We start from the raw sequence: 522,332 nt of genomic DNA, 5'->3' as shown, positions 1-522,332 counted from the left end.
TTTAAAAAAATAAAGAAAGAAAGAAAATATATTACAGTCACCTAAAATCTTGCAACCACCACCCGCCTTATTTTCTCTCTCCGTTCCACGCGGGTAACGCACTTTCACTCTCCTGCCCCGCCACTTGCAAAAAACATAATTTTTAAAAACTGCATTAAAAAAATGCAATTGCTTTAGCGCAACCTTTGCAACACAGCTTTCCTTCCCTCCCACACAAGCCTGCAACTTTTCCACAGGTCTGTCTCCCCGCTATTAATTATAATTTTTTAAAAAACCACCCACACGCATCCACACGTGCACCTGCAAAAGGGGATATTTCTCAAACGACGCCCCCCTCCCAGCGAAGCCTATTGAGATGGTTAGGAAATCAATTTATAGGCTAGAAATTAAAAGCAACCTAGAATTTAATAAATAAATAAAATTAAAACACTTTCACCGTCGACAATTTCCCCTCCCCAATAAACAGCGCCCTTGCCTTTACTAGAAGTAAGGGGGCTCTATTTGGCTGGGCTTCCTCCTACAGGCACCCCTGATAGAAACATATATATTGATATATTTTCGGAAGTCAGAGTGGAGTTCTGAGAGACTCCGACCAAACAAGCTTTTCCCTCCGCTGCCGATTCTCCAACTTGCCCCATTTAAACAACACAAGGCGCTTGCAAAAGAGAGAGAGAGAGAGGGAGACGGAAAAAGTGGAAGGTGGGGGGACTGACTCTACGAGAGGGGGGTAAGCGACGGACAACCACCTCCTTCAGAGAAACAGATAATCGTCTCCCCCCCCCCGTGTTTTGTTTTTTCTTAAGCCCAAATTAACCTGGGTGGGTGGGTTAATAAAGGTTGCTCTTCTTACCCGTGGACTCTGGATGCCTTTGGAGTCAGTGGGTGCCACTGGGGCTTTGCCCCCGAACCTGTTTTCAGCTGGAAGGCTCACTGCTGCCTTGGGCAGCAAGAGTGAAAGTCTCTCTACTCTGTCTCATTGCAACTCTGGTGTTTGGAAAGAATGTGCTTCTGGATTAAGGTAAGTGTGGTGCAGGCAGCTGTGAGCCCCTGCACATATTTTTTTTGGGGGGAGAGATTTTTAACTGATCTTCTCCCCAGCAATCTTACTTAGAGGGACATATTCTACATCAGGGATAGGGAACCTGAAACCCACCAGAAGATGTTGGGTTCACAACTCCCACCATCTCCAGCTAGCAAGGACAACTGTCAGCACCAGGGTCCACACTCCACTAATGCATTGCCCATGTTGTCTTCAGGACAAGCGTCTCAAACATCATGGCAGTCCTCTGTCATGGTTCTCAGTCTGACTGCAAATTTTCACTGCAGAAGCAGACCTCTAAGGAGAACAAGGTGTTCCAGGCCAGAGTGGGGCTGACCCCCTTTTTGGATACTACCCTTGTGTTTTGGACAGTCACACTACGCAAGGGTCATTGTGTTCTCCAGACAGTACTCTTGGAGCTCAGAACCACCACCTCCATCATAAAACTGGCCCCATAAAACTCTTGCACAAGTGGTACCTCTGGTTAAGAACTTAATTCGTTCTGGAAGTCCATTCTTAACCTGAAACTGTTCTTAACCTGAGGTACCACTTTAGCTAATGGGGCCTCCCGCTGCTGCTGCGCTGCCGCCGCGCCATTTCTGTTCTCATCCTGAAGCAAAGTTCTTAACCCGAGGTACTATTTCTGCATTAGCAGAGTCTGTAACCTGAAGCATCTGTAACCTGAAGTGTCTGTAACCTGAGGTACCACTGTATTCCTGTCCTGTTTACGGCCTTCCCACTGAAGCATCTGATTGGCCAATGTGACAACAGGATGTTTTTAAACACCTGGTTTTTTAAATCAAGAATTTTATCAAGCTTTTTTTTTTGTAAACCGCTTATTAGATTTCTTAAAACTGAGCACCATATAAATTTTGCAAAAATGTAAAATAAAATAAATAAGCAAAGGATGCTGGATCGGATGGGCCTTTGGCCTGATCCAGGGGCAAGGATCCTCTTAAATTAATCTAGGTCAGGAAAGGAAGTTATGGAGAACATTGTCCTTAGGGAGAGCTCTACATCTAAGTATATATAGGGGCATGTGTTACATATAAAGCATGTAACCAAAAATGTAATAATAAAAGAGTTGAATCCAATGCTAGTCTTATTCAAAGGAGAACCATTGAAATTAATGAACAATTTCAGTGCGTCTACCCTGAATAAAAGTTAGTCGAATGCAACCCAAAGTGTGGAATTGGATCTATATTTCATAGTACATTTGTTCTAAAAATAAAAATTGGCAGACCTAGTAGGGGCCAGGAAAAAAATGACTCTGGGGGTGGATCTGGGACCACCAGTTGCCTGTCCTAAAACAACTGTATTTGGCTGCTGTCACAGACAGACTTGTGGGCCACTGTGTCCCTGTTCTGAGGATGATCCAGTCCAGATGTTCTTATATAATATAAAGCAGCTGGAGAAATAATTTTAAAAAACACAAGCAGAACACCACCACCACCAAAACCCCATACCTTTTCTCAACACTCCCTCTTGCTGAATGCCTTGTCCATGGAGGAAGGAGAAAAAAAGTGGTGATCTTGGTTTGTGGTTCACAACTTGGGTGTGTCAGGGAGATATCCTACCTAATTGCCACATTTACTGCTTTCCATTAAAAGTTTAATGGCAAGGTTTAAAATATTACATTACATTGTACTGCATGTTTACTTGCCAATATTTCGCTGTATTTTTTTGACAAATGGTTCTTTCCTCTCGCTCCCCCCCCCCCACCAAAAAATAATGATGATGATGAGGCAAAGCTTGGCAGGCAGCCTACCAGAAAATGAACTATTTCCCACCCTTCATTTGGAATATTTGAAACTGTTTGTAGAAAAGCAGCCCCCCTAAAGCTCTGAGAAAAGAGTGATGCTCAGAGTTTTCTGTCTTCCTGCTGGTCGCCAAGGACAAACCGGCGCCAAAAGCGGTTTGTCAGAGAAGCCTTGTGCCAATCTTGTCAGAGCTGAAGGAGACTCTGAACACAGGAGGGCACAGCGAGGAACTCCCTAGTTACAGCTGCCCTCTGTAAAAACAACTCGGTAACTTTCTAATGCTGCATCCATGTCCAGTTCTAGAGCACTCAAGGTCACACTGCAGCAGGGGCGTCGTAGGGTGGGGGCGGTGGGGGCGGGCCGCCCCTGGTGCCGCCCCTAGGCGGGTGTGTGCAGTGCTGCTGCTCCCGGGGTGACGGAGGGAGCGGCGGCGCGTCCCACCACTCCCATGCGCCGCCGCTCCCTCCGTCACCCCGGGAGCAGCAGCGCTGCACGGACGAGGCTCCCGAAGTGGCGGCCCGGCATACCCCAGGGGCGGGGGCGTCGCTGCGCGCGCGTGCGTCATGACGCACACGCAGCGATGCCCCGCCCCCAGGGATGCCGGGCCGCCGCTTTCCGGAGCCTCGGTGGGCTGCAAAGAGCCCCGAAGCCGCAGCCTCGCAGCCCTTTGCGCTATGGCTGCGGCTTCAGGGCTCTTTGTAGCCCGCCGATGCCCCCAAGCCCCCGCCCGGCATACCCCAGGGGGCGGGGCGTCGCCGCGCGTGCGTGCGTCATGACGCACACGCAGCGATGCCCCGCCCCCGGGGATGCCGGGCCGCCGCTTTCCGGAGCCTCGGTGGGCTGCAAAGAGCCCCGAAGCCGCAGCCTGGCAGCCCTTTGCACTATGGCTGCGGCTTCGGGGCTCTTTGTAGCCCGCCGATGCTCCCAAGCCCCCGCCCGGCATACCCCAGGGGCGGGGGCGTCGCTGCGCGCGCGTGCGTCATGACGCACACGCAGCGATGCCCCGCCCCCGGGGATGCCGGGCCGTCGCCGCGCGTGCGTGCGTCATGACGTCATGACGCACGCACACGCCACGATGCCCCGCCCCCAGGGGTGCCCCTTGGCTTCCCGCCCCGGGCAGCCGAGGGGCTAGGAACGCCCCTGCACTGCAGCCCACCCACCCTCATTTGCAGGGTAACTGAGTGCGATACAGTGGTTAGAGCACTGGACTATGACTGGGGAGACCGGGGTTCAGATCCTCACTGGGTGACCTTGGGCCAGTCACTGCCTCTCAGCCTAACCTACCTCTCAGGATTGTTGTGAGGATGAAAAAGGGAGCGAGAGAGCTGCGTACTCCTTGAAGGAATGGTGGGATTATCCAAAATTACAGAATAAATCCATCAGCTCCAAAATTTGCCTATTCTGGCTACATAATAAGAGTCTGTTGGATCATCTGGTCCAGCATCCTGTTCTCACGGTGGCCAAACAAATGTCTGTGGGAAACCCACTAGAGTACTCTCTCTTCCTGAAGTTTCCAGCAACTGGAATTCAGAAGCATTACTGCCTATGACTGTTGAGGCAGAGCATAGCCATTGTGGCTGGTAGTCATTGATAGCCTTATCTTCCATAAATAGCCCTTGACAAAGGATTATTCTCCTACAAAGATTTGTCCAACCCTCTCTTAAAGTGGGTTGGCATCGCTGCCTCCAATAGGAGCAAGTTTCTCAGATAGTAATTGCTTTCAAGTAACTCAGTGTCAGGGACTGGGCAGGGGAGGAATGACGGAGACCGCCTCCACAGCCTGACCCTTCCAGGGAGGAGGAAGGAGAAGGAGGAAGAGGAAGACAGTTTAGATTTACAACAGGGGTTTGCAGGAGGTCACAGCTCAGAGGAAGATGAGGGGAAAAGTCGGGAAATAATGGGAGAGGATGAAGAGGCAGCAGCAGAGGGGGAACAGCTGACGGACACGGTGTCTTTAGAAAGCATTCCAGATCCCCCTCTCCCAGAACCCAGCGAGCCTTGAAAGTAGGAGAGCATAGAGCTCAAAGACAGAGGGAACATAGCAGCACCCATAGAAGTGACGAATGAGGAAGTGGGAGTGACGGGGGTGGAGATTCACTCAGGACAACGCCATTATCCAAGAGGCTGGGTTCTATAGCCTCTCCCTCTAATTACTGAATAAAAAAGATGGTAAGAAACCAACCCTTGTCTTTATACTTTCCTGGGCAACCAGCTGGGAGTCGCTGACAGCATCCTGACACTCGGAGTAAGATCTGTCCTAGCTTTACTCCTTGCAACTCTAACTGGGTAGGCCAAGGTCTGAAGTAGGAACACAGGAAGCTGCTTTAGACCCTTGGTCCATCTAGCTCAGCATTGTTGCCACATTGGCAGCAGCTTTCCAGGGCTTCAGGGGGCGGGGAGATATATTTCACAGCTCTACCTGAAGATGCTGGGATTGCAACTGTTGTGCCACAACTCTCCTACTCACTTTCTGTAAAAGGTGATGTCAGTGCCAACTTGAATAAAATATTGGGGGGGGGGCTCCAGGTAAGCCCCGCCTTGCATAATCAATCACAGTATGTGACCCACACACACTATTTTAATGACAATGTCTATCAACTTGGGGGGCCTCAAATATTTTATTGGGGGGCAATGACCCCTTGGTCCCTAGGAGTTGGCTCCTATGCTCCCCATTTCTGGAGTGTTCTCCCCAGGGAGGCTCGCCTGGTGCCTTCATTACATATCTTAAGACATCTGACGGAAACATTTTTTCCCCAAACATTTTTTCCCCAAACAGGTCCTTGGCTATTAAATGATCCATGAGTGTGTGTGTGTGTGGGGGGGTAATTGTAATTATTATTATATTATACATTTTTGTGTTTTTATGTTGTAAACTGCCCTGTGATCTTTGGATGAAGGACAGTATATAAATATAATGAATAAAGAAAGAATAATAAAAAATACCAACAGCATATAAACCCACCAATTAAGCCATAACAAGAAGAGCAATTGAATGTGGCAGTAAGCAAGCCTGGCTAGTCTCTTTGGAAAGTGACTTATAAAGCCTTGTTGTTGTTGTTGTTCAGTCATTCAGTCGTGTCCGACTCTTCGTGACCCCATGGACCATAAAGTATTAGGTGGTTTAAGACCCCTGTACTTCAAGGACTGCCTTTCCCCACATGAACCTGGACCCTGCAATCATCACTGGAGGCCCTTCTTCATGTGCCACCTCCATGAGAGGTCCTGAGAGCAGCAACACAAGGACGGGCCTTTTCATTGGTGTCCCTGTCGTGGGATGCTCTCCCTAGGGAGTCATGCCTGGCACCATCTTTATCCAGTTCTAGATACCGGGATAGGACTCCCTCTCCCTGGCTTTTGGCCCTTAATTTGAATGGTACTGTGGCCTCTTTTACTGGAGTGGGACCTGGAGCCCTGCTGCCTTGTTTAACTGTGTTTTTAGTATTTTATTTGAATTGTTGTGTTTTAGGTTTTTATTGAGGTTTTAAATGGTATTCTTGTAAGTTGCTTCAAGTCACCTTGTAGGAAAAGCAACTAACAGTAACAAATGATGATGATGATAATTCCACAAAGAGGGAGCCTCCATTAATAAAGGCCTATATCCCTTGTAACCACTTGGCCAACCAAGGAAAGCAGACACACTCTTAAGAGGCCCTCCAACCAACAACAATTTCAGATGTATACACAGGAAGTGTTCTTTGAGTCATTCATCTTCAAGAGGTGGGTCAACACCCCAAACTAAGTTTTGTTGCTGCTGTGGCACCAACACCACTTTTTTCTTTCCTTCCTGGTGGAGAGAGATAAGGCCCAAAACTTCACACGTATGCTAAAAAAGTGTTTTAGAGCAAGTCCCATTTGCAGACTGGGGTTAAAGGTGGATCCTTGGTCTATAAAAGCTGGAGAATATTGCTTTAAGGCACCTTGGTCCCACACCATTTACGGTCTTAAAGGGCAAAATTAGCACTTTAAATTGTTCCTTTAAACTGTGGCTGGAAACCTGCATATAGTTCTTTAAACCCAAGTGATTAGTTCCTGTTAGCAATGTGGTTACCACAGTGTGGACCAGGTGCAGTTTTGCAAGACCAGGGCTTTTTTTCCAGCCGGAACTCACTGGAACTAGACAAAAGCCCTGTAGAAGACTATTCAAAACATCCAAGTCCTTACAGAGTCCTATATCCCTGGCCTAGACTTTTAAGCTTGATATGCCAGATACTGAACTCAACACTTTATGCATGCTAAGTACGGAGCAACAGTGACTTTTGCAACCTATCAGCTTCTCTTGAATGCAGTGGAAATAATGTCTTGCAAGGAAATCTGCTTCCCACCCTACCCAGCAACCAAGCTCCTGCAAAGATTATCTTCATTACTTTGGAGACGAGCTATGGTCCCTGTATACTGTATAGCCCAAACAGGATATGTAGCAGATTTATTCTGCTTAAAGCTAATGCAGGGACTGTTGAATTATGTATTCTTGTAAGCAATCACATTCTCCAGAAACTATTCCAGAGGCTAAATATGACTCTCTAATTGGAGGTCGGTATGGAGTCAGTAACAACAGGCATCTTGTTGGCCATTGTGATGACAGGATTCTGGACTAGATGGGCCACTGGCCCATTAGGCTAGTCCTAATCATCTGGAGGGCTGCAAGACCCTTCAACGTTGCCTGATTTTAATAAAGCACCAAAACATCTCTCTGGTCAGCTGAGCTCAACCACATGAAAGCCCAGTGTTTCTCAGCTCTGGACTAGGTGGTGGTAAAGGAATGATGAGGAATCTGACAGGCAGTGCCACATCCAAGGCTGGATATAAATAAGAAGCAAAGTAGGTGGGTGTTGGCTTGGAATACTAGGTTAGTGGGGCTGTTTCCCATCTGACCTAGTGAGCCAGCCTCCATGTCTGTAAAGGGATTTAATTTGGGGGTGCAGGCTGGAGGAAAGAGATACAAACAATAAGTAAATTTGTATGCAAGTGTGCAAAATGGCATCCACCTTCTAATAATGCCCCTGACAGCCGCTGATAAATTATTTCCTGGTCTTGACTTTAGCTTCTGTCCTAATGGAGACCCTAGAACAGCATTTTTCAAACTTGGGTCTCCAGCTGTTGTTGGACTACAACTCCCACCATCCCTAGCTAGCAGACGTGCCGGCTGAGGCTGATGCGAGTTGTAGTCCAACAACATATTGAGTGTACCAGGTTGTAGAAGGCTGTCCTAGATCTTTCGCACCAGGCACATGAGGCCTCAATGTGCTGTGCAGGGCAGCTGGGCAAGCGCCACCTAAGTCCTGCTTGGTGGGATCCGCATCGGAGGTCAGACTAGCCTAAGGCCAGACTGCTTCATTAGGGGGAGATGTTTTGACAGCTCAGAGAGGAACAGCCACCAAATGGGAGGGGGTGTAAGGGGGGATTTGGGTGGGGTGATGGGGCTCGAAGCACTGAGGACATAAGGTCCTATTTAAAAAAATAAAATAAACACCATTACTGGAAAGATCCCAGGTTGCGCCTGCTTTAATCCAACAGAGACCAAAAAAGGCCAAAGTTCCACAGTGATTTCTCGGAACATAAGAAGAAATCTCCACAAATGCAATAAACATTCCCCCTTTCCTGAGCAAGGTCACATTCACACCATACATTTAAAGCAGTATTACACCCATTTGAACAGTCACAGCTTCCACCAAAGAATTCTGGGAGCTGTAGTTTGTTCCAGGTGGTGAGATTTGTTAGAAGTTCCAATTCTCCTTTACAGAGCCGCAATTCCCAGGGTGGTTTATCATTCAATCTCTTTTCCCAGGGAACTCTGGGAACTGTAGCTATGTGAGGGGAACATGAGGTTCTCACAACCCTCAGAACCCTTAGCAAACTACATTTCCCAAGATCCTTTGGGGGAAACCATGATTGTTTAAAGTGGTATGATAGTGCTTTAGATGTCTAGTTCAGGTAGGACCTACAGGTAAGTTCTGTTCAGCAGAGACCCAATGAAATTAATGGACCTAAGTTACACAGTCTCACTGACTTCAATGGTTCTCTTTTGATTCTCTGCTATCAGGTGTCCGGTGGTTTTCTGTTTGTTTTTGTTTGTTTTTCTTTATTTCCTCCCTCTCTCTGCTGCCCCCCCCCACCATCCTTTTAGTCTTATTCCCCAGGCAAGGGATTAATTGAAGTAAACCCATTGTCATGACAACCACACAACGTGGAGCTTTAATCAAACAAAACTCCGATAAGATGGGAAAAGAGAAATAAAGACAGAGAAAGAAAGAAGAAGAAAAAACCACACAAAATAACCCGGGGGGAAATATTAAAGACCCACAGCGAAACTCTACCGAAACAGAGACAGGTGGCCTCTCTCTGCCTCCACTGCTGACTTGGTGAATGTTTTATACAGAGTTCAGTCAGAGGCCAGGCACCCTGACCATGAGAGGGGCAAAGTGAGGCTTGACACCAATGAAAGGCAAGAGACAGCCCGGCCAGGGTCTGGGTGGGGAAGCTTATTTCCAAACTGGGGGCCACATGCCACTGGTGGGTGGGGCCAGGGGAAAAAGTGGGCGGAGCAACACATGTACATTTTACCTCTGTTCAGCAGGCTAGTTTCCAGATGTACACACACACACACACACACACACACACACACACGTCTCTATCAAGGCAAGCAAGAGGCATTATCAGGGTCCAAGGACACATTTCAAGGCAAGCAAAAACACTCAAGGAGGGTGCATAAGGGTGTGGCCTGGAGAAAGCAGGTGTAGCTGAGGAGGGGTGTGGCCTGAGGATAGCCCTAGGGGCCAGGCAGAGAGCCCTAGAGCAGTGTTTTTCAACCTTTTTTGGGCAAAGGCACACTTGTTTCATGAAAAAAATCACGAGGCACACCACCATTAGAAAATGTTAAAAATTTTAACTCTGTGCCTATATTGACTATATATAAAGTAATTCTCTTGAATTTTTCAATTTTTCCCACGGCACACCAGGCAACATCTCGCGGCACACTAGTGTGCCGCGGAACAGTGGTTGAAAAACACTGCCCTAGAGGGCTGCTTTTGGTCTCCAGGCCTGAGGTTCCCCGTCATTTGAAGATAAAACCGCCTAACTCCCTTCCCATTCTGTGGGCTTCTCTGTAGCACAGCTGCAGCAATACCAGTGGCTAACATGTCCATGCCTTTCCTAGCTCTTACACCCAACAGTCTATCTGCCAGGCTATGCGCCATGAAGGTTTTTCCTAGCCGATCCTGCTTTTCTTTCCAAGCCAGGAGCTTGCTTCAGGCTAGCATGCACAATGACCAGCCGTGAGTCAGGCAGCTGTGGGCCCCACTCTGAAAATAAGCCAACTAGCCAATTGTGAGTGCTGGTGAGGGGCAATGTGTATCGATCAATAGAAAAAGATAGGCGTGCATACCTATATGTCTGTAAAAGAGATAAAGGTGCACATTTAATGCACATTATTTCTCTCTCCCTGCCCACAAGGTACCATGTGAACTGCAATCTAAAAGATAAGGCGCTTCTTCATGCAGCACCAAGTTAAACTATGGAACCCGCTCCCACAGGAGGGGCAGCGATGGCCACCAACTTGGAAGGCTTTAAAAGAGGATTGGACACGGAGGAGAAGGCTGCCCATGGTTGCAGGAAGCAATGCTTCTGAAAACCAGTGGGTGGAAACCACAGGAAGGGAGAACGCTCTAGTGCTCAAATCCTGCTTGCGGGTTTCTCACTGAGGCATCTGGTTGGCCATGGTGACAACAGGATGCCGGAGAAGACTGGCCATTGGCCTGATCCTGCAGACTCTTCTTAAGTTCTTAGTTTACCAAGAGTACTGGGAACTGTAGCTCTGTGAGGGGTAAACTGCAGTTCCCAGGATTCATAAGGAGAAGATCATGTGCTTTTTAAATCTATGGTGTGTATGCAGCCATAGAGAGACAGTGGAAGCCTACCCTTAACAATGATTATTTTTCAGCAGGAGTTGGGGGGGGTGGAGGGTGGAGGAGAGAAGCCCCAATTTCCCTTTGGTCCGCTTCATCTGTCCCTTCTCTCTCCTGCTGACTACTCATCACTGACTCCCGCAAGGGCAGTTCCGAGACAGACACGCCTGCAATTCATCAAAGGGGAGGCATAAGTCTTCGATGACAGGCCTACTGTAGCGTATCACACCGATGCAATGGGATGTTAGCACAGCAGAGGAGGGGAGAGGAAAGCCCTGGAGGTTGCCAGCCCTCTCTCCACAGCAAGCCAGCCTGGACCTTGCTTTAATGAATCTGTGTGTAATTGCAGTAAAGAACCAATCTCCAGAAAGGGGTGGACAAAATCTGTTGACTGCGATTTCTCACCTAAGTTTCTCACTTTCCCAATCTTTTAAGTTCAGTTCACCGCCGTTCTGCCTCACTTTTGCAATTTTGCTCACAGATCATCAGGGTTTCATTTATCTTTTTGTCAAAGTATTTCTATACTGCCCTTTCATAAAATATTGGCATGTGTGTGTGTGTGTGCGCGCACACACACACACACACAGCAATATATAGAGAGACATTAAAAACAGGGCAGAACAATCATTAAAAATGACTGGCTACTCAAGAAAATCTTTAAACAACTGCATAGGTCTGTCGGCATAAAAAGGACTTCAAGAGATGCATCTCTGCTGGAAGAACTGTTGGTTGCAAGGAAGAATCGGTAAAAAATGAGAATTCTTTGGATGCCAAGATCCAGGGTTGGGGCAAGTACTCTTTGGTGAGAGAACACAAGTAGAGATTTAAAATTACAAGATATTCAGCAAAGTAAAATGTGGGAATATAGGCTGTTAGACCGTTAAAATACTGTTCCAAAACTCTCTTCTTCCCTTTGCATAGAAAAAGACCACACATTTGGTAAATTAAAAAACGGCTTACTTACAAACTCTCCAAACTCAGATTCATGTGCTTTTCCATACAGCATTCAAAAAAAGTTGCACGGGCAGTAAAAACTGGCTTAGTTACAGTGATGAAAGTTCATAAATTTTTAGTATAGGAACACAAGAATGGCTTGTAACATACAAAAATAAGATCCAGAAATGAGAATTAAGAGCATAAGTAGAGCCCTGCTGGATCAGGCCAATGGCCGATCTAGTCCAACCTCCTGTTCTCACAGTGGCCGGCCAGATGCCCGTTGGAAACCTGCCAGCAGGACCTGGGCACAAGAGCCCTCTCCCCTCCTGCGGTTTCCAGCATCTGGGATTCAGAAGCATCACTGCCTCTGACTATGGAGTCACAGCACAGCCATCAGTATCCCTCTCTTCCGTGCATTGGTCCAATCCTCTTTTAACACCATCTAGATTAGCGGCCATCCCTGCCTCCTGTGGGAGTGTGTTCCATAGTTTAACTAAGTGCTGCATGAAGGAATTCTTACTTTTATCTCTCCTTCAATTCACATTATGCATTATATTAGGGGAAATTGCTTTTAAAATGTGTGTGTGTGAACAGAAACTGCATATAAATGTGTGTTTATTAGGATAAACCCACACTAAAATGCTGATAATTCTTTTTATGAGGATAAAACAAACAAAAACAAAACATCGCTGTGGAAATGTGAAGAAAGTAATTTTTTAAAAAATGAAAAGAAAAGAGAGAAAAACTGAGAAGACAGAAGTGGACAAATTTGCCCATCCCTAATACACATGGTATACCAAGGTGGGCTCCAGGCTTCTGAGATCAGATGAGATTGGGTATGCTCAGGGTGATATGGCAGTAGGCTTGTCCATTCCTAGTAAACATACATACACAGATTTATCTCAGCCTCCAGCCGTCAAAGAAAGGTCTTCTAGCCATTAATGCCCATTGATGGAACATCTTTGCTAATAGCTCAACAAAAGGCTAAGGTAAAGGTCACCTCATCCCTCAGCTGCTATTGCAGTGTGCTACCAAGAGCAGTTCACTGCCTCTCGCAGTTGGCCAAACTGCGAGAGGCAGTGAAGGATAGGCGTGCCTGGCGTGCTCTGGTCCATGGGGTCACGAAGAGTCGGACACGACTGAACGACTGAACAACAACAACCAAGAGCAGTGGTGCCATGGTGGGGCGATTCTGCCAACCTCCTCCTCCTGCCCATGGTTTCTGGTGAAACAGCTGCTGTGGACCAGCAACACATGTAAAAGGAAGGCTTGTTTAAGGCAGCTTCTTTGTTTACAGGACTACACACAGGTCTGGCAGTTTGGATATCTGAACCTGTGGTGGGTGGGTGTGTATAAGCGAGGTTTGGGTACTAATTTCTTGTGTTTGGATAAGTGATTTTTTTTATAGCGAGTGTTTGGATAGCGGGACCTGCGTGTATGTGTAAAGGAAGCCATATACCTGTATCCTAAAGACACCATGATCTCCAGTGACCTCCATTTCGTGGAAACCAAACCCTGGGAAAGTGCAGGTACCCCTGGAGTCTCTCACTGCTCAGAGACCGGGGTGGGCTTGACATAACTCAGGGCGTCATAAAATTATACAATTATACAATTGTAAAGTTGGAAGGGACTCTGAGGATCATTTAGTTCAACCCCCTGCAATGCAGTACTCAGATGCTGAACACAAAAATATTCTTACTCCAAGGCAATTCTGTCTCTAAACACACACACACTCATCACAGTTCTTCCTCTACTTTAAACTGGGCATGTCTGGAGTGGATGGTTCCAGGAACCCAAAAGCTCTCTCTCTCTCTCTCTCTCTCTCACGCTCTCTCTCTCTCTCTCTCTCTCTCTCCCTCCCTCCCTCCCTCTCCTTCCCTCCCTCCCTCTCTCTGGCCAAGCCAAAGACAATGTAAGCTTATCCTAATGAGATTTTGAGCATTGCTTATCCCTTCAGTTCACCGAGGTTAAGTGCTATTGTAACTCAGCGACGGAAGCGGACTTTACAACCATTCTTTCAATTTTTGTGGCGGAATGAAACAAACCTGTATGAGGATCATTATGAGAATATTTACTCCTATTAATAATAATAATAATAATAATAATAATAATAATAATAATAACAAGCTCAATGTGTGTACACCACTATCAGGCCTCCTAAAAGGCCACCCATGCCTAGAACAGGAGTGAAATTGAATTCAGTTCACATTTAAAGCTGAATTTATCAGATCTACACTTTCTGAAACAATCTGAGGACTGGAACACAGCCATCTGAATCTTGCAATGCAGTTTTCCAACTACACTACATTTTCAAACATGCATATTTTAGGGAAACAATTGCATAAATGCCAATATATCAGTGAAAACAATGTACAAAAGCTGCCTTACAGTAAGAGATATTGCTTGCAAAAAGATGTGCATATTAAGGAAAATTATTAGGATAAATTCACACTAAAATACTGGAAATTTTTCATGAGGATTTGTTTTAAAGGGAATTGGAAAATTGCTGAAGAAATGTAGAGAACCAAATTTAATTTCAGGAAAAATGAGAAATCAAGAAAACCAAAACTGAAAGATCCTTCAATCCCTACCCAGGGAAGAATATTGGAAGCTGTGTTGGTGAAAGGGTATTGGTTCATCTAGCCCAGTACTGTCTGCACTGACTGGCAGCATCAATTCTGGCAGCATCAGGGCACTCCCTCATCATTTGCCACCTGATCCTTTTAATCAGATTTGCTGGGAATTGAACCCGAGACCTTTGGCATGCAAAGCAAGTGCTTCATCACCAACCTATTGCCTCTTTCCCCACCCCATCCCATGAGCTGCTTTCAACCAATGCAAACAGTTGGTCCATTTAGCTCATTATTTTGGATTGTCCACAGCTCTGCAGGGTTCTCGAGTCTCAGGCAGGCAGAAGTCTAGCTACCTGAGGATATTCAGTAGAACCTTTGCATGCAAAGGTGTGTGCGCTCCACAATTTAGCTAAAGACTCACACCCAATGGAAAGAAACAGAAATATCTGCCTTATGCTTTGTCATACTATTTGTCAATCTAGCCCAGCACTGTCTGCTCTGACTGGCAGCAGCAGTTCTTCGCGGTGTCTGGCAGAAGACTTCTGCCATCCAGTGGAGGTTGGTCCATCAGGGCAAATGGGGAGCTGTTCCACTAACCTCAGCCAACCCTCACTTCCCTGCCTCTTTTCTTACCAGTCCAATGGGATGGCCATGCCTGTAAGCTTCCTCCTCCTTAGTCTCAGTGTTGCCTCTTATAGAACTCATTTGGGAGGAGGATGGGGACAAACCTAAAATTAATTGGCTGTGCCTGTCATTGACTCAGACTGCACCTACTGTTGGTCTCCTGCCTTCTGCCCTACCAATCCCCATAGGCGCCAGCTGCCACTGCAGACTGGGCTACTTCAAATCTCATTCCTTCCATGGACTCATTAGCTGGACTTGCAGCAATTCTCTCTCTCTCCCCACCCTCTCCCCCCCAACCCTCCCTCCCTCTTTCAACCTTCTATCTGCAGTAACAGTACTACCAGCCTACCTTGCAGGGCTGTTGTGTGAGGACTGTTGCCAAAGGCATGCATGATGTTCTTCGTAAAGTATATTGCATTAGCAATAAAGTATATTGTCTCAAGAGAGAATGGAGGGTGCATCCCAAGGTGAAGTCAAACTGCTGCATTGCAGCACCAAAGAGACTTCCCCAGGGTGCAAGCCTAGGCAGTGTGTATGGAGGTCCAGGGCTGCCCAGAAGACAAGACCTGCCTCTCAGCCTTGCTGATGTGGTCCAAAAGAAAGCAATATATTTGGCACCAACCTGGCTGCAGGAGTTTTCAGAAGGAGGTGTACAAGGCACCATCCAACCATCTTAGGGACTCCACTCTGGATTTGTGTACGGTTTACTTCTCCCAAAGATATCCTGCAAAGCACCTGGGGTTTAGGATCAGAGTTTTCCTTCCCCTAGATGGGTTAACTTACCAGGTTGACAAGCCCCATCTGCCCCTCACTTCCCTCTGCAGCACATGCCGAAACCACCTTCTTGACTTTTGGACCCACTTTTGGTCTCATCTGCTCAATCCACCAGAGCCTGTCTTCACATGCATGTAAAATATATGGTGCTATGGCAAACATTGTTATTATATGGATATAAATCCAGGACCCTTGAAAACCAGCAAGGATGGGTTATGTCCCAAAGGTAGAAAGGATTATTTAGAGCTTGGGTTTAAACAAGAGTGAGAGAAACTTCTGTGTGGCTCCTTCACATTCTCTGGTATGCCTGGGTCTCAAGCCTGTTGATTTCTCCGTGCCCCCCCCCGTGCCCCACCTGCCATCGCCCACCTGCCAGCCACGGTCCTGATGCACACATGGCAGCTGCGATGGCTTCTCCCGGTGTAATTAACAAGGAGCAAAGGCCTTTGGGGATGCATTAGCCCCGCTTCAGGCAGCCGAGAGCGGATGGGAAAATAAATGGGCTTGGGAGCTCTGGGGACATTAGCGGGCCTGCAGACAGCGAGGAGGCAGCAAGTGGAAAAGAAATACTGCTAGCCAAAAGGAGGGAAGGATATTTACGTCCATTCCTCTTTCGTGCATTGCGACGGGGAGAAAGGGAGACGAACCGAACCGGAGAGCCGGGAAGGAGATTGAAGGCGCAGGGTAAGATGCTTGACATTTAGCACTAGCACAAAGCCATGTTGAGATGCATGGAGAAGGGGGCGATGCTAAGCCATAAGGTGGGGATCTGAGTGCGAAAAAAGAACATTGAAAGAGCTCAGCTAGCTGCTGGATCTGGCCAAAGTACCATCTAGTCCAGTTCTGTTCTCATAGCAGACAATTAGATGCCTCCGTGTGAAATCTGCAAACAGAACCCGAGCGCAATAGCACTCTGTCCCCACTTGCAATTCTCAGAAACTGGTATTCAGAGGCTTTAGCGGGAGCCGGGGTGGTGGTGTAGGGGGCAAGCAGCACCTCTCCGCTACAGCGGAGAAGCTGCTGCTAACCCCAGGGCCGTCTCAGGCACATCTGCCGCCGTGACGCGGCGATCCTTCCGGTGCCCCCATGCGCCCGGGGCATCCGGGGGAGAGCATGAGCGGCGCAAGCACCCGGCCGCCCGTGGGGGTGGAGGGAGGCCGCCGGCGGGGCTGCGCGGCTCCCCACGCTCGCTGTGCTCGAAGACGGGCTGGGCGGCCAGCTTGCATCCCACCCGGGATCTGTATGGGCGGCAGCGGCTGTGCCGCCGGCGCGCAAGCACCCACCCAGCCACCCTCCTGTGGGGGCGGGTTGGGGAGGGGGCGCCCGGTATGGCGGTGGGCTCGGGGGGCGCCCCTGGGGGGGCCGGTGCCGTGGCGCGCCACGCCACCAACCCCAATGGACGAGACGGGGCTGGCTAGCCCGTCCCGCCCAAGCCTGGCCAGCGCCCCCTCCATTTTGGCGCCCTAGGCAATTGCCTAGTTCGCCTAAATGGACGCGCCGGCCCTGGACACCACATGACTTTGCACCAAACCTCTGAGGCAAATGCATACAGTGATACCTCGGGTTACAGACGCTTCAGGTTACAGACGCTTCAGTTTACAGACCCCGCTAACCCAGAAATAGTACCTCGGGTTAAGAACTTTGCTTCAGGATGAGAACAGATATCGTGCTCTGGCGGCGCGGCAGCAGCGGGAGGCCCATTACTTAAAGTGGTGCTTCAGGTTAAGAACGATTTCAGGTTAAGAATAGACCTCCGGAATGAATTAAGTTCTTAACCCGAGGTACCACTGTAGTTGGAAAATCAAGCTGGGAACCTCAGGCCCAGGTGTGTGGCAGCTTGTGGCCCTCCAGGCCTCTCTACAGGGCCCTCAGGATTCTCTCCAGGCCACACCCCTCACTGACCCTACTTTGCACCCTCCTTGAGGGCTCACACATGTCTTTGAATTCTGATAATGATTCTTGGTTGCCTGGATGCAGGACAGTAGAAACCAGCCTGCTGTGCATAGGTAAAATTTACATTTGTTGAGCCCCTTTTGCCTCTGGCCCTGTCCACAACTGGCATGTGCCTTCCCCCCCCCCCCCGCATTTGTCCAGAAGGGAATGTGGCCCTCAGCTTGAAAAAGGTTCCCCACACCCACCCTTAAGAAAAAGGAAAAGCCTGAAAAGGAAGTCTGAACAGCCTCTAGCATCACCCCCAGAGAAGGGCCTCCTTTTTAACTGCCCCCCCCCCACAACACACACATACACACCACCTTCAACAAGCTGCATAATTAACAGCCTGACAATTGGGGCAAGCTACATGAAGGGAAACCAGCCAGCCCTGGGAGTGGGGGGAGAAGAAGGGTGAAATGTTAATTAAGGCCTGTAAACCATTTTAAAATCACTGGAATAAGGTGCCACAGCAGAACATCAAGCCCTTGACCAAATAAAACATTTTTATTTTTTTAAAATAGTGCAGCAAGGAAGATGTCAGCAGGAAAACTTGACTTCCTTTGCAGGAGGTACGGTACTTTCAGAATGTGTCATAGTGAGACTTCCTGAGTCAAGAAAATTACTTTTCTTCTTTTTCCATTTTTTGGGGACATCATCAGGACTGACACCCAGATATTTAGCTGCCTGAGGCAAAGGGACTTGTACTGTACTGTTTCATGTACAGCTTGCATTGGGTACACTCTGCAGAATCTTCAAGCAGGGCTGTCTGAAACCCTGGAGAGCTGCTGCCAGTCAGTGCAGACAATACTGAGCCAGATCGACCAGTATTCTGACCATGCATGAAGACTCCTATGTCCCCATGTCTTAAGGGAAGGGCCATAATTCAGTGGGAGAATATTTGCTTTTTATGAAGAAGATGACAGGCTCAATCCCCGGAATCTCCAGCTGGGACTGGAAATGTTGCCTGCCTGAAACTCTGAAGAACTACTGCCAGTCAGTGTAGACAGTACTGAGTAGGATGGAACATTGGATAAGTCAGATTCCTAGGTTCCTACATAAACTGGTATAAAATCTTCCCCCCCCCCCTTTGCTTTACAGGGAAGATAAGAGCTCTGGCTCATTAACTTGCCCACCTCCAAAGGCACAAGATGCTGGCAAACAAATTCTGTCAGCTGTTCAAGCCTTTAGCGCAGAGATGGGCAACAGGGTGGCCCTCCAGATGTTGCCAATACTGCAACTCCCCAGTCACTGTGCACATCGGGAGAGATCATGTTTCACAACCCTGCTTTTTATTTTTTCGCTCATAGGATGACAAGCAGAAATCCAACAGGTGCAACAGCTCTCCGCCTCTATGCCTAGGGAAAGAGGCTTTACCCTTGAATTCCTGTCCACCAGCTGGTCGTCCCTGAAAGAAGGGAGGAACCAACACGTTTCTTTCGTTTCCCATAATAAGCAATATCCAACGGGTGAATCTTAGCTCCCGATGATGGGGAAAACGGCGGGTGAGTGGGCGTCAGAAATAATAGAGAGTCCCACCTCAGAGAAAGCCATGCTAAGAAAGTTTGGCTAGCTGGAACTGTTGGGGAGGCGTCGTTGCTCCGGATCCCCCTTGCACGGGGTCCCTTTCTCCTCCGCCGCCGCCTCCCCCGGCAGCTTGGCAGCCGCCCCGGAGCCGCCGCGCCGCCGCCGCCACCGCGGGAGAGAGGTAATAAATAACCCGGCGAGAGGAGCGGCGGAGCCCAGAGGGCGGCGCAGACCCTGCTGCTGCCGCCGCGGTTGGAAACTCCTCCAGGCCTCCCGCCCCCGGTCGCCTGGAGCCGGCCGGGCCAGACGGAGGAAGGAAAGCAGGCGGGCGGGCAGGAAGGAGGCGCGCTCCCAAGCAGCCGCATCGCCCCCGAGGCGCGCAGCAGGACGAGGCGGAGGCAGCCAGCCAGCTGAGCAGCCTCCTCGCTCGGCAAGCTTAGGCAGCGGCCAGAGCAACTCCTGGCTTTGCCAGCCTGCGCGCCCTGCTCCGCGCGTCGCTTCCCCTTTTGGGAGGGGGGGGAGGGGGTTCCACGTGGCACCGGATCAGGGCCCAAGTAAGCGGGAGAACGAAGTCACCCACTGACCTCACCCCCCCCCCCCCCCACTGGCTGCGATCATTGCTTGCTGCAAATTTCTGTTTGGATCCCAAGGGGCCAACCAGATGCTAGGTGCGATTGAAACAGCCCCTGGGGGGGAGGGAGAGACAACAACCCCAAAACTGACAGCTGCTTTCGGGCGCCCCCAGACACCCTCACGGTCTCCTTCCACTCTTTGCCACTCCTAATTTAACCCGATGAGTCTTAGTGGGCGAGTTCACTCACCCTCTCCTTTCCCTCCCCAGGGAAAAGAAAAATGTATAAAAGCTACTGAAATGGGAACGCTACTGAACACTCACCCCCTGCCCAATATACACATGCAGACTTGATAGTAGGGTTGGGTGCGGCCCTATATATGATCCTCCAAGCTGATGCCTAACCAGTTTTTTAAAGAGAGCAAAATAAACTGCCTTATGCCGAGTTGGGCCACTGGTCCATCTAGCTCAGTATTGTCTGCACAGACTGGCAGCAGCTGTACAGTGTTCCAGGCAGCAGACATTCCCTGGGAATTGTAGTTTGCTCACAGTGCTGTGAAATGGAGCACTGTGTGTGTGTGTGTGGGGGGGAGAACTACAGCTCCCAGGATTTTTTGGTGGGGAGTCATGTGCTTTAAATGTGCATTGGCTATGCTCTGGTCTGGTGGCTATGCTGTACCTGGACAGCTGGAGGCAGTAATGACACAGAAGGGGATAGGGTCTTGCTTGTGGGTTTTCTCACAGGCATCTGGTTGACAACAGTGAGAACGGGATGCTTGGGACAGATGAGCCCAACACACTATTATGTTCTGAAATGTATGGTGTAACACCTGGCCAGACATCCATACAGATACTGACCACTCGGCAGGGTTATGGATGAGAGTTGCTCACTTTGAACACTGACCAGCACAGAGATGGGGAAACTACCCCCCCCCCCCGCCAATGTAGTTGGGCTCCATCTCCCATCAGCCCCAACCACCCTTGGCAAACATCAGTTGTGAAAGGAGCTGTAGTCCCAGTGGCGTAGATTCCGTAACCCTGTTTCAGCACAAAAACATTGTTATTCTGCCCCTCATTCCAGATAAGGTGGTGGTCTTGATCAGTAGCAATTTTGACCAGCACCTCTATCAAAAAATGCCTCCCACCCAATTTTCCTTCCCATGGACCAGAGGAACAGATAATAGTCCTTGTAAAGTGCTGTGTGTGCATGTGCAACAAAAATTTTTTAGGCCTGCAGGCACATTTTATTTTTGAATGAGTGCCACAGGCTCTAGCTGCTCTGGTCACTTCTCCCCCAACTCCCTCCCCACAACAAGACAGAAAGAGAGAAAGTTATGAGTGCACACATTTTTCTTTCCCCAGGGTTCTGAGTTAAAGTCAGATCCAGTCAAATTAATATGAGCATTGAAAAGCACATAGAATTGAAAGAAAGTGGGAAAGAGCATCACTCTTCCAACCTCCTCCTTCAGCTCTATGTGCTTTTAAATTGAGAAAAAGGGTACCCATAAGACCCTTGTCTGCCCCACACCCCATTCTCACTGCCCACTCCGCATGAGGTGGTTAAGGCACGATCTTTTCCTCCCTTGAAAAATGATTACCCAAACCAGAACAAGTCATGCAAAAATAGTAAAAAAAGTAAAAATTTAAATAATGCAAAATAACAGAAGCTATGTGCATTTGCATGATTTTGTTGCATTACAGAATCCAGCTCTTTTTGGGAATTGTGCAGAATTTGAAAGCATTTAAAAAAAAATATTTCCAGTTACGTAGAATGCCCACCCCATCCCACTACCCTTCACCTCCCCACCACAGCTGATGCGATGAATAAAATTGTGGCTGACAAGGGAATGAGCAACCAGACAGAAAGCCAGAGGCATTGGATGGCGTTAACCAGTTTTAACAAGCAGGAGGGGGTTGAGATTGCTTGAGTAGCCCCCCCAAAAAAGAACCCCAGGATTTATGAAACATTGCTCTGCCTGCTACCACACCTCTAAAGCAGTAAACCTCAAAGTGTTAAAGGAACAGGGTTCCTCTTTTTTATCTTCTTTGTTTTGTGGCCTTTTTTTTTTTTTTTTAATCCGGAGCTGTCAAGTGCAAGGATGAAGGTTCCCCCAGCGGAGAGAGGGAGACAGCTTATGCGCTTGGCTTGGCTCCCTTCCTTTTATCGTGCCAGCCGCCCTCAGCATAGAGAGAGGGGAACAAGAGCTGCCTTCTCGGAAGAGGGGAATCCTGCACCCACGCTCAAGACTCCGGCACGCCCAGAAACCGACTCTCGCCTCCTCTCTTGTGGTTTGCCCTCACCCCCCCCCCGCCCGCCCTCCGCTGTTTCTTTCGAAAGCAGAGGTGGGGAGTGAAACTGGTTTGGCAAACATCTATAATTATAATCGCTTGGAGGTGTGTGTGTGTGTGTGTGTGTGTATGCGGCAGAGGGTGGGGGGAGAACCTAGTTAAATCTGGAGGTTGAGGGAGGAAGGAAGGAAAGCAGACATGAAAGGAGATATAGGCCGCCGGCCTTCCTACACTGCCCTGTGACTGGGGTGACATGCCTTGGCCTGTTGGTACCTAGGAGCACAGGAAGCTGCCTTATCCTGAACCAGACCATTTGTCCATTTAGCTCAGTATTGTCCAAACTGACTGGCAGTGACTCTCATAGGTTTTCATACAGGGAGCATTCCTAGCCCTCCCTGGAGGTGTGACTAAACCCCAGACCTTCTGCATGCAAAGCGGATGCTCTGCCACTGAACTAAGGCCCTTCCCTTAAGATATGCAAACCTAGGAAACTGCCTTATTCCAAACAAGACCTTTAGTCTGCTTAGCTGAATATAGTCTACACTGACTGGCAGCCACTTTCTGGGGTTTCAGACAAAGGATCTTTCCCAGCCTTACCTGGGGATGCTGCTGAGGATTGAACCTGGGACCTGCTGCATGCAAAGCAGATGCTCTGCCACCGAGCCAGGGCACTTCCCCATCTAACATACATACCCTGTTAGTTGGTCTGGGTATGACTGGGTTATGACTGGCATCTGTTTTTTGCATTTGAAGAGTGTAATTTGGGCACCTGTTTGCTTGGACTGATTTCCTAATTACCCTCTTTGATGCAAACTGAAAAGTGAATGTACCAGATGGATAAGGCCTCAGGTAGAATAAGAGGGCGGATGGCATGATTATTGGGATGGCCTCTTCCCTGAGGCTCAGGAGATGCTGGCTCATCTACTCCTCCCACTCTTTGCTCCTGTAACTCTAGGCAAGCCTCTCCTTCTGGCGGCTGCTGGAGAGTCACAACTTTGGCTTTCTGCAAGAAAACAAACAAAAACCCTGGTGCACTTATGGACTTCCTTGATGGTGGCTAACCTGGGTCAGTGCCATGACATCACATGCTCCAGTTCAACTGAGAAACAGCAAAAGAACATGGGCAAAACCTACAATAAGTCCTCCCTTCTCAGAGTTGCAATACAATCGTCACAGTCAGTCTATGGAATTTGCTCCCACAAGATGGCCACCAACTTGGATGGCTTTAAAAGAGGATTAGGCAAATTCATGGGTGAGGTCATCAATGGCTAGTAGCCACAATGGCTCTGTCCTACCTCCATTGTTGGAGGCAGTATGCCATTGAATCCCAGTTGGTGGGAATCACAAGTGGTGAGAGAGTTGTGATGCTCAGGTCCTGCATTTGGGGTTCCCATATCTGGTTGGCCACTGTGAGAACAAGATGCTGGATCAAATGGGTCTTTGGCCTGATCCAGCAGGACTCTTCTTACGTTCTTCCTTGGATAAGTGGCTTCTCTCTGCTAATACTAGCTAGGTGCCTGTAGCAGCTCTCAGCAGCAACAGCTGGTACAGGAAACAGAAGGCTTCTTGCCACATGGAGGCTCATTTGCAGGCCCTTGTGAGAACTGGCCCAATGAATTACCCAAAACAAGGCTCAAGTTAGCTTTGATTAAGGGTAAGTAAGCAGCCACTTGCTTCACCTGAATATCAACCGGGCTGCTTGAGTGTTCAAGTACAATGCTAAAAAAACCAAACTCAAAACCTTTGTTGAGGGTTGTACTAAACTTGAATTTGAGCAGGGGAGGGGCATAACAAAGGTTCCACCCTATGCAGCTTTCACTTGTGACGCCCCAATAAGATTATACTTGACATGTCCATATGGCTACAGGGACCCTCAATACATGGCCCACAGCTCTTTGGGAGAAGGAAGGTGTATTAATGTGAAAGATAGTATATTAATATAGGTTCTGGAATGCATACATGTTCTGTCTAGGCAGCGGCTGCAGGCTTAGTTTTGTTCTTCGCCAGCATAAAGCCAGGTCTTCCTGCTGTAACCCTATAAAACCCCTAGAACAGGTGAAGCAGAGGCTCTCAGCATGCTCAGCCCAGGCCAAATACTAGCCAGGTTAGTATTCTTTGCCACTGTGCCATTCTGTGCCACTGACTGCCAGACATTTGCCAATTGGTTACTACTTTGAGTGGTGTATTAGGCTACTGGTGCAGATGGCCCACAGCAGCTGTTGCTGGGTGGAGAGGGAAGAAAGCCACGGCCGCCAGGCACAAATCGCTGATCTTAGAAAGATTAAAGAAAGCTCTGTAACAGCTTGATCCCAAAGGGCCACTTCCTAGGCTGAATTCCCCCACATGCATTTTTTAAAGGGGGAAAACATATGCTGCTCAGGCACAACCAACGACAATGGGAAATGTACACTTGTGCCAGAGTAGTGAGCCTAACGTTTAACTCAGACTAGCTCCTAAGCATGGATGCCTTAATACAGACTTGCAAGTAAGTCCACCAAGGCGACTAGCCCATAATAGCTTGTGCAAGACCATCTGCCTAAGAACATAAGAAGAGCTGTTGGATCAGGTCAAAGGCCCATTTTGTTCTCACAGTGGCTAAATAGGTGTCTCTGGGAAGCCCCAGACAGGGCATGAAGGCAAGAGCCCTTTCTTTCTGTTATTTATAATAACATAAGGATAGCCCAAAGACTCATCTAGTCCAGCATCCTGTTTTCCCAGTGGCCGACCAGATGTCCCAGTGGGAAGCCCAAAAGGACGAAACAGTGCTTTCCCCACTTGGAATTCCCAGCAGTGGGTAATCAGATGCATATGACCTCTGGCAGCAGAGCTAGAACATAGACCTCATGGCTAGTAGCCATCGGCTACTATGAATAGTCATGGACGTAGCCATATATCCTCCTACAAAGACCCAAGTCTCTGGAGTGGGGAAGTCATGGCTCTCCACATGTTGCTGGACTACAGCTCCCATCATCCCTTACCAATGGCCATGCTGGCTGCTCGGAGCCCAACAACATATGGAAGGCCATATGCTCCTCCACCACTGGGTCAACCCTCTGCGGTCTACATAAGTTGTTTGAAGTAGCAAGCTCCGTAAATCGTCAAGTGGAAACATGTGTTTGTAAACACAGTGGAAAGGCACACTCACATACCAGTTATGATGCAAAACAGCCACTCAGACAGACAGACAGACGCAGCCAAGCAGAAGATCAGCCAGTGTCTTCCCCTTAAGAAGATAAGAATGCAAGAAGAGCTCTGCTGGAACACATTGGGGAGGAAGGAACTAGGAAGCATCAATAGAACAGCACCCAGCATAAGAACATTTGTTCTCACAGTGGCCAACCAGATGTCTGTGGGAAGCACACAAGCAGGACCTAAGTGCAAGAGGACTCTCCCCTCCTATGGTTTCCAGCTGCTGGTATTCAGAAGCATACTACTTCCAACTATGGAGACAGAGCATAGCCATCATAGATAGCAACTACGGTGAACCCTCTCCTCCATGAATGTGCCTAATCCTCTTTTAAAGCTATCACGGTCTCCTGTGGGAGAGTTCCATAGTTGGACTATGTGCTTCTAGAACTACTTATTTTTCTTTGTCCTGGGATTTCCAATATTTGGCTTCCTTGAATGTCCATGAATTCTAGCGGTATGGAATTCTAGCCATGCATATTTATTTAAACTTCTATCATATCACCACTTACTTGCCTTTTCTCTGTGTTAAAAAGCCCTCTTACAAAGTTGCAGTTCAAATAGACCTTTTGCCCATGTTGTGGGTTCTTTTGGGAGTGGGGGCAAGCCAATGTCCAGAGAAAATGTCCAGTTTTAGTTGCTGACCACTGTCATGTAGGAAGTTTTCTTTCTGAAAGACTCTCAGTGTGCTTTCAGGCTGTTGTGATTTCCGAGTGGAATTCAATCACTTATCGGCAAATTCAGGTTGTGAAATTAAAGCGCATTGAGAGCTCTCGTGCATCAAATCTCCTTCCATAAAATATAGATTTTTGGGGGATAATCGTCGTAACATGTCAGCAGCAGCAGCAACAACAAAAACAGTAACTCTAACAGGCTTCCTACCCCATCTCCTAGAGTGACTACTTGGTGTACATAGTTTGAGAAAATAGCACATGTAGCTTACGACTACGCAGAAGAATTGTAAAAATTGTTGTGGTAGCTTTTTCAGTAGAAAACCAGAGCTGGAGAAAAGCTTGTGACCTTGTTAGTTTTTATTTGCTCTGGCATAATCCATGCACATGTACCAGGACTGCAAAGAAGTCCATTGGTTTAGCTCTTCCTTCAGCAAGTTTTATGGAGAAGGTCAGTTTTTCTACCATAATGATATTCCAGAGTCAATGGTGCCATGCACTGAACTATCGTCCCACTTTAAACAGTCATAGCTTTCCCCAAAGAATCCTGGGTGCTGAGAGTTGTGACAAGGCCCCTCATTGCCCTTACAGAGCTACACTACCCAGAGTCCCCTGGGAAGAGTGATTGTATTGTAGCTCTCTGAGGGGGAATAGCAGTCGAACTCTCAGCACCCTTAACAAACTACAGTTCCCAGGATTCTTTGAGGGAGCAGTTATGTATGTTGCAGGTGTGGCTGTCCTCTAAGCTCCCAGCAAACAAATAAGGATGAATGCTCAATAAAGAGGTCCTTAGGAAGTGCCCATGGTCTGGAGTGACTAAACAGCAGCACAAAATTTGCTTGAAATCTGATGCAACCAGAGATTTGAATCGGTGCTTGTGGCTTGAGCTCCTTTCTCAGACAGTTGTTGATCCTATCCACTCTTGCTCGCCTCCGACCAAACCGGTTCCACTTCATAGAACTCTGTGACCTGCCCTCTGTATAAATAGCAACACTTCCATCACCCTCCGGGGCCTGAGTTATCTCTCTACGCTGGATCGCTATGACCTGTTTGCCAAAAAACATTGCCGCACCCAATGAGCCCAAGCAGGAGTGGCTGTGGCCTTCCTTACAAATTATGGACTGAATTGCACACTACAGAGTGGCTGGTTTGGTTCTAGAAGCAGCTGTTTGGAGTGGGGGATGTCTGGCATGATGGAAGATTAAGGCCAAGAATAGGATTCAGTAAGTCGGTGGGTGATGGGAGGCGAGTGGTGTTGGGGACATCTTCAGCATGAAGCCAAACGGGATCTCTTTCCCTTGCTGGCCACCAAGCTGAAGACAAAAATGTACATTTTTCAGAAGATGCAGGAATCTGTCTTATACTGATAAGGCTCTTTCCTTTAAACATAAAAATAAGTAAATCTGGTCCAGGTGGACCCAGTCATTCTTGGAACAGACTCAGATCGGGATCTGGATGTGCTGAGAGAGGCAAGGAGTGCTGAATTAGTTCTTCTGATTCAAGAGGAAGGGGTTTTTTTTGGGGGGGGGAAGGGAGAGGGTCCCGTGAAGATACTAGCAGTGCAGAATAGAGGTTAGCTCAAGGAGGAGTGGAAGCAGCTTATCCTACATAAGAAGCTGCCTTAGTCAGACCATTAGTCCATCTAGCTCAGCATTGTCTACACTGGGTGGCAGCAGCTCTCCAAGGTTTCAAACTGGGTACATTTCCTGGAGATGCCAGGGACTGGAAATTAGATGAAAACTGCTTTGAAGACTCCGGTAGCTCAAAAATCAGCAAGATGGAAATAAAAGACTGTTTGTATCAGCAGAATAGCAGCAGAACTATTAAGTATCTGCAGATTGCTTTGCAGGGGGTTGGACTAGATGACTCTTGTGGTCCCTTCCAACTCTACAATTCTATGATTCTATAATGCAGAGACCATGCACATTTTAGGCTGTGTCTGAGCAGGGCAGGAGAAAAGCATGTGATAACCAATGCGCTGAAGAGGATAGAGCGTCAGACAGAGATTGCACTGGACAGAGAGACCCCACTCAGCCGTGAAGCTCAACTAGGTGTGACCTTTGGATGGTCCCCATCTCTTAGCCTAGCCCACCTCATGGTGTTGTTGTAAGGATAAAAGAGGAACGGGGGGGGGGGGGGAGAAGCATGTGCACCACCCCTTGAGATCCTTGGAGGGAAGGCGGGATATAAATGCAATTGATAAGTAAATAAATAAATTAAAAGCTGCTTGATTATCACACATATGTCACCGCTTGCAAGTTGGGAAAGCCCTCCTCCTCAAAGCCCCCTCTCAAATGCTCAGGGAGGCGAGAGCTGCGCTGTATGCATATTAATATGCAAAGTGTGCCTTCCCTCCTAATTAAATGGAAAACGCTATGATTAAAACTAGTCAGATAGCGCTGAGCGACGGGGCTTTATGCGCTCCACGTGGAAGGCCCACAGGAGCTCACAAGGGGAGGGGAGAACGGTGCCAGCCAGGGAGATTACTGGCAGAACGACTGGAACAGAAATTAAAATCTGCCTGAGGAGTCAGGGAAAAAAGAAGGAAAGGGGCATACTTGTTTACAGGTAGATTTTAGCTCACGGGGAGTTTAGAAGGTGCAAGGCATGGAGAGACATGAGATCCCTCCCACACCAGCAACTAGTCCTCCTGTCTCAAGCATTGCACCTCTTTATTCTGACCCTAAGTCCAAGCAACTATTGAATATTGCAAGCAGACCTCACTTCTCTGACTGCATTTCCCTTTTCACCCTCTCTTCTTAATGCACTGCCACCCTGCTTTGAAGGGCGCAAGGCCAGTGCCGCATTGTAAGACTCACAAAAACGGTGTGGGGCTTGCAGGGTGCCCTGAGCTGTTGCATCCTTCCCACAGCACCCTCCAACTGGAGGGCAGGTAAGAAGGACACAACAGGGTACGGCGTCCTGATGCCCCTCCCAAAGAACTACCTGTACCTCCAAGACAACAGCCTCCCCAGCTACACCTCTGATCTCAATAGAGACTTTTCCCAATCTTGTGACCTCAAGATGTTCCAACTCTGATCAGCCCATGCCAACTCACCATCTTAATTTACCCAGAGGCATTCAAAATTATAAATCAGCTTGTGTAAATGTATGCTGCATGTGTCAGAGAATTCTGATGAAAATGAGAGCGGAAACTCATGATCTTCACCTGTTCTTCCCATGTCCAGAACAGATATCAGTTCAACAAATATGATTGATATACACTATTGTTGTTGCTTTCTTGTCCTCAAATGATACCTGATTTATTACATTGCCCCCTGTCCCGATATTTGCATGCTGTATCCTTTATACTAAAACGTGTGGGGTGGAATAATGTTACAACAATGTAATTACATAACTTAAGCTATCGATTGCATAAATTATATAATTTTGCGACGCTGGACAGCAAGACGAATAACATCATTTTCGGCGTAAGATGAACCGCAGTGTAATGGAAACACCTTTGCCCTCTTTCATCTCTACCTGTGCCCCAAATACTTTAAGGACCCAGGAAAGAGAAGGAGGCATGCAGGGCTGTCGGGAACCTGATTAACAACCCCTTGGTACTAACCACTGAGTCTTGGAGGACTTTGCTCGTATTGTTTTTAAAATGATTTCAAAATGATTTTTTAAAAAACGAACAACCCAGGTTTCTTTAAACACATATACGTGGATAAGCCCTTCTTTGCAACAAGGAGGAGAAGCTCAGCAGAGCACTCAGCCACCGTGGGCAACTCCCAGTTACGTTGAGGAGGAAGCTGGAAAGAAGGGGGGGGCGGAACTAATTAATAGTAGGCTGGAGGCCTCCCTTCTGCTTCCCAAATGTGTTTGGAGGGGGGAGGGGGGGTCACCCTAAGCCCAACTTGAAGCTTCCCTCACACCCACCCTCGGTCCTATCACACTTGCAGCAATGCTGCCCTAGGTCATTAATCTGGACCCAAACATACACCCTCCCACAGTGTCGCTGCAAGAGCTTGCACTCTGTCTTGGGGCCACGCTGCCTGCCTTGCATTTAATTAGCTCAGAAGGCAGACCCAGGGATGTATAGGGATTTCAAATCCTTGCATTTCTGTTGTTGCTATGGGTTTCCTTCCAGAGGAGTATGCTCTTTTTTTCCTCCCCCTCCCCCGCTTTCCTCCCTCCCTCGCCATGTCTGCAGAAGTCCCATCAGCATTAAACACTTAAGTTTCTTACTCGAGAGCCGGCAACCCGTTCCAATCCAAAGAATCCCAGCTATGTATGCGGACGCCACAGCACCTGGCCTGCGTAAAAAGTTATGCACTAGCTTCAGCAAGGGGGATATGTCGGGGGTAAAAACACATGGGAACTGCACATGGACGGCAGGGGATTCAGCAGCAAGTCATCATCTCCTTTTGCACACCTGGTACAGCTCATGTGCTGGCAATTTTTGACAGGATTTTAGGAAGCTGCCCTTATACTGAGCCAGACCACTGGTTCATCTAGCCCAGTATCGTTGACACTGACTGGCAGCAGCTCTCCAGGGTTTCAAACAGACATTCCCAGCCCGACCTAGAGATGCTGGGAATTGGAACCCAGGACACTCTGTGTGTAGAACAGATGCTCTACCACTAAGCTACAGAACTTCCATTCTCTCTCATCCAGCAAAATATGATGGGTAGAGTTTTTACATGGACTAACTCTCGGAAATCGGCTTGCTACCCAAATGTGCTAAACTTCCCAGACGCAGGCCTCTCTCCCCACACAACTGGTGTTCATTCACAGGCATACTGCCTCCAACAGTGGAGGGAGAACATAGCTATCATGGCAAGAAGCCACTGATAGCTATTTCTGCCATGAATTTGTCCAATTCTCTTTTAAAGCCATCCAAGTTGGTGGCCATCACTTCCTCTTGTGGGAGCAAATTCTACTTGAATCCATTTGAAAGTAATATATTCACTTTGCAGAATTCCTCCCAGTTTATGGAGGCTTTTGTGAGGTGCGGAATTATACACAGAAATTGGAAGCTGATCCATTAGCACTCCTCCCTTCACTTTTGCGGTGGCTGCAGGAAAAGGATAATAATAATAACCCCCTCCTCTGGCCTAATCCTGCCTCATACGGTAATTTCTTCAGCGTTGCAAGTGTGGCCACCTCTGTTGCCTCCACAGCACCAGCCCTAATTCAGAATTTCCCACGTTCTATAAGTTTATGTTTGACATTAATGTTATTTAAACATCTCCTTATTTCTTCCCCCTCTTTCTCCCCCTTACAAATTTCATGCCTAGGTTTCTCTCTCTCTCTCTCTCTCTCCCTCAGTCTCTTTCTTTCTTTCTTTTTTTTAAAAAACGATAGTTTATGAAGAAAAGCTGACTCTACCTCCGCTTCGTCTCCTGGAACAGCTCCGACGAATAAAAAACCCACCTCGTCGGAGACAGTTTTATTCTGTTGATCGGAAGACTGCCAGCCCAATTTACGATGGAACATAAGATCTCCAAATCTGAATTTATGCCTCGCAGCATAACGACAGGTCAACGAGATTAAAAGTATGTTCATGAGAGAGCTGTAAGGCAATTTGGGTTTCACGGTTGTGTGGTGATTGGGCATTCAGTCTGAAAAGAAGAATAAAAAGGGATGGGGGGGGAGAGAAAAATCCCAACCAGCCTTAATAAAAAACTTACAGTTCTTGGGAACATAATTCATTACTGTAGCCTTGTAGTCTCCTTTACAAACACCCCTATACCACCACCATTAAGAGGACCAGACACCCTCCCCCCCCCCTGTAATTTTGGAAGGAGCCACCGAGGAGATAACGGCAGCAGTAATAAATAGCATGAATTAACGGCATAAATGCAGTCTTGTCAAATGGTCCTGACAGCTCAACTGAAAGGGGGTGGGGGTGGAAACTGGGGAGCTCCATCCCTCAAAATTAGGAAAATCTGCTTCCGCTCAAGTCCCATCAGCTTCTCCAAGGGGAAAAAAAGGTAAGGTGAAATCATGGATGGAGCCAGAACACCTAAGCCAGTAAAAGGAAATGTTCCTGGCATGATTGAGAAAGACTGCCCCCCCCCACCAGTGGATCCAAGTAACCTAAGAGTATGTGCTTGAACACAACAATGCCATACCACAAGGCACCTGATTTTTCTCGAGTGGCAAGGAAGGGTAGTGGGTCACAGCATCTGCCTTGCATGCAGAAGGTCTCAGCTTCATTCTCTGGCATTTCAGGATCCCCTGCCTGAAATTATGGAGAGTTGCTGCCAGTCAGTACAGACAATATTGACCTAGATGCCATTTTAACATTGTGTTTTGATTGCTGTAACCCACCCTGGGAAGTTAGGTGAAGGGTGGGAGGAGGAGAAGGAGGCTAAGAAAGATCTGTAGCTGGATCAGGCCAAAGGCTCATCTAGTTCATCATCCTGTTCTCACACTGACCAAGCACTGCTGAGAGTACTATGTGCCCATTAAACATGTGAACAAGTGTTGCAGGTGGGTGGGTGTCTGCACATTCACTGGCAGAGGAAGGGGGTGCTGTGGGGGCGGAATGTCCCGTGTGCCATCAATGAGGGGGGTGACAAAATGCAACTCGGTGCTGCCTGTGGAACCGAGCAGGGTTGAGTTGTTGCCTTCCCAGCAGTCAGCCCGGCTCTCCCTGCCCGTCCTGCCCATGTCCCGCCCTTGGGGTGACCCTGCCTTTCCTCGTGAGCAGCAGCACAGCTTCAAGTGCAGCTGTGCACGCATGCGCGCACACACGGAGGGGGTGACATTTGGCGCACCGCCCACCCGTGACTCCCAAGCCTACCCCAAGCCATCGGGGGAAGGTGTGAAGCTGTGCCGCTTTGCTGGCAGTCTTTCCCCCCTTCCTTTTGACAGCTTGAGGGAGGCTTGGGAGTCGTGGGCGGGCGGTGCTCCGTTGTCCCCCGCACTCCCGGGTTGCTGGAGAAGAGCAGGGCGCGGCTTTCTTTGACAGGGTGGAGGGAAGAAGGGGGGATTTCAATGTGGGGTGGACACAATTTTTTTTCCACACCTGGTACCACCTGACCTTGCTATGCCACTGTGCACATTGTCCTTTCGCTTAAGAAATTTCAAGCACTACCAGGCTGTCGCTGTTTTCTAGTGGGATTCACTCACATACCAAAAAAAGTCAGGTTGAGCAATAAAAGTTCACGTGGAGCTCTTGCACTACAAGCCTGCTGCCCGACTGTTCCCCCCAACTGACTTTTTTTAAAAAGAAGAAGAAGAAGAAGAAGAAGAAGAAGAAGAAGAAGAAGAAGAAGAAGAAGAAGAAGAAGCGACAGGGAAATGCGCTGAAAAGTGTTGGATAACAAACTTGCTTGACACAACCTTGTCTAACCTCCCCACAGACAAATCAGAATGAATGTTCCACGAACAGCTGACGTCATCTAGCCTCCTCACAAGCGTTTTGCAAACAAATTAGGATGAATTCTCAATGAACAGTTTGTCTGGAAGCCACCGCAGTTACCAGAAGGACCACAGCTCAGCTAATTTAAAATAATGAAGTATGGTGAAAGCTCTAATTGGCCGCTAGCACGCTAGCCTTTGGCAAGTAAGAATCACCTCCAGGCAATCTGGCTTTAAGGATCAAGAGAGCTGCGTTTTCCCCCCAACCCCTTCAAACTGTTGATACACCTCAAAAGACTATTGTGCACAGTGTGCAGCTGGCCAAGCATATGCAAATCATCATTATATATTTTTATTATAATTATTACATATACATATCTGAGAATGGCAGGACTTTGGGGTCAGAGAGTCTGACATCAAGGCAGGACTAAGTCCTAATATAAGACTTCTTTCCTGATCCAGTCCAAGAGGGTTTGAACTTGATGGGAACTTCATAATAACTGAACTCCTACAACTGCATCTCTACAGTGCTTTTCAGCATGTTTTCTTTCACAAACTTCAGTCTGGTTGGTTTTTTTTAATCACACTTTTTGAAACAATGTGCAAACTGAAATGCAGCTATTCTTTGAAATATGCATGATTCTGGATTTCTCAGTGTAGTTCTCCTATCAAAGAATCTGTACAAAAATGTGTATATCAGAGAAATGGGTGCATAGCAAAGCATTATTAGTGAAAATAAGCAACTGAAATGCATTATATTGTGTATTATATTTGAAGAAATTAGTACTAAAATGCTGATGAATTTTCATGAGAACTTAAAAAAAACACCAACCAATGCAAACTGATGGTGGGAACTGAACTGAATATTTGAAAAATGAGAAACTAAGAGAAACTGAAAGTGAGATTCGGCTATCTATATCCTCACACACATCCCAAAATAGTCCCTGCACTCAGCACACTTCAGAGCTCTCCCTCTTACACTGATGGGAAACCAAGGTTAAGGGAGGAGTGAGAAGTCACCTAGGGCAGCATCTAAGTCCTACTTAGTAGAGACCCATTGAAAGAAACAAATCTCAGTTAGTTATGTCCTTTAATTTCAATGGGTTTACTCTGAGTAGGACTAGCACTGGCTACAACCCCACTGAGTAAATGGCTGAGCCAAGACTTCAAGCCTGGTGCCCCAAGACAACTCTGTAACCACTAAACAATTTTTCTGATTCTTTGTCCCCAAACTTGAAGAGAACCAGGGCGGTGCAGTGCGTCAGACTAGGGCCTGCACATGTAGTTCACTGGGTATGACCTTGGGCCAGTCACTGCCTCTCAGCCTAACCTACTTCACAGGGTTGTTGTAAGGATGGGGAGGAAGAAAACAACTAGTACAACCTTAAGCTCCTTGGAGGAAAGGTGGGCTATAAATACTATCTATCTATCTATCTATCTATCTATCTATCTATCTACCTACCTACCTACCTACCTACCTACCTATCTATCTATCTATATCTAAAATTAAACCTGTGTACATTCACAGAGAATACTCTTCACCCGATTCTTGTTTGCATTCAAGGGTGGTTCTACATGGGTGTTTATTGCACAATCATGCTGATGATGATGTATGCAGGTTCCTTGCGACATCCAGACAGCATCGTTGTCATCAAAACACTAACCGGTATTACCCCCCTCCCCCCAAAAGAAGATTTAATCCAGATTTACCTTTTCCGGGGGAAATCCAATAAATAAATAAAAAGCCTGTTGCTATCTCCATGACCCGTTTGGGAGTTAATCTGCCATCTGGAAGCCATCTAATTCCTAATTCAGAGGTCTGAACAGCACTGGATATGGAGGAAGCCTGTGACAGATAGGGGTAAACCCTGCAGAAAACTCATTGGTTTCCCCATCTTTGGAGCGTGTTACGCTGCTCTTTAATCTCTTCTCTCTTTCCTTGGTGGGTGGGTGGGGGGATGCTTTGCATGCAGAAACATAATGTATTGCCAGCAAGGATGAAACAGTGGCTCCACCATAAATCTGAACAAAGATGTCAGCTCTCAGATCTATTATCAGATTGTCCAGCCTGGAAGTGACAATCTCCAAGGGAACTTGGCCCAGCTTCCCAACCCAGTTTCCTGCTGGTGCTAAAACCCCATCTTGACTTTAAGAAGGTGGCTTGCAGAAATTTCAAAGGCAATGTCTGGATACTATACCCTTGAATGCTGTGGCATCCTAATATATATACCGTATATACCCGAGTATAAGCCGACCCGAATATAAACCGAGGCACCTAATTTTCCTACAAAAACCTGGGAAAGCTTATTGACTCGAGTATAAGCCGGTTCACCTTTGCCGCTGTGGAGGAGGAGGAGGAATGAGCAGCCCAAAAGCAACCCTTTGGGCTGCTCCTTCCTCTTCTTCCTTTGCCAAGTTTGCATTTATGCGAGAAATTCAGGAATGGAACAAGCTGCCTGGGGAGAGTAAAGAACCGCCGTTCTTGTACACTTCTTAAGGAATGGTTGACTGGGGAGAGCGGGTGGCGGCACGAGCGGAGAGAAAGGGCTTCTTTCTCGCCACCCCCACCGCCTGTCTCACTTGAGTATAAACCGAGGGCAGCTTTTTCAGCACAAAAAATGTGCTGAAAAACTAGGCTTATACTCAAGTATATATGGTATATCCACATGTGCATACGCAATCAGTGCAAGGACCTCATTTGTCTTTACAACTCAGTTGTATCCCATTAGTTCTACTCAAAGCAGACCCACTGAAATTAGTAGCCATGGCTGACTTAGGCACACAATTGCAGTGCCTCTACTCTTGAGAGGACTTAACTGGGTGCAACCTCCTGGGTTACAGCTATGTACTCAGGCTAGAGCTCTGGTGGATCTGCATGGAGAAAAGAGTTCCATAAATCCATCCAGAGCATATTTTGCTAGTCCAGGCATCCCTAATATGGTGCCCAGGGGCAACATGGTGCCCTCAGAAACCACAACCCAAGTATCCACTAAGACCCCCTGTTCAAACCAATGTTTGTTTGTTTGCTTGCTTTTTAATTTGGTTTGGAGAGGGTTAGCTTTTGGGGTATTTTTTTCCTGCCTCTGTTTTATTTTGTGTAATGTTTTGCCTGTTCTGATCATCACCAAGCTTTCATCTGTGAAACAGGTATTTTGGGGTGACCACAACAGTTCCTTTGACTTCCAAGTGCACCCCCCAGGGGTGACCCCTGTTGTTGCAACCTTCTTTGAAGATTTAAATCACCAGTGCATTCTAGCTGCAGAAAATGAATATTTGGTACATCCCAATACATTATGATGCTTCTCTCTTGGTTGAATATATTAATGAAACACTAGAAGCAGGTAAGAATACCACTTATTCTCCATTTTTGTTTCTTCCAGTTTCTCATTTTCCCAACCTTCAGTGGTTGACATTTCCACATTAAAAAAAGCCTTATGAAAATTCACCAGCACTTTTGTGTAAATTTGTCCTAATATATGTCTTTTTTGCAAAGCAATTTTGTTTAACAGAATGCATCTTTGCATGTAATTTTCAAACATATATGGATTTTAAATATACATGTTACCCATGCAGAGGGATAACTGCACTGAAAAATTCAGAGAAGTGCAAATTGTAAAAGACCCCTGTGTTTTCAATTAACGTATTGTTTCAGAAAGTGCAAATTTGGTGGGTTCACCTTTAAATGTGAACTGAATCAAGTTTGTCAACCCATTCTTAGATGCAGCTGGACAGTCTTAGCAGAAGAGCAGATTCACATTGGCAGAAAGCTGTTCCTGTTTGTGTAAAAGGAGAAGTCTAATATTATGTCAAAAGGCAGCCAGCTCCCAAATCCAGGTTCCCTGCCGCAGCCCTGCCGTAGGGCAGAAACTGGGGCAGCGCTTGTTTATTGAGCAAACAGGCCTCTGACAGGCAGTGAGATAACCAGGATATGCCTGCTCCATCTTTGTTTAATCTGCACTGTTGTCAGGCAGGGCGGCGGGCCAGTAAAAGTTTCCCCCTTTTTTTGCTGCGGGCTCCAGGGGCGGACCAGCTTCAGAATTTATACAAATAAAGGGAAGAAACTCAAGAAGTGCCGGCAGCACCGATCTGATTACAGAGTCATTTATTTTCTGGTCGTTAATAATTTGTGCAATAAAGGATTGCGTGCCTTTCTGAGTTAGTAGGAGTTATTGGCACAAATTTCCCCTCCGCGCCGGTGTGAGGCTGTGCTTGGAACATAAATTATTAGTTTCTTATCGCTCTCCTCTTCATTTTTCATGCTGCCACGGCTGAATCGCCAGAAGCCAGCCCCCGAGTCTTGCTCTTATATTATGCTGCAGGGGCGAAGGCAGCAGACACGGTTATTTTGCCTTTTAATTATACAACTGTCTTGCAAGCCAACCCTTCCCCAGCCTTGGCGACTAAGGTGCTCGCAGTCTGTTGTTTGTGTGTACGTGGCGGCCTGCGAAAGAGGGGGGGGGGAGAGAGAATGCCAGGTATTCCACCATGCCACCATGCTAACAAACACGTTCTTCGCTGACAGAAGTCGAGATGACAAAATGACAGCCTTCCACCACCCCTGCCAAGTTCTGACAAGATATCCATCTGGAAGACAAGCAAGATGGTTGCATATGTTTCTCAGCAAGCCACCCTCATTGATAGCTTTGCGGGGCGGGTGCCTGGGACAGATTACAAATGCTGGCACGCAAGCCTTGTGTATTGTTATTATCTGTGGCACTCGTAAAACAATATGGCACCAACGAAGGGAGGGCTGGTGATGGCCAATTAGGTCACTGTATGGTTCAGGGCCAGAAGACTGGAAAAACAGGGAGCTGCCTTGCATCATTGGTCTATTGAGCTCTCTGGGGTTTCAGGAAGGGGTCTCTCCCAACTCTGCAGTTCTTCCCCTAATATTCAAGAACATCAGGATTCAGACTTGATTAAAAAAAAAAACACGACTTATTCACATGGCACATAGTTAAACTATGGAATTCCCTCCTACAGGAGGCAGTGATGGTCCCCAACCCAGATGGTTTCAAAAGAGGATTAGAGAAATTCAATTAGAAGTCTATCAACGGCAACTAGCCACAATGGCTCTGTTCTACATCCCATGTCACACCTCTGAATACATACACAGGTGGGCAAAGTGCTTGTTGTGCTCAAGTGCAGCTTGCAGGTGTCCCACAAGTAACCTGTAAGAACAAGATGCTGGACTAGATGGGCCATCGGCTTGATCCAGCAGAGATATTTTTTATGTACTTATGGGAAGTTGTGTTAGACCATTTGTCCATATGGTTCATTGTTTACACTCACTGGCAGCAGATCTCCAGGGTTTCAGACAGAGCATCTTTCTCAGCCCTACCTGGAGATGAAAGGGATTGAGCCTGGGGCCTCCTGTGGAAATGGAATAGACTTATGAAAACACTTGTATGAAACAGACACAAATTGGGAATAGACTGGTCCATCCAGCTCAGCCAGGAAATGCCAGTGCTAGAACCAGGGACACTCGGCTCTGGGTATGGCTACCCCACCTGACAGATCACTGGAACTGTGTTCTGCAGCATCTTCCTGGGCTCTGAAGTGTTTTCAGGCTCTGGACTGGCCCTGCCCAGCTGAGCTGTCATTGGGCCCTTCCAGGAAGGAAAAGCTGCAGAAGGCTTCCTGTTCAAGCTGATTCTTTTTCTGGTTCTGCTGCTTTCTAAGCATGTTTTAGGGATGTTTTTAATCTGTGATATTTTAATGTATTTTAATATTTGTTGGAAGCCACCCAGGGTGGCTGGGGGGACCCGGCCAGATGGGCGGGGTACAAATAAAATTATTATTATTATTATTATTATTATTATTATTATTATTATTATTATTATTATTATTATCTCAGCTCCAACTCTCAGCTTTGTTGTTCAGATCAGTAACCTTCCTAGCTTGATTCCCTATGCAAATCCCCTAGCTTAGAGGTTGCCAGTGTGGTGCCCATGGGCACCAAGGTGCCTGCCAATACCTTCTCTGGCACCTTTAAATGGCTTCAGTAAATATTTATTTTGTGTTATGTCACGCCTTTCACAGCAACCATTTTGTGATGTGCCACACACCCATAGCAACCACTTTGTACTCGCACCCACGGCAATTTCTCCAAATTCCAAACACGTGCCCTAGCTCAAAAAAGTTGATTCCCAGTATAGTTTCTGGCTCTCAGTTCCCTCCTGACATCTGCCCATGGCTCAGCCCTGGCAGCCACCCCTGAGCAGGGCGGGCATGAATCTTTTCCATCATGAGGGCCACATTACCTTCCTGGCAACCTTCTGGGGGCCTCATGACAGTGGTGGGCAGGGTCAGACACAAAGGTGGGTGGAGCAAGAAATGCTCATTTCACCTTAGGCTAGTTTCTACACACACTGACACAATCTTCTCTATCCTCTATCCAGGCGAGCAAAGAGTAATTCCTAGAATTCAAGAGCACATTTCCATGCAAGGAAAAATACTCAAGGAGGGTGTGGCCTTCAAAAAGGGGTGTGGCTGTTGAGTGGCCATGGCCTGGGAAGAGTCCCAAGTTGCCAAGCATAGTGGCCTAGAAAGCTGCAAGAGGAAGAAAGACAGTTATCTAGGCAGACCATGGAGAATGAAGCATAAAAAAATACACATGAAGGCTCCCACAGGCATTTTTACTCTGTTTTATAAAATACACTTTTGCACCAATATGGGACAGCATGAAGCAACCCCAGTGAGGCCTGCTTCTCATCAGTAATGTGCTCAGAGCCCTCCCTGCCGTGCCGTGAATGTTTACATGCGAGGCAAGCAACATATTCTCTCCTGTTATGGGCGGGGGGAGGCAGAGCAGGAGAGAGAAAGTGGGACTGGAACACTCGGTGGAGCAATATGTCAATTCAAGATTGATGACTCAGCGCTTGGTCTGTTCCCCCGGCAATTATGCAACACAGTAGGTGAGTCACTGATCTTTCCAAACTGGTGCTGGCATGCCCGGTCCCCCACTGCTTTTGTAAAGGAAGGGTGCTGTAGACATGCCTCAGGGGATCCACTGGACTTAGGTTTACTAGGGGGCCAAAATGAGCGGGCTGCCCTTAGATCCCCTGGTCACCTCACCCCCCAAAAAGGATTATCGTAGAGCTGGGAGAGGTTCAGAAAAGAGCAACTCCCCTATGAGGACAGACAAACATGTTTTGGGGTTTTAAGTTTAGAGAAAAGATGGGCAAGCGGTGGGTGATAGAGGTGTATAAAATTATGGATGGTTATGGTGAAAGGAGATAAAGGTAAAATTTTCTACCTCTATCAGAATACAAGAATACATGTGCCTGCAAAAGCTGGATGCTGGAAAGGCGAAAAAAAGGAAGCACTTCTTCACACAGCAGTACAGCTATGGAATTCGCTCCAAGAGCTGGTGATTTGTCTAAAAGAATATTAGGCAAATCCTTGGAGGATAAGAGTAGTCATAATGGCTATGTTCTACCTCCACCATCAGATGCAGCAGGCCTCTGAATCCTAGTTGCTGGAAATCACAAGCGAGTGGAGTACTGTTGCGCTCAGTTCCTGCTTTCAGGTTTCCCATAGGTATCTGGTCGGCCACAGTGGGAACAGGATGCTTGACTAGATTGACCTTTGGTCTGAACCAGGAGGGCTCTCTTGTTCAGTAATTTCTTTTTAAAAATTGAGTCTTCTTCCTGGAAGCTCATAGCACTGTACATGATTACTGAGCTGGGACAGCTCTTCCATTAGGAAGATTGAGTTAGTGACGGCAGAGAAGGATAGAGCTATGTGCTCCACATGGCCTGACCTGCGCTCCCTATGCTAGCTAGATTTGGTCACTGTCACGATCTAGCAAGTGGGATTCAATTTCATTGCCATTTTTAATTCCATCCAAGTTAGTGGTGAAACCCACACCTCAAGAGAATGAAATCTGCAAAATACATGTGGTTATACTGTATTTTTCGCTCCATAAGACACACTTTTTTCTTCCTAAAAGTAAGGGGAAATATCTGTGTGTCTTTTGGAGTGAATGGTGGACCCTGGAGCTGAATTGCCCAGGGGCCAAAAGAGGATCATACTTTTTATTTTACAAAGAGAAAAGGGGGTGTTGAAAGGACCCGCTCAGCAGCTGATCAGCAAGAGATTGGGAGAGAGATAAGAGTCCCCAGCTCCCTTTCAGCCCCGCCCCCTTGCCCAGGCCTCCATTGTTGAATGTGCTGCAGAGGGAGGTTGTTTGTTTCCCCAGCGACATGTGACTGGCTGATTAGATTATCTGTCTGGAAACTGTAGAAACAGCTCCCTTTCCTTAAGATTTTTCAGAAATGTGAGTTGAACCCCATAAAAATGGGGGTTTTCCTCTTTGCTTTTCCCCCTTTGCAAAAGGAGCTTTGCTTTTCCCCTTTTGCAAAAAAAGCTGCAAAACTTTTAGCTGATCCTCAAAAAAACAGGGCTTGTCCCTTTGCAAAAAAGCTGCAAAACTTTTAGCTATCCTCAAAAAAACAGGGCTTTTCCCTTTGCGAAAAAAGCTGCAAAACTTTTAGCTGATCCTCAAAAAACAGGGCTTTTAGAGGAGGAAAACCAGAAAAATATTTTTTTCTTGTTTCCTCTTCTAAAAACGAGGTGTGCCCTATGGTCCAGTGTGCCCTATGGAGCGAAAAATACGTATTTTGCTTGCCAGGCTGCTCTTTAAATGCAGAAGAGCAGGTGTGGTTAAAACAAATGAACAAAAAAGTAGGATATTCCATTCTTTTCTTGGCATAAATGCCAGTTGCGGGGAACCACAGGAGGGCAGACTGTTCTTATGCTCGGGTCCTGCTTGTGGGTTTCCCACAGGCAGCTGGCTGGCCACTGTGAAAACAGGATGCTGGACTAAATAGGCCACTGGCATGATGCAGCAGGGGTCTTCTTATGACTGTCTTTTGAGTAGCCAAACTGCCATTATATAAAAATGGTGTTAACTATAACTCATAACTGATGAGTCAGCCATTATTACCATTTGGATAGGCTGAATCTCCGGAGACCCATTTTTCAGACAGTGAACTCAGGAGTGCTTCCAGATGGACGTGCAATTTCCAATCCCTGTGGTTCAGATCTGCAGGAGCCTTCTTCCCCTGCTTCGTCCAGATGACAAAATTGGGAATAGGCCTGATGTATACATGCCTTAACATTTGGTTTTCTAGTCTGAGTGCAGAAGCATTCAGGTAGAAACACTCAACTTCCATCCATAGCTTCAGTAGGAATAAATGAATCTGTCAATTTCAGTTTCTGTTAATTTCTCCACTTTCCCACCCTTAAGCTCAGTTGCTGGATCATAACCTTGTTGTGGTGAATGGGCTTGCACGTTCCTATGACACTTGTGAGCAAAGTCGTCAGGAGTCTCGTCACCAAGGCAGTAAGGTCAAAGAGAAGGAGCTAGAAAAAGAATGACCCAAGAAGTCCTCAATGGCAGAAAAAGGCGGAAGATAACAAGCAGCAAGTTACAATGGCTGTGAAGGCAGATGAAGGCTACAGCAGGTAAGAATCTACTGGTGTCTCCGAAAAATTTTACACATCTCTTGGGAAGACAGGCAAACTAATGTCAGTGTACTGGAAGAAGCAAAGATCACCAGTGTTGAAGTAATGATTCTTCAACATGAACTTTGTCGGACTGGTCACGTTCGGATGCCTGATTATTGTCTTCCAAACCAATTACTCTATTCCGAACTTAAAAATGCAAAGTGTAATGCTGGTGGTCAACAAAAGAGGTTTAAATACTCTCTCAAGGCAAATCTTTAAAAATGTAGTATAAACACCGAGAATTGGGAAACGTTGGCCTACGAGTGCTCCAACTGGAGAACAGACTTTACCAAAGGTGTCATGGATTTTGAAGATGTTCAAACTCAGGACAAAAGGGAGAAAAGTGCTAAGAGGAAGGCATGGTTGGCAAACCCTCACCGTGATCAACTCCCACCCAGAAACATATGTGCCTACTGTGGAAGGATGTGTGGATCCAGAATTGGCTTCCACAGTCACTTACAGACTCACTATTAAGACCGTGTTCATGGAAGACAATCTTATTCAGCTACAAGTGATCGCCAAAGAAGAAGACTCCACATTTCCACATCAGTTTATATTTTTAAATCCTTTTGAAAATCTTTCAGCATTTTAATGCAAATTTCTCATAATATACACATTTTTATGCAATTTTGCCTGGTATACCTGTTTCCTGAAAGGAACCTCCCCTAATACAACACAGTGTTTGCATGTTATTTTCATCAATATATGCAAACTTTATCTTAGTATGCCCAGTTTTGTGCACACTGATTTGCTGGAGAACTACACTGCAAAATTCAGAGAAGTGTGAATTTTGAAGGATGGTTGTGTTTCAGTTTGCACAACATTTTGGAAAGTGTTAATTAGGCAGGTTCACCTTTAGAAGCAAACTGAATCCAATTGCTTTCTCACCCCTATATTCCAGGCAGCTGTTGTCTGAACACAAAGAAAAATATATCAAAGGATCCTGAATGGATCCAGGCTCCAAATTCCAGCTCAAACTGCAGCATAAACTCTTCGCCAATCATTGTAAATCCCTGCACAACCTGTGGAGATCCTCGTCAGAGTTTGATAAGAAGCAGCAGAAAAACAGAGAGCTAGGTGGCTTGCATTATTTTGCACACACGTACAAACACTACTCCCTAGTGAGAGATTATATTTTAGGGGTACCCTGCTGAGCGATAATCAAAGGGGGTGGAAGGAATACAGAGCGTATGCTGCAAATGCCAGCACTAGAGTCAAGAGTAGGAGCTGAGGAACAAATGCAAATATAAAAATGGGGAATAGTTGACAGCACAAGCAGAAGAGGGCACTTCTGATTACTTTCCAACCATTTCTGTAATGGCTGGGTCTGGAAGCAGCAATGTAACAGTATGTGTAGAGGAGGCAATATGAGCATCCCCTGCTAGAGAAATTACTCACAATACCTTTTCTGAATGGTGAAGAAATATAGACAGCAAGGGTCGAAGAGGAATTTGGCAATTACCCTAGTGGTGGAAACTCTTGCAATTAGTCACACACACACACACACACAGACACACACACACGTGCCCTTATTCATCTCTGGGCCTTGCCCCACCAGACTTAGCACTCAGAAGGAGGAGGAATACCATCCATCTTATCTGGGCAACAGTTGGCTTGTCTGTGCTTCATTTGAACATGTGCAATTTTCAAATTGCTCTTTGCTGAATGTCACAGCTCAACACATACAGACACCTAACAACTGCCACTGCACCTAGGCAGGAAGAACCAGCTGCACAAATATAAGACGGAGGACACCTGGCTTGCCAGTAGTGCATGTGAAAAGAATCTAGGGGCCTTAGTAGACCACAAGCTTAACATGAGTCACCAGTGTGATGCAGCAGCAAAAAAAGCTAATGCTTTTCTAAGATGCATCAACAGAAATATAGTGTCCAGGTCAAGGGAAGTAACAGTACCACTCTATTCTGCTTTGGTCAGACCACATCTGGAATACTTGGTCTAGTTCTGGGCACCACAATTTAAGAAGGATATTGATAAGCTGGAATGGGTGCAGTGGAGGGTGACCAATGTGATCAAGGTTCTGGAAACCAAGTCTTACGAGCAAGTTGTGAAGGAGCTGGGTATGTTTAGCCTGGAAAAGAGGACACTGAGAGGAGATATGATAGCCATCTTCAAATCTCTTAAGGGCTGTCACATGGAACAGGGTAGGGCTCGGGAGGGTAGGACTCGAGCCAGTGGCTTCAAGTTACAAGAAAGGAGATTCCGACTAAACAGATGGAAAAACTTTCAGACAGGAAGAGCTGTTGGGCAATGGGATTGACTCCCTTGGGTGGTGGTAGATGCTTCTTCCTTGGAAGTTTTTAAGCAGAGGTTGGATGGCCATCTGTCATGGATGCTTTACTTGAGATTCCTGCATCACAGGGGGGTTGCCCTAGATGACTCTTGGGGTCCCTTCCAACTCTACAATTCTATGGTTCTAAATTCTACTCAGAGTAGGCCCATTTAAAATGAATGCCCCCAAGTTAGCCATGTTCCTTAATTTCAATAGGTCTAGTTGGTGTAGGACAGGCATAGGCAAACTCGGCCCTCCAGATGTTTTGGGACTACAACTCCCATCATCCCTGACCACCGGTCCCGCTAGCTAGGGATGATGGGAGTTGTAGTCCCAAAACATCTGGAGGGCCGAGTTTGCCTCTGCCTGGTGCAGGACAACCAACTGAGCACATTTTTGCATGTTATATTTTGCCTAACAACACATCTTTTTCCAAGCTCTTTTCCAGAATATAAAGCATACTTGCAGTCACTAATACACACATTTTTGTGCATCTAATACACACATTTTTGGGTTAGAGAATGGCATCCAAAATTCAGAGGAGAGTGAAATTCGAAGGATAGCTTCATTTCATGAATTGCTTGGGGAAGTGTGAATTACAATGGATCACAGGAAACTGCATTACACCTTCAGAACCCATCTAGCTAAACAACAACGACAACAGAAAGGAAGACCGACCTGGCCTCATCCACTAGCCAAAGAAGGACCAACTGCCAGTAGGTTACATCTGTCCTCCCTGCCAGAAAGAACATTTTCTTTGCAACTGTTCCATATATGATGTTTTACATTGAGATCAACTCAGGATGCTTAATGGGAAGCAATTCATAAATGAAATAAATAATAACAACACCACTTAATAAGAACATTGTAACTGATGCCTGAGTTTGCTTTTCTTCCCTCCCAATTCCATTTTCCTTTTGTGCTGTGTTTTTTAGATTACAAGCCTGATGGCAGAGACTGTCTCTACATTCGTTTTTTGCAAACTGCTCTGGGAGCCTTTCCCCACCCCACCCCCACAAAAGCTGAATAGCAGGATTAAAATGTTTCCTATAAATAAAATTATACAATAAATAAAAAGGTCAATATAAATCTTTCCAGGAGAAAAGCAGATCTCCCTTGGCAATGAGTCCTGCAACCTCAGCGTGGCCAGCCTTCGCTAGAGCCCCAGCAAAACACCTTTCAGATGCTAGAATGGCTTTAAGACACACACCTAACATACAGGGAAGAGTTCAGATATCCTGACCCTAAGCCATTCCCCATAACTTAACAGTTACAAGCAGCCTGGAAACCAATTGGGAAGTTAGTGAAGCTGCTGCAATTAGGGCAGGCTTCCTCAACCTCAGCCCTCCAGATGTTTTGAGACTACAATTCCCATCCTCCCTGACCACTGGTCCTGCTAGCTAGGGATCACGCTAGCTGTAGGCCAAAAACACCTGGAGGGCCAAGGTTGAAGAAGCCTGAATTATGGAGTCACATGGTCCTGACAACCATCCACTATACAGGGTGGTCCTGAGGCCTTTGGTACACTAAAGGGGACATCCTAAAGGACTCCAAGAAGCACAGTCTCCATCGGATAGATGGATATCACTTCTTTCTCTAATTCCTAGAGCTCCCTCTCTCTGCTTCCCCATGCTGTCTCCCTTTCTTGTCAAAGACCTGCGCAGGATTTGTTTTCCTTCCACAAGCACCTGTCAAGGCTGTGCTTTCTATAAAATAAAATGGCAGAGAGCCAGCCAGCCAGCCTTGTTAAAATAACACTGTTTTGCAGATCCACACCTCATTTCCCCAATGCACTTCAATCCCCAACCAGGACTGCACCACCCACCAGCCTTTATAGTCACATTCTGCAAAGCTGCCTCTCCACCTTATGGAATGCGGACAGCAGTGAAAGCAGAGGGGAGGGGGGAGGAAAGGGATCTTGTCATCACCATGAGAAAACTGAGAGGTGGGGAGGACTTTAAAACGGAAGGTCAGTGGCATGTTGGGAGTGACTTGACCAAGCAAGATTAATAGCTGATGTGTGGACAGAATTGGACCCCAATCTGCCAAGGGGGGACAGGTCAAACCTTTGCCAGGCAGTCTCTGGGTGGTCTTTGTCTTCATGCAGTTCCCCTTCCCCTTATTCAAGCCTCACTCCATACAGCAACAGGGGCCTGCCTTTCAGAGGCTTAATTCTATCAGCAGAGTCCTGGACGGGAAGATAAGTTGAGCCAGGTGTGTATGGCTGAGCTTCAGGTGTGGTGGTAGAATAGTTTAACTATGCACTGTGTGGAAAAAGTACTTTCTTTTATCTGTCCTAAATCTTCCAACATTCAGCTTCATTGAATGTCCATTAATTCTAGTTTTATGAGAGGAATTCCCAGCTCCCCGATCTATTTTCTCCTTTGTAGAATCCCTTTGTAAGAGCCTCAGGCCTGGGGCTGAATGTAGCCTCCAGATCTTACTCTCTGGCCCTTAAGCCTCATTCTAGGTAGGACCCACTCCCTTTTCAGTCACACCCCTCACCAGCCTAGCTTTGCACCCTCCTTGAGTATTTTGCCTGGCTGGAATGTGTCCTTGAACTCTGATCATACCTCTTGCTCGCTCAAACAGATGACAGAGAGGGCAGTCTCAGCCAATGCCTCTGCTACCATATTCTTTCCCCCTGAGTCTGTGCAAGATGCTTTAATTCACATTGGCTTTGGGTGGGCCAGGGACAGACCAGAATAGAGGAGAATGATTATACAAGTTAAAAACAAATTGGAATGTAAATGATGAACCTTTTTAAAAAAACTTCCTTTAAATCCTTGAACTGAGGGCAAGCCACAATAATCTGAGGAACTGCCACTGTTACAGATGCCTGCCACATGATATTCATTACAAAGTTGTGAGAAATGGATCTTTTGGTATGGCAGTACTGTACCTAAAGTTTGGAACTCCCTGCCTATTGAAATCAGACAGGTGCTTTTGCTGTATTCTTCACACTGTCTGCTTATAACACTTCCCAGGCACGTAGAAGTTGTGTGCATTTCAACCTTTTTGGCTTATTGTGGATTCTAATCATGTTTTTAAATGTTTTTAAATACCTTTTTAAAAAACAACAACACCCAGACTTTTATTGATAATTTTAATGTTGTGCTTCATTTTTTACAAAACACACCGACGCTTTATTGCAATCAAGCAGTATTTGAATTTTGTTAAATAAACAAATAAACAGCAAAATAAATTCTTGGGGCACCTTCTTCTTACATTGAAATAAGGCCATCTCCATGTAAATGGTAATGGTTTGAGCTCTCCATAGCAACTGTTATCCAAGGGTCTCTGGATCCCTTGACAGGCATTAATTGATTAGGCTTCCCATCAATACTCTGGGGAGTTAAGTGACTAATGGACAACTAAACAGGGCACCAGGGGCAGAGAGGGATGGACAAGGTAACCATCTCTCTCTCAGAATAGTTATATGGATTGCAAAATGAAAATATCTGCGGTCAGCTTTGGTCAAAGACATTTCCGTGACTATAGTAGAAAATATAAATTCCAGCATGTGTATACATGCATGCATGCACGCACGCACGCACACACACACACACACACACGTAATAGTTGGTGGGGAAACAGAACACTGAAAAATGGAATGGAATCCAGACAAGAGCCCCAAGTAGCTGAACTGTTTTCCTATTCAGCTGAGCTTGTGTAGGAGAACCTCCCTGTGGACCACACCCCATGGGACAGACCTAAGTTCACACCCCACCTGTGGCACCCCAAGCACCTGCCTCAGGAGTATTCAGCTGACATTGAAAGGTGTACCTAGTCTACTTTATCTGCACTGTCCGAAACAACTCACAAACTGAAAAGATAATCCTTCAAAATTTATACTGTGCTGTTGCACTGCAGTGCTCAAGCCAAGTCATGGGTACAAAAATGAATATACTATAGTGAAGTGTGCAAACAATGTGAATACTATTGACAATAACATACAGAAGGAAGAATATTGATAACTCAGATAACATCACATAGAGAAAAAATATTGTTAATTGGTGTGTATGCACCTAATGAGAGAGAAAAAAATGGATTCTTATAAGAGACTGGAATAAATATTATTTGAACATATGAATGCAAAGATGATATTGATGGGTGATATGAATGGTGTAGCCTCCCTAGATTGGGAAAGGACTATAATAAATAAATGATAAAAAAAGAAGGGAAGCTACGGAATGCCTTTTTTAGGATGACAGACAATTTAAGTTTAATTGACATTTGGAGAGAGAAGCACGGGACAGACAATTTACATTTTATCTGAGCGCAAATAATTCTTTGAGCCAAATAGATTATGTATGGTCTTCTAAATATTTGTATACTAAGGTAAAGAAAGTGGAAATTCTACCAAGAACATTATTAGGCCACAACTCTGTAATAGTGGAATTAAGAACAGGCACAAGTTTCCCGATGAGATGGAGACTAAATGAAAATTTATTAAATGATCAAGTAATATTAGAAAAAGGATTATTTTGAAATTAATTTAAACCAAGAGACTAAAGGTAGGATGGGATGCGAGTAAAGTTGCAGTGTGGGGTTTTTTTTAAATATAAGGCAAAGTGCATACCAAAGAAAGGTAAGAGAGCAGAAAAAACAAGAAATTTTACAAGAAATGAAGTGAAAAGAAAAAGAATTAATAAATTCCCCTCAAAAAGTGATAATGAAACAGGATATCAAGATGTTGCAAATGCAATATTCAATGATAATAAACCAGGAAATAGAGTGGAAAATTAAATATTTAAAACAGAAACAATTTGAATAGGCTAACAAGCCAGGGAAACTATTAGCTTGGCAAATAAAGAAGAAACAAGAAAAAACCTGCATTAATAGAATAAATGTAGGAGGCAGAGTTGTGGAAAATCCGAAAGAAGTAAGAGATCAATTTGTGAGTTTTTATACAGAACTTTATCGAGCCAGGAAAGGAATTATTTAGAAGACAGCGGACTACCTAAGATACCAAAAGATAAAATGTCATTTCTGAATGGACCTATCACAATGATGGAATTACAGCAAGCAATTTTACAGGCAAAATTAGGGAAGGCACCTGGACCTGATGGACTTTAAGCAATATATTATTTTAAAAAATACAAGATTACCTAATACAACCTTTAAAAGATAATATGAATATAACTTTGAATACAAGAGAGTTACCAGAATCCTGGAAGAGTGCATACATAACTTTGATTCATAAGCAAATTAGAGATCCAGAACTGGTTAGGAAATATCAACCTATTTCGTTGTTGAATAACGATTATAAATTGTTTGCAGACATATTAGCTAATAGGTTGAAAACTATATTAAAAGAGGTAATCCATCAAGATCAGGCCAGATTTTTGCTGAGAAGACAAATGAAAGATAATATTAGAAACATAGTTGATGTAATAGAATATTTAGAAGTGAGAAATGAAAAACAAGACATCAAGAAAGCATTTGACAATGTCTCCTGGGACTTTATGTTTAAGGTTTTGGAATATATGGGTTGTGGAGACACGTAAAAAGAGATAAGGCAATATATACTGATAGTAAATAATCTATTGACTGAGAATTGTACTAAAGGAACTAGACAAGGTAGCCCTCTGTCACCTTTATTGTTTATAACAGTTTTATAAGTTTTGGCACGAAGAATAAGATATAATCAAGAAATTAAAGGAATATGGGTGTTTCAGAGACAATATAAATTAAAAGCTTTTGCAGATGATGTAGTGATATCTGTAGAGGAACCAATATAGTCAATCCCGAAAGCACTGAAAGAGATTTTAAAAAATGGAGAAATAGCAGGTCTTAAAATTAATAAGAATAAAACCAAACTCCTGGTAAAAAAAATATGAATCATTAGAATAAAAATAAATTACAAAGTTTTATCAGACTTAAAGATTTAAAAGAAGATTAAACATCCAGGTGTATGGTTAACAGCAAATAATATAAATTTGTATAAAGATACTTATTTTAAAACTTGGGAGAATTTTAGAATAAATTTGCAAATATGGAGTAGAATGAAGCTTTCATTATTGGGTAGGGTGTCAACCATCAAAATGAATGTATTTCCAAGAATGTTATTTTTGTTTCAATCAATACTGGTGAAGAACAAAACAGATTGTTTCAACAAATGGCAAAAAGATATTTCTAAATATATCTGGCAAAGGAAAAAAACTGAGAATAAAATATAAAATACTGATAGATGCAAAAGAGAGAGGAGGTTACTCTCTGCCAGATATGAGATTATATTATGAAGCATCTTGTCTGTGCTGGCTGAAGGAATGGTTGTTATTGAAGAATTCACATATTTTTAGATCTGAAAAGTCATGGTAATATTTTTGGTTGGCACGCTTACTTGTGGTATGAAAAAGTAAAAGGACATAAAGGTTTTACAAACCATATAATCAGGAAAAAATTGTATAGAGTATAGGTTAAGTATAAAAACTTGTTGGAGACCAAAGAACCACTATCGCTTTCACCTTTGGTGAAAAAGAAAAAGAAATGATGGAAAACTGGGCAACTTTTAGAAATTTATTAAGAGAAGAAGGTGAATTTAAATTAAAGTAATTTAAATTTACCGGCAGATTAAGAAATCAATATAACAATTTTTAAAGAAAGGAATGGAAATGGTTTATTAAGTATTTACAAACAAACTGTAAACAGATTAAGGAATTGGCAGGATTAATGTAAAAACCTGCAGTTTCAAAATATATATGGGATATATAAGGGAGCAGCTATATAAAATAATATGTTGAGATGAATTGTAGTAGGCAGGAAGATGAATAGAAATGTAAAGAAGCACAGAAAGAGGGGGAAGGGAGTCAGAGTTTGAAATGTTAAAATATGATTGAATAATTGTTGTAATATATTATAATATATTGTTGTAATATATATAAATGAACATTTAAAATTAAAAAAAACACATACAGAAAATGCTTATATTAGGGGAAATTGCACACAAACTGATGTGGAAATGTGAATAACTCAGCTTAAGAGTGAAAAATGAGAATCTGAGAAAAACCCAAACTGACAGATTCACCCATCCCTACTCTTGCTTGCCTTGATAGAAGATGAAGGGGTCTCTCTGTCTCTCTCTCTCTCTCTGTGTGTGTGTGTGTGTGTGTAGTAGAAACTTCAAGACTCTTGCATGGTTGACATGTAGCCTACTATACAAGAGTCACGTCAGTTGTTCTACCCACTCTTGCCCTGGTCCCACCCACTGCTCCCATGGTAGCTCACAAGGTAGCCAGAAAGAGGTTCCCCACCACTGCATTCTCAGACCCTCCAAATCATTTTTTGCATGCATTTTTGCTCTGTTCATCCTTTGGAATGGTTTGTTCTGCCTTGAAGAATAGCTCTGTCTAACTCCCAGAGCTTCTTTTTCACCTTCTTTTTCACCAACGGAAGCAAATATGAGAGCTTCCACCACTGATTCAGGATGCAGGCTGTTTGTAAAATGCATGTAGGGCAACCCCAGGCTTTTTAGAGACTGAACACTGAGCATAAAATTGACCTCACTTTCATTGGCAGGGAATGATACACTACCTTACCCTAAAGTACAATTTTATTGGACTGATGGGCAAGGGCAGACTTGCGTTGCTCTCCCATGCACTCAAGCTCGCTTCGGCAGAAGCCAGGCACGGCTCTCTTGGAAAAGTAACAGGTTGTAATGTATGACCAAGCTGTGCTGCTCTTAATGAGCCACTCCAAGCTCCACGAGGCCCTTTGTCTTTCCCCACTCTAGCTCTGTGGCTTTTCCAACTAACTGGCATGTTGCACAGATCTCTGCCAGAGCCTGGCATTTTCATGTCACACACACACACTGCCATTCCCTTTCACAACCTCCTTGTCCAGGCCACTGGTAGCCTTACAGACAAGCAGCTGGTATGCACATACTCTGCCCTCGATGCTCACACACTTGTCCGCTGCCTTTCCATTATGCTTTCAGCAGATAATAACCATGAGGAAGCCTTGTAGCATTGCAAGCAAGCCCAACAGTTATTCAGTTATTCATTCATTCATTCAACATATGTATGTGTGTGTGTGTGTGTGTCTCATCCTTCTGACTACAATGTTCACGGGTTGAGTGCCATTGCATTAGAAGCCAAAATGACAAGAGGGAGCTATCAGCAGACTCAGGAGAATCTCAAGGGGAACAAGGATCCCCTGAAACAGCCCAATGAGGACCATGCTTGCTGAAACCCAGGATTATCCAGTGAAGCAGAAGGATAGATTTAGTAGGACAGCCAAAAAGAAAGACTTATTCACACAGCAGCACACAGTTTGTTTATATTGGGTTGTTAGTCCTATTCAAGAGTAGACTCATTGCAATTAATGAGCATGGCTAACTCCAGCCCATTAACTGTTGGGGTGCAACTCAGTTTTTATTGATGGCAAGTGGATTTGCATAGAAAGAAAGTAGAAAACTTATCTATACAACTGTTACTGAAATGGTTGTATTTTTCAATTTCTGTCTTTGACAACCACTTCTGAAATTTATAACGTTAAGAGCATAAAAACAGATTTCAATTAATAAATAAAAACCCAGCAAATTTATAAAATTATGCATAGCATGGAGAAAATGGGTAGAGAAATGTTTTTCTCCCTCTCCTGTAACACAAGTACTCATGAACATCCAATGAAGGTAGATCCTGGAAGATTCAGGATACATAAAATAAAGTACTTCTTTGTGCACCAAATAACTAAGCTACGGAACTCGCTGCTACAGGAGGCATTGATGGGTACCACCAACATGGATGGCTTTAAAGAAGATTAGGCAAATCCTTGAGGACAAAGCTATCAAGGGCTGCTAGCCACAATGACCATGTTCCATTTCCACTGTCAGAAGTGCTATTCCAGCAATACTAGTTGCTGGGAACTGCAGGAGAGGAGAGCTGCTCTTGTCTTTGAGTCTGGCTTGTGGGTTTCCCATAGGCATCTGGAATAACCGACTCTTGACGGCCATTGATGAGATCGCACCTAAGTGCCCTCTGCGACCCCGCCGAAACCGGACGCCTTGGTTTACTGAGGAGCTCTGGAAAATGAAGTGGGACCTCAGACGGGTAGAGCGAGTATGGCGGCATGCTCGCGACGGAGCCTCAAGAACATCTTATAGGACGCTTATTAAAACCTATGAAATGGCAATGAAAGCGGCAAAGAAGTCTTACTTCTTAGTTTCCATTGCATCCGCTAGCTCTCGCCCAGCGCAACTCTTTAGAATAACTAGGTCTCTAACAACCCTAGAGGAACAACCAAATTTAAATACAAATTCGACTCATAGCTGTGAGGCATTTGCGAGCTTTTTTGCGGAGAAAGTCTTGCTGCTCCACCGTGACCTCCCTGCCAATTTGGATACAATAACGGAACTGGAGGCCCCTCGGCTGTCCTCGGGTCCAGTACTGGACCACTTTGATCAGATACTCCCTGCCAATGTAGACAGATTCCTCCGAGCTGGAAGGCCCACCACTTGCCCCCTTGACCCGTGCCCGTCCTGGCTAATTAGAGAGTGTCCAGACGAGGTACGGGCCCCCCTGGGTGAGATCATCAACTTGTCCCTTGGCACGGGGACTTTCCCACGGGAGCTGAAGGAGGCAGTGGTGTGTCCGCTCTTAAAGAAAACATCCTTAGATCCTTTGTTGTTGTTCAGTCGTTCAGTCGTGTCCGACTCTTCGTGACCCCATGGACCAGAGCACGCCAGGCACGCCTATCCTCCACTGCCTCCCGCAGTTTGGCCAAACTCATGCCAGTCGCTTCGAGAACACTGTCCAACCATCTCATCCTCTGTCGTCCCCTTCTCCTTGTGCCCTCCATCTTTCCCAGCATCAGGGTCTTTTCTAGGGAGTCTTCTCTTCTCATGAGGTGGCCAAAGTACTGGAGCCTCAGCTTCAGGATCTGTCCTTCTAGTGAGCACTCAGGGCTGATTTCTTTGAGAATGGATAGGTTTGATCTTCTTGCAGTCCATGGGACTCTCAAGAGTCTCCTCCAGCACCATAATTCAAAAGCATCAATTCTTCGGCGATCAGCCTTCTTGATGGTCCAGCTCTCACTTCCGTACATTACTACTGGGAAAACCATAGCTTTAACTATACGGACCTTTATCGGCAAGGTGATGTCTTTGCTTTTTAAGATGCTGTCTAGGTTTGTCATTGCTTTTCTCCCAAGAAGCAGGCGTCTTCTAATTTCGTGACTGCTGTCACCATCTGCAGTGATCATGGAACCCAAGAAAGTGAAATCTCTCACTGCCTCCATTTCTTCCCCTTCTATTTGCCAGGAGGTGATGGGACCAGTGGCCATGATCTTAGTTTTTTTGATGTTGAGCTTCAAACCATATTTTGCGCTCTCCTCTTTCACCCTCATTAAAAGGTTCTTTAATTCCTCCTCACTTTCTGCCATCAAGGTAGTATCATCAGCGTATCTGAGGTTGTTGATATTTTTTCCGGCAATCTTAATTCCTGTTTGGGATTCATCCAGTCCAGCCTTTCGCATTATGAATTCTGCATATAAGTTAAATAAGCAGGGAGACAATTAGATCCTTTAGATCTATCCAATTACCGCCCGGTTTCAAATCTTCCATACCTGGGTAAGATAATTGAGAGAGCGGTTGCTGAACAGCTTAGTGGATTTCTGGATGAAACATTGGCTCTGGATCCATTTCAGTCCGGCTTCCGCCCTGGTTATGGGACCAAGACAGCTTTGGTTGCGCTAATAGATGATCTCTGTAGACAGCTGGATCGAGGTGGTTCGGGCCTGCTGATTCTTTTAGATTTGTCAGCAGCCTTCGATATGGTCGACCACGAACTTTTGGACCACCGCCTTGCCGACATGGGGATTCAGGGCACAGTCCAACAATGGCTGTGCTCCTTTATCTCAGGTTGGTGACCGAGAGTGGCGCTAGGGAGGGAGTTGTCGCTGTGACACTCCTTGGTGTGTGAAGTTCCGCAGGGCACAATCCTTTCCCTGATGCTTTTTAATATCTTTATGCGCCCTCTTGCCCAGATTGTCCGGAGTTTCGGGCTGGGCTGTCATCAATATGCTGATGACACCCAGCTTTATCTGTTGATGGACGGCCACCCTGACTCGGTCCCGGACACACTGACCAGGTGCTTGGAGGCTGTGGCTGCATGGATGCGTGGGAGCCGGTTGAAGTTAAATCCTTCAAAGACAGAGGTCCTCTGGCTGGGTCGGGACAACATGGGGTTGGGAGGCCAACTCCCATCTCTTGCGGGGGCCCAATTAGTGCCAGCGCCTTCTGTCAGGAATTTGGGTGTAACCTTCGATGCCTCTCTTTCCATGGAGGCGCAGGTTGCAGCCACAGCAAAGGTGGCATTTTTCCATCTCCGCCGTATTAGGCAGTTGGCCCCCTACCCCTCTCGCCCTGATCTGGCCACAGTGATCCATGCGACGGTCACCTGCAGACTTGATTATTGTAACTCGCTCTATGCGGGGCTGCCCCTGAAGCTGACCCAGAAACTCCAGCGGGTGCAGAATGCTGCGGCGAGGCTCCTTACCGGGTCTTTGCCGCGGGACCACGTTCATCCAGTGCTCTACCAGCTGCACTGGCTCCCGGTGGAGTACAGGGTCAGGTTTAGGGTGTTGGTTTTGACCTTTAAAGCCGCATAGGGGGTTAGGACCCTCGTACCTAAGGTACCGCCTCTCCTGGTATGTCCCGTGTAGGACCTTAAGGTCCTCAAATAATAATCTTTTGGAGGTCCCGAGCAACAAAGATGCTAGGTTGGCCTCAACTAGGGCCAGGGCTTTCTCAGTATTGGCCCCGACTTGGTGGAACAGTCTATCACAAGAGACCAGGGCCCTGCGGGATTTGGCAAATTTCCGCAGGGTCTGCAAGACGGAGCTGTTCCACCTTGCCTTTGGGTTGGTTTCTGTTTGATACTTATGCTTCATTCTTTTATTGGTGGGCTATTTTAATTTCAATTTTAAATTTGTATTTTAATCTGTATTTTAAATTGATTGTTTTTATGTTTTTGCTGTGATTTTAATTAGTGTTAGCCACCCTGAGCCCGGTTTTTTGGCTGGGAAGGGCGGGGTATAAATTATTATTATTATTATTATTATTATTATTATTATTATTATTATTATTACAGGATGCTGGAGTAGATGGGCCATTAGCCTGATGCAGCAGGCTTGTCTTATGTCCTTGTTAAGCAGCCATCTACCTCTGAATATTAGGAGGGGGGGGGGACTAGGGAAAGGCTGTCCTTCTCAGGCCCTGCTAGCAAGGTTGGCCACTGCTGGGAAGAAAATGCTGAGTGAGATGGACCTTTGCTCTGACCCAGCAAGACAGTTCTTTATGTGCCCTTATAGGCACACATACACACAGAGAGAAAAATACTAGAAGGTAAGGATAGAGCTTGTTGTTCTCTCCCCCCCCCACTGCACACACTCCATCCTTTCCCTTGGCTACAGACCTGCATCTAACCCACCGCCATGACCCCATCAGCTATCTCAGCCGTAGCAACCGCAGCTGGAGTCACTGGGGATGCAGAGCAGAGTCTGTGATGAAGCCGACGGCGGCACATTTCAATTAGCAAGGCCGCCCCAAAGCCGACTCCAACATGAGTCATTTGCCATCCCGGCAGCTCAGAGCAAAAGAGAGAGGAAGAAAGAGTCTCTGCAGCAACGACCTGGATTAAAACCAGACTCCTCTGTTGTCATCACACACAGATCTGTAGAGTTAAACCCTGCCTTTTTACAGCCCCCTAATAACAGATGCCCTGTGAATGTCAAGGAGACAGATATCTGCAATTCCACAGAAGATGCACACAGCACACATCCCCACCCACCTACTCAGGGCTTAATTATGCAAGCCCCAGCCCTGCACAAAAGCTGATGTACATACTCAGGAGAGTCTATTTTCCAATGGGTTTGGAAGGGCAGGGGGAATAATTTTACTCTTCATTCATCTTTGTTTAATTGCATGAATTATTTGCAACCCAAATGGCCAACAACAACAACAACACAGTTTGTTAAGGGTGCTGAGAGTTGTTAGGAGACCTGTATTCCCCTCAGAGAGCTTTAATTCCCAGGGGTGGCTTCTGTGAGGACAGGACACTGGACTATATGGATAGAGGTGGAACAGCCACAGCTCAGTGGTAGAGCACCTGCTTTGCATATAGGAAGTACCAGGTTCAATTCCCGGCGTCTCCTGATAGGACCACTGTCTGAAACCCTGGAGAGATGTTGCCAGTCGGTGCAGACAATACTGAGCTAAATAGACCAGAGTTCTGGCTCAGGCAGCTTCTTATGTTTCTATGTCTTAAGAGAGGGCTGCAGCTCAGTGGCAGGGCAGCTGCTTTGAATGCAGAACATCCCAGGTTCAATCTCCAGTACAGTGGTACCCCGCTAGACGAATGCTTCGCTAGACGAAAAACTCGCTAGACGAAAGCATTCGTCTAGCGGGAGGCTGCCCCGCTAGACGAAAAAGTCTATGGGGCTGCCTCGCAAGACGAAAAAATTTCGTCTTTTTTTTTTCCGTTTTGCGGAGCGCGGCTCCCATTGCCGCTCCGCAAGACGAAAACCCCGCTAGACGAAAATTTTCGCGGGACGAATTATTTTCGTCTAGCGGGGCACCACTGTATATATTGTACATCAGCTTGGGATGCCCCATGGAAAGCTATTGACTAATGTAATAAATAATAATAGCAATGATAGGGCTGGGGTGAGACTCTCCTGTCTGAAAGCCCTGGATAGCCACCACCAGGCAGTGTAGGTAACACTTGAGCTAGATGGACCAACATTCTGACTCCATATAAGGCAACTTCCTATGTCCCTATATTGAATGGTTAGGGTCATAAGGAGAAAGGGTGTTCTTCATACAAATGATAACCATCATCATCTAGCTACCCTTTGTAGACAATAACATTTATACAGTTTCCCAGCATCATAGGATAAAATTAATTCTCCTTTTGGGAGAAGGGACATAGCTCAGTGGAAGAGTACTTGCTTTCCATGCAGTAGCTCCCAGGTTCAATTCTTGGTGTCTCCTGGTAAGGTTGGGAATGCCCCCTGCCTGAAACCCTGGAGAACTGCTGCAAGTCAGTGTGGGCAATAACTGAAATAGTGTAAGACAGCTTCCTATGTAGATAATATGAAGGCCCCTGACTCACAGATCAGTCGTTGTCTCCTCCAGACTTTTGCTGGAAGCTTTCTTTTTCCAGAGTGGGGAATAGTGCCTAGATTCCTGTCTGGCTCTGCAAAAGCCCTATGTAACATAAGCCAGGTGACCTTACAGGAAAAGCAAGAGCATGTCACCTGAACTTCTTTGCATCAGTGCACAAGGGCAGCCGCTTCGTACAGCTTCTGATTCACCTCTGACTCATTCAGCCCTTCGCGGAAAGGTGGGCCTTTCCAGATCAAGTTAAGGTTATTGGCTTTTTTTGTTTTGTTTTGTTTTTGTTTCAACTGTGCCAGGTACAAATGGAGGTGCTGGAGGCACAATTCAGGTGCCTGAGTGGCTCATGCCCAGTGGCTGGAATGAACGAGTTTGGTTTAATGACATTCACTGAATTAGTTCAAATATCTCTGAACTGCACCTGAAAGCAGTTCCCACAAATTGCCAGGGTGTTCATTCCAAGATGGATGCATAAATGCACTTAATTTTTTTTTATTTTTGCCATGTTCACATATCATCAAAATGTCAGTCTGTATAACATACCCTCATTTAACCCAAATTTCCTCTTTGTGGGGGAAATCCACTAAGTTAAAAAACCTAACAAACTTGTTGACAATCAACCACCTGCAATATCTCAATGAGCCATTTTACAATATTCAACCTCCCCGCGCCCCTGGCCCAATCTGGAAGCACCTCGTGTGGAAGCACATCAGGTTGAGCAGTAGAGATGGGGCAAGAAATCTGATTCAGTTCACATTTATTATTATAATCATTATTATTTATTAAATTTATTAAGTCACTTTTTTCACTCAAAGCAACTTACAATATTTTTAGAAAAAAATAAACATATACATCCATTAAAACCAGTACTTTTAAAACTCACTACATTAAAACATCCCGCTCATGCATACAGGCCATAGATAGTTAAAAGCTTGATTCAAAAGGAATGTTTTTGCCTGGTGCCTAAAGATATATAACAATGGAGCCAGGGTGCTATTGCACAAGCAGGGAGCCACTACTGAAAAGGCTGGTTCTCATGTCGCCACCATCTAGATTTAAAGGTGACTGACAAATACACTGTTTCTGAAACAATGCGAACCAAAGCACAGCCACCCTTTGAAATTCACACCTTGCTCCCCAACCAATGTTGACAAAAATAAACCTAAGTGAAAATAACACATCAAAATCCATTGCACTAGGGAAAATCAATTGCAAAAATGTGTACATGAGCCCAGAGGCGTAGGAAGGTCAGGTGGTACCTGGTGTGGAAAATTTCTTGTCAACCCCCCCCCCATTGATTCCCCCCCACACAAAAAAAAGGTTTTACGTTATTTCATATTTTCTTACAAAGGCATAATAACAAGTAATAATACCGGTAATTAAAAACTTTTATTTATATCCCGCCCTCCCTGGCCAAAGTCGGGCTCAGGGTGGCTAACATCAGATACATAACATTGGTATAAAATCAAACAATAATTAAATTACCTCCTAAAAACATCTCAAAATCAAATTAAATTCTAATTAGATGGCTTTCCACAGGGTTAGGGTTGGGAACAACAGTAAGTGCTCCACTGAACTGAAATTTCAGCCTTCACGACATAGGAAAACAGCCAAGTAAACAGCTATTTTGGTGGAGGGTCAAGATATTAACCGATATGCATGAAATTTCATATATAGCTATATAATCCCTAGTATAGTAAGATAAGACCTTTGGAGAAGGCATTTTTTTTTTTTAAAAAAAGTTTTTTTTTAAATGAACCGCCCTAGTAGGGCAGTACCGGTAATTGTTCCTTGATAATTTGTCACCCCCTCCATTATGGAACATGGGGTGATCCGCCCCCTACACCCCCCCCCCTTGCTACACCCCTACATGAGCCTAAAACTGCATACAAAAAATGTGTTTATTAGGAGATATTCACACAAAAATGCTGTTGAATTTTCCATGAGGATTTTAAAAAAGAGGAATGTATTACCCATGTCTCTAGCCATCCCTTTTGTTTCTACTTTGATATTTCATACCTGTTCTCTGTGATTTTGTTTTATGCTTGATTTTTGTATTTTAATGGGGGGGGTTTTAAATAAAAAAATCTGCAAATTGTTGCAGAGATATGGAGAACTGAATTTAAGCTGGGAAAATGAGAAACTGAGAGAAACCAACAGATTCATCCCCACTGAGCATCAGAGTGGGTTTCTCGGAAGGAAGTTAGGTTTCTCTGTGCATTTTTGAAGATCCAGATTTGAAGGGAATGTTGATGGCTGAAAGCTGGACAGGAATATTAAAACTCATGCCTGTAGAAGCTGGCACAGCTGTGCTGATATTTCTCTCTCTCTCTCTCTCTCTCTCTCTCTCTCTCTCTCTCAAACACACTCACCCACCCACCCTAAAAAAATACCCCTATTTACTAGACTAGAGCTTGCTTCCAGGGAAGGATTCCAGATGCTCAGCATGGGACCAGCAGGAAAGTTTCATTCCCCCCTGCTGGGATATTCTGCAAATGCTGCCATTATAAAGTCATGATGCGCCCACATTTTCCCATTACTCACCTCCAGAGCAAGCAAGGAGGATCTTTATAGGGGAGGGGAAGGCCAGGGAGAGCGTTCCTTGGAGTGCTCTCAGCATTAAGGGAGTGATGGAGCGTTGAGTGATTGTAAGCAGCCAAGCCAGATTCAGCAGCTACTCTCTTGGCCTTTAAAAAGCCCCAGAGACTTTGCCCAAGAACTTTGCCCTTTATTTGCCTGGGGTTAATACCTTCCTCTAGAGCCACTGTGAAGCTTTGCTTATAACTCTTCTATCCTGATTAATCCCTCTCCCTACCATGCAGACTTTGAAAAAGTCTCACGTCTTCATTCCCCTCCTCACCACCACCCATCACCACTAACCCTGTACACTGAAATGCAGCATATAAAATCTGGTGCCTTTTCTCCCATCTTCTACTGTTCTAGTGAAGATATACAAGCCCTTTAGCTCAGCTGGCAGGTGCACATGACAAGGTGAGCTACTCCCATTTCAGAAAATAGCTCTCCCCTCCAAGCCCTGTGGCCACTCCTGATCGCACCAGAACACCATTGGTAGCTAAACAGGGTTCAAACAGCTCTCCTTGTCCCTCTGTAACATATCCTGCTTGCAGGCTTCTCACAGGCATCTGCTGTGGCCACCGTGAGGCCATAATGCTGGACTAGATGAGCCCCTGATTTTCTCCAGAAGGATCTTCTTGTGTCCTTATTCATTGTGCTCTCTTTGGGTGGCTTTAAAGGGGGATTAAAGGTAAAGGTACCCCTGACTGTTAGGTCCAGTCGCGGACGACTCTGGGGTTGTGGCGCTCATCTTGCTCTATAGGCCAAGGGAGCTGGCGTTTGTCTGCAGACAGCTTCCGGGTCATGTGGCCAGCATGACTAAGCCACTTCTGGAGAACCAGAGCAGCGCACGGAAATGTCATTTACCTTCCCACTGGAGCGGTACCTATTTATCTACTTGTACTTTGCCGTGCTTTTGAAGTGCTAGGTGGGCAGGAGCTGGGATCGAACAATGGGAGCTCACCCCGTTGCGGGGATTCGAACTGCCGACCTTCTGATCGGCAAGCCCTGGGCTCAGTGGTTTAGACCAGTGTTTTTCAACCTTTTTTGGGCAAAGGCACACTTGTTTCATGGAAAAAATCACGAGGCACACCACCATTAGAAAATGTTAAAAATTTTAACTCTGTGCCTATATTGACTATATATAAAGTAATTCTCTTGAATTTTTCAATTTTTCCCGCGGCACACCAGGCAACATCTCGCGGCACACTAGTGTGCCGCGGAACAGTGGTTGAAAAACACTGGTTTAGACCACAGTGCCACCCACGTCCCTAAAGGGGGATTAGGCAGATTAAAAGAGGATAAGACTAATAACAATGGCTACCAATCATGAAAGTGATGTTTCACTTCCCCGCTTGCAGGCAACATGCCTCTCGAATACTAGTTGCCTGGAATCACAAGTGGGGAGAGTTGCTGTTGCACTCAGGTCCTGCTTGCTGGTTTCCCACAGGCATCTGGTTGGCCACTGTGAGATGGGTGGGCCTTCAACCTGATCCAGCAGCCAGGTTCTTCTTATGTTCTTATCTTCTTCCCTTTTCTCTGACAGTAGTGCAGAGGCCTTCAAGGCTGGTCAGTGGCTAAGGGTCTCATGCATGCCCAGCCCAGCCTCAATGAGAGCTATGACCCTTCCCGCCTGCCATTTTTAGTTATTCAAATTGTAATGTGGCTGTCCATTTATATATATTTCATTGTATGGGTAAGATCTAGATCTAGACAGGTAATAGAGATGTGGGCAATAGCATTGTATTGGCAGGTGGCAGGGGTAACTGGCAGGTGGCCACCACAGGTGCCTTGTGGAAAGTGGCACTGTGGCCAAAGCAGCAGCAGCAGCAACAGCAGCAAAGGCATGTGATGTCACCACAAGCAAGGCAGCACCCTGCCCTCGTTCTGGTGTGTGTTGTGGGACAGGAGCCACTGTCAGCACCGTGCCAGTGGCCCCTTCAAGTGTGGTGCTTGTCCTAGAAGCCCTGCTGGAGGACTCTGCACCTTGGCAGAACTCCCGGCAGTACAGAACCTGGGAAACCAGGACATCAAATCACTCAGAAATCACCCCAAATTAATTTATTGTTAACTTTTTGATTTTTTTTAAATCCCACTCTTCAGACTATTATTTTTCCCAAAGCAGCACATATCAAAAAGGAGTGGGAGAGTGGAGGGAGGTGCCCTGTCAATAGACTACAGGCATTTCTGTCCAGACAGGCTGATAGTCCCTTTGCTGGTGTTTTTGTCTGAATAGCAATTGGTGGCTCTTGTTCCTTTGGCTGGTGGAGAGCAGATGGTTTTCTCACTGGGAATGAGAAATAAAGGGAGTAAGACATGGCCGGCTCTGTGCGTCACTCCCAGCAGGGAAAGGATACAAGCTCAAGTGGCTTTGTACACAGAAGGTCCCTGGTTCAATCTGTGGTGTCTCCAGGTAGAGTTGGGAGAGAACCCATGTCTGAAACCCTAGATGAGTATAAGGCACTTTCCTATATTCCTATTCAGGTAAGAGCTGCAGCTTAGGGGAAGATCACCTGTTTTATATGCTGAAGGCCCCAGGTTCAATCCCTAGCATCTCCAGTTACAGCTGGGAATGTCCTCTACCAGTCGGTATAGATAACTCTGAGCTAAATGAGCAAGCAAAGAAGAGGCTCTACCACTGAGCTTCAGCCTTTCCAAAGAAGCTGCCTTATACTGAGTCAGATGACTGGTCCAACTAGCTCAATACTGTCTCCACTGACTGGCAGTGGCTCTCTAGGGTTTTAGACAGGGGTCTCCCCCAGTCCTCCGGGGAGATGCTGGGGGTTAAACCTGGGACATTTTGCATGCAAAGTAGGTGCTCCATCACTGGGCTAAGCCCCCACTTGGATGACTCACCAGTGAAGGTGTGAACCACCCCTGCAGCAGATATATTGTCTGATATGCAGGTTGCCTGGTGTATGACCTTTAATGGCAGTTTCAGATACACAGGTCTTGACTCAGATAATGTCGGGCACTTCTAGACTGTTGCTATTTTGGGGTGGGATACAGTCATATACCAGCAAATTCAGGTTGCACAATTACAGTCGATTTGGAGCTCTTGCCCAACAAACCTGCAAGTCCCCACCCTGCCCCTGCAGTGTAGTGGTCCTGATGCAGATCAGGATTCTATGTGCTAGCAGTTTACAATTTTAAAAGCCATTAATGTCATTGCTAATTGCGTGAAATAGCACTACATCTAGTCTGGCCCTCAAGTCTTCATTTTTGTAAGTTATTGTCACTAATATGTGCATTCATATGCATACTTTACCCTAGAATATACAGTTTTGTACACATATTACTTGGCTAGAGAATTGTGTTGCACAATTTGGAAAACAAAGGATGGCTGTTGTTTCTCATATTGTTTCAGAAAGTGTGAATAGAGGGGCATTCTTTAACTGCAGGGAGACCAACTATTTTGTGCATTTTGTAATTTTATAAGTTATGTGACTTCCCAGCTCAGTTTATCTTCTTTTTTTTTACAAAGTCTGTGGTGTTTTATGTATTGTGACTTTGTTCTTATTTCAATTGATTATAGCCTAGTAATGATTTGTTGTACATTGTGAATGATTTACTGTTTATTTATTATTTGCTGATTTTGAGAGTTGATTTCATTGTGTGATATTTATTTTTCAAATGGATTACAGAATATGACTTAGACTGGTTTCTTTATTTTAGCAGTCATGTTTTCCACGATGCCTCATTTGCATCTTTCTCATTTTGATGGTATGTACAGCAATGTAGAATGGTGGGATACAAATTTAAAATGTAATGTGAACTGAATCGAACTTATCCCACATCTCTACCGTTCAGCCACCATAGGACTAAATGATGGTTTAGCATCACATCCAAATATGGCCAGTGTATGCAGCGTCCCCCCTGGGACAGGTGCACAGGTACATCACCTTTGCCTTTCTAGCTTTCCTCCATTGTTATTGGCAAGTGACTATTTATGTCCAGGGCAATAGCATGACTTGAGCCTGGTTGCCTAGATTAGCCATTTCCAGATAGGTGGCCTCCAGGTGTTTTGGACTCCCATCCAAAGGGTGACCTAAATTTCTTGATTCCCCTGCTTGTTGCTGTTCAAGGATCATGCAGGTTGAATGGGAGATAAGGCCGCTGTTTCTTCAACCACTGTTCATTGCCATTTACTAAGAACTTGAACCTGAGTGTGCTTATTTCCTCCTCCCTCTCAATCCATGTTCCTTTTGAGTTGTGTCTTTTTAGACTGTAAGCCTGGGAGGAGGAACTGCCCCTCTTTTTTTATTTAAACGATGTGTAAGCCACTCTGAGAGCCTTATTTAGCTCAATAGCAGGATGAAAAAATCTCTAAATAAATAAGCAGTCATTAATGATGAAGGAGTTGTTCAGAAGAAGCCTACAGTCAAGTTTCAAGGGCAGGAGAAAGGTCATTGCTCAGTGGTCAGGTTTTAGCTTTGCATGTAGAAGGTCCCTGGTTCAATTCCTGGCATATCCAGGTAGGGCTGATGAGATATTGGTCTAAAATCCTGCCGGTCAGTGTAAGCAGTACTGAGCTAGATAGACCAATGGTCTGACTCTGTATAAGGCAGCTTCCTATACCTTATAGGAAGGGCCACAGCTCAGGGGCAGAGCATCTGCTTTGCATTCAGAAGGCATCACATTCAATCCCAGGCACTTCTGAGAATACCACCTGCCTGAAAACCCTGGACAGCCCCTGCCGGTTAGAGTAGAAAACACAGAAATAGATGGACCATTGATTCTGACTCAAGAGAAAGCAACTCCCTGTGTCCCTAACAGGCCAGGCTACTTGCTGAACACAGCCCACCAACCTGTGAATTGTAGCTGTGTTGTGTCTGACAACCCTCCTGCTGGTTCTGTTGCCTGTGTGGTTAAGACTGCAAAATCAGGGAGGTTTACTGAGCTTTAGCGGTGGTGGGCTGCATTCTGTTTGGTTGGTCAGAGGTCCTGCTGGCCCCTTTCAGAGGCATCTGTTGCCTGCTATTCAGGCCAAAACACAGGACCATCAACCAGACCTTGGCTGAGATCCAGCCAGGAAAGTCCTTGCTTGAAAAATATTCCTCCCCACTTTCCTGAAAGGCCAGGGAAAACAATTGGGGGTTTGGGGGGGGGGGAAGGAAGACCTGCTTGTCAGCCAAGAGGGTCCTGAAAAGAAAGCTAGGGGAAAGGGCCCCCCTCTCCTCCATAATCCCCATTACATCCAGAGCTGCTAGAAAACAAAAAACAAAAAAAAACCTGGAGCCTCCTGTCTAAATGAATACATTAGCTGCCCCCACCCAGCGAACCCAGTGATGCTTCACAGCGGAAAATGACTGGCAGCTGAAAGCCCGGGGGGGGGGAGGGAGAAAAAGAGGCCACCATGCACAAAAGCCCTTAATTAGGAAACTGAAAGTGGTGGCGGCGGCAGCAGCAACAGCGGGAAAAGTGGGGTGGGGGTGGCAGGGGAGGGAAGAGAGAGGCCAGCCCTGATTGTGGGGGTCAACACTCCTTGAGTGGCTCTCTGAAGCACCAGCAATGAAGTGACCTCCCTAATCATGCGCTCCAGGATACATTTGTGATGGAGGGAAGGATGGCCCCCTCCACCATATGTGTAAGCACATCTCAACCTCCCTCCCCCCCCCCATGTCTCTGCTCTGTTTATCAAGCTTGACTATTTTTATTTTTCCTCCAAGCAGCAGTCGATGATTAATCAAGATGACCACTAAGACATTAATGATGCAAGGAAAAGAAGAGGAGCAACTGAAGGCCCGCCCCCTCCCTCTAGTGACAAGGATTTGGGAAGCAGGGAGGGAATCATCTCCAGGAAGGGGGTTATATTTGGTTGCCATAACGTGGATTTGTTTGGGGAAGCAGAAAGGGAGACACTTTAAGGTTCTAGTGCTGGGTGGGGGGCTTTATGAGCCCAAGGGCCACATTTGCTTCTGGGAAACCTTCCAGGGGCCACATGTTGGTGGTGGGCGAGGCCAGATACAAAACTGGGCAGAGCAATTAATGTGTATTTTACCTTGGCTAGCTTACACACACACACACACACACACACACACACACACACAAGCACACCTCTGTCTGTTTAGAAACTAGTCTCCTGAACAAAGGTAATATTTACATGAATCTCATTGGCCACTTTGGCCTTTGGCCCTGCCCACCACTGACCTAGTAAATATGAAAAATCTATTGCAAACAACAACCAAGAATGAAGGAAAAGCTATGGGTGGAAAGGCAGATAGATATAGACATCTGCTCCCTGGCAAAATACCCTCTCAGCACGTCTATGCTCAACTCTTACAGCAAAATCACTCAGATCCATTGCCAAACATTGTGCCACAAATTAGTTCAGATTCATTGGATGTCTCTGGAGCACTGACTAGTTACAGCCCATGGGATAGTAGAATCGCAGAATTGTAGAGTTGGAAGGGATACTGAGGGTCATCTAGTCCAACCCACTGCAATGCAATAATCTTTAAAAGATAGTACATGACAAATGGCGATCCAACCTCTGCTTAAAAACTTCCAGGGCAGGAGAGTCTACCACCTCTCATGGGAGACCATTTCACTGTCGAACAGGCTCCTACTGTCAGAAAGCATTTCTTGATGTTTAGTCAGAATCTCCTTTCTTGTAACTTGATGCCATTGGTTCAGATCCTAGCCTCCAGAGCAGGAGAAAACAAGTTTGCTCCATCTTTTCATGTGATAGCCCTTTAGATATTTGACCAAGGCAGCCGGGCTATGACTTCCCTTGATCGAGACACTATACTTATGTCAATGCAGCCTTAATAGCATTAGCTTTACTGCTGCTTATTAATAGTAATACCCCCTTGGCGCTGAACCATGACAGGGCCTTCTTACTGTTGGCTCCTTGCCTCCCGAACAAGGTATATCTGTCTCCCTTATAATAATCAGAGGAATTTAATGTATTTTTCCGTTTATAAGACTAGGTTTTCCCCCCTAAAAAATAATGTCAAAATTTGGGGGGCGTCTTATACACTGATACATCTCCCCCCATTTTCTTAAATCAGAATCCCCCAAAATAGGGGCGTCTTATATGTGGGGGAATCTTATAGACGGAAAAATATGGTAATAACACCCCTTTTCACCTAGGCATGCAATGGCTAAAATGTGCTATTCCAAGCAACTCTGAAATTATAAGCTGTCAGGGTAATGTTATGTGACTGTTTCAAAATGTTTTGAGGTTTTTTATGGGTTTTCGACATTATGCTGAATTTTGCCAGTTGCTAGAGGTTTGTATCCAACCAAGTTCTTCTTATAGAGTAGACCCACTAAAATTAATGAACCTAGTGAGCCGTGCTTATGAGTTTCAATGGATAGGGCTGGCATTGGATACAACCCTAGGTTTTTAAACGTTCTAAACTGTTTTAAAGAGTTTTAAATATGGCTTTATTTTATTTTTTACTGTATTGTTCCGCTATGAAGTAAGTTTACAGCATTTAGAACTTTTGAGTCTATAGAGAAAAGTCATGGAGAAAGTGGATAAAGAAAATATTTTCTCCCTCTCTCATAACACTAGACTCGTATGCATCCAATGAAACTTAATGTTGGAAGATTCAAGGCAGATAAAAGGAAGTACTTCTTCACACAGCGCACTGTTAAACTATGGAACTCACTGCCACAGGAAGCAACGATGGCCACCAACATGGATGGCTTTAAAAAAGGACTGGACAAATTCATAGGGGATAATGCTACTGATAGCTACTAGCCATGATGGTTATGCGCTGCCTTCACTGGCGGAGGAAGAGGGGGGCAGGGAGAGCGCACCCCCCTGGCACCACGATCCCAGTGGGGTGCCATTGTGGCTGCCCCCGTGTGCTGGGCACCACGCCCCCGCAGGCAGCGCACCTCGCCCCCAGGACGCGCGCCAGCCATGCCCCCGCCTGCTCTCCGCCCCCGGTGCCGGAGCATGAAGCTCTGCCACTGTCTGCCTCCACACTTAGGCAGTAATGCTTCTGAATACCAATTGCTGGAAACCACAGGAGGGGAGAGTGCTCTTGTGCTCAGATCCTGCTTGATGGTTTCCCAGAGGCATCTGCTGGTCCTCTGTCAGAACAGGATGCTGGACAAGATGGGCTATGCCCTGATTCAGCAGGCTCGTCTTCGTGTTCTTATGTTATTGTTTTGCCACTTTGTTGTTTTGCTGACCTGGGGTCCTTTGAGTGGAAAGATGGGACAGAAATCTGAAATAATACTAATAGTAATCAGAAAGGGGAGTGGAAAGCAGCAGAGGATTTCTCTGGAGAACTGAAAAGCAAGATTCCCCTGGGATGCTGCACGTCCATGCAGGCTGAGTTCTGCCACCCGCCCCTCCACTCGTAAAAGCCTCAATTAACTCTGCATTAATTATTCAATCAGAACAATGTGTCTCCGGGTCCCACGCAGCCCAGATTCAGTTACCAATGCTCCTTGGGAGAAAACTTGGCTAAGCTCACAGCTCAGGACATAAATATTGTACTTCCGTGAGCTCTGGAGTTGCTGGTATGGAATTCCTTATTTCCTCAAATCTTTCCCTCCTCCTTCTGTAATCATTGCCTTTAGCAGTTTTAATTAATGTATCTCCAGCCTTTGTTCAGAACAAAACACAGCAGTGTTGGGACGAGGCAGTGGGGTCTATCTGGGCTGTATCCAATGCTACTTCTACCCAGTGTAGACCCATTGAAATGAATTAACACGACTATTTTAGTCCATTAGTTTCAGTGGGTTTCTCTGAATAGGACTTGCATCTGCACTATACACTTAAAGCAGTATCAGACCACTTGAAATAGTCAAGCTTCACCCAAAGAATCATGGGAACTGTAGTTCCACTGCACAAATGAGAACCATTTGCTGGACCTCCTATGGAAGAAGCATGCAGTAGTCCAGAACTAAAGTGCATCTATTTCCCAACCTTGACCTATTAGCAAAGCCTTCAAGGTCACCTTTCAGTTTGTTTTGGGGGGTTGGGATGTATTCTGCAACATGTCATTGGTGCAATAATGGTGCATTAGTGATGGATTACTACTAGACAATCCACAGATCATTCAACTTTCTTAGTCATTCTGCAATGCTTTCCAAATGTTATCACGTTATTGTCATCTGGAGGGTCACTCTTGCACTATCAAATCAAAAGTGGGACAGCCCTCTCTCCCTCAGGATGTTTGCGGTATGAAAAGTTACCCAAATTTCAGCAGGAAGTTACAGGACATGCACTGGTTAGAAACAAAGCAGTATGGATGCCCCAAAACTTTTGCAGGCACGAAACAGTACTGAAAGCAGGACTGCACGTAAACCATTCTGTGGTCTCTTGATGAAGGGTGGTATATAAATTTAATAAATAATAATACCATCTTTAGCATAAATCATAATGAGTGCACCAAAAAATGGATGTCTGGAAGGGCCCCACAATGCAAGGAAGTCACTGAGCCACAAGAAGCAATAGAAACCAGCAAGTCACTCTCTACCAGGTTTGGTGAAAAACCCTGCTTTTAAAAAAATAAAATGAAATGAAATCTCCAAATATTAGCTTCCATTACCAGAGATGTTGCAGAATTCTGACAAAGAGAGAAACAGGAGTGGAAATTGCCAATATCCGCTCATTTGTCCCACATCCAAAATGGAAACAATTCCGGTGAATGCGATCGGCATTTGCTGCCGTTGTTGCTTTCATTCCTCAAAGGATATGTAATTGATTACGTATTCCTCCCTTTGGCATTACGTTTTCTTTGTATGGCTATGAATGGGGTGAAGCAACTAAACAACACAATTTATGTAATAATGTAAAATTTTGCCATGGCGGACAGAGAGACAAATAATGTGGGGGGTTTTTGGTGGAAGACAAACTGCAGTAGAACAGAAACAGTGCTGGGTGTCATGACTAGAGGGTAGGATGAAAAATGATGCTTCTTTATATCCCTAACCATCACGGCGGGGGGCGGGGGGCAGGTGCAGCCAGACAAGATGCATAAACAGGTAATGGAGAAAACAGCTGGATGGCCCTGTCCACAGAAAACATTGTCCCGTATGTCTCTCATTCCTACACACATGTATCGTTGTATCTGCCTTTAACTGCACAACTGCCACTGGCACGCAATTGGATCTGCTTCCCTCACAAAGGTGATCACACCCCCTCCATCAACCTGCATATAGCCTCCCATGAGGAAATCAATCGTAGCCATCTCTTGGCAAACTGACTTGCAAAAAACCCAAACAAACCAAGGTTGAGTAGCGGCTGCAGCGGCAGCAGCCGTGGCTGGCAGAATAAACAAACCAGCATATTTATACCATAGGAGCCATTTCCATGTTGCTCTTTCTTCCCCCTTCCAAAATGCTTCAGGGCAACAAGCAAGGGAGAGAAGAGTTGTAAATATTTCATTCCTTTCCCTTCTCCCGCGTTTTGGCAGCAAAACACCCAAAGTCTGCACTTCATCGAGTTGGGGAAGAGGGAAGAGAAGGGAGGAAGAAGGTGTAAAAATGCAGCCTGCATGCATCAGCCATCAAGGAGCATCACACTCAAGCAGACGGATGGCTGATTTTGTGATCTTCAGGTGCAAGGTTATCTGCTAGAGTCTGCTCTCTGGGGGCCAGTGAGGTGCTCAGACTTTGCACTGGGGAGCGAGGGAGAGAGGCCTCTAGAGCCAGTCTGGGGGCATCTGTGATATGGGCAGAGTGCATTCAGGCCATGCCAAAAGGTGAGGAGGAAAGACAACGGAGGCCAGTCTCTCACTCCGCCTCGCTGGCGCTTGGGCCTGCTGTGCAAACAAAACAGGGGAAGCAAACAGAATTTGTTTTTGTTTTTCACATTGGGAAGGAGGAGCAGGCCAGAGTCAAACACCCTCCAATACAATTCATTTATTATTTCCAGTGTGGCACAGTGGTTAAAATGTCAGACTAGGATGTGGGAGACAAGGGTTCAAAACGCCACTAGGCCATGAAACCCACTGGGTGTAACCTTGGGCGAGGTACTGTCTCTCTGCCAAACTTCCCTCACAGGCTTGATGTGAGGACAAAATGGAAAGAGGGAGAAATCATGTGCATCTCCTTGAGCTCCTTGGAGGAAAGAAGGGGTGTAAATGCAATAAATTATAGCCTGTTTTCTATCAAAAGATCTCAAAGTGGTATGCAAGTATCCATCTGTCTATCTATGTTACAATGAAAACCATGTAAGATTATTTACATAACAGAATGCACAAACAATATCCATATCCATAAATCAATTCCACCACAATACCCATATAAATAAAATCAGAGAGTGGTAGTACACATTATTCACAGTCTTGCCTGCCACTCATTTCACACCACTGCATACATTTGCTACCTCGAGCAATTTTTTTTCTATTTACCAACCACTCAAAAACAAACCCACTCACACTCAACAATATTACAACTCACATACAAAGGATTGCCACCAAGGAGACTCAAGTAAGATGCTCTCCCCATTTCGGAAGCACTAATGGGCTCATGCCCCACACCCACCGGCCTAATAATCCTCTCCCACCTCTCATCTGAAGAACAGAGGCAGTTATATACCTTATTTGTTTCTGCCAGCATCTAAAAGCCGTTCTTTAAAACTGTTTCTTCAAACTTCTGGCCACTGGCATGTCCTTAAACAAAAAAAGTTTAGGTTGGATGTGAAAGTTGGAGGTGAAAGAGTAAGAACAACCCACTCTCAGAAGAGCCTATCAGCCTGATGCTCCTGAGTGAGGCCCCATCCCGAGTCTACAATTTGATTTGGAAAGGTGAGATCTGAGAGTCATCCAAAGTATCAACGGGCAGCCTCCTCTGAGGACAGGTAACTCTGTTGCATCCCAACAATAGATGTGATTGCCCGATCCAAATCCAAAAGTGATGCAGCACATGGTTTTGAAATTCATGGTGCTGTTGTTTTTTTAACAGAACTACACTAAAATAAGCTCAGCTGATTGGAAGAATCAGGGCAAGGTGCTATGTGACAGCACCTAACAGCAGGAACATACCGGTAATCCCCATAAAGGAGCTGCTCAGACAGGAAAGTGCAAAAGACATCACTGCTGCAGTTAGTACAGGAATGAACCAGGGTGTGCATGTGCTGCCTTTTTTTTTTTTTTTTTTAGGTCGTTCCCAAGACTTGCAAACGAAAACAACAGAGGAAAATATCTCAGCTAGGGGCTCCTTTGAAGTTTCCACCACATGCTGAAGGGACAACCCACTTTTCAGTTTAAATTTTTAAAGTTAAAACTTAAAAAAAAAGCTAGCGGCTGCAGGGGAGACTTCAAAGGAAGGCCGGGCTCTGTGCATACGGCGTTCTTGGATCCCAGCCACAGAGGACAAATGCAGATTTAATTCAGGAGCCTTCCCAAGTATCCTCCCGCAAGCTGGCTGCAGGGTAAGAAATTATGGTGGCCCGGAAAAAGGACAAGAAAAGTCAGGCAGGCCTTCCGATAAAATGAAGCATATTATAGGAAGCGAGAGAGTTGAGAAGGAGGACTCCTGCATGAAAAGGAACCGGTACAAATGCTGGTTTCAGCTCCCTCCCTCCGGCCTCCCTGCTCAGAGCAATTTCCATCCTGAAATTAGTAAGTGCTTTGTTATGCTGTTTAGCTCGCCTACGTTTTCACCTCTCACTTGGTTAACTCGGAGGAGCGTCTTTAACTTTGGCTAGAGAAGCCAAACAGTGACTGATGGAAGCTGCAATCCAAAACACCTGGAGGCCACCAAGCTGGCAAAGGCTGGGATGGAGAATCAGCCACCGAAGTTGCTTCAGTCAGAAATAAAATGAGACTTCAATTTCTTTTAAAATGTTCTCATCCAATGACAATCATAACACATAACACAATCAAATACCTAGGCTGCGTACACACAATAGATTCTGGAATCAATGAAGACTGCTTTTTTTTCCTGAATAGGCTACACACCACCTAGATCCATTGCATCTGAAAAGCGCTTCTTGAGACACTGGTTTCATTCCTGAAATAAAAGCTCATTGCAGACTGATCCCACATTAATCTGCAGTGTATCCATTTGGAAACAGATGTAGGTGGTTCTAGCAATTATTATGAATGGGGTAACTGTGCCCCTGAAGGACCAGGTGCGCAGCCTGGGAGTCATTTTGGACTCACAGCTATCCATGGAGGCGCAGGTCAATTCTGTGTCCAGGGCGGCTGTCTACCAGCTCCATCTGGTACGTAGGCTGAGACCCTACCTGCCCGCAGACTGTCTTGCCAGAGTGGTGCATGCTCTGGTTATCTCCCGCTTGGACTACTGCAATGCGCTCTACGCGGGCTACCTTTGAAGGTGACCCGGAAACTGCAATTAATCCAGAATGCGGCAGCTAGAGTGGTGACTGGGAGCGGCCGCCGGGACCACATAACACCGGTCCTGAGAGATCTACATTGGCTCCCAGTACGTTTCCGAGCATAATTCAAAGTGTTGGTGCTGACCTTTAAAGCCCTAAACAGCCTTGGTCCTGTATACCAGAAGGAGCGTCTCCACCCCCATAATTCAGCCCAGACACTGAGATCCAGCGCTGAGGGCCTTCTGGTGGTTCCCTCACTGCGAGAAGCAAAGCTACAGGGAACCAGGCAGAGGGCCTTCTCGGTAGTGGTGCCCGCCCTGTGGAACGCCCTCCCATCAGAGGTCAAAGAGATAAACAACTACCTGACATTTAGAAAACACCTGAAGGCAGTCCTGTTTAGGGAAGTTTTAAATCTACGATATTCTAATGTATTTTAATATTTGTTGGAAGCCGCCCAGAGTGGTTGAGGAGACCCAGTCAGATGGGCGGGGTACAAATAAATTATTATTATTATTATTAGGCAGGGAGTGTAACAACACCTGCCCAATGACGTTGAGGGTGGGTCAAAGCCATATTGCTATCACCACTTCTTTCTTCTTGGCTAACCTACCAAGTAACCAGACCCACCCCTGTGGGCAAGAGGATCTAGAACTGATCTAAACTAGAAGCAGCATGTTTTATTTATTTATTTATTTATTCATTCCATAAAATTTATGCACGGCTTGATTGAAAAAAGGACACACACAACTCAAAGCGGTTTACTAAAAAACAACAAGGAAATCAAGGAAGAAATGACATCCATACTTTAAAACATGCAAAAGTTAAATCAGATTTAAATTACCTCAGCTTTTGAAGTATCTGGGCAGGCATGTTTAAACAAGAATGTTTTTCACAGGCGCCAAAAATAATAGAGTGTGCGTGCCTGCTTGATAGCAATAGGCAGGGAGTTCCAAAGGGTAGATACTGCTACACTAAATGACTGCGTTCTCACAAATGCACAAATGGGTATTATGTGGCACTTGTAGTAGTTGAGGATGAATGATTCTGGATTGAGGAAAAGCATATGTTTGTGCTACAAATGGGTTAGTGTGTATGCAGCCTTACTAAGGAGTCAGCCCAACTGGTCTCATTGTGGCTTGCTTCTGAGTAAGTGGGTTCAGGACCTCAGCTGGCAGACTGCCGTGGTTGTTCTTTGTTGCTTAAACATGTGCAGCAAATTTTCAAAACCGATAAATAAATGTGTTTATGTCAAAGAGCTGCAAAAAAATGCACAAAAAAATTGGAGGATCAAAGATCTCACTTTAATTAATTAACTTTCTTCCTGTAATGACACCGATCACTGAATGATGGAATGTCATCACTGCAAAAAGAAAAAGAACAATTCCAAAAATATCAAGCCCAGGATATACAGAGTATGCATACAAAATGGGTATACATGAATATTGGCATTAATATTATTTATTCAACATTGCTCACTTTGAACAGAAAAGGGCATCCCTTGCTATAGCTTTTCAGAAGTGGCTCCATATTTCTGGAGCACTCACCTGAAGGAAGAATACCTTTTGCTGCTAGTTTTATTCTATTTTATTTTCATGGGTGCTGTTGTTGTTGTTGTTCTGTATTTTATTATTTTAGTCTGTAAACTTGTAAATTACCCAGGGAACTTTGGGAAGGTCCTTAGCTCAATCGCAGAGAACCTGCTTTGCCTACGAAATGCCCCTGGTTCGATCTCTGGCATCTCCAGATAAGACTGGGGAAGATTCCTGGCCTGAAACCCTGGAGAGCAGCTGCCAGTCAGTGCAGACAATATTGAACTAGATGGACCAATTGTGTGACTCAATATAAAACTATTTCATATGTTTCTGTGTCTTAAAGGGAGGGCTGTAGCTCAGGTACAGAGCATCTGCCTTGCATCCAGAACGTCCCAGGTTTAATTTCGGACATATCCAGGCAGGGCTAGGAAAGTTTCTCTGCCTGAAACACTGCTGCCAGTCAGTGTAGACATTGAGCTAGATGGCCTGCTGATCTGACTCAGTATCAAGGACAGCCAGCCCATGAGGCAGGCTAAGTCAGCTGCCTCATGTACCTCATGTATTGGAAGCCCAAGAGGTAGAGTGTGGCATCATGAGAACAGGCCTTTTTAGTGGTGGCACTCTGCTTATGAAATGCTCTTCCCATCGCCTGATGCCATTTTTATCTAGTTTTAGGCACCACACAAAAATTCCTTTAACAACCCACAAGTCTTAATAAAAGAAAGAGCAGTCAATCACACAGAGAGACATCAGGGAACCTCTTTTCTGGATGATGCCTCTAGCTCTGAAGAGCCTTTGGTCTAGAGATGGGGAAGCTCTCACCAGACCACAACTCCCACCATCTCTGACCATTGGGCCTGTAGGCTGGGACTGGTGGGAATTAGGAGTCCAACAATGGGGGGGCTTCAGGCTTCCCAGCCCTGGTGAGCATAGAAGACTGTTGTTAGCTTGCACAGTGGTGGTAAAAGACCCATTTCCTTCTTTGCTGACTAGATGAGACAGTCAAAACTCCATGGGCCTGCAGCGATGGTCATTGATTTAATTAGAAGCTGTGATCTCCAGCACATCCGAAAAATCAGCTACGAATGATCAAAGGATATTAGCTTTTGGGAGTCCCTAGCAAGCAGCATTATCACCTTCAGAGCCATCAAAGGAAATCTAACATCATCAAAGGTGGTTGGGGTGAAATCACCAATAAACCCATAAAAATATTTTATACAATTGTTCTTCTTATTTTTATTTTATTTTAAAAGGTTATTATTCCATGCAGGGCTTACTGTAAGCTACAACCCTGAAATCTGTGATCAGCACATCCCCTGATGTTTGAAAAAGGAACCTGTTTTATACCAGGATTGGTATTTCATAGAACTGTAAAGCTGGAAAGGAACACAAGGGTCATCTATTCCAACCCTCTGCAATGCAATAATCTTTTGTCCAACATGGAGCTCATTCTTTACCGATTGAGCTATGCAACATGCCAACTGACCCAGTACCATCTGCTCTTCCTGGCAATAGCTTCCTAGGAGATCAGGTAGGGATAAAGCTGCCTTACAGAGTCATTCCATTGGTCCATCTAACTCAGTGTTGTTTACACTGACTGGCAGTGGCCCTCTAGGGTTTCAGGCAGGAAGTCTCTCACAGTCCTACTTGGAGATGCACTACCACTGAGATACTGCCCACAGAAACATAGAAGTCAGACCACTGGTTCTTCTAGCTCTCCAAGATTCCAGAGAGGGGACATTCCTAACCCTGCCTGGAGATGCCAGAGGTTGAACCTGGGAATGTTTGCACGCTGTTCAGTCAGGCACAGTTCCAGGGATGTGGCAGAAGCTTTTGTGGACCTGCGACACAGAGGTACAAATTGGGCCAGGCACAATCTTTTAGCCCACCGTTTCTCAAACTTGGGTCTCCAGCTGCTCTTGGACTACAACTGCCATAACCACTAGCTAGCAGGATCAGCAGTCAGGGATGGTGGGAATTGTAGTCCAAAAACAGAATTGTAGTCCAAGTTTGGGAAACCCTGTTTTAGCTTAACCTACCTCACAGGGTTATTGCTGAGATAAAACAGGTGGGCAGGACCATGTAACCTTCTTTCAGAAGTGTCTTGTGTAGGAAGGGGAAGATAAAAAAAGTTATTACCAATGCTTCCCCCCCCCGGGGGGTATTCAAGGGTACTCTGTATCAGCAACACATTTTGTTGTTGTTAAAAAGTGTAACAACTTCATGGTGAGTACAGTATTCTAGAAAAGAAAGCACTGGTTATTACTATTATTATGAAGGATAAGAAATCCATACTTTTATCACCATAAATCTGGCTTTCTTTCAGGACAAAGAACAAGAAGAAACAGAGTAAAGTAGTCAATAAAGGCTTCTGCTACAGTAAGTCTGGTCACCTTTCAGGTACCACAAGTCTCTTTGCTCCTTATGCACTCTGCTCCTGTGTGTAGACCCCCAGGCGTCCCAAGCCAGTCCCCCCACCCCACCCCAAACTTAATTTCGTTTTTACAAAACAAAGACTGCCCCCACCCCATAGCACCACCAACACATAGCTGAGCTTGGGAGCGGGAGCGCAACGAGGAAGGGAAGCTGCCCGGGGGAGGGGCGGCGGCGCGGCGCATGGATGGAAAGATGGATGGTTGCTGCGTTCCCCTCCCCCTTCCCAAGGGGCCTTGATGGCAAAGGAGGCGACGACGCTGCGCCTTTACGCGCCGGGGTCAGGTCTCCTCTTGGCCGCCTGGCTCCGCTCCGGCCAGCCCCTCGCAGCCGGCAGTCGCGGGCCTCCCACGTGGAGCCGCCGCCGCCGGCTCTCCTCCGTCTCCTCCTCCTCCGACAGCTGCAGACGGCGCAGCGCAGCGAGACTCCCCCGCTGGCAGATCGATGCCGCTCGCCTTTCATCTGACCGGCGGCGCTCTGGGGAGGGGACGGGGAGGAATCCAGGCTTCCCGGAATCAGCAGCAGCAGCCGCCGCCGAGAGCGAGGGAGGCGAAGCGAGGAGGCAGGAGCCGGCGTTGTTTACTGGCCCAGCGCACTCACAGCCGGGAAGGGAGGGGAAGGAAATGCGGGGAGGAGAGTTGCTCTGGCTCCTTCCCTTCCTACGAAAATGATCAGAGGAGGAGAAAGAGAGGCGCTGCTCAAAAAAGAAAAAAGCATGCCCAAGCTGCTTCAAGCACGGGGACATAGCAAGGTGTGGGTCTATCCAGCTGGCCGAGGCTCTCCAGGGTTTCAGATAGGGAAACCAATAGCCTGGAGCTAGATTAGAACATGGGAGAAAATAGGATACTGACTTAAACGATATCAGACCAATGGTACCTCTCACACTGGCTGGCAGAACATGGGACCTTCTGAATGTGAAGCAGGTGCTCTGCCCCTGAGGTTATGACCTTTCCCCAATGATGGGAGTCCAATAATATTTGGAACAGCAAAGGTTTCTAATTCTTGCCAGCAGGGAGGGACCATGGCTCCCCATATGCTTCAGAATACACACATACAAAATTTCCAGGTTCAGACCAGCACTTCCAGTTTAAGATAGTGGTAAAAAGAACAGTTGTCCATTACAGAACCTAGGAGAGACTAGACAATACTAAGCTTGGTGAACACATAATCAAACCTACTATGATCCAATTTGTTGTAGTTTGAACTGTAAATTGTAGAAGTTGCTGAAAGCTGTTGTTCAGTTGTTCAGTCATGTTCGACTCTTCGTGACCCCATGGACCAGAGCACACCAGGCACGCCTATCCTTCACTGCCTCCCGCAGTTTGGCCAAACTCATGCTAGTCGCTTGGAGAACACTGTCCAACCATCTCATCCTCTGTCGTCCCCTTCTCCTTGTGCCCTCCATCTTTCCCAACACCAGGGGCTTTTCTAGGGAGTCTTCTCTTCTCATGAGGTGGCCAAAGTACTGGAGCCTCAACTTCAGGATCTGTCCTTCCAGTGAGCACTCAGGGCTGATTTCTTTAAGGATGGATAAGTTTGATCTTTTTGCAGTCCATGGGACTCTCAAGAGCCTCCTCCAGCACCATTATTTCACCCACAGAACCACAATTGCCACAGTCGTCTAACAATAAACCCCTCTTCCCCAGAAACTCTGGGAATTGTAGCTCTGTGAGGAGAACAGAGACCTCCAAACAACTATCAGCACCTTTCATGAACTACAGTTCCCAGGATTCTCTGGGGGAAGCCACGACTGTTTAAAGTGGTATGATACTGTTTAAATGTATACAGGTGGTGAACATTTCTGTTCTGTTCCTAGCCCCTGTGCATGTTGGCAGAGTGTATATAAGTGCTCCCTGGCCCTGTTCTGCTTCTGGGTCCTAAAGGATCTGCACTTCAGCAATAGCACAGCAATTGGACATGTCTAAAATGGTCGCCACTGTAGTACAGAAGGGTTCCTATGTTACTACACTGTTTATGTGACCTAATCTGACCAAGAAATAGGTAAAGGTAAAGTTAAAGGGACCCCTGACCGTTAGGTCCAGTCGCGGACGACTCTGGGGTTGCAGCACTCATCTTGCTTTATTGGCCAAGGGAGCTGGCGTACAGCTTACGGGTCATGTGGCCAGCATGACTAAGCCACTTCTGGCGAACCAGAGCAGCACATGGAAACACCATTTACCTTCCCGCCAGAGTGGTATCTATTTGTCTACTTCATGCTTTCGAACTGCTAGGTTGGCAGGAGCAGGGACTGAGCAACAGGAGCTCACCCCGTCGTGGGGATTTGAACTGCCGACCTTCTGATCAGCAAGCCCTAGGCTCTGTGGTTCAACCCACGGCGTCACCCACGTCCCAAGAAATACATGTCATTAAATTCTTCATAGCAGGCTTAGCAGCTCTTCTTATAGCAGCAGTTTGTTTTCCCTTTACAGGCTTAGTGACTCAGAAGAACCACATGGCAGGCACATCCATAAATACATCTCTCTCTTTCACCCCTTCACCACCTTTTTTTTTTAAATTCACACATGTACACACTAACCACCACACCCTGTCTTCCATCAAGCTTGTGAAGCATTTAAAAAGTTCAAAGATATGATAACGGAACAGAAAGTGGTTCATCTCTTATCTCTTGGGTGTCAAGAGTCTGAAGGCTCCTTGCTGTGGGATACCACAGTCTTTTTTAGTGTGCATGTGTGGGTGGAACGAGTAGAAAGGAAAACGATTACAATAAATGTGAAGCAGAAGACCAGAGGCAAACCCCTGGCTGAGACTTCCTTCTTGCTGAGCTGAAAACCAGAAATGCAAAACAGAGGAAGTTAAAAGTGGTTTTTTATCTCCCTAGCCCAAAAGCGGGGGGGGGGGGGGGTACGACAACAGAAGGGGTAGAACCTGGGGGTGATGATTAGATGGTTTTTATTTTTAGACTTGGCCTTAATCTTGCTTCATAAACAATGCTAGCGCTTATGCGCTCAATGTAGCCCTCTGATTCTTTTTCTTTCCCATGTGCTTTTGAGATGGGTTTGGTGGAGCTGCCTGCACCACACAGATTCACATGTGTAGCATGAGAGAGAAGGGGGTAGGGATGATAGGAAATGACATTTACTATGTGTAGAACCATGTTACATAACCATACTCTCATGGCTGCATCCCTCACTAGTGCCACGAGAACATTTAAACGGTACACAGCTCAGCTAAAAGAGGGATTGATTTTCCCTGAACATTTTGTCCTGTACTGAAAGGCCTCCCCCTGCCTCTTTCAGTGGTAAAGGAACAATAAAGGGTTCACCTGTTCAGCAAACATTACAATGAACAGGCTTCATTCACCTTTAGTGACACCGTCACATTCATTATCTGATCCCTGATTGCCTAGAACAGTGGTTCTCAAACTTTGTCTCTGGGCCACACTTTCATAATAAAAAATTGCTCGTGCCACACCAAATTTTTTATTGGTGTGGTTTTATTTTATTGGTGTGTTTTTATTATTTACATTGGGGGGGGGGGAGAAATGACTCCTAAAAGTGCTTGGTTTATAACACAGAGCACAACTGCCTTATAATATGATCATGGGACATCCGGAAAGTATAAAACAATAGAGCTACACAAGAATATGAATCATTCCCAAATTATAATGATAAACAAGCCTCTTACATATGTACCTTAAGTATGCATACAAACTCCATGAAAGGTGTCATTTATATTAGGTCTAATTTGGGACAAACAAACTCATCTCCTTATCAAGGCAAAGAAACCTTTCTCTTTTCTGATCTTTCATATTTATCAGAGCTGAAAATCCCTATTCACAACATGTCGTGGAAAACTGTAGAGCAGCCAATGCTCTTGACGTAAGGCAGGCATCCCCAAACCCAGCCCTCCAGATGCTTTGGGACTACAATTCCCATCACCCCTGACCACTGGCCCTGTTAGCTAGGGATGATGGGTGTTGTAGTCCCAAAACATCTGGAGGGCCGAGTTTGGGGGTGCCTGACGTAAGGCATGGATACTGTTTCTGCGTGTGTGTGCATGTAATCTGGATACTATACTATACTGTACTATACTATACTAAACTATTTAAATGCTTCTTTACTCCTCTCTGAATCTTCCTGCTACACTTGCTGTCCTCTCTTGCCACACCCTTTGAAAACCACTAGCTTAGGGCTGTCCTTGTTTACAGTCCAGAAGCATTGCCTTCATTCTAAATTGGCTCTGGACAACACCAATTCCAGTGTGGTACATAGCTGTAAAACACTGCCACATTTACCAAGGATGGAGAAATAAATTCTAGTAAGGAAAAATAATAATGGTGTAGCATCAGCAGCAGGAAAAGGAACGAGTGGCAGCACACAGCTCACAAACACACACCACACAAAGAGATGTGAGCATTCACACATTTAACGGTTTATTGTTGCAAATGCTCTTCTTTGAACCCCAGAATCAAAACAGGTGCACTAGCAACCCTAGCTAAAAGTGTCTCTTTCTTTATGAAGAAAGTTGAACAGATTCTCTCTCTCTCTCTCTCTCTCTCTCTCTCTCTCTCTCTCTCTCTCTCGCCTACAAAGACTCAACTGAAAAGGAAGACTTTCTGTTAAACCCCAGGAGTGAAGCAACTTGGCAAGAGGAGGATCAGGGGCTAGGGGGCATGCACCTTGTGCTAATACCAGGGATCTTGTGGCTTACGGCTGATGCCTATTAAGCCAAGCTCTTTGGGGAATCTGTATGCATTCATCCTTTAAAGCCACCTTATGTTCTGTGCCTTAATATTGCCAGGTGAGGACATTAAGATGGAGCAAATGTAACCCAGTTGGTTTTGTGCACCAGGGTTGTGGAGTGTTCTCCCTTCTGAAATGCAAGAGGCCCCCACTGACATTGGCCTTCCACCAGCTCTTGAAGACACACCAGTTTGCCCAAGCCATTCCCCTGATCTCCTGACTTGAGCTTCCAACTTTAAATGGTTCTAATTGGTGTTCTAACTGTTTTAGTTTTGTTGCACTGATTCAATGAGCTTGTTTTTTTTAACATGTAGATTCTACTTGTGTATGTTTAATGTTTTGATGAAATTGGTTTATTGTGTGTGATTTTTAATTATGTGAGAAGGGCGGTGAAGTGAGTTTTATACTTGCAAACTATTTAGAAAACACCTTGGCCATAAAGTGGTGAGTGTGTTTGTGTGTGCATATCCTATTTTGATATGCAAATAGTTAAGATGCCTGTGAATTGGCCAAGCCAGGTATAACTATTGGCCAAACCAGGTATAACTATAAATACTGGGATGGGAGGCAGGGGCTTCTTTTATCGCTTTGTCAGCAGAGCTGACCCTTGCCCACAGTTCCAGCCTCAGCCTCTCTTTGCCCTTCAGATAAACATCAGTGATTCTAAGACAAGCACAATTTACCTGCAGGAGGGTTATACCTTTATTAGGCCCAAATCTATGTCTGTGTTATACTAGCTCATCCCAAGGCTCACAGGGCTATGCAGGAATGTTCCCTGCACAGTCCACATAGAAATCTACCACGCCAGGGAGAATTAACTGTACGGTATATAGCTGCTCTTTCTTTCTCACCTACTAACTTTCTATGTGCAGAGAGCCTTGCAAATAAGTCCAGAAATGTTACTTGCTTTGATAAGCTCAATTAGCAATCCATCATACATGATATGTGATTTATGGCATGATGGTAGCCTAAAAAGTGGGAGGGGCTGGCCAGAGAAGAACATGCTTCCAGTCACTGTACATGTGGGAGATTAACAGTCAATCCTAACAAATGCATTTCCTTGGGAAGGGGCCAAGTCCACAGAGCTATATTCCTGATAGGCAGACACTCAGGCCATAGAAATACAATTGCTAGAGAGAGCTGTGTGTGATGTCATTTCCTCTATTGGAGAGGAAGGAATATATAGTACTTCCTGTCCCTCTTTCTCTCCTTGATCAGCCATAAAGATAGATATACTCTGTGCTTGCTCCAGTCCCAGGCACAAGCCTGAGACCGTTTTTATTGTAAATACAAGTATTTTACCTGCAAAGCTTTTACTGCTGCTGTAGCTGAAAACCAATGCAAGACTAATAAGTAATTAAGTTATATTTTAAGCTTGCTTTTCAATATGTTGTCTGATTTCTTTGTTAAATGGAGGAAGAAAGGGGGAAGCCAGCTTACTTCATAATTGGGCTTCATTAAGAGGCTTCACAGCCTATTCCTACATGCTTCAATTTTGCTGCTAAGGATGGGACTTTAAAACTTCAACCAACACATGTGGCGGCCTGGAAAGATAAATTGCAATAAATACATCCTCTCCTACCTATTAAAACCCATCCCACAGTACAAACATTCCAGAGTTGCCTGGAGGAACTAATTTACAAACTGGAGCTTATTTTAAGGGGGGGGGCATGGCAGGAGGTTCCCATTAGGAGAAAGCAGGGCTCAACTCTCTGATAAAGGAAACTGGGGCATCCTGGACATACAAGTGGTGGGAAATCCAAGGTAAAAAGCAGAGAGGAGGATGTCTGCAGAGAGCAATGCTGGAGAGACTTGAAGCATGGACATGAAATATGGTAATGTAGCAGCTGTTTAGCACATTAGCCTGTTGGTGTGTGGGCATCTGGCCAAGGACTGTGAAGCTTGAATTGCAGCCTGGGTTGAGCAGAGAGCCACGATCCCTGTGCTCTTCCTCTACAATTGGAGGCAGCCATGCTTCTGAATGCCAGTTGCTAGAAGTCATAGGAGGCAAAAGAGGGCTGTTGTGCTCAGGTCCTGCTTGTGGGCTTCCCATAGGCATCTGGTTGGCCACTGTGAGAGCAGGATGCTGGACTAGGTAAGCTATTGGTCTGATGCAGCAGACTGTTCTTACGCAAACAAAATCTTAAGGGCTGCTTGGAGAAAGTGTTGAGTGTTCCCCTTTCCTGTGTTTACAGCAATTGTGCTTTTGTTTCCAATGCAGCAAGGGGTGCCCCAGTCTCACTGCATCATGAAACCTAGCTGCCACCTACTCAGGCTATGTTTCCTGGAACCACTTGAAACCCAACAGATGTTTCCCTTTGTGATGCATGCAAAGCAGAGGTGGGAGGGTTGCTGCTTAGGGTGAGGCAGCCCACGCGTGTGGCTAAGGGATAGCCCCTATTCTTGGGCTTCCCCTTTTGGAACTTCCCTTGTACCAGAGGGCAGAAGGGAAGGAAGTTGATTTAGGGGAAGAGCTGCAACTCGATGGCTAGAACAGCTGCTCTGCATGCAGAAGATCCCTGGTCCAATCCCTGCCTTCCCCATGGCTTAAATAATGGAGAACTGCTGCCAGTAAGTGTGTGCCTTACTGAGCAAGTTGGACCAGTGATGTGATTCCATGCAAGGTAGCTTCTTATATTCCTATGCCTTAAGGGAAAGGCAATAACTCAGTAGGAAAACATCTGTCTAGCATATGGAAGCTCCCAGGTTCAATCCCCAGCATCTCCAGGTAGGGCTTGGAGTTACACCTACCTGAAACCTTGGAGAGCTACTGCCAGTTAGCCCCTCCAAGTGAGTTCCAAAATGTCCCCTTAAAAAGTTTCTTTCCCAAGTTTCTCTCTTCCCCCAGAACAGGAAAAGACCACACATTTGGTCAATTAAAAATGGTTTAGTTACAAACACTTCAAAAGTCAGATTCATGCACTTCAGAAAGCTGCACAGGCAGTAAAACTTGGCTTAGTTACAAACTGGTGAAAGTTCCTAAATACAGTGGTACCTCTGGTTAAGTACTGAATTTGTTCCGGAGGTCCGTTCTTAACCTGTTCTTAACCTGAAGCACCACTTTAGCTAATGGGACCTCCCGCTGCTGCTGTGCCGCCAGAACACAATTTCTGTTCTTATCCTGAAGCAAAGTTGAAGCGTTATTTCTGTGTTAGCAGAGTCTGTAACCTGAAGCGTATGTAACCTGAAGCGTATGTAACCTGAGGTACCACTGTACTGGAATAGGAACTCAAGTGGCTTGGAGATTTATGGGGTTTTGCTGGAGCAACCAGCTGAAACCTCTTCATAAGATCAGCTTTTTGGATAGACCGGGGAAGAGCAAAGGCTTGATTACCTAGTACCTCCCAAGGTGAGAGGAAGTGGACATAGCTACAGTTTACTCTATGGTATTAACCCCTTTGTGTATTAATTAGACTTAAGCATGTTGGTTATATGAGGCTGGTTATCCCAAAATCTTAAAGAAGAGGGCTATAGTTCAGTGGTAGAACATCTGCTTTGTATGCAGAAGGTCCCAGCCTCAATATCTGGGTTTAACTGTTGCTGAACCAACATTCCAAACTTGTTCCAGCTTCACATGGAGCAATCCATCCTGAACTCTAACCCTGCCATAAATCTAGTAATTGGCCAGAGCCCTGTTTCAACTGGGATAATTCTTTAGAGAAGAACACTATAGAGGAGAAAGACTTAACACACAGATTTGCTGGTCCATACAGTCAGCATAGCAGCACTTTATCAGCCCTGCTGGATTAAACAAGGGTCCATCTAGCACCTCTGCTCTACCAGTGGCCAAGCAGTGGAAAAGGACTCTACCTCAGTGGTAGGGCATGTGCTTTGCACAAAGAACGTCCCAGTTCAGTCCCTGGTATCTCCAGGTAAGGCTGGGAAAGAACCTTGCCTGAAATTCCGGAGAGCTGTTGGTAGTCAGTATAGACTGCTGAGTTCGATAGACCAAGGATCTACCAGATGCCCTGACAATATGGCATGTGTTCAGAATTTGTCTGTCTTCATAGGAAATTACAGACCCTTGTGTATTTGCAACACGTATCTTACTCCAAGCATCAGGATTCATGAGACTCTGCATGCTGTACAAACCATTCATTCCCTTAGCAATGAACAGCCTTTCATGTGCTGGCTTCTGAGGTGAATTGTGTTAGTAAACTGACCATAAGTTTCCTACTTAAAAAAAGAATTAAGGATGTTTAATGGTACTCTACATTTAAACTTACAGTAGAACTGGTTCTGCGCTCAGAAGAGCTCTTCCAATATTCTGTAGAATTCATGATCTGGATGAACAGGTTAGGGGTGAAGGGAAGCAATGTGCTGCCCATGTGTGTGCATGGGCACATATATGCACAAACATCAGCATGGGTCCATACACAGAAATATTTAATGCAATCACCACCATGCATGCTGTCCAATCATTTTCTGCTGACAGCTGATTTTGATTTCCAACCAAGTAATAACTCACAGAAAACACACCTCAGGCCACAGGAAAGGGCAATCTAGTAAGGGCAATTGACCTTGATTACGTCTAGCTCAGGAACTTCCTCAGATTCCAATATCAGGTCACACCAAGGTACTCAGATGCACAAAGAAGACTTAGGCACTTGTGTGCAGGTTTTGGCTGTTCATAGAAAACTGTTTAAGAAGAGCATTTCCCACCACAAAACCAGAGTGAAATTTGCACAATGGCAAAACAATTTATCTAAATATATAAAGCACATTTCCTAGATTCAGGGAATTGGAATTCGGTAACCCTACTCTGGAGAAAACTTTAAGAATTCTAGTGGTGTTGTTGTTGTTGTTGTTGTTTTTAAAAAGGCCCCTCCAACTTAAAAGAGCCCCCTTTCGTGAGTCAGGCCAATGGCCCTTCTAGGTCAGACATCCTGCTCTCACAAGAACAGTCTCCCCTCCTGCAGTTTCCAGTAACTGGTATTTGGAAGCATAAGCGCCTTCTATTCCCCTCCCATAGATAAAATTCCCAGAATGGTTTAATAATACATCCCTCCTCCCAGGGAACTCTGGGAATTGTAGTTCTGTGAAGGGAACAGAGACCTCCTAACAACTCTCAGCACCTTTCATAAGCTACAGTTCCCAGGATTCTTTGGGGGAAGCCATGACTGTTTTAAAATGGTATTATAGTGTTTTAAACATCTGGTGCAGATGTGACTTCTGTGTGTTACTGCTGGCCACAATCGTGCCAGGTTTATCAAGAAGCTCCACTCGACCCACCTGAGTCCTGGCTGCCAGAGGTAGGTGGGGTGGGATCTGAGGCCGAGGGGAAGAGCTGGCCTGTTTGTTTGTCTATTTCCCACACTTCCATTTTATTGCTCACAGCCACGCTTGGGCACGTTTTAATTAGCTTATTACTTTTTATCTGAGAAGACATGAGCCGGGAATAGAAAACGGCTCCCAAAAAACGTCAGCAGCTTCCCTACATCTCTGGTGATTAAACTCTGCACTGCTCCAGCGCGGCAAAATTTTATCGCAGCATTATTTCCTTTAGAGTCATAGTTGCCATAGTTGACTTGATAAATTCTCCATGCGCTGGCCAGCCTCCCTCCCTCCCTCCTGTTCCTGAATATTCAGAGGAGATGCTCATTAAGTAATCCACCATCACTTGCTACAGGAGTGGTGGGAACCCCTTTCAGCCCAATAGTCACATCCCATCATGGACAGACTTCTGGGGACCACATGCCAGTGGTGGGCAAGGCCAGATGCAAAAGTAGGCAGAGCAATGGATGCAACTCTCTCTCTCTGCCAAGAACAGACAAATGTGGTAGTGAAGTAGACCTCCATGTACCACAGATTTCTCTCCCCCCCCCTCTCTCTCACACACACCATCTTCCATCCAGGCAAAAGTTATAATCACAGTTGCAGGACACATTCCAGTCAGGCAAAAACACTCAAGGAAGGCCATGAAGCAGAGTTAATGAGGACTGTGACCTGAATAAAGAGAGGCTTGAAGGGCCATATTCTGTCATCCCCTGATTTGAGATCCCAGTATCATTTCACTAGGCAGAGGAATCAGGATGCCTGTCCACACAGGTCAGCTCTTGCCTGACTTTCCAGGGTTTTGTGGGCCTTTTATGAACCTCCTCACCATCACCTTAGGACTGGGAAGTGAACATAGAACACTGCTTTCTACCAAGTTGATCTGTTAGTCCATCATTTAGCCCAGCATAGTTTACTCCCAGGATAGTTGTCGTGGTGCTGTCTGGAGGTTTTGGACCACAACTCCCCAACAGAGTCCTTCTTTTTAATATTTTTGTATTTCAGGTACAATCAAAGGTAGTCGAGAGAAGCAACACAGCTCTGTTTGAACTCTGTGAGTGATACATGAGCTCAATTTTTCAAGGCCCTCCATGTCAGACTTTGATGCAGGGGTGAGCCCATCTGCAACTCCCTTTACTTGGGATCACTGCCATGTGCACAGGCCGCTCAAATGGAAGAAGAGAGATGGATTTAATTAGGCCATTGTCTTCTGCAAAAAAACAAAAAAAAACCCTTCACTCCTACCACCCCCATTCTTAAGGATTAACCCATATCTGCTCAAGTGTGCATGTTTGTTTGCTTTCAAAGAGCAAGAGGGAAAAAACGTGAACAGTTAACAGGCAGGATGGTGGAGGTGGTTAAAGATGCATCCCAGCTGCTGAGTTCAAATTTTAACCTGCCTACTCAGTGTAGGTGGGGAAAACAGTGAGGCTTATAGGTCAATTTCTGCCCCTCTGTCAGGGATCAGATCTAGAGGCTAATCCAGGGGAGGTAATGATCATCTGTGCCAAGGGATGATGTTGCTAGACTAACAAGGAGTGGAAGAGGCCAGGGGGTGAAGTGGTTAGAATGTCAGACTAAGACCCGGGAAACCAGGGTTCAAATCCCTGCTCAGCCACAAATAGGAGTGAACAAATCTGTCCATTTCAGTTTCACATTTTTCCAGTCTTGAGTGCAGTTCTTCAAGTCCTTGTGAAAATTCAGCAGCACTTTAGTGCAAATTTCTTTTGCAAAGCCATGTTCCCTAACGTAATGCATTTTTGTAAGTTATTTCCACTACATATGTGCATTTTTATGCACACTTCGCCCCAGTATATACAATTTTGTACTCATTACATGGCTGGATAACTACACTGCAGAATTCGGACAAGTGTGACCCTCAAAGGATGGCTGCCTTTTGGTTCTCATATTGTTTTGAAAAGTGTGAATTAGGTAAGTTCACTTTCAACTGTGAACTGAATCGAATCTCTACCCTACCCTTAGTGGTGTTCAACACACAAGAAAAAGGGTAGGCACGGTGATTTAGTGCTTAGAGTCAGACTAGAACCTAGGAGGCCAGGGTTCAAATCCCAACTCAGCCATAAAGCTTAACTGGGTGACCTTGGGCCAGTCACCATCTCTCAGCCTAACCTACCTCACAGGCAAAACAAAATAAAAAATAAAAAAATCATTCCAGTAGCACCTTAGAGACCAACTAAGTTTGTTCTTGGTATGAGCTTTCGTGTGCATGCACACTTCTTCAGATACACTGAAACATAAGTCACCAGACCCTTATATATAGTGAGAGAGTGAGGAGGGGTATTACTCAGAAGGGTGGTGGGAATGGGTGGTGGGCTGATGGGTGTGGAAAACCTGTTGACGACTGTTAACGACTGCAATTAGTCTTAAAGGAAAAAGCAAGGGGTGAGATGGCTAAAGATAGCTTTGTCATGTATAATGAGATAAGAATCCAATGTCTTTGTTCAGACCAGGTCTCTCCATGGTTTTAAGTTTGGTAATGAGTTGCAATTCAGCTCACAGGGTTGTTGCAAAAATAAAATGGAGGGAGAACTATGTATGCCACCTTCAGCTTCTTGCAGGGAAAGTAGGATAGAAATGTAATTTATAATTAAATTAAAAACAACAACGACCAGTATTCCCACTGGCATCTCCCTCAGGTTAGCTCCTGGCAGTTGCTAAGCATGCACAGTCACCAATCACTGGGTGATTTTATGGGCTGTTTGCCCCCTTTGAGTCTGCTTGTTTTTCAAATGTTTTGAACTACGAGATCAGGGATTCCCAAACTGTGGCCTGTGGGCCACCAGATGTCCACAAACCTAATTTAGGTGGTCCACATCATGTCTATGAAGAATGGCTGCAGCAGTGGCTGTGAATAGCAGCTTCAGTGGCTGCTCTGCCATTCATAGAACCTGGAAATCTGGTCCAGTCCAGACGGACCAGACATGGAGGGGAGGGGAGGGGAGGAAGCGCGTGAAAGGAATGGAGAGGATTAGCAGTGTGAAAGAAGGAGTGATGAGGAGACTCAAAAGGAGTGGAAAGAGTCCTATGGAAATCAAATTGCAATGCGGTAAAGTACAACATATGAGAAAAAGAAGGAATAAAAGCATAATTAAAAATCTCACAGCATCTAACACAGTGCATTTACAACCACCCCAACAGGCAGAAAAAGCACAAAGCAGTCTGCCTAGAACCTCAGCAATTTTCATGTGGTCTGTTGGGGAGGGGGGAAGTTAGGTAATGACTATTCTAGATAATTCTGGCTATACACTAGCATGCTAATGCCTCCCTGTTGTTTTTCAGAGGCCCAAGTTTGTCTCCAAATCCTGTCACCACTCAACCACCTGAGTTTGCTATTAGAAGGAATGATAACTCAAGGGCACAGCAAAAACAGATTGCTGAGCCAAACTCTAGAGAACCCTGGCAAATAGAAAGTCCTGTTCACACTGCCTTTACCATGTGAAAACAATTCTATGTGTGTATGTATATATATAGAGAGAGTGAAAGATTGTTAGATTTACTTTAATTCCATGTTTATAGATGGTGATGGCTAGGGGACTGAGCACCTTCTTGAAGCCCTTAGAGTGCAAGCAGTCTCTTTGGGGTGTGGAAATAAGATCAGCAAAGCTCTTCCTATGTCCTGTTTTTCCAACAAGCATGCAACAGCTCCCAGAGCATCACTCTTGGAAGAGGAAAGGGGGCAGCTGCTTTGGCTACAAGGCAGACATCGTCTTCACGGGGATTAAGAGCTTTTTGCTCTACACGGTGTGCCATAATCCAGGCTGGCAGGACGCAGTCCCGATTAGTTATGCAAGAGCAGTTGTTCAAGGAGAGACTGGGGGCCAGTGAAATAACAAATATCTAAGAAATTTGGAGCTTGTGAGGACCGTCCATTGCATTAGGAGGATACAGGCATTCTGAGAACCACACTTAGCTTACAGGGGAGAGAGCATACCTGAGCATGTATAGAATTATGCATGACACGGAGAAAGTGGATAGAGAAAAGATTTTCTCCCTGTCTCATAATACTAGAACTTGAGGACATCCAGTGAAGCCGAATGTGGGAGGGTTCAGGACGGACAGAAGAAAGTATTTTGCCACACAACTTATGAAATTCACACCCGTAGTGACAGCCACCAGCTTGGATGGCTTTAAAAGAGAATTAGACCAATTCATGGAGGAAAAGGATATTGATAGCTACTAGCAATGATGCTCTGCCTCCACAGTCACAGGCAGGGCTGGATTAAACATTAAGCAAAATATGCACATGCTTAAAGGGCAATAAGGGAAAGGGGGACACGAGAGAAATTTTTCCGTTGCTGGATTTTTAACATTAATGGTCACGAATTGCTCAGCTGAGCATTCATTTTCTCAGTTGAAGTATATTAGAAATCCCAGCAGAGCAACTATGCAACAAGGCAGGCTGGATGCCTTATCTCTACTATGTACAGAAGCAGATGTGTTACATAAGATTAGTTTTGAGGATCTTATCAAAGACTTTGCAATTAGAAAAAGTAGGATACAATTTTTTCTAATATAAATGAAGTGGAAGTATACAAAAATAAACATTATTTTCAATCTCACTGTAGATTTCGCTTCATTTCGAAAAATAAAATTTAATTTTATGGTTTATTATTGTTTATCTTCTGACACAAACACACACAATCTTTTATGTGTTTAGGGCCTCTAAAGGTCTTAATCAGCCCTAGTCACAGACCGTAATACTTTTGAATACCAGTTGCTGGAAGCCAAAGAAAGGAAAATGTTCTTGTGTTCCTGGTTTCGGGCTTCCCAGATAGGCATCTGTTCGGCCACTGTGAGACATGGATACTGAACTAGGTGGGCCATTGGCCTGACTCAAAAGGCTCTTCTCATATTCTGATGAGTGGTATAGTCCCTGCATGACATGGTTGAGCCATGTTCAATCCCTGGCATCTCCTGTGAAAAGGATCAGGCAGAAAGTGACAGGGAAGACCTGTCTTTGCCCAAGAACCTGGAGAGCCTCTGGCACTCAGAGAAGAGGATGTAATCAATTCCTTTTCCCGTCATTTCCTCATTTTTTAAAATCTTAAATTCAGTTCTCCACCATTGCCATTTCACTACTGATATCCTGATAAAAATTCATTAGGTTTTAGCACAGATTTATCCTGATATACGCATTTTTTTGTATGTAATTCCTCTAACATATAAGTCTTTACAAGCAATCTCCCCTGAAGAGAATGTGTCCCTTGCCCAAAAATGATTTTTGAGTTTAGGTTTACAGCAAGAAAAACGATTTAAATAAAAACAAGACTAGCAGATACATATCAGATATGATGTGTCCTGCAATAAACATGTTATGAGTGAACTAGTTGTCCATGTGAATCATTTCCCTCAACTGCCAAGTTAGGGAGATGATAATTGTGTCATCGTCCCGTGGCCCACCCCCCATATGATGCATTTCTATGCACATCTCTTAATATTCACGTTTCTGTAAACATTGTTGGCGGGAGAAGCATGAATTTGGAAGTAAGGCTGAGTTTCAGTTACTGCCTTTTTTGGGAGGTGGGGAGTGAGACTTAGGAACTTTCATGTCACAATGCAAACTGGACTGCAGTTCCTCCCACATCCCTATTCCACATCAGTTCCTTGATTGGAGGTCCCCTCCAGTGTGGTATAGTGGTTAAAAGCGGTAGACTCGTAATCTGGTGAACCTGGTTCGAGTTTCCGCTCCTCCACATGCAGCTGCTGGGTGACCTTGGGCTAGTCACACTTCTTTGAAGTCTCTCAGCCCCACTCACCCCACAGAGTGGGGGAGGAAGGGAAAGGAGAATGTTAGCCGCTTTGAGACTCCTTTGGGTAGTGATAAAGCGGGATATCAAATCCAAAACTACTCCTCCTCCCCTGGAAACCTTATGTATGCCGCCTTGAGCCCTACCACTGTGGATTGGCAGAGGATATGGACATCATAAATCAAATCAATGCTTAATAATAATAATTTTGCCTCTTCAGCTCTCCTGGACCACTCTCTTTGATTAGAGAAGAAATACGATTCAAGCTGCTTCCATTATTTATGTCCAATTTGGTTAATTCCCCCAAGCAGACTCTCTTGATGCAAAACAACGCAAGGCAGATTTTAAAAAAGCAAAAGTAGGAAGCAGATGTCAAGGAATGCTTGCTTCCCACCCCTCCTCCACCTCCAATAAGTGTGCTTCTTTTTCCACACCTTTCTCCCCCCATTTTTCCACTGCAGCCAAAATCCAACAGATTGGGGAAAATCTAAATGTGACTTCAGAGGGCTATTTGTTGCTACATCAGCCATTGACAACCTGGTACCTTCCAGATGATGGGGACTACAATTGTCATCAGCTTCCGCCCACATGATTGGAGTTCAAAACGGCGGCCATGTTGGCTGAAGCTGATGAGAGCTGTGGTCCAAAACATGAACACTCTGTCTGGAGATGAAAGCAGCTGTGGTCTAAAACAGGGGTCAGAAAACTTTTTCAGCAGGGGGCCGGAACACTATCCCTCAGACCTTGTGGGGGGATGGACTATATATATTTTTTGCGGGGGGGATGAACGAATTCCTATGCCCCACAAATAACCCAGAGATGCATTTTAAATAAAAGGACACATTCTACTCATGTAAAAACACGCTGATTCCCGGACTGTCCGCGGGCCGGATTGAGAAGGCGATTGGGCCGCATCCAGCCCCCGGTCCTTAGTTTGGGGAACCCTGGTCTAAAATATCTGGAGGGCACCAGGTTGGCAAAGGATGTGTTAAGCTTTAATCCAGAAGCAAGCCAAGCAGAAATGCTAAATGCCTGGACTGGAGAGGTTGAGGGAAGCAAGGCAGGAGGCTGCAATGCCGGAACAAATGCAGCCAGAGGCAAAAGACACAACTGCCAGTCTCATGTAATGAACCATCTCTCCCACTTGGCTGCATCAGGCCTGGCAGTGTTGTCAACTCCCCGAAGCGCCAACAAACCCAGCAGCCAGGTCCCCCTCCCCCACCCTCCAGCCTCTCTGTCTGCTTTCCTGGAGGTGTGGGAGTTGGAAAGGTTGGCAGTGATAAATTGATTTCCCATGACAAAAAAACAAAACAAAACAAAACAACAACACAAAAAAAAAAACTGAGGCTGGCTAGCAATGGGAAGAGAGAGGTGGATTTTACCTCCCCTACCCCTGCTGCCGTTTCCGCCTCCAAATGAAAACTAAAATCAGACCTGTTCCCTGACTAGATGTGCTTGGTACATGCCTCACAGGGGCAATCCAAAGTATTTTGCTACCTGAGGCCACTGTTGGAGGCCGAATGTACAAGTTGCTTGTGGGCTTCCCATCTGGTTGGCCACTTTGGGACCAGGATCTTGGCTAGATGGGCCATTCGCCAGAACCAGCGTGGCTTAGGAATGCTGGGAGAAAGAATGCCCCTCTTACCTTTAGGCCCTGCCTGTGGGCTTTCCAGAGAAATCTGACTGGCCACTGTGAGAACAGGATGCTGGTGGTTTTCAGCAACGCCATATAAATCTGCATGGAAACCAATAAGAATTACCGTTTAATAAAGAGCAATGTCCCTATTATCCCTGACCAATCACTGAGGTTTTCAAGGAAGTCACTGTTAGTGGTCCTCTATGGCTCAGATGCACAGCTCACATCCACTAGCAACCTTACGTTCAGCATTGTGAACTCCCTTCCAGTTGAGGTCAGACAGGCCCTCTCCCTGCTGAACTTCTAGTGCTTACTGAATACTATTTTGTTCCAGCAGGCATTTTAACTGAATTCTGATTTTGCAGTATGTATGTATGTATGAATAAATAAATAAATAAATAAATAAATAAATAAATAAATAAATGTAATAATTGTCTAAGCAAACAACATCTATGCAAATCTTGAGGAAACGAATCGGCATGGATGCTCAATAAACAGATTGGCTGGAAGAGCCCATTGTAAGCCTGGCTGATGGCAAAACTTCTCTCTCTCTGTCCCCACCCCACCTCACCCCCTGTTAAACTGATATGAGCCACCATGGGAGACAATGATTTGTCTGAAAAGCAGGGTTTCATAATGCATTTTCCAAAACAATACATGAATTGAAACACAGCTAACCTTCAAAATGTGCACTTCTGCAAATGTGTATGTCAGGGGAAAGTGTGCACAATAGTGTGTATAGTAGCAGTTATATACTTTTTAAAGCACATTCCCCCTTGCATGGTTGTCCACAAGCAAATCAGCTGCTGCCTAGCCACTATTCCTGTGCATTAGGGATGGGAAGAAATTTGGTGCAGTTTGTATTTTAACAGCAACCTACCTAATTCACACCTCCTGATCCAGTATGTAAACCAAAGTGAAATTTCATTTATTCACTTTATATTTGGGGAAATTACTTTGCACAAACCTCTATATTGGGAGAAATGCACTGATACATTTTCAAGAGCTTCCCCCCCCTGCAAATTGATGCAGAAATGTAGAGAATGATCTTAAGGCTGATGAAAACATGAGAAACTGACAGAAATCAATGTTGACAGACCTATCAATTCCCTAGACAAGAGTGCCTCTCATCAAGGGCAGAGTCCACTTCTAAGACCACTTTCTTTAAGTTGGGAAGGGCCATATCTCAGTGATACAGCATCTGCCTTGCATTCAAAAGGTCCCACATTCTATCTTGGGCACTACTAGGTAAGGCTTGGAGAGTTCCCTGTCTGACAGCCACTGCTAGTCAGTTCAGACAATATAGAGCTAGATGGACCAATGGTCTGACTCTGTGTAAGTCAGCTTCCTGTCTTCCTACACTCTCATCCAGCATGTAGTCTCTAACTCAACTGCCAGAGCCGTGGCTGTGTTCAATCTTCTGCAGCAAAAAGAAGGAAGCGTCTTGTGCAGGGCCTGCCAGAGACCTTTGGGCACCTGAAGCAAGATGGGCTACCAATGCTCCCCTGCCACAGATCCAGACCCAGGCCCTGGTGTGGTGGGAGGAGCATGTCGCCTGGGGCATGTCGCTTCAGGTCTCCTCATTGGTGCACTGTCTATGCTAGAGCAGGAAGCTAGCTTAGGGGCTGTAGGGCAGACCACATGGCACACCATTCTAGCCTCTTTCCACCCTTCAGAATTTGCTACCTAAGGCAGCTGCCTCACTCTGCCTCGTGGTAGGGCTGGCCCTGGTCTTGTGCAGTGCTGTCAAGTATCCCGTTTTCCCCGGGATTCTCCCTTATTTCAAGCAGTTTCCCGCTGCTCTCCCTTATTTTTTATTTCCCTTAAATTTCCCGTTTTTAATGGAAGCAGCTCCTCCCCTGCTGGCCAGGGACTGGGTGGGAAGACCTCGCCTACTTGGAGAGAAAAGCCTCAGCCCTCAAAGCAAGTGGGAGCCATTTCCCGTGCTTACAGGGGGGTGTATTCCTCCCCCTGCATCAGCCCCTATCCATTGCCACTGAGTCCCTCAGCCGGCCAATAGGGTTAGCTGGTGGGCGGAGCCTGGCTGCCTTTGAGCAGCTGCTGCTTCCTGTCCTGTTTTGATGGGATCAGACAAGACGATGGGGCTCCATCGCACAGAGCACATGGCTGCCCTCCTCTTTGCTCCGCTCAGAGCCCGAGCCCACTTGGAGTTTACATTGCTGCTCTGTCCACTTTTGCTTCTGGCTCCGCCCACCACTGACATGTGACTGTCTCCGGGATAGGTGAGACTGCTGATCCCTGATCCCTTATTTTCAAATCCGAAACTTGACAGCTATGGTCTTGTGGCACCAGATTTATGGCACAACTGTGTGCATGCTCATTCAAAATTCAACCCCAGTCTGTGTAAACAATACTGAGCTAAATGGACCAATAATATGACTCCATATAAAACAGCTTTCTATGTTCCTAATTACAACTCCCAATCCTACAAAACTAGGATTATGGAGTGGGGGTAATTTCCAAATCAGAAGCTGTGGCTTCTATAAGCTCATAAAGAACCACCCTTCAGTTTTGTTCCGCTGCCAACACCAGTTTCCAGCCAGCTGCTCTGAGTTCAACCTCCTCCGCAGGAGTCCTGGGGAACCCACTAAACCAAACAAGAGGTTTCTTTGACTGCCACCTCTGCTTTTTGACAAACATGTTCCATTTGGAGAATTCCCCCTTCTCCACCCTTTTCCTCCCACACTCGTACCATCTGGTTGTAGTTTGCACCATGACATGTTTCCTTGTGGTCCATTTGCTTCTTTCTTTCTTTCTTTCTTTCTTTCTTTCTTTCTTTCTTTCTTTCTTTCTTTCTTCCTTGGAACGCAAACACCAGAAGCAAGAAGAAAAATTCCCTCTGGCTGCAACAGTATGTTTGTATAAATTCATTTATCTACTTCCTTTCTTCACCCTCAGACATCAAATTTATTTATCAGGCTGGCTTAAAGGGGGATGGGTGAGGAGGAGAAGTTTGGGTTTTACCTTTCTGGCCCCCTAGACGCTGGGGGGTTAATTATCAGATTCTCTCGGCATCTGTTCCAATTTAGGAGAGCTGTTGGAGCTGGGGGGGGGGGAGTCATCAGGTTTAGCAGCAAGAAAGGGGATTCCTGCCCCTGAGCATGTGGTTATGGGATACCAAATTCCTGCAAAAATGTTCAGATATGTGAAACCTCATTTCCTATCCTACAATCTGTGGGGAAGGGCCACAGCTCAATGATAGAGCACCTGCTTGTCATGCAGATGTCCCCAGCAATTTTGGGCCCAGGAGTACATTTGTAAATTCAAGGTAAAGGTAAAGGGACCCCTGACCATTAGGTGCAGTCACGGACGACTCTGGGGTTGTGCCGCTCATCTCGCTTTATTGGCCGAGGGAGCTGGCATACAGCTTCCAGGTCATGTAAACAGCATGACTAAGTCACTTCTGGCAAACCAGAGCAGTGCACGGAAATGCCGTTTACCTTCCCACCGAAGTGGTACCTATTTATCTACTTGTACTTTGACGTGCTTTCGAACTGCTAGGTTGGCAGGAGAAGGGACTGAGCAACGGGAGCTCACCCCATCACGGGGATTCGAAACGCCAACCTTCTGATCGACAAGCCCTAGGCTCTGTGGTTTAACCCACAGCACCACCCACGTCCCTTTCTGTAAATACAAGGACTCCTCCAAACAACCTGTTTGTTAAGCATTCATACTGATTTGCTTGTACAAAGCTTAAGCGGAGGTTAGACCAGATCTTTCCAAACTTTTCATGTTGGTGACACACTTTTTAGACATGCATCATTTCATGACACAGTAATTCAGTTTTACTAGCAAACCGGAGGTTAAACGAACCCCTTTCTATCCCTAGGAGGAGAGCGGGGTGCATTTGCGCGACACACCTACACAATGCAGCTGACACACTAATGTGTTGTGACACACAGTTTGGAAAGCTCTGGGTTAGACCATGGGCACTTTATTGAGCATTTGTTTCTGGGGTAGTTATACATCAATTAGCATCCATTCTGCATTTGCTTACCATGTGTTTCCACGTCTTCCCATTAGGTCACATGTGGGGGAACCTTTGGCCCTCCAGATGTGGCTGAGTTATAACTTCCATCAGCCCCAGCAGGCATGGCCAGTGGCCAGGGATGATGGGATTTGAAGTTCAGCAACATCTGGAGGGCCAAATATTCTCCACACCTGTGTTAGTCATTTATTCATTCCAAACGTTTCCCTGTCACTTTCCAAACTGCACCAAGCCCTGATTCTTTTAAAAGGTGAATTGTACAGAGCCTTTTTATCCGCTTTAACTCCGCAAATCTAAAGCACAAGCATACCCTTGAATCCCTCCTGTGAAACAATGGCAATTTGGAGGCACCCGAAAAAACTGTTGTGGGCACCTCAAAACATCTTTTCTTCAGAAGAAAACCGCTCGTGCTTACAAATGCCACCACCAAAAAACAGGGAAAATACCTACCAGCCCCCAATAAACTAAAATAGGCAAAAAATAGCAGGCAACTCTACTACACATACATCAAACCATGTCAAAAAAAGAGGATGCTGCTGGCTGGGGATGATGGGAGTTATAGTCAAAAACATCTGGAAGGCACCAGCTTAGGAAAGACAGATCTACAAACATTAGAAAACAGAGCCATGGCACAATTAAACATCAGCATGATGGAAGACTGGAAGGAGACAAGCCCAGAGAAGTAGATCATACAGAGACACAACAGGCAGCAGGTGATTTTGTAGTGATTCCTGCAGAGGCACCAGGCAGCCTCCTTTGCAGGTTACACTAAGCTCAGAGGAAACTCTTAAGCATTTCAAATTATTTATTTCTCAGAGTGCACTTCCATTCCTGGACATTGTTAAGGCTCCCTTTCCACCCTTTGCAAAAAGTGCAGGGTAAATAGTAAGCCCCACTCTTTCGTGGAAGAAACAAGACACCGCCACCGCCACCCCCCTTTCTCCACCCCTCAAGGGAGGCCCTGCCTGCCTGCTTTGGGAAATGGGGAGAATCTTCACCTGGCAATTGGCTTTATTGTTTTTAACGAGCATTTTAAAACTTGCTCGTGGGGCTGGGCGGCTGTGGTCGCCTCGCTGGGTACACGTAGGCACGGCCATTAATCCTCTTTACCCCAGCCTTGATTTAATTTATCATTAGGCTCGGATGAGAAATTTTATCCTGCAACACAATTCAAGGTGATAGATGAGAGTGTGGAAGCAGGGGATCTCCCGGCCTTGGCAACCCTCCTACTTTTCTTCATGCCCCAGGCTGGGGAATGGTTGAGTAAGTGGAATGTATGAAGGAGAGAGGGGGAAGCACAGGCTGTTGTTGAGCTGGATGAAAATTTTTTACTGACCTTGCAAAGGAAGGCCTTAAAGTTCAGAAGGTGCTGGGGTCAAATCTCCAGATAGGGCTGGGAATGTCCCCTGCCTGAAACCTGAGAGAGCTGTTGCCATTCAGAGATAGAGGGACACATGATCGGACCTAGGGCAAAGCAGTTTCCCGTGTTCCTAATGCACGGGTCAGTTTCATCACCGGTAACTTTTAATATTAGATCTGCAACATAGGAAAAAAGGAAACCTCCACCAGAGCTGGTTGCACAAGCCCTGGCCCAACCTTATGTTTGATCTAATTTACTTCCCTTCTTCCCTTGGCCCCAAACCTTGACCCGAAAGCAATCCAAAGCATTTGAAAAGTGAAAAGCAGGGCAGGGGGCTAGGAGAAAGTGCCACACAGCAAGTGGCTCTTTCTGTATCCCACACCTACACGCCCCCTTCCCCCATGTGCATTGCAATCGCAGATTGGAGAGGTTGCTCCATTAACCCAGCATTGATCTCTCATCACACTTGGGAGGTAGCGATTAAAAACCTCCAGCCTTCCTTCCAAATTTGTATTTGAGGGAGGGGAATGGTGATGGAGAAGATATTTTGGCAAAGCACAGAAGCCAGCAAGGAGTGAGAAATATGGAGGGATCTGCCAATTTCAATTTTTCATTTTACCAACCTTAAGTTCAATTATCCACATTTCTATTTCAACTTACAATTCAATTATTTTTTTCTTGTGAAAATTCAACAGCATCTTACATACCGTAATAACATAAAAAACATAAGAAAAGCCTTCTGGAATAGGCCCATATTTATTCCAACTACAAAATCCAGGTAAACTGGGGTTGCATAATTTTAGGGTTCCAGCCAATAACACTTTCCCAGACAACCTTTTTAAAGAAGCCCTCACATTCATTGCATTTCAAGTGCTGCCAAAATACCCAGAAGTTTGTAAATTAAGCATGGATTAGACAGGCTGGTTCTTTATTCACACCCCTAATCTGATTGCTTTTAACAATTCATTACAGATAGGGACGCTTAAAGCCTTGTTTAGCAACGCATGTGCCCTGTGTAAGTGTCTCAAGGGAGGACCATTTGCTTTCCTTCCCAAGGTCAAACAGGAAGGCAGGCAGAGAGCATGGACTAGTGAATCCTTAGAAACAAGAGAAACCTAGGCCTAGTTCTCCCATATGTGACACGTCTAGTTAGGGGTGGTCACATGGTAGAACGTTCCTCAGTACCAAAAAACATGTGTGTCAGGGAGGCTAGGGAAGTGCCATTCATTCATTCTTCCACACTTTCCCCATCACCGGATTTAGGGTGGTGCAGGCTGTCCCCACCCCCCACCCCCAGGCACTGAGCCAAGGTGGCGCATAATAAGAATAATAATATTGAGAAGATCAATAAAAAAGCAACTGTACCCAAGGGAATTAGTGTGAAAATAAGATTTTTTGGGGGGTGGGGGGCAGACAGGCAATACATTTCATCCTCAGTCAGGGCACCATATTACCAAAGTCCGCCTCTGCTTTCCCTTGGAGGTCTTCAGTCCAAAGCATAGATAATTTATTTTGTGCAGATGAACATTTCATCATGTTGCCTTCTCTTTATGGGGTTACAGTCCCTCTGAAGGAGTAGGCAGGTAGCTCAGGGGTAATTCTGAATCACTCACTGTTGCTTGAGGCTCAAGTGGCCTTGGTGGCACAAAGTACCTTGCATCAGCTTTGTGCTCCAGCTATGACATCTGTTAACCTCTAGGTTAGATCACTGCAATGTGTTGTACAAAGGGCTGGCTTTGAAGGTGGTTTTGGGAACTGCAGCAGGTGCAGAATTTGGCAGCCCGGTTGCTTACTGGAACAAGACAGTCTGAGAACACAACACCAATCCTGTCCCAACGGCAATGGCTACCAAATAGTTCCCAGGCTCAGTTCAAAGTGGTGGTACAGGTGTACCTCAGAGATGTTGTTGTTGTTGTTCAGTCGTTCAGTCGTGTCCGACTCTTCGTGACCCCATGGACCAGAGCACGCCAGGCACGCCTATCCTTCACTGCCTCTCGCAGTTTGGCCAGACTCATGTTAGTAGCTTTGAGAACACTGTCCAACCATCTCATCCTCTGTCGTCCCCTTCTCCTTGTGCCCTCCATCTTTCCCAACATCAGGGTCTTTTCCAGGGAGTCTTCTCTTCTCATGAGGTGGCCAAAGTACTGGAGCCTCAACTTCAGGATCTGTCCTTCTAGTGAGCACTCAGGGCTGATTTCTTTGAGAATGGATAGGTTTGATCTTCTTGCAGTCCATGGGACTCTCAAGAGTCTCCTCCAGCACCATAATTCAAAAGCATCAATTCTTCGGCGATCAGCCTTCTTTATGGTCCAGCTCTCACTTCCGTACATTACTACTGGGAAAACCATAGCTTTAACTATACGGACCTTTGTCGGCAAGGTGATGTCTTTGCTTTTTAAGATGCTGTCTAGGTTTGTCATTGCTTTTCTCCCAAGAAGCAGGCGTCTTCTAATTTCGTGACTGCTGTCACCATCTGCAGTGATCATGGAACCCAAAAAAGTGAAATCTCTCACTGCTTCCATTTCTTCCCCTTCTATTTGCCAGGAGGTGATGGAACCAGTGGCCATGATCTTAGTTTTTTTGATGTTGAGCTTCAGACCATATTTTGCGCTCTTCTCTTTCACCCTCATTAAAAGGTTCTTTAATTCCTCCTCACTTTCTGCCATCAAGGTAGTGTCATCAGCATATCTGAGGTTGTTGATATTTTTTCCGGCAATCTTAATTCCGGTTGGGGATTCATCCAGTCCAGCCTTTCGCATGATGAATTCTGCATATAAGTTAAATAAGCAGGGAGACAAAATACAGCCTTGTCGTACTCCTTTCCCAATTTTGAACCAATCAGTTGTTCCATATCCAGTTCTAACTGTAGCTTCTTGTCCCACATAGAGATTTCTCAGGAGACAAATGAGGTGATCCGGCACTCCCATTTCTTTAAGAACTTGCCATAGTTTGTTGTGGTCGACACAGTCAAATGCTTTTGCGTAGTCAATGAAGCAGAAGTAGATGTTTTTCTGGAACTCTCTAGCTTTCTCCATAATCCAGCGCATGTTTGCAATTTGGTCTCTGGTTCCTCTGCCCCTTCGAAATCCAGCTTGCACTTCTGGGAGTTCTCGGTCCACATACTGCTTAAGCCTGCCTTGTAGAATTTTAAGCATAACCTTGCTAGCGTGTGAAATGAGTGCAATTGTGCGGTAGTTAGAGCATTCTTTGGCACTGCCCTTCTTTGGGATTGGGATGTAGACTGATCTTCTCCAATCCTCTGGCCACTGCTGAGTTTTCCAAACTTGTTGGCATATTGAGTGTAGCACCTTAACAGCATCATCTTTTAAAATTTTAAATAGTTCAGCTGGAATATCATCACTTCCACTGGCCTTGTTGTTAGCGAGGCTTTCTAAGGCCCATTTGACTTCACTCTCCAGGATGTCTGGCTCAAGGTCAGCAACCACATTACCTGGGGTGTATGAGACCTCCATATCTTTCTGGTATAATTCCTCTGTGTATTCTTGCCACCTCTTCTTGATGTCTTCTGCTTCTGTTAGGTCCTTTCCACTTTTGTCCTTAATTGTGGTAATCTTTGTACGAAATCTTCCTTTCATATCTCCAATTTTCTTGAACAAATCTCTGGTTTTCCCCATTCTGTTATTTTCCTCTATTTCTTTGCATTGCTCGTTTAGAAAGGCCCTCTTGTCTCTCCTTGCTATTCTTTGGAAATCTGCATTCAATTTCCTGTATCTTTCACGATCTCCCTCGCATTTTGCTTGCCTTCTCTCCCCCGCTATTTGTAAGGCCTCATTGGACAGCCACTTTGCTTTCTTGCATTTCTTTTTCATTGGGATGGTTTTCGTTGCTGTCTCCTGTATAATGTTACGAGCCTCCATCCACAGTTCTTCAGGCACTCTATCCACCAAATCTAAATCCTTAAACCTGTTCTTCACTTCAACTGTGTATTCATAAGGAATTTGATTTAGATTGTATCTTACTGGCCCAGTGGTTTTTCCTACTTTCTTCAGTTTAAGCTGGAATTTTGCTATAAGAAGCTGATGATCTGAGCCACAGTCAGCTCCAGGTCTTGTTTTTGCTGACTGTATAGAGCTTCTCCATCTTTGGCTGCAGAGAATATAATCAATCTGATTTCGATGTTGCTCATCTGGTGATGTCCATGTGTAGAGTCGTCTCTTGTGTTGTTGGAAAAGAGTGTTTGTGATGACCAGCTTGTTCTCTTGACAGAACTCTATTAGCCTTTGCCCTGCTTCATTTTGAACTCCAAGGCCAAACTTGCCAGTTGTTCCTTTTATCTCTTGACTCCCTACTTTAGCATTCCAATCCCCTATAATGAGAAGAACATCCTTCTTTGGTGTCATTTCTATAAGGTGTTGTAAGTCTTCATAGAATTGATCAATTTCAGTTTCTTCAGCACTGGTAGTTGGTGCATAAACTTGGATTACTGTGATGTTAAAAGGTCTGCCTTGGATCCGTATCGAGATCATTCTATCATTTTTGAAATTGCATCCCAGTACAGCTTTCACCACTCTTTTGTTGACTATGAGGGCCACTCCATTTCTTTTACGGGATTCCTGCCCACAGTAGTAGATATGATAGTCATCCGAACTGAATTCGCCCATTCCTGTCCATTTTAGTTCACTGATGCCTAGGATGTCAATGTTTATTCTTGCCATCTCATTTTTTACCACATCCAGCTTTCCGAGGTTCATGGTTCTTACATTCCAGGTTCCTATGCAATACTTTTCTTTACAGCATTGGACTTTCCTTTCGCTTCCAGGCATATCAGCAACTGAGCGTCCTTTCGGCTTTGGCCCAGCCGCTTCATCAGCTATGGATCTACTTGTACTTGTCCTCCGCTCTTCCCCAGTAGCATGTTGGACGCCTTCCGACCTGAGGGGCTCATCTTCCAGCGTCATATCTTTTATATGCCTGTTGTCTTTGTCCATGGAGTTTTCTTGGCAGGGATACTGGAGTGGCTTGCCAGTTCCTTCTCCAGGTGGATCACGTTTGGTCCAAACTCTCCACTATGACCTGTCCATCTTGACCTGTCCATAGCTTCCGTGAGTAATTCAAGCCCCTTCGCCACGACAAGGCAGTGATCCATGAAGGGGACCTCAGAGATATTGTGGGTCAAACTTTTTTTTGTTTGCTTCCCAGTGCATATAAAAGTTATGTTTGCACTATACTGTAGTCTATTAAGCCAAGACCCCCTGGCTGCAGGGGCAGAAGATAAAAAACTTTGGCTCTAGTCCTAGTCTGTTCCATACCCATGACCAGATGAGGGGCAGTGGAAACATGGGGCCTGCTTCTCCTGGAAGCAGGTGGGCTGCTGCAGCTGCAGCTGACTCCTCATAAGGGGCAATATCTGCAAAGTGCAATACAGTGGTACCTCGGGTTACAAATGCTTTGGGTTACAAACTCCGCTAACCCGGAAGTAATTGCTCCGGGTTGTGAATTTTGCCCCAGGATGACAACGGAAATCACACACCAGCCATGGCAACAGGAGGCCCCATTAGCAAAAGCGTGCCTCAGGTTAAGAACGGTTTTGGGTTAAGAATGGACCTCCGGAATGAATTAAGTTCATAACTCGAGGTACCTCTGTAAAGCAAAGTTTAATAAACTCAGGTATGCCTGTATTGACCTATTCAACCTTATTCAGTCCAGGACCCCAAAACCTCAAGAACCGCCTCTCCCCATATGAACCAACCCAGACCCTGCAACTATTACTTCAAAAGCACTTTTTTGATTATTTGATTTCATTCTTACATTTCTATCCTACCTTTCCTTCAAAGAGTTTTATGTGGCTTATATGGTTCTCCACTCCTCTCCTCAGTTCACGCTTGCAACAACCCTGTGAGGTAGGCTAGCCTGTGAAACAGTTACTAGCCCAAGGTTACCCAAAAAGCGTTCCACTGTGAAAGTATCCTCTTTCCACCTGTTTCTCCAATGCAGCAGAAAACATAACAATGTGCCTTGGGCAGAGGCTAATAAATCAATACTTCCAGGCTATGACACAAGTCAAATAGTCTCACAGTCTATTAGCACAACACACATAGAGGAGGACATCTCCAGGATCTTTATAACTAAGCAACTTTTGAAATAAAGGCTACCTCTGTTGTTAGCTGCAGGTTGCTATAAGACTTTCAAGGAGCATCACGCAAGGGACAGCAAACAACCACCTAAGGATACATCGTTTTCTGTTCTGCCCTGTATTCGTCACATGCAGCAGTGTTTCCATTCAGCTGCAGTTCATCTTCTGCCAAAACCTATGCTCTTTCTCTTGTCACAAAATTATGTCCCTTATGCAATTTATGTAATTATTCATGCAAATTACACTGTTATTCCATAATTTCAGTGCAAAGGAAACACAGTGCAAATGTGTGCGAGAGAGAAATATAATCAAGTACATATCATTTGTAGATTGAAAGGAACAACAGGGAATATTGATTTGCTAGATCACTTTGTTCCAACATAGGATGATTTCAAGAACAGAATTTCTGCTCCCATTTCCACTGGAATTCTTCCAGGTGTTGTTGCTACTCCAACTCCCATCATCCTTGACGACTGGTCATGCTGGTTGGGAGTGATGGGAATTGGAGTCCAGCAACAGCTAGACGGCCACAAATTTCTTATTCCTGCAGTAAAAGGAGGCAGAGTTGTGATGGAGGTAGCTGGGGTCAGTAAAGGCAAGGGGTGGTCTAATTCAGGGGCGGGGAACCTGTGCGATCCAGGAAGGTGGTTCTTTTGGTTTTTTGCCCATAACATAACACTAATCCTACATGCCCTATTAAACAAGGAGGTGGTGCAGTGAGAATCAGATAAAACAACTAGATTTGGCCTGAGTGCTCCACAACACCATATTAGAGGCACAGATGGTTTAGACAGCAAATAAAAATGAGAATAATTTGGAAATTGGCAGAGACAGCATCCCTGCCCAATGTGGTTTATGTATATTTATTTAGTGGGCAAAGAGGTAAGGATGGAGAAAAAGGATTAAAATCCCCCCCCCCGGAAGATCTACATTTTTATACAGTTGTATTGAATGAAATCGTATGCAGAGCAAACCCAGTGAACTTAATGGATCTAAGTCATCTTCATTACCTTAAACTGACTCAAAAACTTCAATTGGTCCAAAATGCAGTAGCCAGATTACTAGCTGGGGTTCCATTTAGATCTCACATAATCCCTGTTTTAAAACAGCTGCACTGTTTGCCAGTTCGTTTATAGGCCCAATTGAACAGGCTAATGTTAGTGTTTAAAGCCCTAAACAACTCAGCCCCCAAATACTTGAAAAACTGCCTCCTTCCCTACAGACTCCCTTGGGTGCTAAGGTCAGCAAAGGGACCCTCTTGACTGTTCCACCACCCTGAAGAGCTGGCGGCGGCGGCGGCCTGGGAGAGCGCTTCTCTGTGGCAGCCCCTAAGTTGTGGAACTCCCTCCCCAAAGAGTTGTGCCTGGCACCCCGTTATACAGTTTCCAGTGGAGAATTAAGATGTACTTCTTTTGACACCAGAGATGTATATTCTTAGGACTCACCTTATCTCTGTGATTGTAAGATGTTTTAAACCATTTTTCATATTGTGCTTGAATTGCTGTAACCTGCCCTGGGACCTTAGGATGAAGAGCGCGTAAATCATCACGACCACCATCTGAGCACAACTAACATTGGATACAATCCATAGCCTTTTTCTCTTCAGTCATCAATCCCATAGGCTCTGTGTTTGATGCTGGGCACAACTTTTATGGGCTGGTGGTGATTCAAGGTTGCTTCCAAATTACCGGTAGCCCCCTTTTAGCACTTCAGGGACAACGCTTTCTGTTCAGTGAGCTGGCAGCAGAACTAAAACCATGGTTCCAAATGGCACTTGATATATTATTATGGTTTTATTAATTGCCTTCTGCACAGGAAGGAGATAGGGATAACCTTCTCTGCTTGAGACCCTGGAGAGTGACTGTCAGTCAAAGTTGATAATGGTGGACAACATGGGCAAAGAGGCTGATTTTGTAAAAAGCAGCTTTCTTGGGGAACCCAAGCTCAGTGGTTTGCATGCAGAAGGTCCCAGATTCAATCCCCAGCATCTCTATCTAGGACTAGGAGAGACCTTTGTCTGAAACCCTGGAGAGTCGCTGCCAGTCAGTCTGGGCAATACCAGGCTAGATGGACCAATGGTTGAATTGGTATAAAGCAGCTTTCTATGTTCCTATGTATTAAGAAAAGTGTTGTGTGCTTTGTACACCGAAGATTCCAGGTTCAACCCCCAGTATCTCCAGGTAGTGATGGGAGTGACTCCCTGTCTTAACCCCTGAAGAGCCAGTGTCACCAATACTTTATTTTACTTTCTTCACTAACTCCTCGGCTAGCTCAAGGCAAAGACACCCAATGTTAGCTAAGTCACTCAATAATTCAGATCAGATTCCGGAGAAAAAATAACTCGTGACAACACTGTACTGAACAAACACCAAGGGGAAAAAAGCAGTGTATAACTTGAGGAGAAAGAAACAGAGGTGTTTTGACAGGCCTTGTACATAGCAGGAAAAACATTCAACCAAACATACAGAGGAAAACTCCTGCAGTACTGCACAGCCAGTCAGAGACTTCCACACATAGTTTTACTTGTTAGTGTGTGACTAAAAAGGAAAACTTGGAAATATAGGCTGTAAAACCATAAAATGTGCCCTTTAAAGTGAGTTCCAAAGTTTCCTTAGTATAGAAAAAGAACACACATTTGGTAAGTTAAAAATGGTTTACGTACAAACTCTCCAGAAGTCAAATTCATGTGTTTTTCCGTACAGTGTTCAGAAAAAGTTGCACAGGCATTAAAACTTGTCTTAGTTCCTAAATTATTGATATAGGAACCCAGTGGCTTGTAAGAGCTATGCAGTCTGAACTTGGAGCAAACAGCTCAGGACTCCTCACACACTGAGCTTCTCAAGTAGACTGAGCAGAAACAAGTCTTGATTACCTAGTCCCTCCCAAGGTGAGCTAAGACTGGCGGGACAGCTTATTTATGGTCTTAACCCCTTCATGCATTAATCAGACTTAAACATGTTGGTTATATGTGACTATCTATCTCACACTTTCAACACCCAGCATCTGGGAAGAAAAAAGTACAATTCCAGACTTGGAAATCTAGAAGCGCTGCTGAACCTTGGGGTTTTGGTAAAGGGGAGGAGACACATACAAAAAGATTTCAATGTATTTGAAGGAAGCCTGCACAATTATACACTGAGGGGTGAAGTGAAGAGAGTTTATTCAATTTGTCCCCTTCTCTTGGGAGACTGTTATTTTGAAGGACTTTCTGGGGTAGGGAGGCATAGTGGAGCCTTTAGAGACACTGAAATCTTAAAGGGAGGTTGTTATGAAAGACCAACTCAGGGATAACACTGCCTCCATAAATCACTGGGGCAAAATGAGATTCATCTGCAGGTTGCAGAGTAAAATAAAAACCTCCCAGGCATGGAAGTTCAGCCAAGATGACGGACCCGCACAGCAACTATTTCTTGAGAAGTGGATTGTCAATTACATGACCAGCACCCCAGTTTCTGCGATATAATATGAGAAAATGAGTGGGGAGTTGAGCTGCGAGGAGTGCTCTGGCAGGAGAGAGGCTGGCTTTGATTCCAAGAAAACAGACATAAATTTCTGGTAAAAAACAGAATGGTCAGCACAATTTCTTCAGCTACTGACTGCTGTCCAATGTGGAAGACTTTGAAAGGATCCTTCCATGGGTAGGATTTTTTATTTTAGTAATATTCACTCCCCTGGTCATACCAGGGAACATGAAACCTGGAAAGATGTTGGCACATTCAGGGCTGAGCATCATGGCATTAAGCAAATCTGGGAGGAGCCTGCCCAGAAATTTATTGTGGCTGTGCTGCAACCCCTTATATCTATTATTATTATTATTATTATTATTATTATTATTATTATTATTATTATTATTATTATTTGCATACTGCCTGTAAACTGAACATCCTAAGGTCGTTCACAAACAAAAACATATAAAATGAGAACACAAAATATATAACAACAATGCCCCCATGAGCCCCTTCCCACAAACACAATTAAAAGTCCATAGATGGTTTAATCAGCCCAAGGCTCATTAACATAACAACAAACAAAACAATACCCACCACAATTTAAGAGGTTTCATCAGCCAAATCCCTGGGTGAAGAGGCATGTTTTTGCCTGGCACTTAAAGGTATGTAGTGAAGGTGCCAGGTGAGCCTCCCTGGGGAAAACATTCCACAAATGGGGGGGCCACTACAAAAAAGGCCCATTCTCAAGTTGCCACCCTCCAGACCTCTTGTGGAGGGGGCACACAAAGAAGGGCTTCAGATTATGATTGCAGGGCCCAGTTCGCTTCATATGGGGAAAGGCAGTCCTTCGGATACTGCAGTCCTGAGCCGCTTAAGGTTTTGTAGGTCAAAACTGGCACTCTGAATTGGGCCTGGAAGCTGATTGGCAGCCAGTGCAGTCAGGCCAGGATTGATGTTATATGCTCAAACCGTCTTGCACTGGTGAGCAACCTGGCTGCCAAATTCTGCACCAGCTGAAATTTCTGAACCATCTTCAGAGGCAGACCCATGTGTTGCAGTAATCTAACCTAGAAGTTACCAGAGCATAGGTAATGGAAGTTAAGCTATCCCTGTCCAGATAGGGGCACAGCAGAAGCTAATGGAAGGCACTCTGCTCCACTGAGGCCACCTGAGCCTCAAGTGACAACAAGGGATCCCAACAGTGCCCCCAAACTACATACCTGCTCCTTCAGACGGAATGTAACCCCATCAAGAGGATGCAACCTCCCATCCAACTGATCTAGGGAACCACCCACTAACAGTGCCTCCGTCTTGTCTGGATTGAGCTTCAGTTTGTTGGCTGTCATCCAGTCCATTACCAAGGCAAGCAGACCCACAGCCTTCCACAAGCGGATGTCCTCCTGATGTTGTGAACCACCCTAAGATCAGGTATAGGGTGGAATACAAATTAATGATGATGGTTATGATGATGATTAATGGTGATGTTTTGGACAACAACTACTGGCCATGTTGCTGGGTTACAATTCCCACCATCCCTTGATGGTGGCAGGCATACTGCCGTCAACAGTGGAGGTAGTGCACAGCCATCATGACCAGCAACCACTGACAGCCTTATTCTTCCTTAATGCGCCTAGACCTTAGACCCCTTTTTAAGATGCCCAGTTTCATTGCTATGTTCTTCACCCTGATCTCAGGATTCTGGGAATTGTACAGACTACAGTTCACAGGATTCTTTGGGGGAAAGTCATGGCTGTCAAAGCAGCACATAGCTACTTTAAATGTTCGGTGTGACGTTAGTTAGGGAGTAAGATCACAAGTTAGGAAGTAGGATCACAGATTAATGGGTGTTACAAAAAGGACACCGCCTTACGAAGGTGTTAATGTGTTTAACATCCAATCTGTACCATATTGTTTTTTGTTTTGTGTTGTTTTTGTAATTGATAAGTGTTTCAATAAAGTATTTAGATAGGTAAAAAAATAGCTTCACATGATACCAGTAACTCTAATATTATGAGGGATAAAAAATTCTCTGTATACACTTTCTCCACACCATGCATAATTTTATACACCTCAACCATCCCCTCCCGTCACCATTTCTCTAAACTAAAAGGCCCCAAATGTTGTAACCTTTCTTCATAGGAAAGTTGCTCCAACCTCTTTATCATTTTAGTTGCCATTTTCCAGCTCTACAATATCCTTTTTGAGGTGCTCTGACCAGAACTGAGCAGAGTATTCAAAGTGCTATTGCACTATAGATTTGTATAACATCATTATATTGGCTGTTTTATTTTCTATTTGTTTCCTAATGATCCCTAGCATGGAATTCACCTTTTTCACAGCTGCCACATAGCGGGTTGGCATTTTCCTTGAGATGTTCATAGGGATGAATGAATCTGTGAGCTCTGAATTCTCTAAGTTTCTCATTTCTCCAATCTAAAAATTCAGTTCTCCACATCCCCCACCCCATTTGTGTGTTTGTTTGTGTGTGTGTGTGTGTGTTTAAAGTCCTCGTGAAAATTCACCAGGATTTTGGTGAATTTTTTCTAATGTACATGTTTTGGAATGCAATTTTGTTTGAAACACACATTTCTGCAAAGCAATTTTCACTAGCATAATGCATTTTTGTAAGTTATTTTCAGTTAGTTGTGAATTTTTGCCAATATACTTTTTTGTACACTTAAATGTACAAAATATGTAACTTTGCATACATTATTTGGGTGGAAAATGGCTCTGCAAAATTCAGAGAAGTGCAAATTTCAAAGGGAAGGCTGTGTATTTCAGTTTGTGTATTGTTTTTGGAAGGTTCCAATTTAAACCCAAATTGAATCAAATTTATCCCCTTCCCCAGTCATCCATTTTGATCCCAGTATCTCTTTACTGGTCAGACATCACCAGTTCAGACCCCAATTGGAGTCCAACAACTTCTGGAGGGTTACAGAGATTCTCAATACCTGGTTTTAGCAGCAAATGAAGGGGGAGGCAGGAGAACACATGTGCTGCCATGATGGTTTGCCAGTGTCGCTAGAAAGGCTTTTGAAAACTTTTTAAAATAATAATAATAATAATAATAATAATAATGGCCCCAAGGAGGGTGTAAAGCAAGGCCAGCAAGGGGAGTGGCCCGAGAAAGGGGTTGGCAGGGCGTGTGGCCCATGTAGATTTCCAAGGGCCGGACAGAGTGACCCGGAGGGCCACATTTAGTCCCTGAGGATTCTGCACTGAGAAAATACGAATTCTGTGACCTACAGAAATTATGGGATACACAGCCAATGACCCATGTCAGAAGCACAGGAAGCTGCAGCGTATACTCATGCCTTCAACTGCCTGCTCACCATTACTCAGATTGTTTGTATCCCCAACGAAACACATGCGGGACTGATTTCTCTGTCATGCCAAGCACTGGGAGAGAAGACCACCTGGGAAGAATTTTGCCAGCGGTTCCCTCTCTCAACCGCCCACCCCTCCGTCCCTTCCGCCTTCCCCTCCCACTCCTGTCCATCCAGGGCTGATGGATGGCTATTGGTTTTGGCTTCATGCGACGCAGAAATCTGTCACTTCGTGCCAGGGAGAGGTGACAGCAAATACATCAGTGTGGAGACAGCCGTCGCTTGCGGATCACTTTCAAGGCCGCTGAGGGCTGAGGTCCTTTGATTTCCTCCCTCCTCTCCCACCCAATACTAGCTCCCACCCCACCCCTGCCTTCCATGCAAGCAAGGCACAGTAAATCACAGTTCGAATACACCCAATTGGCCCTGCATTGCATATATTCCGACTCCCTGGCAAACCAAACAGCAGCAACAGCAAATGCAGAGTCCAAAACATGAAGAGTCTGCATCTGTATCATAATGGATACTGCATCTGTATTCAAACTACATTTCTATCTCTATCTCTCTCTCTTTCACACACACACATACACACACACACACACACACACAGAGGAATGTGTTGGTTTTAGCATACAATTGTTTAATGCATGCAACTGTTTTTTATATACTTTTCTCATTTTATGGTTGTAACTGTTTTACTTGTTTTATAATTGTATATTCTGTTTTGTGGCTCCCTCCTGAATGATTCTTTCTTTATTTTCAAAAACCAGTGCAGAACATTATAAACAAACAAAACAAAATGAAAAGCAGAAAGAAAAAGGAACCTAGGAAGCTGCCTGATACTGATTCAGACAACTGGGTCTATCTGGAGCAGTATTGTCCACTTTGACAAGGAGCAGCTCTGTGGGGTTTCAGGCAGGGAATTTCCCCCAGCCCAACCTGGAGATGCTACTGAGGATGGAACCGGGGACTTTCTGCCTGCAAAGCAAATGCTCTACCACTGATTCCAGACCATAGCTGTCAACTTTTCCCTTTTCTTGCGAGGAATCCTATTCGGAATAAGGGAATTTCCCTTAAAAAAGGGAAAAAGTTGACAGCTATGATCTAGACAGGCAATATATTTACATACAATTCACTGAATGCTTTTGCCATAGGTCTCTGAATATCAGTTTTGTTCGTAAGTGCAACCAAATCCCACCTGTCGTCCATGAATCTCACTGTCTGTCTCCCTCTCTGAATGGTCAAAGTGGGTTTTAGGACTGAGTGGGGATTTGAAACTGGATCTCTCAGGTTTTAACTAGTGGTGGACCTTCGTCTTTCAAATTTCAGCGGCACCCTGTGCATGGCCAAAATCTGGCACCTCCTGCCTCTCACCTCTGTGTGTGCACTACGTCATAGTTGCAATGCCCTGCAGCGCTTGCCTTGGCGTGGCGCCCAGTGCAGAAGAACCAGTTATGCTGCCCTAAATCCACTTCTGTTCTAACTTAGGAAATAGTTGATGCAGCCTTATGTCTGTTAGCCTCAATGGGTCTATTCTGAGTAGGACCAGCACTGCATACAACTCAAGTATTCCCCACACTCTGGTCTGCTGTATTTGCAAATATATAAAAAGGTATTCTGGAACAAGGTTTTATGCCAGTGGCAGAAAGTCAGGGAGGCTCTGGGAAATTGTTCCTTGAACTGACCACAGAGCACAGCAGCATGAGCGTGGCTCAGCCTTTCAAGCTGACGGGGAGTTTCCTGGCCGCAGTTCCCTTCGCCTTCACCTCCTCTCCTGCGATGCTGCTGGTTCAGCTGGGAACTACATCTGGAGACTGGCCCAGGGGAGTGCTGCTTGGCCAGCCCTTGCTTCATTTATGGAGAAATGCCCCGCAGGTTCCAGGGGAAAGGGGGCCAGGAGGAGAGAGACCTCGCTGGACTGCAGACAGCCAAGCGCAAGATGATTTATGGGGCTTCCTGCAGATGGCATGTTCCAGGCAGAGAGGGATCCAGACCAGGAAAGGGGGGGGGACATGAGACGGATCTGGCTGGAGCTGTCTTAAAGGGCTAGTGCCAATTTACACAGCAGTACACTCGTTCCTGCTAACTGGTTTGGCATTTCAACATCTCTATTGATTGCATTCAGCTTTTCAAATCTTTTAATTCATATATTTATTTGGGCTTAACTCGCCTGAAACTACAGCTCATTAAAATGCTCATTAGCAACCTTCCTGAGCTGCTTCTCTGGGCCTTATGCACCATCGGAGGCTGGTTTTGGCTTCTGAGCTGTGGTTGGCAGCACCCAACCTTATCACTCTGGCATGATCAGGAGCTCCATGTTTTTTAGAACAAGGCTATCACTCCTCAACATGGAGGCTCACTGTACTATCTTGGGCCAGTTACCATATCTCAGCCTAACTTACCTCATAGGACTGCTGTGAGGATAAAATGGAGAGAGAGATCCACGTATGGGGGATATAAAAACAAAAAATAAGTAAACAAATAAATAAATAATAGTCGACATGTATTTCAAGTAGGGAGGGGAACCTGTGGCCCTCCAGATGTTGCTGGACTCCACTCCCCATGGGGCCCCAGCATCAGCATCAGCATCATGATCATTATTATTATCATACCCCACCATATTTTTAAGATCTTTCCTAACTTTTACCTGGAGATGCCAAGAGTTGAAAATCTGGAACCTTCTGCATGCAAAAGATGGGATCTGCCACTGGGCCAATGAAGGGCACCACTATAGAATTTTATATTCTATCCTTGTCCTTCACCAGACATAAGATAACGCAGCGAAAAAACATCTGCCTTACACTCAGAAAGTCTCAGGTTCAATCCACAGCATCATCAGGTACAACTGGAGGAATCCCCTTTCTAAAAACCCTGAAAAATCACTGCCGGTGTAGATAATACTGTAGGTGGAGCAATAGTTTAAATTGGTATAAAGGAGTTTCCTATGTTCCTAATATTAATAGGAGGGTCATAGCTCAGGGGTAAGAGCATTTGTTCTATATGCAAAAGGTTCCAGGTTCAATCCTCAGCATACCCAGATAGGGGTGGGAATATCCCCTATATGAAAAGCCTGGAGAGTCGCTGCCAGTCAGTGTAGACAATATTGAAGTAGATGGACCAATGGTCCGATCTGGTACAAGGCAGCTTCCTAAGTTTCACAGACCATTACTTGGGGTGCCACCATGCTGTTTTCACTGATGTGTTCCTCCCTCCCTACTCCAACACTTGCAGCATCCAGTCATGGTATTGGAGAGGGTCAAGAGACTCTGAGTGCCACCTTGCCCCATTCACTGTAACATCAAATGCTGTGTACACACACACACACACACACACACACACACACCACTTCAGTTCAACTATCAGCACTGGGCTTATTTCACAGCAGATCAAACCACATCTTTGAAATTCCATATGGGTTCCCCAGGGACCCTCTCCGTATGTTTAAAATAACAACATAAAAGCAGCCGCTGCTGCTCTCACTGCCAGCAGGACCCTCCCGTTCCCTGCTAGCACAGAAGGCGTGCAGAGACACAGCATCAGCAGAGAAGCCCACGTGGAAAGCGGAGTGTGCGGCAGCCCCTCCAGCGCCTTCTCTCCCCTCCTTCCTCTGCAGCCATCTGGCCTCCGCTTCGCCTTCCAACAAACCCTGTGGCTCTGTCCCTGCCTGGGAAGCCTCCTGTTTTTAGCTCAAGATGCGGGTCAGAGATGCCTCAATCGTTACATTGCTCTGCTACACCATAAAGTTAAAAGGGGAGCCATGATTACAGAGCAGCAGCTCTCAAGTGTTTCTGAGGTTGTTTGCATGCACATCCCACCCACCCACCCCACAACCAGTTGGCGACCGCAAGCAAGAATGGAAGCCCATCTGGGGAAAGAAAGCCAGGCCGCCGACCCACTTCCTCCTGCCTTCGCCTTTGGCCGGCAGACATGGCAGGAAGGCCAAACCAGAGCTAGGCAGGAGCCAGGGATGGTGGTGATGGGGAGAAATTTGATGCAGTTTACATTTAAAGGTGAACCTCCCTCATTTGCTCTTCCCAGAGCAATTTGTGAACCAAAACACAGCCATCCTTCAAAATGTGCATTTATCTGGGTTTTTTTAAATGTTTTTTGTGGCAACATTCTCCATGTGTACAAAAATAATGCACATAGTGGGGTAAAGTGCATGTATTTGTGTAAACAACATACAAACATGTATTATATTGGGGAAAACTGCTTTGCAAAAAATGTGAACTTACTAGGCAATGCTGCATACAAAAACGTGTGTTTTAGAAGAAGCTGGAACTAAACTGGAGATGAATCTTCAGGAGGACAATAAATAAAATAAAATCACAAACTTCATCTTGGCTCCTGCAGATATAAAGTGCCTCCAGACTATTAGTGTTTCTCAGGAAGGATTCAAGCCCAGACCAGAGCTCTGAGTCACTGCATCTCAAGGACTATGTTGCCCTAGCCCAAACAATCCACCTTAATAAATAATCTGGTGGGTTGTTTTTTTTTTGCAGAGGTGTTGGTGGGAAATGATGTGGAAATGCACTGAAAAGTGTGAGATGCAGTTAACTAGGAGGAAGACATATAAACTCTTGTAAGGAAATCAGGATTAATGCTCAGTAAATAGGTCATCTGGAGGAGCTCATAATATCCCTCTTGCTTCTCAGCCATGGAGGAATTCCGATTGGCACATATTAGGGAAGGGGGAGGAGAGAACCTGCGTCCCTCCAGATGCTCCAATTCCCATCAACCTGAGCACTGGCATGGGACTGATGGAAAGTGGAGTACAACAACATCTAGAGTGCCACTTGTTTCCTATCTCTGTACTAAGGGTACAACCTATAGCACTCACAACACAATAGCCCTCCTGGATCAGGACATACGTCCATCTAGCCCGGCATCCTGTTGCCTACACAAGTCTAAAAGATTCAAATGAATTTCCTCTAATATAATTTTATTTATTTATTTCATAAAATTTATACTCTGCTTGATTGTAAGGGGTGGCCTCAAAGCGGTTTACAAACAGAATAAAACCATAAACTCATCAGTAAAAAGCATTTAAAACAACCATTTAACATTTTTATTTTAAAATCTCTGTTATTTTCATTTGCATATATGTACACATTACGCTAGCATGTGCATTTTTGTACACATTACACAGCTGAAGACTGGCATTGCAAAAGTCACTGAGATGCATAAAATATTGAACACTGGCTGTGTTTTGATTTGCGTATTGTTTCAGCAACTGCTAATTTGGTAAATTCACTTTTACATGTGAACGGAATCAGATTTTTACCCCAGCTGTAGTGATTGGCAATCAGAGGCATGCTGTTCCTGATCTTGGGGGTAAAATATAGCCACGATTACTTGTAGCCACTAATAGTCTAATCTTTCTACATTGTGTGTGCACAGTTTCGGGTGGGAAGTGCGTTGGAAGAGCTTGTATGGAAAGGAAAATTAAATATAAATCAAAACCCAGCAAGTGAGCATTTGAAGTGGTCCTTCTTGCTAGCCAGAGGGCGATGCAATCCCCAGAGTCTTGTGGTGAGGCTGGAAGCTGGACCTATCTACCACTGGAAATTTTGCAAGCCCCCCCCCCCCGCCGCCGAAAAAACCCCAATCCCACAGCAGTGGGGAAGGCAGAGGAGTGCTGAGCGAAAGTATTGGGAGAACAATAAATGCTTCGGCTTTGCAACATCTCTGCTCTAGAAATGGAAAACCAACTGCTTGCCCGCCCACATAGCCAGACCACTGCCCAGTCCCCAAACCTTCTGCCTCTCTGGAGCTGGCTATTTTTGGACAAGCAGAACACAAAAGCCCAAGCGTTATTCTCCCCACCCAACCTAGAAAGGGAATAAACCCAACAGGCTGACAGACTGTGTGGGGAGCACAGAGTGAGTATCATGCTTTGAAAACATATTAATAGGACACATTTGCATTTATATTTCGGTCTTGAACTTCCTGCCGCTACCACCACCACCACCAGCAATCCAATTCTCAGTCCTAAAACTTGTACTCACATTGGTTTGGAGTCTTGAGTGTTGCACCCATTTTACAAATGAAGAACTGAAGAACTGAAGCCATGCACACAGGACTAATGGTACTTACAATAACCATTTATTGAACACTACCATAGAGTGTTTTCAAAACATTCTACCTTCACATCAACTTACCCTACAAGGAAACGGGAGCAGGTGGCGCTGTGGTCTAAACCACAGAGCCTAGGGCTTGCTGATCGGAAGGTTGGCAGTTCGAATCCCCGCAACAGGGTGGGCGCCTGTTGTTCAGTCCCAGCTCCTGCCCACCTAGCAGTTCGAAAGCACACCAAGTGCAAGTAGATAAATATGTACCGCTCCGGTGGGAAGGTAAACGGCGTTTCCGTGCACTGCTCTGGTTCGCCAGAAGCGGCTTAGTGATGCTGGCCACATGACCTGGAAGCTGTCTGTGGACAAACGCCGGCTCCCTCGGCCTATAGAGCGAGACGAACACGCAACCCCAGAGTCGTCCGTGACTGGACCCAACAGTCAGGGGTACCTTTACCTTTTTAACCGTCCAGGGATCCTTTAACTTTATGGGTGTTTTTTTTTTAAAAAAAGGGAACCCTTGCAGTCAGCTGTGGGTTCTCCATGCATTGCAAAGGATTCTAGGACATGCTTTTGTAGGCAAGAAACACTAACATTCTTTACCCCCCCCCCCGCCGCCTTTGGTTTTTGTGTGTGTGCCAAATCCCAGACTCTCTGGAATGTGTCATTGAATTCTGATAATGCCTCTTGACAGTCTGAATGGGTTTGCGAGTGTAGAAACTAGCCTACTGTACAGTACTATGGTAGAAATTCGCATCAATTGCTCCACCCACTGTTGACTCTGGCTCCACCCACCCCTGGCATGGGCTTTCCAGAAGATAGTCTCAAAGGTAATGCAGCCCCTATGCTGCGTCCTATTATGGGGCACTCTTATTTATTGCTGCGTCCCTTTGCTGCTGGGGCTTAACCCCCAATCAGAATTATACCCGTCCTTTCCTCCTTCCTGTTTTGTTTTGTTTCTTTTTTCTACCCCGGTTTCCCTTTGCTGAGCTGAAAAATTCCTCCTGCAGCCTCTCTGTCATCCTGCTTCTCGCTCAGGAGTGGCGCGGCTGTTTTCCCAAGCTAACCAGAAGCACATGAGCCACGGTGGTGGAGCCGGGCATGGTGACAGCTGCAAGGAATTACTTGTTTGGGATCGAAACAGAAAGCGGGGAGAGCCAGCTACTTCCTGAGAAAGCAGCCCTGTGTGTCCAGTGCTCCTCACGGGTCCGGAGCAGGGGGTGGCTGAATAATGCTGGAGCAACCATCCCCATCTTTCTCAGGCCTGACTCATTTCCCAGGGCTTGGCAGGAGATCTGTATGGGAGGGAAGACAGAGGTCAACTTCCGTGGGGGCTACAAGAGCCCCGGAGGCCATCCGCCACGCTCTCTCCACTCTGACCCCTGAGGCAGCAGCCTATTCATAGATGACTTGTGGTGGGGGAGGCGGGAAGAGTCCAGGAGAGGGGAGGGGCCTCACAGAAAGGTCCACAGGGTGGGTGTGGGAGAACTTCGGAGGGAGGTAAATAAAGGATCACATTGTAAAGCATTCAACAAGTGACAAGTCAAAATTGTTTCCCCTCCTGGAAGGAGGGTGTGTGCATAACAGAGAAACAGAGGGAGAGAAACTGAGTTGGATCCATGCTTGCAAGTGCTCAATAGCAAGGAGAGATGGCACCAGCAATCATTCAATTTTAGGGACTGGGAAATCTGTCAATTTCAGTTTCTCATTTTTCCAGTCTTAATTTCAGTTTCTCCACATTTCCTTGTTTTTTAAAGCACTCATGAAAACCCATTAGCATTTTTGTGCTGATTTTGCCTAAAACAACACACACACTTTAGAATGCTATATACCAGTACACATTTTTGCAAAGCACATATTCCTCATATTTCTATTTCCCCTCATATAATGCATTTTGCATGTTGTTACTAACATATGCAGTTTTGTGAATCCTTTACTCTGTATGCACTGCAAAATTCAAAGGTGCAAACTTCAAAGAATGATTGTGTTCTCATATTGTTTCAGAAAGTGCAAATGACGTAGGGTTTTGCCTTTAAATGCAAACTGAATTGAATTTCTGACCCCCCCAAATCTTGATACCAGGTCACAGGCCTAGGAGGAACTTCAAGATCAACTAGTCCAGCTTCATTGCATGGCAGTGTCCTATAGCAATAGTTCATGCTTCCCAGGGCATGAGATGTAAAGCCTGAAAGAAGATTTGGCTCACTGCAGTGAGAGCATCAGAATGGATGCTCAATAGACAGGTCATCTAGAGGAGCCCTTAAAAGCCTGGGAGAAATGTATGTTTTTAAAGGTCTTCCGCTAGTACCAAAAAGTTCACAACTCAGACATCAGTCTGGTCTTTCCACAGACAACACTGCAGCACCAAGGTGCCACCCCTGGAAAGACCTTCTGCCTGCCTCCCCTTATGGTGGGAGCACCTGGAGGAGAGCTTTAAAAAATAGCCATAGTTTCATGGTAGTTATACATATGAGAGAAGATGCTGCTTCAGGGAGCCTGGTTAGGGCTTTAAAGCACGAATGTGGAACCTGGTGCCCTCTGGGCATAGCTGTCAAGTCTCCCTTTTTTGCGGGAAACTCCCTTATTCCAAGCCGTTTCTCGCAGCTATCCCTTATTGTTGATATCCCTTAAATTTCCCTTATTTCCGGGAAGGAGAGTTGGAGTCCGGGGACTCTCACAGTCCTGCCTTTCTCAGCCCTGCCTGCCTGCCTGCCTACCTCACAGGACTGTTGTGGGGATTAAATGAGGACTAGGACCAGGGAGCTCCTTGGGGGAAAAGGTGGAATATAAATACCTAATAACAAACAGACAGACAGACAGACAGACAGACATACATATAAAGAAGAAGATAAAGTAGACGAATGTTTCTCGGCAAAAGGTGCTCAGATTAAGCATTGCTGCCCCTCACTGGAGGCAAAGCAGAGCCAACCTGGCCAGAAGCCACCAGTGGTCCTCTCCTCCTGCATGAATTTGCCTAATCCTTTTCTAAAGCCATCTAAGTTGGTGGCCGTTGCTGCTCCCTGTGGCAGGGAGTTCCAGAGGTTAACCGTGTGCTGTGTGAATAAGTGCTTTCTTTTCTCTGCCCTGGTTTCTCTTTCCTGGTGTAAATGAATTTGTAGCCTGGGGGGATTACTGTGGCGTGGACTGTCCCTGAGAACTGTAGACTGTCCCCAGGACAGGTGAGGGTGCTGATCCCTTATTTTCAAATCCGAAACTTGACAGCTATGCCTCTGGGTGTTGTTGGAATACAACTCAGACCATTGGCCATGCCAGCTGGAGCTAAGAGAATAGGAAGTCCAACAATGCCTGAAGGTCCACAGGTTCCGCATCCCTGCCTTAAAACATTTACACCAGCACTTTGAATTGGGTTGGGAATGGACTGGTGGCTATGGTCTTAGTCAACCTTCCTCCTGATGTTTTGGATTATACCTCCCATCCATGGTGGCTGGGCCTGGTTGGGAGCTGCAGCCCAAAAAAATCTGAAGGACACCAGATTGGAGGAAGCTGTACCGCACAAAAGGTATCCTCACCAATCTCTGAAGAGGAGTTTGAAATCAGAGACCTATTCCAGAGCAGCACTTGGCTGAGTCTTCAATAATGCTCCCCCCCCCCCGCAAAAAACGAGCAGTCCCTCAAGTTCTTTCCCATCTTGTTCAAAACAATCTGCCGCACTCTGCACCCACACTGCCCTAGGAGGCGCACTCGGCAAGTGGGGCGCTGTGGCTGGAGTTCACGCAACATGGCACCATTTCAGGGTTTTTTTTAGAAAGGAGCTGGGGAGGGAAACAGAGGGAGCAGGCAACAGAGGGAGCAGAGGGTCTGCATTCCTGTCTCTGCCTCTGGGGCTGCCTGGATACCTCAAGTCAGCTGTCAGGGGATATAGGCGACGAGTCCTAATTAGAAACCACCCCACTCGATCTTGGGAGGGTGGGCACGGTGGCTCCATCTGGCTCGATGGCTTTTCTTTCTGCGGCAAGGGAAAGGCAAGGAGAGTAAAGAGAAGAAGAGACGGGAAAGCTCAGTGGCGCTCCGAGGCACTCTGGCTGGGAGACGGAGACAAAATAACCAGCCAGCACCAGGAGGCAAAAGGCTAAGGTTGAGAGTGGGTGAGGAGAGGAGAGGATGGAGGAGACTGAATGCCCTGCATGCTGAACAATTAGGCTCATCTCTCTCTCTCTCTCTCTCTCTCTCTCTCTCTCTCTCTCTCTCTCTCTCTCCCCGCTTCAGAAAAGATGCAAGGTGGAAGCAAAAAGAAAAGAAGGGCAACTGCACGGGCTGCAGGGGTGTGGGGCAAGCATTGTAAGAACATAAGAAGAGCCAAAAGCCCATTTATTTATTTCATTTCTATCCCACCTTTTTCTTCAAGGAGCTCAACGTGGTGTAAGTACATGGTCCTCCCCCTCATTTATTCCCACAACAACCCTGTGAGGTAGGTTAGGGTGACAGGCAGCGACTGGTTCAAGGTGAGCTTCATGGCTGAGTGGGGACCTGAACCCTGGTCTCCCAGGTCCTAGTCTGACAATCTAACCCCCTACGTCACACTGGCTCCTCCAGCCTAACATCCTGTTCTCATAGTGGCCAACCAGATGCAAAGTCATCTCTTTTTTGGTTGTTTTGGAATAAAGATAATAAAACACAGCGAGCTGGATCAATGATCATCTAGCTCATTATTGACCACACTGACTGGCAGTGGCTCTCTAGCATTTCAGATGAGGAATCTTTCCCAATCCTTCCTGGATCTGCCATTCGGGACCTTCTACATGCAAAGTAGAGGCTCTACTCCTGAGTTATGGTTCTTCACCTTAGGAAAGTAGACGTGGGGCATCTCCGTGGGTTGGAAAACATGAACACCTGAACGTGCTTAAAGCCTGGAAAGGTCTGGTCGACGTAAAACAAACACGCACAATTGCCGTGAATGCAGAGGCTGAACGGGAACCAGTACTGTAATTCCCTGCTTATCCCTGATGCTAACCTGTTCTAGCTGTCAGCTCCCCTCTCCTTTCCCCAAAGCTTTTTGGCGCCCAACAGTTATTTGAGGCCGAGGCTGGGGCGGGGGGGGGGGAATGCGGGCTGCCCCCCCCCACTCCTCTCCCAGCTTCTCTTCCGCTGAGTTTAACCCAAGGTCAAGTAACAGCCTCGTGAGCTCTTGAGAGATTTAATTTTCAAAGCGCTCCCGACATCCCCTGCCTGACCACCACCGCCACCCCTCGCTGCTCTCTCCACCTCCGGGGACAGGCCTTGGCTGGCGGCCAAGGACTGGGAAGGCTGCAAGGATTTTGCTCTGGGCCAGGCTGACAATCAATAGAGGGGGTTTTTTTTGGGGGGAGGGGGTGCTTTCTCCTCTTCTTCTCCTGGAGGGGAAGAGAAAGCAGCAATCCAGCAGGGGGGAAGGAGAGACCCTGGGGCACCTCTTGGCCTTTTCGCAGGCTTAGCCTTGCCTGCAGGAAAGCGTAGGCCTGCAGTTCACATAAGAAAAATAATGCTCACTGGGATGAGATGCATCACAACAGGACTTTGCTCACCACCACCCCCACGAAACAAGACAGCTGTGGAAATCGGCTGCCCGGTAGCAGTGGGGGGTGGGATGGTAGAGGAAGAAAGCAGAGCAAGGAAGTAAAATAATTATGGAAGAATGACTTTTTTCCATTTTCAAAGAATGAATGCACAAACCCTCAATCCCTTAGTTGTTTTAGCTGGGTTAGATCTGGGGTTGCATTCGATGCTAGACCTACTTAGAGCAGACCCACTGGAATGAATGTGTATGATTAACTTATGTCCATTAATTTCAATAGGTTTGCTCTAAATAGGACTTAGTTCAACAGAAGCCCCCTGGTCTTAACAGGTAACAGAGAAAATAAGCAGAAATCTTATTGACCACTGCCTGAATAATTATTTGTAATAACTGGGGGGGGAAATAAGCCATTCAATGTAAGAAGACTAGATATCAAAATTATGGGATATACGCATATATGTAGTAAAACTAACTAATATGGATAGAGACAGGGAGAAAACAGAGCTCTTGAATCTTGGGGTTGAAAAACTGAATTATTTTTGTCAGCAAAATCTCTTAAATAAGGCAGATGGGAGTCCAGAGAGAAAAGAAATCCCGATAACACTTCACTGAGGAAACTGAACAAAATAGAGTACAATTTAGGAAAGAAGGAACAGAGTGGTTCACACAGCTCAGGTCTTGTACATAACTGGGAGATGTTTTATCTGTGAACTGCCCTGAGATATTTTGATGACGGGTGGTATATAATTTTAACAATTAATAATTATTTTTTTAAAACACCAAATATAGAAGAAACCTGCCTCACAACTACACAGCCAATGAGGGCATGTTGTGTGCTACATCAGCAAATGCCATGCCACACTGTCTGGTTGCTAAACAACATCTCCACCTGCCCCACTCTTGGCTGACATTAACACTTGCAGCATTAACCCTTAAGTTGCACATGGCATGATCTCTGCTACTGCACTTCGAACAGTTTTCAATATGTACTGATGCAAAGAAAGGGCAAGAAAACGTAATCCACTGTTAGGTACTGTATATGCCTTTCATTTATCATTTTATCTATTTGCTAAATGCACTTCCCCCATATTGTTTATTATGGCAATATATTATTTTCAAGTAATTTCCAGTTACGACAGCCCAATGAAAGCAGGGTAGCCACGAATCCTTCTTTACAAAGGACAGTCTTCCATTGAAGGGATGTCTGTTCAAATGGGAGAACTGTAAAAAGGGGGGAAAGGAGGGAGCCTGGTGTTTAAGAGTTACCACTTATGAATCTTTAAAAAAGATGAGTTGCATCACACAAAAAGGTGGGTGAAAACACAGCACAGATCTGCATAAAATTGAATAAGCTGATTTAGATGTCTAGATACAAATGCAGAAATAATCAGTTGCATCCAGTGCTAGCCTACTCAGAGGTAGAGCCACTGAACCAACCCACCAGCCATAATGTGAAAGGCTGTAGGGCAGCTCAGTCTGGTATGCTTGCAAGTTGTTGATGGTAAACTTCAAGGTTACTCTGTTCTCCCTTCTTTAGGGGGTAGTTATTTAGGTACTTTATCTTTAAACAGACTGGCCTTCCGATAGAGGATTGCCTTCCGTAAAGTAGGCACACAGACACTCTATTGACATTGCCCATAAACAATTAGGAACTGAGTAGCAGACTGAGCAGGCACACAGGTCACTTGGGCACAGGCTGTTGTATGGATTTCTATGTAAATCATAGCAATTATTTCTACATTTGCATCTATGCATATAAATACCACATGCAAATGTGATGCAAATCTGTCTCCTCTTCTGTCCTGTTCCTTGCTTTTACATTTGTTTCAGTGACACCTAAAATCTGGAAACAAGCTCTTCACCAGAACGGCTGTAGCTCAGTAGTAGAGCAGCTGCTTTGCATGCAGAAAGCTCCTAGGTTCAGTCCTTAGCATCTCCAGGGAGGGACAGATAGATGGACCAATGGTCTGACTTGGTTTAAGGGCCGCTTCTTATCAGTGTTTGAAATTCCCCAGACGCCAGGTTCATTTGGCGAATGACATCTCCATCTGGTTGAGTGGCACTGCCATGAGCCAGGTGACTCGCATGCAACTAAAGATGCACATCTGCTTCTGCGCTGCCCTTTGAGTCAGCTGGCTTGCATGCAGCAAACTTTGCTTCTGCACTTCCACTGCAATACTAAGCACACTTTCTTGAGGGTAAGAAAGCCCCTCCGGGGTAGCCAGGGCTTACTTCCAAGCCAAACATGCCTAGGGAGAAAGAGGGGGAAGAGCCCTCGTGCCTACACCCCCAAGCTCTCCCAGCCCCACACACCTGTCTCTTGTGAGGCAGTTGAACGGTGCTTTAGAGCAGCCATGCTGGACTGGCCAGACCACTCTGAGAGTTGCTTCTCCCATTTTAGTATTAGTTCACATGGGGGGGGGGAGAGATTGCTGTAATAGGCAAAATGTTAAAAGTATGTTAAATATTTTAACATTGATGATATACACAATTCATTTTTTTGCTTTGTAATCTTGCAAAAAACAAAAAAAATGTAGCTAGACATTCCACTGTGGTAACTTGTATAATGTATATAATTTGTTGTTGTTCTGTTTTGTTTTCTACATGGATGCTATTTCTTTTTCTGCATCTTATATTACTCTGTGCACTTGTAATTATGTACTTTTATCTTACAATAAAGAATATAAAATAAAAAGGTGCCATTTGGTGAATAGCTTACATATCTGAGTTTCTAATACTGCTTCCTATGTTATGTCATTAGAGAAGGATCGTGGCTCAGTAGCAGAGCATCAGCTTTGCTTGCAAAAGGTTCAAGCCCCAGCTCCTTTAGGTAGGGCTCCAAGAGAGTCTCTGTCTGAAACCCTGGAGAGCTATTGCCAGTCAGTGTACAATACTGAGCTACATGGACTAGTGGTCTGGCTCAGTGTACTGTGTCTTCCTAGATTCCTTCACAATAAATTTAGACCCACACCCTGAAAGATAAGTGGGGTAAAGAAAAATAACCCAACAAAGTCTCAGCATCCTTAGGTGGCCCCAAAATGTTGAAAAACAGGATATGGGAGATGCAAAATAGGGTGGGAGGAACACCCCCACTTTCATCTCTCTTGCACTACAGGATTTATCCTTCCTCTCAGTTTCCTAACCCCCTCTTCTAGACTGCACCCCCCCCCCAAAATTGGGCTTGTGCAGCATCCAGAGGCCACAGGGATGCACAAGAGGCAGTGCCTCCGGGCCTCGCTCATCTCCGCCACCCCTGACGCTCTTTCTGCCTCTTGCTTCACTGCTTCCCCTTTCCCTGTTCAAATTGCCTGCGGGGAGGGAGGAGGAGAGGAGGAGGGAGGGGAGCGGGTCAGGATGCCAGCCGCCGCCGTGGAGGAAACCTCCAGCAGAGTCACGGCAGCCCTGGGCTAATGGATGTGCGCCGCTCAGGCGGGGTTGGAGCCAGGAATCGAACTGCCGTCCTTGGGGAGCTGCGGCGCGGCGCAGCACAGAAACAAATGGCTCTTAGCAGAAGCATAAGAGTTGAGGCTTACATTTTACATTCTTCACCTCCTTACACACACACACACACACACACACACACGTGTACATCTCTGACTGCAAGATTGTGCAGAAGCCCAGCTGCCTCAGCAGGTATGGCCCTCGTTAATGAGCAACTTAGCTCCCAGCCTAATTGGGCAGCAGAATGCTAATGAGCCCAACCTCTGCTGTCTGTGCCCTCATTATCCAGAGGCTCAGTCAGCGGGAATATTGAACTTCTGTCCCGCTTCCGTAAGGCAAAGACTGGAGAGCACAGCTCTGGATGAATAACCAGAGCCACTGACAGCAGGGAGCCTGTTTCCCACCACCCTCCTGCTCCCATTCAAAATTATAAATAATAATAATAATATAATATAATCTGTAATAATAATTGTGGATTCTTTTCTCTCTTCCTTCCTTGTCTAAAAATCTTCTGGCATCCTTCTTGAAAGCAAAACAAAAACAAAAAAAAAACCGAAAGATTCATTCACTTGACATGGGGAAAAGTCTGCTTCTAGGGCAAATTGGGCAACTCTGTGGGAGATAATTTGTCAGTGTGTCATGGCAGTGATGGTAGAGTAAGAGCCAATGAAGAGGTGGGTGGGAGTGGGTGGGCAGATTGGGCCAGGTTCCTGATGGTTCAAGCCAGAGCCAAAAATATTCTAGATAACCATGGCTGATCAATTTGTTGTTGTTGTTTAGTCAATTAGTCATGTCCGACTCTTCGTGACCCCATGGACCAGAGCACGCCAGGCACTCCTGTCTTCCACTGCCTGCGGCAGTTTGGTCAGACTCATGTTGGTAGCTTCGAGAACTCTGTCAAACCATCTCGTCCTCTGTTGTCCCCTTCTCGTGTGCCCTCCATCTTTCCCACATCAGGGTCTTTTCCAGGAGTCCTTCTCTTCTCATGAGTGGCCAATTTATTGGAGCCTCAGCTTCAGGATCTGTCCTTCCAGTGAGCACTTAGGGCTGATTTCCTTCAGAATGGATAGGTTTGATATTCTTGCAATCCATGGGACTCTCAGAGTTTCCTCCAGCACCATACAAGTTCCCAATCCAGTACAGTGGTACCCTCGGGTTACATACGCTTCAGGTTACATACTCCGCTAACCCAGAAATAACACTTCAGGTTAAGAACTTTGCTTCAGGATAAGAAACAGAAATTGTGCTCTGGCGGCACAGTGGCAGCAGGAGGTCCCATTAGCTAAGTGGTGCTTCAGGTTAAGAACAGTTTCAGGTTAAGAATGGACCTCCAGAACGAATTAAGTACGTAACCAGAAGTACCACTGAACAGGTTCTTCTTGGAACTATAACTCATTGGGTTTGAGGTGAGGTATGCACAGGATTTTTAATTTTAGTAGAAGACAGCAACACAGATACTGAAAGTAATTCCTTTCTGACTTTAGTGTATCCCTCCGCCCCGCCCCCCAGCACACAAAGGAAGGTTAAAATATATCCCTCCACACCATACAAGCAGAACAAATACTTGTCAATATGAATCACATAAAATACTGTCAGCTTCCACTTCCAGCCATATGTATATGAAGCTATATCGGGGCTGTCAACCTGGTCCCTACCGCCCACTAGTGGCGTTTCAGGATTCTAGGTGGGCGGTAGGGGGTTCTACGGCACAAGCTGAATCCTCCTTCCATTGAGCATTGTGGGGGGTAAGGAAATTTTACCATCACGAAAGATGCATTAGTGGGCGGTAGGTATAAAAAGGTTGACTACCCCTGAGCTATATGAAAAGAAGGGGAGGGCACTTAACAAGTGTAGGGGGGCCTGGAGGGAGAGAGAAAACTAACAGAAGGAAGGAACTCAGATGGGTGGAGAAATGGGTGGCAGGCAGTGCTAAGCTAGATGGACCAATGGTCTGACTCAATATAGAACAGCTTCCTATGTTCCTAAAGGAAGTGTGAAGAAAGTCATAACATTGCCCTGTGGGTTCAGAGTGAGGCAATTATAACCAAGACAGGCAAAAACTGATTTGTGCACAATTCATCACGGGGGAGAGGGGTGCGGTGAGCAGAAGGCATACAAATAAATTGATAGTGGTGGTGGGTGGTGGTGAAGATGCCTGCAGGCATCTGGTTGGCCACTGTGAGAACAGGATGCTGCACTGGCCTCATCCAGCAGGGCTCTCCTTACATTGTTATGATTATAAAATTATCTGTCCATGTAGCTCATCCTTCCTTTGGATGCAGTTACATGGCTTTTGGGTCCCAGCAAGCAAGGACTGTACCTTCCTACATTCATAAGTGTGAACATCACCATTCACTCTTTCTCTCAGTAACCCTGTCAAGGCTCCCTTCCCAAATGGTACGACCAAGGATCTTCTGTGTGAATAAGAACGAAAGCTTATCAAGGTTTCCGACACTACAGGTCAAGCTATGGTCTCAGATTGCTACAGGCACGGCTAGTGAGTTCGGGAACAGCACCAGGGATCTGAGACCAGATCAAGCTGCAAAGATGTCTCCACAAATTATTACCAGTAATCCCCTCCTGTGAGCTTTTAAAGGCAAGATGTGGTGCACGCATTCACAAGACTCTTTCTCCCCCCAAATGAGGGCGTGGGTCTGTTACCATGGCGGAGGTGGTGCCAAGCTCTTAGTGATGGGGTGGTTAGTCCCCCCTGCTTCCTCCTCCAGTTGTCCAGCCTCCCCTCCTGGCTGGTCAATGCCCCCCCCCCCATAGCTAGGGAATCTCTCTGCTCTGTGGGTGGGGCAGGACAAGAGGTTAGCAGGTCTGCCTCCCCACCCTAACCTCTAATAGCAAAGGAGCATAGGGCAGTTCCTTTCCCGATGTTCCCCACTAACAGCATCCTCCATGCCTCCTCTTCTCCAATGGCTACTGCCACCTCAGTTGGGTAGGACTTAAAACGTACCCTTTCAGGTACTACCAAGCTATAAGCTTTAGCTGAGGAAGGGAAAGGGGAGGAATTTGGTTCAATTGACATTTTGATTTGCAAATCCCTGGAACAACATGCAACATGAAATGCAGCGGCTCTTCAAAATGTGCACTGCACAGAGAGCATCAAGGAAGCCTCTTAACAATAGGCCAGCTGGTCAAGCAATTCAAGAGATAGGAGAAAAATTAAATTCTGTTGGCAATTAAAGCCTACCAGATTTGCACTTTCCAAAACGACTGAAACACAACCAGTTGTGAAACACAACCATCCTTCAGAACAACTACAAAAAGTGCACATTGGGAGAAAGTGTGCAAAGAAATGCTTACATTAGCTAAAGTAACATATGGTGGTGCATTATAGATTAAGGGAAATTGCTTGCAAAAAAAGCATGTTTGGAGAAAGGTATGTTAAAATGCTGAAGGATTTTTCATGAGAGCTCTTTTTTAAATATATATATAGACAGATGTGGAGCTGTGGATAAATGAATTTAATAGTGGGAAAATGAGAGAAACTAATAGTAAGATTTCTCCATGATCAGATTCAGCCTGGCTTGCTTTACAAGCCAAAGTCTCACTGCTTCTGGATTTCTATGGAGCAGACAAGAGTTGAGAAAAGCTGTTTCTCTTCGCAAGTCTCTTCCTCTCAGTTGTGTCTTCTCCTAGTGCTCCTTTTCCATTTATTTCTCTCGCTCTTTTTGGATGCTTTCAGAGAGACCTGCTCCTGCCTTTCCCCCTTGCCCCCCCTGCCTCCTCTCAGTCATATTTTATTTATTACTTCCTGATTCTTAACGAGCCAGCTCCTTCCCCAATCATCGCTAATTAGATCGCGTGTCCCTTCATGAGCAGAGACATGCAAACGCGGCAGCACACACTTCCACCAAGGCCCTTCAGGAAATCGATGGCTGCGTCGCCTAAAGGTCACGTCGCTCATGCAGACATGGCTTAAGCTCGTAAACCCAAACCATCGCCAAGTGGGATTAATATTGCATTCCGCAGAGGCGGCAGACAACGTCACTGTGGCCTCAATGCTGCGTTGATAATAGAAGCACCTTAAAGATAGCAGCTCTCCTCGGTTTTATAGATATCCCTCTCTTTCCCCACCTCCTTGACAGGCTCAAAGCGCCGGCTACGGGCTTCAGGTTGCACCTTGTTGATTTCAAAGTCACGTCTCAGCCTTTGATATTGTCAAGATGTTTTCCAAGCCAGAAAGATGGCCTTTGAATTTTTTCCCTCTCCCCCCCAGGGTGAATCCACCAACGGCCTCCAACACAGAGAAGAAGCGGGCCGAAGGCGTGCGCATCATAATGGAGTGGGGGAGAATTGAGAACTGGGAGAGGATGGAGAGGCAGGTGCTTTGAAGGGATACATCAAGGAGCAATGGGATGCAAGAGCATGAAATATCCCAACAGGCAAGTGAGCATTGTACGTAGGTACCTGCTGTAAACCTGGTTCCTTGCCTAGTATGACAGAAGCATATACCAGTAAGGCCATTTCTGTTGTGCGCCCACTAACAACACACAGAGGAGGCTGCCTACTCTCTCTCTGTGCATTACATACTGGTTTGGCTTTGCCTCTTTCCAACAAGGTTGCCCACGCTGGTACAACATTAGGTGTGATGTGAATGATGACCTGATCGCACCCCACACTCAATGCAGAAATGCTACCAGATTTTACAGGCTTTTCCATAGGAGGCTGCCTGTTGTGGCTCTGTGTGAGGCACAACCATTTAGCTTCCACCAATCAACCTGCATAATGCGCCATATAACATTTATAGTACTGTATACGCACACATTGCAGAATTCATTCACACTCTTTCCTGAGCGTGAAAAGGAACCTATTGAACCATGCAGATTCACTCAGACTCCATTCTAAATGTTTTCTACTGAGCTTGCTGAGACAGAGTAAGGTAACATCTTTGTTTGTTTATATGGAAATTTGCATTCCACTCCAACCTGAAGAGACCCCGAAGCGACTTACAATAAAAACAAATGTGCACAATCAAGAAAACAGAGTAAGAGTAATAAAAAAAACCCAGTGACCTACAAAAGCAGTAATATAAAAACTAAAACAGATTTATGTAGTAACTCAGTCTTTGCTAACCTGGTGCCTTCTACTGTAGATGTTTTAGGCTACACTCCTCATCCGTCCCAGCCAGAAAAACCAATGGCTAGGGATGATGGGAGTTGTAGTCCAAAACATCTGGAGGACAACATATTGCCAGACGCTGCTAAATAGCTAAATTAAAGTCCTGCTGGAAAGAAACCACTTTCAGTAGGCAGTGACAAGGAGTTCTACAGACTGGGTACCAAGACAGAAGGGATGCAGAAACATGGGCTGCCTCCCATTGTGACAACAGCAATTTTGTAAACCAGCAAGGATTAAAGTTACCAGGTTGCATTTTTTGGTCCTTGATGGCTTTAACTGTAGGGGGGGCACAGCTGTGAAGTGGGGCAGCAAAACCTCCCCCCCCCCATGACTGCTGCTGTTGGGGGTTACTACAGTAAGGAGGGTCCTTAGTCTTTCCACTCTTCCCATCCCTCAGTCACAATGATGTTTATTTTGCCTGGCATGTGTCGACTTTTTTGAAGAACACTCAAGCTTACAGTCAGTATCACAATCCAACAGAACAAACCTGGCATGGACAGCAAGGCAGTTTTCGTTCTGGAAAAGTAACATCTACACAGCAAAGTTAGAAACATGGGAAGTTGCCTTATACTGAGTCAGACTTTTATCCCATCTTGCTCAGTGTTTTCTACACTGAGTGGCAGCAGCTCTCTGGGATTTCAGACATGGGTCTCTCCTAGCCTTACCTGGACATGCTGGGGAATGGAACCAGGAGCCTTCTGCATGCAAACCGACTGCTCTATCGCTTACCGTAGCTATGGCCTTTCCCTTAAGACATTGGAATACAGGAAGCTGTCTTACATATCAAGTCAGACCAGCTCTCCACAGTTCCAGGCGTAGTCCATCTCCAGCCCTACCTGGAAATGCTGGGAATTGAAGGTGGGACCTTCCGCGTGCAGAACATTGATCTATGACCCTTTCCCTTAAACTTAAGAACAGGCAAGTCTGAACCAGCAGTAAATGAAAATGATTAGAAAATGAAAAAAAATGAAGAAATGTGACAAACCTTTAAAACAGTCTCACCCAAACTCCTGACAGCTGGGCTCACCTCCCCAGCTCCCAATTAAAATCAGAGGCGCACTTTTGTACTGCCCTGGTGAATGAGTCAGTGGCCCGCATGTGCCTCTTGGGTTAGAGGAAGCCAAGCTTAGAGCAACAAGTTATGCAAAAATGCAACAGGTACGCACTGCCTGGAGAGTCTGCCTGATCCAAGCACACCTAATACACAGAAATGATGAAATTACTTGCTGCTCAACTCCCCCAGTGGAGGCTTGTTGGAGAGACCAAATCGGTGACTCACACAGAGACACATTGTTTGGGCTCACAAGAGTTTTATGCATGCAACTCATTCATTTCAACATGGACATTTTCACTATTGGCACTGGTGTTGTGGAATGCAGTCCCTACGAAAAAACGAGAGGTTCCATCTGTATTGGCATTCTGCTGGCTTTTTAAAATACAACCATTCACATGGACATTCCCTTGATATCTTGACTCAAGTCTCCTGTTTTACACTGTTGTGTTGTTTTAAAGGGATTGTTTTATTGTGTTATTTTAATTATGCCATATTTTTAATTATTCTGTATTTTAACAATGTGGTGCAATGCTGGGTTTTATGCTTTGTAAACTGCTTAAATGCCACCTGGGCATTAAGTGATATAATAATTAATTAATAATAGTATTAATGGTAGCTTCTCTGAGCTAGGGATGGGGAGAAATAAAATGCAAACTGCACTTAAAAGTGAGTCTACCTAGTTTGAAACAACACGAGAACCTAAGCACAGCCATCCCTCAAAACCCACACTTCTTCAATTTTTGAAATGCAGTTCTCTAGCCAAGAAATGTGTTACAAAAAATCATATAATTATACAAAACTCTCTTCTCCCATCAAATCGCGAAATTTGGCTTTCAATATGTGTTTTGCTTTTATTTTTCTACATTATCTGCTCTTGATTTGGAAAATACAACCCCTGTACCGCTTGAATGTTTTGTAACCTTGATTGTGTTTTTTGTTTGTATTCTTGATTTTATGTTAATTAAAAAACAAAACAAATCAGAGAGAAGACAGGATAGATCCCCGCCTTGGCCGTCTGGCTGTGTTGGCCTGAGGGCATCCTTCTCCTCCTAACTCCCCTGACCCATCCTCCTCAATAAACTTCCTTTTCCAAACAGAACCAGTGCATGTTCCTAAGAGGTAGGCACTGAACTCTCGTTCAACAGTCACACTCCATGGAAGGAAAGGCAGGCTGGGACAATCTCTGTGGCCTGTTATTGCACAGGTCAGACTGGGTTGTTAGAAATGGCGCCTTCCAGGTTTGGAAACCTATGTTGCTGCAAGTGTGGCTGTAGCTGGGGAGGGGGGGGAGGGCACCAGAAAAACTTTGTGGCATTAAATAAATATATCAAGAGAAGACAGGCAATGTCTGTGTAGGGCAAGGAAAAATAGCCTAATTGCTGACCGTATGTTACAAATGATTTTATGGGAGAATTTAACTGCAAAGTGGCTTTTGCTGTGTTACCCTCCTTGGCCTCGTGGCTGTTTCCATGGAAATAAATGGGAGTACATTCTCTGTCTCTCTTGTGTGCTTGTGGTTTGTTGTTTTTTTTCCTGAAATTCTGATTAAAATCACTTTGGGAGGAAAAATCGGCAGCTTTCAGGGAAACCCTGCTAAGCTTTTCCTTACCCAGGTGCCATCTTTTCAGAGAGCAGCATAACAGATCAGACTTGGCATGTAAGATGTTATTGCTCTTCAAGAAAGCAGAAATAAGCCAATAAAATTAGAGGTCGAGTGCAGAATTCAACTTCTTAAGTATTTTGAATTCATATTTATTTTAAAAAGAAAAAGTTTCTGGTTCTTATGGGCTGCAAAGAGATGCCCGAAGGTTTGTAGGGTTTTCTATAATGCTTCTTGACTGAGGTGGCTAAAGTGTATTAAGATGTCATAAAGAGGACTCAGGTGCCAGCTGTTCAGAGAGCCGTTTAACAGACTGGACCTGGCATGTATCACGCTGTGGTTCTTTATAAAAGCAGAAAGAAGCAAATAAAATTAGCAGGTAACATGCAGCAATAACACCCACCATCATGTGATGCCGAATTTAACCTGTGAGACTGATCCTGATGAGAAACTGGCCCGTGGAGCCAAAAAGGTTCCCCACAACATTGAACTTGACAGATCAATGGTCTCATTCTCACTATAAAACAGCTTCCTATATATAAAGGAAAGCTCAGTGGTTAGAACTCAGCAGTTAGAGCATCTGTCTGGCATGCAGAAGGTCCCAGGTTCAATCCCGGACATCTCCAGATAGGGCTGAGAATGTCCCCTACCCAAATGCCCAGAGAGCAGAGAATGACCGATGGTCCAACTTGATGTAAGGCAGCTTCACCACAAACCAAAATAAGATACAACTGAAATGGGCAAAGTTTAAGTCAGGGGCTGTTCAGCTGACTAACCATGATAGAGACTGTTCCAAGTGTATTAAATAAGTTCACCAGTTGCATTCGGTTTTGTCATAAGATGCATCGCTTTGTCTGTCAAATGAAGAGAACTGCTGACTGACACTTAGCCGAGAGAGCCAAAGCAAGGCCACCAGAGGTTCTGTATAATGCCCCCACTTGCAACTGAAATGAGACCAGCACAGGCTTCTTCTGCAAGGCTCCGGGAACTTGTAGAGAGCGGGAGTTAAACTCGTGACCTTGCATCCCTGCTAGAGACAGAACCCCTAAATCAAAATTAAACCACTTGCACCCTGAGATGGCACCCTCAGGGTCACTTCTCCCATGCCAGCACTGGATGGGTCAAGCTGTGTTAATGGCTCTACGGGACTTTCCTGCAAAACAGCTCTCATTTGCTGGAATAGACCAATAGAAGCTCATGCAGAGAACGGAAGAGAGCTTTTTATTGAGGGGAAAAAGCGTAGATAGCCAAATTTGGGGGGGTGCGGGGATAGTATCAAGATTTGCTGCAACCATCATGGATTCTGAGCCCATGGCGCCCCCAATTAGCTCTGGCTAAATGAGGGAACTGTAGGGAGAGACTCAAGGAAGCTTCTTAATAATAAGGCAGAGCAGGTCATGTGATACTAGAGACTGGGGAACTAATTCAATTCACTTCACATTTAAAAGTGAACCTATCTAATTCACAGTTTCCAAAACAATAGGCGAACCAAAGCAAAGCCATCTTCTGATATGCAGGCTTCTCCAAATTTTACGGTGCAGGTCTCCGATCGAACAAGACTTACAAAAAATCATATTTTCAGAGAGAGCTTGCACAAAATTAGTGAAATTAGCATACAAAAATGCATTACATTATAGAACTTTTCATTGCAAAAGTGTGAACATTGTTGTCAAAACTGCATACAAAAAATTGCTTATCTGGAGAATTTTGCACTAAAATGCTGACAATTTTTAATGAGGATAAAAAACCCACAAATTGCTGCAGAAATGTGAAGAACTGAATTCAGACTGGAAAAATTAGAAATGAAGCCAACCAAAATGGACAGATCTGCCCATTCCTGCTTGACTTGCCCTTTAAAGGCTTCCAGGTCACTGCTGCTCACTGGTTTGAGCCAGCAGGGGGTGCTGTTCCTCCTCCTCCTCCTCCTCCTCCTCCTCCTCCTCCTCCTCCTCCTCCTCCTCCTCACAGATCAGGGATGGGGAAGCTGGTGGCTGCCCACATGATGCTAGACTTCAGCTGCCATAACCATAGTCCACTGACCATGGACTATGCTAGCTGGAGGCTGTGGGAAGCCACAGGCCCTCCCACTTCCCTGTTGCAGATGAAGGTTGCCTCAGTGTCCTCATGCCTCTTCAACTTTGCAAGTGGGAGGCACTCTGCCTGCTGCTCCCCGCACCCACCCCCTTGCAGAGAGGTACTTTCCTACTCCTAATCCCCACGCGGGATGCAATTATAAATAGACGACCGGGAATCGTCGGCCAGCAGAGGCACACATTCTGGGACGGGGACCAGCTACCCCATCCCTTCTCATCTTACCAACACAGTCACGACTGGCGGGGAAGTGGCAGCTCCAGCTCTGCCAGAGCATCTCAGATACTGCTGAGCTGGGTTGGCGGAAACTAGCTTTGCACTCCTGGCTCCTGTTCAAGCCCAGAATGTGATGAGGGCACCACCCAAGGCCCGTCAGGCAGGGAGCCTTTGCTGACATGTGCAGATTTGCACCTGTGCAAGCCGAGTTGGGAGACTCAGAGCACCGTGGGCTCCTAGGCCGTGGGGGCAAGTGGACAACCATCACGCCAAAGTGCCAAAACCACCTGGAACTTGATGCACTTTTCGCCCCCTTCTGCTTCTGGGAGAAGTCCTTCAGACAGCTGTAACTAACGCTATGTTTTCAATGGCAACTAAGTGAAGACTTACTTCTTAATTCTTTTTTAAGACCATGCTTGATGTGTTTTTTTTTAAAAAAAACCATAATTGCTGTAGAGATTTCTAATGTTGTTGTTGTTTTAAATGAGAGAATGCGCATTAATATTCTGTTTGTATATCCTGTGTTCTCTTAAATGATTTCCATTCTACACTGCTTCAATTTTTGGAAAACTGGACTATAAAAAAGATAAATAAATCCAAAGAGCTGTGATCAACACGTTTAAAGGAGAAAACTGGAAATGATTCTTATAAATGTTTAGTTGGGGTTGGCGGTTATTTTAATTTGTGTATAACTGTAAACTATTATTGTTGCTGTTGTTATTGGTTTCTATTGATTTGTTGCTCATATAGGATATTTTGTTTTATAATGTTTGATGCTTTGTTGTGTTTTTATATATGTTGTAAGCCGCCCAGAGTGGCTGGGGAAACCCAGCAAGATGGGTGTGATATAAATTTAATAAAAATTATTATTATTAAATGTGACAAAGATAAATTATTGGGGGCAGTGGACAGTGAAACATGGCAACTTTGTGAACTTTTAGGGAAGTGCTGTAGTTGTAGAGAGGCTGCTTGGCGCCCAAGTTATGTTTGAGAACATCTCATCTAAAAGCCCTGGAAAGCCACTGTCAGTCAGTGTAAATAATAGTGTGCTGGACAGACCACGGTTCTGTCTCAGTATAAGGCAGCACTCTATGCGGAGAAGGCCATAGCTCAGCAGTAGAACATCTGTTCTACATGCAGAATGCCCTGGGCTCAATCCCTGGCATCTTAAAGTTGGTTGGGGAAGATTCCCCTGTCTGAAAAACTGGAGAGGTGCTGCCAGTCAGTGTAGACCATGGGTGGCCAACTCCCAAGAGACTGCGATCTCTCCACAGAGTTAAAAACTGGCAGTGATCTACCCCCTTTTGGGGGGTTCAGGTCAAAGTTGTTGAGCTTCTTTAGGGAAGAGGAAAGCGACATTGAGCTTTTTTTTTTAGGAAGGGAAGCCCTATTTGGGTGGTTCAGGTCATTTTAGGGGTGCAGGCCAAGGATGTTGAGCTTTTTTCAGGGGAGCCAAAGTTTTTTAGCTTCTTTGGGGGGAGCCACTGATCTACCGGTGATCTACCACAGACGTCCAGTGATCTACCGGTAGATCACGATCTACCTGTTGGACATGCCTGGTGTAGACCATGGGTAGGCAAACTAAGGCCCAGGGGCCAGATCCGGCCCAATTGCCTTCTAAATCCGGCCAGCGGACGGTCCGGGAATCAGGTGTTTTTACATGAGTAGAATGTGTCCTTTATTTAAAATGCATCTCTGGGTTATTTGTGGGGATAGCAATTCATTTCATCCCCCCCAAAAATATAATCCGGCCCCCCACAAGGTCTGAGGGACAGTGGACCAGCCCCCTGCTGAAAAAGTTTGCTCACCCCTGGTGTAGACAATACTGCCCTGATAGGCCAATGGCCTGACACTGCAAGGAAGGCAGCTACCTATCTTCCTACGCTTGCTTACAATTTTTGAGTGCTTTACTAAGAAAGCAGGCCTGTGAATACAGAGAAATGTATTTATTGAAATATTTCTATTACAAAAAAATCATGCTACAATAAAGCACTATATTAGAAAAAATCCATACTCATCAATAAAAATCAGCGAAATTCAATCACAGTGTCCAAGAGCAACAGGAACTATTGTTGATAATAGCAAAAAGCATGGAAAGCCTGTGGACCACAGTATGTGGTCCACCAGCAGCGAGGAATATGCCATAAGTTGGTGCTTGTTTGAGCTCAACAGAAAAGGTGGTGCATCCGTGATTTAGAGCAAGAATACCTTGGGAGGGGTATTCTGTCCTCTGGGTGTGTTTGAGAAAAGGAGGGCATCTGGCAGCCTTACTCTGGCTGCATTTACATGGAATAATAAACCAAGAACTCTGGCGAATAATGGCTCCTTCGAGAAGGTCAGCATTTTGAGGAGTTCAAGTGCATACCAGGAAATCCAGGTTTCCGCAATTAAAGTGGATTAAAATACACTGTTACCCTAGTGCCACAAACCTACTTTAGAAAAAGAAACAAACTTTTGCAGTTAGGAAAGAGTTGGGGGGAAATGCCTTGAAAATTGCAAGATGAGCGAGGGATGAATGGGAAGATGTATAAACACATGCAAGCAAACAAGGATGAACGCTCATTGTCATATAACTGCCGTGTAGGGAAGTCACAGAATTCCGGCGGGAATGGTGACAGAAGCAGAAACGGTTGATGCTCCGCTGATCATCCTGTGTCAGAATGGAAATCAATAGCGTGTCTCCTCCCCCCTGCCCATTTAAATTGTGTTTGGCATTGAAATGACTTGCGTTGGGAAATAATTATGTCACTATCTTCTAAAGCAGAGAGATTTATGGTGTAATATTTAGTGAAAACTGAACTGCAGAACAGAGCTGACTGTGACAAAGACAGGTCAGAATGGACAATTTCAAGAAGGCTGATCGCCGAAGCATTGATGCTTTTGAATTATGGTGCTGGAGGAGGACTCTTGAGAGTCCCATGGACTGCAAGAAGATCCAAACCTATCCATTCTTAAGGAAAGCGGCCCTGAGTGCTCCATGAAGTTGAGGCTCCAGTACTTTGGCCACCTCATGAGAAGAGTAGACTCCCCTAGAAAAGACCCTGATGTTGGGAAAGATGGAGGGCACAAGGAGAAGGGGACGACAGAGGATGAGATGGTTGGACAGTGTTCTCGAAGCTACTAACATGAGTTTGGCCAAACTGTGGAGGCAGTGAAGGATAGGCGTGCCTGGCGTGCTCTGGTCCATGGGTCACGAAGAGTCGGGCATGACTGAACAACAACAACATGCCTTTCTGATAGCCCTGCCACCCTGCAAGCAAATCAGAGTGAATATTCCACGAAAACTGAACATAGCATGACCTCTGTTTAACCTTCATGCAAGCCAATCAGGACAAATGTTCGGTCAACAGGTTGTCTGGAAGAACCCAAACTTTCACTTGGCTCCCCCTTTCACACACAAGCAGGTTGAACGAAGGAGAAAGGGCACAGCTCAGAGTTACTTCCAAGATCGCTGGTTGCTTCTCCCTAACAAGCCAGGATTCAAGAACAAACTTTGGGTTGAAGCAGGGCTGGCCTTCCATGAGGTCAAGCAAGGCAATTTCCCCCAAGCAGCCAGGGCTGAGAAGCAGAAAATTGGTGCCCTCTCTGGCCTGTGGTTGTTTGTCTCGCTGCCAGACCAGTCAATGCTGCTCTTTCTGCCCACTGTGCAATATGCCTGCTCACTGTGGGGCCCTTTAGGCAGCCTTTCTCAACCTTGGGTCCCCAGATGTTTTTGGCCTACAATTCCCATGATCCCTAGGTAGCAGATCAGTGGTCAGGGATGATGGGGGTTGTAGGCCAAAAACATATGGGGACCCAGGTGAGAAAGACTGCTTTAGAGGGTCTGTTCTGTGGCCTTGCTCAGAGAAAAGGGGTCGTCCCTCAGAGCAAGGTGGCCTACGAGAGTGCCTGTACCACTGCCATTTGCCAATGCAGCTAGAAAATCCTTTTTTTAAAATCAGCTTAAAGTTACTGTTCTGTCTGTTCCACCTGACGAAGCCACAGCAGTGCAGTTGACTCTCCTGGGCCACCACACCCAGAATGCCTCCCTCTGAAGGAAATCCTTTCTCGGAGCAAGAGCACCATGTTAGTAGTGGCAAAATAAGGTGGGCATGAGTGTGGAGGGGGTGAGTGGTGGCAGATGGCAGTGAAACCACCTGCCTCAGGTTGGTCCAATGCCATGTACTGAGGCTGGGTTCAAAACTGGCTAGCAATTCCAGTTTGTTAGGGAGAGACAAGCCATGAATCTGGGTTCAGACATAATGCCAAGCTGTTGCCTTCTGGGGATTGCTAACCCGCTCACATGCAAAGGGGGAAGTGTGTGTGTGCGGTGTGTGTGTGTGTGTGTGTGTGTGTGTGTGTGCATTTATTAATCCAAGGTGCCTAGCTTCTAGGAATGTGGACACTGAAACCATTGTTCCATACAAGTCAAGTTTTACCTATCTTGACCAGCAGGAGGGGCTCTTAAAAGGTCTATTCGCACCTACAGTCAAACCTCGGTTGTCGAACGTAATCCGTTCCGGAAGCCGTTTGACAACCGAGGTGCGGCTTCCGATTGGCTGCAGGAATTTCCTGCACTCAAGCGGAAGCTGCATCAGACATTCGGCTTCTGAAAAATGTCCAAAAACCGGAACATTTACTTCCAGGTTTCAGCGTTCGGGAGCCGAAATGTTCCAAAACAGAGGTGTTTGGGAACCGAGGTTTGACTGTATTTGACCACACAAACTGGAGACACTGGGGATTGAACCTGCAACCATCTGAGTGCAGAGGAAATGCTTTTTCAGTGAGCAGTCGCCCCTGCCCTGCTTCCCGAATACTTGTATTATGAAATCATAATGCTAATAATAATTTAAAACCTTCTGCCTCTTAATAGGAGCATTGCTTTAGCTGATTCTACTTGAAGGGAAGTCAAAATTAGCTGCAGCTTTCTGCTAGTTACATTCTGTGGCACAGCGGGGTTTGCATCTATGAAATTTTATTTTTGTACTTATTTTATTTATAGCTCCCTGCTTCTGCCCCAGCAGGGCACACAACATGGCTAATCTGTGTAATAGCACCCTGTGGAAAGGAAGGAGGGGCTGCTGCTCAGCTGCAGAGCATCTGCTTTGTATGTAGAAGGCCTCAGGCTCATTCCCCAGCATCTCCAGATAGGGCTGGGAACGCCCCTGCCTGAAGCCCTGGAGACCTGCTGCCAGTCAGTGTAGACAATGCTGACCTATATAGACTAAGGGTCTGACTCAATGGAAGGCAGCTTCCTATGTTCCTATAGTGGAATGGGCTGTGATTCAGAGGTAGAGCACATGCTTTGTATGGCAAAAGTCCCAGGTTTGATACCCGGCATCTCCAGGTATGGATGGGGGACCCACCTGAACACCCGGAGAGCCACTGCTAGCTGGTGTAGGTGATGCTGAGCTAAAAGGACCAAGGATCTGACTTCATCTATCTATCTATCTATCTATCTATCTATCTATCTATCTATGTATCTATCAAACAAATATTTGTATTTGAAGGTTGTGGCCAAGAAACAAGAAGACTCCCACCTACTATACTCCATCTCAGGGCTGAGTCTATAAATATAAAAACCCTAAAATCAGCCAGTTGAGCAGGGTATAAATAAATAAATAAATTACTACTATTACTACTACTACTACCACTACACAGTGCGTAAGATGCAGCTGATAATCCAACAAGCATCATTGACTGAGCACACAGTTTTGTTTTTAGCAAGTCCTGAAATATCACCAGTGGCATCGCTTGTCAGGTGGTGCCATAAAAGAGGAGCCACCACAGAGAAGGCCCTGCTCACCACTGAGAGGCTTTCACAACCAGGGATGGGGAAGGCCTCTGAAGCTTCCACAGCGGCAGTAAGGAGAGAGGGACTCCTGCCAGCATCTTTGCTCCAAGTGATACAAGGCAGAAGTTGGTATAAGGCAGCTTCCTTTGTTCCTATAAATTGTAAGGGGTGAAAACCACAGTTTTCCTTAGGATTGCAATGATGTGCTTCAGAGCACACGTGGCAGCCTTCCCCCACAACCTGCTGCCTTCCAGATATTTTTGGACTATAACTCCAATCAACCGCAGCTGATCCCAGGAAAGCAGGAGGGACCCAGGGACTACGAGCTAAATGCAGCTCCCCAGGCCTCTCTCTATGGCCCTCAAGGCTCTTCCCAGGTCACCACAAGCCATGATCCCTATTCACTTTCACCTGGCTGGGATGTGCCCTTGAGCTGCCTCTTGCTAAAACTAGATGACGAGGCAGGCTGCGTGTGTTAGCCCGTGTGTTGAGATCTATCTGATTATTGCACAGCAGGAACTTGGCCTGATATTTAAAGCAGTTGTGGGGAACTTTTGGTTTTTCCAGATGTTGCTGAACAAGTCCTATTATCCCTAGTCCTTGCCCATGCTTGCTGGGGCTGACGGCGGTTGTAGTTCAGCAACATCTGGAGGGCCAAAGGTAAGAGGTAAAAAGGTAAGTCACATCCGTTCCTCTACCCACATTTGCCACTGGCCACACCCACAACCAGCCACATGGCCCCCAGAAAGTTGCTTATGTGGCCCTTGGGCTGAAAAAGATTCCCCAGCTCAGTCAAAAAGGTTGCTTCCCAAATAAAGGTATTGCTCAGCTCTGTGTGTCTTTAAAGCTTTAAATTCTGTGTTTATGGGGTAGTTTTTTGTTTTTACAGCGTTGAAAATGATTTTTTTCCTTTAGATCCCCTTGATAACGAGACGACTCTCAAAATGTGACAAGAACGTATCATTTGGGCAACTGTTCCGCATACAGATTGCTGGTACCTCACATATAGCTTCTTAACCTTCCTCACAACTCCCCAAAACCAGGATAAATTACGCAAAATACAGTTAAGTTGTGTAAAAGAAGACAGTCTTCGTTTGCACAGTATGTTCCTCAGCATTTACTGTTGCTGCTCTTTGCAAAAATGTAGCTGTGTGTAACAGATTCCCAGTCACGGAATTCCAATTTTTTCGGGTGCAGAATTTGGAACTGTTGGTACCGGGTTTTGATGGGAGCACAGAGACTGCTGCATCCCCTACAGGTGGTAACAGGGTAAGTGAGACTTTGCCAACGGGAGACGTGTTGCTTCCACGGTCTTGGCGTCACAAATGGATCATCAGTCTGTCCGCCTGTTGGCACCAACCTCCTTGGCAGGGGGGCAAGGGAAGCAGCGCACAGACGTCAGAGACACAGCCGCACGCAGACACACTTGGAAGCGTGAAATCCAGCTCCCCCGCTGCTGACAGCCAGAACTGATTGGACAACTTTAGCTCATTGCTACAGGGGGCAGGGGAGAAGAACGCACATTACAGGCGAGCGAGAATCCTGTTCTGATCAACACCCAGCTTGGAATTTCCCCATCTCCTGTGACTTGGCTCTTTCCTTGGCTGCCGTTCCCCAGCCGTGCCTGGAAACTGTGAAGCAAACACAGCTGGCCTTGAACTTCCATCTCCTAGACTGTTGAAAGCCAATGTCAGAACCAAACAAAATACAGCTTTTGGTTTTTCAGCCACTTTCCAAATAGAAGAAACTAAAGGTGATGGCTGGGAGGCAGGGGATTAGCTAGACAGCTCCAGCTGCCAGCAGGGTGCCTTTAGCAGAGGGCAAGGCATTGATGAGTTCATGGTGAGGTAAAGGTATTTCTGAAGAACAGGCTCACTACAGTATAAGGAACAATGCAGAGGTTGCAAGGTGATTGATCGTATGCAGTTGCAGTGACAAAGCAAGGCTGTAATGCAGTTCTGCAGAAGAGGGAGAAAGACCTCAGGATGTGGTACTGGGTGCAGAAAGTTTCTAGTCCTCATGGATGCCCGAAAGAGTGTCCGGTGGAATCTCAGAACTAAGCCAGAAAGGTGGCTGATTAAGTGATTCTTTGTGGCAGATAAAGCCCTGGGTTCAATCCCCAATGGCATATGCAGGGAGGGCTCAGAAAGACTCACTGCTTGAAATCCTAGAGAGATGCTGCCAGTCAGTGTAGACAATACTGAGATACAAGGACCAGTGGTCTTGCTCAGTACAGGGCAGCTTCCATAGGAAGGAGGTTGCTAACATAGGAAGGAGGTCAATAATTCCTAGTAGTTGGTGAGCAACTTTTATGTTTTATACAAAAATAAAATAAAAAATTATTGAAACGTCGCACAGAATTATCTTTCTCCATTCCCGTATTATGAAAGCTCATGATTCCCCAATTATTTTGGTAATGGCAATAAAATTTGGGACAGAAGAAAGGGCATTTTCACACAATGCATAGTTAGCTTATAGAATTCACTGTTACCAGATGTGACAATAACGGCAGGCTTAGATTGATTTAGAAAGTGGGATTAGACAAATCCATGAGTGAGGACAGGTCTACCAAGAGCTATTAGTTATGATCGCTGAAGAGAACCTCAATTTCCAGAGGCAGTGCACCTCTAAATACTGGCTGCTTGGAGCAGAAACAGCAGAAGGGGACTGACCAGGGTGTGAGTTGCAGTCCGATTCAGAGCTGGTCTGATTCAGTATAAAGTAGCAGCATCACTCCCACCCCCCAGAAACCCATCTTTTAGAAAGGTAGAAAAGGAAGCTCCACAGCAGGCAAGGCATTAAGAGGAGCTCCAATGTTTCATCTTCTGGTGGCTTTTGCTTTTCAAGCTGCAGCCTTATAAAAGTTCAGTTTGGTTCTTGCTTAGTCCCTTTGAGACCTGTGGTGTACCACGAGTGCCCCCTAGTGTCTGTTTGAAAGAACTGAGCTTTATTTAATGCACTACTACAAACTAGCTAAGGGCCCATCAATTTGATGAGTGGTATTTGGAGAGACTGGGCTGCACAAGAACAATTCCCTTTAATAGCTGCAAAAGTTTCCAGCAGGGAGAGTGAGAGAACCAGGGTGGAAAGACCAAAGAGGATGTTAATGCAGGATAAGTGGAAATGACATCCGGGAGGAAGGGAAATTATTATTATTTGCAGGACATAAGAAGCTCCCTTATTCAGAGTCAGATCATTGGTTCATCTACCTCGTTATGTATACACTGGCTGGCAGTGGCTCTCCAGGGTTTCAGAAAGGAGTATCTCTCAGCTCTACCTGGAGATGCCAGGGATTGAAACTGGGGCCTTCTGCATGCAAAGCAGATGCTCTACCACTGAGCCATAGCCCTCTCCATTCTTAAGGGTTACAGGTGGGTAGCCGTGTTGGTCTGCCATAGTCAAAACAAAATCGAAAATTCTTTCTAGTAGCACCTTAGAGACCAACTGAGTTTGTTCCTGGTATGAGCTTTCGTGTGCATGCACACTTCTTCAGATACACTGAAACAGAAGTCACCAGATCCTTAAATATAGTGGGGGAGTGGGGAGGGGTATTACTCAGAAGGGTGGTGGGAATGGGTGATAGGCTGATAAGTGTGGAAAACCTGTTGACGACTCTAAACGGCTGCAATTAGTCTTGCAGGGAAAGGCAAGGGGTGAGATGGCTAAAGATGGCTTTGTTATGTATAATGAGATTCTTAAGGGTGTTTGTTAAACAGGACTTGAATTGGTCAAGATCCTCTGTGAAGTAGCAATTGTGGCCATTCTAGGCAACTCAGATCTCAGCCAAAGGACACTTGGTCTCTCTTCCCCAAGTAGGGGAGAGATGCTTGTCTGAAGCCCTGGAGAGCTGCTGCCAGCCAGTTTAAACAATACTGATTTAGATGAACCAGTGGCATGACTCAGTATAAGGCAGCTTCCTGTGTCCCCAATCAGCTCGTTTTTTAAGGGCTGTCACGTTCAGTCAAATAGTTAAATTAAGTCGATAAAAACATTTTTGATAAAATGAAATTGTCCCCCCCCCCCCATTAAACCAGGCGGCAGATTCTTAATTATGTTTTTAATAGAAGTTCTTGCAAAAAGTACAGATGGCAAGCACCATATTAAAAGACACATTCCTTCCATGCTTCCTCTCTCTCTCTCTCTCTCTCACACACACACACACACACCCCACACAATGTGGACTGAGGAGGGAAAGACCAAAGTAGGGCCTAATTGGCCCACCCTGCCTCCATATTTGGCCTGTAAGGCCACTTTGGCAAAGGCATGCCCAACTGCCCTGCACCAGATGACATATATGATGGCAGTTGTAGGGCAAATAAAGACATGGCTTAACTGAAAGGGGATGTTGCAGGCACTGCAGTTCATCAGCATCTGCACACAGCCTTGTGGACATCACTTTACAAGTGTCAACTGATCAGCTATCATGCTTGGCACTATGCAAAAAAAGGTCACCTGACATCACTGTGACATCAGGTGACCCTGGCAAGACAAATCCGGCCCATGGGGCAAATCATGTTCTGGACCACCAACCAGATCCAGTTCCCCTTCTCTGTTCCAAGAGAACTGTTACTGCAACACGTCTGAGTTCGCACGCTTTTGTTTCTCTGCACCCCTTTTGAATGATTGGATTTCATCATGTGCAATTTTTTAGAGTTATTCATTAACTGGTTAATCAGTTGACATTAACCAAATCAGTTGAGATTAACTAAAGTGGGTGGCAGCCCAGTTTATTTCTCATTGTCTCACAGCAACAGAAGGCGTAGTAAAACAATGTAGTGAAAATGCTCCAGATATGTCTCAAGGGAAACGAGGATGTGTTGTAGTTCAGCATACTGGCAGCTTCCTTTGAGTATTAGAGCTATCCATAGCTCAGTGGCAGAGAATTTGTTTTGTTATGCAAAAGATCCCAGGTTCAATCCCTGGCATCTTTAGGTGGGGCTGGGAATGCTCCCCCCCCCCACCAGCATGAAACCCTGGAGAGCCACTGCCAGTCAGTGTAGACACAATACTGAGCTGGACAGACCACTGGTCAGACTTGACACAAAGCATTTTTTTTATGTTCCTAACTCTTAGGAGAAGGGGTATAGCTCAGTGGTAGGACATATGCCTTGCTTGCAGAAGGCAATGGGTTCAATTCCCAGCATCTCAAGGTAGGGCTGAAAACGCACAGCCACAAAATGGCTGCCACGGGGAGCATGGCATAACACAAAATTAAGAGACAACCATTCCCCAAAATATTATGCTTATCATGGGAAGTCACGCTATGCCGTGATGGTACTGATTATGGAGACCACTCTCCCACACACAAAAACACACAGTTGCTGTCTAATAATAACAGGAAGCTTTCCTCAGTACTAGGAAAAAAAATATACAAGGTGGCGACTCCACTCTCATTTTACAGAAATTGCTTAGAAGGTACCTGTACATTTTGCCCCATAATATTCTTTCTAGGAGGGTTAGGGACTTCTTTTTATTGTTAAATGAAAGCTCACCATCTGGGGCACCTGCCCAGGGCACCACTGGGAGCCTTCACCGGTGCCCGGGTGCCCGCCAGGTTGGTGACCCCTGAAATAAGCTGCCATCAAACCAAAATATAGACAGCAGTGCCATCTAGTGGTGAAAGGCACAAAATTACTTTTCCCAGGATGGTTTCATACTTGTTATTGGATTGTAAATGGCGTTCAGTTATTCTTGCTGTGGATTTTAATATTTGCAGGCTGGATGCTTGTCATATTATGCTCACCGGGTTTTATGCTATGCTCACTGACTTTCATTAATTTGATAAAATTAAATTAATATGTGGGGCCAGGGGCGTCGCTGGGGAGGGGCGGTGGGGGCGGTACGCCCCCAGTGACAGGGTGAGCAGCGGCGGGTGGGGGTGTCAAGCGGCGGCCCCTCCCGCCGCTCCCTCCGTCACCCCGGGAGCAGCAGCACAGGGATGGGGTGCTTCTGCCGCTTTTTTTCGGCGGGGGGGGGGCGACCAGCGAGGGGGGTTGTCACCCCTTCCTCGCTGGTCACCACCCCCCCGCCGAAAAAAACCGCGGGGGGGGGGCGGGGAAAGCCTGGAAAGGAAGCAGAGCAGGCGCGTTTAAGCGCCGCTCTGTTTCTTTTTCCGCTTTCCGCCGCTTTTTTTCGGCGGGGGGGGCGACCAGCGAGGTGGGGGTCACCCTTGTCACCCCTTCCTCGCTGGTCACCACCCCCCCGCCGAAAAAAACGCGGGGGGGGCGGGGAAAGCCTGGAAAGGAAGCAGAGCAGGCGCGTTTAAGCGCCGCTCTGTTTCTTTTTCCGCTTTCCGCCGCTTTTTTTCGGCGGGGGGGGCCGACCAGCGAGGTGGGGGTCACCCTTGTCACCCCTTCCTCGCTGGTCACCACCCCCCCGCCGATAAAAAGCCTCGGAAAGGGGGAAATCCCCCCTTTCTGTATACACGTGCGTCGTGACGTCATGATGACGTCACGGCGCGCGCGCGTCGTGCCCCTCCCCCAGGGGGTGCCTCTGCGCTGCCGCCGCCCCCAGCAGCGCAGAGGCTAGCGACGCCACTGTGTGGGGCAAAATTCCACGATTCCAATTGCGGCAAACTCTGAGCATGTGGAGATTTTACCCAGCAACAGATGGCAATATCTTTCTTTAGAAGTATGCAGCAATCGTTTGCACAATTTCACACATATAACTCTTATTAAAATCAGCTAATATGGCAATCCTATCCCCACTGAGCTTGGAGTAATAGGCCTAATTGAACTTGGTAGGATTACTTCTGAGTAGGCATGCAAAGGAGTGCGCTGTAATGTAAATTTATCTCTGTGTTGCAGGAGGGATAACAAAAGGTGAACAGAGAATGAGAGGTTAGACCTTTAGGGGCTGTGCTATGGAGAAAAAAATGAATATTTTCACTCTCTGTCTCCAAAGCACATATGGACTTGTTTTGGTAAACACCATCAAAGTCAAGATTCCAAAGTGTCAGTGACACACTCAGATTGTAGACAAAAAATGTATTATGGCAAAAGTTTTTATGTACAGTCCACCCCATTAGCTGCATGAATTGTTGTTCCAAGCTGAATGAAATATCTCACACACACACACACCCAAACACTTTGGTCTTCAACCAGCCAACAGCAATCCCTTCTCTACCAGGTGAGACCAGCACAAAAGGCTTAAAAACCAATCTGAAGTCTAGAATTGGTAACAGGTGTTTCAAACCAGCCTTCTCTTTCTCTGATTAGCTAGACTGGCTCCCCTGAACATCATTCGCTCCTACGACTTCATTCATTGGCTAAAACACTGGAAAATGGGAGGCTAGTTTCATACATTTAAAGCACACAAGCTTCCGCCCCAAAATCCTGGGAACTGTAGTCTACCTTCACTGAGCTACAATTCCCAGCACCCTTAACAAACAACAATTCCCAGGATTATTTTCATTTGGGAGGGGGGAAGGATGTATGGTGTGTGCGCAGGCTCACAAAAAGTGTGTGGGAAATTGCACTTTTTCTACATTTTGTGTCAGATCCTACAAATGCTAGAAACTTGTTTGTTTGTTTTTTTTAAAGGGAAAAAAAACCCAGAAAGCTGGGACTCTGGAGATTATAATTCGTTCAGGGGAAAGAGAAGGACAACTCCCCCCTCATGACTCCCAAATAAACATGGACAGAACACAGATCTGAAAGCCTTATTTTGAGAAATGAAGCCTTTTCTTTTAGAAAATAAAATAAAATCACCACAGGAGAAGAATTACAACTGAAGGACTTGGCAAATTTTATATATATATGTATGTGTGTGTGTGTGTGTATATATATATATATTTATGAAAATTGTAGGTGCTTCTCTGTGAGGAGAGGTAACCCAGACCCTAAACCTGGAGGAAGTTGGCAAAAGGGTTGTTGTTTGGCTGTTGTTATTACAACACAGCATTTTTTTTAAAATAGAGACACACTTCAGATGTTTTCCCACTGCCCTGATACTTGACTCCAGTCCACTCCAACCCCATTACTCTCTCGCATGTACAGTACAAACAAACAGCAAGGTCAGTAAGGAAAGAGAAACTTACTAAGTGTATGAAACGACTTTTCATGCCTCGCAGCCATTCTCTTTCCTCGCTCTCCATCTCTCGACAGTGACCGAGAGCGAGGGAAATGCAGCCGCTTGATTGGCAGAGGGGCTGGGTAGGCAGGCCCTGCTGCAAAATGCCGCCACGGGATTGGCCGGAGGAAGGCAAGGCTGAGGCCTGCCGGGTCCTTATGCTGGAGACCTTCTTGAGTGGTTTTGACCAAAAAAGAACTCGAGGGGAATTTTTTAAAGTTAATGTTTCAAACGAGTGAGGGGAAAGATGTTTAAAATGCGTGCTTAAGAGGGAAAATGTGTCTAAAATGAGCGTCTGAGAGGGTGGGTGTGGTAAAAGTGCTAAAAATGCTTATTTGCTGCTCCTGTCAGGCTCGGCCCTGAGGTAGGGTTGCCATATTTCGAAAAGTAAAAATCCGGACGCAAAAGTTGTTGGGCTTTTCTGAAGGGGGAAAATAAATTCAAGTTTTTAGCCAAAGTTGTCGAGCTTTTTTCTTAGTTTTGCCCAATGTTGTTCCCAGACATTATAGCGATTTCCGCCCGGAAACTGTTTCTGAAGGCCGAATTACGGATATATGACAACCATATGAACTCTCCCCTCATAAGTCCCCAAACAGAGGCAGCTCAAACACGGGCACGAAAGAACATGTGAGCATCACATTCCACTGACCCACACACCAGCGCAGTTATTCATGTTGTTCAAGGAGGGTACGTACGGTCCACGTGCAACAGCCAGGCGTGTGCCCTCTTTCGCACATGCACTCTTTTGCACCTATGCTAGAGGCAGTTTGCCCCCATCCTTTATATAGCGTGTGAACAAGCCTACAGTGGTTGACTAGAAGGAAGCCTGTAGGGATGCGAGATTCCAGCTGATTTTATTGCAAGTTGTGCGGTGCAACAGAGGCAGTGTGAATATAAAGAGGAATCTCGGAAGGAACTCGGGAGGCTCACCTGCGCTATAAATTTAATGCAGTATTATACCTCTTTAAACAGGGCTTCCCCCCCAAAATAATCCTGGAAACTGGTTTGTTAAGAGTGCTGGGAACTGGAGCTCTGTGAGGGATCTCCAAATACCACACACCACCCTTAACAAACTACAGTTCCTAAGGTTATTTAGCAGAAGCCACCATCGTTTAAAGTGGTATAAGATTGCTTTAAGTGAATGGGCATGCATTATTAATTGCATTTTTAATATTTTGTTGGAAGCCGCCCAGAGTGGCTAAGGAAACCCAGTCAGAAGGGTGGGGTTTAAATAAATAAATACAAATTAATTATTATTATCTCATTTATTAAACTTATTAATCACTTTATGTTACAAAAGCAACTCAAAGCAATGTACAACAATAAATTGCTCCAGAACAGCTTGAGGGGGAGGACGAGGACGTGGAGGCAGCAATCCTTCTGAATACCAGTTGCTTCTAAACTTAAAGCTTAAGTGCACACCCTCCAACACTGCGGAATGCCTCAGTAGCCCATGTGTAGTAAAAGGCTCTAAGGTGCTTTTTTAAACACAGCTTTGTTTAAAGCAAAACTTTATAAATATCCCTCTGACGATACCAGTCTGTGTACAGCATAACTTCTGTTTCAGTGTATCTGAAGAAGTGTGCATGCACACGAAAGCTCATACCAAGAACAAACTTAGTTGGTCTCTAAGGTGCTACTGGAAGGAATATTTTTATTTTTTATTTTGTTATGTATCTCAGTAGGAAGTTTTTTTTTTAGTGAATGCTGCCACCTGCTGGCCAAATTCAAGAACGTTACAGGTGTCTGGCTGGGCAGGGATATGCAACAGTTATTTGGAACATTTTCTTTAAAAAAAATGCTAATCATGACCATTCATTCAAGCACCCATCGCTTAAGAACATAATGAGAGGCTGGTCAAGTCAAAGGTCCATCTAGTCCAGCATCCTGTTCTCACTGTGGCCGACCAGATGCCTGTGGGACACCCACAAGCATGACCCAAACAAAACAGCTACTCTTCTCTCTTGTGATTCCCATAAACTGATATTCAGAGGCACATTTCCTCTGAAAGCGGAGGTAGAACATAGCCATCCTGGCTCTATGAATTTGTCTAATCCTCTTTTAAAGCCACCCTAACTGGCCCTATTACTCATGGCAGTAATTCCCTAGTTTTAGCTTTGTGCTATGTTAAGACATCTCTCCTTTTGTCTCTCCTGAATCTGGTCATGGTGGGAAACCACAAGCCACCATAGAAAATTTCCCACAATCTTCATGGCATAGGCATTCGTCCAGGACACTGTGGGAAATTTAAAATGGCCGCATGGTGGTGTAATCCAAGGAAGACTCCACAACAAATGGTCCTGCTGTGGCAATGGCATCTCACCAGCCGGCTGAGGGTACCAGGTCCTCTTCTCTAGGTCTGCCTCCAGCACATAACTATTTGAAAAATGCTCCAGTCGCCACCTTGCTGTATTTAAAACAAACACAGGAAACCTGTGGCCCTCCAGATATGGTTGGACTAAAACTCCCTCATCAATATTTATTGGTAATTAGGAAATTTATTGAGAGTTTTGCAACAAAAGGCTACTGGAGCAATAAAGTAAAATGCAAAATGCAAAGGATTGCCAACTCAATAAACTAACAGTAAAACCATTCTAGAGTACTATTATATGGTTATTATTCCATAAAATGGCTGGGTTGCTTTTAAGCACTAGCTATCCTGCCTGGCCTGACCAGAGCTGAAGGCTAGCTAGATAATCCGATACATAGTGATGCTTACCGTAATTCACATTTAAGGTGCAGAGACTGGCTCTATGAGCAAATGTGGCACAGCCTACCTTCTTACTTACAACCAATGGAGGGTGGCTCTGGCTGCCACTGGCTCTGCCGGTCTCCCTGTTTCTGACCAAGCAGTCCCAATGGGTACCAGCTACTGCATCTTAGTGAGAAAAGGGAAATTTGGGTGGGTTTGAAGAGTTTTATGACTCCTTCCCCAAGCCACTTCCTTCATGCACACGGCTCCAATCCTTTGGGGTTTCTCCTTGAATGAGAATATTTCTCAGTGTGCCCTTCTTCTCTCAGCCCCAAATGAAGGCATCTTCTGTCATGCCAGAACAATACATTTCAAAAACGTATTAGGACAAAAGCTTTTGCCTGACATGGACAAAAATTGATTGGGGTGGTGACAGTGGCATTATCTTGTATCCGTTTCCCAGAAGTGGAGAGAAAAGAATGAAGCAGCAGCCCAAGGCAGGGAAATGGCATTTACATTTAGATGAAGGTGTTTTCTGCAATGGATGAATTCTAGTCACTTGGCATCATGTTCAGCAGAGCAAAGGGAGGACAAGGATTGGGGTGTGTGGCAGAGCAAATTACCCAGAAGAGGGAAGAGAACAGGAGACAGGATCGGACACAAGTCCACACAGGGTCATGGCAAGTCCATTCAACATTTGGGTACCCGGGGCTGAAAACCTGAATCACCTCCAGGTTAATTAAGGTGGCAACGTGATCTTTTTATTATAACATTACAGTATAATACCCTGCCCTCCTGCCATGATGGATCCTGAAGTGGCATTCATGGGATTCTTAAGGGCCACCTTTCAGAGCTGCTTTGATAGGGGTTTGCTAGTTTCTTCCTCTATCCCAATCCATTTTCCTTTTGTGCCTTGTCTTTTTAGACTGTAAACCTGAGTGCAGGTAGTGTCTTTTTCATAATGATTTGTAAGCTCCTCTGAGATCTCTCTCTCTGCCAAAGAGCAGGATTATAAATAAATAAATATTTGCATTTCCTGGATAAGCAGCAAAAATCTAATTTAAAAGAAACCAATGCAGAGCAAAAACAATGGCATGAAGGGTTTTAGGGCTCTGGTGCTTAACTAGGGTTGCCATATTTCAAAAAGTAAAATTCCTGAGCTTTTTCAAGGAAACCACCAAAATTGTTCAGCTTTTTTGGGGAACCCCCCCCCCAAATCCTGACGCAGGGCAAGCCTAGCTTAACTGATCAATTTGTTAAATATTTAATTTACTAAAAAGTGTACTAGATGCTTATAAAATGGCAGACGGCAAGCACTATCTAAACATTAGTTTTTCCCCTTTCTCTCTCCCTTTCTCTGTCTCACACAATCACATGCACAGCAGAGGGAAATGACTATTCTATCATGACACCTGCTACAAGATTCACAGGCATAATCAAAACCCCCAAAAGAGCCTGGGACAGCCATTAACTCTCAGACTAACCTACCTTGCAGGGTGGCTGTGAAGGAAAACACAGGATTAACTCCATGCACACCCAACCATCTTGACACCTTAAAGGCGGGACAGGATGCAAATGTGTTACTTAAGAAGAAACGTAACTGAAAAGCCTGTCCCAACCACGGCATATGGCAATAGTACACCTTACATGGGCAAATGTCCAAAGGGGCTGTGCTGCCTGAAATAGGACCCACCTCGTTTTGTTACCTTGTTGTAGGATGGTCTTTGTGCAGCTAAAAGGAAACAGATGAGAAGATCCTTAGGATGAAGCCAAGCTGCTCTGGGTGTTGCTTCCGACGAGGTTCATGGTTAGTGACCCCACCCCAACCTCATGCCCCATTAAAACATGCATGCCACACTTTCCAAACAAAATCAAAACTGCCGTAGTGTAGCTTGGTTTTTATTTATGTCCACAAATATTTCAAAAAAATTACAAAATACTCAAATGGAGAGAACACAGAAGTCACGATTTCTGGGTTTTCTACTCTGTTTTACACTGTGTTATCCCATGGTAAACCTACTCATATATACACTAAGCCTCAAGATATATATATATAAATGTAGCTGTCAGAATGTATATTCTGCTTTTAAACGGTGCAGTGAAACTAGCTCAAACCAGGACGACACAGAACAAGAGACGGTTTGATTTTGAAAAAATAAAGTAAAATCACACACGCACGCACACACAAAAAGCAAAATAAAATAAAATGGATTTTTGAAGTTCAAAGCAAAAAATAAAATCTTGCTTTAAAAAAGTTTTTTTTTCTGAAAAGGTAACTGTAAAAAGTTGGGAGATTCTAACAGAGCATGGTGGTCTTGGGAGTGTCGGAGCAAATAACACTGTAGCTAATCATTTAGATCTGAGGACAAAGAACCTCTGGGCTCCCCCACCACTGTGGAATGATTCAAAGTTAACGCAAGCATAAAAAAGAAACCCAAAAGGTCAAGAGCTTATGGGGAAGCACAATGAACTGCATGTAAACTGCGGAGGGAAAGGCGTATTTAACTGGTACTTTTTGTCTGTCTTTCCTAGATTGGTGAGTTGCAGATGTTTTGGACTATAACTCCCATCAGCCCACTGGGTGTGGCTGATGAGAGTTGTAGTCCAAAATACCAGGAGAGCACCAAGTCGGAGGAGGATGGTCTACAACATCCATGCGAAGTGTCTCCTGAAGGTACTGAAATTTCAGTTCCGCCAGGGGACCATGGAGAGAGGATTATTGCCACCCTCACCAATACGGCTGGTTCTGTTTTCAGTGAGAGTTGATGACAGTTAAAAACTAGATTATGCTTGCTGCAAGGAGGTGTCTTCAAAAAGACAAGGCAAGACAGAGGAGGACTGATAATAAGCAGCTGGGGATGTCCTGCCTGTTAAGACAGATCTTTATGTGAAGTTTATTCCATTCCAGATGACAGTGTTAAAGCATTGAGATGCCAGCTAGGCTTTTAAGCAATGACTCTGTCTTGTTAGCCTGCATCTTGCTGGACATTTAGCACCATGAATTTAGAGTTTCCTGATGCTCAGTTCAGTGCTTCAGCTCTTGGCGGTTCAGAAACTGACCTGAGAAGAGGTGACCGGGACAATTCTGAGGACACCCCATGTGGCTTGTGTGACCAAAATATGGTCCGCAGTTAGGAAAGGGCTAACCTCAGAACCACCTGGAGGGGCTGTAAGGCAGGTGGATGGCTTAATAACCACCAGCTATTTGCCACTGCACAGAGACAAGAGGAGTGGACTGCCAGTAAGGAAACGAATGGGAAAGAAGGATGGTTTAGGATGAAGGAGCAGGAGTCAGGGAGCAGGGGGAAAGCTCCGCTCTCTGGACCAAGGTAGGAGGAACCCAAATTTCTGTTAGGCTGGATTAAAATTCCACCTGCCATATGTGCTGTTTAAGAGACTGCTGAACAATTAGCTACAGGGTTATCTGATCAGGCCCAATGGACTCCTATAGGGGACCACCACAAATAACAGTCCTCACAGCAAATGAAGCAGCCTTCCAAAAGGAACAAGAACCAGGAAATGTTATTATGAATGCAACTAACAGCCCTGCAGATTCCTGCACCAATCCAACTCTCTCTCTTTTTTTAAAAAAAAGTGTAACTAAACTAGCAATTGGAAGGGAATAAAAAATAGGATTCATACAGTTGTCATGTGCTTGCGACACTGACAGCTTCTGACAGCTTCTGGTCAACCCCACTTTAAGCCTTCTGAGTTTCCCTGCCTCGTGCATTGGAGAGTGTGAATATTTTTTTTTTCACAAAAGAAGGATAACTCCTAAGGTACTGCAAACAGCAGGCAAGAAAAAGGCTGCCCGAGGCACATTTATTGAGTCTTATTCTCACTCCACCGTATCCCAAAAGAGCATTCAAGATGAGGATTTTTTGGGGGAAGAAGTTTACTCTGCTGCCATGGACTGGGGGTGGGGGGGGGGAGAGTGAGACTGCCCTGGTCAATTGTGCCCTTGAGGTAAGACCAGGTGCAAATCCCCTTCTGTGCCTAGCGTAAGCAAAGCACACACACAAAAACAACACAAACCTGCTAATACTGGACCGATTAAAAACAAAGCCCAGGAGCGCAAAGGCGGCTTCCAGCTTTTAAGAGTGAAATTTAACCTTTGTGTTCATGGGGTCAATTTTGAAAACGCACAGCTCTGAAGCAGCCCCTTTGCCTATCGCTTTTCTTTCAAAATGTGTAACTGTCAGGGATGGGAAGTTTCGATTCAGCACTATTCAAATAAGTTTTATAACATATATATAGATATAACTTTCGGGGAAATGGTTTGCATGTAAACTTCCATGCTATCTAAAGGACAGTGTGCCCCATATCAGCAGCTCTCATGACTGGTGTGGGGCTCCGATGCTGGCAGGGGAGGTTGACAGTGCGCAAGTGAACTCCCAGGCACACAGTGGGCATGCATGGCACACATCCTGAGACGGACAAGAAAGGAGAAGTTCCTCCTTGAATTGAACTCCTTGTGGGGCTTGTAGCCAAAAAAACGTCACCGCATTATTGTTGTCTTAATTGGTAGACTGTGTGTGTTGTGTGTGTGTGCCTGCATTTATAGGACACAGTTTCAGTTTAATGCTATGTTTGTGGACAAAAGGGGAGACCTGGGGTAGCCTGACATTTCAAGAGCCCATTTCTTGAAAACTGCTACCTTTCCAATTTCTGCTTCAAAAAAACTCTTGCGCTGGTGGAAAACATGACGGCTTTTCGACAGAACCAGTGCAGGAATATGCGGTCTTGTTTACCGGCTAAGGAACCGAGTTATGTCAAAAACAGACCTACGAGAATGAAAAGCGATTTAGGATGTTCATGGAACAAATGAATTAAATTAAAAAGAACAGCACACACGCACACACACAAAAAGAAAAGAGTTGTGTGTTCTTGGTTTTGTTTTTTTTATAGAAAAAAAACATATTATCCCTGCAACTCCCTTTAATGCTCATGTTGCTACCAAACCGTCAAGTCAAGCTCTCGACCATTTTGAAATTACTGACCCCTCCCCTCTATGTCATCTTCCCTTTAATTAAAGGGATAATTATATATATTCCTCTTATATTAAAAAATCAACTCTGTATTCTTGTTAACATCAGATAAGAAGTAACGGTTTTGTGATGTTACTGAAGAGAGAGAACAAGAGGAAGAGAGAGGAGGAGATAGATGGAAGGAAGGAAGGAAGGAAGGAAGGAAGGAAGGAAGGAAGGAAAGAGAAAGAAAGATATCAGGAGTTTGTGGAGTTTATTATAATTTTTTTAAAACCCTAACCCAAAAAAATTATTTACAGACTTAAAAAGCCATGCTGCAAAGCTCTCTTTAAAATTATGAAGTTTTCCTACAATGTATTAAAATAAAAGTAGATTTTTTTTCTTTTAAAATTCTTGTTATAGCACTTGGATTTTCAGAGGGTGTTATGCCACCTACTTGCCATTCTTGTTTTTGCTTTTTGTTTTTTTAAAGTGTGTGTATATATATATATATATTTATATATTTATATATAAATTGAGTGTATTTCTTTGTATGCACAGTGGCTTGCATTAAGTTGTGAACCTGATTCTAGCACCTACTCAAAATGAAAAAAAATGAAAAAACGAACCCAACCCACCCCCTCAAACAACCCCCCCAAGAATGCCCAAGGAATTTCCTCTGAATACTTCCATCCAGTTCGGGGGGGGGGGGGGTTGTTTCTCTCTCAACAGGCTTCTTAACAGGTTTTATCATGCAAGGAGACTCCTGAAACTGGTCTTGGAAAAATCTTCTCTACAAATGAATTCTATAATATATGTGCTGATTTTAAAAGTCTCTATAGGTTGGGCTTCCTTATTTGTTTTTTTCCTCCTTTTTCATTTTAAATAGAGAAAGGTAGCTTTAAAAGATAAAATTCTCTTGTTTTTCGCAGTGTGTGTGTGTGTGTGTGTGTGTGTGTGGATAAACACATTCCATTTCTTCCCAAGGACTGGGATCTTCTGCAGCCAGAATTACAAATAAATAATTTATTACAACTGCTTGTCACTTTCTTTCTTCAGTCGGCTATAAGAGAAGAAGAAAAGGAAAAGGAAAATAATTCAGTTGCTTTTTTGGGTTGGGAACTTTTCCCTCCAGCTTCTGCAGTCTCTCCCCTCACACAATGCAGAAGAGCTCTCTGCCAAGAACAGACAAATGTGGTAGTGAAGTAGACCTCCGTGTACCACCGATTTCTCTCCCTCTCTCTCACACACACATCCTGTCCCATAAGAAGAAAAGGGGTATGTGACAGGCTTTGGGGAAATCCCTCTTCCTACTGAACACTGAGCAGGGAGGAGTTATGCGTCCATCCACATGTTTTCCCAGGGACTCAGGGATTTTCAGCTAGGACTTCATGTTTGAAGTGAACATCCAGCCCTTTGAGTTATGTGTCTTTGCGTTCATGCGCTCAAAAATAGCAGCATGTGACATGAAGCTCTGTGGCCAGCAGGCAAGAAGGGAGCCTCTGGATTGGCTGGGCCTGGAATAAGAAATACCAGGAGCCTGGCCTCCTGCAATTACCAGTTCCCCAAGCAATACCTTCATGCTCCACTTCAAGGACCCAAGCCTTCAAAACCTTAGGGAGAAGGTTGCTGCGTTGGCCTTCCAAATCTGACCAGTAATGGCCCTGACAATCTCTTTCTGTGGTTTCTCATCCTGGAGCTGACACCACTGAGCACCTGTTGAGGCCCCCACCCTTAGTAGAGCCCACCCAGGCAACCCTTGGAGCCTCCTGGTCCTGTGGCTGCTGTCTGTTCAAATGCCTTCTGTGAGCATCCAAGCAGTGACCAGAGTGAGGAGATGAAGCACCTCCCTCTGCTTGCCGTGTACTTTCCCTCTCTAGGCAGCTGTACAGACAGAGTACAGAGCAGCAGACAGTGGGCATCTTGCCTGAGGACCCTCCAGCCAACATCACCATTAGTCAGGGATGATGGGAATTGTAGTCCAGCAACGTTTGGGAGGGCTACACATCCCCTGTGCCTAATTTATGGTATGCTGTTTTTCAGGCGCACCTCACAAAACGGTTCACCAAAGACAGTTGCAAAATTAAGCTCAATTAAGAAGAAAATGTGATACAAGGGGACTACCACTCCTTTCTTCTCCCCTCCTCCCTCAGGGCAAGGTGGTTGCCCACTTGGGCGGTATACAAATTCAATAAATAATATCAGTAACAAAAAAAATAGAGGAGGAATTGGCCAAGAGGCAGTATGCATGCTAAGGGGAGTTTGCCCCAGAGAACTTCTTCCTCCGCTGACAGCATGGGCCCACCCTTACCTGTAATAGTCTTCTTGGCTGGGGAGGTGGCCCCCGTGCATGTGGGGGTGACCATGCAGCCACTGCTGCTCCATGGCTAGTCTCTGAAGCTCTGCTGACTGAGCATGCATGGCCTGTAACTGGTGGGCTGCTGACATGGGAGGAGGGATGCCGCCAGGGAGGTCACGTGGGTAGGGGGTACCTGGGGAGAGAGAAAAAGAGAAAAGGTTGTTGCACACAAGTTTGGATTGGCAAAGGTAACCGCAAACTGGGATAACAGTGACTGAGCAGATGGGTTGCACCCAATGCTAGTCCTACACTATACTATGCTGAAATCACTGGAGATGACTTGTGTGGGTCCACCCTGAGTAGGATTTACTTGGATGCGACCCAACTGTGGGATGCCGTCCACATAGGAAAGGGCCTGATCCCTGGTACGAAGAGTCTTTGAATGAGTCTCCCCCAGTTAACAGCCTTAATTTCATAAGTAAGTCCAGAGACAGCTGGGATACCAGGATAAATGCATTAAATCACTGGTGGTGGCCAGTACCCTATAAAAACCTAAACTAAGTGCATTTGTCTATTAAAGACAATTAGCAATAATATCCACATTGTGTACAGAAGCAGGGTACCTCTGGACAACAGGTGCTGAACAGCATCCCTGCAAAGCGGGGTGGTGGTGGGGCAAGTGCTCTGGCTGGGAGCACCCGGAGGAATCTGACTGGCTGCCATTCAAAACAGGATAGCTCTTAGGTCTTGTATTTTTCATCGGCATCCATCTTCCCCAACTTGCCGCCCTCCAGATCTTGCTGTCAGACTCCAAGCCCCACCGGTCCCAAGCGGCATGGCCAATGGCCAGGGATGATGGGGGTCGCAGTCCAACAACCTCTGGAGGGCATAGGTTGGGCAACAATGGCTTCCCAAGGGCTGATATTGCATACTTACCAAAGACTGGGTGCCGGAGCATTTCGTGTTCGTGGGGCGGTTGCCCTAGCAACGGGTTTGGGATAGTGCCGGGAGGATAAGGGAAGCGCGCCAAATGGGGCCCGGCTGCCAAGGGGTCCACGAGGGGATGGACAGGTCCTGCCGAGCCTGCAAAAGGGAAAGGTTGGGGGCGGTAGGAGAGAAGGGGGGGAAAGCAACGACAACTTACCACCAGGCTCAGAAACCCTCATTTTTTTTCAGGGGTCAAAAGCAACATTAATACTTGCGCAAATAGCTGAGCATAACCGGTAATTATCAGAAGCCTAGTCCCCCCTCCAACTGTGGAACCTACTTCTCTGTCTGGAGTGTTCGCAGTGACATCGGGTGGCCAAACAGTCTTTGAGAGTTAAAACAAAAGGGGAGAAAAGGGGAGGGGGGGAACAGGAATGAGCTTTCTTATTAAGAAGGAAAAAGGGAACTGCGTACAAGAACAACAGAAAATCAATTCACCATTCATTTACTATTTCTTTTTTAGACACGTCCCATAAATGCCCTGGAGGTAGCATCTGAGGCACCGCACCCAAGACACAAAGCGTATCATAAAATTAATCATCAAAACATTTTAAAAATAAGCCCCAATAATGCCACAGAATGGCAGAGATCCTTTTTCCTCCTATGAGAGACAAAGCTCTCCTAAGAAGGGGAGTTTTACCTAAAAAGAGGGCACTGAAGCAGCCGGATGGGCTCCTCAAGGTAGATGCCTCTGCTGAGAAGGCTCTAGACCTCATTGCTGCCAGAAGACATTCAGATAATAATGACACTGTCAACAATGTAATGGAAACACGTGCAATATAAGCCTCTTAGAAGTGTTGCCTTTCCTGCTGAGGGTGGTTGATCTGCACATCTGTCTGCTAACCTCCCCCCTCACCCTAGGAGCTTCATCTCACCACAGAAAAAAACAAGTTCAAGGTCCCAGAACAGAAAGGGACACCATCATAGGGTTGCTATTTGAGGAAGGAGAAAACAAACAACCACAGGGGGCTATTTGCACATTTGCTGACAGAGGCAGCACAAGCTGTTCATGTACTACCTAGCACAGAGCTTCACATCTGGAGAATCCTGGGTCTCTTTATTTTTAAACAACCAGCTCCTAGCTCTTGTGGCTGCTGGGAAAAGCTTGAAAGTGCAAGGGCACAGCCTGGTGAAATCTGATGCATGATTTCAGAGCTGCAGAGACCCAAGCCTGCTTTCTGTCTCAGAGAGAGACAGAGACAGACAGACAGAATCACGGTGGGGAGTGAGATGTTTGTCTAATGATTGCTCAATGGTGAGAAAAATGCCCTCTTTGCTAGCTCAGGGAAATTATCTTCCTAGTCATTACTACTTCACATGCTCAGAGGCTGGGCAGAACATCTGAAAACAGGTTCTGGGGCTAGGCCCCGGGCGAGGCGGAGATCAAACTCAGCTCCTGTGAAATCTCTGAATCCCCTTCAGAACTTTACTTATAAGAAGGAGAAACCTTAAAATAAAACCGTGGACAACAGCAAATCTTCTGCCCTGCTTGCAAGGTGGAAGATCTTCATGTGGTGGAGGGGAGAGAGAAGGGGGCAAATTGGACAGCTGCTTCGTCAAGGTTCCCAGAAAACTGAGAAGAGAATCTGGTCAGGTCATTTTGACCCTGATTCTCATCCAAGGGAGCATATAAGCCCCTGGCTGCTTTAATTAGGACGTCTGCAACCTGAGTCACTGCATGTCAGAGCAGCCTGTCTCAGCAGATTTCCTCTCGTCCTGCAGTTGCATATATACACATTCTCATACAAGACCTTCCTGGTGAGCCTTGGGTTTTGTTAAGATTCCTGATCCCAGTCACCTAATTCTAAGGGATTCCTGTCCTAGGTCACTGCCTCCAGGGCCCCTCTATCATATGTCGAGAGAGGTCGTGTTCCAACCCAGCATGAATCAATCCAATTAATGACGCCCAGAAGATCCGCTGCAAATGGCATGTATAATCTGCTACACACAAGGCTTACAATACTAACCCACCAGGCAAGAGAAACACAGGAACACTCGGATCCTGAATTACAGCCTGAGGTTTGTACTGCACCTTGGCCTGTGAGTTAGCAGAGAGTCCACAGAGCTAGTGGGACCCCTCAGGGAGCGGCTATCAGTGAAGACAGCTTCAGGGACACAACCTGAACCTATGTCTAAAGAACAAACAGTTTTAATCCCTGCAGAATTTGAGATTGGGGGAGAGAAAGATAAGAGAAAAGTGTCATATTGAGTCAGACTCATTGGGTCTACACTGACTTGCAGCAGCTCTTCAACTGTATGGAGAAACTTTGCTCAAGACACCCGGAGGCGTTTGGTTAAAACAGCTCTCCAATGAGCACTACAAAACACCCCAAAATCTGGACTGAACATGCAGGTCACTAGAAGGTGGTGGTTGATGAACCTGTCTTGGGAAGGACTCTGGACTCTGGCTCTGTTCTGAACACAATCACCCTCCGTCTCAACAACAGTATGGAGATGCTTGGTGCAATTAGCACAAGCACAACTCAGGAAATGCAAGAATGTCTTATACAGAGTCAGACCATTAAATTCAGTACTGTCTACAGTGACCGGCAGTGGCTCTCCGGGGCTTCTGGCAGGGAGTTTTTCTCAAACGTTTCTGGAGAGCCTCATCATCTGCTTATTTGATTGGGGAAGCAGCAGAGCGATCAGTGACAGAGCATCTGCCCTGCATGCAGAAGGTTCCAAGTTCAACCCTTGGCATGTCCAGGTAGGGAAAAACATGGAGAACCTGGGCTGCTGGTTGGAGCAGACAATACGGAGCTAGATGGACACATGGCCTGACTTGGTATAAGGCAGCTTCCTATGTTCCTACATCACTTTTCCCAGATGATGCTGGGGACTGAACTTTGCAACTTCTGCTTGCAAAGCATGTACTCTAGGGGTTCTGGGCCCTCCATTAAGACAGGGATAGCCAACGTGGTGCCCTCCAGATGTTTGCTGGACTCCCAACTCTCATCATCCCAGCTAGCATGGTAAATAATCAGAGGTGATGGGAGTTGCAATCCAGCAACATCTGGAGGGCACCACGTTGGCTATCCCTGCTTTCAGACATAGGAACAGAAGACACTGCTTCGGATCACATCAGACTATTTGTCCAACCAGCTTATTACAACCTACACTGATTGGCAGTTCTCCAGGGTTTCAGATAGGGAGCCTTTCCCAGCCTTACCTAGAGAAGTGGGGGATTGAACCAGGGATATGAACTGCAGTTGCTCTACCGCTCAGCTATGGCTATTCCCCTTCCAGCATAGAGGGGCATATGCAGCTTGCAAAACACTGAGCAAGGCACAAGGCCTGCCTTTTTGTATACTAAGCTATCCCCGCATGCCCTTGGATCTGTCATGTATGATCTAGCTGAGATTCCTGCATTGCAGGGGGTTGGACTAACGGACCCCCAGGGTCCCTTCCAACTCTATGATTCTACAATTTCTTTTGAAACCAGCTTGATCATTGAGTTTCCCTGAAACACAGAGAGAGCTTTCTTCCCGAGAAAGCTCTCTTGTAATAATGCCTTGCCTTAACCCAGAAAGCAGAGGCAGATTCTCTCCATCTATTTTTAAATGCAAGATTCACTTTGTTCTGTCTGCTTGCACAAAAAGTACATCTGCAGTCTGATACATTTATGGAGATCAGTACGTTCTGTACTGCGGGCGGGGAGGCTTTTGTTACTGACCTTGGCTGCGAGGATGCGCACACGCTCCCTCCCCTCCCAGTGTCTCATTTAACTCCACTGTTATCATCCCGAGGGGAGAAAACAATTCCAAATCACCCACCTCAGCATGCAAAAAAAAAGGGGGTAGGGGACCAATCAGACCAGCAAGCTCAATGTTGTCTACACCAATGGCTCTCCAGGGTTTTAGGCTGGGGTCTTTCCTGCCTGCAGTTGCCACTGGGGAGTGAACCTGGGACCTTCTGCAAGCAAAGCAGCTACTCTATCCTGAGCCTGGCCACTGGTCCATCTGACTCAGCATTGTCCGCACCAGGGATCTTCCACCATTTCAAATCCCAGGACCCACTTTTAACCCAAACATGCATTTGAGGACCCATTTCTTAACCCTATACCATACATTTGCATGGTAATAGAGCTCATGTTGGATCAGGCCGTGACCCGCGAGTGGGTGCTGACCCACCAGCTGAAGATCAGTGGTCTACACTGACTGGCAGCAGATCTCCAGGCTTTTAGGCAGGGATCTTGGCTGCCTGGAGATGCCAGCAAGGGACTGAGCCCGGGAACTTCTCAACGCAAAGCAAATGCTCTGCCACCGAGCTGCAGCCTTCCCCTTAAGGCGTAGGAAGCTGCTGTACCCTGAGTCAGGACACTGGTCTCTCCAGCTCAGCACTGTCCAGGATTGGCAGCGGCTAGCCAGGGTTTCATACGAGGGTTTTTCTTCCCTGGAGATCCCGGGGGAAGACATTGAGGATTCAAAGCAAGTGCTCCACCACAGAGCTACAGCCCCTTTGGGGGGTGGTGGTGGAAGGTGTTGGTGCTGGGAGTAGCATTGGGCGATATATCAATACCCAGGACTGGTATTGGGCGGGGGGGGGGGAGACATACTGCTGGTGAAACCGCCATCACTCTCTGCCCCGGCACAGGGAGAAATAAACTGCATCAGCGAGTTGTCGATACAGCTTCTTCCTCCCTCCGCTTCTTTAAACTGCTTGACTGAGGAGCACGCTGCTGCCCTCTCCTCAGCAAAGTAGTTATACGGAGCCAGCGGTAGGATGGGAGCTCCGTTAGGTGCTCCCCCACCCCCAGCTGAGAGAGCCCTAACCCCGCTCCTGATTGCACTTGGGTAGGAGTGGGATTGGGGCTGCAGCCTTGCTTGGCTACTGCTTGGCTGCCTTCCTCTGGGAGGGGGTGCTGCGCCTTTCCTCCCAGAAAGACAAAGCCAACCCTCCAGGTGGAAGGCAGCCAGGCAGTGTAGGGGGTCTTTGATGCTGCTAGCGGGCAGCACACCCACACAGGTGAAGGCTAAGGCAGTCAAACGCACGGAGCCTGACAAGCTCAGTGTGCTTGGCTTCTGCTGCCTGGTCTGTCTTTGGGGAGTGGGGACAAGGTAGCTTGCCTGCCCCCATGCCAGCCAAGGTGGAGGCAGCCTGGCCAAGGAGCCCCAAGATCCTTGCTACTCTAGCATGAGTGGCAGGGACACCGGGGCTGGCTCTGCTGGGGGCAGACGGCCTCCTGCCCCCAGCTGAGCCTGGTCAAGGAACCCTGAGTCCCCTGCCAGTTTTGCACAGGGAACTCGGGGCTGCCTCTGCTGAGGGCAGGAGACTTTCGGTCCCCCAGCTGAGCAACAGGCTGGGGCCAGCTGTATTTGCCACAGCCCGTGAGGTGCTGACGTGAAAGTGCCTTGGCTCCCATGGTGAGAGCTGCAGCAGTTTCAGCTGGCACCTCGCTGGCTGGGGCCAATGCAGCTTTTTTACAACATTGCGGTTTATTGCTAAACCACGTTTGGCTGGCAATACACCACAATGTTGAAAATCCAACATCGTGCAACCCTAGTTGGGAGGAAGCAGGTTAAAAATGCCCTTTGAGGAAGCATAGGGATCTAGCAATGGAAAGGCAAGCAGTGAAGCCAGCTCCTTGCCTGTGCTTGGGGGGGGGGGCGCACACACACACGAACACAAGTCCGTGTGCATGCTCTGGAGCCTCCCCTTCTCCCTCTGAACAGTTTATATTGGCTACAATTTTCTCTTGGGGAGGCAAACCGTGGGAAATATATTTAACATGCGTCCAAAGCAGGGAGGATCACCTTCTAAAAAGAGCAAATATTGCTCATTGTCAGCACTCTATGAAAATACATGCAACTCGTCCCCACCCAACGTGTCCAGGAAACAACCCCCGATACTGTAAACATATAGACAGCCTCAGTTCTTTAATGGGAGAGGAGGGAGTGGAGTGGTGGTTTCAGTTCTACCCCAATGGGGAAAGCAAACTGCTACACTTGGAGGTTATGTTACGGGGGGCGAGGAGGTCACCCTCCTCCTGTGATGCTGGGTTTCCTGGGCAATGTGGATCCTGCTGGAGGGATGCATCATGGGCTCTATGTTCAGGATCCTTGAAATATTAAAGTCTTGTCTCCCTTCCTGTCATCTGTAGCGGGACTGTGGGTTTTCTCCAACTAAGTCCTCCTCAAAGTAGAGCCACTGAAACTGATGGACATGACCAAGTTAGGCCTACTTATGTTAGCCATGTCCATCAATTTCAGTGGCTGAGGAGAACTTAGTTGGGATACGACCCACTCATTTGTTTCAAGCTGTTCTGAATATTTTTTTAAATTGCTGCAACCAACTCTGGGAACTTATGGCTAAGGGTGGGGGGCAAGAAACTGAAATGATTGGTGCTGGACGTTCTGCTAGAACAACACACTTTTCAAGAATGATCAAACCATCACAGAGCTTCCTACCCAGTCTACAGCCGGTTCCTACAATGCACACGTGCCAGTTTTAACCACTACCCACTGCTGCACTAAAGACTGGAGTGTATCACCAGCTGTCACACAGAAGAGGCACCTTCCTTGAAATGGGTCAGGGTGGCAACAGAGGTGCAAAAGGTAATCTAAACTGGAGGGCAACCCCCCCTTCCAACTTTGCATGATTCTTTGTCCTCCCTGAATGCCAGCCCTCTTCCAAAACATTCTACTAGAATGGAGAGCCTACTGAGCTCAAGGACGGATTATAGCAGTAAAAAGAGTAGAGAGTGAACTCGGGAGACCTCACTGCAGTCAGAGGGGGGTAGGGATTACACAGACCCCAGCTTAAGACGCATGTTAAGGACAAGTGGGCTCGTATTTGAGATCCTGAGTGCCTCTCAGGTCTGCTCCAAGGCTCCCTTGCATAACTTATCCTAAGCTGGAAGCTCAGTAACCCAGCTCCTGATAAGTGACCCCTGACAGGAGGAGGAGCTGCAGTGAGTCCATGGCAGGAGAGGAGACCTATTTTTTAGTGCAGGGGACCCTGCTGGACTCGCTAATGCCCCGAGTGGTTGTATTAAAGGCATTTCACATCAGAAATGTGCTTCGCAGTTTCTCTTAGGTTTGCCCTTAAAACGTTCCACGGTGTACATTTTTTCTCATTTGGGTGATGAGGATCAAGGCCAAGTAAACAAAGGGACTTCCCTCCACAGGCTGGAGGTGGTTCAAATTCAATATGGTCCTATCTGCATCACAGATGCTGAGTGCATCAATTCAGAATGCTACTGTAAAAATGCTAGCGTTTTTTTACTCTGTGTAAAAAACAACAAAAGACTTCCTGCAACTTGAAAACTAACACATGAGGGACAGAGATTCCAGCTTAGCTCTCCCAGATACACTACTTATTTTCATTTGCTGGGAAAAACACTCCCCCAACGAAATAGGCGGCCCCTCCCCACCCAGCTCAAAAAGAAATGGACAGCATCAGGGGCTGCACACACAGCATGGAGCAAACTGCCGCTATAGACTCACCTTGATGCAGCGGGTCCTGTTGATGGAGGTGTAGATGCGAATGTATGTGCGAATGTTGATGATGATGCGGGGTGACGTTGAACATCTGCAGCCGGGCCAAGGGGTCGTTGGTGAGCGATGCCATCCGCTCCGCATGTATCCTCTCGGCGGCCAGTCTGTCCGGGTAGCTCATTTCAGGCCGCAGCTGGGGGCCTGCCAGAGCGAGTCTCTCCCGCTCCAGGGGGTTCAAGCCCGGGTGGAAGGATGCAAACGGGTGCGGGCCTGCCGTGGGGGGGATAGTGAGGGCGCCATGGCGGGCAAAGTGCTCCATGGGGTTGGTGGCGGGATGAAGCGCATCGAGCTCCGGTGGCTTCACCTCAAAGCCCGGCTTCATCCTCTCCCGCAGCTCCCTCTCCCGCAGCTCCCTTTCCCGGAGCTCTCTCTCCCGAAGTTCCCTCTCCCGCATGGTGGGGTCCACGTTGTAGAGGCCGGGCATGTGGTAGGCCAGCAGAGGGTCGGTGGGGTTGAGGGGCACGAAGAAGGGGTGGTTGCGGTTGGTGGGGGACATGACGTGAGGGCGCGCGTACTCGCTGAGGGTCCGTAGCGCCGGTGTGTCGGGTCCAATGTATGGGGGGACGGCAGCGATGGTGGTGGGAGGAGGTTCGAACGACGGCCTCATGTGAGTTGGGCCACTCAGCTGGGATTCTCCAAGACGTCCTTCGTGTGACGAGCTGGATGATTTCTGCTGTACCGAAGAGGGGAGAAGAGTTTAGGAGAGGAACTGAAAACTGGCTCAAGACCTTTCCATAGCTCTCACACAATCCTTCCTTCACAGGGTCGCTCTCTCCCCTGCAGCAAGGAAAAAGGTCTCCGTGCCACAGCTCTGGCAGCCTAGGTCTACTCACCTGGAGCATTTATGGGAGGAAGGTGAGAATTTTCAGAGGCACTCAGAAAATAAGTGTAATTGGGCGACAAATCCTGACATTCTTGACTGTGAGTTGTCATTCTGCACTGTCTGAATAGTCCACAGCTTGCCCCCCACCCCGACCCCTGGAACAAAATTTCTCCAGCTGCTGCAGTTCCAGGAATTTTATAGTCAAAGCTCCTCTTTGACTGTGTAATTAAGAGCACAAGAAGAGTGGCTGCTGGATCAGGCCAAAGGACAATCTAGCCCAGCATCCTCTTCTGACAACTGCCCACCCTGATGACCTAATGGGAAGCCCCCAAAGCAGAACTTGAGTATAGCAGCAGCAGCAGCAGCATTCTTCCCAACTGGGATTCCCAGTTTATGGAATTCAGAGGTGTATACATCCTCTGACAATGAAGGGAGGGGTGAGCACCCAAGCTTCCATCGCAGGATCAAAGGTGGTCCCCAACCAAGTCCACACAATGCTATCTGCCAGCCTCTTTTTGCATGCCAAATAACCGTCTGAATCATGCGATCTGAAGTGGAGGTGAAGGGGCAAAGAGGAAATCCTTAATTCAGAGCAAGGGAGGAGGAAGGACCTGCAGGCTGAAGAGCGGCCAGCCTCAGATCACTTCACACAGGAGCATCACCGTGCCCCCTCTCAAGGCCACAGGGGAGCAGCGGAAACCCTCACATGCCAGGCCCGTGGGAATGAAACCAGACATCATGCAACCGCAGCCTCCGTTGGGCTCGAGACCCGCCTGGATCACCCCCTCACGGCTTGACAGACAGACAAACCTACCGCCGCTCTTTCAGCTTCTCTCTCACGCTCACGCTCTCTCTCCCTCTCCTTTTCCTTCTCTTTCTCCCGCTCCCTCTCTTCTCTTGCCTTCTGCTCCGCCTCCCTCTTGGCCTTCTCAATGGCCTCCTCGCGCTTCTTGGCCAGCTTGGAACCTGCCAGCGGCGTGAAGTACAGGTCTGTCCTCGCGCAGGAGTTGTAGCCGCGGTCCAGGTGCTTGTAAAACCTGGCAGCAAAGAAACCGGGTGGGGTGGGGTGCAGGGAACAGGGGACACAAAGCAACCATAAGCATTTTGAGAAGCAGGAGGCGGAATGAGATTCTTCTGCCACCCCAACAGCCAGGAAGAAGTTACCTTGTGCAACATATGGGGGGGGGGGGGGACTCTGGTAAAACTGGTAAATCAACAGATGTTGGGAAAATAAATGATTAGAAAACCATGCAGGAGAGGAATACTACCCAACCCAGAGAATCAAAGTAAGCTTTTTATATACATATATACTGTACACACACACACACACAATTAATCCAAGAGGACGAGTCAATATCCCAATATGCTTTGGGCTGTGCAATCTTTCAAGAGAATGTTCTTTTTAACGCTCTTGAGTGCCTTCCCTATGCAGAAGTAAAAAAGGATCTAAAGAGGTACATCTCTGGCCCATATCTCACCAATTTTCCATGCACCTTTTTATAGTTTTCAGGATGTAGCAACCTGGGAAGCTTTTAGAAGACCCTTATTGCTAGGATGGGGAGGAGAGAAGAGACTATGTGTGATGACGCTGGCATTTTAGCAATTCTTCTGTGAACCTGGCCCTCACTGAGCCCCTTTAAGGCAGGCGTAGCCAGCATGGTGCCCTGCAGCTCCAATTCCTATCAGCCCAAGCAAGAATGGACAACCATTAGGAATGCTGGAAGCTGCAAGGCCAATGGCACCTGCAGGGCAACATTATTGGGTGCAGCAGTTTTAAGGGGATCCCATGCTCTCCTAAGAAGGCAGCCTGATCCACAGATGCGGATGTTCAAATCACTAAACCATCATCCAAAGTGGTGGTAGTAAGGGAGTTATGGATGGGCAGAGGTGGAAAAAAGTCCGGCTAACTTTTATACAGGTGGCAGTTTCCCCAAAGCTGCCCACGCCCTCCCTTACCTAGCTGACTCGCTGGCATGGCTTGGCGTGTCCACCACTGTCGGTGCTGGCGATGGGCTCCGGGGTGGGGGAGGTGGGCTTTCTGGCTCCTCTGCCTCATCCGGAGCCTCTTCCTTGATCTGGATGGGTGGCATTGTGCAGGGCGTCACCACGGGGACGTTCCCGCCGCAGGCTGCTGACGTGGAGCCCGTTGCTTGAGGAGGGGCACCGGGCACGGAAGGCGGTGTGGAGGTCGACGGGCAGGAGGGAGGCGTGATGGGTGGTGGCCCCCCGGGGACAAACGGGTGCTGGGGGAAAGGGGGCTGGGGAGGTACCTGGTGGAGGCTGGAGGAGGAGTGGCTGGCGGAGGGAGGGAGGCCCTGGCTTTGCGTCAGGACAGGGGGCTGCGCCGGGGAAGGCTGCAGCGGCTGGCTCTGGGGCATCAGCTGCAAGGGAGGAGGGTGGGCGGAGGGCGGGTGGTGCGTGGAGAGGGAGCTGAGCGGCTTCAAGGCTGGCGGTGGTGGGAGGTTGGAGTTCATGGAGAATGGCGAGGGCCCCGAGAGATGCTTGTGGGATGGTGGCATGGGGAGCTGAGGGATGGGGGTGGTGGGAGGCGGCTTGATGTGGGGCATCGTCAGAGGAGCCGGGAGGAGGGGCTGCTCTCGTGGCGGCGGGGGCTGCTGCTGCAGCGGAGATGGCGCCTGCAAGGGGGGCTGCACTGATGGGACTTGGAGTGCTGCGTGGGGGTGGGGCACAGCCTGTGGCTGCAGGGAGACCTGAGACTGAGACGAGGACGAAGGCAGCGAGGGAGGCTGCGGCGCGAGGGGGAATGGCTGGGCGGGGACCGGGTGAGGCAGGAGCGGCTGCGTCTGGAGGTTGTGAGGGAGGGGCTGGATCTGGCTGTGGAGCGGAGGCTGTGGGTGGGGCTGGGGGACAGCGGGAGCCTGGGATTGGCTGGAGGGCACAGTCAGGGGCTGCAGAGGCGGGTGAGGAGACGGCAGCCTCTGTGGGTGCAGCGAAGGGGCCTGCTGGATGTGAGAGTGGGGGGGTACTGGAGCCTGAGGCTGGCTGCTACCTGACTGGGAGACGGATGGGGAGATGTGGGGAGACACCGAAGAGGGGAGGCCAGAGGTGGCCGGCAGTGGCAGCTGTGCTGAGACAGGGATGGAGGCGGGTGTGGGCTGGGCCAGGCCATTGGACGCCTGCAAGACTTGCTGCTGGGCGGACGAATCTGAGTCGCTCTCATTGTCCTGGGGGCTGGGGATGCTGGGCGAGGTGCTCCGGTTGTCCTGGTCAATGTCCTTCGGGTCACTGCTGCCCTCGTCATTCACGCTGCGGCTGTCAGAGCTCTCCCCCTCACCTTCGGACGGGGAGTTGGGCCGGCTGATCTCCTGTGGACAAAAAGCATGAAGGAAACCCCCGTGTTAAAAAGGGTGTGGTTTATGGACACAGAGTGACTTCCCACATAGCCGTTTGTGTGGGAAGGGCTAAGCAGAGTCACAGAACCACAGTGTAGACAACACTCAGCTATATGGGCCAGTAGTCTGACTTAGTATAATGCAGTTTCCTACATCACCAGCCAGTAGACAACGGGGGGCAATCAGGCAAAGCCCAAGGCACTTGTTCCTACTGTAGATATTCTAAATCTTACTTGGTATATGGTGTGATCTCACTGGGTAGTTTTCCTGTGCAGCAAGCCCCACTGAAAAGGAAGGAGCTGCACAGCAGCATGTGCTCCCCAGGGTGGCTCCCACACAAGAACTTGTGAATGGCCTGTGGATCATATCTGCCTGCTTCTCACTCTGCCACCCTTAATTACAGCAATCACTGAATTAGAAGGGACCATGAGGGGCATCTAATCCAACCCCTGGCCATGCAGGAAACCTTTGCCCAAAATGGGGCTCAAACGAATGACCCAATGTTGGGACCCTTGGGCCCCATTTTTTTATTATTATTCTTTCAAGTAAATAAGGGTCCTGCTGCAGCAAAAGGCCAATCTAGCCCACCAGCTGTCAACAAGGATGCCTCTGGGAAGCCCACAAGCGGGACACTAAGACAACAGTCCTTTTCCTGACACTGCTCCCTAGCAGAGAGGGATTGCTGGCTGGACACAATGATGGTTTAAAATCTACCTGATCAAAGGCCCAAAGGTCTATGTCAGGCTTCCTTAACCTCGGCCCTCCAGATGTTTTTGGCCTACAACTCCCATGATCCCTAGCTAGCAGGACCAGTGGTGAGGGATGACAGGAATTGTAGTCTCAAAATATCTGGAGGGCCGAGGTTGAGGAAGCCTGGTCTATGTCATCCAGAGCCAGCTGGGCCCACATGCATGTCAGGGTCTCTCAAACACATCTTTTGCCATGTGATGGCTGAGGGCTGGGGGGGGGGGGGTTGCAGCCCAAAACATCTGGAGGGAGGCAGATTGGCACAGGCTGCTCTAACTGAGACCTACCTGTGTTTTGGTTTTCTTGGCGTTGATTCGGTCGGGCTCCTCGGTGTCAGATGCTGCCTTTTCTCGCTGTCTCTTGGAACTCTTGAGAGGAGACGATGCCTCCTCTTTTATCTTCTGCTGCTGACGAGAAAGGAGTGGCTTAATTAGGGGAAAGCGACAGGAAAACAAATGGGAGTTCTTGTAGCCTGCCTGCAAAGAGCTTCATACAGATGACAACGGAGCAGGTTATGTTTCTTGCACAGCAGGATGGGGGGAAATTAACGGTGTGGGAGTCAACCGCCCATGCTGTCGCTTTTCAAAGCAGATCCATGTGAATACTGGAGCTCTTTGGAAGCTTGTTTGGGGATTCCACAAGGAGACTGAATGCAGCCTCAGTGGAGTGCCCCAGGGTGTGCCCATGAGGACCATGTGATTTGAGGAAGCGTATTAAACGCACACAGGAATGACCAGCCGCATTTAGGAATTCTGTATCAGAACAGCAGGGGTTCATCAGCAGAATGGGGGAAAGCTTTCCTTAAAAAGTTTTTTTAAAAAAACCAAACAAACCACTGCAGTGTGTGGGGACCTTTAGCCTTCCAGTTACTGCTGAGCTGCAGTTCCCATTGTCCCTCTGGCCATTGACCAGGCTTGCTTGGGCTGACAGGAGTTGAAGTTCATCAACATCTGGAGAAGCCCCCGGTTCTCCACACCTGGGATAGAGCGTTAGACTCTGCAGGGAAAGTTCTAGCTTGGATGTTGATGCCACCCACCTGAACTCTTCTCCAGCCTGAACTCTTCTCCAGTGAGTTACCAGGAAATGGGCCGGAGAACATCCACGGGAAGAGCCAAAACTTACCTTGGTGGACTTCTTCACCGAATCCGCCTTGCTGTCATTGCTTGAAGTACTGGCAGCACTGGGGGAGTTGCGGCCGCTGGACCGGATGTCTTCGTTGATGGGGGAGGCTCTACCATCAGGGCTGGTTGGCTGTTTTTTGCGACCGCTGCGTAGTGTCGACATCTGCTAGTTTAAAGAGAAGGACAGGAAGCATGACAAAGGCTGCCTTTGGGTATCCCTACATAACTTAAGCCTCCCCGCCCCATGGAATTTCCTCATGGATCAATCTTTGGTCAATCATGGCCATCTTTGGTCAATCACCCTTCCTTTTAGTGGTACTGGCTGGTTTTTACACCAAGGAACTCTCAGAGATGGGACCAAGCTGAGTTAGCGGGCAAGTTAGGCACCAACAGCTTAAGTGCCATGGATTTTTCTGGGGCCAAAGCATGGCTAGCTGGTTCTGGATCCAATTCTTAGAACACAAAGTCAACTCCTTTGTGCTCCCCCAGACCCCATCCCAGCTGTGGCCCCTGAAGATGTTTTGGATTACAACTCTCATCATCCCAGCTCACTGGGGATGGGACTCATCTAGAGGGCCTCTGTTGGCAAAGGCTCCCTTATTATCCTAAGCATCATTGGCAGGAAAACAGGGCACTGCTCTACAGCCACCCTCAATTCTTCTCTTTCAATTTCAGCTTTGGGGGGCTGAAAGCACAAGGCCACTGGTGTCCCGTCCCCCCTCAGAGCGGGGCAAAATGCAAGAGGGACACCACATTGTTTTTGATGGTCTGGGCTGCAAGGGAAGAGAGGAGGCACAATGATCAAGCTAATCATGTACACCTAGTATGTTTACTCACGAGGTAACCACTGGCATGTTATGTATTTACGAGCTAATTAAAGCTGATCTGTTCTGACTCTCCTTTTCTTCCCTGCTCAGGGGCAAGACATCAGCCTGGACACAGAGCAAAACCTGTTGCACTGACTTATTGTAGCCTGATGGAAACTAGGCAGCTCAACAAAAACCTGGACCAGTAACACAAGGCCGCCTTGCTCTGCATTTCTTGTGACATTTGGATGCAGCCAGAGGAAGGGCACCCACCTTGCTTCTCAGATTTTAATAGCTTGCCCATGTTTCTTCAGCCTTTCTCTGAGCTGTGACCCATTCATTCCATTGTGCACGTTAAAGATTTATTTTCCTGCCTATGGATGATATGCTTTGGCTGCTGTTTTATTGGGTGTGCATTACAAGTTTACTGTATGGATTTTAATGTAATGTGGTATCTCTCACCCCCCATGATTTTATGTTGAACTTCGTGCTCTTAAAAAAATGTCTCAGTCACTTGAAGTTTCCTAATGCGGCAAGTGACTAATGAATTGGAATCATCATCTTCTTCTTATGAAAAAAGAATTCATGTAATCTAAGTGCACTGAATAATAATAATAGTAATAATAATAATAATATCATAGCGTTTAAAAGTATTGTAAAAATAAAAATTATTATTATTTTTATTATTATTCCATCTTATATAAATCATTGGTATAATAAAGGTTTTTTAAAATATAGAGACACAATACAAGAGAGCTGGGTGTGGAAGAGCAGGTCTCGGAGGGTGGGGAGAAGGGCTTGGGGGCAGCCCATGATTTTCCTGAAAAAACTGTGAACGGCTTCTGCAGATTTCTGCTGTGCTGGGAAGATTATGCAGCAACAATTAGCAGTGTTTCATCTGCTCCCTTCCTAATTTAGCATCTGTCTAGATAACTAGAGATCATTAAAAGGAAGAAAAAAGCAAGCAAGAAAGAAGATGAAGTCAAATCAAGGAGCCGACAGTGGAACCTGACAAGGTGTTTGGCAGGTATCTTGATGTGACAAAAAAGGGGGTTGCTTAGACATAAGCAAAGAGGAAGCTCAGTGGCCAACAACCCCAGCCAGTCAGTCAGTGCTAATGAGAAGCTGCACCTAAAACATTATTCCACCTTCCTCTGCCTCTGATGGCATTGGGAAGGGGAGCCTGCCTGTTTTGTTTGGAGGGGAAAGTTGGTCGATGAACAGATCCTCAAAGTGGTTCCAAACGCACAAACACACCAAGCAAGTAAAATTTGGCAGCTTCTCTGAAACTGCTCATGGATGCTACACAAATAGGAATCCTGGCAGCTCAGTGGTTAGAGCCTCTGCTCTACATTCTGGACATCCCAGGTCGAATCTTTAGCATCTCCTAGAGAGGGGTGAGAGAGACTCCGAACTGAAACCCTGAAGAACCAGTGGCAGGCATTTCTGAGCTAGATGCACCAATGGGCCTGACTCAGTATAACAAAGCTTCCTGTGCTCCTAGGCCTTAAGGAAAGGGCCACAGTTTAGTGGTAGATCATCAGCTTTGTGTGCAAAAGGCCCAGCTTCAGCATCTCTTCTGGAGAGTTGCTGCCCATAAGAACAACATTGTGCTAGATAGATCAATGGCCTGACTTGGTAAAGGCAGGTTTTATGTGTATGATTCATATCTCTAAATCCCTTTCCCCTTGGGTGGGCAGGCTGCCTCAACAAATCACTGACAGTCAGCACTGGGAAGACAGCATCTTGGCAAGACACAGCCTCTTTACTGTGCTCCATTAAGACCTACCTCTAAGACTGGCTGTCAGAGAGAGAAGGTGTATCACAGGGTATGTGTAGAGAATATCTGGTACTTTTATTCAGGACTTAACACTGCTCAGGCCCACAAGCTGTTACTTTGCCTACAGGTTGGTAGTGAGGTTGCAGGGCAGGTCTCAGGCAGCTTACCGAGCCTCGACTCCGCCTTGTCCTCATGCTATGCTTCCCGCTGAGCCCATCATCTTCCTCTTTGACAGGCTTAAACATAAAGGGTGGCGGGTCCACCGGCTTCTCAATGGGGGGAAGCTCCCCGTACTTCTTGAAGTGGATGCGGCAGTCAGTGCACAGCAAGATGTTCTCCCGCCCGCCGTGGTGCCAGTCCTTGGAGGCTGTTGTTGGGGAGGGGACAGAGAGTGTTAGCATTATGAGACATACGCTGTGCAAAGCAGGTGACTAACGTATACTTATATGCTCCTTCAAACTGCGCTACAGGGATTTTACTTCTGGCCTGACTTGTACGGGTGCTGAAAGAATGATCAAGAACCTTCACAAAGCAGGTGACAGTTTCCCCTTTCTAGTTCACTTTCTAGTTCACTTGCAGACAGTTTCCTAGTCTTTCACAAAGGCAAAACCTCCCCAGGTTGCAGGGTGGTGGTGGTGGTAGACAATCCAAAAGAGGAGGTTGTAGCCCTCCTTTCTAGTCCTGGCGGCTCAAGGTAGAGTTTCTTAGACAAGCTCACCTAAGAATGACAAGAGCTTCTGCTACACTTGCAAAAATGGTAAAAGGGGCCTAAGAAAACATCCCTGGCTCCGATAACCCCTTGAGTTAAGGTGGGCACTCTGGCAGAGAGAAGAGAACAATATATCAATGGTCGGAAACCTTGGGCCCAGGGCCCAAATGCGGCCCTCCAGGCCTCTCTATTTGGCCCTCAGGACTTTCTCCCCAGGCCACAGCCCTGCTCCCAGGCTTCATTTCTCAACAGCCCTATGCCACACCCTCTTTGAGCAATTCTGCCTGGGTCCTCAGAATTCTCATGCCTCTCACTTGCCTGCACAGAGAGATGTGCATGTAGGAATCTCTGGCTTATACTGTGCAATGATAAAGAGCCACCCCTGTCGCTCTTCCCCGCTTTGCCTCTGGCTCCAACCACCACCGGAATGTGGCCCCTGGAAGGCTGCCCAGAAGGGAACATGGCCCTCAGGCTGGAAAAAAGAGCCCCCGCCCCCAGCCCTGTGCCCATGCAAAGGTGCGTACTGGTGGTGAAGCAGTGGCGGCAGGCGTAGCCTTTCAACTCTTGCTCGCTGTCCTCGCTGTCAAAGTCATCTTCACTGGCTGAACTCAGATCCACTAAGTGCACAGAAAGGAGGGAGGGAAGAGAGAAGAGAAAGGTAGAGCAAATAACTTAAGAGTCGGGAAGTTCCCCCTCCTTTGGCATTGTTCCTCCTGTGGCATTTTGTTGCAGCAGCAGCAGCAGCAGCAGCAAGTGGAAGGAAAGAGACGTGCGGGGCAGCTTCACAACTAACAGATTTGTTGTGGTAGCACTTTTAATAGGCTAGAGCCTGCTTCATGTGTACAGTGTTAGCCCAAGTTGGCAGACAGATACTTGAGGGAGGGCAGAGACAGTGAACATTTCTGGCCCAACCTAATGCAGGGATGGTTGAACCGGCCGCCCTCCCAGATGTTTTTGGATTCCAACTCCCATCGGCCTCAGCCAGCACGGCTCATGGCCAAGGAGGATGACCATTTTAGGCTGCAAAACAGACTGTGTCTATTCAAGACTGTAAGATCCCTTTGAGGCAGGGAACGGCCTTACCCACACCCTGCACAGATGGAACCAGATAAATAAGCTGATGCAAAGTTGAATCAAGCAATGATGCTTGACTCCCAACTCCCATCCTCCCCAGCCAGCAGGATCAGTGGTCAGAGAATAGGGAGGCTGTAATCTAGGTACAACTGGAGGGCTACAGGTTCCTCATCCCTGCTCAGACATTTTATCCCTGAACCACAGTTGCAGAACCTGCGTTTCCCCCACAATAGGCTGTTGGAGTACTGTTCCGCAATTATAAGGAATAAGTATTTTTACATGGCAGCACCTACACTTTGGAACTCCCTGCCTATCGACAGCAGACAGGGGCGTTTACTGCACTCTCCTCGGCGCCTCCTAAATGCATTTTTGTTAGACGAGGCTACCCAGCTATGTAGAATATTGATGTTTTAATCTGCCACTGATTTTAATCTTTTGAATGTTTCAAATAGTTGTTTTTGCCTATAATTTTGTTGTTTTACTCCACTTTGAGGGGTTTTTTTTAGTCAAGCGGTGTATAATTTTTATTAAAAGAAAGAAAGAGCTACGGGATTTATTATGCCACAAAAGAAGCTTTTGTGGGTTGGGGCCCACTTGATCAGATGCACCAAGTGTTTCCCCATTTTCAACAAACACAGAGGAGTAAGAAACCCGTGGCTCTCCAAATGTCACTGAACCGCAACTCCCATCATCCCTGACCATTGACTATACCGGCTGGGGGGGGGGGTGAGGGGAAACGGGAGTTACATGGCACCTGTAGCAGTGGCTGTTCTGCAGGAGCAATGCATTAGACAGCCGTAGACTGTGGCTGATTCTCTGGGGTTCTGCACATGGGGCCTTTATTCTATGTCGCAAATGACAGAACTGGAGTTAAGTGCGACGTTCCCATGCAAATCAGGACAAACGTAATCGCCTCGATAGCCAAGGCGAAGCTTCGCCTATTATTTCCCCAGCAGCTTATTGCCTGGGCTTCCTCCCGCGCAGCACAAAACCAATCGCTTGCTGATCCCAGGCACCTGCCATCCGCAGGGATAATGAACTGAGAGGGCGAGCGCAGCCGAGGACTTGAACTCCATTTTCCCGGCTGCGTTCGGTCATAGGCAAAGAGCCATTACCTTCTGTTTTAGCCCCATGCATCTAATCAAGCCTGCTACTTACAGAATTCACTGGAGGGGGGCCTGGAGGGAGCATTCACCGGAGTGGAAGCCGTTCGGGTTTTAATTCTCCGGAACACTGCTTGCCTCCGATGCCTGCGGTGAGCCCGGGAACTGGCCGCTTCGGGGGTTTTCTTCCAGTAGTAATAGAAGGTGATCAATTCTCCCTGGAAAAGGAGAAAGAATCACAAGGTTTGTCAGTGCAGCATGCGGGCTTCCCAGAGACATCTGGACCACCAATTCTGGGAACAGAGTGATGGGCAAGCAGATTTAATCTTACCTAGAAAAGCAGTTCTTACATTTAAATGACCCAGGAGAAGAGAAAAGGTGCAGGGGTTTAAGGTTCAGTTATTGGTGGGTTGCATCTGATGCTAGCCCTACTCTAGAGCACATCCACTGAAATGAAAGGCCACGACTAACTTAGGTTCATTAACTTCGATGGATGTGGAGTAGAACTTAGCCGGACGCAACCCTGAAATGGGAAACAGATGACCCAAGAAGCTGACTTCTACCAGGCCAGACTATTTCCCCACTTAGCCTTGCACTGCCATTGCCAGCCTGGTTTTGGGCTGGGGCCGAGGGGAGCTGACACCAGCTCCTTCAGGGAGAGGCCATTCCCACAACCACATATCTGATCCTCACGGCTAGAGATGTTGGGGAATGAACCTGGTACCTGCCTGCCTGCAAGCAGAAGCAGGTGCTTCACCTCCGAGCTATGCTGCTTCCCCCAAAGGGGTGGCTTGAGTGTGTTGGAGAATTGAAGCACAGCTGCTTTCAAGGGGCAGGCGGCCACAGAGCACTCCTGTCCCCAGTTGGCACTAATGATATCACTGCTTTCTTGCTAAGGTAACAGATAAATGAGGCAAATAGTGTCACCATCTCTGTAAGGGGAATCTGCACACTCCGATTGCTCTCTCCACATCAAGATGCTTCTACACAAGACCGAGCGTGGCAGCTACCCAGCACAGTGGAGAGGGCAGTTTGCATGGGGAAGAACAATGCTGCTAAAGGATATTGCAAAGGGAACACAAGGTTGTTACAGCCTGCCGAAAACCACAAATCAACCTAAAAGGGGCCTGCAAAGTTAAAACCAGCTGTGAGCTAGATGTCACTGGTGTGTCAGAGGCGGAAGAAGCAGCCCTAATGCAATTATATTTCATTGTTTTATGTAAGCCACTTTGGAGATCCATTTGAAGCGAAAGAAAGACAATAAAGAGACGTCCAAAGAAGTCTCTGCAGAACAGTGCCTAGTTTCTGGGGCTGGGATGGCAAATAAGAAGACTTGGCATAGGCCCCTGCCCCAAATGATATTATACAAGGTAGCCAAGCTTCTTTCCCTTTTTCAAGCTGATACTTAGATTTTACTGTTTGGTATTGGAGGGCATTACCATCACAAAAGGGAGGAACACACAGCTTTATGCTATATATGGATATTAAAAAATAAGCCACCCTAAGACTCGTGGCTGGGGCGGGCGGGGGGAGACACACACCTGAGATTAAAACATATTAAAGGCAAGGCTACAGCCACAGCACCCGAAACTGTATTAAAGCAATCTATTCTTTTCTAATCTGAATATATACAGCCACGTTAAGATAATTAGGCAGTAAAAGCGCATGCCAAGAGAAGTCTGTGATAATTCCACAGCGTAATGAAGCTGGCTTACGTTCAAAAACTGGAGTAGATGATATTCAAACTAGCAGATGTAATGTCAAGTTAAAGCGCAGTGTGTGGTTTTAATCTCCTTTCGCTTTGCTTTGAAACCCCATCATTTCCGAGCGGCTTGTCTGCCTCAAGGGTAAAAGGCGCTGTCTCTTTCAAGTTGCAAAGGGAACGGGAGGTGTTCTAACGAAGCCTCTTGAAAGCCAGCCTCAGAACAAATGCACCTCAATTGCCCACAAGAGAAGGCGGCGGGTGGGGGAAGGTCCCTCTTTGAACCTATATACAATCTATGAATTCCTATAAACCTCAACCCGTTATGCTCCCTGGGTCACGTCTTGCAGGTCTTTGCACGAGTGAAACTCCCAGCCACAGACGGAAGGCAAGCAGCAGTACCGCTAAGTGGAAATGTGAACCTGGAAATCTCCTGCGAAAGGCTGGCAACATGGCTTCAGGCTTTTGGAAGACGAGAAATGTTGACACCAGGAGCCATGGATAAACAACAAGGAAGCATTTGATTTTGGAAAGAATTCAGCCTTGTTCTGTGTCTTACATAAACTATTGGCACTTACTGACCCAAAGGAATTTTGTGTGTGTGTGTGAGAGAGAGAGAGAGAGAGAGAGAGAGAGAAGGGTCACAGCTCAGTGGCAGAGCAACTGCTTTGCATGCAGAAGGTCCCAGGTTCCGCCCCCAACGACATCCCCAGGTAGGGCTGGGAGAGACCCCTGCCTGAAACCCTGAAGAGCCGCTTTGTCAGTGCAGGCAATGCTGAGCTAGATAGATCAGAGCCCTGACTCAGTTTCCTATGAGTGTGTGTTTGTGTGCAAGCTTGACTATGCAAGCAAGATAAATGGAAAACAGGCATGAACATTTACACGTAGGTATGGAGACTCTGTACAGCAGAGCATTACAAACAAAGGATTCTACAGATTGGAATTATGCATTTTTTGCAAGGCAAATACCAACAGTGAGTAGTAGCTGATGTCAGTCCTAGTCAGAGTAAACTCACTGAAATTAATCTCCATTACTAATTTAAGAGACATTAATTTCAATGGGTCTACTCTGAGCAAAACTTAGATGCAACCCTATACTGCAGTTATACATTTGTGAAGCATTTTGAAATTTTCAAAGCTCTTCATTATCTACTTGGGATCCTTACAACAACCCTGTAAGGTAAGCTGGTAGGGATGCTGATGCTGAGAGTTAAAGAGTGAGTTCATTGCAGAGATGAGATCTAAACCAGAGACCTCCTGAGTAGTCTCTAGGGTACTGTGCTGTGCATCACTGTGCACATATTTTCCCCAGGGCAATGTGCGAAATTGAGGCAGACACTATGGATGTTAATAACTAGAAAATGTAAGAAGGGCATCCAGATCATTCAGTTTCCTTGACACCCACTGGTGACCATCCACTGTAACCAACCAATGTGCAAACGCAAACGCACACACACACACACACAAACATTTAAAGCTGTCAGTTTTGGCATACCATTCATATCTAAATGCACAATGCTTAATGTTTATATACAGGTGAAACTCGAAAAATTAGAATATCGTGGAAAGGTTCATTTCTTTCAGTAATTCAACTTAAAAGGTGAAACTAATATATGAGATATACTCATGACATGCAAAGCGAGATATGTCAAGCCTTTATTTGTTGTAACTGTGGTGATTATGGCTGATGAGAACCCCAAATTAACAATTTCAACTTTGGGGTTTTTATCAGCTGTACGCCATAATCATCACAATTATAACAAACAAAGGCTTGACATATCTCGCTTTGCATGTCATGAGTCTATCTCATATATTAAACTCCAGTAGCTAATGAAAACAATTGTTTACATAAATGGACTTTTCCACAATATTCTAATTTTTCAAGTTTCACCTGTACACAAAGTATGGATTTTACTGATAAGCAGCCCTTAAACACAAAGTAAAACAAATTCGTATACAACTGAGCTCCTGAAGGAGCTGAATCATGGAATTTTCAGGGCATCGTTTGCAGAAAAGCAGCAAAAGCAGGGTGGCTGGATGGGCAGGGAGGAGATCAGCCTGATTAAGCCCCCAACAACTTAACTGTATCTGGGATGGTCTGGAGATGAGTGCAATGAGACAATGGTCCTATATATGGTCCCGATGAGTATGAATCTAGATCACAGTTTGGCCCCGATCATGTTACTGTGCTATTTTGGGGAGGAGGAGAGAGATTGGGGTGAATTTTGCTATTGTTTATCCCCCACCTCCACGATTCCTTGCAAGCCTGCAACTTTTGTCATCCTGTATTCTCACAATATTTTAAAAACAGCAGCCAGGCTCTTAAATGCTTATGTTATGTTCCTGCTCAACGTGGGAAAGTAGAGAGGATGGAGATACTGGTGGCCGGAACAGTGTGCATAACTCTGTGCCCACAGCACATTTTATGCCCTAGCATGTTCTTTGAGCACCTGAACAGGGCTTTTCTCACAATGGCTAACTAGATGCCTCTGGGAAGCCCACAAGCAGGTCCTGAGTGCGACAGCAGCACTCTCTGCACCGGTGATATCCATGAACTGGTATTCAGAGGCATAATGTCTCAAACAGGGGAGATAGGACACAGCTATCATGATTACTGGCCCCATTTAAAGCTGTCTATGTTGCATGTACTATTACTACATTCTGTGGTAGCAAATTCCATAGTTTAACTACGCATTGTGTGAAAAACTTTTTGTTGCCTGTCCTGAATCTCCCTGCAGTCTGCCTTCATTGGACAGTCCCAATGAGCTTTGATATTAGGAGGGTGGGAGGAAAAGTTCTATTTTTTCCATACCCTGCATAATTGTATCATTTTATTCCAAGTCCAGTTGCACCACAGATTCCAAGGCATCAGTAGGTTTTACTTTTAATGACTTTCCTAACGATCCCCAGCAGACTCTTTGACACCTGCTGCATGCTCGGTTGACATTTCCATCTGCTACCAAGGACAATCCCAATATCTTTTTCCTAGTCCGCCACTGACAGTTGGTGCCCCATGACTGTATATGTGACATCGGGGAAAGTTGAGGTGGAACAAGTGGGGCTGAGGATGCCAACCTTCACACATTCTTTGCGTGCCTGCCAGCAGGTGTTATGTCATTGAGTGATGTGTTACATGCATGTGTGGATAAGCACCCCCCCACCCCCGTCATCATGCAAAAGCTGGCAAGATAAAAGCCCTTAATGAAGATTAGGCTGACCTACAATCACAGAACTGTACTGTTGGAAAGGACTCCACGGGTCATCGAGTCCAAGCACCCCCAACCTTCGGTCCTCCAGATGTTTTGGACTACAATTCCTATCATCCCTGACCACTGATCCTGTTAGCGAGGGATCATGGGAGTTGTAGGCCAAAACATCTGGTGGGCCGAAGGTTGGGGATGCCTGATCTAGTCCAACCCCCTGCAATGCAGCAATCACAGTTAAAGAATTATTGGCAGATGGCCATCCAACCTCTGTTAAAAATCTCCAGTGAAAGAAAGTCTACCAGCTTCCAAGGCAATAATGTAAATTTGGGGAACTGTGAGAGTGATACTCTTTGAAACCCATAGGGTTCTTGTGAGCACGCTAAATATGGTGACTAACACATACTCGAAGTCCTATTTTAAATGTATTTTTTTTGGCGGTTTTAACAGTGCCTAATTATCTGATATGTAAATTGCATTGAGACAGTTATAAGGTAATAAATGCATGTATTACACACATTTCTGAACAAGTCACCCTTCAAGGTCACCGTGAAAAATCTAGAATAAAAACACTTAATGAACGATTATTAGGATTACCTCGCTGAAAACGTTAGTTTGTGAATTGTGAGAACAACCCTCGATCCTCCTCTGAAACGCTAAATACACACAAACACATTACGCACACATTAGAAACCTCTGCCAGCAGGCTCAGTGGCACACAAATCCCACCCTAGGCTTTCCTAGTGGCCTCTCCTATCAAAGGCTATCATGTCTAGCAAAGGAATTAAATGCAGGAGTGAAGTGAATCGGAGAAGATTAGCAGCAGCATATTGGTGACTGCCTGGGTGGCAGGAGCTTGAGCACAAACAAAAGGACAAGCTGAGAAAGCTTTGGCTCTCCAAACAGGGGAGGCAAAACAGCTCCCAGCTTCACTGCAAGGGAAAGTCTAAGTCAATTGAACTTTAATCAAACATGCATAGTGTGTGCACGCCACTGAAAGCCCATCCATCGTGCATAAATTCAGGGAACAAAAAGCAGCTGCAGAAATCAATAGCCTACTGAAACATTAACACCGGCAATCATTGATCAAAAGGGCCCTTTATAAAAAGGGCTGCTTTGCAAATTAGCCAGTGGTGTTGGTGTATGGGTTGTTGTTGTTTTTTCCTGCCCACAAGCCAACACAGGAACAGGCATGGACAAGCCTTGCAAAGGCCATTTTTGTTCCTTGCTGATCTCACATGGAAGGAGCCTTCATTGCCTATTTCTTCCTATCTCTGTGCTGCAACTGTGGCTAGCAAAATAGGACAGGATGATTTGGCACCCGGTTCCAGGACCGAAGAGAGACCAAAATTGCCACAATGAACCTTTGTGTTTAGCAGTGTTTTTCTTGTTCCAAAATATGCTCCCAGCTAAGTTAGCTAGCTTACCTTTAGTCTTTTTATATATATTTTCATGGCAGTGACTGAGTGTTCCCAGGCAAGAAATACATACAAGTCACTTGTGAATAAGCCTCATCATCAAGTGTGATTTTGTTCCAAATTCATCCTAGCCAACTCACCATGGACTAAAAGTGCTACTCAGATTGGAATATGCTCCCCAGCCCTCTTCCATTGTGATGGGCAAGGCCTTCATCTACCAACCACAAAAAGTTTCTCCCAATCATGACTCTGTTCTACCTTCTGTTCAGATTCTGTCCCAATGCCCTCGCCTTTATACTGTGATTAATGGGCCAACTTGGGAGCTCTCTGCAGCTTTGGGGGAAATGGGTAGGGATGGTGGACCAAGGAGTCAGCAATGGAGCATGCAGGCCCAGCGCTTCACAGATGCCACTAAATCAGGGCTGGAGAACTTGTGATCCTCCAAATGCTGCTGGAGCAGATGGGAGTTGGAAGTCCAACAAAATCTATTGGAGTTAGGAATTCCCTTCCCCTGCACTAAATGATCCCCCACATGCCCTGGGGATTTCTGCCATGAGACCTTGGCCATTGCCCAATCTTAGAACCCTGCTACAGGCGAGCGGGGCTTGCTGTTCAATGCCACCCACCACATCCCATGTGACATGAAAAGCGGGCATAGGCCGTCCTTGTCACACACTATGCAGTGATGGCCGTGTGACAGGGTGGCAATGTCGACAAAAATGAACCTCATTCTCTGAGCTCTAAAATAAGAGACAGGTAAGAAAGGGGGAAGTTCCAACACTTCCGCTCCTCCCCCCACAAAACCACCGAGCTAATCATCACTGCTGGTCAATATACCATTTCATAAGCAGAAAGAGCAAGTATTTCATGTGGTGAGAGATTATGCTTTTGTGTGGTAAAGGCAGTATCCAGGATGATGATGCGGGATCGATTATAGAGGATGTGGCCTGCTAGAGGATGAAATTCTGCCAGTGAGGCCATTTCCTTTTTTTAAAGAAACAATGTCTACCTATCAATCAACTGGTGCCACTTCAACAGGTAGAAGACATCAGGTGATGGGCAAGGTTTGATTGTGTTTTGGCTGTGCAGGTGAATTCCCCAGATGGGAAGACACGCACAGCAAAAGCCCAATGCAGGGCTGTTAGAAAGCCCTTTTGCAAACAACCCCTTGGTGTTCTTTAAACCTCTGGTATTTGAAGGTTTATAGCATAAAAGCGTTAGTCTTTAATTAACAGTGCTGCTGGTTTTGGTGCAACAAGCAAACGTGGCTACTGTTTTAGAATCCAAAGTTCACTTGGGTGTAACTTTCCTCAACCTCAGTGCCATGAATGAACAGATAAGTGCACCATGTTTTCAAGCTGAAGAGTGTCTCAATGGCATCACACCAAGGAAGAAAATAAAACACCTAGGACTGAGACCTACGACGACAAGGGAAGGCTCATCAATAAAGATGCCAAAGCATGCACGAACACAACACTGTATCGTAACTCATCCCCACATCCCAGGCACTGCTCCAGGCAGATGCATTTTCCAGCCTATCTGGAGGTGCCAGGGATCAAATCTATTCACCTAGCTTTAGACCTTCCCCAAGGGGGTGCTGTTCTACAGCAGATGCAACATTTGCTTGATTCAGTCCCTATTTTTCATGATAAGGGTGTAGGATCCACTTCTTCGTTTCTCTGTGACTAAATTAAATGTGAAACATTTTAATGCCGCCCCTCTGCTTGAGGCGGCCTACAAAAGCGTAAACAGAACATTATAATCCCCCAAACAGGTGCAATGTTTGTTGGTCTTTAAGGTGCTAAAAGGCTTCTGGTTTTTGTCCACCTCCATTTTCTGCTTTTAAGTGCATCTTGTAATTTGCCTGGAACAATGAAATGCTGGGCCAAGCGGGTGTGTTTTTTTTAACTACTCCACCTTGAGCAATTCTCGGCTTTAAGTGTTGCCTGCCTTGCTTTCTTGCACCTCCTTATCCTTATCGGTGGTTTCTCAAATGGAAAATACACAGTACAAGCTGTGCTGGTGGTTTATGTTTCAAGTCTTGCCTTAGGTAAACACAGGATTAACAGTGTGTGCTGCGGAATCTAAGGGGCTGGAACGGAAGAATCACTCACACTCACACACACACACACACACACAGCCCGCCATATGAATGCATCAGCTTACCTTTCAAGTACCTCTTATGGCATCACAGAGCAAACAAGTCCCTAATAATTGCTCTTTAATTTCCCAAGGGCATAACTCTACTAAGAGGAGGAGGGGAAGAAAAGCAGAGAGGGGTTGAGATGCAATGCACAGCCGTAATAGGACTCAGCAACCAGTCAATGGATATAGTGATCGCTGCTGGATGATACCAGAAGCATCATGGTTCAAGTTAAAAGAGGGAAGAGGAGACCACTGAATTTCTGGAATGAACTGGAATAAAAGCACCTGCATTTATTTGCTGCTGTCAGTAAAAATCATACGTCTGGTGGGAAGAATCTGGGTCTGGCTTGGGATGAGGAGGGCTCTCCAAGGCAGGAAAAATTGACCAAGGAAGCAGCTCTTTCCCCACCGTTTAAATTGTTCTGCAGATATCCTCTGCATTTATTGAGCATTCTCTTCCTTTGTCTCCAAACCGGGGAGAGAAACCCATCAACATTCATAGTAAATAAAGACTACCTTGGTTAATAAACTCTGAAGATTGAAGTTTGAGAGCTGTGTGACTGAGGCAGAACTGGAGCGAGCAAGGTTGGCAATTTCCTGGGGAAAAACTGAATCTATTAAGGAAGCCTATTCTATCTTTCGGTTACAGTTCTGCAAATATGAGGTCTTCTTAAAGAGCTTAAGATCAAACCACATTGGTGTGGGGGCTGCTGCTGCTGCCTCACCCAAAGCAAAACCCTGAAAGTTAACTTTCAGGTTAATGGGGCCTTCACCCTTGTCCTAACAGTGGCCAAAAAGATACCTGTGGGAAAACCACAAGAAAAACCTACCGTATTTTACGCTCCATAAGATGCACTTTTTCCCTCCTAAAAAGGAAGGGAAAATCCCTGTACGCCTTATGGAGCGAAGGCTTCACTCCTGCTGCCTCCCCCCATCCCCCGCTGCGTTTGGCGGGAGGTGGGGGGAAGCAGCGGGAAGCGAAGGGGATGTTGCTGGATCGTGCCAGCACCTCCATTCGCCAAAAGAAGCTTCTTTCGGCGAACGGAGGTGCTGGCACGATCCAGCAACATCCTCTGCGCTTCCCGCTGCCTCCCTCCATCCCCCACCGCGTTCGGCGGGAGGTGGGGGGAGGCAGCTGCGATGCCTGCTTTTGGATTTCCTCTACCACCCCACGCGCTGCCCGCCAATCCCAAAAGCAGGCTTTTGGGATCGGTGCAAGGCGCGGGGTAGTGGAGAAAACAGCGGGGATGCTGCTGCTTCCTCCACCGCCCTGCGCACCGATGCCAAAAGCAGGTTTCTCCCCTCGTCACCATGTCCCTTTAAAGCAAGAGGGGATGAGCCACTGTGAAGGGAGAGAAGGGGCTCCCCCTCCAGCGCAGTATTTTTTCCTGGTTTTTCCCCTTTAAAAAACAGGTGTGTCTTGTGGTCCGGAGCGCATTATGGACCAAAAAATACGGTAAGCACAATGGCACTCTTCCCCACCCCTTGATATTCAGAGGCGATGGAAACAGAACACAGCTATCAGGTCTCATGGCCAGAACAGGAGATTCATCAAGTTCCTGGTGGGTGGTGATACATAGGTGATGGCCATGCTTGGCTTGGCAGGTCAACAAGTTGGCCAGGCCTCCTCTGGATTTAGCAAACTGCCTTGCAGGTCCAAGGAAGAAGAATGGAGGAAGTCAAAGGGCAACCAACTTTACAAACCAATTTGTGCTCTTTCAGTGGCAGCTTCAGCCTCGTTTCATTAAGGGGTGATGGTCCTGAGCATTATCCCCACTTTTTCCTTCACCCACGAGCGTCTGTCAGTGGTGACAAATAGTTTTGTGCCTGTTCTAATTAAGCAGCAAGTCTCAGCAGATTGCACAGCAGGGCTGATTAATGTCCACCCTGGGTCTGTGGGGACTCCGCACATCCCCAGAAATATCTTACTAGGAGTATAAAAAGAGGCATTTAAAGAAACAATTAAGATTTCCTGCAGCATTACAAGAACACATCATTAAAAAATCCCCTCCCCCACCCGAGGCAAAATGACTTCCTAGGGCATTCCTCCTAAATGTCACAATCTTAGAACACGCTATAAAACGTATATGTGGGAAATGTTAAAATTACAGCTTTCTCAGAGGGTTCTCTTTCCAATATTCTTAGAAGAAGATGGACAGCTCAAGATTGTTATACTTCATTTCTCATTCAAACCCAATTGCCTGATAAGGCTCAACTTACTACTCCTTGTTTAAAAATAAGTAAGTGGGATAATTAACGAGATGGAAGCTTCTCCTTCAATATTCAGGATCTGACTGATACATCTGGAGTCATCAACTTCTCATGGTCAGACTGGCTAGTAACCCTAATTTAACGCTTTCTTCTGCCCCCTACAATATGTGGCTTGACTCACTTGCTGGGATTTGTCACACATTTGTCACAGCTGCTCACTGTAGGATGCTGCAAAGCGTTCCCCATGCGTGTTTTGTGCCCTTGATGTCATGTTTAACTCAGTTCTATGGCACCTATTTGGGCAAACACTCTTACGTGTGGTTGTCAGCGACCCGGATGCCAAGTGAGTGGCAACCCACATATGCCACACACACAAACACTAGCCTTGCATGAACACCGCTATGATCTCAAGTTGCTTGGTTCTGTGTGTGCTAAATTCCACCTAGAATAGGGAAGGAACTCCAGCCCTTTAATCCTATCATATTTGCCAATTCAGCGGGAGACACATAAAGGGTGGTGTTAGTAGTGACCAAAGGGGTACGTGGTCTAAGAATCAACCACCTATCTCACTTGGAATTCCATCCATCATTAAAGGATTCCACAGAGTGAAGCAACATGGTTTTCTTCCTTTGCCTGTGCAGAACCAAGTCCTCCCACCCAAAGCCATTTCACACAGTTTGTGGAATAGGAGATGGGCTTGTGTGCATGCCCAAAGGATTTAGAGTCTGGCTTTCAGCAGGGGACATAGTGAAGATTTGTAAAAACAGGCCAACAAACTACAGTGGTAGCTCTGGTTGCACACAGGATCCGTTATGGAGCTCCAGTCGAATCCTGAGGAATTCAGAACCGGAAGTGCCGCTTCTGCGCATACACGTGGTAGAGCGTTTCTGCACATGTGCGGGCGGCGTAACCCGGAAAAATACTTCCAGGTTTGCTGCTTTCACATCTTCAAGGATATGCAACCAGATGTGTCTGTATCCAGAGGTACCACTGTATCTGCAGTTTTGAAGCACCTCTCTCCTCTTCCATTCCCCTCCTAGGTTCTAGCAGAACCTGCAATCAATGTTTCAGTGTCCAATCTTGCCATGTCCTTTATGAACTGGTATGGTTCACACACGAAAGCACCTCAAAGTGCAAGTAGATAAATGGGTACCGCTCCGGTGGGAAGGTAAACGGCATTTCTGTGCACTCCTCTGGTTCGCCAGAAGCGGCTTAGTCATGCTGGCCACATGACCTGGAAGCTGTACGCCGGCCCCCTCGGCCAGTAAAGCGAGATGAGCGCCGCAACCCCAGAGTCGTCCACGACTGGACCTAATGGTCAGGGGTCCCTTTACATATACCTTTGTGGTTCACATGTGTTGATCTATGAACATGTGAAGCTGTCTAAATGAGGTTATCACTTAGCTCTGTACCATATAGATATAGCATCGACTGGCCATGGCTTTCCAGCGTTTCATGAAGGTGTCTTTCCCAGCACTATTTGGAGATGAAGGTGTCATGTTCTTAAACCAGCATTCATCATCACTTGCCTGCCTGAACCCAAGAAGGTGGTATCCAAATAAACAAAAAAAACCCAGCCCGTTTCACTCGAACTTCCAACTTCCTCTTTCATTTCTATGTACTTTTCGTGGGGGGGGGGAATAACTACCCTCTCACTGCCTCACAACATTAAAGCGGCAGTGAAGGAGGTCTCAAGGGCTTTGCAGGCACCAGTGGAATACCCAAAAAGCACCACTGCACCCATGGATACTGCACTGGTGACTGTAGCTTTGGATTTGAACCATCCACCATCATCTTCTGAATGGGAAACAGAGAGGTTGTTCTTTTGTAACCTATAAATTTGGATTCTCCTCAAGGAACAGGATGACAAGTCGGACTATTGGGAAATCACAGGTAGGGTCATGAGGAGAGTTTGGGGCCTTATTTTATTCGGGGGTGGGTCAGAGCTCAACTCTAGACTTTCTGGGGCAAAGATGTGAATAGTGGTACCTACTGGAAAAACACAGATTTCACAGCACTAATTTGCTTATAATGAGGGTAAGGGAGAGGGAGAAGGAAAAGAGCAAATGAAAGTTCATAAAACCATCACATTCATGCTTGCCAAAATTATCTGGAGGGGAGGCAGGCAACACTCCCCTCCAGTTCCATGGGTGCTGAATATATATTTACACACAAACAAGCACAGAGAAGCAAGCCAAAAATAAAAGAAGAAAAAGAGCAACCATATGACAATATATTTAAAACACACACATACTCAGAGAGAAAAGAAAGACAGACAGACAGACAGACAGACAGAGAAAGAAGCCTGATCCAAGCTATAAGCAGGGATTTCTGTTTTCTAAAACCTGCTTTACAATGCCCATTTCAAAGAGAGACACAAAATACAGATTAGGGAAGCAAGCCCAGCTGAGTCTTCTGATTATGCAAACTTACTCTTGGAGGCCCAACACTAAAGAAGGTTACTCAGAAGGAAGTCCCAGTCTAAAAGTGATTCGTCTGCTTGGTATGCAACCTAAGGATCACAGCCTTTAGCTGATTTTGAATCAGGTTAAAGGTAAAGGGTAAAGGGACCCCTGACCATTAGGTCCAGTCCTGTCCGACTCTGGGGTTGTGGCACTCATCTTGCTTTAATGGCCGAGGGAGCCGGCGTACAGCTTCCGGGTCATGTGGTCAGCATGACAAAGCCGCTTCTGGCGATCCAGAGCAGCACACGGAAATGCCGTTTACTTTCCCACCGGAGCGGTACCTATTTATCTACTTGCACTTTCATGTGCTTTCGAACTGCTAGGTTCGCAGAAGCAGGGACCAAACAACGGGAGTTCACCCCGTCACGGGGATTCGAACCGCTGACCTTCCAATTGGCAAGCCCTAGGCTCTGTGGTTTAATAATTGTCCATATTAGTTGGTACTGGTATGCCACACTATTTTCCTCTTCCAAAAAACCAATACTACAGTGCTAAGCTCTTGACAATGTGTTTGCTATGACCCCACTGTTGGCTTCTCAACTTCCTTTAGAGGAAGCTGGGTGCTTTATGTCAGGATTTAGGATTTTTTTTGGGGGGGGGGCAGGAATTAGCATAGCACTGTCATTTGGCCTCCCAGGCCTGCTATCTTCTTCTTCGTTCATTCATTCTCTCTCTCTCTCTCTCTCTCTCTCTCTCTCCCTGCCCCACCCACCCCAACCACAATTCTGGGCTTGCAAATGGAGAGAGTGAGAGCGAAGGGGGAACAAGGAAACCATAAAGCTGTTCAAACCCCACCATGCTCCATCCCGTAAACATTTTCCTATTTATCTGCCCTTCATTACATGTGCAATCTTATTATCTCTGCACAGCATCAAAGTGACAGCCGTCAGGGTCACCCTATATAATGTACGGCGGCAGTGTTACATTTAATGATGGGAGCGAGACAAGACGAGAAGGATTGGGAGGGGTGTGTGGAACACTGCAGGCTGTTTTAAAGGGATCATCAGTTATATCTGTGCATTTCCCGAGGTGATAATTGAATGACAGAGGCTGGAGGGAAATCCATTTCTGAGCTCAGGGAAAGGGCTGTTAAAGAGAAAAATGCTTTTGTGAGGGTTATTTTGTTTTTGTTTTGTTTTTTTGCATGGGAGGCATGTAATGGCTGCCAAATAGGGGAGAAAAAGCCTCCACCACCCTTATATTTCATAGGTTTTATTTCGACAATGGGAATTATCAAGCACAATCGAGCTTTTGAAATTGAGATGTTTATTTTTAAAAAAGGAGCTGGGACTTCAGGCACTGCCTCCTCCACAGCATGAAGTATTTTCTGTTGTGTCAAATCCAATTAATTTAAATGAGGGATCCCTTTCCCCTCCCTTAGCTCTGCAAAGGAGATGTAAAACACAGGGGCTGGCTTCTTCCATCTCCGCCATCTGGTTTTAAAATACAAAGTTAAACACTATCCTAATTGCGTCTTAAGCAGGGCTCAAGTTTGCTTTAGCATTAAGGCAAGAGAGTCTCATTAATCTCCATTCTTTATAAATTCAGCAGTGCTTGAACAAAGCTGTGAGTTACTAAAAACTTCATTAGTTTGGGGGGTGGGGAATGACTACAGAACACTGAGGAGCACACCATGAAGCATCTTGCTAATTAAAACTAGATTACACTTGTCATAACAAACACTTATTCCAAGTAGCAAATCAGTGCTGTTTCCATTCCATTTGTTCATTCAAAATGCTTCTCCAAGTCATTCATGCAAACCACAGGGAGCCTGGGTGCCACCATCCTTGCTCAATTCTGCTGCAGTTTGCGTCCATCTAAGGATGGGCGGATACTTTGTGTGACTGGGGGCATGAGTCCCCCCTTACTTTAGGTTTGTGGGGGGCGATGTATTTCACTTTTCTACCTTCAACCCAGTGTTCGAAACTCACATTGCTCTAGGTGCATTTTGCGACAGGGAATTTCATTAGTGCGAGCAGTTTCTGAGCTCTGAGCGCAGTATTGTGGCTAAGATTTCAGATTAAAACTGTGGAGTGGGAGGAAAGGAGGACCGTTTTCTGCCTCCCCACTTCCAGCTACTCTCTGAAGACTGGAGAAGAGACCCTCTTAAGAATATTAGGGGGTGGGCAGGGGAAAGACTAGACCATGTGAAAAATGAACATAATATTTTAGCTGCAGTTCATTCATTTTCAGCTTTGTATTGTTATTTACAAAGCGTGCCTAGACATTCCGTTGTTGCACCCATAACCTAGGTTTAAGGTGCCATTTAGCTCCTAGCTTTCATATTTCAGTTTCTAACACTGCTTCAACCTTTTTTCTCTGTAGTCGGTGACGCTGATGTTGGTGGAGTCAGCTTTAAAAAGTAAGCATGCTTAGGATTGAAGCCTTATTCCTTAAAACTCACAAAACTGAACAAACTTGGGAAGTCACACCTGAATCCTGATGCAGAACGTATTTCATTTCACAGGAATGTTGGTGCCCAGATTGGCTGGAGAAGAAACTGGACATGTGACAAATCCTGCTATGCAAAAGACACATCCACAGCCCTGAGGTGCTGGCACAATGGTGTCCAGACTGCATTAGCATCCACACTCACACCTCTCTCACCTTGCTCCTTCAGGGCAATGTTAGCAAAAATTGCCTGGATTCAAGAAATCAGCCAGTAGCTGTCTCTCACCCAGACCCACGCATCTTATTTATTTCACAAGATTTGTATACCGCTTGACTGTAAAACACCTCAAAGCAGTTTACTAAAAGAACAATACAATAATGTTATCAGCAAAAACAGTTAAAAGCAACTATTTAGAACACTAAAAAACAATCCACAATAAGCTAACAACAGATTAAAGCACATAGAATCACTGAGTTGAAAAGGACCCTGAAGATCATCTAGTGATTGAACCTGCAACCTTGTCATTATTGGCAACACACTCCAACTGAGCTTGCCTAAACAAAAGTACTTTCTGCACATATATAAATAGTGTGTCCTCAGTTAAAGAGTGGACAATGGTTGAGAGAGTTTGGCGAGCCCAAAATTCTTTAGCAATTCAGTTGGATGAGACAGGATGTTGATGAATTTAAGGGGAACCTGCTCCCCCACCCGACCTCACCTGGTAACCGTTTACATATACCACTTCAGAGACTCTTGACAACTCCTCAAGGTCTGGTATTGCCTTATTCCTGTACTGTGTTTAGACACAAGGTATTATGTCAAAGAATTTGCAGAAACTTTTCCTTTCTACGTCCTGCGGTGAGGAAATCCAGCCAGAATTTAAAGGAACATGACTTGCAGTAGGGAGGAGAAACTGTCGAGAGCTAAGCCCCACCGTGAGTTCTTGTAGGATATGTTTAGCAAAAATAAGGAGCAGCTCTTTCCTAGGCTGCTTATGTTTGTTCACTGACCTGCACAACACATTTCAGTCAGAACAGATGTTTATTGTTTTCCATACAGATCCATGATGCAGCTGCACAAGGGTTGGCTTGAGAACAAGCCAGGGGCTTGGCCTAAGCGTGTAAGGGCAGCACCTCAGAGGAGGATCATGTGAAGCCAGAAAACTCAAGAGAGGAGGCTTCACGGCAGCTCCAGCCAGACTCTGCCTGTGTTCTGAACAAGTGTACCCAGAGAGCTCGGGAGGCTTGCGCTATCTACAAACTTGCACAGAAATGCCATTTTTTAGCTTGCTTGGAAAACAGAGTGTCGGTTGGCGCATTTCACAGATAACTTCTCCCAAGGGTCACTGGGATTAGCTGGCCTTGTGCAACAGCACAGAAGTGCAAAACCTCGATCTGTGAAGGACTGCAAGGCCCAACTACCAAGAGGTCCTCCCCTCACTTTCTTCACTCAAGCCTTTTCCTTATTTTCCCCAACCCCCGCTTTTCCAACACAAAGGCAATCCAAGGCTAACAACAACTAACACATATAAAACATATAAACATTTGAAAACAGAACCATCAGTTTCCTTCCAGACATCAAAATGAGTGATGACACCCAGGGCTTCTTGTGTGCCAAGATTCTGTGAGAGGGAAGAACAGGGGTGGAATGGGGTACTGGGCTCTGAATGATGCTTCAATGGTTCTTAAAAAGCAAAAGCAAGTTGCTAGTCCTTATGGAGGTGATTATATGCTTTAAATTATAATAATAATAATAATAATAATAATAATAATAATAATAATAATAATAATAATAATTTTATTTATACCCCGCCCTTCCCAGCCAGAAAACCGGGCTCAGGGCGGCTAACATCAATTAAAATCATAGCAAGAAAACATAAAAACGATCAATTTAAAATAACAGATTAAAATACAAATTTAAAAATTCAATTAAAACTGCAGGTCTCAGTTTCAAAATATCCCACCAATAAAAGATGAAGCATAAATATTAAACAGAAACCAACCCAAAGGCCAGGTGGAACAGCTCCGTCTTGCAGGCCCTGCGGAAAGATGCCAAATCCCGCAGGGCCCTGTTCCACCAAGTCGGGGCCAATATTGAGAAGGCCCTGGCCCTAGTTGAGGCCAACCTAACGTCTTTGTTGCTCGGGACCTCCAAAAGATTATTATTTGAGGACCTTAAGGTCCTACATGGGACATACCAGGAGAGGCGGTCCCTTAAAAATTGTGGAGGTAGCATCTGGTGAAACCTTAGAAGCTAGAGGATCTGTTGTTGGCATCTGTCTGTCTTGAGAGACAATGGAGTGTGCCTGCGGGGGTGAAGTCAAACCACTTCATTAGCAGCACCAAAGTGACCTCCCCGGGGTGCAAGCCTGGGGAGTGTGCCTGCAGGTCCTGGCCTGCCCAGATGACAATATCCCCTCTTGACCTCACTGATGTGGTCCAAAGGAAAGTGGAGCAACACATTGGGCACCAGCACCACTGGTCAGCAGGCAGGGCTTCAATTCCCCAAACTAGCTCCTTGCTTCTAACCCACACCTAACCCATAACTACAAAAAACAACAACAACCCAGAATTATGTAAAAATTGAAGAACAATTCAAATTTTTAGGATTCAACCAGTTGCAAAATACAGCTTTTCTTGCCCCAGGATTTCGTTTGTCCACTTTTAAAGCACAGAATGCATTCAGCCCCGGTGAAGCCACAGCTATCAAAACTCTTCTCCACAGTTCTGTTCACGTTTATGCACTGTTGACTGCAATGACTATTACAGGCTCCCACGGCCTATAAAGTGAGATGAGTGCAACAACCCCAGAGTCGTTTGCGATTGGACTTAACTGTCATGGGTCCCTTTACCTTTACCTTTACTTTACTTTACATCTGGTATGCAGGCTGAGACCCTACCTTCCCGCCGACTGTCTCGCCAGAGTGGGGCATGCTCTAGTTATCTCTCACTTGGACTACTGCAATGCGCTTGTGCATGCACACGAAAGCTCATACCAAGATCAAACATAGTTGGTCACTAAGGTGCTACTAGAAGGATTTTTTGATTTTATATTTTGTTTTGACTATGGCAGACCAACACGGCTACCTACCTGTAACTTGGATGGGGTAGTGTTTGTGGCGCATTGTTTTTGCTGTCCCCCTCCCCATTTTGCTGTTATACCTTATTATGAACCATGAGGATTGTTTAATTTTATTTAATAGATCTTAATATTTCCATTAATTTATTGCTTAAGTTTTGTTACATTTTGTAACTTAGTGAATTATGTCAGTCCCCTCCCCCCAATGTTCTGAGATGCCTCGAGCAAAATTTCCTATGGAAAGGTGGCATAAAAATAAATGAGGATGGCTGGCTGTGGCTCTCCAGGGCCTCAGACAGGGGTCTTTGCCCAGCTCTACCTGGGGATGCCAGGGACTGGACCTGGAGACCTTTTGCATGCAAGGCAGATGCTCTACCACTGAGCCATGGCCCTTCTCCTAATGATCTAGGAAACAGCCAGGAAACTCTTGATCAAATAAAGGTTCCTGTTGCAGGCCTTCAGGAAACAGTCCAGCCCTAGAATTACAGTACAACCCACAGCTACATTGCACTGGCAGGCGAACAAGTTCCAGAGGCAGCTTCTGTCTGCCTCTTTCTCCAAATTACCCGCTGTTTCTCCTTTTTGGAAGGAGCCAGCTCTTCTTGTCGCTTTCAAAGCGCCCTCTCAACAAGGCAACTCTCAACCTGCGTGTCTTCCAATTGCAGCGGTGTTGCACTAGAAGCCATATTAAAACGTCGCCCTAACGTTTCTGCTGTTAAACCGGAAACAAGCTGCTACGGACCCCCTTCAAAAGGTCTCATAACAAGAACTTTCCCTCATAAATGCAACTCAGGAGAAAAAAAGGAGGGGGGACAGACACCAAAGCTGCACAACTCAGTAAAGAAAAGAAAGCAGCTATTTCTACGACTTAATTGCTTGGTCTGGAAGAATGAAGTCAGTGCAGCTATGAAATTAGGATCTTAGTGCTTCCCTCCTCAGCCAAAGCTATCTGTGGAGTAAAAGAGTCCATCACTCTGCGAATGACAATCTTGCAAATTCAACCTATGAAAAGTTAGTAAAGGTAAAGGGACCCCTGACCATTAGGTCCAGTTGCGGACGACTCTGGGGTTGCGGTGCTCATCTTGCTTTACTGGCGAGGGAGCCGGCGTACAGCTTCTGGGTCATGTGGCCAGCATGACTAAGCTGCTTCTGGCGAAACCAGAGCAGTGCACGGAAATGCCATTTACCTTCCCGCTGGAGTGGTACCTATTTATCTACTTGCACGTCGTGCCTTTGAACTGCTAGGTTGGCAGGAGCAGGGACTGAACAAAGGGAACTCACCCCGTCGTGGGGATTCGAACCGACCTTCTGATTGGCAAGCCCTAGGCTCTGTGGTTTAACCCACAGCGGCACCCGCGTCCCTTCATGAAAAGTTACTTGCCCACAAAAAATGTTTGCAATGGTCAGACATAACTTAGGCTGAAGACACATAGTGGTGTTGCATTTAAATAAGTCAAAGACAGAATAGAGATACTGAAATAATGAATCTAAGTTAATGATGTCCATTAATTTCAACAGCATATATCCAGAGTGAGTCCCACTCACAAGCAGATACACTCAAATTAATGGGCATTTCCATCTTAGGTTTAATCATTTCAGTGGCTCTACTTGGAGTATAATTAGGCTGCATACAACTCATGGGGTTGACTTTGAGCAGGACTAACGCGGAATACAACTCGTGGCCAATTTTTTTAAAGAGGTGGGAGCAGTATGAGAGAGGATGTGCTTCCTGTGGTTCTGTAGGTACCTTTCTTTCACCTCACTTGTCACCACAAGTTGAATGGCTTTGAAAATCAGAAAAACCTGCAAAGACAGTTTACCAGGGCTGATGTGGGACAAATGTAAACAACACAAACAGTGAGCCCCTTCTAAACCGGTTAATATCCACCCTGCACCAGACATTTGTGGCCCAATGGCAACTGGAACAGGCCTTCTAGGCAAATGTATGAAATCAGTCATGCGACAAACTGGCCGCAGTCTGAACTAGCACGCTGCAGAGAAGGGTGTTGCCATGTGATGAGCTACTTGGTTTGGACTGGGCTTTAGCCCTGGTCTTACACAATGAGTCAGCAGAATTGACAGCAACCATGTCATCTTTTGAATTCTGTGTGTGTGTGTGTGTGTGTGTGTGCGCGCGCGCGCATGCATGCATGCATCTGTGTGTTTATGTGTGCCACATTACACCAGGGAGAAAAGATGTAACCCAAACCTTGTGGCAGTTTGGGCTACCTGTAGAGAGGTTTTGTGCCATGAAGGGGAGAGTTGGAGCTGCCTCCCTTTCTCCCATGAGATTATAAACCGCACCCCCACTGCCTAGTTAGGTCATGCAGCACCTTCCACCCCATGATTTAGGGGACTGAAGCAGAGAGAAGTATAGAGGTGGAATTTGAACCAAGTGCAGGCATCCAGAAAGAGCACTCAAGTCAAGAGTGCATCCAAGGAGAGGCACGTTTTCAAAGCCACGTGCCAGAGAGCGAGAGAACTTCCTCCTGGCTGACACAAGCACAACCACTGCCCTCCGAATTCTGTAGGAAAACGTTCCAAGGCACTAGAGCAAACGCTCAGCTTGGTGGCCAGGCCCTCCTCCATTAATTAGGAGCGGGCCTCAGCTCTTCACTGTGCCTGCTACTTAAACCATTCATCGCGTCCCCTTTCTCAATAGCAGCTTTTCTTTCCTATTTTATTCTTTGCCTCCCAACTAACTTCCGGCTTCTGTTTAACCTTTCCATTTGTATGTTTGTCCAGGTGCAGAGCTGATAGCTGGCGGGTCTGCCAACAGCCCATCGCTAGGCATGTAAAAAAGGGGGGGTGGGGAAGCAAAAAAGCAACTTTCCCCTGTATGAAACATGCTGAATAGCCCAGCCAGCTGACACATCTGTGTTTTAATAAGAGGCCATTTTGCAATATCCGGCATTTCATGACAGCTGAATAATAATAAAAACCTGGAGGGGTTGGTGGTGGAAGCAGCCACTGTTACACGGCTCAGTGTGCCAAAGTTACGCAACTTAAGTTCATTGATTGTTTTTATAAAGGATGGTGACTAGGAGGATGACATTTTATTACATTTTTTATCTTACCCTTCTGGCAAGGAGCTAAGGGCTGTTCTAGGCAGAGGGCTGGTATATGTTATCCCCAACAACTCTGTGAAATGGGGACAACAAACTTGCCCAAAGCCCCATCAAGTGAAATTAATAGCTGAGTGGGGATTTGAACCTGGATATCTGCCTGTCCAGGTAGGCGCCCCAAAGGTTGAGGCCCCACCCTATAAGGTCATAAATTTCTAGCTATATTACAGCCACTTCCAGAAACACCTGGTCTCCAGGTTACATCCAAGGCCTATTTTCAAACTTGAGCACCCGGCTCCCATCCAAGCATGTTATTCTAACCATCTTATCACCTTAAGAATTTGATAGCAGAGTTTGTTTCTTCTTCTTCTTTCCCCACCCTCCTTTTATTTTGTGTTGTGTGTTTGTAGATTTTAGGCGTCAGAGAACACGGACAGTGTAGCTCTCATTAATCTGTAAACCTCCCTGGGAGCCTTTCTGGCTGAAAAGCAGGGTACAAATACTTTAAATCATCATCAGTGTACCATAATGACTTATGATGACAAAGATTACTTCCACACTGTTCATTGATATCAATTATATACTAGTTTGCTTTAATTTAATTGCCTTTCTCCCAATGCAGGACCCAAGGCAGCTCACAATGTGAATTCGAAACATATACATCTAAGAAAAACACTGATCAGTTACAAATGTTGGTTTTTTTAAAAAATAAATAAGTTCCCATATTAAAAACCACAATGAATCTAAACAGCTTTAAATGATTTAAAAGACAACAAGAGAAGAAAATACACAACACCCACTATTAAAAGATCCTGCAGCAACAGTCATGTCATGGGCCTGACCAAACAACAAAGCATTTATTTGCCTGCCAATGAACAGAAAGCAGAGAGAGGGTCAGGCTAGCCTCCTGTGGAAGGGAGTTCCACAGTCTGGGAGCAGACACTGAGAAGGACCTCTCATGTCCTCTTCAAATGTGCCTGTGAAGGTCGTGGGACCAAAAGAAAGGCATCCCTGAAGATGTCATATGGGGAGATATGATCCTTTAGATAGCACCTACAAAGGCTTTCATTGGTACCCTGGGAAGGTTCCTCTGAGCTTTCATTTAAGAAAATTAGCAAGTCTTTAGCCCTCATAGAAAGAAGGCTATGGGGCAAATTATGCAGGTACCTTCTAAGTCAGGCTTCCTCAACCTCGGCCCTCCAGATGTTTTTGGCCTACAACTCCCATGATCCCTAGCTAGCAGGACCAGTGGTCAAGGTTGCTGGGAATTGTAGTCTCAAAACATCTGGAGGGCTAAGTTTGAGGAAGCCTGTTCTAAATGATTTATGTGAAATGAGAGGCAAGTGTTATATATTCATCCTGTGTATTTTTCCTGGTACTAAAGATTGCTCACTGTTGTTACTGGAGTGTGTGTGTGTGTGATCTCATATGATCAGGACATAGCTGACTTCCTATGGCAAGCATAAAGTAATCGGGGTAGTTTTCTCTGTTATGTTACACCACGCTCCACAGCAGCCATTTTGGACTATGCCATGCCCCTCGTGGCAGCCATTTTCTGGCGCTCCCAGGACACTCTCAAAAATTGCAATGTGCCCACTGGTTCCAAAAGACTGGCAACCCTTGGCTTAACAGGAGCTGGGAAAGACCTCCTGACATGGTGTAAGGCAGCTTCTTACGGGGAGAAAGAAACAAAAAGACAGGATAAAAACAGAAGGCTGAAAAGGGAGAAGGACACTGGCATTAAACAAGCTCATGCGAATGACTGGAGAGAAGGCCCAACAGGTTGTCCCATTACTGCGGCTGGTGGTTTCCAATGGGGAGGCAGCAACAGCAACAGCAACAGCAGCATAGCACAAACACAGATGTTGTTTTCATGCAAATTATCTTGGTAATAAAAATTAAAATCAAGTGAAGACAGCAGAAGGAACAGAGTAGATCACTGAATGGGGGGGGGGGATGAATTGCAGCATTTCTCCATGTAAATGCAAATGGCTTGATCTAGAGCTTTCTGTTACTATACAGATACAGTAATAAATTAAAGTTGTAGCAATGCTAGGCCTATGCAGAGTAGATCCACTGAAGTTACCGGTAATAGGCATAATCCTAATGAAGGTTCCTTAATTTTAATTCTATTCTGAGTCAGACAAGCACTGGATACAACCCATAGTCTTTAAACTCATTTGCTTTATTGTTCTAGATTTTCTTTATTTCTTTATTCTCTCTCTCTCTCTCTCTCTCTCTGTGTGTGTGTGTGTGAGAGAGAGAGAGAGAGAGAGAAAGGGAGGGAGAGATAAGGAATAGTATTACAGTACTGTACTGAAAACATCCCCTGGAAAGTTTTTCCAAGTATCAATGGGTTGTGTTCTTCATAGAGATTGTTTAGTTTTCTATTGGAAATGTAAAGTTCCCAACAGAGCTGGCTTAAGGGCCTTGGTTAAATGAAAACACTCAATGTGTATTACGTGTTTTAGTTGGCTTACCAATGCCAGGCTATTTGTGTTATCAACAACTGTTGCTTTTGTGAATCAGCATGATTAGCAATGTAATTATCACAATCTGTACTTTTCTGCATTTCCTAACCTCCTGACCAAACTATTTACAACTACTCTCCCCATGTATATATATGCTTGCAACTTGGAGTAATGCTTCATGCATCTGATAAAGTGGACTGTAGTCCATGAAAGCTTACACCTTAATAAAGTAGCTAGTATTTAAGGTGCCATCAGACACTTATGAAAAGTCATGTTACAAAGCATTAAGTCTTTTAAGCTGCCAAAGGACTGCTAGTTCTTGAAAAACTTCGACACTCCCACTTCACTTTTGTAATAACATTTTTTAAATAAGGAATTCAAACAGGCATTTTACTGGCCAAAACCCATTTCTCTCCCCCCGAACCCCACCTTACACACACTTCAGGGTTTGTATCAGAGCATGTAAATGTTAAGTACGATGATGCATGCATTTGCTGTGAAAAGACATCATTCCAGAGATTTGAAAAGGACAAAACTGTCAGAAGTCACAAAAATGAATCACAGATTAAAAGTGAAACATAATTTACCATCCAGAGAATACGCTGCAAAATAACCAAATGTCTTTTGGCACCTTCAAGAGTAATTCATTATGGCATAAGCTAGTACAGACTATAGCTCACTTCATCAGATGCTTAACATGGGGATGGGGAACCTGTGGCCCTCAAATTGTTGTTAGACTACAATTCCCATCATCCCTGATGAGCATTGGGCTGGCAGGGCTGGGGCTGATGGAAGCCGCAGTTCAACAACCAGAAGGCCAAAGGCTCCCCGGCCCCAAGAAAAAAACCAAGGAAAAACCCACATTATTAAGATACAACTTAATGAAGTCTGATAAGACTGATACCAGTTTAAATGCAGTGGTAGCTGGTGCCCATTGGGACGGGTGGAGCATAAGGGAAAGGAGCAGAGCAGCAGGGGGGAGCCAGAGGCAATGGCAGACAGAGGCAACTAAATTTAGCTTTCTCTCTATGTTCCTCCCTGCTGAGTTCTACAAGGATAACACTGAAACTAAGAGGAGGAGAAAGTTGGCAGTCATTGCCACCCCCTGGATTGGGGGGGGTGGTCAATAAGAAGGGCAGGGAGACGGGCACTGGCTGAGGTTGGTGGGGCTGTGCACAATTTGGCATAGTGGACCAGCCTCCGCTGTTATAATGCCTGCAGTTATACTGCAGCACTGTTGTGCAACTAGGCATCACCAATAGCTATTAGAAAATAAAACAGTAGCCTACTAAGCTCTTCAATGTATAACACTCCCCCTTTTGGGCAACTGCAAAAAAAAAAAGCCAGCAATGGCTGCTGCTGATCCCCTCTGTCCAAAGCAGCAACTGCTGAGCCCAGATACAATGTCCATCAATGCCTCCAACGCCTTCCCAGCATCTCTCCTTTGGGTAGTGCTAATTACAGCCCCAAACAAAATATTTATGAACCTGGGAAGTCCTCTGAATAAAGGACAAGGAGGCAATAATGAATTATGCTCAACATTTGTTAAGCCAGCAAACATCTGCTTCAAGGTTGGGGTGCAAACATTTCTATCAGCTCTGCCATCTTGTCTGGAAAATTACAAAGCCTGGAGGGGAGTATGCTATTAAAGTTTCAGCCTTTTGTAGAGAAGCCTCCCTTCCCCGCCCCCACCACCACACACACACTCTGATGCAAGTGTCATATTGCTGCTGCTGTTGCTATAATGCCATTTTTTAAAGTGCCACTCTCAAGGATTTCTAATTCTGCACCCACGCAGCAGTAACAACCCATGATCAGGTAGAAACGGCCAAGAGCCAGAAGGAAATCAACATGAACAGAGAGCAAAGCCAGAGAACATGCGAACATCTATGTGAAAACAGCTGCATTTAATAAAAGTTTCTCATTTCAGAAATCTAACACTTCATTTCACCCATTTGAGTTCTATTGCCGTACCCATGTGGACTAGAAACCTGGCATGGCCTCTTAAAACTTAAAACTCAGCAAAATGGACTGGGCAGTCCCTATAGCTCATGAGCCACATGCAGCCCATGTAGGTTACAATTCAAAGCACACAGTTTTCTTGACAGGCTGATCAATCTTCTCTTTTCAACTTCCTAGAAGACGGAACACATCTTAACTGCTGATCACGCCTACCTAAGGTCTCTCTGAGCATTTCCTCAGCATGCATCTCCAGATACAAGGGCCAATTTAGAAATGGAGATTCAACTGTCCTTTTTATCCCCGCAAGCAGCTTGGAGAAAGCGGGGGTGGGGAGAGAGAGAAGCAGAATATAAAAGATGCAAATGGCAGGAGACTTTAAGACACGATCTCCCCTTACCATTAGTTCTGTCTCCCTCCCGCTCCGGAGCCAACAGCATGGAGAGAGGGGGGGGGGCGGGAAAGGAGAAGTAAATAAAACTCGAGATTAGATCCCATTCTGGGGTTATTTTCTTTTTAATACCGGTAACTAAATTGTGGTGCAGTTGCCATGGCTACCATCCGTGCCAGCCTCCTCTGCGAAAAGCCACATATGAGCTCACGTGATGCGCTCAGCCAGAAGGCGGAAGGCCACGCACATTCCAATTTTGTAACAATTTGCCATAATAGGGGAGAGATGAGAAGACAGTCAACTGGAAACAAAAAAATGAATTTTTGTATTGCAACAAGGAAGGGAGACCAACGGACCGGGGTTGGACAGCATATTTGCTCTCTGTCACCTTGTGTGTGCAAGAGAGAGAAACAAAAAAGCAAGCCTCTATCAAACCTGAGGGAAGCATTGTGACTTTCTAATAATAATACAAAAGAGAACCCCTCTGCAGCACTGATGTGGAGAAAGGAGAATTGGCTAACAAGCGCTCATCTATGGAATGACAGGCCAGATTCCTACATGGTGATATGTGCAGACAAGCAACAGTTTTAGAATCTTGTGCTGGAAAAAGCTCTTTAAAAGGCACAGGGCATTAGTGGCTATTTAACATGCTAAAAAAGAGAAAACCCACTTAAATTATGTAAAAGAAGAGACTGTTTCCTTCCTGGCCTCCAAGAAGAAAGCAGAGGGTCTTGCTGGTTTTCACCAAGAGTCAAAAAAGCATGCCCAGCCCCAAATCAAGAATTCTCAGGACTTAAAAACAAATGGAGTAAAAACCACCTTGTGACGACAGCTGTATCCAACAAAGTCCTGCTCAGAGTAAACTCATTGAAATCAATGAACCTCAGCTTAAAAAAAGGTAAAGGACCCCTGACCATTAGGTCCAGTTGTGTCCGACTTTGGGGTTGTGGCGCTCATCTTGCTTTAATGGCCGAGGGAGCCGGCATACAGCTTCCGGGTCATGTGGCCAGCATGACAAAGCCGCTTCTGGTGAACCAGAGCACCGCACAGAAACGCCGTTTACCTTCCCGCCGGAGCAGTACCTATTTATCTACTTGCACTTTGACGTGCTTTTGAACTGCTAGGTTGGCAGGAGCAGGGACCAAGCAACAGGAGCTCACCCCGTTGCGGGAATTCGAACCGCTGACCTTCTGATCAGCAAGCCCTAGACTCTGTAGTTTTACCCACAGCGCCACCCGTGTCCCTGAACCTCAGCTACTGATGTCCATTAACTTGAATGGATCTACTCTTGAGTGGGACTAGCATTGGCTAGAACCCACATTTTCCTGAAAGGCAGACCAGAAAATTCTTTTTAAGCACACCACAAGTAGTACACAGTTGCATAAATTACAGAAGGATTATCACAACACACATACAGTTGTGCCAGACAGACCCTGGGGTAAGAAGTGGTGGGGGTGGAGCTTGGCTGAGCCGCCAAGTCCATCGCCAACTCATGGCTTTGAAGCAATTTAGGTCTCTGAAATCAACAATTCTGCCTCTAATCATATCTTTAAAAGAGGGACGTCAAAGTCCTAGGGCTGAGGAGCCTGGTAAGGCCTCCTAACCCATTCCCCCCGCCCCTGGCCCACAAGACCCTAACTGATTTGGGGTTGGGGGAAGGATTGCAAAGAAAACATGGTGCTGACGTGGGCACCCTGATGAGGATACAACCTGCCCCCTCCTCAGACTTGATTTAACTTTTGACATTGAGGATGGATGATAACCACTCCTTATCGTGAGAGTCTAGGGTAAAAACACTGGGGTGGCTCCTGGAGGCAAAAGAAGATTAACCACCCCTGCTTTAAGTGGCATAAATTGCTTCTCTTATCTCATTCCAATCATCCAAAGTTGTTCAGCAGTGCTTTGATGATGCAAGGATGTGTTGGGTGGGTGGAAAGTTCTAGATCATTAACATTTTGGGGATTAAAATTAAAAAGAGGGAGAGAGGGAAAGGCAGAGAGAGAGAGAGATGCCACACAACAACAGCCACAAAGCAGCAATCAGCTCATCAACTCATTTATTGAATTTCAACCTCTGGGCTGAACCAACATGGCCGCAACATTCCAATTAAGGAGGCTCTTTAGCATGTCTTATTGGTTTTCCCTGTAAACAATTGACATCACTCTTAAACCATTCAGCAATCTGTAAATTAGAGCCCCTACAATGCCTGCTTCCTCATCCTATGAACCACAGAGGCCTCACTTCAAAGGCTTGCATTACTAAACATTTCTGCATTTTACGAGTCAGGCTACAGAATGCCGACTCTGAACCTCAGAAGGTGATGTCATTATCAAACCCTGCCATGCGGTTCAATAGCTGCTTTTTGTGGTTTCACTCACTTCCTAAATTTGGAACACAGAGTGTCTTTCGACAAGTCTTCTTCGGAGGCAGAGGCGAAAGGCGTCCCAGGGTGAAGCGAGCTGAACCTGGCAGCCCAAGGAAATGCAGTCAGCCATTTGATAAAAAATTGAGACTACACTGTCAGGAAGGGGACTCGGCTGGGTCAAAGAAGCCCTGAGGGAAGGCATCAAAGGACAGGAGGAGGAGACATATGCACTTCTCTTGAAGGGCTGTTACCTAATTAAAGGGTTTTAATTGATGGGTACACAATACCCCTCTGAAGAAGATTGCAGGTGTCTACAACCAATTATTTGCGGGAGTCTTCCCTGGGCCACGGTGTGCTGTGGGCGAAGCAGAACAAAGCTGCCAAGAGCAAGACTTCCACAGGGCAATGCTGGAAATAATTATTAACGGGATGGAGCTTGGCAATTCCGCCTGCACAAGGCGATGGCAGGGCAGAACAGCTGTTCCCCCACTGCCCTTGAAGGAGCAGAGGCTGAAGGAACAAAATGGAAGCCTTCGCCGTGGGCATCATGTGCATGGGGGTTTCCCTTGGCTTCATGTTCTGTGCCAAGGCTGGAGGGGAGAAATGCCAAAAGAAAGGAAAGCTTCCATGGCAAGTGAAACTTTTGGGCTTTTCCTTTTCCCTTTGTAGCAGAACTCTTTTAAGAGGAGTTGTATGGAGAGGAAGCAATCCAGAGATCCCAGGTCAGAGGGTTTCCAAGGCAATGTTTGGTTTGATCGCCAGTGCAAAAATGCATGACAAGTAGGCGCTATGTAGAGGGGCACAACAGGCACCTCCACGTGGAGGATGTGGAAGAGAAAACTGGTTAGGGGTGTGCTAACTCAGCATGATGTCTCCCAGGGGGTAAAGAGCCACGTGGACTGCCAAATCCATGGTTGTGACTTGGTAAAAGTGAGACAGCTTCAGGCTCAAAGACCTGAGGTTATTTCTGGCAAAAATAACCAGGTTTTTTGCCAGCCTGTTGCTGTCTTCCTTCCTGACATTTTGGACTACAACACTCATCAGCCCTAGCCATTGCGGCCAGAATGCTGGAGCCCAATACCAGCAAACTCTACCCTGGTATTGTGCTGCCCGAACAGTCACTCGATTCTGTTGATGTTGAATGTTTGTTCCCAGTAAGTCAAACTGATTGATTCCTTGGATCAAATTATCCAGCAACACAGCATCGTCTATTTTCCTTACACTGCACAGCCAGAATCTGGCTTTTTCAGGGCAGTGGATTATTGGCTTGTGATGCAGATGACTAAAGTTCCCTGGGTGCTAGTTTTCACCTGGACCAGCTTTCAACAAATACAAATCTACAGACTTTATATTTTTCCAATGAAAGGCATCTCTTGATATATAACCAGTGCATTTTGCTGTTTGAGTCCAACAGAGCAACAACCATCTATACTAGGACAACCCAGTCAGATGGGTGGGGTATAAATAAAATAAAATAAAAGAATAATAATAATAATAATAATAATAATAATAATAATAATAACAACAACTACTACTGATACTACTACTACTACTACTAAACTATGCAGCAGCAGAACCATCCAAATGCTAGTCCTACTCAAGAGTAGGTCTGTTCTACTGATGGACATTGCTAACTTAGGTCTATTAATTTCAATGAGATTATTCTGAGTAGGTCTTATTTGGACAGAATTCATGTTCTTCTGTCAAAGAAAGACCAGCCATCTAGAAGCAGAACCCATTCACAATGTGGAATTGCTGACCTGGATACTCTTGTGCATGTACATTTTAAACTGTACCAGAAAGATGACATTCCACTTTCAGAATTATGCAACCAAAACATGACAATTAGTTCTCTCTCTAACAGCAAATTCAAAATGCATGCAAAATTGAACTCAGATTTTTCAGGATTCCAACAAAGCCACCTAATTTGGCAAACACAATCACCAACAATAGCTGCAACCACATTTCTAAACTCTCCAGCTGCTCTTGTCTCAAGCCACTTTTCCTGCACTAAAAATTTAAGCCTGTCAATTTTTTCTGTACCTAAAAAAACCTTCGCAGATGAAAGACTAGCCTACCAGATTTCTCCTTTGAGGCTGAAACAGTGCTCCAATATAAACAGTGTGGAAATCCAGAGATGCGGGTGAGAGGGTTAATATTTTCTACCCCTTTTTGATCAGCGTGTTGTTTCTTTTTCATAAACTTGAAAGCTTTGCGACAGAAGGATTTGCTTCTGAAACTGGGCAGCAAATACCCAGATCATCAAATGGCACGGCATAATAGCAGGCGCCTGGAGCGCTGGGACACAACGCGGAAGGCCTTGCGTGTCCCGATTCTGCCATCGCAGGAAGGTGAAAGGTCGAGATGAACAACCTACAGAGTTATTATGGGCTTTGCAGAGGACAAAGCAATGCGGGGAAAGTAGGAACACGTGCTGTTTGAGCAGCCCTGTGTGTGCGAAGCAGCCCCTTGTGCATTTTATCAGAGGGCCTGGAAAATGGCAAAAGCCCACCAGGACGGCATTTCAGATCCCAAAGCAGAAACAACAACGACAACAAAGTATGCATTTTCTGTGAAGCTATTGGCTTTCCAAATAAAAGCCATCAAGACACCCAAGCTCTGCTAGTTTACTGTGACAAATGAAAAAGCCAGGCAGGACGTGTGGCCTTTGTGTCAACTGAATTGGAGGGAAATCAAGCATGAATCCAGAGAAATGCAGCTGTCAAAGCTCCAAAAACACCCTTTTCTGGTCAACTAGGGGGAGAGGGAAAGGAGAGGAAAAAAGAGCCATGTACCATATTCAAAGGAGTTTAAAAGCGATGAGGATGTAACGCCCAACTACAGGGAAGGGCTGTAGCTGAGTGGCAATTCCCAATGTCATCTCCAGGTAGGGCTGGGAATGTTTTCTGCCTGAAACCCTGAGGGCTGCCACCAGTCAGAGTAGACAATGCTGAGCAAGATGGGCCAATGGTATAAACTGGGACACAGCAGCTTCTTATATATATAGGTAGTCAATGATGGCCAAACTTGGCCCACCAGCTGTTTTGGGACTACAACTCCCATCATCCCTAGCTAACAGTACCAGTGGTCAGGGATGATGGGAATTGTAGTCCCAAAACAGCTGGAGGGCCAAGTTTGGCTATCACTGATATAGGCCTTCTACAAAATGCAAGCAGGCCTAACCGTCAAACATCGCCTACCCACTTTAGGGAGAAACAACACCTGTGTTGCTTGCATCATGGGAGATTCTGGATGGATCTGCTGCAAAAAAGACCACACTGGCTGTTTTTTGTTGGGATGCCTGCAACATCACCAAACACCTGTTTCTATTAACAGTACAGCGCCCAATGCACCTTGCTGCGTAGAAGCTGCACGATGCTTTTCCCAGAGTGGCCTCTGGATCTCACAATCGTACGCAGTTGTACTTCAGAAGTCAAACGGAATCCATTCCGGAAATCCATTTTACTTGCAAAACATTCAGAAACCAAGGCGCGACTTCCGATTGGCTGCAGCCAATCAGAAGCTGCGTCGGACGTTTGAGTTGCAAAGAACGTTCACAAACCGAAACACTCACTTCCGGGTTTGCGGCGATTGGGAGCCAAAATGTTCAACTCGCAAGGCGTTTGGGATCCAAGGTATGACTGTACTATGACGGTGTGCAGTCAGCATGTTCCTCAATCCAATCCTGCGGCTGGACCTTGATGCCAAGATGATTTAAATAACTTGGGCATGCATCCACCACTGCAGTCAACAGTCAACTCTGTACCACTCACCATCGTTCCTGTCCTTGAGCAAAATGCCATCTCTTTTGATAAGCAAGTAGCAGTGTTTGAAAATGATACCACTGGACTCTTTAAGAGGGAACCAGGAATACAAAGAGGACAAGTTGAAACGTGGGGGGCAGGTTCACAGAGTTTGGGAGACGGAGAAAAGAAAGTTTTCAAAACCTTCGGTTGCCAGCTAACAATCGTGGGTGTTTTATGTTTCTGTGGTCTACTTTTTCATTTGCTGATGCTTCCTCCAAGGCTTTTTCTCTCCCAGTGCCCCCCACATTCTCAGGGGGTTTCATTCATTTCAGTAATTTAGTGCAATTATTCTGCTCAGTGCTGTCCATCTGTGCTGCATGGCCTAAGATTGCTGAAACAGACAGGTATTTGAGACCACTGTAATTGGGTGGGGTGGGTGGGGAGGTCATGTTTGGAGAATACAGGGAACATGGAATATTCTCTCACCTTCCCACACAATGGAAAACAAAACTCTACACTGAAAATACAACATTTACCTTTGTTGAGCCAAGATACTATTAACAATAACAGCATAAGAACCACCTGCTGGATTAGGGAGGCTAGCAAGCACGACCTGAGCGCAACCCACACTGTGGTTTCCAACAGCTGGCATTCAGAAGCATTAGCTCTTAGGCTAGGAGAACATAGATAGCTTTCTCTTCTATGAATCTGTCTCAACCTCTTTTCAAGACAACCAAGTTGGTGGCCATCACTGCCTCTTGTGGGAGCGAACGCCATATTAACTATGCACCAGGTCAGGGGTCAGCAACCTTTTTCAGCCGTGGGCCGGTCCACCATACTTCAGACCATATGGTGGGCCAGACTATATTTTTTTGGGGGGGGTGAACAAATCCCTATGCCCCACAAAAAACCCAGAGAAGCATTTTAAATAAAACGACACATTCTACTCATGGAAAAACACGCTGATTCCCGGACCGTCCACAGGCCAGATTGAGAAGGTGATTGGAGCGCATCCAGCCCCCGGGCCTTAGGTTGCCTACCCCTGCACTAGGTGGAGGAGGACTTTCTTTTGTCTGTCCTGAATCTTAAAGCAGCCAAAATGTGGGCACTTTCCTATCCCACTGATTTCAAGGGGCAAAGTTAAGTACTTGCTTACGTGCCTTCCATCAAATTTGATGGATTTAAAAGCACCTTAAATTTGGATGGCTTCTGTCCCATAGTAAGGTGGTAAATTCTTGAAGTCAGTAACGTGCATGAGAAACTTTAGGGGATAGTGTTGTGCTGTTAACAGGCACCAAACTGCACCTGCAAGCCACAGGCGATGGAAGAACAAAACTGAAGTCAAGCCAGAACAGGAAGCAACTAGAGAAAGCATAGACTACTGTTTCCAGCTCGTGAGGAAGTCCCCTACATTTGTTGGTCCATCTGTCTGCCTCCCTGCCTTCTAGAATAAAATAGAATGGTTGTGGGTGTCCATAGGGCTTGTACTTCTTAACATGGATGTGTAAGCTTTGAATTTGTTTACTTAACAAAATTTACACGCCACTAGATTACAATAAAACCTCTAATCAATTTACAAACAAAAAACCCCACACCTTTTCGCTAAATTGGTGCAATTATTCTACACAGCACTGTCCATCTGTGCTGCATGGCCCAAGATTTCTGAAACACGAGAGGTATTTGATAGCACTGTAAAAAGACAGTTTAAAAATGTATCTAAAAATCAACAGTAAGCAAAAGGGGATTAAAGTACATGCCAACACTGTACATGTCTGTATAGGCTTATCTAAACAAAAGTATGTTTAGCAGGTGCCAAAAAGAGTACAGCGAAGGCAACTGCCTTACATAGGCGGGGAGTTCCAAAGTGTATGTTCTGCCACAATAAAAGACCAATTTGTTGCAAGTATTATGTGCCAGTTCTGCAGATCAAAGTGCCAGTTCTGCAGATCAAAGTGATCAAGTGGACATGTACGGCTATTGCCATGCCCCTGGCCACTACACATTTAACAAGCTGTATTGCTGTTTTTATATTTTGCTGGAAGCTGCTTAGAGGGGCTGGGGCTACCCAGTCAGATGGGTGGCTAATCATCATCATCATCATCATCATTACCACCACCTTGGAATCATTTTGCTACTTTCAGAAGAAGAAGAAAACAAGCAGGTTTTTGATTAATTTATCTTCTAGTTTAAGTAATGAAAGTTTGGGAGCCCTGGCAAGAGTCGTCTCTTTTGCTTTTGCTTTCTTTCTTTCTTTTTTTAAGGCGAGGGAACATAATTAAGCTTACTGGCAACAAAGCTAATCAAAACTCCAACAGGCACAAAGGGAAAAAGAAAACATTTCCCGTGTATCACATCCTCCCCTCTGGCCCCGTGCCCAGGGCTTTCAGTGCAACTTTTGAACAAAGACGAAAGCCACCTAATATGTTTCGCAACAGCATTAGCAAAGGCCCCACCCCCCAAGCAACCCTGGCTGCAAGGAAGGGCTTGAAGAAAGGCCTACCTTTTACGTCAGAAAAGCCCTGTGTGCAGAAAGGGAGAAAATGCTACTGCAGGAGGAAGAAGGCTCTCGGGCTGCCCAACTTCACAGAGCATGAAGGAAATCCCTGAGCCACAGCAGGAGAGGGCAGGGCTGCCCCATAAAAGCTAGTATGGGAAGTGGAAGAGGAGGAGGAATCAAACTGGCCTTCCTCTTTGCTCCAATTAACCTAGGGCACTATCTGCCAGGAAGTTCTCCCATAAAAGCCACTTCGAAAGAGGCAAGAATGGAAGCATTTCTTGAAGTAGATCTATTCCAAAACAACTGAAAGGATGTTCTGTGCAACAAAGTGGATGGGGTGTCCCAGGCTGGCGCAAGGAGCAGTGGAGGCTGGTGTCTTAGAGCAAATGGGGCATTGCCCCACCAACCTCCGTGTGCCCACTAATTCAGCTCCCACCTGCCTGACTTCTTACTTTCAACCATGCCCAGCACCGACTGTCACTTCCCTCTTCCTTCCTTGCAGGGTTTTCTCAAGAAGGAGGTGGTTGGAGGCAAAAAGCCAGAGTTAGCTGGCTCTGCCTGCGTTCACTCTGGCTCTACCTACTGTTAGCCTCCTTGCCTTCAGTCCTAACAGTCCCAATGGCCAACAGCCACTATTGGCAATGAGAGTCGTCCTGAAAAGAGCAGAGTCCGGGGCAAGTCTCCTGGGCAAGCTGTGGGCTGGCTCATCAGCCATGTTGGAGATTGGTATTTGCCAAACTTTCTACACACCCTTTCCTTCCTTCTTCTCCTAATTCCCCTAAGAAAATGAGAGGGTAGGAAGGGGGAAAATGTTTTCCAAAAAAAGCCAACAGAGGACTTTATTTTACCCTCCATGTCACCAGTTGTTCAAAATATGCTGGGACCAATCAAAATGGTGCCAGCCTATTCTGAAAGGTGCCTTACCCCTTATGTTGAGGCTGGCCACACCCAAAAGACACAGCTTCTTCTCCAATGTTGTGCTATTCCAAGTGGTCATGTAATACATCAGTGATGGCCAAACTTGGCCCTCCAGCTGTTTTGGGACTACAACTCCCATCATCCCTAGCTAACAGACTTTGTAGTCCCAAAACAGCTGGAGGGCCAAGTTTGGCCATCACTGTAATACATGAACATATAAGGCCACCTATCCTAACCTAGCCCCCTCCAGATGCTCTGAGCTACAGCTCCCAACAGTGGTGGCTGGGGCTGAAGAGAGATGTAGGTCCAAAATCTGAAGGGCATCAGGTTGTCAAAAGCTGATCTAAGGAAGCTTTTTATAAAGGCACAGTTTTCGCCCAAGCACAGCCCCTATAATGAACCTTAACAAGGCGACTCACTAACTGCAGAGGCCTCCGCTGATGTGTAGCCAAACAGCTGAAGGATCCTCCCTACCAGCCAGGAATGCAAACTATGCTTCAAGGGTCATGCTGAGATGTTTCAAACAGGAAGGAAGGAGACTTGCCTAAAAAACTGAAAATGCATTATCCTTCTGAGACCATGCATCTTATTTCCTCAAACTGTGCAGGAGATGGGTACACATTTTCAGGCAGGTGAAAGAGAAAAGGGCCACTTAGGACTTCCTTATCTTAGCTGAAAGTGGAGAGGTCTCTCTTTTTGTCTAAGCGGGCAAAATATACTGGATCAGCTTGGAATATAAAAGGAGACATTTGCAGAGGGCCAACTGTAGCTCCCCAGGAACAGAGGGGGTGCCTCTTCGGCAAGTGATGAGGGAGCACACTTTGAAGATGGTTCAGAGGGCAATTGCTTGTCAAACTTCCTACTCTCAGGACGCTGTTTTCATATTGACCTGTCTACCGAAGAGTCCATTTATGTGCCTACTGGGATATCCCTGGAGATGGTAGAAGATTCCAAGTTTACACTGCCTGCTGGCCATGCCATAGGAAGCTCCTTAGAATGAGTCAGCTCAGTACTGTCTACAAAGACTGGCAGCAGCAGCTCTACCAGTGGTTGCTAGGGACTGAACAAAGGACCTTCTGCATGACAAGCGTGTGCAATATCACTGACCTAAGGCCCTTCCCTAATGGCCATGAGAGTCACAGGAACAAAGCATATGCCTTAAGACTGCTGCTTCAGTCCTTAGGACTCTCCAGATATATGGGACCCAAACACAGTTGTACCGTTGACAAAATTCACATTGTACAACATTAAAAGACAATACAAGAAATAAAAGCAGCAATAAAAATACAACTAAAGATCAGCATATTTAATGTGATATATAAGCCGTCTCCCCTCTTTAAACACAAATTCACAGACAAGCCGCAGACCACTGGGGATCACAGTCTGGGAACCCCCAGCATAGAAGGCAGATGCACAAGTTTCCAAAATATATAGTAGAAGATGTAACAATATTAGGAACCACGAAGGAATTACTGAAAGAGCATTTCAAAATGCTAAAAGTGAAAGTGTGTGTGTGTGTGTGTGTGTGTGTGCAAAAACCAGGCAGCGGGGCATCGATTTCCCCTACAGAATTTGGCTCTGCTCTCCCAAGTAAGTACCTGCCTCTCCCAGAAACCAGCAGCAGAGTCATTGGCTCACAGCACAGGCAAGATGCAATCTGCTAATGGCTCCCCTCTTGCTTGCAATAATATTTTACTTCTAGCACACAGTAAACCTGATGAACAAAAGCAAACATCATGGTTTCAATCTCCTAAGTAAACTAGAAAACAGAGCTGCTGCATAAATAGCTGGCTTGATTTACTGCCCGTGGTAAACAGAGCTAGCAGAATCCAATGTTGGCACCAGAAGGCCGGCTCCTGTTTTATGATTTCGGGGACAACTGCATCTGGAAATATATTTCGGGGCACGGGAGGGGCTACTCAAGCAGGGCAGCAGCCAAGAGGTTAAAGAACTTGGCTCTGCTCCCGGAGGCTGCAGGGGACAGGCGCTTGCTTTCTCTCACATCAAATGGCTGCCTCCAACTCAACTGAGCCCCAGTAGCTCACCATCATAGTCTTTGAAAGTCCATAAACAAGTGTAACCAGCATGCAACATACCAGAAATATCTTTACCAACCTGCTCCAAATAAGCAGCTTGGCTAAGGGTAAACTTTTGTCACTGTAAAAATTGCAAACAATTTAAGATGACATGGTTCCATACTAGACAACCTGGGTATTTTTAATTCTCTGCAGATTCTTTTTTTCATATGTGCATGGATAACCAATGGTTCCCCTTCTAAATGTTGTGGACTCCAACTCCCATCATTCCCCGCTAGCATGGCAAATAGCCAGGGATGGTGGGAAATGCAGTCTGAAAAAACCTGGAGGGAACCACGTTGGCCACCCATGCAGTAAACTATATGCATGTTTAATTCTTTTCTGTCTCTTTTTAATACTTCTATGTTATTAAGGCGTACTTCCTTGTCTTGTTTGCTTAATCCCTCACTGAAATCTCTCCAGAGGGATTGGTTCAATCTCTCTGTGGTGGAACGTCGCTTTTCCGCCTCCACTGGCACAAATTTGCTTTTTTCCATCTGTATCCAGCAGTGCATTGAGGTAGAAGTGGTGGAAACAAGGCTGTAAGCCTTTTGGATATGCGTAGTCTCAAGGTGGGAAGATGCATACCTGCCAGGCCCATTCAGAACACCTGTGCAAGGCAAAACTTGAAAGCCAAAGACTTGCTGGCCAAAAATAGCACTGGAATTGCATACTCGGCTGAAGTTTTAAGCTATGAAGTCATACTCAGCACAAGCAAGCAGAGTCTATGCGCATGGCAGTTTTACACAAGTTGTCAGAATGCGGGTTTTCAAGCAAACCCATTCTTGCTATCAGCTAACATGGTAGGTAGATTATCAGCTTTAACAATCAGATCCTCACCCCATTTTGAACCCAGAAAAATCTGGAGAAAATACCTTCAGCTTAACTGCTTTCAAGGCATCTCCACTAACTTCAGAGATCATGCCTACTGGTTCAGCTTTCATCATCTCTCTTTGGTACTAGAAGTCCAAACAAATTTTTTAAAAGTCATTACTACTAAATTTGAGCCTGGTCAAATTTTTAGGACAAGTACATGGTACTGTGTGTCAAGATTCCTGAGGGGAGTTGGACTAGATGACCCTTGGGAGCCCTTCCAACTCTATTGATTCTAGGATCCATACCAGTTGATAATGGAGCAAGAGCAGCGCCATGTGTTTCAACTGCTCCTTTCCATCAGAAACTGAGTTTACGCAGAGAGCTAAAGGCATTGCTTTGGGCAGGTGAGGCCAGCTCAAGAAAGAACCATTCTCACTGACGTAGTACCTTTCCATGGGCAGAAAGTCTTTGATGGTGAGAAGGACTCAAACATGAGAATTTCTCTCTCCCCACCCACATCTGGGTGTTTCTTTTACATGTACTGTAAGCCCCCCCTCTCTCTCAAAGACACAAGGCCTCATCACACCGAGACCTTATAATTTTGGGATGTTCTGGAAATTTCTGTTTCTCAGATCCCTTCATTTGTTCCTAGAACAAAACAGTCTGCGTGTGGTGTGTGGGTCCTTGCTTAGGTGGCACAAGAACACAAGAAGATACCTGCTGGATCATGGCAGAGGCTGGTCTTTGCGAAGCGTGTTTGAGATTAATTGTTTAAATGAGTGGGGTAGACTAGACATTCAGTGGGGAAACATCCCTTGCTGGGGGAGGTGGGGGAGGGGGAGAGATGGCTTTGCAGCATATGCGAACGGCTTGCCAATTCTGAGCAAACCAGCAGGCCCACTGTTGCAGTCTGTTGTGTGGGTGAGAGTGGGCAAAGATTTCAGGAGACAAGATTGATTACGTGACTTGGAGGCCTGCATTTGTACATATTTACACTGAAGGAAACCAAATGAAGAAAAATGGATGTAAAACACACACACACACACACAAAATAGTGTGCATTGGAAGTTTTGTGGCAGCTATTTTGTAGCACTGCACAAGAACCAAGCATTCTGGAGGAATAGCTCCATGAGGCCTGAAACATAGGATGGGGTGGGGAGGATGGGCCTCCCTCCTCCATAAATGATGCCCCTGCCAAGCCAAGAACTACTCCTACAGCTGTTGATCACCAGGCTGGACTTTAATGCAGCATTTCTGCTGTGGCTAAATACAAAAAGAGGGGTGGGTAGGGGCAGAATCAGGCCATTATCTGACTTAATAAACGGAAGACCAGCCTGCAATTTCACAGAAACGAAAAACCCCACCCCCTTCAATATCCAGAACAAGGCAGGCCAGAACGAAGAGGAGCAGAAGTAGGGGCTGTTTATGTTGGCAGCTGATTCCAGCCCTAATGGGAAATTTCAGCTTTGGTTGCATCAGGAAGAGAGGGGAGAGAGGGAGGGAGATGGAAAGGGAGGGAGAGAGCAAGTTATTAAGGTGGGGTGGGGGAGAGAAGGTATGGTATTTGAAGAGCAGTAGCAACAACAAAAATGCTTACATGGCAAGTGAGAAAATTAAGTGCCAAGGCCCTGACGCTATATTAATATGCCTCATCATTAGGGAAACAAACCTTCTAAACAAAAATAAAGACTTCCTGTGGGAAAGCAGGGCAAGAGGGTTGTGTCCATACTGTCTATGCACAATTAAGGCTTTGCTCCCTGCATTAAAAAAAGAAAAAAAGAAGTGTTATGAGATCCACAGTTAAAAGGGGTGGGTGGGAATGTCTGAGGTTCAGAGAAAGTCAGGGCTTTGCACTGAGGGGGTGAAAAGCCCTTGCCTAAGCAATTATCCCATTCCCTTCATTAAAGGAAATTTGCAGTTTAAGTGGGGGCAGGTGGTTGGGGGAAGAGGGAGAATCATTAACTCCAGCCTGCTTGCAAATGCACTGCTGCATCTGTTCAGAGTCAGCCTGTGTAGATTGCACAGGTGGAGCTGAGGACCCCAACAAAACCTCCTACCAAACCTCTGTGGGCGTAAGAAAAAAGTACCATGACCTTTTTTAAACCACATGTGCAGCATTGCAACACATCAGAGGGGTGTGTGTGTGTGTGTGTCTTTTGAGCAGAAACTGTTTAAGAAAGCCAAATTGTGGGATTATGTAACACTAGATTAAGTGTTAATGAGCCAAGAATGCCACTGTTTGTCTAGGACCCCCAATATAAAATTAAATAACTCTGGAGGTTGGAAAGGGCAACACTGTGGTGATTCTTACCTCCTAAGGTACTAAAAGCGTCATTTGTTTAGCCCGGGCAACCTGTCCCAACAATGCTGCCCTTGGCCTGAGAGGAAAACAGGAGAGAGAAATAATGCCTTAAAAATAATAATAATACACCTTTGGGTGCAGTCCAGCAACTTCAGGGTTCCACACATCATGCCTCATCCCAACCTGTAAGCTGAAAGCTCATTTGGACAATCCCTCAAAACAAATTCAGACGCAAGGGTGGGATGAGGAAGCATGTGGTACAGTCCTCTTGGAATTGTACCAGTCGAAGATTCAACTCTGAAACTGCGCATTTGGATGCTGCCCTAGCATCCCCATCAATTTCTCTCTCTCTGCACGTGGGAAGGTCACATACCACCACATTAAGATGTCCCAGCCTCCCTGACACGCTAACTTTCTACTTTTTGGTCACTTACAAAACATATAATCTTCCCCTGGCATTTTTGTGCAGTACAATCCCAAGGAAGACTGTACCACTGCCTTTTTGGGAACATTACTTTCGACACACCCTTATAACAGCAATGGAATAAACAGGTACATTCTTAGTCACTGACGCTCAGTTATGGCCTTTCAGGGCCCAGGTGTGAGATCTGACAGATGTTTCAGTCCAATGTTTATTAGAACACAAATTATTTTAACTGTAACATGTCCAGAAACTAGTAACGCAGCAGGCTAGAAAATAAAAATCAATAGCTGCAAGATAAATTTAAAACCTTGGTTTATTGAGAAGAAAGGATGAAGGGAGTGTATCTGTAGGAATATGATCTCCTTAAACCCTAGATTAAAAGTAAGATGACAGCAAGAAATTTAACTACCATTTAGTTTTTTTAAATGGAGGGTGGAAGTGTACAAATTATGAAAATGAAACATGAAAATCAACCTACAGCAGGTGAAAAGTCAGTTACCTGCAACAGCACAGCAAGTAACTATCACCTCCAGGCGAACAGAAACCAACCCCTTTGTAAAAAGAGACAGTTCTTTCCATTCGGGCTATTGAATAGCACCAAATAACTTAAAACAGGTTGGTATGTGAAGGCAGGCAGGCAGGCAACTTGTTATAGTCTGATTTGCAAAGGAAATGTGTAGCATTAATTTATATGTCAATAACTGAATATAAAAATGCAAATGCAAACCCTTCTTCCTCTCCAAGGTTCACATACCCTGAACTATCCCAATCCCTCTAAAATTGTCAGGTTTTCCTACGTCAGACTCAGCACCCTGGTTTCTGTAAGGAGCAGACCAAACTCAGAATAAGAGGTGGTGATGGCCATCAACCTGGGTGACTTTAAAAGGGTATCAGACAAATTAATGGAGGATTAGGCTATCAGTGACTATGAGTCATAATGGTGATACCTTAGCTCCACTTGCCCCCAGGATCAGGGGCAGCACATCTCTGAATGCCAAACTCTGGGAAAGCGAGGCAACTTCAATCTTGTGTCCTCCTTTTGGGCTTCCCAGAGACATTTGGTTGGTCATTGTGGGACTGTGGATGCTTGACTAGATGTTCTGATCCAGCAGGACTAATATTCTTAGGAGCCTTGGTTCCTGCACAACCAGCTCACAAATTGTGGAGTAGAATGCAGAATCTGTTTTTAAAAACATGTCCACCAGGGGCCCACACTAACTGGTGAGAGGTCCCCTTGCCACACTTGAAAAGCAAATATAGCAGATACATAGGATGTGGGAGTCCTCCCTCCCTCTATTGAATTATAGAAGTGTAAGAGTTGGGAGGGACCCCGAGGAACATCTAGTCTGATGCCCTACAATGCAGGAATCTCAACTAAAGCAACCATGACAGAAGGCCATCCAACCTCTGCTTAAAAACCTCCAAGGAAGTCCACCACCTCTGGAGGGAGACTTTTCCACTATCAAACAGCTCTTAGTGTCAGAAAGCTCTTCCTGGTGTTTAGTTGGAATCTCCTTTCTTGTAACTTGAAGCCCTAGGTTCAGGTCCTAACCTCCAGAGCAGAAGAAAATGATCTGGCTCTACCCATTTAGATATTTGAAGGTGGCTATCACAGCACCTCTCAGTTGTCTCTTTTCCAGCTTAAGCATACCCAGTTCCCTCAACCATTCCTCATAAGGCTTGGCTTCCAGACTTTTGATCATCTTGGTTACCTTCCTCTGCACACCTTCCAGCTTGCCAATATCCTTTGTAAATTGTGGTGCCCAGAAGTGGACAAAGTACTCCAGGTGTGGTCTGACCAAGGCAGAATAGAGCAGGACTGTGACTTCCTTGGTCTGGACACTATACTTCTGTTGATGCAGCCTAGAAAGGCATTTTTTGCTGTGCACTCACACTGGTGACTCATGTTAAGCTTGTGGTCTACTAAGACCCCAAAATTCTTTTCACATGCACATGCACACATGCAAGCCAGGTGTCCCCCATCTTATATTTGTGCAGCCTCTTCCTGCTTAAGTGTGGAACATTACATTTGTCACTATTGAAATTCATTTTGTTAGGAAGCTGCCTTATGATGATTCAGACCATTGGTCCACCTAGTTCACAACTGTCTACGCTGACTGGCAATGGCTCTCCTGGGTTTCAGACTCATCTCCACCTGGAGAGGCCATTGGAAATTGAAGCTGGGATCGTCTGCATGCAAAGCAGGTTTTCTGCCCCTTAATTAGGGCCCTTTCCCACAGCATTGTGCTTGGTTGCTGATGGCAAGGAAATCTCCACTAGGAGACTTCAGGAAGGAAAGAATTAGGAAAGCTGGCACTTCTGCTCCTTTATGCCATGGGTGACTAACATAATTATTTAATTAATTAATTAATTAATTAATTAAATGCACTTATATCCCATCCATATGTGAAAGCAGGCTAAAAAAAACCATAGTAGGCTAGCAATTTTTTGTGGACTTGTTTGCAAGATGAGGAAATTTCAAACCAGAAGGAATTTAAGTTCACACAGCCATTTAATACACATGCACAAGTTCAATTCAGAGTATACTAGCCTAAGGCTTTGGTTGTAATATATTGTGCAGAAGGCACATCCACTCAAGTAGACCCAGTTAATTTAATGGGCCTAAGTTAGCCATATCCATTAATTTCAACTGGTCTACTCTGGAGTAGGACTAGCTTTGGCTACAACTCACCAAAACTAACTCCTCTTCACTGATCTTGGACTGGGTTCTGGGTAAAAGGATGAAAATGGTAGGCAAAAAATTCTGGGGTCCAGGTGCTTAGCATTTGAAGAAGAAGAAGAAGAAGAAGAAGAAGAAGAAGAAGAAGAAGAAGAAGACGAAGAAGAAGAAGAAGAAGAAGAAGAAGAAGAAGAAGAAGAAGAAGAAGAAGTGCAGGCAAATTCCAAACAATATCATCCAAAACAAAATAGAGATCTTCAGTTGTAATGCATTCTAACTGGCATTCCCAAGGTCAAATTCAAGGCAGTCACCACCAGCTAAATTAACCAAGGCCAGGTAAATATGCCTTGGAACTTGCACCCAAGGGTAGAAAAAGCTGGTCCTAGCTGTGTCATGATCCCAACAAACAAGAGCCACTCTTCCACTTCAAGGCTTGTGTTGCTCTAGATTCACTTTCACTATGGGTTGCCCTTCCTTCCTATCCCGGTTCTTAACAATATCAAGCAAAAAAAAGGGGGGGGTCATTTTAGGAGATGAAAACAAATCAAAAAAGCCTGTATTGTAGAGGTAATCCAGTTACTAAAACAAAATCAAAGGCATTATTTTTGTCTTTTTTACAGCACACACAAGAGCAAGCCTGTGTCTGGCCTTACACTCTGTCCCCCCTGCCCCCACCCCAATTCTTGAGCTCTGCCTGATTGAGGAGGCAAGATCAAGCAAGAGGAAACCTGTGGGCAAGAACAGGAAGCAGAGATTAAACAATCCATTGTAGGTCAAAGGTTACTAGCAGATCAGTTACCACTAGAGGCATGAGAGGCCAAAGCTCAGCTGAGACCCCAACACAGGACATCAAACAGCTCGAGCTTCAATGCCCCATCTCCTCCAACACAAAATGTTTAGGCCTCCCACAATAAAAATGGGATGCTTGAGTGGCGTTAGCACCCTGAGTTCTTTTTGTCACAGAGCCCGTAACTCTTCCCTGCTCCACTTTTTTCCTTCTTCTAAAGGGGAGGGCACAAATTATATGACTTAGTCAAAGTCCAATGAGGGTGACTGGGCAAACCTCCTTTTCCCCACCTGACATTGCAAAAAAAGGAAAAATAAAAAAAATACCCATATCATTGTAGAGAGTGAATAATTTAATAGGACTTCGTTAGATACATAAAACAAAAAATATCTGCTTACAACCTATTTCTTTATACATTTTTAGAAAAGCCAATGTTTGTTAGGGTGTGTGTCCATTTCTGTTTTTGAAATAAAAGGATGTAACTTTCTTCCCAGAGCCATTGTCCAATGAGAAAGTTATTAAAATGCAGAAGTTTACTTTTCCTTTATAATCATTTGTCCATAGCGGGGACAAAAAGCAAGAAAAACTCTGCAGGAAGCCTGCCTGCCTGGTGTATGTGATGTTACAATTAATCCTTCACGATGACAGGTCCTCGTGTCACAAAACAGTAGCTCAACAGTCGTATTTCGCACCATGGAGGAAAAGCTCAAGAGTCCAAGTTACTCAATTAAATTAAAACCATGACTCACAATCACAGTGACTCTCTCCCTGCCTGCCTCTGTTCAGAGAAATGAAGACGACATTTTCGTGGCAAAGAGGTTCCACCATGAGAAACCATTCTTCAAGCATTTGCTGAACAATCAGCTTGATGTTGCTTTAAAAATATGCAAGTGTCCCATGGAACAAGAACCCAGGGACAAATACTACGTCTGCCTGCCGTTTTCATAGCTCTTTTCCTACCCAAGAGGCAAAAAGGGAGCCTGTCCCCTCCACAAGCAACAAACAGAAACTACCAGCAGCTCTAAAAACAGAAGCTTCTAGAGACAGGAACTACTAGACCTCAACTGATCCTAATCTCCCCTGCTTTCTAAAAGGAAAGGCATTTATTTCTTATTTTCTCTAATGCAGGCACCTGCAAGATTTTCAGCAAAAAAAAAAAAATCTGTCAGCTGGATGGTTTTGTAGTGGCAGGAACGATCTTATATCGGCTGCGAAACAAAAACTGTCATCTGCTAACGGCTGAAGCGTTAAGTGACACACACAACAACCTTCTGACACAGCCAGGGCAGACACCCTGACCCACCCTACACAGACTTCTGTTCCTCGAAATGCAATTAGAATCGGCTTCAATGCGGCCTTCAAGTTTAGTAACGCAACAACTATCATCACATCATCCATTTAAAATTAGGTCTGAGCTGCGTCCCTAAACTGCCAGCACCATCAACTGCCAGCTGATCAAACACGCGTTTGTAAAGTAAACTGGTTTACTTTCTCAAGTCTATTGCTGGGGGGGGGGGGAGCACGAACACAACAGCTCTGAAAACTCTCCCAGAAGCAGCTGAGTTAAAAGCCCAGCACAGGGTTAAAAGGCAACAGCTTTGTAAGATCAAATGGAGGAATGCAGAGTGCCATAAAACACGAGCACACACACAAACAAGTTACATAAAGTCCATGGATACTTACTGTTTCCTTATTGGGAAGCAGCTCTTTTCGGATCCTGAAGAAGTTCTTCCCATACTGTCTGAGCCCTTTAATGAAACGTTTCTGTGTTTAAAACAAAAATAGAATGTCAGCAGAGGCAAACAGAAAATCTCTTTAACCAGCACAGTAGTTTAAAAAGTTGCCGGATTAGGGGTTGCACAAAAACATGCACAAATATGCAGGTTAAGTCCCACAGAAATTGCAAATTTACATACGTATTTCAGTGTTGTTGTAAGAATTAAGGACACCGAATATAACAGTATCAAGTCTCATCCAGGATTCAATGATTTTTTAAAAAAAGAAACACACGAGAAAAAACAACCTTTTAGAACAAAATGACATAGGCTGTGTGCTTTGTTTGGAGGACTTTGAGAAGGCAAGCTGCTGGTTTCCGTGAAAATAAACGTTGAAAACCTGAAGCGAGATCTAATTCCATCTTAAGCTGGGGGTGGAGGAGCGAGAGAATAGTGCTTTTCCTTCTCTACAATTCTGGACAGAGAATGGGGTTGCTGTCTGAGCTGTGAAAAGATGAAAAACTCATTTCGAGCTCAAAGCATCCAGGTTTCTTTTGAAAGTTTATATATATTTATACACACACACACGTGTGTGTGTGTGTGTATGAGAAGATTTCCAAATAAATCTCTTCCACGAAAAGAAATAGACTGCTTTACTATTCCCCACCTTTTTGGGGGGAGAATCAGTCCATATTTAGTTCCAAAATCCAGGGCTGCCAAAGACTTCCGTTTGGGCTTCTCAAATAATCCAGTTTGGCAATGATTAAAAACAAAACAAAAACAAACCGCAACACACAAAATACAGCCCACCCCACCTCCCCCAAAAACTCAACACTTCTGTGTTTGCAGATTTCTCGGTTCCAACACTCCTCCCCTAAATACACAGAGAATGGGAGAGGGGTGGAGGGGAGAAAAGGAGAGTTTCAAAGTGATGTTTAAATCCGGATTGAAAAGAGAGCCGGAGAAGGAGCAAAGGGTGTCCCCTTAAAAAGGTTTTTCAAAGCGCTCTCTCTCCCCCACAAAACACACGCACGCGCACACACCGATTGCACAAAAATGACTGACGTACAAACACACACACACAAACACACCCTGTGGAGGGGTGATTTCCCTTCTGGGAGGGGGAAGAGGAGGAAGAAGAACTCCGAAGCAACAAACCAGCCGCCGCCAAAGCAGAGAGCAGCTTTTCTCCTTTGCCTGTTTCCGCCGCTGCTGAGAGTGGAGGGGAAGAGTCAAAACCTGGGTCTCCAAGTAGGGGCGTCCTGCGCGGAGGTGGCAGCGGAGGAGGCAGCCGGAGGAGCCGGGGATCGCTTGTTACCCGGGGGAGGCTCTGACACTACAAAAGGGGAGGGAAGAGGCAGCGGCGGCGGCAGCTTAACATGTGATCTGAGCTGGGCTGAGCGGCAGAAGGGAGAAAGAGAGAAACAAGAGGCACCGGGCGAGCTGCAAAAGGCGGCCTGGATCACCTAGGCAGACTCCCCGCAGCAAAGGCTCTAGTAGGACCGTTAGCAAGAGGAGCAGCCGACGCAAGGGCCCCGCAGAGGTTCCTGGGGTACAACAACTCTCATTATTCCCTGCTAATACCACCAGGCAATTGAGTGCCAAACCCATGTGATTTATAAATGCTGCTGCACATGCATTAATGCTGTAGTGCAGGGGCGGCTGCCTGAAGTCCTCAAGATGCTGTTGGACTCCAACTCCCTAGCAGCCAGCATGGCCAATAATCAGGATGGTGGGAGTTGTTGTCCAGCAACAACATGTTGGCCATCCATGCTGTGCTGATTACAACACCCCTGCAAGGCAGGCACCAGCATTACAGAAGGGTGGGCTTAGACCAAATGTGGGGAACCTTTGGCCTGCCAGATGTTGTTGGACTGAAACTCCCATCAGCCCCAGCAAGCATAAGCAATGGCCGGGGGATGGTGGGAACTGTAGTTTAGCAAGATCTGCATGACCAAAGGTTCTCTACAGAGGAAAGGAAGGAGACTTGGCCCAAATCCCATACTTAATTAAAATATGTACCAGTATATCTTGCCTTTCTATCTGCAAGGCGGTTTAACAACACAAACACGAAGCACAAAAAAATACCACCACAAACCCAATCACAAGTCAGTCTTAGTGAGTCTATGGCCGGGGTGGGGTGGGGGGATCAAACCTAGGATGCTGTAAACAAAGATTTATACAAATCCTATAGCAACATACACAGAGAGGAAGAAATATTTTATTCTGAGTTGACCACAAGATAACAATCTCCCTGACACCTCAAAAAACCAACAGCCAAGTGCTTAATTAAAATAGTAAAATATATTTAATAAACTTGTCCAAGTATGTTCAGAAATCAAATAGGTTACTTGTGCTTTCTGCCCAGGGGAAGGGTTCTAGGTCATTTGAAATATCAGCACTGCAATGATTTACATTTGATCCAATCTCTATATTTTAGGAAGGTTTTGGCTGGATTCTGGCCCCTGCAACTTTCTACCCCTTTGTCGTGGTCCCATTGCCCAGTCTTCTGGTCTAGCAGTAAATTCTACAACCTATATTGTGGGAAGCTGTCGCCTGAGCATGCCTTCATGCCCCGAGTTAGTATGACATCTAACCATCAAAGCTTACACTCTAATTAACACATTGAGCATACCCATGGCACACATACCGTATCTGAGCAGGTCTTCCAAGGGGGAACTCAGGGGTTTTGTTCTGCAAGAGGGGCTTGGGATCTTTAAAGGAGAATTGCCAACATTTTCATTATACAAATTCCCAGTACTCTTTTGGGGGAAGCCAGCAGGGGCTGCCAACCTTTTTGGGCCTACAGGTACCATTTACAAACTGGAAAAATGCTCATGGGCCCTGCACACACCACAACCAAACACACATGTCTACTTTCTAAAAATATGTTTCTTTAAAGCCTACTTTCACTGGGAGACAGGGACCCTCCAGGCACCAGGGAATCCTGTGGGTGCCCATGCTAGCAACTCATGTAGTATTGACACACCCAGGTGTTTTCTTCTGCTTATTGTTTCTTTGTTCTAAAAGAGCAACAGACTGTTAGGTAGCCAACCACCTAACAGCCATTTTCATTTTTTGAATGAAAATTCTTAGCACCCAAGAGTGTGAATGAAAAGGCTCATCAGCTGTCTTTATTACGGACTTGTCTGCATATAATCCAGTAAAAGCTATCAACACATTTGTGCTCTAATTTTTATGGGTCCTGAGCAGATACTGAAACTCGGATCGAAACATATTGAGATGCTTGCTCAATATAACCTAATCCCCAGATACAAAAAGTCTCCCCAAATAAAGTCTATTTTTAATCCATCTAGAGATCTCACTCAGAAAGTCCTTCTAAATTTTATGCAGGGGGTGGAGGGGGCCACGTAGCCATAAACACAAACAAGGATCGGTTCGGATTTTGCTACAGAATACGAGTAGATTGTGTTGGTTGAGAAAGATTCTCGTTTTAATGGGAGTGGGTGGTAAAAAAGAAAGACCCTAAGTTCTAAGTAAGCGGGGCTGCCAGAACAAACCACTGGGTTGCATCCAACTTATGTCCTACTAGAGCAGACCTGCTTAAATTAATGGGCCTAAATTAGTCGTGTCCATTTATTTTGATAGGTAGGATTAACACTGGGTACAAGCCATGGATCTCTAAGCACCATGGAATTTGCAGCATTGGGGGGGTGGTGGTAGGTGGTAGCTTATGTTCTTTTGTGGGCTTGTGGGATTCAGTTGGCTGGTCTACCTGGCTCCAGCTAGAAATGTTCTGAAATCAGATATGTCTAGCAACTCTACCTGCTGCTGTGATAGAAGGCCAGAGGTTTATTTTTAAACAGAGGAGCAAAAGCAACCCAAAGAAGCGTCCCTCTCGCAGAGACATAAAACACCAGGCCTCTTTCTTAAATAACTATCAGCTTCCACCTTCCTGCCCTACTGGTGAAGCTCTATTACCCTTGGCTACTGCTCCCTGTAGCTTGGGGACCATTTTGCGGCTTGCTCTACTCTAACCCCAGTTTAATCCAGCAATTTCTGAGGTTCCCAACCCCCAGTAATCTCCGCGCCAAGGAACGAGATCCTTCCTCTCCTGTGCATTACTCCTGTGGTTTGCATCCTCATTTGTGAAATGCATTATGACAGGTTATTTACTTTGGCCCACAGAGTGGGGAATTGCGGTTGCGTCCCCTCCCCGCAAAAGAATTTAACAATTGTACCAGTATTGGGGGGCGGGGAGTTCCACAGTTCAAATAAATGTTCTTTTTTTTTTAAGGAAATGGGCCTCCATTTATTAGACCCTATATGCAAGGGGGATCCAATGCAGTGCCCCCCCCCCAAGTTTTGCACTACAATCTCCATCAACAGCCCTATTAGCCATGCTAGCTGGGGCTGATGAGAATTGTAGGCCACATTGGCCATCCCTACTATAAGCTGCATCACACCTTCAGAAAAAACTCGTCCCCAACTTGCTGGATGTTTCAGTGGATTCTGGGGCACATTATGAAGGGGGAAAACCTTAACAGTCTTGCATCATCTAAATTGTATAGATGCTAGAATCCCCCAATTGTTTTACATTTGCAACACAACTCTGGGCCCCTTCCCAGCAAAAAGCATAAACTTGTCCAGCCTTCTCCAGTCTCCAGAAGTCTTGGACTACACAACCAATCAGGCCTGTCTCTGATCCAGAGCCTGCAACACTTGCTTGAAAATGTAATTCTCCAGACCAAAGTCCACCTATTCCAGCATTTTTTAATTTTTTTATCTCACCTTCCCTCCAAGGAGCTCTAGGTGGCATATTTGGCTCTCTTCCTCCCCATGGGAATCCTGCAAGGTGACTGGCCCAAGGTCATTCGATGAGTTCCAAGGCTGAGCAGGGATTCGAACCCTGGTCTCTCAAGTCTTAGTCTGACACTCTACACCACACTGGCTCCCCCTATTCTCAAAAGTCACAGCAACTTGCAGGAACTAGTTCAGGAATCTGTGGCCCTCCAAGTGTTAGTGGACCACACAACTCCTCTGACCCTGACAACTGGCCGTGCTGGCTGAGGCTGAGATGAGTTGGGAGTCCCAATAAAATCTGGGGGGTGCACAGGTTCTTTACCACTGTGCTAGATCTTCCTCTAGATTTTGGTCACACTTTCCTTTTGCCTGTCCTACTTTGACCATTTCAATGGGTGCATACTCAGTTCGCTTGGGAATTGGTTGGACCTGTTAGTTCTCACCTTTATGCTCAGGGCTGTCTTAAGTAAATCCGGCGCCCTGGTGCGAAGATCCCTCCGGCACACCTCACACTCCGCTGGGCAGGGCCAGGCACGGCGGGCAGCCAGAGTGCGCGGAGGGGCGGGTGGGGATGCTGCCAGCTGTACTCCACCTCCACCTCCGCCTGCTTGGCCGAAGCGGTGGCGTGGCACGGCGCTGCCATCCAGGGAGCCCTGGCTGCAGCACCAACGGGAGGCTCGCCAACAGCCTCCCCGTGTCCACAGCCCGAGAAGATGTAGACGAGAGCGGCGCTGCCAGCGTGGCTGGAGGGTGCAGGCACCCTCCTCAGGCCATGGTGTCATGGCACCTTGTGCCAGAGCCTCAATGGCTAAGACACCCCTGATTATGCTCTTCGCTAGAAAACATGAAATATTCCCTTGCAAATCCGTGGTCATGGGCAAACTGTCTACTAGGGGAGTTTGTCGGCCAACACTAATCTTATTAATGAACCCCTGGTATCATTCTGCAAGGAACTTCAGGGTTCAGCAAGGCTACTGGAGAATACTGTTCCTGGCAACCCTAAGATAACTGGATAGAAAAATGTTCTAACTGTTTTCAAAAAAAATTGTAACTGTTTTTAAATGTTTCAAATTGTAATTGTTTTGGGAATGTTTGCAAGTGCTTTGTATTTGTTTTAAAAATGTATATCTCAGATATAAATTCAATAAATCATCATAATCTCACACCACTCTTTGCTTTTGAAAGCCCTTGTCGATTTCGGGAGCTAGTTTGCCATGTATCATAATGTGCACAGATTATCCAGAGACCCAAGCCCAGAGCCCTTTCAGGTGCACACAGACAGTTGTGTACTTATTAGGAACCTGGCTATAGTTTTTGTGGATTAGCCACCACCATCATAATTATTATCAATACATATTTCAACTCTGCTCTTCTATTCAAATCAATACTCAGAGCATCTTATAAAAGATAATAGGGTTCCCCCCCTGCTTTCCATCACATGTATGTTGAACTTTTGGAAATTTATTGTGTCCCTGGAAAAGCAGGGGGCTGAGAACGAAAAGGACACACTAGCTGTTGATCTCTGTTTTTGATACTGATTAACATGCCCAACTGTGGATTTACCTCAGGAGCATCCCTGGTTCAATAATTTAAAGCTCTGCATTGTTTCTGTTGCACACCACAGGGCTGGATAAATCTGAGCCATTCAAAGACGAATCCTTCTTTTTAAAAAACAAACAAACACTAGTTTAACAAAGTGGCAACAGTCAACTGAATAACAGGAACGACAGATCTGGAATGCAGATTTAACAGGTTATCCAAAAACCTTGATGGAATGTTAATTGTTGCATTTAATCACAGCTTGCAACAATTATGGTTTGCATCCAACCATGTCCTATTCAGAGCAGACCCACTGAAATTAATGGATCTAAGTGAGTCAAGTCCATTAATTTCAATGGGTCTACACTGAGTAGGACTAACAGTGGACACAACAGTGTGTTCGTATTTTATTATACACAAGTGGAAACTGCAATGAAGCGCTTCGCGGCCCCTGAGCAAGTGTAATCCTCAGTGGGCTGTTTGGGGAGCCTTTTTCCCCACCCCACAAAGGCTCTATCCCTAAAAGCTTTTCTGTACTTCTGCAAACCTGGGGTCTCTCCCATGTCTTCTGATACCTCTTTTGTTGTGTCTCTTGGCATACAGAAGTAATGCCACTGAACACATGCAACAGCTTCCCCCAAAGAATCCTGGGAACTGTAGTTTTTAAGGCTGCTGGGAACTGTAGCTCTGTGAAGTGTTTGTAGGGGGGCTGTGCTATATATACACATCAAATGTATGTTGTGTACTCAAGGACAGTCACACAAAGCAGGTTGCCAGCCTAGAACTAGAAGTTTCATAAATGTTCTCCACTCATATGGCACTTAATTTTGATATTCAAAATAATAATTCACTGGAAGGTGGCTTTTAAATGACATGGCTGCTTTCTAGGAATGAGTTAGACAAGTTATAAGCCAATATATAAAATATCTACTTTATAATATCCCAGCTCTGCTCCCAAAAGCTTTTTCCTCTTTACATTTTCTGCCTCCTCTGTTTAAATGTTTGCAGCAAAAGCAATCTTTGAATTATTTTCATATTCTACTCCAGGGAAAACTGAAATCGCTCCAGAGGAACAAAATAAATAAATAAATGCAGGAATCTATTTCCACAGTAATGATATGCTAAATCAGGAGTGGGCAAAATAGAGCACACATACTCCCCCCCCCCACACACACTCCAAAGAATTGTATCTGGTACACATGCTGGAGTTTAATTCAAGTCTTAAGGTGAGTAAAACCACAAAGGCAGGAGGAAAACTATTCATTTGTTCCAGAAGGCAATGAAGCACAAAGTCAGTTTCTAGACTAGGGTCGCTGCACATTTTCGCTGAAATCAACAGGTGCTTTTCCTTCCATCAATAATTTTCCTTCATCTTAAATTTAGTATGCTGGCCTGTTTAGCCATAATAATAAATAAATATTCATTCATTTCTTCAGCTCATCTTACAAGAAACAGATGTGTATACACATGTAGGGTTGTTCATGTGTTACACTGAACAGGCACACAATACATTTACGCAATATCTACACTGATTTCGAGCTGCACACTCATACGGTGATTCTTGTTCATATTTAACTGTGTACCGTCCGTGTACACAACAGCTGAGCCGTACAAACAAGTGTAAGCCCTTTTTCCACAAAGAGACAGCTGGTCCCAGAGTCCAGTGTAACATGGGAACAAGCCTCCAGTCTAGAAACAAATGTGGGATAACCACCTCTGAATCTTCACTGACAACTCAAGATTGGTACTAGAAGCTAAAACCAGTTCCCCTAGTAACCAGTTCCCATGGACCTCCTCGGGATAAGGGTATTTGCAATAGGCAAGTGGTCCAGGGCCGAGCCCTGAAGACAGCTCAGGGATGTATTTATAGGCGCCTGCACTCTGGTAGCAGCAGTTCCTAAGGTGTGCCCTCCCCAGAGGGAGGAAAGGCCTTCTGTTGCATCTCAGGTCAAGGCAATCACCTCTCTAAAATGTGCAGGGGTGGTCAGACAAATAATAAGCCCCTCACCCTGTCACACACACCCCACAAGCACCCGTTACTGAAGACAAAAGTATAAGGCGGGGGACAAATCTTTTTTTTTTGTGAAGAAAGGCCACTGCTCTTCACAAACTCTTCTGCTGCTACTCTTCAAAAAAGTTGGCTGCCCTATTTCAGGAGTAGGGAACCTCAGGACTAGGGGGCCAAATGAAGCTCTTCCAAGGGCCCTCTCTCCTCTTCCTAGTGCTGGATCAGGCCAGTGGCCCATCTAGTCCAGCACTCTTAACTCACAGTGGCCAACCAGGTGCCCTAAAGGAAAGACCTCAAGCAGAATGGGAGAACAACAGCACTCTCCCCGTTGGTGATTCCCAGTTACCGGTATCCAGAAGCACACTGCCCCTGACAGTAGCAATACTAAGCTGTTTTTAGTACTTTAAAATGACCGCTGAAGAATGAGCAATTTACTGTGGAAAACAGGTGTGGGGGGGGGTTAGGCGAGCCGGATCTGCCCCAAGCTGACAATCCTCAAAATGCAAGTGGGGTTGAGAGGACTAATCCATCCCACCTGTGTTTTAAAATATTTGTTAATTTACAACCATTTTCCTTTATAAATGCTCCGCCTGCTTTTCTTTTCAGGAGAGGACGGTGGCAGGTAGTGGTAAATATTATCACAGAAATTAATGTTTGCTGAAGGCCCCATAAAAAGAACTGGTCATCAGGAGTTAAAAACGCAAACACAGCGTGTATCTGGGTAGCACTTTTTTATTTTAAAAAAGCAGCATTAAGAAATTCTGTGGCTTGATGGATCAGCGGCCATTGTCGAGAGACAATGCAGATATGTGCTTTGCAAAAATGGTTGCCATGGCTATTGAAGGGCTAGAACACAAGGCCTCCTAAAGCCATTCTGCAAGCTGATGCTCCCCCGCGTTCCCTCCGCGACATAATTTATTAGGTTCTCTGGTATCCCTGCCACGATGTGTAAACAGGGGGGCTATAAATAACCAAGAAGCGACTAGAAACAAGCATGCTAATGTTTGCATATGTGTTACTTGTAGGCCCCATATTTTATCTGCCAAAACAAATGGCATGACAAGATACACAAAGCCATTATGTTCTGACTAACGGAGCTCAGATGGCATGTTTATCAATGTGGCGATAATGCCATTCCGGAGGCTGCAGCTAAGGTTATGCACCAGGATTTCCATTATCGAGGGATTAGAATTTGCCAAGGAAGGCTGCAACCAAGTATTAAAATCCAGCACCCGGGAATCTGTTTGGCGTTCATGTTTTTTTGTGGTTGTTGCTGTTTTTTTCCGGGGGGGGGGGGGGGTTGTTAATGGAATTATTTTGTTGCTAGTGCAAGCCATCCCAGACCTGCAAGTATTTTCAGCGTGCTTAAAAATTCTGATTTGCTACTGAGCTCCATCCAAGGAACTCCAGCTATACAAATGTGATGAAGGAAAACTAACGTTGCAAGGAAAAGTTTGCAGGACTCTGGATGGTGGCACCCAAGAAGACAAAACAGAGAGGTCTCTACCTTCGGCATTGGAAAGGTGTCAGGTAATTCTAGCAAGAAATATGAGGGACAAAGCCAATGGTGGCTACTGGCCATGATGATGGTCACAGTCTACCTTGACTGTTGGAGGAAGTATGCCCCTGAACGCCATTTGCTAGGGAAACAAAAGCAGGGAGAGTTGTTATTGCACTCAGGTTCTGCTTGTGAGCTTCCCTGAGGCATCTGATTGACCACTTTGACAGCAGGATGCTGGAGTAGATGAGCCTTTGTTATTGGGTTTTGGTTTTGAATAAGGTCTCATAAATGTCAACTGAATCACTTCTTCTTTTCCTTACTAAATATGCCCCTCCAGGGAGTTTGCAAAAATGCTGTATTAAAAAAGAGAGCAAACATCAATGTACTTGTTAGCAGCACATAAACACACTCACAAACACACCTTCAGCTTTGAAACAAATGTGTTATAAGCCTTTTGAAGAAGAAGAAGAAGAAGAAGAAGAAGAAGAAGAAGAAGAAGAAGAAAAAGAAGAAATGTACCAGCTACAATGGATTATGGATTAGCTTGGAATAAAAATGATAGCATTTGTATTGGTACAAAATAAAGAGTGTACACAATAGGTTTTTCTGGTGAGCCGAAACTCATATTTTTCACTTTGCATGCCAAAGAAGTATATGTGCCCTGGCAGCTTCCCCACAGACTACACCATTGGCATCACTTGCCTAGGCTTGGAGAATCGTAGCAAATTACTCATGTTTTGGTAAATGTGTCACTGTATTTTCTTGCCATACAGAAAAATCTAGTGAAATGTAGTAAACCTTAAAAAAGAGAGAGCTATGCACAAAAAGTCAGGGATTTTTCTACGATGCACACAGGTTAGTCCCCCCCCCCCCCGATGAACATGGCTACTTGGCAAAGTGGGCCAAAGAGCCTGCAGATTTGTGTTGGTGCAGTTTCTTCCATAGGCCACTCTGAGAACAGGATGTAGGACTACATGGGCCTTTATCCTGATCCTGCAGGATTGTCTTATGTTATTATGGGTAGGCAATGAATTTGGCATCAAGTGCCCTTTCAAATGTGTTGTATTGGGAGAATTATTGGTTTTTGTTCTCATTTTTATTGTGTATATTGTGTTTGTGTTGTTGTGAACCACCCTCAGATTATTATTGGAAACTGAGTTTTTGTGATCTGGGTTACAGGGTGGGGTGTCAATTTGGGAAATTAATTTAGTTTAAGATGACTTTATCTAGCGATTGTGCTTTTACTGCATGGGGAAACTGATGTGATTTGGAGGATACGGTGGGGAAATTTGTTGGTTTGTCTTCTATGACATTAAAAGTCAAAATTTGCATTTCTCTACGAACCTTAATATAGGCAACTTTGTGTTGATAAGCTCGCGGTCTGATTCATTTAAGTATGTAGTACCCGGGATGCGGGGGCGCTGTAGTCTAAACCACAGAGCCTAGGGCTTGCCGATCAGAAAGTCGACGGTTCGAATCCCCGCGATGGAGTAGGCTCCCGTTGCTCAGTCCCAGCTCCTGCCCACATAGCAGTTCGAAAGCACGTCAAACTGCAAGTAGATAAATAGGTACAGCTCTGGCGGGAAGGTAAACTGCATTTCCGTGCACTGCTCTGGTTCGCCAGAAGTGGCTTAGTCATGCTAGCCATATGACCTGGAAGCTGTATGCTGACAAACACCGGTTTCCTCGGCCTATAGAGCAAGATGAGCGCACAACCCCAGAGTCATCCGCGACTGGACCTAACGGTCAGGGATACCTTTACCTTTTTACCTTGCAGTAACCCCAAGTGCCAGGGGCTGGAAGAGACTCTCATATACACCTCATGTACCAAGGTATATTGTGTACATTCATATCGATATACACATGTTGTACTTCTTGTTGAAGCGATCTTGATGCTGTAATTATTTTTAACTTTATTTTATTGTTGTTTTGGGGTATATTGTCTGGGTGAAGTCCAGCTAATGGTGTCTAAGGGATGCCTTCCTCAAGCAATGGGAACAAACAGCAATGCTGCCACCTCTCTTTGGAGTTGGTACGTTCCGTCTACTCACATGCATAGCCAGGCTGTCATTAAAATGGCCTCTCTCAGGGGAATACCAAAGGAGCCCAGGATGGTAATCGGCTCCACCTCCATGGCGCTAAGCTGTTGAGCCTTTTGTTCCCAACAATGGGCCTCCCGCCGAAACGCCCCCTCCGCCTGCCTGAAAATATTGGCAATAGGCAGGCGTGAGCACAGCTGTGTGTGAATTACATGTATAAACAGATTAGATTTGCAATATTTACGCCGCACACAAACACATTAATAAGCGAATTTGCATACACACTTGGCTAAAATCAGATGGCAGGCGGGTAACCTTTCTTGCCCAGGCATATTCGTTTTGGATTATTGTGGAAATATAAACATGCGTGCATGTGCATGTGGGAGAGTGCGTGCCTGGGTTAATGTGACCTGAACACAAGAGGGGGAAGAGGCATGAAGAGCAGCAACTGTGCACCTGGCAGGCATGGAGAACGTGCACAGACTGATGGCACAGATAAGAGAAGCCTGTACACTGCCCAAGCGAGGGGGGGGGGGGCAAAAGTCAGGTGGAAGATGGTGAATTTGCCAGAGATCTTTTGCAGATCTGCCAATTCAAAATGCACACAACGCACACTGACCAGGCAAATGTATAAAACATTTAAGGAATATCCACAGCTCAGGTAGGAGAGCACCTGCTCTGCATGCAGAAGGTCCCAGGTTCAATCATTGGCATATCTAGGTGGGACCAGGACACACACACACACACACACATACACACACACACACACACACACACACACTAGTCTGAAGCCCTGGAGAGCCATCGCCCGTCAGTGCAGACCAACTTTTGTCAACCTGGAGCCCTCCAGATGTTTTGAGTCAGAACTCCCATCATCACTGATCAGTGGCTCGGTGGGGCTGATGGGAGTTATTGGACAAAACACCTAGAAGACACCAAGTTGATGGAGGCTGACATAGGCAATACTGAGCTAGATGGACCAATGGTCTGGCTTGGTATCAGGCAACTTTCCACGTCTCATGTTCCTAAAACACTCTGTTGACGTCAGAGTCTCCATCATAACATGGTGACCACAGATAAGCAGGGAACAAAATATTTCAGACTTGTTTGAAATCTGACATCAACACTTGGAAAAAGGCACGAACAGAATTCCTTCAGTTCTTTGGGGGCTCTGTGTGTTATATGTGTGCTTTTCATGTACACAGTTGCTGGTATTTGTGCATGTTCTTCATCCAACTTGCACTGAACTAGTTGTCAATTTCAACCCGCCACCCCTATAATATAGACCTCCCTCCTAAAGCTGACTTGTTCGAAGACAAGCTCCTTTCAGGACTGTTGGGAGTTGGCTTAGGAGATCACGGAGTAAGTTCACAGAAGGACAGGAAACGACCATGGAATTGATTAAAATCCATTATTATTATTTTATGCTGGGGCAGTACAAAACTGCTTTCATGACCTGCCTTGAACTTTCAAGACAGAACAGGCAGCCAGTACATGATTTAGCTTTTAGAGAGTATGACCAGAACCAGAGAGACCTAACTAGGTTCAAATTCCTATTCATCTATCTCTCTCTCTGCCTAACCTACTACACATGGTTGTGCAGATAAAATGCTGGTGGGGAGAGAAGATTCCTGAGTAGCCACTCTTGAGATCCTGGGGAAAGAGTGAGATTTGAATGTAAGAAACAAGTACACAGGTGTATGTGTATACACATCTTTATATATCCACCACTTCCTATTCTGCTCAGCAATGAATCTGACAATTTCTCCCCCCCCCCCATTAAAATGCTTTTCTCAAGCATTATCAGACTTAAAAGTGAACAAAGCTCAGGGGCAATTGGCTCTAGACTGCAGTCTACACACATCCTATTCCTCTGGTTTAGTCCATCTTTAATTCAGACTTTAACTGCTGAAAGTTGATGTTAAAGTGCGGTTTGAGAAATGGTCTCCTTCATGTCACAATAAGCCATGGTTGGTATCTGTATTCTGTCTGAATTGATTTTATGTATGGATTGTTGTGGCTGTTGTTTTACATTGGTTTTTATATAAATACATGCTGCTTAAGTGTTTTTATGTATTGCTTCCAACTAAACCTGCAGGCACATTAAACATTTAAAGCACATTTCCTCCCCCACCCCCCCTAAAAAGAATCCTGGGAATTGTAGCTCTGTGAGGGATACACTACAGGTCCCAGGATTCTTTGAGGTGGAGCCATGTGCTTTGAATGTATGGTGTGGATGCAGTCCAAGTCCTACTGAAAGCAGGCCTAAGTTAGCGGTGCCTATGAACTTCAGTGGTACAATCCTTTATATGCAAATGTCCAATATATCTTTATTGTGTTATGGTTTGTTTCAGGGTGCCTCGTGGGAATGGATTCCTAAACAAAATGAAATAATATGGATTACAGCAGCCTTCCCCAACCTGGTGCCCTCCAGATGTTTTAGAACAGCACAACCAGTAGAATAAAACATCTGGAGGGCACCAGGTTGGGGAAAGAATGCCTCCCACTCTGCTTCAAACAAACCGCACTCTGGAACCAAGCTTTGTTCTTGCCTTCCCAACTACGGTGTGCTTCAGCAGAACAAAACTTAAGTCTGTGGGCTGGGCATTACGCTGGGCTTGTTGATCTTGCTATAGGAGGGGCGAAGTGGGAGCAAGCAGCTCGCTTGTGGCAGGCCATCAACTGTGGTTTATGGAGACATGTGATTCCTGCCACAGAACATCCCACTATTCCAAGGCAAGTTGCTAAAAGCTAACAACCTCAGCCCCCTATTTTTTCCTCCAACACAGAAGTTAGTGAAAGATCAAACTGGAAAGAAAAGAAAAATTGGCATGGAACAAAGCACGCTATTAAAGGTGACGAAACATGTAAAAGGGGTTTCACTCGCTCAGGGTGATGAAGAGAGGGGGGAATGTACAATTATCATAGAACTGTGGAGTTGGAGGGGACCCCAAGGCAGGAATCTCAACACACAGTGCTCCATCCAATTTGAAACCATACCGGACCCCGTTTAGCTTTGCAAATGTGCTGGCAGTTTTATTGCTGCACTGCCCCCTCTGATCTCAGAACTGTCTGCACTGCCCTGACCTCATAGTCCAACTTTTAAGATTTCACCCTCGGTACATCCAGAGAGACCTATTTTTACATGCCGATGGATAGATAAAAGATTTCCCTGTGCCACCTGGAGAAAAGGAAGAATTAGATTGTTTCCAACCACGTGGAATCCTGCACTGAGGAGGACATTACCCCCCAACAGGCTGCCAGCAGTAAATCAATTATCCGCAAATGAAGAGTATTTATTCCACCCCACACACTTAATAGCTGCCCCTTGATTATTGACTCTGTGTATTTCCATTACACCTCCCCGAGACAACGCGTCGAAGGCTGCCCTCGCTAAGCTCCCCTGCTCTCAACATTTCATGTCAGCTCCTGCTAAAGGTCCGTTCCTTGCCTCCTGGGCTCAGCGTGCTCACGGCCTCCTCGATAAATCATCCGCCAACCGCGGCTCCATCGCTCCAGCCCCAGGTTGCCAGGCAACCAGCACAAGAGGCAAGTCTGAGGCCTGCTGACAAACAGCCAAGGGGGCTGAAAACAACAGACGTCTCTCTGTCAAAAAATTTGTTTCGGGAGAAGCAGCACACACACACAAACACACACACACACACACACACACACACACACACACACACAGCGCCTCCTTTTTGCTCCTCGCTAAACACTGCGCGACTGTAAAGAATCAAAATCAAAAGGACTTATTGTAACGAACACGAATGCAAACGCACACAGAAGGGGAAACGCAGTCACTTCCTTCTCAATTACTAATTGTTCGAGAGCTGCAGGGAGGCGGCAATCACACGGGCTGTATGGCAACAAGCGAGGCAATCCGGCGCGTGAGATGAAGTCAGAAGCACGCAATCGGGAACACTATAATCTGAGAGAGAAGAGGGGAGCAGCCCTTCAGCGGCACATGCGGAAGCTGGTGCACAGATCAAAGAGAGTTTGGGTATTGAAAGGGGGCGGCAGGTGGAACAAGAGACCGGGTGCCTCTAGCTTCTAAAGGCGGATCAAAAAAATCAGCATGCACACATGTAAATGCACACACACACACACACACACACACACGAGAGAGAGCGAGAGAGAGAGCGAGACAGACAGACAGACAGACAGACAAACAAACAAACAAACGATATGACAGCAACCCTGACAGTCTGGAAAAGTGATTTGTGAAATGCACAGAGGAGAGATCTTTATAAACAATGACAATGAACTCCTCATGATGCAGTAGGTATAGCCCCCACCTCCAGGTAAGGAGCAGTTTTAGCATAGTGGCATCTAAGAGGCTGAAAGAAAGCCCCCACCTCCCCGATTTGAACTTTGCCTCAGCTAATTCACGAGGGCTGCAATCCTAAACATGCTGACCCAAGAATAAACCCCACTGAATGCAGAGGGATTTGCAATTTATGTAAAAAGGCAGAAAGACCAGGCTGTGGGTGGCTCAGCTCTGCATGCGCAATAAGGAGAACAATATACTCAACCACTTTACAAAGATACTCTAAGGATTATGACAAGATAATGAACATGGAGGTCTCTGAACATTAAACTGCTATAAATAATATTATTATACAAGGAGGATGCTACTAGAATGTCTTCCCATCCTTACCGCTGGGAGAAAGTCCAACTTTTGGAAGACTCTCCAGCTTGGTTGCCAGGACACAAGTGCTTACTCACCACAGGTGACCCAGAGACAAGCCTGGGTTACTCCACAGCCTATTGGAGCCTGAACTCAAAAAAGGTTTATGACTGAGGTTTTTTAAGGTCAACTTGACAATCCATTTACTTTAAAGAGGGAATGGAGTTGGAACACTAGTTACCTTCAAGGCTGGGCCTACCACACTGAACAGGTTTTGCACTGCCATTAAAGGGGGATCTGGGGGAAATAACAAAAGGGCAGATCAGGTCTCCCCATTGAGAACCAAGAACCAAAATTTAAACACATCCTTGACCCAGAAAAAACAAAACAAGGATTTTCTCATTATTGTTAAGAACACTGCTGGCTCAGGCTAATGGCCCATCTAGTCAAGCATCCTGTTCTCCTAGTGGCCAAGCATGCTGTTTCTGATGTTGGAGGTAGACTACAGTCATCCTAGCTAGCATCCTCTGTATTTGTCTAAATCCCTCTGAAATTTGTCTAAACCTCTCTGAAAGCCATCCAAGTTGGTAGCTGTCGTTACTTCATGTGGGAGCAAATTTCAGAGTTCGACTAGGTGCTGTGTGGTGGAAGGTGTTCTTCTGTCTGTCCCAAATCTCCCAATATTCAATTTTATTGGATACTCACAAGCTCTACTAGCCCTATGAGAGAGGGAGTGAAACAATCTGCATTTACTTTCTCCACATCATGGCTTTTATATACCTCTGAGAAGCACCCTAACACAACTAATCTGAGTTCTGATTAAAGTTGCTTTATGCAGGAAACAAATCCACACCAAACCACGGCCAGATTTACAGTACTGCTTAAGATTTAATCTTTCCAGGAGGCACTTCTAAGTGATAATTTAAAAAGCCAAACAAAAAAGAACATGATATACACACAGCCACGTCAAGTTTAATAGGCAACCAAACATAGGTTATAGTCAAAAATGTGTGTGAGGGTGGGTTGGGTGTTTCACACACACTACTGTTCTGGAGTCACAAGCTTTCGGATCTAGGAAGCCTGGCTCTGGCAAAGACTTGTCTCTCCAATACACTTAACAGTCTAGGATAATGTATGCCAAAGTCTCCCACCGTGAGCTGACAGAAGAGAAATCCTAAAAAACCCATGATGTATTAGCTACTTCTTGCTTCGTGGTTTTATGTTCCCATAAACCAGATTAGCGCTCGCATATGCAGAAATGTTTTTGATCCTTAGAACTGGAAACTTCCAAACAGCCCGCTTAACTCTGCAGAGGAAGGAACAAGTCAAAAGGAAAATTCTAAATATAGGAGCAAGGGAGTAATGAGAAACATGTGTAGCACGGTTGGCTCAGAACACCAGTATCTCCAAGCCCCCTCTGAAAAGCACTGGCTTGCTCCGTTTCCTTCTTCTAGCTTCCCCCACCCAACCCCAATGGCAGAGCCAACACAGCACTCACTCTTTGGAGAACTCCAAACACAGAGATTAGAGAACAGGGGTGGCCAGGGGTGGAACACTCCAAGTCTTGTGGACTCCAACTCCCATCAGCCCCAGCCAGCATGGCCAATGGTCAGGCATGACTGAAGTTGGAGCCCAAAACATCTGGAGGATGCTACATTGGCCATCTCTGGATTAGAGTCTCAACATCAATGTTCTCAGGGCATGCAGGGTATTTTAAAATCATTTGCCAATGACCTAGTATTGAATATTGAAAGTCCTCTCTTTGCACCCAAACTTGGAGCTCCTGGACTTGGCAATCTCCTCCCAACACAAATCCAAACACAAAAATTTACCTAGGCAAGAGGAACTCTGCAACACAAACCTGAACATCATCCTTTGGGCCCATCCTGGTGGCTGTTGCTCCTAATGATTCTTGAGGTGTTTTTTTATTACTATTTGGGGAAAGGGCCTGCAATGGCCAGCTGCTGCCAATAATCCATCTACAAGGCCTACCTGCTGGTCCTGAATCCAATGGCCATTGGAAAATTGGGAAAGAATTTCAAACAACGTGGCAAGATTTTTATTCTATTTGGCAGAGGAAAAGCAAGAGAGCTTTTATTACCGCAACTAAACCAGTCTCAATAGCAGCTGACATCAGAAGATATGGGCCTTCCACAAGGAACTGTTTTGGTTCTGAGGTGAATGCAGATACCTTTTTTCTCAGCCATCTGAGCAAAAATATTTTGTGTTTTGTTATAGCTTTCTCTTTCTCTCTCTCTCTCTCTCTCTCTCTCTCTCTCTCTCTCTCTCTCATGATGACAAAAGGAAGAAGGAAGAAGAGAGGAGCATATAGGCTCTTTTCATAAAGCTACTTTAATGATCTGGAAGCGTGCATTTGGAAGCTGCAGCTGTTCCAAAGAGGGAAGAAATAAATCTCATTAAACAGAAGAGGAAAGTGCAATTGTCGTGTCTCTGAACCTAATGCAGGCGTTTAAGATGCAAGCCATCAATAGGCAAGTGAAGGCAAAAAAAAACCTTAACTAAATGAGAGTCAGGGTGCTGTAATGGCTAGAATGTGGGACCAGGCCCCAGAAGGCCATGGATCAAATCCACACTTGGCCATGAAGCTTACTGAGTGACCTTGAGCCCAGGCACAGGCCCTTGGCAGGGTTGTTGTGGGGATAAAAGGGGAAGCACAATGATAACTTGTAGTAAAATTTTCGACTATGGATTGATTAATGACAAGTCCTTAATAATTGGACAATAATTGGAGTTAGTGATGAGATGCAGAACAAAAAATAGAAAATAAGGATCCACAAAAGGGGGGGAGGGAAGTCAAAGGGGATATGATATCTGTGTTTTGTTTCTTTTGTTGTTGTTATTGTTTGTTTGTAAAATTGAAAATCCAAAAATAAAATTAAAGGGGGGATGTCACCTTGAACTAACTGGAAGCAAGGTGGGGTGCCAGTATAATAAATAAATAAATAAACTGAACAATACAAATATAGCAACACTCTTCTACCACTCATCAAAACAAGACAATAAAAATTAAAAAAAAAACCTAACACACAAGGGAAAGGGGACAGAGAGGGAAGAGGAAAATAAAAACAAATACTCCAACACCGGTTTCTAAGCAGTTGCTCCTATAATGTCCAGCTGGCACAGTTCGGGGAGGAGGGCACAGGAGGTGCCTGATGGAGCTGGGCCTTCAGCAAAGTGGATGAAATGACCCTTCTGCTTGCTATCTCTCCCACAGAGGCAGCCTGGTGGAATGGCTGCCCCCCCAGATGACAGTGGAGGGGAGAGAAGGCCTGATGGGGGCTGGCATAGGAGTTCTGTTCCCTGCATAGCAAACCCCCTCTGAAAACGAAGAGAGTTCAAAAATAAGCATGGGGATTCAGGAGTGTGGGGAGTCTGCTGTGCAAAGAAAAGTAGTAAAAATATATATATATACCAGTGTGTGTGTGTGTGTGTGTGTGTGTGTGTGTGTATCTCAACACTGGGGGCAGACGAGACCTTGGGTGTGCCTGAAGTAGCTCCTTGGATCCTGGCCCAAATATGCAAGACACTGTAAGTGATCGCTTGGAGAAGGCAAGCCAGGCCTAGCCCTGATTGGAGAGAGCAGCAAAGAGCTTGGCCGGAACCCAGAAAGTTAAGAAGATTTCTGTGCTGAAGACGCTGAAGCAGCCATCGCTGTGGACACCTATCGGGCAGCAGCCACCAACCCAGCAACTTTCTCTCCCCCCCCTTTCCTCCCCGCATGGTCCCTCGCCACTCATGCCTTTGGCTGCAGCGTCAAGCGTTGCGCAACAAGCTCTGAAAGGCCGCGGCAGGGCCCAGTTTGTTCAAACCTCCATTAGGCTTTTGTCAGAAGCGTTTAAGATCTCCACAGAAGCGACTGATCCGTTTCTACAACGTGGCTATCCAATTACCGGGAGAAGAGGCTGGGCTCACACGGCGAGCTTGGCAGCAATGGATAAAAAGGAGCTCTCCTCCCTCCTCCCCACAAGCAGATGATTCATAAGTTCCCTTTCTTTTTGCGCAGGGGCCTCCGTATAAAAACATCTAGTTTAAGGGAAAGCCTGCCAATTTCTTTTTAGAAAGTTACCAACGAAGGAGGTTTAGGAATGGAAGGAGGAACGCAGGAGGCAGGAGAGAACCTGCAAAGGCAACACCAGCTCAGTGGGACGGAAGCCTGAGAACAACGCTGGCTCACGGGTTTTCGGCACCCTGGAAATTACCTGCCCAAACAAAGCCTGTGCCACTCAGTTCTGCACCAGTGAGAAATGCATTTCTAAAATAGGTTTTGAAAATGAAGATGTCAAAAAAAGAGAGAGACTCCCTCCATCCTTCTCCCCTCCCCCTTTCCCCCTGAACCAGCTCTACCACCCCAATTCCAATTCGTAGCTGGAATGTTTGATTTGAGTGCTTGAAATTATTCCAAGCCAGTGGAGGGTAAATATGGTGTGGTGTTTACTGGCTCTTCTAAATGCATGAGCTCCCGCGTGACCAATCTCACACAGCACAGCCTAAAAGCTATATAAATCTTAACAGGAAATTTTGAATATATGACAGGGGAAAGGGAGGGAGACAAGGAAGAACCGGGTGGTGAATCAAAACAGAGATTCAGAAAAAATCCAAGTCTGAGGGATGGCCTGGGTGGCAGGAGCTGCCTCGTCCTCGTGGTATGGACACTGGCACGTATTGCCCTCACAGAGCTGATCTGATGGTGCGGGGGGGGGGGGGGAGTGCTGCTTCCAGGGAGGAGCTGATCTTTGTCAAGGGAAAGACAGTCAGAGCCTGTATACAGTGGTACCTCGGGTTACGTCCGCTTCGGGTTGCGTTTTTTTTTTTCGGGTTACGAACCCCGAAAACCCGGAAGTGAATTTCTGCACAATATCGCGCTTTACACATGTGCAAAATGGACGCTCGGGTTACATACTTTTCGGGGTGCGAACGGCACCCTGGAATGGATCGGGTACGTAACCTGAGGTACCACTGTAACTGCATTATCAGAACTTGTGCTCCAACCTGCTGTTCCCTGCCAGTTCCTGTTCCTTTCCCCTCGTACGTTGTGTCTTTTTAGCAGGAATCGTCTTAGGACTGATTTTGTAAGCTGCCCCCAAAGCCTTTGTGGCTAAAGTGTGGGGCATGAACACCTCAAATCAGTAAATAATAAACAGCCCAAGAAGCCTTGAAGTCAAGCTAAGTGTTCAGCATGTAGTCTGGCAGAAACACAAAATGCTGGACTCATTCAAGAACTAAGGGTATTAGGGCTGCTGCTGTCCATTCTAACATTTTATTTTGTTAACTAGTGCTTGTTTCCCTCTTCCCTCCCCATTCCTTTTTCCTTTTGTGCTCTCCATTTTTAGATTGTAAGCCTGAGGAGCAGGACTTTGTTATCTGGATTGTGTAAATGACCCTGGGGGCCTTTCCAGCTGGATATAAATGCATGCATATATACATCTGAGGGCCATTCCTGCACTCCACAATAGTTGATAATGATGACAGTGACAATTTAGTTATATAGAGCGCTTGTCTGTGTTGTTCTTGAGTCTCATTTCAGAGACAAAGGGGAAAAAATATTCATTCGACTACCAAATGGGATTTTAACCAGAAGTGTGCCGTTGCTAGTGTCTGGGACTTCTGAATTATTTTATTAAATTGTATGCTTTATATTTTAACTTCTTTTATTATATGTAACTCACCTTGGGCACTTTTTTTTTTAAAGGCACTACAGGAAAAGTGGCAAATTTTAATTTTGAAAGTTTCCTTGTCAAGAGTTATCCTAAAAGACAGGGTGAAATAAATAAAACTCCGCTTTCACGGCACCCTTTTTTGGGGGCAAAAGGCAGGTGAGCCACATATTATAAATAAAAATTACAGCACATTCCTAGTCAAGTCTGCTGAGAAGCAAGCCCCATCGAGGTCAATGGGCCTTACTCCCAAATTAAGTGAGAACATGATTACAGCCTTAATATGGTTGTAATCTTCACCTTTAGTGATTTTGCCAGGTCTGCCTCCAGCAAGCGTCAACACTTAATGGAACAACCCTATCCATACTTACCAGCATAAGAAAAAATAAGAAGAGCCGTGATGGATCAGGCCAGTGGCCCACCTAGCCCAGCACCCAGTTTTCACAGTGGCCAACCAGATGCACTAATGAGAAGTCTGATAGCAGGATCTGAACCCAACAGCACCCCCCCACCCCCCCCCCCCCCCGCGCGATTACCAGTAACTGGTATTCAGAGGCGGACTGCCTCCAACAGTGAAGGTCGAACAAAGCAGTCATCGCTAGTACTTGTAAGAAAGCTGCACTTTGTTCACTCCCAGGCTAAAAGCATGCACAGGATTGCAACCTAATTCTTGGGAGTGCTTCTCCAGCTTGTTTGAAACCTTCTATCCGACAGGATAATCATTAGCTTTACTAGTTCTCTGTTACCCTTCTAACTAATTAAGAACCTTTGGATGGATAAAGAAAATGATTAATATTTAGATCAGACGTGCCTACCACAGGAGGAGAAGCCTATTAACCAGAAAAGTGACACCTTCACAAACTTAAATTAAATAATAGCTCCCCCAATCCAGCTTCAGAGCCACCCATGGAATGGCAAGTCATTTAAATAACGTGAACTGAAAGGCAGGGCAGTGACGGATCGTGGGTTCTCCTTCACCCGCTCCGTTATGGTCTGTAATGGAAAGCCCATTCGTTTTTCAGACTAATTGAATATGGTTCCATTGCTTGCATGGGGGAAAAGCAGGGAGAGGCAGAAGGAAAGAGATTTGCTTCATTAAAGTGTTTTTTTTTAAAAAAAAATAAAAACTCAATCACAGAGAACTTGCTTTTGGAAGAAATCTGTTTGCTGCTGATGGGGGGAAAGATCAAAGACCGATGTCTATAACAAGAACAGGACCTGGAAATGAGGCAGAGGCTACAAGCCCAAGTGTTGTTCTTTTTTAAAAATACCAGGGGATCGGGTGGAAGAGGCAATTGGAGATTTCAAAAATAGATGCGAGGATACCACACTTGTTTCGGAAACAGAAGCCTTCACCTCTGGAGAATGGCACGCTGTGAAGCTGTAGAGGAGGTCCTGAAATTCCTCAGCACAGAAACCCTCTTTCGCTTTACATAATGATCCAAGGATTTCAGGACTAGTTAAAAACCAAGCCTCTCAGACGTTAAAAATCGCAAGTTCTTAGCCAGAGAAAAGCCTTCTATTTCAAGAGAGAGATAATTATAATGGACTCTCATCCTTTCAAAGCCAGTTAAGGAGCCAGTTCTTTCTTCCTCTACAATGTCTAACTCCCTGTTTATCACGCACTCAAGATAGCCTATTACAAAAAAAACACCCACCAGCTTCTATAAGAATTTGTGTTGTGGGCTTGCACAGAATAGATAATCCTTTGCTCCCCACAACATTTCTAACAGGAACCAAAAGCAAGACTGTGTATTATCCTCTGCCCCACAAGAGGCTACTTCTACGGAGAGAAAGCATCCTCTGTTTTTGCCGCTTTAAGCACTGGATTCCTTTCTCTCTCTCTCTGCCAATTCCAGCTCTGGGAATGCGAGTGAGTGCGTATCCATCCACTCATCCTCCTCTACAAAGCACAGCTGGCATGCTGCACTCAGGTAACATCTGAACCATCTGTCCGCTCTTAATAGACTAACACAGCACCAACTAGATTCTCCTTCCACACCCACATTTGGGGGTGAGTTACAGTTCTTCGGCAGAATCATTTCCCCACAAGCCAGATTACCCCAGAAGATTTTACAGCCATGAAAGGAGCAGCAGTTGAGCTGCACCAAAGCAGGCCCATATGGCCATTTTCTGGCTATCACATGTGCTGTGGGGCTCAGTGCTACCATTTTAGGATTCAGAAAGGGGGAGGGAGATGCATGGCAAAGGTTCCAAAGGTTATTCCAGACCAGTCTTTGATCAATCGGGTGCCCTCCAGATGTGTTGGACTCCCACTCCCATCAGCCCCAGTGCTGGTGGGTCAAACCATCAGGGAGGCACCAGGTTGTTCTAGATTCAAATGCAGATAAAGTTGTGGTGTTTTGGATTTTCTTCGGGTTGCAGAATTAGGAAGGGAATCTTCAGGGAGGTGCACCTGCCGCAGTCAAGCTTCATTTTGGGGTAGTTTTGTTACAGCAAAACTTTTTATTTTTTAATTGAGATGCAACTTTTGCTGCTTGTGCACGCTTGTGAATTCTGTTTTAGATTATCTGTTTGCTGCATTTTGTATTTTGCTTTGTAGGATGCCCTACGAAGTTATTTCTAGAAAGGGAACGAAAGCATTAGAAATACTAACAATACTTAGGAACAATTTCCTAAGAATGGTGGTGGTGGGATGATCAGCTCCCCTGCGGAGCCCAGCTACTGCCACTAGGTGGCTAGCTTTAGAGATGAGCTCACACAACATTATTTGCAAACCTTCTCTCAATTAAAAAGAGGAGAAAAGCAAAGCGAAACGAGGAAGGGGAAAATGCGGGAGTGAAAACTCAGACATCAACGAATCCATTTCTATCCCTGTCTCCCTGTACCATGTCTTCTCAATACAGCGCTTCATGACAGATTATTCTAATTTGGCTTTCCAGTTTTGGCACAACCACTGGCAGCCAGTCGCCGGTCATTGCCTTTGAGCATTGTGAAGCTGGCTGACATTAGCTCCCTCAAAACTAGAGATTCACCCTCAAGGACTTCTCCTTATATAATCCAAGCTGTCAGTCTCTATACCCCTCACCAGTAGTATAAACGGGGAAATCTCATCCTTGTATAGATCAAACTGATTTAATGCCACTGCCACCATGCGGATTCAAAGGCCACGTTCACATGAACAATTTCTTTAGTTTAAAAACCCCTTTTCTCTTAAGCACTCGTTGAACATGACCCTCACCACAGGCATCTTCATGAGGCCTGTCCTCTGACACGTGGGGAACCCCACATTGTATAGCAGTCTCTCTCTGTGTGTGTATGTTTGTGTGTGAGAGAAAAAGCAACAGGAACAGGTGAGCAGGACTGCTCCCATTGGGTCTCTTACACAGAGAGTGTGCATATGCTGCCATTTGACTGGAGGCAGACAAGCTATGTTTGCACATCACAGTAAACCACAGAGAAGCCTGAACAAGACCAAGCATAGCACTGGACTCGTGTACACCTTCCCTATGTCCAGGACTTCAGCTAGAGTCTAGTGCTGCCTTTAAGGAACCTTGGTTTGATATTCTGTTTGAAACCTTGGTTTAAAACCAACTTGGATCAGTTTCTTAATAAGCTAACGTTAAACCGTGGCTACGATTGCTGGCTTACTAAAATAGCCAGAGTTTGTTTTAGACCAAGATCCGTGGTCTGAACTGTGACGTTAAGGCAAGGTTCCATAAAAGTGGGACCAAGCCCTCCTTACATGTGTGGGGCCAGTGGTGGGGAATGCCCACGTCTAATGCTTTGCTTATGCTTGGATAGGCTCTTCTATGCAGCGCTAAACCATAGTTTAGTGTTACATGCAAACTGGGCCATATAGTGTGCCCTGCGAATCCAATGCAGGGTAGTGGGATCTGCTGTTTTCAAGGGAGTACCTGCTTTTTGCTTCTATTTAGGCTTAGCTGGAATATATGCACATCAAACGAAAACAAACAAGTGTCCAACTTTCCAGTACTCTCTCGTGAAAAGAAAGGAAATCCCAGTGTAGCACCACACCAGAAAATCCTCGTCTTCTCTCCGCTTGGAGAAGAGTGCAGCACCAGATTTAAGAACATAAGAAGTTCCTGCTGGATCAGGCTAATGGCCCAGCGAGTCCAGTATCCCTTTCTCATAGTGGCCAACCAGATACCAGAGGAGAACCCTCAAACAGGATCCGAGCACAAGAGCACTCTCCCCTCTTGCAGTTTCCAAGAACTGGTATTCAGAAGCATTCTTGGAGGCAGAGCACTCCCATCACAGCCAGTTGCCATCGATAGCCTTCATGAATTTGTCTAATCCAGGCATAGGCAAACTCAGCCCTCCAGATGTTTTGGGACTACAACTCCCATTATCCTGGACCACTGGTCCTGTTAGCTAGGGATGATGGGAGTTGTAGTCCCAAAACATCTGGAGGGCCGAGTTTGCATATGCCTGGTCCAATCCAACAGGGTGGGAGAGTTTGGGAGCAAGCCTTAAGCCTGCACCCTCACCTATGTGCAGAGAGGAGGTGATGAATAAGCAACGAGACCCAATGTGCTTTCAGCTGAATGCAAACTATCCTTGAGCCTCTGTGGAGGAATCCTTCCCACCCCAACATGCTTATGTCACTTGAGTGTTGAACCCAACTCTGCCCCACTGTTTGATACACCAAGCTGAAGCACAGAGGTAAGGTAAGGAATGCCCCCCCCACCCTCCACAACTATTGCTACTCATAGAATCATAGAGTTGGAAGAGACCACAAGGGCCATCCAGTCCAACCCACTGCCAAGCAGGAAAAGGGAACTCACATGCCTATCCTGTGGCATTTTTCTAGGCGGACTGCAGTAAATCACAAACCCCAGCCACATATTTTCTTGAGTCCCTTTCTTTGGATCTCTTGGCCGCATATCATTTGTAAAGTAGAAGGCAAAAGAAAGGGAAGAGACTGAATCCTGACCATGGATGAGAGGGAGAGAGACATTTCAGGTTTTACAGCATCTTCCAAGCAATGGGTCTTTGTTTAAGTTACAAAGCTGTGCCGTTAAATGTTTCTATACACAGAAGGAACAAGATGTGCATTTTACAAACACATACACAGAGCGAGAGAGCGCACCAGCTAAAATGACTCGAGTTCTGTTGCTAAGGAACTACAAAGGATAATGGTATTGGCCCTCTTTTGTTTATGAAATAAATTGCTTTGGGAAAGAACAAACGCAGCCCTTTGAGCCACCTTGTGTCTTGTTCTCCTTTTTAAAATGAACACTGGAAAATGACTGCGAACAGCTGAGAGCGTAGGCAATCACCATTTTTTCTTAAAGGAAGAAAAGGCACCCTTGAAAATGAGATGAAATATGCAGTTTCAACAGCCAAAGTCTATAGCGTTTATTAATCTTTTGAGCAGTAGATTTCTTCCTTCTTACCCTCCCTCACCGCCTCCAAAGCCCCCAGCAAGAATGAAAAATGCCCCTCACTCTTTTTTCTGCATGAAGCAAAGGACATATGAGACAAGAATATTTTCTGAAAATCCTCCTTGATTAAGGATGTCTATGCTACATTAAAAAAAAAATACTGTTGCCATTACAAATTTGTTGGGTATTTAGCTTCTCGTCTCCAATAAAAAAGCAAGACCTTTTAACAAGGGCAACTCACCAATGTAAATATCTGTGAGATGCGGGTGAGAGGGGTGAAGATCGTCAATATGGCAAGAGCGTAATATCTAAAAATATTCCATGAGGCAGAGAAACATCGGATCAAGCATATGGCAGGTTAAAGCAAGCAAAGATATACAGTGGTGCCCCGCTAGACGAAAATAATTCGTCCCGCGAAAATTTTCGTCTAGCGGGGTTTTCGTCTTGCGGAGCGGCAATGGGAGCCGCGCTCCGCAAAACGAAAAAAAAAAAAGACGAAATTTTTTCGTCTTGCGAGGCAGCCCCATAGACTTTTTCGTCTAGCGGGGCAGCCTCCCGCTAGGCGAATGCTTTCGTCTAGCGAGTTTTTCGTCTAGCGAAGCATTCGTCTAGCGGGGTACCACTGTAAAGGAAGCTAGGAGAAAGCTAACAATTATTGGCAGCAGTTCAGGAACAAACATGAATGAGCAGAAGGCAACAGAGTCGCCCTGTTTAGAAGTCAAGGCCCTGGGTGGATTCAACAGGAACATTGGAAGCTGCCTTAGTATAAGTCAGACCCTTGGGTCCATCTAGCTCAGCATTGTCTATACTCACTGGGAGCAGCTCTCCTGGGTTTTCAGACATTTGTAGGGAATCAATCAATTAGTGTGGCAGATCCCACACTTTGGAACTCCCTGCCTATTTACATCTGGCAATGAACCCTTCACTGTAGTCTTTCTGACACAGGCTTAAAATGCTTTTGTTTAGGCAAGCCTCCCAAGACACGTTGGAAGTTAAGTGTGTGTTATTTATTTTTAGCTCCTGTTTGTTGCAATCGTCATGTTAGTATTTTTAAATACCTATTTTTAACTGTTTATCAATAATGTTAATGTTACATTTCATATCTTTGTAAACCACTTAAGAGAGTTTTCTACTTCTTCTTCTTTCTATTCAAGCAGGATTTAAATTTTGTTTAAAAAAACAGATAAAATAAAATAAAAGGGAACATTCTCAGGCTCAACAGGAAAGGCTGGTGATTGAACCTGGGACCTTCTGCAAGCAAAGTAGATGCTATTCCACTAAGCTACAGCCCTTCTCTAATAGATCTAATTGTGAATGAAGCTGCAGTGCAGGGTGAGAAAACTTGCCTGGGCGGTCCAAAATTGATTCCATCTTGCACATCCAAGCACCCCACTATCAAAGTTGGGACAACTCCAATATCCCTAAAAGGTGGGTTTTAGAATTAGCAATCTGAAGCCGGGGGGGGGGGGGTTATTACCTTAATTAAATTTATCTCCTGCCTTTCCTCCGCGTTGATCACAGGAACATTCACTGTTCTCCCTTCTCCTATTTCATCTTTGCAACAACTCTTTGAGGTATAGGAAGCCTGAACACATCAACACCCATTTTTTGCACCTGATACTTTGGTTACCACTCTAAGCAGGTTGGGAACAGGTTATCTGAAGGAGCAACTTCAGCCACATAGCCCTACCTAGGCACTAAGGTCTGCTTCAGAGGTCCTTTTTGCATGCCTGCAGTTAAGAACAATTAGGCTGCCATGTGCAAGGAAAAGTGCCTTCTTGGTGGTGGCCCCACAAATTATACAACTCCCGATTTATTTGTGCATCGGCTCTTAATAAACTTAAGTTGGACAAAACCCATTAATAATAATCTTGCTACCAGAGATCCTTTCGCTGTGGGCTCAGGAATTTGTGCATACAAATCATGTGTTCATCTAATGCTAGAATTCTTCTTGCTATGCCCACTTTATAATTGCACACTCTGGTGCCACCATGCTCTATTGAACTGGTTCATCTTCACACCCCACGCCCTTGGCCCAATGTCATGCTGTTAAAAGGGGATGATCTTCCATTATGCATTATGCCTCTGGGTACCAGTTGCTGGCAGTCACAGGTAGGAAGTGCTACTGGGCTCAAGCCTGGCTACTGGATTTCCCACAGGCAAGCCGCTGTGAGAACAGGATGCTGGACTATAAGGGTCATTGACCAGATCCAGCAGCCAGGCCCATCTTATGTTCTGTTAATTGCACTTTAAATTCATGGTCTTTTTGCCCCAGTAAGCAGCTCTGCCCTTTTAGGCACTCTACGATGTCTGGTTTCAAATGAACCAAGGATGAAAAGATGTTTTGTTCCTCTCCTTGAGAACAAATATACCAGGAAGCATTTTGAGATGATGAAAGCCACGCAACTAATGTCTTGTCCAGGCAATCTCAGTTCTTTGCATTACAAACATCTACAAGTGCATTGGGGAAATTTTAGTTTGCCATATCTTGCTATTTTTTTGGAGGGGGCGGGCAGGAAGGGGGAATTTTAATCCGTATTTGTGACAAATGGAGCTTTAAACATAAAGCCAGGTGTGGAATGGTGTTTTAAAATTTATGAACTTGTAAATCCACGAACACGGCCAATTAAGGTTTATCGCCATCAAGGATTAACTACCCTTGGATATAAAGAGGTTATTTGAATCAGGGTTGTTGACTTCCAACCATGCAACACCCCCACCCCCCAAAAAGCTACCTAAAATATTTAAAAGGTGGTATACTTCAAGATGAAAGTTACAGTTAAGGTTACAGTGTGAGATTTCCAGAGAGACAAATCTAGGATTGTGCATCACTCAGTACCCTATTTTTCCCTATAAGGTATCTAACATTGGGACACTTTAAAATTCAGCTACAATGGACACCAGGTAACAGAGAATTTGAAAGCTAGGATATGTAGAATATGTCTGCACTTGAAAGAACGTGTCTGAAACCATGGACAGCTGCTGCCAGTCATTGAAGGCAATACTAAGTTTGATTGACCAGGAGTATGACTCTATATGGTAGCTTCCTATGCATCCAGAACTCTTGTTCCAAATTTGCTTTGCCTTTGGTTAAAAAAATAAATCTGCAGGGTGTCTGGTTGACTACCCCTACAGTAAGAGAATCTTCCCCCCTTCTATTTTTTAGAGTATTGAGTATTAGTAAATGAGGTGCCCCTTCTATCAATTATTCCAGAATCTGAAGCTAACAGCATGGACACATGTACTTTATGGCTTTTATTTCTATCTATATGCTGACGTGGCTGAAGAATACAAGCGTTAATATACTGATTCCTATTCATGATGTAAAGACCAAATCCTTTAAAAGTGTATTTCAGGGTGCTTTGGGAGTGAAGGATAATGCTTTCTCCCCTCTTCCCAGCTGGTTGTCGGTATCACACACACAAACCCAAACTCCAGCGCAAGCCAGTTCCCCTTGATTTTTGCAAAGGCGACCCGGGTCCTGGGTCGTAAAGTGAATTCAATTAGCAAGCCTGCTGTTCTTCATAATCAACATCAGGATGCTAATTAAAGCCCCAGCATCATGCTGCACAAACATCCCCGCGCATTACGGGGCTCCACGGCAGCCGGGAACTCTGCCTTCAGCTAGCATGCATAAACAAACAGAATTAATAACTATCCGAGTGTGGACGGGTGACTTAATCGGTTTCGATTAGATGCAGCTCAGCCTGGAGCCTCTATTATTTAAATATATTCACAGTGTTTAATTAAAAAGCCTAACAAACTGGGGGTGGGCTACCCGTCCTTATCTATATTTCTCCTGCTTTTGTTGTCGTTTCTACTGATTCAACGTGTTTGCAGAGGTGCACATGCTTCAGATAAAAGGCGCCTGAGCCCTCCATGCCTAGGCAAGCAGGGAAGCCCACCCTTCAATGATGCTCTGCAAGTTCAGAAACTGTCATCACAGGGACGTGGAACCTGGGACCCTTTGGACAACATTGGGAGCCCTGGCTCCCATCAACCTGCCAGCAGGGACAATGGTCAAAGATAACGGGAACATCTGAGAGTTTACAGGGTCCCTATCCCTGTATTAGCTGGATTATTTTACTTAGATACCATTTAATGCCAAAATAAGTATTCCATTTTGGCATTCAGTGTTAATTTTTCAACAGATAAAACGCTTTTGCTAGTCTCGTGGCTGAGAAGATAGCGTGGGAAATATGCGGGCAGTGTCTGGTGTCATCTTAGAAGGCAGAGACAGGCTCAGCTGGTGGCTAGGGGAGGGGTTCAAGGGAGGTAATGGTTCTATGTGGGCTCCCCCACCCCCAGGCATCTGGTCGTCTGGTGTGAGAACAGGAGGCAGGAGTGGATGAGCCAATAGCCGGATCCAGCAGAGTTCTCCTTATGTTCTCATGCATTTACCCAAAAGCAGCAAAAGCAAAGCAGTGCAAGATTAATTAATTAAAACCGGGTAACTTGTATCTTGTATGAGTCTTGCTAATGTGCTCATAGTAGAATCAGATGGTTGGTCCTCAGTTGCCCTCCCAGACAGAGTATGGAAACTGAGATGAGGCCTTTTCAGATTTCCCTTTGGAAATTTCTCTCTCTCTCTCTCTCTCTCTCTCTCTCTCACACACACACACACACACACACACACACACTTGCTGTGTTAGCAATTTTTCACAACTTGTGCCATTTTGGATTTGGTTTTTAAACAAACTGCCATTGTGACAGTTTTCATTATTTTTGTAAGCCACTAGGTGGTGGTCCCAATTTTGCTGTCAAGCTGATCAGAGAGACCACCCAGCCCTAGTATGTCCATAGCATCCTAAAAGCTGCATGAGGTTATTTTAAACCTAGGATGAATCAAACAGAGATGCTGTTTGGACCTGGATTATTCTCGGAGTCCCTTAAGAAATCCACAGCCTACACAGCATGGGGGGGTGGGGGCATAAATGAACTTCATGACACCCCTGCAGGGTCCCTCTTTCTCTTTACAGAGTAGGTCTGGTCCGGAGCGAACCATCAGGGGTCTAAATAAATAAATAAGATCATGAAGTTCCTAGGGCGGAGCTTTAAGAACTCCTTACAAATAAGAGAACAGCTTGAGGTCTGGCTTTTGCTGACAGTGGAGGCCTGCCAAATGGAGCTGGGAAGCTGGGGAGAAGGAAAGATGAGATGATAAGCGCAGACTGACAGCAGCAATGCCGAGCTAATGATTGCCATTCTGCGCGCCCACAGCGCTCACTTTTTAGGGAGTGAGGTTTCATTCTTCATTAAGAGCGCTTTGCCTTGCTTTCTGATTTGTAAGGCTCCATTCTCTGTCTTTTAAGGCTGGCTGTTGATCAAAGCTGGGAGCTGAAATATCAGTGGTGCTTTCAGCATATAAAAGCAACTTGCAGGGGGCAAGGGAAGAGGAAGGAAGGAGGGAGGGAGGGAAAGAGTCTTCAGAAATTGGATGGCAGAGTCTAAGCACGGCGTGAATTTCTAAGTCTGTGGGGAAAGCATCTTTTTTCATCATGAGGGCCTCATTCCCTTCTGGGCAACCTCTTGAGCATCACTTGCCTATAAGCCCCCCCTGGAAACTTTTTTTTGGGGGGGCTGAAGAGTGTAGCAAAAATGCTTTAGAAAAAAATTAACAGGTAGGGCTTAACCCCTAGGCATGTGGGAGTTAGGTAGAGCAACACTCTCTTATCTACATCCTGGCCACACTACACAAAGGTCAGCTTCCAACTGAGAATAGGAAGTGTCACTCTAGCCTTTCCTTAGCTCTGTGATGATAGCAAAAAGAGCAGGAGATGAATCAATAAGCCAGGGGGTCAGTTGGCCTGCACTACAATTTGCTTAAGTAACACTGTTACTGCACCCCCTCTCTTCCAGATCTTCTCTTGAATGCTCCCTGCTTTCAGATACTCCCGGATACTAAGTGGCCCTTGCACCATAAAAGAACCCACTGTTTGTTTGTCCACCTTAATCCAGCCCAACTCCTTGGCAAGAATGCATGGGCCTAACTGACTGAGAATTCTCCATAAGCAGGAGGTCTGGAAGCAGCCGGGTGATGCAGAAATCCTGCCCTGCCTGAAGCACACTAAGAAAAAGTGCCACCCATTTTGGACTTAGACAAGACCCATTCGCTGACACAGCCCCTTAGTTACACTACTGCAGCCCATTGCCACAGTTAAGCTGTCTTCATAGGTGAGTAAAGGTGATTCTGACGCTCGGAGCTTGCACCCTTTTATTCCTGAGCTTTTCGCAACCCCAGAAGAGAAGGAAAAGGAGGAAGAAAACGGGCTCACAGTAGCCATTTTTACTGGCCCAGCTCCCAACTTCAGAATGCCAAGACTTTGGTTGACACAAGTTTCCCCCTTTGTTCTGGGGCTGCGCTATAAAGCTTCCAGGCCCTAGATGTGCTGTCTGGAACCTCAAAGCAGCAGCTCTTTGGACTATAATGGGGGAGCACATTCAGGCTGCTGCCTTTACTACCACCACCCCCCTGCCTAACTTGTGCCCCATTAAAGCCACATTCCCTGCAGCTGCCCATTAAGCTGCAAATACTCTGGACGGGGGCTACAGTGCCACCATGCAACGTACAGGCCGAGCACGCGGCTGGAACTGAGTTCAAACAACAGAGGAATGGCACCAGGAAGCTGCCTGCCTGCCTGCTTTATCTTGATTGACAAAGCCCTCAGAATCTCTGCTGAAGCCCCCCGAGGGGGGGGGGAACACAACAACAAGCACATCTGACACTGAAGCAGCTAAGAAGCTCATTTTCCTGGCAGCCGGGTTGGGACAACCCGAGCGAGACAGGCCAGGGGGCGGCCCAAGGCAAATCCACAGAACTCTCTCACGCCCGAGGGCTTTGCCGCTGGAAAGCCAACACAGGGAAGGAAAGAACCCAACTCCGCTTATTCTACAGCTGCAGCATTAAGGAAGAAAGAATACATTCCCCCGCCCCGCTTTGGCTAATTAGGCACAGGCTGCTAACAGACTGATGCAGCGGCTGCCGATCTGTGGGGTGTGTGAAACCTCTGCCTCTTCCTACAACCCCCCAAACCGATGAGATCTTAAGGAAGAGATTGGAAGAGGTTAAGCAGAACAGGAGCGGCAGCAGGTCCCCTCACCACTTCGTCTTCTGTCCAGCACTTCTCAATGAGTTTGGGCACAGGCTTCTTCACCAGGCGCTGGAGGGCTTTGCCGGCATCGTAGTTGCTTTCATGTAGCTAAAAGGACAGAGAAAGAGAGAGAAAAAATGTAAACCAGATCAGCTACATAACCCAAGAGAAAAGGCAGCTGGAGTCAGAAGAAAAAGATGCTCTCCACTTCTTCATTTTAGGGAACCTCCCCCCCCCAAAAAAGATCCACAGCAGATATTTAGGGTGCGTGGGTGTGCATACCACCCACCCACTTATTCCACTGAAAATGAAAATATGCCAAAACCAACAGACATTTTAAAAAGAAACCAGTTCCTGCACAGCCCTCCCTGGTTCATATTTAGCTGGCTGGATGGAAAAAATTACCGTTCCAGAGGTTAGTATTTGCTTGAGGAACTGAGGAAAGGAATTATGTGTGTGTTTGAAATTCACACCAAGCCCTCCATATATTGGGGAGGGGGGAGGTGTCTGGAAGCCTGTGTGCCATTGAGTTGAATCAGATATTAGTCCTACTCAGTGCAGGGCAACTGAAATTACCAAGCATGGCTAACAACTCATGATATTTGGGGGGCGGGGGCAGGGTGGGGGAAACTTGTTCATATGGCAATTACAGTTTTTGTATTAGGTTCCCACAGGCTTTGCAAGGGCTCCACCTTGAAGATTTTCCCTAACTGACACCAGGAATTTGGGAAGAAAAACAAGGCAAGATTAAATCCCATCATGCCCACCATCTGGTGCCTGTAGTGCTCAGTTAAAAATATGGCAGGCCCCACAACAACGCACTGGGCCTTAATTTGTTGGAAGACTCGGGATGGATAAAAAAACAGGACTTCATCACACAGTGTGTAAACTATGGAACACGCTCCCACAGGAGGCAGGGATGGCCACCAAGACGAGCACCCTAGTATACACTGGATTCAAAATAAGTCAGCTGATACCATTAGCTCTCTAGAACCAACAACACCAGGAGATCCCTCGTTCAAATTTGCAGTTCCCAAGCAGATCTCACTCACTGCTCCCGACCAGCTGAAATCATGCCTAGGACCCCCGGGGCAGAGCAATCAGCATGCCCAAGTGGAAGCCCAAGGCCAGAGCCATACGACAAGTGAGGTTGACTACCCCTCAGCTCTACTGATGCGCTCAGGAAGACGAGGGGCAGCAGAGCCAGCTATAAAGCTGCTCACTTGAAGCCTGGCCCTTGTGCTCCCTGGGACTTTTTGCCCTACTGTCCAGAGCATCTCCCTGCTTCACCAGACTGCTCCTTTCAAAATCCTGTCAAAGCAGGATTTTGAGCCACATAGTGGGAGTGGGCGGGGAGGAATGGGGGCACCACACCAGGCGAGTCCACCAGGAGCCACAAAGGGCTCGCGGGAAACGGGTCGAGTCACTGTGGGCAACTCCCTTCAAGAACAACCTAATCCCTGCAAGCAACAAGCCTTGAGCTTAAACTAATGCCACAGAAAGCCATCAACGCTGTGTCATGCTGCTGAGAGTTAGGGAGACACAGAGCCCAGCGAGAGCTGCTTAGGTGAACCTTCTGCCTCTCAAAAGGACCGCCGCAGGCATGGGAGGTTTTGTCAGTAAATGGAAGCTTTTGTCTGTAAACCCGCTGCTGCTGCTGCTGCCGCCACCACCACCACCACCAGCATCCATGTCAGGCCCATAACTATACTGGCAAGAGAGCGGAACAATGTTTTCTTTCGTCCTTTCCTAGACCACAAGCCAGGATATACAACTAAGATACCAGATCCTGCTGAGCCTGAATTCTGACAGGCAAAGGAGGCTGGCATGTCTCAAAATGCTTTTAATGCTCAGTGCATAGGTCTGGGAGCCTGCCTCGGGTTCTCTCTTTTTTCAGGCTTTCACTCTCCAACCTGTAGCATTACCATGTCCAAAAGCCAGAAAAGACTCCTGCTTGTATTTCTACTTATCAAAGACGACCAGTGTGCAGATTTATATGAGGAAAAGTAAGGAAGCCCTGTTTATCAGTTCCTGTTGTCCTTGGCGAATGGCAGTGCTAGCTGGGGGCTGATAGGAGATGGAGGCCAGAAACCCAATTTTGACTGTGGGTCCCCCAGTAGCCTTCAAAAGAGAGTAGTCCTCACAAAACATATGGGTGCCTGCACCCTCTGCCTGCCAGGAAGCTTAAAACTGAATCAAGGCTGATTGGTTGCCCAGCTCAGCTCTGTGGCATGCAAGTATAAGCCAAAGAAAGGCACTTCTGGCCACTGCTGATGTGGACACTTTCCACACACTTGGGCCACTGGATGATATACTGTAAACTGCTTACAGGTGCCACAAGACCCAACCCCACCATAAAAAAGTTGCCACCACCCATCTAATGTGAGAGTTTGGTCAGCCTCCACATGGGTGGTTGGGGGTGCTATGCACATTAGCCACAAGCAACTCCAGACTGCCCCACCTTATATCTGTGATTAGGCTGAAGAACCTCTGAGGCAGAAGAGATGAATCCCAGTCAGGTCTATTTTGAGAAGGAGGAGGAGGAGAAGAAAGAAAACTAAGCCCTGTCTGAAAGCAGGATTTTTCGCTTGGCGAGGTACTCCACTCCCTGCCTCCCTATTCATGACTCATGGAAGGAATCTATTTTTGCCCGGAGGAACGGAACAAATTAATTTCCTTCCTTTCCTTTTACTGAACAAGCTTAACAAACTGGAAGGAGAACAGGGGCCGAAGGAGGCCAAGAACAATGGGCGGATGGCCGACTGCTCCAGGCTGGAGAATGCTTTGGGACAGGCTTTCCCAACCTGGTGCTCTCCATATACTTTGGACTACGATTCAGCACACACTGGCTGGGGCTGATAGGAATTGTAGCCAAAAGATAAGGAGGGCACCAGGTTGGGAAAGGATGGTTCCAAGGTGTTTGTGGGACTTATAAGATCAGGCCCAAAACTGTCAGTCTGGAGCCAGTTTGACATGTTTCCAGTTGCTCTCCAGTATAGGTGCGCAGTGTGGCTCCACCCACTTGGAACTCATGCTCTTGAACATGTCCACAAAATGCTGGTGTACACGTGCACACACAGGCCTGCTGTATTCCCGCCAACATGCACAACTTTAGTGCTGTTGCAATCCCACACCTAAATACGCTCAAGCATGTCAAGAATAGCCCAAAAGCATGAGTGGCACTGGTGTTGCTCGCCCTTGACCAAGGTCAGATGATTGGGGTCCATGTAGCTGATACTGATGAGCAGCGGCTTTCCAGGGTTTTCAGACTTTTTTTTCTAATACAGAATAAGACATTTGTAACTTTCTTTGTTTTATGTTTAGCAACTTCTCGGCAGAGATCAGCATTCCTGAACTCCTCCCAGCTCTGAAAACTGTCATCCATGTATCATGATGTTTAGCTGGTGGTATATCACAAAGTTGAAAACCAGCTCCGTCCTTATTTCAGACATTGTGATATATCAATATATCGTGATGTTTGGCTGGTGATATATCGCCATGTTGAAAACCAGATATCGGCCAACCCTGGTTCTCTCTCTGGTTCTAGTGCTTAAAGCCTGAATTAAGGAGCCACATTAGTATACACTGCAGCAGTTGTGGGGAAATTGTGGTCCTCTAGATGTCTGCCCTGGCCATTGGCCATTCTTCCTAGGGCTGGTAAGAGCATAAGCTCAGTATCCGTTGCTCTACAAAGTAAATTAATCAAGAATCCCATTTCTTATGACAAAAGAGCTCTCTCAAAGGCATTAAATAGAAAACTAATTTACATGGAAGTGAAGTACAACAGACTAAACAAAGTCCTTTATCCATGCACTGCTTATGAACGCAATCCTCAGACAGGGTGGTATGCAACTTTTACTCAGAGTAGACCTACTAAAATCAATGGAACCACCTTAGCCTCATTCATTCATTCATTTCAGTGGGTCTACACTGAGTAAAGGTAAAGGTAAAAGGACCCCTGACCATTAGGTCCAGTCACGGACGACTCTGGGGTTGCGGCGCTCATCTCCCATTACTGGCCAAGGGAGCCAGCGTACAGCTTCTGGGTCATGTGGCCAGCATGACTAAGCTGTTTCTGGCAAACCAGAGCAGCACACAGAAACGACGTTTACCTTCCCACCAGAGCGGTACCTATTTATCTGCTTGCACTTTGACATGTTTTCGAACTGCTAGGTTGGCAGGAGCAGGAACCGAGCAACGGGAGCTCACCCCGTTGCGGGGATTCAAACCGCCGACCTTCTGATCGGCAAGCCCTAGGCTCTGCGGTTTAGATCACAGCGCCACCAGTGTCTCTACACTGAGTACCACAAACAAATTGAAGTGGGTAGGACACACATACACACAAGATGCAAGCCATTTATATAGTTACACCCCAAACACAAAGGGGTGTTACATAGAGACAACACATGTAGAAACAAAATGTAAAAAGTAAGATATAAGAGTGAGAATGAATAAATTCATATTCTGCCATTTGGATAATTCCAAATATTCATTGATGCCTAATATATATTTATTGTGATTTTACAGACCACCAGCCATTGAAGAACTACTTTCTGATTTAACATACATCTCTCTCTCTCTCTCTCTCTCTCTCTCTCTCTCACACACACACACACACACACACACACACACACAAACACTAAATGAAGAACTACCAATATGTGCCTTTTAAATCATAGCACTTCTTCCCTGCTGCCCTGCCCACATCCCTCAGCTACGACAACAGACATTAAGCAGCTCTGGATCTCAGGCAAGAGCTTATTAGCATAAACTCCACCACATTAGTACAAGGGCTGGGGTGGCTTTCTTCTGCACTGGGGGTGGGGTGTTGGATTTTGACACCCGCTTTGCAACAGAGCTGCCATTTTCTGGCTGCGTGATACCGCAAATAAATTCTCCTCTTGGCATGGCTCAGCTGTCAGGCACCTCTGTTCAGTAATGAATCCATGAATTATGTCTTGCCGCTCTGACATCCCCGGGTCTTGCACATCAAAATATTGTTCTTCAGTTGTAATTTATAACTTAATTTAAACGTCCCTTTCCTCGTGACCTTTCCCTACATCAGAAGAGCATCACATCTGGCAGCTCCGGCTTCAGCAAGGCACTCTTCTGCAATTACAGTCATTATGAGCCCTGCCTGAAAGCCATCGCAGGCGCCGGGGCCTCAGTTCCTGCTACAATATTAAATAATTGGAGTCCATTAAGAACACAGCTAAATTTCAGACTGACGTTCACAGGAGGGAGGGGGCAGGAGGAACCTGAAAAGGAGCAAAAGCGTTGCCAGGCTAACTTAAAACCTTTCCATTAAAAAAGGCAGAACGGGCCAAGTATTCTTTAAGCAGGTGGCATTTTCAGGGGTTACCCCAGTTGAACTGGAATCACTGAAAAAGGGCCTGGTATACTTAAACCATTTTAAGAACTGCTGTTGAAAAGTAGAGTAAATATATTTTAAATGAACGTATGGGTTTGTTTGTTTGTTTGTTTGTTTTTTAAAAAAAAACCTCTGCAAAAGGTTGAATTCTGCAATCTGTACGAAATTGTGACCCACAAATTATATTGAGGGCAATGAGACTATGGCTAAGAGTTGTAGCTTGCAGCAGGTACCATCAACTCACCACAGCCCATTGGGCAAGTATGCACCACCACCACAAAAGCTAAATTAACATAGCCTTGGATGATGCAACCGAAGACATTTTCCTGTCATATGTAACAGATTCCACATTTTAAACAGCACTAGGAGAACATTGATCTAAGATCAAGGAGCATCCTCTGTGATGTGATGGGTTAAGCAGAGGCAAGAGCATAAAATTTTGCATGTAGGTTGCATCGTGTACATCCCAAAACTTTTTATGATTTGATTAGTTTACCAGTCAGGTGGAAGGTTATACACTGTAAGCATTATATATGAATGACTAGAACATGACTAAGGATTGTCCACAACCAGAATGTGAAACTATGGTTTGGAACTGATTGCAAGCCATGGCTTGGATTAACTATTACCAAGCATTACATCTGCAATGGGCAAGCCACGCTGAAGGCCGTTTCCCAGCCTCTTCAACTTCTCCACTTACAAGGTGACAAGACCTGCTGATTTCTCCCCGGTGACACTGTATGAGGTCAGAGCTTAGCAAAGCAAGCTAAATCACACTGCCACTGTAAAAGCAGTATGTTTTGGGATCTTAACCTGCAAATAAGCCATGGTTAAGTAAGCATTGTGCCCACAGCCGGTTCACATTGGATTCCATCTGGGATCCAAGCCTGTTTTTTATGAAGCCAGGCCTGCCTTCTTTGCAAGTAAGAGGACAAAACTTGCTTGTCAAGCTGCAAGCCTCTCAAAGAGAAAAAGACATACCCCCCTCCATCGTTCTATGTGAGATTTCTGACTGCACCATTGCCCAACCAGCCCCTGATCTGAAGCATCAGGGCTTCCTTGAGCATTAAATGCTGAAAACTGGCCAAAAGACAGGAAGGGAAATTGTTACTATAACCTATGCTAACATACCTTTAAATAGTTTCCCTGTGCTTTCAATGTGGTTGTCTGTGAAGTTAATGTACAAGATCTAGTCGGAGGGCAAGTTAAGCAAACCAAAGCAGGAAGTAATTTGTCTGGGTGACATCTTGCTTGTAACTGAATATCCCTCAACAGGCATTAAGATGCCTTGGGTGTCATTCAGGAAAACAGGCTGCCATGTAATATCGTGGTTTATGGAAACATCCCACTACTTCTTGTTATTAATAAAGAGGAACAAGCAGCAATATGAACATGAATCTCTTGCATACAAAGGGGAATGAAGTAAAAGTTATGTTCCTTAAAGAGCAGGTTTAAAAAAACAGGGAGGCAAAATGCAAAGGCACTGGGCTGCAAGTACTGCTACGAGCACCAATATTACAATTATTATATATACCATTTAATCGCTATGGTGACTTCTAATCTTAAAACCAGTTCCATACACACAAAAGCATGCACATGCATGTGCGCGCCGGCACGTGTGCGCACACACACGTATTCCCTGATTCCACAATCAAGAGAAAGCCCCTTTGCATTTGTAGTGGCCACTAGCTCCAAGTCACTACAAATGCCACCAGGTGGAACAGCTCTCACTTGTCTCAGCAAGGAGGGAACTGAAGCTGCCCACTCATTGTCCCAGCAGCCTTGAGGCTTCTTACTGGGAGAAACCAAGGAAGTCACTATCTTGGGATATTCTCCTTCTTTCTGATCACCTCACGGGCAGGTGGAAGGGTAGGGTTCACCTTCCGAATTCCAGTGGACTGGAAAAAGCAAAGATCACCAGTGTTGAAGGATTCTTCAACATCAACTTCGTTGGACTGGTCATGTTGTGCGGATGCCTGATTATCGTCTTCCAAAGCAACTACTCTACTCCAAACTTAAAAATGGGAACCATAATGCTGGTGGTCAACATAAGAGGTTTAAAGACTCTCTCAAGACAAATCTAAAAAAAAATGTAGTATAAACAGCAACAATTGGGAAACACTGGCCTGCGAGCGCTCCAATTGGAGAACAGCCTTTACCAAAGGTGCCATGGACTTCGAAGACACTGGAACTCAGAACAAAAGGGAGAAACGAGCCAAGAGGAAGGCACACTTGGCAAACCCTCACCGTGATCAACTTCTGCCAGGAAACCTATGTACCAACTGTTGAAAGACGTGTGGATCCAGAACTGGCCTTCAGAGTCACTTATGGACTCATTGTTAAGACCGTGTTCATGGAAGACAATCTTACTTGGCTATGAGTGGTCGCCAAACAAGAAGTGTTCACCTTCCGAATCCTGAGAATCTCTACTGTCATTTTTTTAAAAACCACACATACAAAGGTTTCTATCCCTTAATTTATTTCTTATTACACTTACACCCCACCTTTCATCCACAGAACTCAAAGTAGTGTACATGGTTCTCCCCTCCCTAGTTTATCGTTACAATAACCCTGTGAGGTAGGTTAGGGCAGCTGAGAGATGGTGACTGGCCCAATACCACCCAGTGAGCTTCATGGATAAGTGGCAATCACCCTAGGCCCCAGATAACCCTAGTCCAGTATGCTTACATTTTTTTAAAAATGATTTTTTTTCTTTATAAATTTGTTGGTGAATAGCCTGAGCCTGGGGCAGGTATTTTTAACTCAGGAGGTAGTCAATTTTTGAAACATACATTTGCATTTATTTCTGGTCTAGAAGAGGGAGCCAGTCTGGCATTTTCTCCCCTAAATATTCAGCCCACCAGTTGGTTCTCCTTTGGCTCCGTGGGGCAGAAACCAGACTCAGGCTTGCAATTCACCATGCAGAGACCTTCCCTCACCAGATTGGCAGATCTGGGACACCAGTTTGCCACCAGGCAGCAGGAAAGGATTTCTAAGTCAACGTTTTAAAAGATTTCTTGCTCAGGAGCTTTTGAGCACTCAAAAGAAATAACGCAAGAGCATTAACGAGCTCTCTGCTTGGGGATAAATAAACACTTTGTGAAGTGCCCCCCCCCCCTTGCCTGGGATCCTTTAAAAAATAATAATTCAGTTTTGCCTATTATCACACCTCTCAGGCCACAGCTTTGTGAGTCTGCTACTTATGAACAATAGTGGTCCATCCATCCAAAATGCCAGAAGGCTAAAAATCCAGCCTTGAAACCCTGGAAAGCCTCTGCCAGCATGTGTAGACAATACCAAACTACACAGAACAATGGTCTGAGCCAGTACAGGGCAGTTTCCTATATTTGTAAGAGGTAAGACCACAAATGGTGGGTATCCAGGAAGGGGTCATCTTTGAGACAGCGCCCAGGAAATGAAGCTCCCTAAGATGGGAGCCCTGACCAATTCTCAAGCTTATGATATCTTTCTGCAAAGTGGAGACTACTAACCCTGATGCCAATGCTCAAACTCCACTGTCAGGAGCAGGATTCTTTAGAATACCAGTTGATGAAAACTGCAGTAGGGGAGAGTTACTGCTGCACTCAGATCTGACTTCTGGGCTTCCAACAGTCATCTGACTGTCCACTCTGAGAACAGGATAGTGAGCGAGTTGGGCCTTTGGCTTGATCCTGCACACTTCCTCTATGTTCTTATGATAGGACCAAGTCAGACTGCTCTAAACATGGAAGTTAAGAGCACAGGAAGAGCCCGCTGCATCAGACTGGTGGCCCATCGAGTCCAGCATCCTGTTCTTCCAGTGACTGACCAGATGCCTCAATGGGGAAACTTGCAAGCGGGACCTGGTCACAAGAGCACTGCAGTTTTCATCATCAACTGGTGTTCAGAAGCATTACTGCCTCCAACAGTGGAGGCAGAGCATAACCGTGATAGCCACCTCCTCTTTGATTTTGTTTCATCCTCTTTTAAAGCCATCTGAGTTGGCGGCCATTAGTGCTTCCCATGGGAGCGAGTTCCATGGTTCAACTATGTGTTGCATGATGAAAAGTACTTTCATTTATCGGTCCTGAGACAGATATTTTCATTGCGCCATGACACTTGCGCTTTTTTAAATCTTATAGGCCTCAGAATTTATTCAGGGATTTTTAAAAATCAAAACTGTTGTCATTGTGAATCCACTCCCCCCAACACACAGCTCAATGAACATACAGTACTGAAGTGTGGAATATGTTTATTATTTTATACAGGCCAAGAAGCCATGGGCCCGGCTACCGCAGTTCCAGAAGTAAACATGGGGTGAAACTCAGCCCCCCCCCCCCCCGGTGTGTTGCAGTGTTATAATACAGTGGTACCTCGGGTTACAAACTTAATTTGTTCCAGAGATCCATTCTTAACCCGAAACCGTTCTTAACCTGAGGCATGCTTTCGCTAATGGGGCCTCCTATTGCTGCCATGCTGCCGGAGCGCGATTTCCGTTCTCATCCTGGGGCAAAGTTCACAACCCGGAGCAACTACTTCCGGGATAGCAGAGTTTGTAACCCGAAGTGTTTGTAACCCGAGGTACCACTGTACATATAAAAAAGGGGAGAGTTAAGATGGCACCACCAGCACCTGCTCCTTGAGTAATCCATTCAAAATGCTTGTACTATAATTTGGAGTAAAGCTGTATTGAATTTAGAAGCACACACATTGGAGGGGGGAAGGGAAGGACATCTGAAGCAACAATATGAATTAAAATTACGAAGTAGAATTACACAGAGACGCGGCTATAAAATGTGAGCTTTCAGCTTCTGAATTTTAATTAAGGAAGTGAGGTACAAGGCTCCCATATATTAAGGAGAAAGGGGTGAGAAGGAAAGACTTTTTCAAGATTTAGACGGGCAGGAGGGGTGGGGTGGGAGAAATGAATCCACGTGCATTTGAGATTAACCCTCCGAGCACTGAGAGATAATTAAAAAGAGAGAGAGAGAGAGAGAGAAACCCTGCTCTTACCAAGATGTCTGCATGTTTTCTGGTGTTCTCGTTAATCTGTTCTTTTATGTCTGCTGATCTGTGAGCTATTAAAGACAGACTCAATGTCAATTCTGCCTTTGATGCTCTTTGAGGGGAATCTTAATGCTCTCTTTCTGCCTGTTCAGACTACTTTTTAAAAAATATATGCAACACACGCAAAAGCTGGTGAGGGAAATCAAGTAACTGGCTGCAACAGTCCTCACAGGTTCTCTCTTTTAAAGGATAGAGGATGAGACTTCAGTGAAGACACCTGCCCTTTGGAGACCACAGCTCAGCTGTAGAGCATGTGTTTTGCATCAGTGGGGGCTGTCGCTCACTGGGACTGGTGGGGAAGAAGGCAAGGGAGCCCAACAGCATGTGGTGCCAGAGGCAATGGCAGATAGAGCCAACTTATTCTAGCTTGATCGCCATGCTCCTCCCCCCCCCCCCCCGGTTGGATTCTACAAGGGGCAACATGGAGACTAAGGAGGAGGAAGCTGGCAGGTTGTCCTACCACCTTGGACTGGTTGAAAGTAAGAGGGGTAGGCAGCCGGGGGGGGGGGGCTGGCAGTGGGTAGAATGAGGTTGGTGGGGAAGTGCCCCACTTGCCCTAATGGATCAGCCTCCGCTGCATTGCAGGTTTCCAGGTTCAATCCATGAGGCACTTCCAGTTTTAAAAGAGCAGGTGGCATGAGATGGGACCTATCTTTCTCAGTCACACACTCTGGGGCAGCGTTCAAAACTCCCATTGTTCTAGGCACGTTTCGCGACAGGGAATTTCACTAATGCAAGCAGTGTCTGAACTCTGGGCGCAGGACTGAGCCTAAAATTTCAGATTAAAACTGCAGAGTGGAAGGAAAGGAGGACATTTTCTGCCTCCCCACTTCCAGCTACTCTCTGAAGGATTGAGAAAGAGCCCCTCAGCTTTGTATTCTTGTTATTTAAAAATTCAGCTTCGTATACACCTTTGTATTCTTGTTATTAAAAACGTGCATCAAGACACTCCATTGCGGTGCCCATAACCTAAGTTTAAGGTGCCATTTAGCTCCTAGCTTTCATATCTCAGTTTCTAACACTGCTCTGGGGCCAATGCCTGTCAGGGCACTAGACAATACTGAGCTTGATGGACTCATAGTCTAACCTTGTATACAGTTCCTATAACCCCCAGTAAGGCACCCCCCAGTATAACCCCCCAGTAAGGAAGCCATGGGCAGACCTGAAGGGTATGTTTCCTGCCCCAACCTACCCTCATCAGGCTATAGGAGAGGAAGGGAGATGGTGCCCCATAGGTGGAACTCCTTGCCACAAGAGACTACTTTATCCTCCTCCAGGAATGCCAAGTATGGGGGGGGCGCCTCAGAGTGCCTAAGTACCCACAACACAGGGCCCCCAAGCAACTTCCAAGGTCTCGCGAGGCCTCAAACAGCATCTCTGAGGCCTCAAAGATGCTTTTCAAGACCTCGAGAGACCTCAGAAAGCATCTACGAGGCCTCAGAGATAGTGTCTGAGCCTTCCGAGACCTCCAAACCAGACTTCCAGTGCCTTTGGAAGCCAGGTTCCAAGGCTGGGGGGCATGCGTGATGTCATGCCGTCACATTACATCGTGACGTCACGTACGCTGGGCACCCATAACCTGGGGGCCAAGTTGGCTCCCCTGTCCTTTTTCAACAAGCGTTTCTGCTTAATGTGTTGCTTGATTACTTAAATGACGCTGAACTTTTAGGTTTTTGTATGGTGGGCTCACTGTTTATAGGTTTGCTTTTAAAATTTTAAGCTGCCTTTGTGGAAGGGGAAAGGAAATTATACATCTCCCAGCAGATGCAGCCATACTGAGCAGGATTTAACACTCCCCCCCCCTTTCCCGGCTGCTCATCAGCCGGTAAGTAAGGGTAAAATCCTGTGGCTTTGCCTGTGTGCACCAGTCCACTGTAGGGACCTGATGCACACAACCAATACAGAATCTGATTAGCAGGTGTGGGCCAACTTGACTCCTTGGTGTGCCAAGATCAGTGCACAGGCCAGAAATTCTCCACTCCCATTCCACACAATAAATAACTAAATAACAAGAGTAAATGGGGGTGGGGGATCCAGATTGGGACCTTGGCTGGGGGTGGTGGCTTTAATCCAGCATCCCTGTTGTTCTCCCCCCCCCCCGACACCACAGTACTAATTGAGGTCCCTCTTGCTCACTATTAACACTTAAAACAAGAAGAAGCCATTCATACAATTGCTAATTGCACAGTGTCGTGTCTTGTTTGGCCCCCAGTCAGCCACACACCTCATTCATTAACCTGCCTTCCACCTTGTATGCGAAGCACTGGGCACAAAAGGGGGCCGATAATTACCAGAACAAACAATTTCTGTCCCACTTGATTTGCTGCAAAAAGCATTAAAATGAAACCAGTTTTTTTGGGGGGGGGGTCTCCCATCAAAGCATGAGCCACAGAAGGAATAAAATAAAAAGCTGGAAAAATTTACCCATGCTATTAAGCAAATAATCACTGGAAGGAGTTGTTCGACTAGATAATATAAACGCTGCACAGCGAAAACTTCCCCTGCTCTTCATTTCTATCGGGTGTAATTAACAATAAATCATACTGAGGGTTACAGCACCCTGTTATTACATAAATAAAACACTAGCAAAGAAGCTTGTCAGGACTGATTTATGTGAAGTGCTGCTCTGAAGTTTATTGCATTTCCATAATAAGAAATCATAGAGCATATCAATTTTTTACCATTAATCTTTGGGGCTGCATATTATCATTTCTGAAGGCACAGGAGCACACCCCCTTGGTACAACATGAGCCGCTTGCCAGTGACTCAGAGGACTGATCCTCAACCCACAAAAAGGAAAGGAAGGAGGAAGACAGGCCATGCCAGCAAAGGGTTGCCTCGCTGCTGTCGGGCTTTGCCAAGCGCCACCCCAGACCTGCTCAGCTCCGAGCCCAGGAAAGCCAAGCAATGTAGGGGCAAGTAACACACATAATCCCCCTGGATCATGGCTAGTGTTAGTACTAATAGTAGCCCTGTGGCCTGGAGCATCTCCTAGCAAGCAATGTCATTCTCTGTCCCTTACAGCTATTCCATAAAGTAGAAAAGGGACCAAGACTGCATATAAGCAGGTGCAGAATGCCGTAGCTAGACTGTTGATAGGGGCTGGTGGTATGTGACACTTGCTAAAACATCTGCCCTGGCTGCCCATATCCTTCTGGGCCAAGGACCAACCTAACCCTTATAGTCCAACTCATTCACTGTTTGTTGCCCCCCCCCCAATGTCAGAGAGGCCTAACTGGCCTTCACCAGAAGTCCGGCATTTAGTACCACTGTCCCTTTGCCGTGGGACACTCTTCCAAGTGGTGATTTGGCAGGCACCCTCACTTTTGACTTCCAGGCATCTCTTGAACAATCATTTATGCCAAAAAGCCCGTGGAGCAGTTTAAAATGCTGCTTAAGTAGGCAGGCATTTCAAATATTGCCTTCAATCATTCTATTTCTATGCTGCCTTTCTAAAGTTAAAGCCACCCTCAAAGGAGACTCACAACATTTTAAAAAAATTACATTGCTACAAACATAGAAAAAGTACTGTATATTCTGGCGTATAAGACTACTTTTTAATCCAGGAAAATCTTCTCAAAAGTCGGGGGTCATTTTATATGCCGGGTGGAGAATCTGCGGTCGAGTATATCTCAAACTCTGTATTTTAACTGGAAAAGTTGGGGGATCGTCTTATACGCCCAGCCGTCTTATACGCTGGAAAATACGGTAGTCATAAACAGTAAACACGACATCAAAAAGTACACAACTGAACTGAACGATTTCCGCATAAATCATAAAGATACAAAAAAATTTTAGCAGCAACAGCTCCCCCAATAAAAATCCCTAAACAATACCCTGGCCCAATATTCCGTTTGGCAGCCTCAGCTTTTGTAGCTGGCCTCAGTCAGGGCCCTGCCCTCCCAGGCCAGGAGGAAAAAACCCTGCAAGGCAGAGAGAGCACGTCTTTCAGGACTCACAGGCAAGAAACTCTGTAAATGTAAACAAACACTGTAAATGTTTTAATACGCCGCCTTGCTGTTTTGCAAGAGGGTGGTATAGAAATACTTGAAACAGGTATTTTAAAAAACCTGTGAAATAGGACTAAATATTGATTTAGAAATGGTCACCGGTCTGTTAGCAGCAACCAAGGTTTCAGTAGCTCCACACTGGAAAAAAATATCTACAGCTCCTTCATAATGGATTTTGTTGTAAAGCTGCCTGTCAGGTCCGCAAGGGGGTTGCTCATGAGTAACGACAAAGTCTGTCTTGTCTTTTAACAAGTTTTATTGTGTCAAAACTATTTACAGTGCAGAGCTACCTAAAAACATGACTGCCTAGTCGCTCGAAGAATCCGGAAGTGCCTGCTTTCTGCTACGACCCCAACATAGGAATTTCAGCACCCTAAAGTGCCGCCTCCCTGGTCTCTTGACCCCTCTGCGCAGCTCAGGCGATGGAAGTGGTATTTCCCCCTCAGAGCGGGTCTGCCGGACGGTTCTGGGTCTCTGACACTGCCTTATACCAAATCAGTCTTTTCTCAGTCCTTCCTGGAGATGCTGGGGACTGAACCCAGAATCTTCTGCGTGCAAAGCAAATGCTCTGCCCCTGAGCTGTAACACTTCCTTAAAGAGCTTATTAGCAACAATGTAGGAGGTTATCTATCACACAGAGGCTAGTGAGACTCCAGAGAGAAATGGGTAACATTTGAAATGTTTTGGACTGATGTTTAGGGACCCGGGTGGCGCTGTGGGTTAAACCACAGAAGCCTAGGGCTTGCTGATCAGAAGGTCGGCAGTTCGAATCCCTGCCAAGGGGTGAGCTCCCGTTGCTTGGTCCCAGCTCCTGCCCACCTAGCAGTTCGAAAGCACGTCAAAGTGCAAGTAGATAAATAGGGACCGCTCCAGCGGGAAGGTAAACGGCGTTTCCGTGCGCTGCTCTGGTTCGCCAGAAGCGGCTTTGTCATGCTGGCCACATGACCCGGAAGCTGTCTGCGGACAAACGCCGGCTCCCTCGGCCTATAGAGCGAGATGAGCGCCGCAACCTCAGTCGGACACGACTGGACCTGATGGTCAGGGGTCCCTTTACCTTTATATATGTTTTTAATTTTAAGAGAATCTAAAAATTATCCATGTATAATGAAGATAGATTAGATAGATGATAAATAGTATTCAGTAGATAGATTAGATAGATGATAAATAGGTAGTATTCAGAAATTTTAAATTCTGTTAGAAAAAAGTAAACTTTCTGTTTCCTTAGACATGATAGTAAATGTATTGTTTTAGTGATCATATCAGGATCCAGAACAAACTTATTTGAAGTACTGGTTGCTGTTTTCATTACTATCTATCTATACCCACTTTTCCTTTTTCATAATCCTTTTACAGATGACTTGTCTATTTTGTTTTTATAGCAAAAACACACAATAATAATAAAAAGGAGTTCAGCCTCCAGTGGGAAAGGTAAACTTGATACTGCTGCAGAAATTTATCAAAAGCAAAATTCAGGCTGAATTCAGCTGCAAAAAACATCTCTATAAATCCTGCCAGCATTACCAAAACTTGCTGTGCTCTTATTTGGGCATTGCAGGGGCCACCATCCAGATTACCACTCAGATCTCAATACCTGCTCAGCTCTGGTGATATTCAGTAACTACCATTGTGATGCACAGACACTGCTGGGCCCCTACTGTGCTTCTCACAAATCTACAGCAGATAAATCCAGCAAGCAAGCAAGCAAGCAAGTGGTGCTCTATATTATTTATGTGGAAGAGAATTATGCACTGTGGCTACCTGTCGTTGAAAATGTCAGCACAGAGGTAGAGTGTCTGGCTTGTGAACCACAAAACCTCCAAGTCAACTATCTTACCTAAGTCACTAAAATGAGCTTCAGGGAAGATGCTCCTCTATCCACATCAACACTGGCACAAGACACTTTGCTGCCTGGAAAAGAGTCCAAGCTGCACCCCTCCCTGCTGAACACTTCAGGTCTAGACGTATTACCCACCCTCCCAAGCCACAGTACCACCTCAATAAAGTTGCTTCACCCTGCCGTATGGCAGGGTCCTTTTGCTGGCTCTTCTCAATCTCAGCTATCCCATCTGGAATATGGCGATTTTGGGGGGAACTCCCTTCAGTTGCATTTTCAAGCTGGAGCCTTCCCTACAGTCTTGTGGGCACCTTCATAGCAGGTGAGATAGGCAGCAGGGCTCATTTCATCAGCTCTGCTGGAGGCCCGGCTTCATCACTCACCTCCTGCCCCCTGAACTGTGCCACCTGGTCATTATAAGAACAGCGATTTAAGAATTGGTGGTCTGTGTTTGATTTATTCTCCCTCTTCCCTCCCTGTTGCTTTACCCTTGTGTGTCATGTTTTCCCCCTCAAGATTGCATTCCTGTGCATACAGACTGGTTTTTGGTTTTTTTTAACTGATTGTATGTAAGTCACTCTGGGAGTCTTTTTGGCTGAAAGGCAAGGTTCTAATGCTATAAATTTAAATAAATAAATAAATTCAATAAGCCTTCTAAAATCTTTACCCAGTCAGTACCGGTATTGGCCTTGAAGTGATTTTATGCATGCACTGTTGTTCTTTTAAAGTGTTTTTATATTTATAATTCTTTTTTAAAAAAACAAAAACAAAACATGTTTAATTCTGCAGTTGTTCTGTTTCCAGGAAGGTAGCTATGTTATTGAACAGCATTGAGGATCTTAAAACAAATGTAATGCGCTTTTATGGACTGGAGTCTACTTTATCAGATGAATTTATTCTTATCCTGAGTCATCACAGAGTGGTGGTGTACACAAGTTGTATACAGGGTGTGGAGGTGGAATTGTCAACAGTGAGGTCAGGAGGAAAGGAAATGCATTAAGTGAATGCTATTAAAAGTGAGCTGGGGGAGGAGAGCCCTGTTCAACTAGTGGGAGCCCTGGCACTGACTTTCACTAGTGCACCATGTTAGTTGCACAGGTGACTCCACATATTTACGTATTTGGATTTTCCCTACCAAGAGCTATGGCTACTAAATGGCCCACCAATGGAAGTAATAAAGAAAATTCCTGCACAAGCAACATCAAGCTTTCAGACTGCAATGGGGTTAGAAATGTAATTAGAAAAGGAGCGGGTAGCGCGCGCAGGGAAAGTTAGGATATGAACACCCAGAAAGTTAGGATATGAACACTGTAGCTGAGGCCATGGTAAAAAAGCTGAATTCACAAAGCTCTTTGGTGATTAGTGGGTCTTCCTGCAGAAATCACAGGTTCTATGTAAGAAGTGATGGAGCAAGCTAAAAGCTGGAAAACTCACAGAAGCAGATGGCATCCCATCCCAAGTGAGAGGTAAGGAAACGTAAGTGCAAAATCACAGGGAAACTGAGGTCAATGTATTGTGTTGTGCCTAAAAAGGAACAACAACAAAAAGTCCAATAAAAGCCCCAAACTGCAGGGACACAGTGTGTTTAGTCATAATAAGTACCTTTAGCTTGTGGATTTGGGTTCAAGTCCCACTTTTCCCACTGGTATTGGGGCTGGGGAAGACCCCTGCTTGAGGCTATAAGGATGCTGCTACTGCTCAAGGTTGACCAGCCTTCATCAGCCCAGCATCCTCCAGCTGTTTTGCACTACAACTCCCATCAGCTGCAGCTGGAGGGCATCAGATTGGGGTAGAGTAGATAATATGCCGCTGTATACAGTCAAGCCCATGACCCACCATTCAAAGATAGAAAAGCAAACCAGAAAGATGATTCTCACGTTTTGGAAGGCACCGGGGCAAGGGGGGGGAGGGCCTTAAGATGACCAAAGACCCCAGAGTAACCCAAAGTTGATGGGTTGGGGGGGGGGGGGGAGAGACAGCAAACTATTTCAGATTAGTGCAAAGTTAATGGCACGACAGCAGGAGACTTACTGTGTTGAGTGCATTGAGAGTAGTGTCATCGCGGGAGGCTGCGACACACCCGTCTTCCGTGGATCCTCCGTCACACATCCCAGCAAAAGCTGCCATGCTCCTTGAAAGGACAGAAAAAGAACTATTATTACGCTTGCTTAAAAAAAATACAATGAGAATTCAGAAAATAAAAAGAAAATAAAAGCTGTAACTCATTGGGAGAGCAACTGCCTTCGCATGGAGAAGCTGCAATCCCCATCATCTCCAGGTAGGGCTGTGAGAGACTCCCTGACAGCGAGTGTGGATAATTCTGAGCTAGATGGACCAATGGCCTGACTCAGAATAAGGCAATTCCCTATGCTCCTAAAAGTCTGCTGACAACAGTGCTCAGTTTTTGCAGGAGTTGCAGCTCAGCAAATTAAAATATAACTACACCACAAGATTGAGAGATTTCTCCCGAGTGCAAGATGTGGAATCCTTTGGGCATGCAGGAATTTAGACCTCAATCTCTGAGCAGGATGCTGCCGCCTGAAGCAGCAACTCCCCACTGCAGGGATGGGGAAAATGTGTTTGTGTCACGTTACCGTGCTGCCCTCAGGTACATGAGCAGGTCGCAGTCATTGACTCCAGGCATCCACACAAGCTCCTCGTGCTGCGTCACTGTGTCACTGTCTCCGGAAGGGAACGGCTGCAGCTCTGGGAGTTTGGCCTTGGGGGGGGGGGAAATCAAGAGGCAGAAGCAAGAGGGTGTTTGTTAGCATGCATGCAGAGACACTGGATTGTATTTCTGAGCTCTACCAAATATTTTATAAAGCAAGCAGAAATGGACATGTAAAATACTCGTCCCTAGTGTGAAAAACTCATGTTGTTCTCAAAGCTACCAACATGAGTCTGACCAAACTGCAGGAAGCAGTTGAAGACAGGAGTGCCTGGCACACTCTGGTCCATGGGGTCATGACTAAACAACAAAGTGTGAAAAACAGCCTCTAGGTAACCAAATGAAGGTGGCTGTGTGTGTGTGTGTGTGTGTGCGCGCGCGTGTGTGCTTTTGGAATGGGGCATTGTGCCTGTTTTCCATCCTTTCCACCATGCCCATTTCACAGCTGAGGAAGAGGCAGGTCATTTGCTTGATCGCCTATAGCAGAGATGAAGCAGAATTACATAGCCTCCTTGGAGACATATAGTGCTTTGCCAAAAATATCCTCTTCCTCTGTCTTGACCCCTGCAGTCCCATATCCAGTGCCAGATTTACATATAAGCTAAACAAGCTATAGTTTAGGGCCCCACTCTCTTGGGGGTCCAAAAAAATGTAAAAGGAAAAAAACTGGATGTACAATTCCAAAATACAAGATAAAAAACAAATAAAACCTACATACAGCAACGGTGTTTTGTAGGTTCCTATTTGTTATGTGCAAATGGCTTTAGATACCTATTAGGATAGATAGATAGATAGATAGATAGATAGATAGATAGATAGATGGCATATATTCAACACAAAAAACAGTGACAATTTGTTGTTGGCAAAGGACAGCTGGACATATAAAGGGCCCCATTACCTTCAGTAGCTTAGGGCCTCATCAAACCTAAATCTGGCCCTGCTCATATCCCTACATTCACTGCATCTTGGACCAGGAGATAACAGGACCCCACCCCACCCTAAAACTGACCCCACAGGTATTTCCAGAGTGTGAGAATGTGATGTGGCATGAAGGCACACTGTGCGCTTGCTGCAGGATTCAATTAGCAGCCTTGATCATTGACAGCAACGGTTGCAAGACAGTAAAAAGCTTTTCAAGCCTGTAATTACCTCTCACGGTTACAATGCAAAGCACATCTGAAAGGCTGTATTTTATATGGATATAGATACATATAGATACATCTAACCAGTAATTACATGCCACAGGTTTGGAAGACATTCTAGCACTCCACTTGTATTTTCCTCTGGTCTTTTTCTCCAGAGGGAAGTAAATGAGGCATCAAACGCCACCACTGGTATGTTATAAAGTGGCTGTAACTTGCATCAAGAGGGATTGGATGCAAATGGGCACACTCTGACGCTTTAATGTATGCCTGCAAAGGCAAAAAATGGACCTGAACATTGACACATTTATCTACCTTCCTGAAATAGTGCTAGCAGATCAAGAAGCTGTGAAGCCACCCCAAGAATACCCAGTAAAAGGAGGAGGTGAAGCACAGAAAACCAGTCCTCCTTCATCTGTAGTGGTCAATGTGAAAAAGCAACACTATCACAGTGGAAGTATCCCTTTAGAGCAGTCTTCCAAGTCAGTCTACCAAAAGTTATTAGTCTCCCCTGCCTCAACACACAGATACACACAAAATACTAGCCTACCTTTCTATAAAAATTATTGTTAGCAAACTGTAGCCTGAAAGCAGGAAGCTAATGTTTGAAAAAACCTCCCTGCCTAGTCACCTGGAGTCTATAATTAACATGCCATAGGTGAGTGAATATTTCCAAGCCAGCTTTATACTGCAACAGCTTGGGACAGTCCAAAAATGCAACCAACTCTGTTTAAATCTAGGGGTTGGGTTCAAGTTCCTCGTCACACAAATCTAAAAGAAGCCCACCTGGATCAGGCCAAAGGTCCACCTAATCCAGCATTTGTTTACAACAGTGGCCAACCAGGTGCCTCTGAGAGGACCCCAAGGAAGGAATGAAGGCAGCCCTCCTGTGCTCTTTTCTTTGCTTCCCCCCAGCAACTAGGATTAAAAGATATACTGCTTCTGAATATGGAGTCTCCATGTAGTTATCATGGCTAATAGATGCTGACAGACCCCATCCTACGTGAATGTGTCTGATATGCCACCTCCCAAGATGAAATCATCCTGTAGATTATTTGAGGTATGCATATTCAGAAATAAGGTAATTTCTGCTAGACTGCTGGGTTTGTTTGTTTGTTCTATACAGGGTGGAACCCAATGTTGAGCTAAGTGAATATTCTGTCAGCACAAGAATTTCGGCTTCTGTAACAGAATATTCTTCCACATCCCCCCCCCCCCCGGGTATTATCCTAAATCTGTTCCAATTTTCCCAGTTCTCTGGAGCAGATTTAGGTAGTAGGAGGGAGTCCCATTGTGCAAGTAGAAATCCTTGCATTGATGGGACAGGTTAGTTGAATACCACCCAAGAGTCCCAATGTATCAGTTTTGCCCTATTTATTACATTTATACCCAACCTTTCCTCCAAGGAGCTCAAGAAGATGCAAACACTTCTCCCAGTTTTCCATTTTATCCTCATAACAACCCTGTGAGGTAGGTTAGGCCAAGAGACAGTGACTAGCCCAAGGCTACCCAGTGAGGTTTATGGCTGAGCAGGGACTAGAACTCTGGTTCCCAGGTCTTAGTCCAACACTCTAACCACTACACCACACCGGGTCTCTTTTTATGTACAATTATGCTGGAATTTGGGAGGGACCACAGCTGAGTGGTGGGGTGACTGCATGCAGAAGGTACCTTGTTCAATCTCTAGTTATAAAGGGTCAGGTGACAGGCATGATAGGCAATACCTCTTCTTGCCCAAGAAAGTCACCAACCGTCGCAGTAAGCTATCCCTGAGCTAGAAGGCTGAATTGTCTGACCTGCTTGTAAGGCAGCTTCCTAACATCTGGCTAACAGGTGGCTATAGGTAGTTAAACCCGTATTTTCTTTTTGCATGGACACACCTGCACATCTGTAGCTGGAGAGCTATGGCAGTCCCCAGTACACTTCATCACACTTTACTGCCCATGAGCAAAATGGAAGAGATTACAATTTTAAACAACCTTATTTGGGCAGGTATTTTCCTACAAATTTCAGCAACACCTCAGTGATAGACTTGATCATTCTGCAGCATAGTCTGTGGCATTATGAGCATTTAAAACTCTCCCACACACATAAAACACAGGAGAGAGAGAGAGAGAGAGAGAGAGAGAGAGAGAGAGAGAGAGAGAGAGAGGTGTGCACCAAAGTGGTCTCTCCAATTCTGTCCTTAATGGGACTGAAAAGCAAAGTGTGGGAAAGGCAAGATTCCAACCTGAGAGGTGCCCGAAATAGTACAGCAGCATATACAGATGTGAAAAGGATACTTTGGCATGCACCCTCGAGGCCCTCATTCACATTTAATAAAAAATTAAGCCGTTTTACACTGAGAGAAGGGATTATTCTGCTCGGCAAGGAAGCTTTCAAATAAGGCACTCAAGGGAGCGAGTCCCAGAAGGCTTACTGTGCAGAGCATGCAACAACCTAAGCCCTGCAGGGCTGCTTTTTTGAAGAAAGGAAAAGGAAACAGAAAGGCCGCTTGTCTCCAGGGGATGCTATAGGATTTGAAGAGACTAGTGGTAAAAGAGGGGAAACGGTGACATGATAAATACCACTTGGCACTTATATAATGCTTTTCGGTGTTCATACAACAACCTTGCAGGGTAGTTCAGTAGTATTATCACCACATGGCAACAGAGGGGACGTCTGCTTAAGGACAACTAGATGCTATCCACACCACAAATTTAAAGCACTTGGCTTTCCACAAAGAATCCTGGGAACTGTAGTATTTTTTTTTGTAAGGGTGCTGGAAATTGTACCTCTCTGAGAGCTATGGTTCCTATGTTTCATTCACTGGGTGGGTTGGAATGATATGCAGATATGAGCCTAGTGAATTCACAGGAGAGGTGACATTTGAACCAGGGGCCTCTGGGTCCAGAGCTCATTTTCTTAGTCACCACGCCACACATGGTCCTGTCAGTGACTGAGCGACTGCTTTCAACACAAGTGAGGGAAGACCCTTCCCCTCCCAAGACCACTCTGTGCTTTCTAGTGGGCTCAAGCCACAGGCAGCTAGGATGAGTAATAGCTCTTACAGTGTTCACTGCCTTGATAGTGTGTTTGTGTGTGCGGATGACATAGAAATATTTTCAAATAAATAAATGTTTGTGGGCCAATAGTCACTGTTGGTCTGTATGGGCAGAAGGGTTGTAGACCCTTCAATGATGCAGTGTCACAGAACACCTGGACAGCCCTGGATCAAGATGCACATCAAACACAAAGATCTGTGAGCATCCTGACGCGGCGTCAACCTCCCTCTTCGACTGCAGCACGCTTAGGGGGACATGGATGACATCTTGAGATTTGCAGATCGGAGGTGGCCAGAAAGAGACAGTTCAGTCACTTGATGTTCCCATTATGTAAGGAAGTCTTACCTGATGACTAGGCCCAACCCGGATTTCACCCTGTGTGCTGTTCAACCGCCTGCAATGGAAAGATACAGAACCACCAGTGAATAAGGGGAACCGAGTGGTGCAACGCACACCCTCCCTGTACTGGGTGAGCATGTACAGCCACCGCTTTGAGAGCACAACTGGGAATAAAACCGCAGAATGTTTGGTTAGTCTTTAATGCCATTTCAAAACGGTGCAGGGAAAAATCCCTGATTCACAAGACAGCCTCCAGCAAGATTCCATAGCAGTCTTTGCTATTTTGGACTACAACTCCCATCATCCCAGACCAGAATGGAGGTGGGGAGTGGGGAGAAGAGTTTTGACTTCAGGACATCTGGAGGGCTGCAGGTTCGTGAAGTCGGCTCTGGAGGCTATTTCCCCCATCTGCTAAGAATGGAATTTTAAGACGGAAACTTGGGCGGCACTTCTCAAAAGTGCACCCCAAAACCAAAACCAATGTTAAAACCAAGTCATTTGATCAGCAACAGCATGTGAAGCAGCCCTTTGCAAAATGTGAGGAATGACACATGGTGACATGGTACCTCAGCTGCTCCCTGTTCAGCCTTCGCCAAACGGGAAAAGCCTTCTAAAAAGAAACCGAGGCTGTGTCTGCTTACAACTTGCATGAATCAAGACTCTTCCCCAGCACCACACACACACACACACACACACACACACACACCAATCCTGGTTGCGTTGTTCATTTCAGAAAGACACCCTAGGGTGAAGGCAGAGAACGTGCGTGCCCAATCTGAAATGTCAGTGCCCAAAAAGCACGGGGGCGGAAATTGTGGTGGCAAAAGGGATCTGATTCTGCCCCCACCTTTGTTTGTTTAATGTTTCATCCAAAGGACGTCTCCAGCAAGAGGCTGCCATCTAGCTGCATGCAGAGGATGCCACTCTATTTTAACTCCAATTCTGGCCTCCAGCAGCAGTTCCTAGCCCATTGGGCCCTCCTGGCTCCTTTGCTCAGCATGGGACTCACCGCTAACATCTAACAGGCACACCTAGGAAAGTCTTGGGCTGCAGATTTCTGGGACACCTTAACTTGCAAGACTAGGTATTTTAGGGTTTTGCTCTCAGCTTTGGCACTGCGAGGCCAGCTGCTTCTTTCTTTTCTTTTCTTTTTTAACTCTGCGGCCCTGAAATAAAATTCGCGAGGGTTAGACCTTCGCTAACCAAGCTTAGTGCTAAGCTGTCAACCTTTATTTTGGGGAAAATGCCAACAGCGTGGGTACCAGCTACAAATATTTATACTCTTATTGTAGGGAGGCAGCATCTTTGGCAGTAAGTGTTTTCCTTTACATTTTCTTTTCCAAAACAAGTACAATAACATTTCTTTTTTAATTAAATGAAAGCTAAGTTTTTATTTACTTAGGATGAATTTATCCCACACTTGTCCTCCAAAGCTCAGGGTAGCATGCAACAACTGTGTAAGTCAATAGAAAACCATGGAACGGACTCAAGCCATACGAAGTGAGCTCCGTGGCTGAGTACTGATTTGAACACAGGTCTTCCTGCCACCCATCTGACACATCATCCATAACACCAGCTCTGGGTCAAAGGAGGTTTTAAAGAAAGCATTTCCCACACATCAGGGCTTACATGCATTTCTACTTATGCCGGAAGGGTTGCTTCCCCCAGAAGACATGAGGCCCAACATGAAAGGTCAGCAACTTCCAGGTTTATTACAGCTACTTCTAGGTAGGTTGGGATGGCAAGCTACTTCTCAGGGGCCCACAAAGAACTGTTACCGATCTCTGAGCAGCCTGCTTTCATCCCAGCTGCTTATTTTAAGAACCTTGTAACATTAAGAATTTGCTGCCCAAGTTTGCTTGTTTTCCTCTACTCCCCCCAAATCCTTTTCCCCCCTTTTCCTTTTGTATCATGTCTTTTTACATTGCAAAGCCTAAGAGCAGGAACCACGTTGCTTTCAGTTGATACGTCAGTTGCTCTGAGGATCTCTCCAGCTGAGGAAAATAATCGCTTTCAATCAATGCTTTGCTGATTGATCACTCACTAACCAACATTCCCTAAAACAGGTCCCTGGAATCAGCTGTGGGGAAACTTGTAGTCGAGAGCTATACAGGCCAAAAGCAGGTTACCTGAGAGACAGCTCTGTCCCTTATACACCTGGCAGGGCACTGTGGTCAAGCTTCTCCTGCGAGTTCCAAAGGTCTCAAAAGCCTGCTCGGCAGTAACTCAGAGTAGGGCTTTTAGTGTGGCTGCCCTGTTCTGTGGAACAGCATCTCCGTCAAGATATTTTCCAGAACAACTGGAGGCATTTTTGTTCTAGGAGGCTTCCCCAGCTGAATGAACAGTTCTCTGCCATGGGTGTCTCCTTTCATTTATTTTTAATTAATTTGCTATTATTTTCTCTCCTGTTTTTAACTTTCTAAAGCTTTTTATTATTATTTTGCATACATTGCCTCAATACATATATGTGGAAGGTGATGTAATAATAATTAACTATAATAGGAGGAGGAGATGACATTCGGGCAGGTGAATAAAAGTTAGTAACCTACAAAAGAAAAGAAATATTCCCTAGATTGCTGTGGGTTGGCAGTGGAGGAGCAGAGTGCTTGGTTTTGATCAGGGTGGATTTAATTTAAATCAAACTGATTTAAATCTTGATTTAAATCACTAGTCAGTAAGGTTCAGGGTGGATTTAAATGGGGGGGGGGGAAATCCGATTTAAATTTTAAAAAAATCCACCCTGAGCCTTACTGACTAGTGATCTAAATCAGTTTGATTTAAATCAAATCCACCCTGGTTTCGATGCTGGGAAAGATGGAGTGCTCTGTCCTACCTGCAACATCACCTTTATTCACCTACATGCAATTCCCGGTTGCCAGCGGCCACCAGGTCAGTAGTTAAATACCAGCCTGAAGAAACCCTGGCCAACCATACATAATCATATGCACTTTGAAGGTCAACCTGAATTTACCTGACCTAATTTTCCTTCTTAAGGATGTGTATGCATGTTACAACATACCTAGATGCTCACTGCATACACAGAATCTATTTCAAACCGGTAACATCCTGCAGCTGGAATATGCCACTGTATTGTATTCTCCCTCTATGGAGTTCACAGCGAGACAAGGAAAGATGAAGCGCACTTTTATTATGTAAAGGGAGGGGAAATGCATGAATAGGAATCAATGCTCGCCGAGTTGAAAAATACAGGCGGCTCTGTGTAATCTTTTCTGCAATCCCAGCTCTTTTTATTCCCACAGTTGGGTTTATAGTGAGAAAAACAAGCCACTAAACCCATCCCTTTCTTCCAACACCTTTCTGTACAATGGCTCCCTGCCCAGAAAGAGGTATAGCAAAAAAGACGCTGTGTGGTCTTCATAAGAACACTCTGAACAGAAAGAGGCAGGCAGGCAGCCTGGGCTGCGTCCTGGCCCCCAGGCTCAGCAGATTCAGACAGAAGCTCTGCTGCTGCTCAACTCTTTTCAAAAGATGCACCCAAACCCCTACCACAGGGTTGATATTGACACACACACGCACCCCAGGTCGATGGGACTGCGCATGGGGTTAAAAAATCCTAGGGTTTAAAAGGGGGGGGTCTGAGGTAGAAAAGATGTTTACAGGGTATGCTGCAATTTTATTTTATTTTAATTACGAAACAATAAGCCTCGGAAATAAAAAGTGTGGGCATGTACAGGGTGCACCTCCCTTGCCAATGAGGAGCCTTTGTAGTTAATAGGATGATTCCATGATACAAGAGTATCCTCTCCCGCTCTTTTTATGTTTTACAGTTCCTAGCAATCGCAACTGATTGGTGATGATTAAATGCTGACAAATATTTTGATATTCCTTGACTTGATTTCATTTATACACCTAAGAATTTGGGCTGGGGCCTTGACAACTTATGAGGGAGGTATCAATGAACTCAGAAGTTTAAGAAACCCTGCCCTGGTATAAGAGGCTATATCCCAACACAGAGACGGCCGCTGCACATTTCTGGAGCGAACCCTCCACATACACAAGGAGACTCTATAGCAAGGCGATCCAACTTCTCATACCAAGTGGGCCGCACATTGCCTTGTTGCATGTGTGTAAGGGGTGGGGCGGGGGGGGGCATCAAAAGTTGCCACCTGCGGTCCTGGGGCAGCGTGTTGGACCACCCTGTCCTAAAGGGTATTTCTGTGTGTTGAGCAGCCCAGCCTTGTGGCTCCCCAAGAGGGAAGGTTATAAATGACAGACAGGGGCTTTTCAGTGCGGATGAGGAGAGACTGAGGTGGGGATGGGGGAGACATAATGGAGAGAGGTGTGGAACCTATGGCCCTAAACAGATATTGCAGGACTACAACTCCCATCATCCCTGACCATTGGGCATGCTGCCCAGGGCTAATGGGAGCTGGAATCCAACAAACACCTGGGGGGGGCGCACCCAGGCATCCCATCCCTGGGGTAAAGACTTAAGATCCAGGACAGGCTTAAAAGATTGCACTTCCTCTTGGAGTGCATAGCTAATTGATGGCATTCTATGCTGCGAGATCTAGCAACGGGCTGCCGGTTTGGCCAGCTTTAAATAGGACCGAAGACAAATTCACAGAAGTCAAGTTAAGCAGTGCTTCCTAGTCGTCCTGGTAGTGAATGCAAATTGCTGGGAAGCAACTGTGCAAGAGAGCTCTTGCCTTCATAGCCTGGGCTGAGGGTTTGCCAGAGGCATCTGGGTAGGCTGCTGTGAGGAGCAGACGACTAGACCAGATGGACCTTTGGTCTGATGCAGCCCATGCACGCTCAGATGCATAAATTCCATCACCACAGAGCCATCATTCTATGCGAATCTGCTGCCCTCAGGATCTTTTCCTGGACTGCAACTCCCACCAGCCTGTGCTGGGCTAGGGGGTGATTGGAGTTGCAGTCCAAAACATCTGGAGGACACCAGGGTTGGCAAAGGCTGGAACACTTATTAGAATAGCTTCAGTGGATCAGCATCTCCATCCTCGTTCCATATACTGTACTGCTTCTCTGGACAAGTGCAGATTGTCACTTTGCAGAGGTTTCTATTTCACTATCTCTAGGCACACACATACAAGCATCAAGAAGGAGCAGGAAGATCAGCTAATTGCCAGAGGCATTTAAAAAAAACCAAAAACACTGCGCATCTCAACCTACAAATCTCCAACACTGCCTCCAGATATTGCCTGGATCACTTCGGATTTTGCCCTCCTTTACTCTGCACATCCCTCCAGCTCAGTTTAAATATGAGAAGAAAAAGAATGCTGTTAAGAAGCATAGGGTTTTTTGTAGAGAGAAGCTTCTGGGGTACTCTAAACTTTGAAAGAAGTATGAATTTACCTGTGTGTGGGTGTGGGTGTGGACACGCGCACACACACATGAAGGATAAAAAGACACAGTTGATTAATTATGTTAAAATTATGTTAAGGTCAATGAGTAAATGCAACAATAATGGGGGGAAGTGTTGGGCTGTTTATTCCATGAGATGGCAGGGGTGTGTGTATGTGTGTGAGAGAGAATGGGGAAGGGATAAGGTTGGAAGTGGGGAAGGAGGGGGGAGGATGATGAGAGGAGCAAAGGAGCCAGCGCAGTGTATGAAATCTGACACCAAAGGAAAGCAATGTAACAAAAGTGGTATCCATAGCAACAACAACTTAATATTTCAGTCCCTCTTCAGCTGCAGCGGATTAAATATAATGACAAGATGTTCCCCCTTTGAAAAGTAACCTGTTGCCATGGAAATGCTGTAGTCTCTTGAATAAACAGGGACTGGACAGAAAGGAACTGGAGGCCTGCAAATGAATATCAAAAAGGAAGGGAATCTTCCCCCCACCACCACCCACCCCATCCCAGGGTGCACCGGAGCCCTCTAATCCTCAGGCAGATAAGCGGGGAGGGGGGTATTGGCTACAAGACAAGAGAAGTGCCCTTTCTGGCTTCGAAGCAAGGTGGGAATCAACGTGGGGGTCCTGGCAAGTGGGAGAGAGAAGAAAGTAAGACTGATGGGAGGCTGGACCATCAGCTTATATATCCCTTGCAGGAGCTCAAATAGGAACATAGGAAGCTGCCCTATACTGAGTCAGACCAATGTTCCATCTAGCTCAGCATTGTCTACACTGGCCAGCAGCAGCTCTCCAGGGTTTCAGGCAAAGGTCTTCCCCAGCCTGAAATGGAGACGTTGGGGACTGAACCATCTGCATGCAAAGCAGTTGCTCTGCCACTGAGCTACAGCACGTCCTCCAGATCCCCACCTCGTATGGGGACATTGGGACAGGCGCCCAACACATTAGTAAAAGGGGCAACTTCAAGAACAGTATGTTTTAAAGGAGGAAGAAAAGAGCTTCCTGCACCTCTCACTTTTGGGAATCCTATCCACTAAATCCCACCACCACCACCTGAATAATGTACAGAGTTCCTAAAACCCTTCCCAGTTTGTAGAGCTTTGGCAAACCTTTAAGCAGTTTCATGACCATGGAGCAGCTTACTCCTGTGTGCTGCTGGAGACTGACTCATCTCCACGGTCATGAGCAAGTGATCATCTCCAGCCTTCTCAACAAGGTTGGCAAGTGGATAAAACTCTTTGTGTAACAGAAGCTACAGAAATAACCAAAGGGCTCCCCCAAAAGCCTTGGGACTAAGCCGTTAGGCTCAGCTGGTCAGTGTTAGAGCACATGCTCTATGTATGGAGGGTTTCTGAGTTCTGCCCATGGCATCTCCTGCTCAAGCAGAGCTATGGAGGCCTCAGCTTGCCTGTGGTTCCTGGAACAGATGGACTAAAAGGTGGGCTCGGTACAAGGCAGCTGCCCCAAGCTCATGTCTTCCAGACGTTTTGTACAACATCACCCATGCAGGCTGGAGCTGATAGAAACTCTAGACCAAAAACATAGGACACATTCACACCCTACATTTTTAAGCATTTTATGATACCACTTTAAGCAGCCTTGGTTTGCCACAAAGAACAAGCTGCAGTTTGTTAAGGGTGCTGAGAATTGTTCAGAGACCACTATTCCCCTCTCTCAGCGGTTTAACCACCAATCCCTTTCCCAGGGAACTCTGGGAATTATAGCTCTGGAAGAGGAATAGGGGTCTATTAACAACTCTCAGCAACCTTAACAAACTACAGCTCCCAGGAAACAGCTTTGGGGGAAGCCATGCCTGCTTAAGGTGTTACCATAGTGCTTTGAATGTATGGTGTGAACACAACCAAGTTGTGGAAGCCTGCCTGAATTGTCTTCCTCCTCTCCTTAATTCTTTCACACTTCCTACTGTGGATATTGCTAAATGGATTTCACTTTCAAAGATCATCACCAAATTCTGTATGTGCATTTAAAAAAATGTTTAAAGCTAAATGTCACCTTCATAGGAACCTTGGGATGTAGGGTCTTCGGACATTGCGATTGGCCCTGAAGGCTTGGAAGGATAGGAACATAAGTAAACACATACTTCCGTTTCACAGACTGAAATGGCTGTGGGAGGGGGCACTTGCCAAAGGGCATCCTGGTTGAGGACCAAATCCCATGTCTCTCTAATGCAGCCTGCATTTCCTTCTCTTGCATGCATCACAATTATTTTCTTATTTAAACGCAAAAATACCCCCCACCCTTCCATCACAATTTAGACAAAAACTGAGCATTTGAAATATGACTATGGAATCAGGGCCAAAAATGCTTTCTATCTGGCCAAATTTCAGCCCAATGGCTCAACTGATCTAATAACTAGCCTACTGCCATTTATAGAATCCATTACTTCGGGCCTTTCAAATAGCCCCTTTTGGCTTCCTGGCACTGAATTGAAACTGATGTATGCAGCATTCGATTCTTCCAAGTAGATATGAAGCATAAATAGACACAACAGTTTAAAAGGATCCTGACCCAAATCCTGTCTTAGAATATGCTGGTGTGGTATAGAGGTTAAAGAGTCAAAACTAGGACCAGGAAGAAGTCAGTTCAAATCCCTGATCAGCTATGAAGCTTACTGGCTGACTTTGGGCAAGTCACTATCTCTTAGCCTCTCGAGGTGAAGATAAAACAGGAGAGGATAACTGTGTGAGCCCTCCTTGCCTTGGCTACAGCTTGTGGTTAACCTATTGGGGAAAGGTTGTATCTCATTGACAGAATATCTTGCTTTGTGGGCAGAAGGTCCCAGGTTTAGCTCAGCACGGAGGCAAAAATGATCAGGAAGAAGGGGAGTGGCTGCACTAAGCCATGGTTTGGCTTAAAGTGCCAGACAAACCAAAGCAATAAAATGTTAACGTAGCAAGAAGGCAACAACTATCCAACAACAGCATGTCAAATAATCCATGTGAAGTTTTTAAAATAACTCAAAAGGAGAGGAACCCCTCCATTTTAGGATCCTAGCTTGCTCTTGTTTCTTATATGCATGAACTTGAGTGCTATATCCAAAGGAGACAAATACAAAGTCTACTAGTTGTAAAACTGAATTTTTTATTGTTTTCTACCTATGTCATAATTACAAGGTTATAAACATTCCACATGCTTCCATGGACCAGAAACACTGTCTCTCATCTGCACACATCATCCTTTACTTGTACAACTTGTATCCAACATTAAGTGTTACGAAGTAGCAGAGCCACTGAAATTAATAAACACATCTAACATGTGTCCATTAATTTTAATGGGTCTACTCTGAATAAAAATTAGCTGCATATGAACCCTCCTATTACTGGTCGTGCTATCACTCTTGGAAAACTTTGATAACAATTTGTTTTATCTTTTGTTTTTTAATGTTGATTCCAAATGCTTGGACAATATGTTTTAAACTGGTGCCAAAAAAGCTAACAAAGCAGGCACCAAGCAATCATGCAAGGAAGGCATTTGATATTCTGGATGCTGCCACCACTGCAAAGGCCCTACCCAGAGGAGCCATGCCTCAAAGGGTAGAACACCTGGCTTAGAATTAGAAGGAACAGGAGACAATATTCCCGGAGTTGAGGCAAGGAAAATATTTATCAGCTTCTGTTAAAAAGGTATAATGCTGAAGTATGTCAAAGGTTCACAAGGATGCAACATACCAGGTATAATGCTGAAGTATGTCAAAGGTTCACAAGGATGCAACATACACAAACATGTATGGTTTCACCTCCCACTCTGTGGCAATTGCAAATATGACTTTACTTGTAAAGGTTAATATGCTCCACAACCACTGTGGTAGTTCTGGAGGAACCCCAAAGGTTCACACCACAGGATGAAGTGATGGCCACTAATTGAAATGAGACTCTTAAAACGGATGATACAATTGCACAGAGCAGGGTCAGCCAATGCAATGCTGTCGCTGGATTCAAACTCCCATCAGCCTCAGCCAGTGTGACCATAGTCAGGGATGATGGAAGCTGCAACAGCCGGATGGCACCATGTTGGCGACTCCTGGCATAGAAGATAGACCCATTATTTACAAACATAATACTGTAGAATGAAAATAAAATGGCTTTGAGCCACAAAAGCTGAAAGGAACTCTCACGGAAAGAGACAGTCTACCTTTGACTACCAGGACCTGACTGAGCTCAAACACAACAAGAGGAGGAGGTGACTGCCATGCTGTGCTTAGTCAGCTGGATGGCACATCAAAACATGCTGGAATAGATTGTTTCGGTCTAGTAACACAATTACCGTGTTAACAGGAAAAAATATGAATATTCAATGCTCCAAAAAGAAAGACTTTCAACTCACGGTACTTCTGAAGCAAATCCAAATAACAATTGCAAAAAGCCTAAATTACAGAAGAGAAATTATGTTGTATACAACTAAGTCCTACTCAAAGAAGAACCAATGAAATTAATGGACACAACATAGTCGTGTCCATTCATTCCCATGGGTCAACACTGGGTACAACCCACTAGCTATGAAAAATTCTAGTCCTCATGAATTTGGAACAAGCCTCCCCAACTGCTCTGTATCCCCAGAGAGAGAAGCAGCAACTGATCCAGTGCAATATTGGGCTGATCTGGACCCACGTCTACCCTGAAACTATTTCAATCCTGGGTGAAAGCCAAGAATCACTCTGTGAACATGCATAGTATATTAAAGTCATCCCTAATTGGGCTTGAGCAATTTTAACCTTGCCTTAAGACAGGTTTGCCACAAGGAACAGCCAGCATCACTTTACCAGAGTAGGTTAAAACCATCAGATATACAGCCACAAAAATGCCATTAGCAAATAAGTTTATTTTAAGTATTATCAGCAGGGTTGGGGAGAAGCCTCAAGTTAATTTGAACTCACTGGGATACTGTGGGAAGACTTCTCTTTGAAAGTTTCTTGTGTCATTCTCCAAAACAAACAAACCAAGTCAAAGCTAAGAGAAAACACTATTAATATCCCTGAACGTGATTTTAGAGATCACCTAAAAACAAATAGCAAGGCTGCTGCACACACAGAAAAATTTATGGACATGCTGGCACACAGCAATTGGAAAATCAATGTATTGGAAAGAAACAGTAATCTGCCCCTTGATCACAACGTACTGTCACCTCAATTCATGCTGTACATCTGTGTTTGGTTTTAAAAGCTCAAAAAAGAAGAAGAAGAAAAAGGATGCCCATTGGGTTCACCCAAGCTATCCAACAGGCTCACTTTACCATTATGGTCCCAACCATCACCAAGTGCCAACAGGAGCACTTGCTCTGACCATGCTTTAATGTGCAGATTGCAAAACTGGCATGCCACTTTTCTCTGTGGAATTCAAAATGGCACAAACAAGGTTCCTGCTCCCACCTAATTTCAACAAGGGTGCCTACAGATTATGCCCAGGCACCAAATCACTCCAACATTCTGCTTTACTAATGCCAAAAATTGCCCACACCGAACAGGAATGGGTTTAAAAGCACGCAAATGACAGTGGGAAAGTGCAGACTGACCTGATAGAATGACTCAGTGGAAGGACAATCTTAAGATTATGCAGCCATGGAGCCATATCGAAACACAACATGCAGTGGGGGTAACAGGGACATTGGAAAGTGGGAATTCTTAGTTTGATCTCCTGCACAGTCTGTACTAGTCGGCATGTGCCCGGCTAAATAAAATTCAATATTCTGAACTAAGGAAAGTCAAATTAGTACCCTCAGCAATGCTAAGCAGGTATTTGAGTAAATTGAACACTTTATTCTGCTACTGTGGTTCAAAACTGTATTAAAATAATCTGCAGTACCATACTTTTCGCTCCAAAAAGTGCACCTGAACATAAGACGCACCTGGTTTTTAGAGGAGGAAAGGGGGAAAGCCCTGGTTTTTTGAGGATCAGCTCAAAGTAGTGCAGCTATTTTGCAAAGGGAAAAGCCCTGCTTTTTTGAGGATCAGCTCAAAGTGGTGCAGCGTTTTTTGCAAAGGGAAAAGCCCTGCTTTTTTGAGAATCAGCTCAAAGTGGTGCAGCTTTTTTGCAAAGGGGAAAGCCCTGGTTTTTTTTTTTTTTTTTTTTTGAGGATCAGCTGAAAGTGGTGCAGCTTCTTTTTCAAAGAGGAAAAGCCCCGTTTTCATGGGGTTCAATTCACAGTTCTGCAGCTTCTAGTCCTACAGCCATTTCTACAGTTTCCAGACAGATAATCTAATCAGCCAGTAACATGTCACTGGGGAAACAAACAGCCTCCCTCTGCATTCAACAATGGAGGCCTGGGCAAGGGGGCGGGGCTGAAAAGGGAGCCTTATCTCTCTCCCGATCACTTGCTGAACAGCTGTTCAGCGGCTGCCTTTCAACACCCACTTCTCTCTTTGTTAAAAAAGAAAAAGAAAAAAAGAGCACAATCTGCTTTTGGCCCCTAGGTAATTCTGCTCTAGGGACCATGCATTCACTCCATAAGACGCACAGACATTTCCCCTTACTTTTTAGGAGGAAAAATTGCGTCTTATGGAGCGAAAAATATGGTATGTGGAATAAAGTGGTGACAGAGGAGCATTGAGGCAAAGTAGGTGGGAATGCAGAGTTGCAACAGTACAGAGAAGTATCGACTGGAGATGGTCAAGCAAGACAATGCTCAACCCAAGACCTAAGTCCAGACAAGCTGAAGGTCCATTAGTTTACCTTACCAACATTCAGTGGGTGCTGCTGCTATACATTTATCGCCTTGGCAAGTTCTTGAGAGACCTACCAACTTGTATGGTTTTTCCAGCGGGCAGGTCTCATACTTACCTAGAAAATATACAGTTCTGCCCATAACAGGCCAGATCTGTCCCTTCAAAGAAGGCACTCCTGACTAGTTAACAGGAGGGAAATGAACAGCCATCAAAGCCATCTGTCAACTTCCCATTGAATCCTCCTGGCCTGCTCCCAACACATAAATTAAGAAAATGCATACTTCACTGAGATCAGAGAAGGCCCTTGCCAAAGACCCACCAGAACATAAATCCTTAGTTGTAGTTATTCAATAACAGACAGGACCCTTTTAATCCTTTAGCATCACATGTACTGGACTTGCTTCAGCAACCTCTACAGCAATGCAGGGATGTGGCACAGATTCCTTTATTTACAATATTCATTTCAATGGGCCACTTCAGTGGTTTTCAGTTTGTGGCCTGCAGAGCCCCCTGGGTTCTTTAAAAGCCTGCCGTGTCTTCTTCCAAAAACAAGCGTCATCCACTTCCAACTTTGCCTGCAGTTTGGGGGGGGGCTTTCTAGGGCCCAGTCTCAGCTGGGGGGGTGTCCAAAGCCCCCACAAATCTGTTATACCCACACATGGCCATAGTGTTCTTTTGGAATCCTCTGCAAGTCAAAACGTCATCCAGAAAGTCAACATGGAAACAGGGACTGAAAATGCAAAGGCCGTGGTGGCCCACCGCTGCCTTGCCCAAGTTCATGGTTATGTGGCCTTAATTCCCCGAGTTGCCCACCCTGAGCAGACACTCCTCAGGCACCCAGATTGCCTTAACAGCAAAGCCACCATGTTTGGGTTTGGTTTTTTTAGGAAGCCGAGTGCTTATGGGCAGCTCCGCTTGCTGATGGGGCTTTGCAGGAAAGGAGGAGGGTCTCTTGCTCTCGTCACCTGCCTGCCAAAACAAGCAAGACTGGCTGTCAAAGCAAGTCCCGTCCCTCCTCCAAAGCAGCCAATGGCTACAGATCTATGACCCCTCCTCCTCCTCCTCCTCCCTGAACCCTTCCCCAGCACTGCCTCTGAGAGGCCCAAATATTTCCCTGCAGGCGCCACAGGCAAAAGCAGCACAAGCTAGCTCTGATACCACAACTAGCTGAGAGAGAGAGAGAGAGAGAGAGATTACAAGTGCAATTTGCAACTGCAGAAGGATGAGGAGGAGAGAGATGGGGTAAAGAAGACAGGTTTGCATGGCTTCTACATTTGATCTTCTCTTCTCCCCCCCTGCCCTCCAGCACATGCAATCCTGAGCACCAATTTCCATGCATTTCAATGAACGGAGCTGCGTCTACAAGAGATCATGCAATAATTCAGGCAAGTAAGGACTCCGCCAAAGGGGGGGGGGGAATTGCCGAAAGCACTGTGATAGCAGGCAAAAAAGAAAAAGAAAAAACCCTGCATCACTCCCGAGGAGGCAAGGCCAGAGTGCTGTCAGCCTACCTGAAGGGGCCGAGAGGATCATCCATGGCTCTGGTGGGTGCAGCTGTTTCCCCTGACCTTGCCACTCCAAAAAAAGGAAAGGAAAAAAGAACAGAAAAGTCTGCGTGGCTTTCCCTACTCTAACTCCTCAAAATGGAGGCCCATGCAGTCTCAGATAGACCTGAGCGAGCTTCCACTGAGCTTGTGCTATGACCTAAGCCTGCACGCAGAACGCAGAAACTTCGCCCTCAGACTGACAGCACTGAGCATGTGCTGTGACCCCCCCCCTCCCTCATCCACATGACGCAATCAATCTCAGACCCTGCCGTTTCCGTAAATAAAGCCCAGCCAACAGGCACGGCGGGCTGCCGTCTCCACAGCAGCTTCAGCTTCGCCCTAGCAAGCTAGTGTGCAGGGAAGAGGGGCCTCCGCAAGGGAATCTGAGACTAGCAACACGCAGGAGAAACCAGGCAGTTCCAATGCCAGCATTTTTTCCATTTGCTGTTTGCCTCTATGCTGCTGCATCTATAAGTTGGAATGAATGCGGGGGGGGGGGCGCTAACAGGGGGGCTTTGGGTCCAATCTCTACAGCAGCATATATATTTTTTAAAAAAAGAGACTGCCTAATAGAATTAAAACAAAAGGGTCATTTTAAAGTAAAACTGTGGCATCCGTGTGCAACTCCTTGGAGACAAAGCCACTTTTGCAATATTCTACAGCAAGAATAACAATACGCAGAACCCTCATAAGAAGCTGACATTTAATTATGTGCATTTCTCCAAAGCATTTTTATGGCATGTGTGTGTGTGTGTGTGTGTGTGTGTGTGTGTGTGTGTGCGCGCGCACACACACACACACACAGTCCTCAGGCTATTATTTCTATGTTCAAGCCACTATCCCCATCAAATCTTTCAAAGGGCCTTGATTCAAGTGTCTTGGTCACACTGAAATGTGACAGAATGTGCGCTGCAGCGGCAAGTGACTGATGAAAATATTCTGCCTCGTTCAAAATTAGGGCCCTGATTAATCACACCACCCATACACAAACACCACCGGCCCTAATCCCAATCCTTGGAGCTCCATGCATCAGCTGATCTAAAAAGTGATATCAATTTGCTCCCTTTCAAGGTAAGCAGCCTCTTCCAAGCCATCTCAGTTTCTGGATGGTGCAGCTGCTAGCAGCAAAAATATTTGCTTTGATCATAAGACGAGCCTGTTGACAACCCCACAGTCAAGTTGAGTCCGGGCTACGTCAGGGCCAGGATAGGAGTGTGGATGGTTGTGCCCAGATCCAGCCTAGAAGTGCAAATTCCAGAGGTGAGCTGTAGTAGTTTAAGCCAGAGCCAAAATGTGAGGAAGCAGAAGGTGCGGTGGGAGGGAGGGAGAAATGGGCCAGCCTCCTATTTATTTTTTCGTTGATCAATCAATCAATTTGTTAGCTGGCTTTAAAAAGTACTGCATTTTCCCCAAGATGGCAAGCAGCATCCGGTGAAATCAAGTTTTAAAACACATGCAGTATTAAAGTAATAAACACTGTAATCATTTAGTAGAAAACAATAAAATACAATTTTTTGCTCCAGGTTAATCAAAGTAGACCCATAGGAAGGAATGGGCATGACTAAATTAGGCACATTCATTTCAGTGGGTCTACCCCAAGCAGTGCCTCTCACCAAAAAGAAGTGCTCCTTGTTATGCCTTTCTGCACCCCGCCCAAAGTCTTGCTTGTTACAGTAAGAACAAGATTAGATTAGTACAACACACTTCAGTTGGTAGAGCATGAGATTCTTAATGGGCAACTCGTTAATATCATCACACTGCACATACCATCCTATCAGGAGGTCTATCCTGCACAACACTGGAGACAGGCCTTTTGTGTGGTGGCACCTATCCTTTCAAACTCCCTTCCATTGCATATCAGACAGAGGTCATCTCTATTGTCTTTTCGGTGTCTGCTAAGGACACTCCTCTTTCATCAAACATCCTAAATGCTTTAGCCCAGTTGGCTTTTGTACTGTTGCTATTGTTTTATGTTGTTTTTAGATTTAGAATTGTGCTCTCTCTCACTCTCTCCACACACACACACACACACACACACACAGAGGAGAGTTGACTCTGTGACTCCTCCAACAGGAGACATGCGCTCTTGCTCTATGAAAAGGAGCCATTTGCCATCATCTGTTGCACAGATTTTTGTCTCAGAAATGGCACAACTACCACCAAGTCTTCCAAAAGGCACAAATCACCGAGAGTGAGAGGGTGAGTAATACAGCAGCCCTGATGTTCCCCCTCCTTTAACAAACTCTGCTGAGCAGGTTTTTTGTTAAAGCAAAGATATATACAAGACTCAAACTTGCTTCCATTTTATGTTGTAGGCTCTCTTGGGAGAGCAGCGAGCTCATCAATAACACCTCTACTCAGGCAAGGAGGGATTTTCAGATGTGTGTGCGTGTGCGGGCTCTTTCCTTTTTAGCAAAAAATCTAGTCCATTATTATAGCACAGGCTTCCTGTCTGCACCCAGGCAGGAATTTTAGTACAACATAAAGAAGAAACAAGAATCTGGCTGCTTTGGGGAGAGGAGGAGACAGCTAGATTTGCAACATGCTGAGTTATCTCTCGTGAGGTTCTAGCAAAACACCAAAGAAAACCCACACTCAACCTTCAGTACATAAAATTAGCACTACACACATTATCACAAAGCATTCACATGAGACTCCACAACTACAGAAGTTCCAGCTTCAGAAGCTCTGTCTGAAGAGGAGCTTGATGACAATCTCTTTCTGCATGCAAGCCAATGTATCAGCCACAAGAATCAATCACTTGGTATCAGCTCAATAATTCAATGTGTAAGTTTCCACTTTAGAAATGTGGAATGGAGGTCAAAGGAGAGGACACCCACTGATGGGGCTGATATAAAAGTTCACTCTGTATCACGACTGCCACTACAGGCCATTTGAACAGTTGAGCCTCCCAAGAATACGTATACAGGAATTTATTTATTTTTTTACAGAATATACAGATTAAACTGGCTGGATTGTCAATGTGGCACCTTTAAAAAGACTGATGGCACCAATACATAAACCACACAATCCTAGCCATTATTGCAGCCACCCAGGGTGGGACTTGGCAACACCAGCACTGTCGAAACAAACACCTGAATCAATTCTGAGTTTACGTCGCAGGATCACAAACACACACATATCAATGCATTGAAGACTGAGAAGGCTCTGTTAGAAATATTCATAAATATACTATTGGGCAGCAATTAGCAGGTGCTCACCCAGTTAAGAAGCTCAAGAGACTGAACTGGCATCCAGACAACTCACTGCAGTTTTGGATCCCTAGCTGTACCATCAATCAATGGAATGGGGTAGGGGAGAGAGACCCACAAGATCAATAATGGAACCTGAATGTGGGTGTGTGGCCACTGGTCAATATAAGAGCACATGGCTTGCATGCCAAAGGCATCTCCAAATTAAAGGATCAAAGACAGCAGGATAGCAAAAAAAAACCTAATACCAGAGTAGTCAACACCGGGCAAGTGCCTTATAAGCCAAGACCAAATGTGATTCCAGTATTAGCTGGAAGCCCCTGGTGAACAAATGTCTCTTAATAATGGGAAAAATAAACCCAGAGCATGTGCATGACCAGTAAAGCACAACATTTTTAAAATATGCAGATTTATACCTATTAAGGTAAAAAGCAGAACGCTCACCATGCCTCTGGGAGGGTAGCAAAGAACTAAACAGGAGAGCACAGCCTCTCCTGTATCCTCCACCTCAGTAAGAGACCTTGCGTAGCCCTACAGAAAAGCATATGCTACAAATTCTTAGTAGATGGAAGGCAAACGACTCACCTTGTCTCCGGATTGTAGCCCAGAATGTAGAAAAAGGAATCCACCCGAGCTTTAAATTCTCTAGCAGCAAATATGTCAGAGAAATGGGAGATATTACACTTTCCTCTGCAAGACAGAAAGAGAAAAAGGGGCATTAGACCAGGTTCTCTACATGGATGATGGCTTATATAATTAAAGGAAAAACGAAGACTTCTTGTTGGTATTGATAAATGCAACTGGCCTGCTTTTTCCTCCTCTGGTGCAGTTACCACTGAACATGGTTAAAGAAATGATAGACCACATGTGTCTTCTGACATATTGAACAAGCCAAATATAATCCCATATTTAGTGAAAACAATTGTGGGAAATCAGGACTGAACATACTTTCCTTCTTAAAATACTTTATCTTAGGAAGTATGATACTGGGAAGGAAGTATGATACTGGGAAGGTTTGTCTGCAGTTACTGAGACCATTTGCCTTGATTCTCAGAGATGCTTAAAATAAAAGAATATCATGATATATTTCATTAGGTTTCTAGTCCTCATGGTAGGACTCTACAACAGGAGTGGGAACATGTGGTCCTTCTCTAAATGTTGTTGGACTACAACTCCCATCAATCTCAGTCATCATGGTCAATGGTCAGGGATTGAAGTTGTAGTCCAGCAAGAACTGGAGGGCCACAAATTCTCCTTTCCAGCCCTATAGCAACAGTTCTCAAACATGGGTCAGTGTGAGCCTTTCAAACTCAAGAGGAGCTATTTAAGCCTCCTCAACAGGAGATCAGCTCCTAATGGTTCTTTATGTCCAAGGATGTGGAAACGTATAAAAAACAAAAAAAGCAAAGTGAGAGCAGAACTTGGAAGGTGCACATTAAATGGGGAGACCCTAAAAATAAAAAAGACAAAATGTGGCTGAAACCACTGAAACTCTATACAGGGACATTGGCTATTGTACCAATATCAGATACTGTCAAATTATCAATGAGCTTAGTTCCAGCTATCAATGTCTACTAGCCATGATGACTTATGTTCTGCCTCCACAGTCAGAGGCAGTGATGCTTCTTGGTACAGCAGCTGAAAAACACAGGGAGAGTGGAGATCAGCAGTCAAGCTCAGGTCCTGCTTGAAGGTTTCTCAAAGACCTCTGGTTGGCCACTGTGAGAACAGGATGCTAGAGTAGATGGGCCACTGTCCTGATCCAGCAGGCTCATCTTTTATTCTTATCAGGTTTGTTATTTATTCAGCCTCATGCCTGGGAAAGCAGTGTCCCCGAGGATTTAGAAGAAGGGAAAAGATTCTGCCCATTCTCCTTCCTTGCGCTTTTCGCTTAGGAGCTCCCTCCAAGAACACCACCAGTAAATCCCAGCTCACTTTCAGCTGTTGGCTTAAAAGCCCTTAATTTCTCTCTCTCTCTCTCTCTCTCTCTCTCTCTCTCTCTCTCTCTCTCTCTCTCTCTCTCTCTCACACACACACACACACACACACCCTAACCAAAGTACATTAACCACATTTGCTCACATTAATACCTTACTATTCATGCCTCTAATTTCTCTTGCCCCAGCTAAATTTAGATTTAGATGATAAGCTCCTCTCAGCAGGATATCAGGAAGATGAATGGGTGGGTAATGGTGTAACCTAAGCTACATTCTTTTGTCCCATAGAAACAGCTGCCTCCAAGTTCTTGAATTGGGGTTTCTTCCATCAGCAACAGGCAAAAAAGACTGAGGAAGAGCATAGCCACCCACCTGCCAATCATCTGGCATCATGATGATGAAGGGGGGGGGGGTACAGCCCTCTTCTCTGCAGTGTTTGGCAGGCCACGTCAGTTTCCCCTAGCTCAGCTAAACCAAGCAAGATTGCCCACTGAAGTAACATAACCTGATTGACATGTAGGCATGATTTAGGAAAAACGGCCTTGTGGGCTGAAATGAAACCTCTGGCAGGCTAAGCTAAGAAGCTGTCCTCCCCTGCCCTGCCATACAGGGATCAGGGGGACAGAATAAGAGAGGCTGCAAAGGCAGACACATTCTTCTTGATAAAGCACCACACATGCAGATTAAGTATTATGACTCTTTCTTCTTGAAGACTGACCATACAACTGTCCTTATGGCAAATGAGTGCCGTCACACCCAAGTACTGCAGCTGCGTAATACCTATTCATTTCAACAGGGCTTTGCTCTGGAAGGCCACATTAAGTCTCCATTCATTTCAGTGGAGCCATGAGCCATGATGGCAAAAGCGACTTCTAGGTTCGGGAGTGGTGTGACACTGAATGCCAGATGCTGGGGAGCAATAGCAGGAGATGTCCTGCTTGAGGGCTTCCCAGGAGGCACCTCACTGGCCATTGTGGGAAAGAAGATACAGGAATTCATGGACCTTTCATCAGATCCAACAGGACTTTTCTTTTCTTTTTTAAAATGAGGTTCCCAAAATTTCTCAATAAAGAAAGGCAGGTGAAATCTCTACTTACAGCATTCATTCATTTAGAAAATGTTTCTGCTACCTTTCAGTTAAAATTCACAAGGCAGCATAAACAAACAACAGTAAATACACACATTCCAACAAAAATACCCATACAACAAAAGCAGCAGCTATTAAAACAAAGCAATTAAATGCAGCAGAATGGATTAAAGCATCATCAAGGCAACTTATATTACACGCAGAAATGCCCGAGTAAATAAAAAGGCCTGGCACCCATATGGCAACCATGTTGGTACCAGGTAAGCCTGACTGAGGAGGGCACCACAAACCAAAATGCTCTTTCCCTAGTCACCATGTGACTAAAATCAGATGATGTGGTTAGATGTCCCAGAGGATGGTCACAGGTGTTGACTGAAGATCATCACCTTTTCAGAATGCTCAGTGCAAATAAATTAAAAAGATATTCCTCCAACTGTTATCACCCTCCTGATAATCTTCCCTGTAACTTTGCAAGAATAAGAGCCAATGACAACACAAGAGGACTGCTGTGAAAGATCCTCAGGGAAAATTACACGCATACAAACCCCTTCCTGAGCATATGAGCCAACAATTAAATTTTCAAGCCCGGCACCATCAATCCAGCTCAGCTCGCGCTCTCCTCTCAGCATGCCAATTTCAGACAAAAAAGTCAGCTTCCTTGAGATATAAAAAGCACTCTGGTATTCTGGAGAAGATTACAGCAAGTGAGCGGAATTTGCCAGGTTTATCTTAGAAAACAACAGCTCTGTAATAAGTCAAATCAAAAGGTCTGTTTCCCTCCCCTACAGCAGAGGTTACAGCTGACTTGACTTGAAGGAAGCAGCTTCAGCAAAGTGGCTTTGAACAGGGAAAATGTCTCCAGATGGCTTTACTTAAAACACCATCTGAGCATTATCGGCAGGGAGATCATTCAGTTCACGTTTTGACAATATCCATGTGCTCTTCCTCCATGCCTGAAAATGAGATGCATGATGCCAACAGCATTTTCATTTGAATTCACCACAAGCAATGACTTATTCCCCAAAGATGAATGGTTAGGTCTTTGCTCTTTAAACCAACAAAGGGGGGAAAGGAGGAGAGACCAGGGCAGGGATGAAGGGAAAGACAGACCACACAAGGCATGGGTCAGCAGCATCGGAGTGGCTGTCTGGCTATTGTTGAAAGCTCAAGGAACTCTCATCTTTCTCTCTCATCTTTCTCTCTCTGGAAAATAAAAAGTGAGCTCCAAGTCCTCATGGCTCCTGGGGCAAATTACAAACATTTTGCTACACCATGCTTTAATATGATCATCTCCGCCAAACAAGTGAGTTTTCTAGACCCACAGTTTTATACAGTACTTGCTTTTATTAGGAATTTCCAAGTATACTCCCAAGGACTACTTGCTGAGACAGACCATCTTTTTTTAAAATAAAAAAGCCTCAAACTTTTTGTGGGCTTACTCAGGCTGGATGGTTGGTTGTGGGAGGCTGACAGAGAAAAAGAATAGGCAAGATAAAAGGCAGAAGTTCAGAAAGATGGCAGCAAGTACAACCTTCACTTTTGCTACGGACAGGTATAAATTTGGCTCCGGCTTCTTCTCCAGGTCAGGAGCTGTTCAAGTTTTAAAATCTCCTATGCAAGATCATTCCTGATAGAAAAGGAACAAAACTCTGGCCCTGCAATTCCTTCACTTTAGCTTCTTTCCAAGTTTACTCCACAAGACTCAATAATACAAGACTCCACAAGACTCAATAATACATCTATCAATCGTGGGGCATGGGACACAATCAAATTCCAAATAAAAATACTGCAAATAAAGAAAGTGCACTTTTGGCATTGGCCAGGATATTGCATTAGTTTTCCACGTAACTCTCAACAACTATGTCAGACGTGAGTATTCCCTACACAGATCATCAAGATGCATGTACACATGTGGGGAAAAGGTTTGCAGGATCAGACACATAAAGTTGGCAAATATCTATGAAACTGTCAGATGCACAGCTAACTTCTCTTAGTTTCCCTTCACACCTCAGTAGAATGCAGAAAAGCAAAGAGGAACCAGTGCTGTGGGCCTATCCAAATATAGCAATTTGTTTTTCAACACCATGCAACCCAAGCAGTGCACAGTCAAAACAATAATAATTTAAAAAATCAAATAAAACCAAAGGACATAAGAACACACGACGGGAGGAGAGAACAAAAATTAGAGAGCTAAATCCACTGAAATAATTGGATCAAGTTAATGGTTACTATTGCAGTCAGTGAGATCTGGGTCACTAAGTCGTAACTAACTTGACCCATTTATTTCAGTGAGACCCGAGTTCAATTCACTTTGGCTGCAATCCGAACCACACTTACCAGGGAGTAAGCTCAATTGAATTCAATAGGACTTACTTGAATAGAAGTGCACTGTTAGTCACACTCCAATGCAAAATCTTTAAGTCAATGTCTAAACTACCATAGATAACAAAATTATTAGATGTGGGCAAAAGGAGACTAGCAATATCCGCAATGAAAACATTTTTTAAAAAAATAGATGGAAAGAGATACAGAACATTCTTCTGGTTAACATCCTTGGCCTTTCTAGAGCTTGTTACAAAGTCTTCTCTGCAATGGACTCTTAACAGCTTACCTGAGGGCAGCAGCATGATAGGTGTCAACATAGTCCGAAATGAAAAGCTCTCTGTTCTTGATCACTGGGTCGGTAATAACCAGCTCACGCCCAGAATCTGTGGAAAGAAAATCACACAAGTTCAACTGTGATGCCTCAAAAATATCGACATCAGCCACTCACTCCCAGGGGCAAAGACAACCAAAGCAGAAGTTTAGAGCAGGGGTAGGCAACCTAAGGCCCATGGGCCGGATGTGGCCCAATCACCTTCTCAATCCGGCCCACAGATGGTCTGGTCTGGGAATTAGTGTGTTTTTACATGAGTAGAATGTGTCCTTTTATTTAAAATGCATCTCTGGGTTATTTGCGAGGCATAGGAATTCGTTCATTCCCCCCCCCCCAAAAAAAAATATAGTCCAGCCCACCACATGGTCTGAGGGACGGTGGACCAGCCCACGGCTGAAAAAAGTTGCTGACCCTGGTTTAGAGACACACATTTTGAGTGGGGGGGGCATAGCTCAGGAGTCAAAAAAATTCCCAGCACCCCCCACCTGCAAAGGAGTCCCGCAAAAAGAGGTTGCTCACCCTTTTAAGCCCATAGGCACAATTGTATTCCTGAGCAAGTGCTATGGACACTGATGGTAACTCCCCTCCACCCACAAGACACGGGAAGGGGGGAAGAGAACCACATGCATGCATATTTCACTCTTCCAAGGAATCTGGTGGGAAAATCGGATCCAACAGAATTAGTCTGAGCCTTGAAAAGCACATAGAGCTGAAAGAGGAAGTGGGAACGAGTGTCATTCATCCAACTTCCGCCTTCATCTCCATTTACTTCTTAACTGAAAAGAAAATAGCCACCCTCACCTCCTGGTGACCAAGGTCTGAGGCAGAGAGAGAGAGACCTTAGAGACTGTGGAAAACGGAAGACAACCGCAAGGGTGCTATTGTGCCACAGGGCACTACACTGGCAATTCCTTTTCTTCTGAAAGTACACATTTCTAGCCCTCATGTGGTGAGAAAGAGCATGAAGGGAATAGGGAAGCAGGATAGAGGGAGAGTTTTTGGAGTCAATAAGGACATCTGTCTCACTCTTGCCTGCCTCCTCATGTCTCAGACAATGGTCCGATTCTCCTAGATTGCGGAAGACAGTCTGAGATGCCCAATATAAGCTGGTCTGGGCTTTCCAAAGGAATGGCAGAATGCTGCTATAATGAACAGACAGACAGAAAAAAAAGCTTCACTGGCAGAAAGGGATGCTAACCACGTCTGGAGCTCAGCTTACCATTTTCATTATGTCGGTCCTGAACTAAATGCTGGTACACAGAATCTGGAACTTCAGACTGGCGGTAGTACCATTTGACGTTCATGAGAAGGTGGTCCCGTTTGCTCTGAAAGGGAGCGACAAAGAACAAAGTTATGGGCAAAGGCAGATGCACAAAGAAGCAGAAACAAGCTGCAAGGAAATGAGGTTGTTTCCCCCATCAGTACAGAGAAATCAGAAGTCAAAAGGTGCTAGAATTGATGCCAAAATTGATGCATCTCTCAGATTAAGGGAAAAGAGGCTTCTCAGACAATCAAGACTTCAGAAGACTACTCTCATAAACAGGGAACATTTGTACACACACCTGACATTACATTAGGGGCTTGTACCAAAAAAGCAGCAGCTTCTTAACCTTGCCTACACAGTTGGCATCTTCACTTAAGCTTCATTTGGTCCAGGAACACTTGCCCTGGGAAATAACTTCCTTGTCATGCAAAGGAATGATGTGAAAAACATTCCAAATTCAGTTATTTCAAATTCAGATCAGGGATTCCTAAACTGTTGTCTGTGGACAATGGTCTGCAACTTGCATTCAGATAGTCTGTGGCATTTCTCTGGATTTGTGGTTGAAGATAGGTAATGGAAAATCCATCACTTTAAATATTTGTATAGATTTTTTATTGTATTTTTATTGCTTCCTCTATTTCTTCTATTGTATTTTATTGTGTTTCAATTTAAATTTAGTAAAATGCAGTATATAATAAATAAAAATTAAACAGCATATAGCACAGCATGTTACAATTAGTACAACAGGTAGAAAGATAATTAAGTAGTTCGCCAAGACACTCAGCCAATTTTCAAGTGATTGGGGGGGGTGTGATTTTGAGAACCACTGACTTACGATAAAACTCCATGTGCAATACCACAAAACATCCAGCCAGTGGCAGCATTGTGTCAAGTAAGATTCCTAGAGTGTGGCTGAAGCACATGTACCTGGTATCCTGTCCTTTAAAAGCAGTTCAAACCGCAAAAAAAGAAAAGAAAAAACGTTTGCTGCACAAGCTTGAGAAATAAATCAAAGGTTTGAGCAAACATGTAGATAACTGCAGTCAAAGCAGAGCGCTTGGGAGGGACTGTAGCTCAGTGGCAGAGCACCTGCTCTGCAGGCAGAAGGCTTCAATCCCTCTGTTTAAAGCAGTGGTGGCCAAACTTGGCCCTCCAGCTGTTTTGGGAATACAATTCCCATCATCCCTGACCACTGGTCCTGTTAGCTAGGGATGATGGGAGTTGTAGTCCAAAAACAGCTGGAAGGCCAAGTTTGGCCATCACTGGTTTAAAGGGATCTCAACTAGCCCTGCTGGGGAAAACCTTTGCCTGATTGCCGAGCCAATGTCAAGAAAAATAGGCTGGGAGTGGATGGACCAATAATCACATTAAGTGGGAGGGACTATAGATCAGTGCATTGGTGGCTTGTGCTCACTGGGAGTGGCGGGGTGCAAGACAGGGAGCCCAATGATAGGTGGAGCCAGAGGCAAGGACAGGTGGGGACAGCTAGTTCTACTTTTGTCTCCCACCTCCTCCCTGCTGGAGGAGGGAAACACCAGAGACTCCTGAGAAGGAAACTGACAGGCAGCCTTGTGTAAGTAAGAAGACAGGCAGGTGAGGGCTGGCTGGGAGTGGACTGAGGTTGGTGGGGAAATGCCACTTTCACCCCAACGGACCAGCCACAGCTGAATCAGTGGCTGAGCATGTGCTCTGTATACAGAAAGTTCCCAAATTCACGGTTGCCTCCAATCTTAGTCCAACTTGGGAGTTGAAATAAATGGGCATGACCAACTGAATGCAACCTTGTACAGTGGGACCTTGGTTTTCAAGTGTCTCGGAAGCTGAACATTTTGGAAGCCAGATGCCGAAAACCCAGAAGTAATTGCTTCCATTTTCGAACGCGCCTCAGAAGTCGAATGGCTTCCACTGCGTGGTTTTCTTTTTTCTCAATGGATTTTGCCAACTGCCCATTGCTCCTCGGTTTTCAAACATTTCAGAAGTCGAACGCAGGGCCGTCTTAGAGGGATCGGCCACCGTGGCGCGGTGATCCCTTGGCGCCCCCGCCGTGCCGCCTCTCCGCCCGCCTCCCTCCCGTGCTGGCCGCCCCTCGGGAGGGGGGGTGGGCGAGTGGAGGATGAGGGGTGTGGCGCTGGAGCGGCGTGGGGCTTTGTGCGCCCTTCCAGCGCTCCAGCTGGGGCTCCGGGAGGCGAGGGCGGCTGGCTATCAGCCCGCCCGCCCGTGGGGGCGGGGGCAGGTTGGGGAGGGGGCGCCTGGAATGCCGACAGGCTCATGGGGGCGCCCCTGGGGGGCCCGGCGCCCTGCCGCGGCGCACCACCAGCCCCTATGGACGAGACGGCCCTCGTCGAACGGTCTCCGGGAATGGATTATGTTTGAAACCTGAGGTTCCACTGTATTCAATTGCAAACCTGAGTCCCCAGAATGCAACCCTCAGGCTCTTCCTGGAGCCTCTGCACAGAGATTCATCTGCAGATCTCAAGGCATAGGCAGCTGTATAAGAGACAAGTACGTAGTTTTTTGCAGATATTTGGTGCCCAAGCTGTTAAGCACTTTAAACTTAAGCACCCTGACACAATCTACAACCAAGGGCAGCCGGCAATACGTCAATAGTATGACCTGGCAATTGCCAACTCATGGGTCCTCCTGCCACCAAAACCACTTGGGCCTCTAATGACAACCATGATTCAATGAGTGCCTTTAAACTACATAACAGTGCCTTCAGGGGGAGTGCAACCCTGTCCAGAATAGGCTATTGCACTACACTGATCTTACAAGAGAGCCTAAAGTGAGAAGGGCCACAGGACAATGGTAGAGCATCTGGCTTTGTATGCAGAAGGCCCTCAGAATCTCTGGGTACAGCTGGGGGAGGAGGACCCCATCTGAAATCCAGTGTAGACAATACTGAGCTAGATAGGCACAACATTGGTCAAAAAGACTTTCAGTTGATTGTTGTAACTGACTGATCGGTGAAATGTTGCAGCCAGAACACACACAGACTCAGGTCCCACAAAGGCCCATGAAACAAAAATTGTGTGTGCTCATTTATATGTATAGATCCAAATTTAGGTCGCTGAAGAAATGAAGATGGCAGGTGCCTGGGACACCATGTTCTGCAACATGGCCATGAGTTATGCAAACCAGGTATGAGGAACTTTTGGCCCTCCAGGCATTGCTGAACAAAAATTCCTATGAGTTCTATCAAGCATAGCCCACAGGCAGGAATCATGTGAGTTATAATTCAGCAACATCTGGAGAACCAAAGGTTCCCCACACCCGCTGTAAACAAAGGAAAATATTAAAAGAGGTGGATGGGCAGGTGATTCAGGACCCAGCATGAAATACCTGGGACCCCACACCCACAAGCTATCCCCTAGCAATATCCCTGGGTTGCAGTTTCAGTATTTGTGAATCTCTACTTACAATGTTTGTATGCAAACATCTGTGAACATGAATACAATAGATTTCAAAACACATGGCCCTTGCTGGCAATTTTGGGGGAGATGAAAAAGGTTAAGTGCTGTTACCCCTCTCCAAGCAAAACCCTTGTTTGATGTAAGGCCCAGTTCTGACTGCTTGCCCACCTGCCTCCTCTCAGTATGCCCATCTCATTTCCTTACATCATTACCTGAAACAAAAAGAGAGGGTGGCAGCCGAATCAAGACAGGAACAGCTGGAGTTCAGGGATCTGGAATATGATTGGAACTACAGCCTGGGGAAATGGGGAAGGAGGGTGCCCTTTTCTTTCAAGCACGTATAACCCACACAATATTCATTTTGGCTGTGCTTTTATCAAATCAGAAGCCAGAGTATTTGGCTTCCCTCTGAGTGCCTGCGGCAGAGCCAGCTGAATCTCTGTGTGCCCTGGACAATACCTACTGATGCTCATCTACCTGCAGGGCTTTATCCCACAGCTCACTGCTTGCTCTCCTTCTGCAGGGGCTTTTTGTTCATTTGTAGCATCCTAGCCTCTTCATTTAGTGGACCTGCAACTTGTGCTTCCGCTTTCCGTTTATCTCAGCTCATCCATATCAAGATGGAAAGATGGGTGACAGAATGTACTGTTGCAGAAAGACACGAACAAACTGCAACCCCCAAAATCTACCACCATCTGTCATTTGAATACACACACTTTAGCCATGGTGAGCTGAACTAGGACATTTTTTGGGTACCAAATACAGAGAAAGAACAAATGATTATCATAAACAGCTGCAATTTAAATTAGGAACACTGTCTTACTTAGCATCTTCTCTGCTTTCTGGAGATTACAGAAGGCATCACACTCACACACTTTCAAGCATCTCTTCAAAGCCATAAGGTCTAGGAAGGGACTTTTTCTATTCAAAATGAAAGCCAGAGTTTTCAGGAATCTGCATTCTGTGTCCCTTAATAATATCCTGTGCCTTTTCTGCACTGCTGTTGAATCACAGCACACACGCTGCCTTAAATACTGCCTTGTCTCCCCTATTAACTTTTCTTCCTCACTGTATTATCAAGGGGAAACACTGCTCTGACAGCTTTAGAAAATGAATAATTTGATGTGATTTTTAAAAAATAAACTTTATTTAGAGGTCACTTTGGGGGACATATAGCCCATTATGGCTTCATCAGGGCTCCTCTCCTTGAAAAAACAACAGGGTAAGTGGAAGAGAGGGTCCTCTCAAAGTTATAGGAAGTGCTGGAGTTAGTTTGCCTGGCTGTGACAACCTGTGCAACAACATAAACATAAACAAGCAAAGTAGTTCCATTTCCTCCAACATTTTATCCTGCAGGATGTTCGAACCCAGCCTCTCTGCAGAACAAGCACAGAGGGAAAGCGTTTGACCTAACAATCTACCATTTATAGCGGCTTCAAATTTATAGACCCCAAGCCTCAAAAAACGGAGGGGTCAGCGTTTGTTCCACTGTGCTGACTCGCTGCCTTTGGCGCTTTACATCATCCTCCGCGCCAACATGGCAGGAGGTTGTGCTTTTGCGTTTTATTTTTTTACACCCACACTTAGAAAGGCAGCAAATGAAAACCTCCTTTGCTGTTTACAACAGAAGCACAAAATAACCAGTTACATTTAAATCCCCCGACAGATGATGCAACTGAAAAATGTGCTGACGCGCTAAATTTGCCACAATCTGCTCTCGGCTGATATCAGAGAAGCATTTCTCTTGCAAATCACAGCGCCCCTTTAAGGTATCATGTTCTGGTGATTGCTTCTTTTGTGTCCAATTAATTTAAAAGGCTTAACCATGGAAATCAGGCTGAGAATGTTCCTCTAGTACAGCAACAGTATTCTTTCTCTCTCCCTCCCTCCCTCCCTTTCTGTTTGTAGAAATCAAATCTTACTAAAAATACTGGCATCTTACACTATGTTATGTTTTACAATATTGCTATTCTCTCTTATCCTATAAGAGAATTGTTAATGTTGTGGCTTACTGGACCTGCTTATAGGATTCTGTCAATTTTTTTGTATATTATAGTTTTCTCTGTTTTTGTTCCCCACTCAGGGATTGAAAATATTCAATGAATAGCAAGCTGTAAATACTGCAAATAAATAAATAAATAAATAAATAAATAAGAAGGTCATGGATTCCAATCTCAATGCAAGGCAACTCTCCGCCTACTTCCCCCCACCACACACATCAACCAAGATTTCCCAGATGCCACTGGTTGCTAAAAAGGGGGAGTGATGGCTTCTTTTCACCCCATCAACGCTGCTGTATGTGGAACCAGACTGCCATCTGTAGCTCTTTCTTACTCCAGCAAGTGGGCTTCCATGGGGCTATGGAAGTCAGAGAAGATGGCAACCAGCTTCCACACACAAAAGGCATGAGGAACCTTTGGTCCTCCCGATATTGTTAATCTGCAAATCCCATCACCCCCAGCAAGCATGGCCAATAGTCTGGGGTGATGGGAACTGTAGTTCATCAACAATGGGAGAGTCAAAGGTTCCCCAAACTTGCTGCATTGTACAGCTCCCCAGCACAGAAACAAAGGAAGCTGCCTTAATACTTGCTTTGACTTCTGGACTACTTGGACTGGCTGGCTGACAGTTCTCCGGGATCTTGGGCTGAGGGTCCTTCTGATCATCAGGTACTTGAGCCTTTGAACTGGAGATGCCAGGGGTTGAAGTGGGACCTTTTACATGCAAAGGAAGGGGCTGAAACACTGAGATATGGACCTGGCCACAACCAATGGGCCTTAGCTCCTGTTGGGAGACTGAATCACACTTCTTAAAAAAGAAAAAAAAGATGGCATCTCGAACAAAGCCTCGATAACTTATCTTAAAGCCAGAGGTGTGGGGTGGGGTGCCCCCATGGGAGCAGGTGTACCAATCATCCCTCCACCAGATTCCTGCTAGAAAGCATGGACTCTTGCTGCACCCCAGAACTCTAAATTTCCCTGCGCCCAACAGGCTTGTGTTAGTGTGACATGCTCTGTGCAGCACCTCCAACAGAACAACTCTCAAATGCAGCCAAGCTGCCTCTTTCGGCTCCTGTCCTCTTAACCTAAACCAACACAAAGACTGCAACCTTTAAACCTGTTAGTGTTATCTAATGACTGTTCCATCTACAAGAGCTTTTCTAATAGAAACAGGCCACGATGGCTTATCTCTGTGCACAAGCCAGCCCTCAAAGAACCGCCAGCTTGATTGAGCGCAGTAATGGAAGGCAGGAAATGAGAAGGCTTGGTTAAGCCGCGGATAATCGATCAGTGTATTCAGCGGAGTGTGAGCTGAGCCAGGGAATAAGCAGCTCGGGGTATCCAATACTGTGCCTTCCAGTACAGAAAAGTCCCATTTCTGTGATCTATGCAGGAGAAAGAATAATTTATTGACACAACAATATAGGATTCCCCCCTCCTCACCCCCTTCAACATACATATGCCAAAAACGTCTTGCTTTTCACATTTGTTGTTCTTTACAGTGCAGAAAGAAAATTCTTTCACACCTCCCATCCTCTGCAAGCTGAATCACAAAGCTGGGTAGTGGCTTGTGTTGTTCTGAACAACTCATGAACCTGGAAATTAATTCACAGCTCCGTTTGTCAATTCTTTCAAAACTAAGGAAAGTGTTCTCTTTGCCTTTGTCCAGTATTTGCCAAAGTATTTTGCACTGTGTATGTGGAGTGTCCCACTTTCTATGCATGCAACTGTGATTCTCCTGTTGAAAGCTGGAATAAAACAGGTGAAATCTCAGAATCAATCATAAGGTTTTAAGCTATTGCCAATTTATACATGCTGGCAAAGTAAACAATCTGGAGACCGGGGGGGGGGGGATTGCTCAACTTGTTAGAATTTGAAGGACAAGCAACTCACCACTGGAGAAGACAGAAAGGCAAGCCTCAACTTAAGAGGGGGAGAAAGATTTTCTCCCATTTTTATTTTTACAATAGGGCAGGGGAAGCAACCTGTATCTCCCTGAATATCTCCAGTTTTTTTCCCCAGGCCTTCACATTTCAACTCAGGAATGGGTCAAGAATAACCTTGGCCATTGCAAGGAACCCAGATGAGAAGAAGCTATATGCTGTGACAGTTAAAGAAGGGGCCAGATCAAAATGGGACCTAGGTGCTGCTCCTTTTGAAAGATGCTCATCAATAAGACATCCTATGCCCCAAAACCTAGTGTTGGAAGAAGGCCCAGGAAGAAGCAGTTTTGTTTATTTTACATTTTGTACATTAAAAAATTTTTTTACACAGGAAGCATTAGAAAGAGGCATCAATGTAAGATAGTGGTAGCTGGCACCTATTGGGACTGGTGGGTTGGAAAACAGGGAGGCCAACAGTAGGTGGCGCCAGAACCAGGGTGGATTTGATTTAAATCAAACTGATTTAAATCACGATTTAAATCACTAGTCAGTAAGGCTCAGGGCCGATTTAATTTTTTTTTAAAAAAAATCGATTTAAATTTTTAAAAATCTGATTATTATTTTTAAATCGGCCCTGAGCCTTACTGACTCGTGATTTAAATTGTATTTAAATCAGTTTGATTTAAATCGAATCCACCGTGGCCAGAACCAATGACTGGCAAAACCTACTCGTTCCATTTTGACACCATCCCACTCCTTGTTTATTTCCTCAGAGGCAACACAAAAGAATTAAGAGGAGGAGGAAGCTGACAGCCAGAGCCACCCATTGATTAGACTACAATAATTGTAAGTAAGAAGTCAGGCAGGTGGGCGGGGGGGAGCTAAGGGCAAAATGAGGCTGGTAGAGCAGTGTCCCATTTGCTCTAATGAACCAGCCTCCACTGAACAAGAGTCCCCGTAAGGTAAGAATTCAGAGCCACTACCAAATCTGTTTATAGATGGCCATAAAAATTTACTGTTTTAAGGGCCTACTAATCCTTTTCATGTCTGCAGCTAGAAATCTAATAAGTTAATATTGGAAAACAGCCACTAATTTAACTCTGGAGACCTGATGGAGTAGACTGTAGAAGATAGCTTTTTTGCAGAAACTAACAAAGCATCTTAGAGCACTATTTCAAAACCATTTTGAAATAATATGTTTATTCAATACACAGGAAAGGATAAAGTTATCTTCTCACCACCAGCTATCCCCGGCTCACTCTGGGACAATCTGGGAAGGCAGAGAGTAAAGACACTAAACGGGTACAGTCAACTCTAAACTATTATCCAAGCCTGCCAGATATTTGACTGTGCATGGAAGGATTTTTTTTTGGGGGGGGGGGGGGTAATACAGGGGCTGTTTTCAGAAACTGAGAAATGTTTTTAGAAATGAATTCAGAGCCACACAATGTTGCATGCAACAAAGCTCAGACCTGCAAGGGCAGAAAGCGCGATGCCAAAAGCAAACAGAAGCAGTCTTCCAGTTTGCTTAAAACAAGAGCAATTTATTTCCCTATATGTTCCTTTTCGGCTTCGCTGAACTGAAAATTCAGAACACCTCTGTGCTCAGAGAAATGGGGTGGGGATACATACTGGTACTTCTTTCTAAAGTGCACTGTTATTTTTATATTGCAAAGATAGTATTTTACCTTCATCACGGGAAAGCACATGTGTGTGTGTGCGTGCGCGCACACACACACAAAGAAAAAAATAATCAACACTATCATAAACCATTTCACAAAAGGTCACAGGCCACTGCTTACTATCTCTCAATTAATCCCACTGAGGCATCTTTCCGCTCTGTTTCTTTCTTTATGTTCTTTGAATTTCGCTCTGTAGCACCTGATGTCAGATAAGCCAAGCAGAAGCACTCATTGCTAGCTGTCTCTCTTTTTTGCTTATAGGTGGCATGCTACAAGGGTAAGGGGCACAGATTGTGTTCCTTAAACCATATTTCAGTCTTAGGCATCTTTGTTTTGGTGCTAAACCACTGCTCATCTCAGTGCAGACCAGTAGTTCCCAAACTGTGACACAGAACTGAGAATATATCCTTGACATAAATGAATGATCCCTGTTGGAAAGGGTAGTTCAATGGCAAGAGCATCTGCTTTGCATGCTAAGGACCTAGGTTCAATTCACAGCATCTCCATGTAAGGCTGGAAATATTCCCCCATCTGAAAACCTGGAGAGCCGAGGCCAGTCGGTATAGACAAACCTGAGCTAGATGGACCAATGGTCTGACCAGCTATAAGACTGTTTCTTACGAGTTCAAATACAATCAACAGAGGCTGCCGCCCACTGCACTTCTGGCCAGTTTACTGCTCTGTTCCTGTCTCCTTCCAGTCAGCTTACTTTGGAGAATAGATAACTATTTGATCTATGCACCAGGGGCAACTAAACAGGGATGGTGCATCCCATTTCGCTGCTTGAGGCGAAACAGTAAGTGCTGCTTTTCCATGCCGCCACCATTCCCGTCACTACTACCTGCCACTGCTGCCCACTCTGCCACTGCTGTGCGCCCTGCCAGGAGGCACTGATTTCATGTAAGATCACACCAATTTTTTTTGGGGGGGGGGGGGTCTCACCCAAAATCATGTGAGATCTTGCATGCTCCACAAGATCTCATCCCAAATGGCCAGGATCTTGCTCAAAATTGGCACTGTTGCCACTGCTGCTTTTCTACCAAGCGGCTGGGCTGGCTCTGCAACTAGATTATACATTCACTTCCCGTATGGACACATTAACGGAGTTACCCGCCTTTGGAAGCTGCCAGGTGTTCAACACCTCCATGAGTAACTGCTCTGGGACTGATTGATTGCAATCCAAAAGGCCACACCAAGAAGCACAAAGGAAAGACTCCAGACACAGAAGGTGGGACACCTTCATACTTAAGACTCTCTAAACGGAAGTATTTCAGGCATAAAGAGCGAAGTGTGTTCTCCAATTAATTAAGAACACAGCTTGTTCATAATGTAAATTTATACTCCACCTTTCAAATACATTATCAGGGCTCCTTTGGAACAGACCAAAAGGCCCACCAGTTCAAACATCCTGTTTCCGACACTGTTAAACGAGATGCCTCTGGGAAGTGCACAAGTTGGTCATAAAAGCAAGAAGCCTCTCCCAGGGTCACACCCCAGCAACTGGTACACTGATCCCTCTGGGCACTGAGGTTCCATCTAGCTATCAACGGACCTTCTGCTGCTCCATGAGTTCTCCCCAAGTCCTACTGAAGCCACCCAAGCTAGTGGCCACAGCATCTTCCTGACCACAAATTCCATAAATTAAATTATACTTCACATCAGGGGTGGGGAACATCAGGCCCATAGGTTTCATTTTGGACTGTAAGGCTGTTTTCACCAATCCACACCCACCTGCCTTAAAACTTGGCATTATAAATGATGTCAAGGGTGGGACAGGTAAGGGCAGAGCTTGGATGAAAGAGGCTTGGCCAATTGGGCAGTGCTTACAAAATCCTTTGCACAACACTTCCCCAGTGCCCAACAACAGGCTGGTGGTTGTCGGGTGCTTTGGAAGCACCACACAAAGCATTCTGCAAGCTCCGGTGCTCAGAGCCTCCCAAGAGCTAAGCATAGCATTCACAAAGCTTGCTCAAAGCTTCCCTAACACCCAACAATCAGGTGGTAGTCGGAAGTTTGGGAAGCACCCACAGGGCTAAGTACAGTGGTACCTCGGGTTACATACGCTTCAGGTTACAGACTCCGCTAACCCAGAAATAACGCTTCAGGTTAAGAACTTTGCTTCAGTATAAGAACAGAAATCATGCTCTGGCGGCGCAGCGGCAGCAGGAGGCCCTATTAGCTAAAGTGGTGCTTCAGGTTAAGAACAGTTTCAGGTTAAGAACGGACCTCCGGAACGAATTAAGTACTTAACCAGAGGTAACACTGTACATCTTTTGAACTATTGCCCCATCCCTATGGGCCAACTATGACAGGTATCTATCACCTGATGTCAGATGACTGACAGGTGGCTGCTCCCAACCACCTGTCAATGTTGACCCTGCAAGGGTGGGGGGCAGATAAAGATCTGGCCTGTTGGGCAAAAAAGTTTTCCCACACTGGGGTGGGTGGGTGTCGGGCATCATCTAGTTCAACTATTGGTCAAAGGATTCCTAACAGACAAGGGAAAGCCCTTCTTCATATAAACTGCTTTATATGAAGAAGGGCTTTCCCTTGTCTGTTAGGAACCTTTGACCAACAGTTGAACTAGATGATGCCCGACACACACCCCAGTTCTAGTATGATGAGAGAAAAACTTTCTCCCCTTCGAGATACACACACACACACACACACACACACACCCCTTTCCATTGCTTTAAACCCCTTTAGGTTTCACTGCTAAACTTCATAATTCACTCTTCATACACAATTAAAGGGAAACTCCCAAGAAACGGTTTTCCAGCCACCTGGCATTTCAGGTACTGGCACTTGCAAAACGTATGCTTATGTAAACATACTTTGTGTACTGTAGACACACATACACAGAACGAAATCCCTGCACCAGATCATCCAGCCCAGCAGGATCAAAACTGGAAGGCAAAGCCAACCCTGTTCACCCACCTGCACTGAGGAAATGAGGTTTGCAATAGCAAAAGCCCACCTGCCAGATCATTACTCAGCCAGCAGCAGCAAGCCTCCAGGAGGGTTCCTAGCAACTTGTCGCTTCCCATGCTCTGAGCCAAGTGCTCCAGAGGAAGAAACCATACAGAGTAAAGGTTTATCAAGAATTGAGATGGTGCGGTTGGGGGTGTCAGGAAGCCCCTTACAACCTAAAGGGCAATGGGCAAAGGACTGCAGCTCAGCAGCAGAGCTCAAGTTTGCAGACAGTACAAGGTTCAATTAATGGCAACTCTAGGCAAGGCTGCTGCCAATCAGTGTAGACCAGGGGTCAGCAACCTTTTTCAGCTGTGGGCCTGTCCACCATCCCTCAGAACATGTGGTGGGCTGGACTATATTTTTTGGCCTTAGGTTGCCTACCCCTGCTCTAGACAGTTTCCTCCTTGGCCTGCCAAAGATAAGATTGGAACAGGAACTCAGGGGGTAGTCTGAGCAGTGGGTTAAAACACAGTGTAATTTTAACTATGGCTTAGCTTGACATCTGAACCAAACCAGGGTGTTCTACAGTGTTGTTCCACTTAGAGGAACAGACGTTATGAGAACACGGCCCCCATCATCTTTCTTCCTCTAAAATCCTGTAGTCTTTCCAAGTGTAAAATCTAAAGGCCACAAGACTGCACAGATTCTGCCTTGTCTCTTAACAAATCTCTACAGGAATTTCCTCAACAGGCACTGATGGATAGAATACACTCATTGAAATGAGCCACAGTGGCTTTTGAGGCCTGGTGGCGACTCACTACTGAACAACTTGGTTGGGGGCAGAGAGAAACAGCTTGGTAGTTGGGATGAAGCCAAGGAAGAAAGAGGTTTGAGTTTTGCGGTTTGGTTGGGTGAAAGGTACTTGAAGGAGGAGGCTCCAAGGTCATGCAACTGCTTTGGAGGCGAGGGGGGAGACTGACACTGCATGAAAAGACAAAAAACTACATCTGGTCGCTTGCCTGCTCTCTTCCCAGCTCAACCTATATACGGTATTTATGAACAAATACCGTATTTTTCGCTCCATAGGGCGCACCAGACCATAGGGCGCACCTCGTTTTTAGAGGAGGAAACAAGAAAAAAAAAATATTTTTCTGGTTTTCCTCCTCTGAAAGCCCCGTTTTTTGAGGATCAGCTAAAGGTTTTGCAGCTTTTTCTACAAAGGGAAAAACCCTGTTTTTTTGAGGATCAGCTAAAAGTTTTGCAGCTTTTTTTGCAAAGGGAAAAACCCTGTTTTTTTGAGGATCAGCTAAAAGTTTTGCAGCTTTTTTGCAAAGGGAAAAACCCTGTTTTTTGAGGATCAGCTAAAAGTTTTGCAGGGGGGAAAGCAAAGAGGAAAAGCTCTGTTTTTATGGGGTTCAACTCACATTTCTGCAGCTTCTAAAGGAAAGAGAGCCTCTTTCTACAGTTTCCAGGCAGATAATCTAATCAGCCAGTCACATGTCGCTGTGGAAACAAACAACCTCCCTCTGCAGCACATTCAACAAAGGAGGGCGGGGCTAAAAGGAAGCCGGGACTCTTATCTCTCTCCTGATCTCTTGCTGATCAGCTGCTGAGCGGAGTCCTTTCAACACCCCCTTTTCTTCTTGTAAAATAAAAAGCATGATCCTCTTTTGGGCCCTGGGCAATTCAGCTCCAGGGACCACCATTTGCTCCATAAGACGCACAGATATTTCCCCTTACATTTAAGGAGGAAAAAAGTGTGTCTTATGGAGCGAAAAATACGGTAGGTATCACAGCATACACCCAAGGATTGCAGTGCTCACTTTCTTCTTTATTTGCAAGGAAACTGACCCAGCAGCAGCTGACCTGGAACCTCCTAGTTGCTTAGTAAGGCAAGGAAGTGTTGAAACAATACGAAAGGGACGGATCTTATTAGAACAATTCGAAAGAAGGCCATAAACACTTCTGATCCCAGCTTTTCTTCTCCCCACTCAACCTCTTTCCTGCTCCACTCCACTCTGATTACAGATTAGGGCTCTCCCACCAAAGCAAATTTGGCAGCAGGGCTGCTGAAGGGAGTATTGATAACACAACCCTCCTCCTTCCGCACTTTTCCTGATTAGCATTTCTATTGCTGCGCAGGGCACAGAGGACGCTGTAAATCAAACACACTCAGTGTCAAGCACAATAACCAAAACAGTTACCTAAACAACTAAAGGTACTGTGAATGCGTTTAACTAAGCATCGAATAAGTGCCCTGGCAATTAAATTCCATTACAGTTTCTGAGACTTTAAACCTGGAGGAAGTTGAGGCCCAAGTGAAGACGCCCTTCCAGAGGGCTCCTGGCATTTGCCACTAAAATGCCGTTTCTGGCACTGAGTTCGCATCTAATTGCTGAGCAGCACCAGCTGCAGCATCTATTGCTAACATTAAAAACAAGCTTTGAAGCCGGCACAGGCAGCTCCAATAGATTCCTCACCTTTTCAAAAATCAAGAGGAGGAACAAAGACCCCCCAGAAGCTTACCAAGGAAAATGGCCTTTTAACAACAGAGTACTGATAGGGGTTGAAAAGGCTAAATCACCAAAAACACCGAATTGCATAGGACATAACTGCTAAAAAAAAAAAAGTGGTTAAAAATATAGTTTAAAGTAGTTCATGGGGGGAGAGGAAACAGACAGTTCAGCAGGATGTGGTTGTGACAAACCTCAACACCAGGAGACAACCAACCAACCCACACAATCAACGGCAATTCTCTTGTACTTTCAGCTAAAACAGAAACAAAAGCAGGGTGGGGTCAGACTTGCCATGTTGGCATCCCACGACAAGCAGAAACGTCATACCAAGGACAGGAAACTTGGGGATGGGGTAGGGATTCTGCACAAATCCATTCCCTCTTGCTGAGTTATTTGAGGGACGTGACAGCACCTCCTCACTTTGCCAGCATTCAAAGGATTGTCATCCAAAACACAGTGTGAATGCGAAAGGGTGTGGACATTTTTACATCATCAGGTTTTCCCATTCAGTGAAATTCCTTCTTACTGGAACTTTTTCATATGCTCCATAACATAAAACAGATCTTTTGCCATTTTTAAATAAAAGATTGTGGGTGGGTAATTGTACATAAACACTCACACGCGCACACAGCTTCTAAAAGCCCCCTGCAGACTGAAAAGTGGTTTGCCACATAATACAAGGGATCTGCTGTTTGAGTAACCCAATACAAGCCCTGCTGGATAAGGCAAAAAGGCTCACGCAGCCTGTTTGCAAACAGTGGCAAATCAGATACTTCTGGAAAGGCCACAGGATGGGCGTGACGGTGATAACAATTACCTACTACTGCTCTGCCACTAACAGCACCAACCAGTTTTCAGAGGAATGCCACTACGGAAGACTCTTTAACTGTCAAGGCTCATACTTGTGGATAGACCTGTCTTCGGTAAAACCCACCTGATCCCTTTTCAAAGCCACCTAAGCCCATTGCTATCACTGCATCTTGCAGCAGAGAGGCACAAACCCAAAACCCATTTGGGGCACACAGAATTAGTGGCTCAGCTGTCTAGACCCTGGTCACTGGCTCTCATTTGATAATGTACTGCAATTGCATACCATATGCACTATTGCCCTAGCAACCATTGACTATTCAAACAAACATTCCTGTTATGATTATTTGCATGTTCAATGTTCCAGCTATCAGAATTGTTCTGTGTACACACGTTCTGGCTATCTTTAATTAGATTTCATTACCTTAATTGAGATGATGAGCATGTTTCTCTATCTACATCTTCAGTTTGCTTTGTATGTTTTGTACAGTACTTTGTATGTTCAGCACAGCATTAGGTACAATTTTTATCTGATCTTTCCTTTCAAGGAACTCAGTGTGGCACACATGATCACCCCATACAAACTGTTTATCATTGCAACCCAGTGAGTCAGGTACAGCTTTCTGACTGGGTGGGGTTGGAACCCTGAGCACTCCGGTCTACATCCAATCCATGAATCACTACACCATTTTGGCTCTCAAAAGAGAAATATCTCAAGCAATGTCATGTTGACCATTCAGAAGAGATGGGTGGAAATGTGGATTAATGGACATTCCTGCAAATTTGAAATTTGATGGCGCAATAACTGATTTTTATTTTTATAACGAATTCCCCATCTTCAGGGAAATCTCTCCCTGAAGAGAGTTAACATCTCTATGCATTGCTAAGCATTGTGAAGTATGTCTTGTGGTGTATACCCAATTGATAAGAGGTAAAGGGAGGGTCTATTGAGCATCACTGTAGACCCATGAGAACCCATACATAAAAACATTTTGCTGTCGTTGCACTTTAGAGAGCACAGGTGAGAGGCACTTTCCAGTCTGTGTTGACAATACTGAGACAGATGGACCAACGATCTGGCTTGTTATCAGGCAGTTACCTGTGTCCCTGTGTTCATTACCAATATTTGAATTAAGGCATCTCAGGGTTTCCAAAATCACAGTTTCAATCAGCTGTACTTAAAAAAAAACCACACAGTGCCTATTTCTTTGTTTATTTATTGCTGTGATTTATTACTGGGGTTTTCTTGTGTGTGTCAATTTAAAAAGGAAAAGCTCACAACCACACTTCAAGTTTCCATGTCTTGTTTTGTTCACTCTCCCGCTACAGCACCAAAGCCAGCAAGCCTCTGGGTAGGAAGAAAGAGCACCCAGGGGTCACACCCTGCCTAATCAAGAGGTGAAGATTATGCAGCAGACAGAATTACACAGAGTAGCAGATTACACAGGCAAATGGAGGGAGGGAGGGAGGGAGGAAATCAACAGCTGCAGCATCCAGATGAAAGATTTATGATGATATTTTACCACACGCCAATGGAATTTTGCACTTCAGAGTGTGAAATCTTTTTTGCTCAGGGGGCCAGCCTGTTCTGGAACTCAAAAGGCTTAGATTAGAAGGCAACAAACAATATTTTGAGCTTTTTGTGTTTTTTTAAAAAAATGCAGACGGTAACCTGAAAATCAGCAAACACACACACACACACTATATTCAGAAGGCTTTCCAGCAGCCCATTGCCTGGTGTTAACATGATGGGCTGTACTCCATTCTGGTCTACCTAGGTCACACTGGTATTTTTTTGATCAGGTTACACAGCACAAGGAGATGAAATTTGTTATGAGTGCTTGTGTAATACAAATATGTAAAGCTGTGCTCTTAGTTGGAGGTCAGGAGATATGAGGACTTGGCAAAAGGGAGAAAAAACATAACCTTCGGGGGAATGTATTTTTTTTTTTTTACAGAAAGGTTTGGGGGGGGGGCAGCGGCGAGGGGACACCAGGGTAGCAGCATTCCTGAGGGAGATGCCCAGAGCAGTAGGCAGTATAATGGATTACATTCCTACTTTTGATGTATTTTATTTATTTTTGATAAGCCTGGAAGCTAAAAAGGCACCAGAGAGGTGAAATTATCTAATTGATCCGCACAAAACCAGGTATCCTCTCTTTTAAAAACTCCCTTGAAAATGGCCAGTGTGCTTCTGACAATCCACAACAGAGTTAAGAAGCCCAGGGTGTCTCATCAAAAGCTACAATAAAATAGAGAGCATAAATTAACATCTTTATCCTTGACAGGGCCAAAGCATGTATATTTTATTGTCTTAATTAGAGGGATCTCACTATAAATTGAACATCTGGGCTGCAGAGACTGTCACTGCGGTGTCAACAGCTGCAATGTGATCTTAAGGGAGATATTCTGGGCATTGAAGTCAACCATCCACCACCTGGCTGCTAAGAGTAACTGGACATGGCAGGGGGGGGGGGAGCCCATGGTTTTGTTATCAAACATTGAACTTGTTCATGGAAAATTTGAGGGTGCTGGGACATTATATTTTGTGCACACCTGGTTCACCATTAGTGTGTTGCTACTGCCGACCTAACTATTCTTCCCATTCTCCTTCCTCCATTGTACAACATGTGCACACGCACACACACACACAGACACACACACACACACACCATCTCTGAGTCATGCCCACTGCCTGCCCCAGCTCTTTATAAAGTCAGGGCAGGTGCCCAAGATAGCTCTGAAGGCTGTTCGGCTGCCATTGCACCACACTAGTCCTTCCCCTGGCAGAGAAAAGCTACATGGCATCACTCCAGCTGCCTGCTCAGGCTGGTCACTGGCAGAACTTCTGATTTCAAAGATGTCAAGATGTGCAGGGCCTCTTATTGGGAAAGAGGTTGGCAGAACCAGCCATGTCAAAGAAGTTGTTCCACTGCACTATTTCCCCAAAGCTCTTTTAAAGCATTTGTTCTGGATTACTACGTAACTAACTAACCAAAGTATCATTGAGGATATGCCAATAGTAGTAAAAAATACCCTGTATTGTTTGGTTGTAAGCAATAAGAAAAATGAAAAGGGACATCCAGAGTTGAGCCGTGGTAGCTGGGACTGATGGAAGTTCTGGTTGGTGAAAGGCGGGGCAATAACTGAATTCTTTCATCTTTCCTTTGCAACTTTTCATGTGTGCGAAGGGCAAACCAAGAACAGTTGTGTTTACTGCCATCAAGCAATGCAACCTAGTCACAACATCAGAAGAGCAGCAGCTGCCAGAAGGGGAACACAAGTGTGACAATTACCTTTTCCCACCACTGAAAGAGGACCACAAATTGAGCTCTGCCAGGCTGCAGAACACAGGGAGTGCCCCATACAGAGACAGAGCATGTGTCCACCCAGTTCAGCATTGCCTACAAGGACTGCCAATAGATCTCTGGAATTTCAGGGGTTCTCTCCCGACCCTACCTGGGGATGCCGCTGGGGATTGAACCCGAGACCTTCTGCATGCAAAACAGACGCTTTGCCACTGAGCTACAGCCCTTCCCCTTTGTCCTACCTGGGAGACAATATAAGTTTCTACCACCATACTCACTGGTCACCACAGAGGCTCAATTTGAGCCCAGTTACCAACAAATCTGAGCAGCTGGACAGTAGGGCTGGGCGATAACTGTTTTTCAATATTGTGATATATCACCAGCTAAACATTGCGATATATCATGATATCTGAAATAAGGAACTATGCAAACAAGACAATGTCCTGGCAACTGCTACTATTTAAGGGTCTGAAACTGATTAATGATATTATCAATCATCTCATGGTCACTTTCAGCGGCAGACAAGCCAAAACGCATTCAAATGAAACTTTGGGTTTGGGGCTTTGCTACCAAATTCAGGACAATCCAAAGTATGGTGATGAGTCAATGTGAATACAAATGATCTGGGACTGCCGGACTGGCAGCAGGTCTACTAGGCAACAGAAGAGGCAGCAGCCTGGTGGCGGCAGAACCAACAACGGCAGGGGAGGGGAAGAAGCAGCAGCAGCCTGGCAGCAGGGTCACAATAATCAGCAGCCTGCAAAGCATAGCCACGGCAATGGGAAGCAGTGGCAAAAGTGGTGACGGCCTCCAAGGCCTTCTTATGGCGGTGGCAGTAGTGGCAGCCTGTGAGGCCTTGCAGAGGCATGAGGAGACAATGGCAGAAGCAGAGGTGGCCTGCAAGGCCTTGCTGAGGCAGGCTGCCACAGCTTCTGTCACCACCTCCCACTACCGCCACGAGGCCTCATTGTCTGCCACTACTATTGCTGACATCTCCCATCGCCAGTGCAAGGCCTCGCAGGATGCTGCTACTGGCAGTCCCAGATTGTTTGTATTTACTATGACTCATCGCCATACTTTGGATTGTCCTAAATACCACCATTTGGTAGCCAAGCCAAAAACCAAAAGTCCTGTTGGGTTGCATTTTGGCATGCCTGGTGATAAAACTGAGTGTGTGATGATTGATAATTTGGTCATTTATCCATTTTAGACCCCTAAGTAGTAGCAGTTGCCGGGACATTGTCCTGTTTGCCTCTGTATAGTTCCATCCTTATTTCATATATTGTGGTAGGTTGCAATGTTTAGCTGGTGATACTGTGAGGTTTAACTGGTGATAACATTGCAACGTTTAGCTAGTGAGTTATTGCAATGTTTAGCTGGTGAGTTATCGTAATGTTGAAAACCAGGTATCGCCTAGCCCTTGCACACATTGTGATTTGCGATATATTGCCAGCTCAAATATTATGAAACAATTATCACACTGTGAATTTCAAACCAGTGTTGGAAAATATACTGATATGTCACCCAGCCCTACTGAGCAGCTGCTTAGCTTCTATCTCTCCTGCTACCCTGTTTCTCCTAAAATAAGACATAGCCATAAAATAAGCCATAGCAGGATTTCTATGCATTTGCAAAATATAAGCCGTTCCCCAAAAATAAGCCATACCCCGAAAATAAGCCATAGTGACGTGGTACCTCCCATTAAAACAGCCTGGAGAGGTGTGGCTATGCAGCGTACCGATGCGACACGGTTAAAATAAGACATTCCCTGAAAATAAGCCATACTGTGTTTTGTTGAGCGAAAAAAAATATAAGACGGTGTCTTATTTTAGGAGAAACACGGTAGATCCCTCCACAAGAAAACCTGAAGGACTGCTAGGACAGGGAAGGTTTCCAGCAAATTAGTCTCTGAGGTTCTCCACAGTCACATTTTTAAGTACCAGGAGCAGGGGCCCTTTCTTCAGCTTCTCTTCTATAATAGTGAGCAAAAGAGTCTTTTTCTGCCTGGCACAAAGAAAGCCAGCTCACAGAACTTCTGTAGCAGCTCTAAGGCTGCTGGCAGCAACTTCTGATTAAGTCTATGCCTTGTTAGCCAGCCTTCTAACCCAAACTGAAGAGAGGGCAGAGAAGGCAAAGAACCCAACTCACAATGTAAAGCAAAAAGTCTTATTCCGCAGCAGTTTCCCTTGGTTATACTAGATAAGGCTCCAACTCCAAAACGGAAGGCAATGGATTCCCCACCCACCCTGCTTTCTTCAGCACCATCAAGAGGGTATGTTGAAATCCAGTACTGATGTGGTACTATACCTCCCAGTTGCCACCCCCTCACTCTGCCCAGCAAGGGAGAGGGCCTTACAGAGGATTGGCAGCATCTGCCTAGATTAATAAATAAATAAATAAATCACCATCCAATGAAACACCAAAAGCAAGATACAATGGACTAGCTGTCAACTGCGATGTACAGGGAGTCTGCTCCACAGAACTTATAGCAAGATGACCATGATGAATGAAGAGAAAATATCAGACTTGCACTTCCCTCTGAGGGGCTTTTCCCAGAGTTTGATATCATTTCACATGGTTACCTGTCATAAATGTTTTGATTTTACAGTGGGAAGCAGCATCTTATCCTGGAGTGTATATTTTGCATATTTTGAATAATCTTTATATAAATAATTGGCAGATGAGCCCTTATTTTTTCTTCTTATCTCTCCTTTTCTTTTTTTTTCTTTTTTTTAAATTTATATTTATTTATTTTTACAATACCTAAGCATACACTCATCATACTGGGTATAAAAAATATAGATACAAAATCAAAAAGCAGAAAAAACAAAAACACAAACGACACAACAATAATGATATAACATAAGATACCAGCCATGAATAGCACCAATAACAGCGTTAACACATAACAACATATAAAGAATTATATAAAACGACTATTCTATTATTTTATACACACACCCACCCCCACCACCACACCCACACCCACACCCACCAACATTACAATTCTTCTTTAATTCTTAACTTAAACATAAGTTATTAACCTTAACTAAACATTAATTTCATACATAAAAAACACACATATGCACACATACAGACTTCCTGTCTTTCCTGATAAGCATTCCTTTTCTGCTCTTGAAAGTACATAACATTTTCATTTATCCTTTATTCAATTCCAAAACCTTCTACAAAACCAAACACAGCTTCTTTTTCTGACTTAGTGTATTTTCCTCCAGGATCATTCAAAGGCCACCACGGACTTTATACCATTTTGGATGCCTTGCAGGTATTTTGTATATCTCTCCCATTTTTTCACAAATGCCTGTCTGTTATTTCCTCTCAAGCTACTGGTTAGCTGGGCCATCTCGACATACTCTTGAAATTTATATTGCCATTCTTTTACTTTTGGTACGCACTCCCCTTTCCAGTTTAATGCTATCAGCGTTCTTGCAGCTGCCGCTCCATACAGAAAAATTTCTTTTGAGCTCTCTGGGATGTCATTCTCAATGATACTTAGGAGGAATGCCTCTGGTTTTTTAAGGAAAGATACTCCTAATATTTTTTTAAGTTCTTCATATATTAGGTTCCAGAACTCCTTGATCTTTTTACAGGTCCACCACATGTGGTACATGTCTCCGTTGACTTCTCCACAACGCCAACAATTGTTAGCTAGATCTTTATACATTTTGGAGAGCCGTGACGGAGTCAGGTACCACCTATACTGCATTTTTAACATGTTTTCTTTAATGCTGTAACATGCTGTATCTCTCCTTTTCTATGACTTCTAATTTTTGCTTTCTTTTCCTAACACTATCTCTATATTTACATTTTGTTTTTTGATGTTTCCTATTTTGGGTTAATGAAGACACACACAGAGAGAAAGCTGATGGATGGAAGATGAAGGGCCCTGTTTGAGGGGTGGGGCAGAGAGAATCTCCCAGGGTAGGAGGCTGGGGGAAGAGGGGGAAACTCCCCCCCCCAACTTTCCTGCCTGTTTTATTTCTATTTAGATTAGTTTGGTTTTTATTGTATTCTGTGTTGAAAACTTTCAATAGAAGAAACTGACTATGGAAGCAGCATCTTGATGGCAGAGCATCTGCTTTGCATGCATAAGGCCCCAGGTTCAATCCCTGGAATCAATTATTTGGGTTGGTAGAGACCCCTGCTTGACACCCTGAAGAACCACGGTCAGTCAATGTAAACAATAACGAGCTAGATGGACCAATGGTCTGTCCCTATACTCTATTTATTCCTGTGTCCATGTTTTGTCCCCCATCCCCCTTAAAGAGCCATCACTGAGATATAGGGCATCTTCCCTGCACTTCAAAATAAAGGTTCACACCCAACTTCTGGGTACCGAGGAGACCATATACCAGGTAATTTTTCCTCTTTATTTAACTGTTATACAGTGGTACCTCGGGTTAAGAACTTAATTCGTTCTGGAGGTCCGTTCTTAACCTGAAACTGTTCTTAACCTGAGGTACCACATTAGCTAATGGGGGCTCCCGCTCCCGCCGTGCCGCCGGCGCACAATTTCTGTTCTCATCCTGAAGCAAAGTTCTTAATCCGAGGTACTATTTCTGGGTTAGCGGAGTCTGTAACCTGAAGTGTCTGTAACCCGAGGTACCACTGTATTTTGGTACAGGAGTGTCCTCAAGAGCCACCCCGGAGTCTCAAAAGATTCATCTCCATAGTTGTTTACAATTTCCAGTAATGTAGAGAAGGATTCCACAGGTCAAGGTTTGCCAGAAATGTACAAGCTTCCAAGACAGAGGCTTCATAAACTTTCCCTGTTCTGTTTAAGGTAACTTGCTTGAAATCAGGGTTCAGTTTATGACTGTAACTGTGATTAAAGGGAGGGAGGGGTGCAAAGTTTGTACAGCTGAGTGCCCTGAAGGTTCAAGAAATACATAAGGAAATGCATACATGATGCCATGCGCATTCCACTTTTGGACACCTGAGGTTGACAGATCTAAGGGTCCTGAATGGGCTTTTACTGGGCAAAGGGGGAACTTGTCCCAAGCGCCACTCAGCTGACACCACATTTTCAAGTTATTGCACCAATGTAACAAAAGCACATTGATGGCAAGTCTTCGGCAATCCAAGCAACGGACCACATGCCTGGCGCAACAAACTGAAAGGGCCACCCACCCTTCGTGACAGCTGGAAGCTGGGGGAAACTAATAAAGAATACAAAGTCAAAGAAGGATTTCTTTTGTAAAAGTGGCTGTGTGCCTGACAGACAGATTACCCAGTAGTTGAAAGATAGATCTGAGGCAGAAGAACAAATATTTGGAGAAGAAGCTGAAGGTCAGCAGCTCCAATTCTACCATCTGTGACTCAGCTGAAGTAGAGGTGGTGGTAAAGAGGGGGGGGGGGGCTTCCCAGCACTTAGCTCAAACATTTAATCTCTTCAAAGGAAGGGTGGTTGATACACGGAATGCCTTCCATTAAGCATGCCAATCCTTTTTTATTGTTTCTGAACTTCAGTGTGCCAAAATATCACTGGTGCATTGAGTAAATAAATTATGGCTCTCACTCAACGAATGATAGCTTTTTATTTTATTTTAACAATATGAGTTTAATCAACTGATTAAATCTGAATAAATATCCATACTGGAGAGCGAGAATCATTCTGAAGGAGGAAGTATACATTTAACTGCACTTGTGCATTATAGCACAGCAGGTACTATCACTGCCTTGCTCTCAGTGCAAGACCTGAGGTGGCTCACAGCACAAAGTAAACAGATACAGTTAAAAAAACACGCACACAATAAATATAAATATTTAAAAAACCATTGAGTAACCTTAAAAAAAAGCACAGAAAACCCTATCATCATTTAAAAAGACTTGTGCTCAAAAAGACCCCACTGCAGCAGCCAGTTAGTGGCCAAAGGTCTGCTGGAACAAGAAAGTGTTCCTTTTGCTTGCAGGCAAAGGGAAAACACAGGAGGCCATCCTAGCCTCCCTCGGAAAGGAGTTCCACAATCAGACAGGCCACCAAGAAGGCCCTCTTTCATGTCCTTCACCAAGCATGCCTGTGAAGGTGGCAGGACGAAGAGAAAGGCAGGCTAATATGAGCAGATAGGGTCCTTCAGATAGCCTTTGAAGAGAGGTACCCTCAGGAATATCAGAAGTTGTGTTATATAGAGTCAGATCAAAGGTCCATCTTACTCACCACTGCTTGCAGTGACAACAGCCCTCCAGGATTTCAGAAAGTGACCCTATCCTAGCCCTACAAGGAAATGCCGGGCCTCGAATCTAGAACCGTCTGCATGCACAGCAGCTACCACTACTACTGAGTTTTAGCCTCATCATCTATCACAAGAGGGCTATCTAAGAGGGTATTTGCCAAACGGTGGTGATGGTGGTGGTGGTGGTGATTATAAAATTAATATTAAAAAAGTAAGCAAACAATCTAACTGATTTATTGATTTGGAAGTTGAAACCCTGTAATAAATGTGCAGCATTTTGGGCCCATTATCCAAGATATTAAACAGTCTTCTTTCCTTTTTTTTGCAAATCATTTTTATTAGAATTTTCCATTTTAACAATCCAATCAAATCACATTAAATATTCCAAATTATACATAAAAATATCAAATAATCCAAATGTTCTGCCAAATTTTTTTTTTGCTTCCCATGCTTCAAACATGAAGGGCTCTGATCAGCATCAAATTCATTTGCATTCCATAGTCTCCGATGATTCCCCTAATGCCTTCTGATGTTATCCCATTCTTTCTTCTTTCTTCACAGCCTCTGAGTTATTCAAACAAGCAAGGTAAAACAAAGATATATTGCTGTGTGGGTTTAATGTCAATGACTCTCCCATAAATTGCAGTGCCTCCTCACACGTTGATGCTTGTATCAAATCCAAAAGTCCTTGCAGCTGGCCGTCACCGTCTCGCACAACTCTGATAAAATCTAAATAGTCTTCTTTCCTAAGAGTCATGGCTGCAGCTCCAAGATTTGGAGTCCCCATATTTCTGCGGTTTGCAGTCCCAGAGCTGCCTCTTTCATCCCTCACCCTACACAGGTAAAATAATGTTCCAAGTGTCTGGAAGCAAAATGGCTGAGAAACTGGAGAGTGAATGAAAACCCAAATTCAGTGACGATAATCACTGGTGTAGGAGACAAGTCCTATGAGAAAAAGTTGGAGGAGCTTGGTTTGTTTATCTGGAGAAGAGGAAATGGAGAGGGGAACTTGAATGCAGTCTTCAAATACCTGAAGGACAGTCAAACTGAAAAGAGCAAACCTTGTTCTCTGTTGCCGAAGAAGGGAGGTCTAGATTTAGGTACACTTTGGTAGAACATTAAGGGTGGTAATTAAACCCAGTTTGCTCAGTGAAATTAAAGCATAATAACTAAGAGGAGTCCATTCATTTCAGTGGGTCTACGCTGAGTAAACCTTAGCTGAAGAGACCCTGATTGACTGTGACAATAGTTTGACACGAGAACCAATTAACTATCCATAGGCTTAAGAAGGTCTGGAGATGATCAGTGTCTGGATGGGTAAAATGCCTGGGAACCAGATGGGAGGCTAACTGGGTTATTGTTTTTTCTTTTCTTTTTTTCTACTATGACATTATGTTTTATGTTGTAAACCATCCTGTGTTCTCTTGATGAAGGACAATATATAAATGTGGTGGTGGTGGTGGTGGTGGTAGTAGTAGTACAGTAGTAGTAGTAGTAATAAGGCAGTGAAAAGGTGGGATATAAATGTAAGAAAGGAATGTGCTTTTCCTCATTGGACACAGTTATCCATTACGGAGGCTTTGTATTGTGTGCATTGAGCAACAGAGCGGACTGGATTCTATGTATGATCCTATTATCAAATGTCACTTTTGCTAGGAGTCTGCTGGGTGACCTCAGACACAGAGCTGTTCTCTCTGCCTCAGTCACTGAATATCATGTCATATTGAACCACCCTACAGGGTTGTGACAAATAGCAGTGAGACAACAGGTGTGAAGAATTCTGCTCTTAAGGAGTAGGGTGAAGCTCCTTCCAAATTAGACAGCATTCTTGCAGTTTCGAAATCTCCACTTTGTTTCTTTTCTTTTTTTAAACTATGTAGATAAGCAATTTCCACACTTGAAGGGAGGGAAGAGAAGTGTGTTTAGGATTAATGAACTTGCTACACAGAGAGCAGAAAGGGGGTGGGTGGGGGAGAATCCTTATACACCACTAATTTAATTAAAGAATTATCTTCTCAAAATACATCTAAATGGCCCCAAACTAATACAGACCCAACCGATCGCTTTCATCAAAATTGCAATTTGCTCCAGATTCGCGCTGAGAATTCAACAACACACAAAGCCAAAAAGAAATAAGTCTTTCCAGAGCTTTTTTTCAGCCAGAACTCACAGGAACTCAGTTCTAGCACCTCTCAGGAGGGCGCCATTGCCATTGTAAGAGAACAAGGGAGGTGTTCATAGTGAGTTCTGGCACCTCTTTTTCTAGAAAACCAACACCAAGCACTTCCTTCACAAAGCCTGCTGAGGAACCCACAACTCTAACTTCCTTACAGTGGGGACGTTTTGGAGCCCTTGTATGGTTCTCCTTTTCGGGATGGTTTGGCTTAAGTTGGCCTCAGAGGAAGAGCAGATAGGGCTCGTTGTAATGCTTCCATCTTGTTTCCTTAGCTTCATCATGTCGTTTTTTTATTTTTGAAGCTGAGTGCAGGTACAAACACTGTCCAATAAACTAACAATAGATAAGACTGCAAATATTCTGCAGAACTGATTGCACCTCATGCCCCCTCCATTTCATATTCCAATATGATTAGTTAACACGGTATGCTAACCATGGTTGGCTCAAACCACAATCTGAGAGTTCACTAAAAGCTAACCATGGTTTGTGAAGTGCTTGGGTACAGAAGTAATGCTAATCATAATAAGGTGGGGAAATGGGGAGATAGAAAAAATGGGAAGTGTGTGTATGAAACTGCAGGTATGAGACTCAACCAATATTTTTTCTACCTTGGAAACAAGTCAAGGAGTCAGAAAATCATTTCCTAGCCATACTGCATAGTCACAGAGACCACCACATTCAAATTTAGTGATCACCATGACATTCCACCTCCCTTGGAAATAAAAGCCCATTCTGAAAGTGAGAAAACAAATTTCTCTAATGAATTCTCTTTAGTGACTTATGAAGTGTAATAACATGTCTCTGGGGACTTATATTCTTTCTCTCTCTCACACACAAACCTGAACAGTGCTCCAAGTACCACCCCCCAATGACTACAGAGAAAATCTCAACTTCAATAATCCTAAAGGTCAGGGGCAATATTAAATAAGACAAATGTTCTTGCTATTCGACACACTTAAAGGAGATGGCTAAATTCATTTTAACTCCAATTGCTCCCAATAGCTATTTTTTAAAAAAAGGGTTTAATTATTTTTAGAGGCAAAAAAAAGCCCATCACCTGCCGTGTGTGTGTGTGTGTGTGTGTGTGTGTGTTTTCTCTTCCTTCTAAGAAGACAGCTTCTGTTTTATTTAGCAGCCAATTATCTGAACACCAGGTGTAGGAAATGGCTGTGTTTACATTGGGTGAACACCAGGAAATGAGACTGTGGGGGGAAAGCGGCAGGCGAGAGGTCCAAGGTGCTGCAGCATTACTGGTAAGAGGTTTGCATAATTAAGAATCCAAGCAATTAGGTCACAGGGATGGATACAAATAAATTCACACCAATTTTTACAGCTCCTGTCAGCACACCACTACTGCATCCTGTCCTTTCCATAATGTTCTCCTTTAAATGAATTAAAAAATAGTTATGTATCTCCTCTTTCACACGGAGACAGGGACAAAAGAAAGCAGAATTAATCCACCACCATAAGCGCGTGTGCGCGCGCACACGCACACACACACACACACACACACACAAACTGCCTTGTCTCCTGAACATCTTATCAATGGAAGGGGAGAGTAGGGAGCTTTATAAAGCCAGGTTATAATGCAACCATAGGACAGGAAGATACCCTGTTTCTCCTAAAATAAGACATGGCCATAAAATAAGCCATAGCAGGATTTCTATGCATTTGCGAAATATAAGCCGTTCCCCGAAAATAAGCCATACCCCGAAAATAAGCCATAGTGACGTGGTACCTCCCATTAAAACAGCCTGGAGAGGCGTGGCTATGCAGCGTACCGATGCGACACGGTTAAAATAAGACATCCCCTGAAAATAAGCCATACTGTGTTTTGTTGAGCGAAAAAAAATATAAGACGGTGTCTTATTTTAGGAGAAACACGGTAGTAAGGCAAAGTAAAGGCAACTATATGGCTGACATTAAAGGCAAGCACCACCGGGTCTTGGGGTAAACAAGAGGCTTACAAGCACCTGTCCAATGCTGCAGAAACTGAGACTTACCGGTAGGCTTAGGATCGGATAGGTGGAAGGCCAGCAAAAGCAATTAATGTGTGTTGAGCAAAGAAGAGGGGAAAGCTGGCTCCTGAGCATTGGGAACAATTGATCCCTCTCGAGAACTATGAGGGCTACTAGTTTGTGCATATATACCGGTATTAACAAGAGACCAATATTTTATTACCGGATTGGATTCTGTATTATTGCATCTAGGTACACTTCAGATCTAAAAAAAATCTGCCAAGACAATCAAAGTTTAAAAAAACAGCCTCAAAACAAACAACACAGAATGCTACACAATTCTTAGGAATGGATTTAGAAGGAGAGCTCTAAAATAAATGACTGCCGGAGCCAGGAAATATATTAAATTAAACCTGCAGCCACCATTAAGAGCGTAATCTGTTTAAAAGACTATTGTGGTAAACCACTAGAGTGGACTAACTACTGGGCATTGATGAAGTTTGCATTTGCCCTCAAGAGGAAGGGGGGGGGATCCAAAGGCATGTATCAAGCTGCCTGATGTTGGCCCATGTAGTCTGCTCTCACAGGATGTAGCCCTGAAAAGCATCCTTCTGTAAGAAACCGGAATTTTAAAAAGAGGCAGGAGGCGCCTCCCTGTCCTAATATGCAAAAGTGCAAAGATAATCTACACTCTTTGAGCATCTGCTAAACACAGCAGTTAGAACTTAGGAAGCTGTCTGATATAAAATCCAGCTATGGGTGCATCTAGCCCAGTAACGTCTTGGGTTTCGGGCAGGGGAATTCCCAGCCCTACCTGAGGATGCCAGGGATCAAACATGGGATTTTCTGGGTGCAAAGCAGGTGCTACATCACTGAGTTACAACCCTTCCCCAAAGAAGAGGACTGAGCAAGTAGCCAAAGGGCAAGGAGTCACAAGTCATTCCCAAGGCTGGGTGGTGCAAATTCCCATGTGTGGGACTGCAGAGAATACAGGAAGAAGATATTTAGTTGTTGTTCAGAGAAAGGACTTTGCTTTGCAGCTCCCCACTAGCACCTCCTTGGGTCAGGATATAAAATATACAATGCTTCCTTGCTACATAACTTTGGAAGGTTATAAATAGCAGAAGTCCATTCATCCTCACCTGTGCTTAGTTGCAAAGGCACAAAAATAAAATGATCTATGGACAGCAAGCAGGGAGGGTTGGTGAGGTGAGATGGAAGCTGACCCTGTGGGTTGGAGAGAGGGGGAAAAAGCTAGAGGGAACTGTCAGCTCCCCCAAGCCTTGCAAATAAATCTACAAAAGCTACTAGCCTGGAGGGAAGTACCTACCGCCCCATCTCACAGGCTACTGTTACTCACCACAGGTGAGCTGAGTCTGCTATTTACCCGCCTGCCATTCGTAATTTAAAGTTGCCATTTGCAGAACAGGAGCACAGTTGTGAATATAGATGGGAACCCTCTAGCCCCACCCCTCTGTGGTGTTCTGCCCTATTTGCCTGCCTCTGGTTAGCCCCACACATGGCAGTATCCCAAACATATGCCACTTACAATGCTCAGTTAACGTGTGGCCCCTTGGTTTCCCCCTGATCGCTTTGGTACAAGCAACCCAGATTGTGCTAGCGTTCCTACAGACATGGGAGGGGAAGGGAGAACAGAGAAGGTCTCTTCCGTACCCATCTGCTGAGGGGGAGGCACAAATCTGTCAGTTTCCCAAGCAAAACGGAAGAGGGAGGGGGGCCCTTATGGGAGAAGCATATCTGTAAATCAGCGACAGTATAAGGAATAAAAGGTTGCTCCCTCTCTCTCTCCACAATCTTTTCCCCACCCCTCTGTTTTAATAACGGTATGAAAAGGCTAAATGCCATCTTGGCAGAAGCAGATCAAAGATCGGCAAGGGGGGGGGGGAATTATCCAAAAGGGATTCATAATGCAAGCTGGAATAATTTTAATACAAAACGCCCAGCAAATCTCACTCGCCCTCCTCCTCCCCGCCCGCCCCCACTGACAAATCGCCAGCTGAGGTAAATCCCAGATAATGAAACATTGTAAAGAAAGGCTCTATTTAATAATTTAGCCCCTGTCAAGGAGTTGGTATTGATTCTTGTTTCCAGCGCGGGGAGAAAATGTTATCTGCAGCCTTACAGCTCAATGACAGCATCGGCGAATTTAATCACCGCGCAAGCCCCTGCCACACTGTTCTTAAAACTGTCGCCTCTGATTCTTTGTCATCCTGCACCCGGATCCCTGCCCACTGATCCCTGCCACCTTCTCACAACCTATTTGTTCCTGCAATAAAAAGATTTCCAGCGACTCACATTAAAAGCGAGCTGTCAATTCTCATTTGCAGGCAATGCAGCTTTTTTTTAAAAAAAAAAATTAACATTGCTACACATAGCCTCAACCCAATCTGCCTCTTGCATTAATGAAGTGCGCTTGGTGGCTTAATAGTCAACTTAGCCTCGATACAGAGGGTGATTATTATACCAGTCCTAGGACATCTGCTCCAAGGAACTGTGCTCTTTTTTTTTCCACAGAAGGGAGTGGGAAAGGAAATGAATCAAAGGGAAAAAATATCTTAAGGGGGAAAGAGGGAGATATAGGGAGAAATAATTGCTGCCTATATTAATCAGCAATTTTTCCCCTGCACCAAAAACCGGAAAAGGTCAAGCATAGTCCCACAACTGGCAAGAGGAAAATTAGCCCTGAATTAATTTAAAGCTGCAGCTTTGGGGGGAAACACAGAGCCAATTCATTCACAGGGAGAATGAGACCATTAAAACACATAGGTGTTTGTGGCTGGTGCTGGGCCTCAGCACCCCCCAGGGAAATTTGCATTCAAAAGCATTATCCTGGCATAATAAAGAATCCTAGCCCTCTTATTGGGCTCTGGAAAAAAGGAAACTCTGAGAGGGCATTATTCGCTGTGTCTCACTCCCTTTCCAGGTGAGAGAAGCAATTCTTCCCTTCCCTTTATAACCCTTTGGATCACATCAAAACGATCCCGCCGGCCCTCACAGCCAAGGTCATCATACACAGATTTTCTATTACAGGGCACTGGAGGCATTTCACAACTGTCTTTTTATGCACTTCTCTCTTTCCATCCACAGACTATAAATTGTTACAAGGCCCTGGGGCAATCCCGCTCTATGCTCCATTCAAATCAGCCTTCTAGGAGGGAAGAAAATCATCACAGACAAGATGCTTCAATCAAGTAAACACACAAGCAACAAAGGGCAACCGCACCGCCTCTAATAACCAGCCCCGTTTTATGCGGCAAACCCGCCATTTTTCAGGTCCTTGGACATGCCAGAGTGTTTCGTTCTGGATGCAAAGCACAGCAGACCTCATTTGCATTTTAGAAAAATAGCAGAATATAACCAAATATAAAAACAAGCTAAAATAAAAATTGTGCCATTAAAATTCTTTGACTAGATATGCATTGGTTTCGTTTGATTTTATGTTTAGAGTCAGGCTCTCATAAAAATGACAAAACTGTGACAAGGATAGGGTTTTGTGAATTCATTTGCCCCCAAAGAGCTTTTAATAATTTCTAACACAGAAGAAATAACGTCGCAGTCTCATCTGGGTTTTTTTTGGGGGGCGGGGGCGGGATGCATAGTCCATCTTTTTTGTTAATCCAAATGGCCAAACCCACAGCACTGCATAGGTGGAACCGTCTCCAGACCCCAGCTCTGGCACAGGACAGGTCAGAATTGGAGTATAAAACATGTTCATTTTATAGTAGGGTTTGTAGCCCACTTCTCCTTTTCAAATTGAGATGTTGAAATGTGAAAACCTCTGCTTGTTCCTAGCCATCACAGTTATCGAAAAGCACTTGAAAGGAATCAAATCATGTGGTGCCAGACAGCTCTGTGCTTTAAAAAAGACACAGCCATAAGATGCTCGGGGGTGACTCCTTCACTCATGGGAGGTGTCAGAGAGTTAAAGTACTTCACCAAAGGCAAGAAAGCTGAAATTTGGGGAACATCTCACCCAAGGCATCCTATTTATGAGAGTGATTTGGAAGAGAACATTCAAGTCACAAATGGAGAGCCTGTGGCAATGCCAGATTAAACCCCATGTAATTTTCTTTCAAGATAAAATCAATATTATTTTGATCCATTGTTGCGAGGGCCCTAAAAGGCCCCATATCCCAGTACCTACTCTGCCTATTTGATAATTTGGCACTGGCCTGTGGCCATCCAGATGTTGTAAGCCCCCTGACTAATGGTAATGCTGGATGGGGCATGTGGAAGCTGGGGGCCAACCACATTTGAAAGACCACAAGTTCCCCATTCCTGGATTTAAGTCAAAGCTCAAGGCATGAGTTTTACTCCAACAGAGGTTAGCACAGAGCAAATCCAGCAGAATGAGAGGCATCCAATATTTGGGCTTTGGAAGCTGCCATCCATTCACAAAACTTGAAATCAAGCTTGAGTTGAGGAATAATTCCCCACAATAGCCGGTAGGTGGACATGATTGGTTGGTTGGTCGTTCATTCATTCAAGATTTATACCCAGCTTTTCACTTAGCTTGACGAAACAGTGCACAACTTCATTTACAGACCTTATGACACTCTGGCCAAAGCGCCAGGCTCAGTAATAAAAAGGATCAGCATTAGTTGTGTGGACAGTAGACCAAGTGTCATCCTGCAACTCAACTGTCAGAATGAATGCACAGGAGATGAACACAGAAGCACCAACAGCTTCAGAAAGAGCACCAGATGTATGTCTATTATTTTCAGAGAAAGGAAGCCCACTGTTGGCTTAACTAGCAAAAGGTTGCCTTGTGTGTACCAGCCCTGTAGCCAGCAAACTGAATCTTGATGCACACACACTCCTCCTTACAAGTTCGACCAAAAGCAAACACACCGCAACCTGCTCCAGAGCTGAAGCTCCCCTCTTAGCACAAGCTCTTTCCTCTCTGCTCTGGGCCCTGAAATCAAGTTAGAAACACCATGTTTATATCAACTCTGCGTTACCGTAATCGCGTTTCCTGTTGCCCACAAATTGAATATGCCTTCAGTTCACTGCAGGATTAAGTTAAAAGGAGCAGATGGCGGTGCAGGAAGCTGCTCTTAAAGCAAATATCCTCTGTAATATTCCCTTACAGTGAGAGCTTCTCGGAAAGGCAAACCGCTAACAAAGGGGAAATGGGAGATATTCAGTCGCCGGTGCGCACGCTGCACTTGAGGTAAGAAAAGTAAGAGAGAGAGAAAGAAAGACTCAGTGCTGGTAGGCTTTATTACTCTTTCCCCCTTTTTCTTTTGAATGCACAGAATACTACTCACTGTGGAGGGAGCCAACATTTCTATCAGCTCAGTTGTTGATACACAAGGATAAATTGCCTTCTCTCTGCTCCCTGCCCACCTTTAGTACTTCAGGTGCCAGACACAATTTATGAGATGCTAGTGATGACTTAGGCACCTGGATTTCTGCACTAATGTGCATAATTCAATGCTACTCATTTAAGCAAATCTTTTTTATTTTCCCTTCCAATGCACTGGTCTTCAACTTGTGGTTCAACACCCACTACTAGTTCATGGCATGTTCCACAGTGAGTTGAAACTACAGCTCTACCACCATCAAAATGTGTGGTTAAAAAAAAGTAAGAATTGGGTTGCCAATGAACGTTTGGGTCTCGGATCTGAAAAGGCTACTACTCCAAACAGGAATTGCTGGAAGTGGTGGGAAAAAATAATAGGAAAAAAACAGAAAATAGAAAGAATAATCCATCAGTAAAATACATCACCAAAAAATAGCCAAGACTTAAAGCTGCAGCAAAGGACAAAGTGCAAGTAGAGCCAACAATAAATTAAATTAAGCAACAACAGAATCAAATGCTTGTTTAAAAAGAAGTGTAAAGGGTGGTTTTTGTATCTGTAAAATAATATGAACAGTCTAAGCGTATAAGAAGAGCCCTGCTGGACCATCAATTTCTACACTCTGCTCCAACCGCGACCAATCTGAGACCACTGGAAACCCTCAAGCTAGGCTGCGAAAGCACAGCCCTCTCCTGCAAGTGATATGAAGTAATATTCTGTCTCTGAAACAGGAGTTGCATATAGCCATCATAGCTAATAGCCATTGATAGACTGATCCTCCATGAATTTGTCTAATCCTCTTTTAAAGCCATCTAATGCTATGGCAGCAAGTCCCATAAATTAATTACATGCTGCGTGAAGAGGTCCTTCCTTTTGTCTGTCATGAATCCACCCTGCTAGTCAGCTTCGCTGGATGACTCCCAAACTCTATTATTATGGGAAATGGAGAGAGAGGAAGAAACTTTCAAAGTAAACTGGCTGTCAGTGAAAACAGAGCAGGTAACGCCCAGGAAGGGAGTTGTAAATCAGAAGTAGCTGCCCACATGAATGGGCTGCTGTGAGCTTTTCTCCACCATGTCTGCTGCTGTGTGTAGGGCAGGCACAGGCAAACTCGGCCCTCCAGATGCTTTGGGACTACAATTCCCATCATCCCTGATCACTGGTCCTGTTAGCTAGGGATGATGGGAGTTGTAGTCCCAAAACATCTGGAGGGCTGAGTTTGCTTATGCCTGGTGTAGGGCATGGCCACATTCACTTTGTATTTCTTGAGCCTATTTTCATTCTTTCTTCCCTCTCTGCCCTGGTAGCTCCCTCAGCCACACTAGGCTGTATCCAATGTTAGCCCTAACCCATTGAAATTGAGTCTACTCTTAGGGTATCTTAGCAGGATACAACCCACTGCACTTACAGGCCCAATTCAGACTTCATGTTGATGTCCTCACCCTTGCAATAATTGCTTCCTGAAAGGAAGTGGGTGGGAAGAAAGCCTAAATGCACCAGCGAGAGGACAAATCCTGTCCTCTTCTCACTGACATGCTCGGGTAACAAACCCTGCAAGCTGGCTAGCTTCTAATTCAGGGCTGGGAAGCCAGTGGCACTCCAGGTTGGCATAGCACCATGTAACCTTTAGACACCAACTCCCATCAGCCTGTATGGCCAACAGTAAGAACTTAAGAAGAGCCTTGGTAAGGCAATGGCACATCATGGTCCAGCATCCTGTTCTCACAGCGGCCAACTGTGAAGGCTGCAAGCAGGACCTGAGTTCAACAGCCCTCTCCCTACTTGTGATTCCCAGCAACTGGCATTCAAAGGCACAATGAGTAGTCTAGACCATCAACATCTGGTGGGCAACAGATTTGCCATCTGTACTTTAAGTTGTGTATATATCTGCACAACAGGCAAGACCATTGAAAGTAGTAGCCCTTAGTCCTCAATGGTGTTTCCACTGCTTTACTCTTTCAATTCACTAACTAGCAAAAGGGAAAAGACCCACCACCGGCTAAGAGGCAATCTAATTAGCATCCACGCTGCAGAAGCTAATCAGCCTGAAAACTCAACCGGACATGCCAGTTCCCACTTTATTTTCTGTGCTACACACACACTGCCTTATTTACAGTGAAGTAAAACTCAAAACTTGCTAAATATTTAGGCTATGAGCCGATCTCTTTCCATTTCAATAAGATTATCATTTCACCAGCTCACCAGTTCAACATTTTACGCCAACCCCGTCATGGTTTGGGGGCAACTAAAGCTCTGAATGATTTGGGTGCCTAAAGTACTGCATTCTACCACAGTGTCCCATACACTGAATTCATCATCTGACACTCCGCTCAGGATCTCCCCACCATCTGAAGTTAGGTGGGTGGTGACCAGAGAAAGGTCCTTTTCAGTAGCAGCCCCTTGCTTACAGAATGCTTTTCCCAGGACTCTCCTGGAGCTCAAAGGGGACATCTGTGATGGCAGAGGAAGCCCCCCAAAGGACCTGAGGCATAGTGGGGCTTTGTTTACGCTGCTCAGCCTCCCTGCCTAAAGGCTGATTGATGTGTAGGGCAGCATAGCAGCAGCAGATTTCTCGCAGGTCCTCCAGCGTCTAGCTGGCCCCAAAGCATCAACTCTTAGATATTTGGGTCTGGGTTGAGGAAAGAGTGGGGGAGAACAGGGAAAAAGGGCATTTGGAGGCTTTTTAGAGGGTGCTCCCAATAATTTCAGCTACAAGTGAGGGGACTGGAATGTAACCCGCATGTAAGTGAGGGGATGTCTGTAATCCCAGTACCAGAAAACAAAGACTGTAAACAGGCAGTATCAATTTACTGTATAATGTTTTATCTGCTTTATGGTAGTTATACGCTGAATTTTCCCACTCTCACTCTACACTGTTGTTTTGTATTTTAAGTTATTGTCTCATGCAGCTTAGCTGAAGGGGGTGGGCACTCAAAAGCTTTTATATAAACAAATAAACAAACTGCTCCTATCATGTGGATGCACCTGAAATACCAATTTCTGAACAATGTGGATATGGGCAGATTTTCCCAAAATGGAAGACAGAGATATAGAAGAAAAAGGCTAGTACCACCACCACAGAAGAATAGCAATAACAGACCACCCCCAAAATCTAATCAAATGAGCCAATGAATGACGCTGGCGGAGGGCAGATTGTCTTCATATTGTAAAGAGCAGAGCAGCTAAAGCACTAAGGGCAAGGCATGACAGCTTGCAAACATCAAGAGATCAGCTTCTTGGTAATTAGTCAAGATAAAAGAACTGAAGCTTTGTAGGAGTTAAGCAAATCATGGAGCTCTGCCCACACCCCCAAAAAACAAAACAAGCTTTTAAATCCATAACATGCAAAAATGGGGAAGGCATTTGCCTTTTAGTGGGCTTCCTGGAGGCAGCTGGAGGGCTGATGCAGGATAAAAGAGGATAGGCCAGATCAGTGATGAGGAAACCTCTGGCCCAGTGGCTTAATTGCTTATTTATCATCTATTTATTAAATTTATATCCCACGCTTCCTCCCAAAGGAGCCCATGGCGGCAAACCACAAGTGATGAAACATTGAAAACAATTATAATACAGATGCAGACTGGGAAACATCTCAACTTAAAAGTCTTGTTAGAAGAGAAACGTCTTCAGCAGGAGCCAAAAAGGCAAGAGGAATGTTGAATAATAAAGGAGAGGTGATTCTAAAGAACAGGGGCCACCACACTAAAGGTTTGATTCCTATGTTGTGCAGAACAACCCTCCCGGTAAGATGGTATCCTCAAGAAGCCCTCACCTGCATAGTGCAGTGATCAACTGAGTATATAAGGAGTGATAAGATCTTTCCAGTATCCTGGTCCCAAGCTGCATAAGGATTTATGCATCAAAACCTGCAGCATGAAGTTAGCCTGGCAGCTAATTAATCCCACCAGGCCTCCATCTTTGGCTTGCAACGCTATTTTGACCAAGCCATGTCTACCCACCTTACACGAGATACCATATATGGTATCAGTTGTGGGGCAGGAAAGACACGGCTGGGTCAAAGGGGGATTTGCAAGCAGACCCTATGCAGCAGATTGGCAGCATCTGAAAAGCACAGGGCTGTGCCTTTACTAACATGCTTTGATTGCAAACCTTGCAGGCAAAACTGGGTCACCCGGCATTGAGAGGTGGGCTGTCCTGACCACCTTTCAAACTTGCAGGCACTGCCTGGGTCCAGTTCCGCACCCCTGGGTTAGATTAATCTTTGATCTGATTCAGCAGCGCTAGTCCTTATTTTATTTTAACACACAGTTGTGGCACTACCACAATCATTAACCATGCTGTAGAGCAGCAAGACAAAACTGATAATAGTTTACAGGTCTGAATGCTGTGGTAATTAAATGGGGGCGGGGAGATCTCATCAGGATGATGAGGAAGCAGCAATTGGTCACAGGGCTTGCCTTCCTCTTCTGCGCATTTATTTCATTTTGTTTCATGTACACTACACAAATCTTCCAACCATCAAAACGTGTGCAAGGAAAATTAATACTGAAATGCAATCCCCATGAGCAGGAGAGCCTGTGTGGCATTGTTCTGCATTCTTACAATTCCGCAACATGCCTCTTAAAAACAAGGTCGCTGCCTTGATCACGATGTCTATAGACAGTAAGTGTAAAGTGACCCAAGTCCACTACAAGGGCATCTTGTTCCTTTCACAGAGAGGAACACAGTTGCAACAAAGCCCATCCACCACCCACACTGCAATGCAAGAGCAGCAGTGCCACCGTGTTCCATCACGAAGAAAAACAAATAGCCCCCCTAAGCCCAGTTTAGAAAGCTATACACGTCTTTTTGCACTTTGGAGAGGGCCCTGTTCAATTGCCACATCATCTGTTACTTTACACACTCCGATATGCTGCAGGCAAATGGAAAACAAGATTACTCTTGTCCAATCAAGAAGGGATTTGCATGAAGTATTTGGGGGCTCCTGGGTACTTGGATACCTTATCTTAAAAAATAGGGCATTTAAATAGGTACTGAGAACCTAGTTAACTATTTAGGAAAACTATTGAAAATATAGTTTATATCTGCCTCCCACAATCCAGTGCCTTCCAGATGTGCAGGACTATAACTCCTATCAACTCGGACCACTGAGTCAGGCTGCACTAGACCAACAAACAGAACCAGCACCTGTTCATTATTCCTACTGAACATATTGAATGGAGGGGGAGATATGGAAATATAAAAAGGGGGGTCCATTTTGGGAAAATTTTCTGCCCAGCAATATCTGAAGAGCACCTGGTTGGGGAAGGCTGGTACAGGATCACTCCCACCTTTGATAAGCAACCAGCTCTCATGTGATCATTCCTGGAGGAATGAAAGATATTGGCACATCTCTCACAAACAAAGATCTGTTCCAATGCAGAATCAGGTGAAAATGTTTACAAAGGCATATGTGTATCTTTCTGCAAGTGCATGCATTACTATATTAAAACTTGCACCACTCTGGAAACTGGAGGTTCTCATGCAATCAGAGCTATCCTGCAAAAGCAGAATTAATGGGGGGGAAATGGCGTATTAGTGAAGACATCTGGCATGTTATAACAAGAAAAGTTGCCGTTGCTGTCTGGGAGCCAGTAATCAATTTTTTGCCTCCTCCAGCTACTCTATCATTACACTGAATTAGGATCTGCGAGTGAGGGAGATATATTAGATCATGGTGCACAGCAGAGCTTTGCCAACCGGATCTGGTTCAGATCAGACTAAAACAGTTTGGCAGTCTGCTGTGCCCTTAAAAACAAATCAATAGTGTTACTCTCTATGCTGCAATGTGCTGGGTGCCAGGAAATGTTAAGGTTTCCTGGAGAAAAAACACACAGAGAGACACTGACCCCTTTCCACTATCAGATACACTCAAGGACAGCCAGTGGAAGGGCAACCAATTAATTTTAGATTTAAATCTGCATTTAAACACACACACACACCCCTCTGCAAGAGGCCACTGGAGAAATACGATTGATCAATTCTAGGCAAGTCAGTCAGCCAGCAATTAACACAAAGGCAAAAGTTTGCAAAGAGTACTGAAGTAATGAGGAAAATTTACAACCGGGCCACCAGTTAATGAGCAAGAGAGACCTGGTGAAAGAGGCAGTAAAACCACTCTAATATTATGGCAAAGGGAGAACAGACTGGAGCCAAAATACAGCCCAAGGAAGATTTTGGAAGGGATTTGGGGCGGGGAAAGGAGAGCAACTTCAAAAAGAGGGTATTTAACTTGACTATCCATACGGCTTTCCTTGCTGCCAAGATTCCATAGTGTCATGGGAATAAGGATATCAAGCCAGCACAGCCTTGAAAAGATTTTTCCCCAGGCTTCACTCCCTTCCATTCTGAAATCAGGCTACATTTTGGAGCTGAAAGGGCTCTCCTGCCAATGAGCAGCTGAGCTCCAGACCTGGCACTTGTCTGCTTCAAACAGCAGCACAGCCAGCAGCGCCAGCAAAGGTGCAATTGAGAGCTCTTGGTCTGTACTGGGTGGTCTTTGTGAGAGTGCGAGATTTATGCCAACAGAGACTGAAGGCTGCTCATTCAGAACTGCCATCCTCCTCTTGGCAGTGTTAGAAACTCAGATATATAAGCTAGGCGCCAAATGGCAGCTAGGTTACGGTCACCACAACGGAATGTCTATTTGCGAGGGGGTTGGACTAAATGACCCTTGGGATCCCTTCCAATGCTACAATTCTACAATCTCAACTACAGTAGTACCTCAGTTTACGAACTTAATCCATTCCGGAAGTCCGTTCTTAAACCGAAAGCATTCTTAAACCGAGGCGCGCTTCCCCTAATGAGGCCTCCCACCTCCGGTGCCCTTCCTCCGTTCAGCTTCCGTTCTTAGACAGAGGTAAAGTTCACAAACCAGGACACTACTTCTGGTTTTGCAGAGTTCGTCAACCGAATAGTTCGTAAACAGGGCTGTTATTAAACCGAGGTACCACTGTACATTGCTTGGCTGTAGCTTGCTCTTACAACAATGTACTTGGTCCCAGGATGCAAGAAGGAGCAACAAAGAAAGTAAAAATGGAAATGGTATTAACTGCAGAGCTTTTTAAACTGTTGTCACCAACCTAGCACCCAGAAATCACCACGTAGTCGCAATTGGACCCACTCCTGTAGCACCTCCTTTCTGCAGCTTTTCCTCCGCTCCCCATTTATTTATTTATTCCCGCCCCCACCCGTGCAAAGCTGTGATCACATAAATAAAGTAAGCGTGAGCGAGTTACCTATATCACTGTGTGCTATTTGTATGGTATGATAATGTATTTTCCTTTCATTCACGATTCCCTGAAAGCTCTTATGGGTGAATAATGCAAAAACAGTCAAGATGTTTCTAACAGTTGCTGCTTATTATATGTTGTAAAATGAAATAAAAACATTTTATTTTATTTTAGAGAGAGAAAGAGAGAGAGAGAGAGAGAGAGAGAGAGAGAGAGAGAGAGAGAAAGAGAGAGAGAGAGAGAGAAGCAGGCTGTAAATATAGCTATTCCATAAAAGAAAAGTCAGTATCACGGTTAAGAGTTATACATCACTGCCACCCTAAGCTAAATGCAAAACCTGAAAACAAGAGATTTAAGAAACACAAGGAGGTTGTCAGATTGTGCAGTGTGTGTTGTTGTTTTTTTTTAAAAAAAGAAGATATACATAAAGGTACTAAAACATATTGTGCTCCGCTTCCCACGCTGTTTTGCAGACAGCTTTAATGTGTTGTAGCAGACCAATACTGACAACAGAAGCTTCAGCTTTCATTGCTGTTAATACCCTAAGCAATTACTGTTGCTCAGCAGGTACTCCTGCCCAGAATGGCAACTCACACTGTAATCCAACATTATTTTTTTGCAGGAGCAATTCCTCCTGAACACCAAAGCACCTGCTAATGTGCAAAATTGCATAAATGGGGCTTAAAACGTCTCGTAGCTTTAAAAGCCATCACTTTAAAAAAAAACCCACCCAGTATTGTTCATGTCAGAGTATTATTGAATTTGCTAGAGAGCAGGGATTGAAAGTGGGGGAGTGGCATTGAAAAGGGCTTTTTTTTTTTTAAGGAAACTGGACTGGCTCCAAAAATCAGAAGGATGTGAAAAATTACCTGTAAGGGGAGAAACTGTACATAATTGAGATCTCCGGGGGGTAAAAATAGCAGACACATAAATATTGAAACAGACTGTCAAAGTAACCAGGGAAAGGAAGCACATTCTCTAACACCGCAGCTTTACAACATTAACCAGAAGCAGCAGGGGAAGGGGGCGAGAGAAAAGGGAGAAGGCAGGGAGAAAGAAAAAAAGATAGATTTTGGGAGAGGAACAGATGGTGGTTTACAGAGCTGAGCAACAGGCCACCCAAATATGTGTATTTTATTTAAGTTTTTGAAAAACAGATCTCTTTCTGACCTCCAAAGCTTTGGTAGGAAGTTCTTACATAATGCTGCTGTATTAGTCATGTGTGGTCAGCAGATGTAGGTGACAAAGGATGGCATACCCACTGGGCATCATGTTCATATGGGTCCTGCGCTCAATGCACCTAAGCACACTTAGGGCCAGCTGGCACAGAATGCTAAGCCAAACCATGGCTTGGCAAGAATGACCAACCAAGCAGGCACCTGGAGAGAAGATGGCAGCTTTACAATTACATCTGAACCGGGACTTATGGTTTATCTCCCCCCAGAGTGGTATGCCATAGAAAAATCCTTGGCTACAACTCATGTGGTGTGCCTGCAGATAAGCTTTGCAGCAGGTGACAAAGACACATCTCTGCCCAAAACCCAGTATTGTCCACACTGACTGGCAGAGACTCGCCAGCATTTCAAAAAAGGGAGGCTCTCCCAGCCCTACCTGCAGATGCTGGAGATTCAATCTGGGATCACCTACACGCGGAGCGGGTGCTCTACCACTGAGCTATGTTCCCAAGGTTGGTTACATAAAAAATACAAATAAAAGACAACAGAGGACAGTGTAACCGACTTAAAAGAGTCAGCAAGATATCAAAGCTCAACGTAAGCACAATAAGAAAAGGTTAAAATTATACCAAAAGTGCTTGGGAAAATAAAAAAGGGTCCCCTGTCTCCCCGTAAGGTAGATGCCAAGTTCTCCAGGGTAACTTCCCACAGTTTGACCACCACCAATGTGAAGGCCCTCTTCCCAACTTGCCATCCACCCCACCTCAGATGGCAGGAGTATCCACAGAAAGCCCTCTGCAATAAGGCAAGGTGTGGGAAACCTGCAGCCCTCCAGATATAGCTGAACTACAATTCCCATCAGCCTCAACAAGCATAGCCAATAGCCAGAGGTGGTGGGAGTTGTAGTTCAACAACATCTGGGAGGCCAAAGGTTCTTGCCTCATGAGTCTTTGCTGAAGATCTTAACCTACAGCTGCATATGGAGGCTAGGATGCATGGACAAAGTCTGGCCTGGTATGAAGCAGCTTCCTATGTTCATACCTAAGTCCACAATGGTAAACATGCAAGCAAGAGGCACATACTGTGTGCAGGTCATAAAAGTAAGGCATTTCTTCCTTATTGTCCATAGGTGCCACATATTTATAGCTTATGAGAAATTACCAGGAGTGCATTAGAATATAACATTATAGTAACTGTAGTAATTACATAAAGTGGCACCTAGTAGCAGCCCATGTTCAACCTCACAATGCAAAAATAAAGACTGTCAAATAACAAGAGATAGGTAAACAAGAATCATGACCGTGGAGTGTAGCAATTGCCAGGAAGGCTTTGGTTGCGATAAAAAGTAGTCTTTGAAAAGTTCCCAATATTATGCTTTTAAAAATTGCTGTTGCTTACCAATTTGAAGTCTTGAATGCTACAGATGAAGTATGGAGTGTTTGGTCGCCGACTCTCAATATACACGCAATCTTTAAAAAAGAAAGGAAGAGAGTTAATTTTAAATTTATAGCAGCTAGTTCCTCTAGCCTGGCAAAAATGCAGAGAAACCATACAACCTTTTGTATTAGATGAAAAACTCACAATGAAAAGTACTATAAAATGTGATCTAATGCAAAGAAAATAAATGAATGAATAGGCGAATAAAAATGTTTCTGCCTGGCACCTAAAAACGGGGCTAGGCGTGCTTCCCTAGGGAGAGAATTCCATAAGCAGGAAGCCACCACTGAGAACACTCTTTCTCATGCTGCCACTCTCAGAACTGTCTGCTAAGGGGGCACATGAAGAAGAACCTCATGACAAACGTACGGTACGGTCTGGGCTGGTTCATGTGGGAAGAAGCAGTCCTTAAGGTACTGGAGTCCTGAGCCACATATGGCTTTTGTAACACTTTATATTGTTTTAAGGATCAATTCTCGGGGGAACCGTGTCACAAAAAAGTACTGCCAGAGTGATCCCCATAATTAAACTGGCACAATGACCAGGTCACAACCTAACACAGTTATGTCAATCAAGACAGGAAACAAAGTCAAACTTCTTGCAGCTAAATGGTCATTAAAAATCCAACAGTGCTAACCTGGTTTTGCTCCTAATCGTGAAACCACTTATCCTATGACAAGCACAAGTTATTTATATGTCGTATGACCTTTCAAAGTAGCCTCTACTGTAAAATTGGACAACCAACATATCCTAAAACACCCTGATTCTATATTTTTCACTACAGACTTTATTGTCACTGCCTCTTGATAAGAGGACAGGAAAACTCATGTTCTTTCATTAGATAAGAATGGGTTTTTGTTTTTTTGCTTCCATGAAACAATTTATTTTGGAAGATATAAGGAGGTAAGCTAGTAAGAGAGCCACTGTGGTACAGTGGTTATAATGTTGAACCTGGGAGACCCGGATTCAAATCCCCACTTCACCATGAATTTTGATTTTGAGCCAGTCACTGCCTCTCAGCCTAACTTACCTGACAAGATTGTTGTGAGGAATGAGGAGGGGAAGAACCATGCATGCCATCTTAAGCTCCTTTGAGGAAAAGGCAGGATATAAATGCTACAACAATTTTTTTAAAAAATCTGGTGCCCAAGTGGGTATATTTGTCTTATGGTATTATAGCATAAAATGTGCCCCATTTATCAAGAAGTCACAGTTTTTAAAAAAAGGAAACTGCACAAAATCAGCACCTGCATTGGCTTCAAGATGGCTAGCACTGGCGGACTGGAAGGCAGAAAACAGGAAATTCTCTTTAGAGTGTCTATAAAACACACACACACACACACACATCAAACTTTTGCAGATAGGCATTGTCAGGGAACTGCCCTCAGTAGGGCGGGAGGTCTTGTCGATGTACCGAGAGCCTAGGCACCTCCTCAGTAGTGAGACCTCCTCAAGCGGGAAGAGCAGCACCTCTTCCAGTGGGGAGAGGCAGGCTGGAAACAGCCAGGCGAGGCAAGGGCTTGGAGATGCTGCTGAGAGCACGCCACTTCCGTCGCCCCAGTTGCGCAGAGGGGTCAAAAGGAGACCGGGGAGGCGGCGCTTTGGGGTGCCAAAATTCTTATGTTGGGGTCACAGCTGGAAACTGGCACTCCCGGATTCTGCAAGTGACTAGGACGGTCATGTTTCCATGTTCTCTTCACTGTAAATAGTCTGCACCAATAAATTGTTAAAAGACAGTTGAGACTCATGCCTGATTACTCGTGAGCAACCCTAACGCAGACCTGACAGGCATCAAATGTTTTCCCTTTCTGGCTGATTTGCACATAATGAAGCATCCACTTTGTCTGTGTGTATGAACCACAGTGACTCAAGTTCCCCAGATGGAATTTCCTCAAATACAGGGCTCTGTGAGAAAGTCCATTCAGACTAAAAGCTGCAGGGCTTCTCAAGCAAGAAGAAACAACAACTCTACTTGTCAACAGACAGCTACATTTCTAATCCAAAACTGAGAAGGGAACTGCAGTTATTGAGGGTTTTTTGAAGAAGAAGAAGAAGAAGAAGAAGAAGAAGAAGAAGAAGAAGAAGAAGAAGAAGAAGAAGAAATTCTGCTATTATAATTCTCTGCAGGAGAAAGTTTCCATTTCTAAAAATGTCTCGTTTCATAACATTAATTAGTAGCAGAAATAATGGTTACAATACCAGTCAAATCTGACAGTGTTTAAAGATGCAATTAACTTTTAAAAATCAGATCCCAAGTCGATTTAGGAAACCAGGAAATTTTGTGATTCAGGTTTCTTTCTTTCCTTGAAGACCTGTACCACCGCACAACAAACCCAGTATCCCCTGGTCAGGGTGGGATGGAAGTCTGGTGACACCAGAGCGCTAATCCCATGCCACTGTCCCAATATAAAGACCCAGAAAAGTTCCCGCCTTTCCTCAGTCTGGATACCTCATTGCTGAGAGGGATGGTCAGGTTCCTTCCAAACACCTAGGCTGCCTGCTTGCGCCAAGGGACCAGTGCTTTTTTCTGAAAAAATAGGTGCTGGTACTCATCATGAAGTTGTTACCATAAGTGCCACACTTTTTAACAACAACAAAAAGGGGGTCTGGTGCTGCGTACCCTTGAGTACCCCCTGGGGGGACCCACTGCTTTGGCCCAGACACATACTCCCTTCCCACTAGAAGTTTGGGTGCAGCATAGGGGTTTGCATGGGTTAAAACAGAAAGATTGAGGGACCTCCAGCTGTCTCATTAACCTCTTAAGCTGTCCCTTCCTTGTCCTTTAGTCTTAGGTTGCATCCTGTTTATGACTTCCTCTACCACACACTTCCCTCTCAGATCTCAAGTCGCCTTCTAAATATCTTCTGAGAGAAGAAGAAATGAGCCAGCATGACTAGCTTGTTCTCCTCTGGACTAGTTAAGACTAGAACTAGAAACCTTTTCTATCAGAGTTAAGCATCTACGGCAATAAAGAACTTTATTATTTTCTTACCAAGAAGCATATCTGTGTAATTGTAACAGGTAAAGCCTACTCTCTAACCCAGATTCACTAGCCAAACACAGCTCACTTGGCATTCTAAAGGGTTTCAATAGGTAGTTGATCTACCAGCTCTAGCTGAAATTCACAGGGGTTCCCCCCCAACCTCCGTCTCTGATCGACTCATTTAACCCAACTACATAGAATTGAGGGGAAATAGGGAGCAAGGAAGGGGGTGGGGGCAATCAAGTGAGGCAATCAAGAGCGCCTCTTCTTCCTTGTTTTCTATTTACTGAACTGCCCAAGAGCTGCAGATGGATCCTGAGACACCGTTTGGACACTCTGTGACGACGACGTGCCTCTTCTTTTTCTCTCTTGCTCACTTTCTGGAAGCGTACATGCTGTTCTGCCAAGAGGCATATCTGTGAATAATCCACATGCAGAATATATGCTATGCTCTCTCTCTCTCTCCCTCTCCCCCCCCCCCATTGCTTTAATACCTAATTGTTGAAGAAGTGGGAGGGGAAAAGAGGAGGAAAGGAGACAGAGTCAAGCAATAGCTCTCCTTCTACATCTCTTTACAGCCAGCAATTCTAAGAGTGCATTATCTTCACTATAAAGTCTCTTACGTTTATGGAAATATGTCTTTCATCCTGAAAGATTATATACCACAAGCTGAAATTGAGGCCGTATGCTGAGGAATTAATTTCTTCGATCACTGGAGAGGGAGAGGGAGAGGGAGAGGAAGAGAGAGGGGGGGAGGGAGGGGGGGAGAGAGAGACCCAACCACCTCAAGGGATAGGATTCCTGCAACTGCTTAAGTGTGATACCACAAAATAATTCAACAGGGTGGAATGCTTAAACACAAACTGACATTGAAGGATGAATTTAGATAAGCTGAGAGTATTATCAAAGATGGGATTTGACAGAATTTAAGCCTCTGGTTCTTTTGTGATAGGAGTGATGGGGTTTTATGCTGCCAGTGGGAAGGGGGGAGAGAAGCACACCTCATGTCAATGATTAGATTTCAGTTTACAGAATCACTAACAAAGAGACCAGGACAGGGGCCACCCCATATACTGCACCTAATTCAGCCACGCAGGTGGAACATAGGAAGCTGCCTTACACAAAGTCAGACCTTTGGTCCATCCACCCTAGTACTGTCTACACTGACTGGCAGCAGCTCTCTAGGTTTTGGGCGCTGTGGGTTAAACCACAGAGCCTAGGGCTTGCCGATCAGAAGGTCAGCGGTTCGAATCCCCACGATGGGGTGAGCTCCCGTTGCTCGGTCCCTGCTCCTGCCAACCTAGCAGTTCGAAAGCACAAAGTGCAAGTAGATAAATAGGTACCGCTCTGGCAGGAAGGTAAATGGCGTTTCCGTGTGCTGCTCTGGTTTGCCAGAAGTGGCTTAGTCATGCTGGCCACATGACCCAGAAGCTGTACGCCAGCTCCCTCGGCCAATAAAGCGAGATGAGCGCCGCAACCCCAGAGTCATCTGCAACTGGACCTAACGGTCAGGGGTCACTTTACCTTTACCTCTCTCTGCTTACCTGGATATGCTCAGGGTTGGACCTGGGACCTTCTACATGCAAGGCAGATGCTCTGCCACTAAGCTTTGACCCATCCCCTATGGTAGACAAATATTGTGTTCGCAGCATGGTTGGAAAAGGTGGTCCAACTGCCTCTAGCACATATTTGTCCCTTGAGTTGAAACACAATTCTGGAGAAACCAGTACAGTTTAAGAACACAACAGCCATGCCGGAACAGACCATCTAGTTCAGCATCAGTGGCCAACCAGCACTGAAGGAGGTCAAGGGTGGTGATCTGGAAGCAAAACACGCAGCAGGCAAGAAAGCCGGTGTGGACAATCCCAAAAAGCGGCTTTTTCTTCACTCAAAAGAACAAGATGCTCACATTGAGGAGCCTGGCCAAAGCCTGAACATTTATAGGATCAAGAGGAATCCTGTTGGCCCCATCGTGTCACCTGATAAGCACTGCACTAGAAGTTGCAGCATTGCCCTCCAGCCAGCCGCACCAATGCTGCTCCTGACCGGTATATCCCAGTCCTCGCAATCAGCTGCAGTGGCAGACAGTATAAGGCACCTGAGATTTGCTTGCCAACAACCTGGGATGAGAGAATGGCAGGCAGGCAATCAAAATGTCACATCCATCCAGTTGGACCCAACATGTGAAAAATCATAACATATCTGAAGCTGTGGTTCAGAATGTCTCACTTGGCAGTGCAAAAAGAAAAGAAAAAAGAAGAGGAGGGGAAGAAGGGTGAACAGGAGGTTTCTCCGTTGCTGCTTTTAAACCAAAGCCTCCTTTCAAGCGTCAAGCTGCAGCCTCTGTTTGAACTATACACCTTGGACTTCCACCTCGCTGGCACTTCATCATCAGGAAGCAGATTCCTGGCATGTCAAGTCAGCTTGACAAACCTGCACTCACCAGATGCATCCTGGTAGAGCTAGCAGCAAATTCGTGACTCAGCCCACTAAAGCACAAAGAGATGAGCTCAGAAATCATGAGGTTCTACAAAGCTGTTTGTGGTTTCTCAGAGAAGTTTAAGATATTTCAAGAGGGTTTGTGTTTGCGGTTCCTTCCCCCATGCACTTTTTTTTGGGGGGGGAGGTTGAAAGATAAATTCACAGAAAGAACCAAAGCACTGTCAACATGCAAAAAATGCAAACACAGCAGAAATTTAAAAGAACAGGAAAAATAAGAATTTCTTCAGAAAATTAAAGAGCTTTTTTACAGAATTTACCTGACCATCAATACTTACCTTTGCTACTTCCTTTTTGGTTCAGAAATATGTAAAAAACTAGAATTTCCATAATCATTTAACAGACACAGCCGTTTTCAAGCGAAGCAACTAGGAAACAATGCCACTGGGAAACAATTCAGGTGTCAATTCTGCAACAGAATATTCTCCATTTCTCCCTCCCCTTAATGTTTCCAAATTCCTTTTACCCTACCACCAGGAAAGCTTTCACTGCAGTTGTTTTTTTTATTTTAAAAAAGGCTCTTGTAAAACACCAGATGCCAGAAGCTAATCAATTCAGCTACCTACAATCTGCCAGTGAAGAATCCCCAACAGAGGGAGGCTTGAAGTAGCAAGGGTCCCTTGGCACATCACCACTTGAAGTCCCAAAGCCCTCAACAGCTATGTAGGCAATGCCCTCCATTTCCCGTTGTTCTTCTCATGTTGGATTGGTATTAAAACAAAAAGAAATTAATTCAACATTTGTAGGCCTTTTCGGAGGTGGGAGTGGGTGGAGGTGGAGAGCTGCCAACAGATTTTAGGATCCTGCACTGCAAAGAGCTGCATAAAAATTCAGGTTCCTATATACTAGCACGGAATTGTTAGTCGTCCAGAACATTTAAGAGTTCTTCCCAACCCATTCTTCCGCCAAAATGAGCAGGAGAAATGGTGGTGAGGGAGAAGAGGAATGCGGTTTGTTGAAAACGAGTATCAGATTTGGTTGTCCAGCTCACTTAAGTATCACTGGAAATATCACTCTCACTCTGAGTCACAGATAAATGGACAAAGATACCTTGAAAGACAATGTGAATCAGAAGCGAAGTTGTTCTAGTTATAGCAGCATTTTAAAATAGCCACTTGTCTACGGCATGTAACTAAATATACATAAAAATAAATACATAATGGCAATAATGATGATATAATATTTTAACTGCCTGCATGTGACTAAGTTGCAAAGCATAAAAAAGAAGGCTGGAGAATAGATTCCCCCCCCCCTCCTCCAAAGCTGCTGATGCCTCACAAATGTCTTCCACTGGGAGCAGACCCATTGAAGTCAATGAATTTAGACCCATTCATTTTAGTGGGTCTGCTCTGAGTAGGACACAATCCTTACAGTGATGGCATTTTTCACTAAAAAGCAGAAACTGAACTAGGACATCTAAGTTAAGTCATATCCCAAACCCAATGACTAGCTACCGCATTCAGTTTCCTACTGTTTATAGCAGGAGTAGGCAACCTAAGGCCCATGGGCCAGATGCGGCCTAATCGCCTTCTCAATCCAGCCCGCGGACAGTCCGGGAATCAGCATGTTTTTACCTGAGTAGAATGTGTCCTTTTATTTAAAATGCATCTCTGGGTTATTTGTGGGGCCTGCCTGGTCTTTTTACATGAGTAGAACGTGTGCTTTATTTAAAATGCATCTCTGGGTTATTTGTGGGGCATAGTTATTCGTTCATAGTCCGGCCCACCACATGCCTGTTTGTTTGTTTTAAAAAACAACAACAGCCTAGATCAATGTCCTGAAGCACTCCACGTCCTGTCATCACCAGTGCTGTATATTTCTCTACCCAAGCACCACAAAGCAAAGTGGATTTTACAGCAAATATTGAATTGGAAAGCTGTCTGGTACCCTAAATCAGGAGGCAGGCAATGTAGTTCCCTCCATATGTTATTACATTGCAACTGCCATCATGTGTGCCTGTTGGATGTGCTGGATATTTGTTGGAAGCCAAATACATTTGGGGTGCACCATATTAGATATCTATGCCTTTTTAAAAGGCTCCCTAGAAAATCTATTAGTTTCCTCAAAAGGGCTGATGGAGACACAGTACAGGGCAGCCCATGAGCAAACACACCACTTGCTCAGCACTGGGAAACTGTGAGCCCATTTAAACAGTGCTGGCAATGAAGGGGCCACGATGCTCCTGGATCTGTCTGTCACTTGCTTTAAGACATCTGGATTATAGGGACAATTTCTGCAGCTTCCAAAGAACAGAAGGAAACCTATCTCCAAGGGGAAACTGTACATTACCCCACTGCAGTTCAAGCAACAGAAGATTTATCCCATTATAGACATCCTTTCTGTGGCTTCCCTAAGCCATCAAAGCAACTGTTCTCTGCAAAAAAAACCACAAAAAAACCTGTCCCCTTACCAATTATTTGCCGATTGTGTGAAGCAGATGCACCTGCAGTGGCACCCCAACCCATTATGCAGCTATCCCCAATCCAGTAACTATGCCAAGTCCATCTGCCATCAACCACAGTGGCAATAAAGACTACGATGGAGACACAAATATAAAAGCTTCAAAACTCAAATATCCAGAAAGCTGCAAGGTTGTTTGCACTAATTAGTTCTTGCCAATTTATTGGCTTTCTGCACTGGCCAGGCTGGGGAGGAGGACGTACATGTGGACTGTGAAATAGTGAAGGTACACAGACCTGTGTGATAGAGGAAGGCACTGAACTTGCCATGCACCCCCCCCCCTCTCTATATAATACTAATTATATTGCATACTGTACTCTGAAGCAGGGATGGGGAACTGGTGGTCCTCCAGATGCAACTGGACTAAAACACACATCGCCCCTGAGCATTGGCCATACTGGCCAGGGCTAATGGGCGCTAGAGTCTAGCAGCATCGGGGGTGTGGGGGTCATGCAAGTTCTCCATCCCTGCTCAAAAGGGAACAACACAGGGCTGATCCTGAAATGAACACCAGTGACCTACATCCCAGTGGGTAGATACCTGACTGACCACATGTCCTCAGACATAAATATGATCCAGCAGTTAAGAACACAAAAAGAAAAGCCTGCTGGATCAAGCCAGTGGCCCATCTAGTCCAGCACCCTGTTCTCACTGTGGCCAACCAGATTCCTGTAGGAAATTGGCAATCAGGACCTGAGCACAAAAGCCTTCTCCCCTCCTTTGGTTTCCAGCAAAGGGTATTCAGAGGCATTCTGACTCTGACAGGAGGTAGAATGCAGCCATTGTGGCTAGTAGCACTCCAGGAATTTGTCTAGTCCTCTTTTAAAGCCATGCAAGGAAGCTTTAAAAGTAGTTTTTGTTATCTGGCATGCCTTCCCTTACTCCTCACCTGTTGGGTTTAAAGCATTTCAACAGCACTGGTTTGTCCTGCCTTTCAAGTTGACAGCAAATATTCAAGACAATGCCACTTTTTTAAAAAATGAGAAAGACAGCAAGGAGATCTGTAGCCCTTTGACAATTTAAATTTATTTATTTTTATTTAACAAAATTTTAATACCATATGATCATACTAAAATCTCTAAGCCGTTTACAAAAATAGCAGCATTCTCAATAAAAAAAACATCAAAACACTGTTTAAAAGAAGACAGAGAGAAACTTTCAAAGCCTGTATGTGTGCATGCACAGAAACACACACAGTGTAAATGCAATCCAATTTACACACACACAGTAAACACAATCCAATTATGAGCCTCTTGGGTTTTAGTACTATAATAGTCCAAGCTTGCATCATCCTAACAGATCAACGCCTCGGGCTCTCAATGGTGCACTTTCTTCCTGGGGGGAAAAATGTTCCTTGAAAGCCACCAACATGGACCATCTACAACCCCCCTGCTGCCAACTCAGCGCTCAAAGCCTAACTAAAAGCATCTTCAGCTGACAGGCACACATTTCTTGGCCCTGCACTTTCCTCCTGGGGGTCTTTCACAGCTCTCTCCTCTCCTGCTGCACTTTCCTCCAAAACAGACTGCAGCAACTGGCTCAGCACTGAAGGGCTACATCAGAGCTCTCGCATTTTATTGGTACACAATTAACAATCTGCATAACATTTGCACTTATGATGATATATCCCATTTGTGCCATTTTCTACTGAAAGGCTAGAACAAGCAGATCTTAGGGCTGTTCTGGAAATAATCAGAGATCTCCATGTACACATCCTTTTATTATTAAGCAAACAACAAAAGATCTCTTCACAAATGTACACACTACCAGAGAGAGACATTTAAGTGCGCCTTCTCACTGCTGTGCTTTAAGCTGCGTGGAGGCCAGCAAAATTCTATTTATCAAGATCTGTGAGCAGTCCAAGACAATTAACTTCATCTGTAGCTGTGGTAATAGCAATAATGAAAGCATCCACTCTTGGCAAGTTATTAACAGTGCCTTTTTATTATTAAAGTGCCACATTCCATTGATATCATTTTTTAAAGACCCTCTTTTAATTTCTTCAGAGAAGCTCATTCCCTAAACACACCTGCCCTTGCAACAGGCACTTTCAAACCTTTGCTTGCCTGCTCCAACAAAAAAAGGTGCTGCAGGGTGAGGACAGAAGAGCACACCAAGGCTGGAGTTGGGTGCAATGGGAGAACGGACACGAAAAGTAGCCCCACATCTTCCCCCTCCCTCCCTGGTAATGCCTAGAAATGCACTAAGACATGTGACTTGACACCCCCCTCTTCTGTTATCTGCCTCATTCCACTATGTTCTACTCTCAAAGTACCGTTAGGAAACATCTCACAACATGCTTTCTTCTGCCCCCAACCCCCATGCTACTAGGCTCCAGCCTCACTAGTTCACAGCACACTACCCTCAAGCCTCTAGGCTCCATCACCAGTCTCAGCCTCAAGAAACCTCTGCCTCTTCGGGCCCAGGGAACCGAACATTCAGGACTTGCAGGAGCTAAGGAATAGGAGCAGACTCAAGGGATACAGGAAGGAAGCATCTGAGAAAAGGGTGGTATGTCTCGCCATTCAAGGGAGATGTTCATGCTGAGATCCAGCACCTCTTTTTCTAGAAAAATAGCACTGATATGTATTATCCACCCTGTACCAGAAGGTCTCAGGGAGGGTCACAGCAATGTAAAATGCCACATTAAAAACAGTTTTAAACAATTTGTACTCACAACTCGAGTAGGTCTATAGCAAAAACAGAGTGGCCAAGCAAGGGAGCCATGGAGCATTATGGCAAGGTGATAATAATACTAATTAGATTTCTTCCCTATCCCTTACTGCAAGGTCCCAGGGATAGTTACAACAATTGAAAATACAGTGTTACAAGCTAAGGGGCCCAGAGCAACTAGAGAGCCCAGAGAGGTGGAGGAATTTCAAACATTGGCTTAAAGTAAACACAGCTACATCTCTGTCCGAGGGCCCCCCACTCCAAATCATTTTTTCTAGCCCCAGGCACTCTGGGAGCTGCTCAAGGCCTACTGAGATAGAACCCAAGAGCTTCTCCCTGTTATGTCTTGCAAACACCTCCCCTTCCTCATGTTTGGAGAGGACTCCAAATGCTGAATGACAGGGACTTTGCCACTCAAACGTAGCAGGAGCACTGAAAGATCTTTTTCTTTTTCAATGACAATTTTAAACAGCGCACCACTTTCCTTACAAAGCAGGCATTTGAGATAAGGCAAGGAAGGATGTGACAATGAAAAGGGATGCACATGAGGAAATCTATATTATTTTCACAAGGAGGGGGGTGGAGAGAGAGAAAAGTCACCAGTGACAGGTAAGGAGGTATAAAAATTACCTCTTTTCCCTCCCCTCCAACCACCCACATGGCTGACAACAAACAAATTGCTAGTCTGATCTTTTAGAGTCGTTTCCTGCCAAGCAGATTTTCAAGCAACACTGCTGGCTCCTTGTCAAATAAACAACAACACACAGAGGCCTCTGCTCCTGCTCCTTAAAGGCTCCACCAATTTGATGCCTTTCCTTGAAAGACACCAGACCAATTGCCTGCATGGCGCTCCTTATTTCACAAACATGATTCTTCTTATAAACTGGCCTCATAGAGAATCCATTTTCTTTTTAAGGGGAAAGCTGCTACTGCTGCTGCTGTTTAATGGACTGTCAGTATAATTTAGATTTCATCAATTTAAACTCATTCAAGCCTGGCTCCTGATTGTACAGTAAATGGAACATATTTCTATTCAACAAAATTAATGACAGTTAATTGTAGTCTGGAGCTCCCCATTTTATGAAAGCAACAGTTCCCTGGTCCCAGCATCAAGCTACATGATTTCCCACTCCAATTATTTTCTCCTACTCTTTCCGCCATACCTCTGATGCATGCTATTTTATAAGCCTCCCATTGCAAGACTAATGTACATTTTGATCTAGTATATTGTTTCCAGTTCTGACAGATATGCTCAATTTTCATGCAAACTGCTGACAGCTGAAAGGTAAAAGGGGATGAAGAAGGAAGCAAGTTAAGAGCGTCTGGTCCTCAATTCTCACAGCAGTGCTAAAGGAAATTATTTTATTTTTTCCGGCAAAGAACCAGAAGACAAGACTTAATGGTCCTGACATCCAACAGGAAACCACTGTGCCACTATCTTCAGTATGCTCATCCCCTCAACAACACCTCCCTAACAGTAAACAGTGGCATGACTATAGGCTAATAAATTTAGCTTCCACAGTGAGCATAAATTGCCTCTGAACAATGCGACACAGAGTTGGATCTTTATTAAGATGGCAAAATTACCAATACTGTGAACCGCCTTGTGATCTTCAGGTGAAGGGCAGTATACAAAATAGCAATAGTAGTGATGGAGACGACAACAACAACAACAACAACAACACAGGTCTGGGTGACTAAGTGGGGTAGCGAGCATTTTTATGGGCTAATAAGTTTGGAGGTTTATTTGCAAGGTCTGATTACCATGGCTATTGACATATATAAATCTAATATATGTCCACAGATTTGCTGTGCAGTCACGGTACCCAAAGCAAAATTGTGCCTAGAAGGTTGAAGCTTTCAGGTTTCACAAATAAGCCCAGAAGTTACCTACAGTGCCTGGCAAAGGTTTTGAACCCATAACAAAAGCTGGACAAGCTTTTAGAGGTAGAGTAAGGCTTTTCCTGCTGATCTTCACTGGCAACATATATAGCCTTACAAATTAAAAAGAACCACCAGGGAGTGTTCCCCCATGCTCCACTCCAATTTCTTGGGCCCCACCACATCAACTTAAAGCTGTCCTGCCTTGGTTCCAAAAGGAAGCAAAACAAGCCAACTGTTAGCCATCAAGAGCGCTGAGTTGTGCTTCCACAGCACTGATCTTATATCGCACGGCTTCCTGCCCAGTGTTAAGAGCTATGATAAGCTCAAAGGCCAGGTGGGACAAATGAGAAACTCAAAGCCCCTTCCTTGCCTGGAAGGCAACAAAGGTAGCTGCCTAATGCTGGGTCAGACCATTGGTCCATTTAGCCCAGTATTTTCTACACTGACTGCCGATGGCTTCCAGAGTTTCAGGCAGAAGATCCTCCCTGGAGATGCCAGGGATTGACCCTGGGAACTTCTGTATGCAATGCAGATGCTCTGCCACTGAGTTATGTACAGCCCTTCCTCTATTTACCCACTGTAGCCGTCGACATGAATGAGCTACCATGCCCATGAATGCAGCCAGCTTCTGCTCACAAACCCGACACCTGCCTCGCTTTTTCCTCTCTTCCTTCTGCTTCTTGTGCATCCTTGTTCAGTGCATCCATCTACAAGTGCCCCGGATGCATTTTTAGTTTTACACAGCCCCTGGCACGAAATAAATGATAACCCTCAGTGGCAATCATCAACAGCACAGAAGGCAGACAAACAGTAAAGGGATGTTTTTCTTTTAAAAGGACAAGCTAAAAGAGAAAGAGAAAGAGAAAGCATATAGACTCTCATAAAACATCTGAATCATAAACCTCGGCAGACTCCATAATATCCAGAGTCAAATGGACTCCTTTGGGAGGAAGGGCAGGATACAAATTTAGTAAGTAAATATAAATAAATAAACAAAACCAAGCAAGAAGACAAAGAGACAACAAGCGATCAAAGGGCCCATCGTGCAGCACTCAGGCACTCGTGACCAAATTAGCCAAGGGCCGACACCACCTCAGCAATTTGGGGGTCTCCTGTGGGGAAGAGCTCCACGCTGTTGTGTTGAGAAAACAGACCCATCTTCTCTGGGTCCATTCATTGCCAACGCGCTCAATCTCTTGCTCTCCGCTCTTGTCTAGCAATTTTCTATCCATCCACCCAGGGTTTTTATAATCAAGTCTTGCAACCTTTCAACAAGGTGTTTTGTGTTTAAAAGGCTTAAGTGCTACTTTCCTTGCGAGATTTGGGGTGGGGGGAGCAGCGGCTATTGTCTGAGCCACAAATGGATTCCCACACTTTTCTATACAAGGAAAGCCTGTAATGGGGCTCACTGCAAAATTAGCACAGCTGCTTCAAACGCCAATCATACGGCAGAAGCTTTTAGTTATTTTCTCTTCAGCACAGTCCCTTTTGTCATCAGTTTTCAGGGGGGAAAGGAAAGAAAAATCATAAGAGCCAAGACACCTGTCTAGACAAAGATGTGACACTTCAGAGAGCAGGAACACACATTTCACTCTCTCTTGAGGATGAAGTCACAGAGTGGACTGAGAGCCTAAACAAGAGATAAGCTGTATTCACTTGAAAGACTCCAAACCACCACCTATGGCAGCCTTTACTGGGCTGTATACGGAAAGAGACAGAACTGCTGGGCACAGTGATAAATGAAATAATTCAGTAACTAATGGCTCAAAATATCCTTCCACAGAGGAGCCTGCCTGTTGCATCTCTGTTGGAGTTACCACTCTGCAACACAGGACACTTCCTTATACCGTGCCAGACTGTTGGCCCATTCTACCTTGGTATTGTCTTCATGAGGGGAGGGGAAACTTTTCCAGACTGGGGGTGGCATCTATCGAGGAAGGGATTCACACACGGATAACACAATGTGGAGTTTTTCAGAGAAAGCAGCAAGGAGACACTTGAAAGGTTCTAGTGTTGGGAGTAGTGCAGCCAAAGGGCTACATTTCCCTCCTGGGGGGGTCACAGATTATTTCGATCATAGATGCCAAGGACTGGAACAGGGCCTTTTGCCTACGTTCTGCCATTCAATTATGCTTCCCCCTATCCACTACACAGGTTTAGTTGTTCAAAATGCCATGCAAGTGGAACACTATACAGATTCAGAGGAGAATTGTGCTGAATCTTTGCTGGGGATGAGGGGAAGCACTGCCTCACAAAGCCTCACTGTGTGACCTTCGGCCAGTCATACAATTCAAAATTAAAAGCCCATAAGAATTAATTAAACTCAATAAAAAGAGTTAAACGGCTTTCATTTGATCATTAATATTTTGTACTGTACAGGCAGGTCCCCGTGTACACAGGGGTTACATTCTGAGGCACCGTGCATGTCGGTTAAATCGTGTATATTTGAAAACCGCTGAAAATGCCTGCAAACACCCCATTCCGCCCCAACACCCACTCTGTCCTTTTAGTGATGTTTCAGTGACGTCTTTATGACATTTCCAGGTCACTTCCAGGTTCAGCGCGATGCGCATATACACAGTCACACACATATTGAGCATGCATATATGAGGGGGGCTGCCTGTATTTACATTTTTATTCTGTATATTGTTTCAAGATTTATTCTTGTATAGTCTTTTGAGTTCTCTATGGTATATTGTTTTGAGTTCTTTTGTATTGTATTTGACCTGCACTTTGTATGTTATTTTAAGATATTTAAACTATTTTCTATTCTTATAGTGATCTGAGTGTCTGCATCATACTTGATCTCCATTTTGTGTATGGTTTTGACACTTGACTTCTACTTCATCATGGTTGAAATTTTGGGTATTTGATGACTAAGTTTTGTACACTGCTTTGAGGTTCTTCTGGATATAAAGCAATTAACACATTTTCTAAATAAATTCTCTCAACCTAACCTACCCCACAAGGTTGTTGCGGCAATAACATGGGGAAGGGGAGAACAAATGTACAACACCTTGAGCTTCTTGGAGGAAAGGTAGGATATAAACATAGTAAATAAAAACAACCCACTTCTTCATTGGAAATGCAAATTTCCCCATAACACCAAAAAAGGAAATCAGGTGGGGGGAAACCTTAGCAAACAAACAACATGGGGGGGGGGGAGGATTCTGAATCAACATTTGAAATCAACATTATAAACTGTTTCCCCATGCAGAAGTTTGCCTTCTCCCTCCTTCCCCAGGATTTTGTTTGCTTTATTTAATGAAATATATATGTGTGTGTGCAGATAGCTAGAAAGCTAAAAGAGCTGGTTTTAAGGATCAACCTCCATTTATCAGCCCTTAAGAGAGGCGCCATCTGTCATGCATTAACAGCTGCTCCATGTTTTAAAAGCCAGAACAAGGCCTGACACGTTAGGGTTGGGGGGGGGGGGGGGAACACTGGCAGTGGGGAGAGAGAAGTGGCAGAGATTTTCACCTTGTAATGTGCAGTTTTGGTTTTTAGTAATAGGACAGGTATAAAGATTTCTGGTTAGCTCTCTTTATTTAAAAAGGGGGGAGGGAGAGAGATAGCTTTCATGTGGATTCTTTACAGTACTGATTCATCCTGATGGACTGAGCATCCAACTTCCATGGGGGGTGGGGGTGGCGGTATGTAGCCCAGAAGCAAAGCAGATGGATTCATCCCTCTGGACACATCACAATGCATGCTCCTATACTCCAAGAAGAATTAACACCTCAAGGTGGGGACAATTGTCTGCTATGTGGCCGCATCTTGCCACTAGACAGAAACACTGATTTGCTTTTAGTTGTGCTGTAAGCACCAGGGAGGGGGCATAGGACTGTGGCAGAGCAATTCCTTGCACGTGGAATGTCCCAAATTCAAATCTTGAAATCTCTAGCTAGGGCTGGGAAAGACCCCTGGGGAACTTCTGCCTGTCAAGAGCACATACAGAACACAGGAAGCTGCCTTATACAAAGTCAGGCCATGAGGCCATTTAGCTCAGTATGGTATATACTGATCGGCAGAAGCTCTCCAGCCATACCTGTAAATGCTGGGGATTGAACCGGGGACCTTCGGCCTGTTGAAGCCATGACCCTTCCCCAGGGGACTGAGCCAGATGGACAACTGGTCTGAATTGATTAAAGCAGCTTCCTATATTCCTATGCCTACTTACAATGCAAACAAGATTCCTCCTGCTGACCCTCCAATGGCTCCAAAGGCACTGAATAGTTAACTTCATCATAATTGGCTTTTGCCGCTAGGAACAGGGCGTACCTCTGCATCAGAGCAAATGCTTTGAATGCGAAGGGCACCAGACATCTCAGACCCTGGCATCTCCTTAGGTAGCAGGGCAAGTAAGATCTGGTTACAGTCTTGGAGAGCCGCTGCCAGTCAGGTCAGACTATCACTAGGACTTGGTATAAGGTAGCTTCCTTATGCAGCTCAGCTCCTACCACATCCATAATAAATTGGGCATTAGCTAAGTGCAAGCCTCGCCACCATCAGTGGCTCAACTACTGGAATGTCATGGCATGTTGATAAGCTACCAAGAGGGAAGAGAGAGTCACAGAATGCTGATAATAATCACAGCCATTCTCAGACAAACAGGAAGGCATAGTTAGAGGGACAGAGGACTAAGAGGACAGGGGGGGTGTCTCTGTGTTGTTGTCGGAAAACAAGAAAGGGCAGTGAGGCAAGGAACTGGGGCTGGAATTTATATATACTGATTCAAGCTGAATAGCTAAATCTTTGGCGGCAGGTTCCTAGTTGCTTAAAAAATCTCTCTCTCTCTCTCCTTTTTAATTCTGGCACATTTGCCTCTCTCAGCTGGTGAAGCTGTCAGAACAAATAGAAGGCAATATCTGGAAGCAAGACAAACACATGGGTCAATGTCAAACACAAGCCAATCACTCTCAGGGCGAGAGCCAAATGCCTGCATTTCAATTTCACTCATGTTCTCCAACTCAAATACCGTTAGACTGCTTTAAAAAAAACAACAACAACAACCCATAACCAAACAGCTTTTCTCTGCTCTCTTTTTGGTTTTCAAAATGAGATTCTCTTTTTAATCCAAGAGCAGATTTCAGATTGAACAACAGTTTCAGCCATTTCCTTGGCGGGTACCAAGGAAAAGCATCAATGTATAATTATTATAAAGGGAACATTTAACAATTAATTGAGCCAGCAGAAGCTAAACCTCCGGAGCTTAGGAGTTCAAATGCTTGCTTGCTAAGCGAAAGGGCAGAGGATTGTAACTTAACCATAGGAGATTTCAGCCCAATTAGGCTCTCCGTAAATAAAATATAATAACTCTGGGTCTGCTATGCCTGGGTGCAAATATGCCAGAGAAACAGACCAAATGCCTTCTGTTTCCCTTGCTGTGCTGGAATGGTGAATCAACAGCAAACACAAGGCAGGGATGTGTGTGAGTGAGGTGACAAAACTATAATCACCCTTGTGTAATTTTGCAGATAGGATCAGGAATGCATAGAAGCCACTGGTGCCCAGCAGGGGAGGTGAGATGAGCCTGATGACTGGCATGTGGGGGTCACTGCCAAGGTGTTTTTTGGCTCCTGAGTTTTGCACAACTCCTAGATATTATCTCAATTTGAAGAATTCCACATGCTTCTTATAATATTAAATAACATACACACTACTACCCCACCAACTGCTACTACTTTTGGTTAATCTTCATTTCTGTGTGCACATACTCGGACATCAGTCATACTGAAGAGAGTGGGCTAAACACAGTGAGAATTGGGATGCAAGGAGAAGGGGGGCGTTAGCTGTGTGGCAGAGCACCTGCCCTGCATGCAGAAAGCATCAGGTTCAATATGAGGGGGGGGGCAGAAAGAGAGGGGACGTATATGCAATTATTTCTGTTGCCTGCACTTAAGTCTCAGTTACAGCAGGGCACAGAGACCAGGAGGCTGTGCCTAAGGCTTTGTAGGGAAGGTGGGTTTTAAGATTGAGGTAATTAACGCTATGGGATGCACTTCCTCAGATCCAGAGAAATATATTTCCCAGAACAGGAAGAGCTGAAAACTTCAGCAGCCCACCGCCCCACCACTTCTCTGGAGCACTCCCCAGGGCCTGCAGCTAACACTACCAGAACAGGAACATGTGATCCTATTAATGCCTGAGATTCCCACCCGCCCCCCTCCTACACACTCCCCAGAAGCAGAAGCAGCTACATTCAGAAATCACCTCCTTCCCAGCATATAATAAGAAGGGCTGGGAGTCTTGTTTTGTGTTAACATGATTGTCTTGGGCCAGAGCACCCATCAGAAGCCTGAACAAAGGCCCAAATTACAGCCTTCCTGCTCTCCATTATGGGGCATCCACCCTCTCTCCCCAAGAAATAAGCACTGGAGGAAAGAGAGTGTGCCTTAACTGCTAAGTGCTCTCGCTCTTCCCCTTGGCAAGCAATCCTCCCATAAATGAGGATTGCACCCAGGCAGCTACAAAGCACTTAACAGCTGGCACCTACGCAAACAAAAGAAATCCTGATAACCTCAAACAGGAACTTTCCGCTTTCAGTAGCTGTGTGTGTGTGTGTGTGTGTGTGTGTGTGTCCCTTTTCTTTCCTACATTTCTCAAGTGTTATACCACATTGCTTTAAAATGGCGGGAGATTAAAAAATGGGACACAGTCTTGCTCTCCTACCGGTATTTGAGTCACCTAAGCAGGTAGGGAGGGAAGCAAGGTGGTCAAACTAGAATTACATAGCACTGAAAGCAAACTCGGCTCCTTATTTTCAACTCTCTTTCAAGCTTCACTAGAGATTACAAGAGTTATTGCTGCAATTGCTTTTCGGTTTTTCCTTTTCTAAAATAAAAGAACACTAGCCCTACATGTTAACTAACACCCCAATGCCAAGATGTTTGTGCTATGCCAATGTTCTGCCTTGTCAAACAGTCACTTTAACCATTTTGGTTCCAGGTAACAGTCACTGCCATTCTTTTCATATTAGTTTCCCTCCAACCTCATTCTTTTCACAACACTCAAATGTGTATATATGCCTGTCAATTTGGAATTACACATTCATGCATCTGATGAAGTTTGTGCTATAATAAATTTGTTAGTCTTTAAGGTGCTATAAAAACCCTTTGTTGTTTCTGCCAGTGTGGTGTAGTGGTTAAGAGCGGTAGACTCGTTATCTGGGGAACCGGGTTCGTGTCTCCACTCCTCCCCATGCAGCTGCTGGGTGACCTTGGGCTAGTCACACTTCTCTGAAGTCTCTCAGCCCCACTCACCTCACAGAGTGTTTGTTGTGGGGGAGGAAGGGAAAGGAGAATGTGAGCCGCTTTGAGACTCCTTCGGGTAATGAAAAGCGGGATATCAAATCCAAACTCTTCTTCTTCTACTACTACTTCTGCTGCTGCAGCGAACTAAAACACTACTACTTTTCTGGAAATCAAAATTTTTGTTCACCATTAATATTAGTGGAATGATATCTAAATTCAAGCCTATATTGCTTGTCATACAATATTGTGATAAAAAGCAGGACGCTACTCAAAATATAATTAAAAACAAAACTAATAGCATAGCACAATTCTATCAAGAGGAGGCTGAGTCCAGCAGTGGCCTTAAATCGACAGCCTAGTTCATGGGTAGGCAACCTAAGGCCCGGGGGCCAGATGTGGCCCAATCGCCTTATAAATCCGGCCCACGGACAGTCCAGGAATCAGCATGTTTTTACATGAGTAGAATGTGCCCTTTTATTTAAAATGCATCTTTGGGTTGTTTGTGGGGCATAGGAATTCGGTCATTTTATCTCCCAAAATACAGTCCGCCCCACAAGGTCTGAGGGACAGTGGACTGGCCCCCTGCTGAAAAAGTTTGCTGACCCCTGGCCTAGTTCCTATAATGCATTGATTACACAGGTTTCCCTAGATCAAAATTACCCACACAAGTATCTGCATTTCCTTGTCAATCATCACCTTCCAGTCGTCCCCAATGCAGTCAATCATGGATCCACAAGAGATGTGAGATTTTTTAAAAAAAAAAAAAAAAAACCCACCCCCTAAGCAGCACACACCAATGTCATATCAAAATCTAAGGTGTGGTGGGAGGGAGGGAGGCTTCTAAAAGAAGTGGTTTGTCCTGAGATGTGAGGTAGTTTGTCTTTCTTTCTTTCTTTCTTTCTTTCTTTCTTTCTTTCTTTCTTTCTCTCTCTCTCTTTCTTTCTTTTTTTAAAAAAAAAAACAATCAACAAAACAAACCAAAAACCCCCACGAGCTGGTAGAAAGATTCATGGGCATAGTAGCCAGGATTTATTGGGGGACAGGCTTTATGTCAGGGAGAGCAGAACCCAGAACAGAGTTTTTTGTGACACAATTGGTCAGTTAAGATTTTTTTTTTACTTGAATTTTTTTTGGGGGGGGGGAGCAGCTGCCCTCCCTTCATCCCCCTGGCTACGCCCATGGAAGGAGTGTTGCTGTTTTTGACCTCAGTCCCATGACAGAATACTGTCCCTCCATACAATGACAAAGTTGAATTACCTGTCTTCCCAGGAGACAGCACACAGCTTCTCTGCCTGAGTTACTACTCTGAGTGTGTCTCCCTCCAATCACACCCAGAACAGTGAGATTCATGCAGGAACAGTGCGGGATGGTGGGACTCTGCCAACTGATAAGGTTTCCCAACCCCCTAACCACCTCTGGAAGAGAAACTTTGCAAATGCATGAGTGAAACAGGCCTCAAATTTAAACTTGGGGCAGGTGACAGAAGGGACTATTCCTTCCGTTATCTGACATTTGAGAATCATCATCTTAGGACAACATACTAACCCAGGAAGGTACTATTTAAAAAATAAATCCTTGCCAGAAAGGTGATCTTCCCACCTTCTGTTTAGCCAAAGCTAAATATAAAAATTTCCCTACTCACTGTTACCAGGGTTTGTTCCCATTGCCCTGTTTGCTGTTTATATAGTTGCTGATGCCATTGTTGGAATGGATCCTCACAAATCCTTTTAATCCTTGTAGATCCTTTTAAATGGTTCTGGATAGCCAAAGCAAAAATGACAGTGTCCTCATATCCATCTGCTAAAGATGAGAGGCAAGCAGCGTACAAGAAGGCAATAGCTCTCCCTGCCCCTCCTACCTACCCACCCCTCTGTTCAGCTAATCTCTCCTGCCCCTACCATTTTCACCTCAGGCCTTCTGATTGCCATCCAAAAACTGGCAGAGTCTTGCTTTTCTAAGCAGCAATATGCAATAATCCAGGGAAAATGCTTTTTAACTGCTTTTGCCCAAGAGAGATATGTGTGGGAGAACAATGTAGGACCACAGAACAAGCCTGCTAACATTTCGGAGAGGCGTCTGCAAATGCCACCAAGATCCCCATGACTGCCTATTGCAGGAATGCTATGGCTGGATTGCCTGCAATTCTACCCTCCATCAAGAATCCCAATCTCGTTGCATTAGACAGGTGCAGGTGCCAAGAGCCAGGGAGGGTGTTTTGCTTTTAATATATCAGCACTTAATTATCTGGCTGCCAGCAGGGAGAGAAAGGAGGATGCAATGGCTTTCCCACACCTCTTCTGTCAGCAGGTGACTGGGACCAATATTGGCCTCCCCAAAAACAAAGAAAACTCCATGTGACAAAAATATGTGGGTTCCCTAGTCACAGTGTGGTGATTTTTTTGGGGGGGGGAGGTGATTTCACTACACGGTATAAAGGAAGAACAACTCAACAAAGGGCTGCCCTTCTTCAGTAGCAGCTCCGTATTTTGCAGCAGTGAAAGAGAGCCTGGCCATTTGAAAAAGAATGGGTGGGACAGTAGTTAAGAGGCAGAGCACACGCTCTGCCTGCAGGAACTCAAATCCTTGGCATCTCTAGCTAAACAGGGTCAGAAGGAGATGGTAAAGTCCACTTGCCACCTGAGCCCATGGAAAAGGGGCTGAGAGCCAGAAGAGACAATCCTGGCCTAGAGAGACAAAGAGTTTGATGTAGCAAAAGGCAGTTTTCTCTGCTCTCAAAGCCATCATCCTCATTTTTAAATAATAAAAACCACTCAATGCCACTTGAGGGCTGCAGAAAGCACCCACTTGCCTCCCTGACAGAACCAATCAAAAATGTACTGCTGATAGATGCTGGACTAAAGAGGCCTGGTGAAAATCTGCAAAATAAACTGGTCTAGTGGCAGTGATGGTGTGGAAGCAACAACTGTAATCTCAAATAATCTGACTGACACCCAAGGGAAGGACAGTCATTTTAGCAACCTTGTACATTAGAACTCACAAAGCCCTCCACCAGTTTTTTCATGCTGAAAGATCGGGCTGTAAGCAAATCGGGATGCATGTGGTGAGCAGTAAATCAATTTTGCTATTGTGACAAGTTGTTTTGACAAAAGCCAGGAAAAGGTTTGAAATGCAAAAAAGGTGGGGGGGAGGGGATAAGCATGATGGACTGCCCCTTAAACACTAGCAGGATAAAGACAACTAGCAAGCAGGCGAGGCCACATCTGCATCATACATTTAAAGCACCACAATACCACTTTAAACAGTCATTGCTTCCCCCAAAGAATTCTGGGAGCTGTAGGGTTAAAGGGTATCAAGAATTGTTAGCAGACCCCTATTCCCCTCCCAGAGCTACAATTCCCAAAGGCACTTAACAATCAAGTCCTCTTCTCAGGGAACCCTGGGAATTGTAGCTCTCTGGAGGGAACAGCAGTCTCTTAACAACTCTCAGCTTTTGAAAGCAAGTTCCATGCTTGCACTGCACAGAAGTGTACCCATTTTGGAAATGTGTGGTACAATAAAACACAATGCTAAATTGTCCAAAGCTGCAAGTCGGCAGAACCTGATGCTCACCACCAATCATGTCCAGCCATGCTGCCTCTTAGCACCTACCTCTTCACTGTCTAATACCGAAGCACTAGCTTCTCATATAACTTGGAAGCTACTTGGGACAAGTTTTCCTCCCTCCCTGTTAGTTTGTAATGTTACATTCATATAGGTGTTGTTGTTACTATGCCAAAGTTTACTTTGCATTATTTAACTACCTCTCCAGCCCCCCCCAAAAAAAGGGGGGATCAAGGAAGCATCTTCTGCTGATGAGGTCCTAGGCCTTCAATCCTTTTCAGCAGATGTCAATCCAACAACTAATGCAGCTCATATGTATCACTTTGACCTTCCCAAAGGCCTAGGCAAACTCGGCCCTCCAGATGTTTTGGGACCACAACTCCCATCATCCCTGACCAGTGGCCCTGTTAGTTAGGGATGATGGGAGTTGTAGTCCCAAAACATCTGGAGGGCCAAGTTTGCCTATGCCTGGGCTAGTACCACAAGCCTTTCCAGGGCACAAAAATCTTTGTTTCTCTCCACAAATCAGCACCAAGCCCTAAAGCAAAGCTTTTTACCATTGCATGAATAGGACTACGCCACTTCCACAGGATACGGTAACTCAAAAGTGCCCTCGCTAAAGACTTGCTTACTTTTAGAGGTCAGCTCCTCTATCAACTTAGAGCAGGCGTAGTCAACCTTTTTATACCTACTGCCCACTAATGCATCTTTCTTGATGGTAAAATTTCCTTACTGCCCACCAGTGCTCAATGGAAGGAGGGTTCAGCTTGTGCCGCAGAACCCCCTACCGCCCACCTAGAATCCTGAAACACCCACTAGTGGGCAGTAGGGACCAGGTTTACAACCCCTGGATTAGAGAGTTAAGCACACCTGGGGCAAGCTTTGCCCATGTTTCCCACTGCCCCATCCAAAGAACTCTGGTGCTGAATCTGATAAACCAAACATGGAAGTGATTAGTAGAGCAGGGTAGACTCCTCCTCTTGAATCAGCAAACAAGCCTTCCAGGAGTAGGAGGAGAAAAGGAGGGGGTGGTGCAATGCACTATTAAACAGAGGCCACCTTCCATCCTGGATGGAATTACAAGTGACAGGTGTCTAATGGCCTGTGGCAACACTACACTCCCAATTACGGGGGTTTCTTTCCACCTGAGGCAGTGATCCAAGTGACCTGAACAACGTAGTGTATTGTTAATGCTTTACAAAGAAGGAATGTGGTGCAGAGGCAGTGTTTGTTTCCCTCAGACTTCTACAAATAATGATCCTGAGCATTTAAAAAGTGCTTTGGGGGTGTCGTGTTCACAGACACTGTAATTTGTGGTGCCCCAAAGCACCATATACCTTGAAATCACCCAATGTGGAGGGAAATCCAAGGCGGGTTTGGTTTCTCTTGTCGAATCCCTTCCCAGCCCTGCTGTTAACTGATCAGGGCTCCAGATATATTATACAGCAAGCAGGAGAGAGGGTTGGGAGACAGAGTTAAACCTCAGCACCTCCATGAAAGCAAATCTGTACCAGAGATGGGAAGACCTTTTTGGCAAACAAGGGAGCTAATTGTTCCTGATTTTAGAAGGCAAGCCATGCTTGCAAGCAAATAAACTGCATTGTGTTACTGCAGTTGAAGTCAGGTTCTTCAACTGCAGTAAAACACACACCACCACCACCACCACACTGGAGCATGGCCACCACCCACTGCTGTGAGCTTGAACAGCTGCTCTTAATGCGCACCAAGGGCTCTTGATCCTCTGACCCCAAAAAAGTTCAGCTGCCCCAGCCATGACCCCTGCCTCAAACAAACAAATCACCGAATGGCTCTTAGCAATGGCTTGGGAATGTAAAAGAGTGGAGGCAAATTAACTGTAGGGAATGTATGGCCCTCCAGATGTTGCCAGGACTCTAACTCCCATCAGCCCCAGCCAATATGGTCTATGGTCAGAAATGGTGAGAGTTGCACTCCAACAACTTCTGGAGGTACACAGGCTCCTCCATCCCTGGCTTACTGAAAAAGCCAAGTTCTATCTACCCAAACACCTAAAAGAATATGCTGTTGAGGGTCTGGCAAACCTCTCAAGGGAGGGAGCCCCACAAAGCTGGTGCCATTACTGAGAAGGCCCTGTTTCTAAAGGATGCATGCTGAGCCATCAATACACCACAAAGGACTAACTGGGGGGGAGAAAAAGCTGTGTGTCAGAAAGGAACTAATATATATTTCACAATTTAATATATGCATTGTAGAGTTAACTGTAGCTGGCAGAAGAATTTGCCCTGGTAGGGGAGCAGTATTCTTGGCCCCATTGCATCTCCCCTGGCCCTAAGGGTATCAAGCTTTACCCCTATCAACCCCACAGGACTAGGGCAATGCTGTTTCCAGGTAGAATTCAGTATGCACAACTTAAAAGCAACAAGATTTGCCTGTGACTCAACACAAGCCCAGAGCGTTAAGCATTCTATCAACACAACACATTAGAAAAATTGTTTCTGGTGATTTATTTCCATCGGTGTTTCCCCCCTCTTCTTTTGAAAAGCACATCAGTCTTTCCTTCCCACAGTGCTCTTCCAGCATGCCAATGATTTTTTTTTTTAACAGCAGAGCAGATGACAAATATAGTAGCGCTTGTAAGCTTGCTCTTTTGATAAGAGAATCAGGAATAAATACACACATCCTGGTGGAAACAAGAGCACTGCAAAGTAGTCATGGAATTGGAGCATCCACTATCCTGAGGCACAGTGAATGCCCGCCTTAAAAGGCAGCAGGTTTGGGGCAATATTAAAAAGACAGGTAAATGGTCAGCTTAATGGGTTATTTTTTATTTAAAACAAAACAAAACAAGCTCATGTAACATGCCCTTACCTTTAATTCTACAAAAATGCAATCATTTTATATGTATAAAAGTATATATAAAAATAAATCTTTGGGTGTTTGTGGAACTTGGACAAGTTTCTTCTCCTCGCCTGCAAAACCCTCCATAGACTTCCTCCCCCTCCCCTGTATCTCTCTGCCCTTATATCCCAGCACACCTGAGACCTTCACTCATCCAACTCCATCTCCCTTAGACATCTGAAGGTCTCCTGCTCTGTGTAACACAGGCATAGGCAAACTCAGCCCTCCAGATGTTTTGGGACTACAACTCCCATGATCCCTAGCTAACAGGACCAGTGGGTCAGGGATGATGGGGACTGTAGTCCCAAAACATCTGGAGGGCCGAGTTTGCCTATGCCTGGTGAAACAGCTCCACTCTCCCTCTCATACTGGCCCTTATGGCTGGAACAATCTCCAGAATGTCCCCATGGAATCACCTTTCTTGCTTATTTCAAATCCCTCCTCAAAAAACTTTTTAGTGAAGCCTCTGCCATTGCCCCCAGTCCCCAGTAAGTCAATGCTCATTTAATTTGAATCATTGCATATTATTTCCTGGTTTACCCTTCCTCTGTTCACCTTGCATTTATTTTTAAACAGCAGGTCCCTTGAGATAGAGATCAGTTGTCCCATTCTTCCTTAAAGCACCACATGTGTACATGGTGCTACATAAACAACAACAAAAGCCAGTTCCCGGTGCAACAGAGCACGCACTGGTCAAAATTATCCATTCAGCTATGGCAGCAATTTACATCCCTCCCTCCCTCCTCCGTGAACTTCAGCCAAGAAAACTAGGCTGGGCAACACAAACACACCATGTGGTTCAGATTCCAAAGAATAGGATCTCTCTCTTACCTCCAGGTCTGTAGACCACATCATCCTCTGTGATGAAAGAGGTGATTTCTCCGTTGTCCGTTCTCTCATAGCGAGATTTCTTCTTGGGGGGTTTCTTCTTGTTCTTCTTTGTGGACTCCTCTGTGGTGGCGCTGTTGTTGTCATTGTCCTCGTCCTCACTGTGGTCGCTCTCCGCATAATTCTTGGCTCCGCCTTCCAGGGTGCAGCTCCGACGAGGCCGCGAGTTCTCGCTCTCCCGTGCCTTCTCCCGTTTGTCCCGCTCTCGGTCTCTGTCCCGGTCCCGGTCCTTGTCTTTCTCTTTGTCCTTCTCTTTGTCCGCTGTCATGATTCGCCAGGTGCCTTCTTCTGTCCTCTCACGGCTGGGCCTCCGTGAAAGGTAGACAGTGAGCCTGGGCTTCAGTCTTCTGAATTTCTCACTCAATTCCAGGAAAAATTCGACCACTCCAACAACCCCAGCGTTTTAAAAAGGCTCTTTGAAAAGGAGGGGGGAAAGAAAATGTTAGCCATTGGAACTCTTCAACAACTATCTCAACTTCTTTCTAGGGAAAGATTAGACATTTAGGGGAAGGAAATATCAGTGTTACAAGTTGTTTCAGGCCACACAGCAGGACATTCAAACAACAGCCCCTATTATGCTCTAATGCCGTGCTTTCTTCTCTACACACAAAGCATGGCTCCTCTCAGACTTCCCAGTGCTCACACACACATATGTACAGCCAGTTCCATCAAACATGACTAGAGCGTCCCAGAACATTCATGGCAACATTATGCCAATGAAAGGGTGGGGCTACTCAGATAGCAGCATGTTTGATTGTTGTGGTGGAGGCTATGAGACAAGCAAACGTGATGTAGAATGTGTTGTCTTGTCTCCACAGCTCCCAATCTCCTGCAATCAAGAGGTCCTTCACCCACACACATCCAGCCTGTCGCAACAACAGTTCCTTCACAAATATAAAAATGTCATTTTGAGGAAGGAATTATTTATTTACTGTACTTCTTAATTTCCCCCTCCCCAAAGAAAGTGACTCAAGGCAAGTTACAAAATAGTATAAAAAGCAAACCCAGTATAAATCCAAAACAAAAACCTAAAAACACATCCAGGCGTATGCAAAAGGTAAGCCGAACACATCCCACCCACTGGAAATATCTGATGTGCTCCAAATTTAGGGTTGAAAGCTTGGGTAAGAAGAAACATTTGCACCTGGCACCTAAAAATCGTGATGGTGCCAGATGTGCCTCCCTGGGTACAGCATTCCACAAGTGGGGAAGCCACCAATGAAAAGCTCGTTCTCATGCCACCACCTTCTGCGCCTCCCTTAGAGGAAACACATGGAGGAGGGCTTCAGATGACAAACACAGGGTCCTGGCTGATGCATTTAGGAAGCAGTGGCCCTTGAGCTACTGGGGTTCTGAGCCACATAAAGCTTTTTAGGTCAAAATCAGCACTTTGAATTGAGCACTGAGATTCAAGTGTGGTGGGTCATTGGACAAAACAGGCATTGCAGTGCACCCATAAGGACTAAGTTTACTTTGAAGAGGAAAAAAGAGGGGTACATAATTAACAGAGAAATATTATGAGCTCGGGTGGAGCAAATTGCAGAATACATATTGAAACAGTCGTGGAAACTACAGGCAACAATGATCTCCAGGCTCACACCTCTCCAATAAGCCCCACTTTTCTTTCCTGCACACAAGACTGCCATCGTCTATGAATGATAGCTGAGTGAAGAGGAAGAAGACTTTGCAACTCAGCCTTCCCAGAGAGAAAAACAGCCTCCATTCATAACCTGCTACATAAAATTGCCTGTCTTCAAGTCAAGGGAAGGGCTGTAATAAGGGAGCACTGCCACATATTGTTAAAGCCTCTTGTTCTCACGGTTTGAAGCTAAGCCTTTTACCTGACGACTGCTTCCCTGTCAATCTCCAGGCCGGCAATCTGGACTGACAGGTTGTGTATGACGGGGGGGGGGGGGCTTTTCTGAGTAACAGCCAACAGAAAAGCTGAAGCTGGGCTAAAACTGCCGGCAGCTGCTGCCCTAGAAAGCCTTCTGACTGAACAGAATTTTGCACCAGTTAAGGAATCCATCAACACACTTCTTGAGCAAAGGCTGGAGAGTTACAGTCTCTTAACATTGTGTGTCAGTGCACATAGTAAAGATACACTGGCTTTTAAAATGAGAGTCTTCACAGACAATGGCTTTTCCAGCAGCCATCTAGCTCTAATAAACTACTACCATTCCTGCTTAATGATTCTGCGAATGGAGTGCTGGATTCTGGCAGAAGACAGCATTTTACAAAATGGAGCTTATGTAGTGGCTAAGGGACTATGTCCCCCACACCCCTTTCAAATCTCACTTCCCTCACGAGCTAGGTGGTCAGACGGCTCTCCCAGGATCTACAACAGGAGGGTGCTCCTATTAGCCTGCCATAAAGGGCTATACTGAGCACTGCAAGCACCCTGAATGCTCTAAAGCAGTATATACCTTTAAGTGCAAAGTGTCCATATCCCTGCCCAGCCCTGGAACTTGAAATCTCCTTAGCGGAGGGAGGACTAGATCCTCCAGCAGATATCTAAACCCCAGAAATTCTGAAGAACTGCTGGGTCCCCAACAGCCTTGTACCAGGACTGAAGGTCACCGTACCAGCTGCTTGGGTTTTTGGCTGGCACTCAGACTTCTCACTCCCCATCTCCTCCAGAGCCATAGGATCCACTAAGATGGTGAGTCAAGCAGAAGCTTCAGGGCCACCAAAGTGCCCAGCTAGCTGCACAAAGGGTAGAAAGGGAAGTGAATGGAAGCACACAGCCCAGATCAGGGTCTGGTTTAAAACAAGGAAGAGATGGAGCCTCAATTTCCTCTACAAGTCCCTGGTCTGTGCTACTTCACTGCTGAAGCAAAACCCCAAACTCCAGCCTTCCTGAACTGGAGGAAATAGGCAGCTTCATGGGCTATTAAAAAAAAAAAATCTTGCCCAGCATTGTGTACTCTGACTGGCAGCAGCCTTCCAGAGTATCTGACTTTCCCCAGCCACTCTGGGCGGCTCCCAATCGAATGTTAAAACAATACAGCATTAAATATTAAAAGCTTCCCTAAACAGGGCTGCCTTCAGGTGTCTTTTAAAAATAGGTTAGCTGCTTATTTCCTTGACATCTGATGGAAGGGTGTTCCACAGGGTGGGCGCCACTACCGAGAAGGCCCTCTGCCTGGTTCGCTGTAACCTCACTTCTCGCAGTGAGGGAACCACCAGAAGGCCCTCGGCACTGAATCTCAGTGACCGGGCTGAATGATGGGGGTGGAGACGCTCCTTCAGGTATACAGGACCAAGGCCGTTTAGGGCTTTAAAGGTCAGCACCAACACTTTGAATTGTGCTCAGAAACGTACTGGGAGCCAATGTAGATCTCTCAGGACCGGTGTTATGTGGTCCCGGCGGCCACTCCCACTTACCAGTCTAGCTGCTGTATTCTGGATTAATTGTCACCTTCAAAAGTAGCCCCACGTAGAGCGCACTGCAGTAGTCCAAGCGGGAGACAACCAGAGCATGCACCACTCTGGTGAGACAGTCTACAGGCAGGTAGGGTCTCAGCCTGCATACCAGACGGAGCTGGTAGACAGCCGCCCTGGACACAGAATTAACCTGCACCTCCATGGACAGCTGTGAGTCCAAAATGACTCCCAGGCTGTGCACCTGGTCCTTCAGGGGCACAGTCACCCCATTCAGGACCAGGGAGTCCCCCACACCTGCCCGCCCCGTCCCCCAAAAACAGTACTTCTGTCTTGTCAGGATTCAACCTAAATCTGTTAGCCGCCATCCATCCTCCAACCGTCTCCAGGCACTCACCCAGGACATTCACCACCTTCACTGATTCTTATTTCCCTTCACCTGATCCTATTAATGAGAAGACTGAATGTGGGACTTTCTGTATACAAAACTATCTCTACTGCTGAGCTATGGTCCTTGCCCTAAAAATAAAGCAAGATTTCAATCTTCATGGTTCTCAACACAGAGCTGATTTACAGCTAGAGCTGCCTTAGACCATCAGTCCAGCAAGCTTCAACCTACACCAAAGGGCAGCAGCTCTCCAAGATGTCAGATGAGTCTTTCTCAGGCCTAAATGGAGACTGAAGCTGGGAACCTTCTGCATGCAAAGTTTGAGCTCTGTTGCTGAGCGATGAGCCTCCCTCTAAGTGTGTGTGCAGGTATACAGTCACATGGGAAAAGGCTAGTGGGAACTGGCATGTTCACGCCTGGGGAGCCAGCGGCAATCGGTGTCTGCTGGAGGAAAAAGGAAGCACAGCTGACATCACAGAAATAGTTGCCTGCTTCCCTCATGTACCATCCATGTAGCAGATGTAGTTATGTACCAGTAATCAGCATACACGACTGCGGGGGTTGTTGTGAAAAGCCTCATGCACACCACCCCCAGTTCTTTTCAGAAAAGGGCCACGTACAAAAAAAATAAGAGAAGAAAGTTGGGTGTGTGCTAAAAAGCACCAATAGCAAGTGAGCTTGTGTGCAGCAGGGAGTGGAAAGAGGATAAATTGGGGGGCAGGGAGGCAGCAAGTCTTGTTCCTGAAATATTAAGACTATGAAGTTGGGGAGTGGAGATGGCACTGGCAGTAGCTTCGTATTTTTCCAGCCAAAAGTTTACATCCCACACCAGGAACAGGTGACAGCCAGATTAGGTGAAGTATCCCACAACCTCATGCCATTAGTGCAATGATTTACCCTTGAACAATGAAACTCCCCCCACATCTCCTCCCCAATTCTTCTCCAGAAGGGCAGGGGGGCAGGATGCAGAACAGATTTAGAGGGTCTAAGGGGGAGGAAAGTTCCATTGTGTAAGGGAAAGTTCCATGGAAGGAAAGGCTTAGTGCTGCTTTGGGTACAAGCCTGGAGTTCTGACCCAAACTTTAACCCACATTTTATAGACTGCCAGATCAGAGGTGCCAGGGTTTTGCAGAGATGTGCAAAACCACAAAGTTTTACCACTGTGAAGCTTTGGAAAGCTTTGCCCATTTTATAAATTTTCTCCACTATAGCCCTCCACCGTCTATTATCAGACGAGATTGGCTAGGTCCATGGGCCACAGTAAGATTTCCCACCTTGCAGAGTATTACTTATCACCATTTGTTCATGTATGTACACTTTCCATAAAACCATATCCACATCTAATGCTTAAAAGCCTTGAGCCTTTTAAAAAATGCAATTTTTTTCAAAAGGCTAGGTCATAGAATCGCACAGTTGTCAGGGACCCAAGGGTCACCTGGTCTAACCCCCTGCAATGCTAAAGTTCATTTAGAATGCTTACACACCTATCAAGAAATAAGGGAAGGAATGTTCCAGCTCCGTGCACCTGGAATCTTTCCTCTTAGATCCTAACATTTTAAAAGAGAGAAAGACAGCAAGCAATAATCTTACATCTCCCCACTGGTGTCTTCTCCAGACCAAGACAACATCCAAAGAGACAAACTGACTTTGCTGTTGTAACTTGAGGGTTGAGGCTTCAGTTTCTCTCTTTTTCCTGAATGCGGGAAACATTCGAGAAAGACAGAGGTTCTCAGCTCTTTTCCTGCTCCTCAAGCAGCTGCAATCATTTCCTTTGACAATTTACAAGGGGGACTCTCATGCATATAGCAATAAAGATATTATGTGATCAGGAAAACCTTTGGTACCAATCACATTTGGTACCAAATTTCAGGGACATAGTGATGAAAAATTTGTACACACATTACTTATCTACCAGCTGCGGCTTAGTGACTGCCTAGTTTGCATAATTTACCAGAGTGATATACCAATATTGTATAGTCAAATGTGAATGTAACACTTCAATTCACACAGCATTTTTCAGGGTGGTTCTCCATATTTAACTTGCGCCTGTGCCGGTTGAGAGGCTGGAGACCATTGCAAGAATGCTCTCTAGGCATTAAGGCTCTCGTTCAAATAACCTCTCAGGATTGATTAAACCCATCTGTCCACGGTTATTCTTATCCACAAGCTCAAATTCCCAAGGGCAAGTATAGGCAAAAAAAGAAGTAGTGGAGATTTGGATGCAAATATTTTGCTTTCAACTTATGCACATTCACATTCTGCTACATTTTTAAGGGTGTGGTGTGAGTGAAACATCACGGTTTCCCCAGCACTTTACCATAGACCCTAGATTGGTTGTGCCTGTGCACTGAGCACAAAGTCAAACAGCTAGATTAGGCGTAGGCAACCTTCGGCCCTCCAGATGTTTTGGCTTACAACTCCCATGATCCCTTGCTAACAGGACCAGTGGTCAGGGATGATGGGAATTATAGTCCAAAACATCTGGAGGCCTGAAGGTTGCCTGTGCCTGAGCTAGATGGTTAGGTGCTCTAGTGGTAAGGAAAGGAAAGAGTACCCAAGAGAAGGAGAGATGGAAACTAAAATGTCATGCACTAAAATGACATTGCATTTCCCCCCCATAGAGATGGTGGGGCGGGTGGGGAGACCAAAAGCCACCAAGCTCCTTGTTGATGAAGCAAGAGTGGTTCTCTGCCATTGTTGATGAAGCAAGAGTGGTTCTCTGCCAAAAAGTAATACAATACAAGCATCAAGTTTGTGGACAACTTAGAGGGAGAAGAATGACAGGGTGTAAATTTTACGTTGTAAAAGGGGGAAATTGGTTTTTAGCTGCTGATACAGACCTCCAAACAAACACACACACAGTGCTCTTTTAGCTTTTTAAGGAGACACAGATCTCTCTCTTCTCGTGGGAGGAGTATGAATACGGATTCCTGTTATTCTGAGGCCCAGGGACAAATCTGTTCCCCAAAGGAGCAATAACTGGCCTCTGCATTACAACCTCAGAGGCAGGAAGGGCCAGCAATCACGGCAGGAGGAGCGGAGGGTGTTACAATGGAACTTGCTGGCAGCCCTTTTAAGGGGATGACTCTGGCTTAGCACCTGCCATACTTTCTTCATAGTGTCATCCCCACAAAACTGTGTGCTGACCAAAGGACAGAAGACAATGGCTAGAACACCAAAAATGACCGGAAATCGGCAAGCTGCCTTGCACTAGAGGAAAGGAACTAGGAACAAAGGGCACGGTCAATGTTAAGAATGCCGGGACCAGCATCACGAGAGAGAGACAGAGAGGAAGCACACAAGGATCTTGTGATGAGACAAGTTACAGAAGCACTAGAGCAATGGCTACAAGGCACTAGTTCATGGAGCTCTTGAGGGAGCAGCTCCTTTCTGCTGGTTTAATCCTCCTCAAAGAACAAGCCATGCAACGTGAGCAAGCAAACAGCAGTGACTAATTGGGGATGTGGCTAGATTGGATGCCTTTCTGAATCCGCTTCTTGCCACTCCTTGGGTAAATATCTAACAGACAGCCCCTTTCCCTCACCCAGCAGCAAGCGTGCCTGTATTTTGAGGATATGCCCCTCCAAGGAGGTGCTGCTTGTGAGCCACTGTGTTCATTTCCTCAACCCCGCCTCTTCTCCCTCCTCTAACCCATCCCCACTGAGCAGATGGCACTGCTCAACAGTATAATCAGGATTAGTCCCAACCTTTATTAATTAAACCAGCAAAATGCCTGGAAAAAACACCAGGGCACGGCAGGAGGTCCTGCTCCCGGTGACCCCCATGTCTGGAGCAAGAAGCTGGTTTGGCACCCTCTCTGTTGTGTCCTTTGCTGCATCTCATTCTGACCCAGGCATGGTACTCATGATGCAGGATTCCTGAAGTTGAGCAGGTCAGTGCCTGGACAGGAGACCGCCTGGGAACCCCTTGTACACTACCCCTAGTCTTCATCATGTCAGAAAAGTAGAACAGAACTAAAACATTTTTCTGCATGGAATTCAGTAAGAACTGAACTAGGCCCTCATCTGAATAGCAATATGTGGGGCTACCTTTGAAGGTGACCCAGAAACTACAACTAATCCAGAATGCGGCAGCTAGACTGGTTACTGGGAGCGGCGGCCGAGACCACATAACACCGGTCTTGAAAGATCTACATTGGCTCCCAGTACATTTCCCAGCACAATTCAAAGTGTTGATGCTGACCTTTAAAGCCCTAAACAGCCTCGGTCCAGTATACCTGAAGGAGCGTCTCCACCACCATCGTTCTGCCCAGACACTGAGGTCCAGTGCCGAGGACCTTCTGGCGGTTCCCTCGCTGCGAGAAGCCAAGTTACAGGGAACCAGGTAGAGGGCCTTCTCAGTAGTGGCACCACCCTGTGGAACACCCTCCCACCACATGTCAAAGAGAAAAACAACTACCAGACTTTTAGAAGACATCTGAAGGCAGCCCTGTTTAGGGAAGTTTTTAATGTTTAACAGACTATTGTATTTTAATATTTTGTTGGAAGCTGCCCAGAGTGGCTGGGGGAACCCAGCCAGATGTGCAGGGTATAAATATTATTATTATTATTATTATTATTAATAATAATAATAATAATACCATGAATCCTCTTTCTTGGTCATGCAGGCCAGATCTATATCTTCCCCCATCCTGGTGGGCCCATTTTGGCAGATGTGCAGGACCACCTGCCTGTCAATCATCTGATGGGATGGGCAGAAATACTGCCCAAACAAGACTGAATTCCCCACACAGGATCAAATCCTGCATTCTGCAGCCATGTCTCTGTGGGGAAGATGATTGTAGCTTCAGAAAAATGGCGCCATGGGCCAAATGAGGAGGCCTGGTGGGCAACGTTTGGTCCATGGGCCAAATATTCCCCACCCCTGTGCTAGAATCTGATTTAGGCTCTTGCATCCTTGCTCTCCAATCATGCATTGTCAGAGACAGGATGATCAAGCTCCTTTAACCCCCAAAGCTGCACCAAATCAACAAGAAAGCCTTCCTCTCCTCTTCTTTCCAAGGGTGGTATCAAGGAAGCCTCAAACACACCTAGCCACCTCTGTACTTGCAACGGAGACCAAGCAACTCTGCAAGGGATGTAGGCAACCTTGTCTCTTGTCTCTCCACAACACAGAGAAGGACAGCTCAAATTATCAGATGTGCCCAACATGCAACTTTTTGTCAAGAGTGGGAGGCAACATTTAGAACTCACTGGACGTAAATGGAATAGACAGCTCATGGCTAAGTGCAACCAACATGTAATTAGCCTCTGTCAAACTGGTGTGTGTGTGTGTGTGTTCCATTTCCTGAAGCACCTTGTCACCTACAACTAAGCTAAGGCAAGACAACGTCCAAAACCAGCTACAACAACAGGCTGCTTCCACTGCACTAGTGACTTAGTGACAGACCCCCATTTTTCCATATTAAGTTGTGAAAGGGCCCCCTAGAAACTCTAGGCAATTTTTCCAAGCAGGTTACATTAGGATGTCAAACAAAGAACCAAGGAGTCTTATTTTCCAGAATGCTAAGAACCTCACCCAGGAAACTCTGGCTGGAGCCCTGCAGCAAACAGCCAAAGTTTTTATTATTGTTGTTGTTATTGAAAAGATATTTGTAAAACCCATGTCTATAGGCTTAAACAACTCCTGAGATCCAAACTGCAAGCAGACAACTACTCATTGGACCTCCCGCAAAGGAGCAAGTTTGGCTGGTTTGTCTTGCCTGTATTTTTCCTCTCTTTAATCATCTATTCCCATAACAACTCTTTTAAGATTATGCTGCTTACAATATAGATAAGGAACTGTGCTTACTTTTAGGGTCTCTAAGCAGGATGGGGGTAGTACTGGCAAGAGAGGAAGAAAGTGCATGCAGGCCACTTCCAATCTCAAAAGTCACCCTCAAAACACACACAATTTTTCAATATTGAGTCATTTTGAAAAAACAACGGAAAGGCCGCTCCCTTCTAAACCGTCAGGTTTATCTCCCCTCCCACCACCCCACACATGCCCTAAAACTCTTTGATACGTTCAGTGGTGGCTTATGTAATTCATGAGCTGACATCCAGTCCTTCCATGAGCAGGCGTGGAGGGATATGGAAAACCTTCACACCCACAATGCACTGCAGTTCCACACTGGCTATGTGGGCGGGGCTTGCCATCATGCATGATGAGTCAGCATGTAAAGGAAATGAATTATGGGTGTGTAGGGAGGGGTGTATGCCTCTGGCACAGCAACTAGGTTATGCTGAATAGTTTTGAAAGCTGACACAGATACAGAACTGGGGCAGAGTAAAAAGATTAGCCGGAGCTGGAACATGCAGAAAGGTACAGGTGCTCCCTAGTCCCTCAAACCCAAGGTTTCTGCAGGAAAAGCCACAGAATAACCATTCTTAAACGATATTAGGGAAGGGGCAGGGCGCCTGCTTAGCAAAAGGGTTCCCAGTTCAATCCTTGGCATGTCTGAATAAATGGTACTTCTTATATACCTAATGGCAAAATTAGTGACTTTTAATATGTGATGGGCCCCAAAAGAGAAAAAGTACTGTGTATTTTTTTCACCCCACCCCCAAAAATCATTTTATCCCAGGGGGAAAAACAATTCCACCACCTGCCCCTGCAATGACTTCACCCTCTCCCCCACCCCCCATGACTTCACAGTTTGTGGAAAATTTACATCTTCCTGTCCCCACAAGGGAGGGGGGTGTCCACATTTCCCAGGCTTATCACAGAGGTTGATTTTTTTTTAATAAAAAAAATCAGAGCCAGGAGGATGACAATGATAGCATCAAGAAACAATGCAGCTATTTTTAATTCTCCACAAAATGGAGCAGCGTAGAGAAAAGGGACAAGGCCTCAGCTGCTCAACAAGGAAAAACATCCAAGCAATCACCTCCTTAATAATAAACTGGAGCAAAGAGCAAAAACAAATAAATAAAAATCAATCATCTTTCAAGTTCCTTGGTAGATCTAGAATGTCAGTACACACTGTTCTCAAATCTTACTTTTCCTTACACACACCCACACCACTCTAATTTGTACAAGTTCTCAACAAAATGACAAGGAGCAAAAGAGTGTTGTGTGCATGTATGTGTTCTAACGCAAATGAACACTCAAGTATGCCAGCCTTATATGCCAGCCTACAAAGTTTAGTATGCTCACCTGCACAAGATACTTATGCAAATATTTTATGACAGTTTAAAAAAAAAACAGTAAAAAGAACCATCCGTTTTTGGAAAGCTGCTGTGCCTGGTTGCCTGGAGGTAATTCTCACAGATCTGGGGAGTGACTGCTACAATACCATACCGAAAATTGTCCTGCCGAAGAACAACATATTTTGGATATCGTGTTGATCCCAAAGCACTGGAGACATCAAGCAGATGAAGGGCCTAATGAAGAATGCTATGAAGCTCAGAAACTTGCACACTGAACACAATACAGCTGGACTGGAACGAGCCAAAGCTCAGTGGTGGAGCTTCTGCTTTGCATAAAGGAGATTCCCTGGTTTAATTCCCAACATCTCCAAGTAAGTCTGGGAATGCATACTATTTGAAACTCTGGAGAGCTGCTGCCAGTCAGAGTTGACAATACAGAGCTAGGAGAACCAATGGCCCGGCTCAATATAAGGCAGCCTCCTACATGCCTAAATTCAGTCACTTGAGATAGCACTTCACTGACTTTACATCTCCAGCAAAGGAACTGTGGAGATCTGACAGTATGCTATCGTGCAGAAGTACTTCCAGACAACATAATAATGAGTTTATATTGTGCAAGCTTCTGTGCATTCAGAAGCCCTGATGGGGCCAGGCATGCTGTTCACTGAAACTTATCACGCACCCAGCACTAATCTGCTAGCTTAACATTATTCCTCTTTCACAGATGTTGCAACGGGTTAAGCACGACTTTCTGCTTTATACATAATTGCACCTGAATGATATGAAACCCATAAAACTAAACATTGATATGTGTGGGTGGGTGCATTGGGTTGGGTGGGGGGAGTTCTCTAAAGTAAACTGTGCTAATACATCACGTATACTGCCAAACACACAGATGTTTACACAGATGTTTAAAGCTCAGATTAGGACAGGAGAAGTAAATACATTGGGGGGTTGGGAAAATCTTTGTGGGGTTTGGCAAGCTCAATAGCTTTGGTTTTGCAGCAATTTCTCTCTCACTGGCAGGCTCCCTTTCACACTGCACAAAACAACCGTCAGCACAGCTGCTTCCGCCATCACCTGACAAAGGATGGGAAAACTCGCTGATCACAGCGCTGCAGGTTGAGCAGGATTAAATTGCCTCTGCTATCAAGTCACCGTCTCACCCACAGAGCGTTTCCTGGAGAGAGTCTAACCTCTCACAAAAGAGAGAAAACAGCAAGGACAAGGGAACATTTCCCCCATGCCGGCGAAGGAAATAAAAGTTATACAGAAAAAGAGAGAATGGGAGAAAGAGCACAAAATAGATCAGGAACCCTTTTGGGGGGACAAGGCTAAACGAAAGGAATCCGAGATGTATAGGAAGAAAATGAGAAACTCAGCACAGGGCAAGTTCTCAGCAGATCAGGTGCATGCAGGGCTGCACGTAAGCAGCAATTCTGCAAGTGTGCAGAAAACAACCAAATAAAAAAAATGTACTGGTGGAATGCAGCTTCATGAAAAACTCACATTTTATTTTAGAACTAGCCCTGAAAGCCATGTTGATAGGATTGAAAGAATGTGGGGAAAGTTCAGAACAGGGGAGACTGGGAAATTTTCAATTTGCAATGAGTGAGAAAATTCCACATCTGTGCCCATCTGTTTCTACTAAAATATGGGGCTCCTGCATGAGATGTCCCAGAGCTTTTCCCCATCTTACTCAGCATTCATTTTCTTCTATTGCTGCACTCCTGGAAGTTTAGGCCTCTGTACTTTCTGCAAGAACCTCCATCACTCACACAAAGAAGTGGTCCAGGGAATATTACTCCACGGCCTCCCAAAAGTATTTTGTTTTCAAAGGTAAAGTGAGGGAATACTTTGGAGGAGCCTTGCCCATGATCCTTCTACCAGGATGCAACTTTCCAATCAGACGAAGTGGGGGCAGGCAAAAGCAGTGACAACATCCCTAGTGGGATTGCCAATGGCATAGGCAACAAGAAACTGGAAGTCCAAGGAGGTCTGAATGGCTACCACATAGCTCTGGCAATACAGCCACAGGTATCTCATCCTGGGTCCTACAGCTGACAACTCTTAATTTTAAATCTCTGGGAGCATGCCCATACTCATTTCCAAAGACCAAGTGGTGGGGACAATGAGGCAGCTAATTTTAACTTAGAAGCAGAATATTACATGAAGGAGGACTGAGGTACTGTTGACTCTGTCCATGTCCAAGGCCCAAGATGAGAACAACGTGGCACAATGAAATTCCAGGATCCCAGCGTGCATCACAGATATCAGGGCTTAAGGTGTGCCAGTGACCCACAAGAACTTGCACATGGCATGTTTTCCATGCCATCTCATCCCTGTAATGCTTGAAGAAACAACAGGTGGAAGTGTCTCAAACTAGGTGCACTTCCTTAACCACTGAGAGACTAGAGAGCATCTGCATGTTATCAAGGATTGAGGGGAAGAATGTCCAGGATCATGAGTGTGGTTTAATAAGAACAGCCCTGATGGATGAGACAACAGATCTAGTCAACCAAGCAGTTTCAACAGTAGCCAGAAAGATGCCTCTGGGATGCCACAAATATGCACAAAGGTACTGCCCTCATTCCCTTGCTTATCCCAGGATCTGGTTATATTATAAGTTAGAATAATAAAAATTATAATGATGATGATGATTATGTGGACTGCTGCTTCAACATGGAGGCTTCATCTAGCTGTCCTGCCTAATAGCCACTTTTCCTTTCACAGTCAGCCAACACTACATCTTGCATTTCAGTTTCCAGGGGACTTCAGCTCCAGCATTTCTAGAAGTGAACAGCAGGTAGCTGCTTATGATCTCTGCTCAGCTGCATTCCACTTATTTTTGTTGGCATTTTTCATCCTGCTTTCCAACATGCAGGGAATCTCAGAAGTCTATTCGAACCATTAACACACACCACCCACAGCAACCCCAGTAACAAGGAGTGAGCGAGATAGATCTCTTTTTGGGCTGGACAGCAGACATACACACACACTTTCTCACCCAGCAGAGATCACTAGGAAGCCTAGCAGCTTACATAAAAAGACAGGTAGGACTTACTTCACCTTCTTGACCACACCATGGAGCCTGACTGGCTTTCCAACTTGAGGAAGGAAGGGAGCAGATGAGGTCAATTTGATAGTTCAGTGGTGGGGCACATAACTGTGGTGGGTGAGGCCACAGACAAAAGTGGGAGGGGATATGGATGAGACTCTTACTAACTAGGCTATCTTCCTGCCACAAGATTTATACATGCTCATACATACATACATACATACATAGAGGCAAGCAAGAGACATCACCACAGCTCAAGGACAGAGTATGTGAGGAGGTGGAGCCTGGGGAAAAGCCAGAGCACCAGACATACAGGTTTGGAGAGCCACATGTCACTCACACCATGAACACATTCCCACTCCTGCTATAGAGGAACATCTGAGGAAGTGGGCTCTAGTTCACAAGAGTTTGTGCCATAATCAAACTGTTCGCCTCTAAGGTGCCGCCGAGAGTCTTTGTTGCAATTTCTGGTAGCCGGAGGTGTTGAACGCAGGCCCATGAGCATGACTCTGGGTGATTTTTGAATTAGTGTTCCAGGAAGGGAGACTGAACGGAAAAGTAAAATAAAATTGAAGGATGACTTATCAAGGGAAACAAGGAATTCTGGAAGAGATTATGTCAACAAGATTGCAAGGGGGAGGAAGGGGGAGGTCTGGCAACAGCCTAACCAAGGCAGGGAACATCCTGAATCATAGAAGCAGATGCCACCAAAGTTTGGGGAATTATTATACAGCTCTGCCACTTACTGAGATATTCTAAGCACATTTAATAGCTTTTAAAGCTTTGGCATCACCCAACGCATACACAAAAAGCACCATCACCTGCTAAGTTACAAGGGCTCCCTGTACCATTACAGTCATGCCAAGCTCCAGCCAAGTGTTGGAAACCGCTTGCCTCCTCAGACTCCAAACTGCAATTGTTTTTTACACTGCTAGCCAGGAAGGCACACACTGAAACTGGCCTTTCCCTCCTGCTTCTCCTCCAACACGCTCCATCTCTCCAATTTCATCAATTTATAATACCCCTACCACCATTTACCATGCCATTACTTACGTTTCTGGCTAATGTCTGTTCTCCCGCATGCATGCACACCCCAATGGATTATTGCAAGTGAGAAAAGCACAATACATAGCTCTTGGACAGAATCCTCCAACTGCATTTTCCCACCTAAAATCATTTTTCAAGCAGCTTTTTTCCAAAGTAGAGGATGATTACTTTGGGTTTCAGAGACCCAACAGATAAGCAGACACATAAACAGTAGGCAAAGTAACACAGGATTCTTCCATGCCAATTCTTATTTAACTAAACTTATATCCCATTTTTCTATTGATTCCAATTCTTCAGGCAGTTTATTGTATGGATGGATTATAACACCACCAACTACAAAATTAAAACACAAGAAATGGAGTGTCAGCCCAAAGACCTAGTCCACATCTCCAAAACCCTGGCTGAGATACAAACAAGCAAACAAAACATCTCCAAAACAAATGCCTTGGCTGAGATAAGAGCAAAGCAAGGCAACCAACCAACCCACAGGGTCTAGGTCAGGGGTACCCAAACTAAGGCCCAGGGGCCAGATGCGGCCCAATTGCCTTCTAAATGCGGCCCACGGACAGTCCAGGAATCAGCATGTTTTTACATAAGTAGAATGTGTGCTTTTATTTAATATGCATCTCTGTGTTACTTGTGGGGCATAGGAATTCGTTCTTTTCCCCCAAAAAAATACAGTCCGGCCCCCCACAAGGTCTGAGGGACAGTGGACCGGCCCCCTGCTGAAAAAGTTTGCTGACCCCTGGTCTAGGTGAGCAGCAAGCAGGGAGCAGGGAGCATGACAGAAGAACAGAGGGGGCAGAGCCTGCTTTGCTTCAGCAGTTCCAAAGGAAACAATGGCTGATGGACCCCGGCAACCATTGCTCTTCAACGAACCATTGCAGCAGTGGCATCATACTGGACCTTGTCCCTTTCAGACCACCGAGTTCCACAGGACCCTTGACCTATGGAAACTACAGAACCCTGAGAACGAGGGACAGGGAAAGAACGGCTGACTGTATTCCCAAACAATGACATCCAGAGTCGCCAAGATTCTGGCCACAGCTAAGCACTAAAATACAGCTTTGACTTGGAGCAAACAAATGATGTTTGCAAATTGGTACAAAGTGCCAGGCACCAATGGGGGCGGGGTGGAGAAACAGCAGTGTGGTTGCGCTTGCAAGATCAGAGAGAAAAGGCCCCACTTACTGCTTCTCACATTAATACCCTCTAAGAGGTTTACATGCTTAGAGAGTCAGGTTTTAAAGATAATGTGAAATCAAGTCCAACAGAAATACTATGAGCTCATAATATCAAGGCAACTAAGCACATAGGGTAACTAAAAATATGGAGATGGACACTCACTCCCACCCACCCCTGCCACCTTTGCTCAAGCAAGCCAGACAGATAAATCTTTTAACAAGATTTGCATGGGTCATGTGTTACTAGTCTTAATAAACACAACAGGCCTATTCTTCTGCAAACTGTTAGTCTCATATTGCATGATAAAAAGGCACTGTGTTCAGCAAATGCCTGATTAAAAAGGAGGCTATGAGCCGCCACTGCTGGAACAAAGAAAGGCTACCTTTTGAGAGAATGAATATGAATACTCACCATACATTTATAGCACATGGCTTCCCTCGACCAATCCTGGGAACTGATAGCTCCCTTGTGGAGCTATAACTGCCAGCCCCTTCAACAAACTACAGTTCCCAGGGTTTTCTTTTTGAGCCACGTGGACGTATAGTGCGTACATAGCCAGAGAAGAGAGGGGTGCATTTAGTTTTTCCCAGGGGGAGATTTTAAAGAAATCTGTCCACTTCACTCACAGGGTGGGTGGATGTAAAAGAATGTGTTCAAAATGGTCAACAATCACATTTTTAAGGATCACTAAAAGTCTGTGTAGGGAGCTGCTGAGTAAGTTTGTAAACTCTACGCAGTAGAGTTGGGAAAGAATGACACATGCTGTTAAAGCGAAATGGAGACTAGAGCAACAGGCATGGCAGCATTTGCACTGTGTGTTTCTAACCAGCGTACCCTTGCCAATCACCAGTTTTGAAAAATACAAGATTGTAAAAAAGAAGAAAAAGAACAGCTTAGGCCTTAAAGCATCCCACCCTTGCTTTTTAAGAAGATAAACTGTATGTGCTCAATTCCTCCTGGAGGCAGGCATGGAGCTGGTATTTGAGGCAGTGCAGCATAGCGGCTAGAGTAGGGGTAGCCGACATGTACTGTAGTCCAATAGCATTGGGAGGCACCAATTCCTATCACCCCCAACCATTGGTCATGTTACCTAGGGTTATTCTGGAGTTGGGACACAGTGACTTCATTCCACTTCCTAATGAGTTGATGGCAAAATTTGATTGGGAACTTGTTGATTCAGAGATTCAGATGTTTGGGAGAGGTTGGGTGGCAGCAGCCAAGAGAGGACATTCTCTGTGGTTGCCCCTAAGCTGGGAAATTCCTTCTCACTAGAGGTGCACCTGCCACCTTCAATCTATAGCTTTAGTCATATTCTGAAGAGGCAGCTCTTTAGCCTCGCTTTTTGACACCTGATATATATGACCCACCCTATTCTTCTGATTATAAATCACTTTAACTGATATAACTCTTCTGTTTTTGTAGCCTACCCTGGGACCTTACAGGGAAGAAGAAGTAAGAAGTAGACAGTTGGCATCCATCTGTCTCAAGAGACAATTGAAGAGTGCGCCATTGGGGTTAAAGTCAAATAGTGCCTGCTGTAGCTGTAGAGACCAAGTAGGAAGTAATAATAATAATAATAATAATAATAATACCACCACCACTAATAATTAAGTTGAATCATATACCACAATTTGCATCTTACATACCACCACTAATAATTAAGTTGCATCTACATTTTTACCATCCAATGCGTTCTAGCTTGACTAGGTTTAGTACATCAGGCTTTCATCTTATGCACACTTGCATAGGAGTATAGACCTTTAAACACAGGGGAACTTGCTTCTGGTTAAACAGGCAAAGGATGGTGCTGTCTGCTATGTTAGCTCTCTCTCACCCCAACCCAAACCACAACATACAAATATTTGGCACAGATCCTGTTTATGGCTCATTATTTTGTTGGGAATGACTTTAGCATGCATCAGTGTTGTTTTCTTCCCCCTCCTGCTCAGTAATAAAGTGGGGGAAAGCAATTTGGAACTGGTTGCAAGAGCTGTTAACGAAGCCCAGGTTATGAATGCAAAATGAAGAGAGTACCATGTCAATTCGGGTCATGTTCCGATGTTTTTAAAAAAAAGTAGAAGGGGGAGAGAAACAGATAATATGTCCAACTCACAGAGCCGCAAAACTAGCAGATAATTGCACTTGGCTGACAGACACTGTAAAAGAGGAAGAAAATAAAATTACTGTGGCACAACAGCTCTTATGCTTGCTGAGCTCACAATGAGAAAAGCTCTCTGGGAGAAAGATAACCCGGAGAGGTGGAGAGTGATGGGGGACTACAATTTGACTTCAAAAGTTTTGCAGAAGACTACAAATTTATAAGAATAGCTAAGCAACATTTCTCCCTCCCTTTTAAGCATTTTGCCACTTGGACAAGGACATTGACACTGGGTGCAGGGCTCACTAGTTATCCAGACAGTCACGTAGGCGTCTTTGGCCTTTGAAACAGTTCCCGAAGAGGCGACTTGCCAAGCTTTGCCCACACAGCTGCACCAGCTCACCGCGCTTGCTGAGCAAACAAGGGCAATTTTACAGTAAGCCCACACCAAGGCGATCCTTACTATTATTCATTGGTATTATCAGATTTAGGACCTACCCTTCACCATGAGGTCCCAGGGTAGGTCACAACAATGTAGAACGCAACCTTTAAAACAGTTTAAAACAAATCCTGTGACATCATCTCAGCGGGAAGGAGAGGCTGGGGGGCGTATTTTTTTAAAAAAAAGGAAGACCCTTTTCTTTTTAAAAACATTTCTGGCTTGCCTTTCTATTTACTAGAACACAACTGAGACAATTTGCCAGAACTCAGCAACCAAGAAAATAGGTTAATTATTAAAAAGAAAGAAAGCAACAGAATAACAGTGGAATCCTAGCCATCTCAACTCAGAAGTAAGCCCTATTGAATTCTATGCAGCTTCCTCCCAGGGTTAGGCTTGTAATCTATGACAGCAGCAACGCAAGCCAGATTGGCCATCATCTGTTTCAGAAGACTTGCGAAACAAAAATGTCTTTTATCTGCCAGGATGGAAGGCGGCTCCCTATACCTAGCTCACATGTTTGGACAAGAGAGAGGAGACAAATTAAGTGAGCAAATTAAGCATGAATGATTTGCTCTTAGCCGGGCTGCAGGCCTGATGGAGTTCCACACAAGCACTGGACATCACTTCCTGAGAAGTTCAACATCCACCTGAGGGAAAGCTTCTAGGCCTCACTCATTGCAACCATTTGCATCAAAGTATGTTACTAGTGTCTGCTGGAACCACCAATGTCCGAAAAAAGCAACTGGAAAGATGTGCAGTGGTTAAAGGAGCATGCATAGCTCCTTGCCCCCTTCCCAATCAATAGCAAAACCAGAATATTAAGCAAAAGAAACATTATGCCCAACTGTGCTCTGTTGGCATAATATATGCAAGTCAGAGAATTCGACTTACTTATGATTACTGTGGGACAAGTTTTCAAGCTGTTTCAAATGGAAAACACTCGGCCCTGGCCAGGGGTGATGCAAGGTATAATTCAGCAACAATTGGAGGGTCAAAGGTTCCCCACACCTGGAACAGTGAGTCTTGATCCAGCAGCTGAAGACCACAAGAAGCAGTCATGGCCACCAGCTTGGATGGCTTTAAAAGAGCCATCATTTAAATTCAAGGAGAATAAGCTACCAATAATTACTAAACCTGATGGAGAGATTCTACCTCCACAGTTGGAGGTACAGTACTATGTTTTTGCGTATCAGTTGCTAGAAACTACAGGAAGGGAGAGTGATGTTGGACTCAGGTACTGCTTGCAGGCTTCCCATAGGCATCTGGTTGGCTGCTTTGAGAACAGGATGCTGGACTAGATGGAGCACTGGTTTGATCCAACAGGCTCTTCTCATGCTCTTATGAGGAGTGGGGCCTTACATTATGCTTCCAAGCAGATACAAAGAACTCACAATCCAAGGAGATGGGACCAAGCCCATCCATTTACCCTATAATCCTTGGCAAAAAAAAGTTGATTAAAAAGCTGATTTCCATATGAATCTATCTCACCAATGAATTTCTAATCTGCATGTGCTGCTGAACCAGCAAGAAACAAATTGCAGCAGCCATGTACAAATCAAATCCTAACCAACAGGTTCAAACAGCATTTTAGAAATGCTAGTGAATCAGCCAAGATATACTCCCTCAACTCATCCAGTGGAGCCTCCCCAAATTGGGGGGGGGGGGACTAAGTCTAGGTTCACTGCATTGAGGAGAGGGCGGGTGGAGGTCGTTTCTGCCCCCTTTGATCTGTCTGGTTCAGTCATGTTCTCATTAAGCCAGCCATAAATAAGACTGTCACTGAGAAAGGAAGGAGAGTTGTTGGGCGTGAAATGCAGCTTCACACATCAGCACTTTGAAGACAGAAAGTGACATCCAAGTGCTAAGTATATTGTCCTTTTCCGCTGTCTCCACTTACCCAGCTGTATTTGGGGAGAAGCTAGTAAAGGCTACAGGCTGGGAGTCAGAAATGGAAATCAGGTACCGGTAGTTTCTCACAGGAGTGCTAGTGAGGTACACATTCCATGTATAAATTGGAAAAGTGGGGTTGCACTCAGAAATTACTTCTAATACCTGCAAGGTGCTCCTGAAATGGTAAAAAAGCACTGGACTTTCAAGAGGCCTCTCTAAGCACATCTAGGTTTCAGGGCAGACAGCAAATTCACAAGGGTCCACAGCTTGCATCAACATCCAGTTGTTGTTGTTGTTGTTGTTGTTGTTGTTGTTGTTGTTGTTGCTGTTGTTGTTGTTGTTCAGTCATTCAGTCATGTCCGACTCTTCGTGACCCCATGGACCAGAGCACGCCAGGCACGCCTGTCTTTCACTGCCTCTCACAGTTTGGTCAGACTCATGTTGGTAGCCTCGAGAACACCATCCAACCATCTCGTCTTCTGTCGTCCCCTTCTCCTTGTGCCCTCAATCTTTCCCAACATCAGGGTCTTTTCTAGGGAGTCTTCTTCTCATGAGGTGGCCAAAGTATTGGAGCCTCAGCTTCAGGATCTGTTCTTCCAGTGAGCACTCAGGCCTGATTTCCTTCAGAATGGATAGGTTTGATCTTCTTGCAGTCCATGGGACTCTCAAGAGTCTCCTCCAGCACCATAATTCAAAAGCATCAATTCTTCGGCGATCAGCCTTCTTTATGGTCCAGCTCTCACTTCCGTACATTACTACTGGGAAAACCATAGCTTTAACTATACGGACCTTTGTCGGCAATATATAGATGTGCAAATAATGCTATTATTCCAATGAGTACACAGTTATCCAAAACCACATACCAATTATATGGGGCTGACAGCTGGTCTATGTAGATCAGTGTTTCCTAAACTTGTTGGCAAGGTGATGTCTCTGCTTTTTTAAGATGCTGTCTAGGTTTATCATTGCTTTTCTCCCAAGAAGCAGGCATCTTTTAATTTCGTGACTGCTGTCACCATCTGCAGTGATCATGGAACCCAAGAAAGTAAAGTCTCTCACTGCTCCATTTCTTCCCCTTCTATTTGCCAGGAGGTGATGGGACCAGTGAGCTTCAGACCATCCAATACAGACCCAGTATAAGTAACATTCCAATAACTCATGGCTTCAGCTAAGCATATTATATGCTGTAAGCAGCCCAGACTGCCTGGAGAAATAACTACTACTACTACTACTACTACTACTACTACTCATCCATTCATTCATTTAACCTTGGGAAGGTGAGGACAGCAGTAACTGCATTTCATAGCTTCAATGCTTTCAAGTCATTCCCACTCTTCCTCCTAGGTTTCTCAAACTGGTAAAATGTCTCCTTTTCAGAAATAAGGCTTCTATAAGAATGTCACGTCTTAGGGGAACTCTTGCAAAGTGTGCCTTAGACACTACTAGCATTGCTGAGAGGGCATTGGGAGGGAGCTGTGAACCTCCAATTCCAGCTGGCCAAACTTCAATTAGGATGGCAAAGAAATGCTGCAGAGATTGAGTCTGCTGGGACAAATGACACAAAGAGATACAGTATGGACGTGGTGGGAACAGTTGATAACTGATGGGGGATTTCTAGAGCGGGAAGCAAACGTAATTTTTTTTGTAAGCTTAGAAGTGAAGTGCATTTTTGTTAAGTTCTAGAAAAAAAACATGGCCTTTAGTTAAAAGAAAAGGTACAAGTTGGAAAAAACATGTCTGTCCAGTGTCTTAAGCTGGGGCTACCTCACAGTCGTTCACGACTGGACTTAACTGTCAGGGGTCCTTTACCTTTACCTTTTTTAAGCATACTGTAAGGGGATCTAGCAGCCATCTAATAGTGAACACAGCTGCTGAGTGCCAACAGGATTGTTCAGCCCCACTCTGTGGCCATCCCCTTTGCCTACAAAAAAAGAGGTCAAATGTGCTCTACAGAAGCCAAGAGTGCAGGGAAGGTCTAACTCAGCTTTCATCAACCTGAGTTGCCATGGCTATGCTGGCTGGGGCTGATGGGAGTTGTAGCTCAAAACAAATGAAAGGCAAAGGCTGTACTAACTACAGCCTTCTCAAAATGAATAACATTCACTTTAGGAAACTTGTGGGGGTAAGGTCTGAAACAATAGAATCAATAATTTGCAATGGTTGCAATCCTAAACCACAGTTCAGTCAGGGACTTGACTTTGAGCCCCACGTTGGGTAAGAGATTCCTGCATTGCAGGGGGTTGAACTAGATGACCCTTGTGGTCCCTTCCAATTCTACAATTCTGTGATTCTAGACACAGTTACTAGAGGACTAAGTCCCACTGATTTCAAACAGGACTTCCTCCTGAATAAACATGAATGGATTGCATCGCAATAACCTTGGGCAATGAAGAAATTTGAGGAGAGCTGCTGCTAATCTATCTTGGCATCCAGCTCTGCAGTCCCCCAGGTGTTCAAGGGCCAGAGCCAAAGGCCAAGTTCAAAGAAAACATTCTACTTACAGAGCAATAGAAAATGCCCCATCTAAGGCTGAACAGGTGCTTTGCATGAACTGCGGGGGGGGGGGCAGTCACAGTATTCAGAGCCAAACAAGAACAAGAAAATGTCTTCATTTCTGGGCAATGATGTGCTTTTTTTACTATCTAATGCCTTCAAAGCATTTTGTAATGGCGCTGGATCACAGGAGTCAGGTCAAGTAATGTATGAGTAGCAGGGGTTCAGTGTTGATGTCATCAGCACTTAATTTCCCCCCCTCCCAGTACTAAAAGCGAAGTGGAGACAGCAGCTCAGCTTCTGTGTCAGAGTTCTTCCCACTGGCCATCTTGACAAATGGCTCCTGGCATTCCCTCAGAACACCCGATGTTTTCAAAGCAAAAGAAAAGCAGGCAGCAACTATGGAACAAGCAGTTGGTGTTTGCCTGCATGCATCTGCAATATGTAACGGGTTCCAGCAAATCATTATCAAGCAGCAGACTCTCAAGTGCACCTGGCTTGCATCGCTGAACATGTCCTGAATCTTCCAGGTGCTTCTAGATCTGTAAAGACCGTGGGTTTTTAATTATTATTAAAGGCACAACTGTGAATTGTGCCACAATTAAGGCTGTCTTCTTCAGGGGAAGGGCTGTAGCTTAGTGATAGAGCATCTGCTTTATTTGCAGAAGGTCCCAGGTTCAATCCTCAGCATCTCCAGACAGAGCTGGGAGAGAACCCTTGCCCAAAATCCTTGAGAGTCCCTGCTAGTCAGTGTGGGCAACACTGAGCTAGATGGACAAATGGTCTGACTTCCAATGTTCCTAAGGAAAGCATGAATTCTACCTTCAACCTTGCACACAAAATGTTTCACTACGCTAACTAGCCTACCCACACATACTTCCATTAGTCATTTGTCACCTGAATTGGGGAGGGAGCCAACTTTTGCAATGCTTCTCTATCTAATTGCTCGGAGGGAAAGGTTACTTGCCACAGGGGAATGTCATTCCATTTATAGTCCATTTCACACAGTTTCATACTGCAGCAACCAGCCTCAGTGTTCTGAATAGCGTTCAAAATGGGGGGGGGGGGGAGAGACTACTCTTACCACAAACCATAGTCTACCTCAAAGTCAGAAATAGAAACCTAGTTCAAACTTGGAATTCCCTTATGGTTTGCAGTAACTGTAGTTTGCACAATTCAGATGTCATGGCAAACTATAGTTATCTTAAATCAGGGAGAAAATGTAAACATACAAGGGTTAAGCGTATAGGGGAGCACACAAACCAAAGGTTTCTTTCTGATAGTCAAACTATGGTTTGCCTATGTTGCCAAGGCTGGCTCATTCTATCCCATTCATCCTGTAACATTGCAGCTGGCCCCCAGGAAAGAGAATGCTTGTTCTCCATTGCCTTTCTATATTAAAGACACTTAATATGATGCTGATGGGAGGGGGGCACATACATGTATTTAAACTTACTAATGACCCATAGCCAGCTTCAGAACATTTCAAGTCCAATTTGGATAATTGTTTAGCAGCAAATTAGTAATCAGCCACTAACAGTTAACAACTGTGCACAAGCATAGCATTTTAAAATGTGTGGCAATAAACAAAGGAAATGGAGGTAGCTAAGGAGAAGAATCCTCAAAACTTTTTTTAAAAAAGGAAATCCATCCTATCAGGGTGGCAAAACCCATAATCTGACCAACTAACCAGTTTCTCCGTTACAGGAACACTGCAAGCAACAGTTTAGCAAGTCAAATGATTTGTCCATCTACCAGAAGTAGCCATAAGTGGTGCTGAACTTCAGCTCCATCAATCCCAGCTAGCTAAGCCAATGGTCAGCGACGATGCAAACTATAGTTCCAGTTACAGGTAGGTAGCCGTGTTGGTCTGCAAACTATAGTCCAACAACACTGGCTACCAAAAGTACTAGCACAGTATTATCAACACAGACTGGAAATGGCTTCTCTAAGGTTTCAGGAAAGGGTCCTTCTCCACCCTGCCTGGAGATCCCATGGACTGAACTATAACTTTTTGAAGCAGGTGTTCTAACACCACATCCACTGAGCTATGGTCACTCCACAAACCACAAAGTTGGTGGGCTTTGCAGGTGCCTAAGATGTCTTGATACCCAAATCAGAAGTCAAGACAATCTCTCTTGCTCGCACGCACTTTGCCATCCCATACAGTATGTGTCCTCCTTCCAAAGCTTTGCAACCAATCCTTACAGTCTACATATCATGCTCTCTGCTTTTGTCACAGTGAGCCCTCCATTTGTGATCAAAATTGTACCAGCATGTGGGTTCTGTAAAATCCTAAACCTTCATTCTGCTACCTTCTACCCCAAAAGACTATCGCTCAGTTTTGTAACAAAATCCTCAAAAACTCACCCAAACCCTACCCTCTCACTGCATCTTCTGGGTTCTCCTGTTGCAGACGCTTGCCTATTTTAGCACATTCTTCTAAGACCCCCACACCCTATAGGTTTGCCACAGGCAGGCAATTTAATTGGGGGAGTGGTGGAACCGCTTTGGCAAGTCTTTGCAGCAGACTCAAATGGGTAAAGACAAATTCAGCAGGGATTCAAGTCTGTGGGGGAGTTTCGTCCCCCTGTTTCCTTATGACAGCTCAGCCCTTCCTATATAATCTGTGGTCTCCCTTGCTTCCACTCTCTGGTATTTTGAAGATTATAAACATTCTCATGCCACCAGAGGGCTTTGCCCATAAACACGAGTTAGGGTTACATATTTACAGACTGTGGCTCTGGTGAGTTTTCCAAGAGCACACCATTAAAAGCATGTTTGTTCACTTCCAGCCTCTCCCTCCTAATCGCCCCTTTAAATAGCTTCTAGTTTGGTGGGAGAAGGCGACAGGCAGGCAGGCAGACAATGTCCTTTGCTTCCACCAGCAAACTCTCTTACCCAGATAACTGATGGTCCTGCCTTTGGAGGAGAGTTTCTCAAGAAAAGCAAATGCCCTGTTTTCATTATTTTTGCAGCAATTCCCCAATTTGACAAGAGGAAAAAAGACAGATCTCAATTTTCTGAAACAAGTTGCTTGCTGCTATTTTTTACCAGTATTTAGAAAAAAATAGAATAGATACTCCTGCTTTTGAAGAAGCTGTTAGTTAGTTAGCCAGCCAGCCAGCCAGCCAGCCAGCCAGCCAGCTAGTTATTTTAGTCATAGTCACCATTACACACACACCCTAGCAACATTCTCCTCTGGCAAGATCCGCCTTCACACTGATCTGCTCTGACTCAGGGGATATTATGTCATCACTCAGAGTTGAGGGGTCTGTTAGACAGATGGGCTACGTGAAATGGCAGTTGGGGTACGATCATCAGTCTGCTCCTTCCTGAAAACACAAGGTTTGCATCAGAATAGAGGGGTGGGCAGGGAGGTAAAGCAATCTTAAAAAAACAATCACAAGTAAAAACAAAAATGTTTCAATTGAAATTTCCACAGGAGCACTGTTCAAACAAGTGTGAAAGAGAAGCAAACAAGAAATGTGCCAATTTTCAGAAAGTACTGTATTCCAGGTAGGAAAACCGTGTTTATATATATATATAGAGAGAGAGAGAGTGTGTGTGTGTGTGTGTGTGTGTGCGCGTGCACGTGCACACACACACCAGATACCAGCTTCGTATGTTTGGCACCAGGGCAACCAGATGCCTGAGGTTCCTTTCCTTCCCCAGCCCTGTGTTTTACTATTCCAATTAGTACAAAGAATGTGCCTTGGTTACTTCTGACACCATCATACGCAGGAACAGGAGGAAACAATTGCAAAATAAAGGGAGAATACTGCTTTTCCTCCTCCCCCTCCTTCCCTATTTAAGTACATAAACAAACGAAACCACAAAATATTAATCAGAACAAGGCTATAGACAATGCACAGCTTTGACTCCTTAAAAAAGAAAAACCACAACCTTGTTTGGAAGAATGAATGATCTATAAAGGGCTGGTGTTGCTACAAGGGTAATTACCAAGGGGATTGAATGCAGTCTGAAGCAAAAGAAAGTGCATCACTATTTCAAGATGTCAGACAGCTTTGTAAAAAGAGGAGAGTTAAAAGGGCTTCACCAGGGACATGCAGGGGATTTCCCCCCCTTCAGTGGATGAGGCACAACCAGCGGAAGTGCCTAACCTCTGTCTCAGAAAACACTAAGTTAACAGCATTACTAACTAAACTAGCAGTGCTGAATTTTTCAAGTGCTTAGGATCAAAACTGGCTCAAGCAACTGGATGCCTCCAATGTTAGTCCTAGTCAAAGTAGGCTCACTGAAATTAAGACACGACTAACATGTCCATTAATTTAACTGGGTCTACTCTAAGGCATAGTTAGTTTGAGGAATCCCGTGTTTCTCAGCACCCAAGGTTCAGCATAGCCACATGATTATCTTTAGTTTTGAAGACTAGCATCTGCAAGGAGCCATTCACAGAAAACCCTGGTTTCCGACCCTCCCCTTTCACCTTTCAGAGCAAATGCCACTCCTTCTCCTTGACTATGGCTTACTGTTATCTGCCCCAAACCTAACCATGGTTGGTTCTCACCACAGCTCCTGTTGGGATTAACTGGGATTGGAAATCAGAGCATCTGGTGGGCTGCCTAGCATTGGTGCAGTTGGCCACATTAAACCATGGTTAGAGCACAACAAAGAAAAGGGGTAGAGTCAGGATTTGCACATTCCTGGGTAGGGCCCTGTATTTTACCAACCATGGTTTGCAGGGCATTTATATCAAAACAGCACTTTCTGCTGCATAATTCAGTGACTCTAAAGGTCTTTTTACAAAATGGAACTAGCACTGGGGGGGGTCTTGTCTCTGTCCCCGCCCTTCAGCAGGACTAGGACTGCTCAGTATCCAAAGAAACCCCAAATTTAAGCGACAGTCTGCAGAGCCCATAGATTTTCAAGGTTTCCATAACGCAAGTAATCTAGCCCCCCCCCCCAAAAAAAACCACGGAGCATGGTGACCTTTTACAATGAAGCACATACACAAACTTAGAAGCTTTTCCGATCATAGTTATAAGCAGCTGCCCAACTAATCCAGAACAGAGTACATAAGGGGGGGAAAGCTGCAGGCAAAAAGGAAGTCAGAGTGCTCAATATAATGGCAGGAAGTTATTTATACATGCTTGTACTACCAAACCTCTTGCTGAATTTTGCATGCTACCAGCAAAGGCATCAGGATACCACAAATCAATATTTGTCCACCCAAGTTATTTATAGGAATCAGGCTTTCTCCTTCATATTCACATTAGCAATGATGTGCTGGATCCTTCCAGAGAACACTAAAGGGTCTATCTTAAGAAGTAACCACAGCTAGAATTCCAGCCACTACCTCTTTTAAGGGGAGACAACTGAAGCGTTGGAGCATTTGGCTAAGATTTAATTTCGATGGCAAATATTTGACTTTGGCACGCCTAGTGCTGTGCCAAAACTTCAAATATTTGCACAGCTTAATAATTCCCAATATATTTAGGTGGTTTAAAAAAACACAACTGAAAACATCTCATCTCAAAAGGGGGGGGGGGGCTAAAAAGCCTAAACCAAGGCTTTGCAACAGTTTTCCTCAGCTAGAGAATATGCCTTGTGTCTATCTAAACTGTCTCAATTTAAACTTGATAAAGTTATTTTGGGATGACCCACAAAAAGCGAGGGGGGGGCGCCTTCAGGACACTTGAAATAGAGGCCTTGTTCCACAATTAGCTTGGCCTCTTTAAAACTTTCTGATACTTAATGAAAGACTTTGCTTCTTATGCCCACCAGGAATAAAACATCTATGCCCCATGGTTATCAATTCAGAGGAGTTGATGGAAGATTTCAGGGGATGTAAAAACTTAATTCACACCACACAAATAGCTATAATTGTAAAAATACAAAAATGTATGTTAAAACCCAAGAACAGCCAAAGAGCAAACTACCACATACAGAAATAACGTAAGAATCTAAAATACTAAAATAAAATGCCTGCTCAAGTAGGAAGGTCACAAGAATCCAAACTCTCCATTGCAATCCCCCTAAGCATAGCCTAATCAAAAAACAAAATGTACACTTTCTACATAAAGAAAAGCCAACTCCCTTGAACAAACCAAATTCAAAAATTGGGGGGGGGGTTATGCAGGTCAAGCATAATATTATTTGCATACTATAGCTACTGCAGAATTTGAATTTAGTGGAAAGACATTTTCTCCAAACCAAAATCCACAACAGATTACCCTTGTTTTTTTATATATAAAGTTCAGCTTTATGGAACTGGCACATCACTGTTTCCAAATGCCCTGATGCCCTGCCCTTAAAGTGGGGGGGGGGGGGGGGATTGTAACTTAACTGGGCTGCTAGCATTATGCCTCAGAAGCTTCCGACTGAAAAAGCTTTCTTGGGTAAGAACCGTCTTCTGCACTGCCCCTTGCTCCTTAAATACTTTCATACACAGATTGTGCTTAACAAGATTTATGGTTGAAGACGATCTGGCGTTAATTTTAGACGTTGGGTTCATTCTCTCCAAAGAGCAGCCTATTTCGGTTAATGACAGAGCAACAGTCAGACCCCCCCCCCCAGCCCTCTCCTCCCTAGTACAGTAGCGCTCTTGTAATCGGGAGATTAAGGCTGATTATTCATGTGTGAAATGGAGACTTGATCCCTTCCCTCTTACTGTAGGCTGCAGAGGAGAGACCCACATGTTCTTCGTGATTTCATAAAATGCCCTTAGAACTGCTGCACACTGCATTACCCACCACTTCCCTTTATTGCATTAACAGGAGGAGGGGGCCATAAATAGTTGGCATTTGAAAAACACAACAAATCCTCCTTACCCAAAGCACAACCTTTGAACTTGCCTCCAGAGCTACATAATCAGTGTTTTGTCATGAGGCAACAGAAAAACATTCCTCAGAGTAGAACTGAGCATGTGTGTGCGTTTCTTCCCTTTTTCTCAGGCATTATCTTGGGCATTTGGTTCCAAAATGCTGCAAAGCAGCTAGGAGTTTTTATAAAGGAGCAATGGAAGATGGCACTTTAAAAAAAGTGTTATAGTAAAATGTGAAAAGGAATTGATATGTTTTATATTTTATTCTGTTGTTCCAGCAGTAACCCCTACATTCATTTCTTAAGTGCAGTATCTCATTCAATCAGGATTGTCAACAGCCACTCGCTGACTCACCTGCTGCATACAAAAATAAATTTAAAAATAAAAATTGGGTTTATATGCCCCTCTCTAGCAAATCTCTGAGCAATAAAATGCAATGTACGAAATAACAAACACAGCAAATGATAAGACTAACGAGTCTAATGCCATTAAATGCTCTTTTGAAGCAAGTACCGTGTTTCTCCTAAAATAAGACATGGCCATAAAATAAGCCATAGCAGGATTTCTATGCATTTGCAAAATATAAGTCGTTCCCCGAAAATAAGCCATACCCCGAAAATAAGCCATAGTGATGCGGCACCTCCCATTAAAACAGCCTGGAGAGGCATGGCTATTCAGCGTACTGATGCGATGCGGTTAAAATAAGACATCCCCTGAAAATAAGCCATACTGTGTTTTGTTGAGGGGAAAAAAATATAAGACAGTGTCTTATTTTAGGAGAAACACGGTAAGACATTTGTGCTTTATAGTTTAGGGGGAAAGGCATGTAAAGGGGGACTAGGTAAAGGTAAAGGGACCCCTGACCATTAGGTCCAGTCGTGTCCGACTCTGGGGTTGTGGCGCTCATCTCACGTTACTGGCCGAGGGAGCCGGCGTACAGCTTCCGGGTCATGTGGCCAGCATGACTAAGCTGCTTCTGGCGAACCAGAGCAACGCAAGGAAACGCCGTTTACCTTCCCGCCGGAGCGGTACCTATTTATCTACTTGCATTTTTGACGTGCTTTCGAACTGCTAGATGGGCAGGAGCTGGGACCGAGCAATGGGAGCTCACCCCATCACGGGGATTCAAACTGCCGACCTTCTGATTGGCAAGCCCTAGGCTCTGTGGTTTAATCCACAGCGCCACCCACGTCCCTTAAAGGGGGACTAAGGAGCGTATAAAATGATGCATGGCATGGAGAACAGTAGAGAAAGAAGCATGTACATTTACTTATGCATAATACTGGAACCCCAAGGGGTCATCCAATGAAACTGAATGGTGAGAGGTTCGGGCCAAACACAATGAAGTACTTCAATCAAAACACATGGTTAAACTATAGACTTTGCTTCCACAAGATGTGGTGATCACCACCAATTCAGAGGAATTTAAAAAGAAAGAGACAAATTCATTGTGGAGTAAAGCCAGAAAAGGGTATTAGTCAAGATGTGAATATGCTTCTCCCAGGATCAGAGGTAACATGCCTATGTATATAAGGTACTGGGGGGCTTGTTAGCTTCACAAAGGTCCCTCGTTTCCAGTTGCCCACAGGAGGGAATAGGATGATGGATGTTGGTCTAATCTGGTAGGGGTCTTCCTGTGCTTCTGCTTGCTGCCCAAAGGTAAAGTAAAGCGGGGAGGGGGGTGCCATGTGAGCCTTCCTATGCAGGGAGTCCCAGACCTGCAGCACAAAAAGCTCTAAATCTAAATCTGGGATTCTAACATTTGACTCCCACAGATTCCCCGAGCCTGCTTTAGACCATTGATCCAACTAGCTCAGGGCTGCCTACACTCGACTAGCAGCAGCTCTCCATGATTTCAGCGAGAGGGTCTTTCCCAGTCCTTCCTGGAAATACCAGGCACTGAACCTGGAACCTTTCGCATGCCAAGTATGGGTTCTAGTACTGAGCCATAGCTCTTTCCCCAGTACTTCCCTCCAATGCAGCATGAACTACTGGTTTTTCCAATATCTGTGGCCTTTTTTGAAGAAATAACTATCAAATTATTACGCAGGCAAACAGAATTGCACAGCAGACACTTACAAGCATACCACAAAAACCACAGCTTTGTCCAAAACACCTCAAACAAGTGAAGTTCAATGGGGGTCAGGACAAAAAATGGTGCTGGAAACTTTTGCCTGAGTAACCCCATGACACACCTCCCCTTCTCTTCTATACAATCCCGCCCTCATCCCATTAAGCACTAAAATAAAAGAATACATAGAGGATCATTAAAATTGTAAGGAGGACGGTAAAGTGATAGATTAGAAGGAAAATCCTCTCAGCCTTCATAATTACAGGGTAATGTTCCAGACAAGCAAACGCAGGAACACTGAAGCCATGCATCAAAGTAAAAAACATATTTAGTATCTTCAGGACGGCAGCAATTTCTCAACGACAAAACCCTCCAAAGCAATCATGTGAGACTAGACAACATGAAGTCCCTCCCCCTTGTTAATAAGATGGATTCCTAACACTGAAATATCATCAATGGGCTAGCAGGAGATTCTTAAAGAGATTACGGTTATTCAACCAGCTAGCATATCATATACAACCCTAGCACAAATATCAGGGTAATGGAAAAGGGTCATGCACCATGTACATAACAAATGATTACACCTACACTATTCAAAACAATATGCATTCCTTGTTCTGAATAGATTTAAAGTAAATCTTTCTTTGAACAATTGCCCAGTGACATCCTATATACTCCCTCCTAGGTGTCGCCAAACTGCTGGAAAGGTTGTGCAAATAATTTGAATAAAATTATTGAATTAAAATAAGAAGGTGGTGGAAGCCTAAATAAAGGAGGCAATAAAACTTTGAAAAACCACTTGTACATGCTTCATCTGTTTTGTAATGACACTAACCACCAGATCGGGTGCTATTGCGGGACGGTGACAATGCCTCCCCTGGATCCGGTGGTCGTGCTGGAGGCGAGGGGCTTTCCCAGGCTTGGGTGAACCCTTTTTGGCTTCACCCAGGCCCCCAAAGTGGATTGCAGCTTGCCTGTGTATTTGGTCAATGGCTGGCGGGCTGCAGCACCAGCCCTGCTCCTTCGTCAACTTAATTTTCTATGTGTAATGCGAATGTTACTACAGTTGCTTTTAATAAATCATTTTATAATTTCAAGCTTCAAGGTGTCTTATTTACAACGTATTTCTTCACTATGTTGTAGGATGTGGGTAGAAATATAGATAAATAAAGGAATGCAAATTTCCAATGCATTTTTCTGTTCATTTGCTTAAAGAAGGTAGATTGGGGGGGGGGCTTTTTTCTGACAAGGGGGTGGTAGGCCAAGTAAGTTTGGGAACCTCTGTATTGGATGAATGTTGGTCTAGCACCAAGACTTTAACAGAGTGCAGTATTTTATCCCTGAACCCTTTTAGACCCCAGATTACTTACCGGTATGCAGACCCTGTATGGGCAGGAAGACTAGTAAAAGCTTGTGGGCTAGTTACTTGTAAACTTTCAGGTTAATAGGGAGTTGCAGGCAAACTTTGCATCTCAGCCACTCATTTTCTTGATAGAGGGGTGGGAGAGAGATCCAATGACAACATGCAACTCAAGGAAGTAGCACTAGGATGTGGATATCATATGCACACACAAAAAATCATACAATGTATACTTTTCAAGTCTTTTTCCTCATGAGCAAATGTAACCATGGTCATAGATTGCCTCCTCCAAGACAGAGGGTTTCCCCTTTGACTATGAAACCTGATGCAGAACCAATTGAGTAACAAACAAACAAAAATCAAAATCACCAGGTTTCTATTAAGCAGGCATGCAGGACCCAATTAAACCTATTCAGCACTGCCTGTTTCCCCCCCACCCCCAGCAGCTTAACCTCTCCCATGAGATAAAATTTAAGATCTGCAGGCCCAGATGTAATTCACTACAGACTGGCTAACTCCTAGCATGTGTTGACTGCTGAGCTGTTCCCCCCCTGAGCAAGAATGAATGCTGCAGCACGAAAGAAATCCTTGCTTTAATTCAGTGGAATATAGGATATTTTCACAAAAAGCCTTTTCAATATTCAGGGATGGTGAACTGATTGTGAAAGGACCGGATCCAGCCCCTACAGGCCCCATTTCCAAATTTTAAACTGAAATAACAGTAAACAATTTCATGTGTAAGGAAAAGAAAGGAGCTTTTATTAAAAGTGAAATTCTCCCAACAGACGCCACATTTCCCGTGCTCTTCACTTCTTACCTGGGCTTGACAAACAGACTAAGGCATTCCTTCATGCATATCAGTAACAGTGCATTACTTAGAAGGGGTTTTGAAGGACCAAATGTTCCAGTGCATTAAATGTTTTGCCAGCCAGGGATATCATTATTATTATTATGAACAATCCCCCAGAGCAGACTCCGGTCCCAACTATATTCAAAACATTCACAGCTGCACAAGCAGCAAGAACATGCCAATTGTCCTATTTATAGTGCAAGCTTTTAAAGGGTGTTCCTCTTTGACATGGAATTTCTATAGCAAGCAGCATCTTGGGAGAACAGTGTACATTTGGCATTTTGTGTTGTGTGTTGATGGAAAGCACTATCTAAGCAGAAATGGTAAAAGCTGAACCTGCAACAGCTTATGGGAATCCAATCTCCAGAAAAAGAAAACTCTATGAAGACACACACTTGGGCTTTCTGTCATTTTAATTTGTGAGCTACAATTCCCAGAGTTTCCTGGGAAGAGAGATTGATTGTTAAAGCACTTTGGGAATTGTAGGCCTGTGAAGGAAAAAAACTCTCAGCACTCATAACAAACTAAAGCTCCCAGGATTATTTGGGGGAAGTCATGACTATTTTAGGCAGTATGATACCGCTTTAAATATGTAGTGCAGATGGAACCAAAGTTCTTGTGAATGCTGTGTTCTATTTATTTACAAACTGTGATGGCCTTTGACTTAGAACAAATAGTTCCTATATATGGTTCTCTTCTCCTAAGCGGTACATACGGGTGAGAAGGCAATGAATACTTTGCAAGGCTGCAGAAAGTGGATAGGTCTAGATCAGTTGTCTTCAACCTTTTCAAAACCAGGGCCCACCTTTAACCCAAACATCCATTTGGGAACCCACTCCTTAATTTTCTACAATGTATTTGTATGATGGCAATGTTGCTGTCTTAGATTTGGCTGAGACCCAATAGTGGGTCCCAATTCACCTGTTGAAGACCTCTTGTCTAGATGGCTGTCTCTTTTCTTGTTTTTTACAAATGCTCTTTTAAACTGTGCAATTCGAAGCGAGGCTACCAACATGCTTTGAATATGCAAAACACACTCAAAAAGTATTTTTTTTAAGAAAGAGGCAAACAGCCATAATGTGTTGAAATAGACTGCAGCCAATTTTCATACAGTATTCATAATTACTTTATTACACAGTGCACAGGTAATCAGCCTCCAAATGATCCAATAACCTTGGCTTGCTCATAACTCCCCTGCACTAGGCTTCACAGGCGAGGGAAGAGAAAACCGAGCAAAACACAGTATGTTTTGACTACTTATAAAAGCAAGTTCTCTAGGGAATGCACTGCCAGATTTAAAGAGAGGGATTTTCCCTCGACTGCTCAAGGTTTACAGTCTCCTACATTCTCCCTCAATCACTTCCTTTGCACTGTCTTGATACTGCCTTGTAACATAACCACCTGCTGTGGGCATTCATGCTTGCTAAAAAAATATATTAAAAAACGAGCAATCACAGAAATCATCATGCTGTGGGTAAATATAAAATCAGGAGTTCTTGCATCCAACCTGAGATTTCAAGAAGGAAGAAAACCATCTTTTTCCTCCTGCACTTGCAAGAGAAGAAAATTGAATTAGAATTACACATTGATCTTGATGGGGGGCATCTTTAGAGTATCAGTTGGCTCAACTCAAAGCAAATAAATGACTGTAGGACAGGGACTTCCAAAGGTTGCTGGATTTGCTGGACACTTCAATGCATCATAATTTGCACTCCACAGTAATTACTGGTAATGCTAAACAACAACACACCCCTCCACTCTATACCCAATAACGACTCGCTGGAATTCACAGCCACAGATGGAGCAGAAAGCAATTAAGACAAATTCATGAAGGGATGGGCTTATCAAGGGCTATGATAGCAAAATGGAGCCCCCATGTTCAGAAGGTGGTACAGACAATAAACAGGGGAGAGCTGCTGCCTTCAAGCCCCAAAGGTACGTAATGGAAACAGGATGCTCAGCTAGATGCACTTTTAGTTGGGTCCAGCAGGGCTTCTCCTTATTCACATTACAATCCCCACTTTATCCATAAGAATGCACTCAAATGATGGCAGGGGTGGGTGGGTGTGCATCCTCTTTAAATCAATTATTGTACTGCCTTAGAGTACACTGGGGCAGTTAAAGCGTAATTGAATCCAGGTTAAGTTATCAGTTCTGGGCAAGGGAACCCAAGTGACCGGCTCCTGCAAAAGTGAACTTACATACATGGGCTCAAATTCAGCATGGAAGGCCTAATAGCCTAAGGAAAGCAGGAGGTGGGACATACATCATATTCTCCAGCCACACCACTTCACCAATGCATACAGCACCTCAAAAGGGATCACAAAATCAAGTGTTCACACCTCAGTGTTACAGAATCAGTCTTTGGGGGGGGGGGGTGAGAAAAAGCATGCTGCATACAAGGCCCAATACATCCTCATGTGGTGGGGGACATAATTGCTTTCCTAACGCACCAGATCCCTAGCAAAGGCTTAAGGAGTATTCCCACAGCCTAAAACTAAGCAAGAAAGGGGTATTCAGCTCCTGAAGAGATTATTCAGCTTCTCCGCTTCAGTATTTCCAGTCCATTCAGACCCCAGACTAGGACAGTTTCAAAGTGAATGGTGCAACCACACTTGAAATACAGTTCTGGTCACCTCTCCTCAAAAGGCATATAGCAGAATTGAGAAAGGTTCAAAAAAGGGCAGCTGAAATTATGAGGAAAAGTTACAACTTTGAAGCTTTTTTTTTTTTACTTTAGAGAAAAGACAAGTAAAATGGGACGTTACAGAAATAACTGCATGGTGAAGAGAAAGTGGACAGAGAGAAAGTTTCATTTCCTCTCTCAGAACCCTAGAACTTGGCGACTCCCAGCGAAGCTGAGTGCTAGAAGATTCAGGACAGACAAAAGGAAAGGCTAATTCACACACAAGGCACAGTTAAATCAGGGAATTTCCTTCCACAGAAGGCAGTGGTGGCTAGCAACTTGGATGTCTTTAAAAGATGAATAGACAAATTCATAGAGACCCTGAGGGCTATGTTCTACCACCACTGTCAGAGCAGTATGCCTCTGAATACCAGTTGTTGGGAATCGAAAATGAGAGCATTGTTGCACTTAGGCCTGGCTTGCAGGCTTCCCATTGGCATCTGGTTGGCCACCAAGTATAGGATGCTGAACCAGATGGGCCACTGGCCTGATCCCACAGGCTCTTCTTATGTTATGTTCAAAAGCAGCCAATGCTGTGACACTGTGAGACAGGGAAGTGCCACTGCATATGGGCCAGTGGAGACAAACCATAGGCAATAAGATACATGTGGGACCTTTAGCTTTCTCTGGATTGTGGCCATCTCCTGCAAGGTAACAAGAAAAACCTAAAATCTTTCAGAAGACAGGTGGCCATCCTTTGCAGCAGCTCAACCTTAAAGAAAAACTTTGAGGCCTTTCATGTTCAGTTTTGGTAGAAGAGTGTGTCTAGACTTTGGAGGGGGGAGGAAAGAGGGCACAGCAGCAACCATGTCTAACTTCTAGGAATTAAGACTGCAACGCAGCCAAGTCTGGCACAGAACCTTAGGTTGTTGCACCTAAATTATAACCATTTTCACAGAAGAAGCTAATCACAATGAATCATTCCTGGGAAAATTTGCACTCTTACTTCCCCCTCGAGGAAGTGTGCAGTCATGCTGCTAATGTAGAATTTACAGCTCTCATTTCCCCCATACTTTTGCGAATGGTGGGAAGAGAAAAGATTCTCTCCCTGCTGTCAGATGAGAAGTTGTCCTTAATAATAGAAACAAACACAAACCCAAGCATGGCGTTTCAGGGAAGCTTTTATACAAAAACTGAGACCTTATCTTGGCAAGAGCAAAAGAAAAATAGATTTATATCAGCCATTCACACCTTTCCCTGACACTATGAGTCCCTGCAGTACATCACAAGGTCGAAATTAAAAGGGGGGGGGGAGAACACTTATCTCATCTGCTAGGAAAAATATTTGTAAAGTGAAAATATGTGACTCTTGGGAACAGGATGGATAAAATTCTATACCTGTGTTGTAATACTGTTTCAACCCATTTCCAGCATACCCTCCTGGTAAACTGAGAATTCTCTCCTATAGCAACGTAGCAAACCTTCAACCCAATAAACACACCAAAAAAGACTAATGCAGACATCTTTCTGGGTCCTGGAAATCATGGTTTGCAAAGTGGGAATCAGCCTCATGAAACATGCACTTGCCCCCACACCCATCTTGTAAACCAGAGACTGAAAACCTGATATGAAGTGAATCTGTAAACTATGGCTTATTAGGGAACCTTGTTTGCATTGGTACATGTGTATCCTGAAGCCAAAGTTAATGTTGGGAAGGGGAAAGGAGCTTGCCTGCAATTGTCAGGCAGTCACAATATAGCACATTTCTTTTGTGGTCAAAGCATTTTGCATATAATTCTTTGTGATCTTTACAACAAAAAGACAGGACAAGCCTTTATTGTACCCACATTACACATGGGGAGGCTGAGACAGAGGCAGTGGCTTACCTGTAACTATACCTTCTCTCCCTCCCCAAAGAGGTATCATACCTGAGCTGAAAAATGAACTGAGGACTTAAAGGTTCCTGCCTTTAAATCATTTCTAAACATTTAATTTCGCCTCCCTACTAACACTCTTTTCCCCATGCTTTCAATACCTGAATCTTGACAGCTTGCACCACAAAAACCAGGTGTGAAAGTGACTATACAGGCACGACAGCCATTTTGCAGCATGATTACTAAATATGCATATCACAAATTATCCTCTGGCTCATTTTCATAGTTGACAAGATAGCCGTCTGCCCAGGCATTGCACCATAGATGGGAATCTGTTTTAAATTCTTGCCAGGGTTTGCAACCAAGATATGGCCTGAGGACGACACTATTATTAGCCAGCATTTTTACATTATCACTAAATAACCTGATGGGGAGAGAGTGAAGACACCTGTCAACAAGGCAGAAGGCACCCTCAGGAGGGATTTCGCTTGAAGTCTGCTTGTCAAACATGCAGTACTTATTTACTGCGTTCGAGGGGAAAGCGGGTATACAAAGAGCTGACTGCAAGCTTACATTTTACCAGCAAGGGTCCAAGTGCATGGCTGATCAACTGCAGGCTTGTGATTGCCCTAGAAATTGCTGAACTCTCCCTTCTTCATGCTTCACTGCTCCACATTCTTTTAAATATTTTTATAATCAAGGAGTCAAAATGTTGGCCCCTGCCTAACATGCAGAACAGCATAAGCCACACATGAACAGGAAAGGTCCAACCACAATATAGCTCAACAGTAGAGCACACATGCATCACATACAGCAGGCCCCTAGTTCAATTGTTGGTATCTCCAGTTAAAAGGCTGAGGAAGCAGGGGATGGATGGAAAGACTCTAGTCAGAGACCCTGAGGAGCTGCTGCCCGTCAGAATAAAAAGCCCTGGGGTAGGTAGACAAATAAATTCAACCTGCTATAAGACAGCTTCTTCCTGTGACTAACTGCAACCATTTCACACAACTTTCTTCAAGTTTCACTCCATGTCCAAGAGACTGACCCATTATGATGAATGGAGCACTGCAACAGCAACCTCAGCCAGCTCCTATCTACTTGCCTTCTTAAATGCATCCAGTCCTGAGGGTTGTCAACTTCCTCCACTTTATACAGAACACAGCAAGGAGAAAGATGGGGAGTAAAGTAGAAATAGCTGGCGCTGCCTGTCATTCATTTTGCCTTGTGCTGGCTTCGCTTGCCTTCTGCCCCAAGAGTCTCATCCAATGGCAGTACCTGTTACCACAGTAAGTCAACACCTGCCCTGAGATTAAGCAGCAGAAGCTGTGCCCAGCAAAAGCCCTATAGGAGTGGTCTATGCTATAGATTTTAACCTGATTCACTTCCCTGCATTGCTAAGTGGCTCCATTCCCCACACAGACACAAATTCTATTTCCTATACCAACATAGGGTAGGAAGGGTGAGATAGACAAAACTTTCTGCTCCTCATAGTGAGGTTTTCTTCAAGCCATTCATTATTTCTCTGCAGAACTGCCCTACCGAAACATTCACCTGCCTCTCCTACTGTATGGCTTACTACCAATTTATCAGGCACCCTATTAGCTGTATGTACAAACAAATTTCATGCATGCTGAGCCTTGCAGGTTTGGCCAGTTGCTCACCCATTCCCCAACAATCTCTTCCACAGCATACATGCCTTCATCGCACCACTGAGTGAGGTGCTTCCAGAATATGCAAAAGAGCAGCAACATTTGCTGCTGGTTGAGGCATATTGCTGAACCAGCAATATGCAAGAGAGGAATATTAGAAGCAATTGAGTCCTGACCCAAAGCAAAGGGACTGGAAGCAGTGTCTGATGCTGCAGCATTGCTGAAGGTAAGCAGGTGCGGAACTAATCAGTCTTTCCAATGAGAGGCCCTCTGAGGTTCCATGTAAGAACAGGATACAATGATTTTTTTATAATAAAAAACACACACTCGTATTGTGGGTTTTGTGTTCACATCATTAAAAAAAATCTAAATAAAAGGTTCATCAGAAACATCTTTTAAGAGCAGAAAGCTTTAGTTTCATTTAAAATACCTTTTCAGAATCTAGGATGAGGCATAAACTGGCATAGATCCATATTTCATTTCATTCTCCCAATAGCTAATAGGCTATCAATGGCTTTTCACCATGTGGCTAAGGCAATGCTGAATACCACCTCCCTCTTACCTTTCCTATGAGCTTTCCCAGAGTCAACTGGCTGGGAAATGAGTGCAAGACTAGGTGAACCTAAGGCAATAACTATGGAATCACAGGGGTGGGGGTGGGCCTTCACTGCTCAGAGGCAATTTGCACCCAAGCTTTCCACAGGCAAATTCCTATCCACTATATCAAACCGGTTTCATTTTATTCTGCAGTGTATTCAGTGGGTTGTACCCGATGCTAGTCCTACTCAGAACAGCCTCACTGAAATTAATGAACATGACTAATTTGCACCCATGAATATTAACCAGTCTCCTCTGAGTAAGAGTTGGCTACAACCCAATAGAAAGGCATGTGTCAACAGACTGTCCCACAACTTAGGCTTCCAGACCCAGATATCCTAGACTTAAAAAATAAATAAATCCTGATGTGGTCTGGGCAGTTGTGTTTCTCAGGGCCTTGACAATTTCCCAAGTATGCATCTCTGAACAACAGACCACTGGCTACTGGAAGACACATCCTTACCCCTCAACTGTTTCTATGCCAGCTGGTTATTATAAGAATGACTGTTTAAGAATTGGTGGCAGAGTTGGTTGGGTTTTTCTCCTCTTCCCTCCTTGTCCCTTTCCCCTTGTGTGTGTGTTTTTGTTTTGTTTCAGATTGTAAACCTGCAAGCTGGGAGTGAATGTAAGCCACTCTGGGAGCCTTTCTGGCTAAAAAGAATGGTTAAAAATCCTCTAAATAAATAAATGCCAGTTTCCTAGGCACTGACCAGGTGGCTAGAACAGCACTAAACATGACTATGCAAACAGGTTTACCAAAAAGGGGGGAGATAGAGATATTTCCTGTCCTTCACCTCCATCACTTTCTCTCTGCCAAACCAAAACACACAAAATGCCATTAGTTACCAACAACAGGAAACAAAAGCCTGTCTAGCGCCCATCACATGAATTTAAAAGGAGGGAGAGAAAAGGAAGTGTCAGCAAACTCCACCAAGCAATTTCAGGCAACCTCCTGAGTATGGCACACTACATTACCAAAGAGTCAATACATTCTGACATAACAGCTGTACACATTGTTACATTAATTAAAATTAAAAAGGCTAACCCACATCCCATGCAAGGGATTCGCTGGACCCTGCCAGCATTTCCTCAAAAAAATGATGTATAAATTTAAGGAGCAAGTGGACTGGTTATAACCAACACAATGAGGGGTTAGGGAAGCATGGGAGAAAACAACCGCCTCTGTTTGAATTTTTTTTAAAAATCTTTCTCTCACTCACACACACACACACACAGAGAGAGAGAGAGAGCAGCCCCACGCTATAAACTAGGAGAAAGCACACAAAGGAAGTGGCAAGAGGGAGAGATTACGTCAGCCCTCGCCTCAATTCATAAATGTTAACCACAGAACAAGGCAAATTCTAAACAGCCCTCCCTCTCAGGGATCCTGCTTAAAAAAGGGAATGCACACACACACAGTCTGAGAGCTTAAAAATATGCTACTAAACAGCACACGCTGATGCATCAACTTTCAGTAGCCACAGGGAGGGGGGTGGAAGAGAGAGAGAAACCCCACAGTGTAATCCTAGTGAATTCTATCCTGCAGCCAGATCAAATAACATTTGAAGAACAGCCCGCCAAGCTCACAGAGGCTGCCCAAGCAGAGTAACAATAAACACTGAAGAATCCTGGATTGAAGACGCACACACAGGTCGCAGGGATTTGTTACCAAATAGCACACTCCTAAATTACATGAGGGGAAAGAGAAGAGAGGAGGATCCAAATGGAAATCTCCTAATTCCCTAGCCGTTGTTAAAGATCTTTTCTTTTTATTAAAAAAAGGAAGAAGATATTTGTGCAGTGTAATTTCTTACTAGGCAACAGGGGCTGTTTTGAAAAGTATGGACTGCCTTTAAACAGCAATTCAGCCCCCACCCCACCCAGAATTGCAGAGCTGGATGCAATCCTAGAACTAATTGCCTAGAGATCAATGCCGTTAACACTATAATTATGTCCCCCTCAGTTTCTAAGACTTTCAATCCTGCTTAAATTAACTTCTTTCCCAGAAATGCACAACCAGAAGAATATAGCATTTCTAACCCTACTTTTTGTCCTCTATTTAAATATTTAAAAAAAACCAGAAACATGTTAACAACAACAAAAGGATAAACAAGACTTCACAGAGAAACAATCACTCCAGTTCTCTAGATTCCCTGTCTGCCCATGGGGCTCAGTCCCAGAGCAAGTGGATGGAAGGCTCCTGTCAACTGCCATTTGGGTTCATGTATCATTAAAAAATCCCACATGGATGGCCTGAAAGGAGGCCATCCAATCACACATACGCACAGCACCCCATGTAGGGCAAAGCCACATGCCCTCCAGAAAAGCTGAAAACAAAATCCCAATTGTACTGAACAAAAGCAGAGCTGGTTTCTGTCTCGGGAAACAAGAAGTGGTTGAGCGGGTCTCCCTGTCACATCAACTGAGAACAAAGTTGAGTCAATATTATAAAAAGGGCCTTTTAGACTGAGCTGGGCACCAATTAAAAAAAAACATAAAAGGCATTCCAGTACACACTTCTGCTACACTCCAGCAAGTAGAGTGAAAGATCCCCCTCTACCCCCCCCAATAAAACAAGAAAACCTGCACTGCAAACTTCTCTTGGATTTTTTAAAACAACAACAAAGCTTAGCAAGCTTTTGAAGTTCCACCTAGCTTAGTACAACCTTTTGTTGTTGTTGCTAAACTTGTGTGGGAGCAGAAATGTACATAAGTAAAAAAAACAAAAAACTAATTTTAAAATCCCCTGACAAAAAGGGGGGGGGGGACTTGTAACCTTAAAGTGTTCTGGAACAGTGCCCTGGGCCAATAATAGCTAACACAATACCTACCAAGCAGATCCAAGTTTCCTTGAAATTATTTTCTCTCCCCTCCTCCTCCCGCATTTCTAAGCTATTACAAATTAAGCGGAAGGAGTCAAGTGTTTTATCTACCCAGCTGGTGATATGTTTTTTTTGTTGTTGTTCTAAAGTTATTTTTTTTCCTCTCTCAAGGCTGGGGAAATCCGAAGCGACACTCTAGAGGAAACTCAACTTGATTGTGATCTCTCTGTCTCCCATTCACACACAAACACACGCCCTTCAATGTAAACATCACTTAGGCAATCCAGGGAGATGACCCCACGCTTCGGGGTGCGAACCCCAACCTCAAACTGCACATTAAGTTGCCTCATCTTCACACAAGGAACCAAGATGTAAGTGTCTTGAGGGGGGACCCTCTCCCCCCAAAAAGATATGTGCGTGCGAGTCAGCCAGACCACTATCCCCACCCGCTTTAGCAAGCCCACCCCCACCCCCCAGGCCAGGCGGCACACACTGGCTCACTCACCCCAGCCAGCCTTGGACTTTCCGCTCGGCAAGAACAACAAGGAGGAGGAGAATTCCTGGAGATGCGGGGCCAAGGCAACCAGCCTGCAATCACAGCAGCTGTTTCAGTCTGACCCCGGCGGACCTCGAGCTGCTTCTCCAGGGCACGCAGGAAAGGAAGAGGGGGCTGCTGCTACTGCGTTCAATCCCACATGCAATGCCCATGGAGGAGGGAGGGGGGGAGGAAGAGGAAGGAAGGAGGAGGAGGAGAGGGGAAGAGAGAAAGAAAAGAAGGGGGCCAGAGGAGAAAGAGAGAGAGATACACTTGGCGAACAAAAGGAGGCCCCCGCTTCACTGCAGCGCCGCTGCTGGGCCAGGCAGTGGTGCGGGCGAGAAGAGGAGAAGCAGCAACGGCGGCATTGCCCGGGCCGGAGAAGGATCCCGACTGGAGGAAGCGGCTGCGGCGGCAGCTCCCTGCCTTGGCGCGGCGGGCTGCGCTCCCCGGGCCCCTCGGCGGCACATCCACCAGCCGCCCCGCTTAGCTGCCGCTCCTCGGTTGCAGCCACCTCCACATGCCTCTGTGTGACCCAGTCGCTTTTGCTTTCAACCCAGACACCAGGAGAGGGAGAGAGAAGCACAGCCTCCCAAAGACAACAAGCGGCGGCGCGCGGGAAAACCCGGAGCGGAGTCCACCAGCCTGGCTCAGTGCAAAACGGCGGGCGGCCCGGCGGGGGCCACCGACTTAGAGCCAGCCAGCCCCCCGGGCTCTGTGCTGACCAGGGCCAGTAGGATGCCTTGGCTCACGGGCTGCTCGACATCCTTGCCAATGTTGGGCGATGCGAGCGAGTGCGCACAGCTCCTGCCTCCCTTCCTAGATTTCTCTCCCCCCGCCCCAATCCGAGCCGGAACAGGGAGAAGCTGGCTGGGTGATTGATGGCGGCTCTTTAATAGCGTGGTCAGCTAGAAAATGCATCTGCAAGCAAGATATTAAAGAGGCAAAGCATCCCCGCGAGTGATCTGCCGCTGCTCACATTCGAGCGCGAGCGAGATGCAGCAGCAGCCCAGGAATATTAATGCAAAAGCAAGCTTCCTCCTTCTCTCTCTCTTCTCCCCCCCCCCCTTCCTTCGGTTCTCACAAATGCAGATCAAACACTCACACGGCGTGGAGGAGACGCAGATTAAAAAGGAGAGAGGTGAAAGGCGTATTTAAAACAGCGGGGTCGGGGGGAGAAAAGAAAACGGGACAAATAACGCTGAGGATGGGAAAGGCAAAAAATACCAATTCAGTGGCACATTAGAGGCATCATGGCTACACAGAAGGATTGGGTTGCAGTTGATTCAACCAGTAAGCCATTTTGTTAAAATCCACCTACACCACCGGCCCCCTTTTTGCACGGAGAATAAATATCCATCTGTCAGCGGACGCTCCCTTTTAACATTACATTGGAGAAGAACTACACCTAATGCAATGTGAAATGTACTAATGCAGGTGCACCCACACACCCTATGCCAGCTTCGTTTTCAAACAAAACACAGGAACAAAAAACCTTTCAACCACTCCTCCCAAACTCATTAATGCAATTATTATGAAGTAATAAATACAATGATGGTTTTGCCCCTCCCCAAAATTATAGCTGCTTCCACAAACAAAATGCATTCCTCACACTGCAATGCACAGGTAACCAGAAAATGGAGGATTTGTAGACCACCAGCAGCACTGTGGGAATAGATAATTTAAAAACTCTGTCCTCTTTTCTTTTATTGCGGTTTTTAGCTTCAGCTGTTTAATGCTACCTCAGTACTGTTTTTTAAATCCATAAAAGGTTAAAAAGGGTGTCATGATCACTTTTACACAGGGTCATTTCAAATGCCAAACCTGTTCAGAAAAGGCTCATTGAAATTAATGCCCATGAGCAAGTTTGGTCAACTAATTTCACTGGGTCTTCTCTGAGGAAAACTTAGCTTTGAAGTCCCCCCACCAACTCCAAGTAATTTTCTGATTCTGCACACTAAATGTCATATAAACATTGTGTTCCATAACCATAAATAACTATAATCTGAAAAACAAAATAAAATAAAAAATTCCTTCCAGTAGCACCTTAGAGACCAACTAAGTTTGTTCTTGGTATGAGCTTTCGTGTGCATGCACACTTCTTCAGATACACATTATCTTCAGATAATATAATCTGAAACTCATCTTTGCACTTATTCTCCACGTTTAGAATTCCCATAAGGATATACCAAGAGGATGGGAAGGAAGAGAACATGCCACTGAATTCCACCCAAAATGCCCAGACAGCTGGTAGGTTACAGGAGCAACCAATTCACCTAAGCTAGTGCTCAGTATTTAGCCTAAATATCCAGGTTTCACATTTATTGCTTATTATTGATTGTATATTTATTGCTTTAGCAGCTGGCATTTTATTTAGACTGCTGTACTCTCAAGGCCTTTGCTAGATTTTTTTTTTCTTTTAAAGGTCTGTACTTGAAGCTTTAATCTATTCTGCACCAGCGACAAGCAGCTGCCTAAACCGCCAACCCAGCTAATGAAGTATAACACCCTTTGCCACCCTGAAAGGCCGCCCTGTGATCAATACACTCAGAAAGGCAGCTTGTACTGCAAGCACGGCTCCCTTGAAAGATCAGCGCCGCACATTAGCTTCTCAATGGGAGCCCATCAGAGGGGAATGTGCTCAGTGAAAATAAGCTTCATAACCAAGAGGCTCAGTGATGGAACTGCACTGGCCAGAGCCAAAAAAAAATCAATCCCAGAGTCAAGCGACAAAAGCCGACATTTCATTTAGCCCCTCTTCCAATTTTTTAATCAAGTGTGGCCTGCCACACAGCAAGCCACAGGAAGGACAGATTGCTCCAGCCATGGCTTGATGTAGTGTTTACCTCCCAGCGATTCCAGGAGAATTCTCTCCCCGTCTTACACATATTCAGGCTATGTGAAAAAATGTGTCGTCAATCACCAGCATCATCATAAGTCTGCATGGCAGAAAACAGGCTGGTATGAATGAAAAAGCCTTCTGCAGTTGTACTCAGAAACGTGTATATTTCTCCTGCAATGAATCTCAGTCTTAACCATTTCTACATAGACACACACATACCTCTAAGACTGTAGCATGCCTTAGTCCAGCCTTCTTCATTATGAGAAAAAAGACGGGCGGATATGAGCCAAACAGTTGAGGTAGGAACAGAAATGCTGAAGCTACTATTGCAGGGGGGGGTACCTTTGCTGGACTCACTCTCATCAGCCCCAGCTACCATGGCAAGGGGATGATGAGAGCTGTAATCCAACAACTGTGAAAGGGCCACAAGTTCCCCATCCCTGCACTAAGGAATGACCTTTCTTAAGTGTGACAATGGCTCATCAAATGTCACAGTCACATGGCAATACAGCACTTCACCCCCTTCAGGAGAATCTTGAAAAATGTGGAGCATGTCAGGAGGTGGTGAGTTTGTTCTTTCCCTATTTGTCTACAATAAGGTAAAGCATTCAGATAATTCCTTAGGGGCCTGGATCCACCCCCCAAACTGCACTCTCATTTCCTGAGAGAGACTACAGAATAAAAGGGGACAGCTTTTAACAAAGGATACTCTACTCAGCTATCTCCAATCAGGAACACCAACCCTGCCACCTGTCCTCCTGTAAGTGTCTCCATCTTAATACTAGCTTCCCTGAAATGCTTGAAACTATTATTGACCATTTCCAGTAACAACTAAACTGGACCAAACATCAGCCAGAAGAGGTGAATGCTACATTTATAGGATCCCTTTCTGGTGCAGAGAACCATGTTTGCTCAAATACCAATACAGGCTTTTCCAGTAGCTACTGCAGCAGTCAAGTTGGTAATCAAGGAGCAGTGTGAATGCAGCCCCTTGTGTTATCTTGGTCAAGGTATTTGAGGTGGTCTTTGTGAGTGGGGGGGGGAGCTCTAATTTTCTTACAGCACCTTCATGACTCCCTAATATTACAATGTTCCTTTCCTTCTCTTGGCTCAAGTGTCTGAAACATTGCATAGGTTCTAGAGACACAGGGGATGCACATGGAGGAATGGTGCATTATAAGCTTATAGTCTTTTTAAACAACATTGTATTTCCAATAGAAAAGCAGATAATAAGCTTAGAAGGATGAGAAAGCAGCATACATGACATCCCTAGACAGTCTCACAGAATTGTTTCTTAACAACATTATATTACTAAATCGCACTTCTGTGGCCACAGTTGAAAACTGGAATGCCTTGCCAAAAGAGGTCCATCTCATTACTTTTTCTGATGGCCCTTCTGCTGGTGTTGCATTTGGCCTGTCAAGGTATGAATCTCCCTGATTTGTTATTTGATCTACTATATCCTCTTTGTTTGTTTTATATTTTATTGTGGGCTACAACATGCAGATTCAACTGTAGGCTGCCTTAGGAGCAAGGGGGGAAAACAACTTTACTCAACCAACAAACAAAAATTGAAATTGCCTCCCCATGTCAGTTCTAGAAAGAGAAAACGGAACTGTCAGAGGAGATGCAAGATGGTCATAGTGTCAGATCTTGCAAACTGCCTCTCAAGCACTGTATGAAGCACATGCACCAAATCTGACTCAGCAGATTTATACCCTGAATTCCTGCAAATAGCTCAAGATGGCATACATGGTGCTACCACCCAATTTACCTCAACAACAACTGGTGAGGTAGGTTAGGCTGAGAGATCATACATGACGGCCAAAGGTTATCCAGACAACTTCATGCCTGAATAGGGAACTGAACTCACATTTCAATTCAATAAAGTGTTTTCCTAGTTTGGCATTTTAACTGCTATACAAAACTGGCTCACTGTAGCACTTAGATGTGAACCCATTACTATTTTAGATTCAGCAATGATGTGCATTGACATTTGTGCATCTAAGGCTATGTGAACACTATGCATTTAAAGCACACACACACCCCTAAAGAAGCCTGGGAACTGTGGTTTGTTAAGGATACTGGGAATTGGAGGTCTGAGGTGGGTAAACTACAGTTTCTAGGATTCTTGGAGTGGTGTGTGTGCTTTAAATGTGTATTGTGTGTACACAGCCACAAAAGTCAAAAAGAGGCAAATGAATTAGGAATCTACTCTCAGGTGATAATGGTTAACACACAAATGAATGCAAGTAAGTCAACTCTTCAAAGATTTGAACAGATTTCCACTTAAAATTAGTTTAAAATTAAACCAGCTGCAAGCAAGGGCAACCTGACTTAAAAAAAGGATCCACATTCCTCAGAGTATCACAGAAGAAATAAATCATAGGAGAAAACAACAACAGACAAAAGTGGTAGATCATATAATAGCTTGGGGTGCTTATGGTTAAACAGCAATACCCCTTAAACACATGCATGCTTGCATGCACGCTCACACATTCAGCATGACTGCCTGATGCAGAGTAAAGGCCACTCCCAATCCTGAGCAGAAAGAAATCCAGGCCGCGTTTCAGTGCGGCCTCCATTTATCAAAACAACCCTGTCATGTTGAGTACCATTAACAGATAATGAAAGGAGACAAGGGATGCAGTTACAAGCAAAGCACTCAGCCTTGTACAGGCCTAAGCATGCAGCCAAGTGAGCTGACATCTGACTTTATTATAAGCATTATAATTAAATAGAATACCTAGTTTAAGTAACATTAAGGTTGTGACACAAACCAACAAAAGCTGGGGAAATTCAAAGTAAAGCTTTGACACACTGTCATTAACTCCTGCTATTTGTAGGAGAGGAGAGAGAGAGAAAGTGCATTTTTGAATAAGATAATGTGTGTGTTTGAGAGAGAGAAACCTAAACAGGTGAACACAGATTGCTTCAAGGACCGAAAAGCCACCTATAACCTTAAATACTCCATACGCTTGACGTGTTTGCTCTGTGGTTTTCAAACCGGGGCTTCCTTGGAAGTTTATCAGGGGTCCCTCAACAAAAAACCTCAGTAAATGTAAGGCAAGCTTCTCTGAAAGACAGCTTGCCTGTGATCAATAGTCCTCACTTGTGATGTGCAGGTGATGGGAACGCATTCAGCCTATTCTATGGCACATTCTCACAGTTCCCACTGGTCCACTGACACAATGAGAGGCCTGGTCAGCCTTTTACAAGATTCAAGGCCTGGTCTATACATACCTTATTCTTCTGTGGAAAAACCTCCCTGCAATTAGAAAATACCCTATGAGCTTTCTTTCTACTTTCAGGGAGTATTTAATGGAGTGAGGGCTCTCTTACATAAAGAGAGCAATCACAAGTATAATCTCCCCCTCCCCACCTGCAATGTGAAGTCCTACTCACACTATCAAGTGGTCTTCTGCCAAGTCAGACCATTGGTCCACCCAGCTCAGCACTGTCTACACTGGTTGAGCTAGTGTATCCCAGGCAGAAGTCTTTCCCAGACTCACCTTGTACCCATCCAAAATTCTATCACCTCATTTCATTGGAAACATCAGCTAGGTCTGAGACTTTGCTGTACATGGACAGCACCAAGATAGAAAGGATTCCCAGAAAGCGGAACATTTCAAAACCACTGGCATACATAAACACACTGCACCACATCAGATGGGGACGGGAACCGGAGGCGGGGTGGGGGCTTGCCAAAAAGCACAGAACAGCCCACAAAAACATTCAATGGTATGCAACCAAGGTGCTACTTTCTACACAGAGAGCACAGAAGTAGCTTATACCTTCTTGCAAGAGCTTTAGTACACCTGAAGAACATTAAATGGAATATACCCCCTATATCTATTGAGTAGTGGCCATTCTCAGAAATTCCTTCTGAGAGAATTAGCTCTTATCAAGGCATGCATAAATACTTCACCTAGTAGACAAACTGTGCCAGGAGGAGGAGACAGCTGCTTAAAGGCTACCAGATAAACATACTTCAGCAGGCAAAACTAATTGTAAGAGCACTTTGCCTTATCGGACAGATCACATTAGAAATGCATTATTAAAATTTACTAAGCACTTAAAAGCTGAGCAGGTCACTACACAGTTGGTGTGGTGGGGGGAGCAGAAGGAAATGGAATGGGGGTGAGCGGAGTAAAGAGATCACAGCTTACAAACACTATGGCCTTCAGAACAAATTTCACACGCTTTGTTTAGCGAACACAATTTGCACTAACTGGAGAAAGTTTGTTAAATCCATTATCAAGAACAATGGAGATGTGATCTTGACAAATGTTGTTAAAAACAGGTTTGATGTGACGCTTTGTTGCTGCACAACCTGGAATCTGACCAAGCAAACCTGCTTAACTCATACCAAACAGAGCTTAGGGTTTCCAAAAATCTACCTCCCTGCCCCCAGTTAGGTTACATCTCATTCTAACTTTTTATTAATAACTAGGGGTGCTGCCCATGCTCAATCAACTCACCAACCCCATCTATCCCACACCTGACTAAACAGGTACAACACAGGCCCCTGCTCACTGTCTTCACCACTATGTTGATCTATACTGTATTTATATTTAAATTAAAGCAATTGTCTCCAAATTTGCACCTATACATAAAAATTACCATATGCAAATCAGTGTCCTCTTTTTCTGAGGATGCATAAGTGGTCATCCTACTCTCCCCACCCCCACCCCATGGAACCTCAGAAAACTGTCTTACAACTTTTTCCCCACACAAATTTGTAAGGACACCTGATGTACTATTACGCTACTTCTCAAGCCCTAAAGTGCACAGATATTTTACATATTGGCGAGTATGATGGGGGATGATCTGCCTTTCTAAGCTAAAAATTTCCCAAGTGCCTTGCAAATAGTGAATTTTTTAAATAAAAAAAATACAAAAAAAATCCTAGACGTGTTTTCTTGTGAGTAAGCCTCACTAGACACTATGGAACTTTGCTTCTGAGAAACCACGGCCAGGATTTAGCTATACTGTATAGACATTTTATTGTGAAATCAAACAAGCCAGTTAAAAGATGTTCATTAACGACTTCCCGCTAGAGTTAATACCCCACTCAGCACATGGTTCTGCTGTGGGAAGCCATGACAGTTAAGTCGGTCTGACACAATATGAGGTTGGTACAACAGATGTGGTCTACATTTGTTCTCCAAAATGTTGGCACCAACAATATATTTCTTTATCCAAATAAAGCAAGCAACACTCAAAGCTTCTTTACACACATGCACTGCACAGTTCTCTCCTTGAAACCTTTTTTGTGTTTTCTTATCAGTAGCCTGCTTCTGCCTCTTGCTGCATCGAGTCATCTCAATTCTCCTTTTCAGCAGGCTGTACTTTGAAAGCTCAGCAGGTACTGACTGTGGTCTTGTCTTTTTTAATATCTCGCCACCAACTGTCACCACCACCCCAGCGCCCACAAGAGAAACTGGCAGTTTTAGAATATTGCATAAGGAGGATTCCACAGGTCACAGCACTAGTAACTTAAAAATAATTTTCACTATTATTATTATTAATTTCAAAAGGGGAAAGAATTCGTCTCTTCAAGTCTCACTTCATTGGATGCTTTGATTCCATCCCAAACTACAACTACAGAGCAAACAGTGTATGTTGCCTTTGAGAACTGTCTATGAAAACTATGAAGTTAAAAGTGAGCCTATTTAACCCCAGGATCTTCCAGGGCTGGAAAAGACCCAAACACCTCATCAGTCAGAAGTCTGAAATCTTGGCATTGGCACCTAATAATCCTCCTTGACTCCTCATGCAAAGGGCCGGTGCCAATTTCTAATTTTTTGGCAACTATGGAAAGGAGGTAGGGAGGAAGCTAAAATATTTCCAACCATGAAATGTTCTATTATTTCTCCATGAACATGACACCCAAAATCATAGTTAAATATGAAGTACCCAAAATGCATTATCACTTTAATATAAAAAGTACAACTTTAGGACTAATCTCCCTCATCAAAACCACAGCATTTATATTGCTGTGTCAAGTGTTCACATAAGTATTCACGCTGTTCATTATTAACTTAATATCACAAATCAAAATTTTGATAATCACAAGGACCCCATACAATAGGTCAATATTATTCCCCTCTGATGATGATGATGATGATTTATTACCCACCCTTCATCCCAAGGTCACACGGCAGGTCACAACACTTTAACATACAACCTTAAAAACAACTCACCACCACAAGAATAGGGTGGGTCCTAAAATGTGCATATCAAGTGTCAAAGGCCAGGGTAAAGAGGTAAAGAGATGCATCCTCAGCACCTAGATGGCAAGCCAAGGCTGAAAGACCAGAGCTTGCTGAATAAAGGCCACCTAGTTAGTTCACAGCCTATAGTTCCTGGTTTGTGGGTTCAGTCTTAACTACTCCACCTCACTAGCACTGCACCTCACTAGCACTGAACATTAACAACCCCCATTATAGGAAACTGGCAAGTGCAAGCAACTTGCCTGCTCAAAAGCAACCTAGCAAGTGACTCTGTTACTGCTCCACACACTGAAACAGCAACTCCTTGCATGCTCCACTGCAATTGTCCATCTCCTCAAGCCAGCCAAGCAGGGCACTTTTGTAAAATTGTAAACAGGTGCAGGTTTTTAAGGAAAGGCTTCGTGGTCTTTTGCTGGGAAACTTTGTTTATCTACAGGAGCAGTGGCTGATGGGTTCCTTCTTATCCTTCCATAGCATCAGGCATTGGGAACCTGTGGCCCTCCAGATGTTGTTGGACTACAACTCCCATCATCCTTGACAACTGACCATGCTGACAGGGGCTGGTGGAGTCCAGCATCATCTGGAGGGCCACAGGTTCCCCATCCTCACTTTCCGCCTACTTGAAAGAAGCAGACTCTCTGCACTGATTGCAGGGCAAGAGAATACAGTGGCTTGATTAGACATTACACCAGACCATAACAAAAGGATTTAACTGCTAGAATTCTGACTGGCCTAGTCAGGTGGGGTCATATTACAATACTTCTGAAAGAATTACATTGGCTGCTTATTCGCTTTGGGGCCCAATTCCAGGTGCTGATGCTTATCTTTCTAAGATATAAACAATTTGCAGTCCAAATACCTGACAGTGCTCCTCTTCCCATGCATTAAGATCTTCAAATGAATCTCTTCTACAAGTCCAATTCGTTGGTGGCATGTGGGTTCAACAAAGAAGAACTTTTCTCTGGCGACATTCCAACTTTGGAATATCCTTTCCAGGGTGGATCAACTGGAACAGTCGCTAAAATTGTTTTCTGGCAAGAGGTTTTAAGATAGGCGTGAGGAACCTTTTTCCAGCCAGAGGTCTGCATTCCCTTCTGGGAAACTGTCCAGGAGCCAGATGCAAGTGGGGGCTGGGGCAAGAGGCAAAAGTGGGTGGCGCAATTAATGCAAATAATACCTTTGCACAGTAGACTAGTTTCTATGCTTAGCTCTCTCTATCCTCCACCCAGGCAAGTCAGAGGCATTAACAGAGTTCAATGACACACTATTGTTGTTTAGTCGATTAGTCGTGTCCGACTCTTCGTGACCCCATGGACCAGAGCATGCCAGGCACTCCTATCTTCCACTGCCTCCCAGAGTTTCGTCAAATTCATGTTGGTAGCTTTATAACACTGTCCAACCATCTCGTCCTCTGTCGTCCCCTTCTCTTTGTGCCCTCAATTTTCCCAACTTCAGAGTTGTTTTCCAGAGAGTCTTGTCTTCTCAAGAGGTGGCCAAAGTATTTGAGCCTCAGCTTCAGGATCTGTCCTTACAGTGAGCACTCTGGGTTGATTTCCTTCAGAATGGATATGTTTGATCTTTTTGTCAATGACACATTACAGTCAAGCAAAAACACTCAAGGTATGATACAGGGCCAGTGAGGTGCATGACCTGGGGAAAGGAGAGAGGCAATGTGGTTTGGGGAGGGTTCTGAGGACTAGATAGAGAAGCCTGGAGGGCACCATTAGGCCCCTAGGCCCGAGGTTCCCTGGCCCTGTTTTAAAACATTTTCATATGCCCAGGCATTTAAAATTGATTTTATGGCCTCTGCTTAATAGTTCCATAGTTCACTTGCTACTCAAAGTTTTATTGCCAGTATGTGTTACTGGGTTATTACATTGTATTAACACCCTGGAATCAGTTTGGATGAAGGGCAGTTTAGAAGTGTTTAAAATATATAATAAATGAAATAAATACAGAAGCTTAACCTGGTTTAGCGTAATTTCTGCAGTGGAAAATCGTAGCTTGCAGCCAGCCAGCACACTCGGAATTAGAAGCCATGGTTTGAAATGGGTTTGCAAATTATGGCTTGGCATGATGTCTCCCTTGAGGAAACAGTGGCTCTGCTTCCAAAGGCCAGTGCACTGACAGCAGCGGTGACTAGCCTGAAATGTTCCAGATGCTAAGGACTACAAACCTCATCAGCTCCAAGCAGCACAGTCAACAGACAGGAATGACGCGAGTTGTATTTCATAACACCTGGAGGGCACAATGTTAAGCTACAGCTGAGAATGAATGCTGAGCATTTGGAAAACAAAAACAGAGGAGCTAAAAAAATGGCTTGATCTGGGCCTCTGTGTTTGTGTTTGTGTGTTTTTGTGTGTGTGTGTGTGTGTGTGTGTGTGAGAGAGAGAGAGAGAGAGAGAGAGAGAGAGAGAGAGAGAGAGAGAGAGAGAGAGAGAGAGAGAGAGAGAGAGAGAGAGATTTGGTCTAGACTAGGAAGAAAGTAGTGCGCCTATCTAACAATCTGGTAAGATATTCCAGGATCAGAAATAGCCCCTTTCCTTGTCACCTGTGGCAAATAAAAATTGCTTCTAGTTGAAGAGGTAGAAGAGTTTTTGCACATTGAAAGAGAAGGGCAAATAGCAGTGTCAAATATGAGACAAAAAGCTTCATGTCTGCCATATATACTGATGCCAATGAGATGTGCATACACAGATCTGTTCAGCAACTCCCTAAACACAATTTTATTTAAGGTAAACTTAACAAAACACAAACATAAAGAGCTGGAGTGTTCAAGTCACTTAATTTCAAAAAATGGCACCAAGACCTTCAAACAGAACTAGCCTGTTCTGAACCTTGCAGACAAATGAAAACATTTAGACACAAACATTTGTCAAGGCAAAATTGTTAATAAATGCTTGTGTAAACTACCATGGAAGGTACCGTAGTTTAAGCCAGTGCTTTATTTAGGCTGGCTGTTCTTTTAGCTAGCCTAAATAAAACACCAGCTACTGAAAAAGATGAACTCTTTCTTCCATGGAACCATTCAGCTAACATAAAAGACTGTCCAAAAACGCTACCATTAGTTAAAATCTTACACAGTGCGGGTGAGTTTAAAACACAGAGGTCAGAAGACCTAAAGCAGATTCTTTTCCTCACATGCACCACAGGCTTTTGCAATGGTCTAAATCAAGCCAATTTTAAACAATAAAAGCCACCCTGCCCTCTCCACTATGCTCTTAAGCATACGTTAAACACTTGTGAATGGAAAATATGATACCTCTATCAACAGCCTGCGGTATGTTTAAACTATTATAATGTAAAGCATGCTTATTCTCACAAAAAAGCTAGCGGAAATGACTACCAAATGCTTCCTTTACAATCTCTCCAGAATAGGGCAGATTCTTTTAACTGGGGAGCACAGGGATGTGGGAGGTGGGGGGAGAAGAGATTTTCCTGACATCCTGAATGTTAGACTGCGCAAAACAGATGATATCCCTAGGAAAGAAAACTTTTGCTATGGATGTATCATCTTTTATGAGAGGCACACAGCAAAAAGGTAGAAAAACAGTTCTTTACATTTTTAGTGCACTAAACATTTTTATGTTCAAGAGATTTATTTTTTCTTTGTGGGGGGAGGAATCAAGCGGCCTTTTAAAAGGAAAGTGACAATAACCACAGGAAGTGACTGAAGCTATATTAAGTCTTTCCCTCAAGAGGGACTGATAAACTTTTTTGTTTGTTTGTTTAAAAAAAAAAGGAAGAAAAGAGCAGGAAGTCTGCAGTATAATGATGAAAAAAATTAACAGACCAGAAGCACAAAGCTACAGAGCAGTTACAGATACAAGTCCAAAGGGAAACAGACAGCCAAAAGGTGGTGGCGCTCACACATGGAATCTATGAGATCTGCCCAAAGGAGGGGGAGAGAAATGCCACCCTGTATTTCAAATGTATACCTGGGGATGGAACTAATCAAATGCTCATTTCAGTTGAGCTCAATGATTGGAAAGAAGTCATACTTTTTTTTTCCTCCCTCTCTGGCCCGCTTGGAATACACTAAACACAGACCATGGTAACAGATGGCCAGTCCAATCTCAAAGTAACAGTGTGAGAGTGCAAAGAAGTGAGTGAGTGTGTGCAGAAGTGGTATAGCCCACCTGCACACATTTATTGATCAACTGCAGTCATGCAAGAGACACTGCTAATTTGAAACAAAATAGGAAACAAAATAGCAAATTCTTTCCAGTAGCACCTTAGAGACCAACTGAGTTTGTTCTTGGTATGAGCTTTCGTGTGCATGCACACTTCTTCAGATACACTGAAACAGAAGTCAGTTTCAGTGTATCTGAAGAAGTGTTTCTGAAGAAGTGTTTCAGTGTATCTGAAGAAGTGTTTCAGTGTATCTGAAGAAGTGTGCATGCACACGAAAGCTCATACCAAGAACAAACTCAGTTGGTCTCTAAGGTGCTACTGGAAAGAATTTCCTATTTTGTTTCCTATTTTGTTTCAACTATGGCAGACCAACACGGCTACCCACCTGTAACTGCTAATTTGAAGCCATGGCTGCCAAATGCTGAAATGCCTTCCAAGACAGACAAGGTGAGATGGTGGGGAGAGGCACCATCTCCGCATCAAACACAGGTCCCAAAGCAACCAAATTTGGAGGAGAGATCACAACTCAGTGGTACACCACATCTGCTTTGCTTGCAGGCGCCAAGTTTAATCCCCAGCATCTCCAGGGGAAAGGATCAGGTAGAAAACAATACAGGAAAGAATGGGTGAATAGTCTGGCCTGGCATAAAGGGAGCTTCCCATGTTCTCAATAATAAATAAAGTAAAAACAATTTAGACATTTTAAAATAAAATACAACAAAAACACAGATCAGATCTGTGTATTTATATCCGGTCACCCAACTTTTAAAAGTTATCAGTAATAATAAGATAACTCAGACCCAAACAAAGCTATGTAAAACTGGAAATGTTTTACATAGCTTTGTTTGGAAATGCCAGGGAACACAAAACAACCACCAGGAATGTACACCAAGGAGGCTCAAAAGCTCCAATTCTTGGCTCAGTCACAATGGTTTGGGGTATGTTACTTGTTGGTAAAAGGAGGAATAGCAACCCACACACAAGGTTGTTGGGAACAGAAACAGCATGCCGTACCATTCTTTGTACACATTAATGAAATACCCACCTACCACATTTAACTTCCAAGTGGTTGGTTGAGCAACCACCCAGGTATGACCCCCCCCATACCTATTTTGTGTCTGCTGTGTCTACCACATACTTAATGCAGAAGGCTGCTTATGCCAGATCATAAACTGGTTCCAATTTGCCACAGATTCAAGAGCCAATGACACAAGCCAGCTGCCGTCCCCCTGCCCAGATGAGACAATGCTTACCCCATCCCCACACATTTTGCACTAAGCCAAACCATTGTCTGACAGCTGGGTCACTGTCAGACACCTTGGAGCCTGTTGTCGGGCAGAAAAGGCAGAATACAAATAGTCCAATTTAATAAAACAATACAAACATATAGACGCTAAACTCCTAAAGAGCAAATCAAACATCTTCTTTGCAGTAGTGTTCCCTTAATCTCACAGCAAGGACAAATCTACTCATACAGTACAAGAATTTTCTGCCCTGCACTCAACAAGCCCCCAGATTCTAGCCTGTTATTTTCCTGCACAGGAAGTCAAGAACAAATGCATATTCAATGCATGACTTCACCGACACTCAAGCAGTAACCCAAGTCAACCTGTGTCCAGTTCTTACCAAGTACACCTGGGCACATCGCTGTAAAATGTGCAGGCTTTATTTTTGCTCAGATTGGTGCACCACCTTATGCTATGACATCATTTCCCCACCCCAAAATCAAATAAAGGGAAGAGTTAAGCTACATGCATATCTACTTCCTCTCTCCCATTCCAGGGGTAACACATGACTACATACGGGGGGGGGGGTGTCCAGCAGAGCTATTTTAGGGAGCTCAAGTATGTGGGCTGTTGGGGGGTAGGAGGCGACAAGCAGAGTACCGTAAGTCAAAACCATTCTTTAAAAATTAGTCCATTTACAGAAATAATGTCTTAATACTGCAAGATAGTTAAAGTAAGGCACTGACACAACATTTTTTTTTTAGTAAAATCATAATGCTTTGGACCAAGTCTGCCTCACATGTTCTCATGAGTAATGTAGCTGGCACAATTTGTGTAAATAAAGCTTCACATTTTGGAAAACACTGCATTACAGTTCCCCAGACACTTTCCTTCAAATCTTTTCAGAATGAGAGTTTGGCATCAAAAGGAATCTCTGATCTTCTGTTTATTTCTCTCTTCTCATTGAGAGTGAAGGGAAGCTATGCATTAAGATATGGCAGAAGAGAGCACTGCAAATCTGCTACTTAGGAGGCAAAATCCTTCCTTCATAGCTAAATTCCAGTATCTGACAGCCGTACAGTGGGGATGGATTTATACAATTTGTGTGCATAGCTGTCCTGCAATAGCAACCTGGCTTCAGAGTAAAAACATCTCTTTAGAACTAGAGATGGATAGAGCAACTGAGTAATTTTGTTGTTCCTGCAAGGGGACAATGACAATAAAGATAAAGATTATCTAACTCGCACCATCTTTCAATTGGAACCAGTATTAGAAACTGGGATAGAACATATATTAAGGAAAATCCATCGTCACCCCACCTCACCCATCCCCCCATCCCACCCACCTCTTTCCCCCTTCTCTCCCTAATGTCTCAACAACCAAAACTGATTTGTAAAAATGTTACATGGAAAAAATACGAGAGAGCCATTGCACACACTTTTGTAAATCAAGAAAATCTTTAATAAAAAGAAAAGAAACTGGGATAGAAAAGCTAGGAGCCAAATGGCTCCCAGTACATGGGTTGTGGGGCACCAAAACAGAATGTCTAATCGCCAACGGGGGGGGGGGGGTTTGGCAACATTTTTTATTTATTATTTTGATAAGAATGAACTAATATGCAATACACATAAGAGACACATTCTTGTGATCACATTTTTATCAGAAATTGTTAATACATGTTTAATTTGGTGTTTACAATAAAAATATTGATACCATACTTCAGTTTTCAAAACACTCTACTCTTTATTGTTAAATGCCTTTACATATTGTCTATCCTTAACATGTACTTTGAGGCTTCAAAGCACATACACTTCAGTAATCCTTGAGTGACAGCCAGGTGCAAAAAATGGCACCCAGACTTTTTGAGGTCCTCACAAATGGAGAATCTTTGGGTGCAAAATGCACCTTGCACCTTGCTAATTTTGAACCCTGATTGGAACACATTAATAGTTTACCCTTCCTTGAAAAGTTGTTGACTAATGCTTACAGGGACGCGGGTGGCGCTGTGGTCTAAACCACAGAGCCAGGGCTTGCCGACCAGAAGGATGGCGGTTTGAATCCCTGTGACAGGGTGAGCTCCTGTTGCTCGGTCCCAGCTCCTGCCAACCTAGCAGTTCGAAAGCACAAAGTGCAAGTAGATAAATAGGTACCGCTCCGGCGGGAAGGTAAACAACGTTTCCGTGCGCTGCTCTGGTTCGCCAGGAGCGGCTTAGTCATGCTGGCCACATGACCCGGAAGCTGTACGCCGGCTCCCTTGGCCAATAAAGCAAGATAAGTGCCACAACCCCAGAGTCGTCCGTGACAGGGGTCCCTTTACCTTTACCTAATGCTTGCTCCATGTCACTATAGTTCTGTCAGCACAACTAAAAGGCCTTAGTACCACAAGAATTAGCAACCTGACAACAAAATAGCATTAGCTCACGGATGGGGGAAAAGAAGGCATCTATTGCCAACTGCCAATTCTTCATGAATACTTGATGTAAAGGTAGAATAAATTGCTCCGATGTCTTGAGCTATGGCTACACTGCTTCAGAACAGCAGCAACAGGCTGGGTAGGAGAGAAAGAGAAAACCTCAGAAGAGACCAACCCCATGAAGAGGCCTCTGGTAATACTTTAGGAAGGTCGACAGCTCAGCTCAGAATAACTAGCTGCAAACCTGGGTTGCCAATAGTACATGTGAAAAGGATCTAGGAGTCTTAGTAGGCAACAGGATTAACATGAGTCAACAGTGTGATGCAGCAGCACAGAAAGCTAATGCTATTCTAAGTTGCATCAACAGAATCACAGTATACAAATCAAGGGAAATAATAGTTCTGCCTTGGTGAGGCCAAACCTGGATAACTGTGTCCGCTTCTGGGCACCACAATTTACGAAAAGGCTGTCTGTCACATGGAGGTTGGATCAAGCTTGTTTTCTCCTGCTCTGGAGGGTAGACCCCAAACCAATGAATTCACATAGCAAGAAAGGAGATTGCAACTAAACATCAGAAAGAACTTTCTGAAAGTATGAACTGTTTGACAGTAGAATAAACTCTCTTGGAATGTGATGGACTCTTCTTCATTGGAAGTTCTAAAGCAGAGGTTGGATGGCCATCTGTCATAGATGCTTTAGTGGAGATTCCTGCATTGCAGGGGGTTGGACTAGATGACCTTCGAGATACCTTCCAACTCTACAAGTCTATGATTCTACATATTGCATGTACAAGCTCTCTGGCTCGATTCCCAATATTTCCAGTTTAAAAGATCTTGGGAAGCAAGTTGATCACAAGGTCTCTGCCTCATGTTTTGGAGTGACATTGCCAATCAGAGTAATAAATTACCTGGGCTGTGTGAAGCAAATGGTTCAGTATATAAGACAGCTTTGTGTGCTCTTATAGTGTGCATTTTCAGCCACACAATCAAAAAACAAGCTACCAATATCCAACATAAAATTCAGATAAGGGAACACAGCCAAACTCACCCCAACAACAGCTGAACGAAGGTTTGCGTACCAACAGAGAAAATGTTTTTTAATTTTATTAAAAAGCGTTCTGCAGAAGAAAGCCTGTAGATCATAACACAAAATTGGATTTTTCAATAAATCCCCCATCAGAGGAAGATGCATGAAGCACTGACACAAAATGCCTGCTTTTTGAAACAAGTTCCAAAGATAACATTTTCCCCCGATGAAAGCAACTGATTACAGACGATAAAGCCCAAACTGAAACACATGTGACTATCAAAAGGGACATTTACTGAAGAACAAACACCCGCTTATTACGAAAATATTTAAACATTCGACATGGAATTCCAAACAAAAAGAAATTGGAATGGGGCGGGAGAGAAGTAAAAAGCAAGTGAATACCTACAGATGGTGACAGATTTCTGCCAAAACAACAGCAGCACTGAAGCACAGCAAGGAGTGAACCAAGTTATATATCCATATGAGAACCATTTGGGGGTGGAGGGGGAATGAAGTGTGCCATCTTTACCAGGACAATATAAAGCAGTTCCATTCCACCCACTAACTAAGGACATCTGGTTTGTCCTAGACTGCTTTACACCAACTGGATCAAGCAGTTGGTAGTTTGTTCCTCTGCCACCTAGTGGCTACCTCCAACCATGCAGTTCAATCCTAAACCACACTTGGGAGAATTATTAATAATATACTAGTCCATGGGTAGGCAAACTAAGGCCTGGGGGTGGGATCTGGCCCAATTGCCTTCTAAATCCAGCCCATGGACGGTCCGGGAATCAGCGTGTTTTTACATGAGTAGAATGTGTCCTTTTATTTAAAATGCATCTCTGGGTTATTTGTGGGGCATAGGAATTTGTTCATTTTTTTCCCTTTCTAAAATATAGTCCAGCCCCCCACAAGGTCTGAGGGACAGTGGACCGGCCCCCTGCTGAAAAAGTTTGCTGACCCCTGTAACTAGTCAAAGAAAAACAATATGGAGCCTTAGTTTCACCTGAGAACGTAAGAGGATTGGACCAAAGGCCCATCTAGTCCAGCATCCTCTTCTCCAACTGTGGTGAGCTAGATGCCACCAAGCAACTCAGGGCATGAAGACTTTGGATGGCTTTCAAAGAGGATTGGACAAATTCATGGAGAAGAAAGCTACTAGCCACAATGGCTATATTCCACCTCCAAAGTCCTTATTTTATCAGAATTCAGCCTCAGTTTATTAGTCCCATCCAGCTCATCATTGCTTCCAGACACCAGTTCATTTCCATCTACTTCTGGGAGTGGACCGACCTGCATGGAGGAGTCAGTTGCAGCCAACCCAAACCTCACCAGGGAGTGAAGCGTGCACACACACACACACACACACAACTACTGGATCCTTCCCAGTCCCATCTAGCAAAAGCCAGATCTGCAGTAATTGATCTGCAGTAATTGTCAGTGCACAACATATTGTGACAGCCCCATAAGCTGTCATGGCAGCCATGAAGTCCTGAGCTGGCCCAGATAAGGCAGCATCAGCATAGATATTGAAGTCCATCCAGGACTAGTGTCCTTGGATTCTCCAACACCATACCAGAAATGGCCTCTGCTAGCTCTGTCAGGGAAGCTATTGGACATGTTATGCCTTTTCTCTTGTCATTTGTCCCCAGAACTTGAGTGCTCAGAGGTACACTGCCTCTGGACAAGGAGGTTTCATTTAGCCAACATGGTTATAAAAACAGGACTTGTAACACAAACAGCCAGTTCTACTAAACTGTCATTCCAACACTTTTGTTCCTACACCAGTCAGAGTCACAAGAAAATGGCACCTCTGCCTTACAAAAGATTCAGAGATAACATTCCAAGCTATTGTAAATAAGGCTTCAAGGAGTTCGTTAGGTTGGGTAACAGTTGTATTTCTCAGTATCACCTCAGTACAACCGCCTTGTCCTTGATTAGGGTATTGACAGACAAACTGTTGAATTTTAATGCTAGTGTTTTGTCAATAAGTATTCACGTACGCTTCACAAGTTCATTAATAATCCATTAAGGAGACCTAAATTAAAGCTTGGCAGGAAGGCAGCTTCCCTGGGAAACAAAAATCAGCCTCTCCTAGGCTGGCAAGAACTGCATGTGCCAAATGTGGCGTATTAAGATGTGAATACACATTTCTAAAAGGTTATGCACTCAAACTATTTCAGCCTCCTTAATAAAAGGTATCATGACACAGCTGCAGAAACCACACATTAGAGTACCCATTTCACCTATGTTTTTAACCCAGGGTTTCATCACACTACCTGGGGTTAACTTCCAAGAAGGCGGGGGAGAGCACATCTTCACACAATGTAAAATCAACTTCCGGAATTCATTACCACAAGGAGAGGTGATGGCCACCAGCCCAGATTGGCTTTTATGAGGAGAATTAAACAAATTAGGAATGCAGGAAACTGGCTTTTACCAGATAGGGCTACTTGCCCACCTAGCTCAGCATTTTCTGCATTGAGTGGTGGTGGTTCTTTGGGGTCTCAGGCAAAGAAAGGTCCTGATTTGATTTCATTAATTCTTCAAATTATAACCTGTCCTTCTTCCCAAAGGAGCCCAAGGCATCCATCACCTGTTCTGATACATCTGTTGAAGCGGACTATATAGCCCACGAAAGCCGACACCGTGACAGATTTGCTAGTCTTTAACAGGCCACAAATCCTCTTGGTTGCTTTTGCTGCATGTGGCAAACATGTGTGACCTGTCCTTTTAACTGCAAGCTCCAGGTGCTCTGCCCCATGGAATTCAAATTATGAAACAATATAATGCCATACAAGAAATAAAAGAAACAATTAAAATACAATTAAAAATCAGTCTGAATATTTAATGCAGACACACGTGGGACCGCTGGTGGCCACAAGATGCCACAGAAGCCTCCAGCAGTGAAAGACAAGTCAATCAAGGAAGGTGAAAGCAAGGAGGGGAGGGGATAAAAATTGAGAAGAGGCAGTAGCAACCCTAGGAAGCTAGCTAAACTACAATCAGCCTCCTCCTTTGATTGTAAAACATTAGTTGAGAAGAACTATTAAGGAACAAGATCCTAGCTGTATGCAATTCAGAAAGAGAACAAGAGAGAACAGAACACCTGTTCTGTCAGCAGCAATGATTGTTCCATTTCCTACCCCCCTGAGCTTTTGAGGGCTAATTCAAGGTTCCTATCTGGATTTATGCAGTTACAAGATCTAAAATATGTGGTGTTATTTTTGGCAGAAAGGAAGCAGGGGGGGAAGGGGGGTGGAGAAAGAGACCAACACCCACCTGCTGCTGTCATTGGAACTCTATGTTCAGGTGTAAGGAAGCATCTCTTGAGAGTTTTCACTTCCACAGAAAAGCGGTATGAACTGGAGCTGCCCCAAGAGCAAAGAAGAATAAAACAGTTTGGGGTTTTAATGTGAAGGGATCAGTTACACATATTACAAGCTCATCATGACAAGGTTGATCGGTTCAGAAAAAGGTAACCAAAATGACCAAGGGGAGAGAGCAACTCCCGCATGAGGAAAAAATGTAGCTTTTGGGAATTTTTAGTTTAGAAAAAAAGCAAGCAAGCCGAGACGTGATAGACGTTTATAAAATTATGCATGAGATGGAGCAAGTGGATAAAGAAGTTTGTCTTCCTCTCTAATAATACTATAGAACTCATAGAAATCTAATGTTGCAGAAAGTTGGAAGAGTCCGGACAGATAAATCAAAATACTTCTTCATGCAGCACATAGTTCAACTATGGAACTCACTCCCATAGGAAGCAGTAATGGCTGCTACATTGGATGAGGGGCTGAGAAAAACCTTCAAGTGCTGCTACCAGTCAAAGCAGACTCTATTGGGATGCATGGACCAATAGTGACTCAGCTATACAGCTGCAAATAAAATGTTTTAAGTGTGTTGTAAAGTGCATTATACAAATGTGCCACTAGATGGCAATGGTGAGCTATGGCAAAGACATTTTTTTCAAAACTTTTTTTTAAAAAGTATTTTCACAGCTTTTTTTATGTGTGTGTAGATTCCACCTAGGTCTGACTAAAGGCTGCTTCCAGTTTTCATGGGCCTCTAAAACTTTCAGGATTTATTTACACAGGTCAGGATTCCAGGGGCTCTGGCATGTATTTCCACTTGTGAATCAGAGCAATAGATAACAACTCTGCAGCTGACAGAACACTCAAGTTTGCAATATGCAAGAGCCATCCTGTTTTCATTCCCGCACATTTACTTGCAATATTTACCTCAATGGTTTGCTCCTACGAACAGAGCTTTGTTTCGAAATGGCTTTTCAAATGGTTCACTGCTGATTAACCCATTTTCATGCCTTGAAGAGCTTGATTCCTATTAGTGCAGACCGCAATCTGCACATTGATTTTTTGCCACAGTCAGGATCTGGAGAGGGGGGTGGAGGGAAAGGACCACCACCAACAAGAAAAAGCAGCTTTTCAAATTAAGCTGCTACCCACATTGTTGTGTCGAATAGTCAGCGTTCCGAGAACACGATAAGCACGCAAAACCAAATACGCCAGCTATATACAGACATGTTTCTGCATTTTAAAGAACTGAGAAGAGAGACTGGGTGGGTGGGGGAGCAAGAAGAGAAGGAGGAATGTGCCAAGTACAGAATCATAGACAGTTCTGCTCTTGTTAGCACCGTTGATAAAAGGCTACAGTGCTTTCAAAAGGATTCAGAATTAGAAACAGACTCTTTTCTGGCTCTGAATTACCATCATTTTGCTCCATGCTAACCCCCGCACAATGGGACCAAGCTTCTCAAAAATACATGTCTCAAGCTGAAATGGCCTAGCAGGCTTCCACACACTCCACACCCCCTTTTAAAAAATAAAATAAAATGGGGCTTTTATGCCAACAAATCTACACAGTTCTTGCCTGACAGCTTTCCACCAAGTTTTGCTGCAAATCAAAAGGTTTTATTTCATAGCCCAAAGCAAATTTTGCCATGTTTAATATCTGACAGGGGAGAAGAGTTTTAATCTTCTCTCCAGTTGAAACAATTACCATTCCCAAGATCAGTCTTAAACTGGCAGTAAAAAAAAACAACTTACTTATTTTACATTGTCAGTGAATATTAAAAAGAAAGAAAATGGCAGGCCAGTACTGAAAGTATGCTTTTTAGAAAAACCATGACTTTTGCTTGATTGAAAAGGTGAGCAATTTTCACTGCAGCAAAACCAATCGTTAAAAAACCAAGAGGGCTCTGGGACTAGAAAAATTCCGGGTGCCTGGGTGCCTTAGCATCAAGAAATTTAAAATCATTTCAAGTCACCTTGGGGACTAGGAGCACTAAATATTCCCTTTCCCAGCAAGAGAAAAGAATACAAGGACAAGGTTCATGAGCATCCTCCAGGTATATGCAGCGTAATTAGCAGAAGTTTCTGCCCAGTTTTCTGCCTCTTCAACTGGGTGTAAAAGAAGGAGGAGTTGCACAGAAGAAAACGGAGAGTTGGGGCAGGAACATGAGGCTGTTGCAGCGAGGAAAGAACATGCACAACCATTTGTGTCCAAATGGACTGCCCCCTACCAGCTTCCTCTGTATTTGCAAAAGCAGAGAGACAGGTGCCTGTAGCAAGTGATTTAGAGGTAGGCTCATTTGGCAGGATACAGTGTACACCTGGTATGTAACTGGTTGCTTACCTGAAGGCTGCCTCTACTCAGCTGGAGGGGGACCATAGCCCAGTGTTCAAACACCTACTTTGCATTGCAGAAGGTCCCAGGTTCAGTCTCCTATATCTCAAGTAGCAGGTCTGGTGGAGGGGGGGGGGAGTCTTCTCTCTGAGACCTCAGATAGATCTGCTGCCTGTAAGAGTAAACAGCACTTGACTTGGCGGACCAGTCGGCTGCCTCAGTATAAGGAAGCATCATAAAGGATGGAGAGCTCATGGGGGGGGGGTAAAGAGAGAAGGGGTAGGAGATTAGTAGAAAAGGCTGGGGTTGGGGAATGGCTTCATGTGTACCCTTCAGTCTAAAGACGCTCATAAGTCTTGAGGTTCTAAATTTAAGCCATCACAGGCCACATCTTGCTCATGCTCGCAAGCTACAGCCATTTAGCAGTGAACTTCTTAACCCACCTAGGACCAGCAGCCTTGAAGAAAAGATGAAAGACACTGAGCCACTGTAAACAGATGTGTCTGTCATGTCTCTAAATCTGGAATTGCATCTGGCATGGACAGTTAATGTTTATATATATATTACCCAAGGACAAAAGTCTATATAAAGCAGGCTTATATAAATAGGACCAGAAAGAAAAGACACTAGTCTAAAAATATGACTTGGGCATTTAGAAAAAAGGAACACATTCTTCACAGTGTCTACGAAGCACAGAATCTTCTGTCGGGTAGAGTTGTTTTATTGCTAGGCACCAGAACAAAGTGGGGGGGGGGGTTAAAATTGAAGGAGTTGCACTTTGCTCTTGGCGGGTGATATACCATATTTACCACCTAGGAGGGAGAGAAAACCATGCAGAGTCATTCTACACATCACCACTAGCTCACCCCCCCCCCCAAGTCCATCTACTATCTTCATCATGTTCCACAAATGCATGAAAAAGCCCTTTCAGTATTTAAAGTGATTTAAGCCAGCGAGAAAAATTCCAGTGCTGTGCTTTTAGAGCCACAATATTTTTCAAAGCCTTGCTGTGGAATCCCCTAGAGCTTAATAATTAAGACATATGGCCCGGAACCAGTCTCCAAGCCAAACCCAACGGCATTCACTCAGGGCTGGTTTTTTTGTTTGTTTTTTAGATGCCTTGCGGTCGGAAGAAGGAATGTACATCAAACTTCCACCACCTTTAAGTACTGGAATGCAGGAACCTCTGTGAAGTGAGCAACAGAGCAGGGCTGCCATAGACGTTGCTTTGTAGCACCCTCTAGAGTCTCCTTCCAGTCATTTCATGAAAGCCAGAGATATTTGCTAGCAATGTAATATGGACAGATGTTTACAGCGCCCTTTGGCAACTTACTGAAAAAGGCCTTTAAAACAAAAATGCAAGCCACTATAGTTATGTTCCAGGCAAAATGCACCCCTCATTCAATCACATAGTGAAGAGAGAAAAAAGATATTAAAATGCTTCCAAATGGGAAGAAGGAAACAGAGCCAAACCAAAAAACACAAACCAACTCCACATGTGTTGATATCAGTTTTCAGTGCCTGGAGCAAATTTTGGCTTCTTCAATCAGCTATTAGCACTTTTAAAGCAGGCTTTTGGACATTACTCAATCTGCAGAGGTAATGACCGAAGGTGCCTTTCAAAAGACGCTTACACTAAGGCTGTAATTCAAACTCGGGGTTCCAGTGACAATAAATCACCTGAATATTACTATTAGAATATAACTGTGTTGAGCAAATTCCTTGCTAGAAGTTACTTTTTTTTTACTGTACACAAAAAGTAACTTCTAGCAAGGAATTTGCTCAATACAGTTACATTCTAATAGTCATATTTCAAATGATTTATTGTCTTGTTAACCACTTTTAAAAACATATTCCCCTTCTTTATTTTTACTTCCAAGTATTTTGGGAAGCTGTTCTAACCACATGAAGTAGTACAGCCTACTAGGGCACACACAGAAACATAGGAAGTTGCCTCATACAGAGTCAGGCCATCGGTCCACATAGCTCAGTACCGTCTATACTGACTGTAAGCAGACAAGTGAACACTCCCAGTGTTCAGAGCAGAAAACGAGTCCCATTCAATCCCTTTACCCATCTTCATCTTGATTATCTGTAAAAACAGCAAGCTTGAGTTGCCGGCCTTGCAGCTCATATACATGAAAATAATCACTATTGTGGCTTGCATGCTCCAAACTATATTTAGAAGGACAGGTGTGTGCTGCAAGCATGCTCCCGTGCTTAATTTATCCCCTCCCTTCCATGCTTTGCACACAGTTATAGGCCATTTGCATTGTCGCTAGCCATGGTTAACACTAATCAGGGTTGCCCTCATAATGTTTGAAACCACTTCAAACCCCAGTTTCAGAACCACAAATTATCAGAGCAATCCTGATTAGTGTGAATGTTACACCTTGGCTAAAGTGGAGCAGAGGAGGTAGGAGAAAGTTCTCACGGGAAGGTGCTGAAGAGAGTATGCCACAGACTTTTTCATCTTCCAACCATGGTTGGGATATTAGCAACATCACATCTGTACTGGGTATGGAATGAATCCAAAAATATTTAGACAAAAATACATAAAAGCTAAGATATGTGTGTGCCTGCATAATTTCCCACGTGATTAGTGTGTGTGATTTGATTAACATGTTATTTGGATGTACCCTTGAGCGACAATAGATGTATTCATCCCAACATAGTAAGTTTATTCTTCAGCTAGATGTTAAACGCCATGCAATACTGAAGCAGGATGTTCAGTTTCTTAATTCCCAGGCCTAAAAAAAAGAAGCTCTGCAACATAAAAAGGTTCAAGGCAGCCCAGATTTTACAGTGCAAAGAACACTTATCTCTAAACTGACTTTCCATTTAAAGATCAACATCGAACACAGTAAACTAAAACTGCTAACTACATGGTAGTTTATCTTACCAAAGTCATGAAAAATCAAATATGATACTGTACCACACTGCTCCATAGGAAACTAAGCCGCCCACAGCTGAGGCCTGTCCATCTTCCCTGTTTTTATGTCAACTTTCCTTACTCAGTCACAGCCGTTGAACCCTTGTCATGCTAACCGTCTTTGCAAGCATTTTATCGCCATCTCAAGTCAAAACACTCACTCACCTCGACATGCATGTCTAAACTGAGAACTCCTTTCTGGCTCTGTGGGATTTTGCTGAGATGTGCAGAAACTGGCTTGCCAGAGAAGCAAGTGGAAATTGCAGAAGTGGCCCTTCCCCACATTTCTTGCCAATCTTCAAAAAGCAGTATCCGTTACTGGAGGGGCAGCTCCTCTGCCTCGGATCTCCAGCACAGGCCCAATAATTTCAATCTGTCCTCTTTAAAATTCAACCTCTGAAGGTTACCAATGACTTTCCATTATATCATATTTTCTGCTACCTGGATTTCTCACCCTTGTATCATGTGCCAAAAATCTAAAGAGACACAGTAACATTTTCAGATATTCCTTCAACATTAATTCTTTAAATCACTGTAAAATCCAGCTTGCTGACCACGATGCAGTACTATTTAGAACTACACCTGCCACGGGAGCCATATTGCTTTAAAATTACTTGCCAATATGCCCTGCTCTGTGCGCAGTGTTATTTACGTAGATTATTTTTTTAAGCCACCCTCCTGTAATAGGGAATGAAAAGGAGGGGAGAGATTCATCAAGTACTATTACTGTGTAATCCTGTTTCCTGAGCTGCAGCGTCTTCTAACAAGATTGTGTAGCTTTCACATTGGATCAGCGAGACTGTGACCTCTGCTGGTAGTTTACAATAACCAATATTAACACCAGAAAGAGGGAAAGCTTGTGCACAAATCCTCCATGGGCTGGTGGTCACAAGCAGAGAAGAGCTTCTGCTGTTGTGTGTGTGGCATTTTTCTTAAAAGTGTAGGGAGGCATATGTTTCCGGAAGACCACTCCACAGCGCAACCAAGTGCAAATTATTAAGCGCCAGGGAAGTGCTAGTCGGTGTGTCAGATGGCATGTCTGCATGCGGAAGGAGGGACTGTACTTTTGCAGCAACCCAGTGGTGACCTTTGCCCAATGGGACTGTTAGGGTGGAAAGCAGAGAGGCCAAGGGTCGGTGGAACCAGAGTGAATTATAATTAGAGTGAGAGCCAATGAGAGGAGGAGCTAATTCTCATTCCCCCCCCCCCCCCGCCATTCCTGCTTGAGTTTTTCAAGAGCAAAATGAAGGTAGAAACTGACAACCAAGGCTACCCCATTCTAGGGCTGATTATAAAGTGAGAAGGCAGGTGGGGTGTGGCTTAGGGCAGAGCCCCACTCACTCTAATGGAGCAACCTCCATTGCAACAACCTCACAGAGTCTAATGCTCTCTACATGAGCTCTTTACACAGACACACACTGGGATCTCTGCCAGTGAGGATCAGGTCATCCACTATCAGCAGCAGAAGGCAGATTTTGCTGCCTCCACAACCAGTATTTCCTAGTTCAGCAGTTTTGTCCATGGGAGTAAAAGGGAGTAGCTAAGAACTACACTGTTGAGGGGAATGAGTCTACTCTCTCCTCACAGATTGGTGCCTGTGATCAAGCACCAAACTTGCTCCTAAAAGCATGGTGCCATCTTGGATATATGAAGCTGCCATTTATAGCACACATTGGACTATCAGCCCATGTAGCCCAGGATTATTTACTCTGGAGCAACATTATAGGAGGGATGTTTCCAGCTACTACATCCTTTTGCCCTTGCAAACCTTATAAAAAGCTGCTGCATGAGAGGAACTGTGAGCAACACCATGGGAGAGGTGTTTCTAGGACTAAAGTGAAACTGTGAAGCTCCCTTGTTATTTTTTTCTGGCATGAATAATCTTGTTACATTTACAAGATTGAAATGTGGTTTTCTGTGTTTTTAATGTTTTTGTTTTGCTATGTTATGAAATTGTTACTACATTATTATTTTGCGATGTTACTATGAAATTGTTTTCGCAATGTTTGTTTCAAATACATCCCTGTTTCTTTGTTGTAAGTCGCTTCGAGCAGGATTCTTTTGTGGAAAAGAGGCAGAGAAATAAAATGAATGAATGAATGAATGAATGAATGAATGAATGACTGCCATTAGCTCTTCAGGGCCTCAGACAGAAAGGGTTCTTTCCCTACATCACCTGTTACGGTACATACCTGGAGACACCAGGGGATGAACCAGGGATCTTTTGCATACAAATTGTGTGCTCTACCCTTGAGGTATGATCTCCCCTTAGCATGGCAGCATGATAGGAGCTGTCTCTTGGAGATGGACTTTTTACTCTTATCCTACTCATACATGCCACCAGTGGTTCAATTTTGCTTCAGTTGATTCCAAAAGTGTTAGCTAGAGAAAAACAAGGTGATGGGTGGAAGAGAAAGGAGATATTGAAGCTGAGTGCCTCTATACCTAAGAGCTCTTTATGATACAGCCAAGGAGAAGGACAGCTTTGACTCTAAAGTAAAGCTAACAGCTCTGCTCATGCACCTTACATTTGAACAAAGCCAGATGCTGAGCACCTTTCATCCCCTCCCCCCTTCAGCCAGTTCTGCATTCTGCATAAAGAACAGAGGAAGCATCCTGCTGGATTGAACCAAAGGCCTGTTTCCCACAGTGGCCAATCAGATGGCTCAGGGATGCCCACAGGCAGAGCAGGATTGGCAACAGCCCTCCCACAACATTATTCATAAAAACATAACAAGAATCCTGCTGGATCAAGTCAAAGGCCTATCTAGTCTAGCATCCTGTTTTCCCCACAACAGCCAGCTGGATGCCTCTCCTGGGAAGCCCACAAGAACACAGAGTCCCCTGCCCACTGCTGCTCCCCAGCAACTGGTATTTAAAAATGCAACTTGTCCTTTGGTTTGGGCATTTTTAAAGGGGAGAGGGGCTAAAAGGCACTTTTACTGCCAAGATGAGTGGTTCACCCTCTGCCCCTACATCTGCAGGTGGAAAGTGAACTCCTCTGCTCATTATTGCCAAGTCAAGGTGTTACCACTGTATTTTAAAAGATCATTACAGAACCCACGGCACTGGAATTACCTCAATATTAACCTGGAATAACATTTCGTAATACAATTTTTGATTCATATGGCCTTGCTTGGTTAATTTCAAAATGCTATATTCAGCGTTCTGCAGTTCTGGGGGGAGAAAAGATCAATACCGCAATACAAAAAGGAGGCTGAGTGACCTTAAGTGCTGCTGTGTTTTTAAATTAAGATTTACCACCTAATGCTGCCAAGGCAGCCAAATCAGGTTTTAAAGGTTTCAATCAATGGTGTGAAGCCCACCTCTAAAATCCTTTGCTGTCATTGATGAAATGGAGGTGAAAAACTTAACTCTCATTTACTGGTTGCCAGAATCACCACCCTAAGATCCTGCAATAAGGTGCTTATTAGGCCTACTCAGAGGTTTGATATACCATATATTATCCCACCCTCCCTCCAAAACTGCACACATGATTCTCCCCTCTCACTAATTTTTTCCCACACAACAATCCTGAGAGGTGGGTTTGGACGAAAAATGCATGTCTGGTCCAAAAAACCACATCTAAAGAACTTTATGGCCAAGCAGGGATTTGAACCTGAATCTCTCTAGTTCTAGACCAACACAACACTGTGCTAGTTCACAGTGATCTGTTTCAATTGCCTGGTTCACACATCACATTAAACCACAGTTTAAACCATATTAAACTATAAACCAAATCATGGTTCATAGTTATATAAGAATAAGCAGCATTCTGGTGCAAGTTTCCTTCGTGCCCCTCCCATGCTCCTGCTGCCATCGAACTGCAAAACAAAACAATGGAAGAATCTGGCTTGTTGTGTCACCTAACTCAGGCTCTTAGTTTCTCTCCAAACAAACCATAAGCTGTCAGCCAAGAGCAAAGCAATAAAAGTCAAATCTTGGAGAGAAAGCACAAGTCAAGATTACTATGGCACATGTCAGGCTCTTGCTTGTTCTGTCTGCAGTTCAACAGAAGCATGATGTGGAGTGCTGTGGGAATTTTTTAGCAGCATGTACCAGCACCTTGCTTGCCCACATGAAATCAGAGTCCGCCCAAGGCACATATGTGCACAGTGCCTGCTGTGATACACTGGCACTTTCTTCTCCTGTCCAGATTCTAGTTCTTAAATCCTCCCAGAATTTATCATCATCTTAAGCCTTCATTAACCTAAAATAATTCTGCATGCTCTACAAAACATTTCGTCGCCATAATATTCATCGTCTTTCCCCACAGTCACCACTAAAAATACATTTCTTTCAAATATTCCCCCCAAACACTTAACGATGAACCTCACAGCTGTTCAAGAAGAGCCTATTGCATTCTCTAGTGTTAACTGGTTGTTGTAAGTCCAAACACATGGGGGGGGCAGCATGCTGCAAGGTCCCAAAAGGAGCCACCCCCTTGGGAGCTCAGCACCATCTGCCACTGTTACTATTAGCACAACACAGTTTCCACACACTGCCTCAAAGAGATACAAGGGATTGGTTTGTTATGAAGCAATCTCCACACCAATCTCCCAAAATATGCATCTGGGATGCTACAGAAATACAAGACGACTATATCTGGATCAGTTTCATATCCTCCCTGCCTTGAGCAGTGGGAAACTGCAGGCAGCTTCTTTCAGATCAGATAATCTTCAGACACAGAAAACTAGGCATTTATGATTACTTTCTAATAGTTTTGAGAGGTGCATGTTCAATATACCTTACAGAAGTGCAGCAGCCAGCACACAAGGCAGTGCTAGTCCAACAACATTACCGGGGTCAACCCCATCTGCTCCAAGCAAAACATAATCAAAACTGTTTCTCCCAGAGAGCTCCCTGGGTCAGATGAGGCAGGTAAGTGCAGCATTAACCCTTTATGCCAGAGTGTAATTTCCAGATAGGTTGGATCAAAGAAATCCCTATGACTATGTTCAGCCTCCACTGTCAAAGGCTGTATGCCACTGAATGCCAGATGCTGGGAATCAAAGGTAGAGAGAATTGCTATTGCACTCAGGTTCTGCTGGCAGCCTTCCCAGAGGCAGCCAGACGGCCACTGCAACAACAGGATGCTGGATGAAATGGGCCTTTGGCCTGATCCAGCGGGGCTAAACAGTCTTCAGTCTATATTAGGCAGCTTCAACAAGATCCAATGGGTAGAGCTCCTCTGGCAGCTATGCAGGATTTCCTTAAAGTAGATATAGAAAAGATTCCCTGAAGATAAAGTGCTGGGCTACAGCTCCCGTCCTTCCTCATCACTGACCATGTTCAGAGGGGCTGAAGGGAGTCAAGCAAAATGAGGAGGGCATCACACTGTCTAAGCCAGGATAGGAAATATCCTACCTACAGTTCTCACCTCTACTTCTTCTGACTTCTGATCTATGCTGTGTTTTCCTCACTGCCTCCCTCCCCTCTTTAAATCACACAGCTTGTTATCTTAGTTTTCAAAACAAAAGGCACCACTTTACCAAACAGCCTACCACACATTGTCACTGATAGTTTTAAGTGCTGTAGATTATGTTCATTTGGGTAATTAAAAAAAAGAGAGAAAGACTAAATGAAAAGGATTTACACCTATTCCTGGAGGAGCTCTCCAATCACCATCTCTCTCAGCCTTCCTTTAAAAAAAGAGGCTTCACAAACACTTCTATTACATGCTAAATCCCAACAGAGTGTTTTCATCTACTGTGACAGACCAAAAATGAGTGTATACCAAATACCCAGCAAATGCCGCAAGTATTTCTTTTAATAAATTACCAGGGGGAGATGAGGGAGAAGGGAGAGGAGTATTGGAAGAAATGCTGCGAGCTAAGGGTGTATTGATGGGTACCTGAATCCTTCAGGCATTACACAGTTCATGCAAGCTGATAGATCAGTATTACAGCAACCAGTTTCCGTCAAAGTCAATTACTCCAGGGAATTACTTGAGGAGGGCTGGCTTCTGTAGACACCTCCCATAACCGTCAAAGGCCACAGATGCTGGAGTGAAGAGGGAATATGGACAATCTGTCATAGCCAATTACCACCAATGTTTTATTAATGACAGCGTACCGCCACGGAGCAAACAATAAAAGTCAGTTTGTTGGGAGAAATTACAAAAACAAAACAAAAAGCCCAGCCAGTTTGTTTGGAAAGAATCTTTATGTCTTGTTCTATACTTACACACAATGTGCACACACATTTGATAGACCTGAACTTCTACTGGCATACACACAGAGAGAAAATAAAGTTTGGCATGCCTATCAGCAAAATAAGCTGAGAATGCTGTGGGTAACATCCAGCATCATTATTAAATCACTGTCTCAAGGCGATTTACACACAAAATAATTAAAAGCACAAAAACAGTACATTTAAAACAAAACCTAGTTCTACTCAGAGTAGAACCATTAAGCAATGGACATAACTCAGGTCCATTAATTTCAGCGGGTCTGATCTGAGCAGGATTAATGTTGTATACAACCCCTTGTCTACAAACTACTGAAGCATCTATTGTATTTTGAGGCAGTGTGTGTGTGAATCGAATTTTTAAAAATATATTGTAATCCTCTTTTTTTCAAGCTTAAGGATTGCTTAAGCTTAAAGATTCTTCAGCATCCTGAAGAACACAGCTGAACATACAACATACACATATTTTATTTCATTTCATTTTATTAGTTATACACATTTGGTTTCTGGCACCTATGGATGGCTGCCCTTGCCTTGTAACAGAGTGGAGGTGCAAGATGCTTTGGTTTCATTTCTACATATGCACAAAATACGTAAGACAAGAACCTGCAAAAGTGGAACAGCCTTTTCTCATCTCCCTTTATCCCCCTCTTGTTCAGTCTGAAAGTTCACCAGCTACATACACCTTTGTTCCTTTCTCTTATTCCCACCCTACATGATTTCTGTCTCTGATGTTCCCTTTCTGTGGAGCTGATAAAGCTGCAGTCCTAGGCAAATTTTGTTCTGTAAGACAATCCATGGCTTCCATCCCACAGCCCCAATATTTTGCATTCACAATACATCTGCAATTTTTTATTCCCTTTAAATAAGCAAAACCATCAGTCTGCTTTTTATCAGCAGGGGGAAAGACACAAAGTTACCGGTAAGAAATTGTGGTTGTGTATTCCAGTGGTTTCAGAACATAAATGGTTTTAAAAAACTAAACAAAAAACAACAGCTAATGACCCAGTTTGGAAATTACTAATAGCAAATGTCTTGATACACATTCAGAAGACCCAGGTATGTTCAGTCAAGAATCTTATAATGAATGAGCTGCGAGTAAGTGGCTTTTATAAAGTACTAGGGGCAGAAGGAATGGGAAATTGCCATTCTCTTTACATAAGCAAATATTTAAAATGAAATGAACCTATTTTCTAGACAGCTGCCTGAGACATAAATATGCCAGGCCCTTTGTTCCTTTAACAAGGCCTCTTCAATTCCCATTATACGGAAGGAATCAATATTTTATTCTGATTCAATGTGTAGTTCTTCAAATCAAGCTTTCAATTGTGGCCTGCTCTGGAGAAATGGGATTAGGGGAAGGAGAACACAGTTGTAAACAAATGCTTTAGTTGCATTGACAGTTGAGGGGAACAGCAGGGATCCCTCGCTGGGGCAGGCATCTCTTCCCCAGAGAAATCACCTTTAGTCAGTTTGAATTAATGAGGGAGTTTTGAGAGCGACAACAAAATTAGCCTAGCGACTTCTGCTTTAAACAAAAACATGAATGCTTCCCCCCACCTCCCCTGCCTGTGACACAAGTTTGCACACACAGACCATCAAGTATATACTTGGATTTCAGTTCGTTCCAAGATCTGCAACATCTAGCATATGTCTTATACTCCCCTTGCGGTTTACAGATTTCCAACTGGTGATTATCTAAAGGGTTGTGTTTATTGAGCTGGCAATTTTACAGCCATTACAAAAAAAAAAAAGGTAGGAAGCTCTGTAGAGCGGAATTCCAAGCTCAGCAGCCTATCAAAGTGAAGGAACATGCGGACATAAAGCCATCATGTTTTTGCGACATCTCTCCATTATCTTTGCTGGCTATACCTCTATACAGTGTTGCAATGACACTGTAACAATGCACATGAAAAGACAGTGACTTTTTGCCGCTGAAGGCACAGCAATACATGAGGCTTGTTGAAATTAATGGGGAGTGAGTTACCACCACAATCATCCCTGCCCCCAGCACACAAATAAAATGTTCTTGGCTGTTCACGGCCCTTACTGATATTTAGTGATGCTCTAAAAAGCTATTACGCACATCCTCGCAAGCTAATTTGTTGAGAGCTGGGTGCTTTACTAGCCAACCTATCCACAGATACCCATGTTAATAATTTGCTATATGTTGAAGAGCTGAAAGAAATGAAAACCTCATAAGAATTTACCTCCAGTTTTATGTAAACTTCCCTGCTAGGTTCATCTGGCGGTGACTGTTACTTGCCATAGGGTAGCAGGAGAGTCTTGCTAAGAACCAAAGGGCTTACTCACGTGGCAAGTGTGTTATGTGGTCATTTCCATATGTGCTTGCATTAATGCAACACTCTTAAGAACCTTCTTCTTCCATGTCAGACTGTGTTTTAAAATCATCTTCCAAGGCCTCTCTAGCTGTCTCTAGCCTAGGTAGGTGACAAATACCAGTGGTACCTTGGTTTGCAACTGCTTTGGATTACAACCGTTTTGGATTACAACCACGTCAAACCCGGAAGTGTGTGTCCCTTTTTTTGGATTACAACCCATTTGGGGGGGGGAGGCCCCATTGGCAAAAGTGCACTTTGGGTTATAACCTGTTTTGGTTTACAACCAGAGCTCCAGAACGGATTATATGGTTGTAAACCAAGGTACCACTGTATAGGGAAAGGGGCCTTCTTCAGTAGCATTCTGTGTGATATATGCTCCCCTGGCAGGATCACTCCCACAATACGTTTTAGGCCCCAATTAGTCTGCAATTTTAGATATTATAATAAAACTGGCACCAACATTATAATTTTGGAACCAAGTCAAGACACAGAATGATTACTATCAATTATGGCAGGTCAAGCAATACAGTCTGGCCTCTGGAAGCCAAACATCTTCCTATACAAAGCAAAACATACCTTAACACTAAATCACAAAGCAAACCGAGAGAGAGCAACACAGACCTCTTAGATGGGGAGTTCCAAATTTGGGGGCACAGAAACCAAGGGAATCCATCTCCCTCATTCCAATCAAGGCCACATCCACACTACACACTTTAAGCACTATTGTACCACTTCAACCATCATGGAGAATCCTGGGAACTGTGGTTTCTTAAGCGTGTTGACCCTCAGGAGCTATGATTCCCAGCACCTAGTGTAGTACAGAGATTTTCAACCTTTTTAAGTCCACAGCTCCCTTGACCAGCTACATTCTTTCTGCAGCACTCCTGTGGGGCTCAGGAGCCTAGTTATGTCACCCCTTGCCTGCAGAGCTGGCAGCCTCTCACCCTTTCTCGGACACTCTCCCTCAGCCTCCTCTCCTGTTGCCTCTCCTTGGAAGTCCTCTGGGCAGCTGCTGCTGCCACCCCTGGTCTTTGAGCTGCCCCCGCGCCCCCGCCCCCGCCCCAAAGAGAGGTACCTCTTCACACTGCCTCAAAGGGGCTTGGGACTTGTCTGTCCATTCCCAACAACAAGGGTTGGAGGACTAGGTGGCTGGGATGCCTCACCTGCTTGCTTGCTTGCTCTGAGGTCGCTTCAGTTTCTGGCAAACAACACCCCCTGACCAACCCCAGAGGCACCATTTGCCTGTGGAGCCTATAGTCAGGGCTACTGCAACAAACAGCCATGCAAGACTTTGGGAAGCAGAGACGCGAGAGGGCAGCAGAGGAGGGAGGGAAGGAAAGAGGGACAGAGGCCAGTGTTGCCCGTGGCACCCCTGACCATCATTCAAGGCACCCCAAGGTGCCACGACACACTGGTTGAAAACCACTGGTGTAGTTACAACAGAGCTTCAAAAGTATGGTGTGGATGTTTATCAACCAGCAGTTTGATTTATTATTTGTTTTAAAAAACCTTGTACAGTATACCTCAATTTCATAAAGAACATAAAAGCGATTTTCAACAAATATATATGCACACACAATAAAAACCACACAATTCTTTTAAAAATAGATCACCAGCTAACTATCATGGGTGTTTTATCTTAACTGTCTGCATAAGCCTGGTGGCAAATAAATGTTTTTAGTAAACACTGAAGGCTTCTGCTGAATTTATATTGGAGAAATATTCCACAGTGCTGGGCCAATGAGAATAATGGCAGATTATTTCAGCAATTGTTTTGGGATCTAAGGGTTTAGGCAATCCCTAAGGTAGCCTGGACCAAAGTTGTTTAGAGCTTTTTAACTACAGTGGTACCTCGGTTCAAGAACAGCCCTGTCTACAAACTATTCAGTATACGAACTCCACAAAACCGGAAGTAGTGTTCCAGTTAGCGAACTTTACCTTGGTCTATGAACAGAAGCTGAAGGGTGGAAGGGCTCGGTTTAAGAACGGCTTTGGTTTAAGGACGGACTTCCGGAACAGATTAAGTTCGTAAACCGAGGTACCACTGTACTACAAAGACCATGAACCTGGCTTGGTAGTAGACGGGCAACCAGTGAAGATGTTTCAACAATGGTGTCTCAGATTGTTGGTCATGTGCCCCCATCAGCAATCTTGTCGCCACATTCTGCACCAAATGTAGATTCCAGACCAGGTTCAAGGGCAGCCCCACAAGAGTGCATTGCAGTAATCCAGCCTCAAGGTTACCAACACATGAACTACAGTGGTCAGTCCAGAAACAAAAAGAAAACCAATGAGGAGTGTTGTGCATGCACCCCACATATTTATGAGATGAGGATAATCAAAGTAGAGAGTGTTGCAAGGTTTTTAAAAAAGGTTTTAAGCCACTAAAATGTTCAACTGGATGGCACTATTTTAAAGAAAAGGTGTCAAGAATGATCAGGCCTATTATTGCTCAAACATGGCATACACAGCGCTAGGAAGTTTTGCCTTTCACATTTTTCTCTCCAGGAAATGTGTGGTGGTGCAAGTTAAGAGGCCATTTTATGCCTTAATGGAAGAAAGACCTCTCAGATATCAAACTGTGAGCTTCACAGAATTTGGTGGATAGTGTGTTGGGTGGAGAGAAAGAGGGGAAATTACCTTCACATTTATTAAGTCAATGAACAGGAACCTTTCTGAAGCATTTTCCCCCCTAAGGAGAAAAAAATAACATTTGAAATTGGCTGTATAACAACAGTCAGGCATCTAAATACACACACCCTTTTGCTTAAAGCCTCTTAGTACACACACTGAGCTCTATATTTAACAGCAATCTGTCCTATAGCTATTAGAAAGATGTATAGCATGCTGTTTTAATAGAGCTTAAATGAAAAAGGATCAATATTATTTTAATTTTTAAAGGTCTGTTTATGAAATGTAATCATCCTTCATTAAAAATGCAAGCTGTTCTTCAGCAAGGAGGTGAGCATAAATGATGCAGAGTTTGAAATCTCTCCAGGATAATCACCCTCTCTTGGGGGGGACTGTTGGGATGCGTCATCACACCACTCAAGCTGCTATTATTAAAAAGTGCTTTCCTTTAAAAGGTGCTTTAAAAAGAAAGAGAGAGAGAGAGAGAGAGAGAGAGAGAGAGAGAGAGAGAGAGCAATCACCCATTCCAAAGGATAAGCCGAAAGAAACCCAAAATAAATAAATGAATGAGAAAACATGGATATTCTGTTTATTTAACGAAATGTATATATCGCTTGATTGTCATAAGACCTCTAAGCAATTTACAAGAAATATTAAAATCATCAATAAAAAACAGTTTAAAAACATTTGAAAGATAATTAAAATTAATAGTAAAAGATTGAAATCTACGTGCCCTGATAAGCTTTCCCAAACAAAGCCAAAGAGACAGAAAAGGCACCTATCTGAAGTCAAGAGGCAAGAAGTTCCATAATGTGGGTGCTGCCAAACTAAAACAACAACTTCTTACAAGGGCAGAACAAGTATTGTGTGGCACCAGTAAATCCCACTTCCACAGAGCAAAGCAATCAAGTGGGCACATATGGGGTAAAAGTGACCCTGCAAGTAAACTGACCCCAAAGCATTAAGAGCTCTCTATAGCAACACCAAGGCCTTGAACGTGGCAAGGTAACAAACAGGCAGCCAAACAGGCAGATCTCTGAGCAGAGGTGTCATACCCTGACAGGGTCTTACTCTTTTCAGCCACTCTGCTATAGCATTCTGCACTAGCTGCAGTTTGCAGGTCAAGTACAGTGGTACCTCTGGTTACGTACTTAATTCGTTCTGGAGGTCCGTTCTTAACCTGAAACTGTTCTTAACCTGAAGCACCACTTTAGCTAATGGGGCCTCCCGCTGCCGCTGCACCACCAGAGCACAATTTCTGTTCTTATCCTGAAGCAAAGTTCTTAACCTGAAGCGTTATTTCTGGGTTAATGAAGTATGTAACCTGAAGTGTATGTAACCTGATATGTAACCCGAGGTACCACTGTTGTATGGAAGCCCTGCATAGAATGCAGTGATCCATAATTTAAATCACCAGTGTCTGAACTACTATGATCAAGCTCTCCTGGTCCAGAAATGGTCACAGTTGTCATACCAGGTGCAGCTGATAAAAGGTGCTTCTAGCCACTGAGGCTACCTAGGTCTTCAATGACAAAGCTGGATTCAGAAGCACCCCAAGATCATTTCCTGCTACCTGCCTACCCAGAAACATATTGAGCACCATCATCTGTTACCACCATATATATAGCTAGGAGATTAGGATCACATATAAGAAACTAAGTCCCAGTAATGGGTGCATCTGCATCATCATCAACAACAACAACAACAACAACATCCCACACTGTCGGGCAGAAAATAATAATGCTACCACAACACTCATATTACTAATTAAATTTAATAATGAAACAATAAATATTAAATATTGAATCATGATGTGTTCCAAAATGGGGCACTCATCACCAGAGAACATTAAGAACAGCAGTAGAAGGAAAGGTGGTCTTCCCAATGCACGTTCCAAAACAGCAAATATATGTATTAAAGAGATGTCAATGTGCATATTCAACATCGGATCAGGCACATATCTGAGGTGCATCTGGATGCTCATTCTAATAGAAGCCATCCAACCACACTGCAATGCTTTCAAGGCAAGGTGTATTCCAATTCCTCTTAAAATAATGAACTGTGGTTCTACATTAAGACTGTATTCACACCATACATTTAAAGCATACTGTTTTCCCCAAAGAATCCTGGGAACTGTAGTTTATCCTACAGAGTTACAATTTACTACAGCTCCCAGGATTCTTTATAGGGGGTGCTTCAATGTATGGTGTGTACACACCCAAAGTTTTTGTATCAGAGTTTTGACTTGAGCCCTTTTTAATACTTTTTTTTAATTGTATAGGAACGAAACAGTCTGCTCATCAGCAGATTAGTGATGCAGATACAGAATCTGTTATTTTTCACAAAATTGTAAGCCTAGCTGTATTAATCAATGCTTTGCAAAAAAAACCGAGTGATTCAATCACCATATTAACTAAGCTATTGTTCTCTTGCTTAAAAAGAAAAGTAATCAATACAACCAATACTTCAGAAAAATCAGGTTTTTTAAGCAAGAAAATAGCACAAAAGTAAAAAAAAAAAAATACTTCCCTGTGTAGCCTGGTATGTCAATACTGGTACAGCCTCTCATTATTATAAAAAGAAACTCACCCTCTTCCTACACTGGACTTCAAAAGGCAACTGAAAAATGTTCAAAGCCATGTCTCCTGCCATATTAGAGGCAAGACCTTTCTGTTTAATTAAAAATGCTAATGTGAACGGTCGTTCCTCAATGTGGCTGCATATGGCCAATTATAACACAAAGTTTTTAATGAATAAATCCTCCATTATTAATCTCCAGTGTTCCATCTCTTTCAAAGGGGGCAAATCGACGTGACATACTGAATGTAGTATTGCAAATAATTCCAGACACGCCAGTTGCCAACCCTCCATTTTTGTGGCTTTTTCTCTCCACCCCCCACCCCGGTTATAACATCCGACTTACAAGCTGCTACCTTAGGGAGGGCAAATGAAATGCTGAGGTTACTGAAAGGTCTGGCAAAGGAGTGCCACATGCCCCCACTGTATACAGATGCTGCATTTATAGAGCCACAGAGATCTTGCCTTGCTGGCTATTGAAGCATCACGTACATAGCAATTCTCTCTCCACAGCCTGTCAGGAGACTATTTGCCAATATCTCTATCATTTTCCCCCTGTCTGAATTTCTACCTCAGAAGGAAGATACCAGCATAGGTTTAGCACAGCTGCTTCCAAGGACAGCATCACACAAGACAGCTTAAGAAGTGTTTGGTTTTAGGTTTTCATACAAGACACCCCCCTCCCCTTTCTTAATTTTTTTTTTTATAAATAAGACCCACAAGGTAGACAGTGCTGACAGAATATGTTACAATGGAGCTGCAAGAGACACTACACAGGGTTCGGTTGCTCCATTTCCCCAGAAGATTCATTACAGGTACATTAGAAAGTCAAATCAGGCAGGTCTGCAGTCTGCTGAAAGCTACAATATGAAAGGAGGTTAATAGAAGCGCATTTCATTTTAAATGGAAGACATTTAGGATTTGCAAAAGCAACTTTACGATAGGAATTCCAGGGGGTGTGTGGGGTGCCCACGCTTTCACTCTGCATCTTTTCAGGTTCAATTTACTATGCTGTCAAGTTTGTTTCCCACAAAAATTGGGAGGTGTAGGTGTGCCTGTGTGTGTGTGTGTGTGTGTGTGTGTGTTTTAGCCAACATTTCCCTACCTTAATTATAGGATTTCCTCATGTCTTCATGCACACCTGCCACAGCCAGATCTATTTTCACTGTTATGGGCCCAGTGCCAAGCTCTACACAGCTATCTCGATAGCCTGGAATTTAAGAAACTACTGTTTATTTAGCCAAAACTGAAGCCTACATTTTACAAATGCATATATTGTGGGGGAGAGAGAGAGAGAGAGAGAGAGAGAGAGAGAGAACAAGGATGTATTATAAATTTTAAACCAGAATAATAAAGCCCCTTTTGCACAATATAATTCAAAGCCATTAACAAGAAAAAAGTGTCATTAAGATTAAAGTTTCATTTCCAGGGTACAATACATTAATACCACTTGGCAAGATGCTGGCAGGTTCCTGAGCTTCAAGCTACAAATCATGCTATCAGAGCCTATTAAATAGTACTGCTTTTCTGCCTCTGTTTTAGAGTAAGAACTTGGGTTAGAAGCCTCTGAGTACACCAAACATCCAGTTTTGCAACAACAAAGTAACAAAATCACCACTAATTGACCATACAAGCTTCATTACAAAGAGAAAACTATATATTTTGGGAAATGATTTCTTTATAGGCTTGGTCGCTTTTTAAGATAATGTGGACAAACTCAGCATGAGGGTTCTCAAGGTGGGGGTGCTGGTCTTAGATGGATGTTTAGGTGCCAGGTGCCATTCTGAATCAAGATGGCAGACAAAAATGGATATTTGGCATGATGGGACAAAACTACACTGATTTGGATACCTCTGAACATCACCCCAATTGGCAGGACACTTCCAAACATGCACCAATTTGGATGCCTCTGAGGATATTGTTTCCCAACTCAGTACGAGGGTTCCTGAGGTGGTAGAGGCAATCTTTGTCTATGTTTGGACATCAGGCACCATGCTGAATAAAGATGATGGAACAAATTAACCCTAATTAAACATTAGCTCCCACCACAGAATGGACACTGTGTGGCACTTGTAGAACTGCAAGTTCTACAGATCAAAGTGATCAAGTAGGCATGAAGTGGGTAAGGCAATTCCACAAGTAAACTGGTCCCAAGCCCTTAACACCTTTAACTCAGCCGAGCAGTGAAATCGTCATAGTGTTAACCATTTGACCAGGCAAATCAAGCAGTGGCTAACCTGTGCCCCTCCAGGTCTTGTTGGTAGTCCTATCAGCCCCAGCCAACATGGCCAATGATCAAGGATGATGGAAGCTGTAGTGTAAAAATATCTGGAGAGCTACAAGTTTCCCCATCTCTGCCCTAGACCATGAGACAGAGACAGCATAGCATAATAATAATTTATTATTTGTACCCCACCCATCTGGCTGGGCTTCCCCAGCCACTCATGGCATCTCTAGCGAAAATGGTCAGGTAGCAGGGAGAAAACTCTGCCCCTGGAGACATGCTGCCCATCAGATTAGATGAACAAAGAGTCTTAAGGCAGCTCCTGATACTATCCAAGAACGTCTCCTTTAACTGCGGGAAAAAATTTTAAGCTCAAACAGCAGCAGCAGAAGTTATTAAAATTAATGCATCAAGCCATCATAACTCTGTCCTTTTTATTACTGGCAATATTCCTACTAAAATATCAGCCTGCTTAGCTGCTTCAGTATGTCTTGCTGAATGCTCTCTTTTGAAGACACAGATCGCTTTAACATAAAAATCAAAATGCACAATCGTGTTAATTTGACATGGTGGCGGGGGGGGGGGTTTGAAAGAAGAAAAGGATACAGCTTTGGTGTCAGGTTTATGGCGCTCACAAAACATTTTCACATTAAGAAGCAACATCATTTATTTCTCTTCCCTGCTTCGAGCTGTGGCAAATTAAAGGATATTAAATCTTTTCGCCATCCTTCCTGTGCCACTCAGATAATTGACATTTTAAAAACTGCATGTCAGAACTTGGTGGGTGACCAAAGTAAACATTTCCAGAACCAAGATAAACAAAGTAAGGCCAGGCCAATTCCCTGGGTGAATGAGCCAGTGCTCAGTTTTTTGTTTTTGTTTTTGTAAGCATCACAAAATTGGTAGTTTTAAAATAAATAATAAAAAGCCACCCAAGAAACAAAAGCTGACACCATTTCTCACCCACATCCCACTAGTTAAAATCAACTGTGCGGCTGGCCTACACTAGGAGAAGCCATTAGCGCAGAATTGAAGCAAAGCTCTCATATGTGGCAGATGTTGCACACAGCAGATCCAACAGACTTAGCAAGCTGGCAACAGCCAAAGGGATTTTCCACCACTTTAGAGTGCATCTTATCAAAACACTCTCTGCCATGGAGCTTTTGTGTTCTTAGCATTTAATTGTTGCACCTGCTTTGGAAAAAAAACAAGAAGCCCAGGTACTTTCGTGCAGCGGGCTGAGATGGCAGCCGGTCGGTTGCCTTCACCATCACTACAGCTGCCATGCTTCCCCTGATCCTGTGCCGCTACTCAAAGACACCAGGTAAAACAAGGAACAGTAATAAGTATTGCTCCTATGGTAAACTGCCCACCAGTTAAGATCAACTATTGAGGCTCGCTATCCGCTTCCCCCACCATCAGAAGTCTAACCTCAAGAGGACTGGCAGGCCTTGTGGCGATATCCTGACGCAACTCCCTCCCAAGAGACCACATGCAGGAGGCCCCAAGTTCAATCCCCTGCTAACTTCAGTTGAAGCATCAGGTAGGCGGTGATGGGAAATACCTTTTCTGCCCAAGACCCTGGAGAGCTACTGTCAGTCAGAGCAGATAATACTAGATGGACAAAGAGTCTTGACCTGGCATAATGGCAGCTTCCTATGTTCCTATGCATATTTAATGCACAAATCCACTGAATTGCCTACTTCTGCCTCTAGACCCAGCCACCACTGGCATCTGGCCACTAAAAGGTCCCTCAGGAGCCCTCAAGCTGAAAAAAGATTCCTCACCCCTGCTTTAAGCAATGAATAGGGGTGTGGAGGGGAGGCTGCTGTTTTTTCTAGCCTAATAAATTTTGCTGACCATCCCAAGTCTGTTTTCCCCAAGAGTTTCTACTGGATAATTGGAGTGGGGGGGTGCAAAGAGAGAGAAAGAGAGCCACTGTGTTAAAAAGCAAAACCACACAATTATGGGCCCTTTTGACAGAAGTGTTAGAAGAGCTTATATTTAGACACTTGGGGCATCGCCTGTTAATTATGCTGCGGCTCAATAATGCACTCCTTAATTAGTGTACACACATATTTCCTCCACTGAATAAGTCCATTGATATTCTGGGCTCACAGATCTTCTTCTCGTCGCAACAAGTTCAGTTTTCTTCTGATGAAGAGAGGCTGGGACAAGATTTAAGAGGCATCTTAATTAAATACAAACGTAGGGTGGCAAAGGATTGCTGGATTTATCATTCAAGGCGGAACATTTCCAAAGGAACAAACATTACTGCAGAAAAGAATTATGGAAAAGGAGGAGAGAACATGATTATTCCAGCCCAGCTTTGAAGGCGTATTTATATCTGCCTAGGGCCAAAAGAACCACACTGGCAGAGTTGCTTTTTAAAAGTCAACATTTTCCAAAACATGTTCAGTGAAAGATCTGCTTCTAATTATTCATCTGGACCATCTATGACCAAGGTCACCAGGCTGACATTGTCTGTCATATAGCACCTGTTGCGGCTTCTTATTTACTAAACTGTGTGTCTGATTTGCCAACCTTTATTTTAGATTTGAATTGGGAGAGAAGAGAAGATCTGCTCAAACCCAAAACCCCCAGAACTGCCATCAAGCCACACATTCCCCTTTCAACCCACCTGCATCCTTTCCATTGATCTGAACAAGCATTATGACTCAAGTGTGCATGCACACGAAAGCTCATACCAAGAACAAACTCAGTTGGTCTCTAAGGTGCTACTGGAAAGAATTTCCTATTTTGTTTCCTATTTTGTTTCGACTCAAAGAAGGCAAGCATAGAGCACACAAGGGGTGACTCCAAGGATTATGCTGCACCTACATTCAATACAACTGGATCACTATCCTTGCCCATAAAAAAACAAAACAAACTGAATTACTCACCACAAAAGGTGAACAAGCAGAAGGTGTACCTTTGAATGGCAACTCACTCAGAAGTACAGTGGCAGCCACCCTAGCAGTTTCCTAGTAGACATTAGCAGATGTTTCCTTGCAACAATGTTTGGGAATTACCAAATTAAGCTGGTATGAGTGCCAGACACTGAATGAGGGTGTGCATTTTAAATATATATCATTAATGGAAGAGCTCTTTGCTCACAAAGGGAGTGGGAGAGAAGTTGATAGCTGCAGTATCACTGCATAAGAGCCCAAGTGATAGGAAGCACTGCAGGGGCAGGCAAAGGTAAAATTAAAGGGACCCCTGAACATTAGGTCCAGTCATGTCCGACTATGGGGTTGCGGCACTCATCTCGCGTTACTGGCCGAGGGAGCCGGTGAACAGCTTCTGGGTCATGTGGCCAGCGTGACTAAGCCGCTTTTGGTGAACCAGAGCAGCGCACGGAAACGTTTACCTTCCCGCTGGAGCGGTACCTATTTATCTACTTGCACTTTGACGTGCTTTCGAACTGCTAGGTGGGCAGGAGCTTGGACCGAGCAACAGGAGCTCACCCCGTCGCGGGAATTCAAACCGCCAACCTTCTGATCAGCAAGCCCTAGGCTCAGTAGTTTAACCCACAGTGCCACCCACGGTCAAAGCCCACAGCAAATGCCTCAGCATGCCAGCTACCAACACTGAGCTTGGGTAGGATGTGACAAACAGTCCTTGCTTTTATTGTAGAGAGCTAAACTCCTCATTTTCTTTGATCCTATATATTTGGCACAACTGGCTTTTCCCCATTTCTGACTGCCTGAAAAATAACCTGTATCACCACCTTATCATAATTAGTATTTGCAGTTCCAGATTGTTTTCCAGAAAGCTCTCAGATACCTACTTTATAATCTCAGATATCTACTTTAAAACACTGAAGAATGGGTGTCAGCACATATGACATTTAAAAACCACACAACAGCTAGGCCTTAAAATTATCAGAAAACCCTTAGTAGGCAAAATGCAATGCACATCTCCATCCTCTGTAATGTGAAAGTATTTTTAAGAAGTTCAAGAGCAAAGGCATTAGCTGTTGAACTTGAAAAGGTTAGGCTACTTGTCATGCTGTCTGAACTTCCCCAATGCTTCTGATATCACATCAAGACTATTTTTGCACAGCAATGCTCCAAAATTCATAGTTGGCAGCAAGGTCTGAATGGTCCCCCAATCCATTAACATGTACGTGATCGCTTCCAAAGTGAACTTCTAAGAGAAGCATCTACAAAACTTCCTGAGTGCACTGTAGTGTCCAATGAATTAAAATTACTTTTTCCTAAGTTTGTTAATAACTCATAGTGCACTGGCAGGCATTCTATGGCCAGAGAAGTCTGCAAACAGGATCCTAGCGCAACAGCACTCATTTGTAAGTATCAGCTGCTGGGAATCAAAGGCATAGTAACTCCAAAAGTGGAGGTAGAATCTAGCCTACTTCTCCATTAATTTCTCCAATCTTCTTTTAAAGAAATCCAAATTGGTGGTCACCACAACGTCTTCTGGAAGCAAAATCTATAGTTTAATTATGCAGTGTGTGAAGTCATACTTTCTGCATATTCACAGCAACTGCTGTTTCATACCATTTTTATTGCTGCAAGCATTTGCATACATCGAAGACCTATTAATTGTCTCTTTTTTAAAAGGCTTACTAAATACCTTTTATTTCCCATGCAGGTAAATTAAAATACAGTTTAAAAAGCCATATATGGTCTACTTAGCCAAAGGCCTGAGAGAAGAGGAATGTATTTGCCTGGAGCATAATGTGTGACAAAGGTGCCAGGCAAGCTTCCCTGGGGAGAGCCTCCTACAAGCGGAGAGTCACTGTAGAAAAGGCCTGTTCTTGTGTTGCCTCTCATGGAGAGGCAAATGAAGAAGGGCCTCAAATGATGATTGCAGGGTTTCTAGTTTCCTCTTGCACACAGAAGAAGGGGGTAATGGAAGATGAAGTATATGCATGCCCTGCTCCCCTCATAACAAGCCGCAGTTCATTATTACATCTGAATTGAGCCTGTATCTCTGTGCTGTTCCCCATGCAAAGGACTATATGCTTTACCACCTTGGCAGGATGCACCTTGCTACACCACTTTTCCCCAAGTTTCATTTGGGGTTCCTCTACAAAATTCAGTAAATAGCAGACAATTGAATGAAGACAGCTTGCCTACGACTACTTGCCTTTCCATTACCCATATTGAGGCATAGAGGGCATACTGGCAATGTTCTTTAATACACTGATCAAGCTGGGCAACACTGAGACCCAACACTGCTGCAGCACATGCTGGAAACCCTCTGCAATGCACCTAGGTTCTATGGCAGATGTCGAAGGGTTTCTTTGCAGACAAAACCCAAATCAGAAAAGAATCCCAAAATGGAAGTAAATTTGAAATTATCGGCTGTAACAGTTGAGCTGTTTGAAAATGACAAGGATGGCCCAGGTTCAAATCCTCACCCAGACTCAGTATTAATACTTTCATCACCAAACCCAAATAAGGATGCTTTGATGCCATCTCATGGCAAAGCAAGCAGATTTCTTTTGTGAGGATAACACAAAGATTATCTGTGTTGGTGTCTGCAAAGGATTCACATTTTCTTGCTTGGAACTATACAACCTGCCTAGCTTCTATTATTAAAAAAGGATGTTTACTCAAAAGTGTAACATTATTGTTAGAGAGCATACAGAATCAGTTTATATCAGCACAAGATGGATGTCGCTTACTTATATCGCTTTAGTATGAACCATAAAGCATTACAATGAAAGGCACTCAGGCACAGCAAATCTTGTTAAATGCATTTTGATAACACCAGAAAAGGCATCCATCGCTTTCATTACTGCTGCTGCAACATATTTCACAGTTAATACTAAACAGATCTCATTGAACACAATCAGGCTAAGCACTGGGTTTCAGCAGATTGTTTATCTGAGCATGCAATTCCTCCGACACTTTTCACGTCAAGTAATTGACCATCACAAGAAGAAGAAAAAACTACACAACCTACTCTGGCCAAAGCTCTTTTGTTTCAAGCCGGCCCTTAAATTTCCCATGTTCCTTTTATTGCCAGAATATTTTAGAGCCTGCAAAAAGCATTTCCACTGCCTTCCATTACTTTTAAGGATACAGTATTCTACTGATCTGCTCCCGCAGTGTTCCATTCACTCTTACCTAAATTGCACCAATATATCAAGCAGAGCACAAAGCCAGTCTGAACACAACTTAAGCCTACAATATTGTGACAATGCTATTTTGTTTTTGTTTTTCAAAATGCCAATTAGCTCCCCAATTCCTTTAGATATTAGTCATTCAGACAAGGATGCCAGTAAGCATTAGATGACAATCATTCAAATCCCACCAGAAATATTCCAATCTACTGCTCTGTTTTAGATTCCTACTACTTTGGGCAATTAAAGTTACAACTCCATTGTATGGGCACTGATCACTTCAACTCACCCCGCCATCCCAAGGTCTGCACTTTGGATTATCAAGGTTTGCACAGAGCCTTAAGCATGTACATCCCAACTACACTAGACTATAGACTTCAAATCTTTGGTGTACAGATTGTGTTTCTATGCATATTTGTTCCTATGTAAATATGATTATCTTGTTTTAGGGTACATCTGGTGGTGGGGCACATCTATGTAAGGCTGATGAGCGAGGGTTAAATCCTGTGCAGTTCAGCTGCATGTGCCAGTTCCCCTGCTGCAAATAGGCACACACTGCCAGAGCACAGCAGGGGGCTGTCTGAAAGCCCTTTTGCAAATAGTCCTACCTTGCTCTTTAAACCTCCCATTTTCTGAGGTTTAAAGAGGAGCACAGGGGTGCCTGCAAAAGGGCTTTCAAGCAGTCCCCTGCCATGCTTTGAAGTTGCAACAATCAGATCCTCAAGGTGCAGCATCACCGGATGTTGTAGTGACATCATGTGATTGACAGATGGGCAGTCCTAGCCGTTTGTCATCTTTGTCCTGGTAGGGGTGGGGAGATACAATCCAAAAGTTACAAGAATACATTGGTTTGGAGTCTATCCCCGTGCTATAGTCCCAATACAGTGGTACCTCCGGTTAAAAACACCTCGGGTTACAAACACTTTGGGTTACAGACTCCGCTAACCCGGAAGTAGTATCTCAGGTTAAGAACTTTGCCCCAGGATGAGAACAGAAATCATGCGGCGGCCGCACAGCAGCAGCAGCGGGAGGCCCCATTAACTGAAGTGGTACCTCAGGTTAAGAACGGTTTCAGGTTAAGAACGGACCTCTGGAACGAATTAAGTTTGTAACCAGAGGTACCACTGTACTCTACTGTAAGCAAGCAAAGGTACATACAATTGAAATAATGGCATACTCTTTTCCTGTTGACCTGACCCCAGCAGCTATTTCCATGCCCTTCCTCCATTATGTCCTGTTTTAGACTGCAAGCATGTTCCTGGTATATATACATAGATGCTATATAATATTTTTAAATCATATGATGTGTAGAGATGTAGCATGTTTTAAAATTTGGTCTTAAAGTCAGTACAACATGTAAGGCTCAAAATATTTGAAAACTGAAATTTTAAAAGTTACTAGCCTTGCTTTGCAGACAGCATGGAAGCACAGACTACCAACCTCTGAGCAGGCTAGTTTTTAAAAATTTCTCTACCAAAGTAGGCTGGCAAAGGAATGTAAAGAGCTGAGGGACAGGTTTCTCTTCCTCCACAGTGAGTAGAGAAAATAAGTGGACTGGCAGAGGAGGAATAGAGAGATCTACCTCTACTTTTCCCAGTCTCCACTCAGTTGCCTTCATGGAATTCCTGATTGCCTTTGGTGAGTTCTTAAATGAAAGGGTTCGAAAGATATTCATAGAATAGGCCACTTTCCTCTCTCTCTCTCCCTTCCTCCCTCTCTCTCTCTCTCATAGAAGGCAACTGGTAAATACAATACAGTATAAAACCCAGTACACAGTTTAATTAAAGTTAAAGTAATATATGTCACAGGGTGCTTACCAATTTTTTCATGCCAAAAAGAAGCACGAGCCCCTATTAATTATGGCTCTTTTAATCTGGCAAATTAGAAGGCAGAATAACGAGCTAAGCGAAGTGCTCGACAGATCTTTTCGCACTGAAAGATTAGTTTCTACAAATTATAATTGCCTTGGTTTAAGATACGAAGCAGCTATTCTTCTGGGCTTTTAACAGTGTTTGCCTGCAATTTGTATGGAGATGTGCCCTGAAACCTGCAACATTAAAGTGGAGAATGCAAAGTGAAAGTTACTCATTCTGCTACCAGGGCTTTTGGGTCACTGCCTAGTATCCTTTCTGGTAACTAGAAACACCTCCAATATGAGTGAAGTTGACCATAGCCCAACCCAGTAAAACATGAAGCTGGACTTCATGTCTGTGATACTTCATGCAATCAGATCAGTTGATCTACTTATTGGGTATCTAAGTGCTTTACTAGAAAAGATTAACAGGGTTGAAATTTTAGCTTCAGTGCCATCCACTGAAACAATAATATAGAATCACAGCTTTAGCACACATAAAAAAATACTATTTTATGTAGGAAAGTATTTGATCAAAGCCAAAACTGGTCTCCAAAGTAAACAGGTCCTCTTCTTAGAGACAGATTGGACAGGGGAGGAGGAGAGAGTTGGTATCTCCTGGATCTAGGGAAGGAGACAACAGTAGTCTGATTCACATATCATGCAATATTGTGGTTTATTAAACCATGGCTTAATGTTATTTATGAACCCTACCCAGAAGCTTAACTATGATTTGTTGACAGCCAACAAACCACCATCTGAAGCCCTGGTTGGTTGGCTTACAAACTGTGGCTTGTTTTATCTATGACTTTGTGTTACATATGAACCTAGCTCACTTCCTTAACCATAGGTTGTGATGCTCAGCAAATCATTGCTTTTTTCTGGGGGTACTCAGAAAAGGTTAAATGTGTGGCACTTACTGTAACAACTTCGTGTTGAGTATCGAGACCTTTCCCCCCCCCCAAATAAAAAAGCACTGCACCCAACTATAAGTGCATTAGGCAAGAGCGGCCAAACTTTGGAGAAACAACCTGCAGTTTGTCTAATAGTCTGTGCTACAGTTTGTGGTAACTCATGTTTGTTAAATGAACCATGGCTGCTTAAAAAGCAATGGCTTAGCATTGTCCAAACCAGGTCATGTGAAAGTTTAAAGCAGGGGTGCAGAACCTTTTGAAACCACATTCCCTCATGACAGTGGGCAGAGCAATGGGTATGACCCTTAGTCAGGTACAGTTTTGTGCATTCCAGCTGCGCAAAAGTCAGATGTTTCTATATACACCCATACACTCTCCAGCCATCCAAGCAAGCGGTATCATCATAGTTCAAGGACACATTACTGCAAATCATTAGCACTTGAGGGCGTGGCACAGGGCTGGTGAAGGGTATGGTTTGGGGAAAGTCCCAAGAGCCAGACAGAAGCACCTGAAGGTCTACATTTGGCTCTGAACAAGAGGTTCCTCACCCTTAGTTTAAAGAAAGGTGGTGTATATATTCATCCATTCACCCACAGTGAGTAAAACATGGCACTGGTACACACCAGAACAGTTTGCGAGTCAATGACCCATCACCCGCGTGGAGTAAATAAAACACACAGACACATGATTTTAGGTTAATGGGTAAAATAAGGCCACAACTTTATTGGTTATGGCGTGTGAGTGGTATTGGCTTAGGTATTGGATAAGAGCGCAACACCAGACGCCACCCCGTGAGGGGGGGAAGTCACTTTAGGGTTAACAACCAGTGGGAGGAGCTTGTTGATGCAAATTCAACTGGAACATAAACATTAACCAATTGCCACCAACCTCATTGTTTCATATGTCTTTATGGAGATCTCCACAGCAACAAAAGCAGTTGCAGCACTTGAGAAAAAGAGAGGTGGAACAGAAGATTTATGCAACAGAAATTACGAGTTGGATGAGAGTATATAAGCTTTCCTGAATCACATTTCTGAAAAGCAAGCAGGCAAGCAAACTAGTGTCAATTCCTCCATGCACAAACTGAGTGGGGAGGGGAGAGGCCGGGGGAAATACCATCAATAATATCTGTAGCGTATGCAGCACAGAAGTCTATTCATGACCCTCACAATAGTTTGATTTGGCAATGTAACAATACTTGGCTGTATAGCTTGGATGGACACACAGTGCTGGCAGTTAGTGACCTTTAAACAGCAATGTTCCATCTTCCTGACACAAAAGGACATGGAAACAAAAAATGGGAAGGGCAAGCTCATGTACATTTCATGTAAGGCAAAAGCCACACACTTCTGAGGTCATCTCAAGCAAGAAGAAGTAGTCTTGGGTCATCACAGGAACCCAGCATTCCCCCAGGAGCTTGCTCAAGATTCCTCAATTAGGGCAGCAGCGATGGTGCGACAGGCTTCACCAACAATGAGCTTACCAGCTGCTACTGATGCTGACCTGCCATGTTTAGCCACAGGAAAGCATTTGATGCATGTTAAGAGCACAACACTGATTCCTATGGGGCAAAGGTGAGTTCCAGCAGGGCTAGCCAGTGCCCTGCATGAACTGGATATACATCTGGAATACATTCCAAAATCCTCAGCATTTCCCACAAGGTGCACAGTAATTGTACTGTACTAGGATTCCTAGGCAGAAGATTAGCATGGAAAGGATTCCCCAAGTGCAAGAACTTTGAAATAGACCACTGAGCATTCAGCATTGTAGGACAGCCAAATTTGGGTCCAGTGTGTAAAATGTATCACTCCATATACTGTAACTCACTCTTGGAAAAAGTAAAGAACCAGATCTACTGAAATTTTGCCAGTGTGTTCACATTCACACGGTTCACATTATACAGGCCATGAACTGCACGCAGAACAAATAGCATCACTGTAAACAACATGCATCTCTCAAAAATATAAGATGGAGTTATTCAGGAGTTCTAATCAATCCCAATGTAAGAGACAAACCCTTGCCTTTTACTCATTTACACTCAAGGCTGAACACCTACATTTATGTATTGCCAGAATAAAGTAGTCAATAATAAAGTTGACAATACTTTTTAATCTTACCAGGTTATTTGCTACCTCAACCAGAACACAGACCACCACTACACAAAATAAGCACATTTCTAGCCTGTTCAGATGTGATTTCAGTTGCAGCAAATCCAGGAGCCACCACCCATCATTTGATGCTGCTTTCTCTTCTAGGACTTTCAGTTCAGCAGAATGCCCCAAGTATCATTTTGGTTTCCTAACTGTAAATTTAGCCCAAATACACCAAACAGGGTTACTATCCTAGAACATATATGGTATATATCATCAATTCCAAAAAAAGCAAGTCTCGACAAGCAAATTGGCACAGTAATGAAAACTGGTAGTATGCTTTGGGAACGTGAAGGAGCAGAGAGGAGAGAAACAAGCTTGCATACTTCTTACAATCATGCACATCCTCCCACCGTGATGGCTCCAAAGCTTTTAAATGTTGCAAGTTTTGTAGTAAAGGTTATTCTGAAGGCCAGCCATGCTCTACTTTCTGAAATGTTTCAGTGACCCAACACCTCCTTGAGATGTCAGAGCTCTGCCTGCCCTCTGGCACCAATCACCTTCTTTGAAGCCTGCAAAGGTTTAAAGAGACCAAATCGAACACTGGAGAGACATCAAAAGGCATAGAGGCCTGTTTGCCAGGGGTTTAAAGGGACTCGATGCTCAGAAAAAGCAGAGGAAGCAATTTAAGGCCATCTTGATGACAGAGGAAATCAAAAGGGCCTAAATTCATGGGGAAAATCACATCTCTGCTGCATGCACATCAGAAGCATATGGTGTGATGGAGAGTACTTCTGCTGCCTGTCCCTTTCTGGCTACTGTCCTTTGAAATCTCATCCTCTTTTTAGGGGGTAGGAAAGCATTTGTAATCAATGGAACAGCAGTTACTGTCCTCTTGCAACAGTCTTAAGCAACTGAAGTCTGCAGCCAACCCCAACTCTGGGGATTCCAGGTTGTCACTAAGAACAGGGTGACAACTTTATTCTAGAACAAAGCAGGATAAAATAAACAGGCAACTCCGCATTTACATGTGTTCAAGGCATACGCGACTGCACACATTGTGGCAAACCTGGAAGTGGCATGAAAAGGGACAAAAATGGCACTAAAAGATCACAAAAACAACATTTTGCAATCCCAGGAGCCCTTGCACCAATCTTTGAGACCTGTGGAGAGTTCGAGCAAGGAGGCTTGGAGGGAGCGATTGTGGTGGAATCTGCAGAATTTTTGGCAGAGTTTGGAGGAGTTTGGGAAGGAGGAGTTAAGTTTTTTGGAGAATTTTTTTGAGATGGCACCTAAACGCAAGGTATCAACATCTTCTTCAGGTGCTGAGAAACCCAAGAAGTAGTGAGTGTTGCCCATGCTGGAGGAAAAATTGGATTGCTGGACTGTTTACAAGATGACATGACTATGTGTGCTGTGGCACAGAAGTATTGCAGGAATGAGTCCAGATACAGGCGAAGCAAATCCAGTCAGCAGTGATAGCGAGTACACCTATAACTGTGAAGGTCACCAGCCACGTGTGGGACAAGGCCCTGGTGGAGGCACATAAGACACTGAACCTGCGGCTAGATGACATGAACTGCCAGCTTATCCCAATCAACGTCGCTTCAGTTTGAAGAACATACACACCAATGGTGAAGGTGCAGCCGCAGACCAGGAGGCTGCCCAAGCATACCCTGACCAGCTGAAGAAACAAAAGTGCCAGCTGTCCATCACCATGTTCCTCTGCAAGACACCATAAACAGCAAGTGAATCTGACCCACAGCCAAGCACTTTGAGGTACCGGTCTACCCTGCTTGTTGTTGTTTCCACATTGTCCTCCAGTGATGAAGAAGACTGAGAGCCACCATTCATGCCAGTCTATTAAGTGCTGCTGGGGTTTTTAAAAGGGGTTTTCAAGGGTTTCCAGAGGTTTAGAGGGCGTTTGTAGGCTTTTTCAATGGTGTTCCCACTTTATGCGATTTCACTTACACATGCGGTGCCTATCTGTACACAGCTTTCATTGCCAAGCACTTCCAAGATGTGAAAGACCTATTTGCAGAGCAACTCCCACCTGAGGGCCACACACACAAATATCCCAAGGAAGTTTAATCCTAGTGAACACATCTCTCAAGATTTCAGCTATGCAGAGTCACCTAGGTAAACCTATGGGATGTGTGACAGCCATCAACCTTCCTTTATCATGCTTTCAATAGGAGTGCAGAGTCATTCCTTACTAAATCAGAGCAATTAAGAACCAAACTGATAAAGGAAGACAAAAAAGACACAATCCAACATTAACAACTGGTGGTTACAATAAGAACAAGTCTGCTGCATCAGGTCAAAGCCACATCTTTCAGAGCATCCTGTTCTCACAGTGGCTGACCAGATGAAACCTGCAAGCTGGACATGAACACACATCAGTGCAATATACCAGATTGTGGACATTCCACCCACACACTTCCCACCCCACTCCATGTAACACTAGGAAACAGGCCTCTCTAAAAGGATACAACATTTTAAGCAACGATTGCACCACACCCACACAAATATTTTCAGTTTAGGAAGCACAGCTTAGCTGTATATCATGGACACTTCCATAGTAATGGTCAACAACGTACATGTTAGGCTGAGTCATCTGTGAAAACTCAAGGAGAAAAATGATAGCTGCTGAAAACCAGAGTTCAAGCTACCATCTGGCACTGAAGTAAGGGGTCAGAGCCAGAGAGTCCAAGGTTACCAAAACAGCTAAGAGCAATCCAGATGCAATTCACCATCAGGAAGTCAGGGGTCACCTCCACACTAAGAGAGATGATCCAGAGTCACAAGCAACACCTATGGCTGAGCAGCATTCAAGTATTTATTCATTTATTATTTAAAGTATTTGTACCCTGCTCTTCAATGCAAAAAATAAAGGCCAGATAGGCTTAAGTTCGCTTCTGCCTTCAAATTTACAATCTAAAAGGACAAGAGATTGAGAGGGCAAAGCGTTCTCATAAATGCTCTTTCTGCCAGGGCAGGGCAGGGGAAAGGAAGAAGCAAGCTTCCTGCAGCTGCTGCTCCTTTGGCCAATGGAAAAGACCAGCTTGGTCTCCCCATTGCCATGATGTTCTTCCCTAGAATAAATGGAGAACAGCCTCCCATTGGCCTCTGATCCCATGGCTGATGGGAGAATCAGACAGTACTGCCTTTCAGAGTTTAAGCAGGAAACAGGAGGAGGGAATGAATTTATGTTTCCCAGTTAGGACATGGCAAGCATTAGAAATGGAAGACAAAACATATAGTGACTCCAGCCCTAATAGCAGCCAGTCAGGATGCCTCTCTGCTAGAGCATGGCAACTAGAGCTGGGAGATATCTGGTTTTCAATTTCACAATATATCACCGCAATATTTCAATATATCACAATGTTTTCTATCAGGCTGGAACTATGTAGAGGTGAATGTGGTAATGCCCTGGCAACTGCTACTACTTATGGGTCTTACTCTTAAACTGATAAATTTTTACTTACCTTTAACATATTGTTAAAACAGTTATAGTACTACTGTACTGATAATGTTTAAATTAGCACATTTTCTCTAGAATTAAAGCTGTAGAAGTAATTCAGTAGCATAGATATCAAAGGTAAGGTGAGAGAAAGTTTCCTAAAAGTTAATTACATTGCTAAACAAGAAAAAAGCCAATTCACAATCACTGTCACACTTTTAGATATTCAAATATATTTCACTATTGAGTCTTAGTTGAATGTGTGCATCCCACAACACCAGTTATTAGATTGTCTCTTATTTTTTTGTTCTAAACCATTGGAAACTATTGGAAAGACAATGCTAAACAATATGGAAGGCATTGGCTACTCTTATGAAGAGAGAAGCAAGTCAACATTCTACATCTGGTCCAAATAGAGCACACGCCCCCCCCCATCCACCCCAGTCATGCCACATGCCTACTGACCTTCCCCTGAACTCCCAGCTGAATCAACAGCAAACAATGGATTCTGCTGGACTGGCATGGGTGGTAGATACAAATCCCAGTGCCACACATTCCCCTACAACTCCAGAAACCCCAGCTGTGTGCCACAACACCAAATCCAAAGTAGGGAAATGTCCTGCAGAGACATACCCTCAAGAAAGCTGCCAATTGCACTGTGAAAATAGCCACCTCTGCAGTTCAGGCAAAGCTTGCATTCTAGGGACTTAAAAGCACGGCAGCATCTGAGCACTAAGGCTGCCTTGCACCCGTCAGCTTTCGCTCCCGCATCACCTTCTGATCCTCTCCAAATGCTGAGCGAACAGAAAAATCTGGTTAAATGCACAGAAGAAGCATTTTAATGAAAAACTGCAAATCAAAGCAACAAGGTAAAAAAAAAAGCTAGGCACAGGAAAAACATCAGGCATACAAAGAAACAATAAGAAGAAATGGTAGTGTCAAAGCAGCAAAGAGAAAGCATTTTAATTTAAAATGAAAAGGGTGATGTGAGACAAATACCTTTTTTATATATAAAAAAAACTAAAGTGAGGGGGGAGGAAAAACAGGAAAGAACACAATGCAAGAAGCAAATCAGAAATACCATTTATTTTCAAGTAGGAAGGGGAAACTGCAGAATTCACAGAATAGAGAGAGAGCCTATATAAAAAGGTCTTAATTTCTAATACAGGAGCTTCCCACATAGTTTGAATTAACAACATTTTTAACAAGCTGCTTAGGGCCTAAAACTACAGTGAATTTAAAATGTACAGAAGACTGCTAAGCTACAAGCAAACTAGATACCGAAGCTTGGAGCATTAGCTTCAAAAGCCTCTTTGCCAGATTTTAACACATGCACAATATGAATTAGGACTGCTCAGTTAGATGACATGAAAATGGTTCCCCAACTAACTGGGAAGAACTTTTTTTCTTTAAAAAAAGTAATCATAGAAGAGCCCACACAAAAAACGTGAAAAGCCAAGCTGTTTCTTAGAAGCAGCTCCCCCCTTGTTCTGTTACACAAGAAGGAATGCCTCCAAGATGGGTTCCAATACAGCACATGTAGGTTTTAATGATTGCCTTTTTCTGTGCTTTTAGCTGCTTCTATTTTAGCTATAAGCCACTTTGAGTGTTTGTCAAGAAAAAAGGCAGGCAACAACAACAACAACAACAACAAGATTATTAAAGGCATCATAAAAAACGAAGGAAGAGCTTTTTCCCACTCCAAAACATTTGTCAGGGGTAGATACCGGAACATTCCTAGAAACAAGAGATACTGTAGATGCTCCCTGAAGGTCCCGGATACTGTAGAGCACATCCTCTTCTATTGCCCACTGCATAATATGCTGTGTGAACGTGTGCTGCCCCCCCCCCTCCTGGGTGGTTTGAAACCGCTGCACGGTGGAAGCGTTGGATTCTGTTTGTCGGATATTGACCAAAGGGTAACTGCGGGAGTAGCCGAATTTTTGGCAGCAGTCCCGCAAGGAGTAGCTTAACAGGAAGAAATTCCAGATTTACATATACCGGTAATCAGCATGTGTATTCGACTCTTGCCTTTTTATATACACTTTAAGGTTTTTGTACGTGATTTCCCCCCCCCCCCCGCAGTTTTATCTGCAAAAATGCCTAATAAATGTTTGAAGAAGAAGCATTTACCTGTACTGGAGTTAGCCCTGGCCCACAAGAATTTATGCCACAGTGATTCTGTTACAAGTCTTCTTAATTTTTGCTGCAACAAACTAACACAGCTATCCCTCTGCAATCTGGTCCCATGGAAGTTAAGGCTCCCCTCCTTCAGGTTATGTAGAAAGAAACAAGCTCTCCCTAGAAGATTTGAGAATTAAAATCTTAACTGGAGTAATGCATGCTAGCCACCTTCTTTTTGAGTAGAAGCTAATAAAACTATGAAGGCATGATCTTCAGGAAGACTCAAGCAACTGGGTTTAAAACATGTCAATCAAATCCTGAGTTCTCCACATACAGCAAATATTAGCACTGTATTGTGTCCACACCTTGACATTCCAGACTTGCTTTTATACCTGCTGGCTCACCAGTGCAAAGAACGCTATTAAAAGCACTTTGGATTGTGGCAAAACCAGTTTCGAATGTGGTTTGTTTTAGAAACAAAGAATGCTGCCTTTAACTCACATGGGAACCACAAGAAGAATTCCACATGCATTTGCTAACACTCCCCATCTCCCCCCACCCACCCAAAAGTAAACCCCCACATCTTGGGATTCTCATTTCGTATCTGAGCCCTTAAAAAGGTAAAGGTACCCCTGATCGTTAGGTCCAGTCGCGGACGACTCTGGGGTTGCGCGCTCATCTCACTCTATAGGCCGAGGGAGCCAGCATTTGTCCACAGACAGCTTCCGGGTCATGTGGCCGGCATGACTAAACCGCTTCTGGCAAACCAGAGCAGCGCATGGAAATGCCATTTACCTTCTCGCCAAAGCGGTACCTATTTATCTACTTGCACTTGATGTGCTTTCGAACTGCTAGGTGGGCAGGAGCTGGGACCAAACAACAGGAGCTCACCCCATCGCAGGGATTCGAACCACCAACCTTTTGATCAGCAAGGCCTAGGCTCTGTGGTTTAGACCACAGCGCCACCCACATCCCATCTGAGCCCTTGGTGCCTCCCAAATCCTCACTCTAACAAATTTATTTTGCTCTAAAGAAAAAATAAAAGATTCACTACCACAAATAAATTATATATCTGTGTGTAGCACAGATTGTAGCTGGCCATTTTCCAGAGACAAACTGCCAATCAAATGAGAGCATCAACCTATACCAAAAAAGCAGAGTGTCAAAGCTCAGAAAAACCTCCAAGCTGTCAAGACATCCCCTTTAGAACAAAGACACCAATATCCTATGGTGTTTTTGAAAACAAATTTAAGTGTTTGTTCTTTTCATCTTCTTTTTGTTTTTAAAGCAAAAGATCAAAGGGGAACCTTGTTGCCAAATGGGAAACCCTAAGAACCACACAGAGAGAAAGGGAAGCAGGGAGTGGGGAGAAGAGGGCTAAAGGCTTCAAGCAGTTCAGAAACGGCATTTATAAATGAAAAAAGGCAAAGGGGCGAAAAGCTGAATTTACCATCTTGCAGTATTGTTCCTCCCACTGGCTAGAAAAGAAATACCCCCATTCTAGATATTTCAAAGCCAAAAAAAAGGAGCCAGGTGTTTTCCATTGCCCCCTTGCCAAAAAAGTATAACAACTGATTTGGTTTAAATCTCATAATACTAAATCAACTCCATTTCCTAAAGGTTTTTCAAAAAGGAAAAAAGATTCACTTAGGTGACCTCTGCAGGAACACAGAGAACGCAGGTCATCAAGATTACATTTAGAAGTCATTTTCAACCTTTCCCTGCCAAGAGATAAAGAGAGTCTGTTTAAACTTCAAGAGCGTGCAAGCAGGGAAGATCTGAAGTTATCTGGAAAGGGGCTGTAGGGTACCGGTAGGTTCCCAACTCCTGCTCTGTTTCAGCTGAAGGACCACATTCCCTCCTGGAGTACCTTCCAGAGGCTGTACACTAGTGGGGCCAAGGGCAAATGTGGTCAGAGCAATGGATGCAATACTTACCTCTGTCCAGTACGCTACATCCCAGACACACAAAAATTCAGCAGTTTGCACATAGACGTCTATCCTTTGTTCACCAAGCAAGAGGCATTATGACCATTCAAGGATGAATTCCAGCCAGGCAAAACAGCAAGGAGCAAGTCTTGTGAGGACTGGGGAGAGGAGCTGAGGGCTGGGTTGCAGCACAACCAGAGGAGATTCTGGACAGCCAGGCAGAGAGAGGGCTACATTTGGCCCAAGGTTTCCACCACTGTTATCAGATGCCGGGCAGTAGGTGATGGGGAAACACCTGGGGAACCAGGTTGAGGAATCAATCCTGAGTTAAGATGCACTGATGCTCCAACTTCACAGATGGCAGCTTCAGATATTTGGTAAAGCTGACCTGTGCTTCTGACATGGTACTGGCTTCTGCTGCTTAGAGTGACATACTGTATGTAGTACTGTACCAAGCCTGTTGGCAGCCACTGTCCTCCCTTGGCTGCCTCCTTCAGCTTTCAAAATAGTTATTTCTCATCTCCCATGCCAGTTGCTCACTTTCAGCATGTTACCTCTGGGCTGAGCAAAGTCGTATCATAAAAAAAAACCAGAGCAGGCTCTCCTGCAAAAGTGAAGCTTCCACAACTTCACATGGCACACTGTGTCAAGGCAATATTTCAGAGGTTGTCTGAGGTCCAAGCCCCCACCCCACAAAAATAAAAAACCTGCATTTGATGCAGCAAAACACCATATACTCTTAAGTACAATTTCAGAACAGCTAATCAACAACAGAACAAGGGAGGAAATAACCAGGGTACTAGACAACACAAGCTCAGGCCACATTGTCCTCTATAAAAGCAAAATAGAGAAGAGTCGATTTTGTAAGTAAGGGGGCCAGTGTGGTATAGTGGTTAAGAGAGATAGACTCGTAATCTGGTGAACCTGGTTCAAGTCTCTGCTCCTCCACATGCAGCTGCTGGGTGACCTTGGGCTAGTCTCTTAGCCCCCCTCACCTCACAGAGTGTTTGTTGTGGGGGAGGAAGGGAAAGGAGAATGTTAGCCGCTTTGAGACTCCTTCGGGTAGTGATAAAGCGGGATATCAAATCCAAACTCTTCTTCTTCTTCTTCTAAGTATATAGGGGACTGATAGCATGAGGACTGCATCTCCTTCCCCACAATGCCCAGAATAGCTCATTGCTATTAGCCTCCAGATGCACAAATGGCTTCTTAAGTCCTCCTTACTATTGGGAATGGCAACAAATGCTTGGGCAGAGCCCTCACCTTTTATGCAGCTTCATTGCTCAATCTTCTGAAGGAGTCAAAACACAAGGATGTGGGAATGAAAACAAAGGTGAATAAACAAAGAGGAAGGCCAAAGTCATCACTATTTGCACTGAGTGAGAGGGAATTAAGGAGCCCACCTTCTGTGTCTCAACATGCACAGAATCAGGTTGATGAGTCAGGTCAAAGATGCACAAATTCACCTCCATAGCCAGCATCCCTCTTGCCTCTGACAAATACTGCCAAAGCTCTGTGCCAAAGGGCCAGGAGCCACCCCATTCTCCATCAGACTTAGGAAGGAAATGTGGCAAGGGCACAACCCTAACCCCATGCTGGTCATCTGAAAGCAATTCAATGCCTCCAAAGCTCAGAAAGATATCAGAGACAAGAACCCAAACACTTCAGTACAGATTCTGTGGCAACTGCAGATTAGATCCTATCAAGGCCAAGCATGACTTGCGGAAGGGCGATAGCTCAGTGGTAGACTATCAGCCTTGCATGCAGAAGGTCCCAAGTTCAATTCCCCAGCATCTCCAGGTACGGCTGGGAGCGGCTCCTGTCTGGAAACCTGTAGAGCTGCTGCCAGTCAGGGCACATTACACTGACTCCATATGAAATAAAATAGAATTCCTTCCAGTGGCACCTAAGACCAACTAAGTTTGTTCTTGGTATGAGCTTTTGTGTGCATGCACACTTCTTCAGATATGAGCACACAAATGAAGTGGGTACTTACCATCATAGTTGGTGGAGATGCAGGAAGATACAAAATTTTTGGAATGAGGTATATGAAAAATTGAAAAAAGATATTGAAAGTAACATTTGAGAAAAGACCAGAGAACTTCCTGCTGAGTATAATTCCCAAAGAAATACCAGAGGGAAGGAAAAACATCTTCTTATACGCCTGTGCAGCTGCAAAGACAATCATAGCACAAAATTGGAAGAGAGAAAGAGTACCTCAAATTAATGATTGGCACATAAAGTTAGTAGAATTCACAAAGTTGGCAAAAATGACAGGAGCAATTAGGAACATACCTAAGCAGAAGCTAAAGGAAGAATGGAGGTATTTAGAGCTATATTTGGGAAAAGAAAAAATATTAACAGAATTGGTGGGATGCTTTAATTGAATACTCAAGGCAAAAAAGAGTATATGAGATAAAGTTGGAAAGAAGAACGAAGCATAAAAATGTTGTATATTTAAAGATAGTCAATATGAAGTCAACTTTTATTTTATTGTATGTGTGTAATGATTTTAAATTTGGAATGTATGTTTTTGAAGTTTAATAAAGATTTGTATTTTTTAAAAAAAAAATTAAAAAAAAGATGAGCACACGAAAGCTCATACCAAGAACAAACTTAGTTGGTCTCTAAGGTGCCACTGGAAGGAATATTTTTTGTTTGTTTGTTTCGACTATGGCAGACTAAAACGGCTACCTACCTATAACTTCATATAAGACAGCTTCCTCTGTTGGGCCCTAAAAGTATAGCCAGTGTTACTTACTTTAAATTCTAAATTTAAGTTTCAAAACTGAAAAATTTAAAAAGTGATTAAAAAAATTAATGTATTGATTATTTAATATTTCTAAGGTCTGCCTAATACAGGTCAAATCAATCAATGTATTGATTATTTAATATTTCTAAGGTCTGCCTAATACAGGTCTGCCTTATTGGGTTCTATTTTGGATAAATGGGTATTCTTGGAGTAAAATATACCGGTAATAGAATAAACAAGACCAAACTATAATATCTGTTACTTCAGACATTTCTTTAGAAAGTTATTCAATTAAAAGGTATCTGAAAAGCTAGTTAGGCTTTTATTTTAAAAATGTGTTCCAAAGCCAAGTGATAGCTTGCTATCACGTGACAGAATTAACACTTTGAAAGAATTCTTGTTAGTACTTCATTTCATGAACATTACAACAATTCAAGAAACAGAACCCAATAAGACAGACAGGTATTTACAATTATTATTTTTTTGCAGACTAGATTTATTTTATTTTTATTTTTCAATTTAACAGAATCTTTATTGAAAATTATCAAAACATCAAAAACAAGCAAATAAAACATAACCAAATACAACAAAAATATCACATAATACAACAAAACAAATAAAAAACCACTCATTACTTCTATCACTCTATCAAACGAAAAAATAAAACTAATAAATGAAACAAAACAAACCACATACATACATTCAACACCCATTTCTATCCACATTTTAGACTTTTTAGACTTCCACTTGTCATCCTCTCGGGTTAATTCATTAAATCATTTCATTTCTGCTTTCCTTTACCACTAAACCAATATATATAGTAAAATTAATATATCATATATCATTCTTTCTTGTATATCAGTACGGATTACTAGATATGGATCCAGGTCTTTAAAGTGGGGCACCAAATTTTTCCCAGCTTTGACAAAATTTCTGATTGCTACTTCCTCTAATTAATTCTGTTAATTTGGCCAAATCTAAATAACTAAATAATTTCTCTTGCCACTCTCAAATATTTGGAATCTCTTGTTTTTTCCAATGCATAGCAATTAATATTCTTGCTGCTGTGATTGCATATAGAAAGAGTTTCTCATCCTCTTTCTTAATTCCTTCATCCAGTATCCCTAATAGAAAGGCTTCTGGATTTTTCTTAATATTATATTTCTTTTTTTTTTTTCAAAAACCTGATTCCAGAAAATTTGATTTTCCCACAGTGCCACCACATATGTATGAATGTCCCTGTCTCCTTTCCGCACCTCCAACATATATTATCTTTAGTTTTATACATTTTATGTAATTTAACCAGAGTGATATACAATTTATAGAACATTTTTATCATATTTTCTTTAATCCCCTCTGAAGCCATAAATTTCCAATGTTCCTTCCACAGTTTTTCACAATAGTGAAACTGTATAGTTTTCCCCAAATCAGTTGCCCAATTAATCATTGTCTCCTTCACCATTTCATCTTTAACTTCCCATTCAAGCAATAGATTATACATTTTAGAAATTATTTTATTATTTTGTAATAAATGTAATTCCAATAAAGAAGGTTCAACCAGGAAGCATTTTTGTGTCCTGTCCTTATTAAACTTACTGTTTATTTGATGGTATTGCATCCACCCTGTCAAATATTGTTTGATATCTTCATATTTCTTCAACCTAAGCTTCCCTTCTTTTTCCTTTAATAAGTCTTTATACTTCCCCGAGTTACCTTCCGAATTTACCTTCTTCACTGTAATAATTTCAATGGGTGACAGCCATCTGGGTGTTTTGGGTTCGAGAAGATTTTTGTGCTTTTCCCAGACTCTCAATAGGGATTTTTTTAATAATATGGGTGTTAAATCCTTTATGCACCTTCACCTTATCTTCCCCCAAATAGGCATGCCATCCAAACTTATTTTCGTGGCCCTCCAAATCTAATAAATCATGATTTTCTAGTGTAATCCACTCCTTCAGCCACAGAAAACAAGTAGTATCATGGTATAAATTTGAAATGTCCAGACCCTGTTCCTAGAATTGGTAACATTTGAAATAAGAATAACATTTTAGGGAGGACGTTCATTTTAATGGCCGCAATTTTTCCTAATAAAGATAGTTTTAATCTATTCCAAACCTCCAATTTTTTAAAATTTCATTCCATGTTTTTGTATAATTATCCTTAAATAGATTATTTGTATTATTAGTGATCCAAATGCCTAGATATTTTGTTTTATTCACCAATTTCAACCCCACCTCCCTCTGTAACTGGTCAATTTCTTCCCCGGATACCTAGAGATACCTGGCTTGGCAATTAAAAAAGAAAAAGAAAAGAAAGAACAATTGGTAAACCAATAGAGGATGGTAAAGTGATTGAAGACCCCAAAGAAATTTCAGATTCCTTTGTAAAAATTTACACAAAATTATATAAATCTGAAAATCCCAGCCATTTGGCTATAGAAAATTATTTTAAAAAGACAAAAATGCCTAAAATAGATGAGGAAAATGGAATTCTTAAATGAACCAATTTCATTGTTGGAGGTACAAGGAGCAATTAAAAGAGCCAAAGTAGGAAAATCCCCTGGAACTGATGGACTGCCAGCCATATATTATAAAACAATTGTTAAAATATTAGCAGAACCCTTGAAGTTATTAACGAATAAAATTTGTGAGGAAGGGAATATTCCGAAATCTTGGGAAGAGGCATATATTTCCATTATTCCAAAACGAGGTGTAGATAATAATCAAGTTAAAAATTTCAGGCCAATCTCCATGTTAAACAGTGATTACAAATTATTCGCAGAAATTATAGCCAATCAGTTGAAAAGAATTATGAAGAAATTAATAAATTAATAAATAAGGATCAATCAGGCTTTTTACCAAATAGATATATCCATAATAATTTGAGGAATGCGATAGATTTATTAGAATATCTGAATGGCAAAACTGATAAAAGAGCGGCATTTTTATTTCTTGATGCGGAAAAAGCATTTGACAAGGTATCTTGGGTATTTCTTTAAAAGACAATAACATCATTAGGGCTTGGGCGGAAATTATTCAATGGTATAGATTCAATTTATAGATGGCAAAGAGCCAAGCTTATAAAAATAATGAGATATCTGATGAGCTAGGAATACATAGGGGTACCAGACAGGGGTGTCCCCTTTCTCTGCTATTATTTATCTTGATTCTTGAATTCTTATTGGAAAATATAAGAAATGATGAAAAAATTAAGGGAATTAGGATTGGCAAAAGTATCTATAAAACTAAAGCATTTGTGGACGATGTTATAATCACGGTGAAAGAACCATTGGAAAATATACCCCAAGCCTTGGAAAGAATTACAGAATTCGGGAAATTGGCGGGATTTGATTTAAATATGAATAAAACTAATACAAAATATTTATTTTAAATGTGATCTCATTGAGATCCCAAGATGAAAATTTGCAGGTAGCTCTTTAAAATATTAAATAATCAATACATTTTTTGGAAATTTTAAATCATGTTTTTTTAATAAGAATTTATTGGATTTTCAAAATAAAAATACACAAAATACAAACACTACACAAACTACACACAAACAAAACAATTAATTCCTCATCCTTATCTTCTTTATAATCCTAATCTTGGGACTTCCTCACATCCTCTCTTTTGCGTTCATTTCTAATCTTCTTTAGTAACTTTGTAACATTGTAAAATCTACTTTCTTCATCTAATCTTAATCTTACAATTATAATCAATATATCTTAAACCTTAAATCTTATTCTTATCAACCTATCTCCAATCTTAAATCTTGCTTTTATCAAATAAAACATCTAATTACACATCTCAACCTCTTTTATCCTCTCTTCACTTAACTTTGTTATGCTGTGGCCTATATTTCCACTGATTCCAAATTCAAATATATTAAAAAAACAACACATTTTAACCAATACCTAAATATTTCTTCCATTCTCATAGTCCGTTTTCCCTCTGGTGTTGGAGTGCCGTGGTCAGCCATTCATTCCCCAGTAATTCATACTTTACCCCACCCCTCTCCTGTCCATGATCACCCTTCCCTTTACCTTTCCCATCCTCCAGCAGTCTCTCCCCCCCCCCCAGCATTCCACCAGTCCAGGATCTCCTTCTACTATTATTTCATTCGTGTTCAGTTTTACTTCTTTTCCTTCTGTTCTTTCCTTCAGATATAGCTTCCTCTTCACCAGAATGTAGCAATCTTCTTGATAAGTAGTTGCAATAAGTTTATCACAAAGTATCTTTCCTCCACTCTCAACTTCTTGTTGCATTTTCCATGATTGTTGTTCTAGAACCTCTGGGCTGCCACCCCAGGAGTTCATTGTACTGTCCACACTGAGGGCTCCCCACCTCTCACGCCAGGGAAGCCTTTCTTGTTTACCAGCTTGTGCATATTCCTCTTCAATAAATTCCACTGGATCAGCATTCTTTCCATCCTTTCTATCGAGTGGATATATAGAACAGTTTTTCAAAGTAGCTCCAATCTGGGTAAACTTTTCTATAACGTTCTGCTGAAGTAGTTGTAATTCAAACAAAAGTCTTTCCTGGATTGGTGTCATTGTTGAGTCTAGGGAGACCGTGGAATTTGAGTAGGCAGGAAGTGATAGGGTCTCAGTATTTTTCCAGCTGCACCAGCCTGTCCACAGCCGCCATTCCCTGTCTGACCCAGGCTCCTTGGCCAGGGGGTTAACGGTGTCTCTCTTTTACTTTGTAATCCACAAGAAGAAATCAATCAAGGTCCCAATCCCTGTTTTAGAAAACAGGGTTTTCTAAAGTATACAAAATCAGCGTAAACCTTTAAAGCAAGTCTTAAGCGGCTCCAGCTCCATTGACGTTACTTTGATCTTGCCGCTGTCAGAGAGAGACGGACTTCCTCATTTTAAATCTCTTTCCGTAAGCCAAATTTTAGCCTTTTAGGTACAAATTAAGCTCCATACTTACAGAGTCCTTGTTTTAGATCCAAATTGAGGAAAAGTGGAGCGCTCAAATCCAGCAGTTGCCGCTGCTTCATGCCTTCGGTTAGAGGTGGCTTCTTCAGCGCCGTCCCAGAGCCCCGCTCACTCAAGCCTCCCTTTTACAAGGGTTGCTTGAGAGCAGGGTCGGGACTTCTGGCACCCGCTAGAAACCCAGGACCGCGGGACGCTCTTCCCGCGGTTTAACGGAGCCCGCAGCGCGGTTGCGGTAGCTCCAATCCCCGAAGACACCGGAGCTGTCTCGGAGCCGAGACAGCTCCCGACTGCTCGGAATGGCGCTCACACTGGAAGTCCAAATTTAAATTTTAAATTAAGTCCATCATGTGACATATCATATTAATTCTCATGAAGTTCAGAAGGGATTGATGTTTTAGATTGGTATTTTTAATCTCTCAATTCTAGCTGAGCTTTTAAGGTTTTTGTGTAGTCCAGCAAGGCCGAAATTGTCAATTTTTTCAAACCCTCATAATTCACAAAGGGGTGAGAGAAATAATTAAAATTTTAGATTTAAACTTAGTTTTGATAATTCAACAAGTGTACAAAATATTAAGAAAATTGGATGACATGAGGTAAAAAAGTTGGATCACTTGATATAGAATAACCCTCTTGCTCGGATCTAAACAGGGGTCTTGTGAAAACATCACTGACCAGGGAGGGGCTCTAGAATTTACTCCCATTTCCATTTGAGCATCTTCATTATCCATTCTGACTATCGGTCCAGAAAATGTTGAGTCTTCTTCTTGCAAACAATAAGAGTAATTCCAGACACTTTCTTTGGCCAAAATAATATTACAGGCAGATATTGTGTTCATTGATTTAAAGCCACAAATAAGAATGCCAAGCCGCAGTTCTGCCACTGCACCCTACCTCAAAAATAAACTCCCATTAGTGTAAATGGATGTATGCATACATAATGAGAATAGACTAATTTGTATTCTGTGGGCGAGGTGAATTAAAGATAAACAGAATCCAGGTCAATTTAGGTTGCATTATACACCTCCTTTCCTGGCTCGTTTTCATTCAAACTCATTTTTAACTCAGATTTGTTTTAATTTCACTTTATCACCTCGGAACATCTAGTGATTCTTTCCAATTTACCAGAGGTGACACACAGCACAAGGAGCTTGCCATGGCAATTAGTCTGACACCCATGCCCAATATTTTTACTATAGCAGGAGATTCACAAAGTTTTTCAATGCATGCCTCCTCATCCATATATATGATGGAACAGACCAAATGAAACCCACAGTATGTTTTGAAACTCCAGAGACATCAACCCCATAGGGGAAAACAAGTCTTTGTACAAATAAAGGGAGGAAAGAGCTAAGACCTCTTTTGAAAACAAAACCAGCAGTATTGGTGACTGAAGCACACAGAGAAACTGGAGCGAGTCAAGAGAAATTGGGGAGGCCAACCCACATTCCAAAGATGATTGAATTTATCTGTGTCGTTTATTACGTATGTATGCTGTCTGTATTACAAACAGCCTTTATGACACATGCACACTGCTTTTTCTCCACGGCACTCAGGGTGGCAGACATACCGGTAATCTCCTTTTTCCCTGCCTATTGTACTTGACAAGACCTTACACTGAGGCAAGTGGCTTAACCTCCATCAGGTCTGTAAAATGACAATATGGCTTTAGATTGTTTCGAGAATGGTCAATCAATAATAAGAATGTCAGCATCCTTAGTAATAGAACAAACTCAGTGATTTCAGAACAGCACCCAAGTGTCGTGCCTGCTCTGGCATCTTCCATCAGTTCTCATTTTGTGAACAGAGGGGCCACTATGCAAGCTTGAATAGGAGCTTTGCCTCCTAAGGAAGATGCATGGAGGGTGGTATTTAATGGAGGAGAGGATTGTTCTCTTGTTATTCTAGCAGTGCCACTTACTTGGAGCAAACCCACACCAAACATTTAAAACACCATACACTTAAATATATGTTGAATATTTAAAGCAAATGACCTCCCCCAAGGAATTCTGGGAACTGTAGTTTGTTAAGGTTGCTGGAATTGTTGCTCTATGAGGGGAAAACTACAGTTTCCAGTGTTCTTTGGGGGTAAGTCATGTACTTTAAATGTACATTGGATGTGCTTTAAATGTATGGGATGAACCTGTTCTCTGTCACATCCCCTGTGGGTAATGCGTTTTGTTTTATTTGATGCAGAGGACAGTCTGTTACATTTTATACACATTCCTGTCCCTCAAGGGCTATTAACCACAATAGCTAAATGTGTCCATGTTAGCATGTAATATATATACCCAGAAATCCAGATGCTGGAAACCAACAAAGAAAAGCCATTCCTTCCATGCCCTTTTCTGAGAAACATCTGGCAGGACTACAACTCTCTTCATCCCTGACCATTGGCCATGCTAACTAGGACTAATGGGAGCTTGAGTTCAATAACATCTGGAGAGCCACATGTTGCCCACTCCTAGAATAAATGGTCCTTTTGTCCAATCCAGCAAGGCATTTCTTCTGCCCTTGGGGGCTTACACCGTTGGAAGATACAACTCAGGAGTCCAGGCTCTGCAATTAGCTGGAAAAGCTAGCAGACACAGAGAGTTAAATTAATAATTAAGAGCAGGGTCTTGTCGAAGCTCATTATTACAAATTCCTCCCACCACAAGTCAAGTCCCAGTGAAAACTCATATGTTCCACCACTGACCTATTTCTTGGCCAGACTATGTCTTATAATGGCATCCCTATGAAATAACTGTTGGCATAAAAGCAAGGCATGAAAAAGAGAAAGATATACAACAGAAAACAAGGAGGGTTATGAACTTGAAGCCAAAGGAATCTGGTTACTAGAGAAGCATAGATGGAATTTCATTACAAAGAGATTAGTTAATATTTGTTATCCATTGCCAAGGGCTTTAGAAGGAACAACTTACATTTGAAGGATGCCAGGAACGCTTGGAGGTTAAGAAGTGCAGGACACAAAACGCTACCTTAAGCAGACAACCACCCTCTTCATTGTTGAGAGATTGGGGGGGGGGGGAGGTTATACACAAGGGGATGGCAGAAAGTAGAAGACAGCTCACAGTTGGATCCCCAGACAGCTTCTGGTAGACTACCATGGCCTGCTGGAATCCCTGGTCTGATCCAGCATGGGACCGCCTACATTTTTCACAAGCAAGAGTGTGCTCGCAGATAATTTAACACAGACTAAAGGTAAAGGTAAAGGGACCCCTGACCATTAGGTCCTGTCGTGAATGACTCTGGGGACTCTGGGGTTGCGGCACTCATCTTGCTTTATTGACCGAGGGAGCAGCGTACAGCTTCCAGGTCATGTGGCCAGCATGACTGAGCTGCTTCTGGCGAACCAGAGCAGCGAACAGAAACGCTGTTTACCTTCCCGCCAGAGCGGTACCTATTTTTCTACTTGCACTTTGACTTGCTTTCGAACTGCTAGGTTGGCAGGAGCAGGGACCGAGCAACGGGAGCTCACCCTGTCGCGGGGATTTGAACCGCCAACCTTCTGATCGGCAAGCCCTAGGCCGGGGGTCGGGAAGGCGCGGCTCCGGAGCCGCATGTGGCTCTTTTAGAGCTTTGCCGCGGCTCCGGGGCGGGGAAATGGTGGGGGGCGCTGCGCCTGTGGCCCGCCTGCGCCCCCCTGCCTGGCTTTTGGGATCGGCAGCAGGGCGCGGGGTGGAGAAAGCAGCCGGGATGCAGCTCTCTCCACCCCTCGCCCTGTGTGCCGATCCCAAAATGGGATCCGCGGCTGGGCGCAGGGTGGAGAGAGCTGCATCCCGGCTGCTTTCTCCACTCTGCGCCCTCGCGCCGATCTCAAAAGCAGGCTTTTGGGATCGGCAGCAGGGCGCGGGGTGGAGAAAGCAGCCGGGATGCAGCTCTCTCCACCCCTGGCCCTGTGTGCCGATCCCAAAATGGGATCCGCGGCTGGGCGCAGGGTGGAGAGAGCTGCATCCCGGCTGCTTTCTCCACTCTGCGCCCACGCGCCGATCTCAAAAGCAGGCTTTTGGGATCGGCAGCAGGGCGCGGGGTGGAGAAAGCAGCCGGGATGCAGCTCTCTCCACCCCTGGCCCTGTGTGCCGATCCCAAAATGGGATCCGCGGCTGGGCGCAGGGTGGAGAGAGCTGCATCCCGGCTGCTTTCTCCACTCTGCGCCCTCGCGCCGATCTCAAAAGCAGGCTTTTGGGATCGGCAGCAGGGCGCGGGGTGGAGAAAGCAGCCGGGATGCAGCTCTCTCCACCCCTGGCCCTGTGTGCCGATCCCAAAATGGGATCCGCGGCTGGGCGCAGGGTGGAGAGAGCTGCATCCCGGCTGCTTTCTCCACTCTGCGCCCTCGCGCCGATCTCAAAAGCAGGCTTTTGGGATCGGCAGCAGGGCGCGGGGTGGAGAAAGCAGCCGGGATGCAGCTCTCTCCACCCCTGGCCCTGTGTGCCGATCCCAAAATGGGATCCGCGGCTGGGCGCAGGGTGGAGAGAGCTGCATCCCGGCTGCTTTCTCCACTCTGCGCCCTCCCGCCGATCTCAAAAGCAGGCTTTTGGGATCGGCAGCAGGGCGCGGGGTGGAGAAAGCAGCCGGGATGCAGCTCTCTCCACCCCTGGCCCTGTGTGCCGATCCCAAAATGGGATCCGCGGCTGGGCGCAGGGTGGAGAGAGCTGCATCCCGGCTGCTTTCTCCACTCTGCGCCCTCCCGCCGATCTCAAAAGCAGGCTTTTGGGATCGGCGGCTGGGCGCGGGGTGGTGGAGAAAGCAGCCGGGATGCTGCTTTCTCCACCACCCCACGCCCTGTGCTCATCCCGCTTGCTTTGAAGGGAGCTGGGGACAGGGGTGAAAGCTCACCCCTCCTCCCCAGCTCCATTCAAAGCAAGCGGGGATGAGCCGTTGTGAAGGGGTGCATGGTGCCCCTTCAGAGCGGCTTATCCCCGTTTTTTTAAAGGGAGCCTGGGAGAACACCCATACACCCCCGTACACACACGCACACACCTTGACTTGATTCAACACACATACACACCCCCTGAGTTTATTCAACACCCCCTTTATTTGATTCAAAACAAACACACACACACACACCCCTACATGCACACCTTGACTTCATTCAACACCCAGGAGAGCAAGCCCAAGCTTGCTCAGAATACGAGAGGGTTTTGTATTTGGGGCATCAAAAGCAGCAAAGCATACATGCATTTGGGACCATATGGGGTGCATCTCTCTCCCCTCATTAGAGAATAATAACTGGGACTAGCCATCAAAAGTCACAGATCAGACATGCTCATATTTTTCATTGATATAGCAGCTATAGCAGCTGACTGCACGATCCTGTATATATAGCATTAACATAAGAAACAATATATGCAGTGTTATATTTGTTTTAAATGTCGCAATGGTTTTGCGGCTCCCAGGTTTTTTTTCTCCCTTTGGAAATGGGTCCAAGTGGCTCTTTTTGTCTTAAAGGTTGCAGACCCCTGCCCTAGGCTCTGTGGTTTAGACCACAGCGCCACCCGAGTCCCTTTAACACAGACTAGTGATGCCTTAATTGAGAAGGGATCCTAAGCACTCTTGTTTTGTAAATTTAAAATACACTCATAGAAAATTAGATTGGTGTACTGGAATACCACACAAGACTCAGGTCAGCCCACCTCTGCCACAGAGTGATCCATATACAAACATACCTTGTAGAGTTATTGGTTACTCCTGCCAGTGTTAGAAACTCAGATATATAATCTAATTGACAAATGGAAACTTAAATGTGGGTTGCAGTTGCCACAATGGAATTTCTAAGTGTGTGGTTTGGGGGGGGGTTGCAGTGGGATGATTATTATTATTTTCATCATCATCATCATCTCTATACCACTTCATATTTTTGTAAACAAATCTCAAAGCAGTTTACAACACATCAAAACATCAAATAAAACAATCCAGAATAAAACAAATTTGATATTCAAGGAAAATATTTCAGATCCTTCTCTATGTGACATTTTGCTTTCCCCAGTCGCCAACCTGGCATCTAGAGATCTCCCCAGGTGGCAATTGGACTGGCAATTGGACCCACACCAGTCGCAAAACATGCCTAGCACCTGGCTAGTTTCTGAAAAATGAGCAGCTGTCAGACTCTCTTTATCAAAATCAGTACTGCCTGCTCTGACTGGCAGCAGCTCTCCAGGATCTGAGGCAAAGAAAGGGCTTTCCTGACACCTGCTACCTGAGTCTCTCAACTGGAAAGAGCCAGGAACTGAAACTGATAATTTCTGCATGCAGAACAAAACACACCTGCCTTGTGGACATAAGGTCCTACATTCAGGAATAAAGAGGAATGAATACGTACATTGTTACTTGGGAAAGCTCTGGCAATTTTCTTTGGGGGAGGAAGGGGAGACCACTCTATGTAAACTGGAAGCTTAGGATTGTATCCAACTGAGTTCTACTCAAAGCAAACTCACTGAAATGTATGGTCCTAAGATAGTCATGCCCATCAATTTCAATGCCTCTGCTCTTTGGCTGACTTAACACTGGCTACAACCTCTAGAGTTTACTGTTATCACCTTTGAAATTCACTCACACACAGGAACAGCAGGAGAAGCTAAGTCTAAGAAAAGGGAAGAGAAAAAAAGAAAGAAGGAGCTTTAGGTGGATGTTGGCTTTTCTTCCATTCACCTTGGATGGCCTCTCTCTAACCTTGTAAAGGCAGAAGTAATGGAGTAATGCTTCCCAGCTAAAAAAGCAAGGGGGGGAGAGAGAATAAGAGGGGGGAAATGCTTTATTTCTCTGTAGGCAAGCATGGCTCAAACTATGAGAGAAAGCGAACAATAAGATCCCACCCTAGGCATTGTGTGGGTCTCTCTCTCTCTTTCCTTCAGTCCTCACTAACTAATAGATTAGCATAGCAGCTCACCATCCACAAGAAGAAATCATTAAAACGAAAGAAACTGATCCTGGCAAATAAATTATAGTACATGCTCCAGGAACAAAACCAAAAGAAGTCAATCACTTTTTAAAATCAGATTCCACACACACACCCACACCCAGTAACTGTACTTCCCTTACCCCAGTCTTCAGGCTCCCCACATCCTATGAAAGCAGTCTACACACATAAAAGCACCCCAAATGGGGTGCTATTGAATGTATTTAGCACCTAGCTGTGGCAACAGTTAAGAGTTAAATTAAGTGTTAGCAACAAGAGTAAAAAACACTCACAATTTCTTGCTTGTTGTGGAACATGACATTTCAGATATATTTATTAATTGGAAAAAAACAAAGGCATTCTAAATCTTGACATACATTTGTAATAAACAGAGGCCAAATGTTTATATCACTTATGTAGTAATGAATACTATTGACTGGAGTTTCACTTTACAGCAGCAGAATGGATCAGAAACTAGGCACACAAACAAACCACAAAAGGGGATAGATATATAAACACATACACACATATACACTTTTTTTGTAAAATGACATGGTACTATAAAACCCAGAAATAAAGCTGTTCACAAGCAAAGTCAGTCACTAAATTAAAAGCAACAGCAAAACAGTATTCAAAAATAAACCAAACTCAACCACATGCTTGAATGAAGGAAGGAATGAATGAATGAATCATTTTGTTTTCTTACAGCCAACTTCACCAACTGTTATAGTTTAAAGGAGTTTAGCTTCTGCTCTCTCCCCTCCCACACCTCTGTTCCCAAATATCTTCCAAATCTTAAAAAGAGGGGTGAACATATATGTGGCTGTGCAAGTCAAAGGCAAGTATCTCAGAGAGGCTGTGATTAAACACATTGATACAATCTTCTTTTAATGCAACCAAAGGTCTCCACACAATTCATTCACAAAATGGGGCACAGCTTACTCTTTCCTAATAATCCATTTGGGAGGGTTTGTCACACAAAAACACACACACACACACACAGAGAGAGAGAGAGAGATTATAACACTGGGAATGATTATCAACTAAAACACTTCACACACAAGCTGTACTAAAAAAGGGAAGGGGGAAACCACTTAAGTTGATATGTTTTCATATTGTACAGAGAATGGTCTCTTCCCACCCCCAAATCTTCTACAAATCTTACATCTATTTAAAATGTGCATAGAAGACAAAGTTATCCTTTATTTGGGGGGGGGGGGGTCTCCAATCAGTGACTGGTAAAACAAAGAATTAATCTAACTAGATATCAGCAGTGACAGGAAGAAAGCAAATATTACAAATCACCAGTTTCAACCTCTTTTTGAATTGCATCCACATGGACTCCCAATATCCATTCAAGAGGCATCTGAAGAATTCAACACTCATTCCGATTCATAACATGCACATACACAAAAACCCAGTTTCTCAAAACACTTCATGGAGTAGCTGGGGGTGGGGCAGAATCAGCTTCTAACTACAAAATCTCCAGTTCTCTACCGAAATCTTTTTGAGCTACATGTGAAACCACCAGGTGTTTAAAGGGGCCTTTTAAGCACACCCCAACCAAAATACACACATACACAAAAAAACCTTCCAATTTCCCACCTACCCCATATCACTTCCTGCACAAACCACGGGGAAGGAAATAAATAAAAAAAGCAAAAAGCAATTCAAATAGAACTTCCTTACTCACCTTCACCTCACAGATCACACCATCAGTAGATTCTTTTTGGTGGTGGGGTTGTGGGACAATGGGTAGATCCCAAGGAAAGTCTAAAAGAAGCAGGGGAAGAAGATGAGGAGGGGAGAGCTGTGGAAGGGTCAGGGCTAAAATATGTGTGTTGCTGAGAATTTGAGTTTCTGGGAAAGCCCCCACGGGGGGGGGGAATAAAAGGACGAGATTGTGGCGGAAAAGCAAGAGATGTGGTGATGGGTTTCTATTATGAATGGAAGCAGGGGAGGGGGAGGGGTGGGAGACTAACTCAGTTGGATTCTCTGATGCTTATGGAGTCAGATTCTTGAGGGTTTGGGGTTTTTTTTAGGGGAGGCGGAAGAGGCCCAAAGATTGAGGAGGGGGCCCGAGACTGTTGTGGAAGGAGGCAATGTGCTCAGTGGGGGTGGGCGGGGGAGGGGAAAGAAAGAGGGATTGAGAGAGGGTTCGGGGGTCGTGCAATAGGAGCAGGAGGAAGCCAGTGGGGCTGAAGGAGGAAGATGGGTGAATACTGAGGAGGGGGAAGGAAGAGATAATCCAGCCAGCTCAATGCACACCCTCCTCTTTTCCTTCTGTGGGGAAATATATATGCAAAAGAGGGTGAAGGGAGAGAGAGAGAGAGATAAGCAATAATAGCAGCAGTGTGAACTCCTCTCTTTTCCTCTTCCTTTCTCTCTCTCTCTCTCTCCTTCCTTCTCCTCCTCCTCCTCCTCTTCCTCACACAACCAAAGAGACACCCAGCAACCACCCCCAGACAGGCCAGCGCCACATACCAGTATCGCGCCTCCTCATTGGCTGCTGGACCCGGTGTGTGCCTGTCTATGAATGTGCGTGTGTGTATATAGATGTGTGCGGTGGGGGAGGAGGAGGAGGGACCTCATGACCCCGGCAAAGAAGCCGCGACCAATCAGGGCATAGGATGGAAGTGATTTAAAAAAGAGTGTGTGTGAGAGAGAGAGAGGGAGAGTGTATATGTATGTATGTTTGAGTGAGTAGGAAGGGAGCGCGATTGGGATTGGACAAGGCGGGAGGCCGGGGGCGGGGATTCGTCCTCGCGCCCTCGACGGTTGGCGCGCTGAGCTGGGGGGGGCGCTACTCCCCTCCCCCTCCCTTCGCCTACAAATACACGCAGTTTCCCCTCATGTATTTTTGTATCTTCAAAGTGTGTGGTTGTGGATGTTTTCCCCCTCCCCTTCTTTTAATTGAAGTTATCTAGCTGAATTTCTTTATATCTCCCTTATGTAAATTCTATTAATTAGCATATTACTGTATTTAAAAATGGTATGTTGGAGTCCTTATCATAAGAATTTTCATTATCCCGCCATATAAACATGAAATGTCATCATAATAATTTATTACATGTGTAATCAGTGCCGGATTTACGTACAGTGATACCCCAGGTTACGCACATGATCCGTTCCGGGTCACAATACGTAACGTGAGCGTGCATATCACGAACGCACACACACACAAAAAAACACCCGGAAGTAGCGCGATTTGAGCATTTGTGCACATGCGCAAAGTGCGCAGAACGCTTCTGCACATCCGGGGGTTGTGTGCAGGTTGCACGCGGGTTGCACACGCTTCAGAAACACTTCCGGGTTGCGGGCGTTCGCAACACGAATGTCCGCAACATGGGGTGTGCGTAACACCGAGTACTACTGTATAAGCTAAACAAGCTGTAGCTTAGGGCCCCAATCTCTTGGGGCCCCCCAAAAAAATAAAGGGAAAAAATATAAGATAAAAAAACCAAAAAATAAAACGTACATAAAATGTTTTGTGTTGTTTAGGCTCTTATTTGTTATGTGCAAATGTCTTTAGATACCTAGGTCCTATTATGGACCTATTAGATCCATAAATTGCCATATACTGTAGCATATATTCAACACAAAAAAACCAGCGACAATTTGTTGTTGACAAAGGACAGCTGGACATATAAAGGGCCCCATTACCTTCAGTAGCTTAGGGCCTCATCAAAACTAAATCCGGCCCTGTGTATACTGCCTTTCATGGGGAAACTCTAGCCAGATGGGCAAGGTATAAATAATAAAATTATTACAGGTAGGTAGCCGTGTTGGTCTGCCATAGTCAAAACAAAATTTAAAAATTTAAAATATCTTTCCAGTAGCACCTTAGAGACCAACTAAGTTTGTTCTTGGTATGAGCTTTCATGTGCATGCACACTTCTTCAGATACCAAGCTCATACCAAGAACAAACTTAGTTGGTCTCTAAGGTGGTACTGGAAGGATTTTTAAAAAAAATTATTTTGATTTAAAATTATTGTTATTATTATTCATCCAAATATCAGGGGGCAGTTCACAACATAAAATGAATGCAACATGTTCACCATGTGTTGGTTATTGGCATGGACATCATCCATATATTAACTGCGTGCTACTCTAAGGGATATATGGAACAGGCTATTGTTGATTTTATTTATTGCTGAATGCCAGATCTGCTTGGAGTAAGACCTCCCTCATCCACGATCAGATTCTGGACCAGGAGGTTGATCTGGTCCTTATGGCTTGAGACCTGGGTGGGTGAGCCAGGCAGAGTTCGCCACACCCAGCTACGCCCACATGGGTACTCTGTGCAGCATCATGGCTGACTTGAGTGTCAGTGAGGGGAAGTTGCTGTGATCTATAGAGATCCCATCTCTCTCTTTCTCCAGGCTCCCTGCTCATTTTGGGTGGGGATACAGAGCATGAATCCCTGCCGTTGGGCAATTGGAACATTTGAGGGAATCTGCTGGTTTACCACCCTGGACCTGAGCTGACACTGGGACTCAGCTACACAGCTTCAAATAAAACGTTTTAAGTGTGTTGTAAAATGCAATATACAAATGTGAGACTAGATGGCGACGGTGAGCTATGGCAAATTCAATGTATTTTTCAAAACTTCTTTTATATATATAAAAAGCATTTTCACAGTGGGTTTTTTTTATATGTGTGTAGATTTCACCTTGGTCTCAGAGGACTGCTGGTTCTGGGAGACCTCAACATCCATGTCAAGGTGAATGGCTCTGGGGTGGTCGCCCTGTATGATAACCTCCACTGGGAGAGAGACAGGGGAAATGTGTCCCTGTTAATTCTCAACCTCACAGCGGCTTTCAGTACCACCAGCCATGGTATCCTTCTGGAGTGGCTGTCCAAGTTAGGGGCACTGTTTTGCATTTGTTCTGATCCTGTTTCAATTGATGTTTCCACACAATGATGCTTGAGGAGTGCTCTTCTGCCCTGTAGAGCCTTCAATTAAGAAACAAAAACAAACAAACAAACAAAAACCATACAAAATATACACTGATGGCAAGGTTTCATTTTGGAAACATCTAATAAGACAAAAGTGTATTCGGTTGTGGGCACTTGTTTTATCTCAACAGGGATTTTATAAAGATACTAGCTGGCCTGGCCACACGTTGCTGTGGCTATGTGTGTGAAATTAGGAAGAAAGGATTAAGGTAGTTGATGTTTCAAAGTTTAATAATTTTCCAATACTTTTTGATAGAGATTTTGAAGAAAGGATAGAGACAGTTTAAGGTAGTACTTTGTAGAATATTATAATACTTGTTGGTAGACAATGTTTTTTGTTTTTCCGTTGTTTGTTAAGATATGGAGATTTTCTGCTTTTCCAACTCTCGAACATGCAACATACAGTTGTCCATGTAAGAAGCAATTTGTCTGTAGGTCCAATCCACAGAATTTCAAAGATTGTCCTTGAGATTTGTTGATTGTCATGGCAAACGCTAATCGAATAGGGAACTGTAATCTCCAAAATTGAAATGGTATTTCTGTAGGAATTATAGGAATGCGTGGGATGAGGACATTTTCACCCTTGAATGCGCCTGTCAAGATTGTTGCTTCTATGACGTTGAGGAATAGTCTTTTTACTGTAAGCCGTGTTCCATTGCAAAGTTTTGGTTGGTTGATATTTCTTAGCATGATGATGGTTCTGGTGTTATTCCAAGTTGTGGCAGTATAATTTTTCCAGCGCACAGCACATTCCTGTTGTTTCTCCTTTAAATTTCATAGCGTTGCAATAAGGGCACATGTCAGTCATTGTGCCAATGTGAACATGTTTGTGTAAGCTGTAATCATCAGTAGGGTTGTAATGAAATGCAAGGCGAGTGTAATTGGGTAGTTGAAGAGTAGGTTGTTGTTGTTGAATTAAATCTCCTATTTGTTTTTGTCGTGTTACGGAGTTTCTATGTTTGGAACGTCGTAGTTGTGAAGCTTGAAAACGCATTTGTTGTTTTTGCAACCGTTCATTTTCACGTCTGGCTGTACGTTGTTCTTCTGCTTCATCGGCACGTTTTGTGCAATTCTTTGTCTTTCTTGTTCATTTATTGTTGAACGTTCTTCCTGAGATTTGTTTGCAATGAATTGTTTTCTGGTTTTGGCTTTCCGAGTACGAAAACCTAAGTTTGCTTTTGAAGACACTATATTGATGTTTTGAAGCAGGTTGATTGAGGATACAAATTAAGGATCCTCAGCTTAGAATAAAATATAGGGTTAACCTTTTAGATCAAGCTCAGAGTAGACATTATTTATTATATTAGTACTAATAGCATTAATTTGATGTGCTGCAAAGGTCTCCACACAATTTGCAACACATTTGAAATATATTTTCTTAGGTTAAAGGGGTTAGGGTTCTTAGAATCCTGATAGTGGGTGATTACATCAAAAGGGACATTTGCAAAGCCTTCAGATGTCATGCCTCATCTAGATAGCATGGGAAGGAGTCCATGATCATGAAGCACAATGGTACCAATGTGACCACTGCTCCATCTAGCTCAGTATTGTCTACACCTGATTAGTGGCAGCTGTACAGGATTTCAGACAATGCTTTATCCCAACGCTACCCAAAGATGGTGGGGACTGAACCTGGAAACTTCTGCATGCAAAGCTGATGCTCTATCACCACTGAGCCACAGAAGGCTAGTGTAAGCAATACTGAGCTAGATGGACCAATGTTCTGACTCAGTACTGTATATAACATTCTCCTCTGTAATCTGAACTATTAACTACAGCCGTAACCTACTATGTAGTTCTATATTAAGCTCACGTATATTTGAGAAGATGAACAGATAATAGCAGGTAAATTGCCGATTGTAGTTCCCCATTCAGCAGCCAAGAGGAACAATAAAGAAAACCAACTCATTCCTTTTTTTTTTTTTTTTAAGAGCAACAAAAATTTATTCTGCAATCAGGAAATTGCAACTCAGCCTGCGATCATGATGGATGAGTCACGGCCTTTCCTCAGCTCGCTGTTAAAGCAGAATGAAAGGCTAATTAAACAGGCAAATGTCAATATGGTGATTAGCTTACCGTATAATATTCTGATTGGCTTTTACGGATGACCTTCCTCCACTCCCCTACGATTTGAATAGGTACGCCTCCCCCCACACACTTTTATGTTGTATGGCTTAGGAACTGGAGATGACCAACATTCTTCTTCCATATACGTAACGCATACGCAAGACTGCGAAGATGAATTCAGATTCCTGTACAATAGCCTCCATTTTTAAATACAGTGGTACCTCAGGTTACATACGCTTCAGGATACATACTCCGCTAACCCAGAAATAACGCTTCAGGTTAAGAACTTTGCTTCAGGATAAGAACAGAAATCGTGCTCTGGTAGCGCAGTGGCAGCAGGAGGCCCCATTAGCTAAAGTGGTGCTTCAGGTTAAGAACAGTTTCAGGTTAAGAACGGACTTCCAGAACAAATTAAGTAACCAGAGTATGCCCATTTCCCTCTCCTGGCTTTGTACAAATATGTGTTAATGACCATCACACCCTAGGGACAGTTTGCAGAGTCCGTCCGACCTGTGATAAAAATTTATCTAGACATTCAATAGGTGATGGGGGGGGGAGCAAATTGAGCCAGCAGCCAATGAGAAGATCTGTTTTAAATGGCTCCTTTTTTCTGTATAGCAGACAGAAATTAAACACATCACTTCCTCCCCACTATAATGAATAAAAGCACCGTGGATGAATTTCCCTGTTTATCATGTAGCTATTAAAGACAGAGAAGTCCAGGACGGGAGTGGCGGCTACATTATTTTTTGTTTCGCTATATATTTTAAAAATGTATTTCTGCTTTGGACTTGTTGTGAAGAAAATGTCTTTACATAGCTGCACTGATGCCCAGTTCATTTTGGGGCATGTTTTACGGTGCTGGTGTTCCTGGCTTGGAATCTCCCTCCACACAGGTACATAGCAAACTGCCTTCCTAGCCAGACCCATTGGTCCATCTAGCGCAGTATTGTTTACACTGACTTGCAGCCTCACTTCAGGGTTTCAGGCAGGGAATATGCCCAGCCCTACCTGAAGATGCCAGGGATTGAAGCTGGGATTTTCTGCATGCAATGTAGATGCTCTACCACTGAGCTATGGTATTTCCTGTAAAAATAAAGTAGGCTTCTAGTCCTTTGTGACTTTCAGTAAAGGGCTGGTTTAAATAGGAGCATACGAAACTGCCTTATACAAAGTCAGACCATTGGTCCAGACAGCTCAGTGTGTTCTACACTGACTGGCAGCAGCTTCTCCAAGGTTTCAAACAGAGAATATATTCTCAGCCTTAACGGGAGATGCTGGGGCTTGAACCTGGGGCCTTCTGCAGTCAAAGCAAATGCTTTTAACTTTTTTCCAGAAACAGAAAAAGACATTTTTTGTTCTGATAGCCTTTCCCAGCTGGGTAAATGGCCTTTACCAAAAATGTTCACTTTTTAGTCTTGCTCACAGTGGTTTAGAAGGCAACTAATAAATCAATAATAACAATAATATTGACTGCACTGATAGGTAGCAACTTTCCAGGGTTTCTGGAAAGGGTCTTTCTCAACCTTCCATGGAAATTGAACAGGGAACTTACTCCTAGTCCTGATTAACTGCAATTGTAGACGGGGGTGTGGGCCATAAGACTAGTTTCCATCCTTTATTGCAGAAGTGCCAAATGGTGTATTGCAAAAGTACCAATGAATGTTGACAAGTAATGACCATCCCTGGCACTGTTTTGCCCCCGCAAATGGTTGAAGTAGCAGAGCAGCTGTCCTCAAAAGATGCGCCTCCTTTTTCCACAAGAGGGCAGAGTGGCTCAACATAAATAAAAAGGGAAAGGGGAGGAAAAAGAAAAAAACACAAAGTCCTCTATCAAAGGTAGATCTTAATTTAACCCTCGACTCATACAAAAGGGTGTGGACCCTCCCAGTTCTCACCTGGGAACTTCCCTTTCTTCTCCCAGCCTCCCAGCCTGATACTGAGAAAGGAAGTTTTTAAAGAAGGTTCATGTTCCTGCCACAAACCTTTTCCGGGGTGCAGCCACAGTTTATCTGCTATGGTCAACAAAGCCAAGGAAAAAAGTATAAAATACTCTGCCGTGACTAATCCCTAAAACGAGGTAAAGGTATAATAAAGATATAACCCAAACTTTACTGAACACAACTCCAGAAAATGGGGTGAGGGCCCCTAAACAAATAAGTGAAATTAGACAATATATATATATATATATATATACTACTCAAATGAAAACCCTCATAACTGAAACCCTAAGCTGGTTTTGGGACACTGGGGCTGCAGCCACCTATGTCCAACTCAGAGTTGACCCATTGGCAGTGCTAGACCGGTTAATTAAACTATGGAACTCGCTTGCACAGGAGGCAGTGATGGCCACCAACTTGGATGCATTTAAATGATAATTAGACAAATTTATAGAGGGCATAGCTATCAGCCACGGCAACTATGTTCCACCTCCATCTCATTGCTGGGAATTCCAAGTGGCCCAGTCATTAGGCTCATGAGCACATTTGGGTATTCAAGCCACAGACACCCAAGACCATTTCCCCGAGCAACGCAAAGTGGATGCACAAACTTCATTTTGCCCATGGGGTACAGGTAAAATTCTAACCGTTAGTATTAATCTGAGCTTTGAAAAGCACATAGCTTTAAGAGGCAAAATGTGCATCACTCTTCCAACTTTCTATGTACTTTTCAAGGGAGAAAATTCTAACCATCCTCACCATGTCATGATCAAAAGGACACGGAGTAGGGGAACTCAAGAAGCTTCCATGGGCACCAGGGAGAGATCTCATGTGCCTCATTGCACCCATTTTTTTTTCATTTGGAGGAAAACACTACTAAAAGCTGCTTGGTAAATTGGGTTGCAACAGCACTATGAAATTTGTCCCCAAAGGCATGTTTGGGTTAAAAGTGGGTCCTGGGTCTGTGAAGCTTAAATATACTGTTTCAGTCACAAGTATTTCTGCACAAAGACCACCAGAGGGCACTAAGAATCCATCCAATTAACTTTTGCCTTAATTCAGTGTGCCAGTTTCATCAGCTGTGTCACTTATTTCTGTGTTTGCAATTATATGTGCTGCAGCATTTAACTGACAGTATTGCTCAGGGGCTGTTGTTTTAATATTTAAATGTTATTTCTGTGTCAAATTTATATTTAATGCACCTTGGGAGCATAATGCTGCAAGGCGGTTCAGAAACCAAAATAAAATTGTTGGGAACAGCAGCTGTGTTTTGCTAGAGATATACAGTACCAGCATTTAGCTCTGGGGTGGATGTCTGCAAGCCAGGGCTTGGAGCTGCAGGAACACAGCAAAGGTCTGGGTCAGTGACTCTTCAGAAAGCCTGCTTAACACAACCCAGTCAGTGCATAATGTGAGGGGCTTTTTTTTTTTTAAGATTCTGGTAATTCCTGCCCCCCCCCCCCCAACACATATAGTGGCTTCTAAATACCGCATTTCTCAAGACTAGGGCAGTGCATCAAGACTCCAAACAATGAGATCCTGATGGCCAACTCGAACATGGTGGGACAAATCATCCTTTTGGGGAGCAGATATTAATTGGAAGTTTAAGCCATCCAACTTTCACTTAGCCTTTCATCCCAATTATAATTTAATTGGATTGTATCAAACATACTACCCAGTGCATGCCAAGTGGCTGGAAGTTTTGTTGATGTATGAAATGTAATATAATTTTATTGCTGAACAGTGTGACCTGGAGACAGAAGGGCAGTTACTAATGTTTTAAACTTTGAGAAAGTCAGTGTGGGAATGGGGAATTTGTGGGCTTCCAGATGATGGCCACTAGCTGTGCTTGCTGGGAGCTGGAGCCCCTACAACATACAGAGGGCAAATGGGAGATACCTATGCCACCTTTCTGGAGGACAGGGTGGGGGTGGGATAAAAACCAAGGATAGTGAAGATCACTTCAAGTATTATCTTCTCCACTTCCTCACATACTTTTGGGAGATGGTGCAGCTGGGAAGTCCAAAGCACAGCAGCCCAGAGCATGGGATAGGGAGGAAAGTAGACAAATGGTCAGAGTAGCAGATATGGGGCATACCTGCTTTGACCCCTAACAGCCCTAGGACCAGCTCAGCCTACAGGTTGTTAGTCAAGTGGCGGCAAATGGGCTGTTTGTTGAAGAATGAAGTGAGCTGTAGGCCACATTCACACCATACACTATGCCACTTTGAACAGTCATGGCTTCCCTCAAAGGATTCTGGGAGCTGTGATTTGTTAAGGTGTCTCCTCATAACCCTCAGGACCATGAACAATGACAGCTCCCAGAATTTTTTGGGGGGGGGCGGGGGCGGGGAAGCCATGACTGTTTAAAAGTGGTACCAATGTATGTGTGGTCCTAAACTGAACCATGTAAGAGGATAGCCACCATTTCATGATTGCCACCATTTTCTCTTCTGATACTGCCAAGACTTCTCTCTCACATGCAGACACAACCATCACTCTCTGAAGGCTGCTCTCCCCACTATCTCACACCTTAAAATTATCTGATCCCCAGACACTTTTCCATTAAGAACTCCACACCACAAAGACGTTTCTCTGTTTTTTATTTACCTCACATGAGAACTACTATTTTCTGTTTTGCAGGTACCTCAGGCTGCACTGCAAGTTACACAGCTTCCACACACTAAGAGGGGGTGGGGCTTTGGGATGGGGTGGGGAGGGAAGCGGAGGAGGAGAAAGAAACACTTGTTACCCTCAGTCATGAATAGGGCTACCCCCAAAAAATATGGCAGCAGCGTTACAATTTTCATGCCAGCATCACCGGGACTCTTAAATCTTTCTCCTTCGTTTCATTATGATGAATGAAACACTCTCTAGGGAAGACTGGGGTAGGGTGGGGTGTTGGGAGTCGTCTGTTCACAAAAAGCAGCCAAGCGCTTTAAGAAGCAACAGATCAGAGCTGGGGAGGCGAGAGAAGGAAGATGAAATGCACTAGATGAATTATAGCCTAGGATTAGAGGACCTGCAAAAAGTTTTGTCTTTCCCCCCCTACACATCAGCTGCCCTTAGTTTTTCTTTATTTTGTTTCTAAATTTAGGTGACTAGTGCTTTCAACCGCAACTGGTGGGGTGGGGTGGGTCGGGGAAAGAGGGGAGCCTCATCGGAGCCAAAAGCGGGTTTAGTTGACGCGAGGGTTCCTGAAGTTTCTGCCGGCAAAGCGGGACTTGTTCCCCAGCTCCTCTTCAATCCTGAGGGGAAATGGCGGTGGGGGGGGGAGTAGGAAAAAAATACAAGCATGAGAAGCAATAATTTCCAGGAGAAAGGATGTGCCCATAATCTGCTTTTTTAAAAGAAAAGATCTGTGGTGATCAAAAGTCTTGTGAGACTTAGGAGACATTCACGGCCTATATTTCAAGAACTACCCCTGTTTCTCCTAAAATAAGACATAGCCATAAAATAAGCCATAGCAGGATTTCTATGCATTTGCGAAATATAAGCCGTTCCCCAAAAATAAGCCAAACCCTGAAAATAAGCCAAACCCTGAAAATAAGCCATAGTGACGTGGTACCTCCCATTAAAACAGCCTGGAGAAGCATGGCTATGCAGCGTACCGATGCGACACGGTTAAAATAAGACATCCCCTGAAAATAAGCCATACTGTGTTTTGTTGAGTGAAAAAAAATATAAGACGGTGTCTTATTTTAGGAGAAACACTGTATAATATCACTTTAAAGCCAGGGGTGCCAACTTGAATAAAATATTGGGGAGGGGCAAACCCTATCCCACATCATTGATCACAAGGTGTGGTGCACGAACATCAATTGAATGACAATATTCGTCAACTTTGGGGGACCCTGGCCCCTCAAATATTTTTTGCGCCTAGGAGTTGGTTCTAGTGCGCTTCATGCTGTGATGGCTTCTCCCAAAGAATTCTGGGAGCTTCAGTTTGCTGAGTTCAGAGTACTGAGAGTAATTAGGAAAACCTCTGTCCCCCTGACAGAGCTACAATTGCCTGTGAAGAGGGATTGAGTGTTAAACCACTCTGGAAATTTGTAGCACTGTGAAGGGACATGGGGATCTCCTGTCAACTCCCAGCACCCTAAACAAACTGCAACTCTTAACAAGCCTGTTGTTAAGATATTCCAGGTGGTGTTTTAATTTATTTCCTTTCATAACATTTATATACTGCTCAATTGGAAACCACCACCCCAACCCTCTCTAAGTTTACAAAAGGAATAAAACAATTAAATTACCAATAAAAGTATCAATTATCAAAAATCCAGTTAAAAATCACAATTAAGACCTTCTTTAAAAACTCCCTGATTAAAAAAACCTGCCAACATTCTACATGTCTGGAGAGACTTCCCTAAGCAAAAAATATTTTTAGCAGCCATCAAATACAGTACAGTAAAAAGCCCCTGTCTGGTGTCAACAGGCAGGGAGTTCCAAAAGTGTGGGTGCTGCCACACTATAAGTTGGATTTCTTCAAAGTTAACACTCCATTATTTGTTCTGAATTTCATTGTTTCAACCACTGTTGATATTCCTGCATTTTTTGTATTTTCTGTTCTGTAAATCATTTCCGGACATGAAATTCAATTTCACGTGCACTGTATGAACACATAAAGTCTCCTTTGCAGCGCAAGCCATAAAACAGGGCCAACAGACATGATCTACCTCCCTCTTCAATATACATCTAAACAAGCCCAAATTCCTCAACTTAATCCTTACCTCAGAAGCTGGTTATATTTGGCTAGACGTTCAGACCGACAGGGAGCACCAGTCTTGATCTGTGGAGAGAGAAGTAGCAAATGATGGCAGGGGTTGTGGGAAAATGTAATTTGGGAGAGGGTGTTTGGAGGCAGCAATAGCTCAGTTGGTAAAGCCTGAAATTCATAATCTAGGGTTGTGGGTTCCAGCCCTACGATGAGTAGAAGATTTCTGCATTGCTGTGGGTTGGACTAGATGACCCCTCCTGCTCCCTTCCAACACTACAATTCCATGATTCTATAAATGGTGTGTTTTCTGTGGGTTGGGATTTTACATTAAGCTGCCTAGAGTTAACTTTATCAATATTGTTATGGTGGATACTGCTGGTGTAATTTAAGTACATAAAATTTTGACACAATTTTGTTGAATTTATTCAGTGTATATATTTATGGGCTTTATCTATCCAAACCCTACCCGAAGTAGACACATTGAAATTAATGGATCTAAGTCAGTCATGCCCATTAATGTCAATGGGTTTTCCGTGAGTATGGTCAACAAGGGCTACAACATCCAGCATTTTTAGCTTCGAGATCTTACAGATATTCAGCAGTCTTGAAATGGAAATGATGATGATACTAATACTTCAAAGCAGATGTCTAAGCCTATGTAAGCCAGCCTTCTCTGCATGCCTAGACATGTGGCCTCCTCAAATGTTGCGGAATTCCAACATTTCCTCCTCCCACCTTGCCCTGCAACTGGAAAGCAAAAACAGCCACCTAGGCAAGGAAACACTCACCTGTCCAGTGCACAGCCCAACCACCAGGTCAGCAATGAAGGTGTCTTCGGTCTCCCCAGAGCGATGGCTCACCATCACGCCCCAGCCATTGGACTGGGCAAGCTTGCAGCTGCAACAGGAAGACAAGAAATGCTAGAAACTGATTCATTTTACAAGCAGGCTATTGAGACTAACTACACACAAGAGCCAACTGAGTCACTCCCTTCGCTTGTCACCAGCCATTTCAAGACTGCCTTGTGTGCATTTGCACTTCTGCCTTTAACAAGAGGACTGGGCAAGTTCAGAGAAGACATGGAGCAGACAGGTAATAGCTTTATACCAGTCCACACTATTAGTCCATCCTGTTAAGTATTCTCTACTTAGCAGCAGTTGCCCTTGACCCCCAGTTGCTTGCAGATCTGCACATAGTGCCTTTCAGCTAGATCTACTATGTCCTGTGTATGCACAAGTGTTCCAAGTATCTTCTTTCAGAGTGACTTAAGTTGTTTTCCTGGAGGTTCCATTGTGCGCAACGGAACTAGCAAACCAAGCACCTTGTGTTTTCAGTGTTCCTAAACGCTTAAGCTTTGGAGCATACAGATAAACTCCTCATCGGTGATCTTCCCATGCACCGTCACCAGAGTGACCCTAGCAGAGAGCCAATCCTCAGTGGCCAATTCACCTTCCTTTCGCTCTGGCTGGCTCTAATCAGCACAAAGTGTGAGAAGACTCCTCCTCTCTGCGGCTAAAAAACTCCCGCTTTTTAATGCTGATAGGGAGGGTCTGGGATGAACCACTACACCGCTGAGCAAGCCTGTAAAGTATCTGCCCGCTCCTGCTCTCCACTTAGTCCACTTCCTGCTCAACCACAATTTCCTCCCCTGTGAAAAACAAGGGAAAGACTTACGCCTGGAGCGACTCTGTGACAGAGCCAATCTGATTCACTTTCAGCAGCAGGCAGTTGCAGGACTTCTCTTCCACAGCTTTGGCAATGCGCTTTGGGTTGGTAACCGTCAGGTCGTCACCGACGACCTGGATGCCTGCGCTGGCGGTGAACTTCTTCCAAGCAGCCCAGTCGTCTTGGTCAAATGGGTCTTCAATGGAAACCACTGGCCATTGGAGTGGGGGCAAGAGAAGGACAATGTTACTCAGGCGGGTGGTTTACCAGTTACATAACCAGCAAATGTGTGGCCTTTCTCATGTGCTTGGTGTCGCACAGTCTTCCCTGTCACCTTTCAAGGTGACATTGGTTCTCCACCTTCTTTTGCTTCCCACCCTGCCCACCAACAGCATGTGTCCTTCAGAAGGAATATGGCCCTTGCACTCACATGGGTAATTCTTGACAAAACCCTTATAGAGGTCAGCCAGCTGGTCAGGAGTAATGTATCTGCTGGGATCATCAGGAGACTTGAAGTCCAGGTCGTATTTTCCATCGCGATAGAATTCGGAAGCCGCCACGTCCATCCCAATGACAATCTTGTCAGTGTAGCCAGCCTTGCTGATGGCAGTCTTGAGCAGCTCCAGAGCTAAGGAGGAGGACAGCAACAGAATTGGGTTTTGTTTTTATTTTGAACAGAAAGGTTCATCATCCAAGGTTTGTATTCATTTCATTTTACGATCTATGCGCTGCCTTTTTATCTTTAGCTTTGAGTAAAGGGTACTTAAAAACAAGACATAAATGTACTTGTTCTGCACATACAGAAAAGAAGACTTTTGAAATCATAAGCATTTGCTCTAAAATGGGAAAGCTCTCATGAGTCAATATCCCCCTTTTCCACAAGCGTAATCAAAGAAGGTCCCCAATGGCCAGAACACGACACCCAGTTTAACACATCCAAAACACATCCTTTGGGATTAGAGCAGGGGGTACATTAGCCCTACAGAGAATTTTGCTAGTGGCAAAGCAATCCCAAACTATGGAACTCATTCCCACAGGAGGCAGTGATGGCCACCAACTTTCGATGGCTTGAAGGCTGCTCGCAGGCTTCCCAAAGACATCTGGTTGGCCACTGTGAGGACAGGACGTTGGGCTCGATGGACCAGTGGCCTGATTCGGCAGGCTCTTATGTTCTTAGGTCTTGGTGAGGCAGGAGAAAGAGAAGGGGGGAATCCTTCCAAAGCCCACTCAAGGTGGTTCCAGTTACACATCTCCCTGCTCTCCCCAGCAACAGCATGTCTATTTCAGACAGGGAAGACCCAGCTACTGAGGCCTTCAGCTGGCAACTTGGCTGGGAGAGAGGCAGCAGCTACCAGAGCCTGTCTTCCTGTACAGTAAATAGCCTGGAGTGACACAGCATGGTGGGGTGGTATTACAAATAAAACGTGTAAGCAGCCATCAGCGAGTTTTCCGCATTGCTCGAAAGCAATTCTCGACTACCTCCTGGGGGGGGGGGGATTCACGCTGCCTCAGCAGCTGTGTGACACCAGAGGGGGGGGGGGAGAGAAGGGTCACAGAGTTCCGTTCCTCCTGGCTGCAGGGAGGTTCACTAAGTGCCAGCTGCCCCCACCCGATTATCAGGCCAAGAAAGGCCCACCTAATCCAGCATCCTGCTCTCAAAAGTGCCCAACCATTGCAGGGAGCTGGACTAGATGACCCATGGGTTCCCTTCCAACTCTACAATTCTATGATTCTATGCTCCAAAAGACAGCCCTGAGTGCAACAGCAACTCTCCCCACTTCCATTGGCCCCAATGGATTCTAGTTCTTATGAGGGAGAAAATTTCTAATTTCTTTGGGCCATGGGTAATTTTTTACAACTCTCTCATGCCACCTATTTTACTTGCCTTTTCTCTAAACAGAAAAGCTCCAATGCTAGAACCTTTCCTTGTCCAGAAAGGTTTTATGCATCTGATCCTTCGCAAAGCAGCTGTGCCCAAACGCAGAAATCCAGATGGATTTAATGCTAAAGGGCTTAACACTAGAGTGATCACTGCACATCATGCACTAGGAGAAAAGCTTTTCTCTATCCACTTTCTAAACACTATGCATAATTTTACAAACCACTATCATGCATGTCTCCTCTTTACTTGCCTTTTCTGCAGATTGAAAAGCCCCAAATGTTGTGGAACATTTCCTCGTAGGGAAAGACACCTGTAGCCTGCATACTCTCCTTTTCTCTAACCAGCTGTGGGGGACCTTGGTCCCCTTCCAGATGTTGCTGAACTACAATTTCCATCAGCCCTAGCACTCATGGTAATGGCCAGGGATGATGAGGGTTGTAGTTCAGCAATATCTGGAGGAACAAAGCTGCCCCACATCTGCTCTAAACCAGAAAGCCTCCCCCCCTCAACCTCCCACCCTAAATGGGATACTGTCTTTCTTACTGCATTGACACCTGCAATCTTGCCTTTTCTGTGAACTAGAAAGCCCCAAATGTTCTAACCATCCTTGCAGGGAAGGACATAGCTGTAGGCTGTAGCAAAGATACGATCAATCCATTACCTTCTTTGTTCTCCAAGATGTTGGGTGCAAAGCCACCCTCGTCACCCACGTTGGTAGCATCTTTCCCATACTTCTCCTTAATGACGTTCTTCAGGTTGTGGTACACCTCGGCGCCGATGCGCATGGCTTCCTTGAAGCTCTCGGCCCCAACAGGGAGGATCATGAACTCCTGCATGGCCAGCTTGTTACCAGCGTGGGAACCGCCATTGATCACATTGAAGGCCTGGAAGGTGGGCAAGACGAAAGGGGGAAAGAAAACCCAAGAGGTTAATGCTCCAGAAATGCAATCAGTCCCAACGGAAGCCCCATTTACATTGTTCGTTTATTATTATCATTAGTTGTTATTATTATTATTATTTTATTTATATCCTGCTTTTCTCCCAAGATGGGATTCAAGGCAGCTTCCGACTTTTAAAAACATCATTATAAATTACAAAGTAAAAAATACAAGCGGGTTAAAAAAACCAATAGTTAAAATACATCAAGCACGCATTTAGAACCAGCAATTAAAACATAGTTTGCTCTGACAGCTGCCCAGTGATCAGCATCATCTGCACCTTAGTTTTCAAGGGACTGTCTGAACAGGAAGGTGCCAGATGGGCGGGGTATAAATAATAAATTATTATTATTGTTATTATCTCTCTTAGGAGGGAATTCACACAATACGGGAGCCTCTCAGGTTGCCACTAACTGTGCGTCTGATGTTTACAGTATCATACCACTCATGGCTTTCCCCTAAGAATCCAGGGAACTGGCTCAAGAGTAATTTCCCTTCCAGAATTACAATCCCCAAAGTGGTTCTACCACCAACCCCTATTCCCAAGGAACTCTTGGGAACTGTAGCTTGGCAAGAGGAGTAGGGTTTCCCTGAACAATTCTCAGTACCCTTAGGAAACTAGTTCCCTGGATAATTTCAGGGGAAAGCCATCTGGGGCATCTGGTTGGCCACTGTAAGAAAAAGGATGCTGGATTACTATATATGGCCTGATCCAGAAGTCAGGTTCTTAACTAGAGAGCCACTGAATTCTGAAAATCCAACACGTTTGCTGTTTTTCCACCCTTAATTCACAAATGCCACTGCCCCTCCATATGGCTAGGTGGGAAGAAGAGAGCTGTTTTGTCTGCACCAGATCTTGCCCCTTTGCAGAATGGCAACAAAGGAAAACTTACAGGGACTGGCAGAATGACGTCCTGGTTCCCAGCCAGATCAGCAATGTGGCGGTACAAGGGGACCCCCTTCTCAGCAGCACCAGCCTTGCAGACAGCCAGGGAGACGCCCAGAATTGCATTTGCACCAAACTTTGCTAAGATAATAATAGTAAGAAAAAGAGGTTACTTGAGAGACTGCATGGTTCCTTACATGCCCAGCAAGTCACTGCAGTCTGCAGAAGAGATTCTTCTGTAAGTTCCAAGATCTCAGAAGCCCACTCCACATTGACTTTGAGCAGGGCATTCAGTGTGGCTGCCCCATTTTGTGGAACAGCATTTCTTTCAATATATGCCCAGCACCCATGACAGGGGCACACTCTGTTTACTTTCCAGAAACAACTGCAAACACTTTTGTTCCAAGACGCTTTCCTAGCTGCTGTGTCTACTTGGCAT

The 522,332-nt window shown here is 44.8% G+C and overlaps 2 protein-coding genes and 1 long non-coding RNA gene across 16 annotated transcripts in view; 1 reads left to right on the top strand and 2 right to left on the bottom strand.

Annotated features, from left to right (window-relative positions):
• Positions 1 to 161,917: 161,917 nt before the first annotated feature.
• On the bottom strand, positions 161,918 to 504,640 carry RERE (arginine-glutamic acid dipeptide repeats). Of its 14 annotated transcripts, none has more exons than XM_033156259.1 (24): positions 504,532 to 504,640; positions 383,000 to 383,470; positions 355,940 to 356,010; positions 354,978 to 355,040; positions 311,919 to 312,024; positions 310,655 to 310,751; positions 305,605 to 305,709; positions 288,249 to 288,297; positions 283,644 to 283,768; positions 283,081 to 283,180; positions 264,798 to 264,896; positions 230,141 to 230,221; positions 183,403 to 183,565; positions 181,695 to 181,787; positions 180,629 to 180,828; positions 177,877 to 178,041; positions 177,042 to 177,161; positions 174,611 to 175,980; positions 173,469 to 173,691; positions 171,781 to 172,504; positions 164,616 to 164,660; positions 164,285 to 164,431; positions 163,361 to 163,541; positions 161,918 to 162,112 (listed from the first exon to the last, which is right to left on the bottom strand). In XM_033156259.1, exons 2-24 carry the CDS (start codon positions 383,322 to 383,324, stop codon positions 162,079 to 162,081), a joined length of 4,686 nt encoding a protein of 1,561 aa, XP_033012150.1. In that variant the 5' UTR covers positions 383,325 to 383,470; positions 504,532 to 504,640; the 3' UTR covers positions 161,918 to 162,078. The 14 variants fall into 14 exon arrangements, with proteins under 14 accessions (XP_033012150.1, XP_033012149.1, XP_033012158.1 ...); XM_033156258.1 differs by lacking the exon at positions 504,532 to 504,640 and adding an exon at positions 427,334 to 427,988; XM_033156267.1 differs by lacking the exon at positions 504,532 to 504,640 and adding an exon at positions 427,334 to 427,988 and having other exon boundaries at positions 173,556 to 173,691.
• On the top strand, positions 320,055 to 328,596 carry LOC117050592. The gene is made up of 3 exons (XR_004427108.1): positions 320,055 to 320,102; positions 320,471 to 320,558; positions 328,504 to 328,596. It is a non-coding gene; the product is annotated as an uncharacterized LOC117050592 (long non-coding RNA).
• Positions 504,641 to 514,391: 9,751 nt separating the features above from the next.
• Positions 514,392 to 522,332, bottom strand: part of ENO1 (enolase 1) — a 17,146-nt gene continuing 9,205 nt past the window's right edge. The window contains 7 exon segments of the mRNA XM_033156256.1: positions 514,392 to 515,053; positions 516,536 to 516,594; positions 517,311 to 517,419; positions 518,197 to 518,398; positions 518,618 to 518,815; positions 520,731 to 520,953; positions 521,901 to 522,034. Coding sequence (XP_033012147.1) covers positions 514,984 to 515,053; positions 516,536 to 516,594; positions 517,311 to 517,419; positions 518,197 to 518,398; positions 518,618 to 518,815; positions 520,731 to 520,953; positions 521,901 to 522,034 — 995 coding nt within the window. The 3' untranslated portion in view covers positions 514,392 to 514,983.

This window comes from Lacerta agilis, chromosome 8 (genome assembly GCF_009819535.1).
Source record: "Lacerta agilis isolate rLacAgi1 chromosome 8, rLacAgi1.pri, whole genome shotgun sequence".
Classification (NCBI taxonomy): Eukaryota; Metazoa; Chordata; class Lepidosauria; order Squamata; family Lacertidae; genus Lacerta; species Lacerta agilis.
This window is presented reverse-complemented; position numbering and strand designations above follow the sequence as displayed.

What these genes read in the sequence shown, in the direction of transcription:
- RERE (XM_033156259.1), bottom strand. Translation starts at nt 383,324, where the DNA reads ATGACAGCGGACAAAGAGAAGGACAAAGAGAAAGACAAGGACCGGGAC. An exon ending in CTCTCAATGCACTCAACACA is followed by an intron (nt 264,897 to 283,080) that starts GTAAGTCTCCTG and finishes CTGTCCTTTTAG; the next exon opens with CTACATGAAAGCAACTACGA. An exon ending in CAAGGCGGAGTCGAGGCTCG is followed by an intron (nt 178,042 to 180,628) that starts GTAAGCTGCCTG and finishes TCTTTAAACTAG; the next exon opens with CAGATGTCGACACTACGCAG.